This window comes from Emys orbicularis, chromosome 12, assembly GCF_028017835.1.
Source record: "Emys orbicularis isolate rEmyOrb1 chromosome 12, rEmyOrb1.hap1, whole genome shotgun sequence".
Classification (NCBI taxonomy): domain Eukaryota; kingdom Metazoa; phylum Chordata; order Testudines; family Emydidae; genus Emys; species Emys orbicularis.
Window position 1 is genome coordinate 50096252 of NC_088694.1, and position 576716 is coordinate 50672967.

Consider the following 576716-nt stretch of genomic DNA (forward strand, 5'->3'; position numbering starts at 1 on the left):
GGGTTGTTTCCTCGCTAGGGGCACTTGTTCCCTGCATGATATGAGTGGTCCAGTCTTAGCCCAGCTCCCAGCAGGGCAGCGTCCCCAGTGGCTGAGGGCTGATTAGGCCATGTGGGGTGAGGTCCTGTCTCCCCCCCGGGGGGTCTCCCAGAGGCACAGCACTGGTGGGGGGCAGCTGTGGGACTCAGGGTGGTGTCGCCAATGGAGCCGGGAGTCCCGGCCCCTTGTCTCTGGGCGGACGGGGGCAGCGGCCCCTACACCACGCGCTGGATCACGTTCTTGTACTCGGGCCCCCTCGCGCGCTTCAGCTGCACCACGGTGGAGAAAAGCCACTTCACCTGCAGGGGAGAGAGGGCAAGGGTGAGAGGGGTCAGTGCTGGGGGGAGCTGCTCTGTCTGTCTGTCATTCCTTCCTGCTTTTATGTCTGTGTCTCATTCATTCAGTCTCTGTCTTATTCACCCATTCTTCCTTCTCCTTCATTCTTCTCTTCTTTCTTTCCCTTCCATGCTGCCCTCTACTGTGCTAAACTCATTCATTCCTTCATTCCTACATTCATTCTCTCTCTCTCACCTTGAACAGGGTCACGGTGGCGCTGTAGCACACGCTCAAGAGGAAGAGGGTGATGAAGACCGAGATGGTGGCCCAGAGGCCGTCTAAGTCCTCGTCGCCATCCTCACTGCAAAACTCACCTGACACGATCACCTCTGTTGGGAGGAGAGAAAGAGACATCAACTCTGACTCAGCCACTGTGATAGAGAGAGCTCGGACTGTGCGTCCAACATCAACCTGCCTATTCCCTTCTCTACCCATCCTTCCATCCCTTCACTCATCTATCTCTGGATACATCCATCCATCCCTGACCCCAAACCATCCATCATTCCATCCCTAGACACACCCCTCCTTCTATTCATCCATCTCTAGATGCATCCATCCACCCATCCCCACTCACCCCTCCATCCATCCCTGACCACAAATCATCATCCCTAGACACACCCCTCCATCCATCCATCCCCACAAACCATCCATGCCTCCATCGTCCATCTCTAGACACCTCCATCCATCCATCCATCCATCCATCCATCCATCCATCCATCCATCCATCCCTAGACACCTCCATCCATCCATCCCTGACCACAAACCATCATCCCTAAGAACATAAGAACATAAGAATGGCCATACTGGGTCAGATCAGATCAGTATCCTGTCTACCAACAGTGACCAATGCCAGGTGTCCCAGAGGGAGTGAACTTAACCGGTAATGATCAAGTGATCTCTCTCCTGCCATCCATCTGCTGCCCATTAATTTCATTTGGTGGCCCCTAGTTCTTATATTATGGGAACAAGTAACAACTTTTCCTAGACACACCCCTACATCCAGCAATCTATCCATGACCACAACCCCCCCATCCATCCATCAGTCCATCCCTAGACACACCCCTCCATCCATCCATCCCCACAAACCATCCATCCATCCATCCATCCATCCATCCATCCATCCATCCATCCATCCCTAGTCGCACCCCTCCATCCATCCACCCACGCTGCCTGCTGTGATGAAATGAAGGATGTAGAGCCTCCCAGCTCTCATCTCACTCATCCCATGTGGCCGTGGCCCTACACCCTGGCACTGAAGCTTGGCCGCCTGTTGAATTTCTCTGTGCCTTAGTTTCTCTGCCTGTGAAAGGTGGCTCAGGATTGCTCTGAGGTGTGCGAGGTGCTGGGATGCTGCCATGGTGGGGGAGGTCCCTAAAGACCAGGATGGATGGATTTCACACGTGTGCCTCTATGACCCTGCTCCCAATGTAATGAAACACCCAGGAGTCACTTCAGATGGAATGCAGCCACCTCTGGGCTGTTTATACCGGGCTCTCTTGCCCAGGTGCAGCCGGTAGTTGCCTCGGCTGAGGGATGTGGGGAGTTTGAACACTGTCGCTTTTATGAACAGAGCCACAAGTATTTTAAGGATGGGATCTAAGGTTTCTCTCTGACACGAAAAATGCTTCTCCCTGAGCATAGCACCCCCTACTGAGCCCCCTGCCCTAGGGATGTCTGGAGAACAGGTGCATGGATCTGTGTGGGTGCATGTTTGTCTCTCTGTGTTGTGTGTCTCTCTGTGTGTACAAACACGACAGCCCAGGTGGGAGGGTCCCTGGGTCATGCCATGTTACAGGTGTGTCCATCTGCCCTGGACTGAGCTCTCTCTCAGCCACCCCCCCCCCACTCTCTTACTCTGTGTGCCCCTGCGCTGCCCCAGGATAACAACCCTAACACTGCCGCTGCAGGCAACCCACCCTTTAATGCCAGGTGTGAGCTCTGTGCTCGGCACTGGTGGGTTTGAGCCCTGCACTCGCCCATCCAGCTTTGGGGCTGATACACACATGCGGGGGGGGGGGGGGAGGTGTGTGAGTGAGGGGCTGGGTAGGAGATGGGGCATCTGCATCATCTGTCCCACCCCACTGCCTGGACCCCCTATGTCACCAGAGCTAGTGAGACTTTAGGTGAGTCCCTGCTTAGTGTCTGCTCCAGATAACAGCTCTACTACTGCTGCTACTTTGTGGGGACTGAGTCCCAGGAGCTGATCCCTGCTGTGGGGTGTTTGCTGTATGTTGTCCTATCTCACCCCTCCCCAGCTGCCGCTGCAGGTAAGGGGTGGAAGGAGACCCCTTAGCCTTCTAGCCAGCAGAGAAAGTTTGTGTGGGGGTCAGGGTATTTGAATTACCTTCCCCCGCTGACTCTGTCTGGAAAATCCCCATGGGGCATCTACTCCTCTCTGGGGTAGAAGGGATTGTAGGGTAAATGCTGATGCTGATACGGTGCCCCCCGGGTATGCATGGGTTATAGCTTAGAGAGGATCTCACCTCAATGAGATGCCAGGGATGGCTTGACCATCCATCGATCTACCTACCCACCCAGCCATCCCACGCTCCATCCATTCTTATCTCTAACCGTCCTCCATATCTTCCATCCATTCATATAGATCTATACCCATCCATTCTCCTACCTCCCCATCCATCCATCCATCCATCTCCATCCATCCATCCATCCATCATCCCTAACCACCCATCCATTCATCCTCATCTATCTATCACTCACCATCTGTACCAGCCCATCCATCCATCCGTCCATCCCCATCCATTCTCATTTCCTATCACCATCCATCCATTCATCCTCACCCATATCTTCCATACATACATGCAACCCCATCCACTTATCTATCATCCCTTTATACATTATCCATACCCAAACATCCATCACCATCTGTCCCCATTAACACACTAAGTCATCCATCCATCCATTGCCATATTCACCCATCCATTCATCCTCATCTATCACTCACCATCAGTACCAGCCCATCCATCCGTCCGTCCATCCCCATCAATTCTCATTTTCCTATCACCATCCATCCCCATCGGTACTGATCCACTACCATATGCACCCACCCATTCATTCATCCTCATCTATCTATCACTGACCATCTGTACCAGCCCATCCATCCATCCATCCATCCGTCCGTCCATCCCCATCCATTCTCATTTCCTATCACCATCCATCCCCATTGGTACTGATCCACTACCATATGCACCCACCCATCCATTGATTCATACATCCATCTGTCCCAACCCATCCCCATCTCTAGCCATCCATCTATCGCAGTCCATCTATGGCCATCCATTTATCCATCCCTTCATCCTTCAGAATGGGTACCCCTCCAACCTTCACCATAGATTTACCCATCCATCTGCATCCACTTATCCATTGGCACCCCGCCCGCGAACCATCCAGCCATCCTTCCCTAAGTGCAGCGCAGTCTAGTGGGACTCGGTGGGACTCTCAGAACACCTGGGTTCTGTTTCTAGCTCAGTAACAGACGTGACCTTGGGCAGGTCCCTTCCCCTCTTGGTGTCTCTGTTCCTTCTCCCTCTTTCTCTATTTAGGTGTGAGCCCTTTGACACAGGGACTGTCTCCCACTGTGTCTGTGCCATACCCAGCCCAACAGGGCCCTATCTGAGTTGGGGGTGGAGGTGCTACTTTAATCCAAATAATAATCTCTCTCTCTCCTTCTGTCTGTGATATCTGTTGGTCTATTAGTCCTTCCCTCTGAAATATGTATGTATCCCTCTAACCATCTCTCTGAACACCTGGTCTTCCAACTGAGCTGGCCTTGGACATATTTATGTGTGTAACTGTCCATTGACCCCCCCCTCTCCATCACTGATTTTGTGGTGTGCATGTACCCATGTATCTACCCATCCTTCCTCCCATGGCATCTGCACATGTATCTACCCAACCTTCCTTCCATGGCATCTACCCATCCTTCCTTCCATGGCATCAACCCATCTTTCCTTCCATGATGTCTACCCATGTATCTTCCCATCCTTCCTCCCATGGCATCTGCACATGTATCTACCCAACCTTCCTTCCATGGCATCTACCCATCCTTCCTTCCATGGCATCAACCCATCTTTCCTTCCATGATGTCTACCCATGTATCTTCCCATCCTTCCTCCCATGGCATCTGCACATGTATCTACCCAACCTTCCTTCCATGGCATCTACCCATCTTTCCTTCCATGATGTCTACCCATGTATCTTCCCATCCTTCCTTCTATGGCATCAACCCATCCTTCCTCCCATGGCATCTGCACATGTATCTACCCAACCTTCCTTCTATGGCCACTACCCATGTATCTACCTATTGTTCCTTCCATGGCATCTATCCATGTATCTCCCCATCCATCCATGGTATATATGTATCCACCCATACAGGATCTGGGAATTGGCAGCCCCAGCCTTATAGCATCTCGGTTTCTCCCAGCCTGCAACCTGGGACCTCGTCCACCTTGGGCGACCCACAGATTTCACCCAGTCACACCACAAGAAGGAGACCGGGGGTGAGCTCAGCTAGTTCCATTTATTCACTTGTTGTCATTGAGGGCACAGAGATTATTTACAGGAAGCTGTACTGGACAATGCTAGCAGCGGGGCTGGGAGGAGCCGTCTTCATTTACCGGAGTCTTTGCTGACACTGCGTTGGGTGAACTTCATCGAGAGGGCATCGTGGATGACCATGCAGGTGTAGATGTCCCCGCTGTTCCAGCTGGCTTTGCTGACGTTCAGCTTGCTGTAGAGGAAGAAGTTCGAGTCTCCGTCTCCGTCCTTGATGGGCGGGGTGGTGATGTATTCCAAGCTCTCGTTGGGTTTGTGGTTCTTCATCCACTGCACGGAGATGTCTTCGGGGAAGAAGCCCCGCACCAGGCAGGTGAGGCTGACCGAGTCTTCGGAGCTGCTCAGCTCTTCATTGTGGGGGCGCAGGAGGTAGATGCCTGGGCCAGAGTGCCTGCCTTGGGTGGGTGGGGACGGAGGACACAGATGAGCCATGCACATCACTCAGCAGGGGCCATGCGGGGAGAAGGATGGGGCGTGTGTGCATGCGGGTAGGAACATCCCCTCTCTCCTCCAGGATGGAGGGGCTGGGGACTGGGAGCTGGTAGTCCTGGAGCACAGGATGGGGGATAGGATGGTCTCCATCTCACATGGGGACGCAAAGGGACCCAGGGCCGGGATCCCAGGTTGTTGGGGCTTCTCCTTAAGGAGTATCCCTCCCTGCTGGGGACTGGGATAGGGGAGTCTCTCCCCTTAGGGACCCTGCTCTCCTCTTACCTGGCTTCTTGGAGATGGATTTGATGAGGGGTGAGGGCAGCTCCGAGTGCTCCACTTTGCAGGTGAAGATCTCTCCATCCTCCCAGTCGCGGGTGAAGATGGGCATGGAGCTGGAGGCGGTGAAGGTGCTATTGTAATGCTCAGCGAGGGTCAGGGGATCAGGTACAATGGACCCTGGCTTCTCCCGGGACCAGACCACCTGGAGGCCAGAGTCGCTAGGCAGGTTGACCACCAGGCAGGTGAGCATGGGGCTCTGGGCCACATACAGGGCGGCAGGAGATGGGGGCACCAGGAAGACCTTGATGTTGCTGGGAGATGTTGTTTCTTCTGGGGACAGGAGAGCGCAGGTCAGTCGCTAGGCCTGGTCTCCCCTGCCCAAGCCCATCCCAGTCTCCCCCCCCTCTCCCTTCGAGCCCAGCCCGGTGTCCCCCACCCCTTCCTAGGAAGCCTGGGCCCACTCAGCATCACCTCTGCACTTGCGGGCGTGGTCCTGCTTTGTGGTGGCACTGCCCGGGTGGGACACCTGGCAGGTGTACGTCTTCCCCTCCAGCCACTCATCCTGGGAGACACTGGCATTGCTGCGGGTGCTGAAGGTGCGGCCGTCGGCGTCCTTCTTGGCAGGGGCGGTGTCACTAGGAAGTAGCCCGGGCTCGCCGTCCACCAGCCATTCCACCGTCAAAGTCTCGGGGTAGAAGCCGGAGATGAAGCACAGCAGCTGGATGGCACCTGGCTTGGTGGTGCACGAGGAGTGGAGGACGTGCACCTCGGGGGCGTGGGGTTCAGAGGGGATGGGCTCTGGGAGAAGGGTGACAGGGGTTAGTTGTTGTACAGACCCCTCCTGAACCCCCCGCCCTGCTATCTGCAGCACAGGGCTCCCTACTGAGCCCTCTGCCCCTTTCCCTGTATTGCAGCATCCATCGCTTCTCTTGGTGTGGTGTCTCTTTTCATCCCTCCACCCTTCGGTCCATGGTCTCTCTCTCTCCACACCCAACACTATCTACCTGTCCCCATCCACTCCCATCTCTCTGTGGTGTCGCTCTCCACCCACCCACCCACCACAGCGACTCCATCAGCTCACTGCACTAGCCTGCCCCCATCCTCTCTCCCTGCAGCAGTCACCAGAGCAGGGACCTGAGAGACCCCAACCCCTCCCTCCCCCCCCGGGCTGCGCCGCGCCGTCCCTACTTGGGATTTCCTTGGAGATGCTGGAGCTGGTGGGCCGGTGCTGTACGGTGCATCTATAGGTGTTAGACTCCCAGCTGCTGGCCGGGACGGTGACCTGGCTGCTGAGTGAGTAGAGGCCGCTGGAAGGTTGCAGCATGGAGGGATAGGTCTTCACGCCCGAGGAGCCGACGTTTGGGCTCCACGTCACGGTGACCGGCTCGGGGAAGTATCCTTTGGCCAGGCAGCCGAAGGTGACCTGGGACGTGGTGACTTCGCCGGTGCAGGAGGTCAGGGGGAAGACAGACGGGGCCGTGGGGCTAACTGCAAAGGGAGAGAGAGCGAGGCCTTGAGACACAGCCCCTACCGAGCCCCTGACCCGCTCCGTGCAGCACAGGCCCTAGCGTGGCACTGGGGCCAGCACTCAATGCCGGGGGAGAGCGTCCCCTAGCGGAGCCCCACTCTGCTCCATTCAGCACAGCACACTTTGGGGTGAGACTAGTGACAGTTGCAAGGTCTTATTAATGCCTGTGTGTAAGTGGGCCCCTGAGATAGGCTGCCCCCCGTCTTCCAGGTTGTGTCACAGACTGACCAGGACCAGGGCCCACAATTCACTTGGTGCTAAACAGACCCAGTCTGTGATCGGGGGCCCCATTACACCGGGTGCTGTAGAGAGACACAATGACAGACAGTCCCTACCCCAAAGAACTTACAGGCCAAATAGGCAAGATAAAGGAAGGGTCAGGGGGGAAACTGAGGCAGAGAGCAAGGAAGGAACCTGGTCACAGCAGGTCAGTGGCACTGCCAGGTAGAGAAACCAGGAATTAGGTGATGAAGTGCTGAACTGTCAGAGAAATTCCCTTTGGAGAAATCACAGCGTCTGCAGCTAGAAAATAACCCAAGGAACTGAAATTGGGGGACACTTCTGGGCTCTCCGAAGAAGTGTCATATCACTAACCTTTGGGTCTTCAGGTCTCCAGCTGATGTTATACTAGCAATTTTAGCTTGGGTATGAATAGTAAATGTTATATTGTCATTAGACTCCTAGGTTCATTGCTAACATCATCAGCCCCTAGTGGCTAATTAGCAATTATGTAGCTCTAAAACACGTGGTTATATGTCCTGGGAATTCACTTGAGACACCGGTAGGAAAGACTGGGACTGTCCAATTCAACCCGGGACATATGGGCCCTTTGGGTTACAGTTCGGGTTATAATTATACATAGGGGAGGAGGATTAAGGGTTAGCGGTTAGGGTTAGGTGCTGGGGTTAAGGGCTATAGGTTGCAGGGATAGAATTAAGGGCGATGGTTTAATGGTTTGGGTCAAATACCTTTCCACCCTGAAGTTCAATATTTGACGTGTTGTGATTGGAATTCTAGCCAATTTTGTAGCCATTCAACCATCAGATACCAACCGGTTCTGCTGCCATTTCCCAGAGGGAGTTAGTGAGACTCTTGGGTCCTATCCCAAGGGGTCAGTTTGCCACGATGACTCATAATTCTGATGCTGGGCTGCTTGATACCCAGCCGGAGACACGGAAACCCTAGTGCTCAGAGGGTCAAGGTGGGGAGGTTCGGGTTAGAGCTGGGGTTATGGTTAGGGGTATAATTGGTGGTTAGTACTTGTATCACAGTGGTCTAGAAAACCCAATCTAGGACCAGGACCCATGGCGCCAGGAGCTTTACAGAGAAATAACTATGAGGACTCTACTGATCCCAGGATCGTTGCAGCCTAAGCAATCTAAAGTCAGGGTTCGGGGGATAATGTGGGGACGTTAGGGTTAGGGGTTGGGTTTGATGAGAGGGTCAGAGTTGGGGGTCAGAGTTAGGGAGTAGGGGCTAGAGAGCCAGGGTTAAGGATAGGACTATAGGGAAAGGGTGAGGATTAGTGTGTTGGGGTTAAGGAATGGGTGCATCTGTCAGGGGTTAGGACGCTGGGGTTAGGGTCATGGTTAGGGAGTTAGGACAGAGTTGGGGGTCTAAGTAGTTGGGTTTAAGGTTTGGTTCAGGCTCATAGTTCGGCGGTTAGGGTAAAAAACCTTCCCTCCCCCAAACTCAGTAATCGACTGGTGATCATCACCCCTAGCTCACGACCTTTCTAGCCAGATTCCCACTCAAGAAACCACTCAGATTCTAACCAATTGGGATGAAGATTTTCTGGACACTTTCCCAAACTCTACGGGAGAAATCTCCCAAGAATTCCAGCTGCGTCACTTTCTAGATGCCCAAACTTGAGGCGCCTTGGGGAGCACTTACCGGGGTCTATATCTCCAGTGGGCTTTAGCTGGAGACTTCAGAGCTCGTCCCCCCGGAAAGGAAGCCCAATGTGTCTCCAGCTGAGCGTGCCGCAAAAACGGGGCCAGCTCAACTCTAAGGCCAAGTTAGGAACCTGAGCTCTGAGCTGTCGCCTCTGAGCTGCCAGTTCCGTCCAGCCCCAGGCAGCCGAGCTCACCTCTAGCTGTGCTGGGAAGCCCCACGCTGGGCTCTCAGCACGGACCATGAGCGCAGAGCTGGTGGAGGGAGGCAGGGCCGGCTCAGAGAGTCGTGTTCCTGCACTCGCTGAGTTCAGGGGTTTACCTCCGACAAGGGACATGCCAAAGGGGAAATCTGTGCCTCAGGTTAGACAGTTTTTGGTTGGAGACAATTAAATCCCCTTAGAAACAATTCAGCTGTTCCCCCAACCTCTAATTGCAGCCCCCCAACCCTGAGCGCCCCACGTCTGCTAATGGCCCTGAGTCCTGACCCCCAGCCTCCTGCTAGCCCAGCCCTGCGCTCCCCCCACCCAGCTCTGCCAGTGCCCCTCACTCCCTATCCACAGCCCCTGCTACCCAGCCCTGCCTCCCACAGCTCTGCCGGTGCCCCTCACTCCCTATCCACAGCCCCTGCTACCCAGCCCTGCCTCCCACAGCTCTGCCAGTGCCCCTCACTCCCTATCCACAGCCCCTGCTACCCAGCCCTGCCTCCCACAGCTCTGCCAGTGCCCCTCACTCCCTATCCACAGCCCCTGCTACCCAGTCCTACCTCCCCCAGCTCTGCTGGTGCCCCCTCATTACCGACCTGCAGCCCCTGCTACCCAGCCCTGTTCTTCCCCCAACCCTTCCGGTGCCCCTCACTCCTGACCCGCAGCCCCTGCTACCCAGCCCTGGGCTCCCCCTCCAGCCCTGCCGGTGCCCCTCACTCCCGACCCGCAGCCCCTGCTACCCAGCCCTGCCCACTGCAGCTCTGCTGGTGCCCCCTCATTACTGACCTGCAACCCCCTGCTAGTTCAGCCCTGTTCTTCCCCCAGCCCTTCCGGTGCCCCTCAATCCTCACCTGCAGCCCCTGCCAGCCCAGCCCTGGGCTCCCCCAAACACCACTGGTGCTCCTCACTCCTGACCCGCAGCCCCCTGCTAGCCCAGCCCTGGGCTTCCCCCCAGCTCTGCCGGTGCCCCTCACTCCCGACCCACAGCCCCTGCTAGCCCAGCCCTGGGCTCCCCCCAGCTCTGCTGGTGCCTAGGGTGACCAGATGTCCCGATTTTATAGGGACAGTCCTGATTTGGGGGCCTTTTTCTTATATAGGTGCCTATTACCCCCCACCCCCTGTCTCAATTTTTCACACTTGCTATCTGATCATCCTCACTCCCGACCTGCAGCCCCTGCTAGCCCAGCCCTGGGCTCGCTCCCTACAATTCTTTCAAAGCTGTTATCCCAGCTGATAGCTGGAGTGTGAGATAAGCACCTCTGTTCCCCCGTCTCTACTGGGGGGCACAGCCTGGCCTGTGTTACCCGTCCTGGCCTCCGCAGCATATCCAGGCTGTGCAGGGGAGCCATGTGCTGCACCCTGCCCTGGTATTGGGTCCACACAGGGGGACGAACCCCACTGCCCTTCATAGGTCAGAACAGAGCACAACACTCCTGGCTTCCAGCCCCCGGCTGTAACCTACTCCCCTCCCAGAGCTGGGGAAAGAACCCAGGAGTCCTGGCTCCCAGCCCCCGGCTCTAACGACTAGACCCCACTCCCCTCCCAGAGCTGGGGAAAGAACCCAGGAGTCCTGGCTCGCAACCCCCCGCTCTAACGACTAGACCCCACTCCCCTCCCAGAGCTGGGGAGAGAACCCAGGAGTCCTGGCTCCCAGCCCCCCTCTAATGACTAGACCCCACTCCCCTCCCAGAGCTAGGGAAAGAACCCAGGAGTCCTGGCTCCCAAACCCCGCTCTAATGACTAGACCCCACTCCCCGACCAGAACTTGGGAAAGAACCCAGGAGTCCTGGCTCCCAACCCCCTGCTCTAACGACTAGACCCCACTCCCCGACCAGAGCTGGGGAAAGAACCCAGGAGTCCTGGCTCCCAACCCCCCCACTCTAACTACTAGACCCCACTCCCCTCCCAGAGCTGGGGAGGGGACCCAGGTGTCTTGCTCCCCTCTCTAGCACACTCTCCACCCCATTTATCTCTGATAGGGTTAAAACACCCCCTGCACTCATGTGACAAGCCAATAGCAGCCACTTTCCTGTGATTGACTCACCAAATCACCAGCCATGTTGGGTCGTGGCCCGGCACTGTAGACCGGGGGGTTCTGTCTGGGAGTCCAGCTCTGCTCTGTGTCTGTCACGTAGCTCTTCTGAGATATCTTTGCCTGTCAGACATCCCCTCTCCTCCCCCCGATGGAAGTCAAGATAATTATAGATTGAGAACAAGAGATGACGCCCACTGGATTGCTTTCACTGTTACAGCTGGTGAGAAGGTGTGAAAATTGGACAGGTGGGCGAGCACAGGGGGCTAAGACCAGGGTGAAAAAATAACATTGGTGTGACTTTCACTTGCGTAAACTTCCCCTTTTCAGCCCGTGTTGTTTGTTGGTCAGTTTTCCCCAGAGATCGGTCATGAAGGCCGGAGAGCTCAGAAAAGATTGAGGCCTCCTGGGGGGTCTTTTTGAGAACCTGCCATGTGGGAGGTAGAAGAAGGAAACATTATGGCTGTCCCGGAACTGGGGATAGAACCCAGGAGTCCTGACTTCCACCCACCAAGGATGGATAGTGGGTGTGTATGGGGATAGATAGATGTCCTGTACATAGTTGCACACAAGTATGGTTTGAAAGATCTGTGTGCACAGAAGGGCAGGGACCGGAGGAGAAAGTGCGTGTTGAGTTGTCTCATCCATCCATGACTCATGGAGGGCTCTTTCCTAGCTTTAACAATGGTCTTGTCATCAAATAGAGGAAGGGCCTTAGGGAGCTGGCTTCGGTTCTCAGATCTACCACGTACTGCCTCTGTCACCTTGGGGAAGCCACGTCATCTCTCCAGGCCTCAGTTTCCCCATGTGTTCAATGAGGGTAATGATGCTCACTTCACACTGGAGAGCTGAGGAGGGCTGGACTCAGGTTGTGAGGTGCTTGGGGAATATTTGTGCCTTGTAAAGGACCAGAGTCTCCTCTCAGCATCACTCGCACAAAACCAGAGCTATTCCACCGGAGTTGCTCCAGGTTTACACTGGAAGAGCCGAGGTCAGAATCCCATTTCTCGTGTTTTTCGCCCATCGCTAGGACACCCCTGCACAATGGAAAGTTAAAGGCAGAGAGAAGGTCTATGACAGGCCCAAAGTCCCACAGCAGCTGGGAATAGAACCTGAGTCCTGACTCCTTTTCCAGTGAATTGACCACTGGGCCATACAGCCACCGGGCCATGGAAGGAGGTGGATAGACAGATGTAGGTTGATCAGTGACATGGTTTTCAGATTTTCCCCCTTTTGATGGTTTCTCTTATATTCTCTTTCTTTTTCCAGCAAAATCCACCCCCCCCTCCGTCTTCCCCCTGGTTCCCTGCTGCACCCAGACTGGCAGTGCTCCCCCGGACACAAGCTTGGCCTGCCTCGTAACTGGCTATTTGCCATCACCAGTGGACATCACGTGGAATTCTGGCAAAGTGACCCAGGGGGTCAAGAATTTCCCAGAGGTGACGATGAGCGACGGGTTCCACACCCGGAGCAGCCTGCTGATCCTCCCTGACAGGTCCCGGCAGGGCGACACCTACCAGTGCGATGTGACACATCAAGGCACAGCAAAGACAGTGTCGAAGAAGTTCCCTCAGGAATGTAAGACATGCGGTGGGGGAGGACAGGACAGCCAGGCTGAGATTTTCAAAGCGCCTAGAGGGTCTGGGAGCCAGTTAATCTTAATCCACATCCCGTAGGTGCCTCTGGAAAAATCTCACCCTGAACGACTGGGGAAAGTTTGGCCCAGTGTTGAAACACGCTGAGCCCTGGTGCTTTGTCACTGCAGAACTCCTGCCCACAGCGCCCCCTCCATGGACCCCTGAATGAGGAAAACCTTCAGGTGAAAGGCACCCCTGGGCAGAGACCTATGTTCCACTAAGGGGGAGAGTTTTCAGCCCCAGCTAAAGGATTTAGGCACCCGGTTCCCATGGAAACTTGGCATGCAAATCCCTTAGGCACCTTGGGAAATCTTAGACACGCAGCTGGGCTGAAATGGCACCTAAGCCCCATGCTGGCCCTTCTGTACAGGGGAAAACTTCGGCTCACTGCCTGACTCCCTCACCCTCACCCTCACCCAAACCCAGACTAGAACAAAGCCCATTCGCCACGTCAATCCAAAGCCTCAAAGCAAAACTAGTGCAACTCAGAGCACAGGATCCCAGCCACCAGGGGCTCCTCCAGCGTTCAGCCGGCTGGATGGGGAGCACCCCCCCCTTCCCACTAGGTCACCTTTCCTGCATGTTTCCTAGGCCTCCTGCCTGGTCCACATCTAGAGATTTTCCCCTCAGGCGCTTTCCTCAGCACTGAACCAGAAGCTTTCCCTTATACAGACTGCAGCAAGCCGTCCCATGAAACTACAATTCCCAGCAATCGCTGGCCTTAAAGGGGCTATATCGCCTTACAAGCTTGCACTGGTTACCCCTCTCTGTCATGGAGCTGTGTGTGTTTCTTGCACTCCGGCTGTTCTTGGGCATCTTTTGAAATGGATACAACCCCAGAGCAGCAAACCTAGGCATTTTGGGGTCAGAACTTCAACGGGTGTAAATCATCTGATCTCCACTGAAGTCAGTGACACTGTGCCAACTTACATCAGCTGAGGATTTGACCCTTTATCCGTAGTCAGACACAGTCAGTTCTCACCCAGGTTTTCTTCTGACGCCATGTCATGCTGTACAGCGCCACGGTCCCCCTGAAATAGGGGGCATTAATTGAGAAAAACAAGTTCAAATAAACAAACACAGCTCAAGTTCCAGCTTTGTCCCTGCTGATTACCAGGGAGAACACACTCCATGCAGCACATGCAGAAAGAATGCACGGAGGCATTTAATATTTGCCTAGATGATTTAAGGGCCCTGTTCCCATTTGTTTTAATCCCTTACATGGCTGTGAAAAATCTCAGCCCTAGAGGCTGATTAAAGTACTCAATGTAAATGTACCACACCAAGGTGGGCTTTTTGCTAGTGCTGGGAGGACTTTAGAGTTAGCACTCTCTCTGGAAGGGGACTGGGGATCTACAGACAGTGACACTGGACTGTGTTTTCCCCTCTCTCTGCTCTCAGCGTGTGGTTTGACAACGCCCCCCCAGGTTCACCTGCTGGTCCCCACCTGCGAGGACAGCTCCACAGAGAGCCAGCTGGAGCTGGTTTGCCTCCTCTTGAGCTTCAAACCTGGCAAAGCCGACGTGAAATGGCTGGTGAATGGAAAGGAGAGCAGCCCCCCCAACCCGGCTTTTTCCTCTGCAATGGGCACAGACGGCTTCTACATGGGGCAGAGCCGCATGAACGTCACCAAGCAGAGCTGGGAGAAGGGGGACGTCTACACCTGTCAAGTGACCCACCCAGCAGTGGGAACAGAGCTCTCCATGCACAACACCAGCAAGTGCTTGGGTGAGGGGCTACGCCCGTGCATGGCAGGGAGGTGGGGTGGAGAGTTACTCAGAAACCAGCCCTGCCTACGGGTAGGTGGGACTGCACCTGGACACCAGTGTGCTGGGAGACATAGGAGTACCGTAGAGAAACTGGTACTGTAGGTGGATGGGAAGAGAAAGAGATACAATGGATGGATGGATGGGATGGATACTATGAGTGTTCTGATGGAGGTGGATGGATAGATTAGATTAGATTAGATTTCAATAGTCTTTTTCTGCCTTTCCACATTATTTGAACTGGTCAATGACATCTCTTTGCATTTCTCAGCCTACCTCAGAAGCTCACTTGACCCAACCATCTATTTAACCAAACCCTCCTATGAAGACATCATCAAAAATTCTGGTCACGTTGCCTGTCTAGTTCTGGGTTATGACTTAGCAGTCAGCAGAATCGTATGGAAAGTGGATGGGCAAGTCAGCTCTGCGGTGAAGACAGAACCCCTCAAGATGAACAGCAACGGGACCACCAGCCTGGTCAGTTCTCACCCTGTGTTGCTGGCACAATGGGGACAAGGCACCGAATTTACCTGCAAAGTGACCACACCCTGTTCTGGAGAACTAACCCAGGACATAACCATGAGCAATACAGGTGAGTAGCCTTGGCATCTCAAAGGGAAAGGCAAACTCCAGTCACTGTTAATAGGGATTAGAGGGTGAAACTCACCCCGCACAAGTCCTAGGCAGCCTTTAAGTCCCAGTTAAACCTCCCAAGTAGGACTTTAGCGGAGCCTAGGCCCTCAGCACAGGGGTGTATTGCAGGTGTAATTAGTATTTCCCCTGTGAATCTCTCATTCTCAATCTCTCATTAATTTCCACGTGCACAGTTTTCCCAGCATTCCCTGCCTTATCATTAAATTCCAGCTCCTCCAAGAATTTCACTCCCTTGGCTCCCTGGGATCCGGGGATGAAGCCTGTTAGGGACGTAGTGTCCTATTTGTGACTCTGATCTGATGTGCGTATATACTTCGTACCTCTAGAAGTCAGGCTTGTCACCCAGCATCTGGCCTTTCAGGGCTATTTCTGGTGAGACTCTCTAAGGGTATGTCTACACTACAAAATTAGGTCGAATTTATAGAAGCCGGTTTTATAGAAATCGGTTGTATACAGCAGATTGTGTGTGTCCTCACATAAAATGCTCTGAGTGCATTAAGTCGGCGGACCGCGTCCACCTGTGATGCTAGGGGTTTAAGTCCAGAGGTTAAAAAATATTTATTCATAAGCTGGGTAAGAGCCTCTCTGCCTGCGTGTGTAGTTTGATGCAGTTTCTGCAACACTGGTCGGATTAGGCCCTTGGGCAGGAGGATTTTTCCCTCTGTGGAATAAAGCCATCCCTCCTTTTCCTGGAGACCGAGCCTGTCAGCCAGGTTTCTGTCATCATGGGAGTACTGAGGGGCTGCAAGCTCACCTACTGATGGGATGAGGGCATGCATTTGGGCATTTTTTTTGTTGGTGACTTCAGGGTAGCAGCTCGCTTGGCTTCCCTGTCTGCTCTGGCATTGCCCTTGGTTACATTTTGATTTTCCCTTTGATGGGCTTAGCAATGTACCACTGCTACTGCTGAGGGGAGTTGTACCGCTTCTAATAGCCGGAGAATTTGAGACCCAGGCTTAACTGGGGAGCCTTGGGCTGTCAGCATTCCCCTTTGCTTCCACAAACCAGCGTGAGCCTGCAGTACCCCAAAAGCATACTTTGAGTCAGTAAAGATATTAACCCGTTTGTCTTTTGCCAGCTCGAGTGCACGAGTCAGGGCCACTAGTTCAGCAAGTTGGGCAGATATCCAAGCAGGTAAACTTTTAGCTTCCACGGTATTATGAAGTGTCACAATAGCATAACCCGCCCTTCTTTGCCCATTTACAACGGCACTACTGCCATCAGTATACCATTCCAAGTCAGCATTTGGGAGTGGTTGATTTTTTAAATCTGGGTGGCTGGAGTAGTGGGCATCTATGATTTCCAGACAGTTATGTTCCTGCTTTTTTGTCTTTGGTAGCAGGGTAGCTGGATTAAGGGAGGGACAGATTTGCAGGGTAACTTCAGGGTTCTTTAACAGTTTTGCCTGGTACCGAGCAACCTGAGCCTTTGTGAGCCAGAGACCACACTTAGTATCCAGCAGGGCTTGAACCATATGGGGAATAGAGACTTGCACAGTTTTTCCCAGTGTCAGTTTTTTAGCTTCCCCAAGCACTAGGGCAGTGGCTGCTACTGCTCGCAAGCATGCTGGCCATCCCTTTGAAACTTGATCTAGTTGTTTAGAGAAGTATGCCACAGGACGTTTCCAGGCACCTAGTAACTGAGTAAGCACTCCTAGGGCTATCCCTTTTTTTGTATGCACATACAGTTGGAATGGCTTAGAGAGATCTGGCAGACCCAGGGCTGGTGCTTTCATCAGCTTCCTTTTCAAGATTTTAAATGCCCTGTCCGCTTCTGGGGACCAGTGAAAGGGGTCATGATCTGCTCCCTTAACACATTCATACAGAGGGTTAGCCCACAGTCCAAACTCTGGGATCCATATTCTGCAAAAACCTGCCATGCCCAAAAATGCTCTAAGCCGTTTACGGTTACTAGGGATAGGAACTTGGCAGATAGCCTCCTTTCTATTATTTGAGAGTCTTTTTTGTCCCTGCCTGATGTGAAATCCCAGATACTGAACTTCAGGGAGTGCAATTTGAGCTTTGCTTTGAGCTACCCTGTATCCTCGGAGTCCAATAAAGTTCAGGAGACTCACAGTAGCTTTAAGACAAGGGATTAGACCCACAGCAGCAATTAGCAAATCATCTACATATTGCAGAAGGAGGGCTTTGTTCTTATTGTCCCACTTCTTCAAGTCTCTGGCCAGAGCCTGTCCGAACAGAGTGGGGGAATTTTTAAATTCCTGGGCCAATACTGTCCAGCAAAGCTGCTTTTTAACCCTTTGTTTGTCCTCATTATGCCTGGCAGTATTTTGCAGATCTCACAGTTGCTTGGGCACATTCAGGCCCCCCTTTCTCTTGGTTGTCAGCCAAGTCTTAGCTGTGAACAATGTCCTTGGATAGGGCCAGCATGACTGAGCTTGCTAGCTATATTTTTTTGTTAACTAGTTTTTTTTGGGGGGGGCTTTTTTTAATTTACAAAGGAACTTTTTACTTTTTATTTATACACTTTTTTTTAAAAATAATGAATACATACTCATTGCCATTATACACCCTTGCAGTAACATAACTTTTATACAGAGCTTTGAAGCAACAAACCAGGACGAGCACACTCACTTCTGAGGATTTCACTTAGTACAACCTTTGGTGTCCAATAGCTTTTTTTTTTAAACTTTAGATGCCTTCTCTGTGCCTTCTCCTTAGCCTTAGCTATAACCTGATTTCGCTCCACTTCAGACAAAATGGGATGATTGCAATATACTTATAAAATCCTGTCAGGCTTATGGCTAGCCAGACACCCTTCAAAGATTGAAATAAACCTGCTTGGATTCGTCGAGAACTCCCCTGCCTTTGCCTTAAAAGCAGCTAGGTGTACAGGGTTAAAAGGAACATGAGAATACACTGACACAATCTGGGCTGCACGATCCTGTGTTCCTGGACGGGCTACCGCACTCTCAGTAATCAACGGATACAATCCCACCAGGGGGGGGGGGTACTCTCTGGAGCCTGTGGGGGTGGAGGAGCCGAAGGGGACACCGATTCTGCCATTACAACTGTAGGAGGGTTCTGGGGTTTAGCAGCCGTTACTACCGAGCCTGTCGGAGTCAAATGGCACTTGTGCAAAATATCAGTCCTATTTTTTAACATCATAAACGTATACGCATGGAGATGTTCATTCCATTTACCTGTTCTCTGACAAAACAAAAGCAACTGAAGGATCGTGTTGTAATTAAGTGATCCTTCCGGTGGCCACCTTTCTTGGCACTCTAGCTGATACTGAGGCCAATCAACTGTACAGAACCTTTTCAATTTACTTTTAATTAACTGGTCAGATCCAAACACTTTCCAGTTCCCCAGAATGCATTTTAAGGGTGTACACTGTACCCTGCCGGCTGTACTCTGTCCCTGCCCCATACTCTAGGGAGACACTGGGCGTCCCCAGGTCAAAACAGGTAAAGTCCCCACTGGACTGTTCCTACCTTATCCAAGGGTCTGGTTCTGCACCGTCGCCCTATCCACGGGACCGGTTCCCCACCGTCGCCCGCAACTGCTTCTCCACTGTCCGAGTGCGTTGCACCGTTGTGCCCTCCGGGGTCGAGCAAACCACGTCTCCACCGAGGCCCCCGATGAAGTCACCGGTGAGCTCTGGGCGTCGGTCATCGTCGTAATCCGTCGGCCGCCAGGAGGGATCCGGGCAAGGCTAAATTTCAGCCTCGAGCCCACCCAGGGACGCCAAAACTGTTGCTGGCCCAAAAGGGCCCAAGGAGGCAGCAACAGCGGGGTTTGTTGCCCGGTGTGCTTTGCACCAATGAAGACACCGAGGTGGAGAAACAAAGCAAATTTATTTGAGATTTTTGAATATGCACTAGGAGACCAACATGTCTTAAATTAAGCGCAGCACATACAAGCAATTTTTTAAATATATTTTAAGTAGTTTTTGTGCAAGCCTTTGTTTATTTTACCCCTACCCTTTCCTTTTAGACAACAGTTATAGCAGGTACACATTGTGCATGTTAAAAACTTTTCCATTAGCATGCTTATTTATGGCCTTGTAGATTTATGCGCACGCAGTTTCCCACCCCCCAAATCTCTACTGTGTTTGTGAGCGAGCAAAACAGCAGCTGTCTGCTAAAAAAGCTGACCGTTACATTTTTGCTTTAACATGTAAGCAATTAGCATAAAAATAAATAAAAATTCACAAAATAAAGTCACTATAGCTTACTTAAACCCAAAGCAAAAAAGCTTCATCGGCACTTCTGGCCTTCCACTTTCCTAAGTTACCTAGTAGCTAGGCCTAGTAACACCAACAGCTTCCTCCCTCCCTCCCCTCTAAGGGAATGCTGGGAAATGTAGTTCTTTCCCTGCTCCAGGGCTGGCTCTATAGGCAGGGAGCTAACCAAGGAACTACAGCTCCCAGGGCCCCCTGTTGGTTCTCAGCTCCCAGGCTGGATCCCTGCCGCCCCTGCAAATGGGCTGCCCCAAGCACCTGCTTGCTTTGCTGGTGCCTAGAGCCGCCCCTGTGAAGAAGATGAATATGATGATGGTGATGAAGACGAAAATGAAGATGATGATGTTAAGTTGTTTCCGTTTAAGGTTGAGGATCTGGAAGGTCACTGTGCATTCTGCGGGGAAGGCTCGGGAGTTCAGTTCAGTGTTTGGGTGAAGATCAGGATTTCTCTGAGTTTCAAGGGAGATGATGCTCAATGGTTGGGTTTTTATTTTGCCTGGTCTAGCTTCACACAAACCCTGAACAACTGCCCTCTCTGGCCCCTTCACACAGTGATAGCTGCTGGATCTAAGTCCTTAACTTAGACATGCAAACCAAGTCTTCTTCTTCTCTTCCCCCTCTTCCTTTTCATTTAGGCATCAGGAAGTAGGAGCCCTCAGTCACCATCTCCCGAGCCTACCACAAAGACATCTCCGGGAACAAAGTTTCCTTGACTCTCATCTGCGAAGCTAGTGGCTTTTACCCTGAAGAGATCAGCATCTCATGGTTGAAGAACAACTCCCCGGAACTCAAGTCCAGTTACAACAATGGCCCTGTGTCAGGAAGTGTCACTTTCTCTGCCTACAGCATCCTGAAGGTTGAGCAAAGCCAAGGAGAAGGAAATTACACCTGCGTGGTACATCACCCGGCCATGGAAGAGCCCAAGAGTGTTGTGGAAACGTTGTCCCTTGGTAAGTGGATTCTCAGAGTCAGGTATTAATTTGGGGATGTCCACACGCTTTCTTATCCCATCCAGCCAATGGCATGAACAACTGCATGACTCCATGTGAGCCCTGGTGGGAGGGGAGGCAATGAAGGATTTCTACCTCCATTATGATGCCGTCTTTGGTGAAACTAAGAACTGCATGTTTTATTGAAACCTGAGCTGGGTGGGGAACGCCCCCTCCACTCCAGTGCAGGAGAATTCCCTGTATTCCCAAGCCATTATCCAATTTGCAATGCCCCAATTAATGGGGATCCCAACCCACCCCTGGATGAGATGATTCCACAGCTTCACAGACCCCATCATCACTGAAGGAAGTGCAGGAAAATTGTCCTAATTGCAAAAGGGAATTTAAGGGAGGGTGCAGACTGTAATCTCATTGGGCTGTGCTTTGGTCAAGACATTGGGATGGACACTCTTGCTCTTGCAGAAAGTGCACGGAGGTCTTTCATGGCAGGGAGGTGGTTCACAGAAAATTTTCTTTCCTTCTTTATCATGGATCCCCTGGGCAGTTGTTTGCCTCACACTTGTACATGGATTCCAACAGTGGCAGATTCACAATTTTGTCCTTTTGGCCCCTTCTTATAGGTCTGGGTGCCAGGCATGACCATGGGCAGGTCATTTGTCCTCTGTGTCCCAGCTGCCATCTCTGGGAAATGGGGATAATTATGCTGAGCTCAGGCAGGTCATCGAGCTCATGAATTTCTGTCTGGAAGGTCCCTGAGTTGAGCAACCACTTCAGGTCTGTCCCTGGCCATGTTTTCCGCAATGGGGCTTTCTCCCAACAAAACCGGAGATGTTCAGATTTGCTCCTGGGATCCAGATACCCAAATAACCATAATGGGACCCAGGAATCCCTATCCCTTGATTGGCTGGAAAAACTCAGCCGTTGTTCCCGGGGCTCCATAAAATGAGGGTCCTGCCTCTTTCACCAGGGTACCCAGTCCCCAATTTACAACTCCAATGACCCTCAGCCCCTTTCCCAAAGAGCCCCTGGGCTTTGCACCCCTGAGAGAGAGGCACTCAGTTACCACCTGGTGCCTGTTGAAATATTTGCTCAGCCCAGCCCTCAACACTGCCTCCTGCCCCCAACCAGGTGTCAGCAACTGTAATCGACACCCTCTGGAGGTCTCTCTCCTTCCCCCTTCCCTGGAGGACCTCTACATAGCACAGAATGCCACCATCAGTTGTTTGGTTAGTGGCATGGAGACCCCCGGCAGCCTGGAGGTCTCCTGGAGCCGGGGTAGCGGGGGCCTGTTGGCCGTGGTCACCAGAGAGCCGGTGCTGCAGGAAGATGGCACCTACAGTGCAACCAGCATCTTGCGGGTGTGCGTGGAGGAGTGGCAGGCGGGGGAGGAGTTCACCTGCACCGTGAAGCACCAAGACATCCCGTTGGCCATTGTCAAGACCATCCGCAAGAGTCACAGTAAGAACTCGGCCTTTCCCCTGTAGGGGGCGCCAGCTCCAATCCGGCTGCAGGCTGGGGGGAGTGGCTGGCTCAGGGTGTGGGGAATGGGACATGGGACCTTCTTCTCTAGGGGGCGCCAGCTCTGATCTGGTTTCAGGGGTTTGGGACTGGGAGTTACACATTTGTGGGTGGGTCGAAATGTGCAAATTTCTGAGACAGAAGGGGACAGAGAGTCAGGACTCCTGGGTTCTTTTTCTGTCTCTGGGAGGGAAGTGGGATGTAGTGGGTTAGAATAGGGAGACTGGACGCTGTGACTCCTGGGTTCTAGCCCTTTTTCATGGAAGGTATTTGGATCCAGTGGGTTAGTGTGGCCCGAACTCCTGGATTCTATCCATGGGTCTGGGAGGGGAGTGGGGGGGTCTAGTGGGACATAGCAGGGTGATGAGGGTGGGGGATGGTAGCCAGGTCTCCTGGGTCCCAATCCTTAGCATTAACCCCTCGCTGTTTCTCATGGCAATGGTCTCCCTCCGGGCCCCTTCTGTCTACATCTCCCCTCCTCACGCTGAGGAGCTGACTCTCTGGGAATCGGCTACCATCACCTGCCTGGCCTCCGGCTTCCAGCCCAGAGAGATCTTGGTGACATGGACCCAGCAGGACTGGCCCGTGCCCCAGGAAGCCTACACCAACATCGTCCCTGTCCGGGAGGCTGGGAAGGAGGAGCTCTTCTTCATCTACAGCAAACTCAATGTCTTGGCGTCTGAATGGGAGCAGGGGGACACGTACGCCTGCATGGTAGGGCACGAGGGTCTGCCCATGACCTTCATCCACCAGAGCTGTCATAGGTTTCACCCCCACTCTGATCTTTAGAGTACAGATGTGGGGACCTGCATGAGAAGCTTTAAGCTCAATTACCAGCTTAGATCTGGTTTAGCTGCCACCATCCAAATAGTTTGAGTCACTTGGGAAACTCTGTCTTCTCCCCCAAAACCTTTCCCTCCCTGGGTAGCCTTGAGAAACTCCTCCACCAATTCCCTGGTGAACATCATCCAAACCCCTTGGATCTTAAAACAGGGAGAAATTAACCCTCCTTTTCCCCACCAACTCCTGGTGGATCCAGATCCACCCCCCTTGGATCTAAAAACAAGGAAAAAAATCAATCAGGTTCTTAAAAAAAAGGCTTTTAATTAAAGAAAAGAAAGGTAAAAGAAAACTCTCTGGGAGAGATTAGCATACCAGTTACTCTCACAGACAACAAATTCAAAACACAGAGGATGTTCCCCTGGGCAAAAACTTAGTACACAAAAGAATACCCAATTTGATTATTTCCTAATGCCCAAGACAAGTTACAAAGAAATAAACATAAACCTATTTATTTCCTTCACTAATACTCTCTACTTGATAAGAGGCTGAATTCTGGAGCTTTTCCACTCCGGTCAAAACTGAAAGTGACTCAGACAAAGGGAACTTCCCTATTTCCTTTTGAACCATCTTGTCCTCCCATTGGTTCCTCTGGTCAGGTGTCAGCTAGGCTAGGTGAACTTCTTAACCCTTTACAGGTAAAAGAGGCATTAACCCTTAACTATCTGTTTATGACACGCCCCCCCAAATCTCAGACAGTGTTGGACCGCACTGGCTGTGATTTCTTTCTAAACTTTAGAATAAACAGATTAATAAAACAAATGCACCTTTACATATACTACTACTTAGGTAAAAACTACAAGATTTTTTACATTTTAAGGACAATTTTAACCAGTTGATTCTGGGAAACTTTTACGGGAGAGTGCATTAGCCACTTTGTTAGAAGCCCCTGAAATGTGTTGAATTTCAAAGTCAAAATTTTGAAGAGCTAAACTTCACCGAAGAAGTTTTTTGTTATTCCCCTTGGCGGTATGAAGCCACGTTAGCGCAGCATGGTCGGTTTGTAGTTGGAAACGCCGTCCCCAAACGTATGGGCGTAGCTTTTCCAGGGCGTACACAATGGCATAGCATTTTCTTTTGCTGATTGACCAGTGGCTTTCCCTCTCAGACAGTTTCTTGCTGAGAAACACGACAGGATGGAATTCTTGATCCGGTCCTTCCTGCATTAAAACTGCTCCCACACCCCACTCGGACACATCTGTGGTTACTAGGAACGGTTTGTCAAAGTCTGGGTCCCTTAGCACAGGGTCAGACATGAGAGTCGCCTTAAGCTGGTTAAAGGCCTTTTGACACTTATCAGTCCACTGAACTGCATTTGGCTGTTTCTTTCTGGTTAGGTCTGTCAGCGGGGCGGCGATTTGGCTGTAGTGTGGTACAAATCGCCTATAATATCCGGCCAAGCCTAAGAAGGATTGGACCTGTTTCTTTGACTTTGGAACCGGCCACTTTTGGATAGCATCCACTTTGGCCTGTAGGGGATTTATAGTTCCTTGACCCACCTGGTGCCCCAGGTACGTCACTCTGTTTTGGCCTATTTGACACTTTTTAGCCTTAACAGTTAGTCCTGCCTGTCGGATGCGCTCGAAGACTTTTTTCAGGTGCTCCAGGTGTTCTGCCCATGAATCAGAAAAAATGGCCACATCATTGACGTAGGCAACTGCAGATTCTCCCAATCCCGCTAGGAGACCATCTACAAGTCTTTGGAAGGTGGCGGGTGCATTTCGCAGCCCGAAAGGGAGCACATTAAATTCATACACCCCTGCCTGGGTGACGAAGGCTGACCTTTCCTTGGCAGGTTCATTTAGTGGTACTTGCCAGTACCCCTTGGTTAAGTCTAAGGTAGAGATGAATTGGGCATGTCCCAATTTCTCCAATAGCTCATCTGTGTGTAGCCTCAGCCCTGGCCATCTGTCTGTCATGTTCCTTTTTGTTCTCCTCAGCCTGGAATTTGGCTAATTCTTCTAGGTCCTGTTGCATAGTTTTTTCCCCTTTGCCTGACATTTTCCCCCTGGTCTACTTTAGCTATCTGACGGGGGCGGGAAACAGCTTGGAATGTTTGGTTACTGTAATGTGACTGTTTAAAAAAAACCCAAGTAAAACAGGTTTTTTTGTGACTTGTCTTGGCAATATGTTAATGGCCCTCCAGTGCTCACAGCTGGAGCTTCCCTTCTAACAAAAAGCCCTCTGTTAGAAGCTCTTATCTGTTTGCCTTCAGGGTATCTCTCCTTCACTGCTTCCCCAGCATCTCAAAGGAGCAAAAAAAAATCTGGCTTTTGGTTCCTAAAAAATCCCTCACCGCTGCCCACCATGTCATAGGTTTCACCCCCACTCTGAACTTTAGAGTACAGATGTGGGGACCTGCATGAGAAGCTCTAAGCTCAATTACCAGCTTAGATCTGGTTTAGCTGCCACCACCCAAATAGTTTGAGTCACTTGGGAAACTCTGTCTTCTCCCCCAAAACCTTTCCCTCCCTGGGTAGCCTTGAGAAACTCCTCCACCAATTCCCTGGTGAACACCATCCAAACCCCTTGGATCTTAAAACAGGGAGAAATTAACCCCCCTTTTTCCCACCAACTCCTGGTGGACCCAGATCCACCCCCCTTGGATCTAAAAACAAGGAAAAAAATCAATCAGGTTCTTAAAAAAAAGGCTTTTAATTAAAGAAAAGAAAGGTAAAAGAAAACTCTCTGGGAGAGATTAGCATACCAGTTACTCTCACAGACAACAAATTCAAAACACAGAGGATGTTCCCCTGGGCAAAAACTTAGTACACAAAAGAATACCCATTTTGATTATTTCCTAATGCCCAAGACAAGTTACAAAGAAATAAACATAAACCTATTTATTTCCTTCACTAATACTCACTACTTGATAAGAGGCTAAATTCTGGAGCTTTTCCACTCCGGTCAAAACTGAGGGTATGTCTACACTACGGGATTAATCCGAATTTATATAATTCGAATTTTGGAAACAGATTGTATAAAGTCGAATGTATGCGGCCACACTAAGCACATTAATTCGGTGGTGTGCGTCCATGTACCGGGGCTAGCGTCGATTTTTGGAGCACTGCACTGTGGGTAGCTATCCCATAGCTATCCCATAGTTCCCACAGTCTCCTCCACCCATTGGAATTCTGGGTTGAGATCCCAATGCCTGATGGGGCCAAAAACATTGTTGCGGGTGGTTCTGGGTATATCCTCCCCCCTCTCCAGGGAAGCAACGGCAGACAACCGTTTCGCGCCTTTTTCCTGGGTGAACACTGCAGACGCCATACCACGGCAAGTATGGAGCCCGCTCAGCTCAAGACAGCAGTCATGAACATTGTAAACACCTCGCGCGTTATCGTGCAGTTTATGCTGAACCAGAACCTGCAAAACCAGCCGGCCAGGAGTAGGCTACGGCAGCGTGGTGGCGAGAGTGATGAGGATATGGACATGGAATTCTATCAAACCGCGGGACCTGGTGCTTTGGAGATCATGCTGTTAATGGGGCAGGTTATAGCCATGGAACGCTGATTCTGGGCCCGGGAAACAAGCACAGACTGGTGGGACCGCACAGTGTTGCAGGTGTGGGACGATTCCCAGTGGCTGCGAAACTTTCGCATGCGTAAGGGCACTTTCTTGGAACTTTGTGACTTGCTTTCCCCTGCCCTGAAGTGCCAGAATACGAAGATGAGAGCAGCCCTCACAGTTGAGAAGCGAGTGGCGATAGCCCTGTGGAAGCTTGCAATGCCAGAAAGCTACCGGTCAGTCGGGAATCAATTTGGAGTGGGCAAATCTACTGTGGGGGCTGCTGTGATGCAAGTAGCCAAAGCAATCACTGAGGTGCTGCTACACAAGCTAGTGACTCTGGGAGATGTGCAGGTCATAGTGGATGGCTTTGCTGCAATGGGATTCCCTAACTGTGGTGGGGCGATAGATGGAACCCATATCCCTATCTTGGCACCGGAGCACCAGGGTACCCAGTACATAAACCGCAAGGGGTACTTTTCAGTGGTGCTGCAAGCACTTGTGGATCACAAGGGACGTTTCACCAACATCAACGTGGGCTGGCCGGGAAGGGTTCATGACGCTCGCGTCTTCAGGAACACTAATCTGTTTAAACAGCTGCAGCAAGGGACTTACTTCCCGGACCAGAAAATAACCGTTGGGGATGTTGAAATGCCAATAATTATTCTTGGGGACCCAGCCTACCCCTTAATGCCATGGCTTATGAAGCCATACACAGGCAGCCTGGACAGGAGTCAGGAGCTGTTCAACTACAGGCTGAGCAAGTGCAGAATGGTGGTAGAATGTGCATTTGGCCGTTTAAAAGGTCGCTGGCGATCGTTACTGACTCGCTCAGACCTCAGCCAAACCAATATCCCCATTGTTATTTCTGCTTGCTGTGTGCTCCACAATCTCTGTGAAAGTAAGGGGGAGACCTTTATGGCGGGGTGGGAGGCGGAGGCTGAGGCAAATCGCCTGGCTGCTGATTACGCGCAGCCAGACACCAGGGCGATTAGAAGAGCACACCAGGAAGCGCTGTGCATCAGAGAAGCTTTGAAAACCAGTTTCATGACTGGCCAGGCTACAGTGTGAAATTTCTGTTTGTTTCTCCTTCATGAAAACCCGCCCCCTTTATTGACTCATTCTCTGTAAGGAACCCACCCTCCCCCTTCCCCCAGCTTGCTTTCAAAGGAAATAAAGTTACTATAGTTTAAAACTCACGTATTCTTTATTAATTGATTATAAACATAGGGAGAGAACCGACAAGGTAATCTGGGTGAGGTTTGGGAGGAGGATAGGAGGGAAGTAAAAGGCCACTGAAAAAATTCAATATAATGACAGCCTTTTGGTTGGGGTGGAGTGGAAGAGTGCATGGAGCCTCCCCCCCCGCGTTCTTACACGTCTGGGTGAGGAGGATATGGAACATGGTGAGGGGGGAGGGAGGTTATACAGCGGCTGCAGCGGCACTCTGTTATCCTGCTGCCATTCCTGAAGCTTGACCAGACGCCGGAGCATGTCCATTTGATCACGCAGCAGCCCCAGCGTTGCAGCCTGCCACCTCTCATCTTGAGCGTCCCTCATGACCTCACGGTCACTGGCATCTTTCCTAAATTTAGATACCGTGTCCTTCCACTCATTCAAATGAGCTCTTTCATTGCGGGTGCATTCCATTATTTCCGTGAACATCTCGTCTCGCGTCCTCTTTCTCCACCGCCTTATCTGAGATAGCCTTCGGGACGGAGGAGGGGGGCTTGAAAAATTTGCAGCTGCTGGAGGGAGGGTTGAAAAAAAGGAGAGAAGTTTTTAAAATGATACATTTTACAGAACAATGCTTATACTCTTTCATGGTGAACAACACTATTCACATTACATAGCACATGTGATTTCAGTACAAGGTCGCATTTTCCATCTTAATATTGAGTGCCTGTGGCTTTGGTGTTAGAGATCACAGACGCAGGTCGGGGCAACAGAATTCAGCTTGCATGCGGCCATGGTAAGCCATTGTCTTTCGGCTTCTGCGCCCTCCTTTCCCACATACCAAGCAAAGCCCATTGACTGCTGCGGTTTTCCTGTTAACCTTCAGCAGCAGAAAACAAACTAACCCCCCGCCCCATCCAATTCTCTGGGATGATCGCTTTATCCCTCCCCCCACCGCGTGGCTCGTATCAGGGAAGATCCCTGCAGAAACCAAACTAACACCCCCGCCCCTCCTCTCCCGCCATGAATTATCTGGGATGATCGCTGTACCCCTCCCCCCACCGCGTGGCTGGTAACAGGGAAGATCCCTGCTAGCCAAACGCGAAAAGCTCAGGGCCAATTCCCCCCCCCCCCGCCACGCTTGGCTAACTGCAGGGAAGGATTTCTTTTCAGCCACAGGCAAACAGCCCAGTAGGAACGGCCGCCTCTGTCCCCTTAATTAAATTCCCGTATTTCAACCAGGTTACCATGAGCGATATCACTCTCCTGAGGATTACACAGCGAGATAAAGAACGGATGTTGCTTGAATGCCAGCAAACACCGGGACCATACGCTGCCAGGCTTTGTCATGCAATGATACCAGATTACTTGCTGCAAGCATGGCGGTCAAGTGTCCTACCATGGAGGACGGAATAAGGCTGCACTGCCCAGAAACCTTGTGGCAAGGTTTTTGGAGTACCTCCAGGAGAGCTTCATGGAGATGTCCCTGGAGGATTTCCGCTCCATCCCCAGACACATTAACAGACTTTTCCAGTAGCTGTACTGGCCGCGAATGCATCCCAAGTCCTCAGGGCAAAGTAATCATTAAAAAACGCTTGCTTTTAAAACAAGTTTTATATTTTAAAAGGTAAACTCACCTGAGGTCCCTTCCATGGGGTCTTGGTCTTGGATACTGGCTTGGGAGGGTTGGGAGGGTACTTCAGTCAGGCTGAGAAAAAGATCCTGGCTGTTGGGGAGAACGGAGTGCTGGGTGCTCTCCGCAAGCTTGTCGTCCTCCTCCTCCTCCTCCTCTTCCCTGTCCGCAGAATCCTCAGGTGTAGCTGATGAGATTATCCCCGCCTCGGAATCCATGGTCAGAGGTGGGGTAGTGGTGGTGGCCCCCCCTAGAACTGCATGCAGCTCGGCGTAGAAGCGGCATGTCTGCGGCTCTGACCCGGAGCGACCGTTTGCCTCCTTTGTTTTTTGATAGGCTTGTCTGAGCTCCTTGACTTTCACGCGGCACTGCTCTGAGTCCCTATTGTGGCCTCTCTCCATCATGCCCTTGGAGATTTTTTCAAAAGTTTTGGCATTTCGTCTTTTCGAACGAAGTTCTGCTAGCACTGAATCCTCTCCCCATATAGCGATCAGATCCAGTACCTCCCATACGGTCCATGCTGGTGCTCTTTTTCGATTATCGGCCTGCATGGTTACCTGTGCTGATGAGCTCTCTGTGGTCACCTGTGCTCTCCACGCTGGGCAAACAGGAAATGAAATTCAAATGTTCGCGGGGCTTTTCCTGTCTACCTGGCCAGTGCATCCGAGTTCAGATTGCTGTCCAGAGCGGTCACAATGGTGCACTGTGGGACAGCTCCCGGAGGCCAATACCATCGAATTGCGGCCACACTAACCCTAATTCGAAATGACAATATCGATTTTGGCACTACTCCGCTCGTCGGAGTACAGAAATCGATTTCAAGAGCCCTTTATTTCAAAATAAATGACTTCGTTGTGTGGACGGGTGCAGGGTTAATTCGATTTAACGCTGCTAAATCCGAATTAAAGTCATAGTGTAGACCAGGCCTGAGTCAGACAAAGGGAACTTCCCTATTTCCTTTTGAACCATCTTGTCCTCCCATTGGTTCCTCTGGTCAGGTGTCAGCTAGGTTAGGTGAACTTCTTAACCCTTTACAGGTAAAAGAGGCATTAACCCTTAACTATCTGTTTATAACAGAGCGTGGACAAATCCTCCGGTAAACCCACTACCGTCAATGTCTCTGTGATCTTGTCCTACACCGACGTCACTTGCTACTGAGGAGCAGAGCCCTGCGGGCTGCTCACGGCGTATCTGAGATGCCACGGAACCTCGTGGGGTCTGGGATTCCTCTTAGCCTGTGTGTAAAGCTGTGGTAGCTCTGGAGTACAGAGCCTGGCTGTGTGTGGAATATGCCCAAATAAAATGCAACATGCTAGAGTTTGTGATGAAGCGTGTGTCTTCTGGCAGAGACTGTCTCTGTGTCTTATCTACCCACCCACGCTTCCTCCCACAATATCTAGATGGATCCATCCACCCTTCTTTCTTTCTCTCTAGCCATCCTCCTTTCCTTATGGATTGTCTCCATCAATTCATCCTTCCACAGGATCCATCCGTCCATCCATCCTACCCTCTGTAGTACCTGTCTCTTTGATTCTACCATATCCATCCATTCATACATGCAAAATTATGCAGTGTCCTCTCTGCATCCATCCATCCTCATGCAGTGTCATGTTTCTACCTGCCCACCCCTCTGCAGTGAGTTGCTATCCACCCATTATTATTCATGATAGTGCAGCTCCTAGATGTCCTGACTGAGGTTAGGGCCCCATTGGATGGGCACTGCACGAACACACATAGGGCAAATGTCCTGGAACCAAGGAGCTGATAGTCTAAGCAGACAGAGGCTGGGAGGGGATATTTTGGCACAAAGGGATTAAAATTGGGATGATAGAAAGGAGTGTAACACCCAACTCCCAAGGAACTTGTGAGTTTATTTCACTGGCACCTAATTTCCTAAGAGTCCTTTAAAGACCCCAGCCTAAGTGGCTTGTTTCTGGTCACACTGCAGGTCAGTGGGAGAGGTGGGAATAGAGCCCTGATCCCCCCATCTCCAAGACTTGTTGGTTAACCATTGCACCTGTCTAGCAATGTAGCCCTTGCCACTCTGGCGTCAGAACTCCTCAGAGATGCGTCCTCACCCTGACCACATAAGGTGCAGAGGCAGAGCCCCCAGGAATCTGGTGTTATGTCTGCAGGGAGCTAGGCGGGAGGGTGAGACTGAGTTAGGAGCCTCCATTCCCACCAGCTCTGTCCCTGGATGTATGACCATGGGGTGGTGTGCAGGGGAAGTGATTTCACCTCTGTGTTCAGGGTTAGGGAGACCGATACTGGAACACAGCATTCAGTTCTGGAGTCAACATGCAGTGATAGTCAAAAAGGTAACAATGGTAGGAACCATTAGGAAAGGGACAGATAATAAGAAATCTCATAATGCCACTATATAAATACATGGTATGTCCACAGCTTGAATACTGTACGATTGGTGTGGAGAAAGTAAATAAGGAAGTGTTATTTTTCCTTTCACATAACACAAGAACCAGGGGTCACCCAATGAAATTAAATGGCAGCTGGTTTAAAACAAACACAAGGAAGTACTTCTTCACACAACAGAGTCAACCCATGGAACTAGTTATCAGGGGATGTTGTGATGGCAAAAAATATAGCTGGGTTCAAAAAAGAATTAGACAAGTTCATGGAGGATAAGTCTATCAAAGCTTATTAGTCAAGATGGTCAGGGACGCAGCCCTAAGCTCTTGTTGTCCCTAAGGCTCTGCCTGTCATAGGCTGGTACTGTACGACAGCAGATGGATGACTCAATAATTACCCTGATCTGGTTATTCCCTCTGATACATCTGGCATCAGCCACTGTTGGAAGACAGGATACTGGGGTAGATGGACCATTTGTCCCATGCAGTGTGGCCATTCTCTTGTCCAACATTTAAAAAGAAGTTTGAAAAATTGGAGAGGGTGCAAAAGAGAGCTCGAAAAATGATTAGAGGGTTGGAAAAAATACCTTCCAGTGAGAGATAGAAGGAGACAAATTGGCTGAAAGACAGATTCAGGAGATGGCTTCATTGATATATATAAGTACCTCCCTGGGGAGAAAGTACCAGGCAGTAAAGGTCTGTAACTTAGTATAGAAAGGCTGAAGAGGAGCCAATGGCTGGAAGTTAAACCTAGACAGATACAAATGTAGAATAAAGCACTGCGGGGTGGATCAGGGTTGTGCTGACACTGCAGATACAGTCTACCGGACTGTCCTGGGCCTCACCACAGTGCGGCCCAATTGCCAGCATCTAAGCGGCAGCCCTTGGGTTCTGGGCTGTGTGGCCTAATGGGCCGAGACAATACGGCCACCCACGAGCACAGAGTGGTGTGGCCTAGTGCCCAGGGTCAATATATCAGCCCTCGAGTGCAGGATTTTGTTTCCTAGGGGCTTGAGTCAATATAGCGCCCTTTGAGTGCAGGGGAGCGTGGCCTAGGAGTCAGAGTGAATAGAGAAGCCCTCAAATGCAGGGGAGTGTAGTGTAATGGCCAAACCCAGGGGCCGTCACCAGAGGGGGTGATGCCCAGGGTAGGGGGACATGAGCCCACCCGACTCCACCGGGTCCTGACCCAGGGCCCTAGCAGTGGTGGAGTGGTCCACCACTGGGTCAGCGGGAGTCATAGAATCATAGACTCAAAGGACTGGAAGGGATCTTGAGAGCTCATCTAGTCCAGTCCCCTGCACTCATGGCAGGACTAAATATTATCTAGACCATCCCTGACAGGGATGTCTAACGTGCTCTTAAAAACCTACAATGGTGGAGATTCCACAACCTCCCTAGGCAATTTATTCCAGTGCTTAACCGCCCTGACAGGAAATTTTTTTCTCATGTCCAACCTACACCTCCCTTGCTGCAATTGAAGCCCATTGCTTCTTGTCTATCCTCAGAGGTTAAGGAGAACAATTTTTCTCCCTTCTCCTTGTAACAACTTTTTATGTACTTGTTATCATGTCCCCTTTCAGTCTTCTCTTTTCCAGACTAAGCAAACCCAGTTTTTAATCTTCCCTCATAGGTCACGTTTTCTAGACCTTTAATCATTTTTGTTGCTCTTCTCTGACTTTCTCCAATTTGTCCACATCTTTCCTGAAATGTGGCGCCCAGAACTGGACACAATACTCCAGTTGAAGACTAATCAGCGCAGATTAGAGCGGAAGAATTACTTCTTGTATCTTGCTTACAACATTCCTGCTAATACATCTGAGAATGATGTTTGCTTTTTTTTGCAACAGTGTTACACTGCTGACTCATAATTAACTTGTGATCCACTATGACCCCCAGATCCCTTTCTGCTGTACTCCTTCCTAGGCAGTCATTTCCTATTTTGTATGTGTGCAACTGATTGTTCCTTCCTAAGTAGAGTATTTAGCATTTTTCCTTATTGAATTTCATCCTATTTACTTCAGACCATTTCTCCAGTTTGTCCAGATCATTTTGAATTTTATTCCTATGTTCCAAAGCACTTGCAACCCCTCCCAGCTTGGTATCGTCCGCAAGCTTTATAAGTGTCCTCTCTATGTCATTATCTAAATCACTGTAGAAGATATTGAACAGAACCAGACCCAGAACTGATCCTTGCAGGACCCCACTCATTATACCCTTCCAGCATGACTGTAAACCACTGATAACTACTCTCTGTGAATGGTATTCCAACCAGTTATGCACCCACCTTATAGTAGCTCCATCTAGGTTGCATTTCCCTAGTTTGTTTATGAGAAGATCATGCGAGACAGTATCAAAAGCCTTACTAAAAACAAGATATACCACATCTACCGCTTTCCCCCCATCCACAAGGCTTGTTACCCTGTCAAAGAAAGCTGTCAGTTTGGTTTGACACGATTCGTTCTTGACAAGTCCATGCTGTTACTTATCACCTTATTTTCTTCTACATGTTTCCAAATTGATTGTTTAATTATTTGCTCTATTATCTTTCCGGATACAGAAGTTAAGCTGATTGGTGTGTAATTCCCTGGGTTGTCTTTATTTCTGTTTTTATAGATGGGCACTATATTTGCCCTTTTCCAGTTTTCTGGAATCTCTCCCTCTTCTATGACTTTTCAAAGATAATCGCTAATGGCTCAGATATCTCCTCAGTCAGCTCCTTGAGTATTCTAGGATGCATTTCATCAGCCCCTGATGACTTGAAGCCAACTAACTTATCTAAGTAATTTTTAACTTGTTCTTTCCCTATATTAGCCTCTGATCCTACCTCATTTTCAATGGCATTCACTATGTTAGACGTCCAATCGCCACACACCTTGCTGGTGAAAACCGAAACAGAGACGTCATTAAGCACCTCTGCCTTTTCCGCATATTCTGTTATTGTTTTCCTCCCCTCATTGCAACACTGCAACATGCTGACCTTACACGGGTGGGAGATACCACTCCCTCCAAGTCCCTGGGTCACTTCCGACTGGGCTTCCTGAAGCTGCAGTCCATATCACGTCGGGGTCTCCGGGCTCCTCGGCGCAGGTAATTCCCTGGGACTCCGACTCCAGCTGGTCAGCTGTAGGCAACAGGTCTCTGGTCTGTGTCTCTAGATCTCTGCCTTCCGCAGGCAAGGGCTGTAATGGCCCCTGGGCTGGAGCCTCGACTGAGTCCTTCCTCCTTGGCAGTCAGTGCAGACTGAGCTGGGCTGCTCTTCTTTATACCAGCACAGCATTTGGAGCCTGCTTAGCATGGTCTGAGGGGCAGGACTTCCTCCCCCACTAGGGTGGGATTAACCCTGTCCTGGCTAGTGCGGGTTTGCACACCCCATCACAGGCACAAAATCTGGAAGGGAACCACTGGATTGAACTTCCAGTGGAAGTGGTGGAGTCTCCATCTCAAGATTTGTATATCCAGCCTGGGGCCCATTGCTCCCAATAAAGACAAGTCATTGGGCTCCATAGAGGGGTAGCTGGGTGAGATTCTCTGGCCTATGATATACAGGAGGTCAGGCTCATTGCTGTAATGGTCCCTTCTTGCCTTAACATCTACAAAAGCCCCAGTCAAGGTTTCAGAGCTAGGAAGGTCACGTCAATTATCCACCACGGAACTCTGTGGCCCAGGCCATCGAGTGCGCTGGTGGGTGAATTAAGATTTCAGTTGGTACATCCAGACAGCTGAGGCCTCTCATGCCAGCCCTTTGAGTAACAAGGAGTGTACTAAGTTGCGGAGGCTCCAGGCCACTTCCCAGGAGGCGTTCGTGCTGTTGACAAGACACATGGATGGGCTCAGGGAATGCTGGGCTGTGAGTCCTTCCAGCTCTTGGGAACGGGTTCCCAATGGAGCCCAGGCTGGTGGTGAGTGAAAGAGGCTCCTACTGAGTGGTATCCCATGTGCAATGAGTTGGGAGAGGTCTTTACTCAGTCCCCAGGACACAACAATACAGACGGCTCAAGGAATTAGAAATGGGCCATGGAGACGTCTGCCTACAGGGACTGAGGTCACTGCTGTGTGACGGTGGCAGAGTCGCTCTGAGAAATCAGTTGGGGGCCATCACTTCTGTTTCCAGCGTCCTGACAATATGGGGCAGCTCAGGGTGTTGGTGATGGGGTGGCCATGCCTTTCCCCCTTTTGTAGGTGTTGCCCAAATGTGGGGATGGGCGGCAGATCTTCCCCCTTCTCGGAGCATGGGTTGCAATGGAGTCCAAGCGGGTAGTAGCTTAAAAGTTGTTCCCGTCAGATGACCCTGTTATTAGGTGTATTACAGTCGTGTGTAGAGCTCTCCACTCAGTTTGGGACCCCAGTGCGCTAGGAGCTGCACACACGTAGAGTAAGAGACAGTCTCTGCCCAGAAGAGTTTAATGTCCAAACAGAGAAAGGGCGTGAAGGGAAACTGAGGCACAGAGAGGGGAGGTGAATTGCCTGAGGTCCCTCAATGTCAATGACAGAGCTGGGAATAGACCCATGGGGGTCCTGAGTCCCATCCTAGTGCTGTGTTCATTGGACCACACTCCCTCTGGGATGGTGCGAGTTGGGGGAGGTCTCAGAACAGCTCAGTGGGTAAATTCTCCAGGTCCCCAAAATAGGGACTTTTGGTGGTGGGGGAATTGGTGCCTCTGCTGTCCGGGAACCGGTCCCAGCACAGCTCAATCTGGCATTGACTGGGAAGATGCTGCTGTTTGATGGGTGTGCATGGCCCCATTGAGTTATGCATTGGCAGGTCTCAGCCCAGTTCCCTGGCTGGCCAAGGGAGGGGGAGGGCATGCTCGGGGAGGGGCATGTAGTGCCGCTGGCTGGAGTTTGCAAAGGAGCCAAAGGGCGAGAAATTTAATGGAAGTTGGGGGCTGAATCCCTGAGGCTGCTCTGAGAATTGCAGCCTGTGACGGGGGGTCTCCACCTGCAGCCTGCCGGTCTCTCCTGGCAGGGAACCCTCTGTCTCTGGCCCTGGACAGGAACTCCTGCCAAGAGCACAGATCGGAGCTCCCTGCTGGGCCCACTCAGCTCCTTGGCTTAATGAAGAGGCCTCTCTAACCAGCCCGTTTATCTCATCCCCAGCTCCTCACTGCCTGGTGGAGGACCACGGCATCTATGTTGAAGGAGGAGAGGAGGAATCTGACGGTCTCTGGACACCTGTTGTCTTCGTTGCTCTCTTCCTGCTCAGCCTGTTGTACAGCACCGGCGTCACGCTGGCTAAGGTAATAGCCACAGCTACCTTCATGGTCACCTCACTGCTTATAGCAATAACCAGTGCTCAGTAATCTATCCCCCCATCAGCCACCAACCATCCTCGGTAACTACTCAGTCACCCACATTCAGTGATGAAATTCAATAAGGAGAAATGCAAGGTATTCCACTTAGGAACGAACAACCAGTAGCACACATACAGAATGGGAAATGATTGCCTAGGATGGAGTACTGCCAAAAGGGATCTGGGGGTCATAGCGGATCACAAGCTAGATATTAGTCAACAATGTAATACTGTCGGAAAAAAACCCCAAATTCTGGGATGTATTAGCAGGAGTGTTATAAGGAAAACATGAGAAGTAATTCTTCCGCTCTGCTCCGCGCTGATACGGCCTCAGCTGGAATCTTCTGTCCAGTTGTGGGCACCACATTTCAGGAAAGATGTGGAAAAGTTGGAGAAAGGCCATAGGAGAGCAAGAAAAATCATTTAAGGGCTTGAAAACATGAGCTGTGAGGGAAGATTGAAAGAACTGGGTTTGTTTAGTCTGGAGAAGAGAAGACTGGGGTAGCCGGGGCGGGGGAATGACATGATAACATTTTTGAAATACATAAAAGGTTGTTACAAAAAGGAGGATGAAAAATTGTACTCGTTATCCTCAGAGGATAGGACAAGAAGCAATGGGCTTAGATTACAGCAAGGGCAGTTTAGGTTGGACATTGGAAAAAACTTCCTAACTGTCAGGCTGGGTAAATACTGGAACAAATTGCTGAGGGAGGTTGTGGAGCCTCCATTGTTGGAGGTTTTTAGGAACAGGTTAGACAAATACCTGTCAGGGATGGACTAGTTATTACTTAGTCCGGCCTCACGGCAGGAGACGGGACTAGGTGACCTCTCGAGGTCTCTCCCTGTCCTACATCTCTATGATTTTATGGATGTGAGAGGGTAAAACCAAAGTCAGGAATTAGAGCCCAGGTTTAGGAACAGGTTACCTGGAGAGAGGACAGCCTGGGTCCAGGACAGGAGCTGGGCTGGAGCCAGACAGGAGCCGGGCTGGACCGAGACAGGAACAAGGCAGGAGCTGGAACAATCCGACACAGCCGCTATCACAGCCCTGGGGAAATACTTTGGGCAACTGCTGAAGTTCTGCTGGTCTTATCAGCCGGTCTGCTGACTCTGCCCAGCAATCAGGGCGGAGCCGATCAGGCAGCTACAGGCCAGGTGCGCGCGTCAGGTCGCCTGGGACTGGCTCTGCTGCCATTCCTGATTCCTCACAGTGCCCAACGATCAATCAGAGATAATCAGGAATGATTACTTGTTAATAATCCACCACCCGTCATCACTAATTAACGAGCTCCCATCAGGGTTGATTCGGCAGTGTTTAATAAATGAATCAACAGTCTATTATCAATTCCAATCATTTATCACTGAGAAATCAATAATCATGGATTGGCTATTTCTGGTCAGTACCTAGTGATCTGTAATTAATGCTGAATAGCCATTAATCTGGAATTAATTATCAATAATCAACACTCACAGATCAGTAATTAATGTTAAACAATCAAGGCTCAAGCATGAACCATCAATAAGGTGCTAGTAATTATCAACTGATAATAATCACTTATCAATAATCAGCAATTAATGATCAATGACCAAAAATGAATGATCACTAATTAAGAAGCCAGCAGGACAGGCTAGATGGTCCCAACGGTCCCTTCTGGCCTTGCTCTCCCAGCGTAGGATGCTGGGTGTGAGCCCAACACCGGTCCAACGGCTGAACCTCTCTGCTCTGTGTCCAGAGGTGCGGTGAGTGCCCAGCTCCGGGCTCCTAGGAGGTGGCCAGCACTGCTTCATCCTCTTCATTCCCTCCCTCCACCTTCAGCCCTCCCGGGCTCCTGCCCTCTCTCCAGACACCTGGAGGGACCATGTTCCACGGCAGCTCAGAGGGCACGACAACGGCCGGTGAAGAGTCTGAGCTCCACACAGCCCAGAGAAGGGAGGGCAGAGTCCTTCCCCGGACGTGCCCAGGGAGCAGCCCACGCTGGAGCTTGAACTCAGCCCCGTGCTCCTCAATCCTCCATCCCCATCCCATGGCAGGGACTGGATTTCCGTGTGTGTGTGTGTGTGTGTGTGCGCACATCTGTGTCCCAAGCTCTGGTTAACCTGGACTCTGGCGAAGGAGAAGAGTCTCATTGGCTCCTTTCTGTAACTTGCAACTTACACAGGAATTTTGTGTTTGATCCAAAATAAAATGAGTTCAAAATTGGTAGCTGCATTTTAGGGTGGTTTTGGGGGATTTAACCAAGGAGAACGCTACGCAGTGTATGTCTCAGTCCCTCGGTATCTATCTACGCATCCGTCCATCCTCATACATACACATCCATTTCTTTCTTTCTTTCTTTCTTTCTTTCTTTCTTTCTTTCTTTCTTTCTTTCTTTCTTTCTCACACATGCCCCCCATCTGATCAGTGGCTTTCCCTGCCCCAGAGATCTCCCCTTCCTGCCCCTCTGTCCCAGCCTGTATAGGCTAAGGGACGAAGCCCCAGCTCTCTGGGTTTGTAGTTAGGCCCCCTATCTCCGAATGGGGCCGGTTCAGTGGGCACCCTTAATTTTATTCTCCATGCCCGGAGGCTCCCCCTACAGACATGACATGCCCCTCTGGAGTGTGTCAGGGGTCCCTGAAAGTCAGGGATGGAGGTTATGAATAAGATGGAGCCTGATTTGTATATTTATTTATTGTCACTCAGTGCACACAACAAAAGTCACACACGCACACCACCCACAAAAATCCCAACGAAGAGCTAAATATGCAACATACAGCATGACAGACACCACTCTGGCTATGGTCCTGCCCCAGGGCAGGGGGCTGGCTGGCGCAGGGGGTGGGGAAGGAGACATGGGGCCTTTCCCCTCTAGGGGGCGCTGCCTGTGATCCAGCCCAGAGCAGGGACTGTTGGACTAAGGAGGGTGGGAAGTGGGAAAGGGGTTGTTTCCTCACTAGGGGCACTGGTTCCCTGCATGATACGAGGTGTCCGGTCTCTGCCAAGCTCCCAGCAGGGCAGCGTCCCCAGTGGCTGAGGGCTGATTAGGTCACATGGGGTGAGGTCCTGTCTCCCCCAGGGGGGTCTCCCAGGGGCACAGCACTAGCAGGGGGCAGCTGTGGGACTCAGGGTGGTGTTGCCAATGGAGCCGGGAGTCCTGGCCCCTTGTCTCTGGGCGGACGGGGGCAGCGGCCCCTACACCACGCCCTGGATCACGTTCTTGTACTCGGGGCCACTCGCCTCCTTCAGCTGCACCATGGCAGAGAAAAGCCACTTCACCTGCAGGGGACAGAGAGAGCAAAGGTGAGAGGGGTCAGCGCTGGGGGGAGCTGCTCTGTCTGTCTGTGTCATTCCTTCCTGCTTTTATGCCTGTGTCTCATTCATTCAGTCTCTGTCTTATTCACCCATTCTTCCTTCTCCTTCATTCTTCTCTTCTTTCTTTCCTTTCCATGCTGCCCTCTGTGACGTTACTGACAGAAACTGTGACCGTACAGATCATTGTTGCAGCCACTGTTCTATAGTTGCAGCAAATATTGTACAAAGGCTGTGGAGTGAGGTGTCTCTGACGAGGTGATGGTTTGCTGGTTATGATTGTGCTGTCTGTAAGTGTGTATCATTTTTGTAGCTGAAGTTATGAATATTGGCTCTGTACTTGTATCTCAATGTGTTTTGATTCTAAGTAGCCTCAGTGAATTATTTGGTCAGTTTCTTGAGAGAGGACTATTTTCTGTAAGTGCCCAATCAAGAAACACTGAACTGACAATCAGGGCTGGCCTTACCATGAGGCGAACTGAGGCGGCCGCCTCAGGTGCCAGACTGTGGGGGGGCACCACTAGGACGCAGAGTGTAGGAAATTGTGTCTGCGGGTGTCTATGTATTCTCTCTGCTCTAGATGCACAGAGACGGTGGAGTGCTGGGCTGGAGGAAGGAGGGCACAAGATAGGGTTACCATACGTCCAGATTGCCCCGGACATGTCCGGCTTTTTGGTACTCAAATCCCCGTCCGGGGGAATTGCCAAAAAGCCGGACATGTCCGGGGAAATAGGGAGGCAGCATAAGCCAGGGTCCGCCCGGCCCCAGCACGACCCGCCGGGTCCGCAGTGCAGCCCAGCCGCCCGGCTACATTGTAGCGAGCTCGGGCGGGGGAAGGGGGGGCGCAGCTGCAGAAGGCGGCGAAGGGGCCGCTGCTGCCCCCGGAGGCCGGGCGGACCGCGCGCCCCAGCCGAGCCCGCAGGACCATGGGGAGGCCGGGCCCAGCCAACGGCTCGGGCTTCCCTCATGGGCGGGGCCCCCCCGGCCACTGGGGGACCCTTCCTGCGGCCCCATCACCCCGCGCGGCAGGAAGGAGGCTGCGGTGCGGGGCAGGGAGTGCGGCGTGTGCCGGGGCTGCAGGGACCCGCGCTGCCCTGGTCGCCGCTGAGCATCCGAAGCCCCCACCAGGCAGAGGCTGCCGGGGGAGCTGGGCAGGCGGGGGGGTGAAGAGGCTGCAGGGCGAGGAGGAGCAGGGCAGGCAGGGGCATAGAGGCTGCAGCGGGGCACAGGGGCAGGGCAGACGGGGGCACAGAGGCTGCAGGGGTGGGGGGGTGCAGGGGCTGCAGGGTGAGTGGGGAGCAAGGGGCACAGAGGCTGCAGGGCGAGGAGGAGCAGGGCAGGCAGGGGCAGGGGGGTGCAGGGGCAGGGCAGGTGGGGGGCGCAGAGGCTGCAGGGGCGGGTGGGGGGTGCAGGGGATGCAGGGCGAGGAGGAGCAGGGCAGGCAGGGGCATAGAGGCTGCAGGGGCTGGGGGGTGCAGGGGCAGGGAGGGGTGCAGGGGCTGCAGGGCGAGTGGGGAGCAGGGAAGCACTTAGCAACCCCCAACCAAGATCAGAGCGGGAGGGAGGAGGGGGAATGTGGGGTGCTCAGAGGAGGGGGCAGAGTTGGGGCAGGGACTTTGGGGAAAGGGTTAGAATGGGGGTGGGGAAGGGGCGGAGTTGGGCGGGGCCGGGGGTGGGGCCGGGGGCGGGGAAGGGGCGGAGTTGGGGCGGGGCTGGGAGCAGGACCGGGGCCCGTGGAGTGTCCTCTTTTTTAAATGTTTGAATATGGTAACCCTAGCACAAGAGACATAACAGGCAGGCAGGAGAAAAGGGGAGAGGGAATAACAGAAAGCAGCAGGAGCTGCAGGGAGAGAGAGGAGGAGGAGCCTCTTATGTACCTCTCTAGCACCCCCAGGAGCCTGGACTGTTTCACACCAGCTTCTCAGGGAGCTTGCTGTCTCCTGCTGCTTCCCTGAACCCACTTGAGGAGAACAGGCAGTCAACTGAAGTAGTAGGAGCCAGTTAGGCCCTTAAGATGCTGATATCTTCCCTCACTCAGGCCCTGCTACCAGCCTGCTTATTTGTCCCCTTCAATTGAGTGTTGAGAGCCACTCTAGCTGGCACAGAACAGCAGTCATGAGCGAAAGAAGAAAACGCCCCTCTGGGGCAGCATTCAGAAAAAGAAAGAAAGCAAAGGAAGCTTTTCTATCTAAGCAGGAAGGAGCTCTCCTGAGATACATAGACACATCTGTTCACGGTGAGCCCTCCGGCCCCAGTGAGGATGTGAGTGGTGAGGAGATGCCTGATCTTCCAGTTAGTCACAGTGCAGGTGACCTGGCAGCTCCTGCAGCATCCATATCTCCGTCTCAAATGGATGTAACCACGCACATTCCTGAAGAAAAGTGTAGATCAGAGAGTGTGGTGGAGGCGCAAGAAACAGCTGCTGTTTCCATCCAACACATTACTGGCGTGAAATCCCCAATGGTGACAAAGTGGAGAGGCCATGGCTTATGTACTCAAAAACCCAGAATGCTGCATACTGTTTTTGTTGCAAACTCTTCCAGTCTAATGTTTCAGCCACATTGGCTTCTACAGGAACAAAGGACTGGGAAAATCTGGCTAGAAATCTGGCATGCCATGAGAAGGCAGCAAATCACCAGAGAACGTTCCATAGGTGGAAAGAGCTTGAGATGAGACCAAGGTTAAAGGTCACCAGAGATGATCAGCATCAAGAGAAGATTGCATCAGAGTCTCTTTACTGGCAAAATGTTCTGAAAAGGCTCATTGCCATTGTGAGAATGCTTGCGACCCAAAACCTAGCACTGCATGGCACTTCAGATCAGCTGTATGTGCCAAACAATGGAACGGCCTTAAAATTGTGGAGGTGATGGCTGAGTTTGATGCTGTACTCCAGGAGCATCTAAGAAGAGTCACCACCCAAGAAATGTCCACACACCACTACCTTGGAAAAACAATTCAAAATGAGATCATAGAGTTACTGGCAACAAAAGTCAAACAGAAGATTGTGGCAGATCTGAAGTCAGCAAGATATTACTCTGTTATTCTGGACTGCACACCTGACATCAGCCCTACGGAACAAATGACTTTACTGGTGCGTTTTGTAACAACAGAACCTAGTGAAAATGTCCCTGCAATGGTGACTGTCAGAGAACATTTTCTAGAATTTATTGACATTGATGATACTACAGGAGCTGGTATGACAAATGTGCATCTTAAAAAGCTGGAAGATACAGGAATTGCGATAGCTGACATGAGAGGCCAGGGCTACGATAATGGTGCCAACATGAAAGCAAAGAACAGAGGAGAGCAGACAAGGATCCGAGAGTCAAACCCTCGAGCTTTTTTTGTCCCATGCAGTTCTCGTTCATTGAACTTGGTGGTCACTGGTGCAGCATCAGCTTCTAGTGAGGCTGCTGAATTTTTTAATGTAATTAAAAGCATCTATGTATTTTTCTCTGCATCAACTCATCAATGGCAAATTTTGAAGCAACATCTGGGAACATCTTCTCTGACACTGAAACCACTGAGTGCCACACCATGGGAAAGTCGAGTGGAGGTGATAAAGCCTATCAAACACCAAATTGGGAAGAAAGATGATGCCATAGTTGCCATTATGGAGGATAATGCTATGACAGGAACTGTTCGTGGGAGAACAGTGGCAGAGGGAAATGGAATCACCAGAAACAGACCTAACTTCAAATTTCTGTGTGACTTAGTGTTCTGACATAATATACTGTTTGAAATAAATGTTGTAAGCAAGAAACTCCAAGGTGTTGACCTTGATATATCTGGAGCAATGGAACAACTGGACAAAGCAAAATCATACCTAAAATTATACAGATGTCAGATGAGGGATTTCAAAACGTTCTGAAGAGTGCACCGAAGTTGGCAGAAGAACTTCACACTGAAGCTATTTTCCCACCCATTCAAGAATTCAAGAGTCACCGAAGAAGAAGATTACGAGGCATGGGATAATCCCATAAGAGACACTAAACAACAATTCAAAGTTGAATTCTTTAACCAGGTGCTAGATTGTGCAATACAGTCAGCTGAAGAACATTTCATGCAGCTCAAGGAACACAGCAGTATATTTGGGATGTTGTATGATATTCCAAAACTCTTCACTATACCCGAAGAAGACCTACACCAGCAATGCAGGGCACTAGAGACAGTGTTGACACATGATCATGTCATGCACGATATTGATGCGAGTGATTTAGGTGATGAACTGAAAGCCCTTTCAAGATACATTTCAGCAGGATCAACTCCAAAGGCTGTTCTGGAATACATGTGCACAAATAAGATGACCACCCTCTTTCCAAATGCTTTTGTTGCTCTGTGCATACTTCTAACACTTCCTGTAACCGTTGCCAGTGGAGAACGCAGCTTCTCCAAGCTGAAGTTAATAAAAACACATCTACGCTCCACGATGACACAGGAGAGGCTGGTCGGCCTTGCAACCATCTCAATAGAGCATGAGCTGGCCCAGACTGTGGACCTTCAGGAAGCAGTTCAAATCTTTGCAACCAAGAAGGCACGGAAAGCACCACTTTGATTATTCAGACAGATAAAAATGCCAGTGTTTACTATGGAGACAAGAAAAGTTACATTTGCTGTTCAGGCGTTTGAAAGTTACGTGTTACTTAAAATTTTTGAACAAGGCATTTTAAGTTTTTAGTTCTCCTTTATTGGGGTAGGTAGCAGAGCAGTACCATGAGAGGAGTAGAACAGGAAGAAGGCAGAATTGAGACCTTTCAAAGTTTTGGCCCAAGCGAGGGGGCAAGGGGGCGTCATTTGAGCTCCCCACTTCAGGTGCCAAAATGTTGTGGGCTGGCCCTGCTGACAATGAACTTTGGGAGATGCCATTCCACATCTGAGCTTTCCTGGGACCGTTCAAACTAACATGTAAACAATGGCGTTGGCCTGCAAACTGAGTCATGCATGGACAGGTGACTTGCCCATGTGATTCCAGACTCCATCTTGCTGCTGTGATTTTCCACAGTAAGAACAAAGGGGTGTCCTTCCACGGGGAGAGAATATAAAAGGGCCTGAAAACCCCTCAATTTTTCTTCAATCCTGCTTCTTACCTCTGGAGGGACTTTGCTACAAACTGAAGCTCTGAACAAAGGACTGAATGACCCATCCCAGCGGGGGATGTACTCCAGAGACTTGATTTGAACCTGCAGTTTATTCCATCACTGCTACAAGCCTGAACCAAGAACTTTGCCATTTCTGTATGTAATTGATTCCATTTAACCAATTCTAGCTCTCATCTATATTTCTTTCCTTCTATGAATAAACCTTTAGATTTTAGATTCTAAAGGATTGGCAACAGCGTGATTTGTGGGTAAGATCTGACTTGTGTATTGACCTGGGTCTGGGGTTTGGCCCTTTGGGATCAGGAGAAATTTTTTTCTTTTACTGGGGTATTGGTTTTCATAACCATTCGTCCCCATAACGAGTGGCAGTGGTGGTGATTCTGGGAAACTGGAGTGTCTAAGGGAATTGCTTGTATGACTTATGGTTAGCCAGTGAGGTTAAACCAAAGTCCTCTCTGTTTCGCTGGTTTGGTTTGCCTTAGAAGTGGAGAAATCCCAGCCTTGGGCTGTAACTGCCTTTCTCTAAGAAATTTTCCGGAATTGATACTCTCAGAAGTGTCCCACCAAAGGCAGCATCGTTACACTATCTACTGTGCTAAACTCATTAATTCTTTCGTTCTTACGTTCATTCTCTCTCTCTCACCTTGAACAGGGTCATGGTGGCGCTGTAGCAGACGCTCAAGAGGAAGAGGGTGATGAAGACCGAGATGGTGGACCAGAGGCCGTCCAGCTCCTCGTCTCCGTCCTCGCTGCAAAACTCACCTGACACGATCACCTCTATTGGGGGGAGAGAAAGAGACGTCAACTCTGACTCAGCCACTGTGACAGAGAGAGCTCAGACTGTGTGTCCAACACCAACCCGCCTATCCCCTTCTCTACCCATCCTTCCGTCCCTCCAGTCATCTATCTCTGGATACATCCATCCATCCCTGACCCCAAACCATCCATCATTCCATCCCTAGACACCCCCCTTCCATTCATCCATCTCTCGATGCATGCATCTATCTGCCCATCCCCATTCACCACTCTATTCATTGAAGACCACAAACCATCCATCCATCCATCCATCCATCCCTAGACACCTCTATCCATATATTCATGCCTGCACCCATCCATCTCTAGATACCTCTGTCAATCCATGACCACAAACCACCCATCGATCCATCAGTCCATCCCTAAACACACCCCTCAATCCATCCATTCATCCATGACCGAAAACCACCCATCGATCCATCCGTCCATCTCTAGACACCTCCATCCATCCCTAGTCGCACCCCTCCATCCATCCACCCACCGCTGCCCACTGTGATGAAATGAAGGATGCAGAGCCTCCCAGCTCTCATCTCACTCATCGCATGTGGCCCTACACCCTGGCACTGAAGCTTGGCCGCCTGTTGAATTTCTCTGTGCCTTAGTTTCTCTGCCTGTGAAAGGTGGCTCAGGATCCCTCTGAGGTGTGCGAGGTGCCGGGATGCTGCCATGTTGGGGGGGCTCCCTAAAGACCAGGATGGATGGATTCACACGTGTGCCTCTATGACCCTGCTCCCAATGTAACGAAACACCCAGGAGTCACTTCAGATGGAATGCAGCCACCTCTGGGCCTGTTTATACCGGGCTCTCTTGCCCAGGTGCAGCCGGTAGTTGCCTCGGCTGAGGGATGTGGGGATTTTGAACACTGTCACTTTTATGAACAGAGCCACAAGTATTTTAAGGATGGGATCTAAGGTTTCTCTCTGACATGAAAGATGCTGCTCCCTGAGCATGACACCCCCTACTGAGCCCCCTGCCCAGGGATGTCTGGAGAACAGGTGCATGGATCTGTGTGGGTGCATGTTTGTCTCTCTGTGTTGTGTGTCTCTCTGTGTGTACAAACACGACAGCCCAGGTGGGAGGGTCCCTGGGTCATGCCATGTTACAGGTGTGTCCATCTGCCCTGGACTGAGCTCTCTCTCAGCCACCCCCCCCCCCACTCTCTTACTCTGTGTGCCCCTGCGCTGCCTCAGGATAACAACCCTAACACTGCCACTGCAGGCAACCCACCCTTTAATGCCAGGTGTGAGCTCTGTGCTCGGCACTGGTGGGTTTGAGCCCTGCACTCGCCCATCCAGCTTTGGGGCTGATACACACATGGGGGTGGGGAAGGTGTGTGAGTGAGGGGCTGGGAGGAGATGGGGCATCTGCATCATCTGTCCCACCCCACTGCCTGGACCCCCTATGTCACCAGAGCTAGTGAGACTTTAGGTGAGTCCCTGCTTAGTGTCTGCTCCAGATAACAGCTCTACTACTGCTGCTACTTTGTGGGGCTGAGTCCCAGGAGCTGATCCCTGCTGTGGGGTGCTTGCTGTTTCTTGTCCCATCTCCCCCCTCCCCAGCTGCCACTGAGGGTAAGGGGTGGAAGGAGACTCCTTAGCTTCCTAGCCAGAAGACGAGTGTGTGTGGGGGTCAGGGTATTTTAATTACCTTCCCCCCACTGACTGTGGCTGGAAAATCCCCATGGGGCATCTGCTCCTCTCTGGGGTGGAAGGGGATGTAGGGCAAATGCTGATCCTGATATGGTGCCCCCCGGGTATGCATGGGTTATATCCTAGAGAGGATCTCGCCTCAGTGAGATGCCAGGGATGGCTTGGCCATCCACCGATCCACCTACCCACCCAGCCATCCCATGCTCCATCCATCCTTATCTCTAACCGTCTTCCATATCTTCCGTCTATCCATATAGACCTATACCCATCCATTCTCCTACCTCCACATCCATCCATCCCTCCATCCATCCCTCCATCCATCCATCCATCCATCCATCCATCCATCCATCCATCCATCCATCCATCCTCATCTATCTATCACTCACCATCTGTACCAGCCCATCCATCCATCCGTCCATCCCCATCCATTCTCATCTTCCTATCACCATCCATCCATTCATCCTCACCCATATTTTCCATAAATACATGCAACCCCATCCACTTATCTATCATGCCTTTATATATTATCCATCCCCAGCCATCCATCACCGTATGTCTCCATTAACACACAGTTGTACATCCATCAATTGCCATATTCACCCATCCATTCATCCTCATCTATCTATCACTCACCATCTGTACTAGCCCATCCATCCGTCCGTCCATCACCATCCATCCCCATCGGTACTGATCCACTACGATATGCACACACCCACCCATTCATTTATACATCCATCCATCTCCACCTCTAGCCATCCATCTATCGCAGTCCATCTATGGCCATCCATTTATCCATCCCTTCATCCTTCAGAATGGGTACCCCTTCAACCTTCACCATAGATTTATCCATCCACCTCCATCCACTTACCCATTGGCACCGCACCTGCGAACCATCTAACCCATCATTCCCTCAGTGCAGCGCAGTCTAGTGGGACTGGGTGGGACTCTCAGAACACCTGGGTTCTGTTTCTAGCTCGGTAACAGATGTGACCTTGGGCAGGTCTTCCCCTCTTGCTGTCTGTTTATTCTCCCTCTTTCTCTATTTAGGTGTGAGCCCTTTGACACAGGGACTGTCTCCCACGGTATCTGTGCCATACCCAGCCCAACAGGGCCCTATCTGAGTTGGGGGTGGAGGTGCTACTTTAATCCAAATAATAATCTCTCTCTCTCTCTCCTTCTGTCTGTGATATCTGTTGGTCTATCAGTCCTTCCCTCTGAAGTATGTATGTATCCATCTAACCATCTCTCTGAACACCTGGCCTTCCAACAGAGCTGGGCTTGGATATGGGCTCTGCAGTATGTATGTGTGTAACTGTCCATCTACCCCCCCTCTCCATCACTGCTTCCGTGGTGTGTATGTACCCATCCTTCCTTCCTATGGCACGAACCCTTCCTTTCTTCCATGGCATCTACCCATGTATCTACCCATCCTTCCTTCCATGGCTTCAACCCATCCTTCCTTCCATGGCATCTACTCTTGTATCAACCCATCCTTCCTTCCGTGGCTTCTACCCATGTATCTACCCATCCTTCCTTCCTATGGCACCTACCCATCCTTACTTCCATGGCATTAACCCATCCTCCCTTCCATGGCATCAACCCATCCTTCCTTCCATGCCATCTACCCATGTATCTCCCATCCTTCCTTCCATGCCATCTACCCATGTATCTCCCATCCTTCCTTCCATGCCATCTATCCATGTATCTCCCATCCTTCCTTCCATGCCATCTACCCATGTATCTCCCATCCTTCCTTCCATGCCATCTATCCATGTATCTCCCATCCTTCCTTCCATGCCATCTATCCATGTATCTCCCATCCTTCCTTCCATGCCATCTACCCATGTATCTCCCATCCTTCCTTCTATGCCATCTACCCATGTATCTCCCATCCTTCCTTCCATGCCATCTATCCATGTATCTCCAATCCTTCCTTCCATGCCATCTACCCATGTATCTCCCATCCTTCCTTCCATGCCATCTATCCATGTATCTCCCATCCTTCCTTCCATGCCATCTACCCATGTATCTCCCATCCTTCCTTCCATGCCATCTACACATGTATCTCCCATCCTTCCTTCCATGCCATCTACCCATGTATCTCCCATCCTTCCTTCCATGCCATCTATCCATGTATCTCCCATCCTTCCTTCCATGCCATCTACCCATGTATCTCCCATCCTTCCTTCCATGCCATCTATCCATGTAAATACCCATCCTTCCTTCCATGCCATCTATCCATGTAAATACCCATCCTTCCTTCCATGCCATCTATCCATGTATCTCCCATCCTTCCTTCCATGCCATCTACCCATGTATCTCCCATCCTTACTTCCATGCCATCTACCCATGTATCTCCCATCCTTCCTTCCGTGCCATCTACCCATGTATCTCCCATCCTTCCTTACATGCCATCTATCCATGTAAATACCCATCCTTCCTTCCATGCCATCTATCCATGTAAATACCCACCCTTCCTTCCATGCCATCTATCCATGTATCTCCCATCGTTCCTTCCATGCCATCTATCCATGTATCTCCCATCCTTCCTTCCATGCCATCTATCCATGTATCTCCCATCGTTCCTTCCATGCCATCTACCCATGTATCTCCCATCCTTCCTTCCATGCCATCTATCCATGTATCTCCCATCCTTCCTTCCATGCCATCTACCCATGTATCTCCCATCCTTCCTTCCATGCCATCTATCCATGTAAATACCCATCGTTCCTTCCATGCCATCTACCCATGTATCTCCCATCCTTCCTTCCATGCCATCTACCCATGTATCTCCCATCCTTCCTTCCATGCCATCTATCCATGTATCTACCCATCCTTCCTTCCATGCCATCTATCCATGTATCTCCCATCCTTCCTTCCATGCTATCTACCCATGTATCTGCCATCCTTCCTTCCATGCCATCTACCCATGTATCTGCCATCCTTCCTTCCATGCTATCTACCCATGTATCTGCCATCCTTCCTTCTATGCCATCTACCCATGTATCTCCCATCCTTCCTTCCATGCCATCTATCCATGTATCTCCCATCCTTCCTTCCACGCCATCTACCCATGTATCTCCCATCCTTCCTTCCATGCCATCTATCCATGTATCTCCCATCCTTCCTTCCATGCCATCTATCCATGTAAATACCCATCGTTCCTTCCATGCCATCTACCCATGTATCTCCCATCCTTCCTTCCATGCCATCTACCCATGTATCTCCCATCCTTCCTTCCATGCCATCTATCCATGTAAATACCCATCCTTCCTTCCATGCCATCTATCCATGTATCTCCCATCCTTCCTTCCATGCCATCTATCCATGTAAATACCCACCCTTCCTTCCATGCCATCTATCCATGTATCTCCCATCGTTCCTTCCATGCCATCTATCCATGTATCTCCCATCGTTCCTTCCATGCCATCTATCCATGTATCTCCCATCGTTCCTTCCATGCCATCCACCCATGTATCTCCCATCCTTCCTTCCATGCCATCTATCCATGTATCTCCCATCGTTCCTTCCATGCCATCTACCCATGTAAATACCCATCGTTCCTTCCATGCCATCTACCCATGTATCTCCCATCCTTTCTTCCATGCCATCTACCCATGTATCTCCCATCCTTCCTTCCATGCCATCTATCCATGTATCTACCCATCCTTCCTTCCATGCCATCTATCCATGTATCTCCCATCCTTCCTTCCATGCTATCTACCCATGTATCTGCCATCCTTCCTTCCATGCCATCTACCCATGTATCTGCCATCCTTCCTTCCATGCTATCTACCCATGTATCTGCCATCCTTCCTTCTATGCCATCTACCCATGTATCTCCCATCCTTCCTTCCATGCCATCTATCCATGTATCTCCCATCCTTCCTTCCATGCCATCTATCCATGTATCTCCCATCCTTCCTTCCATGCTATCTACCCATGTATCTGCCATCCTTCCTTCCATGCCATCTACCCATGTATCTGCCATCCTTCCTTCTATGCCATCTACCCATGTATCTCCCATCCTTCCTTCCATGCCATCTATCCATGTATCTCCCATCCTTCCTTCCATGCCATCTACCCATGTATCTCCCATCCTTCCTTCCATGCCATCTACCCATGTATCTCCCATCCTTCCTTCCATGCCATCTACCCATGTATCTCCCATCCTTCCTTCCGTGCCATCTACCCATGTATCTCCCATCCTTCCTTCCATGCCATCTATCCATGTAAATACCCATCCTTCCTTCCATGCCATCTATCCATGTAAATACCCACCCTTCCTTCCATGCCATCTATCCATGTATCTCCCATCCTTCCTTCCATGCCATCTATCCATGTATCTCCCATCGTTCCTTCCATGCCATCTATCCATGTATCTCCCATCCTTCCTTCCATGCCATCTATCCATGTATCTCCCATCGTTCCTTCCATGCCATCTACCCATGTATCTCCCATCCTTCCTTCCATGCCATCTATCCATGTATCTCCCATCCTTCCTTCCATGCCATCTACCCATGTATCTCCCATCCTTCCTTCCATGCCATCTATCCATGTAAATACCCATCGTTCCTTCCATGCCATCTACCCATGTATCTCCCATCCTTCCTTCCATGCCATCTACCCATGTATCTCCCATCCTTCCTTCCATGCCATCTATCCATGTATCTACCCATCCTTCCTTCCATGCCATCTATCCAGGTATCTCCCATCCTTCCTTCCATGCTATCTACCCATGTATCTGCCATCCTTCCTTCCATGCCATCTACCCATGTATCTGCCATCCTTCCTTCCATGCTATCTACCCATGTATCTGCCATCCTTCCTTCTATGCCATCTACCCATGTATCTCCCATCCTTCCTTCCATGCCATCTATCCATGTATCTCCCATCCTTCCTTCCATGCCATCTACCCATGTATCTTCCATCCTTCCTTCCATGCCATCTATCCATGTATCTCCCATCCTTCCTTCCATGCCATCTATCCATGTAAATACCCATCGTTCCTTCCATGCCATCTACCCATGTATCTCCCATCCTTCCTTCCATGCCATCTACCCATGTATCTGCCATCCTTCCTTCTATGCCATCTACCCATGTATCTCCCATCCTTCCTTCCATGCCATCTATCCATGTATCTCCCATCCTTCCTTCCATGACATCTACCCATGTATCTCCCATCCTTCCTTCCATGCCATCTATCCATGTATCTCCCATCCTTCCTTCCATGCCATCTATCCATGTAAATACCCATCGTTCCTTCCATGCCATCTACCCATGTATCTCCCATCCTTCCTTCCATGCCATCTACCCATGTATCTCCCATCCTTCCTTCCATGCCATCTATCCATGTAAATACCCATCCTTCCTTCCATGCCATCTACCCATGTATCTCCCATCCTTCCTTCCATGCCATCTATCCATGTAAATACCCATCGTTCCTTCCATGCCATCTCCCCATGTATCTCCCATCCTTCCTTCCATGCCATCTACCCATGTATCTCCCATCCTTCCTTCCATGCCATCTATCCATGTATCTACCCATCCTTCCTTCCATGCCATCTATCCATGTATCTCCCATCCTTCCTTCCATGCTATCTACCCATGTATCTGCCATCCTTCCTTCCATGCCATCTACCCATGTATCTGCCATCCTTCCTTCCATGCTATCTACCCATGTATCTGCCATCCTTCCTTCTATGCCATCTACCCATGTATCTCCCATCCTTCCTTCCATGCCATCTATCCATGTATCTCCCATCCTTCCTTCCATGCCATCTACCCATGTATCTCCCATCCTTCCTTCCATGCCATCTACCCATGTATCTCCCATCCTTCCTTCCATGCCATCTACCCATGTATCTCCCATCCTTCCTTCCATGCCATCTACCCATGTATCTCCCATCCTTCCTTCCGTGCCATCTACCCATGTATCTCCCATCCTTCCTTCCATGCCATCTATCCATGTAAATACCCATCCTTCCTTCCATGCCATCTATCCATGTAAATACCCACCCTTCCTTCCATGCCATCTATCCATGTATCTCCCATCCTTCCTTCAATGCCATCTATCCATGTATCTCCCATCGTTCCTTCCATGCCATCTATCCATGTATCTCCCATCCTTCCTTCCATGCCATCTATCCATGTATCTCCCATCCTTCCTTCCATGCCATCTATCCATGTATCTCCCATCCTTCCTTCCATGCCATCTACCCATGTATCTCCCATCCTTCCTTCCATGCCATCTATCCATGTAAATACCCATCGTTCCTTCCATGCCATCTACCCATGTATCTCCCATCCTTCCTTCCATGCCATCTACCCATGTATCTCCCATCCTTCCTTCCATGCCATCTATCCATGTATCTACCCATCCTTCCTTCCATGCCATCTATCCATGTATCTCCCATCCTTCCTTCCATGCTATCTACCCATGTATCTGCCATCCTTCCTTCCATGCCATCTACCCATGTATCTGCCATCCTTCCTTCCATGCTATCTACCCATGTATCTGCCATCCTTCCTTCTATGCCATCTACCCATGTATCTCCCATCCTTCCTTCCATGCCATCTATCCATGTATCTCCCATCCTTCCTTCCATGCCATCTATCCATGTATCTCCCATCCTTCCTTCCATGCCATCTATCCATGTAAATACCCATCGTTCCTTCCATGCCATCTACCCATGTATCTCCCATCCTTCCTTCCATGCCATCTACCCATGTATCTCCCATCCTTCCTTCCATGCCATCTATCCATGTAAATACCCATCCTTCCTTCCATGCCATCTATCCATGTATCTCCCATCCTTCCTTCCATGCCATCTATCCATGTAAATACCCACCCTTCCTTCCATGCCATCTATCCATGTATCTCCCATCGTTCCTTCCATGCCATCTATCCATGTATCTCCCATCGTTCCTTCCATGCCATCTATCCATGTATCTCCCATCCTTCCTTCCATGCCATCTATCCATGTATCTCCCATCGTTCCTTCCATGCCATCCACCCATGTATCTCCCATCCTTCCTTCCATGCCATCTATCCATGTATCTCCCATCGTTCCTTCCATGTCATCTACCCATGTAAATACCCATCGTTCCTTCCATGCCATCTACCCATGTATCTCCCATCCTTCCTTCCATGCCATCTACCCATGTATCTCCCATCCTTCCTTCCATGCCATCTATCCATGTATCTCCCATCCTTCCTTCCATGCCATCTATCCATGTATCTCCCATCGTTCCTTCCATGCCATCTACCCATGTAAATACCCATCCTTCCTTCCATGCCATCTATCCATGTATCTCCCATCCTTCCTTCCATGCCATCTACCCATGTATCTCCCATCCTTCCTTCCATGCCATCTATCCATGTATCTCCCATCCTTCCTTCCATGCCATCTATCCATGTAAATACCCATCGTTCCTTCCATGCCATCTACCCATGTATCTCCCATCCTTCCTTCCATGCCATCTACCCATGTATCTGCCATCCTTCCTTCTATGCCATCTACCCATGTATCTCCCATCCTTCCTTCCATGCCATCTATCCATGTATCTCCCATCCTTCCTTCCATGACATCTACCCATGTATCTCCCATCCTTCCTTCCATGCCATCTATCCATGTATCTCCCATCCTTCCTTCCATGCCATCTATCCATGTAAATACCCATCGTTCCTTCCATGCCATCTACCCATGTATCTCCCATCCTTCCTTCCATGCCATCTACCCATGTATCTCCCATCCTTCCTTCCATGCCATCTATCCATGTAAATACCCATCCTTCCTTCCATGCCATCTACCCATGTATCTCCCATCCTTCCTTCCATGCCATCTATCCATGTAAATACCCATCGTTCCTTCCATGCCATCTCCCCATGTATCTCCCATCCTTCCTTCCATGCCATCTACCCATGTATCTCCCATCCTTCCTTCCATGCCATCTATCCATGTATCTACCCATCCTTCCTTCCATGCCATCTATCCATGTATCTCCCATCCTTCCTTCCATGCTATCTACCCATGTATCTGCCATCCTTCCTTCCATGCCATCTACCCATGTATCTGCCATCCTTCCTTCCATGCTATCTACCCATGTATCTGCCATCCTTCCTTCTATGCCATCTACCCATGTATCTCCCATCCTTCCTTCCATGCCATCTATCCATGTATCTCCCATCCTTCCTTCCATGCCATCTACCCATGTATCTCCCATCCTTCCTTCCATGCCATCTACCCATGTATCTCCCATCCTTCCTTCCATGCCATCTACCCATGTATCTCCCATCCTTCCTTCCATGCCATCTACCCATGTATCTCCCATCCTTCCTTCCGTGCCATCTACCCATGTATCTCCCATCCTTCCTTCCATGCCATCTATCCATGTAAATACCCATCCTTCCTTCCATGCCATCTATCCATGTAAATACCCACCCTTCCTTCCATGCCATCTATCCATGTATCTCCCATCCTTCCTTCAATGCCATCTATCCATGTATCTCCCATCGTTCCTTCCATGCCATCTATCCATGTATCTCCCATCCTTCCTTCCATGCCATCTATCCATGTATCTCCCATCGTTCCTTCCATGCCATCTACCCATGTATCTCCCATCCTTCCTTCCATGCCATCTATCCATGTATCTCCCATCCTTCCTTCCGTGCCATCTACCCATGTATCTCCCATCCTTCCTTCCATGCCATCTATCCATGTAAATACCCATCGTTCCTTCCATGCCATCTACCCATGTATCTCCCATCCTTCCTTCCATGCCATCTACCCATGTATCTCCCATCCTTCCTTCCATGCCATCTATCCATGTATCTACCCATCCTTCCTTCCATGCCATCTATCCATGTATCTCCCATCCTTCCTTCCATGCTATCTACCCATGTATCTGCCATCCTTCCTTCCATGCCATCTACCCATGTATCTGCCATCCTTCCTTCTATGCCATCTACCCATGTATCTCCCATCCTTCCTTCCATGCCATCTATCCATGTATCTCCCATCCTTCCTTCCATGCCATCTACCCATGTATCTCCCATCCTTCCTTCCATGCCATCTATCCATGTATCTCCCATCCTTCCTTCCATGCCATCTATCCATGTAAATACCCATCGTTCCTTCCATGCCATCTACCCATGTATCTCCCATCCTTCCTTCCATGCCATCTACCCATGTATCTGCCATCCTTCCTTCTATGCCATCTACCCATGTATCTCCCATCCTTCCTTCCATGCCATCTATCCATGTATCTCCCATCCTTCCTTCCATGACATCTACCCATGTATCTCCCATCCTTCCTTCCATGCCATCTATCCATGTATCTCCCATCCTTCCTTCCATGCCATCTATCCATGTAAATACCCATCGTTCCTTCCATGCCATCTACCCATGTATCTCCCATCCTTCCTTCCATGCCATCTACCCATGTATCTCCCATCCTTCCTTCCATGCCATCTATCCATGTAAATACCCATCCTTCCTTCCATGCCATCTACCCATGTATCTCCCATCCTTCCTTCCATGCCATCTATCCATGTAAATACCCATCGTTCCTTCCATGCCATCTCCCCATGTATCTCCCATCCTTCCTTCCATGCCATCTACCCATGTATCTCCCATCCTTCCTTCCATGCCATCTATCCATGTATCTACCCATCCTTCCTTCCATGCCATCTATCCATGTATCTCCCATCCTTCCTTCCATGCTATCTACCCATGTATCTGCCATCCTTCCTTCCATGCCATCTACCCATGTATCTGCCATCCTTCCTTCCATGCTATCTACCCATGTATCTGCCATCCTTCCTTCTATGCCATCTACCCATGTATCTCCCATCCTTCCTTCCATGCCATCTATCCATGTATCTCCCATCCTTCCTTCCATGCCATCTACCCATGTATCTCCCATCCTTCCTTCCATGCCATCTATCCATGTATCTCCCATCCTTCCTTCCATGCCATCTATCCATGTAAATACCCATCGTTCCTTCCATGCCATCTACCCATGTATCTCCCATCCTTCCTTCCATGCCATCTACCCATGTATCTCCCATCCTTCCTTCCATGCCATCTATCCATGTAAATACCCATCCTTCCTTCCATGCCATCTATCCATGTAAATACCCACCCTTCCTTCCATGCCATCTATCCATGTATCTCCCATCGTTCCTTCCATGCCATCTATCCATGTATCTCCCATCGTTCCTTCCATGCCATCTATCCATGTATCTCCCATCCTTCCTTCCATGCCATCTATCCATGTATCTCCCATCGTTCCTTCCATGCCATCTACCCATGTATCTCCCATCCTTCCTTCCATGCCATCTACCCATGTATCTCCCATCCTTTCTTCCATGCCATCTATCCATGTATCTACCCATCCTTCCTTCCATGCCATCTATCCATGTATCTCCCATCCTTCCTTTCATGCTATCTACCCATGTATCTGCCATCCTTCCTTCCATGCCATCTACCCATGTATCTGCCATCCTTCCTTCCATGCTATCTACCCATGTATCTGCCATCCTTCCTTCTATGCCATCTACCCATGTATCTCCCATCCTTCCTTCCATGCCATCTATCCATGTATCTCCCATCCTTCCTTCCATGCCATCTACCCATGTATCTCCCATCCTTCCTTCCATGCCATCTATCCATGTATCTCCCATCCTTCCTTCCATGCTATCTACCCATGTATCTGCCATCCTTCCTTCCATGCCATCTACCCATGTATCTGCCATCCTTCCTTCTATGCCATCTACCCATGTATCTCCCATCCTTCCTTCCATGCCATCTATCCATGTATCTCCCATCCTTCCTTCCATGCCATCTACCCATGTATCTCCCATCCTTCCTTCCATGCCATCTACCCATGTATCTCCCATCCTTCCTTCCATGCCATTTACCCATGTATCTCCCATCCTTCCTTCCATGCCATCTATCCATGTATCTCCCATCCTTCCTTCCATGCCATCTATCCATGTATCTCCCATCCTTCCTTCCATGCCATCTATCCATGTATCTCCCATCCTTCCTTCCATGGCATCAACCAGCAGCGGCTCCGGGCACCAGCGCTCCAAGTGCGTGACTGGGGCGGCAAGCCATGGGAGGCGCCCTGCCGGTCCCTGCGAGGGCGGCAGGCAGGCTGCGTTCAACGGCTTGCCTGCGGGAGGTCCACTGGTCCCGCGGCTTTGGCAGCAATTCGGCGCCGGGTACGCCGAAGCCACGGGATCGGGGACCTCCTGCAGGCACGCCGCCGAAGGCAGCCTGCCTGCCGTGCTTGGGGCATCAAAAAAGCTAAAGCCGCCCCGGCATCAACCCATGTATCTCCCCATCCATCCATGGTATATATGTATCCACCCATACAGGATCTGGGAATTGGCAGCCCCAGCCTTATAGCATCTCGGTTTCTCCCAGACTGCAACCTGGGACCTCGTCCACCTTGGGTGACCCACAAGTTTCACCCAGTCACACCACAACAAGGAGACCGGGGGTGAGCTCAGACTAGTTCCATTTATTCACTTGTTGTCATTGGGGGCACAGAGATTATTTACAGGAAGCTGTACTGGACAGTGCTAGCAGTGGGGCTGGGAGGAGCTGTCTTCATTTACCGGAGACTTTGCTGATACTGCGTTGGGTGAACTTCAACGAGAGGGCTTCGTGGATGACCATGCAGGTGTAGGTGTCCCCGCTGTTCCAGCTGGCCTTGCTGACTTTCAGCTTGCTGTAGAGGAAGAAGTTCGGGTCTCCTTCTCCGTCCTTGATGGGCGGGGTGGTGATGTATTCCAAGCTCTCGTTGGGTTTGTGGTTCTTCATCCACTGCACCGAGATGTCCTCGGGGAAGAAGCCCCGCACCAGGCAGGTGAGCCTGACCGAGTCTTCGGAGCTGCTCAGCTCCTCATTGTGGGGGCGCAGGAGATAGATGCCTGGGCCAGAGCGCCTGCCTTGGGTGGGTGGGGACGGAGGACACAGGGGAGCCATGCACATCACTCAGCAGGGGCCACGCGGGGAGAAGGATGGGGCGTGTGTGCATGCGGGTAGGAATGTCCCCTCTCTCCTCCAGGATGGAGGGGCTGGGGACTGGGAGCTGGTAGTCCTGGAGCGCAGGATGGAGGATAGGATGGTCTCCATCTCACATGGGGATGCAAAGGGACCCGGGGCCGGGATCCCAGGTTGTTGGGGGCTGGGGCTTCCCCTTAAGGAGCATCCCTCCCTGCTGGGGACTGGGATAGGGGAGTCTCTCCCCTTAGGGACCCTGCTCTCCTCCTACCTGGCTTCTTGGAGATCGATTTGATGAGGGGCGAGGGCAGCTCCGAGTGCTCCACTTTGCAGGTGAAGGTCTCTCCGGCCTCCCAGTCGCGGGTGAAGATGGGCATGGAGCTGAAGGCGGTGAAGGTGCTGTTGGACTGGTGCTTAGTGAGGGTCAGGGGATCAGAGACAATGGACCCTGGCTTCTCGCGGGACCAGACCACCTGGAGGCCGGAGTCGTTAGGCAGGTTGACCACCAGGCAGGTGAGCATGGGGCTCTGGGCCACATACAGGGCGGCAGGAGACGGGGGCGCCAGGAAGACCTGGATGTTGCTGGGAGATGTCGTTTCTTCTGGGGACAGGAGAGTCCAGGTCAGCCGCTTGGCCTGGTCTCCCCTGGCAAGCCGATCCCAGTCTTCCCCCGCACTACTCTCCCCCTCGAGCCCAGCCCGGTGTCCCCCTCCCCTTCCTAGGAAGCCTGGGCCCACTCAGCGTCACCTCTGCACTTGCGGGCATAGTCCTGCTTTGTGGTGGCACTGCCCGGGTGGGACACCTGGCAGGTGTACGTCTTCCCCTCCAGCCACTCGTCCTGGGAGACACTGGCATTGCTGCGGGTGCTGAAGGTGCGGCAGTCGGCGTCCTTCTTGGCAGGGGCGGTGTCACTAAGAAGTAGCCCGGGCTCGCCGTCCACCAGCCATTCCACCGTCAAAGGCTTGGGGTAGAAGCCGGAGATGAAGCACACCAGCTGGATGGCACCTGGCTTGGTGGTGCAGGAGGTGTGGAGGACGTGCACCTCGGGGGCGTGGGATTCAGTGGGGATGGGCTCTGGGAGAAGGGATTTACAGTAAATCACAGGGTGCCCTGGCACGGGCTCCCCCAACGACAGGGGCCCCAGAGCCGTGCAGCTGTGGGGGCAGAAGCTTGGTCCTGCCCAGTGGCGGATTTCGAGTGACTGGGCCCTGCACTCAGCTTCATTTTTGTGGCCCCCCCTTGGGGCCCAGCCGAGAAAAAGAACATTCTCTGTTATCGCCCCCCCGCCCCAGTTTTCTTTCTTGTTTTCTTCATCCTCCTCCTGTAAGTAATAGGGAGTAAATGGAAATAAAGTGAGGAACCTTTGTTCTTGTAGTCAAACTCATTTTTCCAGCGACCACTTGAAAATCGCTGGGAGTGTGTGTGTGTGTGTGTATGTGTGTGTGTGTGTGGGGGCGTTGCAGGAGCTCCTGTTTGGCGCTCTGGTCAGGGATGGGGCTATGGGAGGGTGCTGGAGTCAGGGCAGGGAGTGTGCGGGCGCTGGGTGTGTGTGAGGGGGTGCAGGAGTGGGCTGGGGGTTGGGCTGCAGGGCCTGGCCAGGAGTTAGGATGCAGGAGGGGGCTCAGGGTTGGGGCAGGAGGTTCGGGTGTGGAGCGCTTACCTAGGGCAGCTCGATTTGCTGTGATGGGTGGAGGTGGGAATGTGGAGGGGGTGGTGCAGGAGCGCTTGTTTGGTGATATTGGGAATCTGGGGGGGGTGCAGGAGTCAGGGTAGGGGGCTGAGAGTGTGTGTGTTTGGGGTGCAGGACTCAGGGCGGGGGGCTGAGGATGTGTGTGGAGGGTACAGGAGTCAGGGCAGGGGTCTGAGTGTGTGCGGGGGTGCAGGAGTTAGGGCAGGGGGCTGGGGGTGTGGGCTGAGATCATGGGGGTGCTCCCAGCCCCCTGCCCCAAGCGGCTCAAGACAGAGGCCGGGGGGGGGGTATGTGTAGGGGGAGTGCCTGAGTCCCACCTTTGCTCCGCCTCCTCCCCCAAGCGCGCTGCAGCCAAGCTCCTCCTCCTCCCTCCCGGAGTGCCGGAAAACAGCTGTTTGGTGGCAGAGGAAGCGCTGGGAGGGGGAGGGGCGTGAATGCAGCACGCTCAGGGGAGGAGGCAGGGAAGAGGTGGGGGAGGGGTAGTTTGGCTGCCCGGGTGGGTGGAGCCTGCAGCAGGAGCTCCTGGGAGCTGGCAGGACCAGACGCGGATTTACAATAAAACACAGGGGGCCCCAGGGCCGGGCAGCTGCGGGGGCAGCAACCTGGTCCCCGCACTCCCCCTACACATAACCCCCACCAAGCCCCCTGCCGTGAGCCGCTCAGGGTAGGGGGCTGGGGTAGGGCTGGGGCTGGGAGCCCCTCCACGACCCCAGCTTCCTGCCCTGGCTCCTGCACCCCACACAGACTCCCAGCCCCCTGCCCTGACTCCTGCAACCCCCCCGATCCTCCCACCCTGAGCACCAAATGGGAGCTCATGCAACCCCTCATTCCCACCTCCACCCCTCGCACCAAATGGAGCCGCCCCAGGTAATCGCCCAAACTCCTGCCCCAACCCTGAGCCCCCTCCTGCACCCTAACTCCTGGCCAGACCCCGCACCCCAATGTTTCTTTACATTATTTTTATAAAGTGCTCTTATCGAAAGCGCTTTACAATAGTTAGCTAACAGTACAGACAATGTTTGGAAAGATCATTAAGTGTCCACCGAGACCCCCAGCGATTTTCAAGTGGTCTGTGGAAAAATAAGTTCGACTACAAGAACAATCAAGGTACCTCACTTTATTTCCATTTACTTGCTATTACTTACAGGAGGAGGATAAAGAAAACAAGAATGAAAAACAGGGGCGGGGGCAGATAAGAGAGAATGTTCTTTTTCTCGGCTGGGCCCCAAGGGGGGCCCCCCAAAATGAAGCTGATCACAGGGCCCCACTAACTCTGAATCCGCCACTGCCCCTCCTCTTCGTAGGGAGCCTAGCGCCGGCGAGCTTCACCTTCGCACTTGCTGGCGTGGCCCTGCTTTTTGGTGCCGGTGTCTGGGTGGGACACCTGGCAGGTGTACTTCTTCCCCTCCAGCCACTCGTCCTTGGAGACACTGGCATTGCTGCGGGTGCTGAAGGTGCGGCCGTCGGCGTCCTTCTTGGGAGGGTCAGTGTCACCCTCTAGTTCCCCGGACGCGCCGTCCACCAGCCATTCCACCTTCAAAGTCTCGGGGTAGAAGCCAGAGATGAAGCACACCAGCTCGACAGTGCCTGGCTTGGTGTTGCAGGAGTAGAGGACTTTCACCTTGGGTACATTTTGGGTGGACTCTGGGAGAAGGGTGATGGGTTAGTTTTTGTACAGACCCCTGCTGAGCCCTCCAGCTCCCTGCAGCATGGAGCCCCCTGCTGAGCCCCCCGCTCCCTGCAGCATGGCGCCCCCTTTGGAGCACTCTGCCCCCTTCCCTGCATTGCAGCACCCATCGCTTCTCTTGGCGTGGTGTCTCTCTCTCTCCACCCACCCACCCACCACAGCGACTCCACTGGCTCACTGCACTAGCAGGCTCCCATCCTCTCTCCCTGCAGCAGTCACCAGAGCAGGGACCTGAGAGACCCCAACCCCTCCCTTCCCCCCCCGGGCTGCGCCACGCCGTCCCTACTTGGGATTTCCTTGGAGATGCTGGAGCTGGTGGGCTGGTGCTGTACGGTGCATGTATAGGTGTCAGACTCCCAGCTGCTGGCCGGGACGGTGACCTGGCTGCTGAGTGAGTAGAGGCTGCTGGAAGATTGCAGCATGGAGGGATAGGTCTTCACGCCCGAGGAGCCGACGTTTGGGCTCCATGTCATGGTGACCGGCTCGGGGAAGTATCCTTTGGCCAGGCAGCCGAAGGTGACTTGGGACGTGGTGCCTTCGCCGGTGCAGGAGGTCAGGGGGAAGACAGACGGGGCCATGGGGCTAGCTGCAAAGGGAGAGAGAGCAAGGCAATGAGACACAGCCCCTACTGAGCCCCTGTCCCGCTCCGTGCAGCACAGGCCCTAGCGTGGCACTGGGGCCAGCACTCAATGCCGGGGGAGAGCATCCCCTAGCGGAGCCCCACTCTGCTCCATTCAGCACAGCACAGTTTGCGGTGAGACTGCTGACAGTTGCAAGGTCTTATTAATCCCTGTGTGTAAGTGGGCCCCTGAGATAGGCTGCCCCCCAACTTCCAGGTTGTGTCACAGACTGATCAGGACCAGGGCCCACAATTCACTTGGTGCTAAACAGACGCAGTCTCTGATCGGAGGCCCCATTACACCAGGTGCTGCAGAGAGATACAATGACAGACAGTCCCTACCCCACAGAACTTACAGGCCAAATAGGCAAGATAAAGGAAGGGTCAGAGGGAAAACTGAGGCAGAGAGCGAGGAAGGGACCTGGTCACAGCAGGTCAGTGGCACAGCCAGGTAGAGAACCCAGGAGTCCTGTGTCCCAACCTCTGCTCTGTGGAGTGGCTGATGCATTGTGTTGTGCCGCTGGTTAGCAGTAACACGTGTTGATTTCACAGCGTGGAGGGTTGTTCCCAGTAATTTGCACCCGGTTTTTCCTGTGTAACCAAAGGGAATTAGGTGCAGAAGTGGCAGAGAAATTCCCCTTGGAGAAATCACAGTGTCTGCAGCTGGAAAACAACTCAAGTTTTTGACCAAGGAACTGAAATTGGGGGACACTTCTGGGCTCCCCAAAGAAGTGTCGTACCACTTACATTTGGTCTTCAGGTCTCCAGCTGATGTTAGTCTAACAATTTTAGCTTGGGTATGAATATTAAATGTTATATTCTCATTAGGCTCCTAGGTTCATTGCTAACATCATCAGCCTCTAGTGGCCAATTAGCAATTCTGTATCTCAAAAACACGTCGTTAGAGTTCTGGGAGCTCACTTGAGACACTGGTAGGAAGGACTGGGACTGTCTAGTTCAACCCAGGACATATGGGCCCTTTGGGTTAGAGTTCGGGTTATAATTATACATAGGGGAGGAGGATTAAGGGTTAGCAGTTAGGGTTAGGTGCTGGGGTTAAGGGCTATAGGTTGCAGGGATAGAATTAAGGGTGATGGTTTAATGGTTTGGGTCAAATACCTTTCCACTCTCAAGTTCAATATTCGACGTGTTGTGATTGGATTTCTAGCCAATTTTGCAGCCATTCAACCAACAGATACCAACCGGTTCTGCTGCCATTTCCCAGATGGTTAGTGAGACTCTTGGGTCCTATCCCAAGGGGTCAGTTTGCCACGATGACTCATAATTCTGATGCTGGGCTGCTTGATACCCAACTGGAGACAGAGAAACCCTATTGCTCAGAGGGTCAAGGTGGGGAGGTTCGGGTTAGAGCTGGGGTTATGGTTAGGGGTATAATTGGTGGTTAGTACTTGTATCACAGTGGTCTAGAAAACCCAATCTAGGACCAGGGTCCCGTCGTGCCAGAAGCTTTACAGAGAAATAACAATGAGGTCTCTACTGATCCCAGGACCGTTGCAGCCTAAGCAATCTAAAGTCAGGGTTCGGGGGATAATGTGGGGACGTTAGGGTTAGGGGTTGGGTTTGACGAGAGGGTCAGAGTTGGGGGTCAGAGTTAGGGAGTAGGGGCTAGAGAGCTGGGGTTAAGGATGAGGATAGGACTATAGGGAAAGGGCAAGGATTAGGGTGTTGGGGTTAAGGAATGGGTGCATCTGTCAGGGGTTAGGACGCTGGGGTTAGGGTCATGGTTAGGGAGTTAGGACAGAGTTGGGGGTCTAAGTAGTTGGGTTTAAGGTTTGGTTTAGGGTCATAGTTCTGGGGTTAGGGTAAAAAACCTTCCCTTCCCCAAACCCACTAATCGACTGGTTATCACCACCCCAGCTCACGATCTTGCTAGCCAGCTTCCCACTCAAGTAACCACTCAGATTCTAATCAATTGGGATGAAGATTTTCTGGACACGTTCCCAAACTCTACGGGAGAAATCTCGCAAGAATTCCAGCTGCCCAATTTCTAGATGCCCAAACTTGAGGCGCCTTGGGGAGCACTTACCGGGGTCTACATCTCCAGTGGGCTTTAGCCAGAGACGTCAGAGCTCGTCCCTCCGGAAAGGAAGTCCAACGCGTCTCCAGCTGAGTGCGCCGCAAAAACGGGGCCAGCTCAACTCTAAGGCCAAGTTAGGAACCTGAGCTCTGAGCTGTCGCCTCTGAGCTGCCAGTTCCGTCCAGCCCCAGGCAGCCGAGCTCACCTCTAGCTGTGCTGGGAAGCCCCACGCTGGGCTCTCAGCATGGAGACGTGTTCCTGCACTCACTGAATTCAGGGGTTTACCTCTGACAAGGGACATGCCAAAGGGGAAATCTGTGCCTCAGGTTAGACAGTTTTTGGTTGGAGACAATTAAATCCCCTTAGAAACAATTCAGCTGCTCCCCCCAACCTCTAATTGCAGCCCCCCAACCCTGAGCGCCCCACGTCTGCTAATGGCCCTGAGTCCTGACCCCCAGCCTCCTGCTAGCCCAGGCCTGCCCCCCCCTCAGCTCTGCCGGTGGCCCTCACTTCCTATCCACAGTCCCTGCTACCCAGCCCTACCCCCACCCCCAGCTCTGCTGGTGCCCCCTCATTACTGACCTGCAGCCCCTGCTAGCCCAGCCCTGGGCTCCCCCCCCCAGCCTTGCCTGTGCCCCTCACTCCTGACCCACAGCCCCTGCTAGCCCAGCCCTGTCTCCCCCAAAGCTCTGCTAATGGCCCTCAATCCCGACCTGCAGCCTCCTGCTATCCCAGCCCTGGGCTCCCCCCAGCCCTGCCTGTGCCCCTCAATCCAGACTTGCAGCCCCTGCTAGCCCAGCCCTGCCCCCTGCAGCTCTGCTGGTGCCCCTCACTCCTGACCTGCAGTCCCCTGCTAGCCCAGCCCTGGGCTCCCCCAACACCTCTACTGGTGCCCCACACTACTGACCTGCAACCCACTGCTAGCCCAGCCCTGGGCTCCCCCACCCAGCTCTGCCAGTGCCCCTGACTCCTGACCCGCAGCCCCCTGCTAGCCCAGCCCTGAGCTCCCTGACACCTCTACTGGTGCCCCACACTACTGACCTGCAACCCACTGCTAGCCCAGCCCTTGTTCCCCCCCCCACTCTGCTGGTACCCCTCACTCCCGACCCACAGCCCCCTGCTATCCCAGCCCTGGGCTCCCGCTAAGCCCTGCCTGTGCCCCTCAATCCTGACGTGCAGCCCCTGCTAGCCCAGCCCTGGGCTCCCCCACCCAGCCCTGCCGGTGCCCCTCACTCCTGACCTGCAGTCCCCTGCTAGCCCAGCCCTGGGCTCCCCCACCCAGCTCTGCCGGTGCCCCTCACTCCTGACCCACAGCCCCCTGCTAGCCCAGCCCTGGGCTCCCCCAACACCTCTACTGGTGCCCCACACTACTGACCTGCAACCCACTGCTAGCCCAGCCCTGGGCTCCCCCACCCAGCCCTGCCGGTGCCCCTCACTCCTGACCTGCAGCCCCCTGCTAGCCCAGCCCTGGGCTCCCCCACCCAGCTCTGCCGGTGCCCCTCACTACTGACCTGCAACCCACTGCTAGCCCAGCCCTTGTTCCCCCCCCACTCTGTTGGTACCCCTCACTCCCGACCCGCAGCCCCCTGCTATCCCAGCCCTGTCCCCCCCGCTGTGCCTGTGCCCCTCACTCCCGACCTGCAACCCCCTGCTAGCCCAGCCCTGGGCTCCACCCACAGCTCTGCCGATGCCCCTCACTCCTGACCCACAGCCCCTGCTAGCCCAGCCCTGGGCTCCCCCACCCAGCTCTGCCGGTGCCCCTCACTCCCCACCTGCAGCCCCTGCTAGCCCAGCCCTGGGCTCACTCCCTACAATTCTTTCAAAGCTGTTATCCCAGCTTATAGGTGGAGTGTGAGATAAGCACCTCTGTTCCCCCGTCTCTACTCGGGGGCACAGCCTGGCCTGTGTTACCCGTCCTGGCCTCCGCAGCATATCCAGGCTGTGCAGGGGAGCCATGTGCTGCACCCTGCCCTGGTATTGGGTCCACACAGGGGAACGAACCCCACTGCCCTTCATAGGTCAGACCAGAGCACAACACTCCTGGCTTCCAGCCCCCGGCTCTAACCTACTCCCCTCCCAGAGCTGGGGAAAGAACCCAGGAGTCCTGGCTCCCAGACCCCCGCTCTAACGACTAGACCCCACTCCCCTCCCAGAGCTGGGGAAAGAACCCAGGAGTCCTGGCTCCCAGCCCCCTGCTCTAACAACTAGACCCCACTCCCCTCCCAGAGCTGGGGAAAGAACCCAGGAGTCCTGGCTCCCAACCCCCTGCTCTAACGACTAGACCCCACTCCCCTCCCAGAGCTGGGGAGGGAACCCAGGCGTCTTGCTCCCCTCTCTAGCACACTCTCCACCCCATTTATCTCTGATAGGGTTAAAACACCCTCTGCGACATGTGACAAGCCAACAGCAGCCACTTTCCTGTGATTGACTCACCAAATCACCGGCCATGTTGGGTCGTGGCCCGGCGCTGTAGACCGGGGGGTTCTGTCCAAGAGTCCAGCTCTGCTCTGTGTCTGTCACGTAGCTCTTCTGAGGTATCTTTGCCTGTCAGACATCCCCTCTCCTCCCCCCCGATGGAAGTCAAGATAATTATAGCTTGAGAACAAGAGATGACGCCCTCTGGGGAGCTTTCACTGTTACAGCTGGTGAGAAGGTGTGAAAAGTGGACAGGTGGGTGAGCACAAGGGGCTAAAACGGGGGTGAAAAAACAACCTCGGTGTGACTTTCACTTGTGTAAACTTCCCCTTTCAGCCCGTGTTGTTTGTTTGTTTGTTGGTAGGTTTCCCCCAGAGATTCAGTTACGAAGGCCACAGAGCTCAGAAAAGATTGAGGCCTCCTGGGGCGTCTTTTTGAGAACCTGCCATGCGGGAGGGTGAAGAAGGAGACTTTACGGCTGTCCTGGAACTGGGGATAGAACCCAGGAGTCCTGACTCCCACCCACCCAGGATGGATAGATTGATAGTGGGCATGTATGGGGATAGATAGATGTCCTGTACGTAGTTGCACACAAGTATCCTGTCTCCCTTTTGGCATCTTTTCTTTCTTTTAATGTCTTCTGGCAGTTTGTCTTTATTATATAAAGGGTCTCTTCTCGTCCTTGCTCCTGGAAGGTGGTGAGAAGTAGTTGGGTGGTTTCTCGCACCATGACTGGTGGTGGAATGTCCACTGCAATTTGATGTGTTTAGAACTCATCGATTGGTGGAGTTTCAGGGCACAAGAAGGGATCACTGTGATTGGCATGTCCCCCAGCGATTCCTGGCCCAAGCCCCCACCTTCTGGTCGAGCAGACCAGTTAGGAAGAGAGGCTGAAGCTGGCTTTAAAGACTCCGAGTCATGGAGAGTTCACCACAATCCAGAAATAAGGACTGCAACCCCCAAAATACTGCAAAGCTGGGAAAACCACCTGGGCGTGAATATTTCACCCTCAGTGAATCTCCCATGGACCTGTCAGTGTCCCGGAGAGGCAGATTGAAGAGCCCAGATACCGAGGTGTATGGTTTGAAAGATCTGTGTGCACAGAAGGCCAGGGACTGGAGGAGAAAGTGCGTGTTGAGTTCTCTCATCCATCCATGACTCATGGAGGGCTCTTCCCTAGCTTTAAATAATGGTCTTGTCATCAAATAGAGGAAGGGACTTAGGGAGCTGGCTTCAGTTCTCAGATCTACCACATACTCCCTCTGTCACCTCGGGGAAGCCACGTCATCTCTCCATGCCTCAGTTTCCCCATGTGTTCAATGAGGGTAATGATGCTCACTTCACACTGGAGAGCTGAGGAGGGCTGGACTCAGGTTGTGAGGTGCTTGGGGAATATTTGTGCCTTGTAAAGGACCAGAGTCTCCTCTCAGCATCACTCGCACAAAACCAGAGCTATTCCACGGGAGTTGCTCCAAGTTTACACTGGAAGAGCTGAGGTCAGAATCCCATTTCTCGTGTTTTTCGCCCATCGCTAGGACACTCCTGCACAATGGAAAGTTAAAGGCAGAGAGAAGGTCTGCGGCAGGTCCAAGGTCCCACAGCAGCTGGGAATAGAACCTGAGTCCTGACCAGGGCCGGCTCTAGGTTTTTTGCCGCTCCAAGCAAAAAAAATTTTGGCTGCCCCCCGTCCCAGCCCTGGGCTCCTTGCTGCACCCCCCTGCCGCCCCAGCCCTGGGCTCTCCCCCACCACCCGCACCTCCCTGCTGTCCCAGCCCTGGGCTCTCCCCCCCCCCGCACCCCCCTGCCGCCCCAGCCCTGGGCTCTCCCCCCCCCACACCCTCTGCCGCCCCAGCTCTGGGCTCCCCCTTACCCCCCTACCATTGCCCCCCCCACACCTCCGGCCGCCCCAGCCCTGGGCTCCCCCCCCCCCACTTGCACCCTCCTTCTGCCGCAGCCCTGGGTCACTGGTAACTCGCTCCCAGGGCGGGTCATTCAACAGGAATTTTGGATGTGCACAGAACACCAACAGGACTGGTTCCTATATGGTTACAGAACTGCAGTAAAGTGGAACAATTTTCAGATTGTGTGATTGGAGGATATCTGGATGCATATTATAAGACTGTCCTACATAAATGAGGAAAAGTTGAGGTGCCTTTATTATTCTTTTGTTCCACTTTTTCTTTCTATGGGGAATTTGCCAATGCAATATCACTGTCTTCCTTTTAAACAAACAAACAAACAAACAAACAAAGAAACAAAAGGCAATAGCTGTTGAAAATAGCAATTCCAGTCCTAATAACCACTGGGAAGCATTTCTTGCTCAATTTTATCCTACTTTTTCTACAGCAAGTTACAGTGGATCAGTATATTTGATTTGGGAGAAATGAAGTAACAGCTGCCCAAATTGAGCTTGAGCACACCTGAATTTTGAGGTGTTCAAATCTGGAAGGCAGGTGCTGGGGGGGAGGGGCTGTGGCTCCACAGGGGAGCACGGCAGCATGTATGCAGCAGCGTGTCTGGCGCTGCGTGGAGCCAGACACGCTGGTCTGAGTGGCACGGTAAGGAGGCTGGGGAGTTGGAGAAGGGGTAGGGGGTTCTGGGGGGCAGTCAAGGGACAGGGAGCAGGGGGGTTGGATGGGGCAGAGGTTCGGGGGGCAGTCGGGAGCAGGGAGAAGGGGGGGGTTAGATGGGTCAGGGGTTGGGGAGACAGTCAGGGGACAGGCAGCAGTTGGATAGGCATGGGAGTCCCAGGGGTTTGTCAAGGGACAGGTAGGGGGTGGGGTCCTAGGGGGGAAGTTGGGGGGGTCTCAGGAGGGGGCAATCAGAGGACAAGGATCAGTGCGGCTTAGATAGGGGGTGGGGTCCTGGGGGGCAGTTGGGGCAGGGGTCCTGGGAGGGGGTGATCAGGGGACAGGGAGGTTGGATGGGTTGGGGTTTCTGTGGGGGGCAGTCGGAGGGAGTGGATGGTGGCAGCGTGGGGCTACCCTCCCTCCCTGTGGAGTGTCCTATTTTTTAATGTTAAAATATGGTATCTCTGCCCTTCCCAGTGCAGCTCTCCATTCATAGCAGGCTGCAGCATGAGGTCTCAGTCCCTCCCCCTCTTTCCTGTTGGTAGTGGCCAAGGGAATGCTGGGAAATGTAGTTCTTTCCCTTCTCCAGGGCTGGCTCTATAGGCAGGGAGCTAACCAAGGAACTACAGCTCCCAGGGCCCCCTGTTGGTTCTCAGCTCCCAGGCTGGATCCCTGCCACCCCTGCAAATGGGCTGCCCCAAGCACCTGCTTGCTTTGCTGGTGCCTAGAGCCACCCCTGGTCCTGACTCCTTTTCCAGTGAATTGACCACTGGGCCATACAGCCACCGGGCCATGGAAGGAGGTGGATAGACGGATGTAGGTTGATCAGTGACATGGTTTTCAGATTTCCCCCCTTTTGATGGTTTCTCTTATATTCTCTTTATTTTTCCAGCAAAATCCACACCCCCCTCCGTCTTCCCCCTGGTTCCCTGCTGCACCCAGACTGGCAGTGCTCCCCCGGACACAAGCTTGGCCTGCCTCGTAACTGGCTATTTCCCATCACCAGTGGACATCAAGTGGAATTCTGGCAAAGTGACCCAGGGGGTCAAGAATTTCCCAGAGGTGACGATGAGAGATGGGCTCCACACCCGGAGCAGTCTGCTGATCCTCCCTGACAGGTCCCGGCAGGGTGACACCTACCAGTGCGATGTGACGCATCAAGGCACAAGAAAGACAGTGTCGAAGAAGTTCCCTCAGGAATGTAAGACATGCGGTGGGGGAGGACAGGACAGCCAGGCTGAGATTTTCAAAGCGCCTAGAGGGTCTGGGAGCCAGTTAATCTTAATCCACATCCCGTAGGTGACTCTGGAAAAATCTCACCCTGAACGACTGGGGAAAGTTTGGCCCAGTGTTGAAACACGCTGAGCCCTGGTGCTTTATCACTGCGGAACTCCTGCCCACAGCGCCCCCTCCATGGACCCCTGAATGAGGAAAACCTTTGGGTGAAAGGCACCCCTGGGCAGAGACCTATGTTCCACTAAGGGGGGCATTTTTCAGACCTGCCTAAAGGATTTAGGCACCCAGTGCCCATGGGAACTTGGCATGCAAATCCCTTAGGCACCTTGGGAAATCTTAGAACGCAGCTGGGCTGAAGTGGCACCTAAGCCTCATGCTGGCCCTTCTGTACAGGGGAAAACTTCGGCTCACTGCCTAACTCCCTCCCCCTCCCCCTCACCCAAACCCAACAAGGTGGGCTTTTTGCTAGAGCTGGGAGGACTGTAGAGTTAGCACTCTCTCTGGAAGGGGACTGGGGATATACAGACAGTGACACTGGACTGTGTTTTCCCCTCTCTTTACTCTCAGCGTGTGGTTTGACAACGCCACCCCAGGTTCACCTGCTGGTCCCCACCTGCGAGGACAGCTCCACAGAGAGCCAGCTGGAGCTGGTTTGCCTCCTCTTGAGCTTCAAACCAGGCAAAGCCGACATGAAATGGCTGGTGAATGGAAAGGAGAGCAGCCCCCCCACCACGGCCTTTTCCTCTGCAATGGGCACAGACGGGTTCTACATGGGGCAGAGCCGCATGAACGTCACCAAGCAGAGCTGGGAGAAGGGGGACGTCTACACCTGTCAAGTGACCCACCCAGCAGTGGGAACAGAGCTCTCCATGCACAACACCAGCAAGTGCTTGGGTGAGGGGCTACGCCCGTGCATGGCAGGGAGGGGGGGTGGAGAGTTACTCAGAAACCAGCCCTGCCTAAGGGTAGGTGGGACTGCACCTAGACACCAGGGTGATGGGAGACATAGGAGTACCCTAGAGAAACTGGTACTGTAGGTGGATGGGAAGAGAAAGAGATACAATGGCTGGATGGATGGGATGGATACTATGAGTGTTCTGATGGAGGTGGATGGATATATTAGATTAGATTAGATTTCAATAGTCTTTTTCTTCCTTTCCACATTATTTGAACTGGTCAATGACATCTCTTTGCATTTCTCAGCCTGCCTCAGAAGCTCAGTTGACCCAACCATCTACTTAACCAGACCCTCCTATGAAGACATCATCAAAAATTCCGGTCACGTTACCTGTCTAGTTCTGGGCTATGACTTAGCAGCCAGCAGAATCGTATGGAAAGTGGATGGGCAAGTCAGCTCTGCGGTGAAGACAGAACCCCTCAAGACGAACAGCAACGGGACCACCAGCCTGGTCAGTTCTCACCCTGTGTCGCTGGCACAATGGGGACAAGGCACCAAATTTACCTGTAAAGTGACCACACCCTGTTCTGGAGAACTAACCCAGGAGATAACCATGAGCAATACAGGTGAGTAGCCTTGGCATCTCAAAGGGAAAGGCAAACTCCAGTCACTGTTAATTGGGATTAGAGGATGAAACTCACCCCGCACAAGTCCTAGGCAGCCTAGGCAACAAGTTCCAGTTAAACCCCCCAAGTAGGACTTTAGAGGAGCCTAGGTCCTCAGCACAAGGGTGTATTGCAGGTATAATTAGTATTTCCCCTATGAATATCTCATTCTCAATCTCTCATTAATTTCCACGTGCACAGTTTTCCCAGTATTCCCTGCCTTACCATTAAATTCCAGCTCCTCCAAGAATTTCACTCCCTCGGTTCCCTGGGATCCATGGATGTGGCCTGTTAGGGACTTAGTGTCCTATTTGTGACTCTGATCTGATGTGTGTATGTACTTCTTACGTCTGGAAATCAGGCTGGTGCTTGTCACCCGCCATCTGGCCTTTTAGGGATATTTCTGATGAGAATCTCCAGTGGAGTTAGGTGCCCAAATCCTGTTGAAATGCCCAAGGTGTCCAGTCCTTAAGGCAGCCTTTGAAAATCTCAATTGTGTTGAATTTTTCCATGAGCATTTGAAGGAGGGAAGAGACTCCATCTGAGTGAGAAAATGGGTTGGTGACCCAATGTCATGATGATGCATGGTGGAGACTTGGGTGAAGAGGAGATAGTGTGATACAAGGTTTGGGGTGAGGGTTCAGGTTTGGGGATGCAGGACTAGCTCAAAGCACCATATCCATCTGTGTTACTGTAAAACCAATCTGAGGATAACAAATATTGATGATGATCTCAAAGGAGACGAAGATGATGTCGATGACAATGAAGAAGGAAATGAAGATGCTGAAGGAGAAAAAGAGAAAGAAAGTTAGAATGCTGAAGAAGATGATGAAGATAAAGATTAAGAGGATGATAATGAAGAGTTTGATCTGAGGAAGATGAAGATAAAGAGGAAGGAAGTGATTATGAAGACAAGGGAGGTGAAGAAGATGAATATGATGATGGTGATGAAGACGAAAATGAAGATGATGATGTTAAGTTGTTGCTGTTTAAGGTTGAGGATGTGGAAGGTTACTGTGCATTCTGCGGGGAAGGCTCGGGAGTTCAGTTGAATGTTTGGGTGACGGTCCAGGATCTCTGAGTTTCAAGGGAGATGATGCTCAATGGTTGGGTTTTTATTTTGCCTGGTCTAGCTGCACACATACCCTGAACAACTGCCCTCCCTGGCCCCTTCACACAGTGATAGCTGCTGGATCCAAGTCCTTTACTTAGCCGTGCAAACCAAGTCTTCTTCTTCTCTTGCCCCTCTTCCTTTTCATTTAGGCATCAGGAAGAAGGAGCCCTCAGTCACCATCTCCCGAGCCTACCACGAAGACATCTCTGGGAACAGAGTCTCCTTGACTCTCATCTGTGAAGCTAGTGGCTTTTACCCAGAAGAGATCATCATCTCATGGTTGAAGAACAACTCCCCGGAACTCAAGTCCAGTTACAACAATGGCCCTGTGTCAGGAAGTGGCACTTTCTCTGCCTACAGCGTCCTGAAGGTTGACAAAATTGGAGGAGAAGGAAATTACACCTGCGTGGTGCATCACCCGGCCATGGAAGAGCCCAAGAGTGTTGTGGAAAAGGTGACCTTCGGTAAGTGGATTTTCAGAGTCAGGTATTAATTTGGGGATGTCCACACGCTTTCTTATCCCATCCAGCCAATGGCATGAACAACTGCATGACTCCATGTGAGCCCTGGTGGGAGGGGAGGCAATGAAGGATTTCTACCTCCATTATGATGCCGTCTTTGGTGAAACTAAGAACTGCACGTTTTATTGAAACCTGAGCTGGGTGGGGAACGCCCCCTCCACTCCAGTGCAGGAGAATTCCCTGTATTCCCAAGGCATTATCCAGTCTGCAATGCCCCAATTAATGGGGATCCCAACCCACCCCTGGATGAGATGATTCCACAGCTTCACAGACCCCATCATCACTGAAGGAAGTGCAGGAAAACTGTCCTAATTGCAAAAGGGAATTTAAGGGAGGGTGCAGACTGTAATCTCATTGGGCTGTGCTTTGGCCAAGACATTGGGATGGACACTCTTGCTCTTGCAGAAAGTGCACGGAGGTCTTTCATGGCAGGGAGGTGGTTCACAGAAAATTTTCTTTCCTTCTTTATCATGGATCCCCTGGGCAGTTGTTTGCCTCACACTTGTACATGGATTCCAACAGTGGCAGATTCACAATTTTGTCCTTATGGCCCCTTCTTATTCCTCAAATTTGTTGTCGGCACATTAGGAATGTCTTCATGGATCTGCAGCCATGACAGGCACCCAATTAAAATCTGTTCTCAAGGGAAAGATGAGTTGGGGTGGGGCAGATTCCGTATCGGATTCAGAAGCCGACAAATTAATGCAAACAAAGGAGAGAAACCCCACAGCTCCATTGCCCCACAGTGGGGCTTGGGTGTCCATATGAATCTGGAATCCCAGCTCCAGCAGCATCCACTTTACAAACTTATTTCATGAGCCAGACCATGCATATCCTTCAGAGAACATTCAATGGAGGACATTGTCCCTGGGTGCCAGGGCTCCAATCAGTCTGGGCTCCCCGGCTGAGATTTCTAAAGAGATTCAAGCTCTCCCCTCCCCCATCAGCTTGCAGTGGGAATTGGTGGACTCATGCCCTGAGGGATCTTGGCAGACCATGGGTGTGAAATATAAAGGGCCCTTCTGCCTGTGAAGGGGGTAGGGGTTGGGAAAGACAAGTTCCATCCTGAGCTGTGGGTGCCATGTGGGGTCTAGTGGTTAGATCAGGAGGTCTGGGTGCCAGGCATGACCATGGGCAGGTCATTTGTCCTCTGTGTCCCAGCTGCCATCTCTGGGAAATGGGGATAATTATGCTGAGCTCAGGCAGTTCATCAAGTTCATGAATTTCTGGCTGGAAGGACCCTGAGTTGTGCAACCACAGCAGTTCTGTCCCCAGCCATGTTTTCCACAATGGGGCTTTCTCCCATCAAAACCAGAGATGTTCAGATTTGCTCCAGGGACCCAGATATCCAAATAACCACAATGGGACTCAGGAATCCCTATCCCTTGATTGGCTGGAAAATCTCAGCCATTGTTCCCACTGCTCCATAAGATGAGAGTCCCGCCCCTTCGACCAGGGAACCCAGTGCCCTATTTACAAGCCCAATGACCCTCAGCCCTTGTCCCAAACATCCCCTGGGCTTTGCACCCCTGAGAGAGAGGCACTGGTGCCTGTTGAAATATTTGCTCAGCCCAGCCCTCAACGCTGCCTCCTGCTCCCAACCAGGTGTCAGCAACTGTAATCGACACCCTCTGGAGGTCTCTCTCCTTCCCCCTTCCCTGGAGGACCTCTACATAGCACAGAATGCCACCATCAGTTGTTTGGTGAGTGGCATGGAGACCCCCGGCAGCCTGGAGGTCTCCTGGAACCGGGGTAGCAGGGGCCCGTTGGCCGTGGTCTCCAGGGAGCCGGTGCTGCAGGAAGATGGCACCTACAGTGCAACCAGCATCTTGCGGGTGTGCGTGGAGGAGTGGCAGGCGGGGGAGGAGTTCACCTGCACCGTAAAGCACCAAGACATCCCGTCGGCCATTGTCAAGACCATCCACAAGAGTCACAGTAAGAACTCAGCCTTTCCCCTGTAGGGGGCGCCAGCTCCAATCTGGCTGCAGGCTGGGGGGAGTGGCTGGCTCAGGGTGTGGGGGATGGGACATGGGACCTTCTGTCTCTAGGGGGCGCCAGCTCTGATCTGGTTTCAGGTCTTTGGGACAGGGAGTTACACATTTGTGGGTGGGTCGAAATGTGCAAATTTATGAGACAGAAGGGGACGGAGAGTCAGGACACCTGGGTTCTTGTTCTGTCTCTGGGAGGGAAGTGGGATGTAGTGGGTTAGAATAGGGAGACTGGACGCTGTGACTGCTGGGTTCTAGCCCCTTTTCATGGAAGGTATTTGGATCTAGTGGGTTAGTGTGGCCCGAACTCCTGGATTCTATCCATGGGTCTGGGAGGGGTGTGGGGGGTCTAGTAGGACATAGCAGGGTGATGAGTGTGGGGGCTGGTAGCCAGGTCTCCTGGGTCCCAATGCTTAGCATTAACCCTTCGCTGTTTCTCATGGCAGTGGTCTCCCTCCGGGCCCCTTCTGTCTACATCTCCCCTCCTCACGCTGAGGAGCTGGCTCTCCGGGAATCAGCCACCATCACCTGCCTGGCCTCCGGTTTCTGGCCCAGAGAGATCTTGGTGACATGGACGCAACAGGACCGGCCCGTGCCCCAGGAAGCCTACACCAACATTGGCCCCGTCCGGGAGGCTGGGAAGGAGGAGCTGTACTTCATCTACAGCAAGCTCAATGTCTTGGCATCCGAATGGGAGCGGGGGGACACCTATGCCTGCGTGGTGGGGCACGAGGGTCTGCCCATGACCTTCATCCACCGGAGCGTGGACAAATCCTCCGGTAAACCCACCGCCGTCAATGTCTCTGTGATCTTGTCCGACACCGATGTCACTTGCTACTGAGGAGCAGAGCCCCGCGGGCTCCTCACGGTGTATCTGAGATGCCACGGAACCTCGTGGGGTCTGGGATTCCTCTTAGCCTGTGTGTAAAGCTGTGGTAGCTCTGGAGTACAGAGCGTGGCGGTGTGTGGAATATGCCCCAATAAAATGCAACATGTTAGAGTTTGTGATGAAGTGTGTGTCTTCTGGCAGAGACTGTCCATGTGTCTTATCTACCCACCCATGCTTCCTCCCACAATATCTAGATGTATCCATCCACCCTTCTTTCTTTCTCTCTAGCCATCCTCCTTTCCTTATGGATTGTCTCCATCAATTCATCCTTCCACAGGATACATCCATCCATCCATCCTACCCTCTGCAGTACCTCTCTCTTTGATTCTACCATATCCATCCATTCATACATGCAAAATTATGCAGTGTCCTCTCTGCATCCATCCATCCTCATGCAGTGTCATGTTTCTAAGCAGAGAGAGGCTGGGAGGGGATATTTTGGCACAAAGGGATTAAAATTGGGATGATAGAAAGGAGTGTAACACCCAACTCCCAAGGAACTTGTGAGTTTATTTTACGGGCACCTAATTTCCTAAGAGTCCTTTAAAGACCCCAGCCTAAGTGGCTTCTTTCTGGTCACACTGCAGGTCAGTGGGAGAGGTGGGAATAGAGCCCCGATCCCCCATCTCCAAGACTTGTTGCTTAACCCTTGCACCTTTCTAGCAATGTAGCCCTAGCCACTCTGGCATCAAAACTCCTCGGAGATGCGTCCTCACCTGACCACATAAGGTGCAGAGGCAGAGCCCCCAGAAGTCTGGTGTTATGTCTGCAGGGAGCTAGGCAGGAGGGTGAGACTGAGTTAGGAGCCTCCATTCCCACCAGCTCTGTCCCTGGATGTATGACCATGGGGTGGTGTGCAGGGGAAGTGATTTCACCTCTGTGTATGGAGTTAGGGGGACCGATACTGGAACACAGCATTCAGTTCTGGAGTTAACATGCAGTGACAGTCAGAAAAGGTAACAATGGTAGGAACCATTAGGAAAGGGAGAGATAATAAGACAGTAAATCTCATAATGCCACTATATAAATCCATGGTATGTCCACAGCTTGAATACTGCACGATTGGTGTGGAGAAAGTAATTAAGGAAGTGTTATTTTTCCTTTCACATAACACAAGACCCAGAGGTCACCCAATGAAATTAAATGGCAGCTGGTTTAAAAAAAAGAGCACAGGGAAGTACTTCTTCACACAACAGAGTCAACCCATGGAACTAGTTGTCAGGGGATGTTGTGATGGCCAGAAATATAACTGTGTTCAAAAAAGAATTAGACAAGTTCATGGAGGAGAAGTCTACCAAAGGTTATTAGCCAAGATGGTCAGGGACACAGCCCTAAGCTCTTGTTGTCCCTAAGGCTCTGCCTGTCATAGGCTGGTACTGTACAACAGCAGATGGATGACTCAATAATTGCCCTGATCTGGTTATTCCCTCTGATACATCTGGCAACAGCCACTGTTGGAAGACAGGATACTGGGGTAGATGGACCATTTGTCCCATGCAGCGTGGCCATTCTCTGGTCCAATATTTAAAAAGAAGGTTGAAAAATTGGAGAATAAAGCACTGCGGGGTGGATCAGGGTTGTGCTGACACTGCAGATACAGTCTACCGGACTGTCCTGGGCCTCACCACAATGCGGCCCAATTGCCAGCGTCTAAGTGGCAGCCCTTGGGTTCTGGGCTGTGTGGCCTAAAGGGCCAAGACAATACGGCCACCCACGAGCAGAGAGGGGTGTGGCCTAGTGCCCAGGGTCAATATATCAGCCCTCAAGTGCAGGATTTTGTTTCCTAGGGGCTAGAATCAATATAGTGGCCCTTGAGTGCAGGGGAGCATGGCGTAGGAGTCAGAGTGAATAGAGAGGCCCTCAAATGCAGGGGAGTGTAGTGTAATGGCCAAACCCAGGGGCCGTCACCAGAGGGGTGATGCCCAGGGTAGGGGGACATGAGCCCACCCGACTCCACCGGGTCCTGACCCAGGGCCCTAGCAGTGGTGGAGTGGTCCACCACTGGGTCAGCGGGAGTCATAAAATCATAGACTCAAAGGACTGGAAGGGATCTTGAGAGCTCATCTAGTCCAGTCCCCTGCACTCATGGCAGGACTAAATATTATCTAGACTATCCCTGACAGGGATGTCTAACCTGCTCTTAAAAACCTACAATGGTGGAGATTCCACAACCTCCCTAGGCAATTTATTCCAGTGCTTACCCACCCTGACAGGAAGGTTTTTCTAGTGTCCAACCTACACCTCCCTTGCTGCAATTGAAGCCCATTGCTTCTTGTCTATCCTCAGAGGTTAAGGAGAACAATTTTTCTCCCTCCTCCTTGTAACAACTTTTTATGTACATGTTATCATGTCCCCTTTCAGTCTTCTCTTTTCCAGACTAAGCAAACCCAGTTTTTAATCTTTCCTCATAGGTCATGTTTTCTAGACCTTTAATCATTTTTGTTGCTCTTCTCTGACTTTCTCCAATTTGTCCACATCTTTCCTGAAATGTGGCATGCAGAACTGGACACAATACTCCAGTTGACGCCTAATCAGTGCGGAGTAGATTGGAAGAATTACTTCTCGTGTCTTGTTTACAACACTCCTGTTAATACATCCCAGAATGATGTTCGCTTTTTTTGCAACACTGTTAAACTGCTGACTCATAATTAACTTGTGATCCACTATGACCCCCAGATTCCTTTCTGCATTACTCCTTCCTAGGCAGTCATTTTCTATTTTGTATGTGTGCATCTGATTGTTCCTTCCTAAGTGGAGTATTTAGCATTTTTCCTTATTGAATTTCATCCTATTTACTTCAGACCATTTCTCCAGTTTGTCTAGATCATTTTGAATTTTATTCCTATCCCCCAAAGCACTTGCAACCCCTTCCAGCTTGGTATCATCTGCAAACTTTATAAGTGTACTCTCTATGCCATCATCTAAATCATTGATGAAGATATTGAACAGAAACGGACCTAGAACTGATCCCTGTGGGACCCCACTCATTATGCCCTTCCAGCATGACTGTGAACCACTGATAACTACTCTCTGGGAACGGTTTTCCAACCAGTTATGCACCCACCTTATAGTAGCGCTATCTAGGTTGCATTTCCCTAGTTTGTTTATGAGAAGGTCATACGAAACAGTATCAAAAGCCTTACTAAAATCAATATATACCACGTCTACCACTTCCCCCCATCCACAAGACTTGTTACCCTGTCAAAGAGAGCGATCAGATTGGTTTGACACGATTTGTTCTTGACAAATCCATGCTGTTACTTATCACCTTATTTTCTTCTACATGTTTGCAAATTGATTGTTTAATTATTTGCTCTATTATCTTTCCGGATACAGAAGTTAAGCTGATTGGTGTGTAATTCCCTGGATTGTCTTTATTTCTGTTTTTATAGATGGGCACTATATTTGCCCTTTTCCAGTTTTCTGGAATCTCTCCCTCTTCTATGACTTTTCAAAGATAATCGCTAATGGCTCAGATATCTCCTCAGTCAGCTCCTTGAGTATTCTAGGATGCATTTCATCAGCCCCTGATGACTTGAAGCCAACTAACTTATCTAAGTAATTTTTAACTTGTTCTTTCCCTATTTTAGCCTCTGATCCTACCTCATTTTCAATGGCATTCACTATGTTAGACGTCCAATCGCCACACACCTTGCTGGTGAAAACCGAAACAGAGACGTCATTAAGCACCTCTGCCATTTCCACATATTCTGTTATTTTTTTCCTCCCCTCATTGCAACACTGCAACATGCTGACCTTACACGGGTGGGAGATACCACTCCCTCCACCTCCCTGGGTCACTTCCGACTGGGCTTCCTGAAGCTGCAGTCCATATCACGTCGGGGTCTCCTGGCTCCTCGGTGCAGGTAATTCCCTGGGACTCCGACTCCAGCTGGTCAGCTGTAGGCAACAGGTCTCTGGTCTGTGTCTCTAGATCTCTGCCTTCCGCAGGCAAGGGCTGTAATGGCCCCTGGGCTGGAGCCTCGACTGAGTCCTTCCTCCTTGGCAGTCAGTGCAGACTGAGCTGGGCTGCTCTTCTTTATACCAGCACAGCATTTGGAGCCTGCTTAGCATGGTCTGAGGGGCAGGACTTCCTCCCCCACTAGGGTGGGATTAACCCTGTCCTGGCTAGTGCGGGTTTGCATACCCCATCACAGGCACAAAATCTGGAAGGGAACCACTGGATTGAACTTCCAGTGGAAGTGGTGGAGTCTCCATCTCAAGATTTGTACATCCAGCCTGGGGTCCATTCTGGAAAATATGCTCCAAAGAGGGCTCCATAGAGGGGTAGCTGGGTGAGATTCTCTGGCCTATGATATACAGGAGGTCAGGCTAATTGCTGTAAAGGTCCCTTCTTGACTTAACATCTACAAAAGCACCAGTCAAGGTTCCAGAGCTAGGAAGGTCACTTCAATTATCCACCACCGAACTCTGTGGCCCAGGCCATAGAGTGCGCTGGTGCGTGAATTAAGATTTCAGTTGGTACATCCAGACAGCTGAGGCCTTTCATGGCAGTCCTTTGATTGCCCAGCTGTGTACTAAATTGAGGAGGCTCCAGGCCATTTCCCAGTTGACGTTCATGCCATTGACAAGACACATGGATGGGCTCAGGGAATGCTGGGCTGTGAGTCCTTCCAACTCTTGGGAACGGGTTCCCAATGGAGCCCAGGCTGGTGGCGAGTGGAAAACCTCCTACTGAGTGGTATCCCACGTGGAATGAGTTGGGACAGGTCTTTACTCAGTCCGTATGAGATGCCTTCCTTCCCTATGGTGCCGCTACTGCCTGGGAACCGGTCCCAGCACGACTCAAGCTGGCATTGACTGGGAAGATGCTGCTGTTTGATGGGTGTGCATGGCCCCTTCGAGTTATGCATTGACAGGTCTCAGCCCAGTTCCCTGGCTGGCCAAGGGAGGGGGAGGGCATGCTCGGGGAGGGGCATGTAGTGCCGCTGGCTGGGGTTTGCAAAGGAGCCAAAGGGCGAGAAATTTAATGGAAGCTGGGGGCTGAATCCCTGAGGCTGCTCTGAGAATTGCAGCCTGTGATGGGGGGTCTCCACCTGCAGCCTGCCGGTCTCTCCTGGCAGGGAACCCTCTGTCTCTGGCCCTGGACAGGAACTCCTGCCAAGAGCACAGATCGGAGCTCCCTGCTGTGCCCACTCAGCTCCTTGGCTTAACGAAGAAGCCTCTCTAACCGGCCCGTTTATCTCATCCCCAGCTCCTCACTGCCTGGTGGAGGACCACGGCATCTATGTTGAAGGAGGAGAGGAGGAATCTGACGGTCTCTGGACACCTGTTGTCTTCATTGCTCTCTTCCTGCTCAGCCTGTTGTACAGCGCCGGCGTCACGCTGGTTAAGGTAATAGCCACAGCTACCTTCATGGTCACGCTTCACTGCTTATAGCAATAACCAGTGCTCAGTAATCTATCCCCCCATCAGCCACCAACCATCCTCGGTAACTACTCAGTCACCCACATTCAGTGATGAAATTCAATAAGGAGAAATGCAAGGTATTCCACTTAGGAACGAACAACCAGTAGCACACATACAGAATGGGAAATGACTGCCTAGGAGGGAGTACTGCTGAAAGGGATCTGGGGGTCATAGTGGATCACAAGCTAAATATTAGTCAACAATGTAATAGTGTCTGAAAAAAACAAAATCAGGGATGCATTAGCAGGAGTGTTGTAAGCAAGACACAAGAAGTAATTCTTCCAATCTACTCTGCACTGATTAGGCCTCAACTGGAGTCTTGTGTCCAGTTCTGGGCACCACATTTCAGGAAAGATGTGGAAAAGTTGGAGAAAGGCCATAGGAGAGCAACAAAAATCATTTAAGGGCTTGAAAACACGAGGTGTGAGGGAAGATTGAAAGAACTGGGTTTGTTTAGTCTGGGGTAGCCGGGGTGGGGGAATGACATGATAACATTTTTGAAATACAAAAAGGTTGTTGCAAAAAGGAGGGTGAAAAATTGTACTCGTTATCCTCAGAGGATAGGACAAGAAGCAATGGGCTTAAAGTGCAGCAAGGCCGGTTTTGTTGGACACTGGAAAAAACTTCCTAACTGTCAGGCTGCGTAAATACTGGAACAAATTGCCGAGGGAGGTTGTGGAGCCTCCATTGTTGGAGGTTTTTAGGAACAGGTTAGACAAATACCTGTCAGGGATGGACTAGTTATTACTTAGTCCTGCCTCATGGCAGGAGATGGGACTAGGTGACCTCTCGAGGTCTCTCCCTGTCACATATGTCTATGATTTTATGGTTGTGAGAGGCTAAAACCAAAGTCAGGAATTAGAGCCCAGGTTTAGGAACAGGTTACCTGGAGAGAGGACAGCCTGGGTCCAGGACAGGAGCCGGGCTGGAGCCAGACAGGAGCCGGGCTGGACCGAGACGGGAACAAGGCAGGAGCTGGAACAATCCGACACAGCCGCTATCACAGCCCTGGGGAAATACTTTGGGCAACTGCTTAAGTTCTGCTGGGCTTATGAGCCGGTCTGCTGACTCTGCCCAGCAATCAGGGCGGAGCCGATCAGGCAGCTACAGGCCAGGTGCGCGCGTCAGGTCACCTGTGACTGGCTCTGCTGTCAGCCCTGATTCCTGACAGTGCCCAACGATCAATCAGAGATAATCAGGAATGATTACTTGTTAATAATCCACCACCCGTCATCACTAATTAACGAGCTCCCATCAGGGTTGATTCGGCAGTGATCAATAAATGAATCAACAGACTATTAGCAATTCCAATCATTTATCACTGAGAAATCAATAATCAGGGATTGGCTATCTCTGGTCAGTACCTAGTGATCTGTAATTAATGCTGAATAGCCATTAATCTGGAATTAATTATCAATAATCAACACTCAAAGATCAGTAATTAATGTTAAGCAATCAAGGATGAAGCTCCAACCATCAATAAGTTGCTAGTAATTATCAACTGATAATAATCTCTTATCAATAATCAGTAATTATTGATCAATGACCAAAAATGAATGATCACTAATTAAGAAGCAAGAACAAATGTTCACGGAGCAAGGATCAATGAGCGTCTATCACTAACCACTCCACCGTGATCATTAAGGATCAGTCGTGGGGCCCAGATGCACAAGGGCCATAGGTGCCTGTGAAGCCGGTTCTGTGGCGGGGACATGGTGGAAGGGGCCTGGAACCAGAAGCAGAATCGGACAGCTGTGGCTCCCCAGGGAGTTGGTGTGTGGCACCCGCTGGGCAGTGGCCGTTCCCTGAGGCGGTTTGACAAGGCTGGTGTCTCTGTCTGGAAGTTGAGCTCCAGCTCAACCCAGACATCCTGGCAGGATGCAGACGTGGCTGGGCGAGGTCCGTGGCCCGTGCTATGCATCAGGACAGGCTGGATGGTCCCACCAGTCCCTTCTGGCCTTGCTCTCCCAGCATAGGATGCTGGGTGTGAGCCCAACGCCGGGTCCAACGGTACCGGCTGAACCCCTCTGCTCTCTGTGTCCCACAGGTGTGGTGAGTGTCCGGCTCCGGGCTCCTAGGAGGTGGTCATCACTGCTTCGTCCTCTTCATTCCCTCCCTCCATCTTCAGCCCTCCCGGGCTCCTGCCCTCTCTCCGGACACCTGGAGGGACCATGTTCCACGGCAGCTCAGAGGGTGCGACAACGGCCGCTGAAGGGTCTGAGCTCCGCAGAGCCCAGAGCAGGGAGGGCAGAGTCCTTCCCCGGACGTCCCCGTGGGGCAGCCCACGCTGGAGCTTGAACTCAGTCCCGTGCCCCTCAATCCTCCACCCCCGTCCCATGGCAGGGACCGGATTTCCTTGCTTGTGTGTGTGTAGGTCTGTAGTGTCCAGAGGTCTGGTCAGGGCCGGCTCTGGCTTTTTGGCCACCCCAAGCAAAAAAAAAAAAAAAAACAACCTGCGGCCCGGCCGGAGCGCGGGTGCAGGGGGACCGGCTGGGGGAGGGGGAGGGGGAGGGAGCGGGCGGGAGAGAGAGAGAAGAGGGCGGCCAGGGCTACAGCAGGGGCGCTGCCACACGGCCCCTCCCGCTGTGACGCCTCCTGCCGCGAGGGCTCCACTCTGGTTGCGGGGAGGGAAGGAAGACGACTGCCCTGCAGGGCGCTCTGGTTCTCCGCGCCACCGCCCCCTACAGGGTGGTGGGAGCGCAAAAAAAAAAAAAAAAAAAAAGCGGCAGTGCCGCCCTAGGATTGGGCAGAATGCCGCCTCCAACAATCTGCCGCCCCAAGCACCTGCTGGCTCGGCTGGTGCCTGGAGCCGGCCCTGGGTCTGGTCAACCTGGACTCTGGTGAGGGAGAAGGGTCTCTCATTTGCTCCATTGTTTAACTTGCAACTTACACAGGAAGTTTGTGTTTTATCCAAAATAAAATGAGTTAATAATTGGTAACTGCATTTCAGGGTGGTTTTTGGGGATTTAACCAAGGAGAATGCTAGCCACTGTCCCCCGGGAAGTATATACGCATCTGTCCATCATACGTACACATCTTTCTTTCTTTCTTTCTTTCTTTCTTTCTTTCTTTCTTTCTTTCTTTCTTTTTCTCTCGCATGCCCCCCTATCTGATCAGTGGCTTTCCCTGCCCCAGAGATCTCCCCTTTCTGCCCCTCTGTCCCAGCCTGTATAGGCTGAGGGACGAAGCCCCAGCTCTCTGGGTTTGTAGCTAGGCCCCCTATCTTCCAAAGGGGCCAGTTCAGCGGGCACCCATCATTTTATTCTCCATGCCTGGAGGCTCCCCCTACAGACAGGACATGCCCCTCTGGAGGGTGTTAGGGGTCCCTGAAAGTCAGGGATGGAGGTTATGAATGAGATGGAGCCTGATTTGTATATTTATTTATTGTCACTCAGTGCATAGACCAAAAGTCACACACACACACCGCCCACAAAAATCTCAAAGAGCTAAATATGCAACATACAACATGACAGACACCACTCTGGCTATGGTCCTGCCCCTTTCCACTCTAGGGGGCGCTGGCTCTGATCCAGCCCAGAGCAGGGACTGTTGGGCTCAGGAGGGTGGGAAGTGGGAGAGGGGTTGTTTCCTCACTAGGGGCACTATTTCCCTGGACGATATGAGTTGTCTGGTCTCAACCAAGCTCCCAGCAGGGCAGCGTCCCCAGTGGCTGAGGGCTGATTAGGCCACGTGAGGTGAGGTCCTGTCTCCCCCCAGCAGGGTCTCCCAGGGGCACAGCGCTAGTGGGGGGCAGCTGTGGGACTCAGGGTGGTATCGCCAATGGAGCCGGGAGTCCCGGTCCCTTGTCTCTTGGCGGACGGGGGCAGCGGCCCCTACACCATGCGCTGGATCACGTTCTTGTACTCGGGGCCACGTGCCTCCTTCAGCTGCACCACGGTGGAGAAAAGCCACTTCACCTGCAGGGGACAGAGAGAGCAAAGGTGAGAGGGGTCAGTGCTGGGGGGAGCTGCTCTGTCTGTCTGTATCATTCCTTCCTGCTTTTATGCCTGTGTCTCATTCATTCAGTCTGTGTCTTATTCACCCATTCTTCCTTCTCCTTCATTCTTCTCTTCTTTCTTTCCCTTCCATGCTGCCCTCTGTGACGTTACTGACAGAAACTGTGACCGTACAGATCATTGTTGCAACCACTGTTAGGGCTGGTCTACACTGGGGGGGGATCGATCCAAGATACGCAACTTCAGCTACGCGAATAGCGTAGCTGAAGTTGAAGTATCTTGGATCGAATTACCTGGGGTCCAGACGGCGCGGAATGACGGCCGCGGCTGCCCCATCGACTGCGCTACCGCCACTCGCTCTGGTGGAGTTCCGGAGTCGACGGTGAGCGCGTTCGGGGATCGATATATCACGACTTAATGAGACGCGATATATCGATCCGGGATAAATCGATTGCTACCTGCCGATACAGCGGATAGTGAAGACGTACCCTTATATAGTTGCAGCAAATATTGTACAAAGGTTGTGGAGTGAGGTGTCTATGACAAGGTTATGATTTGCTGGTTATGATTGTGCTGTCTGTAAGTGTGTATCATTTTTGTAGTTGAAGTTATGAATATTGGCTCTGTACTTGTTTCTCAATGTGTTTTGATTCTAAGTAGCCTCAGTGAAAGATTTGGTCAGCTTCTTGAGAAAGGACGATTCTCAGTAAGTGCCCAATCAAGAAACACTTAACTGACAATGGACCTTGGGAGACGCCAATCCACATCTGAGCTTTCCTGGGAACATTCAAACTAACATGTAAACAATGGCATGGACCTGCAAACTGAGTCATGCATGGACATGTGACTTTCACATGTGACTCTAGACTCCATCTTGCTTCTGTTATTTACCACATTAAGAACAAAAGGGGTCCTTCCACGGGCAGAGAATATAAAAGGCCCTGAAAACCCCTCCATTTTGTCTTCAATCCTGCTTCATACTTCTGGAGGAACCTTGCTAGAAACTGAAGCTCTGAACAAAGGACTGAACGACCCATCCCAGCTGGGGATGTATTCCAGAGACTTGATTTGAACCTGCAGTTTATTCCATCACTGCTACAAGCCTGAACCAAGAAGTTTGCCATTACTCTCTGTCTCGCTGGTTTGGTGCCTTAGAAGTCGAGAAACCCCAGCCTTGGGCTGTAACTGCCCTGCTCTAAGCAATTTGTCCTGAATTGATACTCTCCGAAGTGTCCCACAAAAGGCAGCATCATTACAGTGGCGTAGTCATGCTGGGATCCACAGAACCAGGTCAATTAAGCTTTGGATCAGAACCCCACGCTATCCAAATGTGAATTTTGGTATTGAGAGTTGGGTTGGTTAAAGAGCAGTTGCAATGGGTGAGCAAAGAGCATATGAGGACCTTGACAAAAAAGCCCTGGAAGATTTGTGTTCAGAAAAAGGCAGGGCCGGCTCCAGCATTTTTACCGCCCCAAGCGGCAGAAAAAAAGAAAAGAAAAAAAAGAAAAAAAAAAGCCGCGATCGCTGCTCCGGGCCAATGGGAGCTGCTGGAAGCGGCGCGGGCCAAGGGACTTACCGGCCACCGCTTCCAGCAGCTCCAATTGGCCCGGATCAGCGATCCGCGGCCAGTGCAAGAGGGAAGGACTCCTGCCTCATACTGAGAAAGCAGGATGATCAGCAAGTTATTTTAAGTGCCTATACACAAATGCAAGAAGCCTGGGAAACAAGCAGGGAGAACTGGAAGTCCTGGCACAGACAAGGAACTATGATGTGATTGGAATAATAGAGACTTGGTGGCATAACTCACATGACTGGAGCACTGTCATGGATGGATATAAACTGCTCAGGAAGGACAGGCAGGGCAGAAAAGGTGGGGGAGTTGCATTGTATGTAAGAGAGGAGTATGACTGCTCAGAGCTCCGGTATGAAACTGCAGAAAAACCTGAGAGTCTCTGGATAAAGTTGAGAAGTGTGAGCAACAAGGGTGATGTTGTGGTGGGAGTCTGCTATAGACCACCAGACCAGGGGGATGAGGTGGACAAGGCTTTCTTCCGGCAACTAACAGAAGTTACTAGATCACAGGCCCTGATTCTCATGGGGAACTTCAATCACTCCGATATCTGATGGGAGAGAAATATAGTGGTGCACAGACAATCCAGGAAGTTTTTGGAAAGTGTAGGGGACAATTTCCTGGTGCAAATGCTGAAGGAACCAACTAGGGGCAGAGCTCTTCTTGACCTGCTGCTCACAAACAGGGAAGAATTAGTAGGGGAAGCAAAAGTGGATGGGAACCTGAGAGGCAGTGACGATGAGATGGTCGAGTTCAGGATCCTGACACAAGGAAGAAAGGGGAGCAGCAGAATATGGACCCTGGACTTCAGAAAAGCAGACTTTGACTCCCTCAGGGAACTGATGGGCAGGATCCCCTGGGAGAATAACATGAGGGGGAAAGGAGTCTAGGAGAGCTGGCTGTATTTTAAAGAATCTTTATTGAGGTTGAAGGAACAAACCATCCCGATGTGTAGAAAGAATAGTAAATATGGCAGGCGACCAGCTTGGCTTAGCAGTGAAATCCTTGCTGATCTTAAACACAAAAAAGAAGTGGAAGATTGGACAAATGACCAGGGAGGAGTATAAAAATATTGCTCAGGTGCGCAGGAGTGAAATCTTGAAGGCCAAATCACACTTGGAGTTGCAGCTAGCAAGAGATGTTAAGAGTAACAAGAAGGGTTTCTTCAGGTATGTTAGCAACAAGAAGAAAGTCAAGGAAAGTGGGGGCCCCTTACTGAATGAGGGAGGCAACCTAGTGACAGAGGATGTGGAAAAAGCTAATGTACTCAATGATTTTTTTGCCTCTGTCTTCACGAACAAGGTCAGCTCCCAGACTACTGCACTGGGCAGCAAGTCCCTTGGCCCGCGTTGCTTCCAGCAGCTCCCATTGGCCCGGAGCAGTGATCTGCGGCCAGTTGGAGCCGCGATCGGCCGGACCTGCGGATGGGGAAGGTAAAGAAACTGGCCCGGCCCCCCAGGGGCTTTCCCTACACAAGTGGCAACCCCTGTTTGAGATACCCTGGACTATAAGGTGGATAGAAAGCTGGCTAGATCGTCGGGCTCAACGGGTAGTGATCAATGACTCCATGTCTAGTTGGCAGCCGGTATCAAGCGGAGTGCCCCAAGGGTCGGTCCTGGGGCTGGTTTTGTTCAATATCTTAATTAATGGTCTGGAGGATGGCGTGGACTGCACCCTCAGCAAGTTTGCAGATGACACTAAACTGGGAGGAGTGGTAGATATGCTGGAGGGTAGGGATAGGATACAGAGGGACCTAGACAAATTAGAGGATTGGGCCAAAAGAAATCTGATGAGGTTCAACAAGGACAAGTGCAGAGTCGTGCACTTAGGATGGAAGAATCCCATGCACTGCTACAGACTAGGGACCGAGGGGCTAGACAGCAGTTCTGCAGAAAAGGACCTAGGGGTTACAGTGGACGAGAAGCTGGATATGAGTCAACAGTGTGCCCTTGTTGCTAAGAAGGTGTCAAGGCTGTATCCCCACTTTGAACTTTAGGGTACAAGTGTGGGGGCCTGCATGAAGACTTCTAAGCTTAACTACCAGCTTAGATCTGGTCCACTGCCACCATTCCCACAAGCTAATTCCCTTCCCTGGGAAGCTTTGAGAAACCTTTCACCAATTCCCTGGTGAATACAGATCCAAACCCCTTGGATCTTAAAACAAGGAGAAATTGATCCTTCCCCCCTCCTTCCTTTCACCAACTCCTGGTGAATTCAGATCCAAACCCCTTGGATCTTAAAACAAGGAGAAATCAATCAGGTTCTTAAAAAGAAGGCTTTTAATTAAAGAAAAAGGTAAAAATCATCTCTGTAAAATCAGTATGGAAAATAACTTTACAGGGTAATCAAACTTAAAGAGCTCAGAGGACCCCCCTCTAGTCTCAGGTTCAAAGTATAGCAAGCAAAGATAAACACTCTAGTAAAAGGTACATTTACAAGTTGAGAAAACAAAGTAAAACTAAGATGCCTTGCCTGGCTTTTTACTTTCAAGTTTGAAATATGAGAGACTTGTTTAGAAAGATGGGGAGAACCTGGATTGATGTCTGGTCCCTCTCAGTCCCAAGAGCGAACAACCCCTAAACAAAGAGCACAAACAAAAGCCTTCCCCCTCCCCAAGATTTGAAAGTATCTTGTCTCCTTATTGGTCCTTTGGGTCAGGTGTCAGCCAGGTTACCCGAGCTTCTTAACCCTTTACAGGTAAAAGGATTTTGGAGTCTCTGGCCAGGAGGGATTTTATAGTACTGTACACAGGAGAGCTGTTACCCTTCCCTTTATAGTTATGACAGAAGGCTAACGGCATTTTGGGCTGTATAAGTAGAGGCATTGCCAGCAGATCGAGGGATGTGATCATTCCCCTCTATTCAACATTGGTGAGGCCTCATCTGGAGTACTGTGTCCAGTTTTGGGCCCCACACTACAAGAAGGATGTGGAAAAATTGGAAAGAGTCCAGCAGAGGGCAAGAAAAATGATTAGGGGGTTGGAGCACATGATTTATGAGGAGAGGCTGAGGGAACAGGGATTGTTTAGTCTGCAGAAGAGAAGCATCAGGGGGGATTTGATAGCTGCTTTCAACTACCTGAAAGGGGGTTCTAAAGAGGATGGATCTAGACTGTTCTCAGTGATACCAGATGACAGAACAAGGAGTAATGGTCTCAAGTTGCAGTGGGGGAGGTTTAGGTTGGATATTAGGAAACACTATTTCACTAGGAGGCTGGTGAAGCACTGGAATGGGTTCCCTAGGGAAGTGGTGGAATCTCCTTCTTTACCGGTTTTTAAGGGCAGGCTTGATAAAGCCCTGGCTGGGATGATTTAGTTGGGGATTGGTCCTGCTTTGAGCAGGGGATTGGACTAGATGACCTCCTGAGGTCCCTTCTAACCCTTATATTCTATGAGGCTGGTTTGATGTGCCTTAGAAGTAGAGAAACCCCAGCCTTGGGCTGTAACTGCTCTTCTCTAAGCAATTTGTTCTGAACTGATACTCTCAGTAGTGTCCCACCAAAGGCAGCATCGTTACAAGAGGCACCATCATTACACCCTCTACTGTGCTAAACTTGTTCATTCCTTCATTCCTACATTCATTCTCTCTCTCTCACCTTGAACAGGGTCACGGTGGCGCTGTAGCACACACTCAAGAGGAAGAGGGTGATGAAGACCGAGATGGTGGACCAGAGGCCATCTAGCTCCTTGTCTCCGTCCTCACTGCAAAACTCACCTGACACGATCACCTCTGTTGGGGGGAGAGAAAGAGACATCAACTCCGACTCAGCCACTGTGACAGAGAGAGCTCAGACTGTGCGTTCAACACCAACCCGCCTATCCCCTTCTCTACCCATCCTTCCGTCCCTCCAGTCATCTATCTCTGGATACATCCATCCATCCCTGACCCCAAACCATCCATCATTCCATCCCTAGACACCCCCCTTCCATTCATCCATCTCTAGATGCATGCATCCATCTGCCCATCCCCATTCACCCCTCCATTCATCGATGACCACAAACCATCCATCCATCCATCAATCCCTAGAAACCTCCATCCATTCATCCATGCCTGCACCCATCCATCTGTAGATACTTCCATCCATCCATGACCACAATACACCTATCGATCCATCCATCAATCCATCAATCCATCACCTCCATCCATCCCTCCCTCCACCCATCCATCCATCCATGACCACAAACCATCCATCCCAATAAACCATCCATCCATCTCTATATACATCCATCCATCCATCCCCACTCACCCCTCCATTCATCCATGACCACAAACCATCTATTCATCCATCAATCCATGCCTAGAAACTTCCATCCATCCATCTATGCCTCTCTACTCCACTCCATCCATGACCACAAACTGCCCATCGATCCATCAGTCCATCCTTAGACACCTCCATCCATCCAACCATCCCTAGATGCACCCCTCCAGCCATCCATCTTTAGGTACATTCATCCATCCATCACTCCATCTGGGACACTTGGCATTGGTCACTGTCGGTAGACAGGATACTGGGCTGGATGGACCTTTGGTCTGACCCAGTATGGCCATTCTTATGTTCTTATGTTATCCATGACCACAAACCACCCAACCATCCATCCGTCCATCTCTAGACACCTCCATCCATCCCTAGACGCACCCCTCCATCCATCCACCCACCCCTGCCCGCTGTGATGAAATGAAGGATGCAGAGCCTCCCAGCTCTCATCTCACTCATCCCATGTGGCCCTACACCCTGGCACTGAAGCTTGGCCACCTGTTGAATTTCTCTGTGCCTTAGTTTCTCTGCCTGTGAAAGGTGGCTCAGGATCGCTCTGAGGTGTGCAAGGTCCCGGGATGCTGCCATGGTGGGGGTGGTCCCTAAAGACCAGGATGGATGGATTTCACACGTGTGCCTCTATGACCCTGCTCCCAATGTAATGAAACACCCAGGAGTCACTTCAGATGGAACGCAGCCACCTCTGGGCTGTTTATACCGGGCTGTCTTGCCCAGGTGCAGCCGGTAGTTGCCTCGGCTGAAGGATGTGGGGATTTTGAACACTGTCACTTTTATGAACAGAGCCACAAGTATTTTAAGGATGGGATCTAAGGATTCTCTCTGACATGAAAGATGCTGCTCCCTGAGCATGGCGCCCCCTACTGAGCCCCCTGCCCTAGCGATGTCTGGAGAACAGGTGCATGGATCTGTGTGGGTGCATGTTTGTCTCTCTGTGTTGTGTGTCTCTCTGTGTGTACAAACACAACAGCCCAGGTGGGAGGGTCCCTGGGTCATGCCATGTTACAGGTGTGTCCATCTGCCCTGGACTGAGCTCTCTCTCAGCCACCCCCCCACTCTCTTACTCTGTGTGCCCCTGCACTGCCCCAGGATAACAGCCCTAACACTGCCGCTGCAGGCTACCCACCCTTTAATGCCAGGTGTGAGCTCTGTGCTCGGCACTGGTGGGTTTGAGCCCTGCACTCGCCCATCCAGCCTTGGGGCTGATACACACATCGGGGGGGGGGAAGGTGTTTGAGTGAGGGGCTGGGTAGGAGATGGGGCATCTGCATCATCTGTCCCACCCCACTGCCTGGGCCCCCTATGTCACCAGAGCTAGTGAGACTTTAGGTGAGTCCCTGCTTAGTGTCTGCTCCAGATAACAGCTCTACTACTGCTGCTACTTTGAGGGGACTGAGCCCAGGAGCTGATCCCTGCTGTGGGGTGGTTCCTGTATGTTGTCCTATCTCCCCCTCCACAGCTGCCACTGAGGGTAAGGGGTGGAAGGAGACCCCTTAGCTTCCTAGCCAGCAGAGGAGTGTGTGTGGGGGTCAGGGTATTTTAATTACCTTCCCTCACTGTCTCTGTCTGGAAAATCCCCATGGGGTATCTGCTCCTCTCTGGGGTGGAAGGGGGTGTAGGGTAAATGCTGATCCTGATATGGTGCCCCTCTGGGTATGCATGGGTTATAGCCTAGAGAGGATCCCGCCTCAATGAGATGCCAGGGATGGCTTGGCCATCCACCGATCCACCTACCCACCCAGCCATCCCACTCTCCATCCATCCTTATCTCTAACCGTCCTCCATATCTTCCGTCCATCCATATAGATCTATACCCATCCATTCTCCTACCTCCCCATCCATCCATCCATCCATCCATCCATCCATCATCATCCCTAACCACCCATCCATTCATCCTCATCTTTCACTCACCATCTGTACCAGCCCATCCATCCAACCATCCATCCCGATCCATTCTCATCTTCCTATCACCATCCATCCATTCATCCTCACCCACATATTCCATCCACACATGCAACCCCATCCACTTATCTATCATCCCTTTATATATTACCCATCCCCGACCATCGATCACCATATGTCTCCATTAACACACTCAGCTGTCCATCCATCCATTGCCATATTCACCCATCCATTCATCCTCATCTATCTATCACTGACCATCTGTACCAGCCCATCCATCTGTTCGTCCATCCCCATCCATTCTCATTTCCTATCACCATCCATCCCCATCGGTACTGATCTACTAGCACATGCACCCACCCATCCATCCATCCATCCATCCATCCATCCCCATCTCTAGCAATCCATCTATCGCAGTCCATCTATGGCCATCCATTTATCCATCCCTTCATCCTTCGGAATTGGTACCCCTCCAACCTTCACCATAGATTTATCTATCCATCCCCATCCACTTATCCATTGGCACCGCACCTGCGAACCATCCAACCATCGTTCCCTCAGTGCACCGCAGTCTAGTGGGACTGGGTGGGACTCTCAGAACACCTGCGTTCTGTTTCTAGCTCGGTAACGGATGTGACCTTGGGCAGGTCCCTTCCCCTCTTGCTGGCTCTGTTTCTTCTCCCTCTTTCTCTATTTAGGTGTGAGCCCTTTGTCACAGGGACTGTCTCCCACGGTGTCTGTGCCATACCCAGCCCAACAGGGCCCTATCTGAGTTGGGGGTGGAGGTGCTACTTTAATCCAAGTAATAATCTCTCTCTCTCTCTCTCCTTCTGTCTGTGATATCTGTTGGTCTATGAGTCCTTCCCTCTGAAGTATGTATGTATCCATCTAACCATCTCTCTGAACACCTGGCCTTCCAACAGAGCTGGGCTTGGATATGGGCTCTGCAGTATGTATATGTGTAACTGTCCATCTACCCCCCCGTCTCCATCACTGCTTCCATGGTGTGTATGTACCCATCCTTCCTTCCTATGGCACGAACCCTTCCTTTCTTCCATGGCATCTATCCATGTATCTACCCATCCTCCCTTCCATGGCTTCAACCCATCCTTCCTTCCATGGCATCTACCCTTGTATCAACCCATCCTTCCTTCCGTGGCTTCTACCCATGTATCTACCCATCCTGCCTTCCTATGGCACCTACCCATCCTTACTTCCATGGCATTAACCCATCCTCCCTTCCATGGCTTCAACCCATCCTTCTTTCCATGGCATCTACCCATGTATAAACCCATCCTTCCTTCCTATGCCACCTACCCATCCTTCCTTCCTATGGCACGAACCCTTCCTTTCTTCCGTGGCATCTACCCATGTATCTCCCATCCTTCCTTCCATGCCATCTATCCATGTATCTCCCATCCTTCCTTCCATGCCATCTATCCATGTATCTCCCATCCTTCCTTCCATGGCTTCAACCCATCCTTCCTTCCATGGCATCTACCCTTGTATCAACCCATCCTTCCTTCCGTGGCTTCTACCCATGTATCTACCCATCCTTCCTTCCTATGGCACGAACCCGTCCTTTCTTCCATGGCATCTACCCATGTATCTACCCATTCTTCCTTCCATGGCATCTACCCGTGTATCTCCCCATCCATCCATGGTATATATGTATCCACCCATACAGGATCTGGGAATTGGCAGCCCCAGCATTGTAGCATCTCGGTTTCTCCCAGCCTGCAACCTGGGACCTCGTCCACCTTGGGCGACCCACAGATTTCACCCAGTGACACCAGAATTAAGAGACCCGGGTGTGAGCTCAGACTAGTTCCATTTATTCACTTGTTGTCATTGAGGGAACAGAGATTATTTACAGGAAGGTGTACTGGACAGTGCTAGCAGTGGGGCTGGGAGGAGCTGTCTTCATTTACCGGAGACTTTGCTGACACTGCGTTGGGTGAACTTCAACGAGAGGGCTTCGTGGATGACCATGCAGGTGTAGATGTCCCCGCTGTTCCAGCTGGCCTTGCTGACTTTCAGCTTGCTGTAGAGGAAGAAGTTCAAGTTGCCGGTTCCGTCCTTGAGTGGCGGGGTGGTGATGTATTCCAAGCTCTCATTGGGTTTGTGGTTCTTCATCCACTGCACCGAGATGTTCTCGGGGAAGAAGCCCCGCACCAGGCAGGTGAGGCTGACGGAGTCTTCGGACCTTCTCAGCTCCTCGTTGTGGGGGCTCAGGAGGTAGATGCCTGGGCCAGAGCGCCTGCCTTGGGTGGGTGGGGACGGAGGACACAGGGGAGCCATGCACATCACTCAGCAGGGGCCACGCGGGGAGAAGGATGGTGTGGATGTGCGTGGGGGTAGGAACATCCCCTCTCTCCTCCAGGATGGAGGGGCTGTGGACAGGGAGCTGGTAGTCCTGGAGTGCAGGATGGGGATAGGATGGTCTCCATCACACTTGGGGACGCAAAGGGACCCAGGGCCAGGATCCCAGGTTGTTGGGGGTTGGGTCTTCCCCTTAAGGAGCATCCCTCCCTGCTGGGGACTGGGATAGGGGAGACTCTCCCCTTAGGGACCCTGTTCTCCTCCTACCTGGCTTCTTGGAGATCGATTTGAGGAGGGACGAGGGCAGGTCCGAGTGCTCCACTTTGCAGGTGAAGGTCTCTCCGACTTCCCAGTTGCGGGTGAAGATGGGCATGGAGCTGAAGGCGGTGAAGGTGCCGTTGGAGTGGTTAGTGAGGGTCAGGGGATCAGGGACAATGGACCCTGGCTTGTCGCGGGACCAGACCACCTGGAGGCTGGAGTTGCTAGGCAGGTTGACCACCAGACACATGAGCATGGGGCTCTGGGCCATGTACAGGGTGGCGGGAGATGGGGTCACCAGGAAGACCTGGATGTTGCTGGGAGACGTCGTTTCTTCTGGGGACAGGAGAGCGTTGGTCAGCCTCTAGGCCTGGTCTCCCCTGGCAAGCCCATCCCAGTCTCCCCCCGCACTACTCTCTCCCCTCGAGCCCAGCCTGGTGTCCCCCTCCCCAGAGGCAGATTTACAGTAAATCACAGGGTGCCCTGGCATGGGGCACCCCAATGACAGGGGGCCCAGGGCCGGGCAGCTATGGGGGCAGAAGCTTGGTCCTGCCGAGTGGCGGATTTAGAGTGAGTGGGGCCCTGTCCTCAGCTTCATTTTTGGGACCCCCCTGGGACCCAGCCAAGAAAAAGAACAGTCTGTCTTATCTGCCCCGCCCCCATTTTTCATTCTTGGTTTCTTCATCCTCCTCCTATAAATAATAGCAAGTAAATGAAAATAAAGTGAGGTACCTTGATTGTTTTTGTAGTCTAACTTATATTTTTGGTGTGTGAGGGGGGTGCAGGAGTCAGGCCTGGGGGTGCAGGGTCTGGGAGGGAGTTAGGGTGCAGGAGCAGGCTGGGGGTTGGGGTGCAGGGTCTGGCCAGGAATTAGGATGCGGGAGGGGGCTCAGAGTTGGGGCAGGGGATTTGGGTGTGGAGCGCTTACCTGGGGCAGCTCCATTTGGTGTGAGGGGTGCAGGTGGGAATGTGGCAGGGTGCAGGAGTCAGGGCAGGGGGTTGGAGCGGTATGTCTAGGGGGATTGTGGGGACCAAGCTTCTGCCCCTGCAGCTGCCCGGCCCTGGGGCCCCCTGTGGTTGGGGGGCCCCGTTTCACTGTAAAACCAGGTCTGGTCCTTCCGGCTCCTGGGGCTCCTGCTGCAGGCTCCGCCCCCACCGGCAGCTAAGCTCCCCCTTTCCCTGCCATTTCCCTGAGCGTGCCATGTTCCCACCCAGGGCCGGCTCTAGACACCAGCGTCCCAAGTATGTGGTTGGGGCGGCACTTCTGAAGGGGCGGCATTCCGGCCTTTGGGGGTGGCTCTTTTCAAGGGGCGGCACTCTGTTTTTGTTTTTGTTTTGCTTCGGCGGCGGCAAAAAAACCTGGAGCCGGCCCTGTTCCCACCCCTCCCTCGCAGTGCTGGCCCCACCCCCGAACAGCTGTTTGCCGGTGCTCAGGTCGCTCCTGGAGGGAGGAGGCGGGGGCGGGGCCATGGGGAAGAGGGTGGAATCGGGGCAGGGCAGAGCAAAGGCAGGGCCCAGGCCCTACCCCTACACATATCCCCCCAGCCTTCTGCTGTGAGCTGCTCGGGGCAGGGGGCTGGGGTGGGCAGGGGGCTGGGAGCACCCCCACGACCCCAGCCCACACTCCAGCCCCCTGCCTTGACTCCTGCACCCCCCCACATCCCCACCCCCACTGTGAGCAGTAACTGGGAGCTCCTGCACTCCCCCACATTCCCACATGCACCCCTCGCACCAAATGGAGCTGCCTCAGATAAGCGCTCCACACCCCAACCTCCTGCCCCAACCCCAAGCCCACTCCTGCACCCTAACTCCCTCCCAGACCCTGCATCCCCAGTCTTGACTCCTGCACCCCCCTCACACACCCCCAGGCCTCTGCCATCCCTGACTCCTGCAACCCCCCACTTCCCTCTGCCCCTCACACCCCCCCAGACCCCTGTCCTCCCTGACTCCTGCACCCCCTCACACACCCCAGCCCCCTTCCTTCGAAGACTCCTGCACCCCCACACATACCCAGCCCCCCATCCCATGCCCAGACTACTGCACCCCCCCACAGTCCCACCTGCACCCCTCACAGCAAATGGGAGCTGCCCCAGGTACGTGCTCCACACCCCAACCTCCTGCCCCAAACCTGAGCCCCCTCCCTCCCCCTAACTCCTGGCCAGACCCTGCACCCCCAGCCCTGACTCCTGCATCCCCTCACACACCCTGCCCCCCCTGACTCCAGCACCCCCCCACATCCCCACCTGCATTCCTTGCACCAAATGGAGCTGTCCCAGGTACGCGCTCCACACCCCAATCCCCTGCCCCAGCCCTGAGCCCCCTCCCTCCCCCTAATTCCTGGCGAGACCCTGCACCCCAACCCCCAGCCTGCTCCTGCACCCTAACTCCCTCCCATACCCTGCACCCCCAGCCCTGAGCCCCCTTCTGCACCCTAAGTCCTGGCCAGACCCCGCACCCCAACGTTTCTTTACATCTTTTTTATAAAGCGCTCTTATCCAAAGCGCTTTACAAGAGTTAGCTAATGGTATAAACAATATTTGGAAAGATCATTAAGTGGTCTGCGAAGACCCTCAGCGATTTTCAAGTGGTCTGTGGAAAAATAAGTTAGACTACAAGAACAATCAAGGTACCTCACTTTATTTCCATTTACTTGCTATTACTTACAGGAGGAGGATGAAGAAAACAAGAATGAAAAACAGGGGCGGGGGCAGATAAGAGAGAATGTTCTTTTTCTCGGCTGGGCCCCAAGGTGGGACCCCAAAAATGAAACTGAGCATAGGGCCCCAGTAACTCTAAATCCACCACTGCCCCTCAACTTCCTAGGCAGCCTAGCCCTGGGGAACGTCACCTTCGCACTTGCGGGCGTGGTCCTGCTTTGTGGTGGCGGTGCCCGGGTGGGACACCTGGCAGGTGTACGTCTTCCCCTCCAGCCACTCGTCCTGGGAGACACTGGCATTGCTGCGGGTGCTGAAGGTGCGGCCGTCGGCATCCTTCTTGGGAGGGGCGGTGTCACTAGGAAGTAGCCTGGGCTCGCCGTCCACCAGCCATTCCACCGTCAAAGTCTCGGGGTAGAAGCCGGAGATGAAGCACAGCAGCTGGATGGCACCTGGCTTGGTGGTGCAGGAGGAGTGGAGGACGTGCACCTCGGGGGCGTGGGGTTCAATGGGGATGGGCTCTGGGAGAAGGGTGACAGGGGTTAGTTGTTGTACAGACCCCTCCTGAACCCCCCGCCCTGCTATCTGCAGCACAGGGCTCCCTACTGAGCCCTCTTCCCCTTTCCCTGTATTGCAGCATCCATCGCTTCTCTTGGCGTGGTGTCTCTTTTCATCCCTCCACCCTTCGGTTCATGGTCTCTCTCTCTCCACACCCAACACTATCTACCTGTCCCCATCCACTCCCATCTCTCTGTGGTGTCGCTCTCCACCCACCCACCCACCGCAGCGACTCCATCAGCTCACTGCACTAGCAGGCTCCCATCCTCTCTCCCTGCAGCAGTCACCAGAGCAGGGACCTGAGAGACCCCAACCCCTCCCTCCCCCCCCGGGCTGCGCCGCGCCGTCCCTACTTGGGATTTCCTTGGAGATGCTGGAGCTGGTGGGCCGGTGCTGTACGGTGCATGTATAGGTGTCAGACTCCCAGCTGCTGGCCGGGACGGTGACCTGGCTGCTGAGTGAGTAGAGGCCGCTGGAAGATTTCAGTATGGAGGGATAGGTCTTCACGCCCGAGGAGCCGACGTTTGGGCTCCACGTCACAGTGACTGGCTCGGGGAAGTATCCTTTGGCCAGGCAGCCGAAGGTGACCTGGGACGTTGTGACTTCGCCGGTGCAGGAGGTCGGGGGAAGAGAGATGGGGCCGTGGGGCTAACTGCAAAGGGAGAGAGAGCGAGGCCATAAGACACAGCCCCTACCGAGCTCCTGCCCGCTCCGTGCAGCACAGGCCCTAGCATGGCACTGGGGCCAGCACTCAATGCCGGGGGAGAGCGTCCCCTAGCGGAGCCCCACTCTGCTCCATTCAGCACAGCACAGTTTGTGGTGAGACTATTGACAGTTGCAAGGTCTTATTAATGCCTGTGTGTAAGTGGGTGCCTGAGATAGGCTGCCCCCCAACTTCCAGGTTGTGTCACAGACTGACCAGGACCAGGGCCCCCAATTCACTTGGTGCTAAACAGACCCAGTCTGTGATCGGGGGCCTCATTACACCGGATGCTGCAGAGAGACACAATGACAGACAGTCCCTACCCCACAGAACTTACAGGCCAAATAGGCAAGATAAAGGAAGTGTCAGAGGGGAAACTGAGGCAGAGAGCAAGGAAGGGACCTTGTCACAGCAGGTCAGTGGCACAGCCAGGTAGAGAACCCAGGAATTAGGTGCTGAAGTGCCGAAGTGGCAGAGAAATTCCCCTTGGAGAAATCACAGCGTCTGCAGCTAGAAAACAACCGCAGTTTTTGACCAAGGAACTGAACTGGGGGGACACTTCTGGGCTCTCCAAAGAAGTGTCGTACCACTTACATTTGGTCTTCAGGTCTCCAGCTGAAGACATGCAGATGTAATTCTAACAATTTTAGCTTGGGTACGAATATTAAATGTTATATTCTCATTAGGCTCCTAGGTTCATTGCTAACATCACCAGCTCCTAGTGGCCAATTTGCAATTCTGTAGCTCAAACACACGTGGTTATATGTCCTGGGAACTCACTTGAGACACCAGTAGGAAAGACGGACTGTCCAATTCAACCCGGGACATATGGGCCCTTTGGGTTAGAGTTCAGGTTATAATTATACATAGGGGAGGAGGATTAAGGGTTAGCGGTTAGGGTTAGGTGCTGGGGTTAAGGGCTATAGGTTGCAGGGATAGAATTAAGGGCGATGGTTTTAATGGTTTGGGTCAAATACCTTTCCACTTTCAAGTTCAATATTTTACATGTTGTGATTCAATTTCTAGCCAATTTTTCAGCCATTCAACCAACAGATATCAACCGGTTCTGCTGCCATTTCCCAGAGGGAGTTAGTGAGACTCTTGGGTCCTATCCCAAGGGGTCAGTTTGCCACGATGACTCATAATTCTGATGCTGGGCTGCTTGATACCCAACTGGAGACACGGAAACCCTGTTGCTCAGAGGGTCAAGGTGGGGAGGTTCGGGTTAGAGCTGGGGTTATGGTTAGGGGTATAATTGGTGGTTAGTACTTGTATCACAGTGGTCTAGAAAACCCAATCTAGGACCAGGGACCCGTAGCGCCAGGGGAATTACAGAGAAATAACAATGAGGTCTCTACTGATCCCAGGACTGTTGCAGCCTAAGCAATCTAAAGTCAGGGTTCGGGGGCTAATGTGGGGACGTTAGGGTTAGGGGTTGGGTTTGACGAGAGGGTCAGAGTTGGGAGTCAGAGTTAGGGAGTAGGGGCTAGAGAACCGGGCTTAAGGATGAGGATAGGACTATAGGGAAAGGGCGAGGATTAAGGTATTGGGGTTAAGGAATGGGTGCATCTGTCAGGGGTTAGGACGCTGGGGTTAGGGTCATGGTTAGGAAGCTTCCCTCCGCCAAACCCAGTAGTCAACTGGTTATAACCACCCCTAGCTCACGACCTTTCTAGCCAGATTCCCACTCAAGAAACCACTCAGATTCTAACCAACTGGGATGAAGATTTTCTGGACACTTTCCCAAACTCTACGGAAGAAATCTCCCAAGAATTCAGCTGCCCAATTTCTAGATGCCCAAACTTGAGGTGCCTTGGGGAGCACTTACCGGGGTCTGCATCTCCAGTGGGCTTTAGCTGGAGACGTCAGAGCTCGTCCCCCCGGAAAGGAAGCCCAACGTGTCTCCAGCTGAGCGTGCCGCAAAAACGGGGCCAGCTCAACTCTAAGGCCAAGTTAGGAACCTGAGCTCTGAGCTGTCGCCTCTGAGCTGCCAGTTCCGTCCAGCCCCAGGCAGCCGAGCTCACCTCTAGCTGTGCTGGGAAGCCCCATGCTGGGCTCTCAGCACGGACCATGAGCGCAGAGCTGGTGGAGGGAGGCAGGGCCGGCTCAGAGAGACGTGTTCCTGCACTCGCTGAGTTCAGGGGTTTACCTCCGACAAGGGACATGCCAAAGGGGAAATCTGTGCCTCAGGTTAGACAGTTTTTGGTTGGAGACAATTAAATCCCCTTAGAAACAATTCAGCTCCTCCCCTGAACGTCTAGTTGCAGCCCCCCAACCCTGAGCACCCCACGTCTGCTAATGGTCCTGAGTCCTGACCCCCATCCTCCTGCTAGCCCAGCCCTGCCTCCCCCAGCTCTGCCAGTGCCCCTCACTCCCTACCTGTAGCCCCCTGCTGTCCCAGCTCTGGCTCCCCCCCAACTCTGCCGATGCCCCCCATTACCGACTTGGAGCACCCTGCCAGCCCAGCCCTGGCTTCCTCCCAACTCTTATAGTATCCCTCACTCCCAACCTTCAGCCTCCTGCTATCCCAGCCCTGGGCTCCCCCGACCAGCCCTGTCTGTGCCCCTCAGTCCTGAGCTGCAACCCGTTCTAGCCCAGCCCTGGGCTCCCCCAACAGTTCTGCTGGTGCCCCTCACTCCCGACCTGAAGCCCTGTAGGCTCACTGCCATCAGTTCTTTCAAAGCTGTTATCCCAGCTTATAGGTGGAGTGTGAGATAAGCACCTCTGTTCCCCCGTCTCTGCCTGGGGGGCATAGCCTGGCCTGTGTTACCCGTCCTGGCCTCCGCAGCATATCCAAGCTGTGCAGGGGAGCCATGTGCTGCACCCTGCCCTGGTATCGGGTCCACACAGGGGGACGAACCCCACTGCCCTTCATAGGTCAGAACAGAGCACAACACTCCTGGCTTCCAGCCCCCGGCTCTAATGACTAGACCCCACTCCCCTCCCAGAGCTGGGGATGGGAATCCAGGCGTCTTGCTCCCCTCTCTAGCACACTCTCCACCCCATTTATCTCTGATAGGGTTAAAACACCCTCTGCGACATGTGACAAGCCAATAGCAGCCACTTTCCTGTGATAGACTCACCAAATCACCGGCCATGTTGGGTCGTGGCCCAGCACTGTAGACCGGGGGGTTCTGTCTGGGAGTCCAGCTCTGCTTTGTGTCTGTCGCGTAGCTCTTCTGAGGTATCTTTGCCTGTCAGACATCCCCTCTCCTCCCCCCCGATGGAAGTCAAGATAATTATAGCTTGAGAACAAGAGATGACGCCCTCTGGGGAGCTTTCACTGTTACAGCTGGTGAGAAGGTCTGAAAAGTGGACAGGTGGGTGAGTGCAGGGGTCTAAAACTGGGGTGAAAAAACAACCTCGGTGTGACTTTCACTTGTGTAAACTTCCCCTTTCAGCTTGTGTTGTTTGTTTGTTTGTTGGTAGGTTTTCCCCAGAAATTCAGTTATGAAGGCTGCAGACCTCAGAAAAGATTGAGGCCTCCTGGGGCATCTTTTTGAGAACCTGCCGAGGCTGAAGAAGGAGATTTTACGGCTGTCCTGGAACTGGGGATAGAACCCAGGAGTCCTGACTCCCACCCACCCAGGATGGATAGATTGATAGTGGGCATGTATGGGGCTAGATAGATGTCCCGTACATAGTTGCAGACAAGTATCATGTCTCCCTTCTAGCATATTTTCTTTCTTTTAACGTCTCCTGGGAGTTTGTCTTTATTATACAAAGGGTCTCTTCTCGTCCTTGCTCCTGTGAAGGTGGTGAGAAGTAGTTGGGTGGTTCCTTGCACCATGACTGGTGGTGGAATGTCCACTGCAATTTGACGTGTTTAGAACTCATCGATTGGTGGAGTTTCAGGGCACAAGAAGGGATCACTGTGACGGGGGGGGTCTCCTCCTGCAGCCTGCCCGGTCTCTCCTGGCAGGGAACCCTCTGTCTCTGGCCCTGGACAGGAACTCCTGCCAAGAGCACAGATCGGAGCTCCCTGCTGTGCCCACTCAGCTCCTTGGCTTAACGAAGAAGCCTCTCTAACCGTCCCGTTTGTCTCATCCCCAGCTCCTCACTGCCTGGTGGAGGACCACGGCATCTATGTTGAAGGAGGAGAGGAGGAATCTGACTGTCTCTGGACACCTGTTGTCTTCATTGCTCTCTTCCTGCTCAGCCTGTTGTACAGCCCCGGCGTCACGCTGGCTAAGGTAATAGCCACAGCTACCTTCATGGTCACGCTTCACTGCTTATAGCAATAACCAGTGCTCAGTAATCTATCCCCCCATCAGCCACCAACCATCCTCGGTAACTAATCAGTCACCCACATTCATTGATGAAATTCAATAAGGAGAAATGCAAGGTATTCCACTTAGGAACGAACAACCAGTAGCACACATACAGAATGGGAAATGACTGCCTAGGAGGGAGTACTGCAGAAAGGGATCTGGGGGTCATAGTGGATCACAAGCTAAATATTAGTCAACAATGTAATAGTGTCAGAAAAAAAGCAAAATCAGGGATGCATTAGCAGGAGTGTTGTAAGCAAGACACAAGAAGTAATTCTTCCAATCTACTCTGCACTGATTAGGCCTCAACTGGAGTCTTGTGTCCAGTTCTGGGCTCCACATTTCAGGAAAGATGTGGAAAAGTTGGAGAAAGGCCATAGGAGAGCAACAAAAATCATTTAATTGTTTGAAAACATGAGCTGTGAGGGAAGATTGAAAGAACTGGGTTTGTTTAGTCTGGGGTAGCCGGGGCGGGGGAATGACATGATAACATTTTTGAAATACATAAAAGGTTGTTACAAAAAGGAGGGTGAAAAATTGTACTCGTTATCCTCTAAGGATAGGACAAGAAGCAATGGGCTTAGATTGCAGCAAGGCCGGTTTAGGTTGGACATTGGAAAAAAACTTCCTAACTGTCAGGCTGGGTAAATACTGGAACAAATTGCCGAGGGAGGTTGTGGAGCCTCCATTGTTGGAGGTTTTTAGGAACATGTTAGACAAATACCTGTCAGGGATGGACTAGTTATTACTTAGTCCGGCCTCACGGCAGGAGATGGGACTAGGTGACCTCTCGAGGTCTCTCCCTGTCACATATGTCTATGATTCTATGGTTGTCAGAGGCTAAAACCAAAGTCAGGAATTAGAGCCCAGGTTTAGGAACAGGTTACCTGGAGAGAGGACAGCCTGGGTCCAGCACAGGAGCCGGGCTGGAGCCAGACAGGAGCAGGGCTGGACCGAGACGGGAACAAGGCAGGAGCTGGAACAATCCGACACAGCCGCTATCACAGCCCTGGGGAAATACTTTGGGCAACTGCTTAAATTCTGCTGGGTTTATGAGCCGGTCTGCTGACTCTGCCCAGCAATCAGGGCGGAGCCGATCAGGCAGCTACAGGCCAGGTGCGCGCGTCAGGTCGCCTGGGACTGGCTCTGCTGCTAGCCCTGATTCCTGACAGTGCCCAACGATCAATCAGAGATAATCAGGAATGATTACTTGTTAATAATCCACCACCCGTCATCACTAATTAAGGAGCTCCCATCAAGGTTGATTCGGCAGTGATCAATAAATGAGAATCAACAGTCTATTATCAGTTTGAATAATTTATCACTGAGAAATCAGTAATCAGGGATTGGCTATCTCTGGTCAGTACCTAGTGATCTGTAATTAATGCTGAATAGCCATTAATTTGCAATGAATTATCAATAATCAACACTGACAGATCAGTAATTAATGTTAAACAATCAAGGCTCAAGCATGAACCATCAATAAGGTGCTAGTAATTATCAACTGATAATAATCACTTATCAATAATCAGCAATTAATGATCAATGACCAGAAATGAATGATCACTAATTAAGAAGCAAGAACAAATGTTCACGGAGCAAGGATCAATGAACATCTATCACTAACCACTCCACCATGATCATTAAGGATCAGTCGTGGGGCCCAGATGCACAAAGGCCCATAGGAGCCTGTGAAGCCAGTTCTGTGGCAGGGACATGGTGCAAGGGGCCTGGAACCCGAAGCAGAATCGGCTTAGACAGTTGTGGCCAGGGCCGGCTTTAGGAAGTGCGGGGCCCAATTCGAACATTTTCGGCGGGGACTCGGCAGGGATGACATAAAAAAAAAAATGTAAAAAAAAAGCCTTTCATTTCTTCCATGTATTATTTATTTTCCATAACTATATAAATAATAAAATTATATATTATGTACATTGCGTCATATATGCTGTTGATCGGTTATTAATGAGCTCCGTTTCACATGTGTGGGTCCCTGCCACTCCCTGAGGTGGTGTGCACATGTGTGGGTCCCAGCTGCTCCCTGCCCCCCTCATTGAAGCAGGTGTGCAGGGTTACTGCCCTGGGAACTGCAGGGCACCAGTGGACATGGGGCTGGCTGGAGGCAGAGCAGGGGCTGACTGGAGGTAGGGTCTGGCTGCAGGCAGGGCAAGGGGTGCGGGGCTGGCTGGAGACAGGGGTGTGTGGGGCTGGCTGGCTTCAGGCAGGGGGGTGCGGCAGGGGTTGGCTGGAGACAGGGCAGGAGGTGCAGGGCTGGCTGCAGGCAGGACAGGGGGTGCAGGGCTGGTGTGGGCAGCGGTGTGTGCGGGGCTGGCTGGCTTCAGGCAGGACCGCAGGGGGGTGCGGCAGGGGTTGGCTGGAGACAGGGCAAGGGGTGCGGCAGGGGCTGGCTGTGGATAGGGGGTGCAGGGCTGGCTGCAGGCAGGGCATGGGGGCAGGGCTGGTGCAGGCAGGACAGGGGGTGCGGGGCTGGTGCAGGCAGGGGGTGCAGCAGAGGCAGCTGGAGCCCCGCCCCTTTAAATAGCCCCTGAGCCCCCCGCTATCCCAGGGCTCTGGGGGCTATTTAAAGGGCCCGGGGCTCCCCTGCTTCTACCGCCTGGCCCTTTAAATAGCCGAGGGAGCCCTGGGGAAGCAGCGGGGCTCCGGCGACTATTTAAAGGGCCGGGGCGGTAGAAGCAACAGGAGCTCTGGACTTTTTAAATAGCCCCAGAGCCCTGCAGCCGCTACCCCAGGGCTCCAGCAGTGGGGCTCTGGTGGCAATTTAAAGGGCCTGGGGCTCCAGCCCCTGCTGGGAGCCCCAGGCCCTTTAAATTGCCCCTGGGGAAGCCGAGCCACCCCGGTACGGCACACTGGCTCTTGCCGGTACACCGTACCGGGGCTTGGGCGCGGGGCCCTCTTCGGCACAGGGCCCGATTCAGGGGAATTGGTTGAATCGGCCTAAAGCCGGCCCTGGCTGTGGCTCCCCAGGGAGTTGGTGTGCGGCACCTGCTGGGCAGTGGCCGTTCCCTGAGGCGGTTTGACAAGGCTGGTGTCTCTGTCTGGAAGTTGAGCTCCAGCTCCACCCAGACATCCTGGCAGGACGCAGACGTGGCTGGGCGAGGTCCGTGGCCCGTGCTACGCAGCAGGACAGGCTGGATGGTCCCAATGGTCCCTTCTGGCCTTGCTCTCCCAGCGTAGGATGCTGGGTGTGAGCCCAACGCCGGGTCAGGGCCGGCTCCAGGCACCAGCTTACCAAGCAGGTGCTTGGGGCGGCCACTCCGGAGAGGGGCGGCACCTCCAGCTGTTCGGCGGCAATTCGGCGGAGGGTCCCTCACTCCCGCTCGGAGCGAAGGACCTCCCGCCGAATTGCCGCCGCAGATCGCGATTGCGGCTTTTTTTTTGTTTTTTGTTTTTGTTTGGCTGCTTGGGGCGGCCAAAACCCTGGAGCCGGCCCTGCGCCGGGTCCAACGGTACCGGCTGAACCCCTCTGCTCTCTGTGTCCCACAGGTGCGGTGAGTGCCCGGCTCCGGGCTCCTAGGAGGTGGCCAGCACTGCTTCATCCTCTTCATTCCCTCCCTCCATCTTCAGCCCTCCTGGGCTCCTGCCCTCTCTCCGGACACCTGGAGGGACCATGTTCCACGGCAGCTGAGAGGGCGCGACAACGGCCGCTGAAGGGTCTGAGCTCAGCAGAGCCCAGAGCAGGGAGGGCAGAGTCCTTCCCCGGACGTCCCCAGGGGGCAGCCCACGCTGGAGCTTGAACTCAGCCCTATGCCCCTCAATCCTCCACCCCCGTCCCATGGCAGGGACTGGATTTCCTTATGCGTGTGTGTGTGCGTAGGTCTGTAGTGTCCTGAGGTCTGGTCAACTTGGACTCTGGCGAAGGAGAAACGTCTCTCATTTGCTCCATTGTTTAACTTGCAACTTGCACAGGAAGTTTGTGTTTGATGCAAAATAAAATGAGTTAATAATTTGTGTGACGGTACCTCCCATAAGACTTTATGGAAATATGCTCAGAATGTGTTTTATGCTACATATGCCATGTAACATATCTCCGTAAAGGTTATGATCTACTGAATGTATTAATCCTATTTGTATCATTTTTGTATTCGATGTTATGAATGTTGGCTGTGTACTGGCTTGATTTCTAAATAACCTTAGGCCTTGGCTACACTTGCAGCTGTACAGCGCTGTGAGGTAAACCTGTCTTCGTGCAGCTGAGTAGGGAAAGCGCTGCAGTCTGTCCACACTGACAGCTGCCAGCGCAGTGGTGTGGCCACACTTGCAGCTGTGTTGGGAGCGGTGCATTATGGGCAGCTATCCCAGCATTCATGTGGCTGCAACGTGCTTTTCAAAACGGGGGGTGGGGTGGGGTGGATTGTGACAGGGAGTGTGGGGGGAGAGAGAGTGCTTTTTGGAGCATGTCAGCTCTCTATTTTGCAAGTTCTGAACTCCCGGCCCCCTGCTCATTCATTCACTCACTCAAAGCAAGCTGCAAACTGTTTGCTTTTCTCTGTGGTACGAGCTTTGAAACCGGCACTTCCGCATTCCTGCAGCCGGTCACAACAATGGAGAGGATTGGCCACTTGACAAGGTGATTAGTACAGCGCTGCAAGCATTTACACTCACACCCGTGAGTCGTAGCCACTCCGTTGCAGATGTTATTCCTCTCGGAGATGTGGAGTACCTGCAGCGGTGTACCCAGGGAGATACAGCGCTGTAAGTGCCCTGCCAGTGTGGACGGGGAGTGAGTTACAGCGCTGGGGGAGGTTTTACAGCGCTGTAACTTGCAAGTGTAGCCAAGGCCTCAGTAGAGCATTTGGTCAGTTCCTGGAGAAAGGAATGTTGAAATTAATTACCTAATCAAGCAACACTTAAAGGACAATGGATCTTGGAAGGCTCCAATCCACATAGGAAGTCTACTTGAGGACGTTCAAGGTAGCATGTAAACAATGGATGCTACCTGTAAAAACTGTGAGTCATGCATGGACATGTGACTTGCCCAGGTGACTCCTAAACTCCATCTTGGAGCTGGACTTTGCATAGGAGTGAGGAGGGGGTTTCCACCTCAAGAGAAAGTCTATTTAAATCCCTGGGAGACCCCTCCATTTTGTCTTCAGCTGGCTAAAGAGAGAGCCTCTCCACCCCCCAGGATACTTGAAAGAAACTGGAACAAAGGACTGCGTGCAAGGGGGTGAGTGATTGCTGGACCCGGACTAACAGGAAATTAGTCTGTAAAAATCTTAATCTGTCGCCCTGACATTTCATCTCGGGAGGTATGCTGCCTGCCGGGGGCCCGTATCCAAAATGTTATGGAGGCATTGTCGAGGATTATCCAGCCCTCTGAATACTACCCCATGCTACTCATCCATGTGGGCACAAATGATACTGCGAGGTGTGACACTGAGCGGATCAAGAGTGACTACAGGGCTCTGGGAGTATGGGTGAAGGAGTTTGGAGCGCAGGTGGTATTCTCTTCGATTCTTCCTGTCAAAGGTAGGGGCCCAGGCAGAGACAGATTCATCATGGAGGTGAATGCCTGGCTGTGAAGATGGTGTTGCCAAGAGGGCTTTGGCTTCCTTGACCACAGGATGCTATGCGAGGAAGGACTGCTAGGCAGAGATGGCGTTCACCTTTCGAGGAGGGGAAAGACCCTATTTGGACACAGACTGGCTAACCTAGTGAGGAGGGCTTTAAACTAGGTTCGACAGGAACAGGTGAGCAAAGCCCACAGGTAAGTGGGGAACATAGAGTCCTGGGAGATGGGTCGGAAACAAGAGGGAGCGTGGGCTATAATGGCAGAGAGAAAGGAGGGTCAGGGCAAAACTGGGAGGCAAGATCAAGCCAGTATCTTAGATGCCTATATACAAATGCGAGAAGTATGGGTAATAAGCAGGAAGAACTGGAAGTGCTAATAAATAAATACAACTATGACATTGTTGGCATCACTGAAACTTGGTGGGATAATACACATGATTGGAATGTTGGTGTGGATGGGTACAGCTTGCTCAGGAAGGATAGATGGGGAAAAAGGGAGGAGGTGTTGCCTTATATATTAAAAATGTACACACTTGGACTGAGGTGGAGATGGACATAGGAGACGGAAGTGTGGAGAGTCTCTGGGTTAGGCTAAAAGGGGTAAAAAACAAGGGTGATGTCATGCTAGGAGTCTACTACAGGCCACCTAACCAGGTGGAAGAGGTGGATGAGGCTTTTTTTAAACAATTAACAAAATCATCCAAAGCCTAAGATTTGGTAGTGATGGGGGACTTCAACTATCCAAATATATGTTGGGAAAATAACACAGCGGGGCACAGACTATCCAACAAATTCTTGGACTGCATTGCAGACAACTTTTTATTTCAGAAGGTTGAAAAAACTACTAGGGGGGAAGCTGTTCTAGACTTGATTTTAACGAATAGGGAGGAACTCATTGAGAATTTGAAAGTAGAAGGCAGCTTGGGTGAAAGTGATCATGAAATCATAGAGTTTGAAATTCTAAGGAAGGGTAGAAGGGAGTACAGCAAAATAGAGACAATGGATTTCAGGAAGGCGGATTTTGGTAAGCTCAGAGAGCTGATAGGTAAGGTCCCATGGGAATCAAGGCTGAGGGGAAAAACAACTGAGGAGAGTTGGCAGTTTTTCAAAGGGACACTATTAAGGGCCCAAAAGCAAGCTATTCCGCTGGGTAGGAAAGATAGAAAATGTGGCAAAAGACCACCTTGGCTTAACCACGAGATCTTGCATGATCTAAAAAATAAAAAGGAGTCATAAGAAATGGAAACTAGGACAGATTACAAAGGATGAATATAGGCAAACAACACAGGAATGCAGGGGCAAGATTAGAAAGGCAAAGGCACAAAATGAGCTCAAACTAGCTACAGGAATAAAGGGAAACAAGAAGACTTTTTATCAATACATTAGAAGCAAGAGGAAGACCGAAGACAGGGTAGGCCCATTGCTCAGTGAAGAGGGAGAAACAGTAACAGGAAACTTGGAAATGGCAGAGATGCTTAATGACTTCTTTGTTTCGGTCTTCACCGAGAAGTCTGAAGGAATGCCTAACCTAGTGAATGCTAATGGGAAGGGGGTAGGTTTAGCAGATAAAATAAAAAAAGAACAAGTTAAAAATCACTTAGAAAAGTTAGATGCCTGCAAGTCACCAGGGCCTGATGAAATGCATCCTAGAATACTCAAGGAGCTAATAGAGGAGGTATCTGAGCCTCTAGCTATTATCTTTGGAAAATCGTGCGAGACGGGAGAGATTCCAGAAGACCGGAAAAGGGCAACTATAGTGCCCATCTATAAAAAGGGAAATAAAAACAACCCAGGAAACTACAGACCAGTTAGTTTAACTTCTGTGCCAGGGAAGGTAATGGAGCAAGTAATTAAGGAAATCATCTGCAAACACTTGGAAGGTGGTAAGGTGATAGGGAATAGCAGCATGGATTTGTAAAGAACAAATCATGTCAAACCAATCTGATAGCTTTCTTTGCTAGGATAACGAGCCTTGTGGATAAGGGAGAAGCTGTGGATGTGGTATACCTAGACTTTAGTAAGGCATTTGATATGGTCTCGCATGATATTCTTATCGATAAACTAGGCAAATACAATTTAGATGGGGCTACTATAAGGTGGGTGCATAACTGGCTGGATAACCGTACTCAGAGAGTTGTTATTAATGGTTCCCAATCCTGCTGGAAAGGCATAACAAGTGGGGTTCCGCAGGGGTCTGTTTTGGGACCGGCTCTGTTCAATATCTTCATTAACGACTTAGATATTGGCATAGAAAGTACGCTTATTAAGTTTGCAGATGATACCAAACTGGGAGGGATTGCAACTGCTTTGGAGGACAGGGTCATAATTCAAAATGATCTGGACAAATTGGAGAAATGGTCTGAGGTAAACAGGATGAAGTTTAACAAAGACAAATGCAAAGTGCTCCACTTAGGAAGGAACAATCAGTTTCACACATACAGAATGGGAAGAGACTGTCTAGGAAGGAGTACGGCACAAAGGGATCTAGGGGTTATAGTTGACCACAAGCTAAATATGAGTCAACAGTGTGATGCTGTTGCAAAAAAAAGCAAACATGATTCTGGGATGTATTAACAGGTGTGTTGTGAGCAAGACACGAGAAGTCATTCTTCCGCTCTACTCTGCACTGGTTAGGCCTCAACTGGAGTATTGTGTCCAGTTCTGGGCACCGCATTTCAAGAAAGATGTGGAGAAATTGGAGAGGGTCCAGAGAAGAGCAACAAGAATGATTAAAGGTCTTGAGAACATGACCTATGAAGGAAGGCTGAAAGAATTGGGTTTGTTTAGTTTGGAAAAGAGAAGACTGAGAGGGGACATGATAGCAGTTTTCAGGTATTTAAAAGGGTGTCATAAGGAGGAGGGAGAAAACTTGTTCACCTTAGCCTCTAAGGATAGAACAAGAAGCAATGGGCTTAAACTGCAGCAAGGGAGGTCTAGGTTGGACATTAGGAAAAAGTTCCTAACTGTCAGGGTGGTTAAACACTGGAATAAATTGCCTAGGGAGGTTGTGGAATCTCCATCTCTGGAGATATTTAAGAGTAGGTTAGATAAATGTCTATCAGGGATGGTCTAGACAGTATTTGGTCCTGCCATGAGGGCAGGGGACTGGACTCGATGACCTCTCGAGGTCCCTTCCAGTCCTAGAATCTATGAATCTATGAAAAAGGGAGCATTCTGGAACTGGTGAGGATCTTATCTGTATTCAGTTTGATTAGACATATATTTGCGCATTTTATTTTATTTTGCTTGGTGATTTACTTTGTTCTGTCTGTTACTACTTGGAACCACTTAAATCCTACTTTCTGTGTTTAATAAAATCACTTTTTACTTATTAGTTAACTCGGAGTATCTATTAATACCTGGGGGAGCAAACAGCTGTGCATATCTCTCGATCAGTGTTATAGAGGGCAAACAATTTATGAGTTTACCCTTGTGACAAAGTTCCTCCTCTATCTTGGTGGGTCCTGCACTTATTGGCGGATTTTCTTGCCTCAGAGATTCACCATGTGGGTTGGGAAACAGCCCAGAGACCTTCCCCTCTGGAAGAACCCACAGTCCAGATTAATTGGGAGGTTAGGGGGGAACCCGGGCCCGCCCTCTACTCTGGGTTCCAGCCCAGGGCCCTGTGGACTGCAGCTGTCTATAGTGCCTCCTGTAACAGCTGCATGACAGCTACAACTCCCTGGGCTACTTCCCCATGGCCTCCTCCAAACACCTTCCTTATTCTCACCACAGGACCTTCCTCCTGGTGTCTGATAACGCTTGTGCTCCTCAGTCCTCCAGCAGCACACCCTCTCACTCTCAGCTCCTTGCGCCTCTTGCTCCCAGCTCCTCACACTCGCACCACAAACTGAAGTGAGCTCCTTTTAAAACCAGGTGCCCTGATTAGCCTGCCTTAATTGATTCTAGCAGCTTCTTCTTAATTGGCTCCAGGTGTCCTAATTAGCCTGCCTGCCTTAACTGGTTCTAGCAGGTTCCTGATTACTCTAGTGCAGCCCCTGCTCTGGTCACTCAGGGAACAGAAAACTACTCATCCAGTGACCAGTATATTTGTCCTCTACCAGACTCCTGTACCCCACTGGTCTGGGTCTGTCACATATCCCTCCCCCCTGCTCAACGCCAAGGGGTTGGGCAGCTTGGGACGCCAGACAGGGCACACGTGACAAGCCATCAGCGTTGCCATGATGGCTCCCTGCTCTGTGTTGCAAACGGAACTGGAAAGGTTGGAGGGATAAGAACCAACTGGTCACCCTTGTGTTCTTCTCCTTGTTCCGCTGCATCCATTGAAGAGGGGCATGGTCGGTCACGAGGACAAATCTGCGCCCGAGCAGGTAGTAGCGCAATGTTTCCATGGCCCATTTTACAGCGAGGCATTCTCTCTCCACCACTGCATATTTTTGTTCCCTTGGAAGGAGTTTCCGACTGAAGTATAGAATTGGGTGTTCCTCCTCCCCGACCATCTGTGATAGAACGGCCCCCAATCCTACTTCCGATGCATCCGTCTGCAGGATAAACTCCTTGGTGAAATCAGGGGCTATCAGTACGGGGTTACTGCAGAGGGCAGTCTGTAGGTCTGTGAATACTTCCTCTGCTGTGTCAGACCATCTCACCAGATCAGGTTCACGGGCTTTCACTAGGTCTGTCAGGGGGCTTGCCCTTGTGGCAAAGTGGGGGATAAATCGTCGGTAATACCCACCACACCTAGGAACGCCCGGACTTGTTTCTTGTGACTTGGTCGGGGCCAATTTTGGATGGCCTCTAACTTGTTCACTTGGGGTTTTACCAGACCCTTTCCCACAATGTAGCCAAGATATTTGGCCTCTGTAAACCCTACAGAGCACTTGGCAGGGTTTGCTGTAAGGCCAGCTCACCTGAAGGTATCGAGGACTGCCTCCACCTTCTCCAGGTGGGTTTCCCAGTCTGGGGTATGAATGACCACATCGTCCAAGTAGGCAGCAGCATAACTGTTATGCGGGCGTAATAGCTTGTCCATGAGGCGCTGGAAGGTAGCTGGGGCCCCATGTAGTCCAAAAGGGAGGACAGTATATTGAAAAAGACCCTCTGGTGTAGAGAACACAGTCTTTTCCTTTGCGTCTTCTGCAAGGGGAATCTGCCAGTACCCCTTTGTCAAGTCTAGGGTAGTCAAGTACCGGGCATTACCCAGACGGTCCACTAGCTCATCTATGCGAGGTATGGGGTACGCGTCGAACTGGGATACTTCGTTTAGTCGCTGGAAGTCGTTGCAAAATCTTGTGGTGCCATCAGGTTTGGGCACCAGCACGATTGGGCTGGACCACTGACTGTGGGATTCTTCGATGATCCCCAACTCCAGCATTTTTTTTACTTCTGCTTTTATTTCCTCCCTTTTTGCCACTGGCACCTGATAGGGCCTCATTGTTACTCTGGCCCCAGGGTTCGTGACGATGTGGTGATATGTCTCAGTTATTCGACCCGGTTTTGTCGAGAACACATCTTGGTTCCGGAAGATCATCTCAGACACCTCATTCTTCTGGTCTGGTGTTAAATTGGGAGACACTCACACCTGTTTAGGAGGCTTGTTTTCCTGGGTTAGGTCTTTTTGGACCGTTGTGCATGCCTCTTGTGCATCCCAGGGTTTCAGAAGGTTAACATGATAAATCTGTTCTTGTTTTCTGCGTCCTGGCTGCCGCACCTTGTAGGTTACTTCCCCCACGGGTTCAACCACCTCATAGGGCCCCTGCCATTGGGCCAGAAGCTTGCTTTCTGCTGTGGGTACCAACACCATAACCCGATCCCCTGGTTGGAACTGTCGCACTTTTGCCTGGCGATTGTAATGGGTTCGCTGGGCCTCCTGTGCCTTCTCCAAATGTTCCCGTACAATGGGGTAACCCGGGCTATCCAGTCTCGCATCTGCATTACATGCTCTATTATATTTCTCCCCTCATTGGGTTCCTCTTCCCAGATCTCTTTGGCGATATCTAGTATGCCACGGGGGTGACGCCCATATAATAACTCGAAGGGGGAAAACCCAGTTGAGGCCGGAGGTACCTCCCGGATAGCGAACATAAGGTAGGGTAGTAGGGTGTTCCAATCCTTCCCGTCCCGACTTACCACCTTCCTTATCATAGCCTTGAGGGTTCGGTTAAACCTTTCTACCAACCCATCAGTCTGCGGATGGTAGACCGAAGTTCTCAGGGTATGTATATGGAGCAGCGTACAGAGGTCCTTCATTAGCTTCGACATAAATGGGGTTCCTTGGTCGGTTAATATCTCCTTCGGTAGCCCCATTCGGGCAAAGATCCCCACCAACTCTTTGGCTATAGTTTTAGAGGCCGTGTTCCGCATGGGGACGGCTTCTGGGTAGCGAGTAGCATAGTCCAAAACAACAAGTATATATTGGTGGCCCCGAGCCGTCTTCTCCAGGGGTCCCACTAGGTCCATGGCTATTCGCTCGAAGGGTACCTCTATGATGGGAAGGGGTACTAAAGGTGCCCTCAAGTGGGGATGGGGACTGTGCAGCTGACACTCCGGGCAGGAGGCACAGTACCTCCACACTTCTTCATGTACTCCGGGCCAGAAGAACCGTCGTAGGACTCGTGCCAGGGTCTTCTCTACCCCCAAATGCCCCCCAAAAAGATGGCTATAAGCAAGACTTAATACAGCGTTCTGGTGTTTTTGAGGTACTAGGATCTGCTGTACCTTCTGCCCCTGCACTGATGCAACCTGGTATAAGAGATCCTTCTTCATTATGAAGTAGGGTCCTGGTCCCTGGATTTTCCCTTCCACGGGGACCCCTTCTATTTCAGTCACCTCCTTCCTAATGTTGTCATACCTTGGGTCTTCTGCCTGGTCCTGTCCAAAATTTCCTCTCCCGGGGCTAATCTGCCCAAGATCTAGGGGCCCAGTCTCTGTTGCCTCTACTGGTTCAGAAGCATTAGGGTGGGGGTCAGACTCAGGTGCTTCTCCCTCCTGCGTGGCCTCCTTTTCAGCTGCGTGGGTCCGCCTACCTACGAGAGCGACCCTCTGGCTTTGGGTCAGTATTCGGGTTCCCAAGGCCTTAGCTGCCCTTCTTTCCCTTTTTGTCTTTCTACCCTGTCTGGGAGTGGAGAACAAATCTGGGGATATTTCAGAGAAGATTGGGGGGTTGACAGTCTGCTGTGGATGCCTCACCAATTTTAGGGTCCCCATCTTTCTCCAATCCCCCTACTGGGAGTAAGTTTCCAAACCCTGGGAAGTCCCTCCCTATGAGCACCGGGTATGGGAGTTTAGGGACTACACCTGCTGCTACCTCAGTAGTGTTCCCTTGGATCTCGATTTTTACTGGGATGGTGGGGTAGTAACTAACTATCCCATGGACACATGTTATCCCCATATGTTTAGCCTGCAGCAGCTGACTATGCTTCACGAGCTTCCCTGAGATAAGCGTGATAGCACTCCCTGAATCAACCAGTGCCGTGGTCCCTATCCCATTTAGTTTCACTGGTCTGGTATACATATGTGGGGTTAGTGAGACCCCCACAAGGTGGATTAGGGAGCATGGATCTGCCCAGTTCCCCAGGTTACACTGCATAGGCTCCTCAGCATTGGGACACTGTGCAGCTATGTGTCCCCACTCCCCGCAGGCATAACATCTGTATGGAGCCCTAGGCGTTCCCCGGTCTCTTGGTTTGGGCAGTCTAACATCACGATCCTCTTCGCCCTCAGTGCTCCGACTCTTTGTGGCCTCTGATGGGCCTTCAGCCTCTCTCTTTTTCCACCTGGGCCCTCCTGGTGGCCCAGTCACCCGAACTTTAGGGCTTGGTGCTGCTAGTTTAACCCGGGGTGCCTCTTCCTTAACTGGTCGGGTCAGCTCCCTCGCTGTCCTTCGCCTCTCTACCAGGGCAACAACCTCATCATAGGTGGAGGGTTCGTTCTGGCTTACCCAGGCACGAAGGTCTGGTGGTAGTCCCCTCATGTATCGGTCGATGACCAGAACCGCTAGTATCTCTTCCACACTCCAGGACTCTGTTTGCAACCACTTTCGTGTGAGATGGATGAGGTCATACAATTGGGACCGCGGGGTTTTGTCTTCCTGGTACCTCCAACCGTGATACTGCTGGGCCCGCACTGCTGTCGTTACCCCAGATCTGGCCAGGATCTCTGCTTTCAGCTGGGGGTAGTCTGCCACAGCCTCTTCAGGCAGATCATGGTAGGCCTTCTGGGCCTCCCCACACAGGAATGGGACAAGGATGCCAGACCACTGATCTTGAGGCCAGGCCTCCCATAGGGCTGTCCTCTCAAAGGCCAGAAGGTATGCCTCTACATCATCCTCCCATGTCATTTTCTGCAGCCAATGGCTGGCCCGTATGAGCCGCGTCCCATCATGGCCACGATTCAGCTCTGTAAGGGACTTTACCTGGCTTACCAGTTCCCGCAACATAGCTCGGTCTTGAGCAGCCTGGTCCATCAGCAGGCGATTAGTCTCTTGCTGCAGCCGCACTGCCTCCTGTTGGGTGGCTGCCTGGACACGGGTAGCCTCCTGCTGGGCCGCCGTAGCTTGTATCAGTGCCCGCACTACATCATCCATTGTGGTGAAAAAAAAATAAACCCTCTCCCTTTTTTTTGTTTGTTGTTGTTGTTGTTGGTTTTTTTTTTAAATCACCCTCCTTCTTCCGCCGCGCTGTGTGCCCCAAGATCCCACCCCTGACACCAGTGTGACAAAGTTCCTCCTCTATCTTGGTGGTCCTGCGCTTAGTGGCGGATTTTCTTGCCTCAGAGATTCACCATGTGGGTTGGGGAACAGCCCAGAGACCTTCCCCTCTGGAAGAACCCACAGTCCAGGTCAATTGGGAGGTTTGGGGGGAACCCGGGCCCGCCCTCTTCTCCGGGTTCCAGCCCAGGGCCCTGTGGACTGCAGCTGTCTATAGTGCCTCCTGTAACAGCTGCATGACAGCTACAACTCCCTGGGCTACTTCCCCATGGCCTCCTTCGAACACCTTCCTTATTCTCACCACAGGACCTTCCTCCTGGTGTCTGATAATGCTTGTACTCCTCAGTCCTCCAGCAGCACACCCTCTCACTCTAAGCTCCTTGCGCCTCTTGCTCCCAGCTCCTCACACTCGCACCACAAACTGAAGTGAGCTCCTTTTAAAACCAGGTGCCCTGATTAGCCTGCCTTAATTGATTCTAGCAGCTTCTTCTTAATTGGCTCCAGGTGTCCTAATTAGCATGCCTGCCTTAACTGGTTCTAGCAGGTTCCTGATTACTCTAGTGCAGCCCCTGCTCTGGTCACTCAGGGAACAGAAAACTACTCATCCAGTGACCAGTATATTTGCTCTCTACCAGACTCCTGTACCCCACTGGTCTGGGTCTGTCACACCCTGTATAAGCTTTATACAGGGTAAAACGGATTTATTTGGGTTTAGACCCCATTGGGAGTTGGGCATCTGAGTGTTAAAGACAGGAACACTTCTGTGAGCTATTTTCAGGTAAACCTGCAGCTTTGGGGCAAGTAATTCAGACCCTGGGTCTGTATTGGAGAAGACGGGAGTGTCTGGCTCAGCAAGACAGGGTGCTGGAGACCCGAGCTGGCAGGGAAGGCAGGGGTAGAAGTAGTCTGGGCACATCAGGTGGCAGCTCCCAAGGGGGTTTTGTGATCTAACCCGTCACAATTGGTAACTGCATTTCAGGGTGGTTTTTGGGGATTTAACCAAGGAGAACGCTAGCCACTGTCCCCCAGGATCTATCTACGCATCTGTCCATCCTCATACATACACTTTTCTTTCTTTCTTTCTTTCTTTCTTTCTTTCTTTCTTTCTTTCTTTCTTTCTTTCACGCATGCCTCCGTATCTGATCGGTGGCTTTCCCTGCCCCAGAGATCTCCCCTTCCTGCCCCTCTGTCCCAGCCTGTATAGGCTGAGGGACGAAGCCCCAGCTCTCTGGGTTTGTAGCTAGGCCCCCTATCTTCCGAAGGGGCCAGTTCAGCGGGCACCCTTCATTTTATTCTCCATGCCCGGGGGCTCCCCCTACAGACATGACATGCCCCTCTGGAGGGCGTCAGGGGTCCCTGAAAGTCAGGGATGGAGGTTGTAAATGAGATGGAGTCTGATTTGTATATTTATTTATTTATTTATTTTCACTCAGTGCATAGACCAAAAGTCACACACACACACCGACCACAAAAATCCCAATGAACAGCTAAATATGCAACATACAGCATGATAGATACAACTCTGGCTATGGTCCTGCCCCAGGGCAGGGGGCTGGCAGGCGCAGGGGGTGGGGAAGGAGACATGGGGCCTTTCCGCTCTAGGGGGCACTGGCTCTGATCCAGCCCAGAGCAGGGACTGTTGGGCTCAGGAGGGTGGGAAGTGGGAGAGGGGTTGTTTCCTCACTAGGGGCACTGGTTCCCTGCATGATACGAGGTGTCCGGTCTCAGCCAAGTTCCCAGCAGGGCAGCATCCCCAGTGGCTGAGGGTGATTAGGCCACATGGGGTGAGGTCCTGTCTCCCCCAGGGGGGTCTCCCAGGGGCACAGCACTAGCGGGGGGCAGCTGTGGGACTCAGGGTGGTGTTGCCAATGGAGCCGGGAGTCCTGGCCCCTTGTCTCCTGGCGGATGGGGGCAGCGGCCCCTACACCACGCGCTGGATCACGTTCTTGTACTCGGGGCCACTCGCCTGCTTCAGCTGCACCACGGTGGAGAAAAGCCATTTCACCTGCAGGGGACAGAGAGAGCAAAGGTGAGAGGGGTCAGTGCTGGGGGGAGCTGCTCTGTCTGTCTGTGTCATTCCTTCCTGCTTTTATGCCTGTGTCTCATTCATTCAGTCTGTGTCTTATTCACCCATTCTTCCTTCTCCTTCATTCTTCTCTTCTTTCTTTCCCTTCCATGCTGCCCTCTGTGACGTTACTGACAGAAACTGTGACCGTACAGATCATTGTTGCAACCACTGTTCTATAGTTGCAGCAAATATTGTACAAAGGCTGTGGAGTGAGGTGTCTCTGACAAGGTGATGGTTTGCTGGTTATGATTGTGCTGTCTGTAAGTGTGTATCATTTTTGTAGCTGAAGTTATGAATATTGGCTCTGTACTTGTATCTCAATGTGTTTTGATTCTAAGTAGCCTCAGTGAAGCATTTGGTCAGTTTCTTGAGAAAGGACTATTCTCAGTAAGTGCCCAATCAAGAAACACTGAACTGACAATGGACTTTTGGAGAAGCCAATTCACATCTGAGCATTCCTGGGAATGTTCAAACTAACATAAGCAATGGCATCGGCCTGCAAACTGAGTCATGCATGAACATGTGACTTTCACATGTGACTCCAGACTCCATCTTGCTTCTGTTATTTACCACATTAAGAACAAAAGGGGTCCTTCCACGGGCAGAGAATGTAAAAGGCCCTGAAAACCCTTGTGTTCAGAAAAGGGGATAAACTTTAAAAAGAAAGCTACAAATCAAGAACTGAGAGATCTGTTAATGGCCAGTGATCAGAAAGCAGGAGCACAGCCCTTACCTGATACTACAGAAGCGGCAGAAGCAATCAGAATGCAAAAGGCAGCAAATAAACTGCAACTTGAGCATGAACAGAAATTAACAAACATTCGATGTCTGGAAAAGCAAAAGAGGGCTGAATTAGAGAAAGAAGCTGCTGAGAGAGAGAGAAGCCAAGGAAAGGAATGCTGAATTAGAAAGAGAAGCTGATGAAAGAAAGAAGGAGGCTGACGAGAGCTCTTAGAAGGAAGGTGCTATGGGTGGTGAGCGATCAGCTGTTGTGACCTGCACAGGATGTGCCATGTGTGTCTTTCTTCCACAGGAGAGAAGTGACTTTGTCTGTACAAAATGCAAGCTGGTCTCCATATTGGAAGAGAAGGTTCAAGGTCTGAAGAAACAAGTATCAACCCTGCGTTGCATAAGAGAAAATGAAGTTTTCCTGGACAGACGTCAGGATATGCTTCTATGGGCACAACATTCTGAAGAATCAGAGCAGGCTGCGCAGCGGGGACAGAGGGACTGTGAAGAAAATTGGCAGCATGTGACCTCCAGAAGAAGAAAGAGGAGTGTCCATGTACCAGCAATGCAGATACAGGTGAGCAACCGTTTTCATGTTCTCTCCACAGGTACTAATGCGGAGAGTGGACTAGATGATACATCTGAGGGAAGGGAGCAGAAGGAGACTCCACTGATTGGAAGGCATGAGATGCACTATCCTAGGGATGGGGTTTCCACGACCACTGCTCCCAAGAGAAGAAGGTGGGTGATGGTGGTCGGGGACTCCCTCCTCAGGGGGACTGAGACATCTATCTGCCGCCCCGACCAAGAAGCGTGCTGCTTGCCAAGAGCTAGGATTCACGATGTGACAGAGAGACTGCCAAGACTCATCAAGCCCTCGGATCGCTACCCCTTCCTGCTTCTCCACGTGGGCACCAATGATACTGCCAAGAATGACCTTGAGCGGATCACTGCAGACTACGTGGCTCTGGGAAGAAGGATAAAGGAGTTTGAGGTGCAAGTGCAGGGAAAAGGCCTGGGTAGAGACCGTCGAATCGTGGAAGTCAACGAATGGCTACGCAGGTGGTGTCGGAGAGAAGGCTTTGGATTCTTTGACCATGGGATGGTGTTCCAAGAAGGAGGAGTGCTAGGCAGAGATGGGCTCCACCTAACGAAGAGAGGGAAGAGCATCTTCGCAAGCAGGCTGGCTAACCTAGTGAGGAGGGCTTTAAACTAGGTTCACCAGGGGAAGGAGACCACAGCCCTGAGGTAAGTGGGGAAGTGGGATACCGGGAGGAAGCATGAGCAGGAGAGTGCAAGAGGGAAGGACTCCTGCCTCATACTGAGAAAGCAGGATGATCAGCAAGTTATATTAAGTGCCTATACACAAATGCAAGAAGCCTGGGAAACAAGCAGGGAGAACTGGAAGTCCTGGCACAGTCAAGGAATTATGACGTGATTGGAATAACAGAGACTTGGTGGGATAACTCACATGACGGGAGTACTGTCATGGATGGATATAAACTGTTCAGGAAGGACCGGCAGGGTAGAAAAGGTGGGGGAGTTAGTGCATTGTATGTAAGAAAGCAGTATGACTGCTCAGAGCTCCAGTATGAAACTGCAGAAAAACCTGAGAGTCTCTGGATTAAGTTTAGAAGTGTGAGCAAGAACAGTGATGTCGTGGTGGGAGTCTGCTATAGATCACCAGACCAGGGGGGATGAGGTGGACGAGGCTTTCTTCTGGCAATTAACAGAAGTGACTAGATCACAGGCCCTGGTTTTCATGGGGGACTTTAATCACCCTGATATCTGCTGGGAGAGCAATACAGCAGTGCACAGACAATCCAGGAAGGTTTTGGAAAGTGTAGGGGACAATTTCCTGGTGCAAGTGCTGGAGGAAACAACTAGGGGCAGAGCTCTTCTTGACCTGCTGCTCACAAACAGGGAAGAATTAGTAGAGGAATCAAAAGTGTATGGGTACCTGGGAGGCAGTGACCATGAGATGGTCGAGTTCAGGATCCTGACACAAGGAAGAAAGGAGAGCAGCAGAATACGGACCCTGGACTTCAGAAAAGCAGACTTTGACTCCCTCAGGGAACTGATGGGCAGGATCCCCTGGGAGAATAACATGAGGGGGAAAGGAGTCCAGGAGAGCTGGCTGTATTTTAAAGAATCCTTATTGAGGTTGAAGGAACAAACCATCCTGATATGTAGAAAGAATAATAAATATGGCAGGTAACCACTTGGCTTAACAGTGAACTCCTTGCTGATCTTAAACACAAAAAAGAAGCTTACAAGAAGTGGAAGATTGGACAAATGACCAGGGAGGAGTATAAAAATATTGCTCAGGCATGCAGGAGTGAAATCAGGAAGGCCAAATCACACTTGGAGTTGCAGCTAGCAAGAGATGTTAAGAGTAACAAGAAGGGTTTCTTCAGGTATGTTAGCAACAAGAAGAAAGTCAAGGAAAGTGTGGGCCCCTTACTGAATGAGGGAGGCAACCTAGTGACAGAGGATGTGGAAAAAGCTAATGTACTCAATGATTTTTTTGCCTCTGTCTTCACGAACAAGGTCAGCTCCCAGACTGCTGCACTGGGCAGCACAGTATGGGGAGAACGTGACCAGCCTTCTGTGGAGAAAGAAGTGGTTCGGGACTATTTAGAAAAGCTGGTCGTGCACAAGTCCATGGGGCTGGATGCGCTGCATCCGAGGGTGCTAAAGGAGTTGGCGGATGAGATTGCAGAGCCATTGGCCATTATCTTTGAAAACTCATGGCGATCGGGGGAGGTCCCGGATGACTGGAAAAAGGCTAATGTAGTGCCCATCTTTAAAAAAGGGAAGAAGGAGGATCCAGGGAACTACAGGCCAGTCAGCCTCACCTCAGTCCCTGGAAAAATCATGGAGCAGGTCCTCAAGGAATCAATTCTGAAGCACTTAGAGGAGAGGAAAGTGATCAGGAACAGTCAGCATGGATTCACCAACGGCAAGTCATGCCTGACTAACCTAATTGCCATCTATGACGAGATAACTGGCTCTGTGGATGAGGGGAAAGCAGTGGATGTGTTATTCCTTGACTTTAGCAAAGCTTTTGATATGGTCTCCCACAGTATTCTTGCCAGCAAGTTAAAGAACAGGGATCAGCAACCTTTGGCATGTGGTCCGCCAGGGTGCCGGGCTGGTTTGTTTACTGGCAGCATCCGCAGGTTCGGTCGATCGTGGCTCCCACTCGCCACGGTTTGCCACTCCAGGCCAATGGGGGCTGCGGGAAGTGGCGTGGGCCGAGGGATGTGCTGGCGTGCCAAAGGTTGCTGATCCCTGTTAAAGAAGTACGGGCTGGATGAATGGACTATAAGGTGGATAGAAAGCTGGCTAGATTGTTGGGCTCGGTGGGTAGTGATCAATGGCTCCATGTCTAGTTGGCAGCCGGTATCAAGCGGAGTGCCCCAAGGGTCGGTCCTGGGGCAGGTTTTGTTCAGTATCTTCGTTAATGATCTGGAGGATGTTGTGGACTGCACCCTCAGCAAGTTTGCAGATGACACTAAACTGGGAGGAGTGGTAGATACGCTGGAGGGTAGGGATAGGATACAGAGGGACCTAGACAAATTAGAGGATTGGGCCAAAAGAAATCTGATGAGGTTCAACAAGGACAAGTGCAGAGTCCTACACTTAGGACCAGGGCCTCTGAGAGCGGGTTCGGGCCCCGGTGAAAATTTTTTTTCAGGCCCCCCAGCAAGGGCAGACCGGCTAAACAGGGCTGACGAGAAGGGGGGAAGCCGGGGCCCGGGCCCCCTTCTTTACCACCGGGCCCCGGTAATTTGTACCAGCTTCCCCCCACTCTCGTCGGCCCTGCTTAGAATGGAAGAATCCCATGCACTGCTACAGACTGAATAACTAGGCAGCAGTTCTGCAGAAAAGGACCTAGGGGTTACAGTGGACGAGAAGCTGGATATGAGTCAACAGTTTGCCCTTGTTGCTAAGAAGGCTAATGACATTTTGGGCTGTATAAGTGGGGCATGGCCAGCAGATCGAGGGATGTGATCATTCCCCTCTATTCAATATTGGTGAGGCCTCATCTGGAGTACTGTGTCCAGTTTTGGGTCCCACACTACAAGAAGGATGTGGAAAAATTGGAAAGAGTCCAGCGGAGGGCAACAAAAATGATTAGGGGTCTGGAGCACATGACTTATGAGGAGAGGCTGAGGGAACTGGGATTGTTTAGTCTCCAGAAGAGAAGAATGAGGGGGGATTTGATAGCTGCTTTCAACTACCTGAGGGGGGGTTCCAAAGAGGATGGAGCTCGGCTGTTCTCAGTGGTGGCAGATGACAGAACAAGGAGCAATGGTCTCAAGTTGCAGTGGGGGAGGTTTAGGTTGGATATTAGGAAACACTATTTCACTAGGAGGGTGGTGAAGCACTGGAATGGGTTACCTAGGGAGGTAGTGGAATCTCCTTCCTTAGCGGTTTTTAAGGCCCGGCTTGACAAAGCCCTGGCTGGGATGATTTAGTTGGGAATTGGTCCTGCTTTGAGCAGGGGGTTGGACTAGATGACCTCCTGAGGTCCCTTCCAACCCTGATATTCTATGATTCTATGAGAGAGGAAAGGGCTCGTAGGGGGCATGTGGAACTGCTGGCTGCTGAGGAGAAGGCTCACCAACTTCAGCTCCAAGTAATGAAAGAGCAAAGAAAGTCATCACCACTGGGTATTCCGCTTCCCCGCCATAACGAAAGAAACTGGGAAAGGATCTGTCCCATTTACAAAGATACTGAAGACATAGAGAAGTTTTTGTTTACATTCGAACGTTTATGCACTCTGCATGGGATCCCAGATGAGCAGCGAATGCCTGTCTTGCTGACCAAATTGACGTGAAAAGCCAGGGCACAAGGAGAGCATAAAGGTGATTTGATTGTGTTACCTACTGACAGTTTGGAAACTTGTAGCAAGAAGGAAATAATTCCTAAACTTGTGTGTGTTGAGCCTGACAACTTCCATGTTGCCGGTGACAGTGAGGAAAGTTGCAGAAGGAAAGAGAGTACCTCTAACCTTTTATCTAGTGAGTCTATGAGTTTGCCCGAAAGGGGATTGTGTAGAAATTTGCCTGATGAGCCAAAGGTAATCCGGAATGTAAGTGAAACCCAGAAAAAGTCTGTTGTTGCTCAGGAAAGTGTTCCTTTAGAGCAAGCACTAGGTGAAAAGGGTAAGGGCAGAATTTCTGTGAAGGGTGAATTGTTGCTTAGAGAAGGTCCTAGGGAAAGGAATCCTCATGGTAATCTGTGCAAGCAGTTTGCTGTAGCTGAAGGATCTGGAAGTAATTTAATCAAGAAAGTTTCAGTTCCTAACAGCCAGAAATTTTCTGTTGTGAATGGATCCACTGACTTTCCTTTTGAAAGATCCAGTGTGGATAGCTTTGAGAAGGTCTCAAATGGAGTAAAAGCTGTTAAGAAAGTTGAGCAGCCCTATAACACCAAGTGGCTGTGCTTGACCAGTTTGTTGGGGAGACAAGGTTGTTGAGAGAGAAATGTCTCCATGCTGATTCTTTAAGCGAGGAGTCTGTGCTTCAGGGTCTGAGGACAGATTTGGCTACTAATGTTTTAGAGCAGAACAGTTTTATGGCCGAATGCTTGAGGATGCAGGGGAGAGCAAGCAAACTCTCACCCTCAGACTCTTTGGATTTGTGTGGTATCTCTTCAAGACAGAGTCCAGCCATGGAATTGGTAGCAGTTAAGAATCTGAAAACTGGTGAACAGGCTCCTGTCTGTGCTGATCCAAATTACTTGGCTGGCAGGGAGAAGAAGGACTTGCTAATAGCTGTTGGAAAAAGAGAGCACACCCAATCAGCCAGTGAATTCTGTTAGGCAAAAGAAATCAGGGTTTGATCCTTCAGGACAAGGAGGAAAAAGAGAAGTTAATTTTGCAAAGGAAAGCCACAGGTTAACCCTAAAATGCCAAAAGCCCAATGGTATTGAGCCAAAGGTGTGGCATGACAAAAATGATTGTAGATCAGGGATCGGCAACCTTTGGCACATGGTTCACCAGGGCAGGGCCGCCGGGGGGGGGGCAAGTGGGGCAATTTGCCCCAGGCCCCGAGCCCCGCAGGGGCCCCCACAAGAATCTCTGAGGCTCCCCTCTGGCCCTGCCTCCGCCTTCGCCTTCCCCCATCCCCCGGCGCCTCAGCACTCCGCGTCCAGGAGCGGCCCTGGACAGCGCTGCAGTGGCGTGGCTCCAGTGGGACCTGAGCTCCTCCCTCTCAGAGCCGCATGGTAAGGGGGCGGGGCTCCGAGCTCCGGGCCGAGCGGCGGGAGTTCAGGTCCCACTGGAGCCACGCCGCTGCAGCGCTGTCCAGGGCCGCTCCTGGACACGGCGCGCTGAGGCTCTGGGAGAGGGGGGAGGCGGGGGTAAGCTGCATGGTAAGGGGCTGGGAGGGGGGGTTGGATAAGGGGCAGGGAGTCCCAGGGACAGTCAGGGAACGGGGGACGGGGGTTGGATCATGGGCGTTCTGGGGGTCTGTCAGGACTCGGCGGGGGGTTGGATAGGGGTCGGGGCAGTCAGGGGACAGGGAGCGGGGGGGGGTTGGTGGGGGGCGGCATCCTGGGGTGGTGGTTGGGGGGGTGTCTCGGGGGGGTCAGGGGACAAGGAGCAGGATGCGTCGGGGATTCTGAGGGGGGTAGTCAGGAGGCAGGAAGTGGGTGGGGGTCGGATAGGGGGCAGGGCCAGGCTGTTTGGGGAGGCACAGCCTTCCCTACCCTAAAGCTCATTCAGCAGTTTGAGGCTTGCAGAGAGCTATTTAACACAAAGAGCCAAGCTATTATCTTTTCCCTTAGGGCTACCATCCCTTTCACTTCTCAAATGCCAAATTATAGTCTACATTTCATTTCAGTGCCAGAGGGAGATTCATGTCAGGGGAGGGGAGCTTCATTTCAAATTAGCCACTTCAGATTAACAGTGATAGAGCCAAGAGAGCCATGGGGGAGGGATCACATGAGAAGAACAATATCCTGCACTACCTACCTCCTTCCCAACCCTACCAAGGGAGACCCCCCTCCCCTGCATTCCCCGAGGCTCCAGAGGGGTTAATTCAGTGGGTCTCAAACTTTTGTACTGGTGACCCCTTTCACATAGCAAACCTCTGAGTGCAACCCCCCCTTATAAATTAAAAACACCTTTTTATATATTTAATACTATTATAAATGCTGGAGGCAAAGCGGGGTGGAGGTGGAGGCTGACAGCTCGCGACCCCCAGTAATAACCTCGTGACCCCCTGAGGGGTCCCGACCCCCAGTTTGAAACCGCTGGGTTAATTTAATTTTAGCACCCTGTGTCCATTCACATGCATGTGCTATTGTGAGCACTTCAGTTTTCACAACATAGGCTCATCCCAGATTCTGGAACAAGCTCAAATGCTCAGTTCGTGGAGTATGTACATAAGCTATACTAAAGACAAACCCACAGTAACCGTCTCCAGTTTGTGAGGGACCCCATGGAGCCAGTCTCTAGGAAACAGATAAATTCATGGAGGTTAAGTCCGTTAATGGCTATTAGCCAGGATGGGTAAGGAATGGTGTCCCTAGCCTCTGTTTGTTAGAGGGTGGAGATGGATGGCAGGAGAGAGATCACTTGATCATTACCTATTAGGTTCACTCCCTCTGGGGCACCTGGTATTGGCCACTGTCGTTAGACAGGATACTGGGCTAGATGGACCTTTGGTCTGACCCAGTACGGCCGTTCTTATCTTCTAACCTAAATGAACCCGAAGTTATGGAGACAGATATGAGTCAAGGAATCCAGCAGAGTATCAGAAACCTGGAGAAGTCTCTGACTGGATGGGCTCAGGCGTTCGGTCACAAGCTGAGGTGGTTCAAAAGTTTTGGATTTTTTTAAGCAGAATTTTTTTTATTGTTTCTTTAAACAATGATACACAGCAAGCAGCAAAAATTTGGCCACACACTTCTGAAACCCCAAACCATGTTCAGGTTTTGGCAGACTAATTTCAGCTTTTCAATTAAAAAAAACACAACAAATTTTGAAGGAAAGTAGACATTGTCTGTGATTTTTTCTGCTTTTTAAAACCCCCTAGTTTTCGATCCAAAAAAAGTTTTGACAGAAAATATTTGTCCAACCCTTTTAATGAGCTTTAGTGCCTTTTAGCACTAGCTGATGCTGAGAACCAGTGATACCTTGTAAAGGTGACTTGAAAAGAAGTTTTCTCAAAACTGGGTTTGTGCCGAGATGCAGAAGGTTTTTAAATGTTTATTTTTCCCAGGGCTGCCTGGGTGGGGGAGGGAGGCAAGTGGGGCAATTTGCCCCGGGCTCCGCAGGGGCCCCCATGAGAATATAGTATTCTATAGTATTGAAACTTTTTTTTATGGAAGGGGCCCCCGAAATTGCTTTGCCCCAGGCCCCCTGAATCCTCTGGGCGGCCCTGCACCAGGGTAAGCACCCTGGCTGGCCAGGCTGGTTTGTTTACCTGCTGCGTCTGCAGGTTCGGCAGATCACGGTTCCCACTGGCCCCGGTTCATTGCTCCAGGCCAATGGGGGCGGCGGGAAGTGGTGGCCAGCACATCCCTCAGCCCGCGCCGCTTCCTGCCGCCCCCATTGGCCTGGAGTGGAGAACCGCGGCCAATGGGAGCCGCAATCGGCCAAACCTGCTGACGCAGCAGGTAAACAAACCGTCCCGTCCCGTCAGGGTGCTTACCCTGGCGAGCCGCATGCCAAAGGTTGTCGATCCCTGATGTAGCTGGACACTTGCAATGAATTTATTGTTATTGCTAATGGTAATTGTTGTAACTAATATGTTGCTATTACCAAGAACTGTAAAAATGTGGGTAAGATCTGATTTGTATATTGACCTGGGTCTGGGGCTTGGTCCGTTGGGATTGGGAGAACTTTTTTTCTTTTACTTGGGTATTGGTTTTCATAACCATTTGTCCCCATAACAAGTGGCACTGGTGGTGATACTGGGAAACTCGGGTATCTAAGAGAATTGCTTGTATGACTTATTGTTAGCCAGTGGGATAAAACCAAAGTCTTCTCTGTCTGTCTGGTTTGGTGTGCCTTAGAAGTAGAGAAACCCCAGCCTTGGGCTGTAACTGCCCTTCTCTAAACAATTTGTCCTGAATTGATACTCTCAGTAGTGTCCTACCAAATGCAGCATCGTTACAAGAGGCAGCATCGTTATACCCTCTACTGTGCTAAACTTGTTCATTCCTTGTTCCTACATTCGTTCTCTCTCTCTCACCTTGAACAGGGTCACGGTGGCGCTGTAGCACACGCTCAAGAGGAAGAGGGTGATGAAGACCGAGATGGTGGACCAGAGGCCGTCTAGCTCCTTATCTCCATCCTCACTGCAAAACTCACCTGACACGATCACCTCTGTTGGGGGGAGAGAAAGAGACGTCAACTCTGACTCAGCCACTGTGACAGAGAGAGCTCAGATTGTGCGTCCTACACCAACCTGCCTATCCCCTTCTCTACCCATCCTTCTGTCCCTCCAGTCATCTATCTCTGGATACATCCATTCATCCCTGATCACAAACCATCCATCATTCCATCCATAGACACACCCCTCCTTCCATTCATCCATCTCTAGATGTATCCATCCATCCACTCATCCCCATTCACCCCTCCATTCATCGATGACCACAAACCATCCATCCATCCATCAATCCCTAGAAACTCTCCATCCATTCATCCATGCCTGTACCCATCCATCTGTAGATACTTCCATCCATCCATGACCACAAACCACCTATCGATCCATCCATCAATCCATCACTAGACATCTCCATCCATCCAACCATCCCTCCCTCCCTCCACCCATCCATCCATCCATGACCACAAACCATCCATCCCCATAAACCATCCATCCATCTCTAAATACATCCATCCATCCATCCCCACTCACCCCTCCATTCATCCATGACCACAAACCATCTATTCATCCATCAATCCATGCCTAGACACTTCCATCCATCCATCTATGCCTCTCCACTCCACTCCATCCATGACCACAAACTGCCCATCGATCCATCAGTCCATCCTTAGACACCTCCATCCATCCAACCATCCCTAGATGCACCCCTCCAGCCATCAATCCTTAGGTACATCCATCCATCCATCCATGACCACAAACCATCATCCCTAAACACGCCCCTCCACCCATCCATCCATCCGTCCATCTCTAGACACCTCCATCCATCCCTAGTCGCACCCTTCCATCCATCCACCCATGCCAGTCTGCTGTGATGAAATGAAGGATGCAGAGCCTCCCAGCTCTCATCTCACTCGTCCCATGTGACCGTGGCCCTACACCCTGGCACTGAAGCTTGGCTGCCTGTTGAATTTCTCTGTGCCTTAGTTTCTGTGCCTGTGAAAGGTGGCTCAGGATCCCTCTGAGGTGTGCGAGGTGCTGGGATGCTGCCATGTTGGGGGGGCTCCCTAAAGACCAGGATGGATGGATTTCATACGTGTGCCTCTATGACCCTGCTCCCAATGTAATGAAACACCCAGGAGTCACTTCAGATGGAACGCAGCCACCTCTGGGCCTGTTTATACCGGGCTGTCTTGCCCAGGTGCAGCCGGTAGTTGCCTCGGCTGAGGGATGTGGGGATTTTGAACACTGTCACTTTTGTGAACAGAGCCACAAGTATTTTAAGGATGGGATCTAAGGTTTCTCTCTGACATGAAAGATGCTGCTCCCTGATCATGGCGCCCCCTACTGAGCCCCCTGCCCTAGGGATGTCTGGAGAACAGGTGCATGGATCTGTGTGGGTGCATGTTTGTCTCTCTGTGTTGTGTGTCTCTGTGTGTGTACAAACACGACAGCACAGGTGGGAGGGTCCCTGGGTCATGCCATGTTACAGGTGTGTCCATGTGCCTTGGGCTGAGCTCTCTCTCAGCCACCCCCCCACTCTCTTACTCTGTGTGCCCCTGCGCTGCCCCAGGATAACAGCCCTAACACTGCCGCTGCAGGCTACCCACTCTTTAATGGCAGGTGTGAGCTCTGTGCTTGACACTGGTGGGTTTGAGCCCTGCACTCGCCCATCCAGCCTTGGGGCTGATACACACATGCGGGGGGGGGGGGGGAGGTGTGTGAGTGAGGGGCTGGGTAGGAGATGGGGCATCTGCATCATCTGTCCCACCCCACTGCCTGGACCCCCTATGTCACCAGAGCTAGTGAGACTTTAGGTGAGTCCCTGCTTAGTGTCTGCTCCAGATAACAGCCCTACTACTGCTGCTACTTTGTGGGGACTGAGTCCCAGGAGCTGATCCCTGCTGTGGGGTGTTTGCTGTATATTGTCCTATCTCTCCCTCCACAGCTGCCACTGAGGGTAAGGGGTGGAAGGAGACCCCTTAGCTTCCTAGCCAGCAGAGGAATGTGTGTGGGGGTCAGGGTATTTTAATTACCTTCCCCCGCTGACTCTGTCTGGAAAATCCCCATGGGGTATCTGCTCCTCTCTGGGTTGGAAGGGGATGTAGGGTAAATGCTGATCCTGATACGGTGCCCCTCTGGGTATGCATGGGTTATAGCCTAGAGAGGATCCCGCCTCAATGAGATGCCAGGGATGGCTTGGCCATCCACCGATCCACCAACCCACCCAGCCATCCCACGCTCCATCAATCCTTATCTCTAACCATCCTCCATATCTTCCGTCCATTCATATTGACCTATACCTATCCATTCTCCTACCTCCACATCCATCCATCTCCATCGTCATCCCTAACCATCCATCCATTCATCCTCACCCATATATTCCATCCATACATGCAACCCCATCCACTTATCTATCATCCCTTTATATATTATCTATCCCCAACCATCTATCATCCCTTCATATATTATATATCCATCACCATCTGTCCCCATTAACACACTCAGTCATCCATCCATCCATTGCCATATTCACTCATTCATTCATCTTCATCTATCTATCACTGACTATCTGTACCAGCCCATCCATCTGTCCGTCAGTCCATCCCCATCCATTCGCATTTTCCTATCACCATCCATCCCCATCGGTACTGATCCACTACCATATGCACCCCATCCATCCATCCATCCATCCATCCATCCATCCATCCATCCCCACACATCCCCATCTCTGGCAATCCATCTATCGCAGTCCATCTATGGCCATCCATTTATCCATCCCTTCATCCTTCGGAACGGGTACCCCTCCAACCTTCACCATAGATTTATCCATCCATCTCCATCCACTTATCCATTCGCACCGCACCTGTGAACCATCTAACCCATCATTCCCTCAGTGCAGCGCAGTCTAGTGGGACTGGGTGGGACTCTCAGAACACCTGGGTTCTGTTTCTAGCTCGGTAACGGATGTGACCTTGGGCAGGTCCCTTCCCCTCTTGCTGTCTGTTTCTTCTCCCTCTTTCTCTATTTAGGTGTGAGCCCTTTGACACAGGGACTGTCTCCCACGGTGTCTGTGCCATACCCAGCCCAACAGGGCCCTATCTGAGTTGGGGGTGGAGGTGCTACTTTAATCCAAATAATAATATCTCTCTCTCTCTCCTTCTTTCTGTGATATCTGTTGGTCTATGAGTCCTTCCCTCTGAAGTATGTATGTATCCATCTAACCATCTCTCTGAACACCTGGCCTTCCAGCTGAGCTGGGCTTGGATATGGGCTCTGCAGTATGTATGTGTGTAACTGTCCATCTACCCCCCCTCTCCATCACTGCTTCCATGGTGTGTATGTACCCATCCTTCCTTCCTATGGCACGAACCCTTCCTTTCTTCCATGGCATCTACCCATGTATCTACCCATCCTTCCTTCCATGGCTTCAACCCATCCTTCCTTCCATGGCATCTACCCTTGTATCAACCCATCCTTCCTTCCGTGGCTTCTACCCATGTATCTACCCATCCTTCCTTCCTATGGCACCTACCCATCCTTACTTCCATGGCATTAACCCATCCTCCCTTCCATGGCATCAACCCATCCTTCCTTCCATGGCATCTACCCATGTATCTACCCATCCTTCCTTCCATGGCTTCAACCCATCCTTCCTTCCATGGCATCTACCCTTGTATCAACCCATCCTTCCTTCCGTGGCTTCTACCCATGTATCTACCCATCCTTCCTTCCTATGGCACCTACCCATCCTTACTTCCATGGCATTAACCCATCCTCCCTTCCATGGCTTCAACCCATCCTTCTTTCCATGGCATCTACCCATGTATAAACCCATCCTTCCTTCCATGGCATCAACCCATCCTTCCTTCCATGGTATCTACCCATGTATCAACCCATCCTTCCTTCCTATGCCACCTACCCATCCTTACTTGCATGGCATCTACCCATGTATCTACCCATCCTTCCTTCCTATGGCACCTACCCATCCTTCCTTCCATTAACCCATGTATCTCCCCATCCATCCATGGTATATATGTATCCACCCATACAGGATCTGGGAATTGGCATCCCCAGCCTTGTAGCATCTTGGCTTCTCCCAGACTGCAACCTGGGACCTCGTCCACTTTCGGCGAATCACAGATTTCACCCAGTCACACCACAAGAAGGAGTCCTGGGTGTGAGCTCAGCTAGTTCCATTTATTCACTTGTTGTCATTGAGGGCACAGAGATTATTTACAGGAAGCTGTACTGGACAATGCTAGCAGCGGGGCTGGGAGGAGCCATCTTCATTTACCAGAGACTTTGCTGACGCTGCGTTGGGTGAACTTCATCGAGAGGGCATCGTGGATGACCATGCAGGTGTAGATGTCCCCGCTGTTCCAGCTGGCCTTGCTGACTTTCAGCTTGCTGTAGAGGAAGAAGTTTGAGTCTCTGTCTCCGTCCTTGAGCGGCGGGGTGGTGATGTATTCCAAGCTCTCATTGGGTTTGTGGTTCTTCATCCACTGCACGGAGATGTCCTCGGGAAAGAAGCCCCGCACCAGGCAGGTGAGGCTGACAGATTCTTCGGAGCTGCTCAGCTCCTCGTTGTGGGGGCGCAGGAGGTAGATGCCTGGGCCAGAGCGCCTGCCTTGGGTGGGTGGGAACGGAGGACACAGGAGATCCATGCACATCACTCAGCAGGGGCCACGCAGGGAGAAGGATGGGGCGTGTGTGTGTGTGTGTGTGTGTGTGGATAGGAACATCGTCTCTCTCCTCCAAGATGGAGGGGATGGGGACTGGGAGCTGGTAGTCCTGGAGCGCAGGATGGGGGATAGGATGGTCTCCATCTCACGTGGGGACGCAAAGGGACCCAGGGCCAGGATCCCAGGTTGTTGGGGGCTGGGGCTTCCCCTTAAGGAGCATCCCTCCCTGCTGGGGACTGGGATAGGGGAGTCTCTCCCCTTAGGGACCCTGCTCTCCTCCTACCTGGCTTCTTGGAGATTGATTTGACGAGGGGCAAGGGCAGGTCCGAGTGCTCCACTTTGCAGGTGAAGGTCTCTCCAGCCTCCCAGTCGCGGGTGAAGATGGGCATGGAGCTGGAGGCGGTGAAGGTGCCGTTGGAGTGGTTAGTGAGGGTCAGGGGATCAGAGACAATGGACCCTAGCTTCTCGCGGGACCAGACCACCTGGAGGCCGGAGTCGTTAGGCAGGTTGAACACCAGACACGTGAGCATGGGGCTCTGGGCCACGTACAGGGCGGCAGGAGACGGGGGCACCAGGAGGACCTGGATGTTGCTGGGAGACGTCGTTTCTTCTGGGGACAGGAAAGCGCAGGTCAGTTGCTAGGCCTGGTCTGCCCTGCCAAGCCCATCCCAGTCTCCGCCCCACCCCTCTCCCCCCTCGAGCCCAGTCCGGTGTCCCCCTTCCCAAAGGCGGATTTTCAGTAAATCACAGGGTGCCCTGGCACGGGCTCCCCCAACGACAGGGGGCCCCAGGCCGGGCAGCTGCGGGGGCAGAAGCTTGGTCCTGCCCAGTGGCAGTTTTAGAGTGAGTGGGGCCCCGTGCTCAGCTTCATTTTTGTGGCCCCTCCTTGGGACCCAGCCAAGAAAAAGAACATTCTCTCTTATCTTCCTTATCACTGGGGGTCTCAGCGGACACTTAATGATCTTTCCAAATATTGCTTGTACCGTTAGCTAACTATTGTAAAGTGTGTTGGATAAGAGCGCATTATAAAAAAAATGTTAAAAAATGTTGGGGTGCGGGTCTGGCCAGGAGTTAGGGGGAGGGAGGGGGCTCAGGGCTGGGGCAGGGGATTGGGCTGTGGAGCGCTTACCTGGGGCAGCTCCTGTTTGGTGTGAGGGCTAGAGGTGGGGATGTGTGTGTGGGGGTGCAGGAATCATAGAGGGAAGGGGGCTGGGTGTCTGTGAGGGTGTGCAGGAGTCAGGGCTGGGAGTGTGTGAGGGGGGAGCCAGAGTCAGGGCTGGGGGTGCAGGGTCTGGGAGGGAGTTAGGGTGCAGGAGCAGGCTGGGGTTGGGGTGCAGGGTCTGGCCAGGAGTTAGGATGCAGGAGGGGGCTCAGGGCTGGGGGTGCAGGGTCTGTCCAGGAGTTAGGGTGCGGGAGGGGGCTCAGGGTTGGGGCAGGAGGTTGGGGTGTGGAGCGCTTACCTCAGGCAGCTCCATTTGGTGCGAGGGGTGCAGGTGGGAATGTGGGGTGTGTGTGCAGAAGCTCCCGTTTGGTGCTCAGGGTGGGAGTGGGGCTGTGGGGGGGTATAGGAGTCAGGTCATGGGATGGGGGGGCTGAGTATGTGTGGGGGTGCAGGAGTCAGGAGTGGGGGTGCAGGGTCTGGCCAGGCGTTAGCATGCAGGAGGGGGCTCAGGGCTGGGGCAGGAGGTTGGGATGTGGAGCGCTTACCTGGGGCAGCTCCATTTGGTGCGAGGGGTGCAGGTGAGAATGTGGGAGGGGGTGCAGGAGAGAGGGCAGTGGGCTGAGGGGGGTGCAGGAGTTGGGCTGGTGTTGTGAGGGTGCTCCCGCCCCCTGCCCCTGGAGGCTCACGACAGAGGGCTGGAGGGGTGTATGGTGTAGGGGAGTGTGGGGGCCCCGCCTTTGCCCTGCCCTGCCCCGATTCCACCCCCTTCCCCAATGCCCCACCCCACCTCTTCTATGCCTCCTGCCCCCGAGAGTGCTGTGGCCCCGCCCCTCCCCCTCCCTCCAGGAGCGCCGGCAAACAGCTGTTAGGTGGTGGGGGAAGCGCTGGGAGGGGGAGGGGCGTGAATGCAGCACGCTCAGGGGAGGAGGCAGGGAAGAGGTGGGGGAGGGGTAGTTTGGCTGCCCGGGTGGGTGGAGCCTGCAGCAGAAACTCCTGGAGCTGGCAGGACGAGACGCGGATTTACAATAAAACACAGGGGGCCCCAGGGCCGGGGAGCTGTGGGGGCAGCAACCTGGTCCCCGCACTCCCCCTACACATAACCCCCCAACCCCTGCCGTGAGCCGCTCAGGGTAGGAAGCTGGGGTGGGGTAGGGCAGGGGGCTGGGAGCACCCCCATGACTCCAGCTCCCTGCCCTGACTCCTGCACCCCCCCACATTCCCACCTGCACCCCTCACACTAAATGGAGCTGCCCCAAGCTCCACACCCCAACCTCCTGCCCCAACCCTGAGCCCCCTCCTGAATCCTAACTCCTCTCCAGGCTCTGCACCCCAACCCCCAGCCCACTCCTGCACCCTAACCCTGCACCCCCAGCCCTGACTCCTGCACCCCCTCACACACTCCCAGTCCCCTGCCCTCCCTGACTGCTGCAGCCCCCAACATCCCCACCTGCACCCCTCGCACCAAATGGGAGCTGCCCCAGGTAAGTGCTCCACACCCAAATCCCCTGCCCCAGCCCTGAGCCCCCTCCCTCACCCGAACTCCCTCCCAGACCCTGCACCCCCAGCCCTGAGCCCCTTCCTGCACCCTAAGTTCTGGCCAGACCACGCACCCCAACTTTTTTTACATTATTTGTATAAAGTGCTCTTATCGAAAGCGCTTTACAATACTTAGCTAATGGTACAAACAATATTTGAAAATATCATTAAGTGTCCACCGAGACCCCCAGTGATTTTCAAGTGGTCTGTGGAAAAATAAGTTAGACTACAAGAAGAATCAAGGGTTCCTTACTTTATTTCCATTTACTTGCTATTACTTACAGGCGAAGGATGAAGAAAACAAGAATGAAAAACAAGGGCGGGAGGAGATAAGAGAGAATGTTCTTTTTCTCGGCTGGGCCCCAAGGGGGCTCCCAAAATGAAGCTGATCACAGGGCCCCACTAACTCTAAATCCGCCACTGCCCCTCCTCTTCGTAGGCAGCCTAATCATGGGGACAGTCACCTTCACACTTGCGGGCGTGGTCCTGCTTTTTGGTAGCGGTGCCCGGGTGGGACACCTGGCAAGTGTACGTCTTGCCCGCCAGCCACTCGCTCTGGGAGACACTGGCATTGCTGCGGGTGCTGAAGGTGCCATCATGGTTCTTTTTGTCAGGGTAGATTTCACTATGAAGTAGCCCATGCTCGCCGTCCACCAGCCATTCCACCACCAAAGCCTTGGGGTAGAAGCCGGAGATTAAGCACACCAGATGGACGGTGCCTGGGTTGGTGGTGCAGGAGTAGAGGACTTCCACCTCGGGGGCATGGGGTTCACGGCCGGTGGGCTCTGGGAGAAGGGTGATGGGTTAGTTTTTGTATAGACCCCTTCTGAGCTCCCTCCCCAACTCCCTGCAGTACGGCACCCCCTACTGAACCCCCCACTCCCTGCAGCACGGAGCCCAGTTTGGAGCCCTCTGCCCCTTTCCCTGTATTGCAGCATCCATCACTTCTCTTGGCGTGGTGTCTCTCTCTCTCCATCCACCCACCCACCACAGCGACTCCACTGGCTCACTGCACTAGCCTGCCCCCATCCTCTCTCCCTGCAGCAGTCACAAGAGCAGGGACCTGAGAGACCCCCAACCCCTCCCTTCCCCCCCCGGGCTGCGCCGCGCCATCCCTACTTGGGATTTCCTTGGAGATGCTGGAGCTGGTGGGCTGGTGCTGTACGGTGCATGTATAGGTGTCAGACTCCCAGCTGCTGGCCGGGACGGTGACCTGGCTGCTGAGGGAGTAGAGGCCGCTGGAAGATTTCAGTATGGAGGGATAGGTCTTCACGCCCGAGGAGCCGACGTTTGGGCTCCATGTCATGGTGACTGGCTCGGGGAAGTATCCTTTGGCCAGGCAGCCGAAGGTGACTTGGGACGTGGTGCCTTCGCCGGTGCAGGAGGTCAGGGGGAAGACAGACGGGGCCGTGGGGCTAGCTGCAAAGGGAGAGAGAGCAAGGCAATGAGACACAGCCCCTACCGAGCCCCTGACCCGCTCCGTGCAGCACAGGCCCTAGCGTGGCACTGGGGCCAGCACTCAATGCCGGGGGAGAGCGTCCCCTAGTGGAGCCCCACTCTGCTCCATTCAGCACAGCACAGTTTGGGGTGAGACTATTGACAGTTGCAAGGTCTTATTAATCCCTGTGTGTAAGTGGGCCCCTGAGATAGGCTGCCCCCCGTCTTCCAGGTTGTGTCACAGACTGACCAGGACCAGGGCCCCCAATTCACTTGGTGCTAAACAGAGGCAGTCTCTGATCGGAGGCCCCATTACACCGGGTGCTGTAGAGAGACACAATGACAGACAGTCCCTACCCCACAGAACTTACAGGCCAAATAGGCAAGATAAAGGAAGTGTCAGAGGGGAAACTGAGGCAGTGAGCGAGGAAGGGACCTGGTCACAGCAGGTCAGTGGCACAGCCAGGTAGAGAACCCAGGAGTCCTGTGTTCCAACCTCTACTCTGTGGACTGGATGATGCATTGTGCTGGTGCCACTGGTCAGCAGTAACACGGGTTAATTTTAGAGAGTGGAGGGTTGTTCCCAGTAATTTGCACTGGGTTTTTCCTGAGGAACCAAAGGGTGCCGAAGTGGCAGAGAAATTCCCCTTGGAGAAATCACAGCGTCTGCAGCTAGAAAACAACTCAAGTTTTTGACCAAGGAACTGAAATTGGGGGACACTTCTGGGCTCTCTGAAGAAGTGTCATACCACTAACCTTTGGGTCTTCAGGTCTCCAGCTGAAGACGTGCAGATGTTATACTAGCAATTTTAGCTTGGGTACGAATATTAAATGTTATATTCTCATTAGGCTCCTAGGTTCATTGCTAACATCATCAGCCCCTAGTGGCCAATTAGCAATTCTGTATCTCAAACACACGGGGTTAGATGTCCTGGGAATTCACTTGAGAAACAGGTAGGAAAGACTGGGACTGTCCAATTCAACATACGGACCCTTTGGGTTAGAGTTCGGGTTATAATTATACATAGGGACGAGGATTAAGGGTTAGCGGTTAGGGTTAGGTGCTGGGGTTAAGGGCTATAGGTTGCAGGGATAGAATTAAGGGCGATGGTTTAATGGTTTGGGTCAAATACCTTTCCACCCTGAAGTTCAATATTTGATGTGTTGTGATTGGATTTCTAGCCAATTTTGCCGCCATTCAACCATCAGATACCAACCGGTTCTGCTGCCATTTCCCAGAGGGAGTTAGTGAGACTCTTGGGTCCTATCCCAAGGGGTCAGTTTGCCACGATGACTCATAATTCTGATGCTGGGCTGCTTGATACCCAACTGGAGACAGAGAAACCCTGTTGCTCAGAGGGTCAAGGTGGGGAGGTTCGGGTTAGAGCTGGGGTTATGGTTAGGGGTATAATTGGTGGTTAGTACTTTTATCACAGTGGTCTAGAAAACCCAATCTAGGACCAGGACCCGTCGTGCCAGGAGCTTTACAGAGAAATAACAATGAGGACTCTACTGATACCAGGACCATTGCAGCCTAAGCAATCTAAAGTCAGGGTTCGGGGGCTAATGTGGGGACGTTAGGGTTAGGGGTTGGGTTTGACGAGAGGGTCAGAGTTGGGGGTCAGAGTTAGGGAGTAGGGGCTAGAGAGCCAGGGTTAAGGATAGGACTATAGGGAAAGGGTGAGGATTAGCGTGTTGGGGTTAAGGAATGGGTGCATCTTTCGGGGGTTAGGACGCTGGGGTTAGGGTCATGGTTAGGGAGTTAGGACAGAGTTGGGGGTCTAAGTAGTTGGGTTTAAGGTTTGGTTCAGGCTCATAGTTCTGGGATTAGAGTACAAAACCTTCCCTCCCCCAAACTCAGTAATTGACTGGTGATCACCACCCGTAGCTCACGACCTTTCTAGCCAGATTCCCACTCAAGAAACTACTCAGATTCTAACCAATTGGGATGAAGATTTTCTGGACACTTTCCCAAACTCTACGGGAGAAATCTCCCAAGAATTCCAGCTGCCCAATTTCTAGATGCCCAAACTTGAGGCGCCTTGGGGAGCACTTACCGGGGTCTACATCTCCAGTGGGCTTTAGCCAGAGACGTCAGAGCTCGTCCCTCCGGAAAGGAAGCCCAACGTGTCTCCAGCTGAGCGTGCCACAAAAACGGGGCCAGCTCAACTCTAAGGCCAAGTTAGGAACCTGAGCTCTGAGCTGTCGCCTCTGAGCTGCCAGTTCCGTCCAGCCCCAGGCAGCCGAGCTCACCTCTAGCTGTGCTGGGAAGCCCCATGCTGGGCTCTCAGCACGGACCATGAGCGCAGAGCTGGTGGAGGGAGGCAGGGCCGGCTCAGAGAGATGCGTTCCTGCACTCACTGAATTCAGGGGTTTACCTCCGACAAGGGACATGCCAAAGGGGAAATCTGTGCCTCAGGTTAGACAGTTTTTGGTTGCACATATTTGTGACTGGGCTAAAGATAGGAGATAATAAAATCCCCTTAGAAACAATCCAGCTGTTCCCCCAAACGTCTAGTTGCAGCTCCCCAACTCTGAGCGCCCCACGTCTGCTAATGGCCCTGAGTCCTGACCCCCAGCCTCCTGCTAGCCCAGCCCTGCGCTCCCCCCACACGGCTCTGCTGGTGCCCCTGACTCCCGACCTGTAGCCCCTTCTAGCCCAGCCATGGGCTGCCCCCAGCTCTGCTGATGCTCCTCACTCCTGACCCACAGCCCCCTGCTACCCCAGGACTGGGCTCCCCCCACAGCTCTGCTGGTTCCCCGTCACCTCCAACCTGCAGCACCTGCCCCCCCAGCCCTGCCTGTGCCCCTCACTCCCGACCCCCACCCCTGCTATCCCAGCTCTGCCCCCCCTGCTCTGTCGGTGCCCCTCACTCCCGACCCACAGCCCCCTGCCAGCCCAGCCCTGCCCCCCCAGCCCTGCCGATGCCCCTCACTCCCAACCCACAGCCCCTGCTAGCCCAGTCCTGCCCCCCCCAGCCCTGCCTGTGCCCCTCACTCCCGACCCACAGCCCCCTGCTAGCCCAGCCCTGGCCTCCTCCCAACTCTTATGGTATCCATCACTCCCAACCTGCAGCCCCTGCTATCCCAGTCCTGGTGTCCCCCTGCAGCTCTGTCAGTGCCCCTCACTCCCGACTCGCAGCCCCCTGCTAGCCCAGCCCTGCCGGTGCCCCTCACTCCCGACTCGCAGCCTCCTGCTAGCCCAGCCCTGCCGGTGCCCCTCAATCCCGACCCACAGACTCCTGCTATCCCAGTCCTGGTGTCCCCCTGCAGTTCTGCTAGTGCCCCTCACTCCTGACCTTCAGCCCCCTGCTAGCCCAGCCCTGGGTGCCCCACCCAGCCCTGCCGGTGCCCCTCTGTCCTGACCTGCAGCCCCCTGCTAGCCCAGCCGTGGGCTGCCCCCAGCTCTGCTGATGCTCCTCACTCCTGACCCACAGCCCCCTGTTACCCCAGGACTGGGCTCCCCCCACAGCTCTGCTGGTTCCCCGTCACCTCCAACCTGCAGCACCTGCCCCCCCAGCCCTGCCTGTGCCCCTCACTCCCGACCCCCACCCCTGCTATCCCAGCTCTGCCCCCCCTGCTTTGCCTGTGCCCCTCACTCCTGACCTGCAGCCTCCTGCTAGCCGAGCCCTGGGTCCCCCACACACCTCTGTCAGTGCCCCTCACTCCCGACCTGCAGCCTCCTGCTATCCCAGCCCTGGGCTCCCCCCAGCCCTGCCTGTGCCCCTCACTCCCGACCTGCAGCCCCTGCTAGCCCAGCCCTGCCCCCTGCAGCTCTGCTGGTGCCCCTCACTCCTGACCTGCAGCCCCTGCTAGCCCAGCCCTGGGCTCCCCCACCCAGCTCTGCCAGTGCCCCTGACTCCTGACCCGCAGCCCCCTGCTAGCCCAGCCCTGGGCTCCCCCAAGCCCTGCCTGTGCCCCTCAATCCCGACCTGCAGCCCCTGCTAGTCCAGTCCTGGGCTTGTTGGGTACAGTTGTTTCAAAACTGTTATCCCCCGTCTCTACTGGGGGGCACAGCCTGGCCTGTGTTACCCGTCCTGGCCTCCGCAGCATATCCAGGCTGTGCAGGGGAGCCATGTGCTGCACCCTGCCCTGGTATTGGGTCCACACAGGGGAATGAACCCCACTGCCCTTCATAGGTCAGACCAGAGCACAACACTCCTGGCTTCCAGCCCCCGGCTCTAACCTACTCCCCTCCCAGAGCTGGGGAAAGAACCCAGGAGTCCTGGCTCCCAGACCCCCGCTCTAACGACTAGACCCCACTCCCCTCCCAGAGCTGGGGAAAGAACCCAGGAGTCCTGGCTCCCAGACCCCCACTCTAATGACTAGACCCCACTCCCCGACCAGAGCTGGGGAAAGAATCCAGGAGTCCTGGCTCCTAGCCCCCCACTCAAATGACTAGACCCCACTCCCCTCCCAGAGCTGGGGAAAGAACCCAGGAGTCCTGGCTCCCAGCCCCCCGCTCTAACGACTAGACCCCACTCCCCTCCCAGAGCTGGGGAGGGAACCCAGGCATCTTGCTCCCCTCTCTAGCACACTCTTAACCCCATTTATCTCTGATGGGGTTAAAACACCCTCTGCACTCATGTGACAAGCCAATAGCAGCCACTTTCCTGTGATTGACTCACCAAATCACCAGCCATGTTGGGTCGTGGCCTGGCACTGTAGACCGGGGGGTTCTGTCCAAGAGTCCAGCTCTGCTCCGTGTCTGTCGCGTAGCTCTTCTGAGGTATCTTTGCCTGTCACGCATCACCTCTTCTCCCCCCCCGATGGAAGTCAAGATAATTATAGATTGAGAACAATAGATGACACCCTCTGGGGAGCTTTCACTGTTACAGCTGGTGGGAAGGTGTGAAAATTGGACAGGTGGGTGAGTGAAGGGGTCTAAAACTGGGGTGAAAAACAACCTCAGTGTGACTTTCATTTGCGTAAACTTCCCCTTTTCAGCCCATGTTGTTTGTTTGTTTGGTGGTTGGTTTTCCCCAGAGATTCGGTGACAAAGGCCGCAGACCTCAGAAAAGATTGAGGCCTCCTGGGGTGTCTTTTTCAGAACCTGCCATGCGGGAAGGTGAAGAAGGAAACTTTATGGCTGTCCTGGAACTGGGGATAGAACCCAGGAGTCCTGACTCCCACCCACCCAGGATGGATAGATTGATAGTGGGCATGTATGGGGATAGATAGATGTCCTGTACGTAGTTGCACACAAGTATCCTGTCTCCCTTCTAGCATCTTTTCTTTCTTTTAATGTCTTCTGGCAGTTTGTCTTTATTATATAAAGGGTCTCTTCTCGTCCTTGCTCCTGTGAAGGTGGTGAGAAGTAGTTGCGTGGTTCCTCGCACCATGACTGGTGGTGGAATGTCCACTGCAATTTGACGCGTTTAGAACTCATCGATTGGTGGAGTTTCAGGACACAAGAAGGGATCACTGTGATCGGCATGTCCCCCGGCGATTCCTGGCCCAAGCCCCCACCTTCTGGTCGAGCAGAGCAGTTAGAAAGAGAGGCTGAAGCTGGCTTTAAAGACGCCGAGTCATGGAGAGTTCACCACAATCCAGAAATAAGGACTGCAACCCCCAAAATACTGCAAAGCTAGGAAAACCACCTGGGAGTGAATATTTCACCCTCAGTGAATCTCCCCTGGACCTGTCAGTGTCCCGGAGAGGCAGATTGAAGAGCCCAGATGCCGAGGTTTATGGTTTGAAAGATCTGTGTGCACAGAAGGACAGGGACTGGAGGAGAAAGGGTGCGTGTTGAGTTGTCTCATCCATCCATGACTCATGGAGGGCTCTTCCCTAGCTTTAACTAATGGTCTTGTCATCAAATAGAGGAAGGGCCTTAGGGAGCTGGCTTCGGTTCTCAGATCTACCACGTACTCCCTCTGTCACCTTGGGGAAACCACGTCATCTCTCCAGGCCTCAGTTTCCCCATGTGTTCAATGAGGGTAATGATGCTCACTTCACACTGGAGAGCTGAGGAGGGCTGGACTCAGGTTGTGAGGCGCTTGGGGAATATTTGTGCCTTGTAAAGGACCAGAGTCTCCTCTCAGCATCACTCGCACAAAACCAGAGCTATTCCACTGGAGTTGCTCCAGGTTTACACTGGAAGAGCCGAGGTCAGAATCCCATTTCTCGTGTTTTTCGCCCATCGCTAGGACACCCCTGCACAATGGAAAGTTAAAGGCAGAGAGAAGGTCTGTGACAGGCCCAAAGTCCCACAGCAGCTGGGAATAGAACCTGAGTCCTGACTCCTTTTCCAGTGAATTGACCACTGGGCCATACAGCCACCGGGCCATGGAAGGAGGTGGATAGACGGATGTAGGTTGATCAGTGACATGGTTTTCTGATTTTCCCCCTTTTGATGGTTTCTCTTATATTCTGTTTCTTTTTCCAGCAAAATCCACCCCCCCCTCCGTCTTCCCCCTGGTTCCCTGCTGCACCCAGACTGGCAGTGCTCCCCCGGACACAAGCTTGGCCTGCCTCGTAACTGGCTATTTACCATCACCAGTGGACATCACGTGGAATTCTGGAAAAGTGACCCAGGGGGTCAAGAATTTCCCAGAGGTGATGATGAGCGACGGGTTCCACACCCGGAGCAGCCTGCTGATCCTCCCTGACAGGTCCCGGCAGGGTGACACCTACCAGTGCGATGTGACACAACAAGGCACAGCAAAGACAGTGTCGAAGAAGTTCCCTCAGGAATGTAAGACATGCGGTGGGGGAGGACGGGACAGCCAGGCTGAGATTTTCAAAGCGCCTAGAGGGTCTGGGAGCCAGTTAATCTTAATCCACATCCCGTAGGTGCCTCTGGAAAAATCTCACCCTGAACGACTGGGGAAAGTTTGGCCCAGTGTTGAAACACGCTGAGCACTGGTGCTTTGTCACTGCAGAACTCCTGCCCACAGCGCCCCCTCCATGGACCCCTGAACGAGGAAAACCTTCGGGTGAAAGGCACCCCTGGGCAGAGACCTATGTTCCACTAAGGGGGAGATTTTTCAGCCCTGCCTAAAGGATTTAGGCACTCAGTTCCCATGGGAACTTGGCATGCAAATCCCTTAGGCACCTTGTGAAATCTTAGACACGCAGCTGGGCTGAAATGGCACCTAAGCCTCATGCTGGCCCTTCTGTACAGGGGAAAACTTCGGCTCACTGCCTGACTCCCTCACCCTCACCCTCACCCAAACCCAGACTAGAACAAAGCCCATTCGCCACGTCAGTCCAAAGCCTCAAAGCAAAACTAGTGCAACTCAGAGCACAGGGTCCCAGCCACCAGGGGCTCCTCCAGCGTTCAGCCGGCTGGATGGGGAACACCCCCCCCTTTCCCACTAGGTCACCTTTCCTGCATGTTTCCTAGGCCTCCTGCCTGGTCCACATCTAGAGATTTTCCCCTCAGGCGCTTTCCTCAGCACTGAGCCAGAAGCTTTCCCTTATATAGACTGCAGCAAGCCGTCCCATGAAACTACAATTCCCAGCAATCGCTGGCCTTAAAGGGGCTATATCGCCTTACAAGCTTGCACTGGTTACACCTCTCTGTCATGGAGCTGTGTGTGTTTCTTGCACTCCAGCTGTTCTTGGGCATCTTTTGAAATGGATACAACCCCAGAGCAGCAAACCTACGCATTTTGGGGTCAGAACTTCAATGGGTGTAAATCATCTGATCTCCACTGAAGTCAGTGACACTGTGCCAACTTACATCAGCTGAGGATTTGACCCTTTATCCGTAGTCAGACACAGTCAGTTCTCACCCAGGTTTTCTTCTGACGCCATGTCATGCTGTACAGCGCCACGGTCCCCCTTAAATAGGGGGCATTAATTGAGAAAAACAAGTTCAAATAAACAAACACAGCTCAAGTTCCAGCTTTGTCCCTGCTGATTACCAGGGAGAACACACTCCATGCAGCACATGCAGAAAGAATGCACGGAGGCATTTAATATTTGCCTAGATGATTTAAGGGCCCTGTTCCCATTTGTTTTAATCCCTTACATGGCTGTGAAAAATCTCAGCTCTAGAGGCTGATTAAAGTACTCAATGTAAATGTACCACACCAAGGTGGGCTTTTTGCTAGTGCTGGGAGGACTGTAGAGTTAGCACTCTCTCTGGAAGGGGACTGGGGATCTACAGACAGTGACACTGGACTGTGTTTTCCCCTCTCTCTGCTCTCAGCGTGTGGTTTGACAACGCCCCCCCAGGTTCACCTGCTGGTCCCCACCTGCGAGGACAGCTCCACAGAGAGCCAGCTGGAGCTGGTTTGCCTCCTCTTGAGCTTCAAACCTGGCAAAGCCGACGTGAAATGGCTGGTGAATGGAAAGGAGAGCAGCCCCCCCAACCCGGCTTTTTCCTCTGCAATGGGCACAGACGGCTTCTACATGGGGCAGAGCCGCATGAATGTCACCAAGCAGAGCTGGGAGAAGGGGGACGTCTACACCTGTCAAGTGACCCACCCAGCAGTGGGAACAGAGCTCTCCATGCACAACACCAGCAAGTGCTTGGGTGAGGGGCTATGCCCATGCATGGCAAGGAGGGGGCGGGGTGGAGAGTTACTCAGAAACCAGCCCTGCCTAAGGGTAGATGGGACTGCACCTAGATACCAGTGTGATGGGAGACATAGGAGTACCCTAGAGAAACTGGTACTGTAGGTGGATGGGAAGAGAAAGAGATACAATGACTGGATGGATGGGATGGTTACTTTAAGTGTTCTGATGGAGGTAGATGGATAGATTAGATTAGATTAGATTTCAATAGTCTTTTTCTGCCTTTCCACATTATTTGAACTGGTCAATGACATCTCTTTGCATTTCTCAGCCTGCCTCAGAAGCTCAGTTGACCCAACCATCTACTTAACCAAACCCTCCTATGAAGACGTCATCAAAAATTCTGGTCATGTTACCTGTCTAGTTCTGGGCTATGACTTAGCAGCCAGCAGAATTGTATGGAAAGTGGATGGGCAAGTCAGCTCTGCGGTGAAGACAGAACCTCTCAAGACGAACAACAACGGGACCACCAGCCTGGTCAGTTCTCACCCTGTGTCGCTGGCACAATGGGGACAAGGCACCAAATTTACCTGCAAAGTGACCACACCCTGTTCTGGAGAACTAACCCAGGAGATAACCATGAGCAATACAGGTGAGTAGCCTTGGCATCTCAAAGGGAAAGGCAAACTCCAGTCACTGTTAATTGGGATTAGAGGATGAAACTCACCCTGCACAAGTCCTAGGCAACCTTTATGTCCCAGTTAAACCCCCCAAGTAGGACTTTAGTGGAGCCTAGTTCCTCAGCACAGGGGTGTATTGCAGGTATAATTAGTATTTCCCCCATGAATCTCTCATTCTCAAACTCGCATTAATTTCCATGTGCACAGTTTCCCCAGTATTCCCTGCCTTATCATTAAATTCCAGCTCCTCCAAGAATTTCACTCTCTCAGCTCCCTGGGATTCGGGGATGTGGCCTGTTAGGGACTTAATGCCCTATTTGGGACTCTGATCTGATGTGCGTATGTACCTCTTACCTCTGGAAATCAGGCTGTTGCTTATCGCCTGCCATCTGGCCTTTCAGGGCTATTTCTGGTGAGACTCTCTAAGAGTGTCCAGGGGACTTAGGTGCCCAAATCCCATTGAAATACCCAAGGTGTCCAAGTCCTTAAGGCAGCCTTTGAAAATCTCAGTTGTGTTGAATTTTGCTGTGAGCGTTTGAAGGAGGAAAGAGGCTCCATCTGAGTGAGAAAATGGGTTGGTGACCCAATGTCATGATGATGCATGGTGGAGACTTGGGTGAAGAGGAGATAGTGTGGTTCAAGGTTTGGGGTGAGGGTTCAGGTTTAGTGGAGCCTAGTTCCTCAGCACAGGGGTGTATGGGTCCTAATAATGGGACCCTGAGTTTAGCAACCATGGCAGGTCTGTCCCCAGCCATGTTTTCTACAATTGGGCTTTCTCCCAACAAAGCCGGAGTCCTTCAGATTTGCTCCTGGGTCCCAGAGACCCAAATAATCATAATGGGACCCAGGAATCCCAATCCCTTGATTGGCTGGAAAATCTCAGCCGTTGTTCCCACTGCTGCATAAAATGAGGGTCCCGCCCCTTTCACCAGGGAACCCAGTGGCCTATTTACAAGTCCAATGACCCTCAGCCCCTTTCCCAAACAGCCCCTGGGCTTTGCACCCCTGAGAGGCACTCAGTTACCACCTGGTGCCTGTTGAAATATTTGCTCAGCCCAGCCCTCAACGCTGCCTCCTGCCCCCAACCAGGTGTCAGCAACTGTAATCGACACCCTCTAGAGGTCTCTCTCCTTCCCCCTTCCCTGGAGGACCTCTACATAGCACAGAATGCCACCATCAGTTGTTTGGTGAGTGGCATGGAGACCCCCGGCAGCCTGGAGGTCTCCTGGAACCGGGGTAGCGGGGGCCCGTTGGCCGTGGTCTCCAGGGAGCCGGTGCTGCAGGAAGATGGCACCTACAGTGCAACCAGCATCTTGCGGGTGTGCGTGGAGGAGTGGCAGGCGGGGGAGGAGTTCACCTGCACCGTGAAGCACCAAGACATCCCGTCGGCCATTGTCAAGACCATCCACAAGAGTCACAGTAAGAACTCAGCCTTTCCCCTGTAGGGGGCGCCAGCTCCAATCCGGCTGCAGGCTGGGGGGAGTGGCTGGCTCAGGGTGTGGGGAATGGGACATGGGACCTTCTGTCTCTAGGGGGCGCAAGCTCTGATCTGGTTTCAGGTCTTTGGGACAGGGAGTTACACATTTGTGGGTGGATCGAAATATGGAAATTTATGAGACAGAAGGGGACGGAGAGTCAGGACACCTGGGTTCTTGTTCTGTCTCTGGGAGGGAAGTGGGATGTAGTGGGTTAGAATAGGGAGACTGGATGCTGTGGCTGCTGGGTTCTACCCCCTTTTCATGGAAGGTATTTGGATCTAGTGGGTTAGTGTGGCCCGAACTCCTGGATTCTACCCATGCGTCTGGGAGGGGTGCGGGGGTGTGTGTCTAGTGGGATATTGCAGGATGATGAGGGTGGGGGATGGTAGCCAGGACTCCTGGGTCCCAATCCTTAACATTAACCCTTTGCTTTTTCTCATGGCAGTGGTCTCCCTCCGGGCCCCTTCTGTCTACATCTCCCCTCCTCACGCTGAGGAGCTGGCTCTCCGTGAATCAGCCACCATCACCTGCCTGGCCTCCGGCTTCCAGCCCAGAGAGATCTTGGTGACATGGACCCAGCAGGACCGGCCCGTGCCCCAGGAAGCCTACACCAACATCGGCCCCGTCCGGGAGGCTGGGAAGGAGGAGCTCTACTTCATCTACAGCAAACTCAATGTCTTGGCATCCGAATGGGAGCGGGGGGACACGTACGCCTGCGTGGTGGGGCACGAGGGTCTGCCCATGACCTTCATCCACCGGAGCGTGGACAAATCCTCCGGTAAACCCACTGCCGTCAATGTCTCTGTGATCTTGTCCGACACCGACGTCACTTGCTACTGAGGAGCAGAGCCCCGCGGGCTCCTCATGGCGTATCTGAGATGGCCACGGAACCTCGTGGGGTCTGGGATTCCTCTTAGCCTGTGTGTAAAGCTGTGGTAGCTCTGGTGTAGAGAGCGTGGCAGTGTGTGGAATATGCCCCAATAAAATGCAACATGTTAGAGTTTGTGATGAAGCGTGTGTCTTCTGGCAGAGACTGTCCATGTGTCTTATCTACCCACCCATGCTTCCTCCCACAATATCTAGATGTATCCATCCACCCATCTTTCTTCTCTCTAGCCATCCTCCTTTCCTTATGGATTGTCTCCATCAATTCATCCTTCCACAGGTTATATCCATCCATCCATCCTACCCTCTGCAGTACCTCTCTCTTTGATTCTACCATATCCATCCATTCATACATGCAAAATTATGCAGTGTCCTCTCTTCATCCATCCATCCTCATGCAGTGTCATGTTTCTAAGCAGAGAGAGGCTGGGAGGGGATATTTTGGCACAAAGGGATTAAAATTGGGATGATAGAAAGGAGTGTAACACCCAACTCCCAAGGAACTTGTGAGTTTATTTTACGGGCACCTAATTTCCTAAGAGTCCTTTAAAGACCCCAGCCTAAGTGGCTTGTTTCTGGTCACACTGCAGGTCAGTGGGAGAGGTGGGAATAGAGCCCCGATCCCCCATCTCCAAGACTTGTTTCTTAACCATTGCACCTGTCTAGCAATGTAGCCCTTGCCACTCTGGCATCAAAACTCCTCGGAGATGCGTCCTCACCTGACCACATAAGGTGCAGAGGCAGAGCCCCCAGGAATCTGGTGTTATGTCTGCAGGGAGCTAGGCGGGAGGGTGAGACTGAGTTAGGAGCCTCCATTCCCACCAGCTCTGTCCCTGGATGTATGACCATGGGGTGGTGTGCAGGGGAAGTGATTTCACCTCTGTGTATGGAGTTAGGGGGACCGATACTGGAACACAGCATTCAGTTTGGGAGTCAACATGCAGTGACAGTCAGAAAAGGTAACAATGGTAGGAACCATTAGGAAAGGGAGAGACAATAAAACAGTAAATCTCATAATGCCACCATATAAATCCATGGTATGTCCACAGCTTGAATACTGCATACAATTCTGATTGCCCCATCTCAAGAAAGACGTATTAGAAATGGAGAAGGTACAGAGAAAGGGGAGAAAATTGATCATGGGGATGGAACAGTTTCCGTATGAGGAGAGCTTAGAAAGGCTGGGACTTTTCATCTTAGACAAGAAATGACTAAGGGGGAATATGATAGAGGTCTCTAAAATCATGACTGGTGTGGAGAAAGCAAATAAGGAAGTGTTATGTTCCCCTTCAGATAACACAAGAACCAGGTGTCACCCAATGAAATTAAATGGCAGCTGGTTTAAAACAAACACAAGGAAGTACTTCTTCACACCACAGAGTCAACCCATGGAACTAGTTGTCAGGGGATGTTGTGATGGCAAAAAATATAGCTGGGTTCAAAAAAGAATTAGACAAGTTCATGGTGGAGAAGTCTATCAAAGCTTATTAGTCAAGATGGTCAGGGACGCAGCCCTAAGCTCTTGTTGTCCCTAAGGCTCTGCCTGTCATAGGCTGGTACTGTACAACAGCAGATGGATGACTCAATAATTGCCCATATCTGGTTATTCCCTCTGATACATCTGGCAACAGCCACTGTTGGAAGACAGGATACTGGGGTAGATGGACCATTTGCCCCTTGCAGTGTGGCCATTCTCTTGTCTAATATTCAAACAGAATTCCAGAATATTGGAATTTCCAATATCCAAATCATTCTAACATGATTAGAGGGCTGGAGAAAATGCCTTCCAGTGAGAGATAGGAGGAGACGAATTGGCTGAAAGAGACATTCAGGAGATGGCTTCATTGATATATATAAGTACCTCCATGGGGAGAAAGTACCAGGCAGTAAAGGTCTGTAACTTAGTATAGAAAGGCTGAAGAGGAGCCAATGGCTGGAAGTTAAACCTAGACAGATACAAATGTAGAATAAAGCACTGCGGGGTGGATCAGGGTTGTGCTGACACTGCAGATACAGTCTACCGGACTGTCCTGGGCCTCACCACAATGCAGCCCAATTGCCAGCGTCTAAGTGGCAGCCCTTGGGTTCTGGGCTGTGTGGCCTAATGGGCTGAGACAATACGGCCACCCACGAGCACAGAGTGGTGGGGCCTAGTGCCCAGGGTCAATATATTAGCCCTTGAGTGCAGGGTTTTGTTTCCTAGGGGCTTGAGTCAATATAGCGGCCCTTGAGTGCAGGGGAGCGTGGCCTAGGAGTCAGAGTGAATAGAGAGGCCCTCAAATGCAGGGGAGTGTAGTGTAATGGCCAAACCCAGGGGCCGTCACCAGAGGGGGTGATGCCCAGGGTAGGGGGACATGGGCCCACCCGACTCCACCGGGTCCTGACCCAGGGCCCTAGCAGTGGTGGAGTGGTCCACCACTGGGTCAGCGGGAGTCATAAAATCATAGACTCAAAGGTCTGGAGGGGACCTTAAGAGCTCATCTAGTCCAGTCCCCTGCACTCATGGCAGGACTAAATATTATCTAGACCATCCCTGACAGGGATGTCTAACGTGCTCTTAAAAACCTACAGTGGTGGAGATTCCACAACCTCCCTAGGCAATTTGTTCCAGTGCTTAACCACCCTGACAGGAAGGTTTTTCTAGTGTCCAACCTACACCTCCCTTGCTGCAATTTAAGCCCATTGCTTCTTGTCCTATCCTCAGAGGTTAAGGAGAACAATTTTTCTCCCTCCTCCTTGTAACAACCTTTTATGTACTTGAAAACTGTTATCATGTCCTCGCTCAGCCTTCTCTTTTCCAGACTAAGCAAACCCAGTTTTTAATCTTCCCTCATAGGTCACGTTTTCTAGACCTTTAATCATTTTTGTTTCTCTTCTCTGACTTTCTCCAGTTTGTCCACATCTTTCCTGAAATGTGGCGCCCAGAACTGGACACAATACTCCAGTTGAGGCCTTATCAGTGCGGAGTAGTACGGAAGAATTACTTCTCCTGTCTTGCTTACAACAGTCCTGCTAATACATCCCAGAATGATGTTCGCTTTTTTTGCAACAGTGTTACACTGCTGACTCATAATTAACTTGTGATCCACTATGACCCCCAGATCCCTTTCTGCAGTACTCCTTCCTAGGCAGTCATTTCCTATTTTGTATGTGTGCAACTGATTGTTCCTTCCTAAGTGGAGTACTTTGCATTTTTCCTTATTGAATTTCATCCTATTTACTTCAGACCATTTCTCCAGTTTGTCCAGATCATTTTGAATTTTATTCCTATCCTCCAAGGCACTTGTAACCCCTTCCAGTTTGGTATGATCTGCAAACTTTATAAATGTACTCTCTATGCCATTATCTAAATCATTGATGAATATATTGAACAGAACCGGACCCAGAACTGATCCCTATGGGACCCCACTCATTATGCCCTTACAGCATGACTGTGAACCACTGATAACTACTCTCTGGGAATGAAGTATCAAAGGGGTAGCCGTGTTAGTCTGGATCTGTAAAAGCAGCAAAAAGTCCTGTGGCACCTTATAGATTAACAGACGCATTGGAGCATGAGCTTTCGTGGGTGAATAAGAAGAAGTGGGTATTCACCCACGAAAGCTCATGCTCCAGTACGTCTGTTAGTCTATAAGGTGCCACAGGACTTTTTGCTGCTCTCTGGGAATGGTTTTCCAACCAGTTATGCACCCACCTTATAGTAGCTCTGTCAAGGCTGCTTCCCCACTCTGAACTTTAGGGTACAGATGTGGGGGCCTGCATGAAAACTTCTAAGCTTAACGACCAGCTTAGATCTGGTCCGCTGCCACCACTCTCGATGCTAATTCCCTTCCCTGGGAAGCCTTGAGAGATCTTCACCAATTCCCTGGTGAATACAGATCCAAACTCCTTGGATCTTAAACAAGGAGAAATTGACCCTTCCCCCCTCCTTCCTTTTCACCAACTCCTGGTGAATACAGATCCAAACCCCCTTGGATCTTAAGACAAGGAGAAATCAATCAGGTTCTTAAAAAGAAGGCTTTTAATTAAAGAAAAAAGGTAAAAATCATCTCTGTAAAATCAGTATGGAAAATAACTTTACAGGGTAATCAAACTTAAAGAGCCCAGAGGACCCCCCTCTAGCCTCAGGTTCAAAGTTACAGCAAACAGAGGTAAACACTCTAGTAAAAGGTACATTTACAAGTTGAGAAAACAAAGGTAAAACTAACACGCCTTGCCTGGCTGTTTACTTACAAGTTTGAAATATGAGAGACTTGTTCAGAAAGATTTGGAGAGCCTGGATTGATGTCTGGTCCCTCTTAGTCCCAAGAGCGAACAACCACCAAAACAAAGAGCACAAACAAAAGCCTTCCCCCCCACCAAGATTTGAAAGTATCTTGTCCCCTTATTGGTCCTTTGGGTCAGGTGTCAGCCAGGTTACCTGAGCTTCTTAACCCTTTACCGGTAAAAGGATTTTGGAGTCTCTGGCCAGGAGAGATTTTATAGTATTGTACACAGGAGAGCTGTTACCCTCCCCTTTATAGTTATGACAAGCTCCATCTAGGTTGCATTTCCCTAGTTTGTTTATGAGAAGGTCATGCAATCCAGTATCAAAAGCCTTACTAAAATCAATATATACCAAATCTACCACTTCCCCCCATCCACAAGGCTTGTTACCCTGTCAAAGAAAGCTATCAGTTTGGTTTGACACGATTTGTTCTTGACAAATCCATGCTGTTACTTATCACCTTATTTTCTTCTACATGTTTGCAAATAGATTGCTTAATTATTTGCTCCATTATCTTTCCGGATACAGAAGTTAAGCTGATTCGTCTGTAATTCCCTGGGTTGTCCTTATTTTCATTTTTATAGATGGGCACTATATTTGCCCTTTTCCAGTCTTCTGGAATCTCTCCCATCTTCTATGACTTTTCAAAGATAATCGCTAATGGCTCAGATATCTCCTCAGTCAGCTTCTTGAGTATTTTAGGATGCATTTTATCAGCCCCTGATGACTTGAAGCCAACTAACTTATCTAAGTAATTTTTAACTTGTTCTTTTCCTATTTTAGCCTCTGATCCTACCTCATTTTCAATGGCATTCACTATGTTAGACGTCCAATCGCCACACACCTTGTTGGTGAAAACTGAAACAGAGACGTCATTAAGCACCTCTGCCTTTTCCGCATATTCTGTTATTTTTTTCCTCCCCTCATTGCAACACTGCAACATGCTGACCTTACACGGGTGGGAGATACCACTCCCTCCACCTCCCTGGGTCACTTCCGACTGGGCTTCCTGAAGCTGCAGTCCATATCACGTCGGGGTCTCCTGGCTCCTCGGTGCAGGTAATTCCCTGGGACTCCGACTCCAGCTGGTCAGCTGTAGGCAACAGGTCTCTGGTCTGTGTCTCTAGATCTCTGCCTTCCACAGGCAAGGGCTGTAATGGCCCCTGGGCTGGAGCCTCGACTGAGTCCTTCCTCCTTGGCAGTCAGTGCAGACTGAGCTGGGCTGCTCTTCTTTATACCAGCACAGCATTTGGAGCCTGCTTAGCATGGTCTGAGGGGCAGGACTTCCTCCCCCACTAGGGTGGGATTAACCCTGTCTTGGCTAGTGCGGGTTTGCACACCCCATCACAGGCACAAAATCTGGAAGGGAACCATTGGATTGAACTTCCAGTGGAAGTGGTGGAGTCTCCATCTCAAGATTTGTATATCCAGCCTGGGGCCCATTGCTCCCAATAAAGACAAGTCATTGGGCTCCATTGAGGGGTAGCTGGGTGAGATTCTTTGACCTGTGATATACAGGAGGTCAGGCTCATTGCTGTAATGGTCCCTTCTTGCCTTAAGATCTACAAAAGCCCCAGTCAAGGTTTCAGAGCTAGGAAGGTCACGTCAATTATCCACCACTGAACTCTGTGGCCCAGGCCATCGAGTGCGCTGGTGAGTGAATTAAGATTTCAGCTGGTACATCCAGACAGCTGAGGCCTCTCATGCCAGCCCTTTGAGTAACAAGGAGTGTACTAAGTTGCGGAGGCTCCAGGCCATTTCCCAGGAGGCGTTCGTGCTGTTGACAAGACACATGGATGGGCTCAGGGAATGCTGGGCTGTGAGTCCTTCCAGCTCTTGGGAACGGGTTCCCAATGGAGCCCAGGCTGGTGGTGAGTGAAAGAGGCTCCTACTGAGTGGTATCCCATGTGCAATGAGTTGGGAGAGGTCTTTACTCAGTCCCCAGGACACAACAATACAGACGGCTCAAGGAATTAGAAATGGGCCATGGAGACGTCTGCCTACAGGGACTGAGGTCACTGCTGTGTGACGGTGGCAGAGTCGCTCTGAGAAATCAGTTGGGGGCCATCACTTCTGTTTCCAGCGTCCTGACAATATGGGGCAGCTCAGGGTGTTGGTGATGGGGTGGCCATGCCTTTCCCCCTTTTGTAAGTTTGCCCAAATGTGGGGATGGGCGGCAGATCTTCCCCCTTCTCGGAGCATGGGTTGCAATGGAGTCCAAGCGGGTAGTAGCTTAAAAGTTGTTCCCATCAGCTGGCCCTGTAATTAGGTGTATGACAGTCATGTGAAGAGGTCTCCACTGAGTTTGGGACCCCAATGTGCTAGGAGCTGCACACACATAGAGTAAGAGACAGTCTCTGCCCAGAAGAGTTTAATGTCCAAACAGAGAAAGGGTGTGAAGGGAAACTGAGGCACAGAGAGAGGAGGTGAATTGCCTGAGGTCCCTCAATGTCAATGACAGAGCTGGGAATAGACCCATGGGGGTCCTGAGTCCAATCCTAGTGCTCTGTTCATTGGAAGCTGGGGGCTGAAATCCCTGAGGCTGCTCTGAGAATTGCAGCCTGTGACGGGGGGTCTCCACCTGCAGCCTGCCGGTCTCTCCTGGCAGGGAACCCTCTGTCTCTGGCCCTGGACAGGAACTCCTGCCAAGAGCACAGATCGGAGCTCCCTGCTGGGCCCACTCAGCTCCTTGGCTTAACGAAGAGGCCTCTCTAACTGGCCCATTTATCTCATCCCCAGCTCCTCACTGCCTGGTGGAGGACCACGACATCTATGTTGAAGGAGGAGAGGAGGAATCTGACAGTCTCTGGACACCTGTTGTCTTCATTGCTCTCTTCCTGCTCAGCCTGTTGTACAGCGCCGGCGTCACGCTGGTTAAGGTAATAGCCACAGCTACCTTCATGGTCACGCTTCACTGCTTCTAGCAATAACCAGTGCTCAGTAATCTATCCCCCCCATCAGCCACCAACCATCCTCGGTAACTACTCAGTCACCCACATTCAGTGATGAAATTCAATAAGGACAAATGCAAGGTATTCCACTTAAGAACGAACAATCAGTAGCACACATACAGAATGGGAAATGACTGCCTAGGAAGGAGTACTGTGGAAAGGGATCTGGGGGTCATAGTGCATCGCAAGCTAAATATGAGTCAACAATGTAATAGTGTCGGGAAAAAAACAAATTTGGGGATGTATTAGCAGAAAACACGAGAAGTAATTCTTCTGCCCTGCTCCGCGCTGATACGGCCTCAGCTGGATTATTGTGTCCAGTTCTGGGCACCACATTTCAGGAAAGATGTGGAAAAATTGACAAAAGGCCATAGGAGAGCAAGAAAAATCATTTAAGGGCTTGAAAACATGAGCTGTGAGGGAAGATTGAAAGAACTGGGTTTGTTTAGCCTGGAGAGGAGAAGACTGGGGTAGCCGGGGCGGGGGAATGACATAACATTTTTGAAATACATAAAAGGTTGTTACAAAAAGGAGGATGAAAAATTTTACTTGTTATCCTCTGAGGATAGGACAAGAAGCAATGGGCTTAAATTGCAGCAAGGTCGGTTTAGGTTGGACACTGGAAAAAACTTCCTACCTGTCAGGCTGGGTAAATACTGGAACAAATTGCCCAGGGAGGTTGTGGATCCTCCATTGTTGGAGGTTTTTAGGAACAGGTTAGACCAGGGATCGGCAACCTTTGGCACGTGGCTCGCCAGGGTAAGCACCCTAGTGGGCCGGGTTGGTTTGTTTACCTGCCGTGTCGGCAGGTTCGGGCGATCGCAGCTCCCACTGGCCGTGGTTCGCAGCTCCAGGCCAATGGGGGCTGTGGGATGAGGGATGTGCTGGCTGCCGCTTCCTGCCACCCCCATTGGCCTGGCAGCTAAACAAACCGGCCCGGCCCACCAGGGTGCTTACCTTGACGAGCCGCGTGCCAAAGGTTGCCGATCCCTGGGTTAGACAAATACCTGTCAGGGATGCAGGGCCGGCTCTAGGTTTTTTGCCGCCCCAAGCAAAAAAAATTTTGGCCGCCCCCCTGCCCTTTTTTTTGGCTTTTACACACGTTTGCACTTTGCAATGTTGGTTGTTGTTGTTTTGTTTTGTTTGACTGGGGGCGGTACTGATGCAGCATTGGGCAACGACTGCATCTGAATCTGCTTGAGCCAGGTGTATCTGCCTGAATTTCTTATTGAGACAGAGGAGCTGAAACGCCCCATGGGCCACTAGAGCGCCGGAGTAACTCGTGCGCCTGTGATATGTGCGGAGGGGAAATACAGACTAGAGAGGGACATTTCCAGAGGCTTAAATCCCCACGTGCTTTGCTGCCCCGGTGTCACGCCTGGGTCTCTTGACGGAAGGCTGCGGGCTGAGCGAGAGCCCTCAAAAGGGGACAGTTATCTCCTGAGACAGCCCTTGGCTCTCCTGGACACGCTCCGTAGTTCAGTCTTACTAGGAGCTGGGCTGCTGCTTCGGAGCGCTTTCTGCTACGTTCGCTCATTTCAAATGAGCCTGACGTTCCCCAAATCATTCACTGACATGGGTGAGGAGCGCGCTGGAGAATTGCCTGCTGTCCGACGGGTGCTAATCCCGACACTGCCACTTGATCAAAGGGTCGGGTCATTATCCTTAAAAAGTTGTGCCTGAATGAAAGGATTTCTCCCGGCTCAGATTCGTTTCCAAGGGGGCGGGGAAGGGAGAGAAGAAGGGGAAAGCCGGGCTAACCCTTGAAGGGGTATTTCATGGCACTCTCTCCCGGTGCGCAGGGCCAGCTCTAGGTTTTTGCTGCCCCAAGCAAAAATTTTTTGGCTGCCCCCCACCCCAGACCTAGGCTCTCCCCCCCACCGGCACCCCCTGCCACCCCAACGCTGGGCTCCCCCCCACCAGTGCTAACTCCGCCCGCTCCCCCCTCGCCTCCAGCTGGTCCGGCGCTGGCAGGGTCGGGATAAGCAGCGGGGCTCCTGGGCCGCGCCTCAGCCCAGGGTCCCTCCAGCCAGAGCTCCCGCCTCCAGGACCGGCCAGACCCGGGAGGGCTGAGGAGCCGGGGCAGGGCAGCCCCAGAGGGAGCAGAGACCCGGAGAGTGGGACGCAGGCCCCTCATGGCAGCGCCCCGGGCACCGGTCCCCACTATGGCCCCGCTGCTGCTGCTGCTCCTGGCTGCCCTGCCGCAGTCCCTGGGCGGCTTGGGATGCTTTGCCCAGCCCCGGCTGCAGCGCTGGGGGGAAGCTGCCCTGCGGCACCTGCAGGCGGCTCCATGCGCCCCGCGGGGCGGCCCCCAGCCCGAATGTCCCCCGCTCGGAGCCTGCCCGGCCCAGCCACAAGGTGTGGGCGCTGCTCCCCCACGGCGTGAACCGCAGTAGCCCCAAGGCGCCCCCCGTGCACGATGTGCTGGTGCTACTGCCAGGGCCGGCTCTATGCTTTTGCCACCCCAAGCAACAACAACAAAAAAGGCTGGCCGTAATGCCGCCTCTGAAAATGTGCCGCCCCAAACACCTGCTTGGTTTGCTGGTGCCTGGAGCCGGCCCTGCAGGGATGGACTAGTTATTACTTAGTCCGGCCTCACGGCAGGAGACGGGACTAGGTGGCCTCTCGAGGTCTCTCCATGTCACATATGTCTATGATTCTATGGTTGTCAGAGGCTAAAACCAAAGTCAGGAATTAGAGCCCAGGTTTAGGAACAGGTTACCTGGAGAGAGGACAGCCTGGGTCCAGGACAGGAGCTGGGCTGGAGCCAGACAGGAGCAGGGCTGGACCGAGACGGGAACAAGGCAGGAGCTGGAACAATCCGACACAGCCGCTATCACAGCCCTGGGGAAATACTTTGGGCAACTGCTTAAGCTCTGCTGGGCTTATGAGCCGGTCTGCTGACTCTGCCCAGCAATCAGGGCGGAGCCGATCAGGCAGCTACAGGCCAGGTGCGCACGTCAGGTCGCCTGGGACTGGCTCTGCTGTCAGCCCTGATTCCTGACAGTGCCCAACGATCAATCAGAGATAATCAGGAATGATTACTTGTTAATAATCCACCACCCGTCATCACTAATTAACGAGCTCCCATCAGGGTTGATTCGGCAGTGATCAATAAATGAATCAACAGACTATTAGCAATTCCAATCATTTATCACTGAGAAATCAATAATCTGGGATTGGCTATCTCTGGTCAGTACCTAGTGATCTGTAATTAATGCTGAATAGCCATTAATCTGCAATGAATTATCAATAATCAACACTCACAGATCAGTAATTAATGTTAAACAATCAAGGATCAAGCATCAACCATCAATAAGCTGCTAGTAATTATCAGCTGATAATAATCACTTATCAATAATCAACAATTAATGATCAATGACCAAAAATGAATGATCACTAATTAAGAAGCCAGAACAAATGTTCACGGAGCAAGGATCAATGAGCGTCTATCACTAACCACTCCGCCATGATCATTAAGGATCAGTCGTGGGGCCCAGATGCACAAGGGCCATAGGTGCCTGTGAAGCCGGTTCTGTGGCGGGGACATGGTGGAAGGCGCCTGGAACCAGAAGCGGAATCGGCTTAGACAGCTGTGGCTCCAGGGTGTTGGTGTGCGGCACCCGCTGGGCAGTGGCCGTTCCCTGAGGCGGTTTGACAAGGCTGGTGTCTCTGTCTGGAAGTTGAGCTCCAGCTCAACCCAGACATCCTGGCAGGATGCAGGCGTGGCTGGGCGAGGTCCGTGGCCCGTGCTATGCATCAGGACAGGCTAGATGGTCCCAACGGTCCCTTCTGGCCTTGCTCTCCCAGCGTACGATACTGGGTGTGAGCCCAACGCCGGGTCCAATGGTATCGGCTGAACCCCTCTGCTCTCTGTGTCCCACAGGTGTGGTGAGTGTCCGGCTCCAGGCTCCTAGGAGGTGGCCAGCACTGCTTCGTCCTCTTCATTCCCTCCCTCCATCTTCAGCCCTCCCGGGCTCCTGCCCTCTCTCCGGACACCTGGAGGGACCATGTTCCACGGCAGCTCAGAGGGCGCGACAACGGCCGCTGAAGGGTCTGAGCTCAGCAGAGCCCAGAGCAGGGAGGGCAGAGTCCTTCCCCAGACGTCCCCGTGGGGCAGCCCACGCTGGAGCTTGAACTCAGCCCCGTGCCCCTCAATCCTCCACCCCCGTCCCATGGCAGGGACCGGATTTCCGTGTGTGTGTGTATGTGTGTGTGTGTGTGCGCACATCTGTGTCCCAAGCTCTGGTCAACCTGGACTCTGGCGAAGGAGAAGAGTCTCATTGGCTCCTTTCTTTAACTTGCAACTTACACAGGAATTTTGTGTTTGATCCAAAATAAAATGAGTTCAAAATTGGTAGCTGCATTTCAGGGTGGTTTTGGGGGATTTAACCAAGGAGAACGCTACCCACTGTATGTCTCAGTGCCCAGGTATCTATCTACGCATCCGTCCATCCTCATACATACACATCTTTCTTTCTTTCTTTCTTTCTTTCTTTCTTTCTTTCTTTCTTTCTTTCTTTCTTTCTTTCTTTCTTTTTCTCTCGCATGCCCCCCTATCTGATCAGTGGCTTTCCCTGCCCCAGAGATCTCCCCTTCCTGCCCCTCTGTCCCAGCCTGTATAGGCTGAGGGACGAAGCCCCAGATCTCTGGGTTTGTAGCTAGGCCCCCTATCTCCGAATGGAGCCAGTTCAGTGGGCGCCCATCATTTTATTCTCCATGCCCGGAGGCTCCCCCTACAGACACGACATGCCCCTCTGGAGGGCGTCAGGGGTCCCTGAAAGTCAGGGATGGAGGTTATGAATGCGATGCAGCCTGATTTGTATATTTATTTATTTATTTATTGTCTCTCAGTGCACACAACAAAAGTCTCACACACACACCACACACAAAAATCCCAACGAAGAGCTAAATCTGCAAAATACAGCATGACAGACACAACTCTGGCTATGGTCCTGCCCCAGGGCAGGGGGCTGTCTGGCGCAGGGGGTGGGGAAGGGACATGGGGCCTTTCCCCTCTACGGGGTGCTGGCTCTGATCCAGCCCCAGAGCAGGGACTGTTGGGCTCAGGAGGGTGGGAATTGGGAGAGGGGTTGTTTCCTCACTAGGGTCGCTGGTTCCCTGCATGACACGAGTTGTCCGGTCTCAGCCAAGCTCCCAGCAGGGCTGATTAGGCCATGTGGGGTGAGCTCCTCGCTCCCCCCAGGGGAGTCTCCCAGAGGCACAGCACTGGTGGGGGGCAGCTGTGGGACTGAGGGCGGTGTCGCCAATGAAGCCGGGAGTCCTGGCCCCTTGTCTCTGGGCGGACGGGGGCAGCGGCCCCTACACCACGCGCTGGATCACGTTCTTGTACTCAGGGCTTCTCACCTTTTTCAGCTGTACCATGGTGGAGAAAAACCACTTCACCTGCAGGGGACAGAGAGAGCAAGGGTGAGAGGGGTCAGCGCTGGGGGGAGCTGCTCTGTCTGTCTGTCATTCCTTACTGCTTTTATGTCTGTGTCTCATTCATTCAGTCTCTGTCTTATTCACCCATTCTTCTTTCTCTTTCATTCTTCTCTTCTTTCTTTCCCTTCTATGCTGCCCTCTACTGTGCTAAACTTTTTCTTTCCTTCGTTCCTACGTTCGTTCTCTCTCTCTCACCTTGAACAGGGTCACGGTGGCGCTGTAGCACACGCTCAAGAGGAAGAGGGTGATGAAGACCGAGATGGTGGACCAGAGGCCGTCTAGCTCCTCATCCTCGTCCTCGCTGCAAAATTCACCTGACACGATCACCTCTGTTGGGGAGAGAGAAAGAGATGTCAACTCCGACTCAGCCACTGGGACAGATAGAGCTTGGACTGTGCGTCCAACACCAACCCGCCTATCCCCTTCTCTACCCATCCTTCCATCCCTCCACCATTCCCGCTCCAGACACCCCCAGCCATCCTAAACCACACACCGCTCCACCCATCCATTTCTAGATACAACCATCCATCCATAACCACACACCCTTCTACCCATCCATTTCTAGATACAACCATCCATTCATGACCACACACCCCTCCACCCATCCATTTCTAGATACAACCATCCATCCATAACCACACACCCCTCTACCCATCCATTTCTAGATACAACCATCCATCCATAACCACACACCCTTCTACCCATCCATTTCTAGATACAACCATCCATTCATGACCACACACCCCTCCACCCATCCATTTCTAGATACAACCATCCATCCATAACCACACACCCCTCTACCCATCCATTTCTAGATACAACCATCCATCCATGACCACAAACCCCTCTACCCATCCATTTCTAGATACAAGCATCCATCCCTGACTACACACCCTCCACCCATCCATCTCTAGATACAACCATCCATCCATCCATCCATCCATCCATCCATCCATCCATCCATCCATCCATCCATCCATCCATCCATCCACACACACCCCTCCATCTATCCATCCATGACCACACACCCCTCCATCTATCTATCTCTAGATACAACCATCCATCCATCCCCACTCACCCCTCCACCAATCCATCCATGACCACACACCCCTCCATCTATCTATCTCTAGATATAACCATCCATCCATCCCCACACACCCCTCCACCTATCTATCTCTAGATAAAACCCTCCATTCATCCAACCATCCATTCCACACATCTTCACTTGCTCTCTCCCTTTGCACACCCTCTATCTCCCTCCGTTCCCACAAGAGAGGTGGCTCAGGATCCCTTAGAGGGTAAATCCATAGGGGTGTGCGAGGTGCTGGGATGCAGCCGCAACAGGGGAGCCCCCTAAAGTCCAGGATGGATGGATCTCATGCGTGTACCTCTATGACACTGATCCCAATGTACCTAAACACTCAGGAGTCACTTCTGATGGAACGCAGCCACCTCTGGGGCTGTTTATTTAGGGCTCCCTTGGGTGGCACTGGGACGGTGGCATCTGGTGGCTGTTTATAGAGCTGGTCTCTGGGCTGGCACTGAGATGTGGCCCCCTTTGGTGTGGGACACAGGGGCTGTTTAGATAGGGACCCCTTGCCCAAATGCCAAGCTGTAGCTGGCATGGGGCCTGCTGGTCACTGTTGCTTTGATGAACAGAGCCATGAGTAATTTAATGATGGGGAGGCTCAGGTTTATCTCTCAGGGGAAAGATGGTTCCCCCTGTAGCACAGCGCCCCCCAGCATAGCAGTGGGGGCATTGAGGTCAGCTCTGACTGTGAGGGAAGAACACCCCATACTGAGCCCACTGCCGTGCTCCCTGCAGGTGTGCATGGCTTCTGGATGATGCAGGCCTCACTCCCTATGTAAAGGGGGCTCCAAGGATTTGGTTGGAGTTGGTAGCTGCTTCTTAGATGTGGGTGAGGTATCCCCGTATAAACTGACTCCTGCATACCCCACCCCAGAGTCAGACATATCTCAGTGCTGGGTGAGGGGTCCATGTATAAACAGCCCCCATGTTCCACCCCAGAGGGGACACAACTCAGCACGGGGTGAGAGATTCCTGTAACACCTGTCCCAGAGACGGGAGTGGAGGGAGAAGTGGCTGCCTCTGGGTGCATGTTTATGTCTCTCTGTGTTGTGTGTCTCTCTGTGTGTACAAACACGACAGCCCAGGTGGGAGGGTCCCTGGGGCATGCCATGTTACATATGTGTCCATCTGTACCAGATTTCTCTCTCTCTCTCTCAGCAACCCCCGCAGTCTCTGCACTGCCCCAGGATAACAGCCCTACCACTGCCGCTGCAGGCTACCCACCCTTTGGCACCATGTGCAGAGCGCTGTGCTTGGCACTGGTGTCTTCAAGCCCTGCGCTCACCCATCCAGCCCTGGGGCTGACACACACACGTGTGCAGGTGCCCTGTGGGGCTGCGTAGGAGACAGGGCTCATGTGTGGGGGCATAGGGGTATCTGCATCCTCTGCCCCACCCCACTGCCTGGGGCCCCCTATGTCACCAGAGCTAGTGAGACTTTAGCTGAGCCCTTGCTTAGTGTCTGCTCCACATAACAGCCCTACTACTGCTGCTGCTTTGCGAGCACTGGGTGCCAGGAGCTGATCCCTGGTGCGGGGTGTTTGCTGTATGTTGCCCTATCACCCCCTCCCCAGCTACTACAGAGGGTCGGGGGTGGAGGGAGACCCCTTAGCTTCTTAGCCAGCAGGGGAGGTGTGTGTAGGGGTCAGGGAATTTGAATTGCCCTCCCTCCACTGATTCTGTCTGGAAACTCTCCCTGCTCCTCTCTGGGGTGGGATGGGATGTGGGGTAAATGTTGACCCTGACACAGCGCCCCTCTGGTTCTAGCCTAGAGGACCTTGCCTCAGTAGGATCCTAGGGATTGCTTAGCCATTCATCCATCCTTCCTCATCCATAAACAGCCATCCATCCCTATATCTTCCATCCATCCCTCCTGATCTGTACCATCCATCCATCCTTGCTCATCCCTAACCATCCATCCACCCTCATCTGTATCTTCTGTCATCCATACGGATCTGTACCCATCCATCCATTCTTGTTCCTAACCATCCATCCAATGTCCCATCCATCTGTCCATCTGTCCATCCTCATCCCTCACCGTCCATCCATGCAACCCCATCCACTTATCTATCTATCTATCCCTTTCAGTATTCATCTACCCCTATCCTTCCATCACCATCGGTACCCATTGACACTCATCCATTCATTGCCATCCATCCTTTCCCAAATATACGTAGTCAGCCATTATCATATTTCCCCATCCTTTCATCCCCATCTATCACTCACTCACTATGTGTAACAAATCCTTCATCCATCCACCTGCCCATCCCCATCGGTACCAATTCAGTGCCATATGTAACTACCAATCCACCTCCATTCATTTATACATCCATTCATCCCCATCTCCACCCATCCATCTATCACAGTCCATCCATTTATCCATCCATCAATCAATCCTTCAGAAAGTGTACCCATCCAACATTCGCCATCCATCCATCTATACCCCCCATACACACCCCTCTATCCATCCATACATCCCCCAACACACCCCTCTATCCATCCATCCACCCATCTGCAGATCCCCAGACATTTTTTCTATCCCTCTGCATCTATTTATCCATTGGCATCCACCCTCTTTGAACCATCCAACCATCATTCCCTGTGTGTAGTGCAGTCTAGTTGCAGGCACAGTGGGTGGGACACTCAGGACACCTGGATTCTGTTTCTAGCTCTGTCATTGACATGCTCGGTAATTTTGGGCAGGTCCCTTCCCCTCTTGGTACCTCTGTTCTCCTCCTCCTCTTTCTCTATTTAGGCTGTGAGAAGGACTGCCTGCTGCTGTCTGTGCTGTGCCCATCTCAACAGGGTCCTGGTCTCAGTTGGGGGTATAGGGGTTAATTTAATCCAAATAATGATCTCCCTATTTCTCTCTTCCTCCTTGTGATATCTCTTGGTGTATTAGTCCTGCCATCTGAAGTATGTATCCATCTAATCATCTCTCTGAACACCTGGCCTTCCAGCTGAGATTGGCTTGAATGTGTCTGTTCCTCTGCAGTATGTATTGTGTAACTGTGCATCTACCCACTCTCTCCATCACTGTGTCCATGGTGTGTATGTACTCGTGCAGGCATTCATCCTTCCTTCCATGGCATGGACCCACATATCTACCCATCCTTCCTTCCTATGGCATCTACTCATATTTCCTTCCATGGCATCTACCCGTGTATCTCCCCATCCATCCATGGTATATATGTATCCACCCATACAGGATCTGGGAATTGGCAGCCCCAGCCTTATAGCATCTCAGTTTCTCCCAGACTGCAACCTGGGACCTCGTCCACCTTGGGCGACCCACAGATTTCACCCAGTCACACCACAACAAGGAGACCGGGGGTGAGCTCAGACTAGTTCCATTTATTCACTTGTTGTCATTGAGGGCACAGAGATTATTTAAAGGAAGCTGTACTGGACAGTGCTAGCAGTGGGGCTGGGAGGAGCCATCTTCATTTACCAGAGACTTTGCTGACACTGCGTTGGGTGAACTTCAACGAGAGGGCTTCGTGGATGACCATGCAGGTGTAGGTGTCCCCACTGTTCCAGCTGGCTTTGCTGACGTTCAGCTTGCTGTAGAGGAAGAAGTTTGAGTCGCTGGTTCCGTCCTTCATGGGTGGAGTGGTGATATAGTTGGTCTCATTTTCACCTTCATGGTTCTTCATCCACTGCACCGAGATGTCCTCGGGGAAGAAGCCCCGCACCAGGCAGGTGAGGCTGACGGAGTCTCCTTTGCTGCTCAGCTCCTCGTTGTGGGGGCGCAGGAGGTAGACGCCCGGGGCAGAGTGCTTGCCTTCGGTGGGTGGGGATGGAGGACACAGATAAGCCATGCACATAACTCATCTGGGGCACATATGGAGAAGGATGGTGTGTGTGTGTGTGTGTGTGTGTGTGTGTGTGTGTGTGTGTGTGTGTGTGTGTGTGTGTGTGTGTGTGTGTGTGTGTGTGAGGGTAGTAACATCCCCTCTCTCCTCCAGGATGGAGGGGCTGGGGACTGGGAGCTGGTAGTCCTGGAGCGCAGGATGGGGATAGGATGGTCTCCATCTCACGTGGGGACGCAAAGGGACCCAGGGCCAGGATCCCATATTGTTGGGGGTTGGGGCTTCTCTTTAAGGAACATCCCTCCCGGCTGGGGACTGGGATAGGGGAGTCTCTCCCCTTAGGGACCCTGCTCTCCTCTTACCTGGCTTCTTGGAGATGGATTTGATGAGGGGTGAGGGCAGCTCCGAGTGCTCCACTTTGCAGGTGAAGGTCTCTCCGGCCTCCCAGTCGCGGGTGAAGATGGGCATGGAGCTGGAGGCGGTGAAGGTGCCATTGTAATGCTCAGTGAGGGTCAGGGGATCAGGGACAACAGATCCTGGCTTCTCCCGGGACCAGACCACCTCGAGTCCAGAGTCGCTAGGCAGGTTGACCACCAGGCAGGTGAGCATGGGGCTCTGGGCCACGTACAGGGCGGCAGGAGACGGGGGCACCAGGAAGACCTGGATGTTGCTGGGAGACGTCGTTTCTTCTGGGGATGGGAGAGCCTGGGTCAGCCACTAGGCTGGGTCTCCCCTGCCCAAACCCATCCTGGTCCCCCCTCACTCCTTGTCCTCTACAAAGCCCAGCCCAGTCTCACATGCTCCCCTCCCCCCTCGATCCCTGCCCAGTGTCCCCCTCTCCTCTCCAGACAGCCCGTCCCTGTTCAGCGTCACCTCTGCACATGCGGGCGTGGCCCTGCTTTTTGCTCCTGGTGCCCGGGTGGGACACCTGGCAGGTGTACGTCTTGCCCTCCAGCCACACGTCCTGGGAGACACTGGCATTGCTGCGGGTGCTGAAAGTGCGGCCGTCGGCGTCCTTCTTGGCAGGGGCGGTGTCACTAGGAAGTAGCCCGGGCTCGCCGTCCACCAGCCATTCCACCGTCAAAGTCTCGGGGTAGAAGCCGGAGATGAAGCACAGCAGCTGGATGGCACCTGGCTTGGTGGTGCAGGAGGAGTGGAGGACGTGCACCTCGGGGGCGTGGGGTTCAATGGGGATGGGCTCTGGGAGAAGGGTGACAGGGGTTAGTTGTTGTACAGACCCCTCCTGAACCCCCCGCCCTGCTATCTGCAGCACAGGGCTCCCTACTGAGCCCTCTGCCCCTTTCCCTGTATTGCAGCATCCATCGCTTCTCTTGGCGTGGTGTCTCTTTTCATCCCTCCACCCTTCGGTGCATGGTCTCTCTCTCTCCACACCCAACACTATCTACCTGTCCCCATCCACTCCCATCTCTCTGTGGTGTCGCTCTCTCTCCATCCACCCACCACAGCGACTCCACTGGCTCACTGCACTAGCAGGCTCCCATCCTCTCTCCCTGCAGCAGTCACCAGAGCAGGGACCTGAGAGACCCCCAACCCCTCCCTTCCCCCCCGGGCTGCGCCGCGCCATTCCTACTTGGGATTTCCTTGGAGATGCTGGAGCTGGTGGGCCGGTGCTGTACGGTGCATCTATAGGTGTTAGACTCCCAGCTGCTGGCCGGGACGGTGACCTGGCTGCTGAGTGAGTAGAGGCCGCTGGAAGGTTGCAGCATGGAGGGATAGGTCTTCACGCCCGAGGAGCCGACGTTTGGGCTCCACGTCACGGTGACCGGCTCGGGGAAGTATCCTTTGGCCAGGCAACCGAAGGTGACCTGGGACGTGGTGACTTCGCCGGTGCAGGAGGTCAGGGGGAAGACAGACGGGGCCGTGGCTCTAACTGCAAAGGGAGAGAGAGCGAGGCCTTGAGACACAGCCCCTACCGAGCCCCTGTCCCGCTCCGTGCAGCACAGGCCCTAGCGTGGCACTGGGGCCAGCACTCAATGCCGGGGGAGAGCGTCCCCTAGCGGAGCCCCACTCTGCTCCATTAAGCACAGCACAGTTTGGGGTGAGACTAGTGACAGTTGCAAGGTCTTATTAATCCCTGTGTGTAAGTGGGCCCCTGAGATAGGCTGCCCCCCGTCTTCCAGGTTGTGTCACAGACTGACCAGGATCAGGGCCCCAAATTCACTTGTGCTGCACAGACCCTGTTGTACTAGTGATTTTAGCTTGGGTAAGAATATTAAATGTTATATTCTCATTAGGTTCCTAGGTGGTAACATCATTGGCCACTACTGGCTTGTAAGCATTTCTGTGGATCAAACGCATGTGATTAGATATCCTAGGACATCATAGGAAAGACTGGGACTGTCCAAGTCAACCCGGGACATATGGGCCCTTTGGGTTAGAGTTCGGGTTATAATCATACATAGGGGAGGAGGATTAAGGGTTAGCGGTTACGGTTAGGTGCTGGGAGTAAGGGCTATAGATTGCTGGGGTACAATTAAGGGTGATGGTTTAATGGTTCAGGTCAAATACCTTTCCACCCTGAAGTTCAATATTTGACGTGCTGTGATTGGATTTCTAGCCAATTTTGCAGCCATTCAATCATTAGATTCCTACTGGGTCTGATGCCATTTCTCAGAGGGAGTTAGTGAGACTCTTGGGTTCTCACCCAAGGGATTAATTTGCAAGTTCTGATAGTTCTTGTGTTGGGATGCTTGATACCAGACTGGAGGCACCAAAACTCTGATGCTCAGAGGGTCATGGTGGGGATGTTCGGGTTAGAGCTGGGGTTATGGTTAGGGGTATAATTGGTGGTTAGTACTTGTATCACAGTGGTCTAGAAAACCCAATCTAGGACCGGGACCCGTCGTGCCAGGAGCTTTACAGAGAAATAACAATGAGGACTCTACTGATCCCAGGACCGTTGCAGCCTAAGCAATCTAAAGTCAGGGTTCGGGGGATAATGTGGGGACGTTAGGGTTAGGGGTTGGGTTTGACGAGAGGGTCAGAGTTGGAGGTCAGAGTTAGGGAGTAGGGGCTAGAGATCTGGGGTTAAGGATAGGATTATAGGGAAAGGGTGAGGATTAGGGTGTTGGGGTTAAGGAATAGGTGCATCTGTCGGGGGTTAGGACGCTGGGGTTAGGGTCATGGTTAGGAAGTTAGGAGAAAGTTGGGGGTCTAAGTAGTTGGGTTTAAGGTCTGGTTTAGGGTCATAGTTCTGGGGTTAGGGTAAAAAACTTTCCCTCCCCCAAACTCAGTAATCGACTGGTGATCATCACCCCTAGCTCACGACCTTTCTAGCCAGATTCCCACTCAAGAAACTACTCAGATTCTAACCAATTGGGATGAAGATTTTCTGGACACTTTCCCAAACTCTATGGGAGAAGAAGTGAGGTTCTTACCCACGAAAGCTTATGCTCCCAATACTTCTGTTAGTCTTAAAGGTGCCACAGGACCCTCTGTTGCTTTCTACGGGAGAAATCTCCCAAGAATTCCAGCTGCGTCACTTTCTAGATGCCCAAACTTGAGGCGCCTTGGGGAGCACTTACCGGGGTCTGCATCTCCAGTGGGCTTTAGCCGGAGACGTCAGAGCTCGTCCCTCCGGAAAGGAAGCCCAACGCGTCTCCAGCTGAGCGTGCCGCAAAAACGGGGCCAGCTCAACTCTAAGGCCAAGTTAGGAACCTGAGCTCTGAGCTGTCGCCTCTGAGCTGCCAGTTCCGTCCAGCCCCAGGCAGCCGAGCTCACCTCTAGCTGTGCTGGGAAGCCCCACGCTGGGCTCTCAGCACGGACCATGAGCGCAGAGCTGGTGGAGGGAGGCAGGGCCGGCTCAGAGAGACGTGTTCCTGCACTCGCTGAGTTCAGGGGTTTACCTCCGACAAGGGACATGCCAAAGGGGAAATCTGTGCCTCAGGTTAGACAGTTTTTGGTTGCACATATTTGTGACTGGGCTAAAGATAGGAGATAATAAAATCCCCTTAGAAACAATCCAGCTGTTCCCCCAAACGTCTAGTTGCAGCTCCCCAACTCTGAGCGCCCCACGTCTGCTAATGGCCCTGAGTCCTGACCCCCAGCCTCCTGCTAGCCCAGCCCTGCGCTCCCCCCACACGGCTCTGCTGGTGCCCCTGACTCCCGACCTGTAGCCCCTTCTAGCCCAGCCATGGGCTGCCCCCAGCTCTGCTGATGCTCCTCACTCCTGACCCACAGCCCCCTGCTACCCCAGGACTGGGCTCCCCCCACAGCTCTGCTGGTGCCCCCTCACTTCTAACCTGTAGCCCCTACTAGCCCGGCCCTGGGCTGCCCCTACAGCCCTGCCTGTGCCCCTGACTCCTGACCTGCAGCCCCTGCTAGCCCAGCCCTGGGATCCCCCCAGCCCAGCCTGTGCCCCTCACTCCCGACCTGCAGGCCCTGCTAGCCCAGCCCTGGGCTTCCCCCCAGCCCTGCCTGTGCCCCTCACTCCCGACCTGCAGCCCCCTGCTAGCCCAGCCCTGGGATCCCCCCAGCCCAGCCTGTACCCCTCACTCCCGACCTGCAGGCCCTGCTAGCCCAGCCCTGGGCTCCCCCCAGCCCTGCCTGTGCCCCTCACTCCCGACCTGCAGCCCCCTGCTAGCCCAGCCCTGGGCTCCCCCCAGCCCTGCCTGTGCCCCTCACTCCCGACCTGCAGCCCCTGCTAGCCCAGCCCTGGGCTCCCCCCAGCCCTGCCTGTGCCCCTCACTCCTGACCTGCAGCCCCTGCTAGCCCAGCCCTGGGCTGCCCCCAGCCCTGCCTGTGCCCCTCACTCCCGACCTGCAGCCCCCTGCTAGCCCAGCCCTGGGCTCCCCCCAGCCCTGCCTGTGCCCCTCACTCCCGACCTACAGGCCCTGCTAGCTCAGCCCTGCCCCCCCAGCCCTGCCTGTGCCCCTCACTCCCGACCTGCAGCCCCCTGCTAGCCCAGCCCTGGGCTCCCCCCAGCCCTGCCTGTGCCCCTCACTCCCGACCTGCAGCCCCCTGCTAGCCCAGCCCTGGGCTCCCCCCAGCCCTGCCTGGGCCCCTCACTCCCGACCTGCAGGCCCTGCTAGCTCAGCCCTGCCCCCCCAGCCCTGCCTGTGCCCCTCACTCCCGACCTGCAGCCCCCTGCTAGCCCAGCCCCGGGCTCCCCCCAGCCCTGCCTGGGCCCCTCACTCCCGACCTGCAGCCCCCTGCTAGCCCAGCCCTGGGCTCCCCCCAGCCCTGCCTGTGCCCCTCACTCCCGACCTGCAGGCCCTGCTAGCCCAGCCCTTCCCCCCCAGCCCTGCCTGTGCCCCTCACTCCTGACCTGCAGCCCCCTGCTAGCCCAGCCCTGGGCTCCCCCCAGCCCTGCCTGTGCCCCTCACTCCCGACCTGCAGGCCCTGCTAGCCCAGCCCTGGGCTCCCCCCAGCCCTGCCTGTGCCCCTCACTCCCGACCTGCAGGCCCTGCTAGCCCAGCCCTGGGCTCCCCCCAGCCCTGCCTGTGCCCCTCACTCCCGACCTGCAGCCCCCTGCTAGCCCAGCCCTGGGCTCCCCCCAGCCCTGCCTGTGCCCCTCACTCCCGACCTGCAGGCCCTGCTAGCCCAGCCCTGGGCTCCCCCCAGCCCTGCCTGTGCCCCTCACTCCCGACCTGCAGGCCCTGCTAGCCCAGCCCTGGGCTCCCCCCAGCCCTGCCTGTGCCCCTCACTCCCGACCTGCAGCCCCCTGCTAGCCCAGCCCTGGGCTCCCCCCAGCCCTGCCTGTGCCCCTCACTCCCGACCTGCAGCTCCTGCTAGCTCAGCTCTGGGCTCCCCCCAGCCCTGCCTGTGCCCCTCACTCCCGACCTGCAGGCCCTGCTAGCCCAGCCCTGGGCTCCCCCCAGCCCTGCCTGTGCCCCTCACTCCCGACCTGCAGGCCCTGCTAGCCCAGCCCTGGGCTCCCCCCAGCCCTGCCTGTGCCCCTCACTCCCGACCTGCAGCCCCTGGTAGCCCAGCCCTGGGCTCCCCCCAGCCCTGCCTGTGCCCCTCACTCCCGACCTGCAGCCCCCTGCTAGCCCAGCCCTGGGCTCCCCCCAGCCCTGCCTGTGCCCCTCACTCCCGACCTGCAGCTCCTGCTAGCTCAGCTCTGGGCTGCCCCCACTCTGCTGATGCCCCTCACGCCTGACCCACAGCCCCCTGCTAGCCCAGCCCTGGGTTCCTTCCAGCTCTGCTGGTTCCCCTCACTCATGACCCGCAGCCCATGCTACTCCAGGCCTGGGTTCCTCCCTGCCAGTGCCGCTCACTCCCGACCTGCATCCCCTGCTAGCCCAGCCCTGGGCTCCCCCGGAGCTCTGTTGGTGCCCCTCAATCCTGATGTGAAGCCCCCCGCTAGCCCAGGTTTGGGCTCCCTCCTGAAAGCTCTGCTGGTGCCCCTCATTCCTGACCTGTAGCCCCCTGCTAGCCCAGCTTTGGGCTCCCCTGCAGCCCTGCCAGTGCTCCTCACTCCTGATATGCAGCCCCCTGCTAGCCCAGCTCTGGACCCCTTTCAAAGCTGTTATCCCAGCTTATAGGTGGAGCGTGAGAAAAACACCTCTGTTCCCTCGTCTCTGCCTGGGGGCTGGGGCAGACCCTGGCCTGTGTTACCCATCCTGGCCTCCCCAGCTCTAACCAACAGACCCCACTCCCCTCCCAGAGCTGGGGCAAGAACCCAGGAGTCCTGGCTTCCAGCCCCTCCCACCCCGCTCTAACCAGCAGACCCCACCCCCCTCCCAGAGAGGGGAGACTTTACTGCTGTCCTGGAGCTGGGGATAGCAGCCTGGAGTTCTGGCTCCCAGCCCCCGCGTTCTAAGCCACAAGACCCCACTCCCCTCCTAGAGCCAGGGATAGAACCCAGGAGTCCTGCTCCTCTCTCTATAAGATTTTCTTCTCTAAAGGTGCTCACTCTGATAGGGTTAAAACACCCCCTGTACTCACCCCAGTAGCAGCCACTTTCCTCTCATTTACTCACCAAATTATCAGGCATGGTGGGTCGCGGCCCAGCACTGTAGACCAGGGAGTTCTGTCCGTGAGTCCCACTGTGGTCTGTGTCATTTGGATTGTTCATCTGAGGTTTCTTTGCCTGTTGGACATCCCCTCTTCTTCCCCCAAATGGTCATCAAAGATAATTATAGGTTGTTATCTATCAGTGACGCCCACTCAGGAGTTTTTAGTGTTGAAGCTGGCGAGAAGGTGTGAAAATTGGATTGGAGGGGCAAACGCTGGGGTGAAAAAACAACTTTCACTTGTCTCAACTTCCCCTTTTTGGCCTCTATGGGTTGTTTGTTGCTTTTCACCAGAGATTTGGTCATGAAGCCTGCAGAACTCTGAAAAGATTGAAATCTCTCAGGGGTGGGGGTGGGGTCTTTTAGAGAACCTGCCATGGGGTGCGTGTTTGTGAAAAAACAGACTTTACTGCTGTCCTGGAGCTGGGGATAGCAGCCTGGAGTTCTGGCTCCCAGCCCCCGCGTTCTAAGCCACAAGACCCCACTCCCCTCCTAGAGCCAGGGATAGAACCCAGGAGTTCTGGCTCCCAGCCCCCCTCCCCCCACTCTAACGGTAGGTCTAGGGATAGACTGATCCTGGAAAGGGAAGGCTAGTGAGATGATAGTGATTCCAATGTTTCCTTGCAGCGCATCTCTCTGTATGCATCACAAGCTCCTCAAGGACTGAGTGATCTAGTGGGTTCGTGTGTGTAGAGGGATTGGGAGCCAGGGCTCCTGGGGTTTGTCTCTGACTCTGGGAAGGAGTGGGGTCTAGTGCAGTGGAACGGTGAGCGGGCTCACAGCCAGGGTTCCTGGGGTCTGTCTCTGACTCTGGGAAGGAGTGGGGTCTAGTGGAGTGGAGCAGTGAGAGGGCTGACAGCCAGGGCTCCTGGTGTCTGTCTCTGACTCTGGGAAGGAGTGGGGTCTAGTGGAGTGGAGAGGTGAGCGGGCTGACAGTCAGGACTCCTGGGGTCTATCTCTGACTCTGAAAAGGAGTGGGGTCTAGTGGAGTGGAGAGGTGAGCGGGCTGACAGCCAGGACTCCTGGGTTTTATGCCAAGCTCTGTAGAGCCCCTTCGCAGGTTGGAGTCCCACCATTTTTTGGGTTTAGGATTCTCAGTTCTCAATGTCCTGACTTGCCTTTCTCCCTGACAGAGCTCCCACAAGCCCCCTCTGTGTTCCCTTTGTTCCCCTGTTGTGATGACATCGCCGGGAGCCCCACTTGTGAGGTGACCGTAGCCTGCCTAGTGACCGGCTATTTCCCGGAGCCCGTGAATGTCAAGTGGAATTCCGGCAGAGTGACCAATGGGATCAAGACCTTCCCAGCCATGGCACAGAGCAGTGGCAGGGCCTTCACCCTCGTCAGCCAGCTCACCGTCCCTGCCTGGGACCTGGCGCACAACACCTACCAGTGCAGTGTGGAGCACACTCCCTCCCGTAAAAAGATAGATGTGGAGATCACGAACGGTGAGCTACATTGGGATGCCAGAGAATGATGAAAGGACTGAGGCAGAAGGGTGCAATAAAGTGTCAGAGGGAGTGGGGGAGATAGAATGATAGAGTCCATGGAAGGGACGATAGAGAGGAAAAGGGATGGATGGACAGAGATGAGGGAAAGACGGAGGGAGTGAAAGAGAGAGGGATGGATGGTATGGAGCGTGGGCTAGGTGGGTGGACAAATGGAGATACAGAAGGAGGGATGGATACAAGGAGGGATGGCTGGAGAGATGACATAGACAGAGTGATAGATAGATGGAATGGTGCAGAGGGAAGGAAGGAGGGAAAGGTAAAACTTTCCTCTCTCCGTTGTCATTCAGGACTTGAGCACATTGTGCTCAGAGCTGTACAAATGCAATTGATTCATGATTCTGACCTGGTATCCATTTTCTCTCTCTGCTGCCAGTATGTGAGGCTCTTATTCATCCTGAGGTTCGCCTCCTGGGCCCCTCCTGTGAGCGCGACGCCATGGAGAAGCAGCTGGAGGTGGTTTGCCTCCTCCTAAGATTCAGCCCCCATGCAGCCAAAGTGGAATGGCTGGTGAACGGCGAGAAGAGGAACCTTCCCACGGACTTCTCCGTTGGGAAGGGCACAGATGGCTCCTACATGGGCCAGAGTCGAGTGAACATCACCAAGGAGAGCTGGGAGAAGGGGGATGTCTACACCTGTCAAGTGACCCACCCAGCGAGGGGAATGGAGCACTCCATGCACAACACCAGCAAGTGCTTGGGTGAGGGGCTACGTCCGTGCACAGTGGGGTGGGATAAAGGGTTACCCAGAAACCAGCCTCACCTAAGGGTAGGTGGGACTGTGCCCAGATCCCAGGGTGATGGGTGACATAGAAATACAATAGAGAGATGGATACTGGGAGTGGGTGGGGAGAGGGATGGATGGTTGCAGTGATTGATATGGTGGTTGGATGGATAGAGAGATACTGTGGATAGAAGGATGAATGACTGAAAGGAAAGATGGATATGATGATTGGCTAGAAAGATAGGTATGATGGATGGATGGAGTGAGAAAGGGGATGTGGATACATGAATAATTATTAATAAAGAGATGGAGCCATAGATGTTGCATGGGAAAGTGTAGATAGAGAGGCAGAAAGTGCTACAGGATTGTTAGATAGCTAGAAAGAGGCTTTTTTTCACTGGTTTCTATCTTTCTTCCTTCTAACATCCCATGAAATTGTGGGATCACAAAATTAGGGGAATGAAAGTATCTCTCTAATCTGTTACGTCCATAACTGAAGTGTCCTTCATGGTCCAGGGAATTCATGGAGTCTTTTGCTCTTCTTTCCCTATTGAAATGAGTCCTTTGTATTTCTCAGCCTGCCTCAGTAACTCAGTGGCTCCATCCGTCTATGTCACTGAGCCATCTTATGAGGACCTGATTGGGAAGACAGCCCGTGTGACGTGCCTGGTGCTGGGCTATAGCTTGGTAGATGTTCGGGTGGCTTGGGAAGTGGATGGGAAAACCAGCTCTGATGCGGAGACAGGAAACCCGGAACAAGCCAATGGAACCCAGAGCGTCACCAGCACCCACAAAATAACCTTGGAGCAATGGAAGAGCAGGACCAAGTTCACTTGCAAAGTGAGACTTCCTTGTTTTGCAGAAGTCACCCAGGATATGCCACTCATGGACACAAGTGAGTACGTCTGCGTTTAAGTCCCAACTCCCTGTGCGAACTCAGCCAAAGTCACTTTACTCTCGCTCTGTGCCTGAGCCTGCAAAGTGGGGATGAGTCTCCTTCATTTCTTTCTCTCAGCCAGTGTCTGTTTCTGGAACAGGAGCTCTCTTTCACGTCCCTACGTCGCCTCGCAGGTGGGGATTGCGGTCTCGCTCTGGGCCGGTAGACACCACCACAATAATAGTAACGGTGAATGTTCTCAGAGCAGCTTCTGCCATGGAAAATGAAGCCCTTGCAATTCACTAGAGTCTATTAGGGTGGTGAGGAAATAGAGGAGGATCTGGCGGATATTTCCTGGGTCTTTCAAAGTGGCGATTCAGCCAGGGCCTTCACAAGAGGTGATGAGGGACAGAAGATATAAAGTAGGGTTAAGATGGTCCATAAAAGGTAGATTCATTGAGTCTGAGGCCAGAAGGGATCGTTAGATCATCTTGTCAGACCTCCTGTTTCTCTGGCCAGAGTATTTCACTCATTTACCCGTTTATCGATCCCATTAACATGTCTTTGATTAAAGCTTCATCTAGAGACACATCCCGTCTTGATTGGAACCCCTCAGGAGATGGAGAATCCCCCACTTGCCTTGATAGTTTGTTCTGATGGTTTTCTTCCAATATTGTTGCCTTACAATGAATTTGAACATGTCTGGTTTAAATTTCCGGCCATTGGTTCTTGTTCTGCCTTTTCTGCTAGATTAAAGGACTTTTTAGTACCCGATATTTTCTCCCCGGGAAGGTATTCATACACTAGTCAAGTCACTTCCTCAGTTTGATCTGAACTGAACCGATATAGCTCCTTAAATCTCTCATTTAGAGCTGTTGAATCATTGCTGAGGCTCTTCTATGAGCCCTTTTCAATTTTTGAAACCACAAAGTTGTGAAACGGGTGCAAAAAAATCTAGAGATTTTAATAAATATTGGGTTGCTTTTATTTGCTTTCTGGTTGGTGAGCCAGGAAGTGAAAGGGAGTGGGTGGGGATTGGGTTTTCAAGCTTTTCTTTGCAGCCAGTGGGGATAGACCCTTCCTTTTTTGATTAAATGAAAGCTGAAATTCCCTGGTCATTCCATGAGCTGTGGATTTAAGGAAAAACAGCAAATACCATAATAAATATAGCCAAGGTTGGCCACCCCTCACATGTTTGAACGAGGGACTAAGAGGAGACATATTCCAACCCTGGGAGAGAAATTAGCTTCATCTCACATCTTTGTCCCTTCCAGCCTACCCTGCCCATGCGCCTACCGTCTCAGCCACTGTCTCCTGCCCTGACCCAGAGGAAACTCCAGGGAAGAGAGATTCCCACACGTTCCTCTGTGACGTCACTGGATTCTTCCCAGCAGACATCAGCCTCCACTGGGAGCACAATGGCTCCGTAGTCAAACATCTTCTCTCCGTTGTCATTCAGGACTTGAGCACATTTTGCTCAGTGCTGTACAAATGCAATTGATTCGTGCCTCTGACCATTTTCTTTCTCTGCTCCCAGCACGCGAAGGTCTCGTTCACCCTGAGGTTCGCTTCCTGGGCCCCTCCTGTGAGCGCAACGCCATGGAGAAGCAGCTGGAGGTGGTTTGCCTCCTCCTAAGATTCAGCCCCCATGCAGCCAAAGTGGAATGGCTGGTAAATGGTGAGAAGAGGAACCTTCCTACCACGGACTTCTCCGTTGGGAAGGGCACAGATGGCTCCTACATGGGCCAGAGCCGAGTGAAAGTCACCAAGGAGAGCTGGGAGAAGGGGGATGTCTACACCTGTCAAGTGACCCACCCAGCGTGGGGAACGGAGCACTCCATGCACAACACCAGCAAGTGCTTGGGTGAGGGGCTGCGGCCATGCACGGTGGGGTGGGATAAAGGGTTACCCAGAAACCAGCCTCGCCTAAGGGTAGGTGGGACTGTGCCCAGATCCCAGGGTGATGGGTGACATAGAAATACAATAGAGAGATGGATACTGGGAGTGGGTGGGGAGAGGGATGGATGGATGCAGTGATAGATATGGTGGTTGGATGGATAGAGAGATACTGTGGATAGAAGGATGAAAGACTGGAAGGAAAGATGGATACGATGATTGGCTAGAAAGATAGGTATGATGGATGGATGGAGTGAGAAAGGGGATGTGGATACATGAATAATTATTAATAAAGAGATGGAGCCATAGATGTTGCATGGGAAAGTGTAGATAGAGAGGCAGAAAGTGCTACAGGATTGTTAGATAGCTAGAAAGAGGCTTTTTTTCACTGGTTTCTATCTTTCTTCCTTCTACCATCCCATGAAATTGTGGGATCACAAATTAGGGGAATGAAAGTATCTCTCTAATCTGTTACGCCCATAACTGAAGTGTCCTTCATGGTCCAGGGAATTCATGGAGTCTTTTGCTCTTCTTTCCCTATTGAAATGAGTCCTTTGTATTTCTCAGCCTGCCTCAGTAACTCAGTGGCTCCATCCGTCTATGTCACTGAGCCGTCTTATGAGGACCTGATTGGGAAGACAGGCCGTGTGATGTGCCTGGTGCTGGGCTATAGCTTGGTAGATGTTCGGGTGGCTTGGGAAGTGGATGGGAAAACCAGCTCTGATGCGGAGACAGGAAACCCGGAACAAGCCAATGGAACCCAGAGCGTCACCAGCACCCACAAAATAACCTTGGAGCAATGGAAGAGCAGGACCAAGTTCACTTGCAAAGTGAGACTTCCTTGTTTTGCAGAAGTCACCCAGGATATGCCACTCATGGACACAAGTGAGTACGTCTGCGTTTAAGTCCCAACTCCCTGTGCGAACTCAGCCAAAGTCACTTTACTCTCGCTCTGTGCCTGAGCCTGAAAAGTGGGGATGAGTCTCCTTCGTTTCTTTCTCTCAGCCGGTGTCTGTTTCTGGAACAGGAGCTCTCTTTCACGTCCCTACGTCGCCTCGCAGGTGGGGATTGCGGTCTCGCTCTGGGCCGGTAGACACCACCACAATAATAGTAACGGTGAATGTTCTCAGAGCAGCTTCTGCCATGGAAAATGAAGCCCTTGCAATTCACTAGAGTCTATTAGGGTGGTGAGGAAATAGAGGAGGATCTGGCGGATATTTCCTGGGTCTTTCAAAGTGGCGATTCAGCCAGGGCCTTCACAAGAGGTGATGAGGGACAGAAGATATAAAGTAGGGTTAAGATGGTCCATAAAAGGTAGATTCATTGAGTCTGAGGCCAGAAGGGATCGTTAGATCATCTTGTCAGACCTCCTGTTTCTCTGGCCAGAGTATTTCACTCATTTACCCGTTTATCGATCCCATTAACATGTCTTTGATTAAAGCTTCATCTAGAGACACATCCCGTCTTGATTGGAACCCCTCAGGAGATGGAGAATCCACCACTTGCCTTGATAGTTTGTTCTGATGGTTTTCTTCCAATATTGTTGCCTTACAACGAATTTGAACGTGTCTGGTTTACATTTCCGGCCATTGGTTCTTGTTCTGCCTTTTCTGCTAGATTAAAGGACTTTTTAGTACCCGACATTTTCTCCTCGGGAAGGTATTCATACACTAGTCAAGTCACTTCCTCAGTTTGATCTGAACTGAACCGATATAGCTCCTTAAATCTCTCATTTAGAGCTGTTGAATAATCGCTGAGGCTCTTCTATGAGCCCTTTTCAATTTTTGAAACCACAAAGTTGTGAAACGGGTGCAAAAAAATCTAGAGATTTTAATAAATATTGGGTTGCTTTTATTTGCTTTCTGGTTGGTGAGCCAGGAAGTGAAAGGGAGTGGGTGGGGATTGGGTTTTCAAGCTTTTCTTTGCAGCCAGTGGGGATAGACCCTTCCTTTTTTGATTAAATGAAAGCTGAAATTCCCTGGTCATTGCATGAGCTGTGGATTTAAGGAAAAACAGCAAATACCATAATAAATATAGCCAAGGTTGGCCACCCCTCACGTGTTTGAACGAGGGATTAAGAGGAGACATATTCCATCCTTGGGAGAGAAATTAGCTTCATCTCACATCTTTGTCCCTTCCAGCCTACCCTGCCCATGCGCCTACTGTCTCAGCCACTGTCTCCTGCCCTGACCCAGAGGAAACTCCAGGGAAGAGAGATTCCCACACGTTCCTCTGTGACGTCACTGGATTCTTCCCAGCAGACATCAGCCTCCGCTGGGAGCACAACGGCTCCATAGTCCCCGCCTCCCAGTACAGCAGTGGCCCCGTCTTCAGATCTGGCCAGGCCTACTCTGCTCAGAGCATCTTGAGAGTCCCCAGGTCCAAGGCGGAAGGAGAAGCAGGGCCCCAATATGTCTGCCTGGTGTCGCACATGACGCTGAATGAAACCTTGAAGGTCAAGGTGAAGCCACAGAATTGTGAGTTGAAGCTCCCAAAGGGCGACGAGAGGGTTGTTTATCCCAATACGGTTAAGGCCCCCTATTACCCTCAGGGGCTAGTGAGGGAGCTAGCACCAGTTCAGGCTTCAATGCTGGAGTTTCCAAAGGGATTCACGCTCTCAACTCCCACATCGACTTGCAGTGAGAGTTGTGGTCTCAACCCCTGGGAGTGAAATATAAACGGCACCTTCTGCCTGTGTAGGGGGGAGGGGTTTAGGGGATGCGAGTTCTATCCTGAGCTCTGGATTCAGGATCTAGTACTTCCAGCAGGGGGCTGGGAGCCAGGACTTCTGGATTCTATCCCCAGCTCTGGGAGGGGAGTGGGGCTAATGGTTAGAGCATGGGGAAAAGGAGTCAGGAATTACCATGGGCAGGTCGTTTCTCCTCTCTGTGTCCCCGTTGCCAACTCTGTCATCTTTGTTGAGTTCATGAATTTCAGGCTGGAAGGACCCTGAGTTGAGCAAACATGGCAGGTCTGTCCCCTGCCAGGTTTTCCACAATGGGGCTTTCTCCCATCGTAGCCAGAGACTTTCAGTTCTGCCCATGGGACCCAGAGACCCAAATAATCATAATGGGACCCAGGAATCCCAATCCCTGGGTGTGTTGGAAAACTTCATCCGTTGTTCCCGACGCCCCGTGAGATGAGGGTCCTGCCCCTTCCATCAGGGAACCCAGTGCCCTATTTCCCACCCCAATGACCCTCGTCCCTGTCCCAAAACAGCCCCTGGGATTTGCACCCCTCAGACAGAGGCAATTAGTTATCAGCTGGTGTCATCTCAGCCCTCAACGCTGCCTCCTGCCCCCAACCAGGTGGTGGCAACTGTAATCGACACCCTCTGGAGGTCTTTCTCCTTCCCCCTTCCCTGGAGGACCTCTACATAGCACAGAATGCCACCATCACTTGTTTGGTGAGTGGCATGGAGACCCCCGGCAGCCTGGAGGTCTCCTGGAACCGGGGTAGCGGGGGCCCATTGGACGTGGTCTCCAGGGAGCCGGTGCTGCAGGAAAATGGCACTTACAGTGCAACCAGCATCCTGCGGGTGTGCGTGGAGGAGTGGCAGGCGGGGGAGGAGTTCACCTGCACCGTGAAACACCGAGACATCCCGTCGGCCATTGTCAAGACCATCCGCAAGATTCATGGTAAGAAACCCGCCTTTCCCCTGTAGGGGGTGCCAGCTCCAATCTGGCTGGCTCATGGTGTGGGGACTGGCTGGCTCAGGGTGTGGGGAATGGGACATGGGTCCTTCTGTCTCTAGGGGGCGCAAGCTCTGATCTGGCTTCAGGTCTTTGGACTGGGCATTACACATTTGTGGGTGGGAGGAAATGTGCAAATTTATGAGAGAGAAGGGGACGTAGAGTCAGGACTCCTGGGTTCTTTTTCCAGATCTGGGAGCAGAGTGTGTGTGGGGGTCTAGTGGTTTATAGTATGGGGGTTGTGTGGGGGTTGGCAGCCGGGACTCCTGATTCTCCTCGCTCACCATTAACCCTTTGGTGTTTCCTTGTGGCAGAAGTCTCTCCCCGTAACCCTTCTGTCTACATCTCCCCTCCTCACACTGAGGAGCTGGCTCTCCGGGAATCAGCCACCATCACCTGCCTGGCCTCCGGCTTCTGGCCCAGAGACATCTTGGTGACATGGACCCAGCAGGACCGGCCCGTGCCCCAGGAAGCCTACACCAACATCGGCCCCGTCCGGGAGGCTGGGAAGGAGGAGCTCTACTTCATCTACAGCAAACTCAATGTCTTGGCGTCTGAATGGCAGCGGGGGGACACGTACGCCTGTGTGGTGGGGCATGAGGGTCTGCCCATGACCTTCATCCACCGGAGCGTGGACAAAGCCTCTGGTAAACCCACTGCCGTCAATGTCTCTGTGATCTTGTCCGACACCGATGTCACTTGCTACTGAGGAGCAGAGCCCCGCGGGCTCCTCATGGCGTATCTGAGATGGCCACGGAACCTCGTGGGGTCTGGGATTCCTCTTAGCCTGTGTGTAAAGCTGTGGTAGCTCTGGTGTACAGAGTGTGGCTGTGTGTGGAATATGCCCAAATAAAAATGCAACATGCTAGAGTTTATGTTCAATGGGATGTCTTCTTCTAGCAGGGACCGTCTCTATGTCTTATCCACCAGCCCAGCCTCCCTCCTGTATCATCTATATCCATTCACCACCCTACTTTCTGAAGTATCTCTTACTATCCATCCAGTCTCCTTTTCTTATGCATTATCTAGATCTATTCATCAAAGCTTCTGTCTGCAGGATCTGTCCATCCATCCTACCCACTGCTGTACCTTTGTCTGTTTTTCCCTCTTTACTAGCTGTCCATTTTCCTGCCCACCTGCACTCTCTTTCTCTCTGCACTATGTCTGTTTATCCATATTTCTCTTGGCAATATCTGACATTGTCTGTCCTCCCTTTTGCAATCCCTGCCCATCTCTCCAACATCTGCAGTGTCGTCTGTCTACCTTTGCTTCTACAACATCCATCCATCCATCTGAAATTATGCAATATCCTCTATGCATCCATCCATCCTCATGCAGTGTCATGAGTCTGGCTGCCCATCCCTCGGCAGTGACTTGCTATTGTTCATGATACAGCAGCTCCTAGATGTCCTGACCAAGGTCAGGGCCCCATTGTGATGGGCGCTGCATGAACACACACAGAGTAAACATCCTTAATGCAAGGCGCTCACAGTCTGAGCACAGAGAGGCTGGGAGAGGATATTTTGGCACAAAAGGATTATATCCAGGATGCTTGAAGGGGTGAGACTCCCATCTCCCCCTGAAATTATGAGTTTATTTCAGTGGCACCTGATTTCCTAAGAGTCCTTTAAAGACCCAGCCCAAATGGCTTGTCTCTGGTCACACTGCAGGTCAGTGGGAGAGGTGGAAATAGAGCCCTGATCCCCCTCATCTCCAAGACTTGTGTCATAACCATTGCACCTATCTAGCAATGTAGCCCTAGCCACTCTGGCTCCTATTTCTCAGAACTGCTCGAGATGTTTCCTCACCTGACCACATAAGGTGCAGAGTCAGAGCCCCCAGGAATCTGGTGTTATGTCTGCAGGGAGCTAGGCGGCAGGGTGAGACTGAGTTAGGAGCCTCCATTCCCACCAGCTCTGTCCCCATTGCCCCTGGATGTGTGAACAGGGGGGTGGTGATCGGGGAAGTGATTTCACTTCTGAGTATGGCATCGGGGAGACTGACACCGGAATACAGCATCCGGTTATGGAGTCAACGTGCAGCGATGGTCAGAAGCAGTAACAGAACGTTAGGAACCATTAGGAAAGGGACAGATAATAAGACAGTAAATACCATATTGCCTCTGTATAAATCCACGGTATGCCCACACGTTGAATACTGCATGGAGTTCTGGTCACCCCATCGCAAAAGAGATATAATAGAAATAGAGAAGGTACAGAGAAGGGCAACAGAAATGATCAGGGCTATGGAACAACTTCCATATGAGGAGAGATTAAAAAGGCTGGGACTGTTCATCTAAGGAGACAACTAGGGGGAATTTGATAGAGGTCTATACAATCATGACTGGTGTGGAGAAAGTAAATAAGGAAGTGTTATTTACTCCTTCACATAACACAAGAACCATGGGTCACCCAATGAAATTAAATGGCCACAGGTTTAAAGCAAACACAAGGAAGTACTTCTTCACACAACACAGAGTCAACCTGTGGAACTTGTTGACTAGGGATGTTGTCAAGTCCAAAAGCATAACTGGGTTCAGAAAAGAATTAGCCAAGATGGTCAGTGACGTAACCTTATGTTCTTGGTGTCCCTAAGCCTCTTATGGTCAGATGCTGGGATTGTATGACAGTGGATTAATCACTCAATAATTGCCCCATTCTGACCATTCCATCTGATGCATCTGGTGTCTGCCACTGTTGGAAGACAGGATACTGGGGTAGATGGACAATTGGTCCCATGCAGTGTGGCCATTCTTATGTCCACATATTTAAAAAGAAGTTTGAAAAATTGGAGAGGATGCAAAAGAGAGCTAGAAAAATGATTAGAGGGCTGGAGAAAATACCTTCCAGTGAAAGATGGGAGGAGACAAATTGGGTGAGCTTATGAAAGAGACATTCAAGAGATGGCTTCATTGATCTGTATAAGTACCTCCATGGAGAGTGACCGGGGTCCCTGGGGGGCCATGCTGAGATTGCTCAATTAGGGCAAATTGCAAAGAATGGGGCAGACAATCCCCCAAACTGGTGGTTATTCTGATAGATTCACCAAACTAGCAACAAACAGCTTCTACAATACCTTACTGATTACCTAGAATCCAGAAATACAATTCCCTTAAAGCAACCCAGCCTTGAGCTTCCACCCAGACAGCCAAGTCAAATATGATGAGGATTACTGAAAAGCTTGTTAATCATATAAAAGTTCTGCCAATCCCAAAGGATCGGAGACATTACCCACCAGGTCAATGAATATTTCAGATCTTACCCAAATAGATGCTTACAGCCAATTCTTATTAACTAAACTATAATTTATTAAAAAAGAAAAGAGAGAGAGAGAGTATTGGTTAAAAGATACAGGTAGGAATAGAGTTCTCAGGTCAGTTTCAAAGCAGAGATGGTTAGCTTCAGAGTTGCAAAGAGTCCCTTCCAGAACCAGTTTATCAGGTTATAGTCCAATGTCCATGGCCAATATCAGGGTGATCCAGAATAGAATTGGAGACCTCTGTCTTATGACTCAAACGTCCCCTGACGAAGCTTAAGCAGATCTGAAATGAAAGGATCAGGGCCCAAGAATTTTTATAGACCCTGGCAGGCTACTGTCAACCTCTTGACAGCAGGTGTTCCTTGGGTGAAGGATAGTGTCTTTGCAGTAACTTCCTACTTCCTAAGCATCACCAGTAATTAGCTACATGGATTAACATAAAGCAATTGCCTATCTCCTGCTATTTGAATTTAAGACAGTGATATCACTACATTCACAGTTCATTTAAATGTCATTATCTCCTGTTGATCTCTGAATCAGCAGAATACAGTGATAGACGGGAACTGTTTGGTTACATTGTCAACCTCTAACAATATATATGTAAACACACAACACCCATAGGTGCTGACTCTGTGGGTGCTCTGGGGCTGGAGCACCCATGGGGAAAAATTAGTGGGTGCTCTGCACCAACCGGCAGCCAAGCTCCCCCCTCCTTGCCTCCTTCTCCCACTCCCCCGAGCGTGCCATGTCCACACTCCTCCCTCTCCCTCCCAGCTTCTCGCTCCCCCCCTGCCACCTAACAGCTGTTTGGTGGCGCTTAGGTCTTTCTGGGAGGGAGGGGTAGGTGCTGGGATGTGGTGCCTCAGGGAAGGAAGTGAAGAAGAGGCGGGGCAGGGGCAGAGACTTGGGGGAAAGTTGTGGAATGGGGGCAGGAAGAGGGGGCGGGGCTGGGGTGGGAAAAGGCGGGGTGGGGTGGGGACCTTGGGCAAGGGATGGAATGGGGCTGGGGCGAGGGCGGTGCAGGGGCAGGAAGAGGCGGGGCAGGGGTGGGGCAAGGGGCTGAGGGGAAGTCGGTGCCTATGACAACACCACAAATATTATCTACTAATATGTCTCTAAAGAGAAATATGGGGCACAGCTGGGGAACCATTGAAAGACTTGCCAGAAACAGACAGGAGCAGAGGAGCATTGTCGGTGCCCTAAATGTCAGAGGCGTATTGGGAACTAACTAACTATGTCTCTAAAGGTTGAATCTGGGTTAATTAGCCTGCTAGTTGTGTAACCCTTTCTGGCCCTGTGTCACAGCGAGAAAATACTAGGCACTAAAGGTGTCTAACTTAGTATAGAAAGGCTTGAGGCGCCAATGGCTGGAAGTTAAATGCAGAGAGATACAAATTAACAATAAGGCACAACGTCTGGAAGGAAACCATTGGAACTAACTTCCAGTGGAAGTGATGAAGTCTCCATCTCTTGAGATTTGTACATCCAGCCTGAGGTCTCTTCTGGAAGATATGCTCCCATCAAAGACAAGTCATTGGGCTCCATAGCGGGGTAGCTGGGTGAGATTCTCTGGCCTGTGATATACAGGAGGTCAGACTTAATGCAGTAATGGTCCTTTCTGGCCTTAAGATCTACAAATGCACCAGTCAAGGTTTCAGAGCTAGGAAGGTCACGTCAATTATCCACCACCAAACTCTATGGCCCAGGACAAAGAGTGCACTGGTGGATGAATTAAGTTTTCAGCCCATACATCCGGAGAGATGAGGTCTCCCACAGTGGCTGTAAACCGAACCCAGAGGGAATCATTGTCTCTGGGCTACGATGTATCAATAACTGTCCTTTCCCAGCTAAACTGGAGAGGGACTGTAAGCCTGACTGTCAGAGGCCAGAGCCAAGGTGTGAACTAAGTTGAGGAGGCTCCAGGCCACTTCCCAGTAGGCGTTTGTGCTGTTGACAAGACACATGGATGGGCTCAGGGAATGCTGGGCTGTGAGTCCTTCCAACTCTTGGGAACGGGTTCCCAATGGAGCCCAGGCTGGCGGTGAGTGAAAGAGGCTCCTACTGAGTGGTATCCCATGTGCAATGAGTTGGGAGGGGTCTTTACTCAGTCCCCAGGACACAACAATACAGACGGCTCAAGGAATTAGAAATGGGCCATGGAGACGTCTGCCTACAGGGAATGAGGTCACTGCTGTGTGACGGTGGCAGAGTCGCTTCAAGTGAGAATCAGTTGGGGGCCATCATATCTGTTTCCAGTATTTGATGATATGGGGGCAACACAGGGTGTTGGTGATGGGGTGGCCATATCTTTCCCCTTTTTCGTAGGGCTCACGGGTGGGCTGGCTAGGTGTTGCCCAAATGTGGCGATGGGCTACAGATCTTCCCCCTTCTAGAAGAATGGGTTGAAATGGAGTTCAAGCGGGTAGTAGCTTAAAAGTTGTTCCCGTCAGATGACCCTGTTATTAGGTGTATTACAGTCATGTGTAGAGGTTTCCACTGAGTTTGGGACCCCAATGCACTAGGAGCTGCACACACGTAGAGTAAGAGACAGTCTCTGCCCAGAAGAGTTTAATGTCCAAACAGAGAAAGGGTGTGAAGGGAAACTGAGGCACAGAGAGGGGAGGTGAATTGCCTGAGGTCCTGCAATGTCAATGACAGAGCTGGGAATAGACCCATGGGGGTCCTGAGTCCCATCCTAGTGCTCTGTTCATTGGACCACACTCCCTCTGGGATGGTGCGAGTTGGGGGAGGTCTCAGAACAGCTCTGTGGGCAAATTCCCCAGGTCCCCAAAATAGGGACTTGGTGCCTCTGCTGTCCAGGAACCGGTCCCAGCACGGCTCAATCTGGCATTGACTGGGAAGATGCTGTTGTTTGATGGGTGTGCATGGCCCCATTGAGTTATGCATTGGCAGGTCTCAGCCCAGTTCCCTGGCTGGCCAAGGGAGGGGGAGGGCATGCTCGGGGAGGGGCATGTAGTGCCGCTGGCTGGAGTTTGCAAAGGAGCCAAAGGGCAAGAAATTTAATGGAAGTTGGGGGCTGAATCCCTGAGGCTGCTCTGAGAATTGCAGCCTGTGACGGGGGGTCTCCACCTGCAGCCTGCCGGTCTCTCCTGGCAGGAAACCCTCTGTCTCTGGCCCTGGACAGGAACTCCTGCCAAGAGCACAGATCGGAGCTCCCTGCTGTGCCCACTCAGCTCCTTGGCTTAACGAAGAGGCCTCTCTAACTGGCCCGTTTATCTCATCCCCAGCTCCTCACTGCCTGGTGGAGGACCACGGCATCTATGTTGAAGGAGGAGAGGAGGAATCTGACGGTCTCTGGACACCTGTTGTCTTCATTGCTCTCTTCCTGCTCAGCCTGTTGTACAGCGCCGGCGTCACGCTGGCTAAGGTAATAGCCACAGCTACCTTCATGGTCACCTCACTGCTTATAGCAATAACCAGTGCTCAGTAATCTATCCCCCCCCATCAGCCACCAACCATCCTCGGTAACTACTTGATCACCATTACCACCCATATCCAGTGTTTGTCAGAGGCCAGAGACAAGGACTAGAGCCAAAGTCAGGAATTGGAGCCCAGGGTTAGGAGCAGGCCTGGACCCAGACGGGAACAAGGCAGGACCAGGGCTGAAAAAAGAAGTCACAGCCGTTATCACAGCACTGGGGAAATGCTTTGGGCAACTGCTTAAGCTCTGCTGGGCTTATGAGCCGGTCTGCTCACTCTGCCCAGCAATCAGGGCGGAGCCGATCAGGCAGCTACAGGCCAGGTGCGCGCGTCAGGTCACCTGGGACTGGCTCTGCTGCCAGCCCTGATTCCTCACAGTGCCCAACGATCAATCAGAGATAATCAGAAATGATTTATTATTTATAAATAATCAACAATCCATCATCACTAATTAATGAGCTCCCATGACTGTTGATATGGGAGTGATTAATCAATGAGAATCAACAATCTATTATCAATTCTAATGAATTATCACTGAGAAAGTCAACAATCAGGGATTGGCTATCTCTGGTCAGTACTTAGTGAGCTGTAATTAATGCCGAATAGCCATTAATCTGCAATTAATTATCAATAATCAACATTCACAGATCAGTAATTAATGTTAAAAATCAATAATCAAGGATCAACCATAAGTAAGCAGGAATTAATGATCAGTTGATGATACGCAATAATCACTTATCAGTAATAATCAATTAAAGATCATTGAAAAAAAAATGAACGATCACTCATTAAAGAGCAAAAATAAATGTTCAAAGCTCAGGGATCAATAAGCATCAATTAATAACCACTCCACCATGATCATTAATGATCAGTAGTGGGGCCCAGATGCACAAAGGGCCAGAGGTGCCTGTGAAGCCAGATCTGTGGCAGGTGTAACCTTGCCTCAGTGGGTCAGAACTGAGGATGCCCAAATTCAGGATGAACTGATGAGAAATAGGGCAGATATACCCCAAGACTAGTGGCTAATCCCCTATAGGATATACCAAACCAGCAACAAAAGTAAACTCCTGTTTCACCACACTGGCTAACAAGGAGTCATAAAAGCAGTTTCCTCCAACATTCCAGTTCTTATGTCACCACCAAAAGTACTGGATTCAGAGATGAGCGGTTCTTTACAATTGCTCTACAACAGTCTCATCAAATAAAAGATTCTTCTGATCCCAAAGATCCAGCCCCACCCAGTTCAATATAGATCTTACCCCAAAATCACACTGGTGCCAATCCTTTAGTATTTAAAATCTAAAGGTTTATTCATAAAAAGAAAGAAAGGTGAGAGTTGGAATTGGTTGAAGGAATCAATTACATCTAGTAACGGCAAAGTTCTTGGTTCAGGCTTGTAGCAGTGATGGAATAAACTGCTGGCTTAAGTCAAGTCTCTGCAGTACATCCACAGCTTGGATGGGTCATTCAGTCCATTGTTCAGAGCTTCAGTTTGTAGCAAAGTTCCTCTAGAGGTAAGAAGCAGGATTGAAGACAAAGTGCAGGTGTTTCCAGGACCTTTTATAGCTTCTGCCATGTGGAGGGAATCCCATTGTTCTTACTGTGGAAAATTACAGCAACAAGATGGAGTTTGGAGTCACATGGGCAAGTCACATGTTCATGCACAATTTCCCTCAGTCATTGCAGGAAGCCATTACCCATACTCCAGACAGCATGTTTACATGACAGTCCACTCAGTGTAGATGGGTGTCTCCCATAGTCCTTTGTAAACTAAGTATTTCTTGATGAGCCACTTAATTTGAACAGTCCCTCCAAGATGTGCTGGCTAGTTCCCTTGTGGGCGTTACCCCAGAAGCAAACATTTGAAATCCAGGTATAGAGACAATACTTATAACTTCACATACAAAAATGATACATGCATACAGATGGCATAATCATAACCAGCAAATCATAACCTTTTCACAAACACCTCACTTGATAACCTTTTTAGATTTGCTGCGAATATATAACAGTGGTTGCAACAATGATCTATATGATCTTATTGTATTCAGATAATGTCACAGCAGGGACATGGTGCAATAGCCTGGAACCAGAACCAGAATCGGCGTAGACAGCTGTGGCTCCCCAGGGAGTTGGTGTGCGGCACCCGCTGGGCTGCGGCCGGTCCCTGAGGCGGTTTGACAAGGCTGGTGTCTCTGTCTGGAAGTTGAGCTCCAGCTCAACCCAGACTCCTGGCAGGATGCAGGCGTGGCTGGGCGAGGTCCGTGGCCCGTGCTATGCATCAGGACAGGCTGGATGGTCCTAATGGTCCCTTCTGGCCTTGCTCTCCCAGCGTAGGATGCTGCCCATGAGCCCAACGCCGGGTCCAACGGCACTGGCTGAACCCCTCTGCTCTCTGTGTCCCACAGGTGCGGTGAGTGCCCGGCTCCGGGCTCCTAGGAGGTGGCCAGCACTGCTTCATCCTCTTCATTCCCTCCCTCCATCTTCAGCCCTCCCGGGCTCCTGCCCTCTCTCCGGACCCTGGAGGGATCATGTTCCACGGTAGCTCAGAGGGTGCGACAAGGGCCGCTGAAGGGTCTGAGCTCCGCAGAGCCCAGAGCAGGGAGGGCAGAGTCCTTCCCCGGTTGTCCCCGTGGGGCAGCCCACGCTGGAGCTTGAACTCAGCCCTGTGCCCCTCAATCCTCCACCCCCGTCCCATGGCAGGGACCGGATTTCCTTGTGCGTATGTGTGTGTGTGTGTGTTTGCAGGTCTGTAGTGTCCTGAGGGCTGGTCAACCTGGACTCTGTCAAGGGAGAAGAGTCTCTCATTTGCTCCATTGTTTAATGTGCAACTTACATGGGAATTGTGTGTTTGATCCAAAATAAAATGGATTAAAAAATTGGTTGCTGCATTTGAGGATGGTTTTGTGGGATTTAACCTATGAGAACGCTACTCACTGTATGTCCCAGTCCCCTGTTATCCATCCATCCATCCATTCCTCCCCACATCTAGCTATCTAGCTAATCTCCCTCTCTGTTAGGTGTCACTGTACTGTAGAAGCCAATATATTTTGAATGAGTTGAAAGTTGGGAGACCCGACTAATTGTCATAAATCCTTGGGCACTTGCCCCCGAGAACTTGGGTACCCCACCAATTGGATCACAGCCTGGCTAATTCTGCCTCTTTAAAGTCCCCATGTGCTCTGACCGCTGGTGGGGTGGCGGATTCTTTTATCTTTGTCCCGTGACCTCAGGATTTTCACTGAGCTGTTCTCAGCCAGTTCTGCAACTCACCCTCCCTAGGGGCACCCGTTCTGTGGGGCGGGGAAAGTTTGTCCAGTTTATAGAGATGGACATTTGCAAACACTGGTGCCTAAAGTCACACTCCTTGTTCCCCTGCGTGGAAGTGACCTGATCTCCAGAGGTGCTAATTACCTGTCAGTGCGAATGTTAGACTCTGGATACTCTGAAAATAGAATTTAGGGAGAAATCTGAGCTGTGTTGACGTCATTGTCAGCATCGTTCAACTGAGCCATCATTTCGCCTTGTTATTTATAAGCACCAGGGTGGGGAAGAGCTACTGATGCTAAAGGACAAGAACCAGTGGGTATGAGGGATAGCTCAGCGGTTTGAGCATTGGCCTGCTAAACCCAGGGTTGAGAATTCAATCCTTGAGGGGGCCACTTAGGGATCTGAGGTAAAATCAGTCCTTGGTCCTGCTAGTGAAGGGAGGGGGCTGGACTCGATGACCTTTCAAGGTCCCTTCCAGTTCTAGGAGATAGGATATTTCCATTAATTAATTAATTTTTTAGAAATGACCAGGAATAAACTGAGTCTGGAAAGGAGAAGAAGGTTTCTAACCATCAGAGGAGGGGGTTCAGGAACCATCTCCCCCTAGGAGGAGAGGGGGGCAAAAGTTTTAGGAACTTGCTTAATAAGTTTATGGCCCCAGAGGTCCCTTCCAGTCCTGTGTATCTCAAAGGGAATTCCCATGGAAATCCCATTGAACTAGCCCATAGAGTCCATTAAATGTCCAGTTTATTTCTTGATATTCCCCTGCCTAGACATGCCAAGTCCCGGGATTGCATTTGCCCTCTTAGCTACAGCAGCATTCTGCGAGCTGATGTTCAGTTGTTCATCTGCCATGAGCCTCTGAGTCATTCTCAGAGCAAATAGGTTAATTTCAGGGAAGGTTAAATTTACTCCCTGTTTCCCCTCGTATCACGCACTGAATGCCTTTGTGGTTAGGCCAAGAACCGTCCCCAAATTTAGCCTGTCTGAGAACATCTGTGTCCTGTTTATCAAAACAGCTGGCGGCAGATGTTTCCCCTTTGAGACATTCTGGGGTAGAAGACTGGCATGGCTAGGGGCAGATTTGATTTGTGAGGCTCAGAATGGAAAGGCCATAGATGACTAAGTTAAAAAATACAGCCATTGTGGACTTGGTGGTGAAAAACAAAGTGAAAAACATGCTGTAAATTATTCAAACCCTTGGCTCTGCACTAGCAGCTGTCATCCAAGTGTTGTTAATTTTCACAGACCCCCCCAAACCCCCACTGTGGGGTAGGTAACCATTATTATAACCATTGGGGAAACTGAGGCACTGGGTTCCCCAGCAATGATTCAGTAGTAAAGAAAGGAACAGAACCCAGGAGTCCTGACACCCAGTATCCCCACTCTAAGCCACTAGATGCTACTCCCCTCCTTGAGCTGGGAATAGAACCCAGGAGTCCTGACTTCCAGCCCCCTCTGCTCTAACTGACTAGACCCCCATCCTCTCCTAGAGCCAGGCATAGAACCCAGGAGTCCTGACTCCCAGGCCCCTCTGCTCTAACCCACCAGACCCCACTCTCCTCCTAGAGCCAAGGATAGAACCCAGGAGTCCTGGCTTCCAGCCCCCTCTGCTCTAACCCACCAGACCCCACTCTCCTCCTAGAGCTAAGGATAGAACCCAGGAGTCCTGACTCCCAGGCCCCTCTGCTCTAACCCACCAGACCCCACTCTCCTCCTAGAGCCAAGGATAGAACCCAGGAGTCCTGACTCCCAGGCCCCTCTGCTCTAACCCACCAGACCCCACTCTCCTCCTAGAGCCAAGGATAGAACCCAGGAGTCCTGGCTTCCAGCACCCTCTGCTCTAACCCACCAGACCCCACTCCCCAGCCTAGCCCATTTTCAAGAAATGGACAAACCATGCTCCACTCTATGATATCACCTTGGCTAATGAATTCCTATCTAAGCACTTGGGGTGGGATTTTTAAAGGTGTTTAAGAGTGTGATGTGCCCAAATCCTTTTGACTGACAATATAAGTTTTGCACCTATCTCACTTGGTCACCTGTTGGAAACCCCAGTTTTCATTTTAAACTAGACTCAGGTGGAGAAAGCCTTGCGGTCAGTCCTGCCCTGGGTGGAGATGGAGCAGAGAGGACGTAAGGGAGATTCTTGGAGTCTACTGAGGTTAGCTCTTGGGTGATATACTAAAGAACAACCTTGAGCTGGATGACTGGACTAGATGGGGGCTTTACAAACACTAGTTTCTGAGATTTTCCAGCAGACAAACCTAAGACCAAGTCGAGAGAAATGCAAAGGAAATAAAGACAGGGAGTGTCATATAAATTTAAGGAGCAGGGTCAACTTTTTCCACCTAGAGGATCTAAAGATGGACATCTTAATGCATATTAAAGCCTTCAAAGAAGTGGCTAGATTTTCAGAAGTTCTGCATAAACCCAGATCCTACTCTCTCCTTACTCCCAAAAGTCAATCCATTTGGCTTTAGAGGGGAAGATTTTCAATGGCAATGGAACATCGATGGGAGTTGGGCTTTGAAAATTACGATTTTTGCTGCCTAACATTAAGAAGCCATTTTTTAAAATTGGCCTTAGTGTTTTTAAGATTAGCTGATGATTTTCAGAAGGGACTGATGGTAACATTTTCAAAAATGCCTAAGGGCCAGATTTGGAAAAGTATTCGGTTGCCTAAAGATGCAGATAGGTGCCGAGTGGGATTTTACAGTGGAACATAGGATTGGAAGAGACTTCTATGGTCATCAAGTTTAGTCACCTGAAATCACAGGCAACCCCATCATATAATCCCATTCATAAATGTATCAAGCTCCATCTTAAAACTAGTTACGGTGTTCCCTCCCCTCCCCCCACTACTTCTGGTGGGAGGTGGTTCCCGAACCTCCATTTTTAGATGGTTCCCAAGCTTCTAATTTCCTCAACTTACTCATGGGAAATTTACCATTTGTTCTTGTGCTTTGACTTCAAGAGCTCTTTTCCCTCCTGGGTGTTTGCTTACCTGGTATACATATACAGAGCAGTCAAACCCCCATTCAGCCTGTGTTTTGCTAGGCTAAACGAGCCAAGCTCTTCCAGTCTCCTCTCTTAAAACAGGCCTTCCATTCCCCTAATCATCCTCGCAGCCCTTCTATGCATCTGTTCCAACCTGAATTCATCACAGCGTAGACAGTAGGAAAAACTTTCTAACTATAAGGGTAGTTAAGTTTTGGATTAGGCTCCCAAGGAAGGTTGTAGAATCCCTGTGTAGAGGGGTTCAGTTGGGGGTTGCCCCTTTCTGGGGCGGCTGAGAACCAGGCCGCCTCACTACTTAGGTCCAGTGAGTTGGGGAATTAGCCTGGTGAGGCAGGAAACAGTCAAGGGCTCAGGCACTCAGGCAGGGGCTGAGCAAAATAGTTCACTAATAAGCCCAGGCCCTGGGTCAGGGCGGGGAGCAAACAAACAGGAACAAAACCCAGGCTCCCGGTTCTGGCGTCTGGGGCGAGGGGGAGACTGCCACCCATGAGTGGGGTGGCAGGGGGGACACAGGCCCGCCCACTCCACTGCGTCCCAGCCCGGGGCCCTAACAGCGGCAGGCAGCCTGCTGCTGTGTCAGTGGGGATCCTGGCTGCAACACACTGACATCGGCTCTGGGTGTGCTGCAGCCAGACTAGGGTCGGCTGCCCCCGGGCTACTTCCTACCTCCCCCTTTAGCAGTACCTGCGTCTGGTCGGTGTCCTCCACGGAATCAAGCACCATGGGCTCCTCAGGGTTCTCGGCGAGCGGTAGGCTTGGCAGCTCCTCTGGGTCGCTTCCCTCCGGTAGGCTTAACAGCTTCTCCGGGGTCTGGTCGTCATCAGGCCTTGACTGGTATGGCCAGTCCTCGGGTCGGTCACAGGCTGCGGGAGTCTCCCCGGCAGGAGCTAAGCCCCCAGCGTCTGGCTTCTCCGGCGTCCAGGCAGCTTCTGAGCCCTGGGCTGTGGCTTTTATACTTCCTGTCCTGCGCTTTGACCTTTGGGGGGCGGGCACAGGCTCCAGTGGCTCCGCCCACTTTGGCATCTGGAGGGGCTTGTCCCTCTCTGGGGTGGCTGGGAGCCAGGCCGCCTCACTACACCCCATCATTGGATGTTCTTAAGAATGGGTTGGACAAACACCTGTTAGGGTTGGTCTAGGGTTACTTGGTCCTGCCTCAGCCCAGGGGGCTGGACTTGTGGCCTGTTGAGGTCCCTTCCAGCCTGACATTTCTATGATCTTTCTTGAACATGAATGACCAGAGTTGCACATGGTATTCCAGATGAGGTCTTCGTAGCGCCTCTTACAATGGCATTAATGCTTCCTTACCTCTACTGGAAATACCTCACCCGAAACATCCTACAAACACATTTGCCTTTCTTATGACCATGTCATATTGGCGGCTCATAGTCATCCAGTGATCAACTAATCCACTCAGGTCTTTCTTCTCCTCTGTCATTTCCAACTGAAGAGCCCTCAGTTTATAGCAGCAATTGTTGTTATTAACCCCTTAGTGAATGACTTTGCATTGTTTACTATTAAATTCCATCCATTGATGTTGCTCCTGTCCTCTAGGTCACTTGGGTCATTTTCAAAAGTGCCTAAGCAGGTTAATCACTTAACGCTCTGTGAAGTCAAAATCAGGGGGATTTAAGTTCTAAATAGTGAAGTTCCTTTTGAAAATGGGACTTAGGTGCTTTTGAAAATTTTGCCCAGAGAGGATCAGTGACTTGCCTAAAAGTCATACATAGAGTCTGCAGAACTGAACCTAGATCTTAACCAGACGACCAGCCCTCCTCTCAACTAGGTGACTTTTCTTCATCACTTTTTAGATAAAAATCAGAACCTTTGTTGATGTCTCTGTCACCATATCTCAGAGACACTAGCCTGAAGAAAAATTGCCAGAAAAACAAAAAGGAATTGGATTTTATGGAAAAAAAAGTTTTATTTAGAAGCCAAAGCATGATGGATGTTCAAGCTAGACAGCACAACTCAAAACAATAGGTGGTGAGTTGGCACAGAACATGTTACAGTGCAGATTAATGCAATACCATGTGACAGACTGGAATAAAACCAAGATGCAGTGTGATCCAATGGAATCTAGTGTGATATAATGTGATACAAGGTACTTTGATATAGTGAAACAGTGAAATACAACAGAACGTAGGGCAGCAGCACACAACTGGTAAAACAATACAAGGCATAGGAACGTAGGCCTAGAAGAGACTTCTCAGGTCATCAAGTTCAATCCCCTGCCGTTGGGAACAGCTCCATCATACAGTACTTATCATAAACAATGCAGTGCACTGCCCCACGACCCAGTGAAATGGCTAACCACAATGCAATGCTGTGCAATGGCTTGTTATCACTAGTGCTGGGTGAATTTTTTTCATTGAAAAATGCAGATTTGGGCTGACTGAAACGTAGCAAATTCATGTCATTTCTAGCAAATTGTTTAAACCAAAACAAAAACCTTAAAAAAACCCCAAATGTTGAATTTTTCATTTTGATATTTTTGAAATTAAATGTTTCAATTTTTTGTATTGAGATGACTGAGTTTCAGAATTTCCTTCAATTTTATTTTTAAAATGTCAAAAACATTTTAAAAAATGCCCCCCTGAAATTGGAACAAAATGTTTTATTTCAAGCTGAACAAATTATTTTGTTTCACCTGAAATGATATTTTTCAATTTTTGATTTGCCAGAAATTCTGAAAAATGTTGGTTTCAGGTCCACCCCAAATGATTTTTTTAAAAGAATTCAGAATGGCCAGTGACCCCCCAAATCAGCTATTCACACAGCTCCACTCACGAGACGAGTCAGTGCAACACAATGCCATGGAATGGCTCGCCACAGTGTGAACAAATGCAATACAAAGCAGGGACCTTCACACAGTCGCAGAACGTTCTAGAGTTCAAACTGGACTTTCTCTGCTTTGTGCTGATTGGCTGTTTGCTCCAACCCTCTCCTTTCCTCCCCCACCTACTCTTCACCTTGACTCCACATCACACCTGCCTCTCTTCTCCCCTGAACTGTCCCCCTCACCTCCCTTCCTTTCAACGTCCCTTCACTTGTCTTTCATTTAGCTGATCCCCTCCTAATTAAACCCACCTTAAAAAAATCGTGGTACTAATGTGCCATTTGCCACCATCATACGGTTCACTATGCTTGTGCGTTCTACCCCTTCCCCAGGGGTGGCTCCAGGCACCAGTGCCCCAAGCGCGTGCCTGGGGTGGCAAGCTGCGGGGGGGCGGCCTGCCAGTCGCTTTGAGGGCGGCAGTCAGGTTGCCCTCAGCGGCATGGCTGCGTGAGGTCCGCCGGTCCTGCGGTTTCGGCGACAATTCGGTGGTGGGGACGCCGAAAGTGCGGGACCAGTGGACCTCCTGCAGGCATGCTGCCGAAGGCTGCCTGACTGTCGTGCTTGGGGCGGCAAAAACCATAGAGCCGCCCCAGCCCTTCCCTCACCTTGCGTCTGTCTATTTAGACTATAAACTGTTTGAGGCAAGGAACGGCTGCTACTCTGTGTTTGTGGTCCTACAGAATACCATAATAAACATGATTAATAATAATAAATGTAAGACAAATAAATCTTCAGCAACTGAGATTTAGGTTAGATGTTAGGAAAAAACTTTCTAGCTACCATGGTAGTTGTATTCTGAAATAGGCTTCCAAGGGAGGTAGTGGTATCCCCGTCACTGGAGGTTTTTAAAAACAGGTTGGACAAACACCTGTCAGCAACAGTCTAGATTTACTTGGTCCTGCCTCAGCCCAGGGGGCTGGACTTGATGACGTCTCGAGGTCCCTTCCAAGCTTACATTTCTGTTTCTATAGCACTTGACAGCACAACACAGTGAAAATTGTTGCACCACCAGGCAATGCAACAGGATAGCATGCAAGAACACCGTGTAAAAGCAATGCAGTATGATGCAATAAGGCATGACGCCATACTACAATGCAGCACTGTGCAGTCCCAGGCAATGTGATGCAAATTCAGGCAAGCCAATGCAAAGCAAAGCAATGCAGGCTGATGCAATGCAACAGAAAATAATGCAGGTGCAAGGAAATCAATACAATGTTATAACATGTCATTTGTACAAGAAGCCCCAGGACCTCAGAATACATGGCAATTACAGTAGCATGGGATGTGGGGCATTAAAGATTGTGAGGGTAACTGGCATGGGGGAAACAGCTTACAATTTAGTCATGAGAGAGCTGGGTTTGGAGTTGGCCTCAGACTGGAAAGTGAAGAGTGGAGTTTAGCTACGTATGTATTGGAAGATGTATGTGTTAGGTTCTTGCCAGGTTGGGTTGTGATTTTGTTGGGGGAGTAGCCATGAACCTTCTGGGGATGGGTAGGGAATGCATTTGGATTGGAGTCTTCCAGCATTGGGTGGGAGAATTTATTGAGGAAGAGCATTAGTTTGGAGTCTTGACGGGTTGGGGCTTTGTTAGAAGAAACAGCATTGAGTTGGGTTCTTGTGGGGTTGGGTGGGGAACTTGAGGGGTCAATACCATTGGGTTAGGATCTTGTTGGGTTGAGTGGGGACCTCCTGGGGGGAATAGCATTAGGCTGGGTTCTTGTGGTGTGCAGTGGGGGATCTGCAGCATTAGGTTTGGCTCTCGGGGGCTTGGGTGGGGAAACAGAACGAGGATGAATTCTTGTGAGGTTGGATAGCCTGGAGTGGCTGTGGGCTGGCTTTTTCTGGACAGATTGTTGCAACTGGCTCCATCTCTGTCGTAGGACTGGGGGTATGTGTGTATTACCCTAGGAGGTACCAGGGCCCTTGGCAACCTTGAATGGAGTGGGGTTTGTTTCCCACCTTAGAAGCCCTGTGAAAGATGGGGGGTGTATTGTGTCCCCAACTGTGACCCCCTAAGACTTTCAGGAGGGGTAGTAGAGAATAAGATTTAGCAGCACAGAGGGGAGCTCAGGTAATTTGTTGAGGGGTTAGGGAGCGAATGTGGTGAGGTTGAGGGAAGGAACAGAGAACTATCAACAGAATCTTTTCGGGAGACGTCTTTACCCCCTTTCTCTCTCTTAGCTTGGAGTATGGATAGTTTTTGGCCTTCATAAAATGAGCGGGAACAGTGAAGGCCTTTCTTTGATGTTCTTTCTTCATATGTCTTTGGACGTAATGGGAGATCACCATGGCTAGATGAACTACCTCGTAGGTCAGGCCAGCCGCCATGGATAGACAGGGAAATGGAAGTGGGCAAAAGAACTGCAAGTAGAGGGACAGATTGGACCCCACCCCTTCTTCTTCACTGTGTGGAGAGAGTGGTACCTATTTCACCTGTGAAAACAGAGAGAGAGGGAGATATAAATAGATAGATAAATAGATAGAGGGGGTGTATGGGGATAGATAGATAGATAGATAGATAGATAGATAGATAGATAGATAGATAGATAGATAGATAGAGGGGGTGTACAGGGATAGATAGATAGATAGATAGATAGATAGATAGATAGATAGATAGATAGATAGATAGATAGATGGGGTGTGTGGGGATAGACAGAGAGACAGACATTGTAGGTGGGTGGATGGACTGGTAGCTCTTTCTCAGCCAGCCCAGGTTCACCCATTCTCTCCTGGTTCATGCCCAAGCCCCCTTTTCACCTTGATGAAGGTGACGAATCCGCTGTAGAAGAGTGTGACAAGGAAGAGGGCGATGAAGGTGGAGACTGTGGTCCACACGCATTGGGCATCGTCCAGCTCGCTGTAGTCATCCATGCTGTCATCTCGGATGCTGCAGGGGTTGATGCCCAGGACGGAGCAGTGCCAGGACTCTGCCAAAAGACAGGAGGTGCCAGGGTCATTGGGGGATGAGGAGGGACTCATTCAGTGCCACCTCTCCAAGGCAGGACAGCTACGCTAATGCTTCCATCAGGGCTCCAGTGTTAAGAGTCGCACAAGATGAGGGTCTCTCCCCTTCCCCATGGAGAGGTGACTCTGCAGACCCCAGACACCTCTGGGAATAGGGTGTATCCCCCTGGGAAGATGATTCCACAGCCTCAGAGATTTCCCCAGTTGGTTCTAGCAAATGTTCCCTGACCTCTGTTCATTATTCCACCCTCCCCCAACCTTACTCTCCTCTACTTATAAATCTCCCATCAAGGCAGTATACAAGACTTCACGGGTGAATGGTGGGATACCAGGTTAGATGGACCAATTGCCTGGTCTGATATAATAACTACTACCTATCTAGAGTCTAAATGAGTATATCTATCTATCTATCTATCTATCTATCTATCTATCTATCTATCTATCTATCTATCTATCTATCTATCTATCTATCTATCTATCTATCTATTCCCATAGATTCTATGACCAGAAGGGCCCATTATGATAATCTAACCTGACTTCCTGCATCACTCTTGTGTGTGAGTGCCTCACAACTTGTGTAAATTACACCCATTTTGCAGACTAGGAATTCAAGACACATGGAGAGTCGGGGCTTGTTTTTCAGACATGCCGAAGCCCCTGCAGCTTCTAATGGCTTTGAATGGAGCTGCAAACATCTGAAACCCAGTCCATAAATAACTTGCCCAATATCCCAAAGGCAACGCTGTGGCAGAGAGAGGAAAAGAACCCAGGAGTCCCGGCCCAATGACTTTACCACAAACAAATCCTTCTTCCCTTAGTTATCCCATTACTGTGGGATTTTCAAACTTTTCTAAGGTACTTGGATGTCCAATCCTCATAATGAATGGTAATTGGGTATCCATATATCTAAGGCACCTTTAAAAATCTGCTAAATAATAAGGGCCAGGGTCTTAAATATAATTAGGTGCTTAAAGAAATAGATTGATTTCAGTTGGAGTTAGCTGCCTAGGCACCTAGGCCCCAGGTCCTCAAAGGTCTTTGAAATCAGTGGGAGTTAGGCACTGAAATACCTTTGAAAATCTGGTCCTAAGAGAGTAGGCATAGATTTATAATAAGCATAGACTATATTTCCATTATAGGCAGTGGTGTCGTGGTAAAAACCGAAATGAGTAAGCTAACCTAACCTACACTCCATATTCCCCAAGTGAGAAGAGAGTAAACTCAGTTTACCTGGGTTTACCCCAGACTAGGCTATTGATTATAGGTGTGTATAGTGTAACTGACACAACATGGCCTCAGTTTGTGACAGGGACCTCTAGACATTTCAATACTAATACTAATACTAATAATAAATAATATAATAATAAATCCCTCTCCATCCTTTTGCATCATATTATCCAGATACTTGCAGGAGAAGAGGTAGGAGACCACAAATAAGAGCAAAATTTCCCATTGGTGTAGTTGGGTTATTGCTTTAATAGGCTTGTGAAATGTACACAAGGAAGGCAGGCGAATGATGTCTTCATCTGGGCTGAGTCAAAGGAAACACACATAGGGAATAAGCAGAGGCCAAATTGGAAGGAGTGGGAGACAGCCAACAGAGGAATCTTTAGGTTGAGGTGCAGAGTGGATTTTGGGGCACTAATGAAGCAGCTAAGATGTGTTTTACCAGTGTGGACATTGGCACTTCTTGCTATAATCCCTTCAGAGGAGAGGTGGGCGACTAGACAGCTGTAGGAAGTCCCCAGAATCCATTTGCTCCTGGACACCTCAAGCTTGCTGATCACTGAGCACTGCTGGCTGTTATGGTCACAGTTGTGGTGCCCATCATCGGCCGGGATGTCGACCTCAGTCTGGGCTGTCTTCTCTTGCCACCAGATGGAGATCTCGCTGGGGTAGAAGTCTTTGACGATGCAGTGAAGAGTGAGGTTTTGGTTGCTGCAGATTTCCTCTGAGGATGGGGACAGAAGGTAGATGGTTGGAGCCTTCAGGGAACCTGCAGAATTGGAGGAGTGTGGTGGGGAGAGAGAGCACAAGAACGGCATAATTGAATATAAAGTATCATGGGTCAACAAAGTCATTCAAGGTGGCTTTGATTCCAAGGCACTAAGAAAGTGCTTACCAGATAAGGTGGTCAATTCAAGGCTAATTTACCTTCCATTATTGGATGATAGCACTCCTTTTCTCTCCCCCTCCCCCATATCTATCTATCTATCTATCTATCTATCTATCTATCTATCTATCTATCTATCTATCTATCTATCTATCTATCTATCTATCTATCTATCTATCTATCTATCTAATATTGGCACCCATCACTGCAGTATCTGAGGCCTGGATGCACAAAGGAACGTAGGAATTGCAATGCTTAACCCTACAGTCTATCCCTATCTAGTTCCTTATCACCAACCCTAAACATACAGTCCATTCCTCAGCAGGTGAAGGGCTCTCCCTGACAGTACATCCCCATCTTCCATCCTCTAAAATTAACCCTAAAATTCACCCCAGCTGCAAACTTATGCCTAACCCTAAAATCTATTCCTAGCTAGTGCCCTAACTTTTACCCTAACCCTAACCCTACAGTCCATCCCAGCTAATTGAACGTTCCCATGGGCTAGTCTCCTGTGTGACTTTGGATAGCTCCAGTGAATCCAGGGTCCTTCTGGGATGCCATTCTCTGACCCCAGTAGTCAGAGGAAGGACAGAGGACCTTTCCCCTAAGACCTCACCATTCTTTGGGCTGATGCCCAGCACATTCTCCGCCAGGTCACTCTTGATCTGGCATCTGACGGTCTCGGTGGAGTTCCATTCACTCAGGTTGACCTTCAGCCAACTTTGCAGCCAGGTGCTGCCGCTGAGTTGCTCCATCCTCACGGCTCCCAGGTCCGCCAGCTCACCGTCCATTGTCCAGTTGATGCTGGCATTGGCCAGGGAGGTCTGGCACATCACAGAAGCCGACTTGTTCATGAAAAGCTCTTTCAAAGATGGGGGCTGTATGTAGGCAGACGGCAATGCTGGCTCCCGGCAGCCTGTAGAGCCAACCATCAAGGACGTGGTCACACATAATGCTACCTGCCCAGTCAGTGGGGGATTTTCGGATTATGGGTCCTTAAAGTGTAGAGCCTAGGGCATGTTTTTCTGAGCTGCTCAGCTTCTACTGGGCTTCCGTGTCACACATTCATAGATTCATAGATCTCAGGCCAGAAGGGACCATTGCGATCATCTAGTCTGACCTCTGGCATAACACAGGCCAGAGAGCTGCCCTGAGTTACTTACTGCATGAACTAGAGTAGATCGTTTAGAAAAACATCCTGTTTTGATCTAAAAATTGCCAGTCTTGCCAGTCATGGAGCATCCATAGCCTATGGTAACTTTTTCCAATGGTTAATTACCCACAATGTGTACCTTATTTCCAGTCTGAATTTGTCTAGCTTCAACTTCCAGCCATTTTGATTTTGTTATACCTTTGTCTACTAAATTTAGAGCACTCTATTAGCAATTTTTTCCATATATAGCTATTTATAAACTGTGATTAAGTCACCCATTAATAGGGCCCTACAAAATTCATGGCCATGAAAAATACTTCACAGACCATGAAATCTGGTCTCCCCTGTGAAATCTGGTCTTTTGTGTACTTTTACCTATACTATACTATAGGGTAAAAGTATACAAAAGTACATAGGGTTTCTCAAACTGAGGAGCCTGACCCAAAAGGGACTGCAAAGCTATTGTAGGGGAGTTGAGATAGTGCCACTCTTACTTGTGCACTGCCTCCAGAGCTGGGCATCTGGACAGCTGCTTTCTAGCTGCCCAGGTCTGAAGGCAGGGCAGAAGCAATACTGCGAACTCCTCTTGGGCCGGGAGCCCGAGTTTAAGAAATGCTCACTTAAGGGCTTTACATGTTTATATTTTGCTATATTTAAATACATATTCATCCTTTGTTACAACAGCATTAAATTTAAGATTTAAATATTTGAAACCATGAAATTTAAGATTTTAAAAATTCGATGACCATGAAATTTACAAAAATGGACTGTGAATTTGGTAGGGCCCTACCCATTAACCTTCTCTTTGTCAAGATAAATAGAATAAACATCACTAATTCTTTAATCATTCTTGTGGTCTTCTCTGAAACTGAGAACTGAGGGCTGATCATTGAGAATTGACTTTCAATATCCAACAACTAATAGGGGCAGCCTTCATGAACATGAGTTTGGGCATTGTTGAGAAGGGGACAATGACAGGAAGCTGTGGCCAGAGAAAAGATACCCAAGAAGGAGGAAGAGATTTTGGACACACAACTTCCATAAATGTCACCTAAATGCCCTAGGAAGCGAGGAATATCTCAGCCTGTGGAGCTAAGTCCTGCTCAGTGCTTACCAGTAGAGTGCAGCGCCTTCTCCAGGGTCGTATTAGTGGAGTTATGAGTCACAGTGCAGGTGTAGGTCTTCCTCGTGCTCCATTCAGCCGCCCTGAGCACCAACTGACAGCTCTGCTGGAACCTGCCATCGCCCAGGGCCGTCGGAGAGGAGGGAGAGCTGCAGTTGAGGTGCTGCTTGTTGACAGTCCATTCCATGTCTAGGTGCTTTGGGTAGAAGCCGGTGGCAAAGCAGGTCAGATTCTCATGCCCACCTAAGTCTGGTGTGTGGAAGACTGTGACTGTTGGGGGAGATGGCTCCAGGAAATCTGAAACAAAGGGTTGGCTTTTTGTTGCAATTTAATTCATGCAGAAGGATGGGGGGAGGATGCTGAAGGTGTTTGGGGAAGCTAGGAGGCTGAAGAGAAGGTGAGCTCTAATTACACCTAGAAATGTGGGTGTTGTGTTGAAGGAAAAGGCAAGGATGGTGAAGGATTTAGCTTCAGTGGAAATATCTAACCCCCAAGCTTTTCAGATGCAAACTCTGAAAGTGCAGACCATGCCGCCCTATGGCTCCGGGGGATTATCATAATGATGTGGTGATACTTAGGTTGCAATGCAAATACTCCATAGTGACACCGAATTGCATGATGTCATGTTGTAATGACAAATGCTGAGTCATGACACAATGGTATGATGCTATGATGCAACGCAAACCATGGGCGGTGGCAAGAGAACTGTCTCATGTCATGCTTCAATGCAGATGTGGCTATGCAACTAGGTCATGTCAAGGTGTGATGCAAACACTATGTCATGAAAGAACTGCATGGAGTTGAGCTGCTGTGCCAACACACATAAATAAACTGTGACACAATTTTTCCATCATATTGTATCAAGGGGCAGTGCAAATGCTGAATCATGGTGCATTCATGCCATGCTGAGATGTAGTACAAACACTGTTCCATGATACAACTGCATCATGTTGAGATGCAGCATCAGGGCATCCTGGGGCATCTTTATTTTGTCACAGCCAGATGTCAACATTTCACAACACGGCATCAAGACGACAAGTCATGGCATCATGAATAACCACGGTCATGACAGAACACTGTCAGGTTACAGCAAAACATTAACAAGAGTATAATCCTAGCAGGCCAAAATATCAGCATCTCATGACAAGACATCATACAACAAAGAAAAATCAGCATATCACTATAGTGCAGTATACAATAAACCACCGGAAATCACCACCAAGTCGTGATGAGATACCATCCCATGATGACAAGACATCACAACTTATGTCTATGTATCGCCACATAATGAAAAAATAGCACTGTCGTGACAAAATATCATGATGTGACAAAGTAAGATCTAGGTGTGACATAATAACCTCACGTCATGACAACGTATGTCCTGATAGTGTGTCACGTTTCCATGCAGCATAAAGCAGGTCATGCCGGTGTGCAATTACTCTGTGCCTTAAAGCCACCATGTCGCAACACAGCTACGTCACATAGCAACACCACAGTGCAGGGGTGTGAAGCTAGACATCACCATACCATGATGAGATATCACTAGTTCACAATACCCTCCACAGTATCATCAGACTGAGATGAAAAGTCATTACTGAATTGTTCCTTCTAGTTGATTTCCCCGGGGGGGGGGCCATCCAGTCCTAGTTTTAAAAATCCTGAGAAATGGGTTCTCCCTTCCCTTAGGGAAAATGGTTCCACAGACTTACAGAGCTCACCACCTCTTCCCACTGCTAGGGAATTCTTTCTGGCATCTAGACTCACCTAACACAGTTCTGCTGGTGTAGTGCATAGATGGCAAGGACTCATGCCCTACCATGCAGGTATATACAGCCCCACTTTCCCACTGAGACACTGGGATTTTCAGGTAGCTTTGGGCAGAGAAGGTGGAATTCCTCTCTTCAGCCACTGGCGGCAGAGTAATGTATCCAGAGGGCTCAATGGTGTAGTTGTCCCTTTTCCATTTGATGAGCAATTCGGATGGGAAGAAACCAGAGACCTCACAGGTGAGCCACACCTCAGCGTTGGGACTGGGTCGTGCTGGCGATGGGAGAACGAGGGATACCGAAGGAGCCTTGGCTTTGCTGGCACCTGTATGGAGGGGAAGTGCAATGTGAGTTCATCAAGAGGGACTTGAAACCCTGCAGTCAATGGAGTTGGGGAATTGGATATGGAGCCTCTCCTCTCTAGGCGGCTCTGACCCAGCCCCAGGGCAGGGGATTGGCTGGCTTAAGGGGTGGGGAATGGGACATGGGGTCTTTCCCCTCTTGGGGGTCCCATCTCTGATCCAGATCCAAGTAGGGGACATTAGATGGCTTATTTGCCAGCTCTGTACTAGGGAGTGCTGTGCTACAGGATTTGGGGTGTTGGACTCTCTCTCTCTATCCTTTCCTATTGGTTGTCATCTACCTATCTATTCTTCCTCTTCTCTAACTATTTATCCCCATAAACATCCATCCATCCATCCATCCATCCATGCAATGCCCCATCCCTCCCTTCATCCATCCCTCCCTTCATCCATCCATCCATCCATCCATCCATCCATCCATCCATCCATCCATCCATCCATCCATCCATCCATCATATGACTGCATCTCTCTCTCTCTGGGCCTTACAGTACCAGACCCCTTCCTGTGGGTTGCTGTATTTCAGTAAGGAGTGGGAGGGGTCCCTGTCCCTACCCCCTATAAAGCATTAGGGCAAATTCACTGATTATTGTTTGAGTCCCTTCTCCTTCTCTCACCCCTGGGCTTCCAGATGGTCTCCTCCATGTCCTGAAACAGCGAGCAGGGATGGGTCACTCTACAGAGGATGCTGCTCCTGGAGTCCCAGACTCCCCTGGGGATGGCCAGGTGGCTCAGGAGACTCTGGGTCTGGTTGCTGTGTTTTTTGGCTTCTCCCAGGGTGGCATTGGAAGTCCAGTTGGCACCGTTCAGCTCCCAGGTGAGTCTTGCTTGGCCCAGCTCATAGCCCACTGCCAGGCAAGTCAGGAGGGCTTCACCTCGAGTGAGCAAGTCTTCCAGGGATGGCTTGAGGAGGTACAGGCTGGGCAAGGGGATGCTCCCCTGACAGGCTGGAGTGGAGAAGAAAGGTAGATGTGTCCTTCACATGGTGTGGTGGTGGGGAGAGGCTGCAGGGAGGGAAGGGATGGGGGAGAGGTTGAGGGAGCTGCTTGGGGTAGGGTGAGGGGTGCAGAGCAGAAGCAGGGTGGGGTCGGGGGAACAGGGATGCCAGGGGGAGCAGTGAGGGTTTGGGGAGCAGGGAGGAGTAGACCAGGCCAGATCCAGATGGGGTAGAGGGTGCAAAGTGGGAAGGGATGGGGGGATCAGGGTGGAGAGCAGAGGGGGCTGCAGAAGGTGAGGGGGTGGGGGAGCAAGAAGGGGAGATGGGATCAGGGAGTGGAGGGGGAGTAGGTAGGGGGAAGGGGAGGGGCCAAGGGAGCATTAGGGGAGCTGACTCACCTGCACACTTGCTGCTAGTGCTGAGCTGGGTGCTACCGGTCCCAGGGTGGGTCACATGGCAGCTGTACTCTCCCAGCGTGTCCCACTCTGCCTGGGACATGGTCAGGTTGCTGGAGGAGCTGAATCTTCCATCTTTCCCCTGGAGGAGTCTGACCTGAGTGCCCTCTCTCTCCTTCCCACCCGCCTGCCAGGTCAGCTGCAGGTCCCGGGGGTAGTAGCCACTGGCAGAACAGAGCAAGGTGACAGTGTCACTTGCTCCTGGGCTCGGGCAGGTGGGCAGGATGTGGAGTGTCACTGTGGGGGCACTGGGGAGCATCCAGTCTGCTGGGAGAAACAGAGTCATAGTGGGTGCTGACAGAAACCCTCCAGAATGATCCATCTGTCTATCTGTCCATCTGTCTAGCTGTCTATCCCCATACAGCTCATCCATCCATCCATCCATCCATCCAATGATCCCCATCCCCTTTTACTCCAGAAAATATAAGAATTGCCATGCTGGAACAAACCCATTAGCCTGTTTAGTTTGGTATCCTAGCCTCGCTGCCATACCGTGTAAGACTCTGTGGATATGTAGCTCAACATCCCATATCCCATCCATGATTGGTCCATCCATTCCTGTATCCTCTCTCCCTGATGCTCTGAATCAGCCAACTGGCACATTTAGGCCTTTATCACATTGCCAGGAAAATAAATATTGCTGTTACAGTAGATCATTCTATAGTTCACCTTTGCTGATGGTCTTCTTGGTCACCTTTTCCCCTGTCTCTTTATGCTCCACCTCACAAGTGTAATTTGCCTCTTCTTCCCATTTGTCCATAGTTGTTTCAAAGTGGTGGCTGGCTCTGTATGTACCATCCTCCATCCTTCGCTCGCTTGCAAGGTGTGGTTTTCCTTGCCATTTGATCGTCACTCCTTTGGGCCTGTAGTCATACGCAATACACTTCAATGTTACAATTTTCTTCTCCAGGTCTATGGACTGCAGGAGTTCAACTGTGGGTGGTTGTGGATTGATTGGGGCTGCAAAGAAACCAGAGATTAATCTGATAGCAGCCAGGCTGATCAAAAGGGAAAATAAAGTAGATATGTATAGACAAGTTAGGAAAGGGCTGACTCACCTGCGTGAAGTGATAACAATCCCTCAGGAGGGTTAGCGAAATAAAAGAAGGGGTAGTCTTCATGAGGCAACATGCAGGAGCATCAAAGAAGGTGGGCAAGAAAGAACCTCATGTAGGTTCCTAGAGTGGCACAGTCACCAACAAATCCAAAATGTGCAATGGGTGTGTGGAGCTACCAAGTTGAATGGAAGCATCTCCATTCAGTTATGTGGGGTGTTTGGAGTTGTTGCCTTTGAAGTGCAGCCTAGAGGCTGATGTCTGCTCTATCGAACATTGTATGAAGGATATGCTTGGTGGCGCTCATGAGATTAGCATTGTAAAGTAGATGCTGTTGGAGTTGGGATTCCACATTCATACGGATGCCCACGCCCCACTGTGGGGCAATGGAGCTGAGGGTTTTCTTTCCTGTGCTTGCATGCATTCATCGGCTTCTGAATCCGATACAGAATCTGCCCCACCCCAGCTCACGTTTCCCTTGAGAACAGATTTTAATTGGGTGCCTGTCATGGCTGCAGATCCATGAAGGCATTTCCAATGTGCCGACAACAAATTTGAGGAATAAGAAGGGACCATAAGGATAAAATTGTGAATCTTCCACCATGAGAATCCATGTCTAAGTGTGAAGCAAACAACTCCCAGGGGGATCAATGGTTAAGAAGGAAAGAAATTTTTCAGCAAACCACCTCCCAGTCAAGAAAGACCTCTATGAACTTTCCCCAAGAGCAAGAGTGTCCATCCCAATGTCTTGGCCAAAGCACAGCCCAATGAGATTACATTCTGCACCCTCCCTTAAATAACCTCTTGCAATTAGGACAGTTTTCCTTCACTTCCTTTAGTGGTGATGGGGTCTGTGAGGCTGTGGAATCATCTACTCAAGGGGTGGGTTGGGATCCCCATTGCTTGGGACATTTCAGACTGGATAATGCCTTGGGGGGAAAGAGAAATTTCCTGCACTGGAGTGGAGGGTACGTTCCCCACCCAGCTCAGGTTGCAATAAATCATGCAGTTCTTGGTTTCATCAAATATGGCATCATAATGGAGATAGAAATCCTTCATTGCCACCCCTCCCACTAGGGCTCACATGGAGTCATGCAGTTGTTCATGCAGTTGGCTGGGATAAGAAAGTGTGTGGACATCCCCAAATTAACACCTGCCTCTGAGAATCCACTTACCGAGGGACACCTTTTCCACAACACTCTTGGGCTCTTCCATGGCCGGGTGATGCACCACGCAGGTGTAATTTACTGCTCCTCCACTTTTGTCAACCTTCAGGACGCTGTAGGCAGAGAAAGTGCCACTTCCTGACACAGGGCCATTGTTGTAACTGGACTTGAGTTCTGGGGAATTGTTCTTCAACCATGAGATGCTGATCTCTTCAGGGTAAAAGCCACTAGCTTCGCAGATGAGAGTCAAGGAGACTCTGTTCCCGGAGGTGTCTTCGTGGTAGGCTCGGGAGACGGTGACCGAGGGCTCCTTCTTCCAGATGCCTAAATGAAAAAGAAGAGGGGCAAGAGAAGAAGAAGACTTGGTTTGAATGTCTAAGTTAAGGACCTAGATCCAGCAGCTATCACTGTGTGAAGGGGCCAGGGAGGGCAGTTGTTCAGGGTATGTGTGCAGCTAGACCAGGCAAAATAAAAACCCAACCATTGAGCATCATCTCCCTTGAAACTCAAAGAGCCTGGACCTTCACTCAAAGATTCAAATGAAGTCCCCTCACCCTTAAATGGCAACAACTTAACATCATCATCTTCATCTTTGTCTTCATCACCATCATCATATACATCTTCTTCACCTCCATTGTCTTCATAATCACTTCCTTCCTCTTTATCTTCATCTTCTCCACCATTATAACGTTCTGTTTCTTTTTCTCCTTCAGCATCTTCATTTCTTTCTTCATTGTCATTGACATCATCTTCATCTCAGTCTTCATCCTCCTCCTGATCTTTATCCTCAGCTTGGTTTTACAGTAATGCAGATGGACACGGGGCTTTGAGCTATTCCTGCATCCCAATCCTGAACCCTCACCCCAGACCTTGAATCACACTATCTCCTCTTCACCCCAAGTCTCCACCATGCATCATCATGACATTGGGTCACCAACCCATTTTCTCACTCAGATGGAGCCTCTTTCCTCCTTCAAACGCTCACAGCAAAATTCAGCACAAATGAGATTTTCAAAGGCTGGCTAAGGGATTTGGAGACCTTGGGTATTTCAATGGGATTTGGGCACCTAATTCCACTGGAGACTCTTAGAGATTCTCACCAGAAATATCCCTGAAAGGCCAGATGGTGGGCGACAAGCACCAGCCTGATTTCCAGAGGTAAGAAGTACATATGCACATCAGATCAGAGTCACAAAGAGGACACTAAGTTCCTAACAAGCCACATCCCCGGATCCCAGGGAGCTGAGGGAGTGAAATTCTTGGAGGAGCTGGCATTCAGTAATAAGAAGACAGTGAGTACTGGGAAAACCTCTCAACTGGATATTAATGGTGATCCCCTGAATGAGAGATTAACAGGGGAAATACTAATTACACCTGCAATACACCCCTGTGCTGAGGGCCTAGGCTCTGCTAAAGTCCTACTTGTGGGGTTTAACTGGGACTTAAAGGCTGCCTAGGACTTGTGCGGGGTGAGTTTCACCTTCTAATCCCAATTAACAGTGACTGGAGTTTGCCTTTCCCTTTGAGATGCCAAGGCTACTCACCTGTGTTGCTCATGGTTATGTCCTGGGTTAGTTCTCCAGAACAGGGTGTGGTCACTTTGCAGGTAAATTTGGTGCCTTGTCCCCATTGTGCCAACGACACAGGGTGAGAACTGACAAGGCTGGTGGTCCCGTTGCTGTTCTTCTTGGGGGGTTCTGTCTTCACCGCAGAGCTGACTTGCCCATCCACTTTCCATGTGATTTTTCTGGCTGCTAAATCATAACCCAAAACTAGACAGGTAACATGACCAGAATTTTTGATGACGTCTTCATAGGAGGGTTTGGTTAAGTAGATGGTTGGGTCAACTGAGCTTCTGAGGCAGGCTGAGAAATGCAAAGAGATGTCATTGACCAGTACAAATAATGTGGAAAGGAAGAAAAAGACTATCGAAATCTAATCTAATCTAATCTATCCACCCACCTCCATCAGAACACTTATAGTATTCGTCCCATCCATCCAGCCATTGTATCTCTTTCTCTTCCCATCCACCTACAGTACCAGTTTCTCTATGGTACTCCTATATTTCCCATCACACTGGTGTCTAGGTGCAGTCCCACCTACCCGTAGGCAGGGCTGGTTTCTGAGTAACTCTCCACCCCACCTCCCTGCCATGCACAGGCGTAGCCCCTCACCCAAGCACTTGCTGGTGTTGTGCATGGAGAGCTCTGTTCTCACTGCTAGGTGGGTCACTTGACAGGTGTAGACGTCCCCCTTCTCCCAGCTCTGCTTGGTGATGTTCATGCGGCTCTGCCCCATGTAGAAGCCGTCTGTGCCCATTGCAGAGGAAAAGGCCGGGATGGGGGGGCTGCTCTCCTTTCCATTCACCAGCCATTTCACGTCGGCTTTGTCAGGTTTGAAGCTCAAGAGGAGGCAAACCAGCTCCAGCTGGCTCTCTGTGGAGCTGTCCTCGCAGGTGGGGGCCAGGAGGTGAACCTGGGGTGGCGTTGTCGACCCACACCCTGAGAGCAGAGAGAGGGGAAAACACAGTCCAGTGCCACTGTCTGTAGATCCCCAGTCCCCTTCTAGAAAGAGTGCTAACTCTACAGTCCTCCCAGCACTAGGAAAAGCCCCTCCTTGTTGCGGTATGTTTACATTGAGTACTTTATTCAGCCTCTAGGGCTGAGATTTTTCACAGCCATGTAAGGGATTAAAACAAATGGGAACAGGGCCCTTAAATCATCTAGGCAAATATTAAATGCCTCCGTGTATTGTTTCTGCACATGCTGCATGGAGTGTGTTCTCCCTGGTAATCAGCAGGGACAAAGCTGGAACTTGAGCTGTGTTTGTTTATTTGAACTTGTTTTCTTCAATTAATGTCCCCTATTTAAGGGGGACCGTGGTGCTGTATAGCATGACATGGCGTCAGAAGCAAACCTGGGAGAGGACTGACTGTGTCTCACCACGGATAAAGGGTCAAATCCTCAGCTGATGTAAGTCAGCACAGTGCCACTGATTTCAGTGGAGATCAGATGATTTACACCCGTTGAAGTTCTGACCCGAGAATGCCTAGATTTGCTGCTGTGGGGTTGTATCCATTTCAAAAGATGCCCAAGAACAGCCGGAGTGCAAGAAACACACACAGCTCCACGACAAAGCGGTGTAACCGAGTACTAGGTTGTAAGCGGGTATAGCCCCTTTAAGGCCAGTGGTTGCTGGGAATTGTAGTTTCACGGGACGGCTTGCTGCAGTCTATATAAGGGAAAGCTTCTGGCTCAATGTTCAGGAAAACGCCTGAGGGGAAAATCTCTAGATGTGGACCAGGCAGGAGGCCTAGGAAACATGCAGGAAAGGTGACCTAGTGGGAAAGGGGGGGGTGTTCCCCATCCAGCTGGCTGAATGCTGGAGGAGCCCCTGGTGGCTGGGACCCTGTGCTCTGAGTTGCACTGGTTTTGCTTTGAGGCTTTGGACTGACGTGGCGAATGGGCTTTGTTCTACCTCCCCCAGTGGGAGGAGGTTGGGTTTGGGTGAGGGGGAGGGGGAGGGGGAGGGAGTTAGGCAGTGAGCCGAAGTTTTCTCCTGTACAGAAGGGTCAGCATGGGGCTTAGGTGCCATTTCAGCCCAGCTGCGAGTCTAAGATTTCCCAAGGTGCCTAAGGGATTTGCATGCCAAGTTTCCTTGGGAACCGGGTGCATAAATCCTTTAGGCAGGGCTGAAAACTCTCCCCCTTAGTGGAACATAGGTCTCTGCCCAGGGGTGCCTTTCACCCAAAGGTTTTCCTCGTTCAGGGGTCCATGGAGGGGGTGCTGGGGGCAGGAGTTCTAGAGTGACAAAGCACCAGGGCTCAGCGTGTTTCAACACTGGGCCAAACTTTCCCCAGTCGTTCAGGGTGAGATTTTTCCAGAGGCACCTACAGGATGTGGATTAAGATTAACTGGCTCCCAGACCCTCTAGGCGCTTTGAAAATCTCAGCCTGGCTGTCCCGTCCTCCCCCACCGCATGTCTTACATTCCTGAGGGAACTTCTTCGACACTGTCTTTCTTGTGCCTTGATGCGTCACATCGCACTGGTAGGTGTCGCCCTGCCGGGACCTGTCAGGGAGGATCAGCAGGCTGCTCCGGGTGTGGAACCCACCACTCATCGTCAGCTCTGGGAAATCCTTGACCCCCTGGGTCACTTTGCCAGAATTCCACTTGATTTCCACTGGTGATGGGAAATAGCCAGTTACGAGGCAGGCCAAGCTTGTGTCCGGGGGAGCACTGCCAGTCTGGGTGCAGCAGGGAACCAGGGGGAAGACGGAGGGGGTGGTGGATTTTGCTGGAAAAATAAAGAGAATATAAGAGAAACCATCAAAAGGGGGAAAATCTGAAAACCATGTCACTGATCAACCTACATCCGTCTATCCACCTCCTTCCATGGCCCGGTGGCTGTATGGCCCAGTGGTCAATTCACTGGAAAAGGAGTCAGGACTCAGGTTCTATTCCCAGCTGCTGTGGGACTTTGGGCCTGTCACAGACCTTCTCTCTGCCTTTAACTTTCCATTGTGCAGGTGTGTCCTAGCGATGGGCGAAAAACACGAGAAATGGGATTCTGACCTCGGCTCTTCCAGTGTAAACCTGGAGCAACTCCGGTGGAATAGCTCTGGGTTTGTGCGAGTGATGCTGAGAGGAGACTCTGGTCCTTTACAAGGCACAAATATTCCCCAAGCACCTCACAACCTGAGTCCAGCCCTCCTCAGCTCTCCAGTGTGAAGTGAGCATCATTACCCTCATTGAACACATGGGGAAACTGAGGCATGGAGTGATGACGTGGCTTCCCCAAGGTGACAGAGGGAGTCTGTGGTAGATCTGGGAATTGAAGCCAGTTCCCTCAGTCCCTTCCTCTATTTGATGACTAGGGCCCTACCAAATTCATGCTCCATTTTGGTCAATTTAATGGACATAGGATTTTTAAAATCATAAATGTCATGATTTCAGCTATTTAAATCTAAAATTTCACGGTATTGTAATTGTAGGGGTCTTGACTCAAAAAGGAGTTGGGGGGGCATGTCACAAGGTTATTGTAGGGGGAGTTGTGGTACTGCACTCTTACTTCTGTGCAGTTGCTGGCGGTGGCGCTGCCTTCAGAGCTGGGCAGCTGGAGACCAGTTGGCTGTTGCCGGGATCCCAGCTCTGAAGGCAGCACTGCTGCCAGCAGCAGCACAGAAGTAAGGATGGTGTGGCATGGTATTGCCACCCTTACTTCTGTGCTGCTGCTGCTGGGGTGCTGCCTTCAGAGCTGTGCACCTGGTCAACCGTCGCTGCTCTCCGGCCGCACAGCTCTGAAGGGTGGCAATACCACACCCGGACCCGCCGACAGCAATTCCAGGCCCCAGGGCAGAACAGTCAATGGGCCCCTAGAAAGAGATGGCTGAGATTTACACCACGCACGCACAAGCTGCGCCCACACGGACGCGGTCCGGCGCGTTCTTCCTGCATGGCCAGGGCTTCCACACGCCTGTCCGGCTGACTTCGCTGCCGCTGGTACCACCCCGCATGCGCCTAGGAGCCCTGCGGCCTGCCCGGGTGATTTAAAAGGGCCTGGGGCGGGGGCGACGGGGACCTGCATATGAAAGTTCAGTTAATAAAGCAAAAGTGATAGTTCCTCACCACCAGTCTACATGGGCTGCAGGGAGCCATTTGGGGAGGTATTTTAAGAGGGCAAGTGAGGGGCATGGAGCAGGAAAACTCCCCAGCAGTAGGGGTAGGCAGGTGACTAGCAGCTAGTGGCTGGGGGGAGCTGCACTGAGCAGTTGTGGGGGGCAGCAGCTAGGGGTGGGTAACCTGGGGCTGGGCAGTCTCCATTTGCAGCTGTTTCTCCTTCCTGGGCCATCCCATGCCTTGTTGCTGGCAGAGAACAGGCAGCCGCACCTCAGGGCTCTGAGCTGCACCCACTAACCCCCTTCCCACTTGGGGAATGACTCAGGGTAACAGTTTCCCACCTGACAAAGGACACTTTGAGGCAAGTCAAACTCATGGGAAAATATCCCAAATCTGAGGAGATTTTAAATTGACATTGATGAATTAGAGAGAAAATGGGGCAAAATCTGAGGCGGAGATGAGAGAAAGGGTCACTAATGTGAGAGAAAAGGGGAAACCTGCCTGGATTTTATACCTGTCAGTGACAGTCAGGGAGAAATGGGGGAGAATTTTCTCCCTCTTGGAGAGAGAAGTGGCCAAATCAGAGGGGATTTCATCAGCCCCCTTCCCCCTAGCACCAGCTCGGCTGCCCCTGGGGGTCCCTGGCTGCACAGAGATAGTTCAACCCCCCCCATTTCACACCATCTTTCCCCTCCCCCCATCCCTGTCTGACCCCTCCCTCCCAGACACACAAAGGGGATCCCCCCGGGCCCCGCCCACTCTCTGTCGCCGCCCGAGCCCCCAGTGCTGACCCGGGGCAGATCCTGCCCGAGCCAGAGGCAGCGTTAGGGCAGCGGCTCCATCACTGTCCAGGCCCCGCCCAGGCGCGTTCCCCGCCCAGGCGCGATCCCCAGGGGCTGCAAGTCCTACAGCTCCCGGGGCCTATGTGCAACGCCTCTTTCCTGCCTGCCCAGCGCTGGCCCCGGGTCTCTCCGGCACCTGGTGCCTGCGGCTCTGGGCCGGGGGCGGCAGAGCCTGGGGCTGGGTCCAGCCGGAGAAAGTCCCCCCGGGCTGGGCACACAAAGACTGTTCAGTCTGGGCTCCCAGCTCCCCTTGGAGTTCACAGAGCTCTGCCCCGTGTCTCTGTTCATTGTTTTTCCTGCTTCCTTCCTTCCTGCCAGTAGTCTCCCCCCGGACCTCCTCGCTGCTCCCTCCAGCCCCTTCCTGGCTCCTTCGGCGCTGACCTGAGCCGGGGCTCCCAACCGCTGCTACTGCAACAGCGGCCGGGGTCCCCGGGCCCTTTTAAATTGTCTGGGCCCCTTGGCAATTGCCCCCTTTGCCTCCCCTGTCGGCAGGCCTGGTCACAACCCCCTAAAATAACCTTGTGATCCCCCTGCAACTACCTTTTGGGCCAGGACCCCCAATTTGAGAAACACTGGTCTCCCCTGTGAAGTCTGTATAATACAGGGTAAAAGCACACAAAAGACCAGATTTCATGGGGGGAGACCAGATGTCAGGGTCCGTGACATGGTTTTCATGGTCGCGAATTTGGTAGGGCCCTATTGATGACAAGACTTTTAGTTAAAGCTAGGGAAGAGCCCTCCATGAGTCATGGATGGATGAGACAACTCAACACGCACTTTCTCCTCCGGTCCCTGCCCTTCTGTGCACACAGATCTTTCAAACCATACACCTCGGCATCTGGGCTCTTCAATCTGCCTCTCCGGGACACTGACAGGTCCAGGGGACATTCACTGAGAGTGAAATATTCACTCCCAGGTGGTTTTCCCAGCTTTACAGTACTTTGGGGGTTGCAGTCCTTATTTCTGGATTGTGGTGAACTCTCCATGACTCGGCGTCTTTAAAGCCAACTTCGGCCTCTCTTTCTAACTGCTCTGCTCGACCAGAAGGTGGGGGCTTGGGCCAGGAATCACCGGGGGACATGCCGATCATAGTGATCCCTTCTTGTGCCCTGAAACTCCACCAATCGATGAGTTCTAAACGCGTCAAATTGCAGTGGACATTCCACCACCAGTCATGGTGCGAGGAACCACCCAACTACTTCTCACCACCTTCACAGGAGCAAGGATTAGAAGAGACCCTTTGTATAATGAAGACAAACTGCCAGGAGATGTTAATAGAAAGAAAAGGTGGCTACAGGGGAGAGAAGATAGCTGTCTACAAGTATATTCATCCTCTCTCTCTCTCTCTCTCTCTCTCTCTCTCTCAAATCTACACAAGACTCTCCCCTGTATCTGGATACCCTGTAAATACATTCAGAATATCATCCTCCCTTCCAAGCCCAGTATTTTTACCATTCCCGCCAGACCCCTTATTGCAAGCTCCTGCGATGTTTGGAAGAAGTCAGGGAGTGATTAGTCAGGAGAGTCAATGAGAAGTTGAACTGATGCTGATGTCAATGAAGCTGTGACAATTTACAGGTTCTGCCCTTCGGTGTCCATTGAAGTAATAGGAATTGGTACTTCACCTCCCCTGCCCGGTGGCCTGGGCAACTTTGGTACACCGGCCTTCCACCACAGCTGCTTATTCCAGTACATCCACCTCCCCAAACCTCAGACATTTCTTGAACCAAAGCAGATCATCATGAACCTTCTCAAATGCTCACTGAACTTATTCGTTTCCGACTCTGCAGCAACATGTCTCGACTTTGAGTACTTCTCTGGCAGCCGTTACCATTGTACCTGGGCACCTCACAAACTTCAATATCTTTATCCTCTCACATGCCCCATTGAGGTAGGAGGAATATCATCATCTCCACTTACAGATGGGGAACTGAGGCATAGGTAGGCTAAGTGACGTGCCCAAGGTCACGCAGGAAATGTTGGAATTGAATCCAAGTCACTAACCATTGGATCACCCTTCCATACCAGGGCTTTCCCTGCACATCTTGTTTCTGTGAGCTGTCCCCGGCCTATTTGTGCAAAAAAGTTAAACATATTTCTGGAGAAGAATCTGAACACTAATATAAAATAATCGTTTTTCTGCCTCTCACTCATTATAGTCTCCCAGCTCTGTTACCTACCAGCAGACCCATCGGACCATTAAAATACGTGCATCTCAGCTGTGTCTCACCTGGTGGAATCCAAACACGAGTAAATCTCTACTGAGTGGGGTGACTGTATCCAGTTGCACCAAAGAGCTGGTCTTACCTTGCAAAGGCAGATTTGTACGTCACATCCATCTCTTTTAATTGTGCTTCATCACTGGCACACCCACGTGATAATTATAGCAGTCTCCATTTTCTTGCTATTGAGCAGAGTTGAAATTGCAACCTGGATTCATTGGCCAATGGCTAAACCTGTCCATGAGGGGACTGGCCAATGGCTAAGCCTGTTAGTCAGAAGACAGGAGAATATCGCTCCTCAATCTTTCTTGCTTCTGTTGTTCAAGTTAAGGTGAGTTATTCACCTTCTGGGGTGAATTGATCTGGAAAAATAACAATATAAGAACCATTCCCCTTGAATCCCAACCAGGGACTGCTATAAGGTGCTTGGAAACAATTTCATGGCTGCCCTTGTACTTCTGAAATCCAGAGGAGAACAGAATGGGAATTGCTTGGCATGTTTGGTCAGGAGATCCAGAACTCTCTTCAGGGAGAAAGACTTGAGAAAACAAGAAAACATTTGGAGAAGCATCCACATTTTTCTTGGGCAGGGTGTTGTTGCGATAATTGGGCCTACAAAGTTATCCTAATTGTGCGCTTAACTGTAAAAAGTGAGTGTATGTTCGTAAGAGGTCACAATAACCTATAACAACAAATGTTGATGGGAAAAGGCATCAAAGGGAGACAGACTGAATTAATCCAAGCAAAAAGACCCATTGATGTAACTCAAGGACTGTGTTAAAATCATGCTTGGTAAACAAGAACAGTGTGAGACAAAAATCAATGAACCAAAATGGGTGTGTTGGGAATTAGGCCTAATTGGCAGACAATATAATGAGGGGCTGGGCCAGGGATCAGCAACCTTTGGCACGCGGGCCAGGCCCGTTTGTTTACCTGCCGCGTCGGCAGGTTCGGCTGACCGCAGCTCCCACTGGCCGCGGTTCACCGGTCCAGGCCAATGGAGGTGGCAGGAAGCAGCGGCCAGCACATCCCTCGGCCTGCGTCGCTTCCCTCCGCCCCCATTGGCCTGGGATGGTGAACCGCAGCCAGTGGGAGCCGTGATCGGCCAAACCTGTGGACGTGGCAGATAAACAAACCAGCCCGGCCCGCGTACCAAAGGTTGCCGATCCCTGGGCTGGGCTATTCTGCCTAACACTTTCTTTTGGAGTCCGTAACCCTAATCCTGAGAGATGTCCTGACCAGACCGGACCAGAGAGAGGGACCCAGCTGATACCACCACCTCCAGCGGTTCCGGCTGAATTCCAAACACTACCTGGGATGTGAGACTTTGTCTCCCCCCGCCCCCACAATGAGTCCATTTCCTTTTCTACCTTATTTCTTTTCTCTCTCGCTTTCTCCTTCTGTCTGATAAAAGTCTGGCTTAGCCGGCCAAGACTGCACATTCTGCAACACTGTCATCTGCCGGTGACCAGAGCGGGGCCAAACAAAAGCAAGGCCCTAAACACCCTGATGCTGGTACGCGTTTGCCATATCTCGGAGTGGCTGGTAAGACCGGATGCTATGCCTGTGTTTCGCCAAGTGAAAGTCAACATCAGAGACAGAAGCTGCATTTTCTATCTTTGCTGGTCATTTCCCTCCTCGTTTTATGTGTGTTTGCTTTGTCTTCTAGGAAACAGGATCAGATTTTAACAACAACAACAACAGCAACAGCGACAGCCCCAGCCCATCTCAACTAACTTCTCTTTTTCCCGAAAGGACAGTTGTTACCATCTTTGATACCATCTAAAAAGACCATCAAACAAGGGCTTTTTCCCTCCTAAAATCTCTGTCTGGCTGAAGGGGAAGGGAACCAGGGATGCTGTTAAAATGAAAGCTGTATTTAACACGTTACATTTCACAGGCTTTACCTGGTTTTCTTCTTTTCTGTATTTTTAACAAAAGATTAAAAGGGTTTTTAATGGTGTATTTACCATGGTGCTAAGCAAGCTGAGATCTCTGCATACCAAACCCCGAACCTTGTTTAATCTTGGCCCGTGACTGGGTTTATCACCTCTGAGACTGAATGATGCAAAAGATCAGACCAGAGAAAGATATTGTGGTGTTGGCATCAGCTAAGAACCTGAGATAGGTTCTTATCTTATCTTATCCTGCAATGTCAACCCAACATACCGCGTCATATGCTAGTGTTAATACAGTATTTTAAACCACAGTTGCAGAACTCTGTAGTGCTTTTGAAAGTATAATTTCCTGTAATCACATTGTAATTTTAATTTTGCCCGTTTAATGTGACAACAGTTTTACAAGTATTTACCAACTGCTTTGATGTTGTTCATCTCTCTTCTAGTATTATTATACTTAGCGGACCAAATGGAGATAAGACCCAAATGTGCTGGGTGCAGATATATGGTCTGGAAAACATGCCTTACGCAGAGAGACTTAGAGAGTTCAGTCTATTTAGTGGACCCTTAGAGAAAGTTCAGAGGCAACTGGATCTCAATCTGTAAGTACCTGTGCTGGGTGAAGAGCTCTGATCGTAAAGGACTCTTTAATCCAGCAGACAAAGGTGTATCAAGATCCAGGGGTGGTAAAAATTCAAATGAGAAATAAAAGGCAACTCTTTAGCAGTGAGAGGAATTAATCATTGGAACTGCTTCCCACTGGAGGTGATGGATTCTCCTTCACTTAGAGTCTTTAAATCAAGACTGGATGTCTCTTCCTAAAGGTGGATTCCAGTCCAACTACAAGGTATTGGGCACATAAGGTTTTTTAAAATAGTAGAGTAGAATAATTTCGTCCACTGCATGAATTACTGGGTGAAGTTCTCTGGGCTGTGCTATGTAAGAGGTCAGGTTAAATAACCTACTGGTCCCTTCTGGCTTTAAACTTTCTGAGCCGTAAGGGCAAAGAAAACAATTATTTGTTACTGTGAAATGCTTACACGTAATAGTGAGTACCAAGTAGCAATAAGGATCCACAAGAAAGCTCTTGATATGTCAACATAATAAATCTCTTTATTTCAACATGAAAACTATGTACAGGGTGAGAAGTACAAACGCCTGGGGAAATGACAAGTTGTGCAATTTGATTACATATATCCATTAACGTGCAACTTCTTATGCCAGCAGAGATTGCATTTTGCATAAAGCAGAGATTACCAGGACAGAAAGAAATAAAAAACTGGCCAAACGTGCATTAAAAATGGAGATGAAAGAGCATAAACAATAGACAGAAAGTCCAGTTACATTCAGATGATGTCTGAGAACATTCCACAGGCAGGTGAACACAACAATTAAGCAGGTGACCGAGTGGAGCAAAGTTTGGAACTGTTCTTCAGGAAAATCGCATTCCGTGGGCTCCTTTGGTCAGAATGATCTTGGGCTGTTGGGTTTATTTCACCTGAAATGGTAAAATTACCATTATGTAGGACACAAATCTCATTCATTGAATTCCAAAGTCTGCTAGCCTATTCATGTTGAGTAATTACTTATTTTTCTTGCCATCCCATTAATTTCATCACAGTGCCGTTCTATTCTATTTTATCCTACTCTATTCTGTTCCGGTTCTTATACTACTCAGCCTGAGTAAGGAGGTCCAGAATCTGGTCCTAGGACACTTGCAAGAAGAAGATGACAGAAAAACAGAAGTTGAGTTTTTTTCTAGGTGGCTAAGGGATCTGGATACACAGTTCCAAGTCTAAATGCCCTTAGGCAGATTTGAAAATCTCAGGTGGATGTTTTAAGGCCAGTTTTTCATCTAGGCCTCCAAATTTCCACCTCTGCACAAACTCCTGAATTTGCGCATGTCAGGTGGGACTTGACCTTGCATACTGAGTTGTTGGACAAAGGTTTTCTTTCAAAATTCCACTTGGGCACCTTTGAACATCCTATTTCTAACTTCTGGAGATCTAGGATCCCATCAGTTGCCTGGATGCCCAATATATCAATTTATATGTCACCTGTACTATTATTAATGATTTATGTTATGGTAGCATTAAAAGGCCTCAACTGAGATCAGGACCCCATTATGCGGGGCACTGTACAAACATATAATAAGAGCCATCTCTGCCCTGAAGATCCTACAGTCTAAATAGACAGGACAGACACCAGATGGAGAGGAAAGAGTAGCAGAGAGTGGATATAATAATAAAATATATGGAGATATACCTATCTCATAGAACTGGAAGGGACCTTGAAAGGTCACTGAGTCCAGCCCACTGCCTTCACTAGCAGGACCAAGTACTGATTTTGCCCCAGAACCCTAAATGGCCCCCTCAAGGATTGAACTCACAACACTGGGTTTAGCAAGCCAATGCTCAAACCACTGAGCTATCCCTCTCCCAAATATGACTTGCCCAAGGTCAAAATAGACCCAAGGATTCTACGGTTCTAGCCCAGTGACCAAAGGCCAGATTTTTAAAGGGATTTAGGCACCAAAATGTCTTTGAAAATCTGGCCCCAAGCCACTACGCCGTGCTGCCTTCCTAGCCTAGTTGTGGTATCTAAGCACTTCACAAAGATTAGGTTGGACTGGATATTTAAGTGGATACCAAAAATATGCAGAGTTATAGTCACGTGGATAATAATTTTGAGAGGATATTAAACCACATGGTTCTAGGTTTAAGTTAGTCTCTAACTATTAGAGATCAGGATGAGAGCTCCTCGAGCGACAGAGTCCTGGTCTTCTTTATCAAGGACAAGACCTTCCTTCTTGGCTTTGAAGGGAGCTGCAAATTTGCAACTGATAAGATGAACATGGGTGTTGGCACAAGTGCCATCTATTCACACTATTTGCTTATATGTGCTTGCACTAAGCAACAGATGCCAATTTAAAGGTCAATTTTTTATTCCACTGACTTTAGGCTCCCTTGAAAAGACCAGCCTTGGCCAAAACCAACCACCTCTGTCTCTCTCTAGCCTCAGTTACATGGTGGTGCATCTGGAGTTTGGCTTTGACAGTGTTTAGCAAAGAAGTCAGCTGGCCCCATGTTTAGGACACTGGGTTGGATTCAAGAGTCCTGTCCATGCCAAAGACTCTCTGTGAGCTTTTGAGGAAGTCACTTCATTGCTCAGTTCTCCATCTGTAAATTGGGGGCAACAATTTTGCCTTCTCTAGTAATAGACGGCAAGCTCTTTGGGGCAAGGGCTGTGGCATCCCATGTGTGCATGCAGTGCCTATCACAATGAGGCTACAGGGACATAAATAAGAACAACAGTTGACGGTGTTGTCATAGAGGCTAGAATTTTGGACCCCTCTCTTCGCTTTGCCTGCCTGCTGGATTCTCCACCAATTGCAACCAACCTCCTCTCTAATCTACTATTGTGATCTCATTTGGGTCCAATCGGCATACCTAGTGCATCTGCCAGGCTGGGAGTTTGGCACCTAACTCCCATTAAAAAACAATAGGAATTGGGTGTCTAACTCCCTTAGGCTCCAACCCCAATTTCCAAGCATGTTCCCCTTGATGCATCACAGTCTAGACTAGGGCATTCTCCTCTCCTCCCCCTCCTGCAGCAACAAATCCCCTCTTTACCTTGATCAGTGTCACTGTGGTGCTGTAGAAAAGACTCAGAAGGAAGAGGATGATAAAAGTGGAGGCTGTTGTCCAGAGGTTGTAGAAGTCTTCCTCTTCGGCATCCACGAACCCATCTAGATAAACTTTGGACAACACACACATACACAGGGTCAGGACCAATTGGGTGGCATCAACTGGTGGAATCTCTGAGTACTGCTATGGGGAGCATGTTGGGAGGGCAATTGGGTTAGCTGGAGTTTCCAGTAGGTAGGTTGGAGGTGTCGGCATCAGGGGAGGTCAAGCCATTTCTGTTCCCTCCCAGAGCAAGTTATCAGCCAGGTTCAATGGAGGGCTTTCCCCTCCCTGTGGAAGACGTAGAGTTGGATTTTCAGCTGGTGTAAATTGCTTTTGTTCCATTGTAGGCAGTGGAGATACAGCCAGTTTACACCAGCTGGGGACCTGGCCCATTGACTCCACTTGGGTAACTCCTGATCTGATTCAATTGGAGTTGGGAGGTTGGACTTGGCAGCTCAACAGCCTAATCCAATGAAGAAACTCCATGGTCCCAAGGGTGAAGAAATAGACTAAGGGTAGGATTTCCTACATTGCTCAGGGTCTTTTGAAAATCTCTCCCCATGCTTTTAAGAGGGTGTTTCTGAAGTGCCTTTAATGGCTAATATTTTAAGAAGTAGAGGGTTTTGTTTGCACTGAATTCATGGGTGAGAAATTGGAGTTGGGGAATGGATAGACAGACCAACAGCAGATGAGTGTGTATGGCGATAGACAGAAATACTTAAGACTGGGCTTTTCAAAACAACCTGAAGGATTTGGACGCCAATTTCCTGGGAATCTTTTATTTTTAATTGGGAATTGGGCATCCAAGCCCCTTTGGTGTCTTTGGAAATCTTTGGCTAAATTGTTCCATAAAAAATATGGAATTGAAGCAATGAAGGGTGGAGGAGAGAGACAGAAGAGGATATTGGTGGACCTACATGTCTATAGGCATGCTGTCCTCTGACCACAGAATGTTACGTATGAATATAGTTCTGCCTATAAATTGCTCAGGACCTGCACCCTGCAGGCACGACTCTGGGTGTTCTTGGTTGCAAACTGAAAATGGATGATGTTAATTTCTATGCAGAGGAGGGACTATTAAGAGGGACTCAAATGCTTCATAGTCCTTGCGCTAGTCGCCCCTTCACCAGCATGGTCATTATTCCGGCCAACACTTCTACTTTAAAGGCTGTATGCTAGTACTGCAAGGGGAGCATATGGGAGAATGAGCAACAGCGAAGAGGAATAGTTGGTGGTAGTGACTGAAGAAGACCAAGTCATGAAGGTTTTTGATTCCTGAACTGAGAACCATGGAAAGTAACGATGAATAGACTTCAAAAGTTTTGATGATTCAGATCAAAAGCTTCTCTGAAACTCTTGGGTGAGTGGGAAATCTCAGATTTCCGCTCTTTCCTGCTATAGAAACTGGATAAGGGGGAAAGGACAATGGAATCTTGAATGACCATGGATGGTAAAGATCTGGTTTTACGTTTCATGCCAAAGAAGGGACTTGTGTGAATGTAAGTTGTATCCAAGATGCGGTGAAGTGTCTTACTGACGCTTCTGCATGGGTAGTTGTGGGACAATTCTTTTGAAAAGATTCTGCTGAGCCCAGAGTTGGGGGTGGGGGAAATGAAGCTTTATTGCAAAGTGAGTTTTCTGAAAAGGTTGGATTTTCATCTGTGACAGATGCTGTTGGGTTCATGGCACTTTTTATTTGAGATGGTCAGAATTTATTTTTTTAATCAATGGAAAAATTTTAATTTGTTTAGATTGAAAACTGAAATGTTTCATGCAAAAATGGAACAATTTCAATTTGGAAATGGCACCACGGTGCCTCATGGGAATTGTAGTTCAGGAGTCTTATTCGTCCATCCTCTTCTAAAGCCCAGGCTCCTTGGTCAGACCACATCTCCCAGGATGCACCACAGTCTTGCCTTTTCTCAAGGAGAGGCAGTGCATCACAGGAGAAGCGTGCTTACAGTGCATTATGGGCCATGAAATCCAGCTGGGGGCCTGGCCCAGAGAGGAGAATGGGAGCACCCAAACTACAACTCCCATGAGGCACCAAAGAAGCATTTCAGAGTTGAAATATTCTGGATTTAGAACCTTCCATTTTTGACAAAAAAATAAATCAAAGTTTGCCATGGAAAGCAGAAACTGTTTGAAAAATATCATTTGACCTGAAGCCCTAAATTTCCATCTAAAGCAATTTAGACTGATTTTTTTTCAACCATCCCTACTTTTTAAATTTGTATTGATAGGAAGTAGATAATTAAGACACCCAACAAGAACTCTTTGTCGCCAGCAGAGAGAACTTCCTTGGGTAAGGCCTTCAGTTCATGTGAGCCTGGCAGGTTTGGCTTCCTTCCTTCCTTCCTTCTGCAGTACTTTTCTATCTAGCCTTCCTTCCCTAGTGTGTATCTATTTATCTACCTATCCATTAACCCATTGCAGAATCTGTCTCCATACACACCCCACTAGTCACCTATCTAAATTCTTCTATAATGCGATGATGGTACCTATCGCATTAAGAACTGGTCTGACACTCACTGCGTAACAGGAAATATTTTGGGTCACTACTAATCCAGGGTGGGATTGGAACCAGATCACGAAGGAGGAAAAGACCTCATAGCTCATACCCCGATCCTCTTGATCTAGCAAATGTGTGGCTGGATTAAAGCTGGTGCCCATGAAAGGGGAAAGGCCCCATATCCCATTTCCTGCAGCCCTGAGCCAGCCAGACCCCTGCCTCCCGGGGACTGAATCAGAGCTGGCACCCCCTAGAGGGAAATGCCCTATATGCCATTCTCTGACACTCCTGAACCAGCTAATCCCTCTGAAGTGGGGTTGGATCAGAGCCAGTACCCCAGAGCCTGAAGGCCCCATATGCCTTTCCTTAGCACCTTTATTCTCTCTTTTACTAAATAATCTTGTGTTTTGAGATTAATAAGAATATTGTAGGCAGTATCTGCAAATCCTTCCCTGGATGCCAGTCTCATGACGCTGCCCTGCATTGGGTTGTTAACTTGTGTGAGCAGGGTATTTTCCCCCAACTTGGTGGCTGATCAGGGCCAGCTTTGAGAGTGGTTGTTTTTTATTGGTGATCTGGGTTCCTGTCCTATTAAGAAGTAGACTGAGGCCCCAGTGTACAAAAGGCAGTAGGTGGGGGACATGATGCCCGGCTGGCAAACCGGTGGAACACTTTGGAGTCATGAGGCGATAGATGCTGTGAATCGTACAGGTCTCAATGGTGAATAAAATGATTACTGGGTATGTGCAATGCTCCTTAGGTTCATCACGAACAGAGGCAATGCCCCAAAGTATGGAATCATTGCCACATATGCACAAAGTCTTTACAAAGTAACTTGAAGGGAAAGGTCTATCAGGCATGGATAAACAAACGCTGATTGTTACATCAGAATGGCCATACTGGGTCAGACCAACGGTCCAGCTAGCCCAGTATCCTGTCTTCCAACAGTAAATTGTGCAGGTATTTGTGCACATCAGCAAAACACCTCAAAGAGAGATCCCAGTGGGCATGGAAGAATATTGTGATATATTCAACATCATTGCCGTTATGTGTTTTTATGTCCCTGATCTTTTATTTTCTTGGGAGACCAGACATTCAAGAGAAACCATGAGCCAGAAGAACCTTTAGGTGCCAAGATTACCCTGTGGGTTGACCATGAGTGCATCGAATGCCACAAGAACCATATGTGAGACCTGAATACTTCTTGTGAGCCTATGTGTTGGACTGTGAGTGTAATGAATGACACCAGAGATTGCGTGAGAGACTGAGTATTTCTTGTCACCTTGTGTGATAATCATGAAAGAATTGGATACCAGAGACTGTGCCTGATTCTCAATTACACCACTTTGGCACCGCAAAGTTACCTTAAAGTGGGCAGAAAGAACCCCCTGAGAGCATTTCCTGAGCAAAGGGTCCCCCAGGCAGATGGAGAATTGGTGTAAGGGTTCTGCAGAAGTACTAGTCCAGTCCAGTGTGGCTGGTGCTCACTGCTATCAGATGTGTCTATTGTCTGCTTCCCAGGGCCTATAGGAAAGCAGTGAGTATGTTAGAGCAGCCCCAAGGGTGCTCTGAGACCAGGAGAATGCAGGAAACAGAAAGGGAGTTTAAAGCTACTTTGGCCCCCACACTCTTCCAAAGTCAATGAGAATCAGCAGGAATTAAGTAACTGAGAATCAAGCTAATTGTATTCAGGGGCATGAGAGGGAGGTGGAAAAGCTGAGATTAGCAAGGAGAAGGTTGTGAGAGGAAGCGAGGACTGGAGAAAGACAGAAAGAAAGAGATATGAGAACCATGACTGCAATGCAAACACGAGTGCCCAGTTCCCATTTCATATGGGCAATGAACTCTTGGAAACCCCTTCCCCATCTCTGAGGACACATCACATGGTATTTTCCCCAGAAAAAGGACTTAAATAGTTTCCATTTTTTCCCCAAAATTGACTTTATTTCTAACATTTTTTTAAAATATGCAGCCAACGATTTTCCATTCCAGAAACACCATTATTTTACACACACATAGGAGGGGGCATGTGACCTCTCCCCTTCCAAACAGCAGTCGGAGGAGTGAGAGGCACAATGAGGGATTGGACAGCAGGGGAGGGCACGACGGTTAGTAGCAGGTATTGGCGGTATCGGACAGCACCAGGGAGACATTGACCAAGGTTGGTTTACCGGTGGACTTGTCCACGGTCCTCTGGGTCACCTGCAGGGGCAGCTTCTCATGTCCGACTAAGCAGGTGTAGGTGTTGCCGGCGTTCCACTCCTGCTCATTGATGTTCAGCATGCTGTAGGCGAAGTACAGCAGCGGCTGGCTGGACTCCAGGATGGGCTCGGTGTTGATGTACTTGGAGGCGTTCAGCTCCTCGCCGTTGCTCAGCCACTTGATGAAGAGGTCAGGGGGGTTGAAACCTTTCACCAGGCAGGTGACGGTGGCAGCTTCGCGGAGGGCCAGCTGCTCGGAGGGAGGAGGGAAGATGTAGACGGACGGAGCGTGGCTGTTGGTTACTGTACAAAGAGAGAGAGTTGGAGAAAGCAATGAACAAGTGACCTCGCTGGACCAAGGGGTCCTTGGACTCACAGCTCCTGGCCCTATGCAATGGACATGGGTTTCTCTGCCATGGTGGGTTGCATAGACCACTGGCTGCCCTTAGGTGGGAATCCTTGAGGGTTACATGGCCTGAGAGGTGGTGGGGGTGAGTTATTAACTAGAGATACAGACCAAGGGTGGGAATTTCTAAAGTCACCCTAAGGAATTGGATGTCGGACTCCTACTAATTTCTAATGGGAGCTGGAGCCCTTAGGTAGCATTGCAAAGCTCAGCCTAAAACTGCTAGAGGAAGGGGAATTCTTTTCCCTTCTGATGGGTATTTCAACTCCCTCCCCATGAAATATCTGGTCCCTGGTCAGTAATGACCAGCTGTGAGCACAACCAAGCTGACGGAAGAGGGTCACCTACCAGGCTGTTTGGTCAAAGTCTTTTTAAGGGGGAAGATGAGCTCTGGATGAGTGACTTTGCAGGTGTACTCGTCTCCTCTCTCCCACTCATCCGCGCACACGGAGGTTGTGGCATCCACGCTGAAACGGCCGTTGCTCTGCACCTTGCGTTCTCCGACGCTGGTCTTCAGCTCCTTGTCATCCTCTCTCGTCCAGATCACGTTGAGCCCCTCCGTGGATTGCATGTTAATGACCCTGCAGGTCAGTATGGCCGATTTGCGGATATAAATATCAGCAAAATTAGGCGGGATTAGCAGGGCGCCGATCTCAGGAGGGGAACAGTCACCTTGTGGGAGGCAAAGAGAGATGGGTGAGAATTCTCATTTGACTACAGGGGCTGTGTAATTTTTAAAATAATTGTGTTGTTCTTAGTGTCTAGAAGATGGTCCTACCCAGAACACAAGGGCATCAACTCAGTGAGTCAGAAGCTTCCCTTAATTTTAATGTTTGGCGGGGAGGAGGGAGTTTTAATGTGCATGAGGAATTCCTCACTTCCTGCCGCAAAGCGCTCTGCAACTTTGCTGTGAGCCTGTTAAACAGCCCCTGCACCCCACCCCAGAGGTGGCTGTATCTCATTGTTGGACGATGGATCCCTGTATAAACAGCTGCCTCATCCCCTGTGGCTGCATCTCAGCACTAAAGGACAGATCCCTGTATTCATTGTAGAGGGCTCATCCTATGCCCAGTTGCCCCATTGCTTAATTCATTTCAATTCTTCTTGTGCCAGGTCCAGTTGGCTAATTTATACAGGCTGTTTTTTGGTTTGGTACAACATAGAAGAGTTTGAAAGCAATAATCTATTGATCTATCTACGGTGTATACATATAGCTCCTATTACCACAGCAACTGAGCACCTCACAACATCCCAGTGAGAGGGAAATGCTTTTATCCTGATTGTACTGACGGGGAACTGAGGCCCAGCGGCACTAAGACATGCCCCTAACCACAGTCTCTCATGGGGATCTACGCTGTTCAGAATAATCAAGGATTTTAGGGGTGCACTAGGGGAGAGTTAAGGTCAGAGTTTTCAGAAGGGCTCAGTGGGAGAGGAGCTGTTTTGAAAACCTGGCCCCAAACATGGGTTATGAGCATGTGAAAAAAATCTCACCCACTTAGCACTGGGGTTACATGGACACCCCCTGAGCAGAGCTGGGGGAGGGGTCATGGTCATTTCAGAGAGGGATGGAACCCCTGAAGGTCATGACTTACTTCCACACTCGAAAGACTTGCTAATGTTCCTTATGTCACTGAAATTCTTGCTCTCCACCTTGCAGCTGTACACACGGTCAGTATCCCAATCTTTCTCCAAGACAGTCAGCTCGCTGAGGAGGGTGTAACCATTAGGGCCACTGGAAACAGGGCCAACAGTGTGGATTCCAGAGCTGATCTCTACCCCATCCTTCAGCCACTTCAGGGTAACGGCCTGGCTGCATAGGTTCTTAACGCTGCAGATGATGGTGGAGGTTTTATTGGGCTCTAGGAATTGGTCTCTGGCTGGGGGGCGGATGGTCATACTGGATTCACCAGCTGTTAACATGCAAGACAAAAGCAAGGGGGTGGGGACGACAGAATTATCACATGTGAACGCAGCACCCAGAATGAATGTGCAAAGCTGACAATGTGTGTATGGAGGCTGCAGGGCCCATGTCTCTTTCTTTACATCTGATGGGCTCTGCTATCAGCCAGTAAATGGCCTGCAACCCAAACCACCTTCCACTACAGCACAGTGCTCAGACTGGAAAGGGGGGTCCCCTTCATAAGCTCCACCTACAATCACAAGCTGCACCCCCACAGACCCCAAGCATGGAGTTTCTGGTAGAATGGCCAGCCACGAAGGAGCTAACATGTTGCCATTTAAGTGGTCAACATTAAACACCAGAACTGAGAAGAGAACTCAAGAGTCCTTGCTCCCATGTCCTGATCTGACCTACTAGACCCTGCTCCCCTCCCAGAGCTGGGATAGAACCCAGGTGTTCTGGCTCACAGTCCCTCCCTACTCTCACCCACTAGACCCTGCTCCCCTCCCAGAGCTGGGATAGAACCCAGGTGTTCTGGCTCACAGTCCCTCCCTACGCTCACCCACTAGACCCTGTTCCCATCCCAGAGCTGGGATAGAACCCAGGTGTTCTGGCTCACAGTCCCTCCCTACTCTCACCCACTAGACCATGTTCCCCTCCCAGAGCTGGGGATGGAACCCAGGAGTCCTGTCCCTAAGGAGCATAGGGATCTACTCTTTCTTATGTGTATATCTATTAGTGTTTTTCTGATGAGCCTCTCCCCAGAGTATCTAGATACTATAGCCCAAAGGCCTGCAATTATCCAGTGACTCCAGGCTGGGTAGTAAGTTATTGTGTATATTGTCCAGAAGAAGAGAATGAAACTACTTACAACAGGGAGGAGTTGGAGGTACTTTGATTGTCCCTTTCCCAGTAGGGTATGTGGCTGTGCAATAGAAAATCTCATGCGATTTGGAGGCAGGGACTGATAGCTGAGTGGTGGTAATATAGGTCCCAGCTCTATTCAGGATTGGGGTGAATTTCTTGATGCCATTGGCGATGCTCTCGTTTTTGTTATCACTCCAGGCGAAATCGATTGTTTCCGGAAGGAAGTCCTTAGCCAAGCAGCCCAGTGCGATAGGATCTTGGCTCGTGTCGGTCCCGCAGGAAGGGTAGAGCGGGAAAAGAGACGGGGCAGCTGGGGACGCTGAGGATCAAAACAATGAAAGGATGGGCATGGGTGGGAGAAGGGCAGAGAAGAGACATTAAAGCACCACCATGGGGCATGTAGGGAGTTGCTCAACATGAGAAAGAGAATTGCTGCTTGGTTAGGGGGAGAAAAAAGCAAGTGTTATCCCACATTCAGATATACATCGCCCTGGGATGAGTCACTTGGAAAGGACAACTCCTGGGGGTGAAGTCCCCACGTTGAAGGTCCTAGCTTCTATTGTGTGCACGTATAACACCTGATGCACTTGAACATTCATAGACTCCAAAGCCAGAAGGGACCATTGTGGTCATCTAGTTTCACATGGGCCAGAGAACTGCCCCACAATAATTCCCAGAGCAGATCTTTCAGAAGAACATCCAAGCTTGATTTAAAGTTGTCATATATGGCCCCAGGTCCATACTGTATACAGACCTGTGGCCCATCACTCTATATACACAGACATAGAACCCAGCCCCCTTGTATATATGGCACAGCTCCCCCTTGTATACAGACATAGGACCCCAAGTTCCTTATATATATATGGCCCAGTCCTCTTGTATACTTGCACGTGGCCCCAGTTCCTCTTATGCATATATGGCCCAGTCCTCGTGTGTGTATGGCCCCAGTTCCCTTGACATGCCTCAATCCCCCTTTGCTTGTGAGGAGACTCCAAGGCCTCTCCAGCCCTGCAGGAATGTAGTGAGGTCCAACACCAACTTCTCCCCCTCAATCAATGGACGGTTCCCAACAGCCATACACTGAATGTCTGCGATCAGTTGTCCATTTGTGGTTGAGTCCCCATTTCCTGAATTTGTCACTCAACACCAGCCGAGCCCTAATCAGCGACGTCATTATGCTGCCAACCCAGCCAGTGCAAACATCTGTCCCCACCACTTTCCCATGGTGCACCACCGCTGAAAAAGTGGCATCTTTCTGCACTGCCCAAAGGGTCAACCTGGCTGAAAGCCACCTCCCCATATGAATAGCACCGGGCACAGCGCAGAACTGAGGCATGAGCCAGGCTACCCCATGGAAAGAGCTAAAGATTTGCTGCCCCGTGCTTGCTTTAAAATGTGCAGTAACAGATGGTCAGCGCAGCACATTTGGGCGGTACAAATTCCCACCGAGTCCCAGTTGCTTCCAAGAGCCTTTGGAGAACCTGAGCTCTTTGGAGAAACACAAACATATGAGTATGTCCTCTACGCTAAGCAATGTCTCTGCAGAGCTTTCCTTGCTTCTTTCCTTCCCTTTCCATCGTGCTATTTCCCCCCATCCCCCACCAGTTTTCCTCCACCCTTGTTCTTCTCACAAAGCAGAAAGCTTGGCCAGTTTACACCACCTGGGAATCTGGCCCCACTGATTCGAATGCAGGGACACCTTGTTTACACCAACTGTGGACGTGGTCCAGAAAATCAATCATTTCTTGCCTCCTTCACCTTCCTTCTATCACCAAATGCTGGCAAATCCAGAACAAAAGCTCAGATTGGAGAAGACCAAGATCTGGCCAAATTCTGAACCAAACCAGACCCCAGACTTCTTATAAGGGGAGACTTATATCGGTATGACAAGGGGGCCACAGGTAACAAGGGACCCCCTAGATATGTCCAAAATCAGCCTGCTACAAAGCCCAGGAATGGGTTGAAGGAGGGATGCTCTGTCCCAGCCCCAGATGGGACAGATCTCACTGGGAGAGTTGGTGCCACCTAGGACGTGAACGGATCGTGTCCTGCCAGGGCCTGGCCCAGAATTACTGAGAACCAGAGAAGGCCAAAGCCTTCAGACTAAGCCCCACAAAGACAGAGGGTTATACAGAGCAAAACCGTACCTTGCAACCTTAACACCAGCATGGGCTACGACAGCTGGTACCGCGAGAGATCCTCGGACCCAGCCAGTGCTGATACAGACCCAGCTAGGGGGCAATTAGCACTGCAGGGGACTGTACCACGCTCACCCAGCCCGGTGCTAATACAGACCCAGCTAGGGGGGATCCGGTACCACCAGGGACTGGGACCTGCTCACCCAGCCGAGTGCTGATACAGATCCAGCTAGGGGGGATCTGGTACCACCAGGGATCTGGACTCTGCTCACCCAGCCCAGTGCTGACACAGACCCAGCTAGGGGGGATCCGGTACCACCGGGGACCGGGACCTGCTCACCCAGCCCAGTGCTGATACAGACCCAGCTAGGGGGGATCCGGTACAACCGGGGACCAGGACCTGCTCACACAGCCGAGTGCTGATACAGACCCAGCTAGGGGGGATTTGGTACCACCGGGGACTGGGACCTGCTCACCCAGCCCGGTGCTGATACAGATCCAGCTACAGGGGATCTGGTACCACCGGGGACCGGGACCTGCTCACCCAGCCGAGTGCTGATACAGACCCAGCTAGGGGGGATCCGGTACCACTGGGTACCGGGACCTGCTCACCCAGCCCAGTGCTGATACAGACCCAGCTAGGGGGGATCTGGTACCACCAGGGACCAGGACCTGCTCACCCAGCCGAGTGCTGATACAGAGCCAGCTAGGGGGGATCCTGTACCAGGGGGGACCAGGACCCTGCTCACCCAGCCCAGTGCTGATACAGACCGAGGTATGGGGATCCGGTACCACCGGGGACCGGGACCTGCTCACCCAGCCCGGTGCTGACACAGACCCAGCTAGGGGGATCCGGTACCACCAGGGAACAAGACCTGCTCACCCAGCCTGGTGCTGATACAGACCCAGCTAGGGGGGATCCGGTAGCAAGGGGGACCAGGACCCTGCTCACCCAGCCCGGTGCTGATACAGACCCAGCTGGGGGGATCTGGTACCACTGGGGACCGGGACCTGCTCACCCAGCCCGGTGCTGATACAGACCCAGCTGGGGGGATCTGGTACCACTGGGGACCGGACCCTGCTCACCCAGCCCGGTGCTGATATAGACCCAGCTAGGGGGGATCCGGTACCACCGGGGACCGGGACCCTGCTCACCCAGCCCGGTGCTGACACAGACCCAGCTAGGGGGGATCCGGTACCACCGGGGACCAGGACCTGCTCTCCCAGCCCGGTGCTGATACAGACCCAGCAAGGGGGGATCCTGTACCAGGGGGGACCAGGACCCTGCTCACCCAGTCCGGTGCTGATACAGACCCAGGTAGGGGGATCCGGTACCACCGGGGACCGGGACCCTGCTCATTTAGCCCAGTGCTGATACAGAGCCAGCTAGGGGGATCCAGTACCACCGGGGACCAGGACCCTGCTCACCCAGCCTGGTGCTGATACAGACCCAGCTAGGGGGGGATCCGGTACCACCGGGGACCAGGACCTGCTCACCCAGCCCGGTGCTGATACAGACCCAGCTAGGGGGGGATCCGGTACCACCGGGGACCAGGACCTGCTCACCCAGCCCGGTGCTGATACAGACCCAGCTAGGGGGGATCCGGTACCACCGGGGACCAGGACCTGCTCACCCAGCCGGGTGCTGATACAGACCCAGCTAGGGGAGATCCAGTACCATCTGGGACCAGGACCTGCTCACCCAGCCCAGTGCTGATACAGACCCAGCTAGGGGGGATCTGGTACCACCAGGGACCGGGACCTGCTCACCCAGGCTGGTGCTGATACAGACCCAGCTGGGGGGATCCGGTACCAGGGGGGACCAGGACCCTGCTCACTTAACGCAGTGCTGATACAGACCCAGCTAGGGGGATCCGGTACCACCGGGGACCAGGACCTGCTCACCCAGCCCGGTGCTGATACAGACCCAGCTAGGGGGGATCCGGTACCACCGGGGACCAGGACCCTGCTCACCCAGCCCGGTGCTGATACAGACCCAGCTAGGGGGGATCCGGTACCACCGGGGACCGGGACCTGCTCACCCAGCCCGGTGCTGATACAGACCCAGCTAGGGGGGAACCGGTACCACCGGGGACCAGGACCTGCTCACCCAGCCTGGTGCTGATACAGACCCAGCTAGGGGGAATCCAGTACCATCCAGGACCAGGACCTGCTCACGCAGCCCGGTGCTGATACAGACCCAGCTAGGGGGGATCCAGTACCATCCGGGACCAGGACCTGCTCAACCAGCCTGGTGCTGATACAGACCCAGCTAGGGGGGATCCAGTACCATCCGGGACCGGGACCTGCTCACCCAGCCCGATGCTGATACAGACCCAGCTAGGGGGGACCCGGTACCAGGGGGGACCAGGACCCTCCTCACCCAGCCCAGTGCTGATACAGACCCAGCTAGGGGGGATCCGGTACCACTGGGAACCAGGATCCTGCTCACCCAGCCCTGTGCTGATACAGACCCAGCTGGGGGATCCGGTACCACCGGGGACCGGGACCCTGCTCACCCAGCCCGGTGCTGATATAGACCCAGCTAGGGGGGATCCGGTACCACCGGGGACCAGGACCCTCCTCACCCAGCCCAGTGCTGATACAGACCCAGCTAGGGGGGATCCGGTGCCACCAGGGACCGGGACCCTGCTCACCCAGCCTGGTGCTGACATAGACCCAGCTAGGGGGGATCCGGTACCACTGGGGACCAGGACCTGCTCACCCAGCCCGGTGCTGATACAGACCCAGCTAGGGGGGGATCCGGTACCACCGGGGACCAGGACCTGCTCACCCAGCCCGGTGCTGATACAGACCCAGCTAGGGGGGATCCGGTACCACCGGGGACCAGGACCTGCTCACCCAGCCGGGTACTGATACAGACCCAGCTAGGGGAGATCCAGTACCATCTGGGACCAGGACCTGCTCACCCAGCCCAGTGCTGATACAGACCCAGCTAGGGGGGATCTGGTACCACCAGGGACCGGGACCTGCTCACCCAGGCTGGTGCTGATACAGACCCAGCTGGGGGGATCCGGTACCAGGGGGGACCAGGACCCTGCTCACTTAACGCAGTGCTGATACAGACCCAGCTAGGGGGATCCGGTACCACCGGGGACCAGGACCTGCTCACCCAGCCCGGTGCTGATACAGACCCAGCTAGGGGGGATCCGGTACCACCGGGGACCAGGACCCTGCTCACCCAGCCCGGTGCTGATACAGACCCAGCTAGGGGGGATCCGGTACCACCGGGGACCGGGACCTGCTCACCCAGCCCGGTGCTGATACAGACCCAGCTAGGGGGGAACCGGTACCACCGGGGACCAGGACCTGCTCACCCAGCCTGGTGCTGATACAGACCCAGCTAGGGGGAATCCAGTACCATCCAGGACCAGGACCTGCTCACGCAGCCCGGTGCTGATACAGACCCAGCTAGGGGGGATCCAGTACCATCCGGGACCAGGACCTGCTCAACCAGCCTGGTGCTGATACAGACCCAGCTAGGGGGGATCCAGTACCATCCGGGACCGGGACCTGCTCACCCAGCCCGATGCTGATACAGACCCAGCTAGGGGGGACCCGGTACCAGGGGGGACCAGGACTCTCCTCACCCAGCCCAGTGCTGATACAGACCCAGCTAGGGGGGATCCGGTACCACTGGGAACCAGGATCCTGCTCACCCAGCCCTGTGCTGATACAGACCCAGCTGGGGGATCCGGTACCACCGGGGACCGGGACCCTGCTCACCCAGCCCGGTGCTGATATAGACCCAGCTAGGGGGGATCCGGTACCACCGGGGACCAGGACCCTCCTCACCCAGCCCAGTGCTGATACAGACCCAGCTTGGGGGGATCCGGTGCCACCAGGGACCGGGACCCTGCTCACCCAGCCTGGTGCTGACATAGACCCAGCTAGGGGGGATCCGGTACCACTGGGGACCGGGACCTGCTCACCCAGCCCGGGGGTGATACAGACTGAGCTAGGGGGGATCCGGTACCGCCGGGGACCAGGACCTGCTCACCCAGCCCGGTGCTGATACAGACCCAGCTAGGGGAGATCTGGTACCACCAGGGACCAGGACCTGCTCACCCAGCCCGGTGCTGATACAGACCCAGCTAGGGGGGATCTGGTACCACCAGGAACCGGGACCCTGCTCACCCAGCCCGGTGCTGATACAGACCCAGCTGGGGGGATCCGGTACCAGGGGGGACCAGGACTCCGCTCACCTAGCCCGGTGCTGATAGAGGCCCAACACTAGAGAGCCATACCGGGGGACCATTCCGACCTCAATCTATCAGGAACCTTCTATTTAGTCAATTATTCCATTAAATTGTGAATTTAAAAAATCTATTAGTTAAATAAGAAATCTTTCTCATTAATCACGTATTTCCATTGTACCAGGTGGCTAAGAAATTTTCCATTAATAGGGTTACTTAGTATTTAGAATATCCGGCTAATCTATGAATCACTCCAGAAGCGAATTTGTAATTAAATTTAGGGATAAATTCTCTAAACTTTACACTGTGCTAAAACCGGTCAATGAGAGGGAAGAAAAGCATTTAAAGTGGAGGCAGGCTCATTCATTTCATTTAAATTCCCAATAATCTGCCTTTTTTCACTCTCAAGAAAAAGCAAATTACTCCCCAAATTAAAGTGCAAACTGCATTTCTAATTTCATCCAAGTCAACAGCTCTAGCTCCCTCTTTTTCCTCAAGGAAATGAGTCTGAAATCCCTACCGATTGCCAAAATAATTGAAAATAAACCCTGACTCTTTCAAATCAGATCAGTTCACAATTCTCTCCCTCTGATTTTACGCCACCACAGAATGAGAAACACAAAGACATTTACTTGAAAAATAAACTCAAATAAACATTGATGGTAACTTCAGCTAAATTCAGAATGACCCTTCTCATTTTTGCACACAAGTATTATAAATAATCATTCACAGAGAAAATCCACTGCTGAGCTATATAGCACTAAAAATTAACATTAACTGTCAGACTCTTATTAAAGAAATCAATAGTAATTTCTAAAATATACTATTAATAATTCAATAAACTAAGTGTATTACTAAAAAATCAATATTAGTTCCCAAATCATATTAATAAATCAAAATTCAAAAATGATGTATAAATAATTATTAACTGTCAGTTTCTTATTAATGAACAATATTTTCTTTTGATCGCTATATAAGTATTAACTGACAAACTGTATATTAATAAAGTTATATCTACAGTCACCCTGAAATTATTTCTAACAAAGTATTCATAAATATTCATCTATAGATGTGGAGGATATAATTGTTTTTCAAAGTAAATCTAAAGTTATTTTCTAAATTGTTTGAATACAAATAAATGAGATTTTAAGGCAAGTCTTAGTGGGGAAATAAAAAGACTTTTGCATCAATTTAACATCATTAGATAAAGATAAATATTCAAAAAGATAATTAGGTTTCTTACCAACTGAGTCCCTGTTGAGATGGCATATTATGTCTTTCTTGATATTCCATTTCCAGTGATAGATTAATTAATTGCCTCGTAGATATTTTTTCTTAAATATCTCTTGTCTTCCAAGTAATTTTTATGTCTTGCTAAAAATATCTCAAATGGAAGTGCATGGCTGATAATATTCTCTTTAAAATTGAATTGGGGTTCAAATATTTTCATGAAACACAAAGTTATTAAAAAATTCTCAATTAAAAACATTTTCCTTGCCATAACTTGTATATGATTTAATATCACATAAAGTTTTGATTTGGAAAATGACAAAATTTCTGCCACTGAACATCATTTAAAGCAAATGCAGGTTTATTTTCTTTCAGCTATGGGTCTTTGATATCAAATTTAAAATCAAATAATTTATTAAATGTTTGTTGATGGTTTTTGGTTTCTACCCACGAAAAATTCAATTGGATTAAAGTTTTTTAATGAATCTAATTAATTCTATGAATAAAAATACAGTTAGGCTATTTTTATTTATTTAAGATTCAACTTTAGATTAAAGTTTTTGATCAATCTAATTACTTTTATTTCATTCAAATGTATAGATAAATCTGATACTATTGGTTAAAATTAGACTGCATTAAAGTGTGTACATTTATCTAATTGCATCATTTATAAATCTGGATAAATAGTAATATCTATTTTTCAACTTCACATGCTCACAAATTCCTACCAACATTTCCCTCAGGTTTCCTGCTAGAAAACTTTAAATAACTAAACGACCAAACTACTACACTGATTGTGAAACCATTAATCTTGTTTCAGCCGGGGTGGGGTGGGGGGGGCATAGACCCCTTGATTTCTCTTCCAGCCCTACATTTCTATGATTTTATTCTTCTTCCTGTTCATTATAAGATTGACTAGGAAATCACAAATAAATTACTCTCTGAAAAGGAAGATTAACTAAGAAATTGCTAATCTATTTTTCCCCTTTAATAAAAGATCATCTGGGAAAGTAGAATGAAATTATTGTTGTTTAACACAAAGCAGTAGATTTGTGAATAATAATAATCAATCGAAGTCATTTGCTAGGAGATCTAGCCAGTATTTTCAAGTGAAAACAACAATAGCTTAATTTAGCCCAACACTTTTATCAACATGTTGATCTCTGCCACCTGCTAAGAATTTATTTTCATACCCAACAGATGTGACTTTGTTGTTTGAAACCTTCTGGCCTATCATGCAAAACTGACTCCAAGGGGGTGATGTTTTTGAAACCAGAACAGTTATTTATGGAACCATTGGTCTAAAAATAAACGGAACTGAAAAACGAACCTCTGCCAGCTGGAGGCTAAACTACCCATCGCCCCTATAGGCCAGAATCGGCCATTTTGGTTCTACACTCAAAGGAACACTTTTATTTTATTTTATTAATTATTGTGAATTCAGATTTGGAGACACACTGAGTAGCACTTTAATCCAGCAGTGGTCTTGCTGATTTGAACATGACTGCTCCAGGAGTAAAGTACTACTTAATGGGAGTGAGAGTGTCAAAAATCTCTTTCTTTTTTTTAAAAGTATTAATAATTGTTAGCATCCATTTTATAATGGACTAAGGCTGAATTAGACATGAAAGGCATTGGAAGTTCCACATCTAACCCCTTAAACCTCTTTGACAATCCCAGTTTGATCTAAAGTGCATTGAAAGCCCCCAGGTCCGTATAGAGAATAATTACTTGGTTTGCACCATCAGGGAAAAATAGATATTTTGTTAGATTAAACTTTAAAATGAAGCATGTAATCAAAGTTATGGGGGAGATTTTCCAGGGCGAATATGACAGTCAGGCAACTAATCTTCCCCATAACATTTATTAGCTTAATAATTATCAAAAAAAGCTTTCTAATAATTTCCCCCATGGTAACAAAACATGAAACATTTGTCTCTGTCTTTTAAAATGCTTACTGAATTCTATTAGAGTTGTCAATTAGACAAATAGGTACAATTTTCAAAAGCAACTAAGTGATCTATAAACCTAAACCCAATTTTCAACAGCGACTTAGGCATTTAAGAGTTTAAATCTTAATGAAAGTCATTATTTAGTTTTAACTATTGCTAAGTATTTTTCATCTGATCCTTAAATTTCAATTGAGTGAAATTTCCCTCCTAATCTTATTGCTTCTGAGCATTTATCTTTTCCAACAGCAATAACGTGAAAAAAACATAAATAACCCTGGCCTATGGACCAATAAATGAATATTAACAGAGATATCAATTTGGCAATTATTTTTAAACTCAGTCCTATCATGCTAAAAAGTTTAAATCAGATTTGAAGTCTGTAATGCCAGAAGGTTGGGTCGGGGATGGCAAAATTTAAAGTTTTTACGTGGGTCATTGTGAGGATGGTAATTTATCCTCAGAAATGTAAGATAAATAGATAGATATGAAACACAAGGAGCTCGCATAGACAGATAGACTATATAAATTGATAGATACATTAGATAGATAGCAAAAATAGAGTGAGAGATTAGAGACAGAGATTGAATAGACAGATTGTATAGACAGATTAGATAAAATTAGATATATAGCAAGAAAGATAGATAATGAGAAAGAGAGATAGGGGTGTATAGGAATAGAGAGAGGTTTGATTTACGTTCGGCAGTCATAAGAATACCCCCAAACTCATTTGGACTTTGGGAGACCACACACTGCAGAATGGGGCCCTTTTCACACAGAGAACCTCCTTCCCTCACTATTAGACATACGCGCAATAATAATATTGATTTACCTGAAGTAACGGTGACCTGGGTTCCTTGTCCCCAGTCGAAGAAAGCATAGTTATCACCCTAATCAACCGCTTTGGGGAGTCTGCACAAATACCCTATCTATGCAACGAGTCACTATTTTTACTATGTATTTGGTGGGCTTAGAAGATCTAAAATACCTTTAAAATTTATCCTAGAAATACCTGATCATGTTTAAATTCAAGTTAAACATTAAAAGGTGCCATTAAAACTGATATTATTTATCTAATTGGCATTTAATTAAGACGACAGTTAAATACCCTAGCACGGAAATATTTTTATTTTAGAAGGGCAGATATTTTACTGCCTTTCCTCATTATTATGCACAGAGAAAATCCTTATTTATTTATTCATTCATGTCTTTATTTGGATTAATAAAGTCAACTATCAATTAATTGATGTATTAAAATAGCAATCTGGCAATGAGTTAAAAACCCTGTCAATCAATCAATAGCCCGTCCTATTTTTTTTGTCATTTATGACTAAAAGAATAGAATAAGAAGTTGACTGAGATAATTAAATATAAACAGGACAAGACCCGAGACCATACCCTAGAAGAGATAATCCTGCATTATCCAGAGGAACTAGATTATCTTCCCATTTATGCCCTTCTAAACACTTACAAATTTAGAAAATGTAGGGTTAAAATCTTTTACCTGATGTTACGGTGACCATGGTACCTTGCCCCCAGTAATCGAAGATGTTATCACAATGACATATCTATTGGACAATGGTTCACAAGAACCTACATGCCCGATCCTTTTCTTTAGAATTTTTTTCAATATAAAGCGAACAGGGGAGAGTTTTATTGCCCTGCCATGATAAGGAACTAGGGCCAGATCCCCAAGTGGTGTAAATCAGCAAAGCTCTATTGAAGTCAGTAGACTATAGAGACAGACTGAGAATCTAGTTTGAAGGGTCTGATCCAACTCAGCTGGAATTTTCCCATTGGTTTTGGATCAGACCCTAAGAGTCTTGGCTTCCAGAGGATTTCAAAGGAGCGTAGTGGACTTAAGAGCTCAACTCCCATTGAAATTCAGTGGGTGCCAAACTATCTTAAGACTCTTTCAAAGCCCCAGCCAAAGAGACTATGATCAGAATAAGCCATTTCTGGATGTAGACCTAATTCAAACCTCTCTCTAAAAGGCTGCCATGCAAACCCTCTACAAAGAGATCTTACCAAGACATTAAAACACAAAATTAAAAAGTGAACAGAATTTCAAAGGGATAAAAGATTTCTGATTTGCTAGGGAACAGAGCAAATGGTCTTTGATCTAATATCAGAGCATCAGCTGTATGGAAGACAGGTTAGAGTTTTGATCCAAGTCCCAGTAAAACCAATGGAAAGGGTCCCATTGACTTCAACGGGAGTTGAGTCGGATTCTTGGCAAAGGCAACAACCATCTCAAATGACCGAAATTGTTACAAAAGAAAGATTATTTTTTACCTGATGTGACGGTGACCATAGTTCCTTGTCCCCAGTAGTCAAACCAGTTATCACACCAGGACATGTCTATGCTGGAGTTTTACAATAACCTTGCCCAGACAATTAATTAACTAACTGAGATGAATAGGATTAGGGACCTGTTTTTTAAAATGAGTTTATGATTTACTGAACTGGAGAAACATCTAAATCTGCCTGAAGTAACAAATTAGAAGCATTTTTGATTCAGTCTAAAAAATTGTGATCTGTTCTTTTTTAAAAACACCTTCTCATGTTATAATTTTATCCTCCTGTCCTCATCAGATAGATAAATAGCTTGATCAAGGGCCAGGTTCACAGAGATATTTAGCCACTTAAAGATTCAGAAGCAATGAATTTCAAGTCTATCTATCAATTCTATCAAGTTTTCTCTCTCAAATCATTTTCTACTTGCCCAATCGTCCCCTACCCCAGATTCTTTTTAATTTAATTCAGAGTTAAAGTTTAGATCTGTTCCCCTGGCCAACAAAACAGAACGAATGCATTTTCTATGCTGCCTCAGACGGCATGTTTTCGAGATCTCCGATTGATATCTAAGTAATAAAACACTATTAAAAAAACCTCACCTGTTGTCACAGTCACCAGAGTCCCTTGACCCCAGTAAGCGAAGCCCACAGAAATAAAATATTCGCCTCGGGCTGTACGTAAACTTCCCCCCAAACAATGATTTTAAGACCAGACCCTAAGAATTAAACCCATTTTAAGGGGGAAGGCATTCTTTAGCGAGGATTGAATTAGTACTTTGTCCCTCTATATCGTTGAGAATAGCCCCCCCAAAGGAACTGACAACGGGAAAAGCTATGCTGGTCAAAGACAACCCCGAACCTAATTTTTTTTTAAAAATCTCAGAATTAAAAAATAACAGTTTCAATAGGAATAAAAATCATACCTGTAGTGACGGTGACCATGGTCCCTTGGCCCCAGTAGTCAAAGTAATCACATTGCTAGAGTCTCCATTAGACAGTGTACAAAAACCTAAACTCACCCAACCCTGGCATAAGTTAAAGAACCCAAACTCTTTAAGTCTTTTAGAAGTGCCCTTGTAAATTTGGAGCTAGAGAAATTTCCAGCCCCTATTGTGGCTCTAACCACATTTTAAAGAGCTGTTTTTAAAATGAAAAATAAAAGACCCTCATAAATCAAGAACACTGTTAATTACAGCCTAGACCACAAGACAGAAGAGAAATAGTAGAGCTTGGAATTTACCTGTTGTTACTGTCACCAGGGTCCCTTGACCCCAGTACTCGAATCGGTTATACACGGAAAGACAGTTATTCTGTTAACCTAAGCAATAACCTCAGAGTTCATTAGAATCTTGGTTACAAGAGAAATCCTGGTTTGGTTGAAATCAGTGGACGTTTTGCCAATTACTTCAAAGGCTCTAGGGTCAGGCTCTACCATCCGCTAGAATTTTTGAACGTTATATTCTGCTTTATAACGAAGCCACTTTGCTAAGGGAGGGACAGGTCTACACAGAATTTAAACTGATGTTTAAGAAACTCTGCAGCGCCTAACCTCCGGGTTTGAAAAAATGCAACCTCCTAAGGAGAATACTGTTTTAACCAGCGACTTAATACTACACATGAAAATGAGGAGCTAACTTACCGCTGGAAACGGTCACCATTGTTCCTTGTCCCCAGTAGTCAAAAGCATTGTAGTCACAGTGGTTCTAACTCATGGCCTAGGTGGCTAAAACTCACTGACTTTCCCAGCCCAGCCTCCGTCATTTATTCACATTATTTATTTAATCCCCTTTTATACTAGCTATTATTTCAGGTTCGTTTCTGCCTTCATTGCCTTGTCCCCTACGAAAAAAACCCTCGAAGACTTGGGGGTGGGGAGCTACTCGTGAGTCTCAAAATTCGATCATTCTATAAGATTAATCAATTTAACCAGTAATAAGGATTGGAAAAGAGGAGGAAATTTTTACCTGAAGTGACGGTGACCATAGTCCCTTGTCCCCAGTAATCCATGGCATCATAATAGTCACGCTGCTAAAATTGATTGTGCCGTTTGCACAAAAACCTCCTACTACTTTGATTTTAGTTTTAGCCACAGAGATGTTAATTTAGATAGACTTCTACCCTTAATGGGCCAACCCCGATATACCAAAATTTCTAATCTGACAAGTTGTCTTTCATCTCAGTTTTCTGATTATAACTATTTATCTTGGATTTTCCCTCAGTTGCCCTTATAATTACCTCCAGATTCTTAATAGTATACAAAGAATCTAATTTTTTTAGTGACTATAAATGTTTGACCATTTATTCTTATTTATGATCACTGCCTTGAGTCTAATTTTGCCTAACAGTGAATTATAGTCACTGGAATCTATGAAATTTCATCTAATCTAATACTGAATCAATCTACAGAGTCAAATAAAGTGCAATTTCTTTTTTTCTTGGTCTGATCCAGAGCCAACTCAGTGGGAAGTCAATGGGAATCTTTCCCTTGATTAGAGTCGGCTTTCGATCAAACTCAATATTTGTTAATTCACTAGAACTTTCATGCACACATTTTGGAGTTTGAAATGATTAGAAAATTTTACCTGCTGTTACAGTGACCATGGTTCCTTGACCCCAGTAGTCAAAGCCGTAGTTATCACATTGCTCAGATCTCTTGTCAGGGTCGCACAAAAACCCATTCACATTTTCTAATTATTTCAATTAATTATTTTTTCTAATGGTCATTTTAGCCCTATCATACCACTAATCATTTTGATCCTCACCCCATAATTATAGTCTTCACTCTACAATTATTCTAACTCTGACACACTTTGGAACAAAATCCACCTTTCACACTTATGAAAATTGAGACTCACTCTAATTTCAGTTCTTTTGCCTCATTAAGTTTGGAAGAGAGGAAAGGAAAGATTAAAAGTTACAAGTACCTGATGTGACAGTGACTGCAGTTCCTTGGCCCCAGTAATCAAAGTACACATTACACAAAGAGATTTTTGTTGAGTTCTCTAGCACTAAAAGCCTTCTCTCTTCTGGGGCACGTTCAAAGCCAGCAGAAAGACTCCAATTGACTGCACTCCGTCTCTAGTCACCCCTTTATATTTAATTCCAATTTTATCACATTTTAACTATTTCTACATGATACTAGATACTATTTTAATGCTTCCATATTCTTTAACCTGTGGGTTGATTTTATCTGAATTGGTCTACTCTAAAGAAAAAAAATATCCCGGTGATCTACTTCCAGAAGTTATTCAAGATAATTTCAGATTTCTAGATTTCATACTCTAGGATATTTAGAAATTGTATTTACCTGAACTGATGGTCACCATGGTACCTTGTCCCCAGTAATCGAAGTAACCATAGTAGTCACAATGACACATGATGATATTCTACGTGCACAAGAACCTATCCTCATATTTTGGGGAGATTTTCAAAAGTGACAGGTGATTTTTGGATGCCAAACCTGAGGTTACTTCAAGGTTTTCCATCTAGATTTTTGTACTGCCATTTTTCAGTACAAAATTTAGGGTGAGATTTTCAATGCCACAGAGGCAATTAGGACATCCATTTCCCAACTTTAATCACTTATGCAGCTTTGAAAATCTCAATCATACTTTTTTGCTACCATATTTCTATCCTGGAAGAGGAGCTGTCAAATTGACAGTTCCCCAACCACTAGACTGAGCTGTATAACCCGCTAAAAGGGAATTAAAGTGCTATTTATCTTTGAAACTCTAAAATAACCTACCCACCCACCCAATTATTCTAACTCTTGGAATTTCACAGGAACCTTCTCATACAAAGACATAATCTTGCACATTTGGAAGAAGGGACATTCATGATCAGCTTTAAGAGATTAATTTAAACAGGTAAGGCAATTTAGGATTGAAAATATTTACCTGAAGTGACGGTGACCATAGTTCCTTGACCCCAGTACTCGAAATACCAGTTACACAGAGATACGTCTGCCCCTTCCCTTGTACAAATACTGATTTGTCTACCTATAATTTTTCCTGCCGTTATGATCAATGTCATCTTGACATTGCTTCTGTAATCAAGTTTGAACTAACTTTAAAAATAGATTCCGATAACTAAATTTCCCACACCCCAATTATCTTTAGACACTTACAAGTTACTTGGAGGAGAGAAGAATTTTTAGAGGTTTCTATCTTTACCTGATGTGACGGTCACCATGGTCCCCTGACCCCAGTAATCGAGTGGGTAACACATCATTTCTCTTCCCTATTTTCCACTGTACAAAAATTACTCTCCCAGAGTGGCAAAACATTAGCAAGACTTCTTTTAAAGATTTGTGCCTTGACCCAACTCTCGCTAAAGTCAGCCATTGATAGATTTCAAGGCTAGAAGGCACCAGATAGTTTGAGCTACATAATGCAAACCAGGGACAGTCTTTCATTGTCCCTTTAGGAATAGTCAACGTACGCAAGACTGGCAAGACAGGATAAAAGGTTAGGAACAAAAAGAAAATACATGATTCCAAAATAAGGCAAAATGTTGGTTACCTGAGCTGACCGTGACAAGAGTCCCTTGTCCCCAGTAGTCGAAAGCCCAGCCGGAGCACAGTAATCTATTGCCCTAGCAACTCTGCACAAATATGCTTGGTCAAGGCCAAGGCAAAATTCTGTCTCCGCAAAATTTAACCTGCTACTGTGAGGACTGGAATAAAGGTTAGAAATTTACCTGAGGTGACGGTCACAAGAGTCCCTTGTCCCCAGTAGTCAAAAGCAGCCCAGCTCTAGCACAGTAAAGTGTTGTCCTATTGTCTCTGTGCAAATACACTCAGTTGGGGCATAGCAAAATTCTGACCGTGCAAAATTTAACCGGCTACGACTATGAGGCGTTGAATAAAGGTTAGAAATTTACCTGAGGTGACTGTCACCAGCGTCCCTTGTCCCCAGTACTCGAAAGCATACCAGTTATTGCACAGTAAAGTATAGTCTCAGTGACTCTGTACAAATATGCTCAGTTGGGCCATATCGAAATTCTGACCATGCAAAATTTACCACATTTCTCAGGGTTAAGCCAGGACTGGAATAAAGGTTAGAAATTCACCCGATGGGACTGTAACCAGCGTCCCTTGTCCCCAGTGGCTGCAAGTACCCCAATTAGAGCACAGTAAGCATGTAGGATGGGACCCAATGCCCTCTGAAGTCAAGGGAAAGACTCCAATGGGCGTTGGGTCAAGTCTATACACTAAAAGATTCTCTGTATGAAATTTACTCTGCTCCAATGAGTTACACCAAGACCAAGAGAAAAACGTTTAGAAATTTACCTGAAGTGACCGTGACCAGGGTCCCTTGTCCCTAGTAGTCGAAGTTGCCATAGTAATTACAATGACCAATTCCCTTGCACTAGGTGTGTAAAACCCCACTTATCCTTTCAAGGAGAACTCCATTTACGGGGACTAAAAATCCCCTTCCCCACCTTAAACTCTGCCTACCGGAGATTATAGTAACCAGTTAAAAATCTAGCTGGTCTCTGTTCGGCTGAGATATTCGTACAACCATTGTGGCATTCCTTATACACATCTAAATACCGAGGTTTCTACAATTTATTACTTACCAGAAGTGACGGTGACTAGGGTTCCTTGCCCCCAATAATCGAATTCACCATAGCCCTCACACTGATGTATCTGCCCCTTACCTCTGCACAGAAAGCTGCCCTTTGCTACCTGCCCTCTTTTCTGGTTTACACGGGGATTTGGGAGCAGAGATTCTACAGTTTGCTGTGGTCAGAGTAAATTTCAGGATTCCTATCCCCTGAGCAGATCACTACAGAATATGGTCTGGTTATAAGTCACACCCCAGCAAAGAGAGATCGGGCTTAGAATTTACCAGGGAGGAAAGTACATTCCTTGAGTTTAGAGATTAAAAAAGAAAAGACAGTAAAGTAAAAAGTCTCTCCTTACCTGAGCTGACTGTGACCAACGTCCCTTGTCCCCAGTAATCCATAGCCCAGTTATCACAGTCCTTCTACTCGCTATTCACGCCTTACAAAAATACTCTTTTAGGGGCCTGATCTAGTCCCCTTTGAAGTCAATGGTGGTCTTTCCCCTGGCACTGGATTTGGCCCTAATTACTTACTGTGGCTGGGATTAATAATATAATTAACATTTACATTAATGCGGCTGGGATTTTCAAAGGTGGCCGAGGGAGTTGGGTGCCTCGCTCCCAGTGAATTTCATCGCTCTTAAGAAGTTTTCATAATCTCATCATGCCATGCCTCAGTTTGCCCCCACAGCATCTATCCTCAGTTATATATTTATGGGTTTTTTGGCCATGCTTCCTCAGCCCCAGTAACTCTTATCACAGCTGCCTGGGTGTGGATAAACCCAGAATACCTTCTTAGCTTCCTACAGAAAATTCTTGGGAAATAAAAATCTATAGGAAGGACAGAAGAATCCACATAACGTACCTGTTGTTACGGTCACCATGGTGCCTTGGCCCCAGTAGTCCAGCTCGTACCAGCACATTTGTATGTCTTCCTAGCCAGGTCAAACAAAAACCCGGTCTGACTCCCGTTCCCACTCTATTTTCAGGTGACGTTCCTGCTATTAGAGAGCAGAATCCTGGCACCAGTGAAGGTCAATGGAAAAGTTTCCAGTGACTCCAATGGGGATAGGATTTTGCCAGAAGCTGGGAATGGGCGACAGGGGATGGATCACTTGATGATTCCCTGTTCTGTTCATTCCCTCTGGGGCACCTGGCATTGGCCACTGTCAGAAGACAGGATACTGGGCTAGATGGACCTTTGGTCTGACCCAGTATGGCCGCTCTTATGTTCAGATTTATTAGCTAGCAGGAGTTATTCTCTCTGTGTGTTCCTCTGTCTCTCTATGTGACAGTATCATTCAGAAGTGAATTGCCTACCCATTCCCTCGCTCCCCCTCCAAATAAACCCAGTGATTCTTTAGGAGCCAAAGACTGAATGGGACCTCTGGGGCATTGAACCTATCTCCTGCTACTGCAGACAGCACGGAACCCCAGTGACACTTATCAAGCTCCATCTTAAAATGAGTCAGGTTGTTTCCCACCCACTACTTCTATGGGGAGGCGGTTCCAGACCCCCCAGCTCTGAGGCTTAGAAATCTGCTTCTAATTTCCAGCCTAAATCGATTCACGGCCAGTTTATACCCATTTGAGGGCCATGGTGCTGAGAACATGGAAGTTCAGTGCAAGAGTCCCTGGCTGGGCTTCGCTTCACCCTTAAGCCAAGATCTCAACACCACCGTGACATGTAACGCAGCGTATTCTCCCCAGAATTACAGCTCTCACGCTGAGTGCAGAGTGAGCTCAGAACCATGGCAAACTGCTCGCTGAATGTCAGCCCCCTGTAGTAATCCCATTGTCCTCAGGAATCCGCCCAGAGCCGTTACGTCGTCTTTGCTTTTGTTCAACTTCAGACGTTTTAAATAAAAACTTTCCTCCCCAGCAACAACAAGAGGCCTCAAAATCTGCCAGGATGTTGGACAATTTCCCAGTTTAGTCAATCAGGGTGATAGGTCCTGAGTGAGAATAAAGAAACAATCAAAGCACTTTGAAGTAAGGAATGGTAACGAGCAGATACAGAGGAAAATTAGCCTGAATTTACCTGCTGGCTCTGCAACTGCTGTCCCTGGTCCTTGGTACTGAGTTGCAGCCCAGTAACATATTGCAACTCATGTGCACGCATCTCTGGGGAAAGCCAATTCATGGAGGTATGTACAAAAATGACCCTCTCGGTGAACCAATCTCCACAGATAATGAGTTAATAAAAAGTTCCATGTAAGATGTGTTCAGTACCGTGGCAATGAGGGATAGATACAAGGGATGCATGGGGATAGACCAGGGATCGGCAACCTTTGGCACGCGGTTCGCCAGGGTAAGCACCCTGGCTGGCCAGGCCGGTTTGTTTACTTGCCGCGTCCGCAGGTTCGGGCGATCACGGCTCCCACTGGCCGCGGTTCGCTGCTCCAGGCAAATGGGGGCTGCGGGAAGCGGCGCGGGCCGAAGGATGTGCTGGCCGCCGCTTCCCACCGCCCCCATTGGCCTGGAGCGGCGAACCGCGGCCAGTGGGAGCCGTGATCGGCCGAACCTGCAGACACGGCAGGTAACCAAACCAGCCTGGCCCGCCAGGGTGCTTACCCTGGCAAATCACGTGCCAAAGGTTGCCGATCCCTGGGATAGACAGACAGACAGACAGACAGACCCTTTGTCTGGTCTCTGAAAGAACATGGATGAATCCAATAACAATACTTTCCATCAACACAAACACTCCATTAAAATCCCCAGCCTTTAAGGACTGAGGATACAGTAGTTCCAGCTTCTCTGCACAGCTGCAGATTATCTGAAGCAGAGGCCACAGCTGGAAGTCAAGGGATTTTATTTTTTAAAGCAACAGTCAACATTTCCTTCCTGAGACTTCCTGAGACGAGGGGCCCGGGTGTTTGTGCCCTGGGCAGATTCTACTCCTTGGCAACATACATAGTTCATTACAGTTGGCTAGAAAAACCCACATCCTGGTTTAGAATCTGGTGCTGGCTGGAATTGTCGTTGTGACAGAGGAGAGGAATCCAATCCAGTCCTGTCCTTATTTGTCCCCTGCAAGGCCTGTAGGGCCAGATACACACTCCAAGAGCGACCCACAGGCCTCCAGACAGACAGAAACACAAACCATTATGCGGGATGTTTTAAGGCTAAATGTTCAATGGGTATATATCAGCATTGCTCCATAGACTGTTGAAATCAATGGGAGTTAGGTGCCTAAGTACCTTTGAAGATCTGGGCCCTGGGGGCCTCTCTTTCAAGATCTGGCCCCAGGTGCCTAATTCCCCCAGATCGCTTTGAAATATTTTGGGTTGTGATTTGGAAAAAAAAAAAAAAAAGAACATAAGAACGGCCATACTGGGTCAGACCAAAGGTCCACCTAGCCCAGTATCCTGTCTTCTGATAGTGGCCAATGCCAGGTACCCCAGAGGGAATGAACAGAACAGGTAATCATCAAGTAATCCATCCCCTGTTGCCCATTCCCAGCTTCTGGCAAAACAGAGGCTAGGGACACCATCCCTGCCCATCCCTGGCTAATAGCCATTGATGGACCTATCCTCCATGAATTTATCTAGTTCTTTTTTGAATCCTGTTATAGTCTTGGCCTTCACAACATCCTCTGGCAAAGAGTTCCACAGGTTGACTGTGCATTGTGTGAAGAAATACTTCCTTTTGTTTGTTTTAAGCCTGCTGCCTGTTAATTTCATTGGGTGACCCCTGGTTCTTGTGCTATGAGAAGGAGTAAATAACACTTCTTTACTTTCTCTAGAGGAAAGTACAGCTAGATTTACAAAGATATTACGATGTCTAAAGATGCAGTTAGGCACATAGTGGGGTTTACAAACACGTCTCAGCAAAGCGCCTAACTCCTATTGATTTCATGTAAACCTGGTCCTAAGTCAAGACAGACCAGCTAAAGGCTTTGGAGAAGGAATCAGCAATATCTCTTGGAAATCTGGCCTTCTGAGACCTCTGGATGTGAAGTACAGGTATAAAGATATTTATGTGCCTAAGGGTGCAGATAATTGCCTACTGGGATGTTGAGAAATATCTAGGAGATTAACTTCTGTTGATTTCAATCCCACTAGGCACCCATCTATCCTTTGGGGGCCCAAATACCTTTAACGGTCTGGGCCAAAGTGCTTTGAGAAAAGAAAAGAAAAGAAAAGAAAAGAAAAGAAAAGACCAATATCATGACATCTATTTTGCGGATGGAGAAGCTGAGGCACACAGAGGGAGCCAAGGGTGGAGATGGGAAGAGAAACCAGTTCTGCAGCTTCTCAGCTCAGCACCTGTTCTACTGAAGCCCACTGCTCTGTTCCCTTTGTGAGAGGCAGGTGCTATAAGGATCCTGATTTCAGCTGAGGGAAGTGAGAGACAGAGAGGGAAATTATCCTGCCCATGGGCAGAGGGGAATAGAAACCAGGTCTCCTGGACTGGTGCCCCCTCTGCTAGACCACACTAATGGGACCAAATTACATAGTAATCCAACGTTTTTTGAAATCGAATTTGGGATCCTCACTCCCGGGGGTTACTTTAAAAAAAAGATAGATGTATGGGGCTGGATGGAGGGATGGGTGTGTATGGGGCTGGATGGATGGAGGGATGATGGGTGTGTATGGGGCTGGATGGAGGGATGGGGTGTATGGGGATGGGTGTATATGAGGGATGGATATTGGGATGGGTGTGTAGGGGGATGGATGGAGGGATGGGGGTGTATGGGGCTGCGTGGAGAGATGATGGGTGTGTACGAGGATGGATGGATGGGTGTGTACGGGGGATGGATGGATGGAGGGGTGTGTACCGGGATGGATGGATGGATGGATGGAGGGGTGTGTACGGGGATGGTGGATGGAGGGATGAGTGTGTAGAGGGATGGATGGAGGTATGGGTGTGTATGGGGATGGATGGATGGATGGATGGATGGATGAGTGTGTATGGGGCTGGATGGATGGAGGAATGGGTGTGTATGGGGCTGGATGGATAGTGGGAGGGGTGTATGGGGCTGGATGGATAGTGTGGGGGGGTGTATATGGGGCTGGATGGAGGGATGGGTGTGTGTGACATTCCCCTCTGGTGTTAGCTAGACCAGTGATCTGCTAGGTCATTCCAATCCTTGACTCTGGGAGCCAGCCTTATCCTGCTCTGCTGTGAGAACCCCCACTCCTGGGCTGTTCACGCACAGCCTCTGCCATGTAAGCTGCTCCTTGCATTGTGGAACTGAACGACACTAGCCAATCTCTCCAGCCCCAGACACAACCCTGGGAACCTCCGTCTTGCAGTGCCCAGTTATGCCTGCTGGACGCTGCAAGCTTATATGAGTTCGTCAATTTAACAAAGAAATTGATATGTACCAGGCTTGTTCTCCCAAGGGGAGTCTCTGATACACTGCAAACCAAACGCACTGCTTCAGGTAGAACAAACAAACAGTTTTATTAACTACAAAAGACAGATTTTAACTGATTATAAGTCAAAGCACAACAAGTCAGATTTGGTCAAATGAAATAAAAGCAAACCGCATTCTAATCTCATCTTAACACTTTCAGTGTCCTTACAAACTGAGATGCTTCTCACTACAGGCTGGCTGCTCTTCAGCCAGGCTCTCCCCTTTGATCAGCGCTTCAGTGGATTGGTGGTGGTGGTGTCTGTAGATGTAGGTGGAAGAGAAAGTAAGAGCATGGCAAAATGTCTCTCCCTTTTATCATGTCCTTTCTTTCCTCTTGGATTTGCCCCCCCCCGAACCCCCTTCAGAGTCAGGTGAGCATTACCTCATCGCAGTCCCAAACTGCCCAAAGGAAGGGGGCGACTCCCTTGAGGGTCTAACAGATTCTTTTGTTGCTGCCTAAGACAGTGTCCATTGTTCCCGTGAGGCTGGGCTGGGTTTGTCCCATCCATGCCCTGATATGGTGTGAACTGCCCCTCTGCTCCTGGAGAGTTTTTGCATGGGCTTGCTTTAAGCCATGAGGATATATTTTCAGCCTCATAACTATATACATGAAATTATAACCTATAACATTACTATAACATCACTGTAACAATTACTATAACATCACTATAACAACCATGCTCAGTGCATCATGAGCCTTCCGAAGACACCCAACATGACAAACTTTGCATTGGATACACACAATCATTTTATAAAGATGAACATGGGGGTTGCGGGTGTTCCCGCTGTTACCCGGGGTTTTTTTAACCCAAAGCTTTTGGTAACGTTTACTCTGTGTGAGGTGGTGTTAGGAAATAAATTAAGGGAGACACGGCTGTCCGACCCATAGATGGCCGGCACAAACAGGACAACACAAGAGTGCTTTCACTTAAAGCTAAACTTTACTTAGTCTTAAGCACTTACACACATCGGCAACAGGTTAGTGAAACACCCGCAACCCTCGATAATTACCGAAGCTGAGGGTGGCTTTCGAGTGGCACTGTGACAGGCTTCAGCTGGCCAGGCTTCCGGTGGGGACCCGAAGATGCGTCCAGAGGGAGCATCCCTGAAGAGCCCCTTCTGAGAAGTCCAATTACCTCAAACTTTCCCCCCTTATTTCTACATTAGTAATACAATGACATATTTTTTAAAGAAAACTTGCTAAGCAAGCAGGGTTAAAAGGTCAGACACCTTATGATTGTCAATTAACCAGAGATATTTTTTTTAGAGTGTTTATGCCTTTGGGCCCTGACAAACATTCCCGGGGGCACATAGAAACAGACTTCTTGTTTTTTTACAATACACGCATCAGCAATTTTAACACTTTTTGCAGGAAGGGTGCGGGGTCAAGCTGCCCTGCTTGTGGCACCTGAAACCCCCGCCCCTCCTGTCTGGTTACACTGAGGGCACTGCATGGGTGTGTATGCTGCTGGATGGAGGGATGGGTGTGTAGGTGGATGGATGGAGGGATGGATGGATGCAGGTATGGGTGTGTATGGGGATGGATGGAGGGATGGGTTTGTATGTGGGATGGATGGAGGGATGGAGGGATGGGTGTGTATGGGAATGGATGGAGGGAGGGATGATGGGGCTGTATGGGGATGGATGGAGGGATGATGGGTGTGAATGGGTAGGGATGGGTGTGTATGGGGATAGATGGGGATTGACAGATATAGATAGATGGGTGTGTATGGGGCTGGATGGTTGGAGGGATGGGGGCGTATGGGGCTGGATGGCTGGAGGGATGGGGGTGTATAGGGTTGTCTGGAGGGATGATGGGTGTGTATGGGGCTGGATATAGGGATGGGTGTGAATGGGGAATGGATGGAAGGATGGGAGTGTATGGGGCTGGATATAGGGATGGGTGTGTATGGGGAAGGGATGGAGGGATGGGTGTGTATGGGGCTGGATGGATGGAGGGATGATGGGGTGAATTGGGAGGGATGATGGGTGTGTATGGGGATGGATGGATGGATGGATGGATGAAGGGATGGGTTTGTATGGGGGATGGATGGATGGAGGGATGATGGGCGTGTATGGGGAGGGATGGGGGTGTATGGGGATGGATTGAGGTATGGGTGTGTATGGGGATGGATGGAGGGATGGGTGTGTATCGGGATAGATGGGGATTGACAGATATAGATAGATGGGTGTGTATGGGGATAGATGGATGGGGATAGATGGTGGTCGATGGATATGGATATATGGGGGTGCATGGGGCTAGATAGATAGATAGATAGAGAGAGAGCTTTGTTATAACTGGAGTATCTGGACTCTCTGGCCCAAATTTTTAAAGGCCAATTTACGCCAGTAGGGGATCTGGCCAAGGGATTAATTTCAATGGGGCCTATGTGCTTTTGAAAATTTAAAATACTGTGATCAGTCTGGCCCTCTGAGCTCATAGGTTTTAGGCTGAGCTTTTCAAAGAAACCTGGGAGAGTGAGGCATCGAACGCCCATTACATTTCACATTGGAAAAAATAACCCCAACTATACACACAATATGATGGGGGCTAATATAGCTACAACAAGTCAGGAAAAAGATCTTGGAGTCATCGTGGATAGTTCTCTGAAGATGTCCACGCAGTGTGCAGAGGCGGTCAAAAAAGCAAACAGGATGTTAAGAATCATTAAAAAGGGGATAGAGAATAAGACTGAGAATATATTATTGCCCTTATATAAATCCATGGTACGCCCACATCTTGAATACTGCATACAGATGTGGTCTCCTCATCTCAAAAAAGATATAAAGGCACTAGAAAAGGTTCAGAAAAGGGCAACTAAAATGATTAGGGGTTTGGAACGGGTCCCATATGAGGAGAGATTAAAGAGGCTAGGACTCTTCAGCTTGGAAAAGAGGAGACTAAGGGGGGATATGATAGAGGTATATAAAATCATGAGTGATGTGGAGAAAGTGGATAAGGAAAAGTTATTCACTCATTCCCATAATACAAGAACTAGGGGTCACCAAATGAAATTAATAGGCAACAGGTTTAAAACAAATAAAAGGAAGTTCTTCTTCACACAGCGCACAGTCAATCTGTGGAACTCCTTGCCTGAGGAGGTTGTGAAGGCTAGGACTATAACAGCGTTTAAAAGAGAACTGGATAAATTCATGGTGGTTAAGTCCATTAATGGCTATTAGCCAGGATGGGTAAGGAATGGTGTCCCTAGCCTCTGTTTGTCAGAAGGTGGAGATGGATGGCAGGAGAGAGATCACTTGATCATTGCCTGTTAGGTTCATTACCTCTGGGGCATCTGGCATTGGCCACTGTCAGTAGGCAGGATACTGGGCTAGATGGACCTTTGGTCTGACCCGGTACGGCCGTTCTTATGTTCTTCTTATGTTCTTATTCTCGTTGATGAAAGTCACTAAGGCTCAGATTCTACTAAATCAGTGGAAGTTGGGAGACTAGATACGTCTGAGGGACTCAGCCGAACTCTCTTAGACCTTGCTGAAAATCCCAACCAAATCTCTTGGACCGGCTCACCAGCTGGGTGGAGGGTTCACCCCGTCCTACAGTCCCTGGCTCTGTGTCAAGCAGGCTCGGGCCCTGCTCACTGCTGTGGCTTGCATTTACCGCTCAGGCTCTGAGGGTTTCCCTCTCGCCTGCAGCAGGTTTTTGTATAAGAATGAGTCACTGTGCTCCCCCCACCCACAATGATTGAAACCACATCAAAAACTTCAGCCGCTTCTGGCTCGTCAAACCACCTTGCTCTAATAAGGAAAATAAAAACAAGTGTATAGATGGAAATACAGAATATCCACCCTGCCACATGAAGGTGCCTGTACTGTTATTGCAAGCTATCAATGATGAATTATCCACAAATCAAGTATCAATTATCCCTCAATTATCAATAATCAATTTAAAGCCTCTAGTTAGCAATAATCAGGTTTAAAGCCTCAACCATCAATTATTGACCAATCAACTAATCCCCAATTAACTATCAAGCAGCAATCTCTAATTAACAATCAAAAATTGCTTATCAGTTTCAAACTATCAACCGTCAATTATCAACCTATCACCAAAGTGCAATAATTACCTGTCATTTATCAACCTATCATCACTTATCAATATACAATTATCAACACTGATCATTACTTAGATATAATCCATTATCAATCTTCATTTATCAACCATCAGTTATTGGTCACCATTGATCGGTAAGGTAGGCAGAGACTGTGGGAGGAAGGATGGCTAGACAGAGGGGTGTGTAGTCATTGAACAAAGCTTCTGTTATGTCCATCTTCATTTATTGTCCATCAACCATCATCTCAGTGATACTTTGTGCTTTCTTCATCTCTTGGATCAGTCCCATACTTACAGGGTAAGCGCTGAAGGTTGGGGAACCAGTTTTGTTTTGTGTGGATACAGTGGGTAGCACTATGGGGTTCTGACTGGGGTCCCTGAGTGCTACCACCATAGATGACGATAATTTCTTATTCTAATGATGGACTGAGGCATGGGGAAGGGAAGTGATTTGCCCGTCACCCAGGGACTCTGAAGCAAAGCTGGGAATAGACTCATCTTCAGTCCTAACCCACTGCCCTTAGCCTCTGGATCATCTTTGCTCTTCGCAAGCTTTGTCTGGTGGGAGAATGACAATGCAGTGCTATTTGCAGCATGCATTCAGAAGGGGAATCCTCGCCTCACTGCAGTCTGCAGCAGTCTCAGTAGGCACTTGGTTGCTATTCATAAACATGGCTTGTGTTCTTGTTCAGGCTCTGAAGGTTTTCTAGTCCCCGTGCACAGGGTTTTAATACAGCACTGCATCACGGTGAGCCCCCCAGCCCACACCGTGATGAACGCCACGACAAAAACTCCAGCCACCTCTCTGCCCTCCTCGTTATAAACATGAGCATCAAATCTAGCTCCAAGGCTGGAAATGCACCTCCTCCACCCACACTAAATGGCCTGTACAAAATATTGAATTTCCACCAAAGTTGTAGATTCAATTCCTCCCATGGGCAGAGATTCCTTGTCTGCTGCAGACGACTCAGTTAATCTCCCCGGGACACATTTCAGGAATACCAGAAGAGAGCTGGGGAAATAATTGATTTGTTTGGTTCAGCGGCTGAACGGAAAAATCTGTTTGGGGGTTGACCTGAAGTGACGCTGTTTTGACTTTCCTCAACAAAATGGAAAAAAAACAACAACATTTATTTTGGGGTCAACTAAACATTGGAATTAATTCAGGCAAGTTCTGGCCTGTGTTGTGCTGAAGGTCCCACTCAATGATCACAACGGTTCCTCCTGGCAAGGAATCTATGGAGCTAAGGTTTTGCCTGAAAGGGTCTCTGTAGCATGGCAGGTGATGTCTCTCATACTGAATTGAAAGGCAGCCAATTTAAAAGGGTTCAGAGAAAACAATTTGTATGCAGCACAATAGTGGATCTCACAGCTACATGTCCTTTTCCAGGCTCGGAGTTCAATACGATTAAACCACAAAAACAAAACTACACAGGTTCTTCTAAACACCTGGTGTCCATCAGTCTTGGAGAATGGCTCCTCCAACCCTCTTCTGGTGCAGTTTGGTCCTTTCTTCCCCTCTCCCCAATACTTTACTTCTGTGTTCCTAGGGTATTTTAGGTGGCCCATCCCCCTAACATCTAGGCTGACTTTGATTTTTTTCTTACCTGGGTGGTCGTTTCTCCAGTATTGCCTCTGTTCTTCCTTTTCTCCACATTCGGCACACCTGCAGCATGATCAGGATGGGTGTTTAATACACCACTTGGGCGTCAGGCCAGATGGATGAAACGGCGAGAACGCCAGTGCTGAAGGAAGCGGTTTGGGATGGTGGATCTCCAACGTTTCTGCTCGGTCGACCACTTCAGAAGAGATGGAACCGTGCTGTGGTCTAGGCTGCAATCTGTGAGCCACCTGCTGGAGCACAGAGCACCACATCTGTAGCACAAGGTTGGCCTTGCGGTCAGCACCAGCCTCCCACTGGCAGAGATTCCTTGGGTGGTGGCAGACAACTCGTTTCATCTCCCCGCGCCTCCGCTCTGCATATGCAAAATAGGAATGGCCCTTCCTTTGTCTGTCGTGTCTGTTTAGACTGCAAACTCCTCACAGTGAGGAGAGCTTTTTGCTACTTGCCTGTACAGCAGGCCCATGGCCTCAGTTGTAGTGCAATACTGCTAGTGCAATACAAATAGTAATAAACATTCCATGCTCTGCGCCGCTGCGCATCCCTGGCCCCGTGTGAGCAGCAGGTATTTGGTGTAACCATCCGATTATAATGGGCCCTGCCACACTTATGAATCTTGTATTAGGCTTTAAATAATGCCCGGTAATGTTGAGTACAGACCGCATCAGATGAGAAGGGAGCATTTTCTATTGTCTAGTAAAGGAACCCTAGGCGCCGTTTCTTGCCAACTGAGGGAAGTGGGGGGCTAGTGGTTAGAATGAGGGGGGGTGCAGGAGTCAGGACTCCTGGGTTCTATCCCTGGCTCAGGGTGGGGAGTAGGTCTAGTGGGCTAGTGCAGGAGTTGCTGGGAGTCAGGACTCCAGCATTCTATTCGTGGCTCTGGAAAAGGAGTGGGGTCTAGAGGACTGGGGGCCAGGACTCCTGGGTTCTACCCCAGGCTCTGGGAGGGGAGTGGGGTCGAGTGGTTAAAGCAGTTGGGGCTGAGAGTCAGGACTCCTGGGTTCTACCCCAGGCTCTGGGAGGGGAGTGGGGTCGAGTGGTTAAAGCAGTTGGGGCTGAGAGTCAGGACTCCTAGGTTCTATCTCAGGCTCTGGGAGGGGAGTGGGGTCGAGTGGTTAAAGCAGTTGGGGCTGGGAGCCAGGACTCCTGGGTTCTACCCCAGGCTCTGGGAGGGGAGTGGGGTCGAGTGGTTAAAGCAGTTGGGGCTGAGAGTCAGGACTCCTAGGTTCTATCCCAGGCTCTGGGAGGGGAGTGGGGTCGAGTGGTTAAAGCAGTTGGGGCTGGGAGCCAGGACTCCTGGGTTCTACCCCAGGCTCTGGGAGGGGAGTGGTGTCGAGTGGTTAAAGCAGTTGGGGCTGAGAGTCAGGACTCCTAGGTTCTATCCTAGGCTCTGGGAGGGGAGTGGGGTCGAGTGGTTAAAGCAGTTGGGGCTGGGAGTCAGGGCTCCAGTCCTAAACCTGCTCAGGATTGGGTTTAACTGGCCAAGTAACATGAGGGGACTGGGGTGGGTGAGACACAGGCTTGCACTGGGGAGAACTTGCACTTGTTGGAATGATAGATTGAAAAAACAGTCCAATATAGACTTAAAATCAAATTAGCCTTCCTGCGGGAGGATTTTGTAATATACTCCTTATGTAGATGTCACATTTAAGGCAGAAATCATTTGTGGAAGCCCACAGTTAAATACACCCAGCATGGACAGTTTTTGGAGGGGTCGTTAGCCCCATAAGACAAGTGAAATATGAAGGGTTCTGCTGGTTCTGTGGTTATTAACTGCTACTAACTATGGCTCAGCCAGCTCTTGTTTCTTTTCACCATTGATAAATCCGTCTCCGTTACATCCCTCCCGCCCTGGCAGGAAACACCTGCCCTGTTCCCTCCTAGTCACTTCCTTTCACCAGACGTGGAACTGAGGTCGTAATTCAACTGGGCACTTCTGCGGCTGGCTGCCCGGGAGGCGAACGCAGAGGGAAGCAAACAGGAGTCGGCGTCCGCCATCACGTCGCAGTCTGGATGTAGCTCGCGCCGCAGGCCCGAATCAAGGGCTGCGTAGCACCGTCCGGACGTGGGAGCTCAGTGTGGGCGAGCTGGGGCCAGCCATTGTAAGGCCAGATTTACAATGCAGGGGGATGCTCAAGTCCACAACCGAGGTTAACAGAGCAGTGTGGACGTACCCCTAGACACCTACCAAGCCGCTGGGATGCATGGACAAACCTGCTTCTGTCCTGACACCCCAGTTATGCCAAAGACCTGGGGAAGATATTCAAACTGGGCCTTCTCCTGCCCATCTAGCCTGTGGGGCCCCGTCCGGGAGGTGTACTCAGAGACTGCCACCACGGCAGGCCCCACAAAACACAGCTGCCAAGTGCTCCCCCTCCCCTTTATCCCCAAACCCAGTATTTAGAGCATTCACCCAGAATGTGGGAGACCTGGGTTCAAATCCCCACCCTGCCTGACGCCAAGCAGGGACTTGCAGCCAGGTCTGCCAGGGCAGCGCCCTACCCCCCAGGTTATGGGGTATGCTGGGGGTGCGGGGTGTATCTCCCTCTGTTGAAGTTGTTCCACTTTGTATGAAATGCTTAAATGATCATCAAGCCCAAGAGAGAGGCTGTGTAGCCTAGTGGTTAGTGAAGTCACCCAGGGATCCAGTTTCTGCTCCACTGAATACTTAAGTATTTTATAGAATTCCTTTAAAACTCCGTCATTTCCCTCCCCCCACATCCATCAATCAGAGAGGATGATCCCTCCTTTCTCCCACCCTTTGATTTTTCTGTCTAGTCCCACTCTCAGACAGCCCCAGGCAGTACTTCTGGAGGACAAATAACTGCACGTGTGTGTGCATTTTTACAAGGACCCCAAGGGAATTATGCACTCACCAGGCGCTGGGTGCCCACCTCTCTTTGGAAACCCGCCTCCCAAGCAATGGATTAATGTGAGAACCCGGTGAATAAAGCACATTTCCTACAGCCATAAAACCATGCATGCTGCTGGCTGGGCTGCCTAGGCCAGACCTTGTTAAGCCATCGAGAGGGTGGGGAGGGGCCGGCTGCTGATGCTCCGTTTTGTGCTGTGAAGAGAGTTTTTGCACTGGAGCGTATCACTGTGCTGCTATAGTATCCTCCACAGTGATAAACACCGCAGCAAAAACTTAGCTCAGGGACAAGAGGAGTCTGTTCGGGAAAGGCCAGCACCTGCTGCCCTCTTTATACGGCTGCCAGGGCCCATCTAAGCTCAGTAGCCTGTCGCCAGCGGCGGCTGCTCTCCACCGCTGAAGGAGCGAGCGGCGGCGGTGAGAAAAGATGGGCTTTCAGTGATGACACTGGGTGAGGGCTCCAGAAATATGGGATCCATAGACGGGTCTCTTCACCCTGGCGCCTTTCAGCTTCTCCAGCTGCAAAAAGAACAGCACCAAAACCACAAGGAAGGAGAAGGCTGGACAGACGGACAATCTTTGCAAACAACAACTTTGCTCTAGTTACCCATCTAAAGGACCCCATGTCTCATAACAGGTGATGGCTCTTCCATCTGGCCCCCAGCTGGGCAGGAGCCAGGGGGGTTATTGAGGGCTGCCCTACCCAGACTCCTTTGCAGAGAGGGGAAGTCCCGCCCATTCTCTCTGGATGATTGACAGTTTGTCTAGCCAATCAGCTCTCTTTCCCTCACTCCTGGTTCTATAAGGGTTGCAGGCCCATTGCAATCTGCAAGCTTTTTTGGCATGGGGGAGAAGAGGGAAAGGTCTATCTTTTAGGAGGTCTGCTATATCTAGTACCAGGGGGAGCCTTAATTTTGCTTCTAGTTTCTAGATGTTGCTAGAATATATGTAAGAATGAGGTGAGCGTACTCAGAGAGTGGGGATTTCCCAAGGCTTGATGCTCAAATTCCCATGGGGGTTGGGGGCCCAGGGGCTTGTCTTTACAGGGGAAATGGACTGGAAATAGCTCTCCACAGGGCCACCCAGAGGATTCAGGGGGCCTGGGGCAAAGCGGGGGAGCTGCGGCCAGGGCCGGCTTTAGGCACCGCGGGGCCCGATTCGAAGGAGCTGCCGCCGAAGTCCCGCCGCTGTCTTCAGCGGCAGCTCAATCGGCTGCCGGTGCCTTTGGCGGCACTTCGGCGGAGGGTCCTTCGGGATGTTGCGGGGCCCTCTTAGGGGCGCGGGGCCCAATTCCGGGCCTGGCTGCGGCGCCTGTACTCACCCGGCGGTGGTCCGGGTCTTCGGTGGTTTTTCGGCGGCGGGGGGCCCTTCAGTTGCTCCGCGTCTTCGGCAGCACTGAAGGACCCTCTGCCGAAGACCTGGAGCGACTGAAGGGCCCCCCGTCACCAAAATGCCGCCGAAGACCCGGACCACCGCCGGGCCAGGGCTCGCGGGGCCCCTACGGGGCCCGGGGCCTGGGGCAAATTGCCCCACTTGCCCCCCCCTCTGGGCGGCCCTGGCTCTCCAGGTGTAATTTGTTATTCTGGAAAAACTCTTCCATGGGGGTACTCTAGTATGGAGTAAAAGTGACTGTGTGAGAAGAGGAAATATTCTGAAATTGAGCAGAGAGCTATTCTGAATAACTAAATTATATTGGAATAGCTATTCTGGTCAATTTCCCCATACAAATAAAGCCTCATTGTCTTAGGTCCTCTTGCCAAGCCCAGCCGAAATGAACAAGTGGTGGGTTAATGAAAGACTCCTATGTACAGCTCCTCTCGAAAGGAGACAGTTTAGCCTGTTGGGTAGATCATTGCAGTAGGAAGCAGGAGACTAGCGTTCTGTTCCCAGCTCTGGATGACCTTGGTCAAATTGCTTCTTTTTTCATGCCTCAGTTTCCCCATCTGTGAAATGGGAATAATGATGACGACCTCCTTTACAAAGTGCCTTGTGATTGACTGAGGCAGGAACGAAGCATTGGTAATAGTAGTCGTCTTTGTGGTAGCCCTTAAACAAGGGTGTTAAAACATTGATTTCTATCACAAGGGCATCTGGCCTGCTTTCGTCAGAGTTTGATAAACCGCAGTGGCATGCTGTCTCGCTACGTGGGTTGTTCTCAGACCCTGCAGGAAGTTTTTGTACGGGAGTGCATCACTGTGCTGGTATATTGTCCCCACGGTGCTAAACACCAGAGCTAAAACTTAACTCAGCACTGAGGTGGACTGTCTGCTAGATATAGTGACATCTAGTGCAATGTTCGCAGACAGGGACCTCTACACTGGTCCATCTGTCTCTAACAATAGCAGCTGCTTGAGGAGAAGGTAGGAGGGAAAAAAGACGGTCTTAATTTATTATTTCTGTTACCATGGTGCCTCGGAGCCCCAGTCATGGGACAGGACTCTATTGTGCAAGGTGCTGTACAAACACAGATCACAGACAGCCGCCGCCCCAAAGAGGTCGCAGTGTAAGGAGGTTTGGAAGGATTCGATTGTTATTGGTAAATGTCAATTTCACAGCGGGCACAAAAACCGATGGAAAAAATCTCCATCGATGATAATTGAAATTTACAGACAGGCCAAGTAAGAAAAAGGCTGCTTGAAAACTTAGTAGAGTTTGATTGAAGGGTATTTCCTGTGTATAGTTTGACATGCGATGCTGAGAATTTGTGTTTGAACAACAATAAAGCTTTCACTTTTTGAATCTCAGCATCTACTGTCATTAAATGATTTTTGTTTGCCCCCCTCTTTGGGTGACCAACCCCATAATTTCCTGCAACTGTGTGCACATTTAAAGAACAGCGCTTCAACCCCATAATTTTGCACAACCGTGAAAATTGAAATCAATAAAAATCTAGAACATTGCTTAAAAATAAGCATCCATTGAAATTATAAATAAAAATCATTTTTGGCCAAGCTTAAACAGAAGTCCGAGACAAGAGACAATTGATGCAAACCGACAGGAGCACAAGGTTTTCCGCCTTCCTCTGCAGTGTGGGGGATCATTTGCCTGCTTAGATCACCTGGTCACATCTCACCTCATGAATTTCCTGCCGCTGGAGGAGGCTCGGGCACCGTGGCAGTTGGGTCTCTGGTGTTCTCTGGGACTCCTAGTTGAGTCTCCTGAGAACTGAAATGCTTTGGTCTAACTAATGTCTAATCTAGGGACATGTGGGTGAAATGTAATGGGATGGGATGGTTCCTTCTGGCCTTAAACCCTGAGACAATAGCGGTCAGTGTGACAAGCAGTAGTCTCAGCACTCTCTCGAGAGATGGGGGTACAATTCCTGACATCTCTATAGACTCCGTTTGAGCCCTTGGGAAATTACATAGGCGTGTATCTTTGAAAGCCTATAGGGTTTCGATGCCTTGTTCCATCAATAAAAATCCCACCTTCAATCTCTCCTCGTCTCGGTGTTGGGATTCCCTCCGAGACCTCTTTCCACTCAGCTTCCCAACAACTCAGTTTGACTCCAGCCTTGGTCACTCAGGTTTCTTTGTTTGGCACACGGCAGTGCTACGCACGGTTGATCCGACTCAAACGCAGGGGGGATGGCTGCTGGGTATCGCAGCTCAAAAGTTACCCCGAAACCCTCTCCCTTATCCACATTACACAGCTCATTGCATTCACTATACATTGCATCACACATTTGGATGGCTCGGTTACTTTGCAGGAGCCAATCCCTGTGCAGCATGCACTGTCCACCAGGGCCGGCTCTAGGCACCAGCGATCCGAGCATGTGCTTGGGGCGGCACTTTTCAAGGGGCGGCAGTCCGACCCTTTGGGGCGGCAGTCCAGCCTTTTTTTGCTTCGGCGGCAGCACTCTGGCTTTTTTTTTTTTTGCTTGGGGCAGCAAAAAACCTGGAGCCGGCCCTGCTTTGCACTCACTGTCCATGTTTTGACTTCCTCTTGATTCCTAAGTTATTTTGTCCCTGGTTATCTAGTTAATAGGAAATGGTTCCCTGGGTGTTCTCCCTCTTATCTTAGGCTAGGTCTACACTGCAGCGGGGGTCCGACCTAAGATACGCAACTTCAGCTACGTGAATACCGTAGCTGAAGTTGTGTATTTTAGGTCGGCTTACCTAGCGGTGAGGACGCGGGAAAGTCGACCGCTGCCGCGCTGCCGCCGACTCCGCTGCCGCCTCCTGCCGAGGTGGATTTCCGGAGTCGACGGCAGAGCGATCAGGGATCGATTTTACCGCGTCTTCACTAGACGCGGTAAGTCGATCCCCGATAAACCGATTGCTACCCGCCGGATCGGCGGGTAGTGAAGACAAAGCCCCAGCTGGCTCAGACATTTTGTCTTCTTACCCTCCTGACCTATTTACGTATCTTATTTAGCACAAATTTGCTGTTTTCAGCCTGATGATTCATTTACCTCCTTAATTCTATCTTCCAAAATATGAGGCCTCCCTTCATGTGTTAATTACTCAGATCAGGCCAGGTCTCCCATCTGACCTACTGCATACGACAGATGATCTTTCTGGTCTTACAGGCTGTCCCCCATCCTGCCCTGTGTCCGTAAGCTCTGTGGGGCGGGGACTGTCTCTCCCTGTGCGTCTCTGCTGTGCCCAGCACAATGGGGCCCTGCTCTGTAGGGTTTGCCATAATACACACAACACATACACAGGGTGAAATCCGGGTCCCCCTGAAGTCAATGGCAAGACTCCCATTCACTTCAAAGGGGCCAAGATGTCACCCTTAGGATGGGGTTTGCAAACGTGCCGAAGGGTGCGAGGGGTTCACCTCCCACAGAAAGTCCATGGGATATGGCTGCATAATTGCCAGAGGGCTCCTTTGAAACCCCTAAGGGCTTGGTATGAATTCACCTCCTTTTGGAAAAAATGGGGTACGGGTGGAACATATTTTTCAAATCCTTTGTCATTTCTCTCTGGCCTGCTTTCTGGAAACTTACCCCCAGCCACAAATCCACTTGGCAGCGTCCTTTGCACCCTGGGGGAAACAGAAGGGGAACAGACTTCCTGTCTTAGAGAATTTACACACCAAGAAACAGAGACACCGGTTCCAACTTCTCTTGCTGCCCGGAAATGGCATTTGTGATGCTTAACTGGCTGCATGGCGCTCAATAACTCCAGAAGCCGAGCTCCTCAAAGTACAGTGAGACAGAGCAGCGTGTGGATGGATGGACAGTGAGAGCGGTGTGTGTTTGGGGAAGGATAGATAGTGAGGGAGTGACGGGGTGAGTATACGGGGGGAGATTGATAGAGATATATTGAGAGGCTTTGTGTATGGGATGGATAGATAGATGGGGTGTACGGGGATAGATAGATAGAGGGGGTGGATGGGGATAGATAGATAGATAGATAGATAGATAGAGGGGGTGGATGGGGATAGATAGATAGATAGATCGATAGATAGAGGGGGTGGATGGGGATAGATAGATAGATAGATCGATAGATAGAGGGGGTGGATGGGGATAGGTAGATAGATGCAAGGGGTGTATGGGGATGGATGGATGGCTAGATATAGATAGATTGATAGATTTAATGGATGGAGGAGATACCAGCAGAATTTTTCACACTAGGATATTTTACAAACAGCTTCTCCCTGTGGACTTGCTCACTGGTGACCAACATTTTGGATTTAAAGCCATTTTGGCTGGGAGACGATGCCAGTGACTGCTGCTTGTGGCTCGTGGATTTCAGGTCTGTATACACAGCTACGTGGGCATCTGGAGTGAATCCCAGAGAGCAACCGTGTCCTCTCTTCATGGATCTGGTGGCTTCCTGCTGTGGGTGGTCGCTTTGCTCTCCTCTGTGTGGCTATGACTGTAGATTTTTCCAGCAGTGTAAGAGGCAGCAAATGACATTTAACTAGCCCTGTAGTGGCCACCTAGTAGTTGTTCATATGCTGGACTAGCTGCAGTGGTGGTTTTACTTTGAATACGGCTGGGATATTCAAAGGAGCTTTATAAGCATGCTGAAAACATATGTCAGAAGTAGGTAGGGCGTTAGGTGGGAACCTTTCTGGATTGTATTAATAGACACCTGAGGTCTGAGTCTACAACCCTTACAAGGCAGATCTGTCTGTCTCCACAAAGACTTGTCTGTCTTTCTCTCCAGCCATCCTCCCATAAATCTGTCTCTCTATATACTCCGTTCTTCCTCCCCCAATTGAGGAATAAGGTACTAGAGTCAACATTAGTAAAAGAGCCCTGAATAAGCGGAATAAACCAGACTCCATGTCCCATTCCCAATCAGTCCCTGTTACATTAAGTACTTCACAACGTGACATTCCCTGTGTCTCTCCCTTCTGTGTTTCTCTTCTGAAGCCAACACTGGGAGGGCTTAAGTGGGGATTGTTGTAAGAGACTAATGGGAAACCTCAGCCTTCATTGTTGACTCCAACCATAAGTTTGCTAGAAGTTGCTCCCCCATGTTTTTGTAGCTTAGCTAAAGCACATTCCTGGTGGTCTGGGGTTTCCAAAAGTAGATAAAGAACCTTAGATATCTAAATCCCACTGAAATTCAATTGAAGTTGGTCTTCTAACTGCCTCTGGTTCCTTGAAATAACTCCCAATTAGTCTTCTCTAAACAGAAATTATACCAGCAAGGAAAGGTGCATTGTCATAGATTTTTCAGAAACAGACTTTGAAATGGTTTGGAATGTGGCCTCTGGAAAGAGAAATTCTACCCACAAGGAAAATTCTTCACAACATGAATAATGAACTATGTTCCCATTAAATAATGAACAATGTTCCCATGGGAGCTGGGTGTTGCAACCCCCTAGACAGCTTTGAAAATCTCACTGTTTATTTTTGCTGCAGAGGATGCTAATGAGGACATGTGCATATTTTTTTTATTAGTGAAGTGATCTTGAAGGAGAATCAGTGTCCTATCTGTACCAGTGACTGTGGAAAGAAATGAGATTGGGTGAGATGGGTCAGTGCGACATTTCCAATAACTGAAGATTCTCAATCCTTTGGCAAGAAGCAGCCAAGCTTTGGGATGTCAGACCTCTGATTCCAAATGTCAGCAGCAACCTAATTAGTGAAGGTATCCCTCCCCCCGCTGGTATTTGAATGGATGTAAATCACTGTGCCCCCGTAGTTCCCACAATGGTACAGCCCCGGACCAGAACATCTGCTTCAGTTTCATACCACAAACCTGCATCTCAGGGGGAAAGTAAGAACTGTGGAGAAAGGGACAGAGACAGCTTCGAATGTTTCAACCTTCCATTGGCTTTGCGAGGAATTTGAAGTGTTCTTTACAAAATTCAAAGGGAGGTAGGTTCGTACAGAGGTAGAAGGGTGTGTATGGGGATGGATGGATGGATAGATAACAACTTGATTGCAATATAATGATAAAATACATAGTGGTTGTGCCATTAAGGTGCATCTAAAAACTTCCACTGGATTCTAGCATAGAATGAACTCAGCTCAGAGCTCGCTTACCTGTAGCTTTTGTTCAAAGCATTATTCTTTCAGTATCTGGTAGCAATCTTATCATCTTCCTCCTTTAATGGCTACGTCTTCCCCAGGCAAACCAGATTTTTAGGGCTTTAATTCCACCCGCTTGGGTGAGAGGTTTGACGGAGACTAAGGACAGTGAGATTTTTGTAATGGCATTAGTCACAGTGGTATCCCAGGTTGTCACAGTGTTACACGCCTCTACACAAACCTCTGTGGGGTAGTTGGAAACTGAAGAGAGATGGCTAGAGTGGGGGAGGGGACACAGAAACTCACTGAGAAAATGGGTGCAAGGGTAACAGCTACATGTTATTGCAATATTTATCATCCTTGAATGGATAAATAAGAAAGAGAGAGATGTAGTGGTGGATGGGCACAGATGGATGGATAGATAGAGGGATGAGTATATGGACAGATGGATGGATGGATGGATAGATGGATAGACAGGAGTGTGTATGGGGATGGCTGGCTGGATAGATAGAGGGGTGAGTATGGGGATGGATGGATGGATGGTTAGACAGAGGTGTGTGTATGTGGATGGCTGGCTGGCTGGATAGACAGAGGGGGAGTATGGGGATGGATGGATGGATAGACAGAGGGGTGTGTATGGGGATGGCTGGCTGGCTGGCTGGATAGATGGATGGATGGATGGATAGACAGAGGGGTGTGTATGGGGATGGATGGATGGATAAACAGAGCGGGAGTATGGGGATGGATGGATAGATGGATGGATGAATAGACAGAGGGGTGAGTATGGGGATGGATGGATGGATGGATGGATGGATCGATAGACAGAGGGGTGTGTATGGGGATGGATGGATGGATAGACAGAGCGGGAGTATGGGGATGGATGGATGGATGGATGGACAGAGGGGTGTGTATGGGGATGGATGGATGGATGGATGGATGGATGGACAGAGGGGTGTGTATGGGGATGGCTGGCTGGCTGGATAGACAGAGGGGGAGTATGGGGATGGATGGATGGATAGACAGAGGGGTGTATTTTGGGATAGCTGGATGGATAGATCCTGCAGGGTCAGCCATGTACAACTTGATTGCAATATAATGATAAAATACATAGTGGTTGTGCCATTAAGGTGCATCTAAAAACTTCCACTGGATTCTAGCATAGAATGAACTCAGCTCAGAGCTCGCTTACCTGTAGCTTTTGTTCAAAGCATTATTCTTTCAGTATCTGATTGCAATCTTATCATCTTCCTCCTCTAATGGCTCCATCTTCCCCAAGGTGAACCAGATCTGTGGGTTTTAACTCCACCCACTTGGGTGAGAGGTTTAGTGGAGAATAAGGACAGTGATAATTTTGTAACGGCATTAGTCACAGTGGTACCCCAGGGTAGCCACAGTGTTACACGCCTCTACACAAACCTCTGTGGGGGTAACTAGAAGCTGTTGGGAGACAGCTAGAGTGGGCAGTGGGGGTGGGGACACAGACTCATTAAGAAAATGTATGCGAGGATATCAGCTAAATGATATTACAAAATTTATCATCCTTGAAAGGAGAGAGAGAGCGAAATGTGGTGGTGGGTGGGGACAGATAGATTGATGTGTATGGGGATGGATTGATAGATGTTTCTGAGGACAGATAAACAGAAATATATTATGGAAGAATGGCTAGATAGATAAGGTATGTACTCCAGGTGGATGGATAGATTGGGGTGTGTGTGTGAAAGGAAGATAGATAAATAGAAGTGTGTGAGATAATATATCATAATTGTGTCTTTATATGTGTGGATGGATGGATCGGTGGGTGCATAGGAATGGATGGATATATGTGTGAAGATGGATGGATGTGACTAGGGTTAGAGAGACAATATAATTGGTTTATTGAACAATCCCATTACCAATTAAAGTGCATTTTTGCCACAGTGACCTTAAGAGGAAAACCTTAAAATATCCACTACATGGGTTATACCTTTGGAGGAAGAGACCTGAGAGTCATTCATAGTTATTTTCTTCTATTGAAGCTGTTGGAAGTGAGGTTCACTTGAGTCTGCTTGTATCTATCATGATATCTTATGTGTGTATCTGACCTCCCCACCCCCACCACAGTATTTGAACATCTCCCACTCACAGTACCACAATGAGGTAGGGCCGTGTATTATCCCCATTTTATAGACTGGAAACCGAGTCACTGAGAGATTAAATGACATATCTAAGGTCACCGAGGGTATTTGTGGATAAGCAGGAAAGGGAATCCTGGTCTCCCAAGGTCCTGCCAAGCGCCCTTATCACTAGACCATCCTTTCTCTCCAGAGAAGGTGAAAATATTCAGGATGTCCCTAGCAGCTCAGGAACAGATCCCACGTTAATGGCTAGAGAAGGAGGTAGATGGCTAAGTATGAACAGGATAAGCAGACGAAGAGAAATAGCTAGATAGCATTCTCTGTGCATAATTGTCACTCCAGGGAGGTTTCTGCTATGGAATTAGTTACTGTGGGAACCCCAGCTGCTATCAGCTCACAGTGATACAACCCCGCACCAAAACTCATCACTCCTTGGGGAAGCCTGGTCAAGGTGTCCTAAGAGATGTTGATCTTTAATATTTTCCTTGAGACTGGGTTTTTTTTGGGGGGGGGGGATTTTTGGTCCTGGTTCTTTATGATTTTATTCAAAATTCATGCTCTGTCTGAGGAGATTAATGCCAAGATGACCAGGATACGAAGACAGCCCCACAATATTCTACTGCCCCCCAGGGCCAGATTCTGATACCCGGAGGCATAAGCAAGACCTTGGCATTTACACCACAGCTGGTCTAGTGACAGAGCACTGGTCTGGATCACTGGATGATTCCCTGTTCTGTTCATTCCCTCTGGGGCATCTGGCATTGGCCACTGTCGGAAGACAGGACACTGGCCTAGATGGACCTTTGGTCTGACCCAGTCTGGCCGCTCTTATGTTCTTACTAGTCTGGGACTTGGGTTGTAGCCTAGTCCAGCTCTGCAACTGATCTTCCGTGTGACCTTGAGCAAATCACTTCACTTCTCTTTCCCCTCCCCCCTCTGGTCTGTCTTGTCTCATTAAACTGCAGGTATGTCAGGACAGGGACCATGTCTTGCTGCGTGTTTGTACAGCACCTAGCATCAGGGCATGTGGGTCACGTGTCCCCCCCCAGATTTGCTGCTTGGCTTGTACTGAGCATGCTCACACGGCCATGCTCAGTATCACCGCTGAAACCGAGTGCCCTGACTCACCTCCCCCCACCCCCGCACTATGGGCAGGCACAGGTCGTCTCTGCCTAGCACAATGCAGCCCCCATGGGTAATACAAATAATGATGTGTGGTTGCTGAGCTCCATTAAGTTCAGTGCTAGTTTATACCATCTGAAGACCAAAGTTTAGATTCCGATGCTTTTCCTTGTGTTGAATAGTACCTTGAGCCGGGATTTTCTTTCATAGGAGCTGGCGGCCTTTAGAAAAGTCCGAGTGCATCTGTGCTTTTTGCAGAGTTGCCAACGTGTACAGGTTATTGTCAGGGTATCTTTCACTGTAGTCTCATTATTATACGTCTACCAGACATTACTACAGCAGCTGCAGCACAGTGATTCATGGCTATACCAAAACGTCCAGTGAATTGGAACGTTTGCCCAAGCTAATGAGCTCGAGAGTTATTAGCGTACTAAGTGGCCCAACAGGTAAGAAACATGAATTAGTTATTTTTTTAAAACAAGGTCACTTTTTGTTTTTGTTTTGCACTCAGGAAACTAGGGGCCAGATTGCCAGGGTCTTTTGGCACCCAAAGATGTAAAGAGGTGCCTAGTAGAATTCACAAAAGGACCTAAGCACGTTAGGCACCTAACTCTCATTGAGCTCAATAAATGCCCCTCACTCCTCATGGCTTTCTGGAATTGTTTGCATCTGTGATTTATCTTCCCCAGTTTCTATGTTTTCCAGGGATCCACTTATATTTTATTTGACAAGAGCATTTCAGAAGAGAGATATTTTTTACCCAATGGAGAAAGTATATTTTAAAAAAATGAAGCTGCTTCTGATCGAAACGTTTCCAAAATGCCGTTTCTCTGGGTCTGACTTGCTGGCATAGCTGCGACCACAGGGAGGTTTTTGATATGGTGTTTGTCATTGTGATAACTCCAGCTACCGCTTAACACAGTGATGTGTGCCAATACCAAATGTTCTTTCCCGCTGGTACATAGGAGGTGATCACATCTAACGGGAATTGCACGTCAAGATTCCTTGAGCAGCTTTCAAACTCTCATCCTACTGTTCCCACGATGGAAAGTATGTGTCTTTTATTTGATACTAAGACATCCCTGGTTTTTGTTAGGGGGTATATCACTGTGATAGTAGCTCCCGCTATAGTAGTATGCACAGTGATACACAGCCCTGCAAAATCTTCCTCATCTCTTCCAATAACCGCAATCAGATACTTATTAGGATCACTCCTCCTTCCAGTCCTGAAAACAGTATAATGGGCAGGAGACAAATTGCCAATCCCTTTACAAAACATTGCATTTGGAATATAGGGTGATGGGGTGTTTAAAACTAGAATAGAATAGAGGAAAGTAGAGTGGAATAGACTAAAATATTGGAAAGGAGAATAGACTAGACTAGAAGGGTTACACACAGGAATTGCTAGAATGGGTCAGACCCTTTGAAAATATTTCAGGCTGTGACGAACCTCCCCCCGAAAAGTGACAACCTCCCCATGCCATGCCACCCTTACTTCTGCATTGCTGCTGGCAGCAGCGCTGCCTTCAGAGCTGGGTGCCCGGCCAGCAGCCACTGCTCTTGCGACCCCCCCACAATAGTCTTGTGATCTCCTTTTGGGTTGGGATCTCCAGTTTGAGAAACCCTGTTGTCATACAACCTCCTGTCTTGTGGCCAGTTCCAGACAATGCAGAGGGAGGTGCAAGAACTGCCCTCTAGTGGGCACTTTGGGATAACCTTGACATGGGCTTGCATCAGTTAGAAGTTGTCTCATGCCCTGACAGAGACGGGTTTACGTCCTCTGCAAAATCCTTTCCCCCTCCATACTTACTCTTGTAATTCTGTGTGTTCTCCTTATCGTTACAAATATCCCTTCTCTTATCGAATCCTGATGAGCTCTTGTCCTCACTGATACTCTGTGACAATGAGTTCCACGGGTCAAATGTGTAGAAGAAGGCATCTTGTTTCATCAGTTTTAAAACTGCTGAATTTCAGTTGGATTTGAAAATACCCTTGTTCGTACTTTGAGGCAGTATGAATAGAAGTGCTTCATCTACCTTTTCTCTAGAGTTTATTGATGTGTAGCCCTCTGAAGTCCATTCTTATTCAACTTCTCTGTAATGTAAACAGCCCCAGGGAGTATTTGCAAAAGTTGCTTAGGATCGTAAGTCCCGCTGATTTTCTAGGAAACTTGTGCTGCACAGTCATGTAGCAATTTTTGAAAGTCACCCCTAATCTTTATCAGCTGGGATTTTCAAAAGAGCCTAAGGCATTTAGGCACCCAATTTCCAATGCGAGTTGAGCACCTAACTCCTTTAAGAACTTTGAAAATCCCGGTCTATTTTTCTTTCTCTAATCATTTTTTTTTTTTTTAGAAAATCGTGGATAGATTTAGTCATGTCAAAATCTGTCCTGAAATGGATGACATTCTTATATTCTTCCTCTTCCCCTGGCTATAGCCAAAGATTGGATCTCAGAGATCTAGAGTTCAAAGGTGTGAATTCAAATCCTGGTTGAGTCACGGTATTCTGTTCTCTGGGCTGGTATTTTCAAAGAAGCATGAAGGTGTTTTTCCTCTGAAACTCCCAATCCTAGTTTCCAGCCAGGTTTTAACATCCAGGTGTCATGAAGAGTCTCTTAGGTCTCCTCCTGAAACCAGATATCCCTAAATAGATATGCCGGTTAACATGGTTTTCCTTGGTTCCGTGGTTTTCTGTTGCATTTGCATTAGCACCTCTATGGCCATGTGTGGTTTTTGACATGAAGTGCGTCACTGTGGTAGCTCCCGTAGTAATTACACTGTGATACACTCCCGTACAAAATCATCTACGGCCAAGATTCTTCCATAGGTCTTAGCAGCTTGGGCAAATGTTCAAAAAGGTGGAAACTCTTAACACCTTCTCTGAAGTATCCCCCCTGTTTTGCATTGTTAATGATGAAGTTCAGGATGATGAATATTATTACTCTTAGGTAGCAGCCAAACCATGCTAGGATCTTTCTAGACATTCTGGAAGGATCTCAAATGCTATTCTATTGTAGTCTTGTCCAGTGTATTCTAGCCTTGTCCAGTGTATTCTAGTCTTGTCCAGTGTATTCTAGCCTTGTCCAGTGTATTCTAGTCTTGTCCAGTGTATTCTAGCCTTGTCTATTTATTCTAGCCTTGTCCAGTGTATTCTAGTCTTGTCCAGTGTATTCTAGCCTTGTCCAGTGTATTCTAGTCTTGTCCAGTGTATTCTAGCCTTGTCCAGTGTATTCTAGCCTTGTCTATTTATTCTAGTCTTGTCCAGTGTATTCTAGCCTTGTCCAGTGTATTCTAGTCTTGTCCAGTGTATTCTAGCCTTGTCTATTTATTCTAGCCTTGTCCAGTGTATTCTAGTCTTGTCCAGTGTATTCTAGCCTTGTCCAGTGTATTCTAGTCTTGTCCAGTGTATTCTAGCCTTGTCCAGTGTATTCTAGTCTTGTCCAGTGTATTCTAGCCTTGTCTATTTATTCTAGCCTAGTCTATTATAGTTTACCTTAGTATAGGATATTATATTCTACTCTAATCTATTATAGGCAGTGGTGAGCTGCAGCCACTTCCCACCGGTTCGCGGGAACCGGCTGTTAGATTTAGAAGCCCCTTTAGAACCGGTTGTCCCCATTCTAAAAAGGCTTTTAAATTTAACAAAATCTCTGGCAGCTCCCTGCCCTGCTCCCAGCCCCAGCTCACCTAGATCTGCCTCCTCCCCTGACGCTCCCCCCGGCTTCTCCTCCTCCTCCCCTGCTTCCCGCGAATCAGGGAAGCAGGGCTTCCTGCAGGTGAGCAGGGGCGGGGCGCAAGGAGGGCTCCAGGTGCCGCCCGGCCCCGGCCATGCGGCGCTGCCCGGCTCCGGCCCAGCCCCGGCCCCGACTCCGGCCGGGGGGGGGGGGTTTGGATGGGGCAGAGGTTCTTGGGGGGCGGTCAGGGGATGGGGAAGGGGGGGGTTGGGTAGGTGCTGCGTGGGAGTTCCGGGGGTCTGTCAGAGTGGTGGTGGATGGGGTCGGGGCAGTCAGGGGACAGGGAGCAGGGCGAGTTGGGCAGGGGGTCGGGTCCTGGGGGGCAGTTAGGGTTGGGGGTCTTGGGAAGGAGTGGTCAGGGGACAAGGAGCTGGGGGGGGATTATGGGTTACGGTTTCTGAGGGGGGCAGTCGGGGGCAGGACATGGGTGAGGGGTGTATCACCGGGCGGTTCCCTACCGGGTCTTTGGTGGCGGGTCCTTCAGCCGCTGGAGCCGTGCCGCCGAAGACCCGGTAGGGAACCGGTTCCTAAGATTTTGGCAGCTCATCACTGATTATAGTCACTTTAATATAGTCTATTTTATTGTAGCCTAGTCTACTTTAGTCCAGCCTACAGTAGAATCCCTATTTTTTTAAACTAATTAGGGACTGAGAACTTCGTAAAACGGAACATCTCAAAATGACGGTAGGTACGGTGCATCAGTTGCAGTATGGTGCACTATTTGAATAGGGAGCCTGCAGAGGGTATTTGCATAAAGGGTCCAGGATCAGACTTCTGGCCTGCTCGGTGACCAGTGCCAGCTCCTTCATAAATTCATGGAGGACACATCCATCAATGGCTATTAGCCAGGTTGGACAGGGATGGTGTCCCTGGGCTCTGTTTGCCAGAATCTGGGAATGGGCAACAGGGGATGGATCACTTGATGATCACCTGTTCTGTTCATTCCCTCTGGGGCACCCGGCATTGGCCACTGTCGGGAGACAGGATACTGGGCTAGATGGTACTTTGGTCTGACTCAGTCTGGCCGCTCTTATGTTCAGAGAAAGGTGCAGATGACTCCTAGCTTGCGATAATGGAATAACCTGACTAGAGGAGAGTATCTTCTTGTCTGAGAGGGGTGGGGTGTATGGAGGGAGAGAGAGACTAATTCGAATATCCATAAGTAACATTGCAGAAGATGTCTATCTATTTTAGGTACTGATATGATTCCCCTCCCATTAAGATGATATCAACTTATCTCACAGTCTTTATTTACCCTTGTGACTCCCCTGTGAGGTGGGGGATTGCTATTTATCCCCCATTTCAGAGAGGGGGAAGTGAAGCATAGAGAGGCTAAGGGACAGATTGATAAAGATATTTAGGCACCTAGTGGGATTTTCAAAAGCATCTAGGTGCCCAAGTCCCATTAACATCAATGAGTTTTGGGTCCTACATGCTTTTGAAAATCCCATTTGGTACCTAAATGGCTTTGAACATCTGGCCATGAATGACTTGCTCATGGAAGTCTGCAGGAGAGCAAGGAATAGAACAGAGGTCTCCCAAGTGTCCAGCTATTGCCGTAACCGAGGGGTCGGCAACCTTTGGCACGTGGTTTGCCAGGGTAAGCCCCCTGGCGGGCCGGGCCGGTTTGTTTACCTGCCGCGTTCGCAGGTTCGGCCGATTGCGGCTCCCACTGGCCGCGGTTCGCTGCTCCAGGCCAATGGGGGCTGCGGGAAGCGGCAGCCAGCACATCCCTCGTCCCATGCCGCTTCCTGCAGTCCCCATTGGCCTGGAGCAGCGAACCGCGGCCAGTGGGAGCTGCGATTGGCCGAACCTGCAGACGCGGCAGGTAAACAAACTGGCCCGGCTCACCAGGGTGCTTAGCCTGGCGAGCTGCGTGCCAAAGGTTGCTGATCCCTGCAGTAACCACTGGGCCATCCGTCCTTTCTTATCCTCGGGGGATCATGAATAACAATTCTCTCGTGAGTACATGAGTATTGGTGTGGTGGGGAGATTTTGGAGTTGCTTTCTGGTCAGAGTTCTTTGTCGGGTATGGCAGGGGTGTTCAAAAATTTCTTATTGGGAAAGTTGTTGGCAAAAAATGAGGGTTTTTTGTCAAAAATTGAATTTTTCCAGTAAAATGTTGACATTCTAATTTTAAAAATCAGATTTTTTAAAAAATATTCAAAATGTCTCTTTCAAAATAGAGAGAAACTCTTGATTTCTCTGAATTATCAGTGGAGAAAAAGAGGGATATGAAAAGTGAGAGGAAGAAGGAAAGAATGCGATTTTCAAAGTGAAACAAAATGCTTGTTTCAATGTTTTTCCCCCCTCAAGCTTCCCCCAAGCAGTACCCCAAACCAAAGCTGAATGTTTTGGAATAAAGTAAATATCCTGGGTACTAAAGGGGTCTTGAATCTACCAGCGAAAGGTAGAACGAGAACCAATGGCTGGAATTTAAACCCAAACAAATTAAACTTAGAAATAAGACACAATTTTTTTAATAGTGAAGGCGATTAACAAGTCCCAAGGAAAGTGGTGGATTCTCCATATTGATGTCTTAGATCATGACTGGATGCCTTTCTGCTTCACTCAAACACAAGTTATCTGGCTCAAAACAGGGTAAATGGATGAAATTCTATGGCCTGTGATACACAGGAGGTCAGATTAGATGATCTTTCTAATGGTCCCTCTGGCCTTAAAATTTAAGAAATTGTTGGAGAGCCTTAAATTTTTTTGCTAGACAGGCAAACCAATGAAGAACATTCCAGCCAGCTCTAGGATCCCTGTTTTTGATAGGGGATGTATCACTGTGGTGTACCCGCTACCCAGCCATCACAGTGATACAGAGTCATACAAGATCCTTGCCCATCTCTTGGGAATGAACATTGGGGTGATGGGAAAGTCTCTGGAAAGCTCTCCTGCTGGAAGAATGTGGAAGAAGAGGGGCTGGATGGGACTTGGGACTCCTGGGTTCATCTCCTCGATTCCCGGTGTGTTTTCTGGTCAGTCACTTAGGACTGGATCCATGGCATTCCTTTGATTCAGGTCCTTATAGCACTCCGTATCTCAGTTTCCCTGGCTGTAAAATGGGGATTTGGGCTAGGGGCTTTAGAAGCACATCTCACATTCATTTCAATTGTGATTAGTGTGTCTAAATCTCCTTCGACCATCTATTTCCCCTCTGCACTGGGAAGCCCTCAGATGCTGCAGTGATGGGGCCACATAAATGCACAGGTGCCCGATTTCTTTCACACAGTCATTGCTAAGAGATGCAGGAGTGTCTCACTGTAGTAGCTACTCCAATCAGCACAGTGGTATGGAGACGTACAAAATCCCCTTTGTATGAAATGGATCAAGGTTTTCCCCATGCGAGATTTATTTTTTGGGAAGAGGCGAAGATGCAGTTGAAGGAGAGAGATGTGAAGCATTTTTCTCTTTCCACGTAACCTGGATGAAATTGTGGCTCTTTGTATGTTGGAATAAGTCAGAGATTCATAGAGTATCAGACCTGTGTGATTATCTAATCTGACCTCTTGCATAACACAGGCCATAGGACTTCCCTGAATTAATTCCTATTTGAACTAGAGCAGATGTTTCAGGGGGATTTAAAAATGGCCAGTGATGGAGTATCGTAAATTGTTCCAAAGTTTAGTTACCCTCCGTATTAAAAGTTTGTATCTGATTTCTAGTCTGAAAAATGTGCCTAGCTTCAACTTCTAGCCACCTTTGTCTGCTTGATTGAAGAACTCTATATTTGGAAATTTCTGTTCACTGTGTAGGTACTTATAGATGGCGATCAAGTCACCCCTTCACCTTCTCTTCGTTAAACTAAATAAATTAAGCTCCTTGAGTCTTTCACTGTGAGGCATGTTTTCCAATCCTTGAATCATTCTCGTGACTCTAAGATGAGGCTCTGTTGGTTTTACTGGGTGTTGAACGGAGGAACTTGTGTGTAAAGTAAATGAGCTAATGGCTCCGGGACAGGACCTTCTAACCTGATGACTAGATCTACCACACAGCTGTTTCCAGGACTCTGTGAGGCATGGTCAAGAGATCAAAGTTGGGGAAGTTTAAGGCTCTGAGTCCAGAATTATGTACTGTGTTTTCAGAGTCGTGAGAGTGTCTAGGTTTTTGACAGGAGATGTGTGACTGTGGGAGCTACCGCTCCACCTAGCACTGTGCTACAGGGCAGTATGAAATCCCTGTCCCCCTCGTGTGAACCGGTGTGAAGATCTGAGCAGATTCCGTGTCATCTGACTTCTCATCACCATCGCTAATGCGCTTCAGGTTTTTGACAGGGGATTTTTCACTGTGGTAGCTACTCCCCCCGGTATCACTGTGGTACACAGTCGTACAAAATCCACCCCTGTCTCATGGGAATGGATGTTGGTGTGATGGAAAAACGTTTCAAAGGCAGCTTCCTTTCCTCTGCACTGGAGTGGGAGCCAGGTGAGCTGGGTTGAAGTCGTGGGTTTATTGCATACTTCTTGTACGAGTGTAGGTAAGTCTCTAGGACCTGACCTCCAGCCAGCTGGAGTTAATAGAAACTCTCCCCTGGATTTCAATGAGTTTTGGCTCAGGTCCTTAATCCCTCAGGCCAAATTGACAAAAGTTTTGTAGATGCCTACTGGTGCAGTGGGAATTACAAGGCACCTAAGCAAGTTGGGTGCCCAAATCCCATTGATTTAGGGTTAGTACCTGATTCCCATAGGTCCCCTCAAAAAATCCTGGGGATAGAGGTATTTCAGAAGAAGTCAGAGGTGTATGCTTACATATTTATTTTCTCACTTGGGAGCAGTTGTTGCGGTGATGGAAACGTGTGTGAGAACTCTCCTGGCCCGGTATTTTTGTGCAGCTTCTAACAGGGTCTAGGTTTTTGCCTGGTGATTTGTCACTGTGGTTCCTATCCCATCTAGCACCATGCTACTCAGCTGTACAAAATCCTTGGCCATCCAATAGCAATGAATGTAGGTGTGACCAAATATTTTTGGAGCATGCCCTTTGTTGGGCTCCACATAGCTGCTAAAATGACTGTGTTTTTGATAGAGGACTATTCACTGTGGTAACCACTGCCCGCTAGGACACAGTGTTATGCAGCCGTACAAAAATCTTTTTGGTCTTATCAGTGAATCCACGTGGAAAATACAGCTTTGGGTCGTTCATCCCCCTAGTTGTGAAGAGTCGCATATGTCAGAAAGGTGAATGGAGAATTTCTTCAAGCTCAAATCATTTTCTTTTCTGTCGGACATTCACAGCGAGCCTTACATTCTGCAGCGAAGGGTGGCCGAAAGATGGAGAAATAGATAGATTCCATCCATCAGAGAAGTTTCACTGAGCTTTGAGATTTGATCCTCAATCTTTCTATGATTCCGCTTCTCCATCTGCAGAAAGGATGGTCCAGTGCTTATGACCCAATCCTGTGACTTTGGGAGATCCCAGTCTGATTCCCTGTCCTGACACAGACCGCATATCTGACCTTGGGCAAGTTCACCTACAGCCAGACCTTTAAAGGTATTTAGGTTTCTAAAGAGGTAGGCATCCAATTCCTTTACATATTTACCACTTAGTCTCTCTTCCTTGGGTCTCCAGCTGTCTCACAGGGGGATAATGTGGATCAATACATTAAAGATTGTGAGGTACATAGGTACTATGGTAGTAGGTCCATGTAAGTGGCTTAGATAGATATGTAAATGCATCTCCCTGTGAAGTGGGGGGTCGTTGTTCTCCTCTGTGTCTTTCTGTCCTTACTTTGCAGGTGTGCTGAGAGTCCAAATCTATTCATGTTTGTCAGATGCCCAGACTCTGTGATGACGGGATCCCTGCTAGAGAGATTTCTTTGGGTCGTTGCTGCTGGACCCGGGTTTTTGTTCGGGGTTTTGTCACTGTGGGAGGTACCCCACCCAGCACAGTGATACAGAACTGTACAAAAACCTCCTCCACTGAAAGCGGAACCATTCAACCCAGTCAATGCCTTTTTGCAGAGCTCTTCCACTAAGTTCCAAAGAGTTGCATGTGGGAGAGGAGTCAATTAGTAATGTCCCCAAGATCAGATTGTTTTCTTTTCTGGTGGATATTCCCAATGAGAAGAAGATATTGCAGCAATGGGTGTTGATATAAGACCCGGGGGTGGGAGAGAGACACAGAGAGAAAGACAGAGATTCAATCCAAGGGGGATGTGGATGGGGGAAACTGACTTATATGTAAATATTCTGACAAGAAAAACACCATTGAAACTCCCACAAGAAATCCAGAGTTAAGGTGAAACTTAAAAGAATCCAAACCTTTGACGGGATGGGAACTCACAGGGAAGGTACCCAAGTTACCTTGAGTCTGGGTGGGATTTTCAAAGGAATTTAAGGAATTTCACGAAGCTAAAGTTCATGGCTGGGTAGCGTAGCATTCTAAATCTTAGGACCCAGAATGTTAGGGGTGAGTTTCAGCCTCAGTCCTCTCTAAAGTAATATGTAGTGTTCTCGCTAGCCATATGGGCTGGGAATTTCGAAGGGCAAGATCCACAAAGGAAAGGAGGAGGCTAAAGATGCAGATAGGTGATCAGGTTCGGCACCTAACTCCCAAGGTTTGTGCCTGATTCCCCTTGGAAAATCCCAGTGTGGAAGAAGCACAGCTTGTTGTTACAGGTGCACACTGGAACATTTATTCCCTCCCCGGGAGCTTTTTTCTCCCTTTTTTGCTGTGATGGAAAGTCTATGAGAACTTTCCTTGCCTGACTGCTTTGGGCTGCTACTAACCGGATCTAGGGGTTTTATGGGCGGAGTTGTCACTGTGGTAGCCATCCACCCATTAGAATCATAGAATCATAGAATATCAGGGTTGGAAGGGACCTCAGAAGGTCATCTAGTCCAACCCCCTGCTCAAAGCAGGACCAATCCCCAGACAGATTTTTACCCCAGTTCCCTAAATGGCCCCCTCAAGGATTGAACTCACAACCCTGGGTTTAGCAGGCCAATGCTCAAACCACTGAGCTATCCCTCCCCCCATTACAGTGATATCCGGTCAGAAAAAATCCTCTGCCATCCAATGGCAATGAATATGAAAATGTAAGAGTGCGCCCTCTGTTGGGCTCTGTTGCATAGCTTCTAAGATTATCAAGTTTTTGATAGAGGACTTTTCACTGTGGTAGCTGCTACTCCATAGGACACAATGGTACAGAGCCATACAAAAATCTCTTCTATCTCATCTAACTTGGCCAGTGCAGTTTTGGATTGTTCAGCCATCTAGTTGTGAAGAGCTGCAGGTGTCGGAGCGGTGAATGGAGAATTTCTTCAAGCTTGTATCATTTTCTTTTCCTTTGGATATTCACAACGAGACTTAACATTCTACAGTGACGGGCAGAGGATATACAAAGCTAGAAACATGAAGAAACAGGTAGATTTAATCCATTCGAGATAGAAAAATGCTGCATTCCCCCTCTCCCCCATGTTTGTTGTTCTCAGGACAAAAAGGAGGCTGTTAAGGAGCCCAATATGTTTACCATATAAAAAAGGATACCAGGTATTAAGGGCTCTTTAATCTAACACAGAAAGGCAGAAGAAGAACCAATGGCTCGAAGTTAAACCCAGACAAATTCAAGCTGGAAATAAGGCACTCGATTTTTTAAAGTCAGGTTTATTAACCATTGGAACAAACTATCAAGGGAAGTGACAGACTCTCTGTCTCTTGAAGTCTTTGGATCAGTCCTGAATGCCTTTCTAGAAAATATGCTTTAGTGAAATACATGTAATTGGTCTCAACACATAAGTAACTGGCTGAAATGTTATGGCCCATGTTTATACAGGAGGTCAGACTAGGTGATCTAATTTATATTTTCTGGCCTTAATATCTATGAAACTGGGAAAACACAGTTCTGATATTCTTAATGAGAATCAATCCAGTCTAGAATGTGTCCTACCCATTTCTGGAGTGGTTGAGTTACTTGGGAGCTAGAAGTAGTAAACTGGGAAGTACTGGTATGGATAAAGAGTGAAATTCTGGTCTAATAATTTTCAAGACGTCACTGGAGAAATTTTTTGTCCAGAACAGGGAAATCTCAGTAGGAGAGAGAAGCTTTATTTCTCATTTCCATGGAAGAAGATTAGTAGGGGAATAAGATAATTCTGAAGTAAACACAACAAAGACAGTTGGCAAGTTATTTTCCTTGGACCGGATTGTAAAGCCCTACCTCACTACTCATGGGGTTAGGGGCTAGTCGGAGGGCGGATAGCACAATCTTTCCTGATACCGGTAGAGAGGTGTATTTTATTGACTCTCAGGAGAAGGCAGGACACAAAGCTGATGCACAGAGACATAGAATAATTAAAGACAAAGGTTTATCCTCCTCTTCAGAGGAAAGAAGAAAAAACTTAGAAACAGAGGTCTGAAATTTCTGATAAAAAAGGGACATATTTTTCCCAAAACTTTTTCTGAAAACTTTTTTCCCTTCCTTTTTTTGGGACCAACTCTACTTAGAAACATAGTCTGAGATTTTTCAAGCCCTCTGCAGGATAGAGGTCACATTTACAAAGATTTTTAGGCACCAAAAGGTGCAGAGAGGTATCTAGTTGGATTTGCAAAAGTGCATAAGCAGGTTAGGGGCCCGACTCCCATTGGAAGCTCCTGTTCATTTCATTGAGAACCTGGCATGGAAATTCTTTAGATGGATTTGTAAATTTCAGCCTTCGGCTGCGCCTGATGGAATACGAACCTAGCAGTCACCTGAGATTGGGTGGCTTTGCACCGCTGCCAGCAGAACGCGGTTTTTATAATGGCTTTTGTCACTGTGGTATCCACTGTAGTACACAGTGATGCATACCCACACCAAATCTCTTGCCGAGATTGACACCGTGACTGGAGACAGAACAGTGGTAGGAGCCGTGAGGGCAATTCCTAGATTTGAATTCAACGGAGATCTTTTAGAACACTAGGACCAACGTGAGACCAGCACTTCAGAAGGTATGTCTGCTAAAAATCTCTAACTCTTTGGAGAGGAGTGGAATGATTGGGTAGAGCACTGGATTTGGATTTGGGACACCTGGGTTCCATTCCCAAGCTGTCAGTGACCCCTGTATGAACTTGGGCAAATCACTTCACCTTCCGTGCCTCCATTCCCCTGGCATAGTTAGACTGGATTTTTCAAAGGAACATAGAGTGGAGTGAACGAGCCCAGATGGCTCTGGAATGCCAGGCTCCTTTGGAAACCCAGGTTTAGATTGCAATGAATGTTGGGGCAGGGACTATCTCTTCCTATGTTTATATACAGTGCCAAGTACTATAGGACCATGATCTAGGTTGGGACCTTTGGGTGCTACCAATATAATAATAACTAGGCACTGCTTTAATAATATCAATAAAATGGTCCCCCCGGGGTATAAAATGAGATAGCTTCATGAAAGTGCCTGGAATGACACCAGCTGAGGCCCAATGCACTTAAATCAAATGTTGAGCCTAATGGGAAGTTGATCTGAATCTGTCTTTTCTCACGGGAGTGCCAGTGTGCTTAGGTTTTTGATATGAGGTGTGTCATTGTGGAGCCCCAGCTGCCCAGTAACACAGTGATACACAACCGTGCCAAATGGCCTTTACCTCATCTCTAGCCGGGCACCGCAACCTCTCTACGTTTTAGAGACGGATGCAAAGAATTCAAGCTATAGATAGAATCTTTCTTTCTTTCTTTCTTTCTTTCTTTCTTTCTTTCTTTCTTTCTTTCTTTCTTTCTTTCTTTCTTTCTTTCTTTCTTTCTTTCTTTCTTTCTTTCTTTCTCCACTATTTTTGAGCCCACAACCCAGAAAACTTTAGGAAGAAATAGCCTCCATGGGCAGTCATTCCCTAGTCGTCCACTGGGGGTCACACTTGCACCGCTCTCAGACGCTGCTGGTGTGCTGTTGCTGGTGATGAATTACTAGATAAGACTGGTCCGGTAGCTCCTTTGCTCCTACGCATCAATATAATTATTCTATGATATCTCCTCAATTATCTTTGTATTCAGCAAGACACAGTGATTGTCTTCTGTTCCGGTATCTGAGTGTCTCAAATGTTTCATCTTTGAGCTTTCAGCTTGATAAACCGTTCAGAGTAAATTATATTGACCTTAAAATAGTGACTTTAAGGGAAATTCACCTTCCTGTTTCCACTCAATTCTTCTTTCCCATTTCAAAGATTTCTGATTATCGATGGCATTATAATCCAGTGGACAAAGGCAGGACACCATTCAAAGGCTAGAGGATGAAGCTAGACAACAAATGGAGGCTAGACATAAGGTGAAAAATTTTAACAATGAGGAGAATTAACCATTGAAAATAATTTTCCTGGGGACACGGTGGATTTTCTGTCACTTGCAATCTTTAAGTTAATGCTAGATAGCTTTCTAAATGGTGAAGGGGAAAATCTGTGTGTATGTGCTGTGTGTGTGTGTGTGTTTATGCATATGGGTGTGTTTGCTTATCTATGTATTTGTGTGTTTGTACATGTGTGCATGTGTTTATGTTTGTGTGTGTGTGTGTGTGTGCAGGAGGAAACTTCATTGGCTGTGGTTGACATTATCAGCCAAGCGTTGGCGTTATTGGAGGAGCTTGATGAAATTGGGGTGTGTTTCTTTGTCTGTTGGAGATAGAAAGGGTGTTCCTTGTGGGAATTTGGAGTCTGCCACAAAGAGTAGTTAGTGCGGTAAGCTGATGTGAAGCTCCAGTATGGACAATTGCCCTACTTTTCATTTCTTTGTTTTCAGACTATTGAATTTCAAAGAAGTCTGAGTTGGAAGTGAGTTGGAAGACAAGTGCCTACGCAGTTGTGCGTCTACTTCCCTTTAAGGTTTGGGTGGTTGGGTGTGGCAGTTCCACAAACTTAAATGACTTTTAAAGAAGAGTTTTGTGGCAGTACATGGGAAATACCCATCACTCACCAAAGGGGCCCTCTCAGAGCGGTTCCATATACTGAGAATGAACCAGGGAGCTCTGTGTGAAATGTGTCAGAGCTTAAGGTCATGTCCTGGACAGCTGGAGTGAAACCCTGTCTCACGTTCCTACAGAGCTAGGAGATGACGGGAGGCATGAGGCATTAAAGCCCCTGAGAAGCCTGGTTCCCCCTTTTGTGCCACTCCTGGCTCTTCTCTGTGTCACTGTGTCTCTGGTGCAGTAATAGGCGGCGGTGTCTGCAGCTATCAGGGAGCGGAGCTGCAGGGAGATCTGGTTCTTCGTGGTGTCTCCAGAGATGGTGACTCGGCTTTGGAGAGATGGGGCATAGTTTGTACCCCCGCTATATGGATATAACCGTCCCATCCACTCCAGCCCTTGTGGACCGCAGATCCGGTGCCAGAAATAATATTGAGTAGAGATGGAGACCCCGGAGACAGCGCAGGTCAGGGTGAGGGTCTCTCCGGGCTTCACCGCCCCCGGGCCGCACTGGACCAGCTGCACCTGAGAGAGGACACCTGGGAAAAGGAGAAAATAGCAAAGATAATATTAGCCACTGAACAAATCCATGGGTCTGTCTCTAATTCCCCAACTGTCCCATAGACACTCACAGTTGAGGGCAGAGAACAGAGAAAGGAAAAGCCACAGAGATTCCATTCTCGTTTCCATGCAAAGAGGGAAACTCCCCAGCGGGCAGGACCGGGCAATTCTGTGTCTGGGGGGAGACTGAGGCTCCTCCAACCAGGAATTTGTGTTTAAAAAGGACCTCCCCCACCCTGGGGCAGGGATTTGCATGTGTGTTTCTTAGAGTGGGTATAAGAGGTGACTGGGGTGAGCGCTCAGCACATGGCAATGTCCCCTCGGGGACACGTGTCCCCTTTACACCCCAGAGAGACCGTACGCTCAGCTCAGCACATGTGATGACCGGAGGTGGCTGTGAGGGTAGGAAGTAGGGTCCAGGGCCCTGGACTGGGACTGAGGAGAACTCCATAGGCTAAATATTGGCATGTGGGTGTCACCCAGGGAGGATAAACTCCCAGAGAGACACGTCTCCAGGCAGTGCTCGGTAGGAGAGTCCTACATCGCTTTCGTGTCTGAGCAAGTGACCGTCTCAAGTCAATGGGTGACTTGCCAACACAGAAGTGGCTATTGCCAAATGTGCTGGTTAAATAAAATAAATATAAATAGTGCCTGGGAAAGGCCACGGCAGATGAGACGCTCCTAGGAATGTGCGATCGGAAGGAGACGGAGCTGCAGGGGAAGGGCGGTTTTAGGTAGCAAAACCCAACATACCCCTTCAATGAATGGGGAGGGGACGGGGCAGCCCTGGGCTTGGTCAGAACAAGGGCCGTGACTGCAGGACCCAGACAGAAAGAGAGACTAGGGGGAGATGGGCCGCTCAGTGTGTTAGGGTGCTGAGTACAGCAGAGCAGGAGCTCTCTGAGCCGGCCAGAGGGACTGACTGCCGCCCCCTCAGGGAGGCAGTGAGTTTTGGGGGGGAGGGTTACTATAGAAGTGTGTATTGTTAATCACCTCTTCTGCAGGGAGACCTTTGTGCTGTGCACAAGACCCTGCCCCCCACATCACCCCAAGCTGCCTTTGCTGCTTGCTGCATTTCCCTGTGTCTTCCCGTGTCTGTGCCTAGAACCATTTGGCTCCAAGCAAAGAATTGTATTTCCCAGCTAAGTTCTGCTCGAGCCCTTGAAGGTGAATCGCGGGTGGAGAACCGGGCAGCCGCTGGATGCATCTTGAAAAGCGCTGGGGCTGTGCACACTTTTCCTGTTCAGCTCACTGTGTGTGTCTCTCTCTCCAGGGGTGAGCGATCCCTGCTAAACTCGCCTCGCCAGGCTGCATACGGTCCGCCCCTGGTTTTTGTATGAGTCCCTGCATTGCTCTGTGTCACTGGAGCAGTAATAGGTTAACCTTTCGGGAAGAGACTTGCTGTGTAAATTAAATTGTACAATCTACTGTACCCCAGATGGCGTGTATGTGAACGTGCCTGGTCCTGCTCACAATGACGTCCTGGCAGTTCCAAGGGGGAGGAGACCGACCCCAGCCCTTCCTCGTTGCAACAGGAAGTGCTGGCTAAGGTCCCTCCCTCCTTGTGGGCTGATCATGCCAACCATGCTGGCACTGGGTCCGGCAGCCTCCCGGCAAAGGCCTGGAGTGGCTCGTGTATATACATTCTGCTGGGGGCACAGGTTACGCCCTGTCTCTCCGGAGCCACCTGAGCTTCTCCAAGACACGGCTAAAAATGCGCTCTCCCGGCAGCTGCGCTCGCTGACAGCTGTGAACACCGCTACCCACCAGCTCATGACCGGAGATGTCTCTAATGCAAGCCCTGTGACTGCAACTAGTAGGGCCAAAAGGGGGGCCCTGACCGAGCCAGTCTCACTCTGCATGGCTTGACTGGCGAGGGGCCTGCCTGGGTCTAGGATTGTGTGACCCTATCCTTTCCCATCCTCGGACGGTCCTTTCCCGTGACCTCTTTCCTCCCCTGTCTCTGTCCCCGCCTGAAGGCGGTTCATAAGCCACCGACTGGTCCAATCACCTGGCCTAAAGCACCAGAGTAAGCGGCACTGTCTCTCTGAGACTAGCCAACGCTCTTTGCTGAAGGGGGCTGGAGGAGAGTCGTGGACATCCTAAATAAGCTTTCCCTGTGTGAGTGACCTGAGTGAAAGCGATCCGGATCCTGGGCGCTGGAGGGTCCAAGGTGATGTCCGCCTCACCAGGAACAGGGAAAAATGGGAGCCGGTGGGTCCAAAGGGACCACCGCCTTGCCAAAAGGCACACCTGCGTACTACATGTACACACATTACAGTCCTTTCACTTGCAAGTTTCTGAACAAATGGAATTGGTATATCAAAGATGATTCAAAATTACAGTTTCCCTTAGAGGGACGTTTTGACCTTGACAAGATTGTGCACCTCAGAGGCGCACTTCTGGCCAGTAAAGTCAGGCAAGGTCAGTTTGATGCAAATTTCGATTGGTATGGAGAAACAGAAAAACGGCGCCGTGAATCTCAAATGAGGAGTCTCAAGGACTCCCAGGAGAAACTTAAAACACAATTAAAAGAGGCAAGGGAGAAATTGGCTCCTCCCCAAACTCCTGCTGGCCAGCAGATACCGCTCTACCCTTCAAGGCCTCTTCGGGGTACCCCCTCAGCCTCACCCAAGGATATTATAGACCTATATTTAGAGTCCAGACAATTGGTTGCCCCTGCACCACCTGCGCAGGTTGGTGAAGGACTGTCCAGTCAGGCCGGAACTGCGCAGGTTGGTGAAGGACTGTCCAGTCAGGCTGGAACTGCGCAGGGTGGTGAAGGACAGCCCGGCCAGGCTGGAACTGGTCGGGAGGCCCCCGAGTGACCTCCACCTCCATATAACCTGGAAGCTGACTCCACTGTCCAGGAACACCTACCCCAAGTAGAAACCTCGCTGTCACCTTCTGCTTCACGTGTAAAGTCCTCAGAAAGCCCAGCCAGTGCCTTAGAACGTACGGCTCATTGTCTGTATAATCAATTAGAAGGATTAATAACAGATTTAGATTCAACTGGGCCGGCAAGGAATACTAGAGGGAAAAAAACCCTTACGTCCACCCCTCAAACCTTGCCTCCCCACGGTGAGGCAATGTTCCTCTTGCAACAACTCCCGGGCATAGGCTCTTCGGGTCAGGGAGCCTTGGTGTCCGTGCATGCACCTTGATCTCCCACGGATTTGTATAATTTAACGGAAAAGTTTCCAAAAATAAGAAAAGACCTGTTAAATTCCAAGAAGAATTAAGAACTGCCATAAACTGTACCCCGATCCCCTGCCCTGAACCCCCTGCCACACCCCGCACCCCTCTTGCACCCCAACCCCCTGCCCTGAACCCCCGCCACACCCCGCACCCCTCCTGCACCCCAACCCCCTGCCCTGAACCCCCTGCTGCACCCTGCACCCCGACTCCCTGCCCTGAATCCCCTGCTGCACCCCTCCTGCACCCCGACCCCCTGCCCTGAGCAAGGGGTTGGAATGGGGGCGGGGAAGGGGTGGGAAGAGGCAGGGCAGGGGTGGGGCCTCATGGAAGGGGTGGAATGGGGGCGGGGCCGAGGGCAGTGGGGGGAGGTGTCAGTAATGCGGCCCTCGGGCCAATGTACTAGTCCTCATGTGGCCTTCATGGTCATTTGAGTTTGAGACCCCTGATCTATACAGACTCCCGATATGCCTTCGGCGTGGTCCATGACTATGGGCAACTATGGAAACACCGAGGATTCCTCACTTCGGGGGGGGGCAAAAATGGATGTTGATGCTCTTCTCTCTGCTCTTCAGCTTCCTTCTGCCATTGCTGTTGTAAAATGTGTTGCTCATCAAAAACCTTTTGATGAAGTTCCAAGAGGAAATGCTTTGGCAGATGCTTCTGGCCCTTTCCAGGTCTCCGGCTCCATTCGACTCTATTTTCTTTATTTCACAGTCTCCCTCCACGCCTGATTTCCCCCAAAATTTAGCTCTTATGCAAGATTCAACCTCAGAGCATGAGAAATACAGATGGAGGTGGGATGGACGTGCTTTACATCCCGATGCCTTGCGGTGCTCCCCAGACGGCCGCTTGGTGGCGCCCAAGGTTTTGCTTCCCTATCTTGCTCATGTGTCCCATGGAATGGCACTCGTGAGCAAAGGGGGGATGATTGCATCAGTGCTGCAACATTGGTATGCCCCCAATTTTTCCATAATGGTGCAGCAGTGCTGTAACTCCTGCCCTATCTGCCTAGCCCACAACAGTGGCAGACCAGTACGAGCAAAACCAACTGCGCACCCCACCCCGTGGGAACCCTTTGTAAATATCCAGATTGATTTTCTCAATATGCTGAAATGTTGTTCTTATGAATATGTCCTCGTTTGCGTTTGTATGTATTCCGGATGGATAGAGGCCTACCCTTGTGCCAAGGCCGATTCCCTCACCGTGGTGAAAAGATTGTTAAAAGACTTTATCCCCCGTTTGGTTTACCTGTCTCTATCAACCCATTTCACAGGCCAAATCATGCAACAGATTTGCAAGGCCCTCAACATCACCCAACACCTGCATTGTGCTCATCACCCCCAAAGTGCGGGGGCAGTTGAGTGGAAAAATGGGGAATTAAAGAACAAAATCTCTAAGATCTGTGCTGAGACTGGCCTAAAATGGCCTGATGCCCTCCCCCTTGCCCTCATGTACAAGAGAAGCACTCCCACACGCAAACATGGCCTATCCCCACATGAAATCCTTATGGCCAGGCCTATGAGGATGCCAGTATCCCCTCCCCCGATCCCTTACAAATTGGATTTGCAACTAAACGATGACACCGTTATGGAATATTGCAAGACACTAATGCGGTGTGTTAGGTCTCATCACTCACAGGTACAAAGTGCTCTGTCTGAAGCAGCTGACACTCCGTGCCACCCACTGCAGCCTGGAGATTGGGTCTACATTAAGGTACACGAGAGAAAGACTTCCCTGGAGCCTCGCTGGAAAGGCCCCTACCAGGTCCTGTTGACCACCCACACAGCGGTCAAATGCAAGGGGCTCGTCAGCTGGATCCACGCCTCCCACTGCAAACAGACAATGCCACCTTTGAACCTGAACGCTAAAGAATTCCATCCGGCAGACCCTGCTCTAGGAAGTGACCAGGGTGATAGCAACAGTGACTTCTCTCCAGGGCCCACCTTAATCTCGGAGCCACCTTAATCTCCTGTACGCTGCCTTTACAGCCAGCTGAAGCTTCGGCCTGCTGGAAAAGGGAATACAAGAGACACAAGGCCAGAATAACGCCTTTAAAAGCCCAGTGGAGAGCCTAGCGCCCACTGGCACCCAGCTGCCATGGCCAACCCCACAGACAGACTAAAAGAAACAGCTATGGTGCGAAAATGGCTCATGCCCTCAATTTGGTTCATGTGTGTAGCTATGCTCTTGCTGTTATTGTTAAACTTCCATGATACCTTTATGTTCTTTTGGATGCCCAAGACCACCATCAAAGGAAAAGATCCCTTGAGACCACTGGACCAGGATCTGGGTAGTGTGCTAGCAACCTCTCCCTGGTATAATACTAAAGCACGACCGTTCCAAGAGAGAAGAAGGAACACTCACGCTGCTGAAGCCCCCAAAGTCCAGAAATTCCTAACAACAAGGGACATTGAAAATTGGCCCTGGTGGAAGAAACGAAGTATTATACATTGGCAGGGAGGGAGTTGCAGAATGTATTCTTGGGAATGTGGAGTTAAGTGGTGGGGTGGGTTTATTCCGGGGGCTGCAAACTGTGTTTATGGACAAGTACCATCAGCACGTACTGCCCTCCCTAATTGGCTTCCGGAGGATGAATACTAAAAATGCCTTGCTGCCACAAATATTAACCCCACCATCCCCGCCACCTCTGCCACCATCCCTGAAATTTACCCAAATACTGATAATACGGTATATTCTACTGAAATCCATTGGCCCAGACCTTCACATTTTAGTAATTTACTAAAATTTTGTTCAGAAAAATTATTTTTCAAAGTCCAAAATAAAGCATATGAATGAACAATTGAATGGAAAACAAATGGGTTGGTGGAAATAGAAATATATGATATCACTACACATAAGCCCCAGGAATCAGAAATTAAAATCGAGGGGTTCTATGAAGGGGTAGATATGATGGCCGTTCCTGGAACTTGCAGAATGCTGGATGAAAGAGGCCCTTATTGTTATTTTGTCACGCAATTAGTAAATAATCAAACGTCTACCCAAAGGGTTTGTTCTGCCATGGGAGATTTTACCTGTATTAAAATAATTCCAGTAACTAATAACTTAACCTGCACAGTATTGCAATATTCCCTTCCTATGCTATTAATGTCAATGCGTCTCAAAAGTACATAAAAGTGTATAGCCAACAGATGTGGTCTAGTACTTCACCAAAAAGGGATGTGTTAGGATATTGTAAGGGAAAATCCAGTGGCATCCAAACCTTATATGCCCAAGCCTCATGTCAAGCTGCCAAGGTCAGCTCACTTAAATGAACAAAGGGGGGACACAGAGGAGGCAGTGGAAAATACCCAACAGTCCCCTAGCAAAAGCAATTTTGCAATATCCCTTACAGTCGCTCTTTAACCACAAAAGGACAGACAGTAAATAACAGGAAAGGCCTAATATGGGAAGAATTTAAGTTTGCTCCAATCTGTATCGATTTTGCAATATTTTTAGTAAGGAAATAACAAGGAAATGTATGCAACCTTGTGTAACTAGTTTGTGGTTTTAAGCTTTATAAGCCTGTCTGTAACCAGCTTCGGGGAGGCCATTTCCAGTAGCGGTCCTCCCCTGTGCGCTTGTAATCAATAAAGAGCCTCAGGCTGATCTGATTGAAAAACACAATGCGTGGATCGATTTTTCCACAACATTTGGTGCCGTGACTCGGATAGATGGCGACCCCCTAGAGCCGGAGGACCGTGGGCTGTTCCCCACCAGACCCAGGGCTCCTCTGAAAGGTAAGTGACCTTTTTGAAATCTCTATTGTGGGTTTCTGGTGGAGGACTGCCTGTAGGCTCTGGGTTCGGGTGAGTTGCACGTTCTATTCGGACTTTTGCTGCCAGACACTCCTGAGGCCTCTCAGGTTCTGGTTATTGTTCCCCGGGAAGAGCTACTGGGTGTGGCTAGGTAGGTCTCAGGCAGATCTCGGTTTTGTGTGCCAGTGTGAAAGTGAAGGTCGGCAGACCGGTGCGAGTGAGAGCCACAGCAAGACACCCAGAGCTCTCTGCGAAGCCATTGGCTTGTGACCAGAGGTGTCTCTAAAGCAAGCCCTGTGGCTCCATCTAGCGGGCATCGCGATAAATGCCCTGACCCGGACGGTTCCCCTTTGCATGGCATGACCGGAGAGGGGCCTGTCTGGGTCTAGGATTGTGTGACCCCATCCCTTCCCTCTGGTTCCCCTCCGGTAAAAAGTGGTCTGACAAGCCACTGATGGGTCCAACGCCCCACCTTTGCTGGAGGGGGGTGTAGACAGTCGTGGATACCCTATAGAAGACCTTCCCTGTGTGAAAGGCCCGAGTGAAAGTGATCTGGTCTGGTCTGGAAAAATGGGGGGCGGTAAGTTGAAAGGAATCGCCATCTCACCACTCGAATTATGGTCCTTCTACTTGCAAGTTCTTAGAGAAATGGAATTGGTGGGATTTTGCTTGAAGGGGAGCCATCTATATCACTTAATCGACAAATTTCCCCAAATTAGGGAAGACCCTGTTAAATTTCAGGAACACCTGGGAATAGTCTTTCGCTGCTATAACCCTTCCTGGGCAGATGTGGACCAACTTTTCAGACCAATGGTGCCCAGGGAAACATTGGAACGCCTCTATAGAGAGGCCCAATGGCCTCAGGATGGAAAGAATCAGGATGGTACAAACCTCACTCAGGATGTTTTTCCACAACAATATCGATGGACCCTGATTAATACTCTACTCTAGGAACTATAAAATTCACACTGCCCTTTTCCAGCTTCCAAGTCACCTCCGCATACCCTAATTGCTTGAGAGGGGCTGCCCTTAGGTTAGCGCAGCAAAGGGCCTGGATTTCCTCTAGGGAAAAGAGGGACGTGGCCAGACACTTGTGGGATGGTGCCAACAGAGCAGCTGCAATTTGGAATATTTATAAAGGCCAACAACATGAAGAAAAAATAGGACAATTGGAAAAGGCCACAGGTCTTATTACTGGAGCACAATTAACTCAGGTGCAGGCTGGAGCTGGTGAATTACGTGTTATTTCTGCCCTTAGTTCAATGACCCAGAAACTGCTCACAACACTGATGCTAAATATCACTGAGGCTAAGAAGGCATTGCAGTGGGATCTGGCATGTAGAAGGCAGCTTGGGTGAAAGTGATCATGAAATCATAGAGTTTGCAATTCTAAGGAAGGGTAGAAGGGAGAACAGCAAAATAGAGACAATGGATTTCAGGAAGGCGGATTTTGGTAAGCTCAGAGAGCTGATAGGTAAGGTCCCATGGGAATCAAGACTGAGGGGAAAAACAACTGAGGAGAGTTGGCAGTTTTTCAAAGGGACACTATTAAGGGCCCAAAAGCAAGCTATTCCGCTGGTTAGGAAAGATAGAAAATGTGGCAAAAGACCACCTTGGCTTAACCACGAGATCTTGCATGATCTAAAAAATAAAAAGGAGTCATATAAAAAATGGAAACTAGGACAGATTACAAAGGATGAATATAGGCAAACAACACAGGAATGCAGGGGCAAGATTAGAAAGGCAAAGGCAAAAAATGAGCTCAAACTAGCTACAGGAATAAAGGGAAACAAGAAGACTTTTTATCAATACATTAGAAGCAAGAGGAAGACCAAAGACAGGATAGGCCCACTGCTTAGTGAAGAGGGAGAAACAGTAACAGGAAACTTGGAAATGGCAGAGATGCTTAATGACTTCTTTGTTTCGGTCTTCACCGAGAAGTCTGAAGGAATGCCTAACATAGTGAATGCTAATGGGAAGGGGGTAGGTTTAGCAGATAAAATAAAAAAAGAATAAGTTAAAAATCACTTAGAAAAGTTAGATGCCTGCAAGTCACCAGGGCCTGATGAAATGCATCCTAGAATACTCAAGGAGCTAATAGAGGAGGTATCTGAGCCTCTAGCTATTATCTTTGGAAAATCATGGGAGACGGGAGAGATTCCAGAAGACTGGAAAAGGGCAAATATAGTGCCCATCTATAAAAAGGGAAATAAAAACAACCCAGGAAACTACAGACCAGTTAGTTTAACTTCTGTGCCAGGGAAGATAATGGAGCAAGTAATTAAGGAAATCATCTGCAAACACTTGGAAGGTGGTAAGGTGATAGGGAACAGCCAGCATGGATTTGTAAAGAACAAATCATGTCAAACCAATCTGATAGCTTTCTTCGATAGGATAACGAGTCTTGTGGATAAGGGAGAAGCTGTGGATGTGGTATACCTAGACTTTAGTAAGGCATTTGATACGGTCTCGCATGATATTCTTATCGATAAACTAGGCAAATACAATTTAGATGGGGCTACTATAAGGTGGGTGCATAACTGGCTGGATAACCATACTCAGAGAGTTGTTATTAATGGTTCCCAATCCTGCTGGAAAGGCATAACGAGTGGGGTTCCGCAGGGGTCTGTTTTGGGACCGGCTCTGTTCAATATCTTCATTAACGACTTAGATATTGGCATAGAAAGTACGCTTATTAAGTTTGCGGATGATACCAAACTGGGAGGGATTGCAACTGCTTTGGAGGACAGGGTCATAATTCAAAATGATCTGGACAAATTGGAGAAATGGTCTGAGGTAAACAGGATGAAGTTTAACAAAGACAAAAGCAAAGTGCTCCACTTAGGAAGAAAAAATCAGTTTCACACATACAGAATGGGAAGAGACTGTCTAGGAAGGAGTATGGCAGAAAGGGATCTAGGGGTTATAGTGGACCACAAGCTAAATATGAGTCAACAGTGTGATGCTGTTGCAAAAAAAGCAAACATGATTCTGGGATGTATTAACAGGTGCGTTGGGAGCAAGACACGAGAAGTCAGTCTTCCGCTCTACTCTGCTCTGGTTAGGCCTCAGCTGGAGTATTGTGTCCAGTTCTGGGCACCGCATTTCAAGAAAGATGTGGAGAAATTGGAAAGGGTCCAGAGAAGAGCAACAAGAATGATTAAAGGTCTTGAGAACATGACCTATGAAGGAAGGCTGAAAGAACTGGGTTTGTTTAGTTTGGAAAAGAGAAGACTGAGAGGGGACATGATAGCAGTTTTCAGGTATCTAAAAGGGTGTCATAAGGAGGAGGGAGAAAACTTGTTCACCTTAGCCTCTAAGGATAGAACAAGAAGCAATGGGCTTAAACTGCAGCAAGGGAGGTCTAGGTTGGACATTAGGAAAAAGTTCCTAACTGTCAGGGTGGTTAAACACTGGAATAAATTGCCTAGGGAGGTTGTGGAATCTCCATCTCTGGAGATATTTAAGAGTAGGTTAGATAAATGTCTATCAGGGATGGATGGTCTAGACAGTATTTGGTCCTGCCATGCGGGCAGGGGACTGGACTCGATGACCTCTCGAGGTCCCTTCCAGTCCTAGAATCTATGAATCTATGTTCAGAAATTCAGGATTTCCTGAATGACCGGCTGATGGCCATTCAAAGTGATCTTGAGCATCAGGCTTGGCCCACTGCCCTTACAGATACTTCAGGAGTATCATCTGATCTATGGCTCTAGAGACATACTTGGAGATTTTCTGGGTGGAAGTGCAGACACTCGCAATGCTCCTTCCAAGCTTTTGGACCCATTGGAGGGGTGTGGGCTCCCACATACCGAATCCTGCCGGGTCCATGGGGAGGATGAATGTGGGATTGGATAATTCACCGAGACATTTGGGAAATTAAAATACCTGGTGGGCCTAACCGATTTATAGTTGGTACTCCTGGAATAACACCCGACATTTGGGTGGGGATAGGGAGCCAATGGACACTCTGGCCGTTAGAACCCCCACAGCTCCAGTGTATACGCAAACTGAGGCCAGGAGAAGTCGTCACTGTTCACGACCATGTTTGTTGGGAGGGTAAGGGACAAGGAACTACCCTAGCAGGACACCTGCTTTTCCATGCAAATAATAGCTGTGTGTATGTTAAGGCCACCATTTTGCAAGATATACATTTTAATCTCACCACTGTTGCTGGCAGTAATATTATTTATTGACCTGCGGACAAAAATTTGCCAACAGCCCTTAAGTTTCAGATACCTTTTAATTGGACTGCCTTAGTACCTGATCGGTTCCAAAATTTGCTTTCACTCCTCCCAGAGGTCCAGAAAATCTCTGAATTGCAAGGGCAAATTCATATATTCCAAAATATATATCGAATTGAAGAGAATGCTTTTCATACAGCGTATAGAATGTCTACTTTATGCCCTAAGTATGATGTATTGTGTTCTGTGACAAAGGCTGTACAACAATCCCATCATATTATTCCAGTGGGGATGTTAATGCTTTTATTGTTATTGTTTAGCCTAGGATTATGTTATTGCTGTTGTAAAAAACGTAATAATAATGGCACCTTCCATGTTGATACTGACCATGCATTGTCATTGCCTTCAACCAAAACCCCAAAGGCTATGCCACTTAATTTAGAATCAGAGATACAGAATTTAATGAATATGCAAGTTTAGGCCAAGGTGGTGCCAAAAAGGCACCAAAGGGGGGTTTGTAAAGGAAAAATTAAGTAGGCCTGAACTTTGGTCAAGACAACTGTGTATGTGGTCAGTGGGTAGGAGGGGGGAGCGAGGAAAATTACTAACAAGACACAATTGCAACAGCCAATCTTGCTTAATGTAACTGCAACAGTTAGTGTTAGGAAAGCCGTTAACCGCAAAAGAACAACCTGTGAATAACAGGAAAAGCTTGTTTTTGCTGTATTCCTAATAAGGGAAAATATGAATAAGGAAGTATGTGTAACTAAATGTGGTTTTGATCTATATAAGCTTGTGTGTTCCCTTTCTTGGGGGAACTGCTAGACTGGTGGTCTCCCCCTGCATGCTTGTAATAAAGGCTGTTCTGATCCAAACACAACACGTGGTAATTTCCCCACAACACTGCTAAACTCGCCTCGCCAGGCTGCATATGCTCCGCCCCCGGTTTTTGTATGAGTCCCTGCATTGCTCTGTGTCACTGGAGCAGTAATAGGTGGCGGTGTTCGCAGCTGTCAGCGAGCGCAGCTGCAGGGAGAGTGCATTTTTAGCCGTGTCTTGGAGACGCTTAGGCAGCTCTGGAGAGACGGGGTGTAGCCTGTGCCCCCGGTAGCGCCTATATAGCCCAGCCACTCCAGGCCTTTGCCGGGAGGCTGCCGGACCCAGTGCCAGCCTGCGATAGTGATGGAGAACCTGGAGACAGCACAGGTCAGAGTGAAGGAGTCGGAGGGTTTCACAACTCCCAGGCCAGACTGGACCAGCTGCACCTGGGACAGAGCAGCTGGGAAAAGGAGTTAAGGCCCCGATTCTGCTTCTAAGGACTCCGTCTTGTCTCCCAAATCTCCCCTGGACACTCACCCGGGGCAGCGGCCAGTGACAGCATGAGGACGAGTAAAGATTTCATGCTGGTTTTCAAGTGAAACGCAAACCAATGAAGATGCGGGTCAGGCCCTGAGCAGGCGGGTCCCGGTGAGAACCCAGGAGCTGCTCTTTAAATGGGGAACGGGGGCCTGAGATTTGCATAAAACACCCCAACCTCCCTCCTCCCTCTTGAAAAGGAGCTGGAACAAGGAGCGATCTCCAGCGCCCATTGGCCAGTCTCCCCTCATTAGCTGTGCGACAGGCTGGGGACGAGCAGAGCATTAGTGAGCGCCTCCTAATCACTGCCCGGGTTCCAGCTGTCCGGGGTCTGAGACTGGTGCCCATCACTGTGGCATCTTGGCACTGGGCGTTTGCAAGTGTAAAGTTGGGGTTGTTTTGAGCTCCAATCAAGCCGATGACGGAGGGTTTGTTTGAGCAGGGAGGGCTCAGACTCTTTGCCCCCTGTTCACATTTAAAAGTCCCTTTAAACCCCCAGGAAACCTGGAAATGAGCGGACAGGACACAAGGGAATTGTGAGCATTTCCCCCACACAGGGACCGGCATGTGGGTATCTCTGAGTGGGGATAAACTTCCCGGGAGGCTGGAGCGCTGTGGGGGGGATGGGAGAGTCAGACCCTCCCCCTTCCTGTTTGGGGTTGTAAAATAAACATCGCAGCAGTGGATACTGCAAACTGTGGTGGGCACAGAGACAATGTAGAGAATGGATGTCCCGATGCTGAGACGCTCCTTGGAGTATCTAATGGGCAAGGAAAGGCCGGTTTTAGGAGCAGACTGACAAACAGCTCCGGGGAAAGGGAAGGGAACTGGGCCCTGAGAAGAGATGCAGTCTTTGGCCTGGGGTTGCAGTGACAGGAATGAGGAACTGTGAAATGGAACGCTTTCCCTGTGGGCCTTTTAAAACAGATACACAACACACAATCAACCTGTGGAACTCCTTGCCAGAGGACACGATGAAGGCCAACACTATAACAGGCTTGAAAAAAGAACTAGATACATTCATGGAAGATAGCCAGGATGGGCAGGGATGGGGTCCCTAGCCTCTGTTTGTCAGAAGCTGGGAATGGGAGACACTGGATGGATCACTTGGTGGTTCCCTGTTCTGTTCATTCCCTCTGGGGCTCCTGGCATTGGCCACTGTCAGAGGACAGGACACTGGGCTAGATGGACCTTTGGTCTGATCCAGTCTGGCCATTCATATGTAACAGTGTGTGCGCAGCACACTGCTCCTGGCAGGGTGGGGTGAGACCCAGGCGATGTTTGGGGCTCCACAGGGCCGGCGCAAAGACTAGGCAAACTAGGCAGCTGCCTAGGCCGCCAATCAAGACGCTGGCTGCAGATCGCAGACTGTAGGGAGGTAGGACGTATACGATAAGAACCACGCTCCCAATGAATTGCTTGCACAGGGCAGCTCCTCGGAGAGCGGGCTGCAGGATTTCCAGGGCAGAGGCTCTGCTCCCTGGGGAGAGAAGGGAGGGAGGCCGCGGCTGGCAGCTCTGGGGGCTCTCTCGCGTGGAGGGGCAGCTAAGCTGCTTTAACCCACCTCCCTGGGCCCCAGCTTTCTACCCTCCCAACCCTGCTTTGGCATGAGGGTCGCACACTCTCTGCCTCGCAGACCTGCCTGCCCCACGCCCCCCTGCTGGAGCGAGAGCCCAGCATTCAACTCCCCAGCCCGGGCGCAGGATGGACTAGTCAAAGCAAAGCAGGCCACACGCTCCCATTGCCCATTGCAATTGCACTTGGCCCGCTGCTGCATGCCAGGGACTGGAGAGGGGAGCGCCCATTTCACCTTGCGGCTCTTTGAATACTACCCACCCGCCACCCCCCGGCCAAACCCAGATTGTGCCCTCTCCCCCCTCCACACCCAAACCCGGTCTGCTTCCCTTCCGCTCCCCAGCCAAACCCGATCCTCCCAGTGACCGAACCCGGTCTGCTACCCTTCCCCCTCCCGACCAAACCCGAACCCCCACTGACTGAACCCGGTCTGCTCCCCTTCCCCTCTCAAGCCAAACCCGATCCTCCCACTGTCCGAACCCAGTCTGCTTCCCTTCCCCTCCCCAGCCAAACCTGAACCCCAGTGACCGAACCCGGTCTGCTTCCCTTCCCCTCCCCAGCCAAACCCGATCCTCTCAGTGACCGAACCCGGTCTGCTTCCCTTCCCCTCCCCAGCCAAACCCGATCCTCCAATTGACCGAACCCAGTCTGCTCCCGTTCCGCTCCCAAGCCAAACCCGATCCTCCCACTGACCGAACCCGGTCTGCTTCCCTTCCCCTCCCCAGCCAAACCCGATCCTCCCAGTGACCGAACCAGGTCTGCTCCCCTTCCCCCTCCCGACCAAACCCGATCCTCCCAGTGACCAAACCCGGTCTGCTCCCCTTCCCCTCCCCAGCCAAACCCGAACCTCCCATTGACCGAATCCGGTCTGCTTCCCTTCCCCTCCCCAGCCAAACCCGATCCTCCCAGTGACCGAACCCGGTCTGCTTCCCTTCCCCTCCCCTCCCCAGCCAAACCTGAACCCCCAGTGACCGAACCCGGTCTGCTTCCCTTCCCCTCCCCAGCCAAACCCGATCCTCTCAGTGACCGAACCCGGTCTGCTTCCCTTCCCCTCCCCAGCCAAACCCGATCCTCCCATTGACCGAACCCAGTCTGCTCCAGTTCCGCTCCCCAGCCAAACCCGATCCTCTCACTGACCGAACCCGGTCTGCTTCCGTTTCCCTCCCCAGCCAAACCCGATCCTCCCAGTGACCGAACCCGGTCTGCTTCCCTTCCCCTCCCCTCCCCAGCCAAACCTGAACCCCCAGTGACCGAACCCGGTCTGCTTCCCTTCCCCTCCCCAGCCAAACCCGATCCTCTCAGTGACCGAACCCGGTCTGCTTCCCTTCCCCTCCCCAGCCAAACCCGATCCTCCCATTGACCGAACCCAGTCTGCTCCAGTTCCGCTCCCCAGCCAAACCCGATCCTCTCATTGACCGAACCCGGTCTGCTTCCGTTTCCCTCCCCAGCCAAACCCGATCCTCCCAGTGACCGAACCCGGTCTGCTCCCGTTCCGCTCCCCAGCCAAACCCGATCATCCCATTGACCGAACCCAGTCTGCTCCCGTTCCGCTCCCCAGCCAAACCCGATCCTCCCACTGACCGAACCCGGTCTGCTCCACTTCCCCTCCCCAGCCAAACCTGAACCTCCCATTGACCGAACCCGGTCTGCTTCCCTTCCCCTCTCCAGCCAAACCCGAACCCCCACTGACGGTCTGCTTCCCCTCCCTATCAAACCCAATTCCTTCTCTGACCGAACCTGGTCTGCTCCCCTTCCGCTCCCCAGCCAAACCCGAACCACCACTGACCGAACCCGGTCTGCTCCTCTTCCCCACCTAACTTGATACGCCACTGACTCAACCAGGTCTGCTCCCTTTCTGCTCCCCAGCCAAACCCGAATCCCCACTGACCGAACCCAGTCTGTTCCCCTTCCCCAGCCAAACCTGAACCCCCACTAACCGAACCCAGTCTGCTCCCCTTCCCCACTTAACCCGATACCCGACTGACTCAACCCGGTCTGCTCCCCTTCTGCTCCCCAGCCAAACCCGAACCCCCACTGACCGAACCCAGTCTGTTCCCCTTCCCCACCTAACCCGATACCCCACTGACTCAACCCGGTCTGCTCCCCTTCTGCTCCCCAGCCAAACCCGAACCCCCACTGACGGTCTGCTTCCCCTATCTATCAAACCCAATTCCTTCTCTGACCGAATCCGGTCTGCTCCCCTTCCGCTCCCCAGCCAAACCCAAACCCCCACTGACCGAACCCAGTCTGTTCCCCTTCCCCACCTAACCCGATACCCCACTGACGCAACCCGGTCTGCTCCCCTTCTGCTCCCAAGCCAAACCCGAACCCCCACTGACGGTCTGGTTCCCCTCCCTATCAAACCCAATTCCTTCTCTGACCGAACCCGGTCTGCTCCCCTTCCGCTCCCCAGCCAAACCCGAACCCCCAATGACCGAACCCGGTCTGCTCCCCTTCCCCACCTAACCTGATACCCCACTGACTCAACCCGGTCTGCTCCCCAGCCAAATCCGAACCCCCACTGATGGTCTGCTTCCCCTCCCTATCAAACCCAATTCCTTCTCTGACGGAACCCGGTCTGCTCCCCTTCCGCTCCCCAGCCAAACCCGAACCCCCAATGACCGAACCCGGTCTGCTCCCCTTCCCCACCTAACCTGATATCCCACTGACTCAATCCGGTCTGCTCCCCTTCTGCTCCCCAGCCAAACCAGAACCCACACTGACCGAACCCAGTCTGCTCCCCTTCCCCACCTAACCCGATACCCCACTGACTCAACCCGGTCTGCTCCCCTTCTGCTCCCCAGCCAAACCCGAAACCCCACTGACGGTCTGCTTCCGCTCCCTATGTAACCCAATTCCTTCTCACTGAACCCGGTCTGCTCCCCTTCCGCTCCCCAGCCAAACCCGAACCGCAACTGACCGAACCCGGTCTGCTCCCCTTCCCCACCTAACCCGATACCCCACTGACTCAACCCGGTCTGCTCCCCAGCCAAACCCGAACCCCCACTGACTCAACCCGGTCTGCTCCCCTTCTGCTCCAAAGCCAAACCCGAAGCCCCACTGACCGAACCCAGTCTGTTCCCCTTCCCCACCTAACCCGATACCCCACTGACACAACCCGGTCTGCTCCCCTTCTGCTCCCCAGCCAAACCCGAACCCCCACTGACCGAACACAGTCTGTTCCCCTTCCCCACCTAACCCGATACTCCAGTGACTCAACCCGGTCTGCTCCCCTTCTGCTCCCCAGCCAAACCCGAACCCCCACTGACCGAACCCAGTCTGCTCCCCTTCCCCACCTAACCCGATACCCCACTGACTCAACCCGGTCTGCTCCCCTTCTGCTCCCCAGCCAAACCCGAACACCCACTGACCGAACCCAGTCTGTTCCCCTTCCCCACCTAACCTGATACCCCACTGACTCAACCCGGTCTGTTCCCCTTCTGCTCCCCAGCGAAACCCGAACCCCCACTGACGGTCTGGTTCCCCTCCCTATCAAACCCAATTCCTTTTCTGACCGAACCCGGTCTGCTCCCCTTCTGCTCCCGAGCCAAACCCGAACCCCCACTGACTGAACCTGGTCTGCTCCCCTTCCCCACCTAACCTGATACCCCACTGACTCAACCCGGTCTGCTCCCCTTCTGCTCCCCAGCCAAACCCGAACCCCCACTGACCGAACCCAGTCTGCTCCCCTTCCCCACCTAACCCGATACCCCACTGACCGAACCCAGTCTGCTCCCCTTCCCCACCTAATGCGATACCCCACTGACTCAACCCGGTCTGCTCCCCTTCTGCTCCCCAGCCAAACCCGAACCCCCACTGACCGAACCCAGTCTGCTCCCCTTCCCCACCTAACCCGATACACCACTGACTCAACCCGGTCTGCTCCCCTTCTGCTCCCCAGCCAAACCCGAACCCCCACTGACGGTCTGGTTCCCCTCCCTATCAAACCCAATTCCTTCTCTGACCAAACCTGGTCTGCTCCCCTTCTGCTCCCCAGCCAAACCCGAACCCCCACTGACCGAACATGGTCTGCTCCCCTTCCCCACCTAACCTGGTACTCCACTGACTCAACCCGGTCTGCTCCCCTTCTGCTCCCCAGCAAAACCCGAACCCCCACTGACCGAACCCAGGCTGCTTCCCTTCCCCACCTAACCCGATACCCCACTGACTCAACCCGGTCTGTTCCCCTTCTGCTCCCCAGCCAAACCCGAACCCCCACTGACCGAACCCAGTCTGCTCCCCTTCCCCACCTAACCTGATACCCCACTGTCTCAACCCGGTCTGCTCCCCTTCTGCTCCCCAGTGAAACCCGAACCCCCACTGACGGTCTGGTTCCCCTCCCTATCAAACCCAATTCCTTCTCTGACCGAACCCGGTCTGCTCCCCTTCTGCTCCCCAGCCAAACCCGAACCCCCACTGACCGAACGTGGTCTGCTCCCCTTCCCCACCTAACCTGATACTCCACTGACTCAACCCGGTCTGCTCACCTTCTGCTCCCCAGCCAAACCCGAACCCCCACTCACCGAACTCAGTCTGCTCCCCTTCCCCACCTAACCCGATACCCCAGTGACTCAACCCGGTCTGCTCCCCTTCTGCTCCCCAGCCAAACCCGAACCCCCACTGACCGAACCCGATCTGCTCCCCTTCCCCACCTAACCTGATACCCCACTGACTCAACCCGAACTGCTCCACTTCTGCTCCCCAGCCAAACCCGAACCCCCACTGACTGAACCTGGTCTGCTCCCCTTCCCCACCTAACCTGATACCCCACTGACTCAACCCGGTCTGCTCCCCTTCTGCTCCCCAGCCAAACCCGAACCCCCATTGACGGTCTGGTTCCCCTCCCTGTCAAACTTAATTCCTTCTCTGACCGAACCCGGTCTGCTCCCCTTCCGCTCCCCAGCCAAACCCGAACCCCCACTGACCAAACCTGGTCTGCTCCCCTTCCCCACCTAACCTGATACCCCACTGACTCAACCCGGTCTGCTCCCCAGCCAAACCCGAACCCCCACTGACCGAACCTGGTCTGCTCCCCTTCCCCACCTAACCTGATACCCCACTGACTCAACCCGGTCTGCTCCCCAGCCAAACCCGAACCCCCACTGACGGTCTGGTTCCCCTCCCTGTCAAACTCAATTCCTTCTCTAACCGAACCCGGTCTGCTCCCCTTCCGCTCCCCAACCAAACCAGAACCACCACTGACCGAACCCGGTCTGCTCCCCTTCCCCACCTAACCTGATCACCCACTGACTCAACCCGGTCTGCTCCCCTTCTGCTCCCCAGCCAAACCCGAACCCCCAGTGACCGAACCCAGTCTGTTCCCCTTCCCCACCTAACCCGATACCCCACTGACTCAACCCGGTCTGCTCCCCAGCCAAACCCGAACCCCCACTGACCGAACCTGGTCTGCTCCCCTTCCCCACCTAATCTGATACCCCACTGACTCAACCCGGTCTGCTCCCCTTCTGCTCCCCAGCCAAACCCGAACCCCCACTGACCGAAACCGGTCTGCTCCCCTTCCCCACCTAACCCGATACCCCACTGACTCAACCCGTTCTGTTCCCCTTCTGCTCCCCAGCCAAACACGAACCTCCACTGACCGAACCCAGTCTGCTCCCCTTCCCCACCTAACCTGATACCCCACTGACTCAACCCGGTCTGCTCCCCTTCCCCTCCCCAGCCAAACCTGAACCCCAGTGACCGAACCCGGTCTGCTTCCCTTCCCCTCCCCAGCCAAACCCGATCCTCTCAGTGACCGAACCCGGTCTGCTTCCCTTCCCCTCCCCAGCCAAACCCGAACCCCCACTGACTGAACCCGGTCTGCTCCCCTTCCCCTCCCAAGCGAAACCCGATCCTCCCACTGTCCGAACCCGGTCTGCTTCCCTTCCCCTCCCCTCCCCAGCCAAACCTGAACCCCCAGTGACCGAACCCGGTCTGCTTCCCTTCCCCTCCCCAGCCAAACCCGATCCTCTCAGTGACCGAACCCGGTCTGCTTCCCTTCCCCTCCCCAGCCAAACCCGATCCTCCCATTGACCGAACCCAGTCTGCTCCAGTTCCGCTCCCCAGCCAAACCCGATCCTCTCACTGACCGAACCCGGTCTGCTTCCGTTTCCCTCCCCAGCCAAACCCGATCCTCCCAGTGTCCGAACCCGGTCTGCTTCCCTTCCCCTCCCCTCCCCAGCCAAACCTGAACCCCCAGTGACCGAACCCGGTCTGCTTCCCTTCCCCTCCCCAGCCAAACCCGATCCTCTCAGTGACCGAACCCGGTCTGCTTCCCTTCCCCTCCCCAGCCAAACCCGATCCTCCCATTGACCGAACCCAGTCTGCTCCAGTTCCGCTCCCCAGCCAAACCCGATCCTCTCACTGACCGAACCCGGTCTGCTTCCGTTTCCCTCCCCAGCCAAACCCGATCCTCCCAGTGACCGAACCCGGTCTGCTCCCGTTCCGCTCCCCAGCCAAACCCGATCATCCCATTGACCGAACCCAGTCTGCTCCCGTTCCGCTCCCCAGCCAAACCCGATCCTCCCACTGACCGAACCCGGTCTGCTCCACTTCCCCTCCCCAGCCAAACCTGAACCTCCCATTGACCGAACCCGGTCTGCTCCCTTTCCCCCTCCCCACCAAACCTGATCCTCCCACTGACCGAACCCGGTCTGCTTCCCTTCCCCTCTCCAGCCAAACCCGAACCCCCACTGACGGTCTGCTTCCCCTCCCTATCAAACCCAATTCCTTCTCTGACCGAACCTGGTCTGCTCCCCTTCCGCTCCCCAGCCAAACCCGAACCACCACTGACCGAACCCGGTCTGCTCCTCTTCCCCACCTAACTTGATACGCCACTGACTCAACCAGGTCTGCTCCCTTTCTGCTCCCCAGCCAAACCCGAATCCCCACTGACCGAACCCAGTCTGTTCCCCTTCCCCAGCCAAACCTGAACCCCCACTGACCGAACCCAGTCTGTTCCCCTTCCCCACCTAACCCGATACCCCACTGACTCAACCCGGTCTGCTCCCCTTCTGCTCCCCAGCCAAACCCGAACCCCCACTGACGGTCTGCTTCCCCTATCTATCAAACCCAATTCCTTCTCTGACCGAATCCGGTCTGCTCCCCTTCCGGTCCCCAGCCAAACCCAAACCCCCACTGACCGAACCCAGTCTGTTCCCCTTCCCCACCTAACCCGATACCCCACTGACTCAACCCGGTCTGCTCCCCTTCTGCTCCCAAGCCAAACCCGAACCCCCACTGACGGTCTGCTTCCCCTATCTATCAAACCCAATTCCTTCTCTGACCGAATCCGGTCTGCTCCCCTTCCGGTCCCCAGCCAAACCCAAACCCCCACTGACCGAACATGGTCTGCTCCCCTTCCCCACCTAACCTGGTACTCCACTGACTCAACCCGGTCTGCTCCCCTTCTGCTCCCCAGCAAAACCCGAACCCCCATTCACCGAACCCAGGCTGCTTCCCTTCCCCACCTAACCCGATACCCCACCGACTCAACCCGGTCTGTTCCCCTTCTGCTCCCCAGCCAAACCCGAACCCCCACTGACCGAACCCAGTCTCCTCCCCTTCCCCACCTAACCTGATACCCCACTGTCTCAACCCGGTCTGCTCCCCTTCTGCTCCCCAGTGAAACCCGAACCCCCACTGACGGTCTGGTTCCCCTCCCTATCAAACCCAATTCCTTCTCTGACCGAACCCGGTCTGCTCCCCTTCTGCTCCCCAGCCAAACCCGAACCCCCACTGACCGAACCCAGTCTGCTCCCCTTCCCCACCTAACCCGATACCCCACTGACCGAACCCAGTCTGCTCCCCTTCCCCACCTAACGCGATACCCCACTGACTCAACCCGGTCTGCTCCCCTTCTGCTCCCCAGCCAAACCCGAACCCCCACTGACCGAACCCAGTCTGCTCCCCTTCCCCACCTAACCCGATACACCACTGACTCAACCCGGTCTGCTCCCCTTCTGCTCCCCAGCCAAACCCGAACCCCCACTGACGGTCTGGTTCCCCTCCCTATCAAACCCAATTCCTTCTCTGACCAAACCTGGTCTGCTCCCCTTCTGCTCCCCAGCCAAACCCGAACCCCCACTGACCGAACATGGTCTGCTCCCCTTCCCCACCTAACCTGGTACTCCACTGACTCAACCCGGTCTGCTCCCCTTCTGCTCCCCAGCAAAACCCGAACCCCCACTGACCGAACCCAGGCTGCTTCCCTTCCCCACCTAACCCGATACCCCACTGACTCAACCCGGTCTGTTCCCCTTCTGCTCCCCAGCCAAACCCGAACCCCCACTGACCGAACCCAGTCTGCTCCCCTTCCCCACCTAACCTGATACCCCACTGTCTCAACCCGGTCTGCTCCCCTTCTGCTCCCCAGTGAAACCCGAACCCCCACTGACGGTCTGGTTCCCCTCCCTATCAAACCCAATTCCTTCTCTGACCGAACCCGGTCTGCTCCCCTTCTGCTCCCCAGCCAAACCCGAACCCCCACTGACCGAACGTGGTCTGCTCCCCTTCCCCACCTAACCTGATACTCCACTGACTCAACCCGGTCTGCTCACCTTCTGCTCCCCAGCCAAACCCGAACCCCCACTCACCGAACTCAGTCTGCTCCCCTTCCCCACCTAACCCGATACCCCAGTGACTCAACCCGGTCTGCTCCCCTTCTGCTCCCCAGCCAAACCCGAACCCCCACTGACCGAACCCGATCTGCTCCCCTTCCCCACCTAACCTGATACCCCACTGACTCAACCCGAACTGCTCCACTTCTGCTCCCCAGCCAAACCCGAACCCCCACTGACTGAACCTGGTCTGCTCCCCTTCCCCACCTAACCTGATACCCCACTGACTCAACCCGGTCTGCTCCCCTTCTGCTCCCCAGCCAAACCCGAACCCCCATTGACGGTCTGGTTCCCCTCCCTGTCAAACTTAATTCCTTCTCTGACCGAACCCGGTCTGCTCCCCTTCCGCTCCCCAGCCAAACCCGAACCCCCACTGACCAAACCTGGTCTGCTCCCCTTCCCCACCTAACCTGATACCCCACTGACTCAACCCGGTCTGCTCCCCAGCCAAACCCGAACCCCCACTGACCGAACCTGGTCTGCTCCCCTTCCCCACCTAACCTGATACCCCACTGACTCAACCCGGTCTGCTCCCCAGCCAAACCCGAACCCCCACTGACGGTCTGGTTCCCCTCCCTGTCAAACTCAATTCCTTCTCTAACCGAACCCGGTCTGCTCCCCTTCCGCTCCCCAACCAAACCAGAACCACCACTGACCGAACCCGGTCTGCTCCCCTTCCCCACCTAACCTGATCACCCACTGACTCAACCCGGTCTGCTCCCCTTCTGCTCCCCAGCCAAACCCGAACCCCCAGTGACCGAACCCAGTCTGTTCCCCTTCCCCACCTAACCCGATACCCCACTGACTCAACCCGGTCTGCTCCCCAGCCAAACCCGAACCCCCACTGACTCAACCCGGTCTGCTCCCCTTCTGCTCCAAAGCCAAACCCGAAGCCCCACTGACCGAACCCAGTCTGTTCCCCTTCCCCACCTAACCCGATACCCCACTGACACAACCCGGTCTGCTCCCATTCTGCTCCCCAGCCAAACCCGAACCCCCACTCACCGAACTCAGTCTGCTCCCCTTCCCCACCTAACCCGATACCCCAGTGACTCAACCCGGTCTGCTCCCCTTCTGCTCCCCAGCCAAACCCGAACCCCCAATGACCAAACCTGGTCTGCTCCCCTTCCCCACCTAACCTGATACCCCACTGACTCAACCCGGTCTGCTCCCCAGCCAAACCCGAACCCCCACTGACCGAACCTGGTCTGCTCCCCTTCCCCACCTAACCTGATACCCCACTGACTCAACCCGGTCTGCTCCCCTTCTGCTCCCCAGCCAAACCCGAACCCCCACTGACGGTCTGGTTCCCCTCCCTGTCAAACTCAATTCCTTCTCTAACCGAACCCGGTCTGCTCCCCTTCCGCTCCCCAACCAAACCAGAACCACCACTGACCAAACCTGGTCTGCTCCCCTTCCCCACCTAACCTGATACCCCACTGACTCAACCCGGTCTGCTCCCCAGCCAAACCCGAACCCCCACTGACCGAACCTGGTCTGCTCCCCTTCCCCACCTAACCTGATACCCCACTGACTCAACCCGGTCTGCTCCCCAGCCAAACCCGAACCCCCACTGACGGTCTGGTTCCCCTCCCTGTCAAACTCAATTCCTTCTCTAACCGAACCGAACCCAGCCAAACCTGAACCTCCCATTGACCGAACCCGGTCTGCTCCCTTTCCCCCTCCCCACCAAACCTGATCCTCCCACTGACCGAACCCGGTCTGCTTCCCTTCCCCTCTCCAGCCAAACCCGAACCCCCACTGACGGTCTGCTTCCCCTCCCTATCAAACCCAATTCCTTCTCTGACCGAACCTGGTCTGCTCCCCTTCCCCACCTAACCCGATACCCCAGTGACTCAACCCGGTCTGCTCCCCTTCTGCTCCCCAGCCAAACCCGAACCCCCAGTGACCGAACCCAGTCTGTTCCCCTTCCCCACCTAACCCGATACCCCACTGACTCAACCCGGTCTGCTCCCCAGCCAAACCCGAACCCCCACTGACCGAACCTGGTCTGCTCCCCTTCCCCACCTAATCTGATACCCCACTGACTCAACCCGGTCTGCTCCCCTTCTGCTCCCCAGCCAAACCCGAACCCCCACTGACCGAAACCGGTCTGCTCCCCTTCCCTACCTAACCCGATACCCCACTGACTCAACCCGTTCTGTTCCCCTTCTGCTCCCCAGCCAAACACGAACCTCCACTGACCGAACCCAGTCTGCTCCCCTTCCCCACCTAACCTGATACCCCACTGACTCAACCCGGTCTGCTCCCCTTCCCCTCCCCAGCCAAACCTGAACCCCAGTGACCGAACCCGGTCTGCTTCCCTTCCCCTCCCCAGCCAAACCCGATCCTCTCAGTGACCGAACCCGGTCTGCTTCCCTTCCCCTCCCCAGCCAAACCCGATCCTCCCATTGACCGAACCCAGTCTGCTCCCGTTCCGCTCCCAAGCCAAACCCGATCCTCCCACTGACCGAACCCGGTCTGCTTCCCTTCCCCTCCCCAGCCAAACCCGATCCTCCCAGTGACCGAACCAGGTCTGCTCCCCTTCCCCCTCCCGACCAAACCCGATCCTCCCAGTGACCAAACCCGGTCTGCTCCCCTTCCCCTCCCCAGCCAAACCCGAACCTCCCATTGACCGAATCCGGTCTGCTTCCCTTCCCCTCCCCAGCCAAACCCGATCCTCCCAGTGACCGAACCCGGTCTGCTTCCCTTCCCCTCCCCAGCCAAACCCGAACGCCCACTGACTGAACCCGGTCTGCTCCCCTTCCCCTCCCAAGCGAAACCCGATCCTCCCACTGTCCGAACCCGGTCTGCTTCCCTTCCCCTCCCCTCCCCAGCCAAACCTGAACCCCCAGTGACCGAACCCGGTCTGCTTCCCTTCCCCTCCCCAGCCAAACCCGATCCTCTCAGTGACCGAACCCGGTCTGCTTCCCTTCCCCTCCCCAGCCAAACCCGATCCTCCCATTGACCGAACCCAGTCTGCTCCAGTTCCGCTCCCCAGCCAAACCCGATCCTCTCACTGACCGAACCCGGTCTGCTTCCGTTTCCCTCCCCAGCCAAACCCGATCCTCCCAGTGTCCGAACCCGGTCTGCTTCCCTTCCCCTCCCCTCCCCAGCCAAACCTGAACCCCCAGTGACCGAACCCGGTCTGCTTCCCTTCCCCTCCCCAGCCAAACCCGATCCTCTCAGTGACCGAACCCGGTCTGCTCCCCTTCCCCTCCCCAGCCAAACCCGATCCTCCCATTGACCGAACCCAGTCTGCTCCAGTTCCGCTCCCCAGCCAAACCCGATCCTCTCACTGACCGAACCCGGTCTGCTTCCGTTTCCCTCCCCAGCCAAACCCGATCCTCCCAGTGACCGAACCCGGTCTGCTCCCGTTCCGCTCCCCAGCCAAACCCGATCATCCCATTGACCGAACCCAGTCTGCTCCCGTTCCGCTCCCCAGCCAAACCCGATCCTCCCACTGACCGAACCCGGTCTGCTCCACTTCCCCTCCCCAGCCAAACCTGAACCTCGCATTGACCGAACCCGGTCTGCTCCCTTTCCCCCTCCCCACCAAACCTGATCCTCCCACTGACCGAACCCGGTCTGCTTCCCTTCCCCTCTCCAGCCAAACCCGAACCCCCACTGACGGTCTGCTTCCCCTCCCTATCAAACCCAATTCCTTCTCTGACCGAACCTGGTCTGCTCCCCTTCCGCTCCCCAGCCAAACCCGAACCACCACTGACCGAACCCGGTCTGCTCCTCTTCCCCACCTAACTTGATACGCCACTGACTCAACCAGGTCTGCTCCCTTTCTGCTCCCCAGCCAAACCCGAATCCCCACTGACCGAACCCAGTCTGTTCCCCTTCCCCAGCCAAACCTGAACCCCCACTAACCGAACCCAGTCTGCTCCCCTTCCCCACTTAACCCGATACCCGACTGACTCAACCCGGTCTGCTCCCCTTCTGCTCCCCAGCCAAACCCGAACCCCCACTGACCGAACCCAGTCTGTTCCCCTTCCCCACCTAACCCGATACCCCACTGACTCAACCCGGTCTGCTCCCCTTCTGCTCCCCAGCCAAACCCGAACCCCCACTGACGGTCTGCTTCCCCTATCTATGAAACCCAATTCCTTCTCTGACCGAATCCGGTCTGCTCCCCTTCCGGTCCCCAGCCAAACCCAAACCCCCACTGACCGAACCCAGTCTGTTCCCCTTCCCCACCTAACCCGATACCCCACTGACTCAACCCGGTCTGCTCCCCTTCTGCTCCCAAGCCAAACCCGAACCCCCACTGACGGTCTGGTTCCCCTCCCTATCAAACCCAATTCCTTCTCTGACCGAACCCGGTCTGCTCCCCTTCCGCTCCCCAGCCAAACCCGAACCCCCACTGACCGAACCCGGTCTGCTCCCCTTCCCCACCTAACCTGATACCCCACTGACTCAACCCGGTCTGCTCCCCTTCTGCTCCCCAGCCAAACCCGAACCCCCATTCACCGAACCCAGTCTGTCCCCTTCCCCACCTAACCCGATACCCCACTGACTCAACCCGGTCTGCTCCCCAGCCAAATCCGAACCCCCACTGATGGTCTGCTTCCCCTCCCTATCAAACCCAATTCCTTCTCTGACGGAACCCGGTCTGCTCCCCTTCCGCTCCCCAGCCAAACCCGAACCCCCAATGACCGAATCCGGTCTGCTCCCCTTCCCCACCTAACCTGATATCCCACTGACTCAATCCGGTCTGCTCCCCTTCTGCTCCCCAGCCAAGCCGGAACCCACAGTGACCGAACCCAGTCTGTTCCCCTTCCCCACCTAACCCGATACCCCACTGACTCAACCCGGTCTGCTCCCCTTCTGCTCCCCAGCCAAACCCGAAACCCCACTGACGGTCTGCTTCCGCTCCCTATCAAACCCAATTCCTTCTCACTGAACCCGGTCTGCTCCCCTTCCGCTCCCCAGCCAAACCCGAACCGCAACTGACCGAACCCGGTCTGCTCCCCTTCCCCACCTAACCCGATACCCCACTGACTCAACCCGGTCTGCTCCCCAGCCAAACCCGAACCCCCACTGACTCAACCCGGTCTGCTCCCCTTCTGCTCCAAAGCCAAACCCGAAGCCCCACTGACCGAACCCAGTCTGTTCCCCTTCCCCACCTAACCCGATACCCCACTGACACAACCCGGTCTGCTCCCATTCTGCTCCCCAGCCAAACCCGAACCCCCACTGACCGAACACAGTCTGTTCCCCTTCCCCACCTAACCCGATACTCCACTGACTCAACCCGGTCTGCTCCCCTTCTGCTCCCCAGCCAAACCCGAACCCCCACTGACCGAACCCAGTCTGCTCCCCTTCCCCACCTAACCCGATACCCCACTGACTCAACCCGGTCTGTTCCCCTTCTGCTCCCCAGCCAAACCCGAACCCCCACTGACGGTCTGGTTCCCCTCCCTATCAAACCCAATTCCTTTTCTGACCGAACCCGGTCTGCTCCCCTTCTGCTCCCCAGCCAAACCCGAAACCCCACTGACTGAACCTGGTCTGCTCCCCTTCCCCACCTAACCTGATACCCCACTGACTCAACCCGGTCTGCTCTCCTTCTGCTCCCCAGCCAAACCCGAACCCCCACTGACCGAACCCGGTCTGCTCCCCTTCCCCACCTAACCTGATACCCCACTGACTCAACCCGGTCTGCCCCCCTTCTGCTCCCCAGCCAAACACGAACCTCCACTGACCGAACCCAGTCTGCTCCCCTTCCCCACCTAACGCGATACCCCACTGACTCAACCCGGTCTGTTCCCCTTCTGCTCCCCAGCCAAACCCGAACCCCCACTGACCGAACCCAGTCTGTTCCCCTTCCCCACCTAAACCGATACCCCACTGACTCAATCCGGTCTGCTCCCCTTCTGCTCCCCAGCCAAACCCGTTTCCCCACTGACCGAACCCGGTCTGCTCCCCTTCCCCACCTAACCTGACATCCCACTGACTCAATCTGGTCTGCTCCCCTTCTGCTCCCCAGCCAAACCCGATCCCCCACTGACCGAACCCGGTGTGCTCCCCTTCCCCACCTAACCTGATACCCCACTGACTCAACCCGGTCTGCTCCCCTTCTGCTCCCCAGCCAAACCCGAACCCCCACTGACCGAACCTGGTCTGCTCCCCTTCCCCACCTAACCTGATACCCCACTGACTCAACCCGGTTTGCTCCCCAGCCAAACCCGAACCCCCACTGACGGTCTGGTTCCCCTCCCTGTCAAACTCAATTCCTTCTCTAACCGAACCCGGTCTGCTCCCCTTCCCCACCTAACCTGACATCCCACTGACTCAATCTGGTCTGCTCCCCTTCTGCTCCCCAGCCAAACCCGAACCCCCACTGACCGAACCCAGTCTGTTCCCCTTCCCCACCTAACCCGATACCCCACTGACTCAATCCGGTCTGCTCCCCTTCTGCTCCCCAGCCAAACCCGATTCCCCACTGACCGAACCCGGTCTGCTCCCCTTCCCCACCTAACCTGACATCCCACTGACTCAATCTGGTCTGCTCCCCTTCTGCTCCCCAGCCAAACCCGAACCCCCACTGACGGTCTGCTGCCCCTCCCTATCAAACCCAATTCCTTCTCACTGAACCCGGACTGCTCCCCTTCCGCTCCCCAGCCAAACCCGAACCCCCACTGACTCAACCCGGTCTGCTCCTCTTCTGCTCCAAAGCCAAACCCGAACCCCCACTTACCGAACCCAGTCTGTGCCCCTTCCCCACCTAACGCGATACCCCACTGACTCAACCCGGTCTGCTCCCCAGCCAAACCCGAACCCCCACTGACCGAACCCGGTCTGCTCCCCTTCCCCACCTAACCTGATACCCCACTGACTCAACCCGGTCTGCTCCCCTTCTGCTCCCCAGCCAAACCCGAACCCCCACTGACCGAACCTGGTCTGCTCCCCTTCCCCACCTAACCTGATACCCCACTGACTCAACCCGGTTTGCTCCCCAGCCAAACCCGAACCCCCACTGACGGTCTGGTTCCCCTCCCTGTCAAACTCAATTCCTTCTCTAACCGAACCCGGTCTGCTCCCCTTCCGCTCCCCAACCAAACCAGAACCACCACTGACCGAACCCGGTCTGCTCCCCTTCCCCACCTAACCTGATCACCCTCTGACTCAACCCGGTCTGCTCCCCTTCTGCTCCCCAGCCAAACCCGAACCCCCAGTGACCGAACCCAATCTGTGCCCCTTCCCCACCTAACCCGATACCCCACTGACTCAACCCGGTCTGGTCCCCAGCCAAACCCGAACCCCCACTGACCGAACCTGGTCTGCTCCCCTTCCCCACCTAATCTGATACCCCACTGACTCAACCGGGTCTGCTCCCCTTCTGCTCCCCAGCCAAACCCGAACCCTCACTGACCGAACCCAGTCTGCTCCCCTTCCCCACCTAACCTGATACCCCACTGACTCAACCTGGTCTGCTCCCCTTCTGCTCCCCAGCCAAACCCGAACCCCCACTGACCGAACCCAGTCTGCTCCCCTTCCCCACCTAACCCGATACCCCACTGACTCAACCCGGTCTGCTCCCCTTCTGCTCCCCAGCGAAACCCGAACCCCCACTGACGGTCTGGTTCCCCTCCCTATCAAACCCAATTCCTTCTCTGACCAAACCTGGTCTGCTCCCCTTCTGCTCCCCAGCCAAACCCGAACCCCCACTGACCGAACCTGGTCTGCTCCCCTTCCCCACCTAACCTGATACTCCACTGACTCAACCCGGTCTGCTCCCCTTCTGCTCCCCAGCTAAACCCGAACCCCCACTGACCGAACCCAGGCTGCTTCCCTTCCCCACCTAACCCTATACCCCACTGACTCAACCCGGTCTGCTCCCCTTCCCCTCCCCAGCCAAACCCGAACCACCACTGACCGAACCCGGTCTGCTCCCCTTCCCCACCTAACCTGATACCCCACTGACTCAACCCGGTCTGCTCCCCAGCCAAACCCCAACCCCCACTGACGGTCTGCTTCCCCTACCTATCAAACCCAATTCCTTCTCTGACTGAACCCGGTCTGCTCCCCTTCCGCTCCCCAGCCAAACCCGAACCCCCACTGACCGAACCCGGTCTGCTCCCCTTCCCCACCTAACCTGATACCCCACTGACTCAACCCGGTCTGCTCCCCTTCTGCTCCCCAGCCAAACCCGAACCCCCACTGACCGTACCCGGTCTGCTCCCCTTCCCCACCTAACCTGATACCCCAGTGACTCAACCCGGTCTGCTCCGCTTCTGCTCCCCAGCCAAACCCAAACGCCCACTGACCGAACCCAGTCTGCTCCCCTTCCCCACCTAACCCTATACCCCACTGACTCAACCCGGTCTGCTCCCCTTCTGCTCCCCAGCCAAACCCGAACCCCCACTGACCGAACCCAGTCTGCTATCCTTCCCCACCTAACCCTATACCCCACTGACTCAACCCGGTCTGCTCCCCTTCTGCTCCCCAGCCAAATCCGAACCCCCTCTGATGGTCTGGTTCCCTTCCCTATCAAACCCAATTCTTTCTCTGACCGAACACGGTCTGCTCCCCTTCTGCTCCCCAGCCAAACCCGAACCCCCACTGACCGAACCCGGTCTGCTCCCCTTCCCCACCTAAACTGATACCCCACTGACTCAACCCCGTCTGCTCCCCTTCTGCTCCCCAGACAAACCCGAACCCCCACTGACCGAACCTGGCCTGCTCCCCTTCCCCACCTAACCTGATACCCCACTGACTCAACCCGGTCTGCTCCCCTTCTGCTCCCCAGCCAAACCCGAACCCCCACTGACGGTCTGGTTCCCCTCCCTGTCAAACTCAATTCCTTCTCTAACCGAACCCGGTCTGCTCCCCTTCCGCTCCCCAGTCAAACCCAAACCACCACTGACCGAACCCGGTCTGCTCCCCTTCCCCACCTAACCTGATAACCCACTGACTCAACGAGGTCTGCTCCCCTTCTGCTCCCCAGCCAAACCCGAACCCCCACTGACCGAACCCAGTCTGCTCCCCTTCCCCACCTAACCTGATACCCCACTGACTCAACCCGGTCTGCTCCCCTTCTGCTCCCCAGCCAAACCCGAACCCCCAGTGACCGAACCCAGTCTGTTCCCCTTCCCCACCTAACCCGATACCCCACTGACTCAACCCGGTCTGCTCCCCAGCCAAACCCGAACCCCCACTGACTGAACCTGGTCTGCTCCCCTTCCCCACCTAACCTGATACCCCACTGACACAACCCGGTCTGCTCCCCTTCTGCTCCCCAGCCAAACACGAACCCTCACTGACCGAACCCAGTCTGCTCCCCTTCCCCACCTAACCCGATACCCCACTGACTCAACCCGTTCTGTTCCCCTTCTGCTCCCCAGCCAAACCCGAACCCCCACTGACTGAACCCAGTCTGTTCCCCTTCCCCACCTAACCCGATACCCCACTGACTGCACCCGGTCTGCTCCCCAGCCAAACCCGAACCCCCACTGACCGAACCCAGTCTGTTCCCCTTCCCCACCTAACCCGATACCCCACTGACTCAATCCGGTCTGCTCCCCTTCTGCTCCCCAGCCAAACCCGATTCCCCACTGACCGAACCCGGTCTGCTCCCCTTCCCCACCTAACCTGACATCCCACTGACTCAATCTGGTCTGCTCCCCTTCTGCTCCCCAGCCAAACCCGAACCCCCACTGACGGTCTGCTGCCCCTCCCTATCAAACCCAATTCCTTCTCACTGAACCCGGACTGCTCCCCTTCCGCTCCCCAGCCAAACCCGAACCCCCACTGACTCAACCCGGTCTGCTCCTCTTCTGCTCCAAAGCCAAACCCGAACCCCCACTTACCGAACCCAGTCTGTGCCCCTTCCCCACCTAACGCGATACCCCACTGACTCAACCCGGTCTGCTCCCCAGCCAAACCCGAACCCCCACTGACCGAACCCGGTCTGCTCCCCTTCCCCACCTAACCTGATACCCCACTGACTCAACCCGGTCTGCTCCCCTTCTGCTCCCCAGCCAAACCCGAACCCCCACTGACCGAACCTGGTCTGCTCCCCTTCCCCACCTAACCTGATACCCCACTGACTCAACCCGGTTTGCTCCCCAGCCAAACCCGAACCCCCACTGACGGTCTGGTTCCCCTCCCTGTCAAACTCAATTCCTTCTCTAACCGAACCCGGTCTGCTCCCCTTCCCCACCTAACCTGACATCCCACTGACTCAATCTGGTCTGCTCCCCTTCTGCTCCCCAGCCAAACCCGAACCCCCACTGACCGAACCCAGTCTGTTCCCCTTCCCCACCTAACCCGATACCCCACTGACTCAATCCGGTCTGCTCCCCTTCTGCTCCCCAGCCAAACCCGATTCCCCACTGACCGAACCCGGTCTGCTCCCCTTCCCCACCTAACCTGACATCCCACTGACTCAATCTGGTCTGCTCCCCTTCTGCTCCCCAGCCAAACCCGAACCCCCACTGACGGTCTGCTGCCCCTCCCTATCAAACCCAATTCCTTCTCACTGAACCCGGACTGCTCCCCTTCCGCTCCCCAGCCAAACCCGAACCCCCACTGACTCAACCCGGTCTGCTCCTCTTCTGCTCCAAAGCCAAACCCGAACCCCCACTTACCGAACCCAGTCTGTGCCCCTTCCCCACCTAACGCGATACCCCACTGACTCAACCCGGTCTGCTCCCCAGCCAAACCCGAACCCCCACTGACCGAACCCGGTCTGCTCCCCTTCCCCACCTAACCTGATACCCCACTGACTCAACCCGGTCTGCTCCCCTTCTGCTCCCCAGCCAAACCCGAACCCCCACTGACCGAACCTGGTCTGCTCCCCTTCCCCACCTAACCTGATACCCCACTGACTCAACCCGGTTTGCTCCCCAGCCAAACCCGAACCCCCACTGACGGTCTGGTTCCCCTCCCTGTCAAACTCAATTCCTTCTCTAACCGAACCCGGTCTGCTCCCCTTCCGCTCCCCAACCAAACCAGAACCACCACTGACCGAACCCGGTCTGCTCCCCTTCCCCACCTAACCTGATCACCCTCTGACTCAACCCGGTCTGCTCCCCTTCTGCTCCCCAGCCAAACCCGAACCCCCAGTGACCGAACCCAATCTGTGCCCCTTCCCCACCTAACCCGATACCCCACTGACTCAACCCGGTCTGGTCCCCAGCCAAACCCGAACCCCCACTGACCGAACCTGGTCTGCTCCCCTTCCCCACCTAATCTGATACCCCACTGACTCAACCGGGTCTGCTCCCCTTCTGCTCCCCAGCCAAACCCGAACCCTCACTGACCGAACCCAGTCTGCTCCCCTTCCCCACCTAACCTGATACCCCACTGACTCAACCTGGTCTGCTCCCCTTCTGCTCCCCAGCCAAACCCGAACCCCCACTGACCGAACCCAGTCTGCTCCCCTTCCCCACCTAACCCGATACCCCACTGACTCAACCCGGTCTGCTCCCCTTCTGCTCCCCAGCGAAACCCGAACCCCCACTGACGGTCTGGTTCCCCTCCCTATCAAACCCAATTCCTTCTCTGACCAAACCTGGTCTGCTCCCCTTCTGCTCCCCAGCCAAACCCGAACCCCCACTGACCGAACCTGGTCTGCTCCCCTTCCCCACCTAACCTGATACTCCACTGACTCAACCCGGTCTGCTCCCCTTCTGCTCCCCAGCTAAACCCGAACCCCCACTGACCGAACCCAGGCTGCTTCCCTTCCCCACCTAACCCGATACCCCACTGACTCAACCGGGTCTGCTCCCCTTCCCCTCCCCAGCCAAACCCGAACCACCACTGACCGAACCCGGTCTGCTCCCCTTCCCCACCTAACCTGATACCCCACTGACTCAACCCGGTCTGCTCCCCAGCCAAACCCCAACCCCCACTGACGGTCTGCTTCCCCTACCTATCAAACCCAATTCCTTCTCTGACTGAACCCGGTCTGCTCCCCTTCCGCTCCCCAGCCAAACCCGAACCCCCACTGACCGAACCCGGTCTGCTCCCCTTCCCCACCTAACCTGATACCCCACTGACTCAACCCGGTCTGCTCCCCTTCTGCTCCCCAGCCAAACCCGAACCCCCACTGACCGTACCCGGTCTGCTCCCCTTCCCCACCTAACCTGATACCCCAGTGACTCAACCCGGTCTGCTCCGCTTCTGATTCCCAGCCAAACCCAAACGCCCACTGACCGAACCCAGTCTGCTCCCCTTCCCCACCTAACCCTATACCCCACTGACTCAACCCGGTCTGCTCCCCTTCTGCTCCCCAGCCAAACCCGAACCCCCACTGACCGAACCCAGTCTGCTATCCTTCCCCACCTAACCCTATACCCCACTGACTCAACCCGGTCTGCTCCCCTTCTGCTCCCCAGCCAAATCCGAACCCCCTCTGATGGTCTGGTTCCCTTCCCTATCAAACCCAATTCTTTCTCTGACCGAACACGGTCTGCTCCCCTTCTGCTCCCCAGCCAAACCCGAACCCCCACTGACCGAACCCGGTCTGCTCCCCTTCCCCACCTAAACTGATACCCCACTGACTCAACCCCGTCTGCTCCCCTTCTGCTCCCCAGCCAAACCCGAACCCCCACTGACCGAACCTGGCCTGCTCCCCTTCCCCACCTAACCTGATACCCCACTGACTCAACCCGGTCTGCTCCCCTTCTGCTCCCCAGCCAAACCCGAACCCCCACTGACGGTCTGGTTCCCCTCCCTGTCAAACTCAATTCCTTCTCTAACCGAACCCGGTCTGCTCCCCTTCCGCTCCCCAGTCAAACCCAAACCACCACTGACCGAACCCGGTCTGCTCCCCTTCCCCACCTAACCTGATAACCCACTGACTCAACGAGGTCTGCTCCCCTTCTGCTCCCCAGCCAAACCCGAACCCCCACTGACCGAACCCAGTCTGCTCCCCTTCCCCACCTAACCTGATACCCCACTGACTCAACCCGGTCTGCTCCCCTTCTGCTCCCCAGCCAAACCCGAACCCCCAGTGACCGAACCCAGTCTGTTCCCCTTCCCCACCTAACCCGATACCCCACTGACTCAACCCGGCCTGCTCCCCAGCCAAACCCGAACCCCCACTGACTGAACCTGGTCTGCTCCCCTTCCCCACCTAACCTGATACCCCACTGACACAACCCGGTCTGCTCCCCTTCTGCTCCCCAGCCAAACACGAACCCTCACTGACCGAACCCAGTCTGCTCCCCTTCCCCACCTAACCCGATACCCCACTGACTCAACCCGTTCTGTTCCCCTTCTGCTCCCCAGCCAAACCCGAACCCCCACTGACTGAACCCAGTCTGTTCCCCTTCCCCACCTAACCCGATACCCCACTGACTGCACCCGGTCTGCTCCCCAGCCAAACCCGAACCCCCACTGACCGAACCCGGTCTGCTCCCCTTCCCCACCTAACCTGATACCCCACTGACTCAACCCGGTCTGCTCCCCTTCTGCTCCCCAGCCAAACCCGAACCCCCACTGACCGAACCTGGTCTGCTCCCCTTCCCCACCTAACCTGATACCCCACTGACTCAACCCGGTCTGCTCCCCAGCCAAACCCGAACCCCCACTGACGGTCTGGTTCCCCTCCCTGTCAAACTCAATTCCTTCTCTAACCGAACCCGGTCTGCTCCCCTTCCGCTCCCCAGCCAAACCAGAACCACCACTGACCGAACCCGGTCTGCTCCCCTTCCCCACCTAACCTGATCACCCACTGACGCAACCCGGTCTGCTCCCCTTCTGCTCCCCAGCCAAACCCGAACCCCCAGTGACCGAACCCAGTCTGTTCCCCTTCCCCACCTAACCCGATACCCCACTGACTCAACCCGGTCTGCTCCCCTTCTGCTCCCCAGCGAAACCCGAACCCCCACTGACGGTCTGGTTCCCCTCCCTATCAAACCCAATTCCTTCTCTGACCAAACCTGGTCTGCTCCCCTTCTGCTCCCCAGCCAAACCCGAACCCCCATTGACCGAACCTGGTCTGCTCCCCTTCCCCACCTAACCTGATACTCCACTGACTCAACCCGGTCTGCTCCCCTTCTGCTCCCCAGCTAAACCCGAACCCCCACTGACCGAACCCAGGCTGCTTCCCTTCCCCACCTAACCCGATACCCCACTGACTCAACCCGGTCTGCTCCCCTTCCCCTCCCCAGCCAAACCCGAACCACCACTGACCGAACCGGGTCTGCTCCCCTTCCCCACCTAACCTGATACCCCACTGACTCAACCCGGTCTGCTCCCCAGCCAAACCCGAACCCCCACTGACGGTCTGCTTCCCCTCCCTATCAAACCCAATTCCTTCTCTGACTGAACCCGGTCTGCTCCCCTTCCGCTCCCCAGCCAAACCCGAACCCCCACTGACCGAACCCGGTCTGCTCCCCTTCCCCACTTAACCTGATACCCCACTGACTCAACCCGGTCTGCTCCCCTTCTGCTCCCCAGCCAAACCCGAACCCCCACTGACCGTACGCGGTCTGCTCCCCTTCCCCACCTAACCTGATACCCCAGTGACTCAACCCGGTCTGCTCCCCTTCTGCTCCCCAGCCAAACCCAAACGCCCACTGACCGAACCCAGTCTGCTCCCCTTCCCCACCTAACCCTATACCCCACTGACTCAACCCGGTCTGCTCCCCTTCTGCTCCCCAGCCAAACCCGAACCCCCACTGACCCAACCCAGTCTGCTCTCCTTCCCCACCTAACCCTATACCCCACTGACTCAACCCGGTCTGCTCCCCTTCTGCTCCCCAGCCAAATCCGAACCCCCTCTGATGGTCTGGTTCCCTTCCCTATCAAACCCAATTCTTTCTCTGACCGAACCCGGTCTGCTCCCCTTCTGCTCCCCAGCCAAACCCGAACCCCCACTGACCGAACCCGGTCTGCTCCCCTTCCCCACCTAAACTGATACCCCACTGACTCAACCCCGTCTGCTCCCCTTCTGCTCCCCAGCCAAACCCGAACACCCACTGACCGAACCTGGCCTGCTCCCCTTCCCCACCTAACCTGATACCCCACTGACTCAACCCGGTCTGCTCCCCTTCTGCTCCCCAGCCAAACCCGAACCCCCACTGACGGTCTGGTTCCCCTCCCTGTCAAACTCAATTCCTTCTCTAACCGAACCCGGTCTGCTCCCCTTCCGCTCCCCAGTCAAACCCAAACCACCACTGACCGAACCCGGTCTGCTCCCCTTCCCCACCTAACCTGATAACCCACTGACTCAACGAGGTCTGCTCCCCTTCTGCTCCCCAGCCAAACCCGAACCCCCACTGACCGAACCCAGTCTGCTCCCCTTCCCCACCTAACCTGATACCCCACTGACTGAACCCGGTCTGCTCCCCTTCTGCTCCCCAGCCAAACCCGAACACCCAGTGACCGAACCCAGTCTGTTCCCCTTCCCCACCTAACCCGATACCCCACTGACTCAACCCGATCTGCTCCCCAGCCAAACCCGAACCCCCACTGACTGAACCTGGTCTGCTCCCCTTCCCCACCAAACCTGATACACCACTGACTCAACCCGGTCTGCTCCCCTTCTGCTCCCCAGCCAAACACGAACCCCCACTGACCGAACCCAGTCTGCTCCCCTTCCCCACCTAACCCGATACCCCACTGACTCAACCCGTTCTGTTCCCCTTCTGCTCCCCAGCCAAACCCGAACCCCCACTGACTGAACCCAGTCTGTTCCCCTTCCCCACCTAACCCGATACCCCACTGACTGCACCCGGTCTGCTCCCCAGCCAAACCCGAACCCCCACTGACCGAACCCGGTCTGCTCCCCTTCCCCACCTAACCTGATACCCCACTGACTCAACCCGGTCTGCTCCCCTTCTGCTCCCCAGCCAAACCCGAACCCCCACTGACCGAACCTGGTCTGCACCCCTTCCCCACCTAACCTGATACCCCACTGACTCAACCCGGTCTGCTCCCCTGCCAAACCCGAACCCCCACTGACGGTCTGGTTCCCCTCCCTGTCAAACTCAATTCCTTCTCTAACCGAACCCGGTCTGCTCCCCTTCCGCTCCCCAACCAAACCAGAACCACCACTGACCGAACCCGGTCTGCTCCCCTTCCCCACCTAACCTGATCACCCACTGACTCAACCCGGTCTGCTCCCCTTCTGCTCCCCAGCCAAACCCGAACCCCCAGTGACCGAACCCAGTCTGTTCCCCTTCCCCACCTAACCCGATACCCCACTGACTCAACCCGGTCTGCTCCCCAGCCAAACCCGAACCCCCACTGACCGAACCTGGTCTGCTCCCCTTCCCCACCTAATCTGATACCCCACTGACTCAACCCGGTCTGCTCCCCTTCTGCTCCCCAGCCAAACCCGAACCCCCACTGACCGAAACCGGTCTGCTCCCCTTCCCCACCTAACCCGATACCCCACTGACTCAACCCGTTCTGTTCCCCTTCTGCTCCCCAGCCAAACACGAACCTCCACTGACCGAACCCAGTCTGCTCCCCTTCCCCACCTAACCTGATTCCCCACTGACTCAACCCGGTCTGCTCCCCTTCCCCTCTCAAGCCAAACCCGATCCTCCCACTGTCCGAACCCAGTCTGCTTCCCTTCCCCTCCCCAGCCAAACCTGAACCCCAGTTACCGAACCCGGTCTGCTTCCCTTCCCATCCCCAGCCAAACCCGATCCTCTCAGTGACCGAACCCGGTCTGCTTCCCTTCCCCTCCCCAGCCAAACCCGATCCTCCCAGTGACCGAACCAGGTCTGCTCCCCTTCCCCCTCCCGACCAAACCCGATCCTCCCAGTGACCAAACCCGGTCTGCTCCCCTTCCCCTCCCCAGCCAAACCCGAACCTCCCATTGACCGAATCCGGTCTGCTTCCCTTCCCCTCCCCAGCCAAACCCGATCGTCCCAGTGACCGAACCCGGTCTGCTTCCCTTCCCCTCCCCAGCCAAACCCGAACCCCCACTGACTGAACCCGGTCTGCTCCCCTTCCCCTCCCAAGCCAAACCCAATCCTCCCACTGTCCGAACCCGGTCTGCTTCCCTTCCCCTCCCCTCCCCAGCCAAACCTGAACCCCCAGTGACCGAACCCGGTCTGCTCCCCTTCCCCTCCCCAGCCAAACCCGAACCTCCCATTGACCGAATCCGGTCTGCTTCCCTTCCCCTCCCCAGCCAAACCCGATCCTCCCATTGACCGAACCCAGTCTGCTCCAGTTCCGCTCCCCAGCCAAACCCGATCCTCTCACTGACCGAACCCGGTCTGCTTCCGTTTCCCTCCCCAGCCAAACCCGATCCTCCCAGTGACCGAACTCGGTCTGCTTCCCTTCCCCTCCCCTCCCCAGCCAAACCTGAACCCCCAGTGACCGAACCCGGTATGCTTCCCTTCCCCTCCCCAGCCAAACCCGATCCTCTCAGTGACCGAACCCGGTCTGCTTCCCTTCCCCTCCCCAGCCAAACCCGATCCTCCCATTGACCGAACCCAGTCCGCTCCAGTTCCGCTCCCCAGCCAAACCCGATCCTCTCACTGACCGAACCCGGTCTGCTTCCGTTTCCCTCCCCAGCCAAACCCGATCCTCCCAGTGACCGAACCCGGTCTGCTCCCGTTCCGCTCCCCAGCCAAACCCGATCATCCCATTGACCGAACCCAGTCTGCTCCCGTTCCGCTCCCCAGCCAAACCCGATCCTCCCACTGACAGAACCCGGTCTGCTCCACTTCCCCTCCCCAGCCAAACCTGAACCTCCCATTGACCGAACCCGGTCTGCTCCCTTTCCCCCTCCCCACCAAACCTGATCCTCCCACTGACCGAACCCGGTCTGCTTCCCTTCCCCTCTCCAGCCAAACCCGAACCCCCACTGACGGTCTGCTTCCCCTCCCTCTCAAACCCAATTCCTTCTCTGACCGAACCTGGTCTGCTCCCCTTCCGCTCCCCAGCCAAACGCGAACCACCACTGACCGAACCCGGTCTGCTCCTCTTCCCCACCTAACTTGATACGCCACTGACTCAACCAGGTCTGCTCCCTTTCTGCTCCCCAGCCAAACCCAAATCCCCACTGACCGAACCCAGTCTGTTCCCCTTCCCCAGCCAAACCTGAACCCCCACTAACCGAACCCAGTCTGCTCCCCTTCCCCACTTAACCCGATACCCGACTGACTCAACCCGGTCTGCTCCCCTTCTGCTCCCCAGCCAAACCCGAACCCCCACTGACCGAACCCAGTCTGTTCCTCTTCCCCACCTAACCCGATACCCCACTGACTCAACCCGGTCTGCTCCCCTTCTGCTCCCCAGCCAAACCCGAACCCCCACTGACGGTCTGCTTCCCATATCTATCAAACCCAATTCCTTCTCTGACCGAATCCGGTCTGCTCCCCTTCCGGTCCCCAGCCAAACCCAAACCCCCACGGACCGAACCCAGTCTGTTCCCCTTCCCCACCTAACCCGATACCCCACTGACTCAACCCGGTCTGCTCCCCTTCTGCTCCCAAGCCAAACCCGAACCCCCACTGACGGTCTGGTTCCCCTCCCTATCAAACCCAATTCCTTCTCTGACCGAACCCGGTCTGCTCCCCTTCCGCTCCCCAGCCAAACCCGAACCCCCACTGACCGAACCCGGTCTGCTCCCCTTCCCCACCTAACCTGATACCCCACTGACTCAACCCGGTCTGCTCCCCTTCTGGTCCCCAGCCAAACCCGAACCCCCAATTACCGAACCCAGTCTGTCCCCTTCCCCACCTAACCCGATACCCCACTGACTCAACCCGGTCTGCTCCCCAGCCAAATCCGAACCCCCACTGATGGTCTGCTTCCCCTCCCTATCAAACCCAATTCCTTCTCTGACGGAACCCGGTCTGCTCCCCTTCCGCTCCCCAGCCAAACCCGAACCCCCACTGACAGAACCCGGTCTGCTCCCCTTCCCCACCTAACCTGATATCCCACTGACTCAATCCGGTCTGCTCCCCTTCTGCTCCCCAGCCAAACCGGAACCCACACTGACCGAACCCAGTCTGTTCCCCTTCCCCACCTAACCCGATACCCCACTGACTCAACCCGGTCTGCTCCCCTTCTGCTCCCCAGCCAAACCCGAAACCCCACTGACGGTCTGCTTCCGCTCCCTATCAAACCCAATTCCTTCTCACTGAACCCGGTCTGCTCCCCTTCCGCTCCCCAGCCAAACCCGAACCGCAACTGACCGAACCCGGTCTGCTCCCCTTCCCCACCTAACCCGATACCCCACTGACTCAACCCGGTCTGCTCCCCTTCTGCTCCCCAGCCAAACCCGAACCCCCACTGACCGTACGCGGTCTGCTCCCCTTCCCCACCTAACCTGACATCCCACTGACTCAATCTGGTCTGCTCCCCTTCTGCTCCCCAGCCAAACCCGAACCCCCACTGACTGAACCCAGTCTGTTCCCCTTCCCCACCTAACCCGATACCCCACTGACTGCACCCGGTCTGCTCCCCAGCCAAACCCGAACCCCCACTGACCGAACCCGGTCTGCTCCCCTTCCCCACCTAACCTGATACCCCACTGACTCAACCCGGTCTGCTCCCCTTCTGCTCCCCAGCCAAACCCGAACCCCCACTGACTCAACCCGGTCTGCTCCCCAGCCAAACCCGAACCCCCACTGACGGTCTGGTTCCCCTCCCTGTCAAACTCAATTCCTTCTCTAACCGAACCCGGTCTGCTCCCCTTCCGCTCCCCAACCAAACCAGAACCACCACTGACCGAACCCGGTCTGCTCCCCTTCCCCACCTAACCTGATCACCCACTGACTCAACCCGGTCTGCTCCCCTTCTGCTCCCCAGCCAAACCCGAACCCCCCGTGACTGAACCCAGTCTGTTCCCCTTCCCCACCTAACCCGATACCCCACTGACTCAACCCGGTCTGCTCCCCAGCCAAACCCGAACCCCCACTGACCGAACCTGGTCTGCTCCCCTTCCCCACCTAATCTGATACCCCACTGACTCAACCCGGTCTGCTCCCCTTCTGCTCCCCAGCCAAACCCGAACCCCCACTGACCGAAACCGGTCTGCTCCCCTTCCCCACCTAACCCGATACCCCACTGACTCAACCCGTTCTGTTCCCCTTCTGCTCCCCAGCCAAACACGAACCTCCACTGACCGAACCCAGTCTGCTCCCCTTCCCCACCTAACCTGATACCCCACTGACTCAACCCGGTCTGCTCCCCTTCTGCTCCCCAGTGAAACCCGAACCCCCACTGACGGTCTGGTTCCCCTCCCTATCAAACCCAATTCCTTCTCTGACCGAACCCGGTCTGCTCCCCTTCTGCTCCCCAGCCAAACCCGAACCCCCACTGACCGAACGTGGTCTGCTCCCCTTCCCCACCTAACCTGATACTCCACTGACTCAACCCGGTCTGCTCCCCTTCTGCTCCCCAGCCAAACCCGAACCCCCACTCACCGAACCCAGTCTGCTCCCCTTCCCCACCTAACCCGATACCGCAGTGACTCAACCCGGTCTCCTCCCCTTCCGCTCCCCAGCCAAACCCGAACCCCCACTGACCGAACCCGGTCTGCTCCCCTTCCCCACCTAACCTGATACCCCACTGACTCAACCCGGTCTGCTCCACTTCTGCTCCCCAGCCAAACCCGAACCCCCACTGAATGAACCTGGTCTGCTCCCCTTCCCTACCTAACCTGATACCCCACTGACTCAACCCGGTCTGCTCCCCTTCTGCTCCCCAGCCAAACCCGAACCCCCACTGACGGTCTGGTTCCCCTCCCTGTCAAACTCAATTCCTTCTCTGACCGAACCCGGTCTGCTCCCCTTCCGCTCCCCAGCCAAACCCGAACCCCCACTGACCGAACCCAGTCTGCTCCCCTTCCCCACCTAACCCGATACCCCACTGACTCAACCCGGTCTGCTCCCCAGCCAAACCCGAACCCCCACTGACCGAACCCAGTCTGTTCCCCTTCCCCACCTAACCCGATACCCCAGTGACTCAACCTGGTCTGCTCCCCAGCCAAACCCGATCCCCCACTGACCAAACCCAGTCTGTTCCCCTTCCCCACCTAAACCGATACCCCACTGACTCAACCCGGTCTGCTCCCCTTCTCCTCCCCAGCCAAACCCGAACCCCCACTGACGGTCTGCTTCCCCTATCTATCAAACCCAATTCCTTCTCTGACTGAACCCGGTCTTCTCCCCTTCCGCTCCCCAGCCAAACCCGAACCCCCACTGACCGAACCTGGTCTGCTCCCCTTTCCCACATAACCTGATACCGCAGTGACTCAACCCGGTCTGCTCCCCTTCTGCTCCCCAGCCAAACCCGAACCCCCACTGACGGTCTGCTTCCCCTCCCTATCAAACCCAATTCCTTCTCTGACTGAACCCGGTCTGCTCCCCTTCTGCTCCCCAGCCAAACCCGAACGACCACTGACCGAACCCGGTCTGCTCCCCTTCCCCACCTAACCTGATACCCCAATGACTCAACCCGGTCTGCTAGCCTTCTGCTCCCCAGCCAAACCCGAACCCCCACTGACCGAACCCAGTCTGCTCCCCTTCCCCACCTAACCCTATACCCCACTGACTCAACCCGTTCTGCTCCCCTTCTGCTCCCCAGCCAAACCCGAACCCCCACTGACCGAACCCAGTCTGTTCCCCTTCCCCACCTAACCCGATACCCCACTGACTCAACCCGTTCTGCTCCCCTTCTGCTCCCCAGCCAAACCCGAACCCCCACTGACGGTCTGGTTCCCCTCCCTATCAAACCCAATTCCTTCTCTGACCGAACCCGGTCTGCTCCCCTTCCGCTCCCCAGCCAAACCCGAACCGCAACTGACCGAACCCGGTCTGCTCCCCTTCCCCACCTAACCTGATACCCCACTGACTCAACCCGGTCTGCTCCCCTTCCTCTCCCCAGCCAAACCCGAATCCCCACTGACCGAACCCAGTCTGCTTCCCGTCCCTACCTAACCCGATCCCCCAGTATGACGGAGTATCCCCCATTCTAATTTTATAAAAACAACAAGGAGTCCGGTGGCACCTTAAAGACTAACAGATTTATTTAGGCACAAGCTTTCCTGGGTAAAAAGGTCACTTCTTCAGATGCATGGAGTGAAAATTACAGATGCTGGAATGACAAATGACGAGAAGGAATTTACCTCGCAGGTGGAGAACCAGTGTTGACAGGGCCAATTCAATCAGGGTGGATGTAGTCCACTCCCAATAATAGATGAGGAGGTGTCAATTCCAGGAGAGGAAAAGCTGCTTCTGTAATGAGCCAGCCACTCCCAGTCCCTATTCAAGCCCAGATTAATGGTGTTAAATTTGCAAATGAATTTTAGTTCTGCTGTTTCTCTTTGAAGTCTGTTTCTGAAGTTTTTTTGTTCAATGATAGTGACTTTTAAATCTGTTCTAGAATGTCCAGGGAGATTGAAGTGTTCACTAAGTGGCTTTTGTATGTTACCATTCCTGATGTCCGATTTGTGTCCATTTATTCTTTTATGTAGGGACTGTCCGGTTTGGCCAATGTACATGGCAGAGGGGCATTGCTGGCACATGATGGCATATATAAGATTAGTAGACGTGAATGAGTCCTTGATGGTGTGGCTGATGTGGTTGGGTTCTCTGATGGTGTCGCCAGAGTAGATATGGGGACAGAGTAGGCAACGAGGTTTGCTACAGGGATTGGTTCCTGGGTTAGTGTTTCTGTGTGTAGTTGCTGGCGGACTCCTTGTTGTTTTTGTGGATACAGACTAATACGGCTACCCCCTAATACTTGACACCACGCAAGGCTCTAATTGTCTAAATTTTATTAATAACAATAATTGGATATTATAAAGGTAGAATAAAATGTGGTAGATTTTGATATGAAAGAATGAAGCACGGAAGTGACAGTGTATTGTGTATAATGGATGTGATTTATTTTAAGATCAATGCTATATTGTGCAAGTGAAAACAATAATAATGTCAACACTGTCAGGTTATCCATTTATTTTTATTAAATATGTAGACTAAATAATGAAATTAATAAATTTTCCAGCCGAACGTGTGTTAATTGTAATGAACAATGCCACATTATGCAGTATTCATTTTTGAAAGTTTATAATAAGCGATGCTCCCCGGGGAGAGGAGGGGATCGGGGGGCACAAGGTGGAAGTTTTGCCTAGGGCGCAAAATATCCTTGCACCGGCCCTGGGGCTCCAGGGGAAGGAGCAGCCACAGAGAGTTCCCGGTGGGGGTTGGAGGCCGGCAGGGAAACATCCAGGCAAAACGAGCAGTTCGGGTTCTGGGGAGAGACTGAGGCACCAGAATCTGCGGCTTTCCCCTGGGCTTCCCGGCGCTGGGCTGAGAGTGGGAGGGGCCTGGGCAGGGAGAGACGCTGCAGGGTCTGGGCTTTGTCAGACCAGGGGCTGCGATGCCTGGGACACGGGGGAGAGTCTGGACCAAGCCCTGGAGAGAAATGCAGCAGCTGATAGGTACTTTCCATATAGAAAAGCCGGAGTGTGTGTGGGAGAGAGGGAGAGTGCTGCCCCCTACTGGAGGGAAGGAGACATGGGGTGTGTGTGTGTTGGGGGGTTGTGCTGGAAAAATAACTTTTTGGTGCACATAAACATGCAGAGACACTCACAGGCAAACAGATCTACACCTCCACCGGTCCCTGTCTGCGCCTAACTCTGTACATCCGTGAATCAGTCCCTGCCTCTTCCTAGAGCCACTGAAATATAAACCACTCACTGTATTTTGGCTGTAGCGGGACACGATTCCTGGGGCAGCTGACAGGTCAATCGGGTGAGAGAAACTGGGTAGCTCTGGGGGCAGTTTTGATAATATCTCTGGGGATGTTTGTCCTGTTCTAGCCACTGTGTGTTTCTGGGCTGTGTGTGTGTGTGTGGGGGGGGGGGCTTAAATTACCCTTGTCACTCTGCCCTCATTAGGCTGTTTAGAAACCGCTTCTGCTTGTACCAGTCCCGCTCTGCTCTGTGTCACTGTGTCTCTGGCGCAGTAATAGGTGGCGGTGTCTGCGGCTGTCAGTGGGCGGAGCTGCAGGGAGAACTGGTTCTTGGCAGTGTCTGCAGAGATGGTGACTCGGTTTGGAGAGACGGGTCGTAGCCTGTCTCCCCGCTATAATATGCAGATACAAATCCCAGCCGCTCCAGCCGTTTCCCGGGGGCCTGCCGGATCCAGCTCCAACAGCAACTGCTAGCGATGGAGTAACCCGAGACAGCGCAGGTCAAGGTGAGGGTCTCTCCGGGCTTCACCGCCCCCGGGCCGGCCTGGACCAGCTGCACCTGGGAGAGGACACCTGGGGAAAGCAAAACAGAGCAAGGAATTAATTAATCACTGAATAAATCTGTGGATTTGTCCCTGATTCCCCCACTCCCACGTGTACACTTACAGGAGAGGGCGGAAAACAGGGAAAGGAAAAGCAACAGCGATTTCATTCTCGGTTTCATGCAATGAGGGAAACTCCCCAGCGGGCAGGACCAGGCAGTTCAGTGTCTGGGGAGAGACTGAGGCTCCTATAATCAGGGGTCTCTATTTAAACAGGAACCGCCAGGACAGGGATGTTCATGCGGGTTCCCTAGGACGGATATGAGAGATGAGGGGGGTGAGCGCTCAGTACACGGCGATGTCCCCGTGGGGACAGGTGTCCCCTTTACACCCCAGAGAGACCCTGCGCTCAGCTCAGCGCCCACGTAATGGTAGGAGCTGGCTGTGAGGACGGAAAGGAGGGTCCAGAGAATAGGGTCTTGGAGTGGGACTGAAGAGAACTCCCTGGGCTGAAGATTGGCATGTGGGTGTCAGCCAGGGAGTATAAACTCCCAGGGTGGGCTCTCTCCAGGCAGTGCTGGGAGGGAGAGTCATACACCCCCTTTGTGTCTTTTTAGCGAGTGACCCACTGAAGTCAATGGGTGACTCGCCAATGCAGAAGTGGCTATTGTCAAATGGGCTGGTCAAATAAAGTGAATACAAACTGTGCCCAAGAAAGGCCAAGGCAGACGAGATGCTCCAAGAATGTGAGATCGGAAGGAGACGGAGCTGCAGGGGAAGGGCGGTTTTAGGTAGCAGAACCCGACATACCCCTTCAATGAATGGGGAGGGGACGGGACAGCCCTGGACTTGGTCAGAACAAGGGCTGTGACTGCAGGGACCCAGACAGAAAGAGACACTAGAGGGAGATGGGCCGCTTACTGTGTTAGGGGGCTGAGTACAGCAGAGCAGGCGCTCTCTGAGCCAGCCAGAGAGGCGGTGAGTTTGGGGGGGGGGTGTTACTATAGAAATGTGTATCGTTAATCACCTCTTCTGCAGGGAGACCTTTGTACAGTGTACAAGACCCTGCCCCCCCCCCCCGCCCCAAGCTGTCTTTGTTGCTTGGTGTAACGCTGTATTTCCTGGTGTGTCCCCGTGTCTCTGCCTAGAACCATTTGGATGCAAGCAGAGAATTGTATTTCCCGGCTAAGTTTTGCTCGAGCCCTTGAAGGTGAATTGCGCGTGGAGAACCGGGCAGTCGCTGGATGCATTTTGAAGAGAGCTGGGGCTGTGCGTGTTTTTCCTACTCAGCTCACTGTGTGTCTCTGTCCGGGGCTCAGCGATCCCTGCTAAACTCGCCTCGCCAGGCTGCGTGGAAGCCGCCCTGGTTTTTGTAGCAGTCTCTGCCACTGTGTGTTTCTGTCTGAGAACTCACTTTAATGGAAAGGGAGGGACTGGGGCAGGAAGAGGAGATGCAACTTCTGGGCTTTGCCTGAACAGAGGCTGTCATGGCAGCAACGCCGGAATGAGACATCCCCCAAGGAACTACCGAGCACGGCAGTTGGAAGTGAAGTTGGTACTGACGTGACTAGTGCTTTTACATAGCCTATGGTAAAACTAACTCCACCAGAGAGGTCCTTTGGGGCCATCTGCCTGTCCCAAGTCAGGATAAAGGAGGAGGGTTGGGCGTGGGGCTAGCAACTCCACCCCGTAAAAAAATTAACTTGCTATAGAAACGCCAACAATAGAGATAACAGAGACTTTTAGCCTGGAAAAAGAAGGGTCTTCAACTTGAAGACGCATGACGCTGGGTGGTGAAAGTCATGAGGAAGCCACTAAGCCGATTACCCTTCTTACAACCAGGAGGATTACCATCGGTACATGGAACGTGAGGACCATGTACGAGTCAAGAAAGACGGCGCAGGTCGCAGCAGAGATGAGGAGCAACAACCTGACCCTACTAGGCATAAAAATGGGCTATACCTGGAACCAGCTAGAGCAAATGGCCCAGGATAGAGGACTCTGGAGATCTGTGGTTGGCGGCCCAGACCCCGACCGGGGTGACGGGCATGAGTGAGAGAGTGAAAAAGAGATGGTAAAACTATCCAAGTATCTAGATGAGCTGATGTACCCCCGGAAGATCTCTGAGTACCCCCAGGGGTACACATACCCCTGGATGAGAACCACTGCCCTAGTGCATGGCATGAGTCCTGGTCCCTGTGTATCTGTGCACGGGGCAGCGTTCAGGACTTTACTCGCTTCCCTTCCTTTAAATCTATGCAGGGAGGAGGTGGCTGTGAGGGGAGGAAGGAGGGTCCGGGGACAGGGCACTAGAATGGTGTCCCGGAGTCACCGGGCGATGCTCTGGAGCTGCTCCCTACGAAGCCAGGCAGGACTCTGGGGAGCCTCCTCTCTCGGAGCAGACTGTCTCCAGGGCAAGAAGCTCACACAGCTTCCACCTCCCTGGGTCTGACCCTGGAGCATCCAGCATCCCCTGCCCCACCGTGCGCTTCCCGCAGCGAGTCCGCCCGGGCGGGGTCCTGGGGGAGCCAGAGGGCCCTGCCCCCCGACTCCGCAGTCAGACGTGACTCTCAGCCAGCCAGTAACACAGAAGGTTTATTAGACAACAGGAACATGATCTAAAACAGAGCTTGTAGGTACAGAGACCAGGACCCCTCCATCAGGTCCATCTTGGGGAGGCAGAGTGGCCAGACCACCTCTGGCCCTCCCCCCACTTCCCCAGCCAGCTCCAAAGTGAAACTCCGTCCAGCCGTCTCACCCAGCTTCCCCCAGGCTCCTCCTCCAGCCTTTGTCCAGTCTCCCAGGCAGAGGTGTCACCTGGCCCCATCCCCCTCCTGGGTTCACATGTTACATGCTCAGGTATCCTCCCTCAAGGCCAGTCTCCCATCCCCAATGCAGACTGTCCCGGCAAAACTCCCCTGCAACCTTCCCAGGTCAATACTCTCCACTCCCTGCTGCAACACAGGCACCCACCCAGTATTCAGAGAAAACATTAAGAACATTCCCACTTCGGAGAACGCACTGGGACCGGGATCTGAATGTTGGTTGTCGGTGAGGTTGATCTGATTCCTGAGGCAGCTCCAAGGTGACCAGAGTAACTAGGTGGCTGCTGGAGGCATGTTTAGAAGTATCTGTTTGTCGTATTCTCTCCACTGCATGTCTCTGTCTCCGGGGGAGTCCACTGTCCCGGCAACTCTGGCCTCACTAGGCTGTTTGGAAACCGCTTCCCCTTTTTGTACAGTCCCTGCTCCGCTCTGTGTCACTGTGTCTGGCGCAGTAATAGGTGGTGGTGTCTGCAGCTGTCAGCGAGCGGAGCTTCAGGGAGACCTGGTTCTTGGCGGTGTCTGCAGAGATGGTGGTTCGGCTTTGCAGGGACAGGGCGTAGTTTGTGATCCCGCCATGTGGATAAATCCCTACAACCCACTCCAGCCCTGCTCCAAGAGGCTGCCGGAACCAGTCCCAGCCATAGCTGCTGTCAGTGATGGATACACCCGAGACAGCACAGGTCAGGGTGAGGATCTCTCCGGGTTTCACTGCTCCCGGGCCCAACTGGACCAGCTGCACCTGGGAGAGGACACCTGGGGAAAGGGAAAGAAAGCGAGCACAGAATTAGCCACTGAACGCATCTATGGAGCTGCCCGTAATCCCCGCCCACACACACACAGACCACGCCCCACTCACAGGTGAGGGCGGAGAACAGGGAAAGGAAAAGCAACAGAGATTTCATTCTGGTTTTCATGCAATGAGGGAAACTCCCCAGCGGGCAGGACCGGGCAGTTCGTGTCTGGGGAGAGACTGAGGCTCCTAGAACCAGGGGTTGGTATTTAACAGGAACCCCTGGGCAGGGATTTGCATGCGGGTTCAGACAGAGGGTATACATTAAAAGGGAGATCTTTAGCTAGGCAGTGCTAGCTCCTGGATGAGGGAGTCACACACACCCTTCATGTCTTGGGGTGTAACTCAAAGCGCGTGGAGGGCCACAGGAGTCTTTCATAGAGAATCAATGGGCTTTGCATCGGGCACCCAACTGGGGTTTGCGGGACCTTCCAGCAGGGCTGCTGCAGAAAGCCCTGGGCATAGCTGAGATATATGACCAGCAGAGAGGAGATGCCCAGACGAGTGAGACTCTCCTGGGAGTGTCGGGTGGGGAAGGCACCACAGCTGTGGGGAGAGAAAGGCTGGGCTGAGGCACCAGAGAGTGAGAAACAGCTTCAGTGAACTGGGCCTGGCGAGAAGATGCAGCTCCTGGGCTTTGTCAGAACAAAGGCTGTGATGACAGGGGCACCGGGGAGAGTCTCAACCACAGGCAGGGGACAAAACTCAGCCTCTGACTGGAGGGTGGTTGGAAGGAGAAGAGGTAGACGTTAGGGATCATGGTAATATAGTATTTGGGCCTGTTTGTTAACCCTGAGATAGAACTTTGGGTTTTGTTGGCCCATTTCACTTTTGATATTCTTACATCCTTACGGTGGGGACAAAGACCAAAGACATTGTGTGTTGGGTCTGCCCATAGCCAGGTGGGGTTTATTGCACAACGAGAAAAGATAAGGAATAGAGTTACAGTGGTGCTGGGTATGGTGGGAGTTTAATATCCCAGCGTACACTGAAGGCTGCCCGACTTCTCTCCCAAGCTGAGGTCGAGCAACCAGTCGGGAGGGGCGAGGGGGATGGGGGGCAGGTGTCATGGAGTCCTCGGGCGATGCTCTGGAACTGCTCCCTACGAAGCCAGTCAGGACTCTGGGGAAATCTCCTCTCTGTGAGCATACTGTCTCCAGGGCAAGAAGCTCATACGGCTTCACCTTCCTGGGTCTGACCTTGTAGCATTCAGGATCCTCTGCCCCTCCGTGCGCTTCCCACAGCGAGTCTGCCCAGGTGGGGCCCTGGGGAAGCCAGAGGGTCCTGCACCCCCACTTCGCAGTCAGACGTGACTCTCAGCCAGCCAGTAAAACAGAGGTTTATTAGATGACAGGAACACGGTCTAAAACAGAGCTTGTAGGTACAGAGAATAGGACCCCTCAGCCGGGTCCATTTTGGGGGGCAGTGAGCCAGACAACCACATCTGCACTCACTCCATGTCCCCAGCCAGCCCCAAACTGACTCACGCTCCAGCCCCTCCTCCTCTGGGCTTTGTCTCTTTCCCGGGCCAGGAGGTCACCTGATCTCTTTGTTCTCCAACACCTTCAGTTGGCATCTTTGCAGAGGAGGCGCCCAGGCCATTAGTTGCCAGGAGACAGAGTGCCGGCCATTCTCTGTGCAGACAGTATCACAGGGGCCTTCTTGGGCTCTGCAACAATTATACACCCTGATCCCCCCCCCCAGATACCTACGAAATGCATAGGGGAAACTGAGGCACACTCACAGTATTCAGAGAAAACATTAAGAACATGCCCACTTCATCACAGCAGGTATAAGAAACACTAAAAGCAAAAGAAACAGTGACCCTGGTGAAAACACAACCTCACTCCCTACCCCTCCCATGGGGTACAAAAGAGGTGGTGCGAAAGCCCCCAGACTCAGGACCCTCCAGAAGGAACATGACCATACATTGTAAGGGGTGGGAGCAGGGGTGTGCACTACAGGTAGAAATAAGCCTGCTAAGAAAGTGGAGGGGGACAGGGAACAGCTCTGCTGGTGTTCAGAGCTGTGGATTATGCTTGCTTGGTAACCCCAAGAAACATGGCATTGCCCGCACTATGGACTCTGGCCTTCTGCCTTCGGTCTGGTGAAGGGAAGCCCTGACACTAGGGTGTGTGTGTGTGTGATGCTGCCCCCTACTGGAAGACTTGAAAGTTACTTGGTCCTGTTTGGATGTGTGGTGTTCTTGTCCTGTGCAGAAGACAAAGAGCTATCTTACAAACCACAAACCAAGCACACCGACTCACACGGCCCCAGGCAAACAGTCCCCCCCAGGCACTGACACTAGGTCCCGAGTGACTTTGTTTCACTCTGTATTTCCACAGCATTTTCCCTGCCTGTTCCTATGAGCATTTCAATGTAAACAAATCGCTGTGTTTGGTTGGTGAGTTTGACGTGATTCCTGTGGCAGCTCCAAGGTAAATCATGTGCAGAGGGACTAGGTGGCTTCTGGGGGCATTTTCAGAAATAGATGTATGTACGTTTCACAGTCTCTCTACCTCATGTCTGTCTCTCTCTCTCTCTCTGAGAGGCTCAATGGTCCCTGTAACTCTGGCCTCACTCGGCTTAGAAACCGCTTCCCCTTTTTGTACCAGTCCCTGCTTTGCTCTGTGTCACTGTGGGGCTCTCTGGTGCAGTAATACATGGCGGTGTCTGCAGCTGTCAGCGAGCGGAGCTGCAGGGAGACCTGGTTCTTGGAGGTGTCTCCAGAGATGGTGGCTCGGCCTTGGAGAGACGAGGTGTAGCCTGTAACCCCGTTATATGGGTACACATATCCCATCCACTCCAGCCCCTTTCTGGGGGGCTGCCGGTTCCAGTGCCAAACGGAATTCTGAGCAGAGATGGAGACCCCGGAGACAGCGCAGGTCAGGGTGAGGGTCTCTCCGGGCTTCGCCGCCCCCGGGCCGGACTGGACCAGCTGCACCTGGGAGAGGACACCTGGGGAAAGCAAAGCAGAGCAAAGAGAGAATTAGCAGCCGAACAAATCTACATATCTGTCCCTAATTCTCCCGCTGTCCCTGAGACACTCACAGGAGAGGGCAGAGAGCAGGGAAAGGAAAAGCAACAGAGATTTCATTCTACTTTTCATGCAATGAGGGATATTCCCCAGCAGGCAGGACCGGGCAGTTCTGTGTCTGGGGAGAGACTGAGGCTCCTAGAACCAGGAGTTTGTATTTATACAGGAACCCCCCGGGCAGGGATTTGAATGCGGGTTCCCAGGGCGGGTATATGAGATGCCAGGGAGTGAACGCTCAGTACATGGCGATGTCCCCTACGGGACAGGTGTCCCCTTTACACCCCAGAGAGACCGTGCGCTCATCTCAGCACATGTAATGGCAGGAAGTGGCTGGGAGGGGAGGGAAGAGGGTGCCAAGGACAGGGCCGTGGGCTGGGACCAAGGAGAACTCGTGGGACAGAGATTTATCTGCTGGTTTCGCAGAATGGGGTGAACTAGCAGGGAGACCCCTAGCCAGGCAGGGCTGTCTGGTGGGTGACAGAGTCACACGCCCCTTCATGTCTTAGGGTGCGACGCAAAGCCCAGTGAAACCACGGGCCTTCCCTCCACTGGAGCAGGGGCTGCTACCGAATGTGCTGGAAATCTAAAATAAAAAACAGAATCCAGGTACAGCCAGTGTCAGCACGAAAGAGACTCCTGGGAACGTGGGACAGGGAAGCAGCCGCAGCTGCAGGGAGGGAAAGGCTGGTTTTAGGCACCAGCGAGTGGCACAGCCTTGCTGAAAGGGGAGGGAACAGGGCGTGGAGAGAAGAGGCAACTTCTGGACCTTGTGAGAACCAGGCCAGTGAGGGCCGGGCCACAGGAGTGAGATGGACCCTGGAGAAATGTAGCCCCTCTTCGTGCAGAATAGAGGGGTGGATGATTCCTGCTTCATAGCAGAGGGAAGGAGACGTGGTGTGTGCGTGTGTGTGTGTGTGTGTGTGTGTGCGTGTGTCTGTCCTGTCCCAGCTGCAGGGAATGAGTCCTGATCTGTGTTTGTCTTAGCAGGGCACAGGGAGAAGACTGTGTTCCCTTCCTCCCCTCCCACTCCTGGGAACATCTGAGGGGGGAGGAGTTGCAGCTGCAGGGGGAGGGAGACGCTGGTTTCAGGCACCAGACACTGAGGCCTGGTCTACACTATGAGTTTAGGTCGACTTTAGCCACGTTAAATCGAATTAAGCCTGGACACGTTTACACGACAAAGCCCTTTCTTTCGACTTAAAGGGCCCTTTAAACCGGTTTATTTACACCACCTCCGACGAGGGGATTAGCGATAAAATCGGCCTTAGGGGGTCGGAATTGGGTTAGTGTGGACGGAATTCGACGTTATTGGCCTCTGGGAGCTATCCCACAGTGCTTCATTGTGACCGCTCTGGACAGCACTCTCAACTCAGATGCACTGGCCAGGTAGACAGGAAAAGCCCCGCGAACGTTTGAATTTCATTTCCTGTTTGCCCAGCGTGGAGAGCACAGGTGACCACACAGAGCTCATCAGCACAGGTAACCGTGATGGAGTCCCAGGATCGCAAAAGACCTCCAGCCTGGACCGAACGGGAGGTACGGGATCTGCTCGCCATCTGGGGAGATGAATCAGTGCTGGCCGAACTCCGAAGCAGTAAAAGAAATGGCAAAATATTAGAAAAGGTCTCCAAGGCCATGAAGGACAGAGGCCATAACAGGGACGCACAGCAGTGCCGCGTGAAAATTAAGGAGCTAAGGCAAGCCTACCACAAATCCAGAGAAGCAAACGGAAGGTCCGGGGCTGAGCCGCAAACATGCCGCTTCTACGCGGAGCTGCATGCCATTCTAGGGGGTGCAGCCACCACTACCCCAACCGTGTGCTATGAGTCCCTCACTGGAGAAAGACACAGGGAAGTGGGTTCGGCGGACGAGGAAGATGAGGATGGAGAGAACATAGATAGCTCACAGCAGCAAGGAAGCGGAGAAACCAGTTTCCCCAACAGCCAGGATATGTTTATCACCCTGGACCTGGAACCAGTAACCCCCGAACTCACCCAAGACCCTGTGGGCACACAGGGGACCTCTGGTGAGTGTACCTTTGTAAATATTACACATGGTTTAAAAGCAAGAGTGTTTAATGATTAATGATTAATTTGCCCTGGCAATCGCGGCCAGTACAGCTACTGGAAAAGTCTGTTAACGTGTATGGGGATGGAGCGGAAATCCTCCAGGGACATCTCCAGAAAGCTCTCCTTCATGTACTCCCAAAGCCTTTGCAAAAGGTTTCTGGGGAGGGCTGCCTTATCCTGTCCGCCATGGTAGGACACTTTACCACGCCAGGCCAGTAGCACGTAGTCTGGAATCATTGCATAACAAAGCATGGCAGCGTATGGTCCCGGTGTTTGCTGGCATGCAGACAACATCCATTCCTTATCGCTCTTTGTTATCCTCAGGAGAGTGATATCATTCACGGTCACCTGGTTGAAATGGGGCGATTTTATTAAGGGGACATTCAGAGGTGCCCCTTCCTGCTCTGCTGAACAGAAATATTCCCCGCTGTTAACCACGCGGTGGGGGGGAGGGGTGAAGTGACCATCCCAGAGAATTGGGTGTGTGGGGGAGGGGAGTTAGTTGGGTTTGTGCTGCATGTTAAACCTGAAACCGCAGCCCCTCCTTTTACATTGCAAACCCATTTTAAATGGCCAACCCAAGGGGTGCTTGGTATGGTTAATGAAAGCAGTACTGTTTTAAACCATCCCCACTTGTTAACAAGGTTAAAAAAGCCAAAAGACTGTGTCTTACCATGGCTGCCTGCAAGCTGAAATCTGTGGCCTGGCACTGCATGAGTGATCTCTCACACCAAACCTGCAGGCTCTCAATATAAGAGGAAAAATGCGACCTTGTAACGAAAGCACATGTGCTGTGTGATGTGAACAGCAAAATCTAACGTGAAAGACTGTACCCATTGTTCTCTAAAATGTATCTTTTTTAACCACCTCTCCCTTCTCCTCCACCAGCTGCAAATGTTTCACCTTCACAGAGGCTAGTGAATATTCGAAAGCGGAAGCGAAGGACGCGTGACGAAATGTTCACTGAACTACAGACTGCCTCCCACGCTGACAGAGCACAGCAGAATGCGTGGAGGCAGTCAATGACTGATTTTAGAAAAGCCCAATATGAGCGAGAGGAGAGGTGGCGGGCAGAAGAGCAGAGGTTGCGTGCTGAAACGCGGGCTGAAGAGGAGAAGTGGCGTCAGCTTGTAAACAGAAAGCAAGAGTCGATGCTCCGGCTGCTGGAGCATCAAACTGATATGCTCCTGCGTATGGTTGAGCTGCAGGAAAGGCAGCAGGAGCAGAGACCGCCGCTACAGCCCCTCTGTAACCAACAGCCCTCCTCCCCAAGTCCCATTGCCTCCTCACCCAGACGCCCAAGAACATGGTGGGGGGGCCTCCGGCCACCCAGTCACTCCAGCCTAGATGATTTCCAGAGCAATAAGTTTTAAAGTTTTAAAGTGCAGTGTGTCCTTTTCCTTCCCTCCTCCCCCACCCATCCCGGGCTACCTTTGCAATTATCCCCCTAGTTGTGTGCTGAATTAATAAAGAATGCATGAATGTGAAGTAACAATGACTTTATTGCCTCTGCAAGTGGTGCTTGAAGAGGGGAGGGGAGGGGAGGGTGGGGTGCTTGGTTTACAGGGAAGTAGAGTTAACCGGGTGGGTGGGGGTGCGGAGATTTCATCAGGGAGAAACAAACAGAAGTTTCACACCGTAGCCTGGCCAGTCACAAAACTAGTTTTCAAAGCTTCTCTGATGTGCACCGCGCCCTGCTGTGCTGCTCTAACCGACCTGGTGTCTGGCTGCGCGTAATCAGCGGCCAGGCGATTTGCCTCTACCTCCCACCCCGCCATAAATGTCTCCCCCTTACTCTCACAGATATTGTGGAGCGCACAGCAAGCAGCAATAACAATGGGGATATTCTTTTCGCTAAGGTCTGAGTGAGTCAGTAAGCTGCGCCAGCGCGCTTTTAAACGCCCAAATGCACATTCCACCACCATTCGGCACTTGCTCAGCCTGTAGTTGAACAGCTCCTGACTCCTGTCCAGGCTGCCTGTGTACGGCTTCATGAGCCATGGCATTAAGGGGTAGGCTGGGTCCCCAAGGATCATGATAGGCATTTCAACATCTCCAACGGTTATTTTCTGGTCCGGGAAGAAAGTCCCTTCCTCCAGCTTTCGAAACAGAACAGAGTGCCTGAAGACGCGAGCATCATGTACCCTTCCCGGCCAGCCCACGTTGATGTCGGTGAAATGTCCCTTGTGATCCACCAGGGCTTGCAGCAGCATTGAAAAGTACCCCTTGCGGTTTATGTACTCGGTGGCTTGGTGCGCCGGTGCCAAGATAGGGATATGGGTTCCGTCTATCGCCCCACCACAGTTTGGGAATCCCATTGCAGCAAAGCCATCCACTATGTCCTGCACGTTTCCCAGAGTCACTACCCTTGATATCACCAGGTCTCTCATTGCCCTGGCAACTTGGATCACAGCAGCCCCCACAGTAGATTTGCCAACTCCAAATTGATTCCCGACTGACCGGTAGCTGTCTGGCGTTGCAAGCTTCCACAGGGCTATCGCCACTCGCTTCTCAACTGTGAGGGCTGCTCTCATCCTGGTATTCTGGCGCTTCAGGGCAGGGGAAAGCAAGTCACAAAGTTCCATGAAAGTGCCCTTACGCATGCGAAAGTTTCGCAGCCACTGGGCATCGTCCCACACCTGCAACACGATGCGGTCCCACCAGTCTGTGCTTGTTTCCCGGGCCCAGAATCGGCGTTCCACGGCATGAACCTGCCCCAGTAACACCATGATTTCCACATTGCTGGGGCCTGTGCCTTGTGAGAGGTCTATGTCCATGTCAATTTCCTCATCACTGTCGTCGCCGTGCTGCAATCGCCTCCTCCTCGGCTGGTCCCGGTTTTGCTTTGGCATGTCCAGGCTCTGCATATACTCCAGGACAATGCGCGTGGTGTTCATAGTGCTCATAATTGCTGCGGTGATCTGAGCGGGATCCATGATCCCAGTGATAGCTATGGCGTCTGGTCTGAAAAAAGGCGCAAAACTAGTATCTAAAGACCAGGGGAAGGAGGGAGGGAGGGAGGGGCGAGTGACAACATGGCGTACAGGTACAGGGAATTAAAATCAAGAAAGGTGGCTGTGCATCAGGGATAAATACAAACAACTGTCACACAGAATGCACCCCCCCCCAGAGATTGAACTCCTAAGCCTGGGTTTAGCGGGCCGTTGATTTGACGGAGGGAGGGGGGGGAAGGAAATGAATACAGAACAAATCTATTTTTTACATCTTAAGACGACAGTGCAGCATGACTGATAGCCCTCGGCATTTTCAGGGTGCTTGGCAGCAAATACTGGGCGCTTACCAGTATGACGATGATGGATACCAATCATAATATACTATTTATTGCCAAAAGGCAAGGGGTTGCTGCTGTGTAGCAATGTAGCCCTACGTGTGCCAGCCACATGTTTGCCAGCACCCAGATCGCCCTCGGCCTTTTCTGGGTGCTTAGCAGACAATACTTGGCAGAAAATAGTATACTACGACTGGTAGCCATCATTGTCCAACGAGGACGGTTAAAGGCAAGGGGTTGCTGCTGTGTAGCAATGTAGCCCCACGTGTGCCAGCCATATGTCTGCCAGCACCCAGATCGCCCTCGGCCTCTTCTGGGTGCTCAGCAGACAATACTTGGCAGAAAATAATTTACTATGACTGATATCCATGATTGTCCGACGAGGATGGTTACCAGTCGTAATAAACCATCTACTGCCAAAAGGCAAGGGGCTGGTGCAATGCATCCCTACGGCTGCCAGCCCCACAGCTACCAGCATCCCGATCGCCGATGAAGGCTACCACTCATGCTGCACCGTCTACCGCCAAAAGGCAGTTAGCTGCTGCTGCTGTGTAGCAATGCAGTCCTACGTCTGCCGGCACCCGGAAGACATATGGTGACGGTGAGCTGAGCTGAGCGGGCTCCATGCTTGGCGTGGTATGTTGTCTGCACAGGTAACCCAGGTAAAAAGGCGCGAATCTATTGTCTGCCGTTGCTGTGACGGAGGGGGAGGGGCCTGACGCAATGTACCCAGAACCCCCCGCCGCACTGTTTTGCATCATTCGGGCATTGCGATCTCAACCCATAATTCCAATGGGCGCCGGAGACTGCGGGAACTGTGGGATAGGTACCCATAGTGCAATGCGCCGGAAGTCGACACTAGCCTCGGTACTGTGGACGCGGTCCGCCGACTTCATGCACTTAGAGCATTTTATGTGGGGACACACACAATCGGCTGCATACAACCGGTTTCTATAAAACCGGCTTCTATAAATTCGACCTAATTTTGTAGTGTAGACATAGCCTGATAAACAGCTTTATTGAAAGGGGAGGAACTGGGTATGGAGAAAAGATGCCTCTTCCGGGGTATCTCAGCCTGAGAGCTGGGGCTGCAGCAGTCCTGAAGGGAGACGCACAATAGAGGGGGCTGGAACAGTTTAGTTTGTAGGTGTCAGTCCATCTTGAGTGAGACGTGGCCAGTGTGTGTGTGTCATTCTTGTTCCCTACAATGCGAATGGTAAATTCCAGCACCAGAGAGGCCTGAATGTCCGTGTAGAATGAGCGGCTCCCTGGACGGCGAATTCGCCCGGGTTGGGGGTGACATCGCCTCACTGTGGTCCCGTGCCCGCAACGCCACGCGCCGACTGGGGAAGCGACTGGGCTGCCGCTGGGAGTGGAGCGAGGAACGGCAGGAGCTAGGAGTCCTGGTGCCATGGATTGGGACGGACGGCAACACCATCATCACCCCCGGAGCCAGAGGCGTGCTGGAGAGGTCTCTGAAGGCTGCCATCCACGCGCTCTATGTGGATACCCTGAAGAAAAAGCCGGACCAGGGTAAGGCCTTCGAGGTGACCAGCAAGTGGGACTCCAGCAACCACTTTCTCCCCGCGGGCAGCTTCACCCAATTCGCCGACTGGCGGTTCATACACCGCGCCCGACTGAACTGCGTCCCTCTCAATGGAGCCGTCCGCCAAGGGAACTGGGACAAGCGTTGCAGGAAGTGCGGGTACACCATGGAGACCCGGCCCCACGTCCTGTGCAGCTGCAAACCCCATGCCAGAGCCTGGCAGCTGTGCCACAACGCCGTCCAGGACCGCCTAGTGAAGGCCATCGCACCGCACCTGGGAGAGATCGCCGTCAACCGCGCCGTCCCCGGAAAAAGATCATCCTCGTTGACGTGACAATCCCGTTCGAGAATAGGACCCCGGCCTTCTGCGAAGCCCGAGCCCGCAAACTCGAAAAGTACGCCCCCCTGGCTGACACCCTGCGGGCTAAGGGCTATGAGGTGTACACCGACGCTCTGATCGTCGGGGCCCTGGGCGCCTGGGACCCCTGTAACGAGCGCGTACTGAGGACCTGCGGGGTAGGCCGTCGCTACGCACGGCTCATGCGACGTCTAATGGTCTCGGACACTATCTGATGGTCCCGAGACATTTATACAGAGCACATCACCGGCCACCGCCAATACCGAGTGAGCCGGCGTGACTCCTCGCACCCACAATGAGGAAGAGACCTAAAGACTTCCTCTGTTGGACCCTATCGCCTGAACCCTGAACCCACCGAACCGAAGTGAACTCCACCATATGAGGGTCATCTTATTCTCATTACCCGGACCGCTTATTTATACCTATGATTGCCTGTAATTCCTGTATGAGTGATGTACCCTCACTGCTTGCTGACTGTACCTTGATTCATCCACCTTATACCCCCCCATGGGGGATATTGCAGACTGTATGTGTTATGTGCTATCCAATATCAAAATACTAACATCCCCCTATACTCTGTATGTTATTCTCGATGACTACACTGGTCTACAATTTTTGAGAAGTCGTCTGCTTCAGAGATAAAATGTGCTATTTATTATGTATTTTGATGTGCTGAATTCAAATATGACAATTAAAAGAACTGATTGGCTACTGTTTCTAAGATATTTAAGTTTTTACATTTTATGTCTATGTATATTGTGTAGATAGTAGAGTTTTAATCATAAATCGTAAACCTAGGTCTTTTCATGTGTTTATGGTTGCTTTACATGATAATATTTCACCTGTCCTGTTTATGTAACACTTTAAAAATCAGCCAAAGGGTTATATAAATAAAATTTATTATGAAACAAAAGGCAAAAAACTATTCTGTACATAGTTTAGTCCTATTCAGTGTCTACTTGGCGCTTCTTGGCTTGTCTCTTGTATTCATTAAATGGAGCATCTCTTGTCACTGTCCAGCAATAGTCTGCAAGCATTGATGGGCTCCATTTGCCCTGATAGCGTTTCTCCATTGTTGCAATGTCCTGGTGAAATCGCTCGCCGTGCTTGTCGCTCAGTGCTCCGCAGTTCGGTGGAAAAAAATCTAGATGAGAGTGCAAAAAATGTATCTTTAGTGACATGTTGCAACCAAGGCTTTTGTATGCCTTGAGGAGGTTTTCCACCAACAACCTGTAGTTGTCTGCCTTGTTGTTTCCAAGAAAATGTATTGCCACTAACTGGAAGGCTTTCCATGCTGTCTTTTCCTTGCCACGCAGTGCATGGTCAAATGCATCATCTCGAAGAAGTTCACGAATCTGAGGACCAACAAAGACACCTTCCTTTATCTTAGCTTCACTTAACCTTGGAAATTTTCCACGGAGGTACTTGAAAGCTGCTTGTGTTTTGTCAATGGCCTTGACAAAGTTCTTCATCAGACCCAGCTTGATGTGTAAGGGTGGTAACAAAATCTTTCTTGATTCAACAAGTGGTGGATGCTGAACACTCTTCCTCCCAGGCTCCAATGACTGTCGGAGTGGCCAATCTTTCTTGATGTAGTGGGAATCTCTTGCACGACTATCCCATTCGCAGAGAAAACAGCAGTACTTTGTGTATCCAGTCTGCAGACCAAGCAAGAGAGCAACAACCTTCAAATCGCCACAAAGCTGCCACTCATGTTGGTCATAGTTTATGCACCTCAAAAGTTGTTTCATGTTGTCATAGGTTTCCTTCATATGGACTGCATGACCAACTGGAATTGATGGCAAAACATTGCCATTATGCAGTAAAACAGCTTTAAGACTCGTCTTCGATGAATCAATGAACAGTCTCCATTCATCTGGATCATGAACGATGTTGAGGGCTGCCATCACACCATCGATGTTGTTGCAGGCTACAAGATCACCTTCCATGAAGAAGAATGGGACAAGATCCTTTTGACGGTCACGGAACATGGAAACCCTAACATCACCTGCCAGGAGATTCCACTGCTGTAGTCTGGAGCCCAACAGCTCTGCCTTACTCTTGGGTAGTTCCAAATCCCTGACAAGGTCATTGAGTTCACCTTGTGTTATGAGGTGTGGTTCAGAGGAGGAGGATGGGAGAAAATGTGGGTCCTGTGACATTGATGGTTCAGGACCAGAAGTTTCATCCTCTTCCTCTTCCTCGTCTGATGCAAGTGAGAATGATTCTGGTGCATCAGGAACCGGCAGTCCTTCTCCGTGAGGTACTGGGCGTATAGCTGATGGAATGTTTGGATAATGCACAGTCCACTTTTTCTTCTTTGACACACCTTTCCCAACTGGAGGCACCATGCAGAAGTAACAATTGCTGGTATGATCTGTTGGCTCTCTCCAAATCATTGGCACTGCAAAAGGCATAGATTTCCTTTTCCTGTTCAACCACTGGCGAAGATTTGTTGCACAAGTGTTGCAGCATATGTGTGGGGCCCACCTCTTGTCCTGATCTCCAATTTTGCAGCCAAAATAAAGGGGATAGGCTTTCTTAACCATAGTGGTTATACTTCGCTTTTGTGATGCAAAAGTCACTTCACCACAAACATAGCAGAAGTTATCTGCACTGTTCACACAAGTACGAGGCATCTCTGCTCACTTTGGCTAAACAGAAATGTGTCCCTTTGCAAAATCAAACACTGACAAATAAGAGAGCATGACACTGTATGATTTCTAGAGCTGATATAGGGCAATTTGTTCAGCAGAGTGATGTAAGCTTCGTTATGATTGCATCATCCATGACTTCTAGGAATAACATGATGCAATTCATATCATGTATGACGCAATACCAGCTTCAGATTGCATCATTCATTGTTTTGCCTAAAAAGCAAGTACTGTCCAAACCCAGTCATAGATTTATTCATAGATCCAGTCAAAGATGTATTTTAGTCATTTCTGGTTTAAATTGAGATCCCTTCCCTTTATAACTCACTTATCCTCCGCCATTCCCAAGTCAAGGGTCGTATATACTGACCCAATAGCATATCTTGAAAACTAGAGCCAATCAACAATTTTAAGCATCATTTTCGTTCTCCGTGACCCAGAATTAGTGAAGTTTGACTACATTTATTTCAGAAGCATTTTGGCTGTAGAACAGTGTGAAGTTTCAACACTCTGTATCATCTATTTTTAAACATTTTCTAATAAAATTTTAAATCTGCTTTCCCCAATGCTGTGTCTACACTACAGACTTCAGTTGAGGGAAGTTACGCCGACGATCATGAACCTGTGCATGTTCGCACGACGCTCCCTGTGTGGGCGGAGCTTGACCACAGTTGTTGCTGGAGCATCGACAGAAAGCAGTGCACCGTGGGTAGCTATCCCACGGTGCAACTCTGCCACCTTCTGCCGCTAAGAGTTGGGGAATGGGGAATGGATTGCAGACTGCAGTGCATCATGGGTGCCGGCTCACATTCCCATGATGCATTTTTTCTGTCCCATCATTCCATGGGCTTCGAGTAGTTTGGCGCCATTTTTCAACAGCCCCTGTGAACTGGGCACCCGCCAGCTCTGCGTGAAATCATGGATCCAGCCCCGCTCTCCAGCCTGGGGATAAGGGTTATGAACACAGGGGGCTGATGACGCAGTATTTCATGAGCTGCGAATGTGAACAGGAATTATTGTATTAGCCTCCCCCTGCCCTGCTTTACTCTCTGTCACCAGCACAGTAACACGTGGGAGCAGAACTGTGGGGAGAACTGCTTTGTAACCACACACTGAGGAAATGCAGCAACTAAGTTTTAGGTGCTTTTGGATAGAAAAACTGCTTGTGGGTGTGTGTGTGAGAGGGCAACTGCTGCCCCCTACTGGACAGAATGAGTCTCACACGGACCTAGGCAAAGAGATGACACAGGAGTCCCAAGTGATTTTTGTGTTACTGTATTGCCAGGAACCTTTCTGTGCCTGTTTCTAGAATAATTTTAAAGTCACAAATGTAACCCTTCTGCCAGGTGGAGCCGGCAGCAGCCAGGGCCGGGTTCAATATCTAGGGGTTCCTTTCCATCGATCCAACCCAGAACCGGCTCGAGTCCCCACCCAGTAACCTGGGAAATACAGACATCGCCCCTGGACACCTCTGAGAGGCAATACTTACCCTCCCGCAAGCACGGAGTCTGAGTGTAGCAAAGAAACTTTTAATAATGGGGGGGGGCAAGTAACTCGGTGTTAATGTGGGAAAACACCACAAACAGGGTTCATAAACAAACCATGAGTAAAAGACCCACCTCCAAGTAAATTGGGCAGTGTCCTTTTCCCCCCAGGTTCTTACGTCCAGCAACCCAAAAGTCCCCTTCACGTGCCTGACCCTTCTCTGCCCCCCACTCACAGGTGCTGTCCTGGGTCAGTGCAGACCCAGAGTCCAGAGGTGCATCTGCAGAGTTCACCTCCCACCTTGGGTGCAGGGGTAAGAGGCAACTTACTCACTCATCACACCTGTCCAGTGCCACCCTGCTGGCCACTCGCAAAGCTCTCTGCCACTGCCCTGCTGGCCACGCCTCTCCACTGCCGCCCTGCTGGCCGCTTATCACACCTCTCTGCCACTGCCCTGCTGGCCACGCCTCTCCACTGTCGCCCTGCTGGCCGCTTATGACACCTCTGTGGCACTGCCCTGCTGGCCACGCCACTCCACTGCCGCCCTGCTGGCCGCTTATCACACCTCTCTGCCACTGCCCTGCTGGCCACGCCTCTCCACTGCCGCCCTGCTGGCCGCTTATCACACCTCTCTGCCACTGCCCTGCTGGCCACGCCTCTTCACTGCCGCCCTGCTGACCGCTTATCACACCTCTGTGGCACTGCCCTGCTGGCCACGCCACTCCACTGCCGCCCTGCTGGCCGCTTATCACACCTCTCTGCCACTGCCCTGCTGGCCCCGCCTCTCCACTGCCGCCCTGCTGGCCGCTTATCACACCTCTCTGCCACTGCCCTGCTGGCCACGCCTCTTCACTGCCGCCCTGCTGGCCGCTTATCACACCTCTGTGGCACTGCCCTGCTGGCCACGCCACTCCACTGCCGCCCTGCTGGCCGCTTATCACACCTCTCTGCCACTGCCCTGCTGGCCACGCCTGTCCACTGCCGCCCTGCTGGCACTTATCACACCTCTCTGCCACTGCCCTGCTGGCCATGCCTGTCCACTGCCGCCCTGCTGGCACTTATCACACCTCTCTGCCACTGCCCTGCTGGCCACGCCACTCCACTGCCGCCCTGCTGGCACTTATCACAGCTCTCTGCCACTGCCCTGCTGGCCACGCCTCTCCACTGCCGCCCTGCTGGCCGCTTATCACACCTCTCTGCCACTGCCCTGCTGGCCTCGCCTGTCCACTGCCGCCCTGCTGGCTGCTTATCACACCTCTCTGCCACTGGCCTGCTGGCTTCGCCTGTCCACTGCCGCCCTGCTGGCCACTTATCACACCTCTCTGCCACTGCCCTACTGGCCACGCCTCTTCACTGCCACACTGCTGGCGCTTATAACACCTCTCTGCCACTGCCCTGCTGGCCACGCCTCTCCACTGCTGCCCTGCTGGCGCTTATCACACCTCTCTGCCACTGCCCTGCTGGCCACACCTCTTCACTGCCGCACTGCTGGCTGCTTATCACACCTCTCTGCCACTGCCCTGCTGGCCACACCACTCCACTGCCGCCTTGCTGAACGCTTATCACACCTCTCTGCCACTGCCCTGCTGGCCTCGCCTCTTCACTGCAGCACTGCTGGCACTTATCACAGCTCTCTGCCACTGCCCTGCTGGCCACACCACTCCACTGCCGCCTTGCTGGCCGCTTATCACAGCTCTCTGCCACTGCCCTGCTGGCCACGCCTCTTCACTGCCGCCCTGCTGGCACTTATCACACCTCTCTGCCACTGCCCTACTGGCCACGCCTCTTCACTGCCACACTGCTGGCGCTTATCACACCTCTCTGCCACTGCCCTGCTGGCCACGCCTCTCCACTGCTGCCCTGCTGGCGCTTATCACACCTCAATGCCACTGCCCTGCTGGCCATACCTCTTCACTGCCGCACTGCTGGCTGCTTATCACACCGCTCTGCCAGTGCCCTGCTGGCCACGCCTGTCCACTGCCGCCCTTCTGGCACTTATCACAGCTCTCTGCCACTGCCCTGCTGGCCACGCCTGTCCACTGCCGCCCTTCTGGCACTTATCACAGCTCTCTGCCACTGCCCTGCTGGCCTCGCCTGTCCACTGCCGCCCTGCTGGCCGCTTATCACACCTCTCTGCCACTGCCCTGCTGGCCACGCCTCTTCACTGCCGCCCTGCTGGCGCTTATCACACCTCTCTGCCACTGCCCTGCTGGCCACGCCTCTCCACTGCCGCACTGCTGGCACTTATCACAGCTCTCTGCCACTGCCGTGCTGGCCTCGCCTGTCCACTGCCGCACTGCTGGCACTTATCACACCTCTCTGCCACTGGCCTGCTGGCTTCGCCTGTCCACTGCCGCCCTGCTGGCCACTTATCACACCTCTCTGCCACTGCCCTACTGGCCACGCCTCTTCACTGCCACACTGCTGGCGCTTATCACACCTCTCTGCCACTGCCCTGCTGGCCACGCCTCTCCACTGCAGCCCTGCTGGCGCTTATCACAGCTCTCTGCCACTGCCCTGCTGGCCACACCTCTTCACTGCCGCACTGCTGGCCGCTTATCACACCTCTCTGCCACTGCCCTGCTGGCCTCGCCTGTCCACTGCCGCCCTGCTGGCTGCTTATCACACCTCTCTGCCACTGCCCTGCTGGCCTCGCCTCTTCACTGCAGCACTGCTGGCACTTATCACAGCTCTCTGCCACTGCCCTGCTGGCCACGCCTGTCCACTGCCGTCCTGCTGGCCGCTTATCACACCTCTCTGCCAGTGCCCTGCTGGCCTCGCCTGTCCACTGCCGCCCTGCTGGCCGCTTATCACACCTCTCTGCCACTGCCCTGCTGGCCTCGCCTCTTCACTGCAGCACTGCTGGCACTTATCACAGCTCTCTGCCACTGCCCTGCTGGCCACACCACTCCACTGCCGCCTTGCTGGCCGCTTATCACACCTCTCTGCCACTGCCCTGCTGGCCACGCCTCTTCACTGCCGCCCTGCTGGCACTTATCTAAGCTCTCTGCCACTGCCCTGCTGGCCACGCCTCTCCACTGTCGCCCTGCTGGGCGCTTATCACAGCTCTCTGCCACTGCCCTGCTGGCCTCGCCTGTCCACTGCCGCACTGCTGGCACTTATCACACCTCTCTGCCACTGGCCTGCTGGCTTCGCCTGTCCACTGCCGCCCTGCTGGCCACTTATCACACCTCTCTGCCACTGCCCTGCTCCCCACGCCTCTCCACTGCTGCCCTGCTGGCGCTTATCACACCTCTCTGCCACTGCCCTGCTGGCCACACCTCTTCACTGCCGCACTGCTGGCTGCTTATCACAGCTCTCTGCCACTGCCCTGCTGGCCACGCCTGTCCACTGCCGCCCTGCTGGCACTTATCACAGCTCTCTGCCACTGCCCTGCTGGCCACGCCTCTCCACTGTCGCCCTGCTGGGCGCTTATCACACCTCTCTGCCACTGCCCTGCTGGCCTCGCCTGTCCACTGCCGCCCTGCTGGCCGCTTATCACACCTCTCTGCCACTGCCCTGCTGGCCTCGCCTCTTCACTGCAGCACTGCTGGCACTTATCACAGCTCGCTGCCACTGCCCTGCTGGCCACACCACTCCACTGCCGCCTTGCTGGCCGCTTATCACAGCTCTCTGCCACTGCCCTGCTGGCCCCGCCTGTTCAGTGCCGCCCTGCTGGCACTTATCAGAGCTCTCTGCCACTGCCCTGCTGGCCACGCCTCTCCACTGCCGCACTGCTGGCACTTATCACAGCTCTCTGCCATTGCCCTGCTGGCCACGCCTCTCCACTGCCGCACTGCTGGCCGCTTATCATACCTCTCTGCCACTGCCCTGCTGGCCACACCTCTTCACTGCCGCACTGCTGGCACTTATCACAGCTCTCTGCCACTGACCTGCTGGCCCCGCCTGTTCAGTGCCGCCCTGCTGGCGCTTATCATACCTCTCTGCCACTGCCCTGCTGGCCTCGCCTGTCCACTGCCGCCCTGCTGGCACTTATCGCAGCTCTCTGCCACTGCCCTGCTGGCCTCGCCTGTCCACTGCCTCACTGCTGGCACTTATCACACCTCTCTGCCACTGCCCTGCTGGCCTCGCCTGTCCAGTGCCGCCCTGCTGGCCGCTTATCACACCTCTCTGCCACTGGCCTGCTGGGTTCGCCTGTCCACTGCCGCCCTGCTGGCCACTTATCACACCTCTCTGCCACTGCCCTACTGGCCACGCCTCTTCACTGCCACACTGCTGGCGCTTATCACACCTCTCTGCCACTGCCCTGCTGGCCACGCCTCTCCACTGCTGCCCTGCTGGCGTTTATCACACCTCTCTGCCACTGCCCTGCTGGCCACACCTCTTCACTGCCGCACTGCTGGCTGCTTATCACAGCTCTCTGCCACTGCCCTGCTGGCCACGCCTCTTCACTGCCGCCCTGCTGGCACTTACCACAGCTCTCTGCCACTGCCCTGCTGGCCACGCCTCTCCACTGCCGCCCTGCTTGCCGCTTATCACACCTCTCTGCCACTGCCCTGCTGGCCACGCCTCTTCACTGCCGCCCTGCTGGCACTTATCACAGCTCTCTGCCACTGCCCTGCTGGCCACGCCTGTCCACTGCCGCCCTGCTGGCACTTATCACAGCTCTCTGCCACTGCCCTGCTGGCCTCGCCTGTCCACTGCCGCACTGCTGGCACTTATCACACCTCTCTGCCACTGCCCTGCTGGCCACGCCTCTCCACTGCTGCCCTGCTGGCGCTTATCACACCTCTCTGCCACTGGCCTGCTGGCTTCGCCTGTCCACTGCCGCCCTGCTGGCCACTTATCACACCTCTCTGCCACTGCCCTACTGGCCACGCCTCTTCACTGCCACACTGCTGGCGCTTATCACACCTCTCTGCCACTGCCCTGCTGGCCACGCCTCTCCACTGCTGCCCTGCTGGCGCTTATCACACCTCTCTGCCACTGGCCTGCTGGCTTCGCCTGTCCACTGCCGCGCTGCTGGCCACTTATCACACCTCTCTGCCACTGCCCTACTGGCCACGCCTCTTCACTGCCACACTGCTGGCGCTTATCACACCTCTCTGCCACTGCCCTGCTGGCCACGCCTCTCCACTGCTGCCCTGCTGGCGCTTATCACACCTCTCTGCCACTGCCCTGCTGGCCACACCTCTTCACTGCCGCACTGCTGGCTGCTTATCACACCTCTCTGCCACTGCCCTGCTGGCCACACCACTCCACTGCCGCCTTGCTGGCCGCTTATCACACCTCTCTGCCACTGCCCTGCTGGCCTCGCCTCTTCACTGCAGCACTGCTGGCACTTATCACAGCTCTCTGCCACTGCCCTGCTGGCCACAGCACTCCACTGCCGCCTTGCTGGCCGCTTATCACAGCTCTCTGCCACTGCCCTGCTGGCCACGCCTCTTCACTGCCGCCCTGCTGGCACTTATCACAGCTCTCTGCCACTGCCCTGCTGGCCACGCCTCTCCACTGCCGCACTGCTGGCACTTATCACAGCTCTCTGCCATTGCCCTGCTGGCCACGCCTCTCCACTGCCGCACTGCTGGCGCTTATCACACCTCTCTGCCACTGCTCTGCTGGCCCCACCTGTTCAGTGCCGCCCTGCTGGCGCTTATCATACCTCTCTGCCACTGCCCTGCTGGCCTCGCCTGTCCACTGCCGCCCTGCTGGCACTTATCACAGCTCTCTGCCACTGCCCTGCTGGCCACGCCTCTCCACTGTCGCCCTGCTGGGCGCTTATCACACCTCCCTGCCACTGCCCTGCTGGCCTCGCCTGTCCACTGCCGCCCTGCTGGCCGCTTATCACACCTCCCTGCCACTGCCCTGCTGGCCTCGCCTCTTCACTGCCGCACTGCTGGCACTTATCACAGCTCTCTGCCACTGCCCTGCTGGCCTCGCCTGTCCACTGCCGCACTGCTGGCACTTATCACACCTCTCTGCCACTGCGCTGCTGGCCTCGCCTGTCCAGTGCCGCCCTGCTGGCCGCTTATCACACCTCTCTGCCACTGGCCTGCTGGCTTCGCCTGTCCACTGCCGCCCTGCTGGCCACTTATCACACCTCTCTGCCACTGCCCTACTGGCCACGCCTCTTCACTGCCACACTGCTGGCGCTTATCACACCTCTCTGCCACTGCCCTGCTGGCCACGCCTCTCCACTGCTGCCCTGCTGGCGCTTATCACACCTCTCTGCCACTGCCCTGCTGGCCACACCTCTTCACTGCCGCACTGCTGGCTGCTTATCACAGCTCTCTGCCACTGCCCTGCTGGCCACGCCTCTTCACTGCCGCCCTGCTGGCACTTATCACAGCTCTCTGCCACTGCCCTGCTTGCCTCGCCTGTCCACTGCCGCACTGCTGGCACTTATCACACCTCTCTGCCACTGGCCTGCTGGCTTCGCCTGTCCACTGCCACCCTGCTGGCCACTTATCACACCTCTCTGCCACTGCCCTACTGGCCACGCCTCTTCACTGCCACACTGCTGGCGCTTATCACACCTCTCTGCCACTGCCCTGCTGGCCACACCTCTTCACTGCCGCACTGCTGGCTGCTTATCACACCTCTCTGCCACTGCCCTGCTGGCCACGCCTCTCCACTGCCGCCCTGCTGGGCGCTTATCACACCTCTCTGCCACTGCCCTGCTGGCCACGCCTCTTCACTGCCACACTGCTGGCACTTATCACAGCTCTCTGCCACTGCCGTGCTGGCCTCGCCTGTCCACTGCCGCCCTGCTGGCCGCTTATCACACCTCTCTGCCACTGCCCTGCTGGCCTCTCCTCTTCACTGCCGCACTGCTGGCACTTATCACAGCTCTCTGCCACTGCCGTGCTGGCCTCGCCTGTCCACTGCCGCACTGCTGGCACTTATCACACCTCTCTGCCACTGCCCTGCTGGCTTCGCCTGTCCACTGCCGCCCTGCTGGCCACTTATCACACCTCTCTGCCACTGCCCTACTGGCCTCTCCTCTTCACTGCCGCACTGCTGGCACTTATCACAGCTCTCTGCCACTGCCGTGCTGGCCTCGCCTCTTCACTGCCACTATGCTGGCGCTTATCACACCTCTCTGCCACTGCCCTGCTGGCCACGCCTCTCCAGTGCTGCCCTGCTGGCGCTTATCACAGCTCTCTGCCACTGCCCTGCTGGCCACACCTCTTCACTGCCGCACTGCTGGCTGCTTATCACACCTCTCTGCCACTGCCCTGCTGGCCACGCCTGTCCACTGCCGCCCTTCTGGCACTTATCACAGCTCTCTGCCACTGCCCTGCTGGCCACGCCTGTCCACTGCCGCCCTTCTGGCACTTATCACAGCTCTCTGCCACTGCCCTGCTGGCCTCGCCTGTCCACTGCCGCCCTGCTGGCCGCTTATCACACCTCTCTGCCACTGCCCTGCTGGCCTCGCCTGTCCACTGCCGCCCTGCTGGCCGCTTATCACACCTCTCTGCCACTGCCCTGCTGGCCTCGCCTCTTCACTGCAGCACTGCTGGCACTTATCACAGCTCTCTGCCACTGCCGTGCTGGCCACACCACTCCACTGCCGCCTTGCTGGCCGCTTATCACAGCTCTCTGCCACTGCCCTGCTGGCCCCGCCTGTTCAGTGCCGCCCTGCTGGCGCTTATCACACCTCTCTGCCACTGCCCTGCTGGCCACGCCTCTCCACTGCCGCACTGCTGGCACTTATCACAGCTCTCTGCCACTGCCGTGCTGGCCTCTCCTGTCCACTGCCGCACTGCTGGCACTTATCACACCTCTCTGCCACTGGCCTGCTGGCTTCGCCTGTCCACTGCCGCCCTGCTGGCCACTTATCACACCTCTCTGCCACTGCCCTACTGGCCACGCCTCTTCACTGCCACACTGCTGGCGCTTATCACACCTCTCTGCCACTGCCCTGCTGGCCACGCCTCTCCACTGCAGCCCTGGTGGCGCTTATCACAGCTCTCTGCCACTGCCCTGCTGGCCACACCTCTTCACTGCCGCACTGCTGGCCGCTTATCACACCTCTCTGCCACTGCCCTGCTGGCCTCGCCTGTCCACTGCCGCCCTGCTGGCCGCTTATCACACCTCTCTGCCACTGCCCTGCTGGCCACGCCTGTCCAGTGCCGCCCTGCTGGCACTTATCACAGCTCTCTGTCACTGCCGTGCTGGCCACGCCTGTCCACTGTCTCCCTGCTGGCCGCTTATCACACCTGTCTGCCACTGCCCTGCTGGCCTCGCCTGTCCACTGCCGCCCTGCTGGCCGCTTATCACACCTCTCTGCCACTGCCCTGCTGGCCTCGCCTCTTCACTGCAGCACTGCTGGCACTTATCACAGCTCTCTGCCACTGCCCTGCTGGCCACACCACTCCACTGCCGCCTTGCTGGCCGCTTATCACAGCTCTCTGCCACTGCCCTGCTGGCCCCGCCTGTTCAGTGCCGCCCTGCTGGCGCTTATCACACCTCTCTGCCACTGCCCTGCTGGCCACGCCTCTTCACTGCCGCACTGCTGGCCGCTTATCACACCTCTCTGCCACTGCCCTGCTGGCCTCGCCTGTCCACTGCCGCCCTGCTGGCACTTATCACAGCTCTCTGCCACTGCCCTACTGGCCTCGCCTGTCCACTGCCGCCCTGCTGGCCGCTTATCACACCTCTCTGCCACTGCCCTGCTGGCCACGCCTGTCCAGTGCCGCTCTGCTGGCCGCTTATCACACCTCTCTGCCACTGGCCTGCTGGCTTCGCCTGTCCACTGCTGCCCTTCTGGCACTTATCACACCTCTCTGCCACTGCCCTGCTGGCCACGCCTCTCCACTGTCGCCCTGCTGGCCGCTTATCACACCTCTGTGGCACTGCCCTGCTGGCGCTTATCACACCTCTTTGCCACTGCTCTGCTGGCCGCTTATCACACCTCTGTGGCACTGCTCTGCTGGCCGCTCACACACCTCTCCACTGCCGCCCTGCTGGCCACTTATCATCAGCTACCTGCTCATCAGTCCTTTAGTGATTTCAGCTCTGGACAGAAACACAATCTCACCACCACTGATTTCAGCTTTCCGTGAGCCATTTAGTGCAACAAAAGCAGCTCCTAATGAAACCAATTAGCTCTATTCTTTGACCAGTTGGGAAAAACAGGTTGAAATAGTCTTACAGAGAACCCTGGCTAAGACTGTACCGCCCCCATGACTGGGGAAATAGAAATCTACTCTCTTACTTTCACAGGGTTCAGACATTCAAGTCCTTATTTTACCAAGGTTATTTTAACTTAGGGTGGCTCCCTCCTTTGGGACAGATTCAGCACAGTCCTTCTTTTCTGTATGCCCACAGTAATTACAAACATTGGTAACCATATTTCACCACCCCTACATTCAGCACTAACATAATTTGTGATCCAGCACCAGCCAAATTTATTACAATGAGCAAAACACCGCTCCATCAGCTGAATATCTAGCAAATCTAAGCAAAGCAGGAGCAAATTGTATTTATATAAACACCCCCCCGGTCTCTTCCCCCCTCCCAGCTCGCTGTCAGAAGCATTCATTCATTCAGACCCTGAGTGCACAACTGACACATTTCCCAGTACGTTTGCAAAGCTTCCTGTGGCAGGGGAAAGGTGAATGGTGTCCAGAGAAACTGGGTGGCAGCTGGAGGCATTTTTAACCGATATCTATTAGTGTGCAGGTTGTTCATAGTCAATCTACTGTGTGTGTCTTTATCTCTGAGGGGCTCCTTCTCTGGCCTCATTTGGCTGCTTAGAACCAGCTTCTTCTTTTTGTAGCAGTCCCCGCTTTGCTCTGTGTCACTGTGTGTCTGGCACAGTAATAGGTGGCGGTGTCTGCAGCTGTCAGCGAGCGGAGCTGCAGGGAGAACTGGTTCTTGGCAGTGTCTGCAGAGATGGTGAGTCGGCCTTGGAGAGACGGGGCATAGTTTGTACCCCCACCACTATACATGTACACGTACCCCATCCACTCCAGCCCTTTCCCGGGACCCTGCCGGACCCAGTCCCAGACGTAGTTGCTCTCAGTGATGGATACACCAGAGACAGCGCAGGTCAGGGTGAGGGTCTCTCCGGGCTTCACCGCTCCCGGGCCCGACTGGACCAGCTGCACCTGAGAGAGGACACCTGGGAAAAGAAAAACAGAGCAAGGAATTAATTAATCACAGAATGAACCTATGGCTCTGTCCCGGATTCCCCCGCTCCCACATAGATACTTACAGGTGGGGACAGAGATCAGAGAAAGGAAAAGCCACAGAGATTTCATTCTCGTTGTCGTAAAATGAGGGAAACTCCCCAGCGGGCAGGACCGGGCAGTTCTGTGTCTGAGGAGAGACTGAGGCTCCTAGAACCAGGGGTTTGTATTTAACAGGAACCCCCCGGGGCAGGGATTTGCATGCGGGTTCCCCAGGGCGGGTATAAGAGATGACGGGGGGGGGTGATCAGTCAGTACATGGCGATGTCCCCTCAGGGACAGGTGTCCCCTTTACACCACACACACTGTGCGCTTGTTATGCAGACAAAACTACACAGGATCGTTTCAGGGGGCAAGACAAAGATGCCATATTTATTATGATAACACAATTTGATTTATGACCAATAACTAAAACCTAATACCTATCCACACACACACACACACATCCATCAGATGTTCTGCAGCTGCTGGATAGTTACCAGTCCTGAACGTAACTTGAGTCCGTGGCTTGATTTTGCAGCTTGGGTTTGTAGCTCATGGTGGTAACTGGCCAGGAAAGCCGGGCACAAGGAAGGGCTGGGTCTGCCCTCCCATGTCAGCAGCAGAACGTTACCCTTCCAAGTCTTCCATCTGACCCATCCTTTTTGTAGGCTTTAGTTTGAATCCAGAGTCTATAGGCAGGGCCGGCTCCAGGGTTTTTGCCGCCCCAAGCAGCAAAAAAAAAAAAAAAAAAAAAAAGCCGCGATCGCGATCTGCAGCAGTTCAGCGGCAGCTCTACTCCCGAGAGGGACTGAGGGACCCGCCGCCGAATTGCCGCCGAAGAGCCGGACGTGCCGCCCCTCTCGGTTGGCCGCCCCAAGCACCTGCTTGCTGCGCTGGTGCCTGGAGCCAGCCCTGTCTATAGGTTTTGCTGTGTCACGCTGCCTCTGGGTTCGGTGTGATCACCCGTCAATTGCAGACATGACTTTCAGCCTCGGACCTGGCTTTGATCTTCCTTCTATTGTACCTTTGTTCTTTTCTTTTTAGGGTGGACTCTTCTTACTTTGTTAGGGCTCTTTTCTGCATCTTCAGCCGTTGGGGTTTGAACTCTATTTCATCAGGACAGGCTGGCGCTGGAGGTTGATTTCATCATTCATACATACCTCAGTCACACATCTAAACTAAACTAATAAGATTACAGCAGGGTTTGGCAAAAATGAAGGTTGCAGCAAGCCCTTACAAAATGGAGTGAGCATTTTAAAATGGGGTTTGAATTACAATATGGCAAACAGTGAACAGACGTTACAATGTAGGCAAGTGTAATGAATGGCAAACAATGAACAGAAGTTACTATACTGAAACCGTGCAAGTCTCAGTGATTTAAGCAGGAATTGGATTGACAGTGAAACTTACAAGGGCAACTGGCTGAATGCTGTGGCTCTTATCAAGCATCTTAATTGTCAATTAGCCAGTTATCGGGGTGACCGGTTTTATGAATGAATGTTGTTTCATTCATAAAACTTCACTTATGAAGTTACACTAATAAAGTGAACAATTACAAACAATTTCATTCATCAGTTCTCCACGCTCAGCTCAGCGCCCATGTAATGACAAGTGATGACCGTGTGAGGGTAGGAGGGAGGGTCTGGAGGACACTCGCCAAGGCTGATGCTCAGGAGAACCCCCTGGGCCAGGCATTTATTTGCATGCGGGTTTCACCCAGTGAGTATAAACTACCCGGGAGATCTCTAGCTAGGCCGGGCTGTCTGCTGGGTAGGAGATTCACAGCCCCCTTCATCTCTTGGGGTGTGGCCCACAGGCCGGGGCAGTCATTGGGTTTCTCTCCATTGGAGCCGTGGCTACTGCAGACTGTGCTGGGCAAATGGAATCAGTACAAGGCATGTTCAGACTCTGCCAATAGGAACAAAGCTCCTGGGAACATCTGAGGGGGGAGGAGTCGCAGCTGCAGGGGGAGGGAGAGGCTGGTTTCAGGCACCAGAGACTGACAAACAGCTTTATCAAAAGGGGAGGAACTGGGCATGGAGAGAAGATGCCTCTTCCGGGGTGTCTCAGCCTGAGAGCTGGGGCTACAGCAGCCTTGAAGGGAGACGCACAATAGAGGGGGATGGAACAGTTTAGTTTGTAGGCGCCACCATCTCGAGTGAGACGTGGCCAGTGTGTGTGTGTCATTCTTGTTCCCTACAATGCGAATGGTAAATTCCAGCACCAGAGAGGCCTGAATGTCCGTGTAGAATCCGCTTTCCCCAAGGCTCTGTCTATACTACAGAGTTCAGTCGCGATCACAAACGGCAATAATTGCATCGCTTGTGCATGTTCACACAACGCTCCCTGCATGGGTGAAGCACGGCCACGGTTGGTGCTCGAGCAGTGACAGAGAGAGCAGTGCACCCTGGGTAGCTATCCCACCGTGCAACTTGGTATGTCCTGCTGCTAGGAGTTGTGGGAATGGGGAATGGATCGCAGTGCATCATGGGTGCAGGCTCCCTGTCCCATGATGCAGTTTTTTCCTGTCCATCATTCTGTGGGCTTCCCACTACATTTGATGCCCTTTTTTCAACAGCCCCTGTAAACTGGGCACCCACCATCTCTGCCTGAAATCATGGATCCAGCCCCGCTCTCCAGCCTGGGGATAAGGGTTATGAACACAGGGGGGCTGATCATGCAGTATTTCATGAGCTGCAAATGTGAACAGGAATTACTGTATTAGCCTCTCCGCACTCCCACTTTACTCTTTCACACTACACAATAATATATGGGAGCAGAGCTGTGGGGAGAACTGGTTTTGTAACCACACACTGGGGAAATGCAGCACCTAAGTTTTTGGTGCTTTCATATAGAACAGTGGTTCTCAACCTATTTACCATTGTGGGCTGCATATGCAGCTCTCTGCGTGTTATGTGAGCTGCATCCACACAATATATACGCTACCTATATGGCCCTGAGGATGTCATGGGCTGCCGCTGTGTGCTGATTGGGCAGAAAGTGGCCTGCGGTCTGCGGCTTGAGAACCACTGGTGCGGAAGAACCGCTTGTGGTGGGTGTGAGAGAGGAAGACTGCTGCCCCCCTGCTGGACAGAATGAGACTTCTTTGTGTGTGTGTGTATTTGTGCTATTCTTTGGGGGGAATTAGGTTTTGTAATGACCCAACCACTCCCAGTCTTTATTCAGGCCTAATTTGATGGTGTCCAGTTTGCAAATTAATTCCAGTTCTGCAGTTTCACGTTGGAGTCTGTTTTTGAAGTTTTTGGTTGAAGAATTGCCACTTTTAGGTCTGTTATTGAGTGACCAGAGAGGTTGAAGTGTTCTCCTACTGGTTTTTGAATGTTATAATTCCTGATGTCAGATTTTTGACCATTTATTCTTTTGCATAGAGACTGTCTGGTTTGGCCAATGTACATGGCAGAGGGGCAACAGACTCCAACGTGAAACTGCAGAACTGGAATTAATTTGCAAACTGGACACCAACAAATTAAGCCTGAATAAAGACTGGGAGTGGATGGCTCATTACAAAACCTAATTTCCCCCATACTAATTTCCCCCTACTGTTACTCACACCTTCTTGTCAACTGTTTGAAATGGGCCACTTTCATTACCACTTCAAAAGTGATTTTTCCTCCCTTGGTATCCTGCTGTTAATTGTATTGTCTCGTTAGACTGACCTCCCACTTGGTAAGGCAACTCCCATCTTTTCATGTGCTGTGTATTTATACCTGCTTCTCTATTTTCCACTCCATGCATCTGATGAAGTGGATAATATCCCACGAAAGCTTATGCCCAAATAAATGTGTTAGTCTCTAAGGTGTCACGGGGACTCCTCGTTGTTTTTATTAGTATGTAGGTTATTCATATTCAATCTACTGTGTATCTTTATCTCTGAGGGGCTCAGCTATCCCTGCTTTTCTGGCCTCACGAGGCTGCTTAGAAACTGCTTCCCCTTTTTATACCAGTCCCTGCTCTGGTCTGTGTCACTGTGTGCCTGGCGCAGTAATAGGCGGCGGTGTCTGCAGCTGTCAGCGAGCGGAGCTGCAGGGGAACCTGGTTCTTGGCGGTATCTGCAGAGATGGTGACTCGGCCCTGGAGAGACGGGGCATAACCTGTCTCCCCGCTGTTATACGGGTACACAAACCCCATCCACTCCAGCCCTTTCCCGGGGGGCTGCCGGATCCAGTTCCAACTGTAGCTGAAGTCATTGATGGGTACACCAGAGACAGCACAGGTCAGTGTGAGGGTCTCTCCGGGCTTCACTATTCCCGGGCCCGACTGGACCAGCCGCACCTGAGACAGGACACCTGGGAAAAGGAAAACAAAGTAAGGAAAGAATTGGCCACAGAACGAATCTATGGTTCAGTCCCTGATTCCCCCACTGTGCCATAGACACTCACAGGTGGGGGCAGAGAGCAGGGAAAGGAAAACCAACAGAGGTTTCATTCTCGTTTTCATGAAAGGAGGGAAACGTCCCCAGTGGTCAGGAACAGGGCCTGTTCTGTGTCTAGGGAGGGACTGAAGCGCTTATAATCAGGGGGTTTGTTTTTAAACAGCAATGCCCTGGGGAGGGATTTGCATGCGGGTTGTACCCAGCGGATATAAGGCGACAGGGAGCCGTGTAGGTAGGGAGTATTGGCTGGTGAAGTGGACAGTAACATGTCTTCATCACGTCTGGGCTGGGCTGGGGCGGTCACTGAACCTTATGACACACTTTCCACTCAGTGTAATGTGCCTTAGGAAAGAGGTTAACTGGATCTGTGAATCCCAACCTCCAATAGTGGCTACTGAGAAAAGCATTGGGCATCTCCAAGAAACATAACCAGTGCACAGAAGCAGTCAATAGAAATGAGCTGTCAAGGGGGATGAGCAAAGGGGAAGGTGATTCCTCTGTATAATACTAATTAATCAATATCTTGCATTGCAGATATATCCAACGGGGAAAGCGGCGCAGGTGTGGAGAGACACTGGGCATTCAGTAGTGGATACAGACAAACAGGGGGGCAGCGAGGGGGGCAGCAAGGGAGGAGGAAATGGAGACACAAAGGGACGAGGCAGGTTTGGGGTTTGATGCGATGAAGAACTTTGCACTCAGGGAGTCCTAAGAGTAACCTGGAAGGGAAAGTAGCAGCTTGTAGTTAATGTCACTTTTGAGTTAATAGCGTCATATTATATTTAGCCCAGAAGGGACCATTTGCACCAGCTAATCTGACCTCCTGCATGGCACAAGCCAGTGGATTTCCCCCAGTGATGACTGGATGCTTGGCAACGCGCCAGCAGTGCGTGTTCACAGGTAATTCCTGCCCCCTGCCAGAGGAGATGAGAATTGCTGTCTGTGCACGTAGATAGATGTGTCTGAATGCTTGTGTTTTTCACTGATGGTCCCTGCTGAGAGGGAAGAGTTCAGTTCTGTGTGTTTGTGAAACATGCTCTCTCTTTCTCTCTGTGTGCCGCCCCCTAATGGAGGTAGTGATGTCTTCTCACTTTGTGTCTGTTTATACCTTTGTATACAGAAAACACACCTACACACACTGCGTGTTGACTTTTTCTTACTCCATATCCATTACATCTTTCCTTGGCTGTGCCATTACCTTATTTTATTTCTGTTTCACATAATTCCCGTGGCACGTCGGATTATGCAGACCCACATTTTGACTGAATTTGTGTATCACAACAGAATTTTGGGGCAGTGTATTGTGGGACATTAGGCAGACCTTGCTCTGGATAGGGCATGCGGTAGAAGGAAATTACCTAAAGTCTGTTTAGTTTAATAATTTTTTTTATATATTTTTGTCAAGGCTGTATCCCCACTTTGAACTTTAGGGTACAAGTGTGGGGGCCTGCATGAGGACTTCTAAGCTTAACTACCAGCTTAGATCTGGTCCGCTGCCACCATTCCCACAAGCTAATTCCCTTCCCTGGGAAGCTTTGAGAAACCTTTCACCAATTCCCTGGTGAATACAGATCCAAACCCCTTGGATCTGCTGGTGAGTAGTGAGGACCTCGTTGAGGAAATGGTTGTAGGGGACAACCTTGGCTCGAGTGACCATGAGCTAATTCGGTTTAAACTAAATGGAAGGATTAACAGAAATAAAACTGTGACTAAGGTTTACAATTTCAAAAAGGCCAACTTTAATAAATTAAGGCAACTACTTAGGGAAGTGGATTGGGCTAACATACTTAGGGATCTAAAGGCAGATGACGCCTGGGATTATTTCAAGTTGAAGTTGCACGAGCTGTCCGAGGCCTGTATCCCGAGAAAGGGAAAACGATTAGTAGGCAGGAGATTTAGACCTAGCTGGATGAGCAGGCGTCTCAAAGGGGCGATTAGGAAAAAACAGAAAGCGTACAAAGAATGGAAGAGGGGAGGGATCAGCAAGGAAACCTATCTTATTGAGGTTAGAGCATGTAGGGATGCAGTGAGAAAGGCCAAAAGCCGTGTAGAGTTGGACCTTGCGAGTGGAATTAAATCCAATAGTAAGAGGTTTTATAGCCATATAAACAGGAAGAAAACAAAGAAAGAGGAAGTGGGACCGCTGAAGAATGTAGATGGAGTGGAGATTAAGGATAATCTAGGCATGGCACAATATCTAAATGAATATTTTGCATCGGTCTTTAATAAGGCTAATGAAGGGTTTAGGAATAGAGGGAGCAGGACAGACGGGAATAAAGGAGGGGGGGTTGACATTACAGTATCAGAGGTGGAAGCCAAACTTGACCAGCTAAACGGGACTAAATCGGGCGGACCGGATGATCTTCATCCTAAAATATTGAAGGAACTGGTGCGAGAAATTGCAAGCCCCTTGGCGATAATTTTTAATGAATCTGTAAACTCGGGGGTGGTATTGTTGGACTGGAAAATAGCTAATGTGGTTCCTATTTTCAAGAAGGGGAAAAAAAGTGACCCGGGTAACTACAGGCCTGTTAGTTTAACTTCTGTAGTATGCAAGGTCTTGGAAAAAATTTTGAAGGAGAAAGTAGTTAAGGACCTTGAGGTGAATGGCAATTGGGACAAATTACAACATGGGTTTACAAAAGGCAGATCATGCCAAACCAACCTGATCTCCTTCTTTGAGAAAGTAACAGACCTTCTAGATAAAGGAAATGCGGTGGATCTAATATACCTCGATTTCAGTAAAGCGTTTGATACTGTACCGCATGAGGAATTATTGGTTAAATTGGAAAAGATGGGGATTGATATGAAAATCCAGAGGTGGATAAAGAACTGGTTAAAGGGGAGACTGCAGCGGGTAGTACTGAAAGGTGAACTGTCAGGTTGGAGGGAGGTCACCAGTGGGGTTCCTCAAGGTTCGGTTTTGGGTCCGATTTTATTTAATCTATTTATTACTGACCTCGGAACCGAATGTAGGAGTGGGCTGATAAAGTTTGCGGATGACACAAAGTTGGGAGGTATTGCCAATTCGGAGAAGGATCGGGATATTCTGCAGGGAGACTTGGATGACCTTGTAAATTGGAGTAATAATAATAGGATGAGATTTAATAGTGAGAAGTGTAAGGTGATGCATTTAGGGATGACTAACAAGAATTTTAGTTATAAGCTGGGGACGCATCGGTTGGAAGTGACGGAGGAGGAGAAGGACCTCGGAGTCCTGGTTGATCGCAGGATGACTATGAGTCGGCAATGTGACGTGGCTGTGAAAAAAGCTAATGCGATCTTGGGATGCATTAGGCGAGGTATTTCTAGTAGGGACAAGGAGGTGCTGCTTCCATTATACAAGGCGCTGGTGAGACCTCATTTGGAGTACTGTGTGCAGTTCTGGTCTCCTATGTTTAAAAAGGATGAACTCAAACTGGAACAGGTACAGAGAAGGGCCACTAGGATGATCCGAGGAATGGAAAACCTTTCCTATGAAAGGAGACTCAAAGAGCTCGGTTTGTTTAGCCTAACCAAAAGAAGGCTGAGGGGGGATATGATTGCTCTCTTTAAATATATCAAAGGGATAAATACCAGGGAGGGAGAGGAATTATTTCAGCTCAGTACTAATGTGGACACGAGAACAAATGGATATAAACTGGCCGTGGGGAAGTTTAGGCTTGAAATTAGACGAAGGTTTCTAACCGTCAGAGGGGTGAAATTTTGGAACAGCCTTCCGAGGGAAACGATGGGGGCGAAAGACCTCCCTGGCTTCAAGATTAGGCTAGATAAGTTTATGGAGGGAATGGTTTGATGGGATAAGTGGTTTTAGTCAATTAGGCAATAACGTGCCATCGCTGGTAAAATGAGGGTCTGGCTGGAGAATCTTGCCTGTATGCTCGGGGTTCTGCTGATCGCCATATTTGGGGTCGGGAAGGAATTTTCCTCCAGGGTAGATTGGCAGAGCCCTGGAGGTTTTTTGCCTTCCTCCGCAGCATAGGGCAGGGGTCGCAGGCTGGAGGATTCTCTGCGACTTGAAGTCTTTAAATCACGATCTGGAGACTTCAACAGCTGAGTTAAGGGAAAGTGGGGGGGTCAGCTTTTGTGGCCTGCATCATGCGGGAGGTCAGACTAGATGACCATAATGGTCCCTTCTGACCTTAAAGTCTATGAGTCTATGAGATCTTAAAACAAGGAGAAATTGACCCTTCCCCCCTCCTTCCTTTCACCAACTCCTGGTGAATACAGCTCCAAACCCCCTTGGATCTTAAAACAAGGAAAAATTGACCCTTCCCCCCTCCTTCCTTTCACCAACTCCTGGTGAATACAGATCCAACCCCCTTGGATCTAAAAACAAGGAAAAATCAATCAGGTTCTTAAAAAGAAGGCTTTTAATTAAAGAAAAAGGTAAAAATCATCTCTGTAAAATCAGTATGGAAAATAACTTTACAGGGTAATCAAACTGAAAGAGCTCAGAGGACCCCCCTCTAGTCTCAGGTTCAAAGTATAGCAAACAAAGATAAACACTCTAGTAAAAGGTACATTTACAAGTTGAGAAAACAAAGTAAAACTAAGACACCTTGCCTGGCTTTTTACTTACAAGTTTGAAATAAGAGAGATTTGTTTAGAAAGATGGGGAGAACCTGGATTGATGTCTGGTCCCTCTCAGTCCCAAGAGCGAACGACCCCTTAAACAAAGAGCACACACAAAAGCCTTTCCCCCCCCAAGATTTGAAAGTATCTTGTCCCCTTATTGGTCCTTTGGGTCAGGTGTCAGCCAGGTTACCCGAGCTTCTTAACCCTTTACAGGTAAAAGGATTTTGGAGTCTCTGGCCAGGAGGGATTTTATAGTACTGTACACAGGAGAGCTGTTACCCTTCCCTTTATAGTTATGACACGCCCCCCAAATCACAGATATTTTTGGACGTCCGGTTCCACACTGGCTGTGATTTCTTCCTGGAGCTCTAGGAGAAAACAGAGTTAATAAGACACATGGGCCTTTAGACATACTACTGATTATATAAAAACTAACAATATGTTCCAGTCCAAGAACAATTTTTAACCATTTGACTCTGGGAAACTTTCCCGGGAGAGTGCATCAGCCACTTTGTTAGAAGCTCCTGAAATGTGTTGTATTTCAAAATCAAAATCTTGGAGAGCTAAACTCCACCGAAGAAGTTTTTTGTTATTCCCCTTGGCGGTATGAAGCCACTGTAGCGCAGCATGGTCTGTTTGTAGTTGGAAACGCCGTCCCCAAACATATGGGCGTAGCTTTTCCAGCGCGTACACAATGGTGTAGCATTCCTTTTCGCTGATTGACCAGTGGCTTTCCCTCTCAGACAGTTTCTTGCTGAGAAACACGACAGGATGGAATTCTTGATCCGGTCCTTCCTGCATTAAAACTGCTCCCACGCCTCGCTCGGACGCATCTGTGGTTACTAGGAATGGTTTGTCAAAGTCTGGGGCCCTTAGCACAGGGTCAGACATGAGTGTTGCCTTAAGCTGGTTAAAGGCCTTTTGACACTCATCAGTCCACTGAACTGCATTTGGCTGTTTCTTTCTGGTTAGGTCTGTCAGCGGGGCGGCGATTTGGCTGTAGTGTGGTACAAATCGCCTATAATATCCGGCCAAGCCTAAGAAGGATTGGACCTGTTTCTTTGACTTTGGAACCGGCCACTTTTGGATAGCATCCACTTTGGCCTGTAGGGGATTTATAGTTCCTTGACCCACCTGGTGCCCCAGGCAAGTCACTCTGTTTTGGCCTATTTGACACTTTTTAGCCTTAACAGTTAGTCCTGCCTGCCGGATGCGCTCAAAGACTTTTTCCAGGTGCTCCAGGTGTTCTGTCCATGAATCAGAAAAAATGGCCACATCATCGAGGTAGGCAACTGCAGATTCTCCCAATCCCGCTAGGAGACCATCTACAAGTCTTTGGAAGGTGGCGGGTGCATTTTGCAACCCGAAAGAGAGTACATTGAATTCATACACCCCTGCCTGGGTGACGAAGGCTGACCTTTCCTTAGCGGGTTCATCTAGTGGTACTTGCCAATACCCTTTTGTTAAGTCTAAAGTAGAGATGAATTGGGCATGTCCCAATTTTTCCAATAGCTCATCTGTGCGTGGCATTGGATAGTTGTCAGGACGAGTTACAGCATTTAGCTTACGGTAGTCCACGCAAAAGCGTATTTCCCCATCTGGTTTGGGAACTAGAACCACTGGAGATGCCCATGCACTGTTAGAGGGGTGGATTATACCCATCTGTAGCATATCCTGGATCTCCCTTTGTATAGCAGTTTGGGCATGAGGTGACTCCCGGTAGGGTGGGGTTCTAATTGGGTGAGCATTACCTGTGTCAATGGAGTGGTATGCCCGTTCGGTCCGTCATGGAGTGGCTGAGAAAATTGGTGCAAAGCTTGTGCACAGCTCCTTGATCTGCTGTCGCTGCAGACGTCCAAGGGTCGTGGAGAGGTTCACCTCTTCCACGCCACCATCCTTTTTTCCTTCGTAGTAGACACTGTCAAAGTTAGAATCAGGACTCACAATTTTGTCAGGACCACTCTGTTTATTAGCACAGCGCTCTGCTAATACATTCAGATAATGTGAGCCTCCATGCAAGATTCAAACAGTCTTATTTATACAGATAAAAGGGTGCAAACTAAACAAAGGGACAGAGAGAGCAAAATAGTAAGATATGCATGGAGGACAATATGCATATCTTGCTTCCTTATTAACTCTTATCGATCTAAGACTAATGCTTCACCAATTGCCCTTAAGTGGGGCAATTCATTAAGCAGTTAATTAATGTCTGCTTTCCTGCCCCCCTGGCTTGCAGCATTTCTCATTTCTACTTAAAGGTACATACAGCATTCTTTAATTCATTCTATTTCTTTAATATAATTCATTTCACTTTCACAATCCCTCCTTTTGGTCAAGCTTACGCAAAGACCAACAATTACTGGGTTCCACATATTAATAGTTCTTTATCTCTTCGTTCATCAGTGATATTTAACATCATCATATTAGCACTCTGTTTTGGGGCAGTCACCTGGGTGGCATACCTTACACAATTCTGGATACAACAGGAGATTAACTGAAAACATACAAAAATCATTAGGATTCCACACAGGATAGTCAGGGCTCCCTGAAACAACCAGTTTCCTATGCCAGAGAAATTGAATAGGTTACTTAGCCACTTCCATAAAGAACTTGGCTCTTCATGGGGAAGATATGCAATTTGTTCTAAGTGACTAGCGCGATCTATTACCTCATTGGTGTCATCAGGTATGAACACACAACATTCTTTTCCAATGAGAGCACAGGTCCCTCCTTTGGCCGCCAGCACTATGTCCAATGCCTGATGGTTTTGGAGGGCCATCTGTCGGATCGCCCCTGTTTCTTTGGCCAGGGTCTTTAAACTCTCTCCGGTTTCATTTGCCATAATTTCAACTACTGCTTGTAACCTTAGGAGCCTTTTTGCATGGTGTATTACTCCCCCAAGTGGGATAAGGGAACCGCCAATGGCCTCTTCCCAGGTCAAGGGGCTTATGTTATTTACACACCATTGGGCATCTGATAAGTCCCTTCTTCTTCACCTGAAATTACGAAGGCGTTCTCGTGGGAAGGACCCTAGCACTCGGAATTGTGGGAAGAGTCGGGCGGGATAACAGATACCTGACCAGTTAGCTGGTAACACAGTATAAGCTTTGGTCCCACAAACCCAATGATGGCCTATTAAGGCTGGGAAGGGTCGGTTGCACCCATTTGTCACATAGGTGCCTACAAAGGAGGAGTAATATCCTCCGAAGGGCACAGGGTAATTCTCCTTACGAGGAGTGGTGTTATTTGCATGGCATTGAAAGACTGTATTGTTTTCACTAAGGTTACTATAGGGGGAACATGAGATTGATTTTTCTGTTTGATCCCAGGTCGAGAAAAAATTCATATCCCCATACCCGGCCCGCCACTCTTTAGTTTTGTTCGAATAATCCCATACACCATTGGCCACAATATGCTGAAGGCAATGACTTTTTCCCAGATCCAGCCCTGTCCCATTACACACCCAACACCAATGACCTTTTCCCTCCACCACACTTATCCATTTAGATACATTTATTCCCACTGCTTCCCAAGTGTCATTATTGTTCCATGTTTTGTTAAACGGACGAGGTCCTCCAGTGAGGTCTGGGGAATTGAGTGGGATTGCCAGGACAGGAACACCAGCTTGAGAGTGGGCTGGGAGGTGGCTGCAGACCCAGCAATTAGAAATATTAAGAGTCTGAGCTATCCACACTTGCTGCTGGATAAAAGAATTGTCATTGTGGACTCCCCAGACCGTAAGACACCAGCAGCCAAGGAACAGGCGCCACCAGAGGTGCATGTTGGAGGCAAGGCCCTTCTGGTTCTGACAACCTCAACTGAGGGAACCGCAGTTACGGTTTTACGTCCACCAGGCAGCAGGCGCTAGGCTCACTACTGCTCCTTCTCGGGCCTTGCTTTAGGTCGTCGTCTGCTTCTGGCAACCCTTACGAGAGCGTAGATGGTAAGGTATTGCAGGCTGTTCCTCTACGTCTTCTTCCGGAGTCAAAATTGACTCTGCGCAGTTCTGAGGTGATGATTGGTTCACTGGGGAGGGTGTTTTCTTACACTGCGAAGCATGTATCCACGCTGCAATGCCAGATAGTTTAACAGCCATCTGGGTAGTAAGCAGTACCTGATGAGGACCCTTCCACCGGGGTTCCAAGGCGTGTTTTCGATGATGGTGCCGTACGTAGACCCAGTCACCTGGCTTGAGGTCGTGGCAAGCGTCAGAGGTGGGTTCTGTTGGCCAGGCGGCTCGAACCTGTGAATGGAAGTGACTTACGGCTTGCATTAATCCCTTGCAATATTGAAGGAGCGTACTGTGAGTCAAGTTCAAGTCTGGGACTGGAGTAATGGTAGCCATAGCTCACATGGGGTGTCCCATAACAATTTCAAAGGGACTCAATTTATGCCTTTGGGATGGAGTGGATCGCATTTCCATAAGGGCTAGTGGTAAAGCTGCTGGCCAGCTTAACCCTGTGGAGTCACAAATCTTAGCAAGCTTATTCTTAAGTACACCATTTCGCCTTTCCACAGCACCTGCGCTTTGTGGGTGGTAGGGACAGTGCAGCAGGTGTGTGATATGTAACACACGATCCAGGTGTTGAACAATTTGTCTGGTAAAATGTGTACCCCGATCACTGGACAGAGTGGCAGGAATTCCCTTGGCAGGCATAATATGATTTAACAAACATTTAGCAACAGACAATGAGTCAGCCTTGCGACAAGGAAAGGCTTCGATCCAACCAGAAAATAAACATACCATAACCAAAATAAATTCATATAGTTGACACTTAGGCATTTGTACAAAATCAAGTTGCCAATGCAAGAATGGTGCCTGGGGCAGGCCCCGGAATCCCTGAGCCACTTTTACAGGTTTACCAATATTATGGCTTTGGCAAGTGGTACAGGCAGCACAGTGGTGGGCTGCAAAAGAGCTGAAATGGGAGGCCCACCATCCTGCCTTAGTTACAGCAGAGACCATCCCCTCCTTTCCGACATGCGAAACACCGTGTAGCAGGTCGGCCAGCGACGGGTAGAGTGAAAAGGGGGCCACAAAGGCACCAGTAGGTGAATGCCAAAGGGAATCAGGATATAGAGAGCAACCCTGGGCAATCCAGGAGTCTTTTTCGACTTCTGGGTCAGAGTCTTGGAGCAGGGTGAGGATAGTGAGGGACGGCGATGGTATAGAAACAGAAAGGGAACCTAGAAATGCATCTGGGGAAGGTTCTATGGCAGCAGCATGTTTAGCAGAGGCATCAGCAAATGCGTTACCCTTAGCAACATCAGTATCTGCCATCGAGTGGCCAGGGCACTTAACAATAGCTAGGGCAGACGGAAGTAAAACTGCATACAAGAGAGCAGCGATGTAGGAGCCATTCTTAATAGGGGTACCGGCAGAAGTAAGGAAACCCCTAGCTTGCCAGAGGGTGCCAAAGTCATGTACAACCCCAAAAGCATAGCGGGAGTCAGTGTAAATAGTGGCGGAGCGTCCCTCTGCCAAAAAGCAGGCACGGGTGAGGGCAACTAATTCGGCAACTTGTGCTGAGGTTACAGAAGGTAAAGGCGCAGCTTCTAGGGTCTTAGCGAGTGACACTACAGCGTACCCTGCAAGGAGACGACCTTGGTTGTCTCAAAAACAGGAACCATCAGTAAACAAAACAAGGTCAGAGTTAGGGAGAGGGGCATCAGAGAGGTCAGGGCGCGGGACGGTGACAGCAGAGACAGTTGCAAGGCAGTCGTGTGGATCACCGTCATCAGACAAAGGAAGGAGAGTGGCAGGGTTTAACTGAGAACAACGCTTCACGGTAATATACGAAGCTGACAGCAGTAGAAGTTTATACCTGGTAAGGCGAGCGGAGGAGAGGTGGCCTGTGTTACGTTGTAACAGCAGGGTTTCCACAGAGTGAGGGACCATGAGGGTAAGGGGAGAGCGAAGGACAAGGGATTCGGACATTTCAACTAGGCGCGCTGCGGCAGCCACAGCACGCAGGCAGGGGGGTAAGCTTTGGGCAACAGGGTCTAAAGTGGCAGGGAAATAAGCCACTGGGCGGTTCTTGCCTCCGTGCACCTGAGTGAGAACTCCAAGTGCACACCCAGATTGTTCATGGCAGAAAAGGGTAAAAGGCTTAGAGTAGTCAGACAGCCCTAAAGCGGGGGCAGAAGCCAAACCCTGTTTGAGGGAAACAAAGGCAGAGTCTGCTTCAGGGGGCCATGGCATGGGGTCAGGCACAGAGAGTCGAGTGAGTTCCTGGAGAGGTTTTGCAAGGGAGGCATACTGGGGAATCCATTGCCTGCAAAATCCAGCCATGCCCAAAAACTTTCGGACCTGGCGTGGGGAGCGGGGTCGGGGAAAGCTAAGGATAGCCTGGACGCGGGTGGGAGAAAGTGTACGGGAACCCTGGGAGAGGAGAAAACCAAGATATGTGACAGAGGCTTGACAGAGCTGTAGTTTAGAGCAAGAAGCCTTGTGACCTTTTTTTGCTAGGGCAGTAAGGAGCAGTAAAGAATCAGTTTTTGAGGCAGATAACGAGGGGGAACAGAGGAGTAGATCATCTACATATTGGACTAGAATGGACCCGGATGGGAAAACAAGGTCAGCTAGGTCTCGGGCTAGTGCCTGGGAAAAGTAAGATGGGCTTTCAGTATACCCCTGGGGAAGCGTAGTCCATGTATATTGCTGTCCCTGGTAAGAAAAGGCAAAGAGGTCCTGGGAGTCAGGGTGAACCGGAACAGAAAAGAAAGCAGAGCACAAATCAGCAACAGTAAAATGAGTTGCATCTGGTGGGATAGAAGCCAGAATCGTTGCTGGGTTAGGGACAACAGGAAAGGCAGGTATGACAATACGATTAATGGCTCGAAGGTCCTGAACAAATCGCCATGATTTGCCATCAGCTTTTCGAACTGGGAGGATAGGGGTGTTACAGGGACTGGAGCAGGGAACAATAATGCCTTGCTCCCGCAGGGCGGTCATGACCGGAGCAATGCCAGCCTCGGCTTCGGGGTTTAAAGGGTATTGAGACAGGCGAGGCAGAGGTTTGGAGGAGTCAACAGTAATGCAGACGGGGTCAGTATTTAGGTGGCCCACCTCAGAGGGATGGGTTGGCCACAGAAAGGATGGGACCTGCGAAATTAGGTGGTCAAGGGACGGGACCAGTGGGCAACAAGGGACTGGGGTGGAAAGGGGGGTTTCAGACAGCAGGGAGGCCACAGAATCCCTCAGAGAGGACTGGGGAATTTGCAAATAGACACCATCCGGGGAACAGTATATGGTGCAGTCAAGTTTACATAACAGATCTTGACCCAAAAGGTTTACTGGAGTGGAGTCAGAGAGAAGGAAGGCATGATCTGTGGATAGGGGACCAACCTGGACCGGTAGAGGTTTTGAAAGGGGATAAGGGGTTGGGATTCCCGAAATGCCCACAGCAGACACTGTCTTTCCGGAGCAGGGAACTGCAGGCAGGTCAGTAGTACGAACTGCAGAGAGCGAAGCTCCCGTATCAACAAGGAAAGGGAGACACAAATCATTGATAGTTAACACACACTCACCCGTGGGAGTGAGAGGTAGTAAAGGAGCTAAAATTTCCTGAGGTTCCCTGGCGTTCCGTCATTGCTGTGGGACAAAGTAAGGCTGGGGACTGACTGGCTGTGCCGGCAGGGGGTCTAGCTGGTTATTTACAGAGTTATTAGGCCTGCTCGGACATTCGTTCTTCCAATGTCCGGGCTGCTTACAGTAATTACAAACATCCCCATAACCCGAAAATCCAGTTCCTCGGCTCCTCCCTCGACCACGTCCCCGTCCCTGGTATTTTCCCCATCCCCGGTACTGTTTGCCCTGCCCTGAATAATGCTGTATTTGCAGGGCCATTAACTGTTGGGCTGATTGTTCCTCCTTTCCTTTTAAAGTACGTTGGCAGTGCTCTGCCACTGTTTGCAATTTGTCCATGGTTTCGGTCTCCCTCCCAACACTTATTCGTTTTAGCATATTACCAACAGCAGGTAGGAGGCCATTAACAAACGCATTATCCAGGGCACCCTGTCCATTTTTATCCGGTTGCTGTCTACCAGAATGTTGCAGAAAAATGTCAGTTAACCGGGAGCGATAGTCACCCGGGTTTTCTCCCTGTCATTGCTTACAGCCGTTTATGGCCGTCCAGTTAGTTTTAGGAGTCCATACCCGAGGGATGGCTTCAAATAGATTTTTAGCTCACTCCTTACACCTTTTCCGGTATTCAGCATTAGGACCAGTGTCTGGTAAAGTAGAGTGGCGGTCAGCTGCGAGCCAATTTGCTGCTGTGAGCCATTTTTCATGCTCACTAGGGGTAAGTAGCTTGCACAGCTGCAGGAGGTCTGCCTCAGAGGGTTCATAGGTGTCACATACTAACAAAAATTCCTCTGCGAATTTGGTAGGATTTTCCCGGGGCTTTGGAAAGCCTTTTACAACTGAAAGGAGCTCTGTACGAGTCCAGGGTTTATAGCTCCAAGTGGGACCCCCATCTTGGCCCCCAGTATGCAGGATTCGGAGGGGAGCCTGGATATTTTTAAGGCCCAAGCGTAAGCTTTTACGGGGCAGAGCGGGATCAGAGGAATGGGCCTGGGTGGTATCGGACAATCCGGATGGGTCTGAACTGGAGATCTCTGGAAATTGTTCCTGAGTTGGGGAATCTGGTGACAGTTGTTCCTGAGCTGGGGAATCTGGTGACGGTCTATTGATCCGACGCAAGGCTGCCAAGCCAATTAATGCATCTTCCTCATCATCATCCCCAGAATCTAACAAGGAGTTTTCTTCATCTTTTTTCACAGAGAGACAGGAGTATGAAGGGGGATCTGCTCAGAGAACGGGGTAAAGGGGAGCGCTCAGTCTGGGGGTGGGAGAGGAGGTTTTCAATAAAGCTTTTAACTTATCATTTGAATCTTTGAGAGAGGCGAGTTTCGATTCTGTCCACCTACAATTTGCCTCTTCCCACCACTGCATGAAACAATCAACCTCTCCTCTGGCCAATTTAGTTTTAGATTGGCCGAGTTTGTCTTTTAAGACGTCTACTCGGTCCTTGTCCCAAGATCCTAACAGTGGCCACTGAGTTTTGGGATCTCCCTGAGTTAGCCTAGACCATTTTTCCAGAAATTTACAGGAGTCCGGACCCTTCCTAAAATACATAAAATGAGCCGGCGTTCCTAAACTGTCCCGACTTAGACGTCTGGTTACCCATACAGGAGGACTTCACACACACCAATCACACAAGAAGGAAATTCGGGTTCGTCAGAGCGATGCCCGGTGCAACACACAAAAGGAGCCCACAGGCTACTGCCTCAATTGCCCTTGCTTTCACACCAAGGGTTTTACCCAAGGTGCGGTGCGGCTGTGATTGTGCAGATTTCACTCACTCAGACCGCGGGGACAGGAACCCCTTGGTCGGCCGATCCCCGGACGGAGACGGCACCCAGACTCAAACACTCCACAGCAGGACGGATAGACACAGAGACAGGACAGTCCTCAGTCCGGACAAAACACAGAAATAATTACCTGACCAGATTCCTGATGTCAGATCCTGGGATCCCTACCAGAACAGAGTGGGAACCAACAGGTTCAATGGCGTAGACCTCACTGTGGTCGTGCGCCCTTCCGTTAAGGAGGAGGACCGCTCGGGCCAAATGCCCAGGTGCCGGCTACCACGGTCGTCCTACAAAAACAGTCAGAAATCACACAGCCCCAGTGAAGACGGTTGCCATCTTGGTGGAACCTCCAAATTGTCAAAGTTAGAATCAGGACTCACAATTTTGTCAATACCACTCTGTTTATTAGCACAGCGCTCTGCTAATACATTCAGATAATGTGAGCCTCCATGCAAGATTCAAACAGTCTTATTTATACAGATAAAAGGGTGCGAACTAAACAAAGGGACAGAGAGAGCAAAATAGTAAGATATGCATGGAGAACAATATCCATATCTTGCTTCCTTATTAACTCTTATCGATCTAAGACTAATGCTTCACCAATTGCCCTTAAGTGGGGCAATTCATTAAGCAGTTAATTAATGTCTGCTTTCCTGCCCCCCTGGCTTGCAGCATTTCTCATTTCTACTTAAAGGTACATACAGCATTCTTTAATTCATTCTATTTCTTTAATATAATTCATTTCACTTTCACAACACCTTCAGGCCACTCCGCGTCATCTGTTTCCTGGGCTGTAAACTGGCAAACGTTTAATTCTCTGGAATAAAAGGGCTTAAGAGAATTAACATGGTATACCTTAGGCTTTATGTTGGAGGTGGGGGAGGCTATGAGATAGTTAACAGCTCCTAGGCGCTCCTGGACCGTGAATGGTCCTTCCCACGATGCTTCCATTTTATGGGCCTGGAGTGCCTTTAAGACCATGACTTGGTCTCCTACTTTGAAGGACCGTTCTCTGGAATGTTTATCATACCAGGCCTTTTGCTCTTCCTGAGCATTCTTTAGGTTTTCTTTAGCAAGGGCTAAAGAGTGTCGGAGGGTGCTTTGTAGGTTGCTTACAAAGTCTAGAATGTTAGTTCCTGGAGAAGGTGTAAACCCCTCCCATTGCTGCTTCACCAACTGTAATGGCCCCTTAACCTCGCGGCCATACACAAGTTCAAATGGTGAAAACCCTAAACTGGGATGTGGTACAGCCCTGTAGGCAAAAAGCAACTGCTGCAACACTAGGTCCCAATCATTGGAGTGTTCATTTACGAATTTACGTATCATGGCCCCCAAAGTTCCATTAAACCTCTCCACCAGACCATTGGTTTGATGGTGATGAGGGGTGGCAACCAAGTGATTCACCCCATGAGCTTCCCACAGGCTTTTCATGGTCCCTGCCAGGAAATTAGTTCCCGAATCTGTAAGGATGTCAGAGGGCCACCCTAACCTGGCAAAAATGTCTGCTAATGCCTGGCACACACTTTTAGCCCTGGTGTTGCTTAAGGGTACAGCTTCCGGCCATCGGGTAGCAAAATCCATGAAAGTCAGTACGTACTGCTTTCCTCTGGGTGTCTTCTTTGGGAAAGGACCCAGAATATCCACAGCTACACGCTGAAATGGGACCTCAATTATGGGTAGTGGCTGCAGAGGAGCTTTAACCTGGTCTTGGGGCTTTCCCACTCGTTGGCACACCTCACAAGACCGGACATAATTAGTAACGTCCTTGCCCATTCCCTCCCAGTGGAAGGACTTCCCCAACCGGTCTTTGGTTCTGTTCACCCCAGAATGGCCACTGGGATGATCATGGGCTAAGCTCAAGAACTTTACCCGATACTTAGTGGGAACTACCAACTGTCTTTGAGGATGCCAGTCTTCCTGGTGCCCACCAGAAAGAGTCTCCTTGTATAAAAGTCCTTGTTCTACAACAAACCGGGATCGGTTAGAAGAGCTGAGAGGCGGTGGGGTGCTCCGTGCCGCCGCCCAAGCTTTCTGAAGGCTGTCATCTGCTTCCTGCTCAGCCTGGAACTGTTCCCTTGATGCTGGAGACATCAGTTCCTCCTTGGACTGTGGACTGGGGCTTGGTCCCTCTGGAAGCGATGCAGGTGCTGGGGCTGTTTCCATTGACTGTGAACCGCTGTCCGCTGGTGCACTATGTGGTATTTCAGGCTCTGGCTGAGCCTCTTGGGTAGGGTTATCTGCTGCTTCCGCCAGTTCAGGCTCGCTGGTGCCCTCTGGCATTGGAGTTGTAGACGGGTTTGCAAGCGCTGGACTCAGTGCTGGCAATGGTTCTGGTGCTGGTTGCGTTGCCAGTTCCGGTTCTGGGACTGGCTTTGGCTGGGTCTCTGGGATTGGATCCACTACGGCTGTTGCAGTCGTTGGCAGGGGATCCGGTTCCACCACCTTTGTTTGGGTCTCTGGTAACACAGATGGGGCCCTGGTGGATGGCTCAGGAACAGGGATGGGGGTGAAAGCTTGCTTAGCCTGGCTGCGGGTGACTATTCCCACCCTCTTGGCTAGCTTCACATGGTTGGCCAAGTCTTCCCGCAGCAGCATGGGGATGGGATAATTGTCATAGACTGCAAAAGTCCACATTCCTGACCAGTCCTTGTACTGAACATGCAACTTGGCTGTAGGCAAGGTTACAGACTGTGACATGAAGGGTTGAATGGTCACTGGAGCCTCCGGGTTGATGCGTTTGGGGTCCATTAGGGATTGGTGGATAGTTGAAACTTGTGCCCCAGTGTCCCTCCAAGCGATAACCTTCTTTCCGCCCACTCTCAAGGTTTCCCTTCGCTCTGAGGGTATGAGAGAGGCATCTGGGTCTGGGGATCTTTGGTGTGATTGGGGTGTAATGAACTGTAATTGGTTGGGGTTCTTGGGGCAGTGAGCCTTTATATGCCCCAGTTCATTACATTTAAAACATCGCCCTGCTAAGGTATCACCGGGGCGATGTTGGTTGGTGGAGACTGGTGTGGTGGGGTGAGAAGGCGTCTGGGGTTTCCCTTGGGATGTGGGTAGGGCCTTGGGTTGTCCCCGGTGGTAAGGTTTTGTTTTGGCTTGCCCTTTCTGATATTCGCTCCAACTGCTACTAGTTTTTTTCTTTTCTGCCACCTCCACCCATTTGGCTTCAATCTCCCCCGCCTCGGTTACAGTTTTGGGCTTCCTATCTAGGATGTACCTTTCTATTTCCTCAGGAACACCCTCTAAAAACTGCTCCATTTTTACTAGGGAAACCAGATCTTCCAGAGATTTAACATTTGCTCCTGATACCCAGGCATCACAATTTTTGTCAATGTGGTAGGCATGCCGGGTAAATGACACATCTGGTTTCCACCTTAGGGCTCTGAACCGCCGACGGGCATGCTCGGGTGTTAGCCCCATTCTGAGTCTGTCCTTGTTTTTAAAAAGTTCATAACTGTTCATGTGTTCCTTAGGCATTTCAGCCGCCACCTCTGCTAAGGGTCCACTGAGCTGCGGCCTCAGCTCTACCATGTACTGGTTTGGAGTGATGCTGTATCCAAGGCAGGCCCTTTCAAAATTTTCTAAGAAGGCCTCAGTATCATCGCCTGCCTTGTAGGTGGGGAATTTCCTGGGATGGGAAGGGGTACCTGGAGAGGGGTTGTTAGGACTGGCTGTTGTATCTGGCCTAGCCCTTGCTACTTCCAGTTCATGCTTCCTCTCTTTTTCTCTCTCCTCCACCTCGATTTTTTTTTAATTGAAGCAGTCTCTGATGTTTTTTTTCATTTTCTTCTGCTTCTAGTCTGGCCAGTTCTAGTTTGTTAGCTGCTTCACTGGTAGTCATTTTCCTGCTTTCCTGTGCTGGGCCACACCCCTCTGCAGTTGACTGAAACTGGGATGTACTCAGCTCAGGCTGCTGCTGAGTTAACAGAGACTTTCTAACTAGCTATTTCCGAGGAGGTAGAAAGAAAAAAAAATTCAGCTTGTAAATTCCTTTTACCAGTCGTTTGCTCATTAATTGAACCCTTCTCTTAACAAAGGCCCTTGTTAAAAAAATCTTAACACCTCTGCCTTCAGGCAAGGAGAGATAAGACATGCATCTACCTTCAGCTCTGCTTTCCAAGCAGGTAGAAGGAAAAAAAAATCTTACTGGCTTTTGGGTTTAAAATGATCTCCACCGCTATGCCACCATGTCAAGGCTGTATCCCCACTTTGAACTTTAGGGTACAAGTGTGGGGGCCTGCATGAGGACTTCTAAGCTTAACTACCAGCTTAGATCTGGTCCGCTGCCACCATTCCCACAAGCTAATTCCCTTCCCTGGGAAGATTTGAGAAACCTTTCACCAATTCCCTGGTGAATACAGATCCAAACCCCTTGGATCTTAAAACAAGGAGAAATTGAGCCTTCCCCCCTCCTTCCTTTCACCAACTCCTGGTGAATTCAGATCCAAACCCCTTGGATCTTAAAACAAGGAGAAATCAATCAGGTTCTTAAAAAGAAGGCTTTTAATTAAAGAAAAAGGTAAAAATCATCTCTGTAAAATCAGTATGGAAAATAACTTTACAGGGTAATCAAACTTAAAGAGCTCAGAGGACCCCCCTCTAGTCTCAGGTTCAAAGTACAGCAAACAGACATAAACACTCTAGTAAAAGGTACATTTACAAGTTGAGAAAACAAAGTAATACTAAGACGCCTTGCCTGGCTTTTTACTTACAAGTTTGAAATATGAGAGACTTATTTAGAAAGATGGGGAGAACCTGGATTGATGTCTGGTCCCTCTCAGTCCCAAGAGCGAACGACCCCTTAAACAAAGAGCACAAACAAAAGCCTTTCCCCCCCCAAGATTTGAAAGTATCTTGTCCCCTTATTGGTCCTTTGGGTCAGGTGTCAGCCAGGTTACCCGAGCTTCTTAACCCTTTACAGGTAAAAGGATTTTGGAGTCTCTGGCCAGGAGGGATTTTATAGTACTGTACACAGGAGAGCTGTTACCCTTCCCTTTATAGTTATGACAATTTTGTTCATATTCGATTCACTTTTGGTGAGTCTATAAGTGAATCTGTGAGATTGTGTGTGTGTGTGAGTGTGTGTGTGAATTTGGCATATGGTGTTTACATTCACTTTACTGTGGAGGGGATGATCGCTGTGGGTGAGTTTGTTTTCATGTGAATGTATCTGTCACAGCGAGGATCCAACACTCCAATTAAAACTGGCCTCACTGCAATGCATAGAATCCTCTTCCCCCTTTTTTGGACCTAGACGATTAAATAACATTAGAAATCTTCTCCAAAGGGCATTAGAGTTCCACTTATTTTGATTCTGTATTGTTCTCTTTCTTCCTATCAAGATAAAGAATCATTTTATGTCTGCTGTCCAAAACCATCCTTTGATTTTTTCATTATACCCTTCCCCAACCAGCACCCTAACCATAACCCTGCATTTATTTCTAACCTTACCCTTAATCCTAACTCTATCCTCTAGAGTTACTGATGTCTGTTTTTTGCCAGTGTATCCCAGCCACTCCAACCCTGCTAGATCCATGACCAATGGAAACAGCCACTAAGGACTGTAGACCTGGAGAAATCAGACACATCACAGATCAGTATGAGGTTCTCCCCACAAGAACATAAGAACGACCAGACTGGGTCAGACCAAAGGTCCATGTATTCCAGTATCTTGTCTTCCGACAGTGGCCTATGCCAGGTGCCCCAGAGAGAATGAAGAGAACAGATAATCATCAAGTGATCCATCCCCTGTCACCTGTTCCCAGCTTCCGCAAACAGAGGCCAGGGACGCCAACCCTGCCCATCCTAATAGCCATTTATGGACCCATTCTACATGAATGTATCTGCATTCGTTTCCCCCCTGTAAATATATTTTATGTCCAGCCACAGTCGGAGAATGGGCTTTCAAATGGCCCTTATTGTGTGTATGGAAACTGCTTCCTGTTTTTGTACCAGTCCCTGCTCTGCTCTGTGTCACTGTGTAGCTCCTGGCGCAGTAATAGGTGGCGGTGTCTGCAGCTGTCAGCGAGCGGAGCTGCAGGGAGAACTGGTTCTTGGCAGTGTCTGCAGAGACGGTGGATCGGACTTGGAGGGACGGGGTGTAGGCTGTGCTCCCATAATATGGATAAATCCCTCCCACCCACTCCAGCCCTGTTCCAGGAGGCTGCCGGAACCAGTCCCAGCTGTAGCTGCTGTCAGTGATGGATACACCCGAGACAGCGCAGGTCAGGGTGAGGGTCTCTCCGGGCTTCACTGCTCCCAGGCCGGACTGGACCAGCTGCACCTGGGAGTGGACACCTGGGAAAAGCAAAGCAGAGCAAAGAGAGAATTAGCCATGGAAATAATGTATGGTTCTGCCCCGAATTTCACCACGTGTCCCATAGACACTCACAGGCGAAGGTGGAGAGCAGGGAAAGAATAAGCCACAGAGATTTCATTCTCGTTTTCATGCAATGAGGGAAACTCCCCAGTGGCCAGGACCGGGCAGGTCTGTGTTTTGGGAGGGACTGAAGCTCCTCGAATCAGGAGTTCGTTTTTAAACAACAAGGTCTTGGGGAGGGATTTGCATGCGGGTTGCACCCAGTGGGTATAAGGTGACAGGGAGCTGTGTAGGTTGGGAGTGTCGGTTCGGCTGGTGGAGTGGACAGTAACACATCTTCATCACATCTTGGCTGGGATGGGGAGGTCACTGAACTGTGTGACGGCCTTTCCACTCAGTGTAATGTGCCTTAGGACAGGGCTCAACTGAGTCTGTGAATCCCAACCTCCAACAGTGGCTACTGAGAAATGCATTGGGCATCTCCGAGAAACATAAACAGTGCACAGAAGCCAGGGCCGGCCCTAGGCACCAGCGTTCCAAGGATGTGCTTGGGGCAGCACTTTTCAAGGGGCAGCACTCTGGTTTTTTGTTTGTTTGTTTTTTGTTGTTGTTGTTGTTGCTTGTGGCGGGAAAAACCTGGAGCCGGCCCTGAGAGTGACTCGGTAAAAGGGCGCTTCACCGTCTCCAGAGATGACCCCAACAGCCTGTTGTACCTGCAGATGAGCAGCCTGAAGCCCAAGGACACTGCCCAGTATCACTGTGCGAGACACACACACACAGGGGAATCCCGACAGGGCTCAAACAAAAACCTGAGCGGCCGAACCGCCATTCTCCCGTGCGCCGCGCGGGGGCAGCACTTCCACAAACAATCCAGCCCTGGGCACAGGAACGGGAGCTACAGACAGAGTGAATAAAAATCAGTCACTAGGCTTCAGAGCTCAATATCCATCTATGATCATGTGTCCATAAAAACTGGGGCTTCTTGAATATTCACATGTTTGAATGTGGCCCTTATCAGACACCAAAGTAAAAATGCACAGCGCAGAAGAGGAGTATTTGGGGAATCAATTCTCAAGGTGTGATAATTTAGGACTTGGATTTCAAAGGTGCCTAAATGCGCTGGCGTCAAAATCCCCATTGCGATTTTTGGGCACTAATGCTCTCAACTTCCTTTGAAAAATCACCCCATGGCACTATAGATCTAACACACTCTTGAAAGGAGACATCAGGTTCCAAACTCCTCTGGCCTCAATACAGACACAGATGTTCACATGATACTGTCCTGATCGCTATTCGAATAGTCTTCACTGTAAGGGTCTGATCCAAACTCTGCTAACGCCAGTGGTGGATCTTTCCCTTCCCTTCAGTAGACTGTAGCTCAGCCCTTACATCCGGAGGGGTAGGAGGGATTTCAAGGGACCTCTTTGTGCACCAGTCTGGTCTGGATTGCCCCGCTCTCGCTGGGCGCTGCCCAGACACAGTGTTAGCACCAGTCCGACTCCCTCTATAGAGCCCCACACCAAATAACTCTGATCATTCAGGGAAAGGGGTTGTGTCTCTCCTATAAGCAGCGGGATATGCAAATAAGGGAGACAGTTTCCTGTTTAAATCTGTCCTTCTCTTTCCCAGGCTGCACCCGGAGAGATAATCCGCAGCCCCCTGAGTCTGTGCAGTTACCAACCAGTCCCCTGAGAAGTTTCCCCTCCAAAACAGGGGAAATGAGACTTTGGTTTCATTTAGTTTTCATTTTTGCAGCTTTGGAAGGTATTTTTGTCTCCTGAGTAATTTGCACAGTCAGATGAATGTTATACTATCGCTCTTTTTATGTGATTTGTATTGTGTCTTTCTTCCCAGGTGCCCGGTCGCAGGGGTTGGTGGAGTCCGGAGGGGCTGTGAAAAAGCCCGGAGACTCTCTCCGCCTCTCCTGCAAAGCCTCCGGGTTCACATTCAGCAGCTACGATATGAATTGGGTCCGCCAGGCTCCTGGGAAGGGACTGGAGTGGGTGTCATTCATCGGCAGCAGAGGGCGAAATATCTACTACTTCGACGCAGTCAAAGGACGATTCACCATCTCCAGGGACAACTCCAACAACCTGCTGAATCTGCAAATTTGCGGCCTGAAGCCCGAGGACACCGCCCAGTATCACTGCGGGTGAAGCACAGTGAGGGGAAGCCGGTCTGAGCCAAGACAAAAACCTCTCCCTGCAATAATTAGAGAAGCGGGTTGGGGGCGCCCAAGACCTGTAAGTGAAAATGAGATCAGTTATGGGAAGAGGTCTAGCAACAACAACCCCTTTTTATTCTTATCATTATTCCTCTTTTTTTTATTATTATTTTAGTGAAGATCAAAGAGTTTACACAAGTTCCCACAAAGGACAGAAAAAATATCTGGGGCTCTTCCTCTTTCTTTCCTCTGCCGGGGACAAATTCTGAGCCCACTCACAGTGTCCTGGACAGTTACAGAGTCAGAGACCTAAAGGGCGGAAAGGAGCAGGATGACAAACTAGTCCAACCTCCTGCATAATACAGGCCATAGAGCCTCAACCGGATTCATTCCGGTTCCGTCTAGTGCCCTCTTCAATTCACCGGGCTGGGATTCTGCTCAGTATCACCACTGTCAGTGTCAGTGACACACTCCAGTAGAAAAACACCGCTCACTCAGCTTTTGGCACTAGAACCCACCGTTTGTTTGTTTGCTCGCTTTTGTTTGTTTGTTTCTTTGTTTCTTTGTCTGGTTAGTTGAATACTTTTTCCACCAATGGTGGCTCTTCTAGCACAAGGAGCATTTTCCTAGGAGAAAAAAAATTCTGGGTTAAATCAATAAAGAAATAACCCCCCAAAATATTCATGTTCTGGTTTTAATAATAACACAAAATGGGGGGGAATCCGTGAGAGACAGGGGGGGTGGGGTGCAGGGTCCTCTTCTCCGGTCCAGCAAGGGGGGCAGCAATGAAAAAACAGCACAGCACAGCCTTGGGGACAAGCCTGAAAAAGGGCAGTGGAGATTGGAAAACATGGTTTTTAACTCTGTACCTACACAACCTGCTCATTTGCACATAGAAAAGCTGCAGGTGCACTTTGACTACGCCTCGCCAGTAATGTCTCAGGGTTAAACTTCAGTGCTGGGTCCCTCAGACTCCTGGGAAGCGTCTGGAGTGGGTCTCCAGGGCGGAGTAGACAGGAAAGAGTTCACACTACACCGATTCGGTGAAAGGGCGATTCGTTGTCTCCCAAGACAATCCCAACAACTGGCTGTATTTACAAACGAGCAGCCGGAGACCCGAGGACACAGTCCATGTCACTATGTGAGAGACTGGATCACAGGGACAAAGCCCGTCACCAAAACCAACGGTGGGTTCACACCGTGTTTGGCTTTTAAAATGGCCAAATCTAAGAAAAGCCAGGAATTAACCCCAATAGTCAACGTTATGTCAATGGGGCCGATGTGTGCTCAGTTTTATTTTACAGAACGGAGAAGATGAAATAGTTAGAATTTGACTGAACATGCGGAGGACTGTATAAAATCCTTTCATGTTCTATATTCCGTTATTACTGGCAGGAACCATTGGACTGGCAGTACCAGGGTAGGAAATATAAGCAGTAACGAAGCACGTAAAGTTGACTGACAAACGCCCCTGAGGAATGTTATCATTGTTGAAGATGTAACCCTTCTGACCATCTGAGTTGGCAGCAACAAGGGCCGGGTTCTGTATCTATGGGTTCCGTTTCAATAACGCAATGCAAAACCGGCTCGAGCCCCCACCCAGTGACCTGGGACAATTATATACTACCCCCTGGGCACCTCTAAGAGGCAATACTTCCCCTCTTGCAAGCACGGAGTCTGAGTGTAGCAGAAAATGTTTAATAACATGAGGTAAACGACATCAGCATTAAATTGGAAAAACACCACAAACAGGATTCGTAACACAAACCATGAGCAAAAGACCCACCCCAGCAAATTGGGCCATGTCCTTTCCCTTTGGTTCTTGAATCTAGCAACCCCAAAATCACCCAGAGTCCCCAAAGTCCAACACCCCAAAAGTCTCTTGAGTCCAGCAACCCAAGAATCCCAAAAGTCCAGCAACCCAAAGTCCCCAAAGTCCAACAACCCAAAAGTCTCTGCCCCTGGTCAGTGCCGCCCCAGAGTTCAAAAGTTTATCTGTAGGGTTTTACCCCCCCAGCCTGGGTGGAAATGGGGGGGGGGAAGGGGGCACGCAGGGTGTTAAGGGGCACCTTACATAGTCCGAGGCCAACTGCCCACCTCTCCGTGGGGTTCCGCTGCAGCCTTCACCACAAGCTGCTCCACTCCACCAGCTGTCCTGTGAGCTGCTCCTGCCGCCCCACAAACTGTTCCGCTCTACCAGCCGCTCCACTCCGCTCTGCTCCTCCATCTGTCCCACAAACTGTGCTGCTCACCATTGCGTGGGCTGCAAACTGCTCCGCTCCGCCAGCCACTTAGCAATATAGCTTCAGGCTCCCCCAGTGGTTAACACAGCACTCAGTGATCTCAGCTCTTTAGTGATTTCAGCTTGTAGTAAGGGAGCCCCAGTGCTGGTACACCATTGATCCAAAGTGAATTCCACACAGCAGTCTATAACTAGACTCTCAATAGAATCAAAACTAGCTCTGTTATTCAACAGTGGAAAGAGAAGGTAGGGCAATTGGTGTTTCAGGCCCTCAAAGGGGGGGGGGTGGCTATACCATCTGTCATAACTATAAAGGGAAGGGTGACAGCTCTCCTGTGTACAGTGCTATGGAATCCCTCCTAGTCAGAGACTCTAAAATCCTTTTACCTGTAAAGGGTTAAGAAGCTCGGGTAACCTGGCTGACACCTGACCCAGAGGACCAATAAGGGGACAAGATACTTTCAAATCTTGGGGGGGGAAAGGCTTTTGTGTGTGTCCTTTGTTTAAGGGGTTGTTCGCTCTTGGGACTGAGAGGGACCAGACATCAATCCAGGTTCTCCCCATCTTTCTAAACAAGTCTCTCTTATTTCAAAATTGTAAGTAAAAGCCAGGCAAGGCGTCTTAGATTTACTTTGTTTTCTCAACTTGTAAATGTACCTTTTACCAGAGTGCTTATCTTGTTTTGCTATACTTTGAACCTAAGACAGAGGGGATTCCTCTGAGCTCTTTAAGTTTGATTACCCTGTAAAGTTATTTTCCATACTGATTTTGCAGAGATGATTTTTACCTTTTGCTTTAATTAAAAGCCTTCTTTTTAAGAACCTGATTGATTTCTCCTTGTTTTAAGATCCAAAGGGGGTTTGGATCTGTATTCACCAGGAGTTGGTGAAAGGAAGGAGGGGGGAAGGGTCAATCTCTCCTTGTTAAGATCCAAGCAGTTTGGATCTGTATTCACCAGGGAATTGGTGAAAGGTTTCTCAAGGCTTCCCAGGGAGGGAATCCATCGAGAATGGTGGCAGCGGGACCAGAGCTAAGCTGGTAGATAAGCTTAGCAGTTTTCATGCAGGCCCCTACATTTGTACCCTAAAGTTCAAAGTAGGGATACAGCCTTGACATGGTGGCACAGCGGTGGGATCGTTTTAAACCCAAAAGCCAGTAAGAGATTTTTTTTTCCTTCTAGCTGCTTGGAGAGCAGAGCTGAAGGTAGATGCATATCTTATCTCTCCTTGCCTGAAGGCAGAGGTGTTAAGTTTTTTTTAACAAGGTCCTTTGTTAAGAGAAAGGTTCAATCAGTGAGCAAACTTTGATCTGGTAAAGGTAATTTACAATCTGAATTGTGTTTTTTTTTCTTTTTACATCCTCGGGAGTAGCTTGTTAGAAAGTCTCTGTTAACTCAGCAGCACTCAGCAGGAGCCTGAGCTAAATACATCCCAGTTTCAGTCAACTGCAGAGGGTGAGACCCAGCACAAGAAAACCAGGAAAATGACTACCAAAGAAGAAAAAGCTAAAGAGGAGGCCCACAAGAGAGCTATGGAGCTGAAAGAAAAAGAGATAGAGCTGAGAGACAGAGAAGAGAAAGCCAAAGAGGGGGCCCACAAGAGAGAGATGGAGCTGGAGAAAGCCAAAGAGGGGGCCCACAAGAGAGAGATGGAGCTGAGAGACAGAGAAGAAAAAGCCAAACAGGAGGCCCATGAAAGAGAGGAGAAAGCCAAAGAGGAGGCCCACAAGAGAGAGATGGAGCTGGAAAAAGCCAAAGAGGAGGCGAGAGAAAAAGAAAGGAAGCATGAACTGGAAGCAGCAAGTGCTAAGCAGGATGCATCAGCCAATCCTAACAATTCCTCTCCAAGTACCACTTCCCATCCCAGGAAATTCCCCACCTACAAGGCAGGCGATGATACTGAGGCCTTCTTAGAAAATTTTGAAAGGGCCTGCCTTGGATACGACATCCCTCCAACCCAGTACATGGTAGAGCTGAGGCCGCAGCTCAGTGGACCCTTAGCAGAAGTGGCGGCGGAAATGCCTAAGGAACACATGAACAGTTATGAACTTTTTAAAAACAAGGCCAGACTCAGAATGGGGCTAACACCCGAGCATGCCCGTCGGCGGTTCAGAGCCCTAAGATGGAAACCAGATGTGTCATTTACCCGGCATGCCTACCACATTGACAAAAATTGTGATGCCTGGGTATCAGGAGCAAATGTTAAATCTCTGGAAGATCTGGTTTCCCTAGTAAAAATGGAGCAGTTTTTAGAGGGTGTTCCTGAGGAAATAGAAAGGTACATCCTAGATGGGAAGCCCAAAACTGTAACCGAGGCGGGGGAGATTGGAGCCAAATGGGTGGAGGTGACAGAAAAGAAAAAAGCTAGTAGCAGTTGGAGCGAATATCAGAAGGGGCAAGCCGAAACAAAACCTTATCACCGGGGACAACCCAAGGCCCCACCCACATCCCAAGGGAAACCCCAGACGCCTTCTCACCCCACCACACCAGTCTCCATCAACCAACATCGCCCCGTGATACCTTAGCAGGGCGATGTTTTAAATGTAATGAACTGGGGCATATAAAGGCTCACTGCCCCAAGAACCCCAACCGATTACAGTTCATTACACCCCAATCACACCAAAGAACCCCAGACCCAGATGCCTCTCTCATACCCTCGGAGCGAAGGGAAACCTTGAGAGTGGGCGGAAAGAAGGTTATCGCTTGGAGGGACACTGGGGCACAAGTGTCAACTATCCACCAATCCCTAGTGGACCCCAAACTCATCAACCCGAAGGCTACAGTGACAATTCAACCCTTCGTGTCACAGTCTGTAACCTTGCCTACAGCCAAGTTGCATGTCCAGTACAAGGGCTGGTCAGGAATGTGGACTTTTGCAGTCTATGACAATTATCCCATTCCCATGCTACTGGGGGAAGACTTGGCTAACCATGTGAAGCTAGCCAAGAGGGTGGGAATAGTCACCCGCAGCCAGGCTAAGCAAGCTTTCACCCCCATCCCTGTTCCTGAGCCGTCCACCAGGACCCCGTCTGTGTTACCGGAGACCCAAACACAGGTGGTGGAACCGGATCCCCTGCCAACGACTGCAACAGCCGTAGTGGATCCAATCCCAGAGACCCAGCCAAAGCCAGTCCCAGAACCGGAACTGGCAACGCAACCAGCACCAGAACCATTGCCAGCACTGAGTCCAGCGCTTGCAACCCCGTCTACAACTCCAATGCCAGAGGACACCAGCGAGCCTAAACTGGCGGAAGCAGCAGATAACCCTACCCAAGAGGCTCAGCCAGAGCCTGAAATACCACATAGTGCACCAGCGGACAGCGGTTCACAATCAATGGAAAAAGCCCCAGCACCTGCATCGCTTCCAGAGGGACCAAGCCCCAGTCCACAGTCCAAGGAGGAACTGATGTCTCCAGCATCAAGGGAACAGTTCCAGGCCGAGCAGGAAGCAGATGACAGCCTTCAAAAAGCTTGGGCAGCGGCACGGAGCACCCCACCGCCTCTCAGCTCTTCTAACCGATCCCGGTTTGTTGTAGAAAAAGGACTTTTATACAAGGAGACTCTTTCTGGTGGGCACCAAGAAGACTGGCATCCTCAAAGACAGCTGGTAGTTCCCACTAAGTATCGGGTAAAACTCTTGAGCTTAGCCCATGATCATCCCAGTGGCCATTCTGGGGTGAACAGAACCAAAGACCGGTTGGGGAAGTCCTTCCACTGGGAGGGAATGGGCAAGGACGTTGCTAATTATGTCCGGTTTTGTGAGGTGTGCCAACGAGTGGGAAAGCCCCAAGACCAGGTTAAAGCCCCTCTCCAGCCACTACCCATAATTGAGGTCCCATTTCCGCGAGTAGCTGTGGATATTCTGGGTCCTTTCCCAAAGAAGACACCCAGAGGAAAGCAGTACGTACTGACTTTCATGGATTTTGCTACCCGATGGCCGGAAGCTGTACCCTTAAGCAACACCAAGGCTAAAAGTGTGTGCCAGGCATTAGCAGACATTTTTGCCAGGGTAGGGTGGCCCTCCGACATACTTACAGATTCAGGAACTAATTTCCTGGCAGGGAACATGAAAAACCTGTGGAAAGCTCATGGGGTGAATCACTTGGTTGCCACCCCTCATCACCATCAAACCAATGGTCTGGTGGAGAGGTTTAATGGAACTTTGGGGGCCATGATACGTAAATTCGTAAATGAACACTCCAATGATTGGGACCTAGTGTTGCAGCAGTTGCTTTTTGCCTACAGGGCTGTACCACATCCCAGTTTAGGGTTTACACCATTTGAACTTGTGTATGGCCGCGAGGTTAAGGGGCCATTACAGTTGGTGAAGCAGCAATGGGAGGGGTTTACGCCTTCTCCAGGAACTAACATTCTAGACTTTGTAAGCAACCTACAAAACACCCTCCGACACTCTTTAGCCCTTGCTAAAGAAAACCTAAAGAATGCTCAGGAAGAGCAAAAGGCCTGGTATGATAAACATTCCAGAGAACGGTCCTTCAAAGTAGGAGACCAAGTCATGGTCTTAAAGGCGCTCCAGGCCCATAAAATGGAAGCGTCGTGGGAAGGACCATTCACGGTCCAGGAGCGCCTAGGAGCTGTTAACTATCTCATAGCCTCCCCCACCTCCAACATAAAGCCTAAGGTATACCATGTTAATTCTCTTAAGCCCTTTTATTCTAGAGAATTAAACGTTTGCCAGTTTACAGCCCAGGAAACTGATGACGCGGAGTGGCCTGCAGGTGTCTACTATGAAGGAAAAAGGAATGGTGGCGTGGAAGAGGTGAACCTCTCCACGACCCTGGGACGTCTGCAGCGACAGCAGATAAAGGAGCTGTGCACAAGCTTTGCACCGATTTTCTCAGCCACTCCAGGACGGACCGAACGGGCATACGACTCCATTGACACAGGTAATGCTCACCCAATTAGAACCCCACCCTACCGGGAGTCACCTCATGCCCAAGCGGCTATACAAAGGGAGATCCAGGACATGCTACAGATGGGTATAATCCGCCCCTCTACCAGTGCATGGGCATCTCCAGTGGTTCTAGTTCCCAAACCAGATGGGGAAATACGCTTTTGCGTGGACTACCGTAAGCTAAATGCTGTAACTCGTCCTGACAACTATCCAATGCCACGCACAGATGAGCTATTGGAAAAATTGGGACATGCCCAATTCATCTCTACTTTAGACTTAACCAAAGGGTACTGGCAAGTACCACTAGATGAACCCGCTAAGGAAAGGTCAGCCTTCGTCACCCAGGCAGGGGTGTATGAATTCAATGTACTCCCTTTCGGGTTGCGAAATGCACCCGCCACCTTCCAAAGACTTGTAGATGGTCTCCTAGCAGGATTGGGAGAATCTGCAGTTGCCTACCTCGATGATGTGGCCATTTTTTCTGATTCATGGACAGAACACCTGGAGCACCTGAAAAAAGTCTTCGAGCGCATCCGGCAGGCAGGACTAACTGTTAAGGCTAAAAAGTGTCAAATAGGCCAAAACAGAGTGACGTACCTGGGGCACCAGGTGGGTCAAGGAACTATAAATCCCCTACAGGCCAAAGTGGATGCTATCCAAAAGTGGCCGGTTCCAAAGTCAAAGAAACAGGTCCAATCCTTCTTAGGCTTGGCCGGATATTATAGGCGATTTGTACCACACTACAGCCAAATCGCCGCCCCGCTGACAGACCTAACCAGAAAGAAACAGCCAAATGCAGTTCAGTGGACTGATAAGTGTCAAAAGGCCTTTAACCAGCTTAAGGCAACACTCATGTCTGACCCTGTGCTAAGGGCCCCAGACTTTGACGAACCGTTCCTAGTAACCACAGATGCGTCCGAGCGAGGCGTGGGAGCAGTTTTAATGCAGGAAGGACCGGATCAAGAATTCCATCCTGTCGTGTTTCTCAGCAAGAAACTGTCTGAGAGGGAAAGCCACTGGTCAATCAGCGAAAAGGAATGCTACGCCATTGTGTACGCGCTGGAAAAGCTACGCCCATATGTTTGGGGACGGCGGTTCCAACTACAAACAGACCATGCTGCGCTACAGTGGCTTCATACCGCCAAGGGAAATAACAAAAAACTTCTTCGGTGGAGTTTAGCTCTCCAAGATTTTGATTTTGAAATACAACACATTTCGGGAGCTTCTAACAAATTGGCTGATGCACTCTCCCGGGAAAGTTTCCCAGAGTTAACTGGTTAACAATTGTTTTTGAAATGAAACATATTGTTAGTTTTTATATAATCAGTAGTATGTCTAAAGGTACGTGTGTCTTATTAACTCTGTTTTCTCCTAAAGCTCCAGGAAGAAATCACAGCCAGTGTGGAACCGGACGTCCAACACTATCTGTGATTTGGGGGGCGTGTCATAACTATAAAGGGAAGGGTGACAGCTCTCCTGTGTACAGTGCTATGGAATCCCTCCTAGTCAGAGACTCTAAAATCCTTTTACCTGTAAAGGGTTAAGAAGCTCGGGTAACCTGGCTGACACCTGACCCAGAGGACCAATAAGGGGACAAGATACTTTCAAATCTTGGGGGGGGAAAGGCTTTTGTGTGTGTCCTTTGTTTAAGGGGTTGTTCGCTCTTGGGACTGAGAGGGACCAGACATCAATCCAGGTTCTCCCCATCTTTCTAAACAAGTCTCTCTTATTTCAAAATTGTAAGTAAAAGCCAGGCAAGGCGTCTTAGGTTTACTTTGTTTTCTCAACTTGTAAATGTACCTTTTACCAGAGTGCTTATCTTGTTTTGCTATACTTTGAACCTAAGACAGAGGGGATTCCTCTGAGCTCTTTAAGTTTGATTACCCTGTAAAGTTATTTTCCATACTGATTTTGCAGAGATGATTTTTACCTTTTGCTTTAATTAAAAGCCTTCTTTTTAAGAACCTGATTGATTTCTCCTTGTTTTAAGATCCAAAGGGGGTTTGGATCTGTATTCACCAGGAGTTGGTGAAAGGAAGGAGGGGGGAAGGGTCAATCTCTCCTTGTTAAGATCCAAGCAGTTTGGATCTGTATTCACCAGGGAATTGGTGAAAGGTTTCTCAAGGCTTCCCAGGGAGGGAATCCATCGAGAATGGTGGCAGCGGGACCAGAGCTAAGCTGGTAGATAAGCTTAGCAGTTTTCATGCAGGCCCCTACATTTGTACCCTAAAGTTCAAAGTAGGGATACAGCCTTGACACCATCAGATACAAATGCCTGCCCCCATCCTCCCTCTCTCTCAATTCACTGAGAGTTGGAACCCATGCCCCATATCTAGCGAGTGCTACCTAGTTAATGGTGAGGCCCTCTGTCATACAACAGTTCCACTGGCCTGGATTCCATAATCAGGGTAACAACACTCTATTCTTCCTGCCCCAATGACAGAGAAACTGGGGATCCCACACCAGCCAAAGTAACCACTTTCGGTTGCTGTGGGCTCATGCCAGGCGGGTGGGTGTGCCTATGCAAACAAGATCAGCCCGAGGTTCTTTTCCACACTCGCCATAATTCACCACCAGATGTCAGGGTAGAGCTCATCCTGACCCTGCTTACAAAGCTATCTATCTATCTATCTATCTATCTATCTATCTATCTATCTATCTATCTATCTATCTATCTATCTATCTATCTATCTATCTATCTATCTATCTATCTATCATTTTAAGGGATTGAGATCTCTTTCCATTCTTATTTCTCTAACAACGGGTCTTCCTCCTTTGTTCTGGATCCGCAGAGCAGAAAGTGTGATCGTTCGGGGAAGGAGTTGCTGTTCCTTATAAAGAGGGGGATATGCAAATAGGGGTGACTGTTTCCTGTTTAAATCAGTCTTTCTCTTTGCCCAGGCTGCAACCACCGCAGGCCCAGCGGGGCTCTGGGCAGGAAGGGGAGACACTTTGTCCGGGAACAGAAGGGTTAAAACTGACAGGAGGTTTATGTTACATTCACCCGGTTGCCGGGTCTCCTGTCCGAGCCCGAAGCGGTGTGTGTGTCACTGCTGCCCCCGCATGGCTGCCGGGAGAAGGGCGATTCCGCAGCCTGGGTTTTTGTATGATCACAAATCGGTTTCGTTTCACTGTGTATCTAGCACAGTAATAGCGGGCGGGGTCCTCGGGCTTCAGGCCGGTCATTTGCAGATACAGCTCACTCTTGGGATTATCCCTGGAGATGGTGAATCAGCCTGTCATTGAATCAAGGTAGTATATAGTACTCCCTTCGTAGTGTATATAAGCGACCCATTCCAGTCCCTTCCCAGGAGCCTGTCGGACCCAGCTCATGTCGTAGCTGTTGAAGGTGAACCCAGAGGCTTTGCAGGACAGGCGGAGAGAGTCTCCGGGCTTTTTCACATCCCCTCCAGACTCCACCAGCTGCACCTGGGACCGGACACCTGGGAATAAAGACAGGCCATTAATGTCGGTATAAAAACAGCGGTAACACAAAATTCTTCTAACTCTGCCAGTTATTCAGAGGAGGAAAATACCTTCCAAAGCTGCTACAGCGAAAATTACAAGGAGCAAAAATGCCATTTTCCCTGGTGCTGGAGGGGAAGTTCTCAGGGGACTGGCTGGTCACTGCACAGACCCAGGGGCTGCGGATTGTGTCTCCGGGTGCAGCCTGGGCAGAGAGAGGCACAGATTTAAACAGGAAAGTGTCTCCCTCATTTGCATGTCCCTGCTTTATAAGAGACACACACTCCTGCTGCCAGGGATCTGACTGACTCGCCCTAGGGCTCCGGGTGCGGGAGTCAGACTGTCCCGGACTGTGTGTCTGTGCAGCGCTGGGCACAGGGTGCTGGGTCCTCCTGACACTTTCGGACCCCTGGGAGGAATGAACAACTCCCTGCAGTGACTGTATTTCCTCACCCAGGAACTGAGGGCCTGGCTATTGTGAGGTGATAGTGGGGATTGGGGGGACTCAGCTCTGGAGCCCCGTTCCACGCGCACAAGGGCCATGCAACGTCCGGTCGGGGGGGTCAGTGTCTGGGGAGCGGTCGTGTCCCAGGGATCCATTGGGCTGGGCCACCCACTGGAGAGGGAAGATTTCCCGTGGCGCTGGGAGGGATTTGGGACTGAAGCCCCTTTCCCTTCCCGGCAGTGACCGGCTACATTGAAATGATCCATGACACTAGGGACGTGATCTGAGCAAGCCTGGCTCATGCTTTGGACCAGGTCTGGGGACACGCCTGTGGGTGCAGGTGGGAGAAGCTGGGGGGGGGGAGGGGAGTCTGAGGACAGGGTTAAGGTTTTGCAGTAGAGCCTCCCTGACATTAGTGGGCCAAGAGCGGCGTGTCTCAGAGTTTTTCTTTAGGGGAGAGTCGAGGAGAATTCAGGCAACAGTGAAGGAAGATTATTATGCAGGGCTGATATTTATATTTGTGTTTATATTCCTGTTCCCAGTCACAGTCCACTTCCCATTTACACTCGGATTGTAAACTCGGTGGGATTTTATGGTCTGTGTTTCTACCGTGTCTAGGACTGTGGGAGCCTAGACTATAATTAAGAACATAAGAAAGGTCAGCCTGGGTCAGACCAAAGGTCCATCTAGCCCAGTGTCCTGTCTCCCGACAGTGGCCACTGCAATGCATAGAATCCTCTTCCCCCTTTTTTGGACCTAGGCGATTAAATAACATTAGAAATCTTCTCCAAAGGGCATTAGAGTTCCACTTATTTTGATTCTGTATGGTCCTCTTTCTTCCTATCAAGATAAAGAATCATTTTATGTCTGCTGTCCAAAACCATCCTTTGATTTTTTCATTATACCCTTCTGCTAACCATAACCCTAACCTAACCCTATATTTATTTGTAGCCCTACCCCTAATCCTAACTCTGTCCTCTGTCTTGCGCTCTAGTCCCGATCCTAATTTGAATTAGAATCCTGACCCTCGCCCGATCCATAAACCTATAGTTATCCACTAACCGCAATTCTGAATTATTTTTCAGCCTAAACTTAATCCCCTTCACTTAACACATAAGATATATGATTTCCCCCTCTCTCTCTGGTTCTCCTCTAAATTCTCACCTGAAGGGCAGCCAAGAGGAGGAAGAGAAACCCCAAGGCTGTTCCATCCTGAGTGTTTGTTGATTAGGGATAAATGGCCCCAGCACCCAGGAATCACCAATTCGGCCCCTGCACAGCTCGCTCTGGGTCGCTACAATGCCCAGGCCGGTGGGATTTTGTGCCAGCAGGATAAATATGACTTCTGGTGCCTCCGTTTTCGTAAGTGTCTCACCCAGATTGTTGGTGCTGAATTTGAATTCTGATAATTCCAGTCCCACGTGTCCCTTTGAGACTCTCCCCGTGAGTTAGCAGCCAGAGCAGCTCTACCCACAGTGAGTTGATGGAAGGACTGTCTGTGATGTGTGTAAGGGCTGGAAGGAACATCCTGTGAAAAGGACTGGCCTGTAGCCCAGCCGAGTTGGGAGGTAATTAGGTTTGGCAGATTTTGGGTTCTTAAAAATAATTTGGCAGCCAACATTTATGTTTCTTTGAAAACATTTTTTGATTTTTATATAATTACACAGAATTATAAATTTTAAGCTTTTTATTTACTTTGTCAATTTCTATTATTGAGGATGAAAATATATATTTTGGGGGTGTTTGATTAAATCCACATTAACCGCCTTTTACCAGTAAAAATCTGATGCTGCCTCACCTACAAATAATGGAAGTTGTGAGTCATTCAATGCCCTGCGTGTCTGCCTGGAAACTGCTACCCCCTTTTCTACCAGTTCCTGCTTTGCTCTGTGTCACTGTGTGTGTTTCTGGTGCAGTAATAGGTGGCGGTGTCTGCAGCTGTCAGCGAGCGGAGCTGCAGGGAGAACTGGTGCTTGGCGGTGTCTGCAGAGATGGTGACTCGGCCCTGGAGAGACGGGGCAGAGCCTGTGGTCCCGGCCTGAGGATACACATATCCCATCCACTCCAGCCCTTTCCTGGGGGGCTGCCGGACCCAGTCCCAGCTGTAGCCGCTGCTGCTAATGGAGAACCCGGAGACAGCACAGGTCACGGTGAGGGTCTCTCCAGGCTTCACTACGCCCGGGCCGGACTCGACCAGCTGCACCTGAGAGAGGACACCTGGGAAAATAAAACGGAGCGTTAAAGCCCCAATTCTTCTCCTATGGAATGGGTCATATCTCCCCTGGGAACTCACCCGGGGCAGCGGCCAGTGACAGCACGAGGACGAGTAAAGATTTCATGCTGGTTTTCAAGTGAAACGCAAACCAATGAAGATGCGGGTCAGGCCCTGAGCAGGCGAGTCCCGGTAAGAATCCAGGCGCTGCTCTTTAAACGGGGAACGGGGGCCTGAGATTTGCATAAAACACTGCAACCACCCCTGTCCCTCTTGAAAAGGAGCTGTAACAAGGAGCGATCTCCAGCGTCCATTGGCCGGTCTCCCCTCATTAGCTGTGTGCCAGGCCGGGGGATGAGCAGAGCATTAGCGAACACCTCCTAATCACTGCCCGGGTTCCAGCTGTCCGGGGTCTGAGACTGGCGCCCATCACCGTGGTGTCTTGGCACTGGGCGTTAGCGAGTATAAACTTATGGTTCCTTTGAGCTCCAATCAAGACATTGACAGAGGGTTTGTTTGGGCAGGGAGGGTTTTGCCCCCTGCTCACATTTAAAGTCCTTTCAACCCCCCAGGAAACGTGGAAATGAGCAGACAGGACACAAGGGAATTGTGAGCATTTCCCTCCCCACACAGGGATGGGCATGTAGGTATCTTGAGTGGGGATAAACTTTCCGGGAGGCTGGAGCTCTGTGTGGGGGATGGGAGAGTCAGACACCCCCCTTTTCCTGTCTGGGTTTGTAAAATAAACATCGCAGCAGGTGATGCTGCAAACTTGGGTGGGTACAGACAATAAAGAGGGATAGCTCAGTGGTTTGAGCATTGGCCTGCTAAACCCAGGGTTGTGAGTTCAATCCTTGAGGGGGCCACTTACGGATCTGGGGCAAAATCAGTACTTGGTCCTGCTAGTGAAGGCAGGGGGCTGGACTCGATGACCTTTCAGGGTCCTTTCCAGCTCTATGAGATAGGTATATCTCCATTTATAAAGAGAATAGTTGTCCTGACTCTGCTAGGAGTATCTAATGGGGGAGGAAAGGCCGGTTGGACTGACAAAGAGCTTTGGGGAAAGGGGAGGGAACCGAGCCCGTGTAGAAGATGCAGTTTCTGGGCTGGGGTTGCAGTGGCAGCAATGAGGAACGTGTGGGAAATGGAATGCTTTGCGTGGGGGCCTTTTTAAACAGACACACAACATGCACAGTCAACCTGTGGAACTCCTTGCCAGAGGATGCTGTGAAGGCAAAATGTATAACTAGGTTCAAAAAAGAATTAGAGGAGGATAGATCTATCCATGGCTGTTAGCCAAGAAGGTCAGGGACCAACTCCATGCTCTGGGTGCACCTAAACTTCCAACTGCCAGAAGAAGGGAGTGGATGACAGCCGTACTTATGTACCAGTTTGGCGCACTGCTCCTGGCAGGGTGGGATGAGGCCCAGGCGATGTTTGGGGCTCCAGGGAAAGGAACAGTCACAGAGAGTTCCCGGTGCGGGTTGGAGGCCGGCAGGGAAACGTCCTGGCAAGAACGAGCAGTTCGGGTTCTGGGGAGAGACTGAGGCACCAGAATCTGTGGATTTCCCCTGGGCTTCCGTGCACGGCGCTGGGCAGGGAGAGATGCTGCAGGGTCTGGGCTTTGTCAGAACAGGGGCTGCGATGCCTGGGACACGGTGGAGAGTCTGGACCAAGCCCTGGAGAGAAATGCAGCAGCTGATGGTCAGGTGCTTTCCATATAGAAAAGCTGAGTGTGTGTGTGTGTGTATGTGAGAGAGGGAGGGGGGAGAGACCACTGCCCCCTGCTGGAGGGAAGGAGGCGTGGGGGTGTGTGTGCGTGTTGGGAGGGGAGGATTGTGCTGGAAATAGACCTTAGTCTACACAAACATGCAGAGACACTCAGAGGCAAACAGATGGACACCTCCACCAGTTCCTGTCTGTACATCCATGAATTGTTCCCTGCCTGTGCCTAGAGCCACTGAAATACAAACCACTCACTGTATTTTGACAGTAACTGGACACGATTCCTGGGGCAGCTGACAGGTCAATCGGGTGAGAGAAACTGGGTAGCTCTGGGGGCAGTTTGGATAATATCTCTGGGGATGTTTGTCCTGTTCTAGTCACTGTGTGTTTCTGGGCAGTGTCGGGGGTGGGGCTCAAAGTACCCTTGTCACTCTGGCCTCACTTTGCTCTTTATCAGCCGCTTCCCCTTTTTGTACCAGTCCCGCTCTGCTCCGTGTCACTGTTTGTCTCTCTGGCGCAGTAATAGGTGGTGGTGTCCACAGCTGTCAGCGAGCGCAGCTGCAGGGCGAGCGCGTTTTTAGCTGTGTCTCTGGAGAAGCTCAGGCGGCTCTGGAGAGACGGGGTGCAGCCTGTGCCCCCAGCAGCGCCTATATACCCCAGCCACTCCAGGTCTTTCCTGGGAGGCTGCCGGACCCAGTGCCACCTCAAACTACTGATGGAATATCCCGAGACAGCGCAGGTCAGGGTGAGGGTCTCTCCGGGCTTCACCGCTCCTGGGCCGGACTGGACCAGCTGCACCTGGGAGAGGACACCTGGGGAAAGGAAAACAGAGCGTTTAAGCCCCAATTCTGCTTCAAGGCATCGATCCTGTCTCCCAAATCTCCCCTGGGAACTCACACGAGGCAGCGGACAGTGACAGCACGAGGACGAGTAAAGATTTCATGTTGGTCTTCAAGTGCAACGCAAACCAATGAAGATGCGGGTCAGGCCCTGAGGAGGCGGGTCCCGGTGAGAACGCAGGAGCTGCTCTTTAAATGGGGAACGGGGCCTGAGATTTGCATAAAACACCACAACCTCTTGAAAAGGAGCTGGAACAAGGAGCGATCTCCAGCGCCCATTGGCCAGTCTCCCCTCATTAGCTGTGCAACAGGCCGGGGGATGAGCAGAGCATTAGCGAACGCCTCCTAATCACTGCCCGGGTTCCAGCTGTCCGGGGTCTGAGACTGGCGCCCATCACTGTGGGATCTTGGCACTGTGCGTTCGCGAGTATAAAGTGGGGTTGTTTTGAGCTCGAATGAAGGCAATAACAGAGGGTTTGTTTGAGCAGGGAGGGCTCAGCCTCTTTCCCCCCTGCTCACATTTGAAAGTCCCTGTAAACCCTCAGGAAACCTGGAAATGACCAGACAGAACACAAGGAAATTGTGAGGGTTTCCCCAACACAGGGTGTGGGGAAAAACTTTCCGGGAGGCTGGAGCTCTGTGTGGGGGATGGGAGAGTCAGACCCCCCTCTTCCCGTCTGGGATTGTAAAATAAACATCGCAGCAGGGGATACTGCAAACTGCGGTGGGCACAGAGACAATAAAGAGAATGGATGTCCCGACGCTGAGACTCTCCTCAGAGTATCTAACGAAGGAGGAAAGGCCGGTTTTAGGAGCACGGGCTCACAAAGAGCTTTGGGGAAAGGGGAGGGAACCGAGCCCGTGTAGAAGATGCAGTTTCTGGGCTGGGGTTGCAGTGGCAGGAATGAGGAATGCGTGGGAAATGGAACGCTTTGCGTGGGGGCTTTTTAAACAGACATGCAACACACAGTCAACCTGTGGAACTCCTTGCCAGAGGATGCTGTGAAGGCAAAATGTATAACTAGGTTCAAAAAAGAACTAGAGGAGGATAGGTCTATGTCATGGAGTGTGGGGGGAAACAAGGCCCTGCACCCCCGGCTTCCTGCGATTCACCATGACTCTCAGCCAGCCAGTAACACAGAAGGTTTATTTAGATGACAGGAACACAGTCCAAGACAGGTCTTGCAGGTACAGACAACAGGACCCCCTCTGTTAGATCCATCTTGGGTGGGGGGAGGGGGGGGCAGGGAGGCCAGAGCCCCATTGGGAGGCCAGAGGCCCATCTGGGCTCCCCTCCATTTTCCCAGCCAGCTCCAAACTGACTCACCCTCCAGCCTCTCCTCCTCTGGGCTTTGTTCCTTTCCCGGGCCAGGGGGTCACCTGATCTCTTTGTTCTCCAACACCTTTAGCTATCCCCTTGCTGGGGGGAAGGGCCCCGGCCATTAGTTGCCAGGAGACAGAGTGTCAGCCATTTATGTGCACTGGCCCTTTGCTCTGCAACAATCTCATCCCCATAGGGGAAACTGAGGCACCCACACAGTATTCAGAGGAAACATTAAGAACATTCCCACTTCGTCACATCTCTCCCCCCTTCGAGACCGAACTGAGTGGGGTCACTTTAGCCGGTGACCTGGGAAAGTTCGACCCCACCAACGTTCCCATGGATGCCCCATCATCTCTCCCATTCCTTGGTGGGAGTTACACCAGGCCCTTCCAGTTTCAGGCCCTCCCGTGGGTCTGTTGTGCTTGATGGTGCTTGCAGGATGCATGTGGGAAGGTTTATGTGGCCTGTGTCCTTTTGCCACCCCAATACCCCTGGGGTTCACACTGGGATGGGGTCTTCTCCCAGCGTTCCAGTCTGGAGGGCTGTGATTCAGGCTCTCTTGGTTAAGAGCCCCCCTTTTGACCTTGGCCACCCTCTGGAAAGGCTCCTCTATGATGGGTAAGGGTCCTAAAGCCATTTTCCCCTTGTCCCGGGCCTTCCCCACCCTCTGGCAGGGGTCACAGGATTGGCAGTACTGTCGGACAGTAATAAAGACCCCAGGCCAGTAAAAGCTCCGTAGCAGCCTCTGCTGGGTGTGCCAGGTTCCCTGGTGCCCTGAGAGGGGAATGTCATGGGCCCGGTACAGCAGCTGGTGGCGATACTTCTGGGGTACCACCAGCTGCCTCCTGATCCCCCCTGACTCCACTTCCCCTGGGGGAGCCCATTCTCGGTACAGGAACCCCTTCTCCCACAGGAACCTTTTCCGGCCGCCTCTCCCCATGGTCTGTACCGCACCGAGGTCGGCCAGGTCCCTTATCTTCCGCAAGGAGGGATCTTTCTGCACCTCGGCCTGGAACTCAGCAGCTGGGACAGGGATGGGCACCTGTTCTCTCTCGCCGGCTGGGTCTGAAGCCGCCGCCTCCCTGAGCCCAGGGGCGGCTCCAGGCACCAGCACACCAGCACTCCAAGCGCGTGCTTGGGGTGGCAAGCCACGGGGGGGCGGCCTGCCAGTCGCTGTGTGGGTGGCAGTCAGGGAGCCTTCGGCAGCATGCCTGCGGGAGGTCCGCCGGTCCCGCGGCTTTGGCGTACCTGCTGCCGAAAGCCTCCTGACTGCCGTGCTTGGGGCGGCAAAATACATAGAGCCGTCCCTGGTGAGTTCACTGTGTGTGTCTCTTTCTCTGCAGGGCTCCACTATCCCTGTAACTGTGGCCTCCCTGGGCTATTTAGAAACCGCTTCCCCTTTTTGTGCCAGTCCTGCTCTGCTCTGTGTCACTGTGTCTCTCCTGGCACAGTAATAGGTGGCGGTGTCTGCAGCTGTCAGTGAGCGGAGCTGCAGGGAGAACTGGTTCTTGGCAGTGTCTGCAGAGATGGTGATTCGGGCTTGGAGAGACGGGGCATAGCCTGTCTCCCCGCTGTTGTACGGGTACACATACCCCATCCACTCCAGCCCTTTCCCGGGGGGCTGCCGGATCCAGTTCCAGGAGTAATACCGAGTAGTGACGGAGAACCCGGAGACAGCGCAGGTCAGGGTGAGGGTCTCTCCGGGCTTCGCTGCTCCCGGGCCGGACTGGACCAGCTGCACCTCACAGAGGACAACTAGGAAAAGGGAAAGAAAGCAAGAAAGGCATTAGCCACAGAGAGACTCCACAGATCTGTCACCAGTTCCCCCCACTGACCCATGGACACTCACAGGTGGGGGCAGAGAACAGGGAAAGGAAAAGCAACAGAAATTTCATTCTCATTTTCATGCAATGAGGGAAACTCCCCAGCAGGCAAGACCGAGCGGTTTGGTGTCTGGTGAGAGACTGAGGCTCCTAAAACCAGGGGTTTGTATTTAACCAGCAACCCTGTGGGGAAGGATTTGCATGCGGGTTGCACCCAGCAGATATAAGGTGGCAGGGAGTCGTGTAGGTTGGGAGTATTGGCTGGTGGAGTGGACAGTAACACGCCTCCATCAGGTCTGGGCTGGGCTGGGGAGGTCACTGAACCTTATGACGCACTTTCCACTCAGTGTAATGTGCCTTAGGACAGGGCTTAACTGGGTCTGTGAATCCCAACCTCCAACAGTGGCTGCTGAGAAATGCGTTGGGGATCTCGGAGAAACATAACCAGTGCACAGAAGCAGTCAATAGAAATGAGCTGTCAGGGGGGGATGAGCAAAGGGGAAGGTGATTCCTCTGTGTAATACTGATTAATTAATATGTGACATTGCAGATATATCCACGGGGAAAGTGGTGCAGGTGTGGAGAGATGAAGGTGTAAAATCCATGTGCAGCTTAGGTAATACCTTGGTATATGAATTGTGCCACCTCTTTTCCAGGCCCAAAGTCCAGTGTTTGGACAAGAGACCAGAGGCCTAGCGAATAGTGATTAGCTAGGAAAAAGCAGAATAACCAAAAGATAACCTTGCTTTTGCTAAGATAAGCCTGGTCAGCAAAATTGCCAGATGTTGGAGCAATAACTGAATAATTGTGTCTTAGTCAGAGTTGCAAATTGAACAAAGAAGCCCTGTATCTGTTGTGTTAGTTTCTTTTGTAGGGAGATGGTCTTCCCACATCTCCAATCTTGAGTTTATGAGAGGTTGGAACATGTTAGTATAAGATATGGCCTCCTCCCACCTCCCTTTCCCAGGGACCAGTGCCTGCCTTAAGACACAAAGGAGATGATCTTTATTGCCATATACTTTCACTGTTTCTTTGCTTTAACCCCTAGGAATGTATCTGTTGGACAATCAGAGGAGTTGCTTCATTCCTATGGATCCCAAATCAGAATTCAACATATATATATTTCATACTAATACATTTATCAAAGTATTAATTAAATGTTAACTTGTTAACTTGAGACCATGGGCAGAGACATTATGTAACCTGTTAACCATTGGCTACTGTGCTATCTTGTCTTGCTGCAAAACCTATCCGGGGTTGAAGAACTGCCTACCCCATCACTTTCCCCCACCCATGGAAAATCCATATATTCCATTGTAATCAACTGATTGACTGTGTCTCTGAGCCTAATAAGCAAGGTGACACTCCGTCAGCGCTGTACATAATAAACTCCTATGCTTGACCTCTACACGGTGTGAAATGATGTTCGTTCACTGGGCATTCGGTAGCGGATACAGACAAACAGGTTCAGTGAGGGAGGAGGAAATGGAGACACAAAGGAACGAGGCAGGTTTGGGGTTATATGCGATGAAGAACTTTGCACTCAGGGAGTCCTAAGAGTAACCTGGAAGGGAAAGTAGCAGCTTGTAGTTAATGTCACTTTGGAGTTAATAGCGTCATATTATATTTAGCCCAGAAGGGACCATTTGAACCCGCTGACCTGCACGGCACAAGCCAGTGGATTTCCCCCAGTGATGACTGGATGTTTGTCAACGTGCCAGCAGTGAATGTTCGCAGGTAATTCCTGCCCCCTGCCAGAGGAGATGAGAATTGCTGTCTGTGCACGTAGATAGATGTGTCTGAATACTTGTGTTTTTCACTGATGGTCCCTGGTGAAGGGGAAGAGTCCAGTTCTGTGTGTGTTTGTGAAACATGCTCGCTCTTTTTCACTGTGTGCCGCCCCCTAATGGAGGTAGTGACATCTTCTCACGTTGTGTCCGTTTATACCTTTGTGTACAGAGAACACACACACACACACACACACACACACATAGTGTGTTGACTTTTTCTTTCTTTTTATATCCATTTAATCTCTGCCGTTACATTATTTTATTTCTGTTTGACATAATTCCCCTGGCACATCAGATTATGCAGACCCACATTTTGACTGAATTTGTGTATTGTGACGAAGTGGGGGATTTTCTTGTTTTTAACTTGTTTTCCAATAGTTTGCATGCAAAGGGGGTGGGACTCAGTTTCCCTGGATGTTACTGGTTTAACGAGGAGAGGGGAGAGGGAGTTTCTTGTTACAGAGGACCGGAGAGGGAACTTGGGATCACAGGCGATGGCCTGGAGGATGGAGACCCCAGCGACTGGTGACCTGGCGACCCGGAGACACAGTGCAGGAGTCGTAGCCGGTTCTGGCCAGTGGGAGGACGATGGGACATGGAGAGAGGACTCAGTGACCTAACCAGCCGGTTCCAGCCAGAGGGGGCCAGAGGACAGAAGAGGGGAGAGGAGGCCCAGGAGACCCTGTTTCCCTGGAGAGAAGACAATGGACAGAGGCAGGGCCTGGGGCCAGTGATCTCAGAGGCCCAGCTGGGAAGCAGGGGGGCTCTGGGCTGGAGAGGGGGAGCAGGCAGAGCCCACCTGGATGCAGGGAGACTGGGATGTGCTGGGCTGAGGGAGGCCAGGCCTGAGGCCCTGAGAGTTTCCTGTGCTGTGTTCAACTCTCAATAAACCTTCCTGTTTTACGCTGGCTGGGAGTCACTCCAGTCTAGAGAACAGGGTTGCATCAACCCCTTCGGGGGTGGAGGTCCGGGGGGTCCAGAGTGAGTGGACTCCCTGAGGGGGCCCACGGCGAGAAACAGGTGTGCTAAGGCTCAGAGAGGTGCGGCTCCAGGAGGTGGAGGGGCTTAACCCCGGAGAGAGTGGACCCCCGAGAAGAGCTGTCTCACTGAAAGGGGCACCCCCCACGGACCGCACGGGGCCAAGAGTGGGCACGACCTGTGAGTCCGTGACATGTATCACAACAGAAATGTGGGACAGTGTATTGTGGGACATTAGGCAGACCTTGCTCTGGATAGGAGATGTGGTACAGAGAAATTACCTGAAGTGTGTTTCGTTTAATACAAATTTGTATGTATTTTGTTCATATTTGATTCACTTTGAGTGCGTCTATAAGTGAGTGCGTGGATGTGTTTGTGTGTGAGAGAGATTTTTTTATTTGTGGGATATGGTGTTGATATTCGATTTACTATCAGGGGTGGGGGGATCATTGTGCAGGAGTTTGTGTTCGTGTGAATGTGTGTGTTACAGCCAGGATCCTACACACCGTCTAAAACTGGTCTCGCTGCACTGCACAGAATCCGCTGCCCCTTTTTTGGGAGTTGTGACACTATGCCCCATATTCTTCATAGAATATTGTTCTAATATGATTATAGCATAAATATGATCTATTTTGGGCAAGATAAGGCACGTGAGGTATAATGGGAAAGGTTGTGATTTGCTGAATATGATTATCCTGTTTGTATCATTTCTGTATCTGAAGTTAGGAATATTGACTATACATCTGTACTACAAAAGTCTTTGCACCTGGGGAACGCCCACCAGACAGAATGCAACCAGTCTGGCTGGCTAGCTGGGGACAAGTCAATGGACCCTGCACCTGGTAATGGACTCCATGGTAGAATACCAGTATTTTCCACTGAGATGTGGCGGTGGGAGGAACCACCCTGGAAAACAAAGGGTTCTCACCATATGTAAACCTATTTAAGGCTTAATCAGCGTTCATTCTCCACTGAATCCAGGCCCAGGATGACTGCTGAAAACATCTAAGAAACAAGACTGGGGGCAGGGTGGTGAGGACTGAATCCGGGCTGGAAAGGTGTCTGGCCTGTGAAAGAAATACCAGGAGTTTTAAGTTGCATCTAGAGCATCTTGCCTTCAAGAATCTCTGCAATCTGCCTAAAGCAACATTTAGGGTGAGAAATTACTATTTGTAACAAGTTTCTTTAGTATCTTAAGCTTAGTTTGCATGTTTGTTTCATTTGCTAGGTAATCTGCTTTGATCTCTTTGCTATTCCTTATAATCACTTAAAATCTATCTTTTGTAGTTAATAAACTTATTTTTGTTTTCTCTAAAACCAATTTGTGGAATTCACAACTGGAGACAAAAAGCTGTGCAAATCTTCCTCCACATTGAGAGAGGGAGCGAATGTCAATGATCTTACACTGTGCAGTTCTCTGTACAGCGCAAGATGACACAATTTTGGGTTTACACTTCGGGGGGGGGGGGTGTGCACTTGAATGCTGGGCAATTCCCTAGCTGAGTGCTGCCCTTGCAGAGCTGATTCCAGTGTCTGTGTGTTATGCTTATAAGAAGCACACGGGATCTTTTTCAAGGGAAAAGGCAATACGCCGTGTTTATTGGAAATACAACAATTAGCATATGCCTTCAGTCACACACACACCGTCCCGCCAGTCGATGTTATAGTTACCAGTCCAGAGTCTGATCAATCTAGTGGCCAGCTAGGTTGATCACAGGCAGATAGGAGCCGGGTTCTGTTGGTCGTAACACGATGCTCCGGGGAAGTCTTAGCAAGACGAACCCAAAGTTTCATGGCAAGGCCCCCTGTTTATATAGTGATTTTCCTTCATTGGGACCAATGAGTTTTGCACCGTCATGCTGTAATCAATTGTCATTTGATGAGTGCTTGTTTTCTTAAATTGTTCTTCTCATCCTTTATCTTGTTCTTTCATTAAGTCTCTCAGGGAGTTATCCCATGCTGGTTTTGATCACAGCTATCTTGTCCCCATTGATAGGTGCCTGTCTCATCTTTAGAGTCATCAATCTGCCCTCCTCTGGGTGGGGGGAGATAAGAGAGAATGTTCTTTTTCTTGGCTGGGTCCCCAGGAAGGGCCCCAAAAATGAAGCTGATCACAGGGCCCCACTCACTCTAAATCCGCCACTGCTTCCTTTTCTTTGGTTTAAACCTGCTGCCTATTCATTTCATTTGGTGACCCCTAGTTCTTGTGTTATGAGTCTAAGTGCATCCATGGCTATTAGCCAAAGTGGCCAGGAACATAACCCCATGCTCTCGGTGTCCCTAGAACTCTGACTCCCAAAATCTGGGACTAGATGACACGGGATGGATCACTCAACAAATTGCCCTTTTCTGTTCATTCCTTAGTCAGCACTTGGCTTTGGCCACTGTCAGAAGACAGGCTACTGAGCTAGGAGTCCGATGGCACTTTAAAGACTAACAGATTTATTTGGGCATAAACTTTCGTGGATGCATCTGAAGAAGTGGGTGTTTTACCCACGAAAGCTTATGCCCAAATAAATCTGTTAGTCTTTAAGGTGCCACCGGACTCCTTGTTGTTTTTGTGGATACAGACTAACCCGGCTACCCCCTGATACTGAGCTAGATGCACCATTTCTCTGACCCTGTAGATCCAGTGCTATGTCCCAGAGCAGGTTCTTTTACTGGTGTCCATCACCATCATTTTGGGCACCTCCAGTTTGTTATTGTGATTATAAAGTTGTTGTTCCTTTGTGATAAAAATCAATTTGATGATATTGCCTTTAATTTTGCAAAGAGGGCTCTGCAATTCTTTGTCCTTTCCCGGCATTGATAAGTCTCTTCATGCCCCCCGGAGCCTTGGGAACAGGGAATGATATGCAGGACACCAGGAATTGTTGGTTTTCTACACCCAGGCTGCTGCATAACTGACTCTGCTCCCTGCCTGGTCCTGCCTGCGGTGGAATTCCATTCTGCTTGGGAGCAGCGCCCCCGTCTGGCCACATCCAGATCTGCAGCTGCTAAGGAAAAGCCTCATGCATGGCTGGTGGGATGTGGGAGTGAGATGCCCGAGTGGGAAGTGGGGTGTTTGTAGATGGGGACGGGGCAGGGAGAGAGATGGGCTGAGTTACCCACTTTCTCTCAGGCAGTGTCTGGCAGAGACCAGAACTGAACCCGAATCTCCTTAACCCAGTCCCGCGCCTTTCCCCTAATCCTACCTTTCCTCCCATAACGAACTGCAGCGGGAGGGATGAATTTGGGAGGTGCTGGGCCCCGTCAGCTCTCGCTGACTTCAGGCAGAGCAGTGCCCGCTTAGCACCTCTGACACTGGCTCCCCTGGGGCAACGTTTCCTACACCGGTTCTGAGTTTGGGAGTGTGAATTGTTCGGTGCCCAACGCGAGTCACAGGGAGCCGGATTCCCAGAAGTGGATAATCCCCCACAGCTGTGACTGAGGTCACTCAGAGATGAAGGCGCTGAGCATCTTTTGGAAACCAGGCCCAGAGTATCTCACCATTCATGTAACCATCACCCCTGTCTCAGTGAGTCCCTGGATGAACATTTCAGTGCGCAGCACGAGGAAGCGGAGTGTTTAAAATCCCTTGGTGGGAGGGGCTGGGATGTAGGGGGAGAAACGGGGTTGGCTCCTGAGATCCCGCTGTTGGCAATGCCTCGTCTGTTTCTTCCCCTAGAGCACGAATTGACTGTTCAAGTCGACTGACTATTTAGAAATCCGCTTCCCCTTTTTGTGCCAGTCCCGGCTTTGCTCTGTGTCACTGTGTGCCTGGCGCAGTAATAGGTGCCGCTGTCTGCAGCTGTCCGGGAGTCGAGCTGGAGATAAACTTTGTCTTTCGAGGTGTCCCTGATGATGGTGACACGAGGTTTGAGACCCGAGTTGTACTCTGTGGACCGCAATGCTGCGGATAAACCCCATCCACTCCAGCCCTTTCCCAGGGGGCTGCCGGGGCCAGCTCCAATATTAGCTGCTGACGGAGACACCAGAGACTTTACAGGTGATACTGAGGGTCTCTCCGGGCTTCACCGCTCCCAGCCGGTCTGGACCAGCTGCACCTGGGAGAGAACATCTGGGGGGGTGGGGTTGGGGGGAAGAAAAGCAAACGTTACCGACCAGAAAAGTCTGAGGCTCTGTCCCTAATTTCCCCCACTACCTGATAGACACTCACAGACGGGGGTATAGAACAGGGAAAGGAAAAGCCACAGAGATTTCATTCTCATTTGCAGAGATTGAGGGAAATCCCCCAGCGGGCAGGACCGGGCAGTTCTGGGTCTGGGGAGAGACTGAGGCTCCTAGAATCAGGGGTTTGTATTTTACCAGGAACCCCCTGGGGCAGGGATTTGCATGCGGGTTCCCAGGGTGGGTATAAGAGATGACGGGGATGAGCGCTCAGTACATGGCGATGTCCCCTTCGGACAGGGGCCCCCTTTACACCCCAGAGAGACCCTGCACTCAGCTCAGCAGAGCTATAAATTGTTTTGGTGATTTGCCTAGGGCCTTAGGAGCGAGGACAGAAATCTCAGGGTCATTTCCTAAATCGTCCAGACCATCCCTGTTGCCATTGGGTAAGTCCACGTAGGGGCTGTGGGTGCACAAATCCCACTCGTGTTAGTGGGAGGTGGGTGCCCAAATACCCTAGGCGGGTTGGGTAATCTCCCCCTCAGTGAGTCTGGGCCTCAGTTCTTTGTCTATAAAATGGGGTTAATGAGACTTCCTTGGCTCAGTGCGGATTGTGAGGGTCAAACCCAGGAATGCTTGGGAGTCGCTCACACGCTCCAGTGACACTGGGTAGAGAAGAACAGAGACCGTTTGGGGGCTGGGAATCCAGCTGCCAGCAAAATCCCGTGAGACTCTGGCTCCTAAATGCCGCAGGCTTCTTAATAACCCTGCAGCCTTAATCCATGGAGTCCATCTCCTGAGTGTTGTACACCGGGGTGGGGGGCAGGTGTGTGGCTAATGTGAAATTTGCAGATATGGGTGGGGTTTTGGAACAGGATTTAAGGGAATTGGGATCCCCAAACCCACTGGATTTGGGCGCGTTTTGAATAGTTGAGGTAATTTGAGTGGGGTTGGAAAGAGAATTTGGAAATAAATCCCACGGTTGTAAAGAGGCAGATGCTCACATAAAACGCAGGAGGAACCAGCAAAGGGGAAGCAAGAGGATTCAGAAAATGGAGCAGGGATTTGGGTAAAGGGGGCCCAGCAGGGGCGGCTCTATGTTTTTTGCCGCCCCAAGCACGGCAGGCAGCGGCTTTCGGCAGCATGCCTGTGGGAGGTCCTCTGATAACGCGGATTCAGCGGCATGCCTGCGGGAGGTCTGCCGGTCCCGCGCCTTTGGCGAACCCACCGCCGAAGCCGCAGGACCAGCGGACCTCCCGCTGGCATGCTGCCGAAGACAGCCTGACCGCCACCCTCACAGCGACCGGCAGGCTGCCCCCCGCGGCTTGCCACCCCAGGCACGCGCTTGCTGCGCTGGTGCCTGGAGCCGCCCCTGGGGCCTGGGACCGGGACGGGAGGGTGAGGGCCAGCTCTCTCTGTCTGGATCTCTAGCTAAGAGGCCAGGCCGTCTAACTGGGAGAGCAAGAAAGGTTGGATTTGCCCAAGTAACACCAGCAAACAGCTCTCAGGGCAGGAGGGAGGCCAGGAAGTTGGCAGACAGGAAAGTGGCAGCTTCTGGGCTGTATCCAAAAGAGTCCTGTGATTGGTCAGGGTCGGGACACACCCTGGATAGGGGGCAGAATATGGCTGGCAGGGATATTAAACCTTCTCCTTCTGGACTTGAACCAGTGATAGTCAAACCTCAGGGGTTAAGGAGCCGAATTAGTGACCAACATTACCCGAAAGAGCCACAGTGGTGTGAATGACGGGAAATGTTTAGTGTGTGTCTACACATAGAGATACACACTAAATATATTGAATAGATACACATAAATATGTGTATATTGTATTTGTATTGATATTTGTATGTCTATAGCTATCAAACTTCCCACAGCGATGGGAACGTGACCTGCCGGTGCTTGTCTGATTGATCCCCCCTGGGGGAGTTGTGAGATGGGATCTCTGTGTGTCCGTGTTACCAGGAGCTGAGTGAGGAGACGAGGAATTTTCCCTACCCCCTTTCCACCTCCTAAACCTCCTTGTGACCAGTGTCTCACCCCGCTTCTAATGGAGACGTGAGTGTGACAAGGCCCCGAGTGACTCTAGACAATCCGCTTCCCCTTTTTGTACCAGCCCCGCTTTGCTCTGTGTCACTGTGTGTCTCTGGCACAGTAATACATGGCGGTGTCTGCAGCCATGAGGGAGGCCAGCTGCAGGGAGAACTGGTTCTTGGAGGTGTCCGAAGAGATGGTGGTCCGGCTTTGGAGAGACGCGGCAAACCACTTTCTCCCATCGTGTGGGTATATACGTGCTACCCACTCCAGCCCTTTCCCAGGGGGCTGTCGGATCCAGTTCCAGGCGTAGCTGCTGCTAGTGATGGAAACACCCGAGACAGTGCAGGTCAGGGTGAGGGTCTCTCCGGGCTTCACCGCTCCCGGGCCAGACTGGACCAGCTGCACCTGAGAGATGACACCTAGGGAAAGGGAAACAAAACATGGAGGAAATTAGCCACCGAACGAATCTGTGCATCTGTCCCCAGTTCTCCCGCTGTCTGATAGACACTAACAGGTGAAGGCAGAGAACAAGGAAAGGAAAAGCCACAGAGATTTCATTCTCGTTTTCGTAAAATGAGGGAAACTCCCCAGCGGGCAGGACCGGGCAGTTCTGTGTCTGGGGAGAGACTGAGGCTGCTAGAACCAGGGGTTGGTATTTAACAGGAACCCCCCGGGGCAGGGATTTGCATGCGGGTTCCCCAGCGGGTATAAAGGGAGGGACACCGCTAGGCAGGGAGCGCTGTCTGTGGGAAGCAGAGTCACGCATCCCCTCATGTCTTAGCGTGTGATTCAAAGTCAATTCACGTTCATTGGAGCCCTTCAAAGGGAAGCAAGGGACTGTGGATTGGGTCCCTACACTGGGGAGGTGCAGGGGGGGTGTTGAATCCAGCCGCGCCTGCTGCCGAATGCCCCGGGCAGAGCTGTACAATAGAAACAAGAGAGAGGAGATGTCCAGAGACGTGACACTGTCCTGGGAGTGTTGGATGGGGAAGGAGCCGCAGCTGCGGGGAGCTGCCCACAGGATGGTTCCGGGCACAAGAGAGTGAGAAACCACTTCAGGGAAAGGGGAGAGAGCTGGGCACGGAGGGACGGTGTGGGTTATGGACTCTGTCAGAGTAAAGGCCGTGACGGCAGTAACCCAGGGACAGTCTAGAGCACATGCTCAGGGGAAATGCATCGCCCTAGTGTCCGCTGCTTTTCCTGTAGCAGAGGCACCTGTGAGGGGGAGAGACAGTGTGAGAGAGACACACTGCTGTGCGTTGCTGTGGGGAGTGAAACTTGCTCTGTGTGTAGGTGTGTGTGAGGCTGAACCCAGACAGTCCCTTATGTAAGCAGAGTCAGGATAAGCACTTTAAGAAGTCTTTCTTCATGCTCCTCCAAGGTTCTTCCAAACACAGTCAGGTCATCCAAGTAAACTAACACTTGCAGTAAATTCATGTCTCCCACAACTTTCTCTATAAGACGTTGAAATGTGGCAGGTGCTCCAGAAATCCCTTGGGGCATGCGTTCGAACTGGTAAAACCCTAACGGGCAGATGAAGGCTGTCTTCTCCTTATCTTCTTCACCCAGAGGGATCTGGTAGTATCCACTCCGAAGATCCAACACAGAGAACCACTGGCTTCCCAGCAAACAGTCTAAGGCATCTTGAACTCGGGGCATGGTGTACTGGTTAACCATAGTACAGCGGTTTAGGGTGCGGTAGTCAATACACATCCGGATTTTCACATTCCTTTTACGGACCACCACAATGGGTGAGGCGTATGGGCTGCGGGACTCTCTAATGATGCCATTCGCAGCCAGCTCCTGAAGATGTTGTCGCACATCTTCCATCTCAGAGAGACCAATCCTCCTAGATCTCTCCCTGAAAGGTCAAGAGTCATGTAATCTGATGTTGTGCTCTACTCCTTTTGCAGTGTGAGTCGCCGAGAGCCAGAGGCCTATGAGAGCCTTCGTGGATGTGCTGAAAGGGCTGGTCTACACTGGGGGGGGGGATCGATCCAAGATACGCAACTTCAGCTACGTGAATAGCATAGCTGAAGTCGAAGTATCTTGGATCGAATTACCTGGGGTCCAGACGGCGCGGGATCGATGGCCGCGGCTCCCCCGTTGACTGCGCTACCGCCGCTCGCGCTGGTGGAGTTCCGGAGTCGACGGTGAGCGCGTTTGGGGATCGATATATCGCGTCTTAACGAGACGCGATATATCGATCCCGGATAAATCGATTGCTACCCGCTGATATGGCGGGTAGTGAAGACGTACCCTAAGAGAAAAGCTGCGGGATGCTTATCACTTAGCTACATCTGTGGCTCGGAAGAACGCAGACCGCAACAAACATCGATATGATGCTAGGGTACGTCTGCAAGAACTCCACCCAGGGGACAGAGTCCTGCTGCGAAATTTGGGTATTGCTGGCAAACACAAGATAGCTGACAGATGGAAGGCAATACCTTACTTGGTGATGGAAAAGCTAGGAGACCTGCCAGTCTACAAGATCAAACCTGAAGAGGGTCCAGGGCAGATAAAGACAGTGCACAGAAATATTTTGCTCCCTCTGGGGGAATTGGTAGGCACCCCTTATGAGATGGGCCACAACAGGGCAACCGGGCAGAACGAAGGTGCTGGACTAAAGCCGCTCTCCAACGTGGACAGCTGGCCCCCCGCAGCTAACTTACCCCTAGGCAGCACATCCGAGAGTGAGTCTGAGGAGGAAGACACAACCATGGTGTATCCTGGGATGGAGACAAGATTTTAGTCTCGATCAGCTGAATCAAAAGAGAGCTCCTCCTCTTCTACCCTAAACCCCATGGCAGAAGTATTTAGGCCCATTTCTGACACCCCTGAGGCACTGGTGGGACCCCCGTGTGATGACACACACAGGTTATTGGACAGTGGAGACATACAGGTGGAGGATGTCCTGGGCACCTTGGACCCTCCACTGTTAGAACTAGAAATGCAGGGGCCTATGCCAGTAGCCGAGGGGCCCTCAAAGGAAGCCTCTCCATCCATTGCTCAAGAGGATTTCCCCCCTACCACGGCAGCAGAGATTCTCAATAGACAAGACAGGGTAATAAGACCAGTAAAACGGTTAACTTATGATGCACCTGGGGTGACTAGTGAGGAGCCAATACATTTAGCACACAGGCTTGTGGAAGCTAAAGTGGGCTATCTGAGGCCCTTTGGAGGGAACCCGTGAGTTGGTATAATAGGGAGTGTGATTTGTCGGGATGACAAATTCTCTGCTGGGGGGAGGATGTAAGCAGAGTCAGGATAAGCTCTACCCTGACATCTGGTGGTGAATTATGGCGAGGGTGGAAAAGAACTTCAGGGGCTGATCTTGTTTGCATAGGCACACCCACCCTCCTAGCATGGGACAACAACAACTGAAAGTGGTTACTTTGGCTGGTGTGGGATCCCCAGTTTCTCTGTTATTGGGGCAGGAAGAATAAAGTGTTGTTACCCTGATTCTGTGAATCAAGGCCAGTGGAATTGTTGTATAACAGAGGGACTCACCAGTAACTAAGTAGCACTCGCTAGACAAGGGGCATGGGTTACAAAATCTAGTGAATTGAAAGAGGTTGGGGACAGGTATGTGTACTTGATGGTATAGGCCCCCTTTTGAGGGCCTAGAACACCAATTGCACTATTTCCTCTCTCTACTGTTGAATAATAGAGCTAAGTTTACTTCCATTAGGAGTCTAGCTAGAAGTTGCTGAACTGACTTCACTTTGGGCCAATGGTGCACCAGCACTGGGGCTCCCCTACTACGAGCTGAAATCACTAAAAGAGCTTAAAATTGCTGAGCTGAGATCGCTGAGTTAACCAGTGCGGGAGCCTGAAGATATATTGCTAACCAGCTGGCAGAGCCGAGCAGTTTGTGGGACGGTTGGAGCTGCCCATGGAAGAGCGAGTGAGTGGAGCGGCGCAGAGCGGAGCTGAGCCATTTGCGGGGTCAGCTGGAGCGGTTCATGGGATGGCTGGTGGAGTGGAGCAGCTGGCAGAGATGAGCAGTTTGCGGGGACGGCTGGAGGAGCAGAGCGGCGCAGCGCGGTGCGGCTGGTAGAGCGGAGCCATTCGTGGTAAAGGCTGCAGCAGAACTCCACGGAGAGGTGGGGCAGTCGGCCTCGGACCACGTAAGGTGCCCCTTAACACCCCGTGTGCCCCCCCCATTTCCGCCCAGGCTGGGGGGGGGGTAAAACTCTGCATATAAACTTTTGAACTCTGGGGCGGCACTGACCAGGGACAGAGACTTCGGGGTTGTTGGACTTTGGGGTGATTGGACTTAAGACCCTGAGGGGAAAAGGACACTGCCAAACTTACTTGGAGGTGGGTCTTTTGCTCATGGTTTGTGTTATGAATCCTGTTTGTGGTGTTTCCCCAACATAATGCCTCATTGCTTCCCTCCTTTATTAAAAGGCTTTTGCTACACTCCGACTCCGTGCTTGCGAGAGGGGAAGTATTGCCTCTTAGAGGCTCCCGGGGGGTGGTATGCAATTGTCCCAGGTCACTGGGTGGGGGCTCGAGCCGGTTTTGCATTGTGTTATTGAAACGGAGCCCCTAGATACTGAACCCGGCCCTTGTTGCTGCCAACTCAGAGGGGCAGAAGGGTTACACTTACACTGGCCTGTAAAGTATCCGGTGACTCCCTTCCAAGCTCTGCGGTTCGGGACATTGCTGAGAAAAGCAGGGAATGGCTCAGGGACAGCCAATAGGGGCCATACACTATGCTCTTTCTGTCAAACGCCGGGACGTCCACGGAGAAGCTGACAAAACGCCTGCTCATGACCCAGAGGAGAAAGAGGACAAACTAGAGTGGAGTAAGGTACCTTTACACTGGTATAACCTCATCCAAAGTAGGCGTTGCACTGTTATAACTACATGGGTGAAAACATTATACTCTGAACTCAAGCAGTTATATAGATATAAATGGCCTCAGGGAAATGACACTCTCATGGGAATGTCAGATGGGGAAGGAGCAGCAGCTGAATGTGGGGGAAGGGCGGGTTTAGGCCGCAGAGCCTGAACAACAGCTCTGTGAAATGGAAGGAAAAGGGAATGGAGAGAAGATGCAGTTTCTGGGCTTTGCCAGAACACAGGCTGTGGTGGCAGGACACAGGGCAGAATCTGAACCGCAGGATGGGGAGAAACCCTTAGTATTAGGTGCGTTTCATGTAGAAGAACTGCCTGGGAGTGAGGGTGGGTGGGAGAAACACTGCTGCCCCCTAAGACAGGGAATGAGATTTGTTGTGCTGATTTCGTTTCGGTTTGCTTGTGTCAGTGCTACCTTCTACTGCAGGGGCCGGCAAACTTTTTGGCCTGAGGGCTGCATTGGGTTTTCAAAATTGTCTGGAGGGCCAGTGCCTCCCCAAACAGCCAGGCTTGGCTGGCCCCAACCCCCTATCCGACCCCTCCTGCTTCTGACCCCCTGACGGCCCCCCTGGGACTCCTGTCCCATCCAACCCCCTCCTGTCCCCTGACAGCCCCCGGAACCCCCACCCCTGACTGCAGAAGAAATCAGGGAGCAGAGCCCCTGGGCCCTGAGTGATTTTGTGTAACTCTACATTTCCATTAATCTTTCCCTGCTGTTCATGTAGCCATTGTAATGAAAACAAATACATTTATTTTCTCAGGAAGTTTGATGAGATCCTGTGGTAGCTGAAAGGCAAACGGTGGGCAGGAAAAGGGGGTAAGTTCTGGATTCTCTGGGGAAAATCTATTAATATTTTTTTTCCATATTCAATTTACTGTGGGTCTCTCTCTCTCTCTGGGTGGCTTAACTGTCTCTGTAACTCTGACCTCACTATTGTTTACTGGCCTCTTCTTTTTTCTAAGAGTCCCTTCATTGCTCTCTGTCACTGGGCTACTTCTAGCACAGTAATAGGTGGCCATAGAATCATAGAATGTCAGGGTTGGAAGGGACCTCAGGAGGTCATATCTAGTCCAACCACCTGCCCAAAGCAGGACCAATCGCCAGGCAGATTTTTGTCCCAAATCCCTAAATGGCCCCCTCAAGGATTGAATTCACAACGCTGGGTTTAGCAGGCCAATTCTCAAACCACTGAGCTATCCATCCCCCCTCAGGAAACATTGCTGTAGGTGATGTCCAAACACTGAAGGTTAAACAGAAGGTGTGAGCCTGAGTTCTTGTGTTAATTATTATAATTCAATGGCTTTTTTCCCCAGAAAGAGCTAAGGGAGTTAGGCAGCCAAATCTCATTGAATGTAAAATTCCATTGAGTTTTCATGTAATTTCATTTCATTTGCAATCACATTGGGAACAATTCAATAATTTTCATAGATTCATAGATATTAAGGCCAGATGGGACTACCAAGGGACCTGATCATCTAGCCTGACCTGCTTAACACAAGGCATTTAACCTCACCCGATGATTCCTGCAACAAGCCCATAAGTAATCTTCGAGGTTTAGTATCTATTTTAGTAAAACCTGTGTGTGGCACAGATTATCATCCACCTTCCTCTGAGAGACAAAGTGAGTGAAATAATATCTGTGATTGGACCAACTTCTGTTGGTGAAAGAGACAAGCTGTCTGGCTACACAGAGGTCTTCTTCAGGTCTGACCTTTTCCAGACCTGCAGAGAAGCTCTGTGTTGCTCAAACACGTGTCTCTTTCACCATTAGAAGTTTCAGTAGCAGACATTACCTCACCCACCTTGCATATCTTAATATTTTTGGGACCATCAGGGCTACAACAACACTGCAAACAACCTTCCTCTGAGGCATCAGCTACTGTTGGAGTAGGATATCGGATAAGCTGGACCTCAAGTCTTGTCTGAGATCTAATCATGTTTCTATGAGAGAGAAAAAAGCTCATTTGTTCCTTTACAGAGTTTCGGAATACAAGAGCATTCTCACTCTCCCTCGCTTTCTCTCTGCTTGTATCACTGCTCCCCCTACTGGAAGGAATGAGATCTGGGGTGTGTGTGCGTGTGTGTGTGTGTGTGTGTGTGTACACTTTCTACACTCACAGGGATGATGATGTAAGTAACGATGTGATTCCAATCCCATTGAGATTAACCGTTTCGACTTTCTGTATGCATTGGTTATAAACTTTGCTTCCAGCATTTTTCCTGGCTCCCAAGCTGAACCGCTGGAACGAATCTGAAACCGAAATAAGAGAGTGCACACACAAAAGTGGCATCCATTTAACTAAACTGATTTATATTAATTCGGAGTAATTGATATTTGTAGACTAGTCCCCAGGGAGCGACAGCTGTTGATTCTTTAAGGTCACCGTGCCAAGATTCTCAGGAATGTTTAGCACAGAAGGAGTCTATTTGGGGAGAGGAGGGAATGGAAAGGGGAAGCAGAAGATGTCCCTTCATTTCCATCTAGTGCAAATTTCCTCTGTGTGTGTGTGTGTGTGTGTGTGTGTGTGTTCCCTTTTCTCTAGGCAGATAAATTACAGCATGAGAGAGGCCTGAAAATCTGGTCAGAATCCACGTCCCCTTTTTGTACAGATCTCTGCTTTGCTCTGTGTCACTGTGTCTCTCTGGCACAGTGATACATGGCGGTGTCTGCAGCTGTCAGGGAGGCCAGATGCAGGGAGAACTGGTTCTTGGAGGAATCAGGGGAGATGGTGATTCGGCTCTAGAAAGATGAGCCGTAGTCTGTCTGCCAGGTGGAACTGCTGTAATATCCCCGTCCCAGCCACTCCAGCCCTTTCCCGGGGGGCTGCTGGACCCAGTGCCAGCCATGACCACTAGCGATGGACTGACCTGAGACCGCGCAGGTCAGGGTGAGGGTCTCTCTGGGCTTCTCTGCTCCTGGGCTGGACTGGACCAGCTGGATCTGGGCATCTCTGTCTCCAGTACAAGCGAAGCAGAACTTTTCCTACCCCCTCCCACAGACACTCACAGGAATGGGTGGCTAAGAGGAAAAGGACGGTGAAGAATTAGTCCATGATGGTCTGAATTGATGGACAGACTCCCCAGCAGTCGGGAATGGGCAGTTCAGTGTCTGGGGAGTGACTGAGGCACCTAGAACCAGGGCCGGCTCCAGCTTTTTTGCCTCCACAAGTGGCGAAGAGAAAGAAAAAAAAAAGCCGCGATTGGGGCTTCGGCGGCTGCTGCTGCCTGGAGCCGGCCCTGCCTAGAACCAGGGGTCTGTATTTAAACAGGAACCCCCTGTGGAAGGGATTTGCGTGCGGGTTTCACCCAGAGGGGATGGGAGATGAAAGGGGCTGGCAGGGAGCTGGTTCTGGGCTAAATGGAGGAAACAGATCGAGGTGCTGCTGCCCTGCAGCGGAACATGGGAGAATCGACCAGCTGATAAATTAATTCTGGTTGCAGGTGGGGATCTCTCTGGGGCCTGGCTCTTTTCATCAGGCGAAACTCAGGATTCTGATTTGTCTGGTAGACCTGGGGGGGGGGGGGGGGGGAGGTGCAGTCACAGAGACTAATGAATTGCCAGATTTTTAAAGGTATTTCAAAGGGAATTATTAGGCGCCCAAATACCTTAAAAAATCTGGCTCTAAGTGATTTGCCTCAGGTCTTGCAGAGCAATAAACAGGGTAGATGCACCTCTGGCCAGCTCCCTGATCCCTGAATCACACTTCCTCCCGGCCAATGAAGATTCGAGGTAATTAGGGAACAGCAAATGGATATTTTTCAGGATTAGAAACGAGCTATCAGCGCAAAGGGGGAAGATCTCAGGCGCCTTGGGAGAGGGCAGAAAGATTGTAACAGGGAAGAGACATAGCCGCCTCATTCGGGGGGGACTCTCCCCTCCTGGGATCTTGTCATGGCGTGTATCACTGTGGGTCCCACCTGGTGCAGTAATAGGTGGCGGTGTCCGCAGCTGTCAGGGAGCGGAGCTGCAGGTAATACTCATTCTTGGCGTCATCTTTGGTGATGTTCGCTCGGGTTTGCAGGTTGGGGGCGTAGTTCGTGCTCCCAGAGAAATGGATGCGCCCTACCCATTGCAGCCCTCGGCCGGGGAGTTCGCGCACCCAGTTCCACCAGGCGCCGGTAGCGATGGAGTCCCCCGACACGGTACAAGTCACTGTGAGGGACTCTCCGGGCGTCACCACTCCCGGGGCAGACGGGACCAGCTGGATCTGTGAGCGGACACCTTGGCGAAGGAGAGAAAAGGAGAAGTGACGCTCCACGCTGCACTGCGGGCAGGGAGGAGAGTGGGGGCTGCGTGTCCCCGAAATACTCACAGAAGGGAGCCGCCAAGAGGCAGAAAAGAAACCCCAGCAGCAGCAGCGCCATTTCTCCGAGGTGTAGCAGGAAGGGGATACCCCGCAGCAGGAAGAAACCGACCAGCGCGGCGCGGCGCCTGAGGCTCGCAGGATCCGGGGTTGGTGTTTAAGCAGGGCAGGGATTTGCATGTGGGTTTCGCCCAGCAGGGATGGGAGGTTAAAGGGATTGGCGGGGGGCTCTGATTTAGCCGGAATCTTCTCCTTCCACGGGCCTGCACCTCACACCGGGGCGAGACACAGAACTGCTTTATTTGTGGGATGCTGGGCCATCTCTTCAAGTGGCACTGAACAGTTTCAATACACTGCCACGGAGCTTAAAACCCTTCGGCTCTCCCTCCTCCTTGATTGACCCCCTCAGTTTGAGTGCCCAGACCTGTGCTCTCCGCTGCTGTGTGTCTGTGTGGTGATGTCCCTGGCTGGATGTGGAATAAGGTCTGGGTCTTGTCATAGGTGCGATTGTTTGGGTGTTGTGGACCCCTGCTGGGTGGAACCAGGGCCGGCACTTCCATTTTGGCGACCTAGGCGGTCGCCTAGGGCACCAGGATTTGGGGGGCGGATTTTGCCGCCCTCGGTGGCAATTCTGCGGTGGGGGGTCCTTCCACACTCCGGGTCTTCAGCGGCAATTCTGCGGCGGGTCCTTCACTCGCTCTGGGACCTGCCGCCGAAGTGCCCCGAAGACCGGGAGCATGGAAGGACCCCCGCCTAGGGTGGCAAAAACCCTGGCGCCGCTCCTGGGTGGAACGTGTATGACTGTATTGCTGTGTGTCCCTGCCGCCTGTTATTGGAATTAAGGAGAATTGTCTCCATTTTAGGGATGGGGAAACTAAGGCACGGAGTGATGAAGTGACTTCCCGTGGTCACCCAGCAACAGAATCGGGATCAGAACCTGGTTCTCCTAAATTTTAATCCGCGAGGGGCACCTGCCTCCTTGTAGGACTTTGTCATAGCGCGTGGGTGCAAATCCATGTGTGTGTCACTGCTGCTCTCTGCTGGATTGAATGAGTCCCGCCCGAGGAGAAAGGCCAGGGTGTGTTTGTGAGGCCTCCTGGCTCCTGCTAGGTAGAGAAAAGACCAGCTCATTGTGTATGGGGGTGTCCCACCCTCCCTGCTCGTCCGTATGGAAAGGAAGGAATCCGGATCAACTTTTGTGTGTTTCTGTCGTTGCTACCTCTTACTGGGAGTAATAAATCCGTGTGTGTGTGCGCGCTACCCCCTTGTGTGTGTGTGTGTGTGTGCACGTTTGTGGGTTTCACTGCTGCCTCCTGCTCTCTCTCTCCCCGTATATGTGTTTGCTAGTCTCAGTGGGAGTGCGTGACTTCTTCTCGCTCACTTGCTTTCTCAATGTCTGTGTGTCCATGCTGCCGGCAGCTGAGGGAGATGCAACCTGCTCAGTGTGTGTGTGTGTGTGTGTTTGCTACTCTTTCGCTGAGAGTCCGTGACTTCCGCTCGCTCGCTTGCTTTCTCTGGGTCTATGTGTCTGTGCTGCCGCCTGCTGAAGGGGATGAGAAGTCTTCAGGGTGTGTGTGTGTGTAACCCTTCTGAGTTGGCAGCAACAGGGGCCGGGTTCTGTATCTAGGGGTTCCGTTTCAATAACGCAATGCAAAACCGGCTCGAGCCCCCACCCAGTGACCTGGGACAATTACATACCACCCCCTGGGTGCCTCTAAGAGGCAATACTTCCCCTCTCGCAAGCACGGAGTCTGAGTGTAGCAGAAAATGTTTAATAACATGAGGTTTGCTGTCGTCTTTCCATTGTGAATTGCTTTAGCGTTGGTGTCAGAAGCTTTGTTCCAACTCCACATCCCTTTAGAGAGAGAGCGAATTTTAGGCTAAATATTCCCACAGGTGGTGTTTGGGGCCTTTCTTTCTTTCTTTCTTTCTTTCTTTCTTTCTTTCTTTCTTTCTTTCTTTCTTTCTTTCTTTCTTAAACTGCCCTAAATGTCAGTTGAGAGACCACTTCCCCTTTTTGTGCCAGTCCCGCTTTGCTGTGTCACTGTGTCTCGGGCACAGGAATAGGTGGCGGTGTCTGCGGCTGTCAGGGAGCAGAGCTGGAGCAAGAACTGGTTCTTGGATGACTCTACTGCGATGGAGATCCTGCTTTGGAGGGATGTGGCGTAGTTTGTGCTTCCACCTTTATTTATATATCCCATCCATTCCAACCCTTTCCCGAGACTCTGCCGGATTCAGCTCCAGTAGCAACAGCCACTAGAGATGATACCGCTGGAATCTCCAGAGACGGAGCAGGTCAGGGTAAGGGTCTCTCCAGGCTTCACCGCTCCTGGACCGGACGGGACCAGCTGAACTTTGGAGTGGACGCCCGGGAAGAGGGAAAATGATTACGGGCCTTATTATTCCTACCCCAGTTTCACGCTGAACACCTCAAGTTTCGGGTATGAAAGTTCCCTGTGTTCTCCAGAAATACTCACAAGTCAGGGCAGATAACAGCAAACCGAAAACCCACAGAGACTCCATGATTTGTTAGGGCAGCGCTCAGTCAGATATCACTGTCTGGCAGTGTCTGAGGAGCTGCGAGAACCAGAGGTTTGTATTTAAACAGGAACCCCCCCGGGGGCAGCGATTTGCATGCAGGTTTCATGGTGGGGAGGGGATATAAGAGAAGGCAGGGAGCTGTCTGTGTGAAGCCAGAGGACAGAGTATAAAAGCCCCACAGGAGGCAGGGTGGTCTAGTGGGTAAGGCCCTGGACTGAGACTCCAGAGACCTGGCTCCGCTGCTGGTGACCTTGGGCAGGTCACTGCTCTGTCCCTCAGTTTCCCCATCTATAAAATTACCTCCTTTGTAAAGCTCTTTGAGATCTACATTTTACCCTAACAAATCATGAAAAGTGCCCTATAAAAGGTGTTATTGTGGTTATAGATCACATTGTCTGAATCAGCTGATCCATTCCTGTCCAGTCTTTTCTTTGCCCTTTTCCGTTGTTTTTCTTTTTTCTTTTCTTTCCGGTCCTGCTGAGTGACGATATGTATTCTTTTACTAATAGAAAGAAGGGGATCTATTTAAACCTATCACTAGAATTATTTCCTGCATTCATTTTTCCTTAGGAGGCAATTCTGGTTTTCAAAGTCAATTTTGAAAGAGAGGAAGAGCCAGATTTCTAAGGTGCCTGTGAGCTGCCTTCAAAATCGCCAAGGTGCACAACAGCCTTTGATTTCAATGGGGAAAAGGCGCCTGTTTGCGTTTTAAAAATCCCACTAGGCACCTAGATACCTTTACACCTGTAACCCCAAATGCATTGGGCACCTTCGGCTTCCCTTGGGTTCAGTGAAATTTATTGGATGACCAGCACTTCTACAAAGGTTATCAGTTCTCCATGTTGGATTTTCTAAAGAACCTGAGTAATTTAGGAGGAATTCCTTTGACTTTCAATGAGATTTACGCTCACAAATCACTGAGACATATTTACAAGGTACTTAGAAGCCTAAAGATGTTGATATATGTCCAGTGAGATTTACAAAAGTCCTTAGGTGAGTTAGGTACCTGAGTCCCACTGTTGTAAATGCTACTCAGTATCTATCTGCACCTGTACATACTTGGGGCCAGACTTAAAGGTATTTTGGCACCCAGTGGGAATTTTTAAAATCATGTAAGTACCTAAATACTTTCAACTCTGGCCCTTAGTTGCTTTTGAAAATCCCACACCTCATTCATGTGTGTTTCATTAGCAATAAGTGATGCAGCAGGCAAGCAGATTTGTAGGGAACAGATATTTATTGAGCCAGTGCTATGTACTTGGCGGCCCATGTTTGTCTATTAGCAGCTTGAACAAGCTTGCAATTCTGAGCCTGTGGTGTGACACCAAATTAGGCCCTGTATAGATCCTGACCATCTTTTATCCTGTTCCACTCATCATGTAATTCTTGGATATTTCAGTGAAAACTCATGAAACTATTTCTTCCTGAAGCAGAATCATAGAAATTATTTGTGGGAACACACACACACACACACACACACACACACACACACACACACACACACACACACACACACACACACACACACACTCCAACAGCATATTAAATTCAGATAATGATGTGACCATCGATAAATCTATCCAAAGTTGAAAATAAAATATAATGGTGTGACTGACCATCCATCCATCCTCCATCCATACATCTCCATCCATACATCTATTCTTTCCTATCAAAAGCATGTACAGAAAGATCTCATTAATAGTCTGAAATCTATCTAGTCAGTTTTAATTAGCAAGAGAAGCCTAAAATACAGCAAGTCCCCTCTCTCTGTAACGTAGAGAAATATACCGCCATTCCTTAACATCCTGGTGACAAGTTTTTTGAAATGGGATACATCACGGTGGGGTGGTAGTATCTATGAGCTAAGATGTGAAAAAAATATCTAATTTATTTGCAGCACAATAATAAGTGGTGGTGTCTTCAGTAGTCAGTGAATTCAACGTGAGATAATACTCATTTCTGGAAGTGTTCCTAAATATGAGTGATCGGTTTTGGAATGATGGGGAAGGTTGTGGACAGGGCCGGCTCCAGGGTTTTTGCCACCCCAAGTGGCGGGGGGAAAACCAACCAATCAACCAACCAACCAAAAAAAAATGCCGCGATCGCGATCGGCGACAGCTCCACCGCACCGCGCCGCTTTCTTCTTCGGCGGCAATTCGATGGCAGGTCCTTCCCTCTGAGAGGGACCGAGGGACCCGCCACCGAATTGCCACTGAAGAGCCCGACGTGCCGCCCCTTCCCCTTGGCCGCCCCAAGCACCTGCTTGCTCAGCTGGTGCCTGGAGCCGGCCCTGCTGCTGACAGAGACACCAGAGACTTTATAGATGATACTGAGGGTCTCTCCAAGCTTCACCCGCTCCCGGGCCAGTCTGGACCAGCTGCGCCTGGGAGAGGACACCCGGGGAAAGGGAAACAAAGAGAAGATTGAATTAATCATGGAACGAATCTACGGATCGGTCCCTAATTTCCCTCCTTCCCCACAGACACTCGTGGAGAACAGGGAAAGGAAAAGCAACAGAGATTTCGTTCTTGTTTTCCTATGAGCGAAATCCCCCAGCAGGCAGAACCAGGCAGTTCTGTGTCTGGGGAGAGACTGGGGCTCCTAGAACCAGGGTTGGTATTTAAACAGGAACCCCCGGGGCAGGGATTTGCATGCGGTTTCACCAGGGTGGATATAGGAGACGGCGGGGGGAGGGTGCTCAGTACATGGCGATGTCCCCTTTGGATAGGGGTCCCCTTTACACCCCAGAGGGACCATGCGCTCCGCTCAGCACAGCGGTACATTGGTCTGGTGATTCCCCGAGGGCCCTAGGAGACAGGATAGGAGTTGCAGGGTGAGTTCCTAAATCACCCAGACACTCCCTGTTGCCGTTGGATAAATTAACCATGGGGCTCTGTCTGCACAGTTCCCACTCGTATTCGTGGGAGGTGCGTGCTCAAATACCCTAGGCGGTTGAGTCTGGGCCTCAGTTCCTCATCTGTAAAATGGGGTTAATGAGACTTCCCTGCCTCCCGTGCGGATTGTGAGGGTGAAAGCCAGGACTGGTTGGGAGTCACCCACACACTCCGGTGACAAGGGGCAGAGAAGAAGAGGCAGGTAGGGAGCTGGGCATCCAGCTGCCAGTGAAATCCAGTGACATTCTGGCTCCTAAATGCCACAGGCTTCTTGATAACCCCCAGCCTCAATCCGTGGAGTCCATCCCCTGAGTGTTGTACACCGGGGTCGGGGGCAGGTGTGTGGCTAAGGTGGAATTTCCATATATGTCTGGGATTTTGTAACGGGGTTTCAGGGAATCAGGATCCCTAAACTCACTGGATTTGGGCTCCTGTTGAGTTGTTCACGTCATTTCAGGGGGGTTGTAAAGAGAATTTGGAAATAAATCCAACTGTTAGAAACAGGCGGATGCTGACACAAAACAGAGAAACCAGCGAAGGGGAATCAACAAGATTCAGCAAATGGAGCGGGGAATATGGTAAAGGGGGCTCGGTCTGGGAGGGTAAGAACCAGCTCTCTCTGTCTGAGTCTCTGTAGCTAAGAGGCCACCTCGTGTAACCGGGAGCGGGAGACAGGTTGGATTTGCCCAAGTAACACCAGCAAACAGCTCTCAGGGTGCGAGGGAGGGAAGCTGGGATACAGGAAAGAGGCAGCTTCTGGCCTGTGATTGTGGTTGGTCAGGGACACACACTGGGGAGGGGGCAGAATTTGGCAGGAATATTAAACCTGTTCTCCTTCTGGACTTGAACCAGTGATAGGCCTTGGCTACACTGGTGCTGTACAGCGCTGCACTTGCTGCGCTCAGGGGTGTGAAAAAACACCCCCCTGAGCGCAGCGAGTGCAGCGCTGTAAAGCGCCAGTGTAATCAATGCCTGCAGCGCTGCACGACGCTCGCTCGCAGCGCTGCCAGCTACTCCCCTCGGAGAGGTGGAGTACATACAGTGCTGCGAGAGCTCTCTCGCAGCGCTGGCGGCGCGACTACACTCGCTGTGAAGTCCCAAGTGTAGCCAAGGCCATAGTCAGACCTCAGGGGTTAAGGAGCCGAATTAGCCATCAACGTTACCCGAAAGAGCCACAGTAGTGTGAATGACGGGAAATATTTAGTGTGTGTATGTGCATAAATACATATATAGCGGTAAAAGTGCCACAATAAATAAGTTAATAACTTAGTGCAAGTTGAGAACTGAATTGGTTAATAACACAGTAAAGGCACCCTGATTGGTTAGTAACTTGGATTGCTCCATAATTAAATCACACCCTGTTTTAATATCGGTGCTGGTCAGGGTCGAAGGAGACACATGCAGGGGTAGGCAACCTATGGCAAGTGTGTCGAAGGTGGCACGTGAGCTGATTTTCAGTGGCACTCGCACTGCCCGGGTCCTGCTCACCGGTCCAGGGGGCTCTGCATTTTAATTTAATTTTAAATGAAGCTTCTTAAACATTTAAAAAACCTTATTTACTTTACATACAATAGTTTAGTTCTATATTATAGACTTATAGACCTTCTAAAAACGTTAACATGTATAACTGGCACACGAAACCTTAAATCAGAGTGAATAAATGAAGACTCGGCACACCGCTTCTGAAAGGTTGCCAACCCCTGCATTAAGGAGCCACTCGCGGCTGGATCCCCACAGTCTGAGTGTCGCTAGTTTAACCCAATCTCTGTTGGAGACCAGGGCGAGACCCGATGTGGAGGGTGGATGCTCTCACATCCTCAGCTGCGAGGTTCTTACGTGAAGCAGCCCCAGCTAGTCATGCTCAGAGACAGGATATTGGGCTAAATGGACCTTGACTTGGTCCGGCCTGGGAATTCCCCAGGTCCTCAAGGGGAAATGCAGAGCTGGATTCTGTAGTAACCGGAAGGGCTCTGGGATTGCTGCCCCCACAGTGATGGGAACGAGACCTGCGGGTGCTTGTGTGATTGATCCCCCCTGGGGGAGTCGTGAGATGGGATCTCTGTGTGTCCGTGTTACCAGGAGCTGAGTGAGGAGATGAGGAATTTTCCCTCCCCAATTTCCACCTCCTAAACCCCCTTGTGACCAGTGTCTCACCCCGCTTCTAAAGGAGACATGAATGTGACAGGGCTCTGAGTGACTCTAGACAATCCACTTCCCCTTTTTGTACCAGCCCCGCTTTGCCTTGTGTCGCTGTGTGCGTATATCCCTGACACAGTAATACATGGCGGTGTCTGCAGCTGTGAGGGAGGCCAGCTGCAGGGAGAACTGGTTCTTGGAGGTGTCCGAAGAGATGGTGGTCTGGCTTTGGAGAGATGCGGCAAACCACTTTCCCCCGTCAGGTGGGTATATACTTGCTACCCACTCCAGCCCTTTCCCGGGGGGCTGCCGGACCCAGTCCCAGGCGTAGTTGCTCTCAGTGATGGAAACACCCGAGACAGCGCAGGTCAGTGAGAGGGTCTCTCCGGGCTTCACCGCCCCCGGGCCGGACGGGACCAGCTGCACCTGGGAGAGGATGCCTGGGAAAAGGGAAAAAAAGCAGGGAAGAAATTAGCCACCGAACGAATCTGTGGATCTGTCTCCAATTCTCCTGCTCACTAATAGACACTCACAGCTGGGGGCGGAGAACAGGGACAGGAAAAGCAGCAGCGATTTCATTCTCGTTTCCATGCAATGAGGGAAACTCCCCAGCGGGCAGGCCCGGGCAGTTCTGTGTCTGGGGAGAGACTGAGGCTCCTGGAACCAGGGGTTGGTATTTAACAGGAACCCCCGGGGCAGGGATTTGCATGCGGGTTCCCCAGCGGGTATAAAGGGAGGGACACCACTAGGCAGGAAGCACTGTCTGTGGGAAGCAGAGTCACGCATCCCCTCATGTCTCAGCGTGTGACCCAAAGTCAACTCACCTTCATTGGAGCCCTTCAAAGGGAAGCAAAGGTCTGTGTATCGGGTCCCTACACTGGGGGTTTAGAATCCAACCTTTCAGCCGCGCCTGCTGCCTAAAGCCCTGGGCAGAGCTGAACAATAGAAACAAGAGAGAGGAGATGTCCAGAGACGTGAGATTCTCCCGGGAATGTCGGATGGGGAAGGAGCCGCAGCTGCGGGGAGCCAGCGGCTGGTTCCAGGCACCAGAGTGTGAGAAACCTCTTCAGGGAAAGGGGAGAGAGCTGGGCGCGGAGGGACGGTGTGGGTTGTGGGCTCTGTCAGAGTAAAGGCCGTGATGGTAGTAACCCAGGGAGAGTCTAGAGCACACGCTCGGGGGAAATGCATCGCCCTAGTGTCCGCTGCTTTTCCTGTAGCAGAGACACCTGTGAGGTGTGTGTGTGTGTGTGAGAGAGAGAGAGAGAGACGGCTGGGCCCTGCTGGAGGGAGTGAAACTTGCTCTGTGCATAGGGGTATGTCAGTGTTGAAGCCCAGACAGTCCCTTACACTGACCTGTAAGCTATGCCTGGTTCAATTGGGTAACCGGTGACTCCAAGCTATGCCCGGTACGATTCGGTTTGGGACATTGATGAGAAAAGCAGGGAATGGATCAGGGACAACCAATATTCTGGGGTCACAAACTCATCTCTTTCTCTCAAACACCGTGGTGTGCAAGGAGAAGGCAGACAAAATGCCTGCTCATGGCCCTAGGAGAAAGGGAACAAGCTAGACTGCTGTACAGTAACCTCATCCAAACTAGGCGTTGCACTGTTATAACTACATCTGTGAAAACATTACAGTCCTAACTTAAGTAGTTATACGGGTACAAAGCTGTGTGCAGATGAGATCTGAGTGCTCTAGGGAGTCGTGACTGATTTAGAAACAAAGTTGCACCAGTTTGACTTAGGCCTTTGTGACAAAGTGGGAATGTTCTTGATGTGTTATTTGAATGCTGAGTGGGGAGTATTAACCTGGGAAGGTTGCAGGGGAGTTTTGCTGTGACTGCCTGCATTGGGGAAGGGAGCATACCTGAGCATGTAACATGAGAACCCAAGAGGGGGTGGCGGGGTTGGAGGCCAGGTAACACCTCTGCCTGGGAAACTGGACAAAAGACACAAAGGCTGGGGGAGGAGCCGGGGAAAAAGGCCAGAAAGGAGAGGGCTGAAGGGAGTTTCAGTTTGGAGCTGGCTGGGAAATAAAGAGGGGTGCCCCGACCAACAGGCCTGTGGCCTCCCTGGGACCCCCAGATGGACCTAACTAAAGGGGGTTCTGTTGTCTGCATCGGTAAGATCTGTTTTGGACTGTGTTCCTGTCTCGAAATAAACCTTCTGTTTTACTGGCTGGCTGAGAGTCATGGTGAATCGCAGGAAACCGGGGGTGCAGGGCCTGGTCTTCCCCACACTCCGTGACAACTGGTGGCGGGGTGGGATCTACTGCACTGAGGGACCCGCCGCCGAATTGCCACCGAAGAACCGGACCTGCTGCCCCTTTCTGTTGGCCGCCCCAAGCACCTGCTTGCTGCCCTGGTGCCTGGAGCCGGCCCTGGTGATGATCTCTCAGATCAGCTCAGAGGCAGAAAAGTGAAGAAGTGTATTCTGGGTAACTTGGAAATAACCTTACATAGAGTTAGGGCCTGCGTCTACTCCCAGTGAAATCAGCGATGAAACTGCCAGGGTCCAGTCCTGCCCCAATGACAGGGATGGATATCTGAAATAATCCCACAGATATCAGTGATGTGATGCTGGATTTGAACCAGTGTAAATGGGAGCAGAATCTGGTTTTCATTGACTGAGCTAACAGCAGGATTGGACTAGACGGAGAACGGGTCTGATTCCAGTCGAGCTGGGTGGGAAATGGGCTGTTTCCTCTCGAAAACTTTTACTTGTCTTTTAAAAAAAAGAAAGCAAGAAAGAAATCTTGAAAAGTAAAAATTTACAATCATCACCAAAAAACAAAATATCTTTCAACCAAATGCCCAAAAGTGATATTTTCTGGAAAAACTGTAGCTACATTCCTAATTTTCCATTGCAGCAAAGCTCTGACATGAATTTTTTACCGTCCATTTCAGTCATTGATATGCCCTAATTACCATAGTGTCTGAGCCCCTCACAATCTTCAGTGTGTTTGTGCTCATAACTCTCCTGTGAAGTGGGGAAGTGTCATTATCCCCATTACACAGATTGGAAACTGAGGCCTGGTCTACACTACGAGTTTAGGTCGACTTTAGCAGCGTTAAATCGAATTAAGCCTGGACACGTTCACATGACGAAGCCCTTTCTTTCAACTTAAAGGACCCTTTAAACCGGTTTTTTTACTCCACCTCTGACGAGGGGATTAGCAATAAAATCGGCCTTTCCGGGTCGGATTTGGGGTACTGTGGACGGAATTCGATGTTATTGGCCTCCGGGAGCTATCCCACAGTGCTTCATTGTGACCGCTCTGGACAGCACTCTCAACTCAGATGCACTGACCAGGTAGACAGGAAAAGGCCCGCGACCATTTGAATTTCATTTCCTGTTTGCTCAGCGTGGAGAGCACAGGTGACCACGCAGAGCTCATCAGCACAGGTAACCGTGATGGAGTCCCAGGATCGCAAAAGAGTTCCAGCATGGACAGAACGGGAGGTACGGGATCTGCTCGCCATATGGGGAGATGAATCAGTGCTGGCCGAACTCCGAAGCAGTAAACGAAATGGCAAAATATTAGAAAAGGTCTCCAAGGCCATGAAGGACAGAGGCCATAACAGGGACGCACAGCAGTGCCGCGTGAAAATTAAGGAGCTAAGGCAAGCCTACCACAAAGCCAGAGAAGCAAACGGAAGGTCCGGGGCAGAGCCGCAAACATGCCGCTTCTACGCGGAGCTGCATGCCATTCTAGCGGGTACAGCCACCACTACCCCAACCGTGTGCGATGAGTCCCTCACTGGAGAAAGACACAGGGAAGCGGGTTCGGGGTACGAGGAAGATGAGGATGGAGATAATGTAGATAGCTCACAGCAGCAAGGAAGCGGAGAAACTGGTTTCCCCAACAGCCAGGATATGTTTATCACCCTGGACCTGGAACCAGTAACCCCCAAACTCACCCAAGGCGTGCTCCCAGACCCTGAGGGCAAACAGGGGACCTCTGGTGAGTGTACCTTTGTAAATATTACACATGGTTTAAAAGCAAGCGTGTTTAATGATTAATGATTAATTTGCCCTGGCAATCGCGGCCAGTACAGCTACTGGAAAAGTCTGTTACGTGTATGGGGATGGAGCGGAAATCCTCCAGGGACATCTCCAGAAAGCTCTCCTTCATGTACTCCCAAAGCCTTTGCAAAAGGTTTCTGGGGAGGGCTGCCTTATCCTGTCCGCCATTGTCATAACTATAAAGGGAAGGGTAACAGCTCTCCTGCGTACAGTGCTAAAAACCCCTCCTGGCCAGAGACTCCAAAATCCTTTTACCAGTAAAGGGTTATGAAGCTCGGGTAACCTGGCTGACACCTGACCCAAAGGACCAATAAGGGGACAAGATACTTTCAAATCTTGGGGGGGGGGGGGAAAGGCTTTTGTTTTGTGCTCTTTGTTTAAGGGGTTGTTCGCTCTTGGGACTGAGAGGGACCAGACATCAATCCAGGTTCTCCCCATCTTTCTAAACAAGTCTCTCATATTTCAAACTTGTAAGTAAAAAGCCAGGCAAGGCGTCTTAGTTTTACTTTGTTTTCTCAACTTGTAAATGTACCTTTTACTAGAGTGTTTATCTTTGTTTGCTGTACTTTGAACCTGAGACTAGAGGGGGGTCCTCTGAGCTCTTTAAGTTTGATTACCCTGTAAAGTTATTTTCCATACTGATTTTACAGAGATGATTTTTACCTTTTTCTTTAATTAAAAGCCTTCTTTTTAAGAACCTGATTGATTTTTCCTTGTTTTTAGATCCAAGGGAGTTGGATCTGTATTCACCAGGAGTTGGTGAAAGGATTGAGGGGGGAAGGGTCAATTTCTCCTTGTTTTAAGATCCAAGGGGTTTGGATCTGTATTCACCAGAAGTTGGTGAAAGGAAGGAGCGGGGAAGGGTCAATTTCTCCTTGTTTTAAGATCCAAGGGATTTGGATCTGTATTCACCAGGGAATTGGTGAAAGGTTTCTCAAAGCTTCCCAGGGAAGGGAATGGTGGCAGCGGACCAGAACTAAGCTGGTAGTTAAGCTTAGAAGTCCTCATGCAGGCCCCCACACTTGTACCCTAAAGTTCAAAGTGGGGATACAGCCTTGACATGGTAGCACAGCGGTGGAGATCGTTTTAAACCCAAAAGCCAGTAAGATTTTTTTCCCCTTCTAGCTGCTTGGAAAGCAGAGCTGAAGGTAGATGCATATCTTATCTCTCCTTGCCTGAAGGCAGAGGTGTTAAATTTTTTTAACAAGAGCCTTTGTTAAGAGAAGGGTTCAATCATTGAGCAAACTGGTAAAAGGAATTTACAAGCTGAATTGTTTTTTTTTCTTTTTACATCCTCGGGAGTAGCTAGTTAGAAAGTCTCTGTTAACTCAGCAGCAGCCTGAGCTAAGTGCATCCCAGTTTCAGTCAACTGCAGAGGGGTGTGACCCAGCACAAGAAAACAGGAAAATGACTACAAAAGAAGAAAAAGCCAAAGAGGAGGCCCAGAAGAGAGCTATGGAGCTGAGAGAAAGAGAAGAGAAAGCCAAAGAGGAGGCCCACAAGAGAACTATGGAGCTGGAAAAAGCCAAAGAGGAGGCTCACAAGAGAACTATGGAGCTGGAAAAAGCCAAAGAGGAGGTGAGAGAAAAAGAGATGGAGGAGAGAGAAAAAGAAAGGAAGCATGAACTGGAGGTAGCAAGGGCTAGGCAGGATGCACCAGCCCATCCTAGCAACTCCTCTCCAGGTACCACTTCCCATCCCAGAAAATTCCCCACCTACAAGGCAGGCGATGATACTGAGGCCTTCTTAGAAAATTTTGAAAGGGCCTGCCTTGGATACAGCATCACTCCAAACCAGTACATGGTAGAGCTGAGGCCGCAGCTCAGTGGACCCTTAGCAGAGGTGGCGGCTGAAATGCCTAAGGAACACATGAACAGTTGCATCTGAAGAAGTGAGGTTCTTACCCACGAAAGCTTATGCTCCCAATACTTCTGTTAGTCTTAAAGGTGCCACAGGACCCTCTGTTGCTTTTTACATGAACAGTTATGAACTTTTTAAAAACAAGGCCAGACTCAGAATGGGGCTAACACTCGAGCATGCCCGTCGGTGGTTCAGAGCCCTAAGGTGGAAACCAGACGTGTCATTTACCCGGCATGCCTACCACATTGACAAAAATTGTGATGCCTGGGTATCAGGAGCAAATGTTAAATCTCTGGAAGATCTGCTTTCCCTAGTAAAAATGGAGCAGTTTTTAGAGGGTGTTCCTGAGGAAATAGAAAGGTACATCCTAGATGGGAAGCCCAAAACTGTAACCGAGGCGGGGGAGATTGGAGCCAAATGGGTGGAGGTGGCAGAAAAGAAAAAAACTAGTAGCAGTTGGAGCGAATATCAGAAAGGGCAAGCCGAAACAAAACCTTACCACCGGGGACAACCCAAGGCCCCACCCACATCCCAAGGGAAACCCCAGACGCCTTCTCACCCCACCACACCAGTCTCCATCAACCAACATCGCCCCGGTGATACCTTAGCAGGGCGATGTTTTAAATGTAATGAACTGGGGCATATAAAGGCTCACTGCCCCAAGAACCCCAACCGATTACAGTTCATTACACCCCAATCACACCAAAGATCCCCAGACCCAGATGCCTCTCTCATACCCTCGGAGCGAAGGGAAACCTTGAGAGTGGGCGGAAAGAAGGTTATCGCTTGGAGGGACACTGGGGCACAAGTGTCAACTATCCACCAATTCCTAGTGGACCCCAAACTCATCAATCCGGAGCATCCAGTGACCATTCAACCCTTCGTGTCACAGTCTGTAACCTTGCCTACAGCCAAGTTGCATGTCCAGTACAAGGGCTGGTCAGGAATGTGGACTTTTGCAGTCTATGACAATTATCCCATCCCCATGCTGCTGGGGGAAGACTTGGCCAACCATGTGAAGCTAGCCAAGAGGGTGGGAATAGTCACCCGCAGCCAGGCTAAGCAAGCTTTCACCCCCGTCCCTGTTCCTGAGCCGTCCACCAGGGCCCCGTCTGTGTTACCAGAGACCCAAACAAAGGTGGTGGAACCGGATCCCCTGCCAACGACTGCAACAGCCATAGTGAATCCAATCCCAGAGACCCAGCCAAAGCCAGTCCCAGAACCGGAACTGGCAATGCAACCAGCACCAGAACCATTGCCAGCACTGAGTCCAGCGCTTGCAAACCCGTCTACAACTCCAACGCCAGAGGGCACCAGCGAGCCTGAACTGGCGGAAGCAGCAGATAACCCTACCCAAGAGGCTCAGCCAGAGCCTGAAATACCACATAGTGCACCAGCGGACAGCGGTTCACAGTCAATGGAAACAGCCCCAGCACCTGCATCGCTTCCAGAGGGACCAAGCCCCAGTCCACAGTCCAAGGATGTCTCCAGCATCAAGGGAACAGTTCCAGGCCGAGCAGGAAGCAGATGACAGCCTTCAGAAAGCTTGGGCGGCGGCACGGAGCACCCCACTGCCTCTCAGCTCTTCTAACCGATCCCGGTTTGTTGTAGAACAAGGACTTTTATACAAGGAGACTCTTTCTGGTGGGCACCAGGAAGACTGGCATCCTCAAAGACAGTTGGTAGTTCCCACTAAGTATCGGGTAAAGCTCTTGAGCTTAGCCCATGATCATCCCAGTGGCCATTCTGGGGTGAACAGAACCAAAGACCGGTTGGGGAAGTCCTTCCACTGGGAGGGAATGGGCAAGGACGTTACTAATTATGTCCGGTCTTGTGAGGTGTGCCAACGAGTGGGAAAGCCCCAAGACCAGGTTAAAGCCCCTCTCCAGCCACTACCCATAATTGAGGTCCCATTTCAGCGAGTAGCTGTGCATATTCTGGGTCCTTTCCCAAAGAAGACACCCAGAGGAAAGCGGTACGTACTGACTTTCATGGATTTTGCTACCCGATGGCCGGAAGCTGTACCCTTAAGCAACACCAGGGCTAAAAGTGTGTGCCAGGCATTAGCAGACATTTTTGCTAGGGTAGGGTGGCCCTCCGACATCCTTACAGATTTGGGAACAAATTTCCTGGCAGGGACCATGAAAAACCTGTGGGAAACTCATGGGGTGAATCACTTGGTTGCCACCCCTCATCACCATCAAACCAATGGTCTGGTGGAGAGGTTTAATGGAACTTTGGGGGCCATGATACGTAAATTCGTAAATGAACACTCCAATGATTGGGACCTAGTGTTGCAGCAGTTGCTTTTTGCCTACAGGGCTGTACCACATCCCAGTTTAGGGTTTTCACCATTTGAACTTGTGTATGGCCACGAGGTTAAGGGGCCATTACAGTTGGTGAAGCAGCAATGGGAGGCTTTTACGCCTTCTCCAGGAACTAACATTCTAGACTTTGTAAGCAACCTACAAAGCACCCTCCGACACTCTTTAGCCCTTGCTAAAGAAAACCTAAAGGATGCTCAGGAAGAGCAAAAGGCCTGGTATGATAAACATTCCAGAGAACGGTCCTTCAAAGTAGGAGACCAAGTCATGGTCTTAAAGGCGCTCCAGGCCCATAAAATGGAAGCGTCGTGGGAAGGACCATTCACGGTCCAGGAGCGCCTAGGAGCTGTTAACTATCTCATAGCCTCCCCCACCTCCAACATAAAGCCTAAGGTATACCATGTTAATTCTCTTAAACCCTTTTATTCCAGAGAATTAAATGTTTGCCAGTTTACAGCCCAGGAAACAGATGACGCGGAGTGGCCTGAAGGTGTCTACTACGAAGGAAAAAGGAATGGTGACGTCGAAGAGGTGAACCTCTCCACGACCCTTGGACGTCTGCAGCGACAGCAGATCAAGGAGCTGTGCACAAGCTTTGCACCGATTTTCTCAGCCACTCCAGGACGGACCAAACGGGCATACCACTCCATTGACACAGGTAATGCTCACCCAATTAGAACCCCACCCTACCGGGAGTCACCTCATGCCCAAACTGCTATACAAAGGAAGATCCAGGACATGCTACAGATGGGTATAATCCGCCCCTCTAATAGTGCATGGGCATCTCCAGTGGTTCTAGTTCCCAAACCAGATGGGGAAATACGCTTTTGCGTGGACTACCATAAGCTAAATGCTGTAACTCGTCCTGACAACTATCCAATGCCACGCACAGATGAGCTATTGGAAAAATTGGGACATGCCCAATTCATCTCTACTTTAGACTTAACAAAAGGGTAATGGCAAGTACCACTAGATGAACCCGCTAAGGAAAGGTCAGCCTTCGTCACCCAGGCAGGGGTGTATGAATTCAATGTACTCTCTTTCGGGTTGCGAAATGCACCCGCCACCTTCCAAAGACTTGTAGATGGTCTCCTAGCGGGATTGGGAGAATCTGCAGTTGCCTACCTCAATGATGTGGCCATTTTTTCTGATTCATGGACAGAACACCTGGAGCACCTGGAAAAAGTCTTCGAGTGCATCTGGCAGGCAGGACTAACTGTTAAGGCTAAAAAGTGTCAAACAGGCCAAAACAGAGTGACGTACCTGGGGCACCAGGTGGGTCAAGGAACTATAAATCCCCTACAGGCCAAAGTGGATGCTATCCAAAAGTGGCCGGTTCCAAAGTCAAAGAAACAGGTCCAATCCTTCTTAGGCTTGGCCGGATATTATAGGCGATTTGTACCACACTACAGCCAAATCGCCGCCCCGCTGACAGACCTAACCAGAAAGAAACAGCCAAATGCAGTTCAGTGAACTGATAAGTGTCAAAAGGCCTTTAACCAGCTTAAGGCAACACTCATGTCTGACCCTGTGCTAAGGGCCCCAGACTTTAACAAACCGTTCCTAGTAACCACAGATGAGTCCGAGCGAGGCGCGGGAGCAGTTTTAATGCAGGAAGGACCGGATCAAGAATTCCATCCTGTCGTGTTTCTCAGCAAGAAACTGTCTGAAAGGGAAAGCCACTGGTCAATCAGTGAAAAGGAATGCTACGCCATTGTGTACGCGCTGGAAAAGCTACGCCCATATGTTTGGTAATGGTGTTTCCAACTACAAACAGACCATGCTGCGCTACAGTGGCTTCATACCGCCAAGGGGAATAACAAAAAACTTCTTCGGTGGAGTTTAGCTCTCCAAGATTTTGATTTTGAAATACAACACATTTCAGGAGCTTCTAACAAAGTGGCTGATGCACTCTCCCGGGAAAGTTTCCCAGAGTCAACTGGTTAAAAATTGTTCTTGGACTGGAACATATTGTTAGCTTTTATATAATCAGTAGTATGTCTAAAGGTACATGTGTCTTATTAACTCTGTTTTCTCCTAGAGCTCCAGGAAGAAATCACAGCCAGTGTGGAACCAGACGTCTAACACTATCTGTGATTTGGGGGGCGTGTCATAACTATAAAGGGAAGGGTAACAGCTCTCCTGTGTACAGTACTAAAAACCCCTCCTGGCCAGAGACTCCAAAATCCTTTTACCTGTAAAGGGTTAAGAAGCTCGGGTAACCTGGCTGACACCTGACCCAAAGGACCAATAAGGGGACAAGATACTTTCAAACCTTGGGGGGGGGGGAAGGCTTTTGTTTTGTGCTCTTTGTTTAAGGGGTTGTTCGCTCTTGGGACTGAGAGGGACCAGACATCAATCCAGGTTCTCCCCATCTTTCTAAACAAGTCTCTCATATTTCAAACTTGTAAGTAAAAAGCCAGGCAAGGCGTCTTAGTTTTACTTTGTTTTCTCAACTTGTAAATGTACCTTTTACTAGAGTGTTTATCTTTGTTTGCTGTACTTTGAACCTGAGACTAGAGGGGGGTCCTCTGAGCTCTTTAAGTTTGATTACCCTGTAAAGTTATTTTCCATACTAATTTTACAGAGATGATTTTTACCTTTTTCTTTAATTAAAAGCCTTCTTTTTAAGAACCTAATTGATTTTTCCTTGTTTTTAGATCCAAGGGAGTTGGATCTGTATTCACCAGGAATTGGTGAAAGGAAGGAGGGGGGAAGGGTCAATTTCTCCTTGTTTTAAGATCCAAGGGGTTTGAATCTGTATTCACCAGAAGTTGGTGAAAGGAAGGAGGGGGGAAGGGTCAATTTCTCCTTGTTTTAAGATCCAAGGGGTTTGGATCTGTATTCACCAGGGAATTGGTGAAAGGTTTCTCAAAGCTTCCCAGGGAAGGGAATGGTGGCAGCGGACCAGAACTAAGCTGGTAGTTAAGCTTAGAAGTCCTCATGCAGGCCCCCACTCTTGTACCCTAAAGTTCAAGGTGGGGAGACAGCCTTGACAGCCATGGTAGGACACTTTACCACGCCAGGCCAGTAGCACGTAGTCTGGAATCATTGCATAACAAAGCATTGTAGCGTTTGGTCCCGGTGTTTGCTGGCATGCAGACAACATCCATTCCTTATCTCTCTTTGTTATCCTCAGGAGAATGATATCATTCACGGTCACCTGGTTGAAATGGGGCGATTTTATTAAGGGGACATTCAGAGGTGCCCGTTCCTGCTCTGCTGAACAGAAATGTTCCCCGCTGTTAGCCACGCGGTGGGGGGAGGGGTGAAGTGATCATCCCGGAGAATTAGGTGTGTGTGGGGGGGCTGACTTTGGTTTGTGCTGCATGTTAACCCGGAAACCGCAGCCCCTCCTTTTACATTGCAAATCCATTTTAAATGGCCAACCCAATTCATGGTTGATATGGGAAATGAGGGCGCTGCTGTTTGAAACCATTCCCACATGTTAAGAAGGTTAAAAAAGCCAAAAGACTGTGGCTTACCATGGCTGCCTGCAAGCCGAAATCTGTTGCCTGGCACTGCGTGAGTGATCTCTCACACCAAACCGGCAGGCCCTCAATATAAGAGGAAAAATGCGACCTTGTAACGAAAGCACATGTGCTGTGTAATGTGAACAGCAAAATTTAACATGAAAGAGTGTACCCATTGTTCTCTAAAATGTGTCTTTTTTAACCACCTCTCCCTTCTCCTCCACCAGCTGCAAATGTTTCTCCTTCACAGAGGCTAGTGAAGATTAGAAAGAGAAAATGGAGGACGCAGGACGATATGTTCACGGAGCTCCAGATGTCCTCCCATGCTGACAGAGCACAGCAGAATGCGTGGAGGCAGTCAATGTCAGACTACAGAAAAGCACAATATGAACGAGAGGAGAGGTGGCGGGCTGAATCACGGGATGAACAGAGCAAGTTGCGGGCTGAAGATGATAGGTGGCGTCAGCTTGCAGACAGAAGGCAAAAGTCGATGCTCCGGCTGCTGGAGCATCAAACTGATATGCTCCAGCGTATGGTTGAGCTGCAGGAAAGGCAGCAGGAGCAGAGACTGCCGCTACAGCCCCTGTGTAACCAACAGCCCTCCTCCCCAAGTTCCATAGCCTCCTCACCCAGACGCCCAAGAACACGGTGGGGGGGCCTACGGCCACCCAGTCACTCCACCCCAGATGATTGCCCGAGCATCAGAAGGCTGGCCTTCAATAAGAGTTAAAGTTTTAAACTGCAGTGTGTCCTTTTCCTTCCCTCCTCCCCCCCCATCCTGGGCTACCTTGGCAATTATCCCCCTAGGATCACAGAAAGCCCCTTGGGAGCTGCCATCAAATGTGCCAAGACTACCCCTGCTTCTGTTTTCCCTGCCAGCTCAGGACTCCAGCACCCCGTCTCGCTGAGTCAGACACTCCTGTCTGGCTCCAACACAGAACAAGCCTTTTGGGCTCCTCTGCTTGCACAGGAAATTTGGGACGAGTACCAGGGGAATGGGGAGGTGACCGCCCAGCCTCCTTTTTCCCAGACCCAGGGGTAAAACGGTGATTCTGCTTTCCCCCAACCCTATACCCCTCCACCAGTGGTTTATGTTTTATTGCAGTTTGTGCTTGCTCATAAGAGTCAGCATACTCAGCTAATTCACCCACTGCATTTACCTTTTTGTCCCACAAATACTGTTTTACCTCATCACTGCACATATTCAGGAAGTGTTCCTGAGTAACCAGATCACACATCCCTTCAAAGCTGGTAATGCCTCTCCCCCGCACCCATTTATCTACCAAATCTCTCATTTCATTGGCATAAGCCACATTACTTAATCCAGATCCCCTCTTAAGGCTCCTGAATTTAACCCTGTAGGTTTCAGGAGTAACCTGAAACTGTTTCAAAACCAGTTCCTTAAATTTACCATAGTTTGAAGCATCATCAATAGGCATCTTATTGAATATGTCCAGAGCTTTGCCAGACAATTTTGCTATCAATGTGGTCATCTTCTGATCTTCAGGGATGGTATGGAGGGTGCACAGTCTCTCAAAGGTGATGAAATATTCGGCGATATTGCTGGACTCGTCATACTGTGGACATAGTCACTCCCATTTGTGGATTTTTGGGGAAGTGGAGCCAGCAGGGTGAGGGTTTTGTCTCCTCGACTCCATAACAGTCAGTTCATGTTTCTGGGCCTCCCTCTGGGCCTCCATAGCCCTCTCGTGGGCAGCTGTTTCTGCCTCTATAGCTCTCCTGTGTGCTGCTGCCTCTGCCTCCATAGCTCTCTTGTGGGCAGCCTCTTCCCTTGCATGTTCTGCCTCCCTGGCACTAATTTCTAATTGTTTTAGTTCCAACGGTCTCTTATGTTCATTTTCTTTCTCTTTTGCTACCAGCCTGGCCAGCTTTAGTTTATTAGCAGCGTCACTAGTACTCATTGTCCTGCTTTCTTGTGCTGGGCTACAATCCCTCTGCAGTTCACTGAAACTGAGATCACTAGTACTCATTTTCCTGCTTTCTTGGGCTGGGCCACAACCCCTCTGCAGTTCACTGAAACTGAGATGCACTTAGCTCAGGGGATTCTTAGTTAACCAAGACTTTCACAGTGCCCAGCGTTCAGCTTTTCTGGGCAATTTGTACCCTGTGCAGTTTTAGTTTCTTCTGATCTTCCGTCTTACTTATTTTGCTTCCTTTTCTGTCCCTACTTCCCTTTCCCGAAATAAGCAAACAGAAAATAACAAACCAGTAACTACTTTGTCTGTTCTCCAGCCACCACACTTAAAACTCACTTAAAATCACTACCAGTATCTCAAAGCAATCAGCTGTGCACAGATCCTGCTCGACTACGCCACTGTGACGGGTTGGATCACAGAAAGCCCCTTGGGAGCTGCCACCCAATGTGCAAAGACTACCCCTGCTTCTGTTTTCCCTGCCAGCTCAGGACTCCAGCACCCCGTCTCTCTGAGTCAGACACTCCTGTCTGGCTCCAACACAGAACAAGGGTCCGAATCAGTTGTCCTAAAGCTGCAAGTTTACCCCAAAACAGCTCACAGGAGTGTGCTTGTCTTTAGCTCTCAGATGTCCAACTCCCAATGGGGTCTAAACCCAGATAAATCCGTTTTACCCTGCATAAAGCTTATGCAGGGCAAACTCATAAATTGTTCGCCCTCTATAACACTGATAGAGAGATATGCACAGTTGTTTGCTCCCTCAGGTATTAATACACACTCTGAGTAAATTACTAAATAAAAAGTGATTTTATTAAATACAGACAGTAGGATTTAAGTGGTTCAAAGTAGTAACAGACAGAACAAAGTAAGTCACCAAGTAAAGTAAAATAAAATGCGCAAATCTATGTCTAATCAAACTAAATACAGATAAGTTCCTCACCAGTTCCCGAATGCTCCCTTTTACAGGCTAATCTCCCTTTAGCCTGGGTCCAGCAATCTCTCACAACCCCTGTAGTCTCTGTCTTTTGATTCAGTTTCTTTCACATATCCTGGGGGGGTGGAGAGGCTCCTTCTTTAGCCAGCTGAAGACAAGATGGAGGGGTCTCCCCCAGGCTTAAATAGACTCTCTCTTGTGGGAGGAGACCCCCCTCCTCCCTCCTATACAAAGTCCAGCTCCAAGATGGAGTTCTGGAGTCACCTGGACAAGTCACATGTCCCTGCATGACTCAGTCTTTACAGGCTGAAGCCATTGTCCACATGGTATCTTGCATGTCTCCAGGACGACTTCTTATGTGGATTGGAGCATTCCAAGATGCATTGTTCCCCAAGTGTTTCCTGATTAGGTACTTAACCTGGCGAATTCCTTCCTAAAGAAGCTGACCAAATGCCTCCCAAAGCTTACTTAGAAACCAAGCAAGCATACAGCCCATATTCTTAACCTTAAGTAGAAAATGATATATATATGTACAAATAGGATGAATAGATATAGTAGACCATAACCTTTATGGAGATATGTTACCTGGCACAGGCAGCACAAAACATATTCCAGTTATGTCATACATACATTTATAAGCACCCCCTCCCCATAAAGCCTTATGGGGTACACTGTCACACTGCAGTGTGTCCTTTTCCTTCCCTCCTCCCCCCCCCATCCTGGGCTACCTTGGCAATTATCCCCCTAGTTGTGTGATGAATTAATAAAGAATGCATGAATGTGAAGTAACAATGACTTTATTGCCTCTGCAAGCGGTGCTCGAAGGGGGGAGGGGAGGGTGGGGTGATCGGTTTACAGGGAAGTAGAGTGAACCGGGTGGGGGGGGCGGAGGGTTCATCAAGGAGAAACAAACAGAAGTTTCACACCGTAGCCTGGCCAGTCACAAAACTCATTTTCAAAGCTTCTCTGATGCGCACCGCGCCCTGCTGTGCTCCTCTAACCGCCCTGGTGTCTGGCTGCGCGTAATCAGCGGCCAGGCGATTTGCCTCAACCTCCCACCCTGCCATAAATGTCTCCCCCTTACTCTCACAGATTGTGTGGAGCGCACAGCAAGCAGCAATAACAATGGGGATATTCTTTTTGCTGAGGTCTGAGCGAGTCAGTAAGCTGCGCCAGCGCGCTTTTAAACGTCCAAATGCACATTCCACCACCATTCGGCACTTGCTCAGCCTGTAGTTGAACAGCTCCTGACTCCTGTCCAGGCTGCCTGTGTACGGCTTCATGAGCCATGGCATTAAGGGGTAGGCTGGGTCCCCAAGGATCACGATAGGCATTTCAACATCCCCAACGGTTACTTTCTGGTCCGGGAAGAAAGTCCCTTCCTCCAGCTTTCGAAACAGCAGAGTGCCTGAAGACGCGAGCATCATGTACCTTTCCCGGCCATCCCACGTTGATGTTGGTGAAACATCCCATGTGATCCACCAGGGCTTGCAGCAGCATTGAAAAGTACCACTTGCGGTTTATGTACTCGGTGGCTTGGTGCTCCGGTGCCAAGATAGGGATATGGGTTCCGTCTGTGGCCCCACCACAGTTTGGGAATCCCATTGCAGCAAAGCCATCCACTATGGCCTGCATGTTTCCCAGAGTCACTACCCTTGATATCACCAGGTCTTTCATTGCCCTGGCAACTTGGATCACAGCAGCCCCCACAGTAGATTTGCCCACTCCAAATTGATTCCCGACTGACCGGTAGCTGTTTGGCGTTGCAAGCTTCCACAGGGCTATCGCCACTCGCTTCTCAACTGTGAGGGCTGCTCTCATCCTGGTATTCTGGCGCTTCAGGGCAGGGGAAAGCAAGTCACAAAGTTCCATGAAAGTGCCCTTACGCATGCGAAAGTTTCGCAGCCACTGGGAATTGTCCCACACCTGCAGCACGATGCGGTCCCACCAGTCTGTGCTTGTTTCCCGGGCCCAGAATCGGCATTCCACGGCATGAACCTGCCCCAGTAACACCATGATTTCCACATTGCTGGGGCCTGTGCCTTGTGAGAGGTCTATGTCCATGTCAATTTCCTCATCACTCTCGTTGCCGCGCTGCAATCGCCTCCTTGGCTGGTCCTGGTTTTGCTTTGGCATGTCCTGGCTCTGCATATACTCCAGGACAATGCGCGTGGTGTTCATAGTGCTCATAATTGCTGTGGTGATCTGAGCGGGCTCCATGATCCCAGTGCTAGCTATGGCACCTGGTCTGAAAAAAGGCGCGAAACTAGTATCTGACGGACCAGGGGAAGGAGGGAGGGGCGAGTGATGACATGGCGTACAGGTACAGGGAATTAAAATCAAGAAAGGTGGCTGTGCATCAGGGAGAAACACAAACAACTGTCACACAGAATTCCCCCCCCCCAAGATTGAACTCAAAACCCTGGGTTTAGCAGGCCGTTGATTTCACGGAGGGAGGGGGAAGCTAATGACTACAGAACAAATCTATTTTTTACATCTTAAGCTGGCAGCCGACGATGCAGCATGACTGATAGCAACTGCAGTACAATGACGATGGATACCAGTCGTAATATACCATCGTCTACCAAAAGGCAAGGGGCTGCTGCTGTGTAGCAATGCAGCCCCACGTCTGCCAGCCCCACGTCTGCCAGCACCCAGATCGCCCTCGGCCTCTTCTGGGTGCTTAGCAGAAAATACTGGGCGATTGGCAGAAAATAGCATACTACGACTGATAGCCATCATCATCAAGACAGTTCGATAGGACTGAGCATGTCTGCCCAGGTGCCCATGATTGACAGACACTGCAGTACGATGATGACAGATACCAGTCGTAATATACCATCTTCTACCAAAAGGCAAGAGGCTGGTGCAATGCAGCCCTACAGCTGCCAGCCCCACGGCTACCAGTCATGCTGCACCGTCTACCGCCAAAAGGCAGTTAGCTGCTGCTGCTGTGTAGCAATGCAGTACCATGTCTGCCGGCACCCAGATGACATATGGTGATGGTGAGCTGAGCTGAGCGGGCTCCATGCTTGCCATGGTATGTTGTCTGCACAGGTAACCCAGGTAAAAAGGCGCAAATCTATTGTCTGCCGGTGCTCTGATGGAGGGGGAGGGGCCTGACGACATGTACCCAGAACCCCCCGCGACACTGTTTTGCATCATTCAGGCATTGGGATCTCAACCCAGAATTCCAATGGGCGGCGGAGACTGCGGGAACTGTGGGATAGCTACCCATAGTACAATGCTCCGGAAGTCGACGCTAGCCTCGGTACTGTGGACGCGGTCCGCCGACTAGAGCACTTAGAGCATTTTATGTGGGGACACACACAATTGGCTGTATACAACCGATTTCTATAAAACCCGCTTCTATAAATTCGACCTAATTTCGTAGTGTAGACATACCCTGAGGCAGAAAAAGCCAGATTCTCAGAGGCATTTAGGTTCCTAAACATCCAGATAGGAAGGTATTGGGATTTTCAAAAGTACCCAGGTGTCAACAACTCATTGAAATCGATGGGAGTTAGGCAAATACCTACACCACAAGCACCTAAATATCGTAAAAATAGCTGGCCTTTCCTGAGCTAAACTGCTAAGGTACTTAGGCATCCAGAGGGATTTTCACATCTGCAATGTTAGGTGCCCAACTTTGGGAATCTGGCCTAGAGAGACGTGTGCAAGGTGAGTCTTGAGTTTAGGGAGGTTGTGGAATCTCCATCACTGGGGATTTTTAAGAGCGGGTTAGACAAACACCTGTCAGGGGATGGTCCAGAAGATAAAACTTAGTCCTTCCATGAGTGCTGGGAACTGGACTAATGACCTCTTGAGGTCCCTTCCAGTCCTACTATTCTATGATTCTAAGTCTTGGGGGGAGGGACAGTCACAGAGACTAATGAATGGCCAGATTTTTAAAGGTATTTCAACGGGAATTATTTGGCGCCCGAATACCTTTAAAAATCTGTCTAAGTGATTTGCCTCAGGTCTTGCAGAGCAATAAACAGGGCAGATGCGGCTCTGGCCAGCTCCTGATCCCCTAATCACACTTCTTCCCAGTCAATGAAGATTCGAGCTCATTAGGGAAAAGCAACTGGAAATTTTTCTGGATTGGAAACGAGCTATCAGCGCAAAGAGGTGAAGATCTCAGGCGCCTTAGGAGCGGGCAGGGAGGTTGTAACAGGGAAGACACGTAGCCGCCTCATTCCGGGGGGACTCTCCCCTCCCAGGGGCTTGTCCCGGCGTGTATCACCGTGGGTCCCACCTGGTGCAGTAATAGGTGGCAGTGTCCGCAGCGGTCAGGGAGCGGAGCTGCAGGTAATACTCGTTCTTGGCGTCATCTTTGGCGATGTTCGCTTGGGTTTGCAGGTCGGGGGCGTAGTTCGTGCTCCCGGAGAAATGGATGCGCCCTACCCATTGCAGCCCTCGGCCGGGGAGTTCGCGCACCCAGTTCCACCAGGCGCCGGTAGCGATGGAGTCCCCCGACACGGTACAAGTCACTGTGAGGGACTCTCCGGGCGTCACCACTCCCAGGGTGGATGGGACCAGCTGGATCTGTGAGCGGACACCTTGGTGAAGGGAGAGAAAAGGAGAAGTGACGCTCCACGCTGCACTGCGGGCAGGGAGGAGAGTGGGGGCTGCGTGTCCCCGAAATACTCACAGAAGGGAGCCGCCAAGAGGCAGAAAAGAAACCCCAGCAGCAGCAGCGCCATTTCTCCGAGGTGTAGCAGGAAGGGGATACCCCGCAGCAGGAAGAAACCGACCAGCGCGGCGCGGCGCCTGAGGCTCGCAGGATCCGGGGTTGGTGTTTAGCAGGGCAGGGATTTGCATGTGGGTTTCGCCCAGCGGGGATGGGAGGTTAAAGGGCTTGGCGGGGGGCTCTGATTTAGCTGGAATCTTCTCCTTCCACAGGCCTGCACCTCACACTGGGGCGAGACACAGAACTGCTTTATTTGTGGGACGCTGGGCCGGCTCTTCAAGTGACACCAAACACTTCTAAATATATTCAATACACTGCCACGGAGCTGGGTGTGGAATAGGACCTGGGTCTTGGCATAGGTGCGATTGTTTGGGTGTTGCGGACCCCTGCTGGGTGGAACGTGTATGACTGTATTGCTGTGTGTCCTGCCGCCTGTTACTTGCATTAAGGAGAATTGTCTCCATTTTAGGGATGGGGAAACTAAGGCACAGAGCGGTGAAGTGACTTCCCGCGGTCACCCAGCAACAGAGTCGGGATCAGAACCCGGTTCTCCTAAATTTTAATCCGCGAGGGGCACCTGCCTCCTTGTAGGACTTTGTCATAGCGCGTGGGTGCAAATCCGTGTGTGTGTCACTGCTGCTCTCTGCTGGATTGAATGAGTCCCGCCCGAGGAGAAATGCCAGGGTGTGTTTGTGAGCCCTCCTGGCTCCTGCTAGGTAGAGAAAAGACCAGCTCATGTATGGGGGTGTCCCACCCTCCCTGCTCGTCCGTATGGGAGGGAAGGAATCCGGATCAGCCTTTGTGTGTTTCTGTCGTTGCTACCTCTTACTGGGAGTAAAAATCCGTGTGTGTGTGTGTGTGTGTGCGCTACCCCCTTGTGTGTATGTGTGTGTGTGTGTGTGTGTGCACGTTTGTGTGTTTCACTGCTGTCTCCTTCTAAAGGAGATGGGAGCCTCCCCACCCCTCTGTTTGCTACTCTTTCGCTGAGAGTGCGTGACTCCTGCTGGCTCACTTGCTTTCTCTGGGTCTATGTGTCTGTGCTGCCGCCTGCTGGAAAGGATGAGAAGTCTTCAGGGTGGGTGTGTAGATACAGGTGTGTTTTTCATTATTGCTCCCACCGAAACAGTGTAAGACCCATGCAGTGCGTGTTGTGTTGCAGGGGACTTGGTACACGAGGTATTTTCCAACTTCCCCTCCTGAAAACCCCTCCTGTCAGTGAGTCCCTCTCCCTCAGTTCCTAATGCCCGGTGCTAAAGGGGGGTTTGCAAACCGGTTTCCCTTCTAGCTCCAATCCCCGCTTTGCTCTGGCTCAGTGCCCGGGTCTAGGTCTACACTACCCGCCTGAATCGGCGGGTAGAAATCGACCTCTCGGGGATCGATTTATCGCGTCCCGTTGGGACGCGACAATCGATCCCCAAATCCACGCTCTTACTCCACCAGCGAAGGTGGGAGTAAGAGCCGTCGACAGGAAGCCGCGGAGGTCGATTTTGCCACCGTCCTTACAGCAGGGTAAGTCGGCTGCGATACGTCGAATTCAGCTACGCTATTCGCATAGCTGAATTTGCGTATCTTAAATCAACCCCCCCCCTGTAGTGAAGCCGTAGCCTCAGTCTGGAGCAGCAACACACGGCGGTTCCTGCAGCTGTCATGTCACTCAGCTGTGGACAGAACTTGTCTTCAGGGGCATTCCCAGAGATGTTGAGTCGGTTTTGGAAGGATGAGCAGTAGGAATGTAGGGGTCCCAGTCCCTGTAACCCTCCCTCTGGGGACTGGCGGATCCAGTCCCTCTCCACAAGATAACCACCGAGACAAGTCAGTTCGGGGGTCTCTCCTGGTGTCACTAGCTCCCAGTCAGAATGGACCGGATGGATTTGGGAACGGTGATATTGAAGGATGAGGAGGGGTCAAAGAAATCAATAAGTGATACCAACCCGCTGGGGGTGAATGGCTTGGAATTTTCATAAGAACGTAGGAACATAAGAACGGCCAGACTGGGTCAGACCAAAGGTCCATCCAGCCCAGTGTCCTGTCTTCTGACAGTGGCTAGTGCCGGGTGCCCCAGAGGGAATGAACAGGGAATCACCCAGTGATCCATCCCCTGTCGCCCATTCCCAGCTTCTGGCAAACAGAGGGTAGTGACACTGTCCCATTTCACCCAACTGCCTTTGAAATCTCCTGCCCAAATCAATACAGGAGCTGGAAACACTCCACAGGATGGAGCAGCCGAGAGGGACAAGAAAAGCCCGGTTTCATGAGGGGAGCTGGCGACAGAGGGGAATGTCTGAGGTGGAAAGGCCCATTCTGTGTCCGGGCAGAGACCGAGGCTCTGAGAATCGGGGTTTGTATGTAAAGAGGAACCCCCTGGGCAGGGATTTGCATGCAGGTTTCACACACAGGGGGATGGGAGATAGAAGGGGGCATCAGGAGCTTCCCCTTGCCCTGCCCCCCGTCCCCTGGAGTCTCCTTGTAAAAGCACAAAGGAGAAACACAAGATTTGCCTTTGCCTGGATATGTTCCCACTCCCAAAGACCTGCACGTGCTAAGCACGATTCCAGAGGCTGGAGCAGCGATGGGTGCACATATCGGATGGGAGAAAACGGTGCTGCGTTGGGGCAAAGCTGGGCTCCGATCCAGGGTTATACACCCCGTCTCGTCTTTCTCCAGTGTTTGCTGTTTGCTGTTGTCTTTCCATTGTGAATTGCTTTAGCGTTGGTGTCAGAAGCTTTGTTCCAACTCCACATCCCTTTAGAGAGAGCGAATTTTAGGCTAAATATTCCCACAGGTGGTGTTTGGGGCCTTTCTTTCTTTCTTTCTTTCTTTCTTTCTTTCTTTCTTTCTTTCTTTCTTTCTTTCTTTCTTTCATAAAATACCCTAAATGTCTGTTGAGAGACCACTTCCCCTTTTTGTGCCAGTCCCGCTTTGCTGTGTCACTGTGTCTCGGGCACAGTAATAGGTGGCGGTGTCTGCAGCTGTCAGCGAGCGGAGCTGCAGGGAGACTTGGTTCTTGGATGAATCTACTGCGATGGTGATCCTGCTTTGGAGGGATGTGGCGTAGTTCGTGCTTCTACCTTTGGTTATACGTCCCATCCATTCCAACCCTTCCCGGGACTCTGCCGGATTCAGCTCCAGTAGCAACAGCCACAAGAGATGATACCGCTGGAATCTCCAGAGACGGTGCAGGTGAGGGTGAGGGTCTCTCCGGGCTTCACCGCTCCTGGGCCGGACGGGACCAGCTGAACTTTGGAGTGGACGCCCGGGAAGAGGGAAAATGATTACGGGCCTTATTATTCCTACCCCAGTTTCACGCTGAACACCTCAAGTTTCGGGTATGAAAGTTCCCTGTGTTCTCCAGAAATACTCACAAGTCAGGGCAGATAACAGCAAACCGAAAACCCATAGAGACTCCATGATTTGTTAGGGCAGCGCTCAGTCAGATATCACCGTCTGGCAGTGTCTGAGCTCTGAGAACCAGGAGGTTTGTATTTAAACAAGAACCCCCCAGGGGCAGCAATTTGCATGCAGGTTTCGGGGAAGGGGGGTTATAAGAGAAGGCAGGGAGCTGTCTGTGTGTCTGGAGCTCTCCCCCTGGGACATGACTACACCGTACAGCAGAGCACTGCAGACATACATCCCTCCACTAGGCTCAGCCTGAATTAACCCAGACTTTGTCCAGAAGCCAGAGGACAGAGTATCAAAGCCCCACGGGAGGCAGGGTGGTCTAGTGGGTAAGGCCCTGGACTGAGACTCCAGAGACCTGGTGACCTTGGGCAGGTCACTGCTCTGTCCCTCAGTTTCCCCATCTATAAAATTACCTCCTTTGTAAAGCTCTTTGAGATCTACATTTTACCCTAACAAATCATGCAAAGTGCCCTATAAAAGGTGTTATTGTGGTTATAGATCACATTGTCTGAATCAGCTGATCCATTCCTGTCCAGTCTTTTCTTTGCCCTTTTCCGTTGTTTTTCTTTTTTCTTTTCTTTCCGGTCCTGCTGAGTGACGATATTTATTCTTTTACTAATAGAAAGAAGGGGATCTATTTAAACCTATCACTAGAATTATTTCCTGCATTCATTTTTCCTTAGGAGGCAATTCTGGTTTTCAAAGTCAATTTTGAAAGAGAGGAAGAGCCAGATTTCTAAGGTGCCTGTGAGCTGCCTTCAAAATCGCCAAGGTGCACAACAGCCTTTGATTTCAATGGGGAAAAGGCACCTGTTTGCGTTTTAAAAATCCCACTAGGCACCTAGATACCTTTACACCTGTAACCCCAAATGCATTGGGCACCTTCGGCCTCCCTTGGTTTCAGTGAAATTTATTGGATGACCAGCACTTCTACAAAGGTTCTCAGTTCTCCATGTTGGATTTTCTAAAGAACCTGAGTAATTTAGGAGGAATTCCTTTGACTTTCAATGAGATTTACGCTCACAAATCACTGAGACATATTTACAAGGTACTTAGAAGCCTAAAGATGTTGATATATGTCCAGTGGGATTTACAAAAGTCCTTAGGTGAGTTAGGTACTTGAGTCCCCCTATAGTAAATGCTACTCGGTATCTATCTGCACCTGTACATACTTGGGGCCAGACTTAAAGGTATTTTGGCACCCAGTGGGAATTTTTAAAATAATCTAAGAACCTAAATACTTTCAACTCTGGCCCTAAGTTGCTTTTGAAAATCCCACACCTCATTCATGTGTGTTTCATTAGCAATAAGTGATGCAGCAGGCAAGCAGAGTTGTAGGGAACAGCTATTTATTGAGCCAGTGCTACGTGCTTGGCGGCCCATGTTTGTCTATTAGCAGCTTGAACAAGCTTGCAATTCTGAGCCTGTGGTGTGACACCAAATTAGGCTTCGTATAGATCCTGATCCTCTTTTATCCTGTTTTACTCATCATGTAATTCTTGGATATTTCAGTCAAAACTCATGAAACTATTTCTTCCTGAAGCACAATCATAGAAATTATTTGTGGGAACACACACACATGCGCGCGCGCGCACACACACACACACACACACACACACACACACACAGAGGATATTAAATTCAGATAATGATGTGACCATCGATAAATCTATCCAAAGTTAAAAATAAAATATAATGGTGTGACTGATCCTCCTTCCATCCATCCATCCATCCATCCATCCATCCATCCATCCATCCATCCATCCATCCATCCATCCATCCATCCATCCATTCTTTCCTATCAAAAGCATGTACAGAAAGTTCTCATTAATAGTCTGAAAACTATCTAGTCAGTTTTAATTAGTAAGAGAAGCCTAAAATACAGCAAGTCGCCTCTCTCTGTAACGTAGAAAAATATACTGCCATTCCTTAACATCCTGGTGACATGTTTTTTGAAATGGGATGCATCACGGTGGGGTGGTAGTATCTATGAGCTAAGATGTGAAAAAAATATCTAATTTATTTGCAGCACAATAATAAGTGGTGGTGTCTTCAGTAGTCAGTGAATTCAACGCGAGATAATACTCATTTCTGGAAGTGTTCCTAAATATGAGTGATCGGTTTTGGAATGTTGGGGAAGGGTGGTGCACAGGGCCGGCTCCAGGTTTTTTGCCGCCCCAAGTAGCGGGGGGAAAAACAAACAAATAAAACTCACCGTGATCGCGATTGGCGGCAGCTCCACCGTGCCGCTTTCCTCTTTGGCGGCAATTCGGTGGCAGGTCTTTCCCTCTGAGAGGGACCGAGGGACCCGCCGCCAAATTGCTGCTGAAGAGCCCGACATGCCGCTCCTTCCCCTTGGCCACCCCAAGCACCTGCTTGCTCACCTGGTGCCTGGAGCCGGCCCTGGATGTGGACCATCACCTCCACTAATGTGTCCAATCCATTCCCGCTGGCTCTGTTGAGTCCGACAGACACACCCCCAGTCATAAGTCTGAGTGATGGGGACACCAGTCACTTCACAGGTCAGCCAGAGTGATGCTGAGGGTTTCAAAACCTGCTCTCCTGATTGCAACCATGACTGTGTCAATTGCGTCTGAGAAAGGACACCTGGGAAGAACAGGGATGGGAGAATTCAAAGCACAAGCAACCACACATAAGGAAGAAGGGATCTATCACACACACAAAAATGGTGTTAGACAAATAACTACATCCCAGTGTCTCCCATCAAAACTCTCAGGGCCACAGGATGACAAGGTCAAGGGAAATGATCAAAGCTTTAATTGTTCTTTTATGGGAAGAGTCAAGAAGAATGAAACTGTCTGTTCAAGATTCGGATGGACAAAATCTTCTGGAAGTTTCTATTTAAACAAGAAACCCAGATGGCTGATGTGTATGGAGTGTACATGCTTCAGTGGCATATATAAAAGCAACCAAGTAGTTATTTTGTCGCTACCTCCCTCCTCCCCCTTCTGTTCTTTAGGGGAAACACCTGTGCAGCTCAGGAAATGAATTTAAAAGCAAGTCAGAGCGGTCAGTGATTAGAAAAGGGGGGGTACTGGGGAGTGTGGACTCCTGGGTTCTATGTTCACTTTTGGAAAGGGAGTGTAGGCTAGTGGGTTACAGCAGGGGCGCTTGGAGTCAGGAATCCAGGCTTCTATTCCCAGCTCTGTGAAGAGACTAGGGGTATGTTTACACTACGGGATTAATCCGAATTTATATAATTCGAATTTGGGAAACAGATTGTATAAAGTCGAATGTATGCGGCCACATTAAGCACATTAATTCGGCGGTGTGCGTCCATGTACTGGGGCTAGCGTCGATTTCTGGAGCGTTGCACTGTGGGTAGCTATCGCATAGTTCCCGCAGTCTCCCCCGCCCATTGGAATTCTGGGTTGAGATCCCAGTGCCTGATGGGGCAAAAAACATTGTCGCAGGTGGTTCTGGGTACAGCCTCACCCCTCCCTCCCTCCATGAAAGCAACGGACGGCAGACAACCATTTCGTGCCTTTTTTCCTGGGTGAACACCGCAGACTCCATACCACGGCAAGCATGGAGCCCGCTCAGCTCAAGACAGCAGTCATGAACATTGTAAACACCTCGCGCGTTCTCGTGCAGTTTATGCTGAGCCAGGACCAGAAAAACGAGGCGAGGAGGCGGCGGCGACGGCAGTGCAGCGACAAGCGTGATGAGGACATGGACATGGACACAGAATTCTCTCAAACCACGGGCCCCGGTGCTTTGGAGATCATGTTGTTAATGGGGAAGGTTCTATCCATGGAACACCGATTCTGGGCCCGGGAAAAAAGCACAGACTGGTGGGACCGCATAGTGTTGCAGGTGTGGGACGATTCCCAGTGGCTGCGAAACTTTCGCATGCGTAAGGGCTCTTTCATGGAACTTTGTGACTTGCTGTCCCCTGCCCTGAAACACCAGAATACCAAGATGAGAGCAGCCCTCACAGTTGAGAAGCGAGTGGCGATAGCCCTGTGGAAGCTTGCAACGCCAGACAGCTACCGGTCAGTCGGGAATCAATTTGGAGTGGGCAAATCTACTGTGGGGGCTGCTGTGATGCAAGTAGCCAAAGCAATCACTGAGGTGTTGCTACGAAAGCTAGTGACTCTGGGAAATGTGCAGGTCATAGTGGATGGCTTTGCTGCAATGGGATTCCCTAACTGTGGTGGGGCGATAGATGGAACCCATATCCCTATCTTGGCACCGGAGCACCAGGGTACCCAGTACATAAACTGCAAGGGGTACTTTTCGATGGTGCTGCAAGCACTTGTGGATCACAAGGGACGTTTCACCAACATCAACGTGGGCTGGCCAGGAAGTGTTCATGATGCTCGCGTCTTCAGGAACACTACTCTGTTTAAACGGCTGCAGCAAGGGACTTACTTCCCGGACCAGAAAATAACCGTTGGGGATGTTGAAAATGCCAATAGTTATTCTTGGGGACCCAGCCTACCCCTTAATGCCATGGCTCATGAAGCCATACACAGGCAGCCTGGACAGGAGTCAGGAGCTGTTCAACTACAGGCTGAGCAAGTGCAGAATGGTTTTAGAATGTGCATTTGACCGTTTAAAAGGTCGCTGGCGATCGTTACTGACTCGCTCAGACCTCAGCCAAACCAATATCCCCATTGTTATTTCTGCTTGCTGTGTGCTCCACAATCTCTGTGAAAGTAAGGGGGAGACCTTTATGGCGGGGTGGGAGGCTGAGGCAAATTGCCTGGCTGCTGATTACTCGCCGCCAGACACCAGGGCGATTAGAAGAGCACACCAGGAAGCGCTGTGCATCAGAGAAGCTTTGAAAACCAGTTTCATGACTGGCCAGGCTACAGTGTGAAATTTCTGTTTGTTTCTCCTTCATGAAAACCCGCCCCCTTTATTGACTCATTCTCTGTAAGGAACCCACCCTCCCCCTTCCCCCAGCTTGCTTTCAAACGAAATAAAGTCACTATCGTTTAAAAATCATTTATTCTTTATTAATTGATTATAAAAAGAGGGAGGGGACCCGGGTGGGGTTTGGGAGGAGGATCGGCGGGAAGGAAAAGGCCACTAAAAAAAGGTTAAAAAAATGACAGCCTTTTGCTTGGGCTGTCCACTGGGGTGGAATGGGAAGGTGTACGGAGCCTCCCCCCCCCCGCGTTCTTACACGTCTGGGTGAGGAGGCTATGGAACATGGTGATGGGGGAGGGGGGTTATACTGGGGCTGTAGCGGCACTCTGTTATCCTGCTGCCGTTCCTGAAGCTCCACCAGATGCCGGAGCATGTCTGTTTGCTCATGCAGCAGCCCCAGCGTTGCATCCTGCCTCCTCTGATCTTCCTGCCACCACCTCTCATCTCGAGCATCTCTCCTCTCCTCACGTTGGTCCCTCCTGTCCTCACGTTGGTCCCTCATGTCCTCATGTTGGTCCCTCCTGTCCTCACGTTCACTGGCTTCTTTCCTATACTTTGAAACCGTGTCCTTCCACTCATTCAGATGAGCTCTTGCACTGCGGGTGGATTCCACGATTTCTGCGAACATATCGTCTCGCATCTTCTTTTTCCGACGCCTTATCTGAGATAGCCTTCGGGACGGAGGAGGGAGGCTTGAAGAATTTGCAGCTGCTGGAGGGAGGGAAAAAGGAGAGAATTTTTAAAAAAGATACATTTTGCAGAACAATGCTTATACTCTTTCACGGTGACCAACACTATTCACATTACATAGCACATGTGATTTCTGTGCAAGGTCGCATTTTGCCTCTTAATATTGAGTGCCTGTGGCTTTGCTGCTAGAGATCACAGACGCAGGTCCGGGCAACAGAATGCGGCTTGCATGCGGCCATGGTAAGCCATTGTCTTTCGGCTTCTGCGCCCTCCTTTCCCACATACCAAGCAAAGCCCGTTGAGTGCTGCGGTTTTCCTGTTAACCTTCAGCAACAGAAAACAAACTAACCCCCCCCCCATCAAATTCTCTGGATGATCGCTTTATCCCTCCCCCTCCATGTGGCTGGTATCAGGGAAGATCCCTGCAGGAACCAAACTAACACCCCCCACCCCGCCATGAATTCTCTGGGATGATCGCTTTATCCCTCCCCCCACCACGTGGCTGGTATCAGGGAAGATCCCTGCTAGCCAAACGCGAAAAGCTCTGGGCCAATTCCCCCCCCCCCACACACACACACTGCGCTTGGCTAACTGCAGGGAAGGATTTCTTTTCAGCCACAGGCAAACAGCCCAGTAGGAACGGCCACCTCTGTCCCCTTAATTAAATTCCCCTATTTCAACCAGGTTACCATGAGCGATATCACTCTCTGAGGATTACACAGTGAGATAAAGAACGGATGTTGCTTGAATGCCAGCAAACACCGGGACCATACGCTGCCAGGCTTTGTCATGCAATGATACCAGATTACTTGCTGCAAGCATGGCGCGGTCAAGTGTCCTACCATGGAGGACGGAATAAGGCTGCACTGCCCAGAAACCTTGTGGCAAGGCTTTTGGAGTACCTCCAGGAGAGCTTCATGGAGATGTCCCTGGAGGATTTCCACTCCATCCCCAGACATGTTAACAGACTTTTCCAGTAGCTGTACTGGCTGCGAATGCATCCCAAGTCCTCAGGGCAAAGTAATCATTAAAAAACGCTTGCTTTTAAAACAAGTTTTATATTTTAAAAGGTAAACTCACCTGAGGTCCCTTCCATGGGGTCGTGGTCTTGGATACTGGGTTGGGAGGGTTGGGAGGGTACTTCAGTCAGGCTGAGAAAAAGATCCTGGCTGTTGGGGAGAACGGAGTGCTGGGTGCTCTCTGCAAGCTCGTCTTCCTCCTCCTCCTCCTCCTCTTCCCTGTCCGCAGAATCCTCAGGTGTAGCTGATGAGATTATCCCCGCCTCGGAATGCACGGTCAGAGGTGGGGTAGTGGTGGTGGCCCCCCCTAGAACTGCATGCAGCTCGGCGTAGAAGCGGCATGTCCGCGGCTCTGACCCGGAGCGACCGTTTGCCTCCTTTGTTTTTTGATAGGCTTGTCTGAGCTCCTTGACTTTCACGTGGCACTGATCTGAGTCCCTATTGTGGCCTCTCTCCATCATGCCCTTGGAGATTTTTTCAAAAGTTTTGGCATTTCATCTTTTCAAAGGAAGTTCTGCTAGCACTGAATCCTCTCCCCATATAACAATCAGATCCAGTACCTCCCATACGGTCCATGCTGGTGCTCTTTTTCGATTATCGGCCTGCATGGTTACCTGTGCTGATGAGCTCTCTGTGGTCACCTGTGCTCTCCACGCTGGGGAAACAGGAAATGAAATTCAAATGTTCACGGGGCTTTTCCTGTCTACCTGGCCAGTGCATCCGAGTTCAGATTGCTGTCCAGAGCGGTCACAATGGTGCACTGTGGGATAGCTCCCGGAGGCCAATACCATCGAATTGCGGCCACACTAACCCTAATTCGAAATGACAAAATCGATTTTGGCGCTACTCCGCTCATCGGGGTGGAGTACAGAATTCGATTTTAAGAGCCCTTTATTTTGAAATAAATGGCTTCGTTGTGTGGACGGGTGCAGGGTTAATTCGATTTAACGCTGCTAAATCCGAATTAAAGTCATAGTGTAGACCAGGCCTAGGGTGCAGCGTGTCTGAGAATCTGGGAGTCAGGACTCCTGGGTTCTATCCCGGATTTGGGAAGGGAATTGGGTCCAGTGGCTTACAGAAGAGGGGTTTTGTGAGCCAGGACTCCCTGGGTTCTATCCCAGGTTTGGGAGCACATTGGTGTCTAATGGGTGAAGCAGAAAGGGCTGGAAGTTAGCACTCCGGGATTCTATTCCCAGCTCTCAGGGGATAGTGGGATCAAGTGATTAGAGTAGGAAAAGGGGAGTTATGAAGCTCCCCATCTCCTGACTGAAGCACTGACTTTATTTGTGACCCGGGGAATGTCAATTAGAGTAAGATTTTCAAAGGAACTGAACATTCCAATTACTTTAGGCTGGGGTTGTCCCAGAAAACCTGGCATCTAACTCCCCTAACTCCCCTTGGAAATTCAAGCACTATTATGGTCGTTTAGCTATCTCCATGCTTTAAGGTAATGGAATAATATGAAGGCACAAATGCCTCAAGCAATGTGCAGTGCGGGGAGCCATAGAAATTAGTAAAATTCTCCTGTAATTCAGGATTAATTTTGCATGATACAAGGTTGGGGGTGGAGGGAACCTTGACAGTGTGAGAGTGCGTGTGAGAGAGAAGCAGAGAGAGAGAGAATGGATTTTTTTTCAATATACAAGTGAAAGTCATATAAATAGCCAATTTTTTACTGTCTTGGATCGGAACAAGAAACACCTGTGTTTCTTTCCCTTTCAGCTCTGACTGATTCTGTTATTGCATTAATTTCAGTTAACTTACACATATACATGAACGGTTTTGTGACCTACCTAGGGAGAAATTCACTGGAGTAGAAGTTACTGGAGTTATGTCCATTTACACTAGGAGAGAATTATTTACATATTTAAATACACAGAAATTTCTTTTCTTTTCTTTTCTTTTCTTTTCAGTTGTTGGACCAAGCAGCACATTCTGCAGCACCTGGGCTTTGAGCAGGAATCTAGCCCGCTGAAACCAATGGACATTGAAGTAAAGAGGGAATCTGTTGACTAAAATGGGTGTCTTTTAAGAGATTGCCCATAAATAAATGTGCGGTGAAGTTCTCAAAAGCATCTAATACATTAGAAGCCTAAATCCCATTTTCAAAAATGACATGGGATAAAAATTTCAGAAGGACTCAATGACCTAGGAACCTACCTCCCATTTTTCAAAAGTGCCTTTAGGATTTAGGATCTTAAATCCCCGTCACTTCACATAAGATTTAGGGAAACATTCTCAAAAGCACCTCTGTGGCTTAGTGCTAGGTTCTGAAAGGTACGTAACTCTGAAAAAACATTGCCTCTGGGGGCTGTGGCTGAGGCCTGTTTTTGTGCTAGTGTGTATCATGGTGGTTTATACATCTTGTAGGTGCTCCTAGCACAGTAGTATGTTGCTGTGTCCTGTGGCCTCAGGCTGTCCACTCGCAGGTAGAACTCGTCCTTGGAAGGGTCCACAGTGATGGTGGTTCGATTTTGAATGTCAGGGAGATAATGGGTGTTCCCATATCTGTCTATCAATGCCAGCCACACCAGCCCTTTTCCTGGGGGCTGCCTGATCCAATGCCACCAGTCTCCACCAGTAGAGAGCGCAGAATCTGAGACAGCACAAGTCAGACTGAGGGACCCTGAGACTGTCACCTCTCCTAAACCGGACTGCATCATCGTAAACCCCAAGATGGGGCCTGGCAAGAGAGGGAAAATACATTAATGAAAGAGGTAATAAACCAGCAATCAAGGCTGGTTTTCTCAAAGACATACACACAAGGTCCCACTGAGACTGAACTGGAACTGGACACCTAATTCCCTGAAACCAAGCCCAAGTCATTATTTCCCACAGTCAACCCCCAAATACTCACACGTGTGGAAGGCTGAGATGGAAATGCAGAACAATAATAGTTTCATATTTTTCTTTACTGGAGAGACTTCTCTGCCACGAACCACCAGCTCATTTCCTTGGGACAGACTCAGGTTCTGAGATTCTGGAGTTTCTCTTTAAAGAAGAAACCTGAGGGAAGCAATTTGCATGCAGGTTTCACAGAGTATAACACATCAAATGGGGCTGGACCGGGGGAACAGGTGGGTAAATCCAGAATCTCAGCTCCTTGTGGGTGTACCTCTCAATGGGTGAAATTGACTCCAGTGCAAAGGGACAACACAATGCGCATAGGGACAAATTCACTGGAGTTGTGTCCAGGGCCGGTTCCAACTTTTTTGCCGCCCCAGGCCAAAAAAAAGAGCACCGCCCCACCGTAACACCCCCCCCAGCGCCGTGCTTCCAAACCCCCCACCCGCCCAGTGCCACGCCGGGCTGCCGAAACCCCCGCTCCCCCGAGCGTCGCGCCGCCGAAACCTCCCCCCCCCCAAGTGCCGCACTGGCCAACCCCCCGCCCCCCCGAGCACCGCGCCCAGCCCCCAAAACCCCTGGCCCCCCGTGAGTGCCGCGCCACCCAAACCCCCGCGCCCCCCCGAGTGCCGCGCTGGGCCGCCCAAACCCCAAGCGCCGTGCCAACCCCCGCCCCCCCCAGCGCCGCGCCGCCAAAGCCCCCACCCCCCCCCAGTGTCATGCCGCTGAAACAAAAACAAACAAACAAAAAACCTCGAGCGCCGCCCCACCGAACCAAAAGAAACAAAAACACAAAAAACCCTGAGTGTCCCCCGCCATCCCAAGATTGGCCGCCCCTTCCAAGGTGCCGCCCCAAGCACCTGCTTGGTCGTCTGGTGCCTGGAGCCAGCTCTGTTGGGATCGTAGAAGTGTGAAAATGTATCCTCTCTTTTAAGATTAGGTCGGAATTATATCATCTATCTATCTATCTATCTATCTATCTATCTATCTATCTATCTATCTATCTATCTATCTATCTATCTATCTATCTATCCCCATCCACCCCATCTATCTATCTATCTATCCCCATCCACCCCATCTATCTATCTATCTATCTATCTATCTATCTATCTATCTATCTATCTATCTATCTATCTATCTATCTATCTATCTATCTATGCCTCCTACCCCCACTTTAATGTTGGTGTCAGAGTTATCAATTAGGAGCGAGCTACGTTATTGATCCATTGCGTTCCCAGGGCAACCTGGTCACTGAGTGCGGAAACAGACTTTGCAAAGACACTCCGGAATATTTCTGTGTTTGTTTGTTTTGTTGTTGTTGTTTTTTTGTGTGTGTTTGTGTGTGTGTTTGTGTGTGTGTGTGTGTGTTTGTGTGTGTGTGTGTGTGTTTGTGTGTGTGTTTGTTTTTTGGCTACATTTCTGGAAATAATTTTGGAGTCGCTGTGGCTTGGTCTGAGGAGAAGGGTCAGTGCTGCGGAGATGGGATCAGCAGAGCCTCTGTCTCCTAGTACAGCTCTGTGCGGTGTCCATAAGAGGAGATACTTTGGGTCCGTTCTCATTGCTGTGGAGCGAGAACGCCACCCGCAGGAAATCCCTTCCCCAGTCTTTAAAGTGCGGAGGGTTTTGTCTGAGCGCAGACTGGCTTCCCCTCACTGTGTGTCAGTGTCTCTCGCACAGTAATACACGGCGGTGTCCTCGGGCTTCAGACTGGTCATTTGCAGGTAGAAGTTGGCGCTGTCCTTGGAGGCTGTGAATCGCCCCTGGATGGAGGAGGAGTAGTTATTCATGACTGAAGATTGGCGATAGTGGACCAGCCACTCCAGTCCCTTTCCCGGCAGCTGTCTGACCGAATCCATCCACCGGTCGTTAGGAACAAACCCGCTCACGGCGAGTGTCAGCTGGGTGGATTCCCCGGGCTGCTTCCCTTCGGGACCCGATTGGGTCAGAACAATCTGCGAACAGGCCCCTGGCGAGGGGGGGAGGAGGGAGGAGAGAAAACAAGGAACAGGGAAGGAACCAGTCGAATTAAATACATTTTCTATCAATTAAAAAGAGGCAAAGAAATACATAAAAACGTGTTTACAATATAACGAGATTTAGGCCAAAAATATAACATGCTCCTGCATCTCCAATGTGTTCAGGTGGAGAAAATACCCGCAAAGCCACTACAGTGAAAAGTAAGTGAAGCCAAAGTCTCATTTTCCCGGATGTTGGAGAGGAAAATTCTCGGGTGGGTTGGCTGGTAACTGCACAGACACGGGGGCTGTGGATTGTCTCTCCCGGTGCAGCCTGGGCAGAGAGAGGGGCAGATTTAAACAGGAAACCGACACCCCCATTTACATATCCCGCTCCTTATAAAAGAGAGACAAACTCTTCCCTTATGGCCCCGAATCACTTGCACAACGATTGAGAGGGGGAGTCAGGCAGGGCTGCACCTTTCCCTATGCTTGTACAGCGCCTAGCACACTGTGGTGGGATCCTGATTATACTTTGCCTTCAGGGACAAATCTGCACCTTGAATGATCCCAAATCCCTAGATACCAGTTTAGAGCCACTCCAAAAGCTACCGCTTTTGTAAGCTAATAGCTATGAGTAAAACAGAGGAGGGGCTCTGCTCATGGGGGTCTTTGCGGGTGAACGTAGTTGAGGGGGGTATTAGGAGGTAGATACAGAGGGCAGGGGAATAAGCCCTGCTGTGAGGGTCTCTGTGAGGTGGGAATGGCAGTGGGAGGACATGGGGGTAGGGATAAGGTGTCTGTGGGGTGGCAGGTGTGGAGGTGTCAGGCAGAGGTCGGAAACTCGGAAAGTTTTCCCTTTATATCAGTTTTATAATAAGGGGAATGATGAAATGTATGGATGCGTCTGTAGGGCTGGGGGATACAATCGATTCCAAGAAACCAGGGAGAGTATTATTTAAAACTGAGTCTTCTGGGCATTGATTTCTACAGGAATCGGGGTCTGGGCATCTCAGCCAGTGCTAGGCAATATTAGAATCTTGTACCTCTGCTTGAATAAACTCCCAGTAATTGTGTCTGTGAGTGCAAAGGGAGGCAGCGTTGTTCCTGGGATAGGCTAATAGGCTGCGTTAAAACATCTGAGGCCCCTTGGGGGAGCAGAGTGTTTTAGTAGGGGGTGAATGGAGGGGGGAGAGAAGCTCCCTTTTATTAAAAAAATACTATCTGTCTGTGAGGAGTTATATCTAATCACTTGGTTTCAGTATTCAATTAACTGAAAGGAATGGGATTAAATAAAATCCAGGGGTTCCTGGAGTTGTGTCTTTTCTCCCAATTCAGTTTATTGTAGATAGACCTTGAGGGACAAAGTTTTTGTCTCAGCTCAGACAGTCTTTCAGCCATGATTTGGGGGCTTTGGTAACTCAGCCATAGGTTAGGGGTCTGTTACAGGAGTGGGTGGGGGAGGTTCTTTGGCCTCTGATGTGCAGGAGGGCAGACTAGATAACCAGGATGGTCCCTTCTGACTTAGACGTCTGTGAGTCTCCCCTCATGGTGTATTTGTACCTCAGTAATATGGGGCAGTGTCAGGGCCGACACTTCAACTAGTTGCCTAGAGCGGCAGGATTTGGGGGGCAGCATTTTGCCATCCTCGGCAGAAATTCGGCAGCGGGGGGTCCTTCCGCTCCGCGTCTTCAGGGCGCTTTGGCGGTGGGTCCTTCACTCACTCCGGGACCAGCTGTCAAAGTGCCCCGAAGACGCGGAGTGGAAGGACCCCCACCGCCGAATGCTCAGAGGAGCACTGACGCCTAGGGGGGCAAAAACCCTGGCACCGCTCCTGGGTACCGGGCGCCCAGTGGCAGCGCAGATCCCGCCTGTACCGCTGGGAGCAGCAGGAGGAAGGCGATGGCCAGGCTGGGGGTCATGTCTGCAGCTGGCAGCTCGTTCCCCAGGCGGGATGGGAAGCTGAAGCCCAGCGCTGGCTCTGAGCGGCCTGCGGCTGGGCTATGAACAGGGCCCCGGGGAGCTCATTTGCATGGGCCGGGGGGTGGGGAGAATATAACGGGGGGACCTAGGAGGTGTGTGACGCAGCGTCGCGTTGTTAAATATCATGGCAGCTGTAACACGGGAATGTTCCCTTCTGTTATTTCTTCTGCCCGCCGGAGATTTGGAACTATGAAATCACTGACTGGAGGGAGTTATCTAGCTGTCTGTCTGTCCGTCTCTGCCACATCCCCATGGTTGCTGTTGGTGTTAATGGTATAAATTAGGAGCTATTCCTTGTTCATGAAAAACTGGAAAATTGAGATACAGGCAAACTGAGCAAAGATGCTTCAAGAAAAGTTATGTTTTGGGCTGTATTCGTAGAGAGATTTTTGGAGTCAAATTCCTTACTCTGAGGAGATGGGTCGGTGCTGCAGGGCTAGGATAAAAGTCACACGTGATACTCAGGAGCTGGATAGGCGCTTGTGATGATATACCCTGCTGTATGCTGTGAGCGCCGTTAGTGTATTAACCGATACAAGGCTGGGAAGGGGCTGGAGTGACTGGCCAGCTAGTACAGTGAGAAAATTGCCATATGCAATGGCTTTGCAATTCGCAGCTTCCCCAACAGCTCCAATTTCTGTTTACATGGGACCAGCCTGAGACCCGAGGACAAGACCTTGTATTACTGTGCAGAGACCCTGGTGCTGGGAGCACGACTGTCTCCATTGTAACTAACCACAGAGAGCTGGGCCAGTTAAACATGGACATTGTACTTTAACTCCCTACACAATTCCCTCTCCCTGGACATCAGGAATTGGGAGACAGGATGGATCACTCGGTGATTCCCTGTTCTGTTCATTCCCTCTGGGGCACCTGGCATTGGGCACTGTCAGAAGACAGGATACTGGGCTAGATGCACCAGTAAAAGTAACTTAAATGACTTACCAGTATGCGGAGTCCTGAGCAGGGGAGTGGGGCCTCAACCAGCATAGGCCATTTAAATCGAGATTTAAAGGGCCGGGGCTCTGGCCTGTCAGCAGGGCTCTGGCATGGATTTAAAGGGCCCCGGGCTCCAGCGGCTGCTGGGAGCCCCAGGCCCTTTAAATCGCCGGCCTGGGGAAGCAGCCCCCTGCCAGTACGGTCGGCTGTGTACCGGATCTTGCCGGTATGCGGTACCAGACCGTACTGGATTACTTTCACTTCTGGCTAAATGGACCTTTGGTCTGAGCCAGTGTCGCCCTTCTCATATGCTCAAAGGATGTGGCATCATTTACAAAGAGATTTTCATAGATTCCGAGACCAGAAGGAACCCTTGTGATCATCTAGTCTGACCTTCACAATAACAAAAGGCCACCTATGGGAGCTAGGCCCCCGAAAGCTCTGTGAAATCAATAGGAATTGGGCTCCTAACTCCCTTAGTTTCCTAGGAGAATCCCAGCCCAAAAGAAGAGTTAGTCGTTTGAAGCTGGCATTAATCAGACACCCGCAGTGAAAAGCAACTATGCAGGAGCAGATTATTTGAGAAGGAAAGTGCACAAAATGAAGTAACTATGGCTGGGATTCTCAAAGGGACTAGGGGAGTTAGGTGCTCAAATCATGTTGAAATTGGTGGGGAGACAGAGTCCTAAACACCGTTTAACCTTTTTTAAAGGCAGGAAACCTACCGCTATACTTCCACCACAATCTTATAGGAAAATTTTATCTTTAACACCTCGTTGACCAAGACATTGCCTTGTTCTCTAGCCAATAAATAAAAATAAAATGAAAATAGAACTAAAAATAAATAAATAAATAAATAAAAGTTCTCCTTCAAGGTTTTATCCAATGCCCTCTAAACTTAAGAGGAGTATTTGTGTTGATTGCAATAAAGCTTGGGTCAAGCCCTAGAACCTTGTCTAGAAATTGGAGAGCGTAGAAGGCAACTCGTAATTTCTCCCTTCAGCAGAAGTTTATTCAGGAGCCCAGCACACTTTGTTAGGTGCTGCACAGACACAGTCCCCTCTGAGCCTCAGTTACAGTCATCTTGCTGATCAAAGAGAGATGTTCGTACAGCTTATAGAAAGGAAAATATGTAAATTATGGTGTCAGCTTCCTGTTTAAATCTGTGCCTCTCTCTGCCCAGGCTGCACCCAGAGAGACAATCCGCAGCCCCTGGGTCTGGGCTGTTACCAGCCTTTCGCCCTAAGAACTTTCCCCGCCAATGCCAGCGACAATGAGATTTTGTCTCCTTTTAACTTTCACTGTGGCGGCTCTGGAAGGTATTGTTTCCACTGAGTCATTGGCAGAGCTACACGACCATTATATTATTGTTGGTTTTATACCAATATTTGTAACATGTCTTTATTCCCAGGTGTCCGGTCCCAGGGGCAGCTGGTAGAATCCGGAGGGGATGTGAAAAAGCCCGGAGACTCTCTCTGCCTCTCCTGCAAAGCCTCCGGGTTCACCTTCAGCAGCTACTACATGGATTGGATCCGACAGGCTCCTGGGAAGGGGCTGGAGTGGGTGGCTGAGATTAGCTCAGGTGGATCGAGCCAGTGGTATTCCCCGGCTGTTCAAGGGTGATTCACCATCTCCAGGGACAATCCCAACAACCTGCTGTATCTGCAAATGACTGGCCTGAAGCCCGAGGACACCGCCCGGTATCACTGTGCCAGACGCGCAGTGAGAAGACTCCTGGTGCTAATACAAAAATCAGAGCAGAAGAAATCCCACTTGGGGGCAGCAGGGACACAAAAAGCGTAGTCTTGGGCCACAATCGTGAGAAAGAACAAAACTCCCAACAACCCCAAAACAGTCTCCCGTCACATTTTCACTGCACAGCTCCAGAGGGGGATGCAACCCCCTGCAGTTCAAAGGAGAGACCTTCTCTGAGCGCTACCAGCTCTCCTCAAACCAGAAGCCTCACTGAGACGAATGTGAGACTTCCAGTGAGTAAAGAAAGCAGCACATGGGTCCTTATCCACGTCTGAACTTCCCACAACACATTTCCCTCTGCCAGGGCCGGTGCAAGGATATTTTGTGCCCTAGGTGAAAGTTCCACCTTGCGCCCCGCCCTCTCCTTCCCCTCCCCCCAGAGCATCACTTATTATAAACTTTCAAAAATGAATACTGCATAATGTGATTTAACAAGAAACAGGGAAAGGACCACTTGGAGTTCCTCTTCCCCCAAAATATCCCCCCAAGCCCTTACATCCCCTTTCCTGGGGAGGCTTGAGAATAATATCCTCATCAATTGGTTACAAAGTGATCAAAGACCCAAACCCCTGAGTCTTTGGACAATGGAAAAATCAGTCAGGTTCTTAAAAGAAGGATTTTATTAAAAAGAAAAGGTAAACATCATCTCTGTAAATCAGGATGGGAAATAACTTTACAGGGTAATCAGATTCAAAGAGCCCAGAGGATCCCCCTCTAGCCTGAGTTCAAAGTTACAGCAAAACAGGGAAACCTCCCTCTAGCAAAGGAACATTCACAAGTTGAGAAAACAAAGATAAACTAACACGCCTTGCCTGGCTGTACTTACAAGTTGAAATATGAGAGACTTGTTCAGAAGATTTGGAGAGCATGGATTGATGTCTGGTCCCTCTTAGTCCCAAGAGTGAACAATACCAAAACAAAGAGCACAAAAAGCCTTCCCCTCTCCCAAGATTTGAAAGTATCTTGTCCCCTTATTGGTCCTTTGGGTCAGGTGTCAGCCAGGTTACCTGAGCTTCTTAACCCTTTACAGGTAAAAGGATTTTGGTGCCTCTGGCCAGGAGGGATTTTAGAGTATTGTACACAGGAGGGTTGTTACCCATCCCTTTCTAGTTATGACAAAGAGATCAAGATGACTTTTCCTTAAAATTAAGCACTGTTGATTGTAATCGGAAATACACCCTTTTTAGACATGTATACTTCCTTCCTTCATTCTTTCATATCAAAATCTACTACATTTTATTCTACCTTTAGAATATCCAATTATTGTTATTAATAACATTTATAAAATTAGAATGGCGGATACTCCGTCATACAACAACAACTGACAATATCCATATGACAAATTTCAGCAATGTACACACGCATATTCGCACATGATAAACATATATACTCAAATACTTAACATACACACACAATTGACACAAAGTATTAGCAAAATGATGCAGCAGCAATTGCCAGAGTCTTAGATCTGAAACGACTCAACAAAAATAGTTAGCCTCAGTCAACAACCTCCAAAAACTAGTAAACTAGCATTATAAACAGCCTGTCAGAACGGGTAACGGCTGCACGCGATGAGAAAAATGACATCATTGCCACTTTGTACCATAGTGAAGAAGTACGCTTGTGCCCGCAACGCAGAGTTGGCATAAGGAGGGTTACCATATTTGGATACAATGTGATTGTCAGAGAGGCAGGATTTGGCCTATGAAACAATAACTGTATTAAGATGCGGCCTGTAAAAAAGTTTGAGAAACATTGACTTAAATTTCTTTGGTGACATGATGTAATATTCAGTATTGCCAACCTCAAACATTCAGAACTCATGAGTTGGGCCCCCACAAAATCACTCAATATCTCACCTATCAGTCCTCATCCTCAAAGGAAAACCTGCAAAACACTTTTCAAGAGATGAGCCTGGGAGCTTGAATTCAAAACGTTGCTAGACATTAAAAATCATGATCTTCATAAAGATAGTGGATTTATGGTTAATTACAACAACTTGCAACCCACTAATCTCCCCTTTTGTCCTGGTATTACAAGGGAGTTAATGGGCTACTTCACCTTGAGTGGTCCCCTTGAATATGTGCTAACTACTTGTGCTAAACTATCTGTTAGATCTAGTGTTTAGCTGTGACACTGTTAGTACCTTTTCAGACCTGAAGAAGAACTCTGTGTAGCTCGAAAACTTGTCCCTCTCACTAACAGAAGTTGGTCCAGTAAAAGATCTCACCTCATCCACTTTGGGTACGTCTATACTTACCCGCTGGTTCGGCGGCAAGGAATCGATCTTCTGGAATCGATTTATCGCGTCTTGTCTAGACGCGATAAATCGATCCCGGAAGTGCTCGCCGTCGACGCCGGTAATCCTGCTCCGCGAGAGGAGTAGGCGGAGTCGACGGGGGAGCCTGCCTGCCACGTTTGGACCTGTGGTAAGTACCTTTAAGTTCGAACTAAGATACTTCGACTTCAGCTACGTTATTCACGTAGTGTGGACCAGCCCTTTGTCTCTTTTAAATAATGTGACAGCACAAGGAATTGTATAAAATCATGTGTCCCTGTAGCTAAATCCCATCACCCTGGTGCCTTTAAAGTGTTCATAGTAATAAGTTCAATAACAGATTTGCAGACCTTTGACATCTCTACTTAAAAATGACCTGACAACTTTCCAACAACTGATGAAAAGTGCTTTTTTGAAATGTTCTTTATAAAATAGGCCCCCCCCATATGATTTCATATTGTAAAGTTTGTCTTTAAGTTTAAACTAATATTTACTGAAACTTCTGTTTCTATTTGACATTGACTCTGCTTATGCATAATATGTGTTTCTTACTTTACGAATCATTTCCTTATCTGGGAAGTGTGAAACCAACTATCTTGGCATGATTTTCCTAGTTCTGTGGCTGTGTTTTATAATCAGTTGAATTACTTTTTAAAATGTTAGCTACATTAATTTCTTTGTATGCTGTGGCTTTCTGAACAGTTTAAAGAGCAGGATACATCATTGCAGCTGGAATTGTTTTCTTGATTTAAACACTGCAAATTAAAAAAGTTGGGGCATATTTTTGAAAGTTAGGTTAATGCAAATATCAAGTATTTAATCATGTAACTTTTTAAATAGGTTGTTTTCTCATAGATATCCCAGATTAATCCATACAGGGAAATACAACTAGAAAGTCCAAGGTTTTTTTTGAGCTGTGGAGGCTTGGTCTGTGCGACATGAGGGGAAGGGGACCCCGAGTGGCTGCAACTTACAACTCCCAGGTTCAGGTAATCAGCTGTAAGGGTCGGCGCCACGAAGGTTTCCTGCCAAGCCAGCCAGACGGCGATGGTCAGGAACATTTCCCGGGAACCCCACTCTGCCTGGTGGCCACAGTCCACAGCAGCATCCCTTGAAGTCCTGCGCCGCCTCCCGCTGCCGCTTCCAGGGCAGGAGCCAATGCCGGGCCCCAGTGATCTGTGGGGGACAGAGGCGATGGGCGGCATCCGAGCGCACCGCCGCCTCCTCCCCGGGCTCCAACTTTCCCGGCTCCCTGAACTGCGGGGCCCGAAGCAACTTCCCACCCCCCCCAGCTCCGGCTGCTGCAGCACGGGGGAAGTGCCCAGCCGGGGGTGCACGGGCTGGAGAGGGTGGGAGCTGGGAAAGTTGGAGCCCAGGGAGGAGGCGGCGGCGCACTCGGATGCTGCCCGTCGCCTCTGTCCCCTGCAGATCACCGGGGCCCAGCGTTGGCTCCTGCCCTGGGAGTGGCAGCGGGAGGCGGCGCAGGACTAGGAGGGGTGCTGCTGTGGACCATGTAAAAAAAAATTTTTGGGCACCGCGTTTTGGCGCCCCCAAATCTTGGTGCTCTAGGCGGCCGCCTAGTTGGCCTAGTGGTTACACCAGCCCTGGTGAGACCCACTCCAGCCCCTTCCCGGGAGCCTGTCGGACCCAGTTCATACTGTGGTTGCTGAAGGTGAACCCAGAGGCTTTGCAGGAGAGGCGGAGAGAGTCTCCAGGCTTTTTCACATCCCCTCCGGACTCCACCAGCTGCACCTGGGACTGGGCACCTGGGAATAGAACCATATCATACATCACATTAGTATTCAGAGCAGTAACAGACTGTTCCCCTGCCACGCCAATGGGTGTGAGGGGAGAAAATATCTTCCAGAGCCACTGCAAGGAATACTACATGGAGCCATGAAATGGCTGAGCCATTACAAACATTGAATCTATCTCCCCTTGTAAGTATTCTCACACTTCTTATCAAACTGTCTGTACTGGGCTAGCTTGATTATCACTTCAAAAGTTTTTTTCTCTTACTTAATTGGCCTCTCAGAGTTGGTAAGACAACTCCCACCTGTTCATGCTCTCTGTATGTGTGTATATATATCTCCTCAATATATGTTCCACTCTATATGCATCCGAAGAAGTGGGCTGTAGCCCACAAAAGCTTATGCTCTAATAAATTTGTTAGTCTCTAAGGGCAGGTCTACACTTACTTCCTGGTCTGGCCGTAAGCAATCGATCTTCTGGGATCAATTTATCGCGTCTTGTCTAGACGCGATAAATCGATCCCGGATCGATCCCGGAAGTGCTCGCCGTCGACGCCGGTACTCCAGCTCGGCGAGAGGAGTACGCGGCATCGACGGGGGAGCCTGCCTGCCGCGTCTGGACCCGTGGTAAGTTCGAACTAAGGTACTTCAAATTCAGCTACATTATTAACATAGCTGAATGTGCGTACCTTAGTTCGAAGTGGGGGGTTAGTGTGGACCAGGCCTAAGGTGCCACAAGTACTCCTGTTCTTTTTGCGGATACAGACTAACACGGCTGCTACTCTGAAACCTGTCATTATGCAAGGCACTGCATTTAGCCGTATGGAGTGGAAATCCATCAACTTCATGAAAAAACTCGTACAGATACAGACAGACATCTTCCTTTCTAAATGCAAGCAGATGGACATCATACCAAAAGGACTAAAGGTAAAAAATCCATTACAATCTACATATCACACAGACTATGCTGAGAGACTGTGTCACACACTCTTAAAGAAACTGCGAAACAATCTGATCAACATCCTATACAGCAAACAGGGAAAGATTAAGACTGAGCTCTCAAAACTGGATACTCTCATAAAAAACCAACCTTCCACACAAACTTCCTCATGGATAGACTTTACAAAAACTAGACAAGCCATTTACAAGACAAACTTTGCCTCTCTACAAAGGAAAAAGGACACTAAACTATCTAAACTGCTACATGCCACAAGGAGCCACAACAGTAGTTCCCTTAACCCACCCAGCAATATTGTTAATCTTTCCAGCTATACTCTTAGCCCAGCAGAAGAGTCTGTCCTATCTCGGGGCCTCTCCTTTTGTCCCTCCAAACCCACGAACATGATACAGTTCTGCGGTGACCTAGAATCCTACTTTCGACGTCTCCGACTCAAAGAATATTTCCAACATACCTCTGAACAGCATACTAACCCACAGAATCCCCCCTACCAGCACTACAAAAAAAAAGGATTCTGCGTGGACTCCTCCGGATGGTCGAAACAACAGACTGGATTTCTACATAGATTGCTTCCGTCAATGTGCAAAGGCTGAAATTGTGGAAAAGCAACATCACTTGCCCCATAACCTCAGCCATGCTGAACACAACGCCATCTACAGCCTCAGAAACAACCCTGACATCATAATCAAAAAGGCCGACAAAGAAGGTGCTGTCGTCATCATGAATAAATTGGAATATGACCAAGAGGCTGCTAGACAGCTCTCTAACACCACATTCTACAGGCCATTATCCTCTGATCCCACTGAGGATTACCTAAAGAAACTACACCATCTGCTAAAAAAACTCCCTGACAAAGCACAGGAACAAATCTGTACAGACACATGCCTAGAACCCCGACCAGGGGTATTCTATTTGCTACCCAAGATCCATAAACCTGGAAATCCCGGATGCCCCATCATCTCAGGCATTGGCACCCTAACATCAGGCTTATCTGGTTATGTGGACTATCTCCTCAGACCCTATGCTACCAGCACTCCCAGCAAGCTTCGAGACACCACTGACTTCCTGAGGAAACTACAATCCATCGGTGATCTTCCAGAAAACACCATCCTGGCCACTATGGACGTAGAAGCCCTCTACACCAATATTCCACACAAAGATGGACTACAAGCTATCAGGAACAGTATCCCCGATAATGTCACAGCTAACCTGGTGGCTGAACTTTGTGACTTTGTCCTCACCCACAACTATTTCACATTTGGGGACAATATATACCTTCAAGTCAGCGGCACTGCTATGGGTACTCGCATGGCCCCACAGTATGCCAACATTTTTATGGCTGACTTAGAACAACGCTTCCTTAGCTCTCGTCCCCTAACGCCCCTACTCTACTTGCGCTACATTGATGACATCTTCATCATCTGGACCCATGGAAAAGAAGCCCTTGAGGAATTCCACCATGATTTCAATAATTTCCATCCCACCATCACTACTGTGCTAATAAGCGATGGTCACATAAATACCACCCTATACCGGAAACCTACTGACCGCTACACTTACCTACATGCCTCCAGCTTCCATCCAGGACACACCACACGATCCATTGTCTACAGCCAAGCTCTAAGATATAACCGCATTTGCTCCAATCCCTCAGATAGAGACAAGCACCTACAAGATCTCTATCAAGCATTCTTAAAACTACAATACCCACCTGCTGAAGTGAAAAAACAGATTGACAGAGCCAGACGAGTACCCAGAAGTCACCTCCTACAAGACAGGCCCAACAAAGAAAATAACAGAACACCATTAGCTGTCACCTTCAGCCCCCAACTAAAACCTCTCCAGCGCATCATCAGAGATCTACAACCTATCCTGAAAGATGATCCTTTACTCTCACAGAGCTTGGGAGACAGACCTGTCCTCGCTTACAGACAACCCCCCAACCTAAAGCAAATACTCACCAGCAACCACACATCACTGAACAAAAACACTGACCCAGGAACCTATCCTTGTAACAAAGCCCGATGCCAACTCTGTGCACATATCTATTCAAGTGACATCATCATAGGACCTAATCACATCAGCCATACCATCAGGGGCTCGTTCACCTGCACATCTACCAATGTGATATATGCCATCATGTGCCAGCAATGCCCCTCTGCCATGTACATTGGCCAAACCGGACAGTCTCTACGCAAAAGAATTAATGGACACAAATCTGACATCAGGAATCATAATACTCAAAAACCAGTGGGAGAACACTTTAACCTGTCTGGCCATTCAATGACAGACCTGCGGGTGGCTATCTTACAACAGAAAAACTTCAAAAACAGACTCCAACGAGAGACTGCTGAGCTGGAATTGATATGCAAACTAGATACAATCAACTCAGGATTGAATAAGGACTGGGAATGGCTGAGCCATTACAAACATTGAATCTATCTCCCCTTGTAAGTATTCTCATACTTCTTATCAAACTGTCTGTACTGGGCTAGCTTGATTATCACTTCAAAAGTTTTTTTTCCACTTACTTAATTGGCCTCTCAGAGTTGGTAAGACAACTCCCACCTGTTCATGCTCTCTGTATGTGTGTATATATATCTCCTCAATATATGTTCCACTCTATATGCATCCGAAGAAGTGGGCTGTAGCCCACAAAAGCTTATGCTCTAATAAATTTGTTAGTCTCTAAGGTGCCACAAGTACTCCTGTTCTTTTTACATGGAGCCAAAATCTCATTTTTCCTGGTGCTGGAGGGGAAAGTTCTCAGGGGGTTGGCTGGTTGACATTGGGTTACTCGAATGTAATACCCCGGGGATATGGGAAAACAAATGCACTAACCGAAGCTATGAACATGGGCACTCTCCTTTGGTGAAATGTGTAGCTGAACTGTGATTTACAAAACCCCGAAGGAGTGCTGGGTTCTCACTTCCCAATCATTTCACAGATTTTGTTTGTGACCAAATCCTGGCTTTGAACATCCCGGCCTTATGTATGGGAGGAGGAGAAAATCCTCTCGAGTGTTTCTGGGTCCACTTTATATGAAACATTTCTCCCAGTATTACATTTTGCTGGCCCCATGTGGTTACGGACTTGCTTTAGCTTGATGTAATTTTGAAGAGGTTTTTTACTCTTGTCAGCCAGAATATATCCATCGATGTTTCTTTGCAGGGCTGGCTCTAGCATTTTTGCCGCCCCAAGCAGCGCAAAAAAAAAAAAAAAAAAAGCCATGATCGGGATCGGCGGCACCTCTACCGCTGCTTCATTCTACAGCGGCAATTCGGCGGCAGGTCCTTCACTCTCAGAGGGAGTGACGGCCCTGCCGCCGAATTGCCGCTGAAGGGCCGGATGTGCCGCCCCCCTCTTCATTGGCTGCCACAAGCACCTGCTTGCTGGGCTGGTGCCTGGAGCCGGCCCTGTTTCTTTGAAGGCTGATTTAGATTTTAAAAGTGACTCTGGGGATTTTTATTAAACCCTGGAAAATCTCTCTCCCTTTCTCTTTCTAAACACACATTTTCTCTTTCCCTTTCCCTCTTGTTTATGTGTCTGTCACCTCTGTAATCTGGCAGGTTAGGATCCCAGACCCATCCTTGTTATGGTAGTAGAGGAAGAAGGTTTTATCTGAACCTGTAGAAGGGGTGTGGTGCAGGAGCTCGGACTAGATGTTCATTTCTAGGTTTAGAACGTGTGACTCAAAGAAGTCCTGTTCAGTTTGCTCTGTGTGTACAGACGTCTTTCTCTGTGCTGTCTGAATTAACAGACAAGCAAAGCAATTACAGACGTAGCTAACAATGAGAACTTGCCTAGCAGTTGGCCACTTAGGTGAATTTCAAAGCCAATTAATGGAGCTGGAAGCCCAAATTGTGCATCTAACTCCCTTAGCAAGTTTGGAAAATCTTCTTAGTCTTTAGCCAGTGAAAACTTCTCTTGGTGCTGTGCCTGGGAGTTTTTGCACTGCTGAGCTCATGACAATGGTGATGAATGGAGAGAGATAGATTTGGGGCTGCAGAAAGGGGGGAGGTAGTTTGGAAAGTGTCTGCAGGATCTCAGGCTTTAAGCAGAAGGCTGGATTTACAGGATTTTGTTTCAAATGCACAAAGAGGGACTAGATGGGCTTATGGTTCAAGCCCCGGAGCCAGGGCTGGTCTGCACACAAACGTACAGCGAAATAACGACATCCTCTGTTGAATTCACACCTTCCAAAAGTGCAGTAAGGTTGAAGCGGGACACACTTTGAATTGGGAATGTGGGATCCAGTGGCGAAGCCAGGTTTTAGCAGCAGGGGGAGCGAACACATAAAAAAAGGTGCCACCCCCCGCAAAGAAAAAAGAAAAAAAAAAAAGAAAAAGAAAAAGCCCGACTGACCCCCTGCCGAAGTACCGCTGAAGCCCCGGAGCGGATCTGGAGCGGGGCTTTTGAGGCAAGCTGGGCTCTGCTTGGCCCATGACTTTGCAGCTATTCCTCAGCCTCACTGGTGAGCTGGGAACATAGGAGCTCATTAGTGACCCCAGCTGGGTGTAATGGGGCTTCATTAGAAAAACTGAGCCCAGCTGTGGTGGTGAAGGAGGGTGAGCATTGCTTCACTAGAGCTGGGAGCTCAGTAGTGGGAGAGTGAGCTCGAAGGCCATGAAGAGTGGAAGTCTAGTTTAAGTGGCACTTGGACTCCCAGTGGGAAAACCCTAGGGACTGAACTGAAGTGAAGCCCAGGAGATAGGAAGGTCCTTTGGTTCAGAGCTGCCCCCTGGGACTGAACAGCAGTGGGACTTGGGCTGAGGCCCAGTGGGAGAACCTGGAGAAGACGTTGTCTGGGACTGGCCCTTGCAGCTGAGAATGGACCACCAGATGGGTGTAAAAGGAAAAGTCCCCTGTCATTCCCCATCTGGGCAGGTGGGGCTGCCCTAGAGGTAAGGATGCACGTGTAGAGGAGAATTATGTGCTTGTTAGTGGGATCTGCAAAAGCCAGCACTCTGAGTGGGGAGCTGCCTCACCTACCCCCTAGGAAATGCTGATGAGGGTTTAGGTCCTAAATCCCACCTCTTAAAGGGAGTTAGGTGCTTAACTCCAGTTGGGATTCACAGCTCTTCTGGAGTTAGGTGCCTCAACTGTTACTTAAAAAGACCCCCCAAATGCCTGGTGCCAGAGAAGGAGTTAGTGGTGCTTCTGTTAACTCTTATCCTAGTGATTAGAGCACTTGCCTAAGACATGATAGAGCCAGGTTTATTTCCCCTCTCTGCCTGATGTGGGGGCAGGCATTTGAGCCCACATTTTCCACTGTCCAGCTGAGTGTCACATTGGGGGGCATACCCTCCATTCTCTTTCAGGCCTAATGAGTATGAATGTATTCACTGTGGAACAGCTTCAGCAGGAGAGATTGAAAGACCCTCCCCAAAGTAGCCCATAGCCAGTTTTGCTGCTGTGACAGATGACTGTCACAGGAGCTTAATTCATATTTAGAAAAGTGACTTAGGAGCCAGAAAAAATCTACTTACCATAAGGTTTGAATGAGTTAGGAACCTAAGATGTTGTAGGGGAAATTACACATGGTCTGTTTATATGGGCAAATGCTCTCTGGGGTGACTAAAGGCTCCAGTGTTAGCAGGACACCTGGGTTCTCTCACTGGATGCTTTTTGAATTGGTCTAGATGTGGCTTGTGTCACTGTGTGTGCCTAGCACAGTAATACATGGCTGTGTCATCGGTTCGCAGGCTGCTCAGCTGTAGATAGGCCGTGCTTATGGAGTTGTCCCTGGTGATGGTGAATCGCCCCTGGAAGGCCTGGGTATAGACTGTGCCACCAGTACTGGGATAGATAAGTCCTATCCACTCCAGTCCTTTCCCAGGAGTTTGCCGTAGCCAGTTAATGGTACAGCTGGTAAAGGTGTAGCCGGAGGGTTTACATGTCACCCTCACAGACTCTCCAGGCTTTTTGTTTTCTGCCCCAGACTGGGTCAGCTGGATTTGGGAGCTGACACCTGATAATAAATAACCATAAAAACACAGTTAATAGCATTCTTTTCTTCCTCTTCTCAGGTTTATCCAAGTCCTTCTGTTTCCCTCCTCCCAACAGTACCTGATCTGCTTGTATGTAATAACAAATTTATTTGCACCACACTCCTGGGAAGTACAGTTATCCCCATTTTTCAGAGGCGAAACTGAAGCATAGACTCGGCCTGAGATTTTTCAATGCTGTCTAAGGGATTTTGACACTTTTTCCCATTAGAGATTAATGAGAATTGGGTATCAAAATCCTCTATGTGGCTTTAAAATTCCATCCTATCTGATTTGTTCAGAACTCTAGAAATTAGAATCCAGAATTCCTGAATCCATCTTCTCTGTCTTAGCCTTAAAACCATCTTTCCTGTCCTAGCCCAGCCGTCCTAACCAGACACCTGTAGGTTCCTTCCACTCACCTGTGAAAGCTGCCAAAATGAAAAAGACCCCCAGACAGATCATTTTCATTCTCCGCAACAACCTGGTGGGTCCTTCCTCTGCTGGCAGCTCTTCGGTGAGGGTCGCCTGCTCGCCTTTATCACTCAGTTTTCCTACTTCATTTGCATGTGGGCGTTGATAAATGATCTGACTAAACCTCAGATTCACCTGCCTTTACGGATAACTGACCTCAGAGTTCACAGGGACACAGTCATGGAGGATGCTGGAGCAAGTTAATTCAATTTCGTCCCCAATCCAGGAAAACACTAAAGCCACTTTGACATGGGGGGAGGTTTACGGAGTACTGGTAAACTCATGTGTTAAGGTGCCCAATATTGGGAAATCGAAATGTAACAGCCAGTTGGATATGAAACTGAAATAACACAAAATGAATGAATGTATAAACACTAGTGCTCTTCACGGGTGAAATACGTATGTGAGCTGTGATTTCTTAAAAAAAACCCAAGGAGCGCTGGGTACTCAATTAATGTCGATTTGAAAGAGATTTGGGTGGGCAAACCCTCACTTTGTCCTCAGCACATAAAGCTGGAATTTTCAATGATTCCTTGGGATTGTTCCCAGGTTCAGTCTTTGGGAAGAAATGTTTCATAATTGAACATTTGCTGCCCCCATGGGTCTGTCTCTTTGATAAACATAGAAACTATTCCCCCCTCTTCTTCCTTTAGAGTTCTGTAACATAGTGATTATTGCCTCCTGTAAGCCATGGGGATGTGTGTGTGTGTGGGGGGGGGCGAGGTTCCTTTGACGGCTGATTTGGTTCTAGAACTGTTTCCAGGGGTTTTTACTGAACTGCAAAAAAGTCCATCCATCTGCCTATTCACAAGAAATCTCTCTCTGAAGCCCCTTTCGCTACTGTTATCTGGAAGCTTGGTACACTAAGAAGGAAGGGTGTGAAGTCAAAGGGAAGGTTTGATAGGGACAGTCAGTGAGCAGGTGTTATGGCGCTATAGGTACATGTTATCCGCAAACAGGAGGTGAGACTAGATGCTTGTAATGTCCTGATCTGGCCCTCAGTTGTATGAATCAAGGGAGTCCTCTTCAATGTACTAAGTACGTAGGAATGTCTCTGTGTGTCCTATGAATTAACAGGAAAAAAAAGATAAAGCAATGTCAAGCATTACCAAGAATATTGCTTGTCTTGTAGTTCGCCACTCAGGCTAAGAATTTCAAAAATCCTCATTAGACTGATCCCCCACATGGTAAGGCAACTCCCATCTTTTCATGTACTATGTATATATACCTGCTACTGTGTTTTTCCATTCCATGCATCCAATGAAGTGGCTTTTAGCCCACGGAAGTTTATGCCCAAATAAATTTGTTAGTCTCTTAGGTGCCACAAGGACTCCTCGTTGTTAAAGCTACCAAAGTGAACTGGAATCCCAAATTGTGCATCACACTCCTTTAGGCAGCTTGGGGAGGAGGGGGGAAATCTCATTATTAATCCTGAGCAAGTAACAGCCTTTCTCTGTGCTGCCCTCAGGATTTTTGCATGGCTGTGTGTGGATTTCTTCTCTCTGTCTCTCTCGCACAGTAAAACAGGGTGGTGTCTTCAAGCTGCTTGAAGGGTTAAAATCCATGTGCATTTTATATAACAACCTGGTATATGGATTGTGCCAGCTCTTTCTCAGACCCAAAGTCCAGAGTTTGGTCTGGAGACCAGAGGCCTAGCTAATAGTGATCAGCTAAGAGAAAGCTGGGGTAAACAAGATAACATTGCCTTTGCTAAGATAAGCTTGGTCAGTAGAAATGCCAGATGTTGAACCAATAACTGAATAATTATGTTTCATCCAATGTTTCAAATTGAACAAAGGATCCCTGTTCCTATTGTGTTTCTCCTGAAGGGAAAACAGTCTTCCCACAGATCCAACCTTGAGTTTATGAAAAATTGGCACATGTCACTATAATGATATGGCATCCTTCCACCTCCCTTCCAAGGGACCAATGCCCTGCCTTAAGACATAAAGGAGACAATTTCTATTTCCATATGCTTTCACTGTTTCTTTGCTTTAACCCCTAGGAATGTACCTGTTGGACAATCAAAGGAGTTGCTCCATTCCTATGGACCCCAAATCAGAATTCAACATATATATTTTATACTAATAACATTTTATCAAAGTATTATTTAAATGTTAACTTGCTAATTTGAGACCATGGGGGAAGACATTATGTAACCTTTTAACCATTGGCTACTGTGCTATCTTGTCTTGCTGCAAAACCTATCCCGGGGTGTGGAACTGCCTACACCATCACTTTCCCCCGCCCATGGAAAATCTATATATTCTATTGTAATCAATTGATTGACAGTGTCTCTGAGCCTAATAAGCCAGGTGACACTCCGCCAGCGCTGTGTGTAATAAACTCCTATGCTTGACCTCTACATGGTGTGGATTTATGTCCTTCACTGCTCATTTGCAAATACAGCAGGTTGATGGGATTGTTGTGGGATTGATTTAGTTGGTGTTGGTCCTGCTTTGAGCAGGGGATTAGACTAGATGACCTCCTGAGGTCTCTTCCAACCCTGATATTCTATGATTGTCCCTGGAGATGGTTAAGTGCCCTTTCATGGAGTCTGTGTAATTAATTTCTCCTGAATCATATCTAATTCAGGCTACCCACTTCAGCCCTTTCCTGGGAGCCTGTCTTGCCCAGCTCATCCAGGAGCTGCTGAAACTGAATCCAGAGACTTTGCAAGAGAGTTTTAGGGACTCTCATGGATTTTTTGACTCCACCATCTGACTCCACCAGCTCCACATCACACTGGACACCTGTGAACACAAAACATGCCAGTAATGTACCCAGTGCATACATTCAATATATAAGTTAAGTGATTATTGATATAACTCTAGGGAACAGGAACACACCTGAGAGAGCAGAGAGCAAGAGAAGAAATCTCCATAAGGAGAACATGATGATGAACAAAGAGAACTAGACCCAGGGGCAGAAGAAAGGGGGGTAGTTTAGAAAGTGTCTCTAGGGGCCTTGGCTTCAAACAGAAGGCTTCCTCCCTGAATTTGCATGGCTTGTTTGTGGTGTATAAAGAGCAACTGGATGGGCTTGTGGTTAAATCACTGGACTGGGGGCTGGTCTACACATACACTTGCAGAAAAAAACAAATTGTTTAATTTACACCTTTACAAACTAAAGCTTAAAATAGAACACCTGGACTAAAGGAATCCACACAGAGCCTGGCACTTCAACCTCGAAGGGTTAACAGCAGTGCTGTGATATGGGTGAAAGTTCCTGGCACAGGTATCATTTTCAAAGGGAAGTCACTTGGGAGCATAGAATCAGCTAGGCCAAGAGTCTCAAACTGGTAACATTCTCTGGCCTGTGTTATGCAGGAGTCCAGACTATGCACTTAAATCTCTGACTCTAAGAAAGTGACCTAAAGGAGTTAGGGACACTGATTTCATTTTTTTTTCTATTTTAGTGCAATTTGGACACCTAAATATCAGGTCATCTGCCAATCCCAGCCTATATTTATTGGGGCCTGGGTATTAAAAATATTGAGGCAAATAAAGAAGCAGATAGGTGCCTAGGTGCTCTTAAACATCCTGCTAAGTACCTAACTTCTATTGAAATCTATGAGGGTTAGGCACCCATTGCAGGGTTTCATGGCTAGGATAAATTCGTGTTTGAGGTGCTGCTGTGCTGGGTTGATGGGGTTTGTGTAACTATCCAGATGGAAAAAGTGGATTCAGCCCTTGAGGCTGAGCTCAGAATGGTGGATTTCCACCTGTCGTGTCACTGATAGAAAAGGTTTCAGGCTCATATTGTTACAATAGCACCAAGAGGATCCAGCTGAGTTTAAGGCCTCTTGCTTGTGAGACCGTTCTGTGCACAAAGCTCTAACAGCCTAGGGCTGAGATTGTTTTCAAAGCCTCCTAAGGGATTTGGATGCCCAAATTAATAAGTATTGAAAATCCAGATCCTTTATTGGGCTTTGAAAATCCCAACCTCAATAAGGAAAGGAGAGCAGGGAGAAATAGAGGCACAGCTCATGGAAGGGACTTGCCCAACAACAGGTGAGTGACCGACCCAGGAAAAAATCTCTGTCTCATGATTCCCAATCCAGTCGCGTAACCACTAGTGCACACAGTGGAGTTTCAAAGAGCCAACTGCTTTATAGTACAGTTAAGTGAGTTCAATTTATAACATTTGCATTTCCTTGTGTATTTGGGGTGGGGGGGGGGGATGGTGTTCCACAGAGTATTTAATATTCATTCAAAAGAAAAAGAATTTAGAATTCAGATTGTTCTTGTGATGTGGTGTTCTCATGTGACATACAATCACAGGATCCTGGAAAATGACCAGTTGTTTTTCTTTTGCACATAGCGCACTGATAGCCAAAGCTTTTCTAGTGCTTTAGTCAGTGCAGCTCTAGGATGTCCCTCTGGGTATTGGCTTTGGTGTCTACCACCGTCCCCACCTCTGCACAGTGATACAAATCCAGACAGAAACATGCAGCTGGGCAAACTGCTGTGTAACTCTTGGCCAGTCTTCCTCTTTCCTTTCCAGTGTCAGCTTCTGAATGTGCAACAAGGAAATTGGGCAGAACACAGTTTAGCCAGCACATCCCTCGGCCCACACCGCTTCCCGCCGCCCCCATTGGCCTGGGACGGTGAACCTCGGCCAGTGGGAGTCGCGATCGGCCGAACCTGTGGACGCAGCAGGTAAACAAACTGAGCCGCGTGCCAAAGGTTGCTAAAGGTTGCCGACCCCTGCTCTATCCCTTTTTTAATGATTCCTAACATCTTGTTTGCTTTTTTGACTGCTGCTGCGCACTGCGTGGACGTCTTCAGAGAACTATCCACGATGACTCCAAGATCTTTTTCCTTATTCGTTGTAGCTAAATTAGCCCCCATCATGTTGTATGTATAGTTGGGGTTATTTTTTCCAATGTGCATTACTTTACATTTATCCATGTTAAATTTCATTTGCCATTTTGTTGCCCAATCACTTACTTTTGTGAGAGCTTTTTGAAGTTCTTCACAGTCTGCTTTGGTCTTAATTATCTTGAGCAGTTTAGTATCATCTGCAAACTTTGCCACCTCACTGTTTACCCCTTTCTCCAAATCATTTATGAATAAGTTGAATAGGATTGGTCCTAGGACTGACCCTTGGGGAACACCACTAGTTACCCCTCTCCATTCTGAGAATTTACCATTTATTCCTACCCTTTGTTCCCTGTCTTTAAACCAGTTCTCAATCCATGAAAGGATCTTCCCTCTTATCCCAGGACAACTTAATTTAGGTAAGAGCCTTTGGTGAGGGACCTTGTCAAAGGCTTTCTGGAAATCTAAGTACACTATGTCCACTGGATCCCCCTTGTCCTCATGTTTGTTTGACCCCTTCAAAGAACTCTAATAGATTAGTAAGACATGATTTCCCTTTACAGAAACCATGTTGACTTTTGCCCAACAATTTTTGTTCTTCTGCGATGTGCAATAAGCCTTATATATAGAATTTCGACTCCTGGTTCCTGCTGCCCCAGAGGCTCCCAGGTGCCCAGGGGTGTGTGGTTTCCTCTGCAGATAGTTTTTTCATGACTCTGACAGGGTTTTCTTTCACTGTGCTTCTCGCACAGTAATACACGGTGGTGTCTTCGCTTTTCAGCCCACGGATCTCCACATAGGCTGTGCTGATGGCGTTGTCTCTGGAGAGGGTGAATCACCCTTTAAATTTGGAGGCATAGTCAATTCCTCCAGAATTCGGGTTAATCCATCCTATCCACTCCAGCCCTTCACGGATATCCTGGCGAATCCAAGACAGCAAGTGGCTAGTAAACTGTACCCAGATGTTTCACAGGACAGCTTCACTGACTCTCCAGGTGTTTTAATCTCGGCACCAGCCTTTACTAGTTGGATCTGGGACTGGACACCTGCAGATAAGGGACAGTAATGCATGAGAATGACTCCCCTTCTTGTTGGCTCCCCTTTCTCCTACTTATCCCAGATCTCTCTGGAATTCACCTACCTGGGAAGGCTGCCAGCAAGAACAGAAAATTTAGCAAACATTTCATGTTTGGTTCTGTCAATGCCCTCCGCCTGGCAAAGCAAGGCGATTCCTTTTGCTGGTGATTTTCTCCCATTGCTGTTTTTAAAGAAGAGGTTAATTACTTTATTTGCATATTCAACATCCAAGACACCATAAAAGCTCCAAGGAGCTGAATGGGAATCAGTATGCATAAAATATGCTTGGTTCTGGCATCTGTCATTCGTCTTGTTTTCAGAACTCATTGGAATTTATTTTTAATTATATCTGCTGCAGGAGAAGGCCCCTATTATATTGTGAGCAGTTTATCTATGTAAAACATTCAAAATGGGACTTAAGAAAAAGAATTCAGATTTTAAAGGAAACACATAACGGATGTAGAGGCTGAACTTTCCTGAGCCGTCCAAGGGATTTGGATACCCAGTTCCCATTCAAATCAATGGGGACTTGATGTGGATATAACTGTACAGTATCCGTGTGCCAAGCAGGCCTCCAGTATAATCTGAAAACAAGGGATCTAAAGAACAGACTGGCCTCTCCTCCTGCTTTTCCCTGGGACCTGCTAGTTGATGTAGGGTGGTCACTTCACCTCTCTGAGCCTCTGCTCGTGTCTGGCTTGTCTAGTTAGATTGTGAACCCCTCAGAGTTAGGACTGCCTGTCCCCATGGGGAAGAGCAGTACCCAGCACAATGGGCCCCTGAACTCCGTTAGGGTGTGTGAGACAGACCCCCCCAGTGTGTCAGCACAGCTATCTAACTGATGTTTAAACCGACTGGGATATTTGAGACCTACTGAGTGGATTTGTGTAGCCGGGTCCCATTGATTGAAATGGTATTTTGGGTTTCAAATCTCAGCCCAAAAGAGTCATTTGCAGACAGATGTGCTGGCTGTGATTTCCAAAGGTGCAGAGGAAAACGAACGGGACTTGTACTGCTGAGGCAGTGAGATGTTATGAAAATCCCACACCAAGTCCCATTTGGTTTTATTTGGATTTTGGTGCCTAATTCCCTTAATCTTCATTGACAATTCTGGCCATTCTCTGCCCTGAGAAGTGTGAAATTTCAGTGAAGGCTCCTGTCTCCTCACCTCTGATGTCCTTTTACTGGGCTAGACTGTGTATCCTCTACTCACTTACACCAATAGTCCCCTGAATACCTAAGGGGTTTAGGGACCACCACCAGGTACTCACCTGCCCGCCACAGAAGTGGTGGGGAAAATAAAGACGGAGATGGACTAGATCTATTAAAAATGCCCAGGTGTTTATTTCACTAGGATTTCCCTTCAGTTGCTCTGAGTGCCACTTACCCCATAAGTGTTCAGGGCTCAGTGAGAGTCAAGTCTTTGTCCCTCTGAGGTGTCCGTGTTCTCTGTAAGAAGGGAAGCCCTAGCCTGTGAGCCCAGAGTCAGTGTGATCTGTCTTGGGGCTGCCTCTCTGCACTGGGGCAGCACATAGTGACTCGGGGTTCTTTTCAGCCCCCCTCCTCCCCCACTCTGCCCTCCCCTTTCCCCAGGGCTCACTGTCTGCCCACCAGGGTCGGCTCTAGGTTTTTTGCTGCCCCAAGCAAAAAAATTTTTGGCTGCCCCCCCCAGCCCTGGTCTCTCTCTCCCCCGCCCCCCACTGCACCCTCCTGCCGCCCCAGCCCTGGGTAACTGGTAAGTCGCTCCCAGGGCGGGTCATTCAGCAGGAATTTTGGATGTGCACAGAACACAGACAGGATTGGTTCCCATATGGTTACAGAACTGCAGTAAAGTGGAACAATTTTCAGCTTGTGTGACTGAAGGATATCTGGATGCATATTATAAGACTGTCCTCCATAAATGAGGAAAAGTTGAGGTGCCTTTATTATTCTTTTGTTCCATTCTTTGTTTCTATGGGGAATTTGCCAATGCAATATCACGGTCTTCCTTTTAAACAAATAAAACTAAAACTAAAAAAAAAAAAAAAAAAAGAATGGCTGTTGAAAATAGCAATTCCAGTCCTAATAACCACTGGGAAGCATTTCTTGCTCAATTTATTCTACTTTTTCTACAGCAAGTTACAGTGGATCAGTATATTTGATTTGGGAGAAATGAAGTAACAGCTGCGCAAATTGAGCTTGAGCACTCCTGAATTTTGAGGGTGTTCAAATCTGGAAGGCAGGTGCTAGATTCCCTTTCTGAATATTAGCTAAATCTGGAAAAGAAAAGTCAATTTCTGCTTCCATGGCTCAGAAGTGGAAATCCTCCTACGTGTCTGGTACTGTATCTAAAGCTGCCCAGTCTAGTAGAGCCACCCCTCCCTTACTTTTCATTTTAAATTCTAGTGGGATCTCCCTTGCTAGGCTTCAGATAGAGAGGTGCACTGTCCATTTAGTCCACCCAATTCTTTCTTTGGGGGAGAGCCCAGGGCTGGGGTGGCAGGAGGTGTGTGTGGGGTGGGAAGCCCAGGGCTGGTGCGGATGGGGCCAGAGCTGGGGCAGCAGGGGGTGCGGGGGGGGGGGAAGAGCCCAGGGCTGGGGCAGCAGGAGGTGTGGGGGCGGCACAGCCCAGGGCTGGGGCGGCAGGAGGTGTGTGTGGGGTGGGAAGCCCAGGGCTGGTGCAGATGGGGGCCAGAGCTGGGGCAGCAAGGGGTGCGGGGGAGGGGAAGAGCCCAGGGCTGGGGTGGCAGGAGGTGCGGGGGCGGCACAGCCCAGGGCTGGGGTGGCAGGAGATGTGGGTGGGGGGAAAGCCCAGGGCTGGGGCAGCAGGGGGGTGCAGGTGGGGGCCAGAGCTGGGGCAGCAGGGGGTGTGGGCGGGGGAGAGTCCAGGGCTGGGGCAACACTGGGGTGAGGGGGGAGCCCAGGGCTGGGGGTGGGGGCGGGAAAAAACCTAGAACTGGCTCTGTCTCTACCATTCACAGCAAGCTGCAGCATGAGGTTTCAGTTCCACACTCCTTCCCCCTCCCTTTCCTGTTAATTGTGGCCGAGGGAATGCTGGGAAATGTAGTTCTTTCCCTGCTCCAGGGCTGGCTCTATAGGCAGGGAGCTAACCAAGGAACTACAGCTCCCAGGGCCCCCTTGGCTGAGCTGTAGTTCTTGGCTGAGAACCTGTTGGTTCTCAGCTCCCATGCTGGATTCTTGCGACCCTGCAAATTTGCCGCCCCAAGCAACTGCTTGCTTTGCTGGTGCCTAGAGCCAGCCCTGCCTCCAGTTTGTAGTGTGTGGTATTTCTTGCTTAAATAGAAAGTATGATGCAACAGCCATGTTGGTTCACATAAACTGAGTTGTGTCACCAGCATTCTTAACAGTAGGGTTACCATACGTCCGTATTTTCCCGGACATGTTTGGCTTTTTGGTTCTTAAATCGCCATCCAGGAGGAATTTTTAAATATCTAAAAATGTCCGGGGTTTTGCCATTATTATTTTTCCCCAAAGAAGAGTTGATCATTCAAGAAAGAAAGTGAATGTTGATCACTCGAGAGAGTGCCCACTTTTTCCCCCTAGCTCCCAGCGCTTGCACAGTGAAACAGCTGTTTTGCACAGCTGGGAGGGATGGGGAAGGAGGGGGAATGCAGCACACTCAAGGGAGGAGGTGGGGCCGGGTTGGGGATTTGGGGAAGGGATCCAATGGGGCAGAGAGGGGGCAGAGCTGGGGCAGGGACTTTGGGGAAGGGGTTGGAATGGGGATGGGGAAGGGGTGGAGTTGGGGCGGGGCCGGGGGCCCTAAGGAGTGTCCTCTTTTTTGAATGTTCAAATATGGTAACCCTACTTAACAGCCTTATTAAGTTATTCTAAAATTGGCTTTGATAGTGACTGGCTTATGAGTATTTCTGCATGTTGATGCAGTCCAGAGGCATGGTGTTTGCAGCCTTTTCATATAGGTTGTCAGTATTGGTTTAGCTGATCAGTCAGACAAACCAAGCTCCTCCACTTTTACTATATAAGTCCATGATATGCCCACATCTTGAATACTGCGTGCAGTTCTGGTCACCCCATCTCAAAAAAGATATATTGGAATTGGAAAAGGTACCGAGAAGGGCAACAAAAAGTATTTCTTCACACAATGCACAGTCACCCATGGAACTTTTTGCCAGGGATATTGTGAAGGCCAAAATTATAACAGGGATCAAAAAAGAACTAGATAAGTTCATGGTGGTTAGGACAATTAATGGCTATTAGCCAGGATGGGCAGGGATGCAAAGCCACGCTCTGAAGTGTCCCAGCCTCTGTTTGCCAGAAGCTGGGAATGGGCAACAGGGGATGGATCACTCGATGATTCCCTGTTCTGTTCATTCCCTCTGAGGCACCTGGAATAGTCACTGTCGGAAGACAGGATACTGGGAGAGATGGACCATTGGTCTGACCCAGTATGGCCGTTCTTACATCATAATAATAATTAAAGTTTAGTATATAAACTCCCCAAGATAATGACCTCTTGAGATTGCAATGTTTTGAGATAACAACCTTAGCAAATAATGTATTTTAAAAATCTTGGCCTACTAGGAAATGTATATTTATATAAGATTCTCAGTCACAAATCTAGCATTCTGGAGTAAAGTCACTAAAACATAGTCCAATGCTCTTGCCGCTGTTGTTTGCCGTGCCTCCGATCACTCTACCGCTCCATCCTCGATGCTGCTGCCACCTGCCACTGTGACCTCTGCGAGTCGGTCTCTCGAGGTTCCACCCAGCTCTCAGTGATTTCAGCTCTCAGGGGGGGAACCTCGCTGCTAGTGCAGGCTGGGCTGTCTCTTCCACAGAAACACTGTCCCACAGCAGGTCTGAGCACTTAGACCTGATTATCAGTGATTTCAGCTGTAGTGGTCACTTAACAAACCAAAAGACTCTCTATGAAGCCTAATCAGCTCGCTCTCTAAACAGGTGAGAGGAGCAGGTCAAATAGTGCCTGTGACTCTTAGGCAGAGCCCACACCACCAAGCAAAACACCTGTCTCCTCCCCGCCCCTCCACTGGGATCTGGCATCCAAACCTCCTGCTTAGCGAGTGCAGTTCAGTTGTGGGTGACCAGTGCTTAATTTGTAATGAAAGAGGTGCCAGGGTTCAAGCAAGTTTGTTACTTTCATAACTGATGTGACAAGCCCAGAGGTCCCAGGGCTCTGAACTGCCAAACCTAGAGGTGCCGGGGCTCAGTCCTAGCAGAAATTAAGCACTGAGGGCGACCTCCTCATTTAGTCAGGCTAAGTACAGTTGTGCTGCCCTTTACTCAGACAATGAGGAGAACAACATTTCATGACCCCCACATTTAATACTTAAGTGATTTGTGACCCAACACCAACCAAAATCGATCACTTGAGCAGCACAGCTCTGTCTGCTGGACACCTGGGCAGAGTAGGTGTGTTCATGTAAATACAGTCTGGTCCTGAAGCCTTTCCCCCCACCCCTGGCTCAGCACTAGCTGTCAGGGTAGAGCTCGGTCAGACCTTGCTTACAAATCATCATTTGACATTATTAGATAGGCCAATATAGCTGAAATGAATGTGCCGACATTGTCATAACTAACAGCTGTATGAGGAAGCTAGTCTTTGTTCGTACATTTCAAACCCATTATGCTTTCTCAGGTACAAATATTTTCTCATACACTGTATATGCTTTTAAAGTGTGTATTAATGTTTCAATTTGAATTCAAATTTCCAACCAATGACTAAACTGGCAACACTGCATGAAACTGGGGGGGGTGTTGGGGAAATTCAGGGTGGGGTGTAGGGAAATCCCTGACAGAGGGCCCCTTATTCTTTGTTGTGAAGCGCTTGGGCTGGGGGATCATGTTTGTGCTTTAACCTAAGGGAGAAGTAAAATGATCTCAAATCCCAAGACATCCTTCCCTGGCCTGATAGAGCGTGTTCTTGCATCAGGGAAAAGCTTCCCTTATTCCTCATTGCCTTTGCGTTCGACTGTGGGAGACACGAGGATTTGGCAGCAGGACCAGAATCTTAGAAACTCTCTGAGTACAAGGGGAAGTAGGTTCAGCTTTTTGTAGCCATGGGAGACCTGACAGTGACAATTGGCTGGTAGCTAATGGAGGATGGGAATGTCACACAAGCCTTTGGGAAGTCCTGGGCCAAATCTCACTCAGTGGGAGCTGTGTTCTGTGACCCTAGTGCCCCCCTGACCCTGGCCCCACCAACGGGCCTCTACTTCTCCCTCAGCAGCCGCCTCTCCCTGAGCTACCCCATTAAATCTCTTCGTGTTCCTGTTCCACAACCCTTAGTCACGTGACTGTCCCCAATGCCCGAGTGCCAGCGCTGGGCTGAGTATTGTCATCAAGGGCTGAGGGGCAGGGGCTGTTATCTCCATGGTGATTCTGTGACATTGTGGAACTTTATTGTGGGTCGGGATGTCTCAGATCCACCCATTGACACCAGCGGAGAGGCCGGGCTGTGATTTCCACATGTCAGTTGGGTGAAAACAATCCACGAGCCGCTATGGAAAGTCCCAGTGGTGCCACATTCCCAGGCTCAGCCAGTGGGGTTTATTCAGGCGCTGGGTTATCTCTGCCCCACAGCCCCGCCCAGACTCTGAATGGCCCATTTGCATATCCCAGCCTCCATCTCTCTGTGCCTCAGTCTCCCCTCTCTGAACCAGGGGCTGTGATAGTTCCCGGGCTCCCGGCAGCGTTGTAGGGTTAAAGGCAATAATCGCTTGTGAAGGGCGGAGACGCCACGGTGAGGGACCCCACATCGGTTATAATGAACTAATCACCTTCCGCTGCATTAATGTTATAAACATCCCAGTTTGCTTAAAGGGCCAAATACTCAGCTGGTATTAATCAGGAATAACTCGAGTCTAGCGGAAGCAGTTGCGGTGACTTTACACTAGCGGAGGATTTGGCCCCAGGAGCAATTCGCTCCATCCATTGGGTCTGATGCAAACCCCAATGCGCTTGTCCCCTTTACACTGACAGATGCTGTCCTGTGAGTCTGACACAGAGACGGGCCCCTGGAGAGCCAAGGTGCCAGGTCTGTGAGGGGAGAGCGACTCAGAAAACAGGACTCACTCCGGATTGGGGTTCACAGATGAAGCGAGGGATCTCTGCAACGCAGGCCCCGTGGGGCTCTGGGCAGAACGGGGAGACACATTGCCCGGGAACGGAAGGGTTTAAACTGATCGGAGGTTTGTGTTACATTCACCTGGTTGCAGGGTCTCCTGGGTGAGCCCGAAGCCGTGTGTGTGTGTGTGTGTGTGTGTGTGTGTGTGTGTGTGTCACTGCTGCCCCTGCGTGGCTGCCGGGAGAATGGCGATTCCGCAGCCTGGGTTTTTGTATGATCATAAATTGGTTTCCTTTCACTGTGTCTCCCACACAGTAATAGCGGGCGGTGTCCTCGGGCTTCAGGCCGGTCATTTGCAGATACAGCTCACTCTTGGAATTATCCCTGGAGATGGTGAACCGGCCTTTGATGGAATCAAGGTAGTATGTACTCCCACTACATTTGAGCGACCCATTCTAGTCCCTTGCCAGGAGCCTGTCGGACCCAGCTCATGTAGGCGCTGCTGAAGGTGAACCCGGAGGCTTTGCAGGAGAGGCGGAGAGAGTCTCCGGGCTTTTTCACATCCCCGCCGGACTCCACCAGTGCCTGGGACCGGACACCTGAGAATAAAGACAGGCCATTAATATCGGTATAAAAACAGCGGTAACACAATATTCTTCTAACTCTGCCAGTTATTCAGAGGAGGAAAATACCTTCCAAGGTTGCTACAGCGAAAATTACAAGGAGAAAAAATCCCATTTTCCCGGGTGCTGGAGGGGAAAGTTCTCAGGGGACTGGCTGGTCACTGCACAGACCCATGGGCTGCGGATTGTGTCTCTGGGTGCAGCCTGGGCAGAGAGAAGCACAGATTTAAACAGGAAACTGTCTCCCTCATTTGCATGTCCCCGCGTTATAAGAGACCCACACTCCTGCTGCCAGTGATCTGACTGACTCGCCCCAGGGCTCCGGGTGCAGGAGTCAGACTGTCCCGGCCTGTGTGTCTGTGCAGCGCCGGGCACAGGGCTCCGGGTGCGGGAGTCAGACTGTCCCGGCCTGTGTGTCTGAGCAGCGCCGGGCACAGGGCTCCGGGTGCGGGAGTCAGACTGTCCCGGCCTGTGTGTCTGTGCAGCGCCGGGCACAAGGCGCTGGGTCCTCCTGACACTTTCGGACTCCTGGGAGGAATGACCAGCTCCCTGCAGTGACTGTATTTCCTCACCCAGGAACTGAGGGCCTGACTATTGTGAGGTGATATTGGGGATTGGGGGGACTCAGCTCTGGTCAGGGGGGTCAGTGTCTGGGGAGGGGTCGTGTCCCAGGGAGGTGGGGTTTTTACCCACGAAAGCTTATGACCAAATAAATCTGTTAGTCTTTAAGGTGCCACCAGACTCCTTGCTGTTTTTCGAAACCAAAGTGGAACCAGACTGCTGGCACTAAACATTAAAAAGGTTGCAGAGCAGTTTTTATACTAAGAGACGGGGAAAGGCGACTGCTGCAGAGGAGCACGTGGATCGGACAGAGACGTCTCTTGGAGGAGAGTCTATTGATAGAGAATCTCCAGGTTCTAGTCAGGAGCAGAGGATGGAGGAGGATAATGTAGGGGCCAGATCAGACAAGAAACATTCACATAAAAAAGAATCTGACACATCAGAAAAGGGCAGACAAATAAACAGTGACAAATTTTTAAAGTGCTTGTACACAAATGCTAGAAGTCTAAATGATAAGATGGGTGAACTAGAGTGCCTTGTGTTAAAGGAGGATATTGATAGTATGTTGTGAAGGCCAGAACATAACAGGGTTCAAAAAAGAACTAGATAAATTCATGAAGGATAGGTCAACCGATGGCTATTAGCCAGGATGGGCAGGGATGGTGTCCCTAGCCTCTGTTTGCCAGAAGCTGGGAATAGACGACAAGGGACGGATCACTTGATAGTTACCTGTTCTGTTCATTCCCTCTGGGGCACCTGGTACTGGCCACTGTCAGAAAACATGATACTGGGCTAGATGGACCTTTGGTCTGACCCAGTAGGACCATTTTTATGGAATAAAAGAAAATACATGAATGAGAGACAGAGTTATAAAGAGAAACGATTCATTCCCTACTGAAAGAAAGGCCAATAGAAGATAAAAGTCTGTTAGGATTTCATATTTATTTGCAGATATTGTGGAAGACTTTGTGAAGGAGATATCCCTGCATGAATATTGTTGTGTCTAGAATCAGAGCTTTGTATTTAAATAGGGTCCCACTGAGGCAGGGCCATACAGGTCTGTTTCACCCAATCAGGGGTGGGAGTGAGAGGTGAAAGTGGCTGGCAAGATTTCAGGTTAAAAGAGGGTGCGCTCTCAGGGACTTGTCCTCATTTTACAACAGAAGGAGAAAATACATTTAAGATTTGAAGGACTCTGGCCCCAGTGGATTGGGGGGGGGGATAACAGAACACCTCCACGGGAGTTAGGTGGCTAACTCAGGAGCTTTTGAAAATACCACTGGGCGTCTATCTTCAACTTTGAGCACCTCCATATCTTTGAAAATCTGGTCCATGATCTTCAACGTTATATATAAATGCAAGTATCTTTACTGCGAATGTTTGCTTGAAATTATTATTTTTTCTAGTTGAAAATGGATACAAGGGAATAATTTTCCACACAATTTACCAGTGAAACTCCTTGTCACATGATATCATTAGGGCCAAGATTTTTTTTTTAAAGGAATATTACTTTTTTCATTAGATTGTGTTCATCTACAAACTCAGAAGACAGGCGGTTTCTCCTCTCGTTCACACCCTGTCTGAGGAGTAACTCTATTGGAGGGAATGTGACTTTTCTGCTTTCCTTTTTTACTTTTTATATCTTGTAGTAATTACTCATGTAATGAAAAATCAGAGGCACAAAGAGGGTTATACATTGTACAGGAGGTCCTAGATTTATTGAATACATACGTTCACTGTGGCTTTTTGACTTTTTCTTTTGGAGGAGGCAGACATATATTTTATCACCTGGAAGGAATACAGTTGGTTTGTGTGCGTGTGTACTTTAAACACAGTTAAGTTCCTTATAATATTCTTTTAAGAGGAGAATTTCTCCTAATTTAGATGCCCACTTCCCTCAAAGAACTCAATGGGAACAGAGTCACTGACTGATTGCTAGAGTCACTAATTCGTTCCCCTTCCATTGCAAATTGTAAATGACTAAACATGGGTAAAGGCCATGGCGAATCAGGTCTAGAATCCCCTATTTCTGTTTCCAGTCCAAAATGGAAGGACTGGATTTGTTTGTCTGTTTGTCTGCAAAGCCCTTGGAAGACAAGTAAGATTGAATTTTGCTGGCCAAGAGCTGGTAGTGCTTTTGGCAGTATTGCCACCAGCGGGTTGAGACATCACCTTGGTTTCCTGGTGTTGGAGGGGAGAGTTGGTTGGAAACTGCACAGACACAGGGGGCTGCGGATTGTCTCTCCAGGTGCAGCCTTGGGAGAGTAAGTGGCAGATTTAAACAGCAGACTTTCACCTCCATTTCCATATCCCCCTCCTTATAAGAGATAAAAATTCCTTCCCTTAATGATCTGAAATTGCTTTAATGGGGTCTCCGATAGAAGGACTCTCCTTACTCCTTTCTGTGTGTTTGTGCAGTGCCTACAACTTCCCAGTGGGATCCTGGTTATACTTTCATGTGACTGGAGAAATAAGGAGAGGATGTCAATGAAGTCATTTGGCTAGCCATTAATGTCTAGGGATTGCTCTTAAATCGACCGTGCTGAAGGGAAATATTCCCATTGTCTTTAGTGGGCTTTCGCTCATGTTATGTGAGAGAAGAATATTTGGCCAGAGAGCAGAACAGATGGGAATTATACAAACCGTGATTATTGGGATCGCAAAAGTGTGAAAATGTATCTTCTCTTTTAAGATTAGATCCGAATTCTATCTATCTATCTATCTATCTATCTATCTATCTATCTATCTATCTATCTATCTATCTATCTATCTATCTATCTATCTATCTATCTATCTATCTATCTATCTATCTATCTATCTATCTATCTTTGCCTCCTAACCCCTCTTTAATGTTGGTGTCAGACTTATCAATTAGGAGTGAGCTACGTTATTGATCCATTGCGTTCCCAGGGCAACCTGGTCACTGAGTGCGGAAACAGACTTTGCAAAGACACTCCGGAATATTTCTGTGTTTGTTTGTTTTGTTGTTGTTGTTTGTGTGTGTGTGTGTGTGTGTTTGTTTGTTTGTTTTTTGGCTACATTTCTGGAAATAATTTTGGAGTCGCTGTGGCTTGGTCTGAGGAGAAGGGTCAGTGCTGCGGAGATGGGATCAGCAGAGCCTCTGTCTCCTAGTACAGCTCTGTGCGGTGTCCATAAGAGGAGATACTTTGGGTCCATTCTCATTGCTGTGGAGCGAGAACGCCTCCCGCAGGAAATCCCTTCCTCAGTCTCTAAAGGGGGGAGGATTTTGTCTGAGCCCAGACTGGCTTCCCCTCAGTGTGTGTCAGTGTCTCTCGCACAGTAATACACGGCGGTGTCCTCGGGTTTCAGACTGGTCATTTGCAGGTAGAAGTTGGCGCTGTCCTTGGAGGCTGTGAATCACCCCTGGATGGAGGGGGAGTAGTTATTCATGATTGAAGATTGGCGATAGCGGACCAGCCACTCCAGTCCCTTTCCCGGCTGCTGTCTGACCCAAGCCATCCACCGGTCGTTAGGAACAAACCCGCTCACGGCGCATTTCAGCTGGGAGGATTCTCTGGGCTTCTTCACTTCGGGACCCAATTGGCTCAGAACAACCTGCGAACAGGCCCCTGGAGAGAGGCGGGAGGAGGGAGGAGAGAAAACAGGGAACAGGGAAGGAACCAGTCGAATTAAATACATTCTCCATCAATTAAAAAGAGGCAAAGAAATACATTAAAAATGTGTTTACAATATAACGACATTTAGGCCAAAAATATAACATGCTCCTGCATCTCCAATGTGTTCAGGTGGAGAAAATACCTGCAAAGCCACTACAATGAAAAGTAAGTGAAGCCAAAGTCTCATTTTCCCGGATGTTGGAGAGGAAAGTTCTCGGGTGGGTTGGCTGGTAACTAAACAGACACGGGGGCTGTGGATTGTCTCTCCCGGTGCAGCCTGGGCAGAGAGAGGGGCAGATTTAAACAGGAAGCTGACACCCCCATTTACATATCCTACTCCTTATAAAAGAGAGACAAACTCTTCTCCCTTATGGCTCTGAATCACTTGCACAACGACTGAGAGCGGGAGAGCCAGACTGAACCTTTCCCTACGTTTGTACAGCGCCCAGCACACTGTGGTGGGATCCTGATTATACTTTGCCTTCGGGGACAAATCTGCACCTTGAATGATCCCAAGTCCCTAGATACCAGTTTAGAGCCACTCCAAAAGCCACCGCTTTTGTAAGCTAATAGCTATGAGTAAAACAGAGGAGGGGCTCAGCTCATGGGGGTCTTTGCAGGTGAAGGTAGTTGAGGGGGATATTGGGGGTAGATACGGGGGGCAGGGGAATAAGCACTGCTGTGAGGTGGGAATGGCAGTGGGAGGACAGGGGTAGGGATAAGGTGTCTGTGGGGTGGCAGTGAACAGGTGTGGAGGTGTCAGGCAGAGGCCGGAACATTTTCGCTTTATATCAGTTTTATAATAAGGGGAATGATGAAAAGTATGGATGAGTCTGCAGGGCTGGGGGATACAATAGATTCCAAGAAACCAGGGAGAGTATTATTTAAAACTGAGTCCTCTGGGCATTGATTTCTACAGGAATCGGGGTCTGGGCACCTCAGCCAGTGCTAAGCCATATTAGAACCTTGTGCCTCTGCTTGAACAAACTCCCAGTAATTGTATCTGGGGCAGGGCCGGCTCTACTGTTTTTGCTGCCCCAAGCAGCGCGCCGAATTGCCGCCGCGAACGATGGGGGCAGTGCGTGTGCCGTTAGGGCGGCATGCGCATTTCCGCGGCGGCGGCAATTCGGTGGCAGCTTCTGTCTTCAGCCGGAGGACAGAAGCCGCCGAATTGCCCCCGCGGGCAGCTGAACATAGAAGCCACCGCCGCGGAAACGCGCGTGCAGACGGACTGCCCCCACCGTCCGCGGTGGCAATTCAGCGCACTGCTTGGAGCGGCAAAAAACACACGGACTGCCGCCCCTTGCAGATTGCCACCCCAAGCACCTGCTTGGAATGCTGGTGCCTGGAGCCGGCCCTGATCTGGGGGGCGGGGCGCGCAGCGTTGTTCCTGGGATAGGCTACTAGGCTGCGTTAAAACATATGAGGCCCCTTGGGGGAGCAGAGTGTGTTAGGAGGAGGTGAATGGAGGGGGAGAGAAGCTCCCTGTTATTAAAAAATAGTATCTGTCGGTGAGGAGTTATATCTAATCACTTGGTTTCAGTATTCAATTAACTGAAAGGAATGGGATTAAATAAAATCCATGGGTTCCTGGAGTTGTGTCTTTTCTCCCAATTAAGTTTATTGTAGATTAGATAGACCTTGAGGGACAAAGTTTTTGTCTCAGCTCAGACAGTCTTTCAGCCATGATTTGGGGGCTTCGGTAACTCAGCCATAGGTTAGGGGTCTGTTACAGGAGTGGGTGGGGGAGGTTCTGTGGCCTGTGATGTGCAGGTCAGTCTAGATGACCAGGATGGTTCCTTCTGACCTGAAGGTCTCTGAGTCTCCCCGCGCTGTATATCTGTACCTCGGTAATACGGGATGGGGTCCTCAGGTCTCTTGGGCTGCTCATTTGTAAACAGCAGATGGTTGGGATTGTCCCTGGAGATGGTGCATCGCCCCTTAGCCCAATGGGTGTAATACACACACAGCACCCACAGCAGCGACACACTGCAGCCTCTTCCCGGAAGTCTGAGCACCTGAAAGGCTGTTTGTTCTTAATCAATTTGCCGTTCTGCCAACGGCAGGCTTTGTCATCCCGTTACCAGAACGCCTGGGTTCTATTTCTTCCCAGCTACAGAAGGAGTCTAGGAGACTGGGGTTTCCCCCAGAATTTCCTGGAGCCAGGAGAGACAAATTACCAGCGCAGGAAATTGGGATTTAGGACACCAGGGTTCTATTCTCAGTCTCGGGAGTTTTGATTTTCCGATGGTCCGAGGTTTAGTTCAAAAGTCCTTGTAAACTGCTGTACAAGTAGTTGGGGGTGGGGCGGGAAGAATGAATTTAGGAAAGTCTTTGATCTTTGATCTCACAATGGTTCATTTGAGTTTAATGAACAGGATGTAACCACTTCTTCTGGAAACTTCCTTCGTTTGAAGGGTTACTTTTAGTCGCAGGGGTACATACAATGCAAATGTTTGCTGTCAGGTACACCAGGTGCACATAAGTGAAAACAGTGCGGGGAACATCCTACAAACATTTCATGAAGTGGAAACACGAAACCCATCCTTATGCACTGAGCCTCGAACAACGTCTGTTGTGCTGGTGCTCGCACACAGGTAAAGGAGGCTGGCTCCAGCTATGCATTTGTAAGGCCCAAGGGCCTTGGCATGAGCTGGCACTTGGTCTGCCAGCGTCACACTGGGCATCTTCCCTTCCAGACTGGGAGGGGTGAGAAGAATCTGTGACCGGGTCCCTGTGGGGTCAGGCAAGTGAAGGAACAATGTGGGAACCAGTCACATTAACCACATTTTACATCAGTGAAAGATCCAGATCTACAAGGAGAGACTGACCGTGGGAACGGGACTCACACCTGAATGGGACTGACTGAAGCAGCGAGGAATGTCTGCGGCGCAGACCCAGTGGGCCTCTGTGAAGCAAAAGGGGAACGTTGCTAGGGCATGAAAGGGTTAAAGCCTTGTGGCCGGTTTGTATTTCATTCCCCTGGATGCTGGTTCTCATTCCTGTGCCCAAAGCCCTGTTGTTTATGTCACTGCTGCCCCCACGTGGCGCGCGGATTCTGCAGCCTGGGTTTTTGCAGGAGCATCAATCGGATTCTGTGTCACTGTGTATCTAGCACAGTGATACCGGGTAGTGTCCGCGGATCTCAGGCCGGTCATTTGCAGATACAGCAGGTTGTTGGAGTTATCCCTGGAGATGGTGAATCGGCCTTTCACTTCAATCAAGGTAGCTGTCATAACTATAAAGGAAAGGGTAACAGCTCTCCTGTGTACAGTACTAAAATCCCTCCTGGTCAGAGACTCCAAAATCCTTTTACCTGTAAAGGGTTAAGAAGCTCGGGTAACCTGGCTGACACCTGACCCAGAGGACCAATAAGGGGACAAGATACTTTCAAATCTTGGGGGGGGGATAAAGGCTTTTGTGTGTGCTCTTTGTTTTAAGGGGTTGTTCGCTCTTGGGACTGAGAGGGACCAGACATCAATCCAGGTTCTCCCCATCTTTCTAAACAAGTCTCTCTTATTTCAAAATTGTAAGTAAAAGCCAGGCAAGGCATCTTAGATTTACTTTGTTTTCTCAACTTGTAAATGTACCTTTTACTAGAGTGCTTATCTTTGTTTGCTACACTTTGAACCTAAGACAGAGGGGAGTCCTCTGAGCTCTTTAAGTTTAATTACCCTGTAAAGTTATTTTCCATACTGATTTTACAGAGATGATTTTTACCTTTTTCTTTAATTAAAAGCCTTCTTTTTAAGAACCTGATTGATTTCTCCTTGTTTTAAGATCCAAAGGGGGTTGGGATCTGTATTCACCAGGAGTTGGTGAAAGGAAGGAGGGGGGAAGGGTCAATTTCTCCTTGTTTAAGATCCAAGGAGTTTGGATCTGTATTCACCAGGGAATTGGTGAAAGGTTTCTCAAGGCTTCCCAGGGAGGGAATTCTTGAGATGGTGGCAGCGGACCAGAGCTAAGCTGGTAGATAAGCTTAGAAGTTTTCATGCAGGCCCCTACATTTGTACCCTAAAGTTCAAAGTGGGGATACAGCCTTGACATGGTGGCACAGCGGTGGGATCATTTTAAAGCCAGTAAGAGATTTTTTTTTCCCTTCTAGCTGCTTGGAAAGCAGAGCTGAAGGTAGATGCATATCTTATCTCTCCTTGCCTGAAGGCAGAGGTGTTAAGTTTTTTTAACAAGGTCCTTTGTTAAGAGAAGTGTTCAAATAAGCAAACAAACTTGACTGGTAAAAGGAATTTACAAGCTGAATTGTTTTTTTTTCTTTTTACATCCTCGGGAGTAGCTTGCTAGAAAGTCTCTGTTAACTCAGCAGCAGCCAGAGCTAAGTACATCCCAGTTTCAGTCAACTGCAGAGGGGTGTGACCCAGCACAAGAAAACCAGGAAAATGACTACCAAAGAAGAAAAAGCTAAAGAGGAGGCCCACAAGAGAGCTATGGAGCTGAAAGAAAAAGAGATAGAGCTGAGAGACAGAGAAGAGAAAGCCAAAGAGGGGGCCCACAAGAGAGAGATGGAGCTGAGAGACAGAGAAGAGAAAGCCAAAGAGGAGGCCCACATGAGAGAAATGGAGCTGGAAAAAGCCAAACAGGAGGCCCATGAAAGAGAAGAAAAAGCCAAACAGGAGGCCCATAAAAGAGAGATGGAGCTGAAAGAAAAAGAGATGGAACTGGAAGCAGCAAGGACTAGGCAGGGTGCATCAGACCATCCTAACAACTCCTCTCCAGGTACCACTTCCCATCCCAGGAAATTCCCCACCTACAAGGCAGGCGATGATACTGAGGCCTTCTTAGAAAATTTTGAAAGGGCCTGCCTTGGATACAACATCCCTCCAACCCAGTACATGGTAGAGCTGAGGCCGCAGCTCAGTGGACCCTTAGCAGAGGTGGCGGCTGAAATGCCTAAGGAACACATGAACAGTTATGAACTTTTTAAAAACAAGGCCAGAATCAGAATGGGGCTAACACCTGAGCATGCCCGTCGGCGGTTCAGAGCCCTAAGGTGGAAACCTGATGTGTCATTTACCCGACATGCCTACCACATTGGGAAAAATTGGGATGCCTGGATATCAGGAGCAAATGTTAAATCTACGGAGGAGTTGCCCTTCCTACTGCAAATGGAGCAGTTTTTAGAGGGTGTTCCTGAGGAAATAGAAAGGTACATCCTAGATGGGAAGCCCAAAACTGTAACCGAGGCGGGGGAGATTGGAGCCAAATGGGTGGAGGTGACAGAAAAGAAAAAAGCTAGTAGCAGTTGGAGCGAATATCAGAAGGGGCAAGCCGAAACAAAACCTTATCACCGGGGACAACCCAAGGCCCCACCCACATCCCAAGGGAAACCCCAGACGCCTTCTCACCCCACCACACCAGTCTCCATAAACCAACATCGCCCCGGTGATACCTTAGCAGGGCGATGTTTTAAATGTAATGAACTGGGGCATATAAAGGCTCACTGCCCCAAGAACCCCAACCGATTACAGTTCATTACACCCCAATGACACCAAAGATCCCCAGACCCAGATGCCTCTCTCATACCCTCGGAGCGAAGGGAAACCTTGAGAGTGGGCGGAAAGAAGGTTATCGCTTGGAGGGACACTGGGGCACAAGTGTCAACTATCCACCAATCCCTAGTGGACCCCAAACTCATCAACCCGGAGGCTACAGTGACAATTCAACCCTTCGTGTCACAGTCTGTAACCTTGCCTACAGCCCAGTTGCATGTCCAGTACAAGGGCTGGTCAGGAATGTGGACTTTTGCAGTCTATGACAATTATCCCATTCCCATGCTGCTGGGGGAAGACTTGGCCAGCCATGTGAAGCTAGCCAAGAGGGTGGGAATAGTCACCCGCAGCCAGGCTAAGCAAGCTTTCACCCCCATCCCTGTTCCTGAGCCGTCCACCAGGGCCCCGTCTGTGTTACCGGAGACCCAAACACAGGTGGTGGAACCGGATCCCCTGCCAACGACTGCAACAGCCGTAGTGGATCCAATCCCAGAGACCCAGCCAAAGCCAGTCCCGGAACCGGAACTGGCAACGCAACCAGCACCAGAACCATTGCCACCACTGAGTCCAGCGCTTGCAACCCCATCTACAACTCCAATGCCAGAGGACACCAGCGACCCTGAACTGGCGGAAGCAGCAGATAACCTTACCCAAGAGGCTCAGCCAGAGCCTGAGATACCACATAGTGCACCAGCGGGCAGCGGTTCACAGTCAATGGAAAAAACCCCAGCCCCTACATCGCTTCCAGAGGGACCAAGCCCCAGTCCACAGTCCAAGGAGGAACTGATGTCTCCAGCATCAAGGGAACAGTTCCAGGCCGAGCAGGAAGCAGATGACAGCCTTCAGAAAGCTTGGGAGGCGGCGCGGAGCACCCCACCGCCTCTCAGCTCTTCTAACTGATCCCGGTTTGTTGTAGAACAAGGACTTTTATACAAGGAGACTCTTTCTGGTGGGCACCAGGAAGACTGGCATCCTCAAAGACAGTTGGTAGTTCCCACTAAGTATCGGGTAAAGCTCTTGAGCTTAGCCCATGATCATCCCAGTGGCCATTCTGGGGTGAACAGAATCAAAGACCGGTTGGGGAAGTCCTTCCACTGGGAGGGAATGGGCAAGGACGTTGCTAATTATGTCCGGTCTTGTGAGGTGTGCCAACGAGTGGGAAAGCCCCAAGACCAGGTTAAAGCCCCTCTCCAGCCACTACCCATAATTGAGGTCCCATTTCAGCGAGTAGCTGTGAATATTCTGGGTCCTTTCCCAAAGAAGACACCCAGAGGAAAGCAGTACGTACTGACTTTCATGGATTTTGCTACCCGATGGCCGGAAGCTATACCCTTAAGCAACACCAAGGCTAAAAGTGTGTGCCAGGCATTAGCAGACATTTTTGCCAGGGTAGGTTGGCCCTCCGACATCCTTACAGACTCGGGAACTAATTTCCTGGCAGGGAACATGAAAAACCTGTGGGAAGCTCATGGGGTGAATCACTTGGTTGCCACCCCTCATCACCATCAAACCAATGGTCTGGTGGAGAGGTTTAATGGAACTTTGGGGGCCATGATACGTAAATTCGTAAATGAACACTCCAATGATTGGGACCTAGTGTTGCAGCAGTTGCTTTTTGCCTACAGGGCTGTACCACATCCCAGTTTAGGGTTTTCACCATTTGAACTTGTGTATGGCCGCGAGGTTAAGGGGCCATTACAGTTGGTGAAGCAGCAATGGGAGGGGTTTACGCCTTCTCCAGGAACTAACATTCTAGACTTTGTAAGCAACCTACAAAACACCCTCCGACACTCTTTAGCCCTTGCTAAAGAAAACCTAAAGGATGCTCAGGAAGAGCAAAAGGCCTGGTATGATAAACATTCCAGAGAACGGTCCTTCAAAGTAGGAGACCAAGTCATGGTCTTAAAGGTGCTCCAGGCCCATAAAATGGAAGCGTCGTGGGAAGGACCATTCACGGTCCAGGAGCGCCTAGGAGCTGTTAACTATCTCATAGCCTCCCCCACCTCCAACATAAAGCCTAAGGTATACCATGTTAATTCTCTTAAGCCCTTTTATTCTAGAGAATTAAACGTTTGCCAGTTTACAGCCCAGGAAACAGATGACGCGGAGTGGCCTGCAGGTGTCTACTACGAAGGAAAAAGGAATGGTGGCGTGGAAGAGGTGAACCTCTCCACGACCCTGGGACGTCTGCAGCGACAGCAGATCAAGGAGCTGTGCACAAGCTTTGCACCGATTTTCTCAGCCACTCCAGGACGGACCGAACGGGCATACCACTCCATTGACACAGGTAATGCTCACCCAATTAGAACCCCACCCTACCGGGAGTCACCTCATGCCCAAGCGGCTATACAAAGGGAGATCCAGGACATGCTACAGATGGGTATAATCCGCTCCTCTACCAGTGCATGGGCATCTCCAGTGGTTCTAGTTCCCAAACCAGATGGGGAAATACGCTTTTGCGTGGACTACCGTAAGCTAAATGCTGTAACTCGTCCTGACAACTATCCAATGCCACGCACAGATGAGCTATTGGAAAAATTGGGACATGCCCAATTCATCTCTACTTTAGACTTAACCAAAGGGTACTGGCAAGTACCACTAGATGAACCCGCTAAGGAAAGGTCAGCCTTTGTCACCCAGGCAGGGGTGTATGAATTCAATGTACTTCCTTTTGGGTTGCAAAATGCACCCGCCACCTTCCAAAGACTTGTAGATGGTCTCCTAGCGGGATTGGGAGAATCTGCAGTTGCCTACCTCGATGATGTGGCCATTTTTTCTGATTCATGGCCAGAACACCTGGAGCACCTGGAAAAAGTCTTCGAGCGCATCCGACAGGCAGGACTAACTGTTAAGGCTAAAAAGTGTCAAATAGGCCAAATCAGAGTGACGTACCTGGGGCACCAGGTGGGTCAAGGAACTATAAATCCCCTACAGGCCAAAGTGGATGCTATCCAAAAGTGGCCGGTTCCAAAGTCAAAGAAACAGGTCCAATCCTTCTTAGGCTTGGCCGGATAGTATAGGCGATTTGTACCACACTACAGCCAAATCGCCGCCCCGCTGACAGACCTAACCAGAAAAAAACAGCCAAATGCAGTTCAGTGGACTGATAAGTGTCAAAAGGCCTTTAACCAGCTTAAGGCAACACTCATGTCTGACCCTGTGCTAAGGGCCCCAGACTTTGACAAACCGTTCCTAGTAACCACAGATGCTTCCGAGCGAGGCGTGGGAGCAGTTTTAATGCAGGAAGAACCAGATCAAGAATTCCATCCTGTCATGTTTCTCAGCAAGAAACTGTCTGAGAGGGAAAGCTACTGGTCAATCAGCGAAAAGGAATGCTGTACGCCATTGTGTACGCGCTGGAAAAGCTACACCCATATGTTTGGGGACGGCGCTTCCAACTACAAACAGACCATGCTGCGCTACAGTGGCTTCATACCGCCAAGGGAAATAACAAAAAACTTCTTCGGTGGAGTTTAGCTCTCCAAGATTTTGATTTTGAAATACAACACATTTCGGGAGCTTCTAACAAAGTGGCTGATGCACTCTCCCGGGAAAGTTTCCCAGAGTTAACTGGTTAACAATTGTTCTTGTAATAAAACATATCGTTAGTTTTTATATAATCAGTAGTATGTCTAAAGGTACATGTGTCTTGTTAACTCTGTTTTCTCCTAGAACTCCAGGAAGAAATCACAGCCAGTGTGGAACCGAACGTCCAACACTATCTGTGATTTGGGGGGCGTGTCATAACTATAAAGGGAAGGGTAACAGCTCTCCTGTGTACAGTACTAAAATCCCTCCTGGTCAGAGACTCCAAAATCCTTTTACCTGTAAAGGGTTAAGAAGCTCGGGTAACCTGGCTGACACCTGACCCAGAGGACCAATAAGGGGACAAGATACTTTCAAATCTTGGGGGGGGGGATAAAGGCTTTTGTGTGTGCTCTTTGTTTTAAGGGGTTGTTCGCTCTTGGGACTGAGAGGGACCAGACATCAATCCAGGTTCTCCCCATCTTTCTAAACAAGTCTCTCTTATTTCAAAATTGTAAGTAAAAGCCAGGCAAGGCGTCTTAGATTTACTTTGTTTTCTCAACTTGTAAATGTACCTTTTACTAGAGTGCTTATCTTTGTTTGCTACACTTTGAACCTAAGACAGAGGGGAGTCCTCTGAGCTCTTTAAGTTTAATTACCCTGTAAAGTTATTTTCCATACTGATTTTACAGAGATGATTTTTACCTTTTTCTTTAATTAAAAGCCTTCTTTTTAAGAACCTGATTGATTTCTCCTTGTTTTAAGATCCAAAGGGGGTTGGGATCTGTATTCACCAGGAGTTGGTGAAAGGAAGGAGGGGGGAAGGGTCAATTTCTCCTTGTTTAAGATCCAAGGAGTTTGGATCTGTATTCACCAGGGAATTGGTGAAAGGTTTCTCAAGGCTTCCCAGGGAGGGAATTCTTGAGATGGTGGCAGCGGACCAGAGCTAAGCTGGTAGATAAGCTTAGAAGTTTTCATGCAGGCCCCTACATTTGTACCCTAAAGTTCAAAGTGGGGATACAGCCTTGACAGTAGCATATATCGCCCCCAGCGCTGTTGAGATAAGCAACCCATTCTAGTCCTTTCCCAGGAGCCTGAGGGCCCAGATCATACTGTAGCTGCTGAAGGTGAAGCCGGAGGCTTTGCAGGAGAGGCGGAGAGAGTCTCCGGGCTTTTTCACATCCCCACCAGACTCCACCAAGTTGATCTGGGACCAGGCACCTAGGAATAAAGGAGCAGTAAAAACATTACTATGGAAATAGCTAAATATTTGTCTGCTTCTCCAGCGTGTTTGCATTAGGAAATACCTTGCAAAGCTGCAACAATAAAAACTAAATAGACCCAAAGTCTCATTTCCCCTGGTGTTGGAGGGCAAATGCACAGGGGGGCTGCGGATTGTCTCTTCGGGTGCAGCCTTTGGAGACCGAGGGAGAGATTTAAACAGGAACCTGCCACCTCTATTTGCATATTCCCCTCCTTATAAGAGATACAAATGCCTTCCCTAATTATCTGAATTACTTTCCTTGAGTCTCCAACAGGAGTCTCCTCTTACTCCTTATTGTGTTTGTGCAGCGCCTGGAACACGTGATTTCATATCTGCAGAAATAAGGAGATGATGTCAGTGGCGTCACATAGCCGGTCACTAACTACTAGGGATTGCTTTGAAATCGACCATGGTGACGGGAAATATTTCCATGGTCTGTAGTGGGCTTGGCTCCTGTTGTATAAGAGAAGAGTATTTGGCTAGAGAGCAGGACAGATGGAAATTAAACAATCTGTGATTACCGGGATCAGAGAAGTGTGAGAAATTATGCTCTCTTTTCAAACAAGGTCGGAATTATAGCTGCAGGCCTTGGAACTGGGGTTACACCCTATGATTTTTAGGGAGGCTAAAATTTACCTTGGGAAATTGTAAAAATGACAAATAATTTGAACCAAACCTGAGTTTCCTGGGTCGAGAGAAATAAAATTTTCAAAAATGGGGAATAAATGAAAAACTGTAGACAAGACAGTGTGTCTCTATAGGGGAAATGCAAGGTCAGAGGCAGGGCAGAATTTAACTGGGGCATTTGTTTATTAATTTGCATGGACACATGTAAATAGAAGAGACACTTTCCTCAGTCTGTGGTCAGAGCACTGTGACCATGAGTTGAGAGAAAGAGGGTGGGGTGCGGAGATATTTGTTAGATAGACAGATAGATAGATAGATAGATTCTAGGACTGGAAGGGACCTCGAGAGGTCACCGAGTCCAGTCCCCTGCCCGCATGGCAGGACCAAATACTGTCTAGACCATCCCTGATAGACATTTATCTAACCTACTCTTAGGCCTGGTCTACACTAGGAGCTTATATCGAATTTAGCGCCGTTACATCGAATTAACCCTGCACCCGTCCACACCAGGAAGCTACTTAGTTCGAAATAGAGCTCTTTTAAATTCGACTTCTGTAATCCTCGAAAACGAGAGGAGTAGCGCTAAACTCGAAATGGCAATATCGAATTAGGCTAGGTGTGGATGGAAATCGACGGTAATAGCTCCGGGAGCTATCCCACAGTGCACCACTCTGTTGACGCTCTGGACAGCACTTCGAGCTCGGATGCTCTGACCAGCCACACAGGAAAAGCCCCGGGAAAATTTGAATTCCTTTTCCTGTCTGGCCAGTTTGAATCTCATTTTCTGTTTGGACAGCGTGGAGAGCTCAGCAGCACTGGCAACGATGCAGAGCTCTCCAGCAGAGTTGGCCGTGCAATCTAATAGAAAGAGGGCCCCAGCATGGACTGATCGGGAAGTCTTGGATCTGATCGCTGTGTGGGGCGATGAGTCCGTGCTTTCAGAGCTGCGCTCCAAAAGAAGGAATGCAAAGATCTACGAGAAGATCTCTAAAGCCATGGCAGAGAGAGGATACAGCCGGGATGCAACGCAGTGCCGCGTGAAAATCAAGGAGCTGAGACAAGGCTACCAAAAAACCAAAGAGGCAAACCGATGCTCCGGATCCCAGCCCCACACATCACGTTTCTACGAGGCACTGCATTCCATCCTAGGTGCGGCCGCCACCACTACCCCACCAGTGACCGTGGACTCCGAGGATGGGATATTGTCCACGGCCGGTTCCTCCTCGGAAATGTTAGGTGACGGGGAAGATGAGGAAGGAGATGAGGAGGACGAGGCAGTCGACAGCGCTTGCACCGCTGATTTCAACGACAGCCAGGAGCTCTTCATCACCCTTACCGAGATCCCCTACCAACCGTCCACAGCCCTTACCCCGGACACCGAATCAGGGGAAGGATCAAGCAGTGAGTGCTTTAAACATCTAAACATTTCATTTTAACATAAGTGGAATATTTATATTGTTAAGAATGGGCTTTTCAGTCACTCATTTAAACATAGAAACTTTTATTTATAACAAAACAGGAATATTAACTATATTAGTAATTTGTTGTTCATGATTTAGTTGGCTTATAGTGAACTATTTACTCCTAACTATGTATAGAAAATCAAGTACTGTCCGGATATTCATGATTAGTCCACCACAGGACGCTCCACTCTGTAGTCCGTAATGCTGAACTTAAATGAAAAGGCGGTCAATGTGCCCGGGAATGGACAGACAGTCCTCCTGGGATAGCTCGGCATAGCTCTCCTGCAGGTACCGCTCCAGCATGCGCACGAGGTTCAACGGCAGGGCGATCTTGTTTGGTCCCCCGTGGTAACACACGTTCCCACGCCATGAGTCCATCAGGTAGTCGGGGATCAGTGCGCGGCACAGCATGGCGGCATACGGCCCAGGCCTCTGCATGCTTTCACGCAGCATCCTTCCCCTCTCGGTCTCCGAGATCCTCATGAGTGTTATGTCACACATGACACCCTGCTTTAAATTAGGGAGGGGAATGTTAGTATTGGGACTGCTTTACAGCCACGTGGTGGAGGCCTCACAGGGGCAGCATACAGGGATCTTTCCCGGGGACAGCCGCGAGGTGGTGGGACAGGGGCAGAGCTCATGCTTCCCTGATTGCTGCCAGCAGAGAGTGGCCTTGCATTCAGTGCGAAAGGAGCCCAGTGCTACTATTACATGCTTAAGCTGCCACAAGTCTACGGCTTACCATGTTTTCCTGCAGCAGAAGTAGAGGTGTCCTGCAACGCTTCTCTGATCGCAACTGCAGGACCCCAGACACATAAGGCGAGGGCCGAAAATTCGACCTTGTCCTGAGTGCGCATGTGAAAGGTGCAGTGCATGGTGTTGTTCACAGAGAAAGACTATGCTCTTTGTTAGCAACTTCATTTATCTGTCTCAGGAATTTACTCCCTTTTTCCCATTCCCACAGACACATCTGCGACTGTCTCCCAACCCAGCCTGGCATCACACTCCCAGAGGCTAGCGCAGATTAGAAGAAGGAAGAGAAAAACTCGTGAAGACATGTTTTATGAACTTATGGAGTGCTCACGAGAGCAGGCAGCCCAGACGACACAGTGGAGGGAGAACTTGTCACAAATGCACAGAGCAGTCATGGAACGGGAGGAGAGGTGGCGCCAGGAGGACCAGCAGGCTACTCAAACCCTGCTTGGACTAATGAGGGAGCAAACGGAGACGCTCCGGCGCCTAGTGGATGTTCTGCAAGACCGGAGGCAGGAGGACAGAGCACTGCTGCTGTCTATCTCTAACCGCCCTCCCCCGCCACCAAGTCCCACACCCCCCTCACCAAAAGTACAAAGAAGGAGGGGCGGCAAGGGCCGTTAAAACTGTCAGTCGGCCACTGCACACTGCTGCAGCAATGGAAGGCTCTCGTTCCAAAGTTTGAAAAGTCCTTTCCTACCCATCTCACACTAGCCCATGTCCAAGTTTCCTCCCCCCCCCCCTTTTCATGTGCGGTTCATAATAAAACATCTGTTTCTGTTAAGTACTGTTTCCGAGAGTGTCTTTTGGAGGGGATTCTGTCTGAAGGGGGGGAAGGGGTTTGTTACTTGGACAGGACAGTCACCTGTAGCAGGCTACAGAGGCGGGGGCAGGTCCAGCATCAGGACACATACACAGCACAGTCACCAGTTACCCTGGTCAGTCTGGGAGGCGGTTTTCTTGTTCTGGGGTGCGAGGGGGTTGATCTGTGACTTTGTGTCGGGGGAGGGCAGTTAGAGATCCTATGCCGTGGTCCTTATCCTGGATCACAGAGCCACGCAGCAGGGGATCTGTTACCCTCCGCCCCCTGCCAGAAAGTCACTTGGCCGACACATACATCCAGTCCCGCCCAGGACTGCTGGCAGGCTGCGTTGAAACAACCAATCCAGCACTGCGGAGCCTGTCATTCCCGGACTTTAGAAGCATCATTTGCATCAAAACACTAAGCCCGCCCCCCGCCACAGTCTGCGTCCCCGGTTTAAAACATTCCCGCGAAAACAGTAAAAAAGAGAACCTTGTTCATTAACAGAACAGAACAGATTTTATTTGTTGGGAAGGTGGGGAAGGGGGTATGTAACTTGGAAGGATAGTCAACAGTAACTGGGTAAAGAAACGGGGGCAGGTTCAGCATCTGTCTCCACAAAGTAAAAAGTCACTGGAGACCCTGTTCAGTCAGGAACCTGGCTTTCAAAGCCTCCCTGATGCACAGCGCGTCCCGCTGTGATCTTCTAATCGCCCTGCTGTCTGGCTGGACGTAATCAGAAGCCAGGCTATTTGCCTCAAGCTCCCACCCCGCCATAAAGGTCTCCCCCTTGCTCTCACACAAATTGTGGAGCACACAGCAAGCAGCTATCACAATCGGGATATTGGTCTCGCTGAGATCACAGCGAGTGAGTAGGCTTCTCCATCTCCCCTTGAGACGGCCAAAAGCACACTCCACCACCATTCTGCACTTGCTGAGCCGGTAGTTGAATAGTTCTTTCCCTGAGTCCAGTGCGCCAGTATAGGGCTTCATGAGCCAGGGCATTAGCGGGTATGCAGGGTCCCCAAGGGTCACGATAGGCATTTCAACATCCCCAATGGTTACTTTGTGGTCCGGGAAGTAAAGACCTTCCTGCAGCCGTCTACACAGACCAGAGTTCCTGAACACCCTAGCGTCATGAACCTTGCCAGGCCATCCAACGTAGATATTGGTAAAACGTCCCCGATGGTCCACCAGTGCTTGCAGCACCATGGAAAAGTAGCCCTTCCGGTTGATGTACTGGCTAGCCTGGTGGTCCGGTGCCAGGATAGGGATGTGAGTCCCATCTATAGCCCCACCGCAGTTTGGGAATCCCATCTCGGCAAAGCCATCTCTGATGAGCTCCACGTTTCCCAGGGTCACTACCTTAGATAGCAGTAGCTTGACGATTGCCCTGGCTACTTGCATAACAGCAACCCCCACGGTAGACTTGCCCACGCCAAACTGGTTAGCGACGGACCGGTAGCTGTCTGGCGTTGCGAGCTTCCAGAGGGCTATGGCCACTCGCTTCTGGACAGTCAGGGCTGCCCGCATCCGGGTGTCCTTTCGCTTCAGGGCAGGGGACAGCAACTCACACAGTTCGAGGAAAGTCCCCTTCCGCATGCGAAAGTTGCGCAGCCACTGGGATTCATCCCAGACCTGCAGCACTATGCGGTCCCACCATTCCGTGCTGGTTTCACGGGCCCAGAATCGCCGTTCAACAGTATCAACAAGACCCAGTGACAGCGAGATGTCCTGGGCGCTGGGTCTCATGTTCTCAGAGAGGTCGGAGCTAGTGTCCGACTTCATGCCGTCACGGTAGTGCCGTAGCCTCCTCTCATGATTGATCTGCAGCTGCCTCTGGTACAGGTGGAGGAGAAGCTGCGAGGCGTTGAGAACTGCCACAACTGCAGCGATGGTCGCAGCGGGATCCATGCTCGCACTGCTGTGGCGTCCGCGCTGTCACTGATCAGAAAAGCGCGCGAACTGATTTCCCGCCGGCGCTTTCAGGGAGGGAGGGAGGGAGGGCTTGAGTGACGGACGGATGACGACAGGCGCCCAAAAGCACCCTCGACACATTTTTTTACCCAGAAGGCATTTGGGGCTCGACCCAGAATTCCAATGGGCAGGGGGGACTGCGGGAACTGTGGGATAGCTGCCCACAGTGCACCGCTTCCAATGTCGACGCTTGCCCCGTTAGTGTGGACTCACAAAGTCTCACAAAGTCGAATTACTGTCCTTAGTGTGGACACACACGTTCGACTTAGTAATATCGATTCCACATAGTCGAATTAACTAAAATCGAAGTACTCTCGTAGTGTAGACAAGGCCTTAAATATCTCCAGAGATGGAGATTCCACAACCTCCCTAGGCAATTTATTCCAGTGTTTAACCACCCTGACAGTTAGGAACTTTTTCCTAATGTCCAATCTAAACCTCCCTTGCTGCAGTTTAAGCCCATTGCTTCTTGTTCTATCCTTAGAGGCTAAGGTGAACAAGTTTTCTCCCTCCTCCTTATGACACCCTTTTAGATACCTGAAAACTGCTATCATGTCCCCTCTCAGTCTTCACTTTTCCAAACTAAACAAACCCAATTCTTTCAGCCTTCCTTCATAGGTCATGTTCTCAAGACCTTTAATCATTCTTGTTGCTCTTCTCTGGACCCTCTCCAATTTCTCCACATCTTTCTTGAAATGCGGTGCCCAGAACTGGACACAATACTCCAGTTGAGGCCTAACCATCGCAGAGTAGAGTGGAAGAATGACTTCTCGTGTCTTGCTCTCAACACACCTGTTAATACATCCCAGAATCATGTTTGCTTTTTTTGCAACAGCATCACACTGTTGACTCATATTTAGCTTGTGGTCCACTATAACCCCTAGATCCCTTTCTGCCGTACTCCTTCCTAGACAGTCTCTTCCCATTCTGTATGTGTGAAACTGATTGTTCCTTCCTAAGTGGAGCACTTTGCATTTGTCTTTATTAAACTTCATCCTGTTTACCTCAGAACATTTCTCCAATTTGTCCAGATCATTTTGAATTATGACCCTATCCTCCAAAGTAGTTGCAATCCCTCCCAGTTTGGTATCATCTGCAACCTTAATAAGCGTACTTTCTATGCCAATACCTAAGTCACTGATGAAGATAGATAGATAGATGAGACACTTTGGCCTGGTCCACACTACCCCCCCACTTCGGACTAAGGTACGCAAATTCAGCTACGTTAATAACGTAGCTGAATTCGAAGTACCTTAGTCCAAACTTACCGCGGGTCCAGACGCTGCAGGCAGGCTCCCCCGTCGATGCCGCGTACTCCTCTCGCCGAGCTGGAGTACCGGCGTCAACGGCGAGCACTTCCGGGATCGATCCCAGAACATCGATTGCCTGCCGTCGGACCCGGAGGTAAGTGTAGACGTACCCTTTGTGGCGGGTGAAAATTCCTCAGCACGCTGAGCGAGGGCTGGGACTGAATCCCCTTACCATCCCCCTTCCCAGCAATGACCTGCTCCGATGAAAAGTGTGGGGAGCCGAGGGAAATCTGTCGTGGGAAGTTCAGATGTGGATCAGGACGCACGTGCTGCTTTCTTTACTCACTGGAAGTCTCCCATTCATCTCAGTGAGGCTTCTGGTTTGAGGAGAGCTGGTAGCGCTTAGAGAAGGCCTCTCCTTTGAACTGCAGGGGGCTACATCCCCTCTGGAACTGTGCAGTGAAAACGTGTCGGGAGAATGTTTTTGGTTTTTTTTACTCCTTTTGTTCTTTCTCATGACTGTGGCCTAAGGCTGCACTTTTTGCGTCACTGCTGCCCCCAAGTGGGATTTCTTCTGCTCTGGTTTTTGTATTAGCATTGCGAGGCTTCTTCCCACTGTGCGTCTGGCACAGTAATACCGAGCGGTGTCCTCAGGCTTCAGGCCGGTCATTTGCAGATACAGCAGGTTGTTGGGATTGTCCCTGGAGATGGTGAATCGCCTTTGAACAGCCGGGGAATACCACTGGCTTGATCCACTTGAGCTAATCTCAGCCACCCATTCCATCCCCTTCCCGGGAGCCTGTCAGATCCAATCCATGTAGTAGCTGTTGAAGGTGAACCCAGAGGCTTTGCAGGAGAGGCGGAGAGAGTCTCCAGTATTTTTCACATCCCCTCCGGACTCCACCAGCTGCACCTGCGACCGGGCACCTGGGAATAAAGACATGATACAAATATTGGTATAAAACCAACAATAATATAATATTCATTTAGCTCTGCCAATGATTCAGTAGAAACAATACCTTCCAGAGCCTCTATAATGAACATTAAAAAGAGCGAAAAATCTCATTGTTGCTGGTGTTGGAGGGGAAAGTTTTTTGGGCGAATGCCTGGTAACCTCACGGACACAGGGGGCTGAGGATTGTGTCTCTGGGTGCAGCCTGGCCAGAGAGAGGCACAGACATAAACAGGAAGCTGTCACTGTAATTTACATATTTCCCTCTTTATAAGAACAACCAGGAATCTGGTGGCACCTTAAAGCCTAACAGAGTTATTTGGGCATAAGCTTTCATGGGTAAAAACCCAACTTCTTAAGATGCATCTAAAGAAGTGGGTTTTTTACCTACCAAAGCTTATGGCCAAATAAATCTGTTAGGCTTTAAGGTGCCACCAGACTCCTCGTTGGTTTTGTGGATACAGACTAACCCGGCTGCCCCTTTGACACCTCTTTATAAGTGGAACAAACATCTGTCATTGATCAACAGAGAAATCACCAGTTGTCTTCTAGGACCTCAAATCTCTAGACATGGCTCTCGGGCTCGACCCAAACTTTATTGCAATCAACACAAATCTCCTCTTAGGTTTAGAGGGCATTGGATGAAACCTTGAAGGAGAACATTTTTTTATTTTTATTTTTATTTTTGGCTAGAGAACAAGGCAATGTCTTGGTCAACGAGGTATGAAAGATAAAATTTTCCTATAAGATTGTGTTGGAAGTATAGCGCTAGGTGTCTGCAGCTGTCAGGGAGCGGAGCTGCGGGGAGAACTGGTTCTTGGAGGAATCTGCGGAGAGGGTGACTCGGCCCTTGAGGGATGGGGCGTAACTTGTACCCCCGCTATTTGGATGTAGGAGTCCCATCCATTCCAGCCCTTTCCTGACAGCCTGTCGGATCCATTGCCAGTAGTAAGTGCCGTCAGTGATGGAGACCCCGGAGACAGCACAGGTCAGGGTGAGAGTCTCTCCCGGCTTCGCCACTTCCGGGCTGGACTGGACCAGCCGCACCTGGGAGAGGACACCTGGGGAAAGGAAAAAAAGTGAGGAACGATTTAGGGACTGAATGTCTCTCTGTGTGTCCCTAATTCCCCCACGTGTCCCAGAAACACTCACAGCTGGGGGCGGAGAACAGGGAAAGGAAAAGCAACAGAGATTTCATTCTCATTTTCATGCAATGAGGGGAACTCTCCAGTGGGTAGGACCGGGCAGTTCTGTGTCTGGGGTCAGAGACTGAGGCTCCTTGAACCAGGGGTTTGTATTTAACAGGAACCCCAGGGCAGGGATTTGCATGCGGGTTCCCTGGGTGGGTATAAGAGGTGACGGGGGTGAGCGCTCAGTACATGGCGATGTCCCCTCGGGGACAGGTGTCCCCTTTACATCACAGGGAGACCCTGCGCTCAGCTCAGCGCACATGTAATGACAGGAGGTGGATGTGAGAGGGGCGGGTTGTGGGGTCCAGAGGAGAGGGTCTGGGACTGGGACTCAGAAGAATCTGCTGGGCCAGGGATTTGCATGCGTGTTTCACCCCCTGTGGAAAAGCTACCAGGGAGACCTCTCTCCAGGCAGTGCTGTCTGGTGCGTGGGAGAGTCACACACCCACTTCATGTCATAGGCTGTGATCCAAAGCCTGCTGAAGTCTATGGGTGTCTGTGACATTATCTGATTAAAATATTGCTATAGAGATTATTGTTGCAACCACTATTACATATTTGCAACAAATCTTGTAGAAAATGTGGCATATATGACATCTATGAAAAGGTTATGATTTGCTGGTTATGATTATGCTATCTGTATGCATGTATCATTTTTGTATTTGAAGTTATAAGTATTGTCTCTATACCTAAAGATGCGTGGAATGGCTGGAATGGATGGGACTCCTACATCCAAAGACATCTCTAAAGATGTCCACGCAGTGTGCAGAGGCGGTCAAAAAAGCAAACAGGATGTTAGGAATCATTAAAAAGGGGATAGAGAATAAGACTGAGAATATATTATTGCCCTTATATAAATCCATGGTTCGCCCACATCTCGAATACTGTGTACAGATGTGGTCTCCTCACCTCAAAAAAGATATTCTAGCACTAGAAAAGGTTCAGAAAAGAGCAACTAAAATGATTAAGGGTTTAGAGAGGGTCCCATATGAGGAAAGATTAAAGAGGCTAGGACTCTTCAGTTTGGAAAAGAGAAGACTAAGGGGGGACATGATAGAGGTATATAAAATCATGAGTGATGTTGAGAAAGTGGATAAGGAAAAGTTATTTACTTATTCCCATAATACAAGAACTAGGGGTCACCAAAAGAAATTAATAGGCAGCAGGTTTAAAACAAATAAAAGGAAGTTCTTCTTCACGCAGCGCACAGTCAACTTGTGGAACTCCTTACCTGAGGAGGTTGTGAAGGCTAGGACTATAACAATGTTTAAAAGGGGACTGGATAAATTCATGGTGGCTAAGTCCATAAATGGCTATTAGCCAGGATGGGTAAGAATGGTGTCCCTAGCCTCTGTTCGTCAGAGGATGGAGATGGATGGCAGGAGAGAGATCACTTGATCATTGCCTGTTAGGTTTCACTCCCTCTGGGGCACCTGGCATTGGCCACTGTCGGTAGACAGATACTGGGCTAGATGGACCTTTGGTCTGACCCAGTATGGCCTTTCTTATGTTCTTATGTTCTTACCTGGATTTCAAATGTTTGCTTCTGGGGTAACACCCACAAGGTAGCTAGCCAGCACATCTCAGAGGGACTATTCAAATTGGGTGGCCCATCAAAAGGTCACTTAACTGACAGTGGACCATGGGACAGAGGGTCCTGTGGCACCTTTAAGACTAACAGAAGTATTGGGAGCATAAGCTTTCGTGGGTAAGAACCTCACTTCTTCAGATGCAAGGCATCTTACCCATGAAAGCTTATGCTCCCAATACTTCTGTTAGTCTTAAAGGTGCCACAGGACCCTCTGTTGCTTTTTACAGATTCAGACTAACACGGCTACCCCTCTGATACTTGGACCATGGGAGACGCCCATCTACACGGAGTGGACTGTCCTATAAACGTGGTGTTTGGGGTGTAGGTAATGACTTCCTGCAATGACTGAGCGAAATTGGGCATGAACATGTGACTTGCCCATGTGACTCCAAACACTATCTGGTCACCCGTGATTCTCCACTAGCTAAGCTGAGGTTTTTGTCTGAAAAATAATAGTTTCCCTCACCACGGCAGGGGATATAAATGGCCCAGGAAATCCCTCCATTTTGCCTCTGTCCTGCTCCAGCCTCTGTCCTGCTCAAACCTCTGGACTATGAACTTATCCTAATGGGAGCATTCTAACCAAGGGACTGAGGTCCTTCCAATGATTTGGAAGGAACCAGAGGCTTATTAAGCAAGCAATTTAGTCCATCACTGCTACAAGCCTGAACCAAAACTTTGCCATTACTTTATATATTTGATTCCTTTAACCAATTTTAACTCTCATCTTTCTTTCTTTCTTTCTTTCTTTCTTTCTTTCTTTCTTTCTTTCTTTCTTTCTTTCTTTCTTTCTTTCAATAAACCTTTAGATTTTAGATACTAAGGGATTGGCACCTGTGTGATTTTTGGGTAAGATCTGAGTTATATATTGACCTTGGTGTGTGGCTGGTCCTTTGGGATGAGAAGAACCTATTATTGGATGAGACTGGTTACAAAGAACCACTCATCTCTGAATCCAGTGGTTCTGGTGGTGACATAAGAACTGGAATGCCCAAGGAAACTGCTTTTATGGCTTATTGTTAGCCCGTTTGGTGAAACAGAAGTTTACTTTTGTTGCTGGTTTAGTATCTCTCATGGGGGATTAACCGCCAGTTTGGGGTTGTCTTTGCCTATTTCTCAGCATTTCGTCCTGAATTTGGCCTCCTCCGTTGTGACCCACTGAGGCATGGTTACAGTGTCTCCCCAGTGGAGCAGGGGTAATGCAGAATGGGCTGGGCAAAGAAGATCAATTGATGTAATGTACAGGCTGGGCCAGTAGACCTGAGATCGTCCTGGGAATCTGTCGGGGGAGGAGCTGAAGTGGCTGGGAGGGAAATCAGAGAATGGTAGGACTGGAAGGGACCACGGGAGGTCCTGTAGTCCAGTCCCCTGCACTCATGGCAGGGCTAAGTGTTACCTAGACCATCTCTCACAGGAGTTTGTTTCAGGCATCAGAGACCAACAAATACCTTCAGTGAGCGGGGAGGGGGCTGGGCATGGAGAGAAGATGCATCTTCAGGTCTGTGTTGTAATTACAGAGGCGAGGGGCCCTCAGCTAGGATTGAAGAGTCCAGCTATTGCGGGTGGGTGTGTAATTAGCCCTGCTGTGTGACCCTGGGAAGTCATTTCCCCAGGCTGTGCCTCTCCTTCCCCTTTGCCTGTGCAGACTGTGAGCTCTTCAAGGCAGGGACAGAAAGCAGGTGCCCAGGGCAATGACCCCTTCTAGGCTGGGAAGTGTGGGCACTAATGTCATATTCACAATCACAGCAACTCCTGTTTTCCCGTTATTTACATGAGGATCGACAATACATTTACTCCTGTAGGGAAAGGGGCTGAAACCTACTCAGGGTCATGTGTCAATGTGCAACATTTCATCTCCCGAGCTGGTGAATCTGGGTTGTAAGGCAGGGTGATGGCACTTCCAGGTCCTCTCTAGGGTTCTCTATTCTAGTCTAGTCTCTGTACGTTCTGATACAGAGGTTACCACAGTGTCTGGGCGCCTCCTTGTGTATTGCTCTCACTCACTTTGCAGTTCCTATCACTGTGTGAAGTTTCACAAATTCCCATTTCCCTGTCCCGGCCCTATGCACATTGACATCACCAGTTCTTCCAGCGAGACCCAGTAGTGAACCCTGAGGTGTGAATGGCAGGTGAGTGGGAGGGAAGCAGCTGGGGATGAGAGAGCATGGTGAGAGTTGGGGTTTGCTGGTGATTTCCTTGTTTAACCTTAGTCCTACAGTGAAAAATGACATTGTTGTCACTGCTGCTCTGCAATACCAGGGTATCCTTTCCTTGCATGAACTTTATGAAATCTTGACTCTTAGCGATTCTCTCTGCTTCTCTATTCCTGCCTGTGTCCCACTTAGAGGAAAATGAGAGCGTTAAATGCCCTGAATGTGTGTATAGAAACCGCTTCCCCTTTTGGTACAGGTCCTGCTTTGCTCTGGGTCACTGTGTCTCTGGCGCAGTAATAGGTGGCAGTGTCTGCAGCTGTCAGCGAGCGGAGCTGCAGGGAGACCTGGCTCTTGGCGGTGTCTGCAGAGATGGTGATTTGGCACTAGTTGCATATACATACACCATATATTCTAATCTAAGCCTTCCCCAGGAGCCTGCCGGATCCAGATCCAGTCGTAGCCAGAGGAAATGGAGTAACCAGACATGGTGCAGGTCAGTGAGATGGTCTCTCCGGGCTTCACCGCGCCCAGTCCGGACTGGACCAGATGGATTTGGGACCGGGCACCTGGAAAGACAGGAAACGTTACAGTTAAATCCTGGCCTCTATTTCTCAGGGATTTATCATTTCCCCAGAATTTCTCCTCCTGAGTCTGGGAGGGAGGGAGGACGATCGCAGTTCTTTCTGTTCAAATTGTCTCCCTGCGCTGCTCAGAATCCGCTTCCCCTTTTTGTACCAGTCCCGCTCTGCTCTGTGTCACTGTGTGTGTGTGGCTGCCTGGCACAGTAATAGGTGGCGGTGTCTGCAGCTGTCAGCGAGCGGAGCTTCAGGGAGAACTGGTTCTTGGAAGTGTCTTGTGTGATGGTCACTCGACTCTGCACAGAGCTGGGGTACTCAGTGTTCCACATGCCAGACCTATACCATGTGCGCCCCACCCATTCCAGCCCTTTCCCCGCGGGCTGCCGGAACCAGTGCCAAGCCGCGCTGTCGCTAGAAACCGAGTCTCCGGAGATGGTACAAGTGAGTGTCAGGGACTCCCCGGGTTTCACCACTCCCGGGCCTGTTTCCCACAGCTGCACTTGGGAGAGGACACCTGGGAAGGAAACACAGAAATGAATCAGTGAGCCAGGCCCCTATGCCCTGGGAGTGGGGAACCTGTGAAAATAAAGCACCCTGCGAGCGCTCCTGGGGGAGTGGGGAACCCAACTGCCACTGAATTACATTGGCATCCAGGCACCTGATTCCCTTAGGCTCCTCTTCTGGAGTCACTGCAGCAAGGAACCCTCCTGACCCCCAATAGACACGCACCTGAAGGGGCCTCCAGCATGAACAGGAAAATCAGTAGCAGGTTCATCTTAAGTGAAGGTACAAACTGTCCCCAGCAGCCAGGCCCGGGCAGTTCTGTGTCTCTGGATGGAGTCTGTGGCTCATCCAGTCAGGGGGTTGGATTTAAACAGGAAGCCTCCTGGGCAGAGATTTGCATGCGAGTTTCCCAGCATCAGTATAAGAGATGAGAGAGTGTGAGCTCTGTCTACACATGGGGCTCGCTCCTTGGAGCGCGTCCTACCCCGAGACAGTGAGTTCGGCTCAGTGGGGGCGTGTGTGTGAAACTTTCAAAACAGCCTAAGGTATTTGGAAGCCCAAACTCACTGTACATTGTTTGGATTTTGTCCTTTTACACTCTTAAAGGTCTTTGACATTCTCATCCATATATCAGTACAGGACAGCACCTTCCTAGGAATGAAGGAATATTTGGAGAAGAGAAATTATAACTCTTCTCTTGTGGTTTGGGTTGGGAAAAGAGACCAGGAGAGTTAGGAACCGAAACGTTATCATAATCCAGTAGGATTGGGCGTTAAACTCCCTTACGCCACCTCTGCCATCCTATCCCGTGTTGGGTAGAGATTTGTTATCTTGCCAGCAAACGCATTACATGTGCTGTGCAGCCCTGGATACATTTCTAGTTACTAAGGGCTTTATTCAAATCAGTTAAATTCAATGGGAGTCTTTCACAGATTCAGAGATTCAGAGATTCTAGGACTGGAAGGGACCTCGAGAGGTCATCGAGTCCAGTCCCCTGCCCGCATGGCAGGACCAAATACTGTCTAGACCATCCCTGATAGACATTTATCTAACCTGCTCTTAAATATCTCCAGAGATGGAGATTCCACAACCTCCCTAGGCAATTTATTCCAGTGTTTAACCACCCTGACAGTTAGGAACTTTTTCCTAATGTCCAACCTAGACCTCCCTTGCTGCAGTTTAAGCCCATTGCTTCTTGTTCTATCCTTAGAGGCTAAGGTGAACAAGTTTTCTCCCTCCTCCTCAGCTGCTATGAACGTTCTCTGGATTACATGAGTTAGTGAAGTTATATCTGCTGCCTTCAGAAGACAGTAATTGTCTGAGAATATCCCTTCTCCCCTTCCGTTTGATATCATATCCAATGTATTCTCTACCAGGATCCCTTTGAAGAAATGATGCAGACTAACATTTCTGGATAATATCTGCCCGGTGAATGTTTATATTTGACAACTGTTCGCAAAAAGGGATTTTTTTGGAGCTTACGTTACATTTCTGATCCTTGGAGTCACCTGAGTTGTTTTTACGTATCATTGTCATTTTGCTCTAACCCCAGCAACAGAACAAACGTTTTGGTTAGTCACACTGCTGTCATTCTGAGCCACTTAGAGATCCCTGTTCCTCTTCCTCACTTTCCTTGTGAAATTTCATTGTGTTTGTTTACGTGGTGTTCATACAGCATCTGATCTGAACATTATCTATTATTAACTATTATTATTATTATTGTCATAAACATCTTCATCCTCCTCATCAACTCAATTCAAGTAAATGCTCCTGAAAACTTTACCGATCAACCTCAATTTTTCATTCAGTCCTTTCCTGTCTCTTTCTCTATTTCTCTTTCCTGTCCAGTGAGGAAGGGCTTTGTTTGTGTGTTTGTCTGCAAAGCCTCTGAAAGATCTATAACATTTCATTGTTCTGGACAAGAGCTGGTAGCGCATTTGGATATATTCCCACCAGCGGGTTGATGCACGTCACTAAAGCTCATTATCCTCCTCTTCATGACATCACCTTGGTTCAAGTATATAAAAGAAGTTCCCTCACATTCCCTATCCGCCTCCCGTCTGCATATTCTTTCGGTTTACATGGTGTTTTATGGGGGGAGGGAGGACAATCACAGTTCTTTCTGTTCAAATTGTCTCCCTGCGCTGGTCACAATCCGCTTCCCCTTTTTGTACCAGTCCCTGCTTTGCTCTGTGTCACTGGGTGTGTGGCTGCCTGGCACAGTAATAGGTGGCGGTGTCTGCAGCTGTCAGCGAGTGGAGCTGCAGGGAGAACTGGTTCTTGGAAGTGTCTTGTGTGAGCGTTATTCAATTCTGCACAGAGCTGGGGTACTCAGTGTGCCACATGCCAGACGTAACCCATGTGCGTCCCATCCATTCTGGCCCTTTCCCCGCGGGCTGTCAGACCCAGTGCCACCTCAAACCTGGTGGTTATTTTCCCATGAGATATATCAAACCAGCAAGAAAAGTGAACTTCTCTTTCACTACACTGGCTAACAAGAAGTCAGAACAGCAGTTTCCTTAGGCATTCCAGTTCTTATATCACCACAAAAAAACACTAGACTTGATGAGTGCGTCTTTAAAACCAATTTAATCAAATAAAAGGTTCTTCTGATCCCAAAGGACCAGCCACACTCCCAGGTCAATATATAACTCAGATCTTACCCAAAAATCACGCTGTTGCCAATCCTTGAGTATCTAAAATCTAAAGGTTCCAGAGGGATCTAAATCTAAAGGTTTATTTATAAAAAGGAAGAAAGAGAGGTGAGAGAAACTCGTTAAAAGGAATCAAATACATACATGATGGTAAAGTTATTGGATAAGGCTTTTAGCAGTGATGGAATAAACTGCTGGCTTAAGTCAAATCTCTGGCTGCTTCCAAATCATTCAAAGGTCCTCAGTCCATTGGTTAGATGCTCCCATTAGTATAAGTCCATAGTCCAGAAGTTTGACGAGGAAAGAGGCTAGAGCAGGAAAGAGGCAAAATGGAAATGTTTCCAAGGCCTTTTATAGCTTCTGCCATGTGCAGGGAAAACAATGTGGAGGGAAAGCCCTCAGCACAGCTAGTAGAAAATCACAGGTGACAAGATGGTGTTTGGAGTCCCATGGGCAAGTGACTAGGGGACATCACAATTTACCTCTTTCCATTCTGAAAACTGACCATTTATATCTACCCTTTGTTTCCTATCTTTTAACCAGTTACCAATCCATGAGAACACCTTCCCTCTTATCCCATGACTGCTTACTTTGCTTAAGAGCCTTTGGTGAGGGACCTTGTCAAAGTCTTTCTGAAAATCTAAGTACACTATATCCACTGGATCCCCCTTGTCCACATGCTTGGTGACCCCCTCAAAGAATTCTAGAAGATTGCTGAAGCAAGATTTCCCTTTACTAAAACCATGTTGACTCTTCCTCAACAAATTATGGTCATCTATATGTCTGACAACACATATAGTTTATATATAGTTTCAACCAGTTTGACCGATACTGAAGTCAGGCATACAGGACTGTAATTGCCAGGATCACCTCTGGAGCTCTTTTTAAAAATTGGCATCACATTAGCTATCCTCCAGTCATCTGATACAGAAGGTGATTTAAATGATAGTTTAAATCACAGGAACAAATCTACACTGACACACCCCTAGAGCCCCGACCAGGGGTATTCTACATGCTACCCAAAATCCATAATCCTGGGAATCCTGGATGCCCCATCATCTCAGGCATTGGCACCCTGACAGCAGGATTATCTGTCTGTGTAGACTCTCCCCTCAGGCCCTACACTCCCAGCACTCCCAGCTATCTTTGAGACACCACTGACTTCCTGAGGAAACTACAATCCTAGCCATTATGGATGTAGAAGCCCTCTACACCAACATTCCACACAAAGATGGACTACAAGCCATCAGGAATAGCATCCCCAATACCATCATGGAAAACCTGGTGGCTGAACTTTGTGACTTTGTCCTCACCCACAGCTATTTCAGATTTGGGGACAATTTATACCTTCAAGTCAGTGGCACTGCTATGGGTACCCGCATGGCCCCTCAATATGCCAACATTTTTATGGCTGACTTAGAACAACGGTTCTGCAGCTCTTGTCCCCTTATGCCCCTACTCTACTTGCACTACACTGATGACATCTTCATCATCTGGACCCATGGGAAGGAAGCCCTTGAGGAATTCCACCAAGATTTCAATGATTTCCACCCTACCATCAACCTCAGCCTGGACCAGTCCACACAAGAGGTCCACTTTCTAGACACTACAGTGATAATAAGTGATGGTCACATAAAATCCACCCTATACTGGAAACCTACTGACCACTATAGTTACCTACATACCTCCAGCTTTCATCCAGACCACAACACATGATCCATTGTCTACGGCCAAGCTCTAAGATACAACCGCATTTGCTCCGATCCCTCAGACAGAGACAAACGCCTACAGAATATCTATCAAGCATTCTTAAAACTGCAATACCCACCTGGTGAAGTAAAGAAACAGATTGACAGAGCCAAAAGGGTACCGAGAAGTCCCTGTTACAAGACCGGCCCATCAAAGAAAGTAACAGTACGCCACTAGCTGTCACCTACAGCCCCCAACTAAAACCTCTCCAGCGCATCATAATGGATCTACAACCTATCCTGAAGGATGATCCCTCACTCTCACAGACCTTGGGAGACAGGCCAGTCCTCGCTTATAGACAGCCCCCCAACCTGAAGCAAATACTCACCAGCAACTTCACACCACACAACAAAACCACCAACCCAGGAAACAAACCCTGTTACAAACCCCGGTGCCAACTCTGTCCACATATCTGACTGAGATGATTTAGTTGGGAATTGGGCCTGCTTTGAGCAGGGGGTTGGACTAGATGACCTCCTGAGGTCCCTTCCAACCCTGATATTCTATGATTCTATGATCTATTCAAGGGACACCATCATAGGACCTAACCACATCAGCCACACCATCAGGGGCTCGTTCACCTGCACATCTACCAATGTGATATATGCCATCATGTGCCAGCAATGCCCCTCTGCCATGTACATTGGCCAAACCGGACAGTCTCTACGCAAAAGAATAAATGGACACAAATCTGACATCAGGAATCATAACATTCAAAAACTAGTAGGAGAACACTTCAATCTCTCGGGTCACTCAATAACAGACCTCAAAGTGGCAATTCTTCACAAAAAAACTTCAAAAACAGACTCCAACGTGAAGCTGCAAAACTGGAATTAATTTGCAAACTAGATACCAGCAGATTAGGCCTGAATAAAGACTGGGAGTGGTTGGGTCATTACAAAACCTAAAGTTAATTTCCCAAATACTAATTTCTCCCTACTATTACTCACACCTTCTTGTCAACTGTCTGTAATGGGCCACTCTCTTACCACTTCAAAAGTTATTTTTCCTCCCTTGGTATTCTGCTGTTAATTGATTTATCTCATTAGACTGACCTAACACAGGGATTGGCAATCTTTAGTTGCTGGTTTGTTTACCTGCCGTGTCTGCAGGTTCAGCCGATCACGGCTCCCACTGGCCGCAGTTCACCGCTCCAGGCCAATGGGGGCTGCGGGAAGCGGCGCGGGCCGAGGGACGTGCTGGCCGCCGCTTCCCGCAGCCCCCATTGGCCTAGAATGGCGAACCGCAGCCAGTGGGAGCTGTGCTTTGCCGAACCTGAAGACGCTGCAGATAAACAAACTGTCCTGGCCCGCCAGTGTATTTCCCTGATGGGCCGCGTGCCAAAGGTTGCCGATCCCTACACTAGTGAGTCTCTCACAGCAATGCCAAGCGGTTGTACTGGAGGCTCAAGATGCTGATGTCCAAATGCAGTGAGTCTGTGTAGTTGTCTTTGGAGATGGTAAATCACTCTTTCTCTGAATCAGGGAATATGTGCCTATAGCGGAATCCCATTTTAATCCCCGTCAGGGAGCCTGAGGGACCCTGCCCAGCCAGGACCTGCTGAAGATGAACCTGGAGGCTTTGCAGAAGAGGCGGAGAGTCTCCGGGCTTTTTCACACTGCTCCAGAATCTACCAGCTGCACCTGTTATGAGACACCTGCAAATAAGGACACGTCAGGCATCAGAAGATTCTGCTTGAGAAGAAACCTGGGGATGCCCCCCTTTGCTGGGGAGTAAATCACCTCTGTGCTCTGCCAGAGCGAGAAGCCAAAGTCTTGTGTCTCTGCCTGTGTCGGGTGTTCTGGGGAGATTCACTACTGTGGCTCAGGGCTGTGGATTTCAGTTTTAGGGTTGCAGGGTCTGGGGGATGGCGGGGTTTTAGGCATGGAGTTGAGTCACCGCATTTGCATACGCTGGCTGTTTGTAAGGGGCTGATAAATTCATCCCCTACTTGACTTGAAGTCCCCAACTCAGAGCTCAAATAAGAGAGTGATTTATCCAGAGATCCGGCTCTGTCTGAGTGACTTTGTACATAACACACTACAAGTTAAACTGACCATCGAGATGGTAAATTGTTAAAATAACATCCTTAGCAGAGAACTTTCTGGCCTTTATCACTGAAATATACATTTTCTTAGTGTGCACATTGTCCAAGATTTTAAAAAATGACTAATTGTTTTAACTGCCTCAAATTTTAATTGTTGAGTGTGAGGTGCCTTCGAAGGAGGTTGGCTTTCAGAGTCTGGGTGAGTAGTAATTTCGCATGAGAAAGCCCCTGCAGGAATTCCATGTTGGATGCCCAATATTTAATACCTATGAAAATAGTATCTACTTCCAGAGGAAGTTGGTGCCTGTACAAATGACAGAACAAGGGCTGAGAAAGTTGAGCTCTGCAGGTGCAGATCCCCTTGCTTTGGGCCATCCCCAGAGGGGTGAATTTCACCCACACTAAATTATCAACGAACGGGCTGAGGGGGAAGAGATGCAACCTGCTCCCCGCCTTGCAGGCATAGAGCCACAATGCCGTGTTAGCGCATAGCTCTGAATAAGTGCGTGTGTGTGCTGTTCTGCTAATGACACAGACGTTGTGATCCACCCAACAGAACGACTGGGTCTGAGATCTGTGCAACTCTGGGCCGAGATTCTACAGCCAGCAGGAGCTAAAAGGACTCTTGATTTCTATTCTCAGATGTGGTAGGGAAGAGCTGTCTACTTATTGTAGGTGTCCCCCCTTTAATTCTCAGCGGAACGGTGGATGAAATGGTAGAGCAGGAGGACAGGAGTTGTGACTCCTGATTTCACTGCCAGCCTTGGGAATTCTCTCGTTCACTCTTTGACTTTGGGTGATATGTGGTTTAAATCACTAGTGATGGGAACTTGCTATGGAATCTGGAGGAAGCGAACAGCTAACCAAGCAGAGAGAACGCGGTGCTGGCAGCTGCTGCTCTCGGCGGCTCACACAGGAAGGCTGGTTCGCTGCACAGTTAGTTTTAGTGCTGGCTCTGATAGGTTTCCTCTCACTGTGTGACTCTGGCACAGTAATTCAGGGAGGTGTCTGCGGGTTGCAGGCCGGTCAGTTGCAGGAACACTTGGCTTTTGGAGTTGTCTTTGGTGATGGTGAGGCGATTTTTGAGAACATTGCTATAAGCAATGCCTCCACCAGGCGCGATGGCTCCGACCCATTCCAGCCCCTTCCCCGCTGGCTGGCGGGCCCAGTGCACCGCGTAGCTAGTGAGAGAGAATCCGGACACGGTGCCGGTCAGTGTGAGGGTCTCTCCCGGTTTCTTGATTCCCCCACCGGACTCCACCAGGCTGATCTGGGAATAGACACCTGCAGAGGGGTGAATAAAGGGGAAATATTGCGGTGATTCCCGGAGGAACAGTTATTAGGGAACATGCGGTACTGGGCGCCCAGCGGCAACGCAGATCCCTCCCGTACCCGCTGGGAGCAGCAAGAGGAAGGCGATGGCCAGGCTGGGGGTCATGTCTGCGGCTGGCAGCTCGTTCCCCAGGCGGGATGGGAAGCTGAAGCCCGGCGCTGGCTCTGAGTAGTGTGAGCGGCCTGCGGCTGGGCTATGAACAGGACCCCGGGGAGCTCATTTGCATGGGCCAGGGAGTGGGGACAATATAAAGGGCGATCTAGGAGGTATGTGACACTGTATAGAGTTGTAAAAATCTAATGGCCAGTGGGTTAGAGAGTCCAGCCTGGATAGAGAAACTTACTGCATTTCTTTTGCACCATTTGATTTGAGAATATATAACCACTAAATGAAAGCAGTTGAGTGATCTCTCTCTCTCCCATTCAGTATCACTCAGTAAACAGGCATATAATCTCCCTCTAGTATAACTTTCCTTCTTTCTTTTCACTTATCAGTATTAAGGACTTGGTGCCAGCACTGGGCTGCTTCGTATAATTATGACCTGCGGTGTTCCCCATAACCAGACAGTAGGACATTGTGGAGATGTAGTGTGAGCTACCTCCTTCGCTCTGCCCTTTTACACAACCTGAGGTATTGGCTTGTGAGCTTCAGATGTGAGGTGGATAACTAAACCCATGAGGCCCCTTTGAAAATCCGAGCCTTGACTCATATCCAGGAGTAGCTGAGTGTGGGTTCCTACAGGAAGTGAGTGCTCTCTGCCACACGGGCCCATAGGGGCTTTGTGCCCCAATGGGTGACATAGCCAGGGAATTATAGGGTTAAATCCCATTCCCATGCCTGTCCCCACAGCTGTATTGTTTGTGAATGTGCTGCCCCCATGTGGCCCAGGGGAGAAGCAGATTCTGCAGGGTTGAGTTTTTGTATTAACACTAATACGTCTCCTGTCACTGTGTCTCTCACACAGTCGGGGCTGGCTTTAAGCCGATTCGGCCGATTCCCCGGAATGGGGCCCCGCGCCTAAGAGGGCCCCGCAACGTCCAGGGCTGCCGGTGGAGCGGGAAAAAAAAAAAGCCGCGTCCTGCTTCTCCCCCCTCCTTCCAGTGCTTGCGCCGCCATACAGCCTGGGAGGGAGCAATGAGGAGGAGGAATGTGGCGTGCTTGGGGAAGGCGCGGGGCCAGGGCGGGGATTTGGGGAGGGATCCAATGGGGCAATGAGGGGGCGGGGCTGGGGGCGGGGCCAGGGCAGGGATTTGGGGAGGGATCCAATGGGGCAGTGAGGGGGCAGAGTCTGGGCGGGGCCGGGGCGGAGTTGGGGCGGGGGGGCGCGAGACAATTCACATCCCCGCGTGGGGCCCCACACCTGCTAAAGCCGGCCCTGCTCACAGTGATACCGGGCGGTGTCCTCGGGTCTCAGGCTGGTCATTTGCAAATACAGCAGATTGTTGGGATTATCGCTGCAGGTGACGAATCGCCCTTTGACAGAGTGGGAGTAGTATATAGTTCCACACTCGGGTACATGAAGGAGAGCCACTCCAGCCCCTTCCCGGGAGCCCCTGGGGGGCCAGTGCATCCTGTAGCTGCGGATGGTGAACCCGGAGGCTTTGCAGGAGAGGCGGAGAGAGTCTCTGGGCTTTTTCACATCCCCTCCGGACTCCACCAGCACCTGGACCGGGCACCTGGGAATACACCACGTTAAGAATCAAATCAGTATGAATGGCGATGAACACAATATTTTCCTGTCTTTACAACGACTGAGAGAAATTACCTTTCCAAGTCGCTACAATGAAAAGCAAATGCAGCCAAAGTCTCATTTTGCCTGGTGCTGGAGGGGAACGTTCTCTGGGGGGGGCGGGGTTTGGCTGGTAACTGCACAGACTGATTGTCTCTTGCAGTGCAGCTTGGGCATGGAGAGAGAGACATTTAAGCAGGAAATTGTCACCCCTATTTCCATGTCTACCCTTACACGTTTCAGAGTGGTAGCCATGTTAGTCTGTTTCAGCAAAAACAACCAGGAGTCCTGTGGCACCTTTAAAAACTAACCAGTTTATTTGGGCATAAGCTTTCGTGGGCTGGAGCATCTGACGAAGTTGATTCCAGCCTATGAAAGCTTATGCCCAAAATAAATGTGTTAGTCTTTAAGGTACCACAGGACTCCTCGTTGTTTTTATACTTATAAGAGACTCAAATTCCTTCCCTTGGCGATGTGAATTACTTCCACTCGTGTTCACAGCACAGTCTGGCTGTCGCACAGAGCGCTGGGCTCCTCATTTCACTTTTGGATAAGGAAGACATGAATACCTTTAAAACAACTTTCCCCCTGACATGTATTAAGGGCCTGTTCCTAATCAAGTTAGGTGATGATGGAAGATTCATTTCTGCAGCCCCTGCCTCGCAAGCAGTGGGGCTGTGGAACAGCCGGTCACTGGGGGGTCAGTGACTCGGGTCGGGTCGGGTCAGGTCACAGGGTTCAGCTGGGCTGAGACACTCTCTGACTGGTGAAACTTCGCCAGGGTGCAGAGTGAGGGCTGGGACTGAATTTCCTGCCCATCCCCCTTCCCAGCAATGTCCGGCTCCGCTGAAAAGTGCAGGGAGCAGCGGGAAATATGTCGTGTGAAGTTCAGATGTGGGTCAGGGGCAAGTGCTGTTTTCTTTACTCTCTGGGAGTCTCCCATTCGTCTTAGTGAGGCTTCTGGTTTGAGGAGCGCTAGTAGTGCTCAGAGAAGGGTCTATGCGTCGAACTGCAGTGGGCTGCATCCCCCTCTGGAGCAGTGCAGTGAAAACGTGACCCGAGAATGTTTTAGGTTTTTTTCCCACTCCGTTTGTTCTTTCTCACGATTGTGGCCAAGGCTGTGCCATTTGCGCCCCTGCTGCCCCCAAGTGGCGCAGGGAGAAATGGGATTTCTTCCGCTCTGGTGTTTGTATTAGCACTACTCGGCTACCTCCCACTGTGTGTCTGGCACAGTGATACCGGGCGGTGTCCTCGGGTTTCAGGCCGGTCATTTGCAGATACAGCAGGTTATTGGGATTGTCCCTGGAGATGGTGAATCACCCTTGAACAGCCGGCGAATACCACTGGCTCGATCCATCCGTATTAATCTGAGCCACCCACTCCAGCCCCTTCCCGGGAGCCTGACGGACCCAATGCATATGGTGGCTGCTGAAGCTGAACCCGGAGGCTTTGCAGGAGAGGCGGAGAGAGTCTCCGGGCTTTTTCACATCCCCGCCAGACTCCACCAGCTGAAACTGGGACCAGACACCTGGGAATAAGGACATGTTACAAATATTGGTATAAAACAACAATAGTATAATATTATTTTAGCTCTGGCAGTGATTCAGTGGAAACAATACCTTCCAGAGCCACCACAGTGAACATGAAAAGGAGCCAAAATCTCATTATCACTGGTGCTGGGGGGAAAAGTTCTCAGAGCGAATGTCTAGTAACCGCATAGACACAGGGGACTGGGGATCGTGTTCCCAGGTGCAGCCGGGCAGAGAGACACAGAGATTTTAACAGGCAACTGGCACCGGAATTTACATATTTCCCGCTTTATAAGCGGTACGAACATCTGTCCTTGGTCAGCAGGATGCCTGTGACTAAGGCTCAGAGGGGACTTTCTGTGTTTGTGCAGCACCCAGCACAGTGTGCTGGGGTCCAGAATATACTTTCACCAAAGGGAGAAATCACCAGTTGCCTTCTACGCCCTCAAATCTCTAGACATGGCTCTAGGGCTCGACCCAAACTTTATTGCAATCAACACAGATACTCCTCTTAGATTTAGGGGGCATTGGATCAAACCCTGAAGGAGAACTTTTTAAAAATGTATTCATTTATTTATGTATTGGCTAGAGAACAAGGCAATGTCTTGGTCAACGAGGTGTGAAAGATAAAATTTTCCTATAAGATTGTATTGGAAGTATAGCGGTAGGTTTCCCGCCTTTAAAAAAGGTTAAACGGTGTTTAGGACTCTGCCGGCCCTCCAATTTCAACATGATTTGAGCACCTAACTCCCCTAGTCCCTTTGAGAATCTCAGCCATAGTTACTTCATTTTGTGCGCTTTCCTTCTCAAATAATGTGCTCCTGCATTGTTGGTTTTCATTGTGGGTGTCTGATAAATGTCAGCTTCAAACGACTAACTCTTCTTTTGGGCTGGGATTTTCCTAGGAAACTAAGGGAGTTAGGAGCACAGTTCCTATTGATTTCACAGAGCTTTCAGGGGCCTAGCTCCCACAGACCCATTTTTGGTGGCCTTTTCTTATTCTGGAGATCAGACTAGATCAGGGGTCAGCAACCTGGGGCATGCGTGCCAAAGGTGGCATGTGAGTCGATTTTTACTGGCACTGCTGCCAGCCGGGATCACGGCCACCGCCCCCGCTCAGCCCACTGTCTGCCTGGGTGAATGGAACCCCTGGCCGGCAGCGGGCTGAGCCCGTTCCTGAGTGAACGGAACCCCAGGCCGGCAGCGGGCTGAGCCCGTTCCGGAGTGAACGGAACCCCTGGCCGGCAGCGGGCTGAGCCCGTTCCTGAGTGAACGGAACCCCAGGCCGGCAGCGGGCTGAGCCCGTTCCTGAGTGAACGGAACCTCTGGCCGGCAGCGGGCTGAGCCCGTTCCTGAGTGAACGGAACCCCAGGCCGGCAGCGGGCTGAGCCCGTTCCTGAGTGAACGGAACCCCAGGCCGGCAGCGGGCTGAGCCCGTTCCTGAGTGAACGGAACCCCAGGCCGGCAGCGGGCTGAGCCCGTTCCTGAGTGAACGGAACCCCAGGCCGGCAGCGGGCTGAGCCCGTTCCTGAGTGAACGGAACCCCAGGCCCGCAGCGGGCTGAGCCCATTCCTGAGTGAACGGAACCCCTGGCCGGCAGCGGGCTGAGCCCGTTCCTGAGTGAACGGAACCCCAGGCCGGCAGCGGGCTGAGCCCGTTCCTGAGTGAACGGAACCCCAGGCCGGCAGCGGGCTGAGCCCGTTCCTGAGTGAACGGAACCCCAGGCCGGCAGCGGGCTGAGCCCGTTCCTGAGTGAACGGAACCCCTGGCCGGCAGCGGGCTGAGCCCGTTCCTGAGTGAACGGAACCCCTGGCCGGCAGCGGGCTGAGCCCATTCCTGAGTGAACGGAACCCCTAGCCGGCAGCGGGCTGAGCCCGTTCCTGAATGAACGGAACCCCAGGCCGGCAGCGGTACTTGTACTTATGTGCCTGTGCTTAATTTGTGTTTTCGATGATTTACCTTCTAAAAAAATGTCGCATGTCTCGCACCCCCAGAAATGGCATCTCGCACCCCCAGGGGGTGCGTGCACCCCAGGTTAAGAACCACTGCACTAAACTGATAAGATATGCATGTTAATTTAATTTTAAATGAAGCTTCTTAAACATTTTAAAAACCTTGTTTACTTTACATATAACAATAGTTTAGTTATATAATATAGACTTATATGTATATAGACTTTAAAATGTTCTCCTTCAAGGTTTCATCCAACGCCCTCTAAACCTAGAGAGAGACCTTCTAAAAATGTTAAAATGTATTACTGGCACGTGAAACCTTAAATTAGAGTGAATAAATGAAGACTCGGCACACCACTTCTGAAAGGTTGCCGACCCCTGGGCTAGATGATCACAAGGGTTCGTTCTGGTCTCAGAATCTATGAAAGTCTCTTTGTAAATATGCCACATCCTTTGAGAATATAAGAAAGGCAACACTGGGTGAGACCAAAGGTTCATTTAGCCCAGTATCCTGTCTTCTGACAGTGGCCAATGCCAGGTGCCCCAGAGGGAATGAACAGAACAGGGAATCACCGAGTGATCCACCCCCTGTCTCCCAATTCCTGATGTCCAGGGACAGGGCAGTGTGCGGGAAGTTAAAGAACAATGTCCATGTTTAACTGGCCCCCCTCTCTGTGGTTAGTTACAATGGAGACAGTCGTGCTCCCAGCACCAGGGTCTCTGCACAGTAATACAAGGTCTTGTCCTCGGGTCTCAGGCTGGTCCCATGTGAACAGAAGTTGGAGCTGTCTGGAGAAGCTGTGAATTGCAAAGGCATTGAATATGGTAATTTTCTCACTGTACTAGCTGGCCAGTCACTCCAGCCCCTTCCCAGCCTTGTATCGGTCAATACACTAACGGCGCTCACAGCATACAGCAGGGTATATCATCACAAGGGCCCATCCAGCGCCTGAGCATCACGTGTCACTTTTATCCTAGCCCTGCAGCACCGACCCGTCTCCTCAGAGTAAGGAATTTGACTCCAAAAGTCTCTCTACGAATACAGCCCAAAACATAACGTTTCTCGAAGCATCTTTGCTCAGTTTGTCTCCATCCCAATTTTCCAGATTTTCATGAACAAGGAATAGCTCCTAATTTATACCATTAACACCAACAGCAAAAAGGGGGTGTGGCAGAGAGAGACAGACAGACAGATAGATAGATCCGTTCAGTCAGTGATTTCACAGTTCCAACTCTCCGGCGGGCAGAAGAAAGAGCAGAAGGGAACATTCCGTGTTACAGCTGGACTCTGGAATCCACCTGCCAGGAGATTTAACAACGCGACGCTGCGTCACACACACCTCCTAGGTCCCCCCGTTATATTGTCCCCACCCCCTGGCCCATGCAAATGAGCTCCCCGGGGCCCTGTTCATAGCCCAGTCCCAGGCTGCTCACCCCGCTCAGAGCCAGCACTGGGCTTCAGCTTCCCATCCCGCCTGGGGAACGAGCCGCCAGCCGCAGACATGACCCCCAGCCTGGCCATTGCCTTCCTCCTGCTGCTCCCAGCGGGTACGGGCGGGACCTGCGCTGCCGCTGGGCGCCCCGTACCATATCTTCCCTAATAACTGCGCCTCAGCAATATTTCCCCTTCATTTCCCTCTCTGCAGGTGTCTATTCCCAGATCAGCCTGGTGAAGTCCAGCCAGGTCAGTGTGTGGGTCTCTCCCGGCTTCACCACTCCCAGCCCTGACTGGACTAGTTCGATTTGGGACCAGGCACCTGCAAAGACAGGACACGTTACAGTTTAATCCTGACCTCTGTTTCTCAGGGTTTGATCATTTCTCCAGAATTTCTCCTCCTGACTTACAGGGCGACAGAGCGAGTAAAACCAGAAGTAACAACACATTTTCCAGTTTTTTTAAAGGTGAAAAGAAAAGGGACAAAAAATGAAATCCAATTCAGCCCCTGGGCAGGGGGCTCCTGTGAAAACGCAGGAGCTGCTCTTTAAAGGGGACCCTGACTGGGAGATTTGCATAAAGATCAGACACTCGGACATCATCCTTGGAAAGGAGCTGAAACCACCTGAGCTCTTTAGCTCCTCTGTTCAGTGGCTCTCTCAGAGCCATCTAAAGATGGGCAGGGAAATGAACCAGCTACTGGCTAATGCTGTGTGATCTGACCTCTTTCTTTCTTTCATGGAGAACATAAGAACTACCACATTGGTTCACACCAATGGTCCATCTAGCTCAGTATCCTGTCTTCTGACAGTGGCCAGTGCCAGGTGCCCCAGAGGAAATAAACAGAACAGGTTATCATCAAGTGATCCATCCCATCACCAACACCCAACCTCTGTCAAACAGAGGCTAGGGACACCATCCCTGCCCATCCTGGCTAATAGCCATTGATGGACCTATCCTCCATTAATTTATCTAGTTCTTTTTTGAACCCTGTTATAGTCTTGGCCTTCACAACATACTTTGGCAAGGAGTTCCACAGGTTGACTATGTGTTGTGTGAAGAAATACTTCCTTTTGTTTGTTTTAAACCTGCTGCCAATTCATTTCATTTGGTGACCCCCTAGTTCTTGTGTTATGAGAAGTAGTAAACAACACTACCTTATCAACTTTCTCTACACCAGTCATGATTTTATAGACCTCAATCATATCTCCCCTTAGTCATCTCTTTTCTAAGCTGAAAACTCCCAGTCTTCTTCATCTCTCCTCATACGGAAGCCGTTCTATACCCCTAATCATTTTTGGCTTTGAAAACATTCTTTATTATTGAATTAAGAAAACGATACCGTAGCCCACTGCACTTCACTCCTGTGCAGGGCACCAAACATTACTGGTGGCTTTCAGCCTCAAATTGCTCCCTCAAGGCATCCCTAATCCTTGCAGCCCCACACTGGGCCTCTCTAATAGCCCTGCTTTCTGGCTGTTCAAATAAATTTGTTAGTCTTTAAGGTACCACAGGACTCCTCCTTGTTTTTATCCTTATAAGAGACTCAAACTCATTCCCTTGGCGATGTGAATTACTTCCACTGGGGTTCACAGCACAGTCTGGCTGTCACACAGAGCGCTGGGTTCCTTATTTCACTTTTGGATAAGGAAGACATGAATACAACTCTTCCCCGACATGTATTAGGGGTCTGTTCCGAGTCAAGTTAGGTGATGGTGGAAAATTCATTTCTGCAGCCCCTGCCTCGCGAGCAGTGGGGCTGTGGAATGGCAGGTCACTTGGGGGTCAGTGACTCGGGGCAGGGCAGGTCACAGGGTCCAACTGGGCTGAAACACTCTCTGACTGGTGAAAATTCACCAGGGTGCAAAGCGAGGGCTGGGACTCAATTTCCTGCCCATCCCCCTTCCCAGCAATGTCCGGCTCTGCTGAAAAGTGCTGGGAGCAGTGGGAAATGTGTCATGGTAAGTTCAGAAGTGGATCGGGGGCCAAATGCTGCTTTCTTTACTGTCTGGATGTCTCCCATTCGTCTCAGTGAGGCTTCTGGTTTGAGGAGAGCTGGTAGCGCTCAGAGAAGGGTCTATGCTTTGAACTGCAGTGGGCTGCATCCCTAGGGTTACCATCCGTCCATATTTCCCCGGCATGTCCGGCTTTTGCGTCTCTAAATAGCCGTCCGGGAGGAATTGGTAACAAGGTTAAAATGTCCGGGTTTTTTTCTCCCTCGCCTCCCTCCCTCCCTTCCATGCAGAGTGTGACTGCTGATTGGGTGGCTGGGCCAATTGACCCACTCCCATTGGCCTCCAGCAGCCAGAGCCCTCCCCTGCTCCCCCCTCCCTCTGTCTGCAGCCCTGTGTAACACACAAACCGACCCACCGGGCAGCGTGTTTTGCCTACATGTGGAGCCAGAATGGTAAGGAGAGTCGGGGGGGGGGGCAGTCAGGGAGCGGGGGCGTGTTGGATGGGTCCCCCGCCTCCATCTGCCACCCCCCCTCCGCACGTCACCCTCCCCGTGGGTTCCCCCCTCCCTGCCTGCCTCTCCCTTGCCTGCTTGTACTGCCAGAGCCAGCAGCAACTGCTGTCTGCTGCCCCCGGGTCCTAGTGTCCCCCATCCACTAATGGGAAGACAGACTGCCCTTACCCTGCCCTTCCACCCTAGCCCTGAGCCTCTCCAACGCCCCAAACCCCTCATCCCCAGCCCTCATCCCCCCGCACCCTAATCCTCTGCCCCAGCCCTGAGCCTCCTTCTGCATCATAAACCCCTCATCCCCAGCCAGAGCCCTCATCCCCCCACACCCTAATCCTCTGCTCCATCCCTGAGCCCCCTCCTGCATCATGAACCCCTCATCCTCAGACCCACAGCCCTCACCCCTGCATCCCCTCCTGTCCCCAAACTCCCTCCCAAACCCCCTCCCCCCTTCCCACACACCCCCTCCTGCCCTCAAACTCCCTCCCAAAGCCTGCACCCCCTCCCTTTCCACCGCCTCCCACCTCCAAACTCCATCCCAAAGCCTGCACCCCTCACCCCCTCCTGCACACTCACCCCCTGCCCCAGCCCGGAGCCTACACCCAGCACCCAAACTCTATCCCAGAGCCTGCACCCTGCACCCCTCCTGCACCCTAATCCCCAGCCCAGGACCTGCACCCCAGACCTCCTCCCCCCACCCAACCCCCCTCCCAGAGCCTTTGGCAGGTGGGGGGGTGGTTTCTGGGCACCACCAAAATTTCTACAACCCTGCCACCCATGCGAGTGGATAAGGGTCGGGGCAGTCAGGGGACAGGTAGGGTCCTAGGGGTGGGGGGTTCTCAGCAGGGGGCAGTCAGGGGACAAGAAGCAGGGGGGGTTGGGGTTCTGAGGGGGGCAGTCAGGGGGTGGGAAGTGGGAGGGAGTGGATGGGGGCGGGGTGGGGGCGGGACTTGGGCGAGGCTTCCCCCTCCCAGTGTCCTCTTTTTTGATTGTGGAAATATGGAAACCCTATGCTTCCCCCTCTGGAGCTGTGCAGTGAAAACGTGACGGCGAATGTTTTAGGTTTTTTTACTCCGTTTGTTTTTTCTCACGATTGTGGCTCAAGGCTGTGCCGTTTGCACCACTACTGCCCCCAAGTGGTGCAGGGTGGAAATGGGATTTCTTCCGCTCTGGTGTTTGTATTAGCACTACTCGGCTTCCTCTCACTGTGCGTCTGGCACAGTCAGGACCGGCTCCAGGGTTTTTGCCGCCCCAAGCGGCGGGGAAAAAAAAAAGCCGTGATCGCAATTGCGATCGGCGGCACTCCGGCGGCAGCTCCACCGCACCGCTTTCTTCTTGGGTGGAATTCAGCAGCAGGTGCTTCCCTCCGACGGGGACCCGCTGCCGAACAGCCCGACGTGCTGCACCTTCCCCTTGGCCGCCCCAAGCACCTGCTTGCTGGGCTGGTGCCTGGAGCCGGCCCTGGGCACAGTGATACCGGGCGGTGTCCTCGGGCTTCAGGCCGGTCAGTTGCAGATACAGCAGGTTGTTGGGATTGTCTCTGGAGATGGTAAATTGCCCTTGAACAGCCGGGGTATACCACTTGCTCGATCCACTTGATGAGCTAATCTCAGCCACCCACTCCAGCCCCTTCCCGGGAGCCTGTCGGACCCCATCCATGTAGTAGCTGCTGAAGGTGAAGCCGGAGGCTTTGCAGGAGAGGCGGAGAGAGTCTCCGGGCTTTTTCACATCCCCTCCGGACTCCACCAGCACCTGGGACCGGGCACCTGGGAATAGGGACATGTTACAAATATTGGTATAAAACCAACAATAATATAATATTCGTTTAGCTCTGCCAGTGATTTCATGGAAACAATACCTTCCAGAGCCGCCATAGTGAACATTAAAACATTAAAAGGAGCCAACATTTCATTTTCGCTGATGCTGGAGGGGAAAGTTCTCAGAGCGAATGTCTGGTAACTGCACAGACACAGAGAGAGATACAGATTTTAATAGGCAACTGGCACCGGAATTTACATATTTCCCTCTTTATAAGCGGTACAAACATCTGTCATTGATCACCAGAATGACTGTAACTAAGGCTCAGAGGGGGACTCAATCTGTTTGTCTGTGCAGGGCATAACAAAGTGTGCTGGGGTCCTGAATATGCTTTTGCCGAAGCGAGAAATCACCAGTTGCCTTCTACGACCTCAAATCTCTAGACACGGCTCTAGGGCTAGACTCAAACTTTATTGCAATCAACACAGATACTCTTCCTAGGTTTAGGGGTCGTTGGATCAAACCTTGAAGGAGAACATTTGCGGGGGGGGGGGCCTAGAGAACAAGTAACTGTCTTGTTCAGGGAGGTGTGAAAGCTAAAGGTCTCCTTGAAGATTGTGTTGGAAGTATAGCGCTTAAAAAAAAAAAGCCTAACGGTGTTTATGACCCAACACCCCTAGTGCCCTTCAGAATCCCTGCCATAGTCACTTCCCTTTGTTCAATTTCATCCTCAAATAATCTCCTCCTGCATAGTGGATTTTTATTGTGGGTATCTGACAAATGCCGGCTTCAAACGACTAACTCTTCTTCCATGCTGGAATTTTCATAGGAAACTAAGGGAGTTAGGAGCCCTATTCCTACTGATTTCATAGAGCTTCTGCGTGCCTAGCTCCCATAGACCCACTTTCTGTGGCCTTTGTTATGCAGGAGGTCAGACTGGGTCAGACCAAAGGTCCATCTAGCCCAGTATCCTGTCTCCCGACAGTGGCCAGTGCCAGGTGCCCCAGAGGGAATGAACAGAACAGGGAATCACCGAGTGATCCATCCCCTGTTTTCCATTTCCTGATGTCCAGGAAGAGGGAATTGTGCAGGGAGTTAAAGTACAATGTCCATGTTTAATGGCCCCTCCCCCCTCTCTGTGGTAGTTGCAATGGAGACAGTCATTGCGCTCCCAGCACCGGGGTCTCTGGCACAGTAATACAAGGATGAGTTGTCGGCTCTCAGGCCGTTCCTGTGTAAACAGAAATTGGAGCTGGCCTGGGAAGCTGTGACTCAGCCCCTCTATGGCAGAGGCACATGGTAGTTTCCTCCTACCAGCTGCCCAGTCACTTCAGCTCCTTCCCAGCCTTGGTTAATGCCAAAGCCGCTCACAGTGTACACAGGGTGCCGGGCTCCCTGGGCTCTGTGACCAATGGACCAGACCGGGTCAGAACCTCTAGGGCAGAAGGGGAAACTTTTCACTTGTCCCAGTTTCCACCGTGGTGAATAGTGGCATGAAAACTTTGTGTGAGATCTTCCCTTTGTTCTCAGTGTAACTGCTGCCCCCTTCCCATTACTATCCGAGGGGGAGCCCTGTTAGTCTGTATCCACAAAAACAGCCAGGAGTCCAGGGGCACCTTAAAGACTAACTGCGATTCATGGACCTTGGGGAGGCTGGTTTTTGTGTGAAGCATGACAGGTTTCCCCTCGCTGTGTCTCTCGTACAGTAATACACGGCGGTGTCCTTGGCTTTCAGGTTGGTCATTTGCAAAGATAAATTGGAGCTGTCCTTGGAGGCTGTGAGTTGCCCCTGGATTGCCGGGGAGTAGCTGTTGTCGGATGGAGAATAATAGTAAATCAGCCCCTCCAGCCCCTTCCCAGGAGCCTGCCGGATGCAATGCATGTTATAGCTCATAACGTTAAAACCGCCGACTGCACATTTCACCATCTGGGACTCTCCGGCCCTTTTCACCGCTGTCCCTGACTGGGTTCCTCCTGCTTTAACTGACCGTCCCAAATTACAGACTGGGGTTCCCTTAGGCTTACGCTTTTTGACGCTCCCAGGTTTGTGGCGTGTTACGGATAATCAATAGTTGCTAACTGCTTAGTTAACCAATTGCTAATCACTTTCTGATTGTTGATGGAGACAATATACATTTCTAAATGTGTAGCTAGAACCGCCTCTTAAATATTGATGGCATTTTAAAAGGAACTTGTCTGGGTGTTGCGCCTACAGTTTAAGGTATAAATAGCGCCCCTGTGTTAAATAATGGACTTTTTTCTGTTTGAATCCTCAGCTTTTGTGTATAGGGGTAAGGTTATTGAAATCAGTGGATCGTCCACAATGTGAAACAGCTGTTGACCAGTCCCTGTGATGTATGTTTTATTTAGGATCTTATTAAAGCCCAGTGAAACCAAATATAAGATTCCCCTTAACGTTCACTGACTGGCTAAATGGAAAGGAACTGTGAGCAGGCAAGGAGATGAATATTTGCAGTCTCTCTTTTAAAAAATCTGCCTGGATGATCAAAGGCAAGAAAGCTCTCTCGGTGTGTGTGTGTGTGTGTGTGTGTGTGCGCGCGTGCGTGTGCACCAGCTGCTTTGCAGCGCAGTTGAAATATTTCTGGGTTATACCTGCTTGTTCCCCTCCTGGGCCAGTGAACAACCTCCCTCGTTTTACTCTGTCTCTCTATTCGAGTTTCGTACAGTAGTTCAGAGCTTGAGCGCCTCCCAGCTGCGAAGTCCTTCTCCAGAGACAGTAGGGAAGGTTTTTGTCAGAGCTTCAGCCGCTGTTACTCTCTGGCGCAGTAGTACACAGTGGTGTCCTCGGGTCTCAGGCTGGGCATTTGCAAGTACAGCAGGTTGCTGGAGGTGTCTCTGGAGATGGTGAAGGGACCCTGGACTGAAACGGGGTAATACATGCTGCCCCCTCCGCTAATTCCCAACACCCACTCCAGCCCCTTCCTGGGAGCCTGTCGGACCCAGTCCATCCTGTGGCTGCTGAAGGCGAAGCCGGAGGCTTAGCAGGAGAGGCGGAGAGAGTCTCCGGGCTTTTTCACATCCCCTCCGGACTCCACCAGCTGCACCTGCGACCGGGCACCTGCAAATCAAGGCACATTAAGAATCAGGAGATTCTGGCCAAGAAGAAATATCAGGAACCTCCGCTATTCTGGGGGAAGAAAATCACCTCTGAGCGCTGCGAGAGTGTGGAGGAGATGGAGCCAAAGTCTCATTTCTCTGCCTAGGTCGGGGGTTCTCGGGGCTTAACTCTTTCACTGCCCGGCCCCACAAGGTTTTGGCTTCCCAATGGAGGAGCTGCAGGGTGTGGGGAACGGTGGGGTTTAAGCAGGGAGTTAAGTAACCCTATTTGCATATCCCGCTTTTAATAAGGGGCTGATAAAACCAGCCCCTAATTGACTTGAAATCCCGAGATCGGAGCTCAGAGAGGAGAGTGACCCACCCAGAGAGTCTGGCAAACACTGTATGTGCCCTTAATACACTGCCTGATACTTTATCAGAGACAGAGAACATTGCTCTTAACAGAGAACTTGGGAGCCACTAGCATGGTAATACAAATGTTCCTGCTGTGCTCCTTGGCGATGATTTAAAAATAACAACCAGCCCGTTTAACTGCCTCAATTTTGAATTTGGCCAGTCTGAGACGTTCTAGAAGGGGCTTGGTTCTCAGAATTTGGGTGTGCGGCATTTTCTGATGAGAAATCCCCATGTAGGGGTTCCAAGCTGGGCACCCACAATTTAAGAGACTTAAAACCACTTAGGAAAATAGTGTCTACATCAATACGAGGAAACACAAACAATATATATAATGTTACATAAATTTTAAATGATTGAATTGGAACATTTTCTGAGGAAAATTTACTAAGGGCAGTTTGGTATCCAGGTTCCCTGTGAAAGAGAACGGAACCCATCCTGTGTGAGTAACTTTGAAGATTTCCCTATCCTCTATAGCAGACATACATGGATAGCAATGTTTTTGTTTAACTTATCCCCTTGTTCTAAGCCAGGGAACTGCTTGTAAAGTGACCTTGACATTCTATGTACTGGGGCTTGGTGGAGATGAATAAAGTTCAGCCTGTGAAATGTTTGTGACCCGTTCCTGTGGAGTCTTCACCAGCAGTTTATGTATGTTGTGACTCTGGACACCTGGTAAATTGGGCTTCTGCCCCGTTCTGTATATTAGCTGAAGTCGACTCCAGTAACGGGAGGTGAATCTGCCCTGTTCTGAAAGTGTAGGAGACGCTGAACATCAGAACAGGATCACATCCCATCTGCTCTGCAGACTAGGTTAGGAATGGAACGCGAGGTGCAACGCAGGGGGGAATCCGGATTGTTCATCTCTAAGGATCTGAGTGGGATTGTGAAATCCCTCTGGATGGTATAACTGAGGCAGCCGAGTGCATGTCTCAAAGGGGATCTCTAAACTTGTATTTTGTTATGAATCGGTTCTACGAGGCTGCATCTGGGGCACAGCACCAGAAAAGTCACCACCTTACGGGAAATGCTGTAAAACCTGGGAAGTTGGCTCCTGCAAAGAGGGCAGGACCAGGCTTGTGAAATATGAAAACAAGACTTGGTGCTTAGCTGGGACTCCATGGGGGCTCAGGCCTTTGTCCTGGGCCCTCGGCACTGGGGTGAATTTCACTCACAGAGATTTATCAATGGCCAGGGGGGGGGGGAGATTTAGCCCGCTCAGCACCGTGCAGGCATAGGGCCAGACTCCAGAGTGAGGTGTTGGCTGTTTGCTTTCTGTCCACGTGCCCTAGAGCCAACGACTCAGACTTTGTCCTCCACGAATCAGAAGGCCTTGGCTCTGTTCCTGGCTCTCACATGATAGTCGGGCTCTAGTGTCTACAGCAGGCACCGGTATAAAGATGCCTTGTTTATTATCCCAGCCATGGGAGGGAAGAATAATCTAGTTGCTATAGCGTGAGTCTAGGTATCAATATTTCTGGGGTCTTTCCTTCCACTTCTTAGCACAATAATAGACAAATTGATCGAGCAGGGGCCTGGGAGTCAGGACTCCTGGGTTCCATTCCCAGTCTTGGTGTTTCTGATTCACTGTGTGATTTCGGGTGATATGGAGTTTAATTTAACTCACAAGCGCTTGTAACTTGCTGAGGAATCTGCATGAAGCAAAAAATTAACCAAGCAGAGAGACCGCGGTGCTGGCAGCTGCTGCTCTGGCGGCTCACACAGGAAGGCTGGTTCTCTGGAAGGTTAGCTTTAATGCGGGCTCTGATAAATTCCCCCTCACTGTGTGTCTCTGGCACAGTGATACACGGAGGTGTCTCCGGGTTGCAGGCCGGTCAGTTGCAGGAACACGTCGCTTTTGGAGGTGTCCCTGGTGATGATGAGGCGATTTTTGAGAACATTGTTACAGCAATTGCTTCCACCACTCCAGATAGCTCCCATCCATTCCAGCCCCTTCCCCGCTGGCTGGCGGGCCCAGTGCACCCCGTAGCTAGTGAGAGAGAATCCGGACACGGTGCAGGTCAGTGTGAGGGTCTCCCCGGGGTTCTTGACTCCCCCACCGGACTCCACCAGGCTGACCTGGGAATAGACACTTGCAGAGGGGGAGATAAAGGGGAAATATTGCAGTGATTCCCCGAGGCGCAGTTATTAGGGTACATGCGGTACCGGGCGCCCAGCGGCAGCGCAGGTCCTGCCCGTACCCGCTGGGAGCAGCAGGAGGAAGGCGATGGCCAGGCTGGGGGTCATGTCTGCGGCTGGTGGCTCGTTCCCCAGGCGGGATGGGAAGCTGAAGCCCGGCGCTGGCTCTGAGCGGGGTGAGCGGCCTGCGGCTGGGCTATGAACAGGGCCCCGGGGAGCTCATTTGCATGGGCCGGGGGTGGGGACAATATAACCGGGGTATCTAGGAGGTGTGTGACGCAGCGTCGCGTTGTTAAATCTAATGGCAAGTGGGTCACAGAGTCCACTCACTGCATTTCTTTTGCACCTTTTAATTTGAAAATATATAACCACTAAATGAAAGCAGTTGAGTGATCTATCTATCTATCTATCTATCTACTCAGCTCCATGCATTTTCATCCATCCATCCATCCTTCTTTCTTTCTTCACTTGTCAATACTATGGGCTATGTGCCAGCACTGGGCTGCTTCATATAATTATGACCTGTGGTGTTCCTCTTAACCAGACAGTATGACATTGTGGACATGTAGTGTGAGCTACCTCCTTCGCTCTGCCCTTTTACACAACCTGAGATATTGGCTTGTGAGCTTCGGATGTGAGGTGGGTAACTAAACCCATGAGGCTCCTTTGAAAATCCCAGCCTTGACTCATATCCAGGAGTAGCTGAGTGTGGGTTCATAGGAACTGGGTGCTCTCTGCCACACGGGCCCATAGGGGCTTTGTGCCCCAATGGGTGACATAGCCAGGGAATGATAGGGTTAAATCCCATTCCTATGCCTGTCCCCACAGCTGGATTGTTTGTGAATCTGCTGCCCCCACGCGGCCCAGGAGAGAAGCGGATTCTGCGGGGTTGAGTTTTTGTATTAACACTAATACGTCTCCTGTCACTGTGTCTCTGGCACAGTGATACCGGGCGGTGTCCTCGGGTCTCAGGCTGGTCATTTGCAAATACAGCAGGTTGTTGGGATTATCGCTGGAGTTGACGAATCGCCCTTTGACAGAGTGGGAGTAGTATATAGTTCCACACTCGGGTACATGAGGGAGAGCCACTCCAGCCCCTTCCCAGCAGGGCAGGCTCCAGGCACCAGCTGACCAAGCACGTGCTTGGGGCGGCACCTTGGGGCAGGGCAGTGCTCCGGTTTTTATTTATTTTTTATTTTTTGGTTCGGGCGGCGCGGCGCTCGGGGGGTGGGGCTTTGGGCGGCATGGCGCTTGGAGGGGAGGCGGGGGCTTGGCACGGCGCTTTGAGGAGGGGCGGGGGCTGGTGCGGCACAGCGCTTGGAGGGGGGCGGGGGCGCGGTGCTCGGAGGGGGTGGGGGCTTCGGGCGGTGCGGCGCTTGGAGGGGGCAGGGCTTCGGGCAGCGTGGTGCGGGGGGGCGGGGCTTCGGGCAGCGTGGTGCGGGGGGGCGGGGATTTCGGCGGCACGGCGCTCGTGGGGGGGTACCATGGGGCAGCGCTCTTCTTTTTCGCTTGGGCGGCAAAAAAGTTAGAGCCGGCCCTGCTTCCCGGGAGCCCCTGATGGTCCCAGTGCATCCCGTAGCTGCGGATGGTGAACCCGGAGGCTTTGCAGGAGAGGTGGAGAGAGTCTCCGGGCTTTTTCACATCCCCTCCAGACTCCACCAACCTGTGGGACCGGGCACCTGGGAATAAACCATGTTAAGAATCATATCAGTATGAATGGCGACGAACACAATATTCTTCTGTCTCTACAATAAAACTACTGGGAGAAATTACCTTTCCAAGTCACTTTAAAGAAAAGCAAATGCAGCCAAAGTCTCATTTTGCCTGGTGCTGGAGGGGAAAGTTCTCTGGAGGGCCGGGGTTTGGCTGGTAACTGCATGGACTGATTGTCTCTTGTAGTGCAGTCTGGGCATAGAGTTAGAGAGATTTTAGCAGGAAATTGTCACCCCTATTTCCATGTCTACCCTTATAAGTTTCAGAGGGGTAGCCGTGTTAGTCTGTTTCAGCAAAAACAAGGAGGAGTCCTGTGGCACCTTAAAGACTAACCAATTTATTTGGGCATAAGCTTTCGTGGGCTGGAGCATCTGACGAAGTGGGCTTCAGCCTACGAAAGCTTATGCCCAAATAAATCGGTTAGTCTTTAAGGTATCCTATTAAGAGACTCAAATTCCTTCCCTTGGCGATGTGAATTACTTTCACTGGGGTTCACAGCACAGTCTGGCTGTCGCACAGAGCGCTGGACTCCTCATTTCACTTTTGGATAAGGAAGACATGAATACCTTTAAAACAACTCTTCCCCTGACATATATGACATATATGACATATAACCGATTCAAGTTAGGTGATGGTGGAAGATTCGTTTCTGCAGCCCCTGCCTCGCGAGCAGTGGGGCTGTGGAATGGCTGGTCACTGGGGGGCCAGTGACTCGGGTCAGGTCGGGTCACAGGGTCCAGCAGGTTATTGGAATTGTCGCTGGAGATGGTGAATCGCCCTTGAACAGCCGGGGAATACCAGTCGCTCAATACATCATGTATAATCTCAGCCACCCACTCTAGCCCCTTGCCGGGATCCTGATGGACCCAGTCCACAATGTAGCGAAGGGCTATGAGGTGCAGATGGATGCCCTGATTGTCGGAGCCCTGGGCGCCTGGGACCCCTGCAACGAGCCTGTGCTGCGGACCTGCGGGATCGGTCGACGCTACGCACGTCTCATGCGGCGCCTCATGGTCTCAGATGCCATCCGATGGTTCAGGGACATCTACATCGAGCACATCACCGGCCACCGACAGTACCAGGAGGCGTGAGCCAGAGTGACATCATTCTCCCACTACGAGAAAGGGACCAAGTGACCTTCTCCGTTGGATCATATGAACTGGAACCATAAACTCCCTGAACATTAAAACTCACCAAATGAGGGTCAGTCCATCCTCATCATCATATCCACTCATTATACTCCACACTGGAACACAACCACTCTATGAACTTCATACCCTCATACCTCAATGTCTGTACTTTGACCCATCAACCTTTTACCCCAATTGGGGACATTGCAGATTATGTATTCCTCATGCCACCTGACCTTAACCCAGACTTTGCACTCTCGATAATCTGTATGCTATTCCCTGATAACCAGAAACTTCTATGCTCAAACTCTGTTCACTATTTATTTTTAACATGATCTTAATAAAATTTTTAAATCTGAAGGTGAAGCCGGAGGCTTTGCAGGAGAGGCGGAGAGTCTCCGGGCTTTTTCACATCCCCTCCGGACTCCACCAGCATCTGGCACTGGGCACATGAGAATAAGGACAGGTTACAAATACTGATATAAAACCAGCCATAATATAATATTCATTTAGCTCTGCCAACGATTCAGTGGAAAGAATTCCATCCAGAGCCGCCATAGTGAACATTTAAAGGAACTAAAATCTCATTGTCGCTGGTGCTGGAGGCAAAAGTTCTCAGAACGAATGTCTGGTAACCGCACAGACACATGGGACTGGGAGTTGTGTTCCCAGGAGCAGCCTGGGCAGCGAAAGACAGGGATTTAAACAGGCAGCTGACACCATAATTTACATATTTCCCTCTTTATAAGCGGTACAAACATCTGTCATTGATCACCAGAATGACTGTAACTAAGGCTCAGAGGGGGACTCAGTCTGTGTGTCTGTGCAGGGCATAACAAAGTGTGCTGGGGTCCTGAATATGCTTTTGCCAAAGGGAGAAATCACCAGTTGCCTTCTACGACCTCAAATCTCTAGACACGGCTCTAGGGCTCGACCCAAACTTTATTGCAATCAACACAGATACTCTTCTTAGGTTTAGAGGGCATTGGATGAAACCCTGAAGGAGAACGTATTTTTTTTGGCTGGAGAAGAAGGCAATGTCTTGTTCAGCGAGGTGTGAGAGCTAAAGCTCTCATTGGAGATTGTGTTGGAAGAATTGCGGTAAGTTTCCCACTTTTAAAAAAGCTAACCAGGTGTTTAGGGTTCTGCCTGCCCAACAATTTCAACAGGATTTGAGTACCTAACTCTCCTAATGCCCCCAAAAACCCCAGCCATGGTCACTTCCCTTTGTTCAATTTGCCCCTCAAATAATCTCCATCTACATAGTGGACTTTTACTGTGGGTTTCTGATAAATGCCAGCTTCAAACGAGTAACTTTTGGGCTGGGATTTTCATTGGAAACGAAGGGTGTTAGAAGCCCAATTCATATGGATTTCACAGAGCTTTTGGGTGCCTATCTATTTCCCCTTTATTTCCCCTTCCACGGGTGTCTTAGACACCTGTAGAAGGGGGAATAAAGGGGAAAGATTGCAGTGATTAGGGGAGGCAGCTATTAGGGAACATGCAGTACCGGGCACGGTGGAAGTCAGTGTGAGGGTCTCTCCGGGCTTTTTCACTCCCGCACCGGACTCCACCAGGCTGACCTGGGAATAGACACCTGCAGAGGTCGGTCTATCTATCTATCTATCTATCTATCTATCTATCTATCTATCTATCTATCTATCTATCTATCTATCTATCTATCTATCTATCCCCATCCACCCCTCTATCTATCTATCTATCTATCTATCTATCTATCTATCTATCTATCTATCTATCTATCTATCTATCTATCTATCTATCTATCTAACATTGCATTGTATAAATAATTTTATGGGGGACTTCACAGAGTTCCTAGCTCTTTTCCCTGTTAGTGGCAAAACCTCTCTCTGGAGTTTAGGTTCTTTGTTTGCATCAGTTGCAGGATTTGTTTTTTTCATGGCTTTCTATTATTATGTTTCTATGCATGTAGATCTCTCTCTCCCTCTCTCTCTCTTTCTACTTATTTATTATTGGAGACTGCTAGATAGAAAGGATCCTGTTTGGAGTGTAATCCTTGCTATGGCTTATCTCCCTTGGGCATCTTTGAGACTGGAAGACTAATTCATTTATTTAATTGTAGAGAGACAAAATCAAAGCCACCTCTGTTCAGAATCTGTAGGAGGATCTTCAAGTTATCTAGGACAGAGGTGGGCAAACTATGGCCCGTGGGCCACATCCGTGCTGCGGGACCGTCCTGCCTGGCCCCTGAGCTCCCGGCCGGGGAGGCTAGCCCCCGGCCCCTCCCCCGCAGACATGCCACCGCGCGGGCAGCGCTCTGGGTGGTGGGGTTGCGCAATCCTGCAGAGCAGTGCAGGGGTGTGGATAGAGGTCAGGGGGGCAGTCAGGGGACTGGGAGCAGGGGGGTTGGATGGGGGTGGGGTCCTGGGGGGCGGTTAGGGGCGGGGGTCCTGGGAGGCTGCAGTTAGGGGACAAGGAGCAGGGGGGTTTGGGATTGGATAGGTCGGGGGTTCTGAGGGGGGAAGTCAGGGGGCAGGAAGTGGGTGGGGCGGACAGGGGGCAGAGGCCAGGCTGTTTGGGGAGGCACAGGCTTCCCTATGTGGACAGAGTTGGCATCGGGCTTTGTTACAAGGATAGGATGCCAACTCTGTCCACATATCTATTCAAGTGACATCATCATAGGGCCTAATCACATCAGCCATACCATCAGGGGCTCGTTCACCTGCACATCTACCAATGTGATATATGCCATCATGTGCCAGCAATGCCCCTCTGCCATGTACATTGGCCAAACCGGACAGTCTCTACGCAAAAGAATTAATGGACACAAATCTGACATCAGGAATCATAATACTCAAAAACCAGTGGGAGAACACTTTAACCTGTCTGGCCATTCTATGACAGACCTGCGGGTGGCTATCTTAAAACAGAAAAACTTCAAAAACAGACTCCAACGAGAGACTGCTGAGCTGGAATTGATATGCAAACTAGACACAATCAACACAGGATTAAATAAAGACTGGGAATGGCTGAGCCATTACAAACATTGAATCTATCTCCCCTTGTAAGTATTTTCACACTTGCTTCTTATCAAACTGTCTGTACTGAGCCATCTTGATTATCACTTCAAAAGTTTTTTTTCTCTTACTTAATTGGCCTCTCAGAGTTGGTAAGACAACTCCCACCTGTTCATGCTCTCTGTATGTGTGTGTATATATATCTCCTCAATATATGTTTCACTCTATATGCATCCGAAGAAGTGGGTTGTAGCCCACGAAAGCTTATGCTCTAATAAATTTGTTAGTCTCTAAGGTGCCACAAGTACTCCTGTTCTTTTTGCGGATACAGACTAACACGGCTGCTACTCTGAAACCTGAATCAAGGTAGTCTGTACTACTCCCACCGGGGTATATAATAGTGACCCATTCCAGTCCCTTGCCAGGAGCCTGTCGGACCCAGCTCATGTAGGCGCTGCTGAAGTCGAACCCGGAGGCTTTGCAGGAGAGGCGGAGAGAGTCTCCGGGCTTTTTCACATCGCCTCCGGACTCCACCAGCTGCACCTGGGACCGGGCACCTGAGAATAAAGACAGGCCATTAATATCAGTATAAAAACAGCGGTAACACAATAGTCTTCTAACTCTGCCAGTTATTCAGAGGAGGAAAATACCTTCCAAAGCTGCTACAGCGAAAATTACAAGGAGCAAAAATCCCATTTTCCCGGGTGCTGGAGGGGAAAGTTCTCAGGGGACTGGCTGGTCACTGCACAGACCCAGGGGCTGCGGATTGTGTCTCCGGGTGTTAGAGCAAAGGTCAACTATTTGCCTATTATCCCAGATGTATCCTGTTTTCCCGCAAGTAGCTCCTTTCCCATACATTGCACAAGATAATCAATCAAGGAAGTCCAACAGATGTATCCTATTTACCCCTAGAAAGGAACTTAAAATTCCTTAGGTTAGAAGAATGTATGCACGCTAAGTTGTTTGTTTCTGTGTATAAAAAAGGCTTGCTCTGTGCTTGCAAGTGTGTTCCTCCCTCTGGCAATAGTCGAGGGAGACACCCACTCAGCTGACTGATCAATAAAAAACTTGAAGCCGTCTTCTAGACTCCCGTGCCTCCTTGGGGTAATTGGGCAGCTCCAGGGGGAAACGAGCCCATTTGGCTAACAATGGCGACTCTGCCGGGACTTCTCTCCCTGTAGAGGACACTGACCGACGACCGAGGGCGATTCCGAGGAGTGGCCACCTCGAGCTGTTGGTTTGCTCGGGCCTCGGGTCGTCACAATCGGTCGGGGCGGCTGCGTCCTCTCTGAAGAGAACTCTGAAGGACACGGAAGCAAGACGGCTTCAGAAGAAGGGGAAGTCTGACTGCCGGACGCGGCCACTTCGGGCGGTAAGTGCGTTTACCTCCTGGGTTTGAGGAATAACGCCCCCGAGGTGTGGGTTGGACGGTGGAAATCCCCTAGGCAGCCTGTATACGGGAAGGTATGTTAACATCATTGTATCTTTGTAAATGTCTTGTTGTTGTGTTTTTGGTTAAAGGGTAAGCAAATGACGGTCAATGAGTAACGTAACTAACTCCACAAGTCCATGGGCCGTTCTTAACAATTATTGGGACTTGGAGCAACCTCAGGGATTACTCTTGTTTCTGGGAGGGGTAGTCTTGTTTCTCCTCTTAATGGTATGTTGGAAACCGAGATTGTAACTGATTAAAGGATCTATGTGAAAGATGAATGAGTGCCGCTGACAGGTCTGAGGCTTAAGCTGACTTCAGCCGCCCCAAGACTCCTGCGAGGAGAAACCCGGTGACCAGGATATCTTGATTGCAAGGGGGGTCAGCCGAACCTCGTGACCCAGCGGATATCTGATCCCTACCCCTTCCCCCTCTTGATACCTCTGTCTCAAAAAACTCTGGGTAAAGCATAATGGGGTCCGGACAAAGCACCTTCTCCGGGACACCCCTGGGATGTATGCTGGATAACTGGAAGGCGTTTAGACACCAGGCTGATTATGGAATTGTATTATGTAAATGGCCCGATGGAGGGACGCTCAAACCAGGGATTGTACAAGCAGTACATAGCATTGTGACCCGGGATGGGCATTGGAACCAATATCCCTATATAGATATTTGGCAGGACCTTGTGGCCAATCCTCCCCCATGGTTGCAGAAATGTAGATCACAAACTATTAAGACCTTAATGGCCCGTGCCCCTGTTAGGAAACCCTGTCCCCCTGTTAAGAAATCTTGTCCGCCGACTGTGATTCCTTCTGCCCCTGATCCTATGCCCCCTCCCACTTCATATCCTGGCCTCCCGGTTCTGGCACCCTCAATTGAAAGCCCCCCCCTCCTCTGAGGATAATGCCTCAGCTGAAAGGGGTAAGCTAAGCCACCAGGGCTCTTCCAAACGGGAGTCCCCTCCAACTTCTCTAAGCTCCTCGGTGTCTAATTGCAGCAGGAGCAAGACTGGCCCTGTGATAGGTCAGAGCTCCGAGGAGCAGTGGAACGTGTCATCTAACTATAACCCTGGGGATATTCGGTTTACCCTTATTAGCTCATCGAGCAAGGGTGGCCCGGTACTCCAAGGGCCCCTGCAACAGAATTATTTGTGTCCACTGTGGAAAACTGTAGCCCCTGAGGGCAATCTCACTATGGTATATGTTCCCTTTACCACTAGTGATCTATATAATTGGAAGCAACAGAATCCCCCGTTCTCGGAAGAAAGGGGCCCGCGTTTTAGCCATGGCCCTAAGGGAAGGATATGAAGAAAGGGGGGACAAAGTTAAGGGACGGCCAGGGCCACCTGGGAAGGGGAGGGGCCCTCGCCTGGGTCGAAATCAGTGCGCTATCTGTAAGGAAGAGGGGCACTGGAAGAATGAATGCCCCCGGCGACAGGCCATGGGAAGGGAACGTAAAGATAAATCCCCATCCCTTCCCATCCTCTACAACGGTACGGGACGTTCAGGGGAGGGATCTTCCCCATAGGGGGGCCGGGGGACCCAGCGGCCCCTCCTGGCGGCGCAAGCTGCCAGCCTGGATCCCACGGTAAAAATTAAAGTGGAGGCCCGCCCAATTGAAGCTCTTATTGATACTGGGGCCACCCTTAGTTTGCTCCCCCTTTATAAGGCTCCCCGAGGTAGAGCTCAGGAACGTGCCATGGTCCAGGGGATAGAGGGACAAACTACAGCTTTGGAAAAAACTTTGCCTCTCCTAGTAAAAATAGGGGACCGTCAAATTTCCCACCAATTTGTTTGCAGCCCCTCTTGCCCCATCGCGCTGCTCGGACGAGATATTCTTACTAAACTGCAGGCAGAAATCTCGTTCGATAAAGGGACTATGGAAGTTAGACTCCCTAAGCAGCAATCCTCCAATTACCAGATGGCCCTGATAAGTGCTGGAAATCACTCCCCGGAATACCAGGGGAGGAGTGAAGAAAGCCAGCTGTCAGGGGTTAACCTTGAGGTTTGGGCAGAAGAGGGAGGCGTCGCTCGGGCCCGGAATGCTTCACCAGTGCATATTTCCCTTAAGGAAGGAAGCAGCCCGGTCCGAATTCGACAATACCCTCTTAAGCTGACCACTAGAATCGGGTTAAAACCTCTGATTCAAAAGTTTCTGCAGTGCGGGTGGCTCAGGGAAGGCACGTCCCCATACAACACTCCGATAATGGGGGTGCCTAAACCTAATGGGCAGTATCGGTTGGTCCAGGACCTAAGACAGATTAACAAGTTAATAGAAGCTCCCTATCCAGTCGTCCCGAATCCCCATACTATTCTGGGCCAAGTTCCCAAAAATCACAGTTGGTTCTCTGTCATAGATTTAAAAGATGCCTTCTTTTCCATCCCCCTTGATCTGGAGTCTCAGAGACTGTTTGCCTTCGAGTGGGAGGACCCAGATACCCACTACAAAGCTCAATACCTTTGGACCGTTGTCCCACAAGGACTTACCTGTGCACCCGAGATTTTTGGCAGCCAGTTAAGAAGGGACCTCGCCCCATTCCTGGCTAGACACCCCTCATGTAACATAGTCCAGTATTGCGATGATTTGCTCTTAAGTACTGGAACAGAGGCGACTTGTAAAGAGCAGACTATAGAGCTCCTTAATTACCTTGGGGCACAGGGGTATAAGGTCTCAAAGGAAAAAGCACAACTGGTTAGGCAGCAGGTCACTTTTCTTGGGTATCATTTGTGCCAGGGAAGTCATAGTCTGGGTAAAAAAAAAAAAAGAATCCAGGTTATACTCAATAGCCCTGTCATAACTATAAAGGGAAGGGTAACAGCTCTCCTGTGTACAGTGCTGAGATCCCTCCTGGCCAGAGACTCCAAATCCTTTTACCTGTAAAGGGTTAAGAAGCTCGGGTAACCTGGCTGACACCTGACCCCAAGGACCAATAAGGGGACAAGATACTTTCAAATCTTGGGGGGGGAAAGGCTTTTGTGTGTGTCCTTTGTTTAAGGGGTGGTTCGCTCTTGGGACTGAGAGGGACCAGACATCAATCCAGGTTCTCCCCATCTTTCTAAACAAGTCTCTCTTATTTCAAAATTGTAAGTAAAAGCCAGGCAAGGCGTCTTAGATTTACTTTGTTTTTCTCAACTTGTAAATGTACCTTTTACCAGAGTGTTTATTTTTGTTTGCTGTACTTTGAACCTAAGACAGAAGAGGGGGGTCCTCTGAGCTCTTTAAGTTTGATTACCCTGTAAAGTTATTTTCCATACTGATTTTACAGAGATGATTTTTACCTTTTTCTTTAATTAAAAGCCTTCTTTTTAAGAACCTGATTGATTTCTCCTTGTTTTAAGATCCAAAAGGGGTTTGGATCTGTATTCACCAGGAGTTGGTGAAAGGAAGGAGGGGGGAAGGGTCAATTTCTCCTTGTTTAAGATCCAAGGAGTTTGGATCTGTATTCACCAGGGAATTGGTGAAAGGTTTCTCAAGGCTTCCCAGGGAGGGAATTCTTAAGATGGTGGCAGCGGACCAGAGCTAAGCTGGTAGATAAGCTTAGAAGTTTTCATGCAGGCCCCTACATTTGTACCCTAAAGTTCAAAGTGTGGATACAGCCTTGACAAGCCCTCAACCCCGGAGCCCCCGAGAATTAAGGGCTTTCCTGGGATTGACTGGCTTTTGTCAGCTCTGGATCCCTGACTACGGGGGAAGAGCCAAACCATTATATGAATCCTTGACTAAAGAAGGTCTTCTCCATTGGACGTGGACCAAAGAGATGGAAAAAGCATTTCGAGAGCTAAAAGAAGCCTTGGTTCAGCCTCCTGCTCTAGCCCTCCCCGACCCTCGGAGGCCATTCACTCTATACGTTCATGAGAGGGGAGGGGTGGCTGCTGGAGTTCTGTGCCAAAGGTCGGGACCAACCTGGCGACCCATTGGATACTACTCAAAGGTGTTGGACCCTGTCGCCAAGGGGTGGCCTGCCTGTTTACGGGCCATTGCAGCAACCGCTCTCCTTGTACAGGAGGCTGAAAAATTGACCCTGGGAGGGGACACTGAGGTTGTGGTTCCCCACGGGATGCCTCAAATACTGGGGACAGGCGCTGGGGAAAAGCATCTAAATCCCAGCCAACATACCAGATATGAAGTAGGGCTCTTGCTAGCCCCTAACCTAACCTTTAGGACAGTTAGCTCCCTTAACCCAGCTACCCTATTGCCTGATCCTCGGGTTTCCTATGAGACCAGCCCCACTCATGACTGTATTGAAGTCTTGCAACAGGAAACCAAACCCCGCCCTGATCTCTCGTACTTGCCTTGGCCCAACCCTAAAATTAAAGGGTACGTTGACGGGTCCAGCTATGTGATAGATGGCAAGCGGTTTACCGGAGCAGCAGTAGTAATTAAGGACAAAGGAATACACAAGTTTAAACTTAGCCCTAATTTGTCTGCCCAAGCGGCGGAGAAAGTGGCTGTTATTAAGGCTCTCCGGTTGGGGACTGGGAAAACTATTAACCTGTATACTGATAGTCGCTATGCCTACATGGTGGTACATGCTCACGGGACCCTGTGAAGAGAAAGGGGATTTATCACAGCATCAGGCCAAAAAAATCGCACATGGGAGTCTCATCAAAACACTTCTTGAGGCCCTGATGCTTCCCCTCCGGGTTGCCGTAATACATGTGCGGGCCCATGGAAGGGCCCCGGAGGCCGAACAGCGTAAATATAATCAATTGGCTGATCAGGCCGCAAAGGAGGCCGCACAAGAAGGAGCCTCATGGCTCCTCCTGGTTCAAGATACAAAAGCTAAACCCCCTCCCCAATACACAGCTGAGGAGGTATGCCACGCGCAGGCTGCGGGGGCCCAGCAGGTTCCCTCTGGATAGTGGAAATTACCGGGGGGGGGGGAGATTTTTGTCCCCCGACCAGTGCTTCAGGAAATTCTTCGGCACATACATAAAAAGGGACATATGGGGTCGGGGGCAATGGTTAATTTGGCCACCCGATCCCTGAAGGGGCTGGGCATGCACATAAAAGCCCAGAGGATTGTTAGTAATTGCCCTGTTTGTCAACAAAACAACCAAAAGGGGTGTGGCCCTCCCGCCCCAATGGGAGGCTGGCCCTGGGCCACATTCCCTTTCCAAAAGTGGCAAGTTGACTTTGCAGAAATGCCCCCTTGCAGGGGCTATAAATACCTACTCATATTTGTGGACCAGTTTACGGGATGGGTCGAGTGTTACCCCACCCGGCATTGCCAGGCCCGGGCTGTTACTAAGACCCTGTTGCATAAAATACTTCCCCGATTCCATCTCCCCAAAACGATTGAGTCGGATCAGGGAAGCCACTTTACCTCATAAGTGGTCCAACAAGTGTCCCAGGCACTCGGTATACAATGGAAGTTACATACACCCTGAAGGCCGCAAAGCTCGGGTCAGGTAGAATAAATGAATAGAACTCTCAAGGATACCCTCACTAAACTATGCACAGAGTCTAGTTTAAAGTGGCTTGATGCGCTGCCGCTCGCCCTTACCCGCATTCGGAGGGCCCCGCATAAGGGTCTTAAGCTTTAACCCTTTGAACTGTTCTTCGGGTTCCCTCCCCGAATCCTTATCCCGGGGTTCTGGGAGGATGTAAACTGGGAAATGGGGAAGGACTCCTTATGGAAACAGGTCTCTGGGCTGCAATCTGTTTTGTTACAGCTGCATCGATACGCGGTGCCTTTTCAGGCCCTTCCCTTGGATCAGCCCGTGCACCCGTTCCAGATCGGTGATCAGTTCCTTGTCAGGAAGTGGAAGCGTGACCCCCTCACACCACGGTGGGACGGCCTGCACACTGTCTCGCTCATCAGCCAGGCGGCAGTTAAAGTTCTTGGAAGTGACAAATGGACACACCATACGCGGGTAAAACGGTTTCTGAACCCAAACCCGGAGACTGAATCAGCAGAAGAGGACACCAGCCCTCTGCCCGCCCCGGCTCCGGATGCCCGGGGTGGCACAGGCGAAGACTCCACCTGGGAGTATCAGCAGCTGGACGGACTAAAGGGGCTGTTTAGAAAAAGATAATGAAATTGTTGTTAATATCTCTGTTTATGTACTTCCATCACTATTATGGTTGGGAAAATAGGTTTGTACAGCTGGGGGAGACAATAGCAAACTCCTTCAACCTCAGTAACTGTTGGGTGTGTGGAGGCCCAGGGGAGCTAAATGAGTGGCCTTGGGTAGCCCAGCCGGTACAGCCCAAATGGTGGCTCAGTAATTTAAGTGTAGTCCACGATGGAACGGGAGTTTGGACTGAGGATAGTAGCCCCTGGCGACTTTACTCTTCTGGAGTGGGTGTTCTCTGCCTTAATCGAACAAGGCGGAAGGGAGAGGGAGTGTACTTGGGAAAAAGCAAGTGTGATTGAACTCTATCCCTAGGGTTTGACTGCTGGGATCGCTATTGTCGCCCGTACGACTGTTCTAAATATCAGGGGCGATGGAACCAGACCCATGTAAGGCTTACCAATAATAGTTGGGTAAGATGCTCCTTCCAACACTATACGGGCGAAGGTTGCAAAGCGGTAAGACAGGATGGGTTCTTTGATATGCTATTTTTAGTTTGCCCACGAGACAATACCACTAGCAAGGACCACGTGGTACGGTGGCATCGATGGGCATGGCAGCATCAGAATGGAACCCAAGTATGGGGTTTCAGCCAGTTCTGGTCTAGCACCAATCAGCTAAAATGGGGCTGTGATTGTGTCTGAAAGGCGGGAGCTGGGGCGTGGAAATGTAATTATTGCAACTCAGCTGATGGGCTTGTGGGGGGGACCTTTAGGGCCAAGTAATCCTTTATATTTTGACCACATGAAGGACGATGAGGATGATGAAACCTGAAATGGCCACTTTGCTAATGGAACCTGGGCTCTAAAGGGCCATTATTGGATCTGTGGATCCTATGCCTACCGAAGATTGCCTCCAAACTGGTCAGGAATATGTTATGTTGGATATATAAGACCCTTGTTCTTTCTGTTACCCCAGGTGCAGGGAAATAAGTTGGGAATTAAGGTGTATGATGATTTAATTAGAGAAAGGCGGTTCGTAGACTCCACCCTGGCCGCCGGAAGCTCCCAAAAGTGGGAAGCTCAGGAGTGGCCCCCTGAAAAAATTATACAACACTATGGACCGGCCACTTGGAACCCTAATAAGTTAATATCCGGGGCCAGAGAACCTATTTATAACCTAAATCGAATAATCAGGTTACAGGCTGTTTTGGAGATCTTAACTAACCAAACAGCCACAGCTCTCGATCTCTTGGCCGATCAATCAACCCAAATGAGGAATGCAATCTATCAGCACCATATAGTCCTTGATTATTTACTAGCAGAGAAAGGAGGGGTTTGTGCAAAATTAAATAAGTCTAATTGCTGTTTACAAATCGACGATAATGGAAAAGCGGTAAAACAGCTAACGAAGGAAATGAGAAAGTTAGCCCATGTCCCAGTTCAAACCTGGGGAGGGTGGAATATGGACTGGTTTACATCCTGGCTACCGCAACTAGGATGGCTTCAAAAAGGTTTTCTCCTCGTTGTACTCTTTATTATAACCCTATTAATTCTAGCTTGCTTTGCTCCCTGCATAGTTGCATTGATCCGACAAATGACTAATCAAATTGTATACCAACAAATGATGGCACTATACCAGCCGGTAAAAGCTGAGGATTGGGGGCCGTAAAGCTCTCAAAATGCTTTTAAGGGGGGAAAATCCTGTTAGAGCAAAGGTCAACTATTTGCCTATTATCCCAGATGTATCCTGTTTTCCCGCAAGTAGCTGCTTTCCCATACATTGCACAAGATAATCAATCAAGGAAGTCCAACAGATGTATCCTATTTACCCCTAGAAAGGAACTTAAAATTCCTTAGGTTAGCAGAATGTATGCACGCTAAGTTGTTTGTTTCTGTGTATAAAAAAGGCTTGCTCTGTGCTTGCGTGTTCCTCCCTCTGGCAATAGTCGAGGGAGACACCCACTCAGCTGACTGATCAATAAAATACTTGAAGCCGTCTTCTAGACTCCCGTGCCTCCTTGGGGTAATTGGGCAGCTCCAGGGGGAAACGAGCCCATTTGGCTAACACGGGTGCAGCCTGGGCAGAGAGAGGCACAGATTTAAACAGGAAACTCTCCCTCATTTGCATGCCCCCGTGTTATAAGAGACACACACTCCTGCTGCCAGTGATCCGACTGACTCGCCCTAGGCCTGTGTGTCTGTGCAGCGCCGGGCACAGGGCTCCGGGTGCGGGAGTCAGACTGTCCCGGCCCGTGTGTCTGTGCAGCGCCGGGCACAGGGCTCCGGGTGCGGGAGCCAGACTGTCCCGGCCCGTGTGTCTGTGCAGCGCCGGGCACAGGGCGCCGGGCGCGGGAGTCAGACTGTCCCGGCCTGTGTGTCTGTGCAGCGCCAGGCACAGGGCTCCGGGTGCGGGAGTCAGACTGTCCCGGCCCGTGTGTCTGTGCAGCGCCGGGCACAGGGCTCCGGGTGCGGGAGTCAGACTGTCCCGGCCTGTGTGTCTGTGCAGCGCCGGGCACAGGGCTCCGGGCGCGGGAGTCAGACTGTCCCGGCCTGTGTGTCTGTGCAGCGCCGGGCACAGGGCGCGGGGTGCGGGAGTCAAACTGTCCCGGCCCGTGTGTCTGTGCAGCGCCGGGCACAGGGCTCCGGGTGCGGGAGTCAGACTGTCCCGGCCCGTGTGTCTGTGCAGCGCCGGGCACAGGGCTCCGGGTGCGGGAGTCAGACTGTCCCGGCCTGTGTGTCTGTGCAGCGCCGGGCACAGGGCGCCGGGTGCGGGAGTCAGACTGTCCCGGCCTGTGTGTCTGTGGAGCGCCGGGCACAGGGCTCCGGGTGCGGGAGTCAGACTGTCCCGGCCTGTGTGTCTGTGCAGCGCCGGGCACAGGGCTCCGGGTGCGGGAGTCAGACTGTCCCGGCCTGTGTGTCTGTGCAGCGCCGGGCACAGGGCTCCGGGTGCGGGAGTCAGACTGTCCCGGCCTGTGTGTCTGTGCAGCGCCGGGCACAGGGCTCCGGGTGCAGGAGTCAGACTGTCCCATCCTCTGTGTCTGTGCCGCGCCGGGCACAGGGCTCCGGGTGCGGGATTCAGACTGTCCCGGCCTGTGTGTCTGTGCAGCGCTGGGCACAGGGCTCCGGGTGCGGGAGTCAGACTGTCCCGGCCTGTGTGTCTGTGCAGCGCCGGGCACAGGGCTCCGGGTGCGGGAGTCAGACTGTCCCGGCCTGTGTGTCTGTGCAGCGCCGGGCACAGAGCGCTGGGTCCTCCTGACACTTTCGGACCCCTGGGAGGAATGACCAGCTCCCTGCAGTGACTGTATTTCCTCACCCAGGAACTGAGGGCCTGGCTATTGTGAGGTGATATTGGGGATTGGGGGGACTCAGCTCTGGAGCCCTGTTTCACATGCACAAGGGCCATGCAACGTCCGGTCAGGGGGGTCAGTGTCTGGGGAGGGGTCGTGTCCCAGGGATCCATTGGGCTGGGCCACCCGCTGGAGAGGGAAGATTTCCCAGGGTGCAGGGAGGGATTTGGGGGAAGCCCCTTTCCCTTCCCGGCTGTGACCGGCTACATTGAAATGATCCATGCAGGGCCGCCCGGGGGGGGGGGGCAAGTGGGGCAATTTGCCCCAGGCCCCGCAGGGGCCCCCATGAGAATGTTGGAGGCTTCCCCCCCGCCCCTGCGTTCCCCCATTCCCCGGCGCCTCAGCGCGCCGCGTCCAGGAGCGGCCCTGGACAGCGCTGCAGTGTCGTGGCTCGGGTGGGGCCTGAGCTCCCGACACTCGGAGCCGCATGATAAGGGGGCGGGGCTGCGAGCTGCAGCCGAGCTGCAGGAGCTCAGGCCCCGCTGGAGCCACGCCGCTGCAGTGCTGTCCAGGGCTGCTCCTTGACAAGGCGCGCTGAGGCGCCAGGGGATGGGGGCGGCGGGGATAAGCAGCATGGTAAGCCCCTCTGAGCCGGGCACCCCACTGACCACATCCCCCCACAGCCCTGACACCCATCTCTGAGCCCAGCCCCTCTGAGCCGGGCACCCCACTGACCACATCCCCCCACAGCCCTGACACCCATCTCTGAGCCCAGCCCCTCTGAGCGGGGCACCCCCTGACCCCATCCCCCCACAGCCCTGACCCCCAGCTCTGAGCCGAGCACCCCCCGACCCAGAGCCCAGCTCCCCACCCAGCCCTGGGCAACAGCAGCGCCACCCCCAGGCAGCGACAGCCCATTGGCACCAACCATCACCATCACCCAGCGACAGCTCATTATGTAATTGCAAATGTATACATACCATTAAAGCATTTAAAGTTTTTAAATAATGTATTTCGTGTATTTTCAAATTATTAAAAATTAATTTTTGAATGTATTTCACTGGTTATTTTTTACATTTCGAAATACACATTACTAGAGTATTGCAACTTATTTTTGTGGAAGGGGCCTCCGAAATTGCTTTGCCCCACACCCCCTGAATCCTCTGGGCTGCCCTGCAAGGGGAAACTGAGGCACATGGAAGTGAAGTGACTTGCCCAAGTTCACCGAGGAAATAGTGGCATAACTGGAAATAAATTCTGTGTCTCTGTTTGGTGCTGAGCACTATGGGAAAACGGGTCTACGGACACCCACCATACACTGCGCAGTAACGGGTAGATAAAGGCAGTCGACCAGCTTTCTAAACTCGTTGAACTGCTCAGTCTGTGTTAGGTCAGATTCTGTTCTCAGTTAGGCACTAGAAATCTTCAATAATTCAGTTTAGTGCTGTCAAGGCTGTTTCCCCACTTTGAACTTTAGGGTACAAATGTGGGGGCCTGCATGAAAACTTCTAAGCTTAACTACCAGCTTAGATCTGGTTCGCTGCCACCATTCCCAAAGCTAATTCCCTTCCCTGGGAAGCCTTGAGAAACCTTTCACCAATTCCCTGGTGAATACAGATCCAACCCCCTTGGATCTTAAAACAAGGAGAAATTAACCATCCCCCCTTCTTCCTCCCACCAACTCCTGGTGAATACAGATCCAACCCCCTTGGATCTAAAAACAAGGAAAAATCAATCAGGTTCTTAAAAAGAAGGCTTTTAATTAAAGAAAAAGGTAAAAATCATCTCTGTAAAATCAGGATGGAAAATAACTTTACAGGGTAATCAAACTTAAAGAGCTCAGAGGACCCCCCTCTAGCCTCAGGTTCAAAGTACAGCAAACAGAGATAAACACTCTAGCAAAAGGTACATTTACAAGTTGAGAAAACAAAGATAAACTAACACGCCTTGCCTGGCTGTTTATTTACAAGTTTGAAATATGAGAGACTTGTTCAGAAAGATTTGGGGAACCTGGATTGATGTCTGGTCCCTCTCAGTCCCAAGAGCGAACAACCCCCAAAACAAAGAGCACAAACAAAAGCCTCCCCCCCCCAAGATTTGAAAGTATCTTGTCCCCTTATTGGTCCTTTGGGTCAGGTGTCAGCCAGGTTACCTGAGCTTCTTAACCCTTTACAGGGAAAAGGATTTTGGAGTCTCTGGCCAGGAGGGATTTTATAGTACTGTACACAGGAGAGCTGTTACCCTTCCCTTTATAGTTATGACAAGTGCAGGGGCTGGGTTCCGGATTGAGGACAGGGTAACTAAGAGCAGATTTGCTACGTCTTTTCAAATCCAGTGTCTTCACCTTTACACTTAGAAATTGTTTGAAAGCTTTTTTCTCTGTGTATTTTCACGCGTGTTTTCACGTATATATAGTTGTGTGAGTGCTTGGAGTTACGGATGTGGGTGTGCGGGAAGCTTGTGTTTATGTGTGTTTATGTGTGTAGTTGTTTGTATGTGTGCTTGTAGAACGAAGTGTGTGTGTGATTGCATGTGAATGTTTATGTGTTCATATCTCTTTGTATATATTTTAGTGTTTGCAAGCATGTGTTTGTGTATATATTTCTGGTGTGTCTGTGTTCCTGTGTTTACATGTTGAGATGTATCGCTGTGTTTGTGTGTGTGTGTTTCTGTTTTTCTGTCTCTGGCACAGAAAAGGGGTCAGAAGAACTCTTAATACTGCAGTGTCTGATGTACAGAGGAATTCCAGGGTGAATAATTTAAATCCATTTAGAAATGCTGCTGCCCTGCACATATTTATAATCCAGGCACCTGCATTTCTTCCCCTGACCAGCAGCGAGCAGCAGCCCCCAGGAGCCGGCAAACAGGGCGGCTAACAAGGGAGTTTAAGTGGGAGTGAGTCTCATTGGAGGAGAAGGTATCTGTACTTGCGTCTGTCTTTGTAGTGCTTGTATGTGTAGAGGCCTGTAGGGGCAGTGTGCTGAGCCCCGAGCCCTGATTAGGGGGCGGAGCTTGGCTGATTAGGGGGCCTATAAAAGAGGCCTCCCAGCCGAGCAGCGGCCCCCAGGAGCCGGCAAACAGGGGAGTTTAAGTGGGAGTTTACAGGGGGAGGTGGAAGGGGAGGCAGGAGGGCGCGGTGGTCGGTGTGCTTTGTGTCCCCAGAGGCTGCAGGCAGAGACCATAGCAGCCAT

At 50.9% G+C, this 576716-nt stretch overlaps 2 pseudogenes and 14 gene segments (V, D, J or C); 5 read left to right on the forward strand and 11 right to left on the reverse strand.

Moving 5' to 3' along the window:
* Positions 1-254: 254 nt before the first annotated feature.
* LOC135886362 (immunoglobulin heavy constant gamma 3-like) lies at positions 255-9416 on the reverse strand. The segment is given in 7 exon segments: positions 255-338; positions 571-704; positions 5010-5342; positions 5662-5988; positions 6130-6456; positions 6847-7146; positions 9401-9416. Coding segments are annotated over 7 exon segments (1521 nt in total).
* A 3069-nt stretch (positions 9417-12485) lies between these two features.
* LOC135886363 (Ig mu chain C region membrane-bound form-like) lies at positions 12486-36875 on the forward strand. The segment is given in 9 exon segments: positions 12486-12495; positions 12586-12894; positions 14355-14681; positions 14991-15311; positions 20215-20529; positions 21658-21986; positions 22486-22811; positions 30286-30302; positions 36673-36875. Coding segments are annotated over 9 exon segments (2157 nt in total).
* Positions 36876-59333: 22458 nt separating this feature from the next.
* LOC135886776 (immunoglobulin heavy constant epsilon-like) lies at positions 59334-68238 on the reverse strand. The segment is given in 5 exon segments: positions 59334-59674; positions 60001-60330; positions 60477-60801; positions 63382-63692; positions 68197-68238. Coding segments are annotated over 4 exon segments (1299 nt in total).
* On the forward strand, positions 65000-73516 carry LOC135886364 (immunoglobulin heavy constant gamma 2-like). The segment is given in 3 exon segments: positions 65000-65075; positions 71641-71949; positions 73188-73516. Coding segments are annotated over 3 exon segments (714 nt in total).
* A 778-nt stretch (positions 73517-74294) lies between these two features.
* On the forward strand, positions 74295-163774 carry LOC135886365 (Ig heavy chain C region, membrane-bound form-like). The segment is given in 9 exon segments: positions 74295-74409; positions 74811-75125; positions 147502-147810; positions 149272-149598; positions 149911-150231; positions 151349-151678; positions 152183-152515; positions 159629-159768; positions 163727-163774. Coding segments are annotated over 9 exon segments (2199 nt in total).
* Positions 87323-104121, reverse strand: LOC135886885 (immunoglobulin heavy constant gamma 3-like). The segment is given in 7 exon segments: positions 87323-87406; positions 92610-92743; positions 97121-97453; positions 97779-98105; positions 100618-100944; positions 101335-101633; positions 104064-104121. Coding segments are annotated over 7 exon segments (1562 nt in total).
* On the reverse strand, positions 122074-253501 carry LOC135886886 (immunoglobulin heavy constant gamma 2-like). The segment is given in 7 exon segments: positions 122074-122157; positions 132162-132295; positions 136591-136923; positions 137262-137588; positions 140141-140461; positions 140796-141095; positions 253463-253501. Coding segments are annotated over 6 exon segments (1386 nt in total).
* LOC135886769 (immunoglobulin epsilon heavy chain-like) lies at positions 169719-369228 on the reverse strand. The segment is given in 7 exon segments: positions 169719-170158; positions 170549-170875; positions 171060-171386; positions 171778-172073; positions 254341-254414; positions 368782-369089; positions 369183-369228. Coding segments are annotated over 7 exon segments (1719 nt in total).
* On the forward strand, positions 173974-194972 carry LOC135886887 (Ig mu chain C region membrane-bound form-like). The segment is given in 10 exon segments: positions 173974-173998; positions 178297-178608; positions 179045-179368; positions 179969-180286; positions 181806-182132; positions 182732-183049; positions 185473-185802; positions 186171-186503; positions 192363-192502; positions 194964-194972. Coding segments are annotated over 10 exon segments (2436 nt in total).
* LOC135886763 (Ig heavy chain C region, secreted form-like) lies at positions 203151-251369 on the reverse strand. The segment is given in 10 exon segments: positions 203151-204116; positions 204441-204610; positions 206317-206643; positions 207377-207676; positions 209028-209333; positions 214785-215099; positions 216320-216640; positions 216950-217276; positions 218763-219071; positions 251347-251369. Coding segments are annotated over 10 exon segments (2403 nt in total).
* On the reverse strand, positions 226449-248015 carry LOC135886774 (Ig mu chain C region membrane-bound form-like). The segment is given in 7 exon segments: positions 226449-226853; positions 228988-229112; positions 233728-234060; positions 234512-234835; positions 235759-236076; positions 236938-237252; positions 247972-248015. Coding segments are annotated over 7 exon segments (1443 nt in total).
* Positions 369229-373074: 3846 nt separating the features above from the next.
* On the reverse strand, positions 373075-393924 carry LOC135886366 (immunoglobulin heavy variable 4-61-like; annotated as a pseudogene).
* Positions 393925-394525: 601 nt separating this feature from the next.
* Positions 394526-395962, forward strand: LOC135886367 (Ig heavy chain V region 3-like). The segment is given in 2 exon segments: positions 394526-394565; positions 395661-395962. Coding segments are annotated over 2 exon segments (342 nt in total).
* A 63444-nt stretch (positions 395963-459406) lies between these two features.
* On the reverse strand, positions 459407-459870 carry LOC135886368 (immunoglobulin heavy variable 4-4-like). The segment is given in 2 exon segments: positions 459407-459726; positions 459819-459870. Coding segments are annotated over 2 exon segments (372 nt in total).
* Positions 459871-474357: 14487 nt separating this feature from the next.
* LOC135886369 (immunoglobulin heavy variable 3-21-like) lies at positions 474358-490785 on the reverse strand. The segment is given in 4 exon segments: positions 474358-474497; positions 481497-481509; positions 483218-483384; positions 490737-490785. Coding segments are annotated over 4 exon segments (369 nt in total).
* Positions 490786-496230: 5445 nt separating this feature from the next.
* LOC135886371 (Ig heavy chain Mem5-like) lies at positions 496231-504471 on the reverse strand (annotated as a pseudogene).
* Between the last annotated feature and the right edge of the window lie 72245 nt (positions 504472-576716).